General features: G+C 40.5%; 2 protein-coding genes across 6 annotated transcripts; one reads left to right on the top strand and one right to left on the bottom strand.

The window, feature by feature from the left end:
- The first annotated feature begins 30380 nt into the window (after positions 1 to 30380).
- CREB5 (cAMP responsive element binding protein 5) lies at positions 30381 to 290271 on the top strand. Of its 5 annotated transcripts, none has more exons than XM_067291563.1 (11): positions 30381 to 30445; positions 73334 to 73405; positions 76501 to 76594; positions 85918 to 86039; positions 120174 to 120346; positions 222492 to 222618; positions 224846 to 224956; positions 281708 to 282031; positions 287406 to 287633; positions 288666 to 288774; positions 289892 to 290271. In XM_067291563.1, exons 2-11 carry the CDS (start codon positions 73352 to 73354, stop codon positions 290053 to 290055), a joined length of 1506 nt encoding a protein of 501 aa, XP_067147664.1. In that variant the 5' UTR covers positions 30381 to 30445; positions 73334 to 73351; the 3' UTR covers positions 290056 to 290271. The 5 variants fall into 5 exon arrangements, with proteins under 5 accessions (XP_067147664.1, XP_067147665.1, XP_013796850.1 ...); XM_013941396.2 differs by lacking the exon at positions 30381 to 30445 and adding an exon at positions 33590 to 33638; XM_013941397.2 differs by lacking the exon at positions 30381 to 30445 and adding an exon at positions 70502 to 70538.
- Positions 290272 to 347943: 57672 nt separating this feature from the next.
- On the bottom strand, positions 347944 to 351648 carry TRIL (TLR4 interactor with leucine rich repeats). Its single transcript, XM_067291562.1, has one exon. It carries the CDS (start codon positions 351425 to 351427, stop codon positions 349097 to 349099), a length of 2331 nt encoding a protein of 776 aa, XP_067147663.1. The 5' UTR covers positions 351428 to 351648; the 3' UTR covers positions 347944 to 349096.
- Positions 351649 to 433028: the final 81380 nt, after the last annotated feature.

Raw genomic sequence — 433028 nt, 5'->3', positions numbered from 1 at the left:
GCTCTTTGACTAAACCGGGCTGTTTTTTTAAAACTTTTTTTGATTTGTAGACCTGCAAATATTGCCAATTAACATGGAGATCCCTGTACAGCAAGACTGATTTCCTTCACTACTGATTTCCTTCAGAATCTTTTTGCATACTTCAGGGATCTGTGGGTCATGCACAAGAAACATTTATATGGAAAACGTGTATGAGACAGGTAGACTGTGACTGCTATGTATGTATATGTATGTATATATATATGTGTGTGTGTGTGCCCCCATATGTATACATGTACATTTAGTCTCTCTGTTGATTGTGTGTACTGCATGAGACTTGGTAAATTCCAAGAGACTCCTGAAATTTGTAGTGGTTACATGCAATAGAGGTATCAGTGTGCATGTTAAACTTACTGCCTCCTCCAGCCCTGAATACATGTTCATTGCAGCTGTTTGGGTTATGTCAGACATGATTAAGAGGGGCAAGGGTGGGTGGAATCATTCTGTCTGTCTGCCCATAAATCTATTTATCCAGCATTCACACTTAATTGAGATAAAGACAGCCAATTTGCCCTGTGGTATTTTAAAGTTCCCTATACCAATCTAGACCACTGCATGATCTGCTGGCTGCTGTATCTACCCAGTGTCTCTTTTTCTAGGTAAGCCTATAGACCTTCTATTTTAGTCTTTTTATTGTGCATGCCTGGTATGTAATTTTTCAATAGTCACATTAGGAAAAAAAAATCTAATATGTTCTTCAAACACAACCATATCACAACCAGTTCTCATTATCACTCCAAATATCACATTTAAAAATATGCCCATTTTACACAGTTGTATGATGAAACATTTTTTTCTTTTTGCTGTGGGGAAAATGAAGTTTTCACAACCATTCTGCTTTTCTTTTTTAACAGTACTACTCTCTAGAATGGGCATTGGCCCAAAATGCAAAGGTTTCAGAAAGTTAAGAAAACAGAATTGTGCTGGAAATCCAGTCTATAGAAGATGTTATGGAATGACTGTGATGTGTTAGCTGTGCCAAAGCTTTCAAAGTGCACAGGTCATATCTGGGACATTTGCTTGATCCATGATTCATGTCATAATCATAGACTAAGCTTTTATTCCATCAGGAGTTCAGCTTTCAGGTCACAGGCTTGGCTCCCGTCTCGCCTGTGATCCTATGATCCTTCCCCTGCTCTGTATTGGGACTGGAGCGCTGAACAGCAATCATCTTCCCATTTCCCAAGTGGGATCATGGTCATCCTGACAGGGTTTGACACCACAAGTCCTCTTAGCTTAGAAGCCTATGATCCAATCTGTCAATGTGTTGCCTGTTCACAACAAACTATTGTTTATCCATCTATAGATGTCTGACAAAAAAGATTCTTACTAAATCTTATTCTTCATTGTAAAGGCTGGTGAATTCTACTTAGCTCACATATGGTCACCTCTGTCTGGCAAACATTGTCTCAGTGGTTGTTAGCTTTTTCCCCACATCATTCTGTTTTCTTTTAGCCTTTAGGGATTTTTTTTAACTTTTTTTTTATTTCTTAGGGTATTGTCTCAGGTTTAACAGAACTTCTCAGCGCTTCTGTCAAGTCTCGTGAAAGCTTTGCTGCTTGGTTGGGTCCCCTTACTTACTCTAATTTATTCTTGCATGATTTGTTGTTGAGCGCATGCAGTCAAAGAGGTATCATACAGGCATACCTCATTTTATTGCGCTTCGCTTTACTGCGCTTCGCAGGTATTGCGTTTTTTACAGATTGAAGGTTTGTGGCAACCCTGTGTCGAGCAAGTCTATCGGCACCATATCTCCAACAGCATGTGCTCACTTTGTGTCTCTGTGTCACATTTTGGTAATTCTTGCAATATTTCAAACTTTTTCATTATTATTATATCTGTTAGGGTGATCTGTGATCAGTGATCTTTGATGTTACTATTGGAATTGTTTTGGGGCGCCATGAACTGCGCCCATATAAGACAGCGAACTTCATTGATCAATGTTGTGTGTGTTCTGACTGCTCCACCGACCGGCCGTTCCCCCGTCTCTCTCCCTCTCCTCGGGCATCTCTATTCCCTGAGACACAGCAATATTGAAATTAGGCCAATTAATAACCCTACAATGGCCTCGAAGTGTTCAAGTGAAAGGAAGAGTCGCATGTCTCCCACTTTAAAGCAAAAGCTAGAAATGATGAAACTTAGTGAGGAAGGCACATCAAAAGCTGAGACAGGCTGAAAGCTCGGCCTCTTGCACCGAGCAGGTAGCCAAGTTGTGAATGCAAGGGAAAAGTTCTTGAGGGAAATTCAAAGTGCTACTCCAGTGAACACACAAATGGTAAGAGAGCGAAACAGCCTTCTTGCTGATATGGAGAAAGCTTTAGTGGTCTGGACAGAAGATCAAACCAGTCACAACATTCCCTTAAGCCAAAGCCTAATCCAGAGCAAGGCTCTAACTCTCTTCAATTCTGTGAAGGCTGAGAGAGGTGAGGAAGCTGCAGAAGAAAAGTTTGAAGCCAGCAGAGGTTGGTTCATGAGGTTTAAGGAAAGAAGCCACCTCCATAACATCAAAGTGCAAGGTGAAGCAGCAAGTGCTGATGTAGAAGCTGCAGCAAGTTATCCAGAAGATCTAGCTAAGATACTCAGTGAAGGTGGCTACACTAAACACCAGATTTTCAATGTAGACGAAACAGCCTTCTATTGGAAGAAGACGCCACCTAGGACTTTCATAGCTAGAGAGGAGAAGTCAATGCCTGGCTTCAAAGCTTCAAAGGACAGGCTGACAGCAAGAGAACTAGAACTGAAAGCAAGAGAACTAGAATTAGAAGTGGAGCCTGAAGATGTGACTGAATCGCTGCAATCTCATGATCAAACTTTAACGGATGAGGAGTTGCTTCTTAGGGATGAGCAAAGAAAGTGGTTTCTTGAGATGGAATCTACTCCTGGTGAAGATGCTGTGAACATTGTTGAAATGACAACAAAGCATTTAGAATATTACATGAACTTAGCTGATAAAGCAGCAGCAAGGTTTGAGAGGACTGACTCCAGTTTGGAAAGAAGTTCTATTGTGGGTAAAATGCTATCAAGCAGCATCACATGCTACAGAGAAATCCTTCGTGAAAGGAAGAATCAATTAATGCAGCAAACTTCACTGCTGTCTTATTTTAAGAACTTGCCACAGCCACCCCAGCCTTCAGCAACCACCACCCTGATCAGTCAGCAGCCATTAACATCGAGGCAAGACCCTCCGTCAGCAAAAAGATTACGACTTGCTGAAGGCTCAGATGATGGTTAGCATTTTTCAGCAATAAAATTTTTTTTAATTAAGGTATGTACATTGTTTTTTTTAGACATAATGCTACTGCACACTTAATAGACTACAGTATAGTGTAAACATAGCTGTTATATGCACTGGGAAACCAAAAAATTCGTGCGACTCGCTTTATTGCAATATTCGCTTTATTGTGGTGGTCTGGAACCGAACCCGCAATAACTCCAAGATATGCCTGTATTAATGCATAGTTTTTGGTAATACCTGCTTATATCGCTGAATGAAAGGGTACTTTTTGGTTTTGGAATTTTGCAACTTAGCGTGGATCTTTTTTCTATTTCCATTTCCTTCCTATCACTGTTGTTTTATACTCCTTCATCCATTAGGTCAGCCCTGTGCTTGAACACTTCTTCAACATCAGGCTCATGCTTTTCCTGAGGCTGGCTATAAATATCAATTGTATCAACATATGCCAAGACAAATTCCTCAATCCCTTTCAAAAGGCTGACAGTCCAGATGATGAAAAGTAGCTGAAGAGTCCTTGCATTCAAAGAATAAAAACAGGAAACCAAGAAGACCTGCATGTGTTGTGGATGCAGATGAGAGTCTGGCTACAGAGCCCAATGACCTTTCATGCCATAATTTCCAGCCCATGCTCAACAGCAGCGTGAATTGCACATCAGCACTCTGTTCACACTAATCCACTCAGAGTTGACAATCCCAGCCACATGGGCACCAGCAGCTTTGATGATGTGCACTGACTCCTTGATTGCTAATTGATCTCCAAATCCACCACGGCTCTAAAATCTGGGCTGTCAGGTAATCTGTCAACTCTTGCCTAGAGCATTGGGTCCTGTTTCCAGCCAGTGAGAGTTGACTCAGCAGGGCTGCTGTGCTGCTCTAATGTTTTTGTTTGCTTTTCCTTTTTATCTTTGATTTGCGCTTTACATCCCTATATGTTCTGAGACAAGACATTCTGCGTTGACTACGAGAGTCTGAAGCAGCATGAAGCATCTTCACCTGCTTCATTCTGCTTGAAAAGTCAATTTCTCATGAGATGTCCGTATTTTGTGAAGTCCTTTTCCCCCTTCAAGAATATTTGCCTGACTTCTCATAGTGAAAGGTCTCAGTTATTTCTTCAGTTTCATGGAAAAAGAATCAGTATTCAGTTCTTTCTAAAGCTCAGTTATTGTGAAATGTATGTCCCTTGCCATATTAAAACAATTTCCAATTAAACAGCATCTGTTTAGCTTGGCAGTAATGTAGAGGTGATCTCGGGCTTTTAAAAACTTTGTTTTTAATATCTGCCTCATATTCAGGAATTTTAAATGAAAGGATGGGGAATATCTCTGAAAACTGTTCATGACTGACTTCCTGGTTTCTGTCAATGGTCTTATGATATTGCCAATTCACCATCCTGTTTTTATTTATATTCATGTTGTTAGATCTATTAGAAATTTGCAGAGAAACAATATTCTTGACGATTTGTTCTTGTGACTGTTACACTATGTTGCATCCTTCAGGGGAAAAAAAGGCAGCACAGCACATATTTCTTATGGTTGGTAGATATATTGTATCAAACATACTATTTTGTTTTCATACATGGTTTCTTGAGGTCGTTAAGATTCCTTTGGCAATAAAAATGTAAATCAGATTTGCCCTGATACCAAGCTTTGCTAATAGCCACATACCATGAGGCCATAAAACAGACTCCCATGTGAATAGCACTTTTACAGAATCATAAGGCAGCCATGTGTATGAATACTTCAGTCAGGTTTATCAGGCATCTGTATTAATTTTTTCACACATTAGGTTATTAAAGCAAAACCTAATTTTTGACTGTTGGTCTTGCTCTCCATTTTAAGGTGCTTTGAAAATGTTGAAAGGAAGCAAAAACTCTAAGAAACTGAATATCCAGGTTTCGAATATCAATACAAGCTTTTCATACTCCACTTTGCTGGGTCATATTAATTCATTTTAGATTTTTTTTACACTATTATAGTCTTCAAGAATTTTTCTAAAATTAGACTTGCAAGAAATAGTTGATGTGAAATTGCTTAGATTTAAGTATGAAAAGTATCTACAAATCAGCACATTTTGGACAAAGTTCTGCAATGCCTGTGAAAAAGGCTGTCAGAGCGGGGCATGAATATCATTTTGCATTGTCTGGAAGTCTGGAAACATTTATAAGTAGATAATATTGATGCATTTGACTTTCAGTGTTGGGCAGGGAGTGGTCAAGTGAAGAAAGTCACAAGCCTGAAACTACACGATATTCCTTTCAAGTCTAATTTGCTTTCAGGAACAGTGGCCAAAGACGATCTGATTCCTTTTCTCCATGGAAATAGTGTCTTGGATTTTTTGTGATCTAATCAGCAGAAATAAGCAAGGAACTGCTATTTTTAGCTGGTAGGGACTATAATATTTCTAAGAGACATTCAAAGAAGTGTGTAGGTTCTACCTATCTCCTAGATCTCGGTCATCCTGCATTAGAAGCAAGAGTATTGTTTTGTTTTCTACTATAGGGTGTTTGCCCATGAAGCTCAAAAGCAGATGGGGAAAAGTAGCCATGGAATTGACCCACTATTGACAAAACTGCCTTAGAATGGATAAACTGGATCTGTTCCCTCATTCAAGAACTTTCTGCACCAGGCACCGATGATGGGGATGGGTGAGAGCAAGGAAACCTTGGGGATAAGGCAAGATACGCCATTCTGAGACTCTGGAGATACATATAAATGATCAGATTTTGGTCCAAAATAATCTTTGAGCTCTTCAGACTTTTATCACAGTCTTATGGAAAGCTGAGCATAAATGAAGCTGTCTTGCAAAAGGCTCCGCATGTCTTTACCCTAGGCCCAAATACCTCTTGCACTGTGAAAACACTGAAGGAGGAAGTAATGCATTTTGGGATTCAGGGCAGAGGAAACTGTAGACAGCATTTTAAAAAGTGACTTACGTAAAATCTGCCTTCCCTTCTGCTTCTACTCCCTGGGTCTTCTCAAAGTAGCATATGACTTCTGTGAATGGACAGGTCACACACTGAGTAATGTTTTGGCTGCCTATTTACAATAGAGGTAATGGATCCTGGCAGGAGAGCACACTGGGAGATCTGTCCCATCTGTTAAGATCTGCCACGGACTCTGTCAGAGCTAGTGCAGTGTATTATCTCGTTGTGAATCATCACTGCTCTCTAACAGTATGTAGAATTCAGTTCACTGGCGTCGGTAATGCTTTGAGTACACATTAGATAAGGAAGCTATTTTCTACAGTTTCTGCTCTGTGCTGCTGTCTCTCTTATGCATTTGAGTTTTTAAATTCACTCTTTCACTACTCTTCTCATCTGAGAGTTGCTGCTGTTACCTTCTAGAGAAGACTCTCAGCAGCAGAGCAGGTTTGTAGCTTTTTAAGTATAGGATCTGCAATGTAATATGTTTTCTTTCTCTTTGTTCTAGTTTTACTCAGTTCTAAGCAAATACAGTCATTCTGAGTGACTTTTTCCCAAGTTTGAACATACTAGGGGTGAACTTGGCCTGAAGACAGAATGTAATATAATGGACAGAATGTGAATAATTAACTTGGAGGTTAATGAAATCTGAATGACCAGTGGAGTTTCTCCAAACACACTTTTTAAATATAAAAAGTGAGTTCTTGCTCTCTTTAATCAGATTATTGGCTAAGGTTCAGGAATCATTTGGCAAAATTATGTAGCTGATTCAAGCTAGGTTTACATAATAGTTCATAATGGAGGAAATCCTTGTGTCGTGATCACCCTTTAAAATCACCGTGACACTTCAAAATTCTAAACTAAAATATTAAGAACCACAAAAATGGATATAATAGTGCCCAGAGAAATATCTTTATTCCCAAATAGCTCAGCTGTAGTAATCAGAGTTCGTTGTTTTAAATAAATGATTTTAACCTTCAGAAGACCATGATTTTTATAGGCAACTTTCATTTTGTTTTGTCTTTGTATAATTTAGTTCTTTTCCTAAGAAAGTTAGCTTTCTGATAGGTAATTATTATAGTGATTTGCAATTAAATATTCCTTTTATGCTTCATCTAATGTTTCTTTTTGCTAACCACCACAATGCATTATATACATATTTAAATGAAAACAGAACTTGTCTTTTAAAACTTAAGCAAAATTCTTAAATGCTAAAAGTCCTAAATGTTACAAAATAGTAAATGATATCTCTTATTTGTTGGGATACTTGTTTTTATTTGTGTTTGGGCTAAACTGCCTTTGGATAGAAAGGGAGATTCAAGTAACAATAGAGAAAAACAGCTTTCTGAGAACAATCTAATCTGCCAAAAAATATGTGGAATGTGCTGAATGTATAGAAAAAAATATGATGTAGTTCTCATTTAAAAATTGATTTTTTTAGAAGAAATTTTCCCAATAAACAGTCAAATTATTATTTCTGATCATTAAGTCCTTCAGAATTTTAGAACTAGCAGATCTTAGCCTCTCAGACTTTTTGTTCTAGCTTGGAAAAGGAAAAGGAAATTTTTGTACTATTCAAATCCAAATCAGTTTCTCAGTTTGAATGAACTCATTATTAACTTAGCAAAGCCGAATAAATAGAAATAAGGAGGATGTTCTCTCTGGAGCTGTAAAAGAGCCTGTATCTGTCATGAGTTTATTCTTTAACATATTCTGTTTCCTTGGGGCAAGAAGAAGACTCCTCCAGCTCTGTACTTTAAAAAAGCTCCAGCAGCAAATACATATTGCTTTAATATGATTTTTTTAAAAATAATTAAAAAAATCTAAATTTAAAAAAGATAAGTAGCTTGCCATTATTTCAAATTAAGTAAATAAATTTTTAAAAAGAGAGCACCAAATAAAAAACAGATTTATATGATAGAAGCATGTTTGCTAGTTTTTTAAAAAACTTCTGTTGACTTTGATAATAAGCAAATGCTCAGAAATACTGCTGATGGCCCTGCATTCACCAGCCACTCAGAAACCTCACTAAAACTTGCAAACAGTCCGTGAGAGTACACTCTAATTCTAGCAATGGGCAAGCAGAGAGGCTTTAATATTTTGGTATCTGAAGGAATTTCCAGCTTGCGCATTAGGTGTCACTGCTGCCTAATCACTTGGGACGAAGCTTCCTGCGCAGCGAACTAAAAGACCATGTGATAGTATAAACACACAGATACTATGGGCAAGCTGTGCATAAGACTCTTTTTTTAAATTTTTCTTTTCGTTGAAGTTCCTCTGTGCAGCTCTTCATGAACTGAGGTTTATTTGCGTCGGACCAGCCATTTTTTTTCCACTTAGCAGCTGTGGGCTGAGCAAGTCCCAAGTGTGACACTCGAAAAAGCTTTTGGAGAGACCGACTCACCACTATGGCCCACGAGGTCTGTGCATTGCTGCACGGCTCACCAAAGACTTCAGGCAAGAGGGAAAGTGCCTAACCAGTCAAGAGTTGCATCACCCTATCAAGAAGGCTTACATTTTGCAAGTAAATAAATTGCACTAACACAAAAAAAGTAATTAGAAAAACACGCAATTATTCCAAAGAGCGAAGGGCATGCAGGGCCAGCACATGGGCCACCACTGCAGAAAGGCACAGCCACACATAGGAGCGGTATGGTACTGGGTGGTAAATGCGTGTATGTGAGTAGGAAGGTTTTATGGGTTTGTCTGTGAAGTATTACAACATTTTTAGATGTACTTATTATACCCTCACTGCAGTGTATGATAGTCTTATAACCAGTGGGTTTCATGTTGCGTAAGGTCATAATATCTTGCCTGTTTGGGACTGAATGGTAGAATCCATGTTCCAGCTAGGGCTGTAACTCATTTGCCTGATAATGTAGATATAAGCTACTTTCTGTAGTGCCAAAAGCATTTTGTTATCTTCCTGCAATTCCTTTATCGTTGTGTTTTCCTGACCTCATTCTTTTTCTTTGATTACATGTGCATCTGTTTGGTGATCGAGTCTGTGTGATCTGCTGTGTTTCTGCGCAGCTCTTTAACAGAATTGGCTTTGGGAGAGCTCCCTCCCAGCGTGCTGCTGATTAACCAGGGGCGCGTGCCTGGGTTCAGGTGGGCTGCTGAAGGTCACTCAATAAGTACCGCAAATGAGGGATTCCAGCCTAAAAGCCACATGTCTGCTAGAACAGCTTTAAGATGTTGGCGGCAGAGGGGGCTTCACTAGATAGCAGTTCAGTGCAGGGAAAGAATAAAAAAAGCTGTGGAATGCGTGTGTTTAAAAACAAAACATTATTTTAATTTCTTTATTGCGGCTAAATCAAAGGACACTGAATGTTTTGGCCCAAGAAAGTATGATTAAACCCGGCCTTTAATCATCTTATATAATTTCATACTTGATTTTTCGTTTTTTTTCCTCCATGAACATGTGTTTCACAGATCCAGTCCTCAGTTAGATGCAGACCTTAGATTTTTCTGTCACAGCTTAAAGCTCTTTCCTTCTTTAAGCATTATGTTAACCATGCAGTCTATACACATGGGCAAAGATGCACTGCTGGGAATGAGAGCAAACTATGTTCCCAAATGTTTGAAAGAGTTGGATTCTTTTATTCTTTTCTCAGTAAGATGTGAGAACTCTGTCTTGTCTCGTACAATGTTTTTAGGCATAGACCACAATAGAGACCCTCTTCTCTGGGTCATGGCGGAGAGAAATCTAGTTTAAAGTTTTAAGACTCTCCTCATGGTCAGCCTTTGGGATGGTTGTTTCTCACCCCCTTCTCTGGAGAAGGAGGAGGGGGCATTTGGGGATGATGCTTTGGGAAGGAGGGGAGATGGGGTTTAGAAAGCCGGAGAGGGAATTGGTCCCGCTTGGGAAACTGGAGGCTGCTGCTGCTACTGCCGTAGTGCAGCCTGGCTAACACGATGGGGGAATAGCTCTCAGCTCTGAGATACTTGGGAATATCTGATCTGCTGCGATATCACAGACATTTATGTATGGCCTTCACCTGCGGCACCTCTGGCCTGCAACAGCTTTGCAGTGCTGTGGTAGCTCATCACTTTACAAATTCCCTGTGCGAGCCTCTTTTCCCCTTTTACTGTGATCCCCCGCCATTAGGAGGTATTTGCTTCAGTAAAGTTATCCTGCCCCAGGGCAGAGAGAGGAGCTAAGTGACCTGATGTTTCTCACTGCTGTGCTATTGTATGATTTGTAATTCTTTCTTGCTATTGCACTGTTTTAGACTGTAGACTACATATTTATCTTTAATATCAGATATCTAATGATATATATCTCATCTGATTTAAGATGTCTACCTACACATGAGATGAATTGTGCCCTACAAGTGCTTGTTCCTTCCCAGTGAATATTAAAGACTCTTTAGCTCAGCTGTAGATTCCTATCAGAGCTGATCAGAGGGATCCCATACTTGGTAATTTGAATCACCAGTTTTTACAATGATATAAGCAGTAAGCTTCTATTTTTAAAATAGTGATGTTTAAACTTCTTCAGCTTTTTTTCTTCTTAGAGCTTTTCCTATAAAAGGTTCATTTTCATTGGTTACAAAAGTAGTTAAAACAAATGAACACTTCATGCTCAATTTGGTATTTGTTTTTTTTTTAAAGGACAAAAAGTGTGTCCAAAAATGATACACAATATCTAGAAATATTTATTTAAGCAATTAAATAGTTTAATGTTTATCCAGATTCTCAATGTTTACATTTTTCTTTCTTAAGAAATGGGAGATGAAGCATTTCTTATTTAGTGAATTGTAATTTTTACTGGGGATTTGATCAAGCTGCATTTATTTGGAAACTGTAACTTGACTGTTAATGGTCAAAAGCTAACATTATTAATTTTAGTAATTTACTTGTCAGACAGTGTTGAGTAAATAAGAAAATACTTATCAAATCATTGTTTTGCATGTAAAACTAATAAAAAGCTAATAATTAGATGAAAGAAGCAGTAACTATAGTTAATGATATGACATACAAGGTCTGTGCACCGCAAACATGGTGTCCCAGAGTCATCATGTTTCTCAAGGCAATCTCTGTCTTCGGCAGGATTTCTAAAAGTGCCCAGCCAGCTTAGATCACCACTTCCATTTTAATCAATGAGAGATGAAGGCAATAGAAACCAGGTGCTATAGGAAATCGTTGCATCTTCTGATGCCTTTGAAAAGTGGGTGCCTCTTCTCCGAGATCTGATCCTGATGCTGAATTTACTCTGTTCAATGATTTGAACAGGGAATTCACTTTCTTGCTTTTTTCAACTGTCTCACCTACTTTCTTAGCAGTGTAAAATAATGAAAAAATTATCTCTGCTCCTCTGAGCTAACTTAAATGCACTGGGAAAATTCAGACAAACTTTTTTTTTTTTTTTTAACAACAGAATCTGAAAGTACTTCTAGTTGGGAGAAATGTAAATATCAGAACTTGCTCAATTGGGAAGACTGAAAATAATGTAAATATTTAATGTAGTGCATGACTTTGCAACATATTTATAAGGTGAGCTGACCTCAAAAGTTTCCTGAACTACATATAACTAAAGAATAGCACCTTTTATCTCATTAGAATTTGAGGAGGGTTCATTGATTCAGAATATTTCTGAAGTGTACTTAAACAGTTTTCAGGTATTAAATACTGGCCTTAATATAGGGTGTTATAAAATCAAATGTAACTTTAAGCAGGTCTATTTTTTAATAATAAAAATATCTTTAAATAGAAAAAAATATTAGCTGTTATGAAGCAGTGAATGTTATCCAACCTGTTAGAATTGTTTAAAAATGCATTGATTTTATATGCTATTTTGGTTTGCATGAATTAAAATTTATCTGGCTGACTGGTGATGCTGATAGCCTGTGTCCTTCTATTCAAGGAACCAAAAGTTTGGTAATCAGATGGCTAGTGCCATGTGGGGGCTTCAGTGTAGAAACCCAAGTTCTGGGGCAGAGAGGCCACTTGGTCCTTTGGCCAGCAAAATGAGAAAGTGTTGCAGAAGTCAATTGGCCTTGAAAAGCAGAGGCTGTTTTCTTCACTCTGAGGTGGATCACAATCCCACCTTCTCAACGCAAGGTGCTTGACTAGGCTGACAACCAGCCCATGTCCTCACTTGAAGGAGAACAAGGCCATACCCCGGGGGAGCCCCGGGGGGCTGTGTAAGCAGGTAGGTGCAGAGCTGTCCTGAGTGCAGTTTTGGTGCCTGTGGCTGCCACGCGCCCTGCCCTCCAGACTAATCCTCACTACCTTCTCCACCTTCATCTGTGGTCACCAGCCCAGGCTGGCGTCCTTTACACAGCAGCAATGGTAACACCTCGCCCAGCTCCATCATGTCATCGCCATGAAGCTTGACGCACCTCTTACCACATTTACAGCTCTACCACAACAGCAGGTGAGCAACTGGCCAAGAGGAGGTGATAGACCCAAGCTGAGCATTTCAGTGACAACCTTCCCAGCCTGCTCTGGAGCTGCAGTATCAGCTAGAGCCTTTGCCCTGTGAAGGTATTTCCTTGGGTGCAGTTGGGGTGGAAGGAAAGACCAGCCTGAAGATTGTTATATCTGGAGAAAATACTGTTTTTCTTTGCAGATGTTTCTTTTAAAAGCAAGGTGTTTCAAAGAAAAGTTGAACTCAGCATATTAAGCCTGCCTCGAATGGATATGTCACTTTTATTGGAATTCTGATTAAATGTAGGCTCATAAAAAGTATACTTTCCCAATTTAAATATGGCTGGCTCTCATGTCTATACGATTCCAAAACTTATGATGACAGATTAATGACTAGGCTAAAAGTCTGTCATAACCTGGTAGGATAAAGCTAATCCAAATCGACTATATGCCATGATTTTATGACACAAAGTTATTGAAAAGTACAGGAATAATTAAGTGGAAATATAATTGAGGAAGCATTTTCTGAGCTCTGGCACTGTGGCAGAGCCTGCCACCTGATACGGCTGGTTAGAATAGCAGGTCTAGAGTAGGAACACATTTTATGCTACTTTCTAAAGAAATTGCGGCTCAAGTAGTCCATCATTGAAATTCATTCTGAAGAAAAGTGTGACAGCTTTGGCAGTTATAAAACAGAGGTGCCTTGTTTAACTGAGTGACACTAATTATAGGTAAAAGCTCTATAAACACACCTCTTTGTTCTCTGGAAGCTGGACAACATACAATGAAACTCTGGCATAACAAAAATGCCGTCTATAAATAAATAGAAAATAACTGTACTTGTTTAATTGAATACAGATAAGAAAATAAACTAGGATCACTTAGGCTCATTTTTGAGGATTCATGTTCTCTTTCAGCAATACTAAAAGTGGTCTTTGGAGCACCTCCGCCTATAGCATTCTGTGGCCTAACTTTTACACCGGATCAGCTGTGTGCTGAGCCAAGCTAGTCCGCTTCATAAACTCATGTAATTTTGGTCCAAATCCCTAGGTGACGAGTCTGTTTCAGACTGGCTATGAGTACAGTGCAGATGCTTGAGCTAATGTTGAGCACTCCAGTTCCCAAATCAGCGGCAGGGTAGTAGAGGCGTCATTACGTTCAGCCAGAGCTAACTCACCCAACTAAGAGGCTGCACTTATTGCTTAAATGTGGTTTCAAGGCCAAGCTAGTATCTTTGCATGGGGTCTGTACCACTCCGTGAAGACATACCAACTTTGTTAATGCTAGCTGGATTTGCCTGCCCCATGCGCTTCTACTGCATGGTGGTGGTGGTGCGTGCTAAGTGATGTTGGTTACATCCACCTCTGCCTGAAGTAACAGTGGCCAAGTATAGATGTCTCCTGCTATAGCTAAATCAGAATTTAAGGAACAGATTAGTTAAGTACAAGTATTACATAAACTGCAGGTGAGATTCATCTCAGCTCTCCTTACCTGTCCAAAGCTTACAGGAATCTCCTCTACGCTATTCATTCAGGCTCCTCTGTAGCCGGAGGAGGGAGAGGCACTTCCAGAGGATGAATTACCCACAAATAGTAGACACTTGTCTACTTGTGCTGTGCGGCTGTTGTGTGTTGGTTTATTCACACTGGTGGCAGCAGAAATGTCGGCACCAAAAAAAGAAGCAACTCTAGAGCAGCTTTTTGATTGCTTTACAATACCTCGAATATTGTAGGTAGAGCATGCTTTAGTTTCTTGTCCTTATTATGACATCATGGCTTAATTTATTTCAGGTACTTTGGTAAAAATAATATTTTAAGTACTACTGTGCTGAGTACTACATCAATGTAGAAACAAAGAAAGAATCTAAAAGGTAGAGGTGTTCTGGTTTGTGATTAGGAATATGCTGTACTGTAAAGGTGAGGTGTGTTTGGGACAAGCAAGAGAGGTGAATGCAGCAGGAGCCTGGCAGGTGAATGAGGCACCCTAGGAGCTGCTGAGGCACTGTGGTTCTGGGCATGGTGCAAGCACCCGCGCCGCAGACTTGAATTTGCTAGTGAGGCCAAACCTTCATCTCCCGCATTGGGAGTAAGGGAACAGGGATGCTGCCACTGGTAGCTTGCAAGCCCCAGATTAAATAATTTCTTAGCACTTCTACAGAACAGCTAACTCCAAGTCATTGTGAAACACCTCCTACCCACCCTCAGAGCCACCTCTCACTTCACTGTCTTATGGAAATCCCCCTGCTTGTCTCTGTGGTGGCAATGAAGAGGCACGGCATGGAGCAGGATGCTCCTTCCACCCAGGTGAGTTTTAGGAGCGTGAGGAAAGATGGCTGTGGGGCACACCTGTGAGGTTTGATTTTGCACTTTAGCTGAGAGGCTGGCTTGTCTGGGATGGTTTGAATAATTTGAATAATCTGAGGCAATGCATTGTGAGGCTCTTTTGCGAATAGCATTAACTCCAGCGATCTGGATAGTTTCACAGGTCGTCCTGTGCATCAGTCACAAATGTGATAACAACCCTAATCGCGCTGCTGAAGTCACTGGGGACGATGGCGGGAATTTGCTTTCCTCTGGCTTCTCCGCGGCCTTTTCCAGATCAGCGCTCCCGAGCGGCCTTTCCTCCTCTCCGCCGCGCCGCGGGCGGCAGCTCCGCGCCGGGGCGGCTGCGGGGGCGGCGGGGGCGCCCGGGCGCGCTGCCTCTGGTGCGCTGGCGGCACGCGGCCAGATGTGCGGGCAGATGTGCGCGGCCGCCGCCAGCCCCGCGCAGCTGCCTCGGGCGCCCTCCAGAGGGAGCTCTCCGACGAGGAATGGCCGGGAGGGAGGGCAGAGCCGCATCTAGTCGCTCAGCCTCCCTAAAGCTTGTGCACAAAGCTTTTGGGAGGACGCTGCAGCGCTTTTAGACACTAAACATGGCCTAGCCTTATTGGAAACATTATATATATATATATATATATATAAATAAATAAATATATATTTATATATATAAATGTTATGATTCTTTATTTAGCAAGGAGCAGAATTGTTGGTGTGTCCTAATCATTCTCAAACTGGGGACACTGCTCTGATTTTAATTCTTTACCAGAGTTTGATAGTCTGGTGCACCCCATTAAAAGATTGCTCCAAGATGATTTTTTGTGCAGAAATATTGACCATGTGAATTTGGGACTAGCGCAGAGCAACCATAGGTAGGGTTAGCAGAGAGATGCAGCAGGGTGTGCAATGTGGTCTTATACACGTCTTGCAATTTTTGTACATGGAACATGAGGTCAAAAGCCAAGAGACTTTCATTACAATTGCAAGAGAACAACTGGCAGCCCTGAATGCTTTCCTGCAATCAGAAGATATGCTGGTATTATTAGGGAAAAATTGACAAAGTTATTTAATAAATTAGTTTAAAAAAATCTGCATTTTGAGCAAGTTATCACGCCTGTGCAATTACTGTACTCAAATTACCAAGTATAGCTCTCTTTTCAGCAGACCCTTTACCCAGTTTTCAGATAATATTTGCTAAATTTTAGTTTCTTTCATACTCCTGACTGCAGAGTAATAATAAAGTTTTAAGATAACTTTATTACAAAACAGAGCCAAACTAGGTAGGTTGCTCTTAGAAAAGCTGAAATAACTGAAATACTGGCAGCTAGGCAGCTTGCAAAAAATGTGATACTTAGATCTTTGCAACATGGAAATAAACATGAAGTTTTATGTGCCTTTCCTATATCATAGTTTATTTTAAAACTCTAGTTTGCCCTGGAGTTGTGAAGAATGTTAAATACATTGCCAATTGGAAATATGACTGTTTATTTTAAGTGGCACCTGTAAATTAAAAATGAAAAAGAAAATCCCACTCAAAAGAGAAATTCATTAAATTGAAATAGCCTGAGTAATAAGCACAATATCTCACTCAAGTAAAAAAGTGTAGGGCAAGAGCTGGTTTGCTGGAGACTTTCTGGCCTCTCTATGTGGTTTTTAATCCTACATTTCTAAATGGTGTAAATACTTAGAAGCTCTGGGTATTTTCAATTGCTATTGTTAGACAGAAAACAAGCCCCGGTTTCTTCAAACCTTGTTTTGTTGAATATGTCTGAGTCATAGGAAAAGTCATTCCATCATGTCTAGAAACTGTTTTTATTCAGAGCACTTGTCAGGAAAGAAAATAAACAACTATTAGTTCCTGCCACCATTCATTTCAGAACAGTTACAACCAATATAATTAGGTCTCAGATTAGAAAAAAAAGGAAAAAAAAAGGAAAAAAAAAAGGTCTGAATGAAAAGATATAAGATTATGTGTGTCAGTTGCCGAGTATTTGGCATGAACAGCTTTTCCAACACTTGCTCTGGTTATTATAAGGTTTGAGTTGTAAATGGCTGCATTCAGCAGGAAACCTGTCAGGTTGGAGTGCTTTTCATTAAATGTTTGATCTAGAAATTTTTAATCAGTGCACAAATAAAACAAATTATTAAAGCACTACATCAGCTACAGTGGGTGTAATTGGGATGAATGGGGTGATGTAACCGGTGGGGAACAGCAGCAGCATTCTTAGCAGGAGGCCTTGAGCTATCGAACTTGTTACCACTGGAGATGAAACAGAACCTGATTCTTAACCTGTGTCTTGAAAATGGTAAGATGCACCTATTAAAGACATTTCCAAACAACCTGGTGATAAATTATCCCTGTTCTACAGCTCTGCTGGAGAAGCTGGGGAGGGATGTCCCAGATTTTATTTGTGAAAGGAAAAGAAGCAATTCACATTTTCAAGTTTTTACTTCTGTTCTCTGTCCTAGATGAAGGCAACCCTGTAAGATTTACTTTAAGAAGTTAGCTAATGAAAACTATACTGCAACTTCAGCATGTCAGCCAGGGTTACTAGTTACAACTGCTGAAACCAATGGACCTACTCTGACTTCTATAGCTGAGTCTCTGATACAGGTATTATTAAAATTCTAGCTTACTAATGACAGTTCTTTTATTTAGTCTAGTTCGTGAAGTTTCTGAAAATGTCAGCAGCTAGATGGTGGCAACTAGGCTAACAATTAAATGGGCAGTTGATTTACATTTACCAAATTAAAAAAAAACAACACATAACCATCAGAAACAGTATTACTCTGCACTTCCTAGCAATGTGAATTTGTTAGTGTAGTTTGGTTTGACATTTATATCTGGGCTAAGATATGAGACTTCTGTTTGTTTGTCTAATTTTAGTTTCCTGTCTTTGAAGAAATTATTCTAGGAAAGCTAATACAAAAGAGGGGACATGTGTTTTGCTCTGAAGGCTGCCATAAAGCTAATGTTTCGCGGCTGATGTTCCAGGGAAAAGTCTGCCTTATGTCAGTATATCGGTAGCTGAGAATGAGACTGTTGCCTGCAGGTTCGTGTGCTTGCAGCCAGCAGCAGCTGAGGTAGGGCAGTAAGTGTCTATTCCCACCATCAAGCCCATGGGTGAAACCTTACCCCCATCCAAATCACCAGGAATTTTGCTGCTGTATCAGCGGAGCCAGAACTTCACTTTAAAACTGTAGATTTGGCAGCGAGGAATCCCAGCAATCCGTGTATCGCAGGGACTATGTGCAGCCAACGTCTGTCTGCACTGTGTCAGGCCGTGCATATAAATTCTTGCACGTTTTCATCTTCAGTCCCAGATATGGCACACGCAGAGAAACTCAAACTCTGCTTCTGCTCTGGAGCCTCACGAGCCCTGAACCAGCTGGCATGAGGAGGCGAGAGACCTCCCGGAAATGCAGGAGCTGTCAAGGTTGAACACAACCCGTATGATAAAAACTCAGTGTAACAACCAGATCCGGCTCTCGGTCCGTAGCCATCTACGTAACTAATGCTCACCACACCAAGAAGGCACCAAAAATGAAGGAAGGCGATCCTGAACAGAAAACCTCTCATCTGCCAGACCTGCATTCGGTCTGAGCTGCCGGGCTATGGCATTGCTGCCCGTTGGGTGAGGGACCCACAGACGTCTTTGGCAAATATGCCTGGACTGATCTGCAGAAAAAGGCAATTAGGGGGTTTATTAATTGCTTCAAGAGGGAAGCCGAGGGTCCCTGTGGCCCCCAGCCCTGCTGGACGTGCTCCAGTCCCTCCCAGTGTGTCCTCCCTGGGCGGCTGTGGGGACAGAAAGAGTACCTAATTTCTTTTTCCCTCCCTCTTAGTCTTTATGGCTGTCCTGCCTACAAAATAAAGTGTCTCTTTCTTTTTTTTTTTTTTTGTTTTATATTTGTTTTATCCCTTGCCTTTCAAACAGCAGTTTGTATCCTTAGCTTGGGTAATATAAAAACAAAGGCTTCACTCCTTCATTAATGTAATCAGTTGTGTTAAGACCTCTGATAGGAGGCTCGGCTCAGAGTATGTGTTGTCCCATATGGGCTGTCTGGGCAGGCACAGTCTAAAGATTTTTTTTAAAGCTACTACAAATTAAAAAAAAAAAGCTTCATGATGATATAGTAGTTTTTAAAATTGTTTTTAAAAAAACGAAAGACATTTTCCTTCAATTTATGATAGTTTTTAAAACACAAAGAACCATTTTTTCAAACTGAACAAGTTAGCATGTTTTGTTTCATTTTTATATTGCTTTTAAAACACACTTTAACTAAGTTTGTGCTATTCTCAAGGTCCTAAGTTCAAAGGTTCTCAGTTACAAAGTGTGAAAAGTTATGTATTTTTCTAAATATGATAAAGATAAATACAAGCAGATGGTAGCATTTTGGAGGAAGGATGACTTTGCTACAGCCAAGTACCTAATAACAGTCCTGTAAACTCTGATGAATTATGTTTCTTCTTGGATCCCCTAAAGATGGCCTTACATAGTACATATCATGGCTTGCCCAGCTATTTGCTGCTCTGGGTTTTCAAACCCCCCAAATTTGTAAGAAAGTAAACTCCTTAGAAAGTACCCAGCTCCCTGTTCCAAAATTACTCTCTTCCAGAGTCTTTCCCGTTCTCTTCTAGAGAGATTTAGCAACAACAACCTCCTAGGCAAACTTTCTCCTTGTACCTTCCTTCCCCAGGGATGAGCAGTCGGGGCATTTATCTGTGTGTATATTCAAGTAACTCTGACGGCACTTCTTGACCATCTCTGACACAGTCATCTTTCTGGAGGGGTCCCTCATTTTCTCCTCACTGGAAATGAACTAGGGAAGTAAAAACTGAGTCAGCAATTAATAGTAAAACTTGTATGAGCATCACTGGGTCTAGGATTTCAGCATAAGTATTTTTCCCCTTGTGTTTTCAACAGACTTTTTTCCCATCTCTTAAGGCTTTCCACAAATGAGTGGATCTCTCCATAGCTGCTTGCTTTTTTTGTTGTTCCAGTATCCTGTTCATAATTAAACTGTTACATTTTTGTATCTTTTTTTCCTAAAGAAAACCAGCTCTATCTCTCTGACCATTTAATTTCCATTCTAACCTTTGATCTCTTCAGCCCCGTTTCTTTCACGCTACACCGTGCTGAGTGTCATTGGATCTTCTGGCACCAGTTGTGTCGGTTTTCACTCTTGACATTAGCTATTTGTCTTGGCTGCTAAAACAATTCTTGAAACAGTTTAGCGTTATGGCTTCAGAAAAGCAAATTCTCTCTCTTTCCATGATGCACCTGTATTTCCTAAAGGTGTTTCTAGTCAACCTTGCTACAGCTGAACGATTTTCAGTGGCACTGTTTGCTTAAAGGAACTAGGCAATCCATCCTAGATATTTGTGTGAGTTCATCTTTTCTAGCAGCAGAGAATGTGAAAAGCTATGTTAATCCCTATTCTGATTTTTCCTCAAGCTCTAATATGTCCATCCCAGTTACACGAGTGGGGACCATGGGTCCTCTGCGCGTGTTTCCTATGGCAGGTATTGAGGTGAAATTCCCTTGAAGTCAATAGGGGGCTTTTACTGAGATGGAAAGAAGGATGAGATTTAATTTCTGTGATTCTGTGTTATTTAACCATATAGAATACCCCATCCTCGCATGCTTCCTTGTAATTTATGGAGCAGACCTTGAAAGACTTTTATGATGACAAATATACTAGGAATTTACTTTCATTCTTGCTTTTAGCAATGTAATACATCACTTTCTAAAGAAGGAACTAGTTTACTGTGTCATTCTGGTTTACCTGTTTAACCAGTGAGAAGTCTGGATTGGGATTTCTGTTTTTTTTTTTTCTTTTTTCTTTTACATAACATGTTGACTTAGTTGCTAGCATTGTTATTAGATAAAGTTCAGCTGTCTGAGTAAGTGTCTTATTTGTAACTTTGTGCAACATGAAAAGAAAACACTCTCTGTGGAGCTCTCACTGCACTTCATGTTCCTTGTTTTCTAGAAATCCTGCGCAGCCTTTTCAATTTGCCTGCCTTAAATATGTCTTTGCAAATAGAAGTGTCTTTGGAATATGCAATACGTTGTTTGATCCATGATACATAAGGTAGAAGAAAAGGAAATCAGGGTTCACAGTATGTACTTTATTTGTTGTCTTACTTCTCAATTTTCTGTCACTTTGACATGTCGTTTCTTCTTTTCTTGTGCTACTGCACTGAAGCTGACAGGTGAACCCTCTGTCACAACTTACCACATTACAAATTCCGATACATTATTTGAAAAGCAAATATTGATCTGTCCTGTTTTCTTGTACTGTCATCTAAGATTAATTAAATTTCTCTATTTAGGAAGTGAAGATATTCAAATACTTCTCCCTTTCAACTAAAGAATAACATATGCAAAAGAAACTTGCAAAAGTAACAAGTGAACCATTAAGAAAGATATGAAGTGAAAACTGATGTTTATTTAATGTCAAAAATAGAACATGCCTTGAAAATCCAGTCTGGAAATCACCTACCTACAAGTACTAGTTTTGTAAATGTTTTTCTAGGAGCAACTAGGAGAGGCATTATTGCCTGAGTTTCAGATCTCTAAAATATTTGCAAAGAACTCAAAGTATTATGCTGTAATTTTTTTCCTCTGTAGTCACTTGTTAGACTGTGTTACATTATAATGATTGATTACAGATGCAGGATGAAATGTTGAACCCACTGAATCCATGGGAGTTCTTCTGTTGACTTCAGTGAAGCCAGGATTTTACCCACGGATTTACAGCAGCATAATGCAACAAACATGATTCTATACTTCAGCTAAAATAAAATGCACGACACATTCGGTGTTACAAGAATGAAAGCAAAGCAGTACCCTTTCCAAAAATGGTATTGCGCATCTATAAGCTTTTGATTAAACTTATGTTTTTGCACCTGTTGGGGTAAAAGTAATAAAAAGTCAAACTGCTGTAGTTTTTCTGGTATGTGTGTCTAATTTTATAATACATACTGTAATAGTTCACCCTAAATTAAAAATCGGAAGTTAAAGGTTTTTTTCATAAACTAGTAATATAATCTCTATGTCACATGTGGCAGTACCGTGTAATTTATATAGTCATGATGTCAGTAGTATATTATGTAAGTTCTTAGTGGCGAATGAGGTTTAGTAGTGCAGACTGATTTTTGTTTTACTTGACGTGATGTGAGTTTTAGTCATTTTCTTCTAACAAAAATATTTTAACCCTCAGGCTGCTGTGACCTTTTATTTCTTACTGAGAGGACTGCTCTTTACGTTTGTCTAAACCAAATCATACTGAAAAGTTATGAACTTTCTGTACCCATGTTTGGGTGAAATCCTGGCTCTACTGCCTGGTAGCAAACACTCGGCTTTTTTCTTCTGAATTGTCACAACTATTAACTTTGCAATTGCATGGGAACTGCTGGAGCTATTACTTGTTGTCTCCTTCTCAGCTTCTAGGCTAGAAAATAAGGCAGAAATTTGACTCTCCCTGCACAAAGCCCAACTAAGCAGACTATGCAGAGAAGTTTGATAGGGGTTATAAATCCACTCGCTGTGGGCTGTGGGGAGGCTCCATTACAATCCCTCAGCAGCCCTAGTCTGGGGGCTAGAAAATGAGCCCCTGACAGCCTACACCTTTATCCTTGTTCAACAAAGCTTGAGTTACTGTGGGGCTTCTCTGTTAGGCCAGTCCATGCTTTTTTCCCCATCTCTTGGAGAAGAGGACTGTCTGTTTAAAAAAAAAGTTAATTGCACCTACAATATCTTTTAGATCTTCTTCCCACATGACCCCATGATTTTTATGCATAAATACAGCTATTACTCTTTTCCATTAATAATTAGAGATGAGGCAGATTTGAATTCATAGAAAAATTTCCATTTTTTCCTTCTTGCTTAAATATGGTTTCTAAAGTAGATGTTTAGAAATAGTAGGAAAATAATATCACCTCTTTCACCTCTCATTTCTCATTTTGCTCCTGGGATTAAAAAAAAAGGCTAGCCAACAAAAACCAGACCCCAAACCCCAGCCAAACAGCAAAAATGTATATAAACCTCTAGACTTTTGTGACTGGAGTTATACTACCCCAAAAGCATGTGTCAAACCAGTCTCTCCATCTTCACACACTCAACCAGCAGTCTCAGTTAAAATATAACTATTATTCAGACAAACATAGCATCAAAAAGAGTAAATTAAATATGAAAGTAGTCATTTAGGAGCTCTCTAGGGGAATAATAATGTGAATAATTTTGTGGTCTCAGCCCAAAAAACATAAAATGATGGCACCTAAGTATGGGGGAAACGGCTTTTTCTTTGAACTGTTGTAGATGCGGAAGGACATACAAAGTCTCTCTTTTCTTCCTCTCTGGAACAGACCACACCGCGTGCTGCTACATCAACGGGACCGCTGGGGTAGCTGGGAGCAGACATACGTGGACATGCGTTGCGTACCCAGTCATGCACAAAGACTGAGGAGATAGCATGGGAGTTTTCAGCACGGATGTTGTCCGTCTAAGGTGAGAGAACGTACGTGCTCAGGACAGGCACCAGGAACGTGTGCACAGTGAAATCTGAAGGACAGGAAGTCGGACAAACATGGTGTGCTTCTCTCACGTGTGGAGCAGGAGAGCCGATGAAAAAACAGGAGAGAAATCTCAGTCTTACAGATCTGGGCCTTGCTTATGCCCTGGTTATTTTCCATGAGTTGAGCAGGCCAGCGCACGTCCCTCTATATGTGTTCGCTTCCACTGGGGTGTGACCTGGGGGAAGGACTATGTCTCTCTGCTCTCTTGCTCTTTCTTTTTATATACCACAAACATAGCCCATGGCTCCTCAAAGTTTACCAAGAGTAAGGAGAAACATGGAATCAGATTGACATTGTGTAACTTGGAAGAGCTAAAAGCCATCATTTTAAGTGCTGCCTAAAGTGTAGTTAGACGTACCAGATCAGCACATCTCTAACATAAGCCTTCAAGTCTAGAAAGAGCCTCATTTCAACACCTACTCTATTGCTTGTGAGTAATAATGCATACTGTTATTGTCCTACAGACACTCAGCAGTTCAATTCAAATGGTGGAATTGGGGGCTTATGTGATTTGGTACCTCACAGGAAATCTTCCAGGAAATGGAAAAGAAATGGCAACATTTCTGGGTTGTGGCTCGTGCAGCATAGATGTGGCAAAACACAGATAGCTCCTGTTTAGTACATCCAAATTTAAGTCAGTTTGCCTCTGCAGAGAAAAGCTGTCAAAATATTAAGCCCCTATTTGATCCATTCTCTGAGTGCCATGCAGTATCTGTAAGAGTGCTAAGGTCTTGGACATCATTCAGAAATAGGAGACAATTAAGATTTCAATTAGTTTTTGTAAAAACCAGCAGCTGCTACTAGGCATCTTTATTTCCAGAAAACATAGAACTGTGGCAATTAATACTATTATGGGACCAAATATGCTCCCATGTAAAATAATATTATGGATATAAGTAGAAAAAACAAGGCACATGAATCCTCTCCTGAGTAACTTCTCTTCTTCACATTGCAACCGTTTCTTCTGAGATCTGGGTCCCTTTATTTTATGTCATGTGCTTAAGATAGAGGAACTGCACTAAGTACAGATGAGACCATCAGACGAATAGGTGAAAGGATATACTTAAAGTGAAGAAACACAGATACAACTTGCTTAGTATCCCACATGACTGTTTCACACCACTGTGACGTATCACACTTCTTTCCTCTCCAGCACACTGGAGAAATGACAAGGTTGAGCAGGGACATTGCTTACTGTTTAAATTTCAGCTAATAGAAGTTTTTATGCTGAATCCTCCCTAACTTCTGGTTAACTTTATTCCTGCTCCAACTTCTGTGTCAGCTTTAGAACTAATCTGGGATTTCCTAGCGAGCCCCTGAAGCTGCAGGGAGTACTCGGTTCCCTTTGCTCATATCCCTTTCACTCTGTTACTGAAATAAGTAGAGATGAGATCCAAACAGAGATGTAACAATTAAGGAACCAAGCATTGCACAAAACCAGCAGTTTTATATTTGTTCAGGATATTACTAGGATTACTCTACATTAAATAGGATAATTTATAGCCCCTTTTAAAATGCATTTCACTGTGGACATAGATTAAAGAATAAGTTAAGATCTAGAAATTAATTTTCCCCCTTACCATTTCATTTCTAAAACTTTACTTTTGTGTGATGAGTCTTTACTAATTGTCTTTACTAAAAGAGAAAAAAAGTTTTGAATCACATTTTTTACTTTTTGAGGATAGTTTCACATGATAAATGTGGAGAACTGAAGTCTTTAGTAGCATGTAAGGAGGTGAATAAATTACTGTTCGATTAGACTATAAGATATTGCTGAAAAGTACTTGTAATGAGATAATTGCAAGTGCCAAAACTGAATAACACTCAATGCTGGCAGCAGCTTAGTTAAACATGTGGTTAATGATGTTATAGGAAGAACAGGTATGTAAAATATTCAGCTGTGCCAGCAGTAAATATTAATTTTATGTGACAGCAATAGTGTCTTACTGAAACTGATATTTGACATGCAAAACTCCTATAATTATTTTATTATCTTTACTTATTAGTGATTTTAATGATATGACAAAGATTTTAGGTGTTTGCTGAAACAGCACTACTGTCATTTACTATCATTCAAACAAAATGTCATTTTAATTAATTTCACTGCAAAAGTCTGAGTAGTTTTCATACCAATTAAGCTACCTATGTAAAGACCATGTCCTTCATTTTGGGTTTTAGTTTTTATAATTAAAGAATCAAAATGACAAAGACCTATCTGGAAAGCATTTATTAGAACATGTAATACAGATAAGTATTTAAGTAGTGATTTTGCCATCAGAAGGAAGCAGCTTTGTAAGAGCCTGGGTATAAAAACAGAAAAGAAACATATGACTTTATAACTTTAAATTAATTACGAAACAGCATTACAGATAAAACAGGTAGTGCCTCATGTAGTTGACTGCTCAGTACTTTTCATTATAAGTTTCTTCAATCACTTAGAAACATTATCCAGTTTTGAAACATTCAGGATGAAGTTTTCCATGCTGGGTGTCTGCCTCAGGCTGGAGTATTTTGGAAAGCTTCTTCACAAATTCAATCATTCCAGAAACAGTATTTTAGAAAAATAAGTTTCTTTGCTGAACATTACCCCAAATCCCACAGGTTGTCTGCTGGGAACATCTAGTGCTTTTGGAGTAGGAACTGCAGAATGATCAGCTTGTTGTCACAGGATATGCCTTTGATTAGCTTCTAAGATTTGCCCAAATTTGTCCCCAATATAGAGCGTGTTCTCAAGTTACAGCCTGTCAGCTGAGTTGAGGTAACTATGCACACATTCCTGACCTGCCGAATAAAATATGCTAATCTAAACCACCTTTATAGGAGCTCATGTTAAAGTGTTGCTCTTCACATTGACACCACACGAACATGCATCAGCTCAGCTGGAAAGCAGCAATGTTGCAGGCAGAGAAGTTCCTCTCATCATATGATCACCTCTCAGTTTGCAGCAAGAAAGATCTCAGCAATTAATGTTTTCTGAATGTTTTTTTCTCTACTCAGTATGCTCCTTCCTAAGGCTGATGGGATCGACAGAGTTTTACCTCTCTTCTAGGACTAGCTGCTTGGCCACCAGGCACGAAAGCGAACGTAGAACAAAACAAAACCAAGCTATTTCACAGTCCTGGTCAGAGATCAGCAGGCAGTAAGAAAGCAGATGGCTTAGGATGGAGAGAAGATTGGTAACAGGCAACAGGAAAGCAGAAGAAGGCAAGGAAAGAACTGGGAGAGGGAGGAGAGCAACAGGAGCTGATGGTGACAAGTGAAGAAGTTCGGAATAGGGAAAAGCAAGGATATGTGACAAATATTGCAGCAGATTTACAAGAGGAACTGGGGCTTTATTCTGCACTCATCCCCCTCAGCTCATTTCAGAAATCAAGAGTCTTACCTCAGGGCTTGAGACTCATTGCAGGAATCAAGAATCTCTCTGCTCTGCCGTCAGCAAAAGCCTACATAACCACCTATGAAAGCATTTGTCACCACCCTTCCACTGGCAGACACACACAAACTATTGCTGCAAGTTACCCATCTGTTTAAGTGGTAGAGATCTGTCCAAATAGGTATGTGGTACGTACAGTTATTGATCTATGTGGTGCTCTTGCTTTTAAAATGTCTTTTTGCACAATGCTCTGGACAAGGCAAAAGACACGCAGAATACTGAAGTCAGAAGCTTTAAATACAAAATTAGTAAATTAAAGCACAGTGCACACCCCAAGAGGGTCCTATTATTTACTCACTATAATCTGTGTGCAAGTCACCTAGCATCTAGAATATCATTAATAAAAAAGCACCACCAGTTATAAATAACACCAGTTACCCTATAGATAACATAAAATGATGGCTAATACTTCCATTAGCATTTGGTTTGCTTTTACCTCTACCAATTTTGCTGTGATTCTTGTTATGGAAAGTTAGGCTTGCCGGCCACCATAACAGGGTCCGACCCTACATTCCCGCTGAGGCAGAAGTTCGAAGTCAGATTGGAGAGAAATAAAATTTAATGATACACATGTGGTAATTACAGCTCGAGCTGGGTGCCTCCAAAGAGGGACCCCGAACAAAGAAATCCCTGGGCAATTATAGCCTTACAATCTAAATTCCCCACCCCTTAAGCGATAGTTTGGACCAACAGTAATGGTTAGGTCTGGGTTCTTCCCCTTCTTCCTTGGGCCCCTTCATTGTCTCTAGGCAGGCTGCTTCTTTTCTTACCTTCAAGGTTTGCTACTCCTGCTGTCCATGTAACTTCTTTATCCCTCCAGCTTGAACCGGCTCTGGGGCCCCCTTTTACTTATCTAAGTAAAAGTTCACAGCCTGAGGCCTAAGGCTTCAGCAAATTTAGCTACTAATGCTAAGCAAGTTATGCTAAATGATTAATTCCAGACAGCTTCAGTCCGATATTCTCTAACAATTCTTACTGCGCAGATATCTGGGCCCTATAATCTTTGAAGGGCATCTGAATTTTCATTCATTACTAATTTCATTCTGGTCTCATGGAGGATCCTGGAGAAAGAGCTGCTCTGCCTACTGTGGGAACATCCGTAGCTTCAGACATAGTCACGGCTGCCTGTCTGTAAAAAAGTGTGAGTACATAAACTGTGCAATGAAATCTGAATGAGAGACACAGAGCTGCTTCCCGCACTTTAATTTTTTTGTCACGGCTTTAAATAACACCGCAGTGTTTCTGTATGCTAAAACACTTCCGCTGTTGCAGAAGTAACTGCAAGTATTTATTTAGCCATCTCTGTAGTTTATAATTTCAACATGTTTAGAGGTAAGGCACTTCACAAACCTTGGTATGTGGTTTCCAAGGATAATACCTGACAAAATGAAGGCTTACAGCCACGGAAACACTGAGCCTTATCCTAAGTAGTTAAATGAGTTCAAAATCTATCATTGGTGATAGGATCCACTTCTGTCTGTTTAAATCCTGCATGAAGTGCCAGTGAATTGTTAAAAGCTGAGGACAACTGTTAAACAGTCTCACATAAGCTTGCAAAAGAACAGTATTATTAGGAGTAATGTGCTGTATTATTGCCATTTGTAAAGCAGTTCCTGATCTGGGCAATCTTATGTTGCTCTCTCCTCTGTTAATTGAGTAAGAGAGAAACAAACCGAGCAAAACATTTGCAGACTTGAGTCCCGGCACAGAAACACAGAGGTTTCCTCTCGACTCATCCCCGGCTTAGGTGTTAAAACACTGCATCAGAATTAACTCATACCTGCTGGCATGAATCAGCAGTTAAATACAGTTAAATCACCATGTGCATCATTGATGAGAGTATCTCCTAGATAACTGCAGTGTATATAGCCAGCTGCTAGAGGAGCCTCCAGACCAGAGGTGCTGGAGAGGACTATGAGGCTGAGAGTTATGAAGTACTTTTAATACGATAAAACGCAGAAGAGGAAGGCGGTGAACTATTTCTAGGGTGGAATAATAAACTTGTCACTGATCGTGGCCCCAGACGATTACCAAGATATGCATACTGTCAGTCACATGCATAACGTTAAGCATTTGGAAACCAGTGAAATGCCTCATGGTACCGGGTAAGCCTCTCCATTACTGTGCAGCAGCGGCGCCCCGGGTACACCGCGGCGCCCGTTCCTTGAGGAGCCGGGCCGCAGGAGCAGAGGCTCCGCTGACGGTAGGCCTCGGCAGGCTGGGCGGGTGCCGGGCGAGGGGCGGCCACCTCCCCATGGCCCGAAGCTGCGCCCCAGCCCTGTCGCCCCACCAGTGCCCAAGGCACGGCCGCAGCCCCGGGCCGTGTCCCACCCCCGCCTCCCTGAGCCCCAGGCGCAGGCCCCAGCGCCCCGGGCCCAGGCCCCACATCCCCAAGCCCCAGGTCCAGGTGCCCACATCCCCAGTGCCCAGTCCCAGAGCCCCAGTCACTGGTCCCAGAGCCCCAGTCCCCAGGCCTAGACCCCCAGTCACTGGTCCCAGATCCCCAGTGGCCAGTCCCAGAGCTCCAGTCACTGGTCCCAAATCCGCAGTTCTCCGTGGTCCCAGATCCCTAATCCCAGTTCCCCAGTCCCAGATCCACAGTTCCAGGTCCCCAGTCCCCAGTCCCCAGTCCCAGACGCCCAGTGCCTGGTCCCAGATCCCCAGTCCCAAATCCCCACTCCTTGATCTCAGATCCCCAGTCCCAGATCCCCAGTGCCCAGTCCCAGAGCTCCAGTCACTGGTCCCAAATCCCCAATCCCAGTTCCCCAGTCCCAGACTCCCAGTGCCTGGTCCCAGACCCCCTGTCCCAGATCCCCCGTTCCAGATCCCCAGTGCCCAGTCCCAGAGCTCCAGTCACTGGTCCCAGATCCCCAATCCCAGTTCCCCAGTCCCAGATTCCCAGACTCCCAGTGCCTGGTCACAGACCCCCAGTCCCAGATCCCCACTCCTTGGTCCCAGATCCCCAGTCCCCGATCCGCAGATCCCCAATGGCCAGTCCCCGATCTCCATTCTCAGAACCCTCGTCCGCGGTGCCAGTCCCCGATGCCCGGCGCGGGTCCCGGGTCCCCGGCGCAGCCCGTCCCGCCGCGGGGCCGCACGGGCCGAGGGGAGGCGGGAGCCGGCCCGCCGCTGCCGGTGCCGCCCCCAGCCGCGCGGTGGCGGGACCCCGCCGGCCCTGGCTGCCGCGGCCCCTCCCCGCCCCGCCCCCTCCGCCCCGCCCCCGGCGGCTCTCCCCGCCGCCGGGGGCGGGACATTGTTTCCAGGCTGACTCACACCCCGCCCCGGCCCCCGCCCCGCCCCTCGCCCCGGGCCGGCGGGGGCGGGGCCGGATAGGCCACGCCCCCGCCCCGCGCCCTCGGCGCGGCCCCCCCCGCCGCCCCCCCGCCCCGGCACGGACCGCAATGATTTAGAAGTTCAGGAATCCCACGTGACGTCACGGAGGGTGATGTAATGCTTCTCTAAATAGATCGTATTGTAACCTTCCCTCAGTCCAACGTGGTTCCTCCAGCCGGGCTGCTGGTCCCGTCCCTTCGGCACTTGTGCGGTAAGTTCCTAAAAATTCGGGGCTGCCCCGCGCGGCGGTGCGCGCCGCCCCGCGCGCAGCCCGCGCTCCCCCGGCGCGGCACGGCGCGGGGCGCGGGAAGGCTCCCGGCGGCGGGGGGCTGCTCCCGCCGCCGGCAGCATCCGCCTCGCAGGCGGGACGCGCCGCGCGCGGCCGCTGCCGCGACTTGGTGCGGCTGCAGGACGGGGCGCCCGACGGGGGCGCGGCGCGGGGCGAGGGGGCGTGCGCGCCCCCCGCGCGGTGGCCGCGGCCGCGGCCGCGGCGGAGTCGGCGTCGGGGCAGCCGCTCCGCGCGGCGCTGCCGGGCTGCGAGGCGCCGGCGGCTCCGCGGTGACAGCCCCCCTGCGCCGCGCCGCCGCCGCCGGCCCCGGCCCCGCTCGCCGCCAACTTCTGGCCAAGTTTCGCCGCGCCGCAGCCCCGGCGGCGGCAGCGGCGGCGGCGGGGCGGGCGGGGGTCGCGGCGGAGCGGCGCGGTGCGGTGCGGTGCGCGGCCGCCTGCCCCCTCTGACACATCGCTGGGAACCGGGCCGGTCCGGGCCGTGACGTCATGCTGCGGGCCGGCGAGCGGCCGCGGGGCCGGGGGCGGCGGCGGCGGCGTCGGGGGCGGCGGCGGCCGAGCGCGCTGCCCGCCCGGCTCCTCACGGGGGTCTCTCTCTCCCCAGCGAAGTTTGCGGGACGCTAGGCGCTTCTGGAGCGTAAGGGGCATACTGGCTAAACCGCCTCCTCTCTTATTTATGGCCAAGCGTGGTGAGTGATCCTGCATCCCCAGGGCTTAGCGCGAGCGGTGCCGTCGGGAGCCGAGGAGCCCTGCAGCGCTGGCGTAGGAGCAAAGCCGAACGAGTGCCCCGATGTGCCGTGCAAAATCCGGAAGGGTATTAGAAGCCCCTCAGCAAGATTAGGGGACTTCCATATTTTATCCGTGAGAAACAGCTAGCCGAAATTAAAGCGTGGACGGAGGGATAGTAATTACTGAGAAGCATCTTGCTTGGGCAAGGAAACCTTGAGACCCTGCAGTTCTCGCCCGCTGACTTGCACCAGGCTCTCCCTGCCCGACCCTTTGGATAGCAAGCAGTGCGTCAAGTAACACTGGTGGAGCAAAAGTTTCTTGTAAGAAACTGTCATGCCAGAAAACAGACTGAGAGAATATTAAGGGGTTGGAGGGTGAAAGCCGAATGCAAAAACGTAACGTAACGTGTGGGGATTTTGCTGAAGGAGGCACGCTGCTGTAAGAGAATGGTTTATTTTCAGTAGAAAAGTGTACAGTGTTGAAAGTCCCTACTTGGCATTTTGTAACTTTCATGTGGTGAATGAGGCTGCCGGTAGCAAAAAGCAGAAAAAAAAAAAAAAAAAAGCTAAAATCCTTATTTGTGACTCCTTAATCCTAAGGGAGCTGTACAGGTCGCAAAGCACTAGGGAAAAGTGTGATTAATGATCAGTGATTAGTGATAAGTGATTAGTGGTTTTATTCAAACTGTTACCTCTGACCAGAAGCACACATCAGAGGATTAACAGGCTCTTTAGATAAATGCTCATTAGTGGAAGGGGGAAAGCAAAGATAATGGGCAGGCACACAGGGACAACTTTCTAGGAAAATCATTCCTGTCTCCGGAATAATAAGCTCTATTAGCAGAAAAGCTCTTTAATTTAAAAGTTGCTTTTATCTTGTAAATCAAAGTTAGATGTAGAAGTTCTCTGTGCTATTATAACCTGAATTTTCCCATATCCACTAGATGTGGATTATCTCAGTAGTGATATTTTATTTAAAAAAACAATTGAATCTTGAAGAAACTGAGCATTCACAAGCGCTCAAGCCCTGCATCCTAAGGTACCCACTTCTGCCAGGCAGAGCAAAGCCTGCTGGCAGCTGACTAGATGGCGCAGTCCTGTTATTTGTGACTATATAGTTCTGGGTTATGAACTTAGCAAGTAGCAGCTTGCTCGGTGTCCTTCAGCACTTAACACAGCGTTGGTTCTGTGCTGGGTTGGAGGCTAGACAGTTCTACAAGTTTTTAGTCACATTTTCCATGTCAGTTAATCTAGCGAGTTAAAGGCTACTGGAAAAATTGGTCTCATTTTCTCAAAGAGACGGTGAGAGCAAGAAGGAGAGGACGAGAGAGGGGCAAATAGTACAGCCTGGGACCTAACTCTTGATTGAGCTGTTTTATGCTGATTTAATAAAATACAATTCTTATGGCCTTAATTACTAAAGCCTAAAAGCTCTCGGTAGTTTTTCTCCCAGCTATCACTGGGAAAGGGAGTTTTTTTTTCTTTTCTTTTAAAGTCACTTAAAAGAAAGAACAGTTGGTGTGGTGGTTGAACAAAACAGCTTGGACCTGACTGTACTCTACAGATAATGGTAAGGTGTCTATTTTTATGATAACTAACCAGGGATTTCTCATTATTCTTTATCACACGTGGATTGTGAAGAACTGGTATCTACTGCTGCCCATAGACCTTGGGATGTTTCTGCTGTTCTGTTAGCCTAACTGGGATTTATGTTTGTTTGCATATGTTGAGATCATCAAAGTTTCAAAACTTTAAAGGTGTATGTGAAACATTTGAGTGAAACAGGAAATAGAAATAATGAAGTTATGGCATGAAAAAGAAACTGCTGAAGTCACCTATTGTTATATTTTTAAGAGGAAACTGTTAGGAGGAATCACACTAATGTTTGAAATCAAGAAGTTTTGTAATATCATATAAAAAAAGGCAATTAGCTCTGTCTGCTACACTTGAATATTGGATGGCAGTCTTCCAGAAGTTTAAAATTGCAATATTTCTAAAACTTTACACATTTAAAACAATCAGAACGCTCCCCCCAGAAATCCATGTATAGTATAACTTCAATTTATTGAACTCTACCTCTGCAAATTTAATCTAGGGAACATAAAGGGAAGCAAATCATGTATATAGATCAAAAGAAAAGATAGAAGCGAAGTTATATATGTCATTTTGCTTATTTTACCATGTATCAGATAACTTTCATGGATAAAGAGCAATATGTGTTTTTTTAGTTTGAAGTTGACTTGCTCACTTTGAGAATCTAAAATACGCCAAAGTTGCTTACATTTATCCTGTGCACTTCAGAGGAGTCTTCTGTAAGAGGCCGTTTCTGTGAGAGCAAGCGTTCGTTCTGGAGATGATAAGACAGAGGAAATCTCACATTGCCTTGAGAAGGTAACTTTTAAGTACTTCAACCTTTTACCTTTGTGCAGGCAGAATCCTCTCTGAGAGCAGTAAGTTTTGCAGAATGATCTGAGACTTGGTTATTAACTTGTCTCCTGGTAGCCCCTTTTAAAAACCCATCTCTGTGACCCTCATCAAGGCATGAGTATCTTAAATATTAGAAGAGCTATTGTAAGGTTGTTGTCTGCTTCTAAGAAATGCCATTTATTTACTCAAAGACTTTTCCCCTAACCTTAGTCATTCCCTGTCTCTGCTTTCTGTCACTAGTTAACTTTCTGGATTTACTATAAACCCGTTGCTTTGAGGACTTACATCTTTCTTTATTTATTGGCCATTTTAAAGCCTTATTTTAATTCCAGTGCACATCTTTCCTATAAACTCTTATATATGATAATTATTTTTGGACAAGATTTTGAAATAAAGGGAGAACAAAACTGTTTCTACTTAAAGCATTTTTTCATGAGTAAGGGCCATATCATTTATTCCTGGAGCAAAATGATAATTTTTCCTCAAGTAAGGCCTGCAAATACTGTTTTTTCTTGTCAATTTTTTACAGGAAAACTATACTCAGTAGACAGTTGCTTGAAACACAGATCCATGTATAGAGCAACAGGTCTTTCAGTTCTGCCTCATAGGTTCAGGGTTTTTGGTTTTGTTTTGTTTTCAGTTATCTCATACTGATTGAATTAATAGGTAGACATATATAATTAAGGTAGTGCATCTGGGTCAATCTTTTGTGTATAAACTCTCATTGCAGTGAATACATATTACTCCTAGAGGAAATATTTAAAGAGTTTGGAGATTTTTGTCAGTCATAAGCAGTAATGTCGAGGCTGATCAGACAGCTTGGTAGGTTGTTGCCACTCCACAATATCTCAACACAATTTCTGTTGCTTTGTCCTCTTCCCCTCTCGCCTCCCCCCGACACTATGCTGCATGCTTTTTAACCCCTGAAAAATCAGATTTTTAGGTAAATTCTGCTCTGCAAATTATAATGCTCTAGAACTCTTTGAATCCTTCTGTGTTTTTAAGGCTTTTGCATTTTTTTGCCTTGAAAAATGATTAAAATAAAGTTGATCACAAAATTAAAGCAAGTACCATTTGGAATAAAAACTTTGAAACACCTTTTCGTCTTACTAGAACTTATATTGCTATGTTAATTTACAGTTTTTAAGGTGTAGTATTCTTTAACACAGACAAAACAGTGATCTCAATATTTTATGCTGTATTTGAATATTAGCTATATTACAGGAATAAGTATAGAAATTAGCTTTTGTAAACTTGACATATGTAAAAACAAAATGTTGCTATGGAAATAACTTTTGTTATACATATAATCAAAGAAATGATTTAAGTTGGCTCAAGTGTACATAACGAGCATACATAACATATGTAAAATAATTATTTCAGTGATGTGGTAAAAGACTTGTTGAAGCAGAAAAGCTGTTGTGTGCTATTACATCCAAGGAGCTGTTCTGCTGTTTTGTACACTGATCATTTGCTCATATCGTGGTTCAGGTTGGGGGCAACCCTGAAACTTTCAAATAATATAATATAATATCTACTATTTTTCATTAAGGAGCTATTTTACTCTCTAATTAAAAATACTGACAGTCAGCATTTTTTTATTAGTCATCAGAGGTTCATTCATGGGAAATGCAGCTGTTATTTGGCTTTAGAGAGTTTAAAGAGAGTTGGTTGCAGTATTTGGTAGGTTTCTAGGTGGTGGTATCAAATGCTATTTTATAAACAAGAAGAGATTTTTCTAAGGATTTTGCTAAGGGCTGTAGGATTTTCAAAGTAAAACATTGAAAGCTTACAACAATTTCCTTAGCTTAAAAGATGTTTTGCTTTTGGTTCTTGTTTCCGTCTTCTTTTTTGAGAACTTGCTCAAGAAGTCAGCACTGCACCCAGCTTCAGAATGAATGCCTCAAAGCGTTACGCTCACCAGTGTTCGTCTAGGTGTCTTGTCCTTACAATCTCATCCTTTGAGACAAGCAGAGTCGCTGTCGTGGCACCGTTCCACGTAAGGTAATTTGTAGGTGCGATGGTGCAGACTGGCTTGGCCAGAGGACTCCAGTCAGCAGATGAGAAAAATCTCATTAGAAGAGGCCGGGAGGAGTGAAATTTGAATTTAACTGGGGGAAAATACTGCAAATCCTCTATTACTTTTGTCAGAATTAGGAGCTGATTCTGCATTTCTTTGGCTCTGAATGGTTTTTTTACTTCTCTTACTAGGGTACCCTAGACCTCTGTAACTCAGGGTCTGGCGGTCTGGGCATTGTTTGCTTTTGTCTTCAGCTTTCCACCTTGGATATCATCAACAAATAGTTTCTGTTTCTATCATCTTCTTGTCCTTTGCAGTATTTTCTAAAACAGCTTTCTTCAGGTGCCCTCACCTCAGTTTCTTACCTTCCTAAGGGCCTTTTGTCCTTGGGTGCAGTCAGTGAACATCCAATGCAACTGAGGTACTTGGTCCCAGTTTTCTGTCCAAGGGTGTACTAAGCTTAAACTGGCTGTCCTTGAACACACTGCCTAAATTTATGCAAGAGTAATCAGAGAAATGTGTTTAATTAGGGTCACCTTTTTCTTATGCTGAAGAAGTGGCCTATTTACCCCAGTGGACTTAGGCCTTCAGTTACTCTTTCACTGCATGCAATGCAGCGTTGTTCGTAGCCACTTTTTTTTTCTGAGCTGTTTGCAAGTACTCAGAAATTCATTTGGATAATGTGGGATATTAACCCAGGTCAGTGGTTCCCAGGTTTAACATCTAAGTCTTTGTTCTTCCGTCCCTGCCTGGCCAAACTTAAGTAATGGTAGTTAATATGTAATGCTCAACACAGGGGGCTCTGTAGCACAACAAACGCAATTTGAGATGAGGTTCAGGATGCGTTGTAGGGAGCAGCTACAGTACAGTAAACATTAAATTGAGACGTTGTCATATTGCATTTCATGTTTTTTTTTTCTTTTACTGTGTTTTAAATCATTCAGTTGTGGAATGCTGAGTTTGTATGGTTAGTTACCCATAAAGTAGTATTCTGTCTAAGTAAGCAGCGAAGCACTCCAAGGGATAAATGATCATGTTATTAGCTCACTCTGTTGTGCACTGATGCTGCAAACCCATGGCCAGTAGCTCAGTGATATGTTAACTAGCTTGCTGTTATTCCCTGTCCAAATATACCTCTTATTTAACTTAAAAAAAATTATATTTAATAAAAATAGTTACCTGCTAGGTGTGCCTCCATAAATAATCCAGTCACCTCAAACCAATCCTGAGCAGTAATTTGAACCTGCTTCTGGTTTGGTTCAGGTCAGTGAATAGGTTTGTCGCTAAACAGTTTTTAGGAGCCCAGCAGGGATTCAAAAGGTGGCCTGAGAGCATGACGGCTAAAAGGCCTGGAATTGTGCTTGTCATAAAACAAAGTGTGTATTAGAAATTAAGGCATGAGGATACCTCACTTTTAGGAAACTTCTGTTCTTGGAACGACAGTAAATTATAAGCTGAAGAAATTAAGAGTGGAGCAGTGGAAGAAGGAAAAGATAAGCAGATGGTTTGTTCAGGAATATCTTTTAATACCTGCTATTTACTTTCATTACTGAGAGAACGTTTTAGGAAGAAGAAATCTTTGTTAAGGATTTGTGAGGATTCCAACCATCACGTTGACTGTTCCTCTTATTTGTGACTTTTTTAAAAAAAGACCCTTTGCTGGTGATAGTTGGGGGGGGGGGATTTGCACAAATTTTGTTAAGGTTGGAGAGATCAAGATCAACATCTGTAAAGGCTTCCCTTGCTCTCCAGACAGTATACAAAATGAGGGGAAAAAGAGAGATTCTGTAGTTTAAAAACAAGGTAAGGAATGTTTTCCCTCTTTCTTCACTTCCATATTCTTAAATGTGTCTGTGTAGCACTTGAAGATTATCTTATACTCATGATTAAATAAGGTCAGTGTATAGTGGTTTTATGGCTGTGCAATGGAAAGGTAGTTAAAAAGATAGCAGGGGGAAAAATGAATTATTTAAAAACTAAACTAGTTTCTAAAATTTTGGTATCTCCCTTTCATTCTTCAGCACTAAGGAAGCAGAGTATGGACTCAAAAATAAAGTGTTACCACTGAAATAATAGGTTAAATTCAAGCAATTGTTCATTCATCACAAAAAGTGAGAGAAAGCAGTAATTTAACTGTTTTGATGTGAAGCTTTAGAATATTTCATAGGAAGCTAAATAACCTTCTATGAAAACAGAAAAGATCAAAACAGCCATGGGTTTTATGGCTGGGTAAGGAGAATTATGTTATTGTGGATTTAAAAAATACCACAGTAGAGCCTAATTCTCCACTCACCCTGGTATAAATCTGGAGCAACTCTATTGAAATCTGTGGAGTTGCAGACTGGTGTAACACTCATTGAGAAGAAAATTAGATTCACAGGGTCTATTCTGAATGTAGCCTATCAGTTGTGTGCTGTGCAAATCCCATTATTAAAGTAATAGCCTGACACGTCACGTTAAGGACGGCTGTTTCCCCACGATGAACATGTTTGTAGCTCTCCTTATCTTGTGCCTACTTTTAAGGGGGCAGGGGGATATTGAGAATACTTATTTTGTGCTCAATTAATATTCCTTCCGTGCACTCTGCTTCCTCTCACGAGCTTTATGTGCGGGTGCGCAGTCTGCACTCTCCATCATCTATCTGTCTGTGTCTCTTTGGCTGTGACAGTCACCACTCTGGCCTCAGGCTTGCACAATGTAGACGAAAACCCCACCAAGGTTTTCAGTTAAACGTGGGAGAATCTGGTTCTGCTCCCAGCACTGATGTGCATTTTTACTCTTTCCTATAGTGTTATGAATTGGGAGTAATATCTTGGACTTCAATTTGATTTTATTTGGGGTGGGGGGTTATGTTCCCCACCCCCTTTGTTTTTCTTAAAGAAAAGAGATTGGAGGGGAAAGAAGTGAGAAGACAGTGAAGCCTTGTAATTTTAATAGCTCAGAGTATTTGTCTGCGACACTGGAAGGCAAGGCCCAAACCGCTCAAGCATCCTGCGCTGTTCCCAGGCTGACCTGCAAATGAGAGCAAAGCCTTTCAGGATTTCTGAAAAAGCTTATCACCCCCCGAGATATTCCAGTTTGTTAAGGAGGAATCAAAAGGGAATTTTGAATAAGGAAAAGCATCTGAAGAGGGATATAGTGTCCAGTGCTCAAAAAACCTCCATGCCCTAATCAGGTACACTTGCTTTCAATTTTTGTAATTTGACCCAGGATACGTGAGGTCAGCTGTGTGACTTTTGAAATCGGTATGGCTCCATTGACTTCACTGAAACTGTATGGAGCAAGCGTATGGCCCACGGGTGTTTATTAATGTCACACAACAGGCAACTCCGGCATATAATCTTTTGTAGGAGGATGTAATAAAAAGTTTTAGGCCTTATAAATGACTCTGGTGTGGAAAGGTTCTCTGGACTCTTAACGATCTAGAGGTTAATTTATTAAAAAAAATGAAACAAAACCACAACTATTATTTCTTTGCCAAACATTTTTAAAAAGCACTATTTATATAGGCCCTATATAAGCACACATTGTTTTATGTTCCTTCTGCTGGCTTTGCAATTGAGTAAACCATTATTCTCGGAGCGCTGCTGTGCTGAGATCATCACTGATGATGGTGTGAAAACAAACAAGTTTTAGCAGGAGAAGTCACTATATAATTTGACAGAGACATTGTCAGCAGCAAAACATTCACATTAATTTCATTTCTAGTCAAAGCAAAATAAAAATCAGACCAGCTAGTGGGAAAAATACAGTCTTAGGAGGAGGGGAAGGAGACTGGATCTAATTCTGCAAGGTGCTGTGTCAACTAAAATGAGGACCTTTCTCAATCCCCATTGAAGTCAATGGGTGTTGAGGGCACTCGGGGACTAGTGGCATTGTGTCCTTTTTCTCCACAGTTTAGTAAAACTGCTGAGATGAAACTTAATTCCTCATTAATTCAAACTCCTAGCAAGTTCTTGGGAGAAAAGCTCTCTTTGTTAAAGATCGAGATACCCTCCATCTCTTCAATAGAGAGCTAAAAAAGTATGTGCTCTAATTCTCTAGCCTTCAAGGAGTCCTTCAACAAGAAGAGTGACAATAAGAGCAGATATTTGGCACATATCTTAAAGTTACAAAAATTCTACTTTGGAGAACAACATTTGTGGCTTCTGTTATATTACATGAAAGAAGGATACAGCTACCTATTTTATTCCACTGAAAGTCACATATAAATGTTATCAAGAATGATTTTATATTCCCAAGTGTTAATTTAAAAAGCTTTGGGATTAATGAATTGAGCTACATGTAGTCAAATAGGTGCTATGAAAAATAAGCTGTCAAATTGGTGTGTGCACCCTCCCCCCCCTTTTTTTTCTCCTTGCTCAGTGGAAAAATATAGTGGTTTCTTTTTAATATAAACAATTGAAGTCAATGAATCCCAGATGAGTCAATCAACTTATAGTACCCTAAAATTCAGGGATTCCAGATATTTGATTTTACTGCTATAACTGTGGCCATACACTTGAGCCTTTTACTGGATTATCTAAATTGAGTGGAGTTTGCAGGATGCACAAGGAAACACTTTGAAAATATTGCTCCCTCTATAGCAATTAGGGTGCTATGTCTTCTATTTCCTCTCTCCAACCATCTGATTCTATACAGTTTTTCATGCCAAAAAGCTGGTATTCCGAAATATAAGGACAGCCTATTTCTGCTCAGCTGTCACTCTTCCAGTTCTCATTTCAGAGTTTTTAGTCAGTGCGCTGTCAGCCAAATGTTTTTCAGCAGAGTGAAAGCTTTTTAAGGGCTGAGTAAGCTGAGGAAAAGCATATTGAGCATTGTAATTAATGCTAAATTAATTTATAATGAGAAGAACAAGAGATATGATGATGACTGTCTTATCAATCTAGTCACAGAAATAGATGAACTTTTTTTTTTAACTTGAATTTTCCATGCTGGTTTCAGATAGCTTAAATGGACTCAGGATGCCTTGCGGGGAGGTATCAGCTTGGCAAGCTGCAGATGATGAGGTCCTTGCTGCATCGCTCCCTTCAGGGAACCCCCCTCCTTTAAACAGGGGCAAATGTAGTGTTCGGAGTGCTGCTGAGCTGTTTTGCTCCAGTGCTCAGAAGATACCAGCCTATGACAGCAAAATGCCCATGTCTACATTTACAGAGACTTTAGTGCCTTGCAGCATCTGAAGTGGGCAGACATCAGATAGAGAAGGTATTTTGTAAAATATTGATTAGTTATGCTCTGTCATTGCAAAATTTTAAGAGGAAAACCAAGGCTGTGATCAGGCATACTTGTCTGTGCAGAGACTTGTGTGCACAGTAAATAATACACAGCAATAAACTGTGTAGTTTATTGCTGAGGGGGGAAAAGGCAAAAGCAAGTGCTTAGTACTATGGAACTAACAGCTCTTTGTAAAAGGCTACTTGGGAAAGAGTTAAATGGCAATGCAAATATTGGTGCTTTCTTAGTCTTTTGTAATTCTGTAGGTAGTATTTTCCTCATATCACAGGGGCACTGGGTGTAACTATCTTAAAAATGAATGCTAAACAGTGTGATCCTTTTGGTGCCAACAGCTACCGCTGGTTATTTATTCATCTAAAGATCAATTCTGCTTAGAGCAATCTGTGCTCCTGAGAACGGCGCGTGAGATGGTCTCTACAACGGCGAGGTCCTGACAGAAGCTCTTTGCTCTTGTCACACCACATATTTAGCACAAAGGGGATTTCCTTGCTGTGGTGTGGCGAAGACAGTTGGGGCTGGGCAGTTTCTTTGCAGCCCCATCCATTCCTGACTTAAATCGAGGACCAGTTGCTCTGGGCAAGGCCAGCCTTGTGTGGCTGGAGCACGAGCTGCAGCTTTGGAGGGAGCTGGTTTGGCATATGCAGCCAGGCTGGTGACTTCTTGGGACGGGAAAAAAGAAACTCACTGGAGAGAGAACTTCACCAGAAATTCACTGGAAAACACAATATGCAAGACCTGAAACTGTTCACAGTTGCAGATCAAGTTCTGTGACTAGCTTCAGCCAAAAAAAGGGGAGGAAAATATGTGAAAAAGTCAAAAGACTTGATTTCAACATTTTTTCAAAATGAGATACTTAAACTTCTCCTTTGAAAACTCGCTTATGTTAAGGAATACACGAGGCACTAAATCATTCAGAAATGAATCTTTGTTTTGTGCTGAATAAAGCCTTTCAGGTTGACTCTACATTTTTTTTTCTATTTATCTATCATCATTTATCTGTCTACTCTTTCTGTTTAGGGGCCTTGGGTTTCTTTAACATTCTTGTTTGTGTGCTCTGCACGTGTGTACGTGTATGCACATTATAACATTGTGCATATAAGATCAGGGGAAAGCTCCCAGAAAGCTGTGTTGGTTGAGAACCTCAAAAGGCTGGGGTAGAGGCCTTTAATTGCAAAAGTGCTAAATCTCCAGAATATCTCCTGAGATTTGATCTGATTGGAGAGGACTGGGTCAAAGAACATGACTGCCTTCCACGGAGGGGAATGGAAAATTATTTTTCAACTGATGAAGTCATAAAAAATGAGCTAAAAGGAACCAAGTCTTTGTACGGGCTAACTTCACTGAGAGTAAAACTAGCAGAGGCTGTCCTCTTAGAATGGTTTCAGAAATATCTTGGAATTTTTAACTTAATTATTGCATAATTGTTAAATTCAGAACCTGGAGTAAATGGAGGAATAGTCATTCTCAGTCATGGCTTAGGTTTTAGGGATTTTTTTTTTTTTTTTTTTTTAGTTTCTCATTTAGAGGACATGGATGTCTTAAATGGAAACCTACTATTGGGAATTATCTGGTGGAAGTTCTCATAAAAAGTTAAGATTCATTTGAATATTAAAAAATGGATTAAAAGAGAGCTGGAGGAACAGTTAACAGTTTATAGGTGCAGAATTATTGTTTATCTTTGAGGAAATTAGTTTCTCAATTTCAATCATGATACATACTGGGTGTACTTGTGGGTAGAAGAAATCCTTATTCTATTTAAGTGTGGAACTGCATTTCTTGCAGCTTTTATTAAACCAAGTCAAGTATTTAATCACCATATGATGATTCTTTAACTTGTCTTTTAAAGTGTGTTTTTAGTGGCTTGATGGTATGTAGAACATTTCCTTCCTATACTTTAGCATTTCTAACCAAAATCTGAGTATGTTTGAAACCTTAGCTTATTCACACTTCCTAATCATAATCCCCTTGGTTTCCTTGTCAGCACCTTTTTGTGGTATTTCTCTGGACACCTCTATCTAATATCTCCAGAGGTTATTCTACAGAGTAACCTTTGACAAGATCTATTGCTTACTACTTACTGTTTTTAACAAGGTGAAAGAGGCCAGCCCCTGTAAAAGGCAGGCATTATTAGGGGACTGCTGTAGAAGCTCTTGGTGGCTTGTCCATCTCTTGTGGCAGCACAAACCGGTTCAGAAGCCCTCTCTAAAGCACAGAGAAAATACACTTATGACTGGGTATGGTCATATGCAGGTAATATATGTCCTTGGGAAAGTGGTTAGTACGTGCACTACCAAGCTCCAGGTTGTTCCTCTTTCAAGGTCCTTGACTGCTGATATACCTGCTGGAATCAGTGAGATTTTTGCCATCAGCTTCAAGTGGAGCAGGACTTAAGACTATTAGGTGCTGTGTGATCCATTTAATTGAGCTTCATAACCAAAGTTATGACTTTTGCTGCTGCAAGAACTGAAATGGCAATTTGGTTACCACTCTGGCCAGAATTCACAATCTTCTAGGTTAGAGCTGGTGTTGCCTCTTTCTTCAGCCAAACTAAAAATGCAAAACCTATCCCTTTGTGATTGGAAAAAACATAGATTGCAAAGGTTCACTTTGTGAAAGAAGTAACTACAAGATCCTCTTGGTTGGCATAGGTGATTTTAGAAATTAGAGACAAACGTATTTTCTCCCAAATTAATAAAAAAGCTGAGAAACTGTACAGGAGAGTTTGGGTAGAGGCCAGAGATATCCAAAATGAGATTAAAAAAAAATGCCTTGGGGATTTATCTGCATATCTTCTGTAAAAATGAATGAAAAATCTTTCTAGGGAGCTTTGAAATATCTCAGTCTGGGGTTTTATCAGTGAAGAGAGATGATTTGTTAATGTGGTTCTATCAGTTATTTACCATAGCTTTCCCTTTCATGTTTTTTGTGCATATAGAACCTACAAAAACTGCTGGTAAACCTTGCAAATGTGAGCAGTGATAGTATAAAGGAAAAAAAATGGCTGAAGCATAACAATAAATCGTAAGGGTTTTTCCTTTCATCCCCAAACACTGAAAACTAGGCTAAATTGATATTGCTAACATAACTTTCACTTTCTATCCAGAGTCTAACTATTGATCACATGCAGCCAGTGACTAAAGTGCTCCATCTTAGGACAGAATTTAAATTCGATTTACCTAATGGGAACAGAGAGCCACGTGACTGACATACGTGTATGGCATGGGCAGCTGGGTCTGAGCCGTTTGCAGAAATTGGGCATGAGTTTTCTGAGAGTATCTGAAGGTACCTAGGAAGTGTAAGGTGCAAATGTGAAACAGATTGTTTATTTTTGCTTCAAACAAGAAAATGAGAAGGGGCAAGTCTTTATTCAGTATGATCACACACAGGTGAAAATGTGTACTGTCTATGCGAAACAGCTTTATGCAAGGTGAGAGAGAAGCTTCCTTGGTGAGTTATGGTTCCTCATGGTCTGTTTGTTTCCCATGTCAGCAACCTCCTGAAATTCATTCAGTAAGAATTTACATGTAGGAGTGTCTTGGCGTATTCCTTTTTGCCCAACTCAGTATTTATTTTTCAGTGTGCAGACAAGTCCTTTTTTTGTTTTTTGCTGTTTTTTCGGGGGGAGGGGGCGGAGGAGGGTTGATTGCATCATCCACTTCTGTTCAAACACTTTGTAGCTGGACATTTAGTAATTTACCAAGGGAATTGGCCTTCAGCTTAAGTGTTAACATTAAAAGCTGTATCCTGTGGGCAGAGTAAGGGTTCCGTCCTTGCTCAGATGAGTAAGTGTTTGCAGAATGTTGCTTTGGGACTGAATGCTGGAGAACGAGACTAGAAGGTTAGAAGGTGACTGGATGCAACAACATGGCAGAGCAGCAGAGGGATCAGCTAACTCCAGCTGATAGAGAGGGGAAAGAGCTGGGAGCCAGTTTTCCTGTCCATTTTTGGAGCAAGCAAGATGAAGGCTCTGCAGTGGGGGCTTCGGAGGGAGGGGCTGGGGGCGAGCCGGGTCGGGCTGGCTGACAGCAAGGTGGAATCTGTTACTCTCCCAAAGCCTCCAACTGTCATGGGAGGCTCTGAAAAAATGATGAGTTCAGACTTATCAGGCTGAATCCATCCCTGCTAGGAACTGGTGACCTTTAGAGTAAACCTAACTCTACTACAAATTCAGTACAATGAGCCTAATATTAGGATTTGTGCTAGTTAAAAGTAAGGTGCTACCAAAATAAGGAGTTACTTTCCTCTCTTTATCCTGTTTTTGCTATAATATGTTGATTAATAATCTATGGTTTACATTCTATCAGAGAAACTTGTATATGTGCTTCTTTTGTTTGCTTGTTTAATTTTTCCCCCAAACCCAGCCACCTTGCATTGATCTAAAGGGGAATTCCAGGTGCAATTGCAGCAAGAAGATACAGAGCATACAGACATATGTGCGGGAATGTCTCACAGCAAAAAGAAAAAGGGCTCGTGTTGTCTTTCTCTCGCTCTTGTGAGGCTAGATTCTCAAACGTTAGCCGTGTTCAAAACACGGTCTGTCACATTCGTGTTGCATCAATGCTGCGAGGAGGGTTTGCACAGATTTTACAGTTTGCCTCAGACAAGGCAGAAAACTGCCGGATGGGCAAACTGTCACTTAAAAACAAACTCCCACTTGTCTGTTCCCTGAGCTAGGTGGCACCCAGCTTTGCAGCCAGCCCACAATCTGCTGGCTGAAGAGACTCGCCTCTGAACTGCCAGCCCCCTTGCTAAGAGCCAGAGGTTGTGCAGCTGTAAATACAGAGAGAGTGAGTACTCGGACCAGTAGGTAAAGGTCAAAGAAATTTAGAGGAGTTAAAAAAAAAAAAAAAAAAGCCACAGTCAATCCTTGTGGGTGTAGTGACCGAGAAGAGGATGAATTCCCTTGCTTGTTAAATTTTGTACGGGCATATCCTGGTTGGGAAAATGCACTTTAACTTAAATGTATTTTAGATTTGCTCTAAGTTACCTGTGCGAGGGTCAGCTCTGTGCAGATGAAGCTACACCTACAGATCTGTTGGCAGTTGAGGAAAATCACCGTTTACTACCTCCCCTCCCCACATAACTACATCGAGATTATAAAAAAAAGGCAGTTACAGGGCTTTCTCTCCAACCTCTTTATTTTCCTTACCAGTTTTGCCCCCAGCTAGGAGACGGGAGGTCTGTTTGGCCTAGCCAGGAGCTTGCTAGCCACTGCGGATGCGGCGTTTTCAAGCGGTGCCTGAATGTGTGCTCTGTTGGCATCTGCCGCAGCCGAGACTGGGGACGTGCTGCGAGCGGAGGCTCTTCCCCAAGCGTTTGGGCTGTTTTAGCTCATCCCACGCGTTTGCCGGCTCGTGACGGGGCCTGCGCGGGCCGGGGAGGAATGTGCTGTGCCGCCCTTCCCGGGTACCTGCTGCCGAGCAAGACGGGCACCTCCCTGCCCTGCCTTTTCCTGTAAAGGAGCCTGAGCAGCCTTCTCGCGCCTTCTCCCTTCTCCTCCCCCCCTTTAATTTTTTTTTTAATTTTTTTTGTTCTCTGGAGTGTCTGTTAGCCAAATCCTACTGGGAAGGGCTGTTGTAGCTCCAGCGACAGTAGAAGACTTTCCCGGTGGGTGATCTGCCTGGGGTCCTGGCGTGTGCTGCCTTACGGGAGCACAAGAAATGGCCCTGGTCAGGGAATTTCCCCCAGTTTGGGGTCATCAAAACTCTGTCTAAACATGGTGTGCTACAAAGTGTTTCTAAGAGGAGAGCAGAGGGGATATTTGCAGATTTCCTGAGGTATTCAGCAGTGGTAGGAGTTGTGGGATGTGAATAAATATTCATTTCCACTGAGCTGGACGTGGGATTTTCCTTTCTGGTTGACCATGGCAGAAGGAGAGAAGAAAGCAGTGCTTGGTGCTCCCAGCACCCTGCTCCTGCTGGCTCTTGCCAGTCTCCTTCTGTCTCTTAAGGCTACTGAAAAACTTAGGAGAAAAAAGCCCCAGGTGAATTGGAAGAGGGGTGAAAGTGCGGAAATGTGGTATTTCACAGTCGGTGATGTTCCCAGCCCCTCCCACATCTCCAGGATAAAGTTCATTTGCCCTTATAGAGGTAGGTTCTCTCATAGCAAACACAATGCTCCAAAGCAACATCAGCTTAAACGTCAAAGCAAAGGGAAAGTATTGGTTCAAATGCATCTGCAACGCAGTGGAGGTGTTTTGCCTTCAAAAGAAGTTCTTTTCTGGCTGTAAACACTGTTTGTTATGCTGTTATTTACAATATAATACTATTGCTTATACTTGAAGTTTTTGCATATTATAACAAATTAACTTTCAAGATGATGAAATGCTTTTATTTTTTAAGTCTTTTTACCTGTTTGTGTAGCGATTGTGATTTTTACAGAATAAATGGTTTAGGTTAGATAATTCTCCTATGCTGGGCAGATTAAAAAAATCTTGCAGGAAATTGGTTTGGTATTAAACCAGATGGCCGCTGTTTCTGCAGTTGTGCTGGGACTCTGCTCTAAGATAGTTGTAATTTCTGCATTTCTCCCTTGGAAAAATACTCTCATGAGAAATGAAACATGGTGGGTAATGAAGGCTAAAATTGTTTATACTAATCATGTCAATTGGAAAATGATCTTCACTCAGCAACTCTTTTACCAGCAAATTAAGGCAACAGCGAGTGTGTTGGTGTTAGGGTTTCTGTTTACTTTCCAGCAACTTCTAATGGGCTCTTGCTCTATATTCTGTCTTTAACCAATTTGAGTGCTTCTTCTCTTCTGTATGAGAACTCTTCTCCATATGTGGTTTGTGTGTAAAAAAACAAACAAACAAACAAACAAAAAAACTAAAAAAACCCTATGTATATGTTGTTGTAATTTGTTGTACCCTATCCTGTAAAAATCAAGGTCTTGTTGTCTTTCCTAGCCAGGCTGCTTAAAAGTGATTGCAGGCTATGCGTGTGCGTCCTCACTTCTGTCGTGCCCCTTGATGTCATTAAACATAGGTTTTGGTTACCTTTTACAGGTTTCTTTAGAAGAAGTTTGGAAATCTAGTGGAATTTCTCCTCAATGGAGCCAGTTTACCACCCCTGTTATTTTCTAAATAGTTAGAAGGAAGAAAATTATAGCACTTTGAAGCAAAAATCATGCCTTGCCGTTGTGAGCATGCTTTTGGCAATACTTAGCTAAACGCTGGATAACTCCTTCAGACACAGAGATGCGCAGCCTGCTTTTCAGTGTCATTCGCACAGACTGACTAAAAATTTTCTGCTGAATTTTCTTTACGTGATGATAGCAAAGCTTTTGCTTTTCTCGTGCAGTCCAGCTGGGACGTTTCTGTGCATGCACTCGCCAGCAGAGGCTGCTGCCACCACATGCTTCACTTCAGAAGTGGGCATGCATGGCAGTGAAATTCAGTTGCAGGAAGAAACTAGAGGTTGGACTGCACCACAGCCTCTGGTTTACCCAAGCAGGAGCTCTGATAGCTGAATTAAAGAAACAGCTTTGTTTGCTCTCTGGGACAGAGAGCTTGTAGGAATAGCTCAGCCACAATGTCTGCGAGAGTCTGAAATACATGCACATGCACATACAGACATGTATGCACAAAAGTTGATCACTCTGTTTCAAAGATAGATGTTATCTATTTATTTAAATTTTAAAAAGACCTGTCTACAAAAATAACCAGTGAAATATGGCTTGTCAAGAGAACTGTTAAGTTAAATTCAGGAACTCTGAGCGTTTTTCTCCTTTGTAAATTTTATGTTCAGTCCATCTTTAAACTATACTTTTTGCAGTAATATTTCATCCAAAGTAAATCTTTAATCTGTCATTTGTTTCATATGTGCAAGCATGCAAAAATAACAGACACAAAGTGAAACATATATAAATCTCTCTGAAGAGCAAGGGAGCTACTCAGAGGATAGAATGTTTGCATGACTAAGATTTAAAGAAAAATGAATGCTGTTTCTACTATGGAACATTAAAAGCTGTGTATACATTAATACGTATTCTAATATTTTTGTTATAGTACACTACTCTTAAAAAAAAACAACCAACCAACCAAAAAAACAGAGCATCGTGGGTGTCAGTGATTATTTGGTATAGATATGCAAGAGCTCTGTTTCTCCCAGGAGTGCATGTAGTTTATTCAGTAAGATTTAGATCTTGGGCTTTTTCTCTCAGTGTAGTAGTAAATTATTCCTAAATCTTAAGGAGATGCTCCACAAATTCTGCTGACTATCACTGTAAGGCTTCATATCCAACAGCATTGATTTATTTAAGTATAGGTCTTGTGCCTTTTGAGAGCCTACCATCTGCTTAAATTGTGTTTACTCTATGTAAGAAGTCAGCGTTTTACTGATGAGTTATGGAAAAATGATAGCCTCACTCTTTAAGTGACACCTGTTTAGGAATAATTTGTTAATTGCTACTTTGAGGCTGATTCTTGTATTCTTCAAATGAATAGGTTTAGTTAATATCACATACTAATTTACTGAATAGCTACTCACTCTAATGCAACCATAATAACTCCTAATTACCTGCTACAGTTACTCCAGTCTGCTTAGAGTATTCAGCTCTGCAGGAGAGGGAGGGAGAAATGTGTGGGATAGAGGAGGTCATATTCTTCACTGGTGTAAAGTAGTGTTATTCATTCACATCAATAAATTGTAGTTTTTAAATTCACCGTGCACTAGCTCAGTGTTGGAAGCCTGTCTCGGAAAGAGCTCTTGTGAACTACAACTCAGGCTCCTTGTGAAGTGGGCTTTCCAGAGGCAGTCTACGACTACAGTGCAAGCAGTTTGCACAACTGCTGTTCTGAAGCATGTCACATATAAATTTGAGTCTAGTTACAATGTTAACAGCTGGTCCATGCTGAAAATGATTTTAAAATTTTCCTACTGAGACAGGGAGAATTTAATATTTTTGGTGAAATAGTTTAGTTCTGCATGTTTTTTCTACTAGGTACCGATTGAACAGCAAATATCTATCAGACATATTCTAGCAGACTATATATGTGTATATATATGTGTATACGTTTGCTGATGTCATTTACTTAGTATACATGAAAATTTGTCAACTCTGAATGTGAGACTTCAAAGTGAAGCTAGGCACACGAGGGAAAACTGAAGATAACTGTGTTGGGTGCACACAGCTGTCACTGTGGTCACCTGGAGCTGTAAGTGCTCGGTTGGTGAAGGGTGTTAGCTTCTGACCTATGTACTGCTGTAGGCCAGATTTCTATTTATGAAGAACTTTACGCAACTGTACTGAGTGCTTTTGTTGATAAATATTTAGTTGCGCTACATAGTTTCTTCACACAGGAGGTACTACTGTATATAACAGTAATACAGACATTGTGTAGTGGTATCTCCTGTTTTAGAACAGGACCCTTTAATTAACACATATAAGAAACTTTGTGTTCTAATATCACAAGAGATATAATTAATTAGTCACTTTACTGCAGGAAATTGATTTGTTTACATACAAGAGTGGGAGAGTAACAATTGCAATATTTCTCATTGATTTCCCAGGTGCTAGTAGTTTTGCGAAGGTAACACAATTGGCTACAACAAAAACAGCTGTGAGAGAATACCTTGTTTTGCAGCTTTCCCCTTCTGGACGAAGCATACCACTGGAAAGATGTTCCTACTGTGCAGAGGCAGTGGCCACTACAGAGGATTTGGATATTTCATGTAGAATATTCTGGGTAATACCATGAGTAGACACTGTGTTGCTAAAATAAGCTGCTTTTATTGAGATAGCAATTTACAGGAGTACTGCAGCTTTGGCTATCGTTAAATCCAGGTGCCTGTAAACTATATTCATGAGTAGTAGTAACTTGGGTGACCTCAGAAGTAGGTTTGGGGTTTTTGTTTGTTTGTGGGAGGCTGGGGGTGTTGATCACTCATGGCTGGTGACCAGGTACCCATTCCCGGCTCTGGAGTGAACTACTGAAATTGTTCCATTCCATCCTGGCCACTAGATCCTTTTCTATTTAACCTATCCTTTTCTATGTGTCTGCTAGGGTTACTAACAAATGTCTAGGGGCTGCCAGCTTTGTACTTAGCTTTTCATTGGGCTTCCCACTTCATGCTTTGCTCAGGCTGCTCCTCATGATTCCAGTGCCTTAGAGCCAGCACCTCACTTAGAGCATTCTTTGCTTTCTTTTCCCTTTCTGTGTTTTGAGTTCCAGGCAACCCCCCATCCCCCCCAGCTGCATATTAACTGAGTAAAAGCATCACATCATTGATGCATATCAGATCTGGAACGATGGTCAAACACTCTACCCGCTTGTGTCTGGGTGTTTCTTGGAGGTTTTGGATTGCCTAGGATTTAGCTTTGAGTCCCCATATCCAAAGCAGGAAGTCATATTGCTTTTCCATTTCAGCTTACCTTTTTTCAGCTTAATACTCCACTTGTGCTTAAGAATAATTGAAACCAGTTCTTACAGTTCTGAATTGCCTCTTCCTTAATATCAAATTCTACAATGAGAGCAACACTAGGACATGAGCCCCATTTTGTATCTGGTTCAGTTTACAGTGGGCAAGGCTGGTGCCCTTTGTTTTTATATTTGGTAGCCAGCTGATGTAGCAATGTGCCAGACTTACTGTTGCCATCATACAGATGCCCTGAATACATCTTGGTGGTTTTGCCTCAGTTGGTGAGAATGGCCTTTGCTGTGCCTTTTTTTTTTTCCTCAGCATTTTTGAACCGGTGCACATCTTCTGAACTTTTTTTTTCTCTTTTTTGCTAAGGCTGCTGATCTAGCCTTCACTAGTTTCTGCAGGTACAATGCTTGTTTGCGGGGTTGCTGGATTCTCTTTCAGTGACTCTCCTAAAGCATGAAGAACTCTGCATTTTAGTACTCTTTAAGGAGTCTGTTTTTGCTTGGCTGCACCTTTGTAGGTGTTCTTGTCTTTGAAACCTAACCTATGTATTCTATCAGAGCACTGGGCGACCCACAGTGACTGTTCATCCTCAGGATAAGAGAAGGAAGGAGTTGGGGTATTGTACTGCATTCAGATCTGTGACTTGCTCTGCCCTGTTGCCCAGTGGTGGGTGGTGCACCTGTGAGTCATCTGCAATAACTGGCAAGTGATAACGTCTTTTGCTTCATGATATTCTTACTGGCAGCATCATGCATCACCAGCTCTTGGGCACATTTCTCCAGTCTAATATTGCTGCTCATCACAGTTGGGGTGATCATGTTGCAGCTGGCTCCACAGTCCGGGTGGGATCTAGTTGGCTGTTTGATGCAGTGGCACAGTTGTGGATATGGCTGATAGCTTGCCTGTATAGTGCTTGTACATGGACAGTCTTTGCCTAAGTTACATGCCATATTTTCTCTTCTGTATAGGAAACTTTTCTGTCCTAGATCACTGCCTGTACAGCTACAATCATTCCCCCACCCGGGATTACTGCAGCATTAGGATATAAAGCAGTTCTGTTTCCCACAGTTGTCCATAGTCTGTGCATTTTTTCCTTTCAGTCTTCCCTGATGCTTTCCAGATCCTACACACAGGATCAGGGTGCCAGCAATCTCAGTTAGTCTGTCTTTGTTCTGCCCTCTAAATTCTTCAAACATGTCTCTATGTACTTAATCTTCACTAGAACCTATCATGGTTTTGATCCTTTCCCTGTGTAATTCAGCTGCCTGTGTTGTTTGCAGATATTTACCTTGGGTTAAACTTGTTTCCTTCTATTGATCATTCTACAAATGATCTTGCCCTGATTAATGATTTTTGTCTCTCTAAACTTGAAGTTTAGAAGAATTTTACCATTCTAAGTTCTCTAATGCAAGTATCTATTCCCTAATATGTTTCATGTTTAAAACAACAACAACAACAACAACAACAACATAGTACCAAATTAAATTTTTTTTTTCTACAATACCATTTTATTTGAGGTCCCAGCACTCATTATACAAATTTATTACCTTTTCCAATATTTCCAGTATCTCCAACATCATTTTTGCATTCACTTTTTGTCTATTTCTTCCATATACTCTTCAGCATTAGATTGGCAGGGAAGGGGAACAATAAAGTAGTAAAGCTTTTACCAGTTCAGGTTTGCTGCCATGACTGTGCAATGCACTTTGTCTGGTAGACTGAATCCCTCCATGTTGCCAGTATTTTCTGCTTCTAGAAGCTGCCATATTTTTTAATGTATTGGGTGCTGGTTATTAATGCAAGAGGCTTCTGTTTTGAAAATAATCTTTTTAAAAATAAAAAATAACCTGCTACTTCTGTCGCTGCAAAATGCAATGTAATACCTCCTTAGCTTTCTACCCCTGTGGGCAGTTATAACAAAGTCAGTGGGAACTCGCTGCTCTTCATTTCCTAGCCTTCTAGTGCATGGGGACACACGAGATACTGGGTACTCCCTGGACTAGAGGGATACGGGACAGCATGGTGCAGGGATGTTGTGATGATTTAGCACAAAGCCAGTCCGGGCCTGTGTGGCCCATGGTCCTGCTGATGAGGACATGGCTCCAGCAAAGCTACTCTGGTGCCTCTGCACTATGTTTCCCAGAGCTCTGGAGTCTACACAGGTAAAAAAGATGCAGTGCAGAGCTGGATCTGTGCATTTTTATACACCTAGATAATAGGGTTTATTAGGAATCTGAGGTTTCTGGGAAATGCAGTTTAGAGAGACAGTAGAATAGTTTCTCTGAAGTCAGTTCTTGTCCACTCAGGTACCTTCCAGCCATGCTTGGCCCCGGGCCATGCTCCCCCTGCTCTTGTCTCAGGGAAGTCCTGCTAGCTCAAGGAGGCTGCTGGAGCAGAGCTGGCTCTATATGTTTATACACTACCTACTACTGGCATTGACCTGCTTCATCTGATCTATCTGGGAATAGGAGCATGAGGATCCTCACAGCTTTCTCTAGGGTTGATGCTGACCTAGCAATGGGCTGGCATGGCTGTTTGTTCTGTGTGGGGATATATGTGTTTTTGAACCATCCTCCTCTGATACTCCCAGTCTGGGACTAGTCTGCACTGGTCCTGTCATAATAGCTCAAGTGGGACAGCAGCTTTTGAACAACCTGGCCTGATCTATCAGCCCTGCTGGAGCCTCATGGGCTCTGTGTAAAGCCAGGTCCAGTGTTTCTCTGTCTGTAGCATAGTTAATCCACTGAGTCTGGTTAAACCACCTGTGGATAATTGAGAGCTGAGAGTACTTGTGTGTGCTGAAACTTAAGCATGCAGTCAAGTGCTTTGATGAATCAGGGCACTAATGATACCCAAGGTGCAAAGCAGTGGGGAGCTAGAACCAGGAGTTTTGGGACTTCAGGAATATGGAAAAAGCAAAGCAACTAACCAGCTTTAAAGATGATTTAGAGAAGTAGATATGCTAGTCCTGCAAACCCCTTACTCATGCAGTTAGAAGACTGAAAATACCAATACTCTACTGCCCTTCTTGCAAGCTTGTCCCTCTTAATTTTTTTTCTTTTAAGTCTGTTTCATTTTTATCTGTTGTGAACGCAGGACTTCGTGGCTCACCATCTGTTACTTTAATTTGCTCTGATCCTGATGCCATCTCTGACTGGAAGTCCCTTTGCTTCTTGTGCCCTATCAGTAGAACATACTGCATACCTTCAGATGTTGAAAATTTATGTATGCTAAGTTCTTTGCAACTGAAAAGTGCTTATTATTATTAGAGTGTTATTTAACTATGGATCTCCCAAAAGTTTTTAACGTTTCCAAATTATTTCCAACCTTGCATTTCTCCCACATTTGCCAAATCTTGAGACTCATTCCAGATTCAGGGCCAATGACATTATCGCTGTTAGTCAGAACTTGCTTGGAAAGGGGATTTCTTCCATATTGACCTAAGCTCTGTAATGGCATTGAACACTTGGAACTTCTTGTCCCCTTTTATGAGCACCAGTTCAGACACATTCATGCCAAAGGAGGAAAAGTAATTGGCTAAAAACAAGTGATCATAGTATCTTTTTAAAAAGTCGTTATGTTAATTTTTCTTGAGGGACTTGTCTTTTGGTTGTTCTGTAACGTCATTTAAAAAAAAAAGATGGTTCAAAAGCTCTCTGCAGTATTGTTAGCCCTCTCACTGGCTATAGAGGGGTTAGTACTTTGCTTATAATGAAGATATCTTTATTTTGTGCACTAAAAGGCAACCATTACTTATATAAATTGAAGACAAACAAGGAAAACGCAAATATTCCCTTGTGCTGAAGGGATGTATTTCCGGGGAGAAACCAGGCCAGGCGTGGCTTTCAAATTTCTAAATCTGTTTTATGTGGTGTATATGAGATTGCTGTCATCACCCAGATGCAGGAAATACCAGTGCTGAGCTTAAGGGGGACAAAGTAAACTCGACAATGGACTGAAAAGAAAAATAAACAATCAACCAACCATTTTTATTGCTTGTTTTTTTTTCTCTTGCTTTAACAGTAACATTCACCTTCATTTACCAGAGTTCTGCAAAACATCTGTATCAAGCCTTAAACTTGCTTGACCTTAGTTTAGGTTCAAGGTTCAATATATTCCATGTGCATGGATGATTTTACAAATCCATGAGAGCTCTAACTCTATGCAAACCTTTTTCTCTGTCCCAGATTTGTCCTCCTTCTCGCTAAATAAATCCAAGGACAACTTTCTCTCTCTCTCTTTCTTTCTCCGAAGACTGCTGCAGGGATGCCTTTGGGGCTTGCATGGTGTTACAGGGCTTAAGAATAAAGAGAAAGCTGCCTTGAGGATGAAGCCAACCTACCATAACAGCTTCCCCGGATGGAGTCTTTTATAACTTGAAGAATTAAACTTAAAGGGTTTGTTTTGCTAAATCTTCCAAGATTAATGGTTCAGCATTTGTATAGGTTTTAAATCTCTGCTTCTTATCCCATTTGTAAAATCAGGACAGATTTCTAAATGTCTCTGAACAAGTCTCAGGTTTAACAATTTCTCTCCTCCAACTCCTCAAGTGTATTTCTTCCCAGGGCTCCTAATGATTACTTTTAAAACTACATAACAAATATTTGCATGCACGCAGTACAATATTTGGGACAAATGTGGAAGGGTCTTACAGAACCTGGAGGCAGCCAGACCATGAAGCTTTAAACAGAAATTAAGTGTTACAAATTTATTATCGCTTCCCAACACAAATTAAATTAACGTTATCATTTAAATATATATAAAAGTAACTTCTCCCACTCCCATAAATTGTTAAGAGCTATAGCATACAAGATCTATTAGTATCTAAAGTGATATCTTCTACAGCTGTTATCTGAGAGGAAAGCTGAAGTTTTGGGAGGGAAGGATGAGTAAACACTCCTGTTTTCATTGGTTTTGACAGCCTCTGGGCTAGACTCCCCCCATAGTGTATCTCGGTTATCTCATTCCACCCTGTTTGGGGTCCCAGTTGTTATCCACTTAAGGAAGGTCTGCATGTACTCAGCTGGAGGATTGTTCTTACTTGATCAGGCAGGTCACCATGAGCAGCATGAAGCATTCCTTTCTCCTTGGATGGTGTAGGATATTTCCTCCTGCTAATTCTAACCAGTCCCGGGGGTTAGAAGTGCCAAGCGAATGGAAGAGCGGAGATTGGAGCCAGCCTTCTATTCTAGTGGCAACAAAACGTGATCTAGTTGCAAAAAGAAATGTGGCGTATCTTGGAAACTTTCGTAACCTAACACACTCTCTGTAATCCATACTTTAAAAATATGAATAGCAACACTGTCGTGCATTTCTTTTCAGTGCACTGTCATCCACAGATTTAAAGGCACTGTGCAAATTATCGTGGTTCAGACAGCTGCGATAACTTCAGGTATGGAGGGCTGGGTTTTTCTATCCACCTATAGAGATCTGTGTGGTGCCTGAGCTGATCCTCCAGGCTTCTTTCAGAGTCAGTAGAGAGAAACAGGCAATTCTGGCTCATGAGTCTTCTCTTCCCAATGTGGACGTCTAGGTGAAGTGAATCGTTCTTCATGTGCCTTTTTCTCTCCATGGATTATAAAGGAAGTCTGAGATGATTGACTGAGATGGAGATGCTGAGAATGCTTGAAGTCAAGTCAGATGAGTGCCACTAGTGTGATTATGTCTATGCCATACACCACAGACGCCTCCCGGTAGTGTGGGTGGGCAGGTTTCTAGCTGGAAGGGGCATAGGCACTTCAGCACAGTTCTCAGAGTGGATTAGTTAGCCCCACTGAAAGACGTAGCTGATTAGCCCAGGAGCAATGTCATGCTGATAATACTTCCAGAATATGAGCCGGTATCTCTGCCCAGCTCTGCGTCATGCCATGGAAACAGGCCTGTTCCCTCACAGTCAACTCAAGTATTTTGAGTGCGGCACAGCAGAGACACACCAGGGCAAAACTTTTGGAGGCAATAGACATAAAAGTTAGCTTGTGTTTTTACATACTTAGAGGCATGTTGTTAGATTGAAGGCTTTGCTATCCAGAGGACAGGAGTTTTGTTGCAGAAGCTGGTAGGCACTAGTATTTGTTCTTCTGTGCCAAAATGGAAAATGCCTCTGCGTATGTTGACAGAAGACAGTTGTCTTTCTGTAACGATTTTTGATTGCAGGCCTTGTCTATCAACACACCTCTGGGAAACTACAGATTTCTTCCCTGCTCTCCCTCCCCCAAATCAGCCTTCAAGTAAATAGACTTTTAAAACAACTAGGGTTTATGGAAGAGGGTTTGTGGAGCTGTGATAAAGCACTTCAGGCTGTAACTTACACTTGTTTCTGAAGCTTCACTTTTATTGCTTTAAAAAAATTCTCATATGATCTCATTTTAGAATTGAGTACTTCAAAGGTTGTTCAGTCCACGTTCCTTTGAGGCTGCCTATGCAGCCCTGTAATTTTTTTTCTTCATGTTCTGTTCTCTCTGTCTTTTTTTCCTTTCATCCTTATTAAGTGGAAAACACCAAAAGGATTTTCACACACCAAAATGAATAGCCTTGCAATATTCTAGCTGTGCTTCTTTAAGAGTTACTGTAAGATCACAGTGCAGTGGATCTGAGTTTTCATGTTCATGCTCTAGCATCAAGTGCCTGAACTGGTGTTACTACACAGGCTTGTGTAGTGCAGATCTGCAGGCAGAACTATTCTGGTAAAGCCCTCCAAAAGGGATTTGATTTAAATCAGAAATAATTGTTTTATTAACTTTAATTTATCACATAATTAAAGCCTTTCATCAAAAAACATAAGCTATATTGACTTTTTGAAAAGGGATGAGGAAAAGAAGGGATGTTTGACAGCATGTAAGTAGTTTTTTTCCCACTTTCTCCTCCCTGGTCCCCAAATAGAAAGTCATATCCAATAGAGAAATAGGCCTGACCTCTCTAACAGATCTTGGCATTATGAGGTTTGACCTCTATGAGGTTTGACTGCTTGAGTTGTAGGACTGCATTCTCTAGCTGGAAGACAGACTTATTAACATTGCCTTATCAACTCCTTCAAAATGGATATCATGGTCAGGCAATCTTATGCATGAATGGACGAGCTGATCTGAAATTAAAAAATTTGTTAAAGACAGCGTTGATCAAGAAATCCTAATTTTTCCATAAATCTCCTCCCAAACTCTTCCACGTGAACACTCTCCCCAAAGTTGAATCAATTTTTTTCCCCATGGATTCAGTTTGTTTTCCCTTTTCTTTTTCGGTAAGAAAATAGGAGAAAAAAGTGGAGATGAGGTTGTCAGAGAAAGACATTAAGAAAAGAAAATAGAAGTTCAAGAACTTTCTTGAAAAATTAAATACATTCCTGAAATTTCTTGTTAGTGCCAAGGACCATAATGACTTATTTTTTTATTTTCCTTTGCTCCGACACTCACCTACCAAAGTGATTCATTTGATCTCTTTTATAGCTAAGATTGAAATCTATAAAGAGAACTATAGAATCTACAAAAGAGCTAGACATTAATGCTAGAAGCAAGATAACCTGTGAATACTTCTCACAAGGAATTAAATGAAATTTGCTTTTGATGTGTATATCCCTGTTCTCTAAGATGCTATCACCTAGGTAATGCTCAGTGCAATTTTCCCTGTTTAATTTCAAATAGAAGATAGAGCCTGTTTGTCAATATGTTTTTTGTTATTTATGAAGTGATGCTAGGAGAGAGGCTTGTATTTTAGACTGGTTAGTTAGCCTGGATGGCCTTTCATGAGTAGGGATCTGTCTCTTCTTTTCTTACCATCACCTGCCCAAAGCAGCTAATTTCTTAGGCCTACAGCTTGGCCAGGACAGTGCCAAAGGTGTTGCTGTAGTATGAAAATGCCTTGGAGAAGGTCCTTTTTTTTTTTAAACACCATAAAAACAAATGACAAAAGTGCATAATACATTATTACATATACATTACATATACATAACAGGCATATTATGAAGTGATATGAAAATGCATAAAATAAAATGTTTTTTATGGAAATAGAAAATGAATGGTCTAAGATCAGAGGCTTCTTCACATGAGACCAAGACAGTATGTGAGAAAGGGGTACATGAGGGGAGAAGAAGGGAAGTCTAGCATCGGAGTCTGCTAGAGGATGGTAGACAATCGTAAGAGAGCCACGTAGTCCAGAGATAACTGACATGTTTTAGAGTCCCTGGAAGAAGACTCACAATATTCCCATTTGTTCTTGATACCCTCCAAACATTTTCTGTGCTACAGAATTATGCAAAGAATGGTACTATTTGGATGATCCAGCCAAATTGGCTGTCAAGCATTTTCTTTGTCTGTTTTGACAAATGAGAAGATAATAGAACTTATTTGTAATTGCCACTGTCATCTGAAAGAAAATCTAGTGGTATTAATACTCAAAAAGCTATTTGTGGCATTGATAAATGCAAAAGCATTAGTCAGTATCTGAAACTGTTCATATAAGTAGCTCTCCATGTGAAGAAAACCTAGCGCTCTTAAGAGTGGAATTGATAACTTCAGCAAGTTAATTTTTTGACTTGATAGTAGATTTCCTGTTAATACAGTTATAAAAATATTAGATAGTATGTCATGCAAAATTATGACAGATAGCATATACAGAACTAATGGCCTTCACATTGTTAGTATATACTTGGAAAGAAACATCCTGCAGTAATAAGGCTTTCTGAGAAGAACTCTTGACTCTCCTCCCATGACTGATCAGAGGAGGATGGTGCACTGTGAGGTTTTGTCAAGTTCTTAGTATGAAAACATTTTGCAAGTGCTCTGCAGTTCAAAACACTGAAGTTTGAACTTGTAATCACTTATGAGATGCAGTTATGGATATTGCTAGCCTGGGAAATCTATCTTTGCAGGAATTCCGCTACTTCAATAACACTGTTATTTTGTGATTATGATCACCTCTGTAGCAGAGGTACTTTGAGGTGTAAATAGATCTATGCTTTTAAGAAGTTGATATGAGACACTTGTAATGTGTTTGTTGTACAGGCATATACATAGTAATAAGGTTAGTGATTCTTCATGCAAAGATCATGGATCTTTGGGTTTTCTGTGTAATGCGTTATTTTACCTATATTATTAGAGAATGGTAATCCTTACCCTTTTTTCAAAGTAATAAGAATGTATTTTTTTACTGTCCTGGTACAAATCTCAGTGAGCTTCTGTTCCCATAGCACACAAAGCAAGAGAGAGAGGAATCATGTATTCTTATGCTTGCTAGACCATCAAAACAGCTTATATATGAAATCCTCTTTTTAGAAATAGAGGCGATTACATGTTCAGATAGCTTTTTAATTTTTTTTAAATTCTATTTTAACTTCTTGTACAAAGAAGTCTTTATTCATAGCTCTCTGCATCGTAGTGTGAAATGAGATAAATTATATTACTTAAAAATGCAAAAAGACAGTCTAAGCAGTCCAGTCCCCAAAAGAATGATCTTATAGTTAAGCATTTTGACTATTTATTTATTTATTTATTTATTTCCTGGGTTTGCATGTCTTGGCATGTATCATGTAAACTGGGATTTTTCAGATGAGACTAAAGATATAAGATATTTAAAGCTCATTGTAGTTAACTATGATTTGGGCATCCTTAAGCTCTGTTTTAAAATTTCAGTTTTGTTCTTTAGCTCCTTGTCTAATTTTGGCGTAGTATTATGTCTTTATGTCAGAGAGAATACTGAGAGAAGAATGAACAAAATTATCTGCGTTAGTCTAACTTTTCCTTATTTGTTTACTTTTTAAGATAAATACTCCCTAAAGGGATATGATTTGAAGAGGGTGTGTGCAGCTTAAGCTGCAAATGAAGCCCTTTAAGTACTTCTTGTTGGACACCTAAAAACTGGAGGCATTCAGTATCACTAGTCACTCTTGAAAATCTCAGCCAAGATTTTTTCATTCTTCCCAGAAGAGCTGTGGCCAGGATGGCTGAGGCTTGAAAGTTGTGTATTTACATAAGTGCAAGTTACAAATCTGTGGTTTTTAGGGATGTTTGAATTTCACCGCTTTACACTTGCAGCATGTTATAAGTTGCTGTTGGTTGTTCGCAGATTGTGAACGTACAGTCTATGGAGAATTGCGCCTTACTTTGCCTCCTCCTTATTGGGAAAGCCATTTTTTTTTGTGTGTTGGTTTTTAATACTCTCGCTTGTAGTTCTGGATTGGTCACTGCCAGAAATCTGTGGCTAGTCACTGGCTGGGAGTTGTTTCATGTTGATGTACTGCCTTCTTAATGGAGGCAGCAATCCATCAGCCCCAAGGGCTGCTTTTCAAAGCCATGTGGCAGTCTTGTCTGAGAAGAAACTGGATAATTTTGCATTGTGGAGACATGCTTGCAGTGCTTTAGGGAAGAAATGCCTCTTTGCACGCTCACAGCCACCCGGCACGCTGGTGTGCACACACACACGCACGCCGGTACCATAAAGCTCTTCTCAGCACCTGCTGGGTAGATCTCTCTGTTGTGTATCTCCTTATGGGAGCGTTTCCCATGGCTTGCGTACGCGTTTGCCTACTGACAAGTGCCGCTTAATTGCTTGGTGCTAAAAATGAGACTTACGCTCCTGCCCAGCCCCGATGGGACTTTGCTTTGTGGCAGTGGTGACAGTCAAGTGCAGAGACGTCATCTTGCTTCAGACGTCCTCTGCTTGGTAAGCAGCAGGGGATCAGTTACTGCGTTTATGTCCCTTTATCTCTGCATCCCATCTCTCTCTCCTTTTTTTTTCATTTGAGGTAGGACCGGAGATCTGTTTAGCCAAAACTACCCAAGCTGTGTCTCTCTCCAGGTTTGTCACAGAGCCCTGGGCCCCGCTCCAGCCCGTTTTGGCTCCCAAGGGACCAGAAACGGAGCAGCCCCTTTTCAGTGCCGTGGGCTGTTTCACCCACACAGCTCCCTCCAGCGCTCACCACCGGGACAGCTGATGCCCGGGCGCTGCCGTGGGTGCTGGGCTCCGGATCAGGCCTGGTGAGGGTCACCAGGCTCAGATGTAGCCCCGTGATGGCCGGGCAGGGCCACAGGGCCGTTCTGGGGTATTAAAAGAGAGAGAGACAGATTTCTGTTCCTCTCATGCGCCTCAAACGTATTTCCAGGGTGTCGTTAGTGTTACAGGGGTGAGGAGCACCTCTGGCCCTTGGAAATATCTCTGGGGCAATTTCCCTTTCGCTTGGAATTGCCGGAGTTCTGGGGAAGATCGGGATTGCTGCTTTTGTGCTCAGAACAGGCATTAGAGGACTCAGGCATAGGTTAGAGGAAAAAGTTTTTGAAGACCTGTTCTGGATTCTCTTCAAAGTTCACCCCTCTCTTGGGTCCAGTCCTGTAATGGTCAAGAAGTTTGACCCCAAGGTTGCAAACACATCCAGGGCAGGGGTAGGAGCCAGAGCCAAGCCGGTGGGGTCCCAGGGAGGGGCGCTGCAGGAAAATTTTTTTTTTTTCTTTTGGATGTCTCCCAAGTAGCTTGTGGGCTGCCCTGTGCACTTTCCAAGTCAGATACCTGAATTGCCAGAGCAGACAGTCCTTGGTCTTTGCTTTGGCACTAACTGGAAAGAAATGCCTCCGTGTTGCTGAGGCCCATGTGCTGTTGGCAGGTTTAACTGGAGGAGTGGGGTGGGGAGAGGAGAGGGCTTCTGCCCAGAGTCTGGCTCCTCTGGACGTTGCCTGTATTTCAAAGCATTTTTGGCTCCAAGCCTTGGTGGTGGTTTCCTGATTTCAGAGTGCTTTAAAAGTGGACAAGGCTCAAACTGAATTCCCTGCCCAATGCTTTGTGCAACTTCCAGGGGATTACGCGGAAATCAAGATATGAGAGCTGGCTACGAGGGCCTGCTCTCTTCCAGCTGAAGAGAAGTGTGAACGTGGTCATTAAGCCATAAACCATAAACTGGATACTGTGTCGGCACAGTGGGCTCCCAAATGGGAGTGATTCTTTTGAGGAAGCAAAGTTGTTTCAGGCACTGGCATTTGGGCAATCCTGCCTTGATAAGATCATGAACGAGCCTGGGAAGGGCTGTGCTGGCAGCAGGGCGTAATTTGTTGATGATATCGGCGCTGGACGTGTCCCATGATTACTGATGTAGCTTCAGGTACTCCGGGAGACTTAGGCTAAAACACCTGGCCCCAAAAAAGGCTTTCATTAACTTTTATGGATTGGACTTCTGGTCCATAGTTTTAACTGTTCTGAGAGATGAAAGCCTGCATTTTGAGGAAGAATCTACAGAAGGAGCTGATTGTAATGTGTAAAAAGGCCACTGAGGTACAGAAACTCCTGTTTAATATCTGCAACTTCTCTGAGTGTATGTTTTTCCAGCTTACTAATTAGTTCAAACAAATCCTTGCTTACTCTTTACAGCCCTTTTTAAGTCCGGTTGTGCTGTGCTATATTCAATACAAGTAGGAAGGATGATTGATCTAGGTGGAAATAGAGGGCTTTCTAAACTGGAGCCAAAACTCAAAATCTCTTATATTAATGAAAATATATTAACACTACGACGACCATCTTTATACTCCTAAAAACATATGCATAGCCTAAATCCAAATGAAACTCACTTGAAATAGGTTGTTATGCTGCTGTTAGTAAAACTTGTTATATGATGGTGAGAAACTAAAAGTGTCTGAAGATAAGGTGTATGTATTGGACAATTCCAGTAGTTCTGTACATATAAAGTTTAATAGGGCGTGAAAGGGCTACAAATCTGTCCTAAGTCTGCCCTTGATTGTTAGGGCTGGAAAGAACAATTTTTAGTTTTTAATGTCTGAGACTCTGTTGTGCTGAGGGGACTTGTGGTTTGCCAATGTTCTCAGCAGAGATTTGTTACCCCAGAGGATTTTATCTTGTGCTGAGAACAGTGAATGCTGAAGGTTTGATTCAGGAATTTTTGGTCATTTTGAAAAAAGAGAAGTTCCCAATAAAAAAAAAAATATTTAAAACTTGTAAATAAAAAAAATTTGTGAAAGTTAATAATTAATGGCTTGTGGCTGAGTTATTAATGGCTTCATTTTTCTATGTAATGAAAGTCTTGAGTTGTCTTGTATGCTGTTAACTATGAAGCCAAAAAAAAAGTAACAAGAGAGACTGGCCTTAATAGTAAATTATTTTAAATATAAAGAATTACAGAACTGTATCCATAAAGTATAGAAAGTTGGTTTGCAGAGTTCTTGTTTAAGGATTATTTTCTATAACAGACCAGAAGGAAAATTTGGGCTGACAGAATTTTCAAAGTTCATGTTAAAGCCCCTAACTGCTTCTGGTATGAAAGTCAGCTAAGCAGCCTTTTGTTGTTGTTTCCCTCAGGATATCTTTTATGTTTTCTTTTTTTTCTTCCTTCCCTTTGGAAATCCAAGTGTTTATTTGCATGCAAGGTAGGTGAATTCTTTTATCTATTTGTGTATCGTAAACCAAAGCAATTAGCATACTGCAGTTACAGTACACTTAAAAAACAAAACGACCCTTCAAAACCTTCAGTCAATATTATTCCTGGAGGGGAAATGCTTAATTAAATTGTATGCAAACGACAACAATAGGCAAAGCTGTTTGGTGTTTAATAATTGTTTTGGGGGGGGCAGTGAGTGAAAAAGTGACTGTAGCAAAGAGCTTTGCATGCCATGAACCCAAGGATAGAAATGAGGTCAGCCTTTGAAGGGATGGACAACACACTTATCTGCCAACGTTGGAAAGTCCCAAAAGATTAGCTTATTTGCCAGATGTTACTGGGAGTTCATCATTGACACCCTCTGCTTCATGGGCTTCATCTCTCGCCACAGTTGCAGTTGCCTTTTCTGCCCTTTGCAGGCTTCCTGTAGCTCCTCTCCAATGCGTAGCACTTGAATTTTTCCTTGAAGTTGATTTTTTTTGTTTCACAGCAATAGGCATGATGAACCATCTTGACTCCTGAAGATGATCTGAAGACTCTCTGTTTTTCTTTCGTACACCCACGATAATGCTCTTGGCATAGGAACCACTGACATGAAGCATAGCAACTTCTTCAGCTCTGGAAATGGTGCTGTGTTTATGAACAGGCTTGTAAAAGACAGAGGACCCACCTCACTTAATACTATTAACCTTTGGGAGTTGAGTGCAAACTGGGGCAGACTGTCTGACAAGCTATGCATTTTCTGTGTTTTTTTTTTTTTTTCCTCCCCTCTTCACCTTCTAAATTACTGTAGCTACATTTTGAGCAGTCTGTTTGTGCTATTAACAACTTGCTAGGGTATCAAATGTTGCATTATAGTGGTGTTAAATGTGCAGCCCACTAAAAATTAGTAGTGAGGGAGCAGGTGCTATCAGATGCATGTTAAGAATGACTGTGAGAGAGTGGAATAGAGTTCTCTGCATGTACCTTCTCCTTTAAATCTTTCAAGAGTTTGCTAGTAAATATTGATTTCAGCTAGGGATGATTTTAGCTTTTGTGTGGGTGTTCTGTGCCCCAAGGGACTGTGTCCCAAACAGGGAGAGGCTAAGGCCTGCTCATAAAGAAAGAACAAAGCAAGTATGTTTTCCCTTTAAAGTGCTAGCTGTTAGTGTTTGTTTCTTGAAGCAAGATTCCTGTCACTTGTGTTGGTGTAGTTGTTTTGCAGTTGTTCCCCCGGCCTTTGTGCAGAATAATTTTTGAGATGGACAGTGACTTATGTCAAGGCAGATCCTCTCACCACGTACATCCTATCTAAGAAGTTAGAAAATTGAAGCTTTTGAGATAGTTAGTGGAGGGTCCTTTTTTTAGGAGACCATTCAAAGCCTCTGTTTGAATCCTGCTCTGACAGAGCCTGTCTTTCTTTCCACTGACTATCTCAAGAGCCTCAACAGTCTAACTTAACCTTTTAATATGAGCACTTATGTTGAATGTCTGATGGTACAGAGCAAGAATATTCTTCCATGGTTGAGACAAACCTGAATTTCTGATGTTGTTTGACCACCCACAGACACTTGATATTCTCCTTAACTGTTGGCATATTAAGTCCATAGACCTAGATGTTGGTTTTATTGCGATAGGTCTGGCTTAGCTATTGAATTTCCAGCACTGAGAAAAATTGCATATAGGTAAAATGGAGAAGTTATATAGGTGTTGCTGATCTGCTGGCTTGTGACATGTATATTGTTGAACAGTGACTTTTTCTTTCATTGCTCAGGTTTGTGGTTATATTGTTGTAGATTGTGTTGCTGCTCCTGCATGTTCTGTTAAGCAACCTCTGTGCTGTCAGCGAGGCTACAGTCTGGTCTCTCCTGAAGCTGAAAGAATTGTATCAGCCTCATAACTAGGGATAGCGGGTATTAAAGTTGTTCTGCAAATGACATCAATGGAGGACAGTTGCAGAACTACAACCCTGGACCGCTTCCATGTGAGGCAGTCCCTATTTGGCCAATTGCAGAGTGTAAAATAACCACATCACTCCTAGAAGTGTTTTTCCAGAGTTGATGTAATAGCCATCTTTCCCTATAAAGATCTGATTTCTCCTATAGAATATTTCTATGCTGAGATAACTTTCATGAACTGTTTTCAAAAGTGCTGGGTTTTGTGTTTTTTTTTTCCTTTCACTCTCGGCCTCTGTGTTCCTGTTTCCTTTTTTTGTGTTCTGATGCCTGTGCTCAATATTCCCATGGTCATTTCTGTAAAACAGCAAATCCCTTTGCTCTATACCAAGTTAATCCATGCTGGATTTCCTGTACTGAAATGGAGAGCCTTGGAAATATAGATTAACCATTTAAACCAGTGCTTTTTCACTAGACTTGAGATAAAGCCCATCCAGTGGAGAGGACAAAATGTGTTTTCTACTGAATATGCGTGTCTTGTACGGATGTCATACAGTGTTGGACTCTTATTTTACTATTATTTGGGAAGGCAATAGGTCATCTATTTTTTCTTTTTTTTTTTTGAGAGGTGTCCTTTTTCTCCCTTTCTCTTTCTCAATCCAAGTGATTTGTGGTGATAGGCCTCATTTCCACTTTCTTTCTCTACTCCATTTCCTCTGGTAGCTCCTTGCCCTCAGCTGCTTCTTTTCCCTGCTTTCTCTTCGCCCCCCACCCCTCCTTTAATTCCTGAGGTTTTCAAACTTCTTGTTTTCTTGTTCACTTTCGGAATTCCCTATCTTTGCCCCTTCTTTGGTTATCTCCAGTTCTGCTCCCACTCTGCCTTCAAAGGAAGGCAGCTCTGCATAAACTGAAGAAATGCAGGAGACGGTTTCTAGGTTTTCCTTGATAACAGAAACAGTGTTTTTTTAGTAGCCAAAAGCTGAGTGTGGGAGCAAAACTCTCTATTTTACCTCATTTGATTTGGAGATGAATGGGTATACCTGGAAGAGAGAGACGGGACAAAACTTGGGGACTGCTGGAGAGCCTTTCCAGCCCTGGATTTTGTTCAGGTGGGCAGTACATAAACTGGGGTGCTTGATGGCATAAAACAAGAATCTTTTTGGTACTCCATTTGCAATTGATAGCGAAGGCTGCAACTGGCCAGCCATTTCACAGGTGGCAGGGGCTGGCCGCAAGCAGGGCCCCTGCCATGTCACACAGGCGGTGCTTTCTGCTGCCTCGCAGCGCTCCTGGCCGCGGGGAAGGCAGTGCTGCTTGCTGTTGAGTCAATTCACACATCAGCCACTTCTTGAGAGCGCTCCGCTCTGCTTAAAGATTTATGGGGCTCTCTTCTTTTAAAACAAATGAATAAAGGCCCAAGCTGAGTGTTTTTCCACATATAAATGTCATAAATATAATCACAAAAACTTCACTGGAGTACCAGTGAGGGCTAGAGCCCTAGCTCAAATGTGTATCGCATTAAATGCCTTCTTGGGGACTCCAGACGCAAATTGCTTTCCAGCATCCAGAACCATTTGGAAATGCTTTAATCCTGAAATGAGGGGTTTTCTAATGGAAATGCTGACAGACCCTTCGTTGTGGCAGCCGAAGCAGGCAGGGCTGTGATAATGAGCCCTGTATGCGTGCATGTGGAAAGCATGATGCTAGTTTTAGAAAACAAGCACTTTGACTGAACGGTCCATGCAGAAGAAAAACACCATACACCATTTCAGTACAACGATACTTAAAATTGGCTTTGCTAATGCAAGCACATATTGGGAACAACCATAGGCATTAACCCTGTATGTACTACACTTCCAAAACCATCAAGTTTTAATAACATTTGTAATAAGGCTGTAATTACCTGTTAATAATACAGAGTAGCCATAACTACTTTTTAAAATGCTGTGTACACTGATGGGGTTCTTTAATATTCACAAGTGCACTATAACCCCATCTCCTCTCATTTCTTGCATGTTGTGACCATGGCCCTAAAAAAATAGGCAATGCTTCATATATTGCTGATGTCTCTGCATAATGCTGCTAATGTTAACCACTAAGTATGTTGTACTTGTATTTAGAAATCTCAGTGACCTTGGTCACACCAGCCTAAAGAAAGCGGTCTTCCAAACATGTGCCCAGGTGATTAATTTCAACAAGGAGGTTGCTTATAGGAGTGTAATTACTCACTCACGCAAATGGTAGGATCGGTGCGCTGACCTGTGTTAGACCCACCGTAGTACACCTCCCCATCAGTGCTTTTTCACTGTTAATCAGCGGACTGAAAACCTTGCAACATTTAGACAGCTTGAGGTTGAAGGCTGAAATGTCACTTTTAAAAGAGGGTTAAAAAGGTCACACAGCTGCAAATAATAATAGCCCAATGAAAATCAGCTTCTTACTGCAGCCCACTTCAAGAATAACATTGAAACAGGAAACAAGCCTGCTTGATGTTTTTACCAGTAAGGCAGTAAGATTACTGCTGAGTTTAAAAAGGGAGAGAGAGAGAGGCAGAAAGGAGCATGCTTTCTTGGTGTCAGTTGTTACAACTATTTTTCCAATTCAGAAGTGGCAACTGTGAAGCTGTGTAAAATCTCCTTGAAGAGCCTTAGCATGGAGGGTGCTTCCCACTGGGTGCTGCTGAGAGGGGGTGTCGTTTGTTGCTGTGTTTTGAGGGTGGTTCTGTTTCTTTTGTTTGTTTTTTTTATTTTTTGTTATGCGCTTGCATTCCTCACTGTGGGCTTCAGTTTTATTAATTTCCATAAAAGATGTTTACAAGAATCTTATTCAGAAATCAAGAAATAAAAGAAAATCTTGGCTTGCTGCAGAACTTACTTACTTGTCCTACATATGACATGGCTTGGAAAAGTCCTTCCATGTTTCTCCTGTATTTTTATTTATTTATTCTTCTAATCAGAATACCTTAGCTTCTGCTAGGCAGAGTGATATTTCAGGGGAATGGCAGGCTACAACAGCGGAGCAGATTTCCTCTCATCTGTATTCTGCCAACAAGGCTCTTTACATGGTCACAGTAGGGCAATAAATGCTGACAGGTGTTAACATCTCTGTTAAAATTCAACCCCATTTTCTGCTGCATGACGCATTCATGCCTATTTTTAATAATATCAGAACTAATGTTGACATATCAATATTAGTGCTCATTTATTTCTATAATTCTTGTTTGTTTCTTTTAAGAGGCCGTGAAGTTGCAATAAATTAAGCAATTGAAAACAGCAGTCAAAAATTCAGGCCTGCATAATATTTTAACTGTCCAGTCATCATAGATCTGTCTGATATTCTTCGTGTGCATTAATTGTGGCAGTCATATGTTGTACTGTGGAAAGCGCATGAGTGTCACTTGATTCCTAAAGATCTTAAAGGTTAATAAGCACCTTAATTTAGCTGGAGGTGTTGCTGTGTTTTATTTTTATTAGGTGAAGCAGAAATGCTGCCATCGTTGCTTTGTTTCCTTTGCGCGTGCTGCACCACCTGCGCTCGCTGGGAGACCAGTAGGCTTGGGTGGTGTGGCCTGGGAGCACGCGGGAGCCGTGCGGAGTGATCCGCGTGCCAGCGGCAGGCTTTATTGCGGGCCGGATGATGGGAGAGGCATGCCTACGCCTCGAAAAGGTTGCTGCGCAAATCGCGCTCTGCATAACCCAAATCCGCCGCCGAGCACGGCGGCTGTGCTGTTGCCAAGCTGTGGTTGCCATCCTGCATTGCCGGTGCCTCCCCAGCTCTTGCGAGGGGTAGGAGGAAGGGGGGAAGCCGGAGATTCGCCTGTCCAGTCCAGGTTTTCAGCTGCTTGTTTCTGCTCCACATTCAGGTATAAAACTCAAACAGCTGCCTGAGGATAGCGAAGCGCTGGGCGCCCTCTCAGAAAGCAGAAGGCAGCTTCTTACACTCATTTTCTACCCTCAGAGACCCAACAGTACTACAGTCGCGACCACAGCGCTGTCATCACGGGTAAATAACAACTCTGCATCGCGCAATTTGAGTCTGGGCAGTTGCACTGTCTGGTAGCATGTTTTATAGGTCAGGTCATGCTAGACAGTATCCTGGAGGTCACCCACGATGTGTGCATTCTGGATTATTACAGTTTTCAGTTTAGCCTCTGAAAATCAGCTGCAAAGAGTGATTCTCATGGGAACCAGCAGGTGCTTGTACATTTGTGGTAAATGACGAGATACTGAATCTGACACTTTTTCAGGGTACTGAAAATAAAATCCAAGTCCAAGTTTTTCTATAGTGGATACCCACATTTAGGATTCCAGTCTATATCTAGTCTGTTATTTTGGTGCTTACTCCATGCTTATTTATATCAATAACCTTGAGAATTGTTCAATTGTTACCAGAGCATGTAGTTATGGATTTAGGGACCTAAATCCCAAGCTCTCAGCGGGAGGAAGAAAAACCTTATATTTGAAGCCCTCAATAGTCAATAAGAAAACAAAACCAGAATAATTCCTGGTAGTGTTTTGAAATTCACTTGTACACTTGGAATCGGAGTTGTTACTCTCTGTTTTCTTTAACTGGGTATCATCCCTTGTTCTGCAATTGAAAATGCAGTTGTCGCTCTCCCCTGAGGAGGACAGAGGGGGGTAACACAAGCGTTTGGCAGGGCTTCAGTTGCAGGAGTAATTGAGATATCAGATAAAGCCTTTCATTAGCCGCACATAACTTTTTTTTTTTCCTGCCCTGTGAAAAGGTCTTTAGGAAAGACAACATCCCAGGGTCACACACCATAAATAGAGGTGGATTTAAAAATCAGACTAGCTGGAGGTTTTGTTTTTGTTTTTGTGGGGGTTTGTTTGTTTAGTCAGTTATCTCTGCACTGCTTGTTTCTTTCAGGCAGTATAGCGTAATTCGGAGAATTTTTATTGCTTCACCTCTTAGCAGCCTGTCTATGCACAGACTGGAACTGAAATAACTGAAATTAGAAGTAATTTAACACCTTTAGTTATTTTAGTACAAGCCTTTATGTGAGCATACTCTTTCATTTCTGATTATGAGTATCCTATTTCAGCTTAATATAGATGTAAGTTAAATCAAAACAGGATATGAATAATCTTAAAGGAGTAAATTAGGTACAATTGTAATTATTTCAGTTCCAGTCTTGTGTAGTTAGTTTAGACCTGAGTTAGGGTCTTTCTTACCATCCGATTGTATTTGGTGCAATAAATCACTGGTCTCAGGCCAGGTTTTGGTAGAGATGTCCATACCAAAACCCCCCAGTTGGTGCTAATTACCCCCTCGAGGGAGAGCATCCCCACGGAGGTTAGAGGTCACATGAAAATAGAGACATTCTTCTGGATGGTGGTGCTGCTGGGAGTCAGTGGAGACCCGCAGCTGGTGCTCTGCTGACTTTTTTTTTTTTTTTTGGTCATAGGTAGGATATATTCTGTAAATCTAGTGCTATCCACCACTGTAAATTTAAACTAAAAGGGAGGGGGGGGGGAAAGAGAGTAATTGTCATCTGAATTTTTTTTTAACTAGAGAACTTACATTACTGAGAAATGATTGCTGTAAGTACAGGTCTGTGATGATGATAAAGTTCACAGTGTATTTACTGTTTGCAGGGGAAGGCAGGAACTTTTCTGGAAGTAAAGCTTCTCTAGCAACAAGTGTTAAATGTGGTAAAGGTATTTCTGATAACTGGAAGCAATGCACTGTGGTTTTAAAACATGACAGTAGGGTAGAGTAATCTTAGCTCTTGTCCTTCTGCCAGTTTTTGCAGCTTTAGAGTCAAATTTTGCTTCTCCACTAAAATATTAGTCTTTGCTTTGTTGTATGAAGGACCCACACAAACACAACTCTGGTATTTTTTTGAAGTGGGGCTGCGATGAGACTGAAGGTTAACTTTTAAGGCATACTATAAGCAAAAGACATATGTTGTGCTCTAAGGCGGGTCGGCTGTTATATTCTAGATTGTAACGCCAATTGTAAGAACAGGCTCAAAACATTCAGAAAGAAGTGATGTATTTACTTTTAAGTCCTATAATGTTAGTATAAATGATTTTGTCCATTCTGGTTGGGGACACTGCTGTAATACTGACCCAAATTCAGTTGTGTTACTGTATTCTGAGGGCAAATGCTTTCCCCCACCTGTGATTATTCAAGAGCCAGGAGCTTTGCCCCAGGCTTTAGTTCAAAATAGAGAACTGCAAGTGCTATGGGGCTGTTGCAGTTTTGCCTCTTGGCTTCTCAAGCTCCTTGGGATCTGGTAGATCTTTTAAAGGACATTGATGGACATTTGTCCTGTGTGTGCAGAGCGTGTATACAATATAATATATTTAAGTTATTAATATTGAACAATATGAATAAAGACCTTCAGAAAGTGTGTTCTTTCTCTGAAATAACCTAGACGTCTGGTTTTAATATTGTTCAGCAGGAACTGAAGAAGGAAAGGTAAAAACTCTTAATTCAAGATCTTTCTGAGCAGACATGGTCTTATCTAATAACAACACTGAACATATGTTTTTTTCTGAGGCAGGATTTCTGCTGTGAAAGCCTAATGGATTTTTTTCTTCCTTCAAAGTAAATATGTGCTCAGGAAGGAGTAATAAGAACTTAGACTGTAGGGAGCCTGCTGAATATTAGCAAATTTAGTAATGTGAGGATGAGAACTTCTTTCTGGTCTATTTGGGAGTTTGAACTAAAAACACAAAACTTGAAGATTGTATGTTGCATGCATGTGTGAAGTTTAGAATGTGTATATTCAAAGGTTCCCTTTCTTTCCCCCTCCCCCTTTTAACATGTAGATTTATGAGGAATCAAAGATGAACTTGGAGCAGGAGAGGCCTTTTGTCTGCAGTGCCCCAGGCTGCTCACAGGTGAGTGGAGTCAGCGGTGATATTAATTGAGTCCTCAGCACTAGCTCTGGCTTGTATAATGCCTCCTGATGTATTAACACATGTCTAATAGTAATGTGTGTTTTGTTTTTTTTAAGTCCTTCCCCCCAACTCCCTCCTTGCCCCACAAGATAGTATTACAAAATGTTTAAAGCAAACTATTCAAGAGTGAGTTGGTAAATGTGCTTTTTCAAGCTGCTTCTGTTCCTTCCCTTGCCCCTAACTCCAATGTTTCAAGCCAGGTATTGCAAATTCCTTTAATGGTTAGCAAGAGAAGACACACTAGGAGGGAACACATTTGTCTTTCTTTCTTCTGCTTATGTGTACAATGCAATAATTATATTCCCCTGTGGATATGGTTACTCTCCTGTTTCTTTTTTTTTTTTTTTGTGTGTGTGTGTAATCCTTAAACACAGTGCTGTCGTATTAGCTAATATTTTTATTTTTGAGAGATCTTCCTACTAAATGTCCTCTATTTAAAATGTAACCTATAGATAAGTTTTGCCCGAGGATGTTACATGTGGGATTCCTGTTGACTTGACTGGTGATCTGCCATGTGCTTCTGAGGGTACAAAACGACCTGTAGCATTAGATGTTTGATCATCTTTAAAAAAAAGAAAAAAAAAAAGAGGGATTTTACCTGTTTAGATTTTGAATTGAGTCTTAAGAGTTTCTTCTGCAAAATCGATAACATCATCTCTTCCCTTGCAGTGATGAGGGAAGTTCCATGTGTAGCACTTCTGATCCTAATTTTGTTCAGTGACAAGAGTTTGCAAGTAAAATCTCCAGGCAAGGACATATTTTGGGTTTTTGCCACAGACCTCCTATATACATCTGTTTTAAGTGATTTAGCTTACCCATTTCCCAGATTCCCTCTCTTTTAATGAGGGTAATATTTTCCTGCTTTAACTATATGTTGAAAGTTTTCAGCTGGCTAATATTTTTACAACCCTTTAGGTTCCCGTGATAGAACGATGGATGAACGAAGTATTGTGAGATTATTACTGGAGTGTAGGTGTTGATTTCAACAAGAGTTGAAATAAGAAAGGGAGAAGCTTGAGATGAGGTTAACAGCTGGCCGAGAAGCTTTTGCCATTCAGTTAAATGGGAGAAGGCATCTTGTTGGTTGTCCCTCTAACTGAGGATTTGTCACTTCTGACCTCCACATCCACCATTCTATCACGGAGATAGTATAAAAATATCTGAGTTCTATAGTCAAAATTTATTTACCTTTTTGTTGAATCTTAAAACTTACTTCCACTCAAATCAGTGGACTTGAACCTGTTAGCAATTAAGTTCCTCAGTGGAGTGGAAGCTAATACAAATGAGCTCCATTAGGTATTCAGAGACAGGTTTTGTGGTACACTGTTATGATTTGGGAAGATGAGCAGTCTATGGGTGACTTCATCTTTTCAAAAAGCATTTCAAGTCTCATTTCAAAATGTGATTTCTGTCTATTGTAAACCAGGAATTGGCAGAAGTGTATACAGTAGATCTGGCTAACCTGTTCAGGGACTTGCTTCTCCGTATCAGTCACTGCATATATTTGAGGGGTGAGCAAGTTGGTCTTTTGCACAAGGAAGAAAATAGATTTATAGAAAAGACACAGTCTGGACTGAAGGAATAGCTTCAGTCACACAAGGCCCTCTATAAGCCCTGCCAATCTCACCCTGAAGAGAGAGCACAGTGTTCCATGAAGGAAAATTTCATTTCCATGAGAAGAACCGTGTTTTTTTCTCACAATATCATTGAGCAAGTTCTTTCACATATTCCATTTGTTCTTAACGTAAATTTTTAGTGCTGCGTTTCTTCCAGATGAGTAAGCAATGAACCAGGATTTCACAGAGAGGAAAAGGTCTTTGGGATTTTTTTTTTTTTTCCAGAAAACTCGTTCCCATTATTTATCCTGCTTTGTCTATGGCCTTAAAGAGATTCTCGGAAGGTGTAATGTACTGCAACTATTTATACTATAGCCACAAGCAAAGTCACTTATCCAAGAATATACTATGTTGAAAGCATTGTGTCACTTTAACTCTGTTATTGCCAGTTTTTGACATTCTGCTATGTACCTGTTGCTTTAAAAAGCTGTTAATTTTTTTTTTTCCCCAAGCTATGATAATATATCTTTTGGCCTTTACTAGCCCTGAAATAACCCTGTTAAAACTACTGCAGTAGCAAAGGCCTGTGTACACACCTTCTGGTGAAGAAAACTTAACAGAGCTTTTGGGCCCTTAGACCCTAAGTGTTCAAGTGCTTGTGCATTTATTCAAGTTCATCTTTTCTTGTTCAGAAGAAGCTGTTTGTTGTAGCATTCTGTTATCAGACTATGTAATAAAAATGTTAGCACACTTACTGGATTCTTACAAAGTGTGGCCCTTCATCATCTCTACTTGACAAAGGGAAGGAAGTCAATTCAGTATCATAAAGGATCATAAATAGTTGTTAGATACTGAGCACTGTTGCACTGTCAGTTTAAATCAAGTTGATGTATCAGACTCCTCCAGATACAAAGATGCATTTTGCCTGAATACTTTTACAAAAGCCTGGCTTCTCTGATTATTGTTATTGCTGTTCAGCAGTACAGGTTGCAGAAAGATGCAAAAGCAGAAAAATCCAGTAAAGAGATTTAAGATATCCTGCATTACTTTGCATTTGCCGTGGGCTAAGAGCGTACACAACAGCAGTTATCACAGTTCTGCAGGCACGTGATAACTTGTGAAGCTGTGGTAACTGGAGCGTGTGTCTGAGACCCTTGGAATCCAAGACTTGGTCTTACAACTTTTTCAAGCAAATGCACTGCACTTTTCTGTGTGTAACCCCAGAGAGCACTGCACCAAATATGTTTCTAAGCAGAGTACAGAGGTATTTGTTACTCATATTCACTTGCATTTTCAAACACTCTGTTGCTGTTCCTGTACTGTTTGGATGGCTGGGTACATTTCCTTCTCTCTCTCATTTTTGAAATTCTGTCCAATGCCAGAAGTTTATTAGCGAATTAAATTCTTCTTTTTTTTTTTTCTTCCTTCCTTTCTCTCTCTCTCTCTCTCTCTCTCTCTCTTTCTGTGTTTGCCTGACAGCGTTTTCCAACAGAGGATCATCTGATGATTCACAGGCACAAACATGAAATGACTTTGAAGTTTCCTTCAATAAAAACAGATAATATGTTATCAGGTAAGAAGACATGAATTCAAGAGTCAAGATAACTATTCAGATGATGTTGAAAGCATGACTCCTACTGGAAGGCTACTGGCAAAATACCTCCAAGATTGGTTTAACACCCCCCCTCCCCCCCAGCTCCAATTAAATAACAAGTAGAGATGGAATAAGCTCGAATGTGTATCTTTGGACAGAAAGACAGCTGCCATTCTTATGCCTTCCCAAAGGTTTGGCATGAGAGGAAGAGAGATTGCTGAACCTCAGCCATGCTGGCAGCTCTATCACTGACTCCCTTGTCAACATGCCAGTGAAATACAGGCACTTTAGAGTATTTCACCTGGGAGCCCAGCAGTGAGTGTGTTAATGAAGTGCATTTATACCGTTCTCACAAGACTCACTATTTTAACTCTGACAAGCTCACTTCAGCAACCCTAATGTGCCACATCATTAGAGTCGCCTTTATAAAGACCTGCCCACTTTAAATAGCTGTAAATCCTCCAGTTGAAGAAAGGTAAAACAGTGGATAATATCCAACACTCTTTCCCCCAAAGTTAATCATCTCTCTCCAGTTCTCCCATCATGCACAGATGTTATGGGGTACAGAACTATCCTTATGTGCAATTACAGCCTATAGTTTCTGATGTGGTTTTCTCATATTCCTGTCTGAGTATCCACACATTGGTGGCTTCCTAGCATTCAGTAATTGCTGGGTAAATTCACAGGCATAAAGCTAATCTTAATCTTACTGCCTCTCTCCTCTCCTGTTCACTTTCCTATTGTATATTCCTTGGGCTGTGCAATTGATACTTAGGAATAATATTACTAGCATTTTTCAGGTTTCAAAGTAATTGTGGGGAGGAAACTTTGATGCAAATGTATGTGTGGATGTTAACCAGTTTTTGATACTTCCCTTTGAAATAGGCTTCTTATAGGTAAATTGTGCCTGTTGTAATCTAAGAGTACCGACTCTCAGCAAAAGTTCCTCCATCTCTGCTCATTCTGGGTACAAATATAGTAATTGGGGGGGATCTCAAGCAGCCTATTTTATGGATGAACCCCAGGAAATCATATTTGGGTATCAATTACTTGCAATTATTTCATTTGGGTTTTTGTTTTGTTGGTCTTCTGCCTATGGGACTTTAGGTACCAGTGAAAAATCTGACAGACCCCATCCCAAATTGAATTTCTTTTTCTCTTACTCTGGAAAATGCCATAGTGGACTAAGTTTAGAAAGAAGCAGTACACAGCACATTGGAGAGTAGGGCCTATAAAGTGTGTGCATGCCAGCTATGCCCACAGAATCCTGTGCTTGCAAGCACGAATGAGAAAATGCTGCCCTTGCACTTGGCAGTGTCCTCTGGCAGTGAAATTGCTTGAAGACAACTGTACTTTGGGCACATTCACCCCGTGAAAATGCTCACTTTCCTTAGAGCTTTCTGTTTGGCAAGAGTCTTGCTCTAAGGCAATTTCTAAGGAGTATATTCTGTCATCAGGAGTCCCCTGAGTGGAATAGCTCCATTTCTGTTTGGTAACTTCTGTGATATAGCTGTCCTCCTTCCCATGGATTGCTTTCCTGGTGAATGCTTTGAATGGCTTCCAGGATTCCCATCAATAGTGTAACCATGCAGTTAGCCAACTCAGTATGTAGAAATGCAGAATTTTGTGGCCAAAATGGCTATAAGATTGTGTTTGAGGGGTATATTTTTTATGTTTTATGTATGAATATCCTGTGTGGTAATGAAAGAGTAAAAAACTGCTCATGTTCTCAAAGACTATGGTGAGTGTATCTGACCACAATGGCCTGACAACCTGGTGCTCTCATGTATGATTTTTCTTTTATGTTCATTTGGTGGATTTGTTTGGTGTTTTGCAGTCCTTAGTTTGGAAGCATCATAGATCTTCTACTCTCTGCTCAAAGACATTGAAAAATAGTTGTTTCATTACCCGCCTAAACCCTGGGGAAATCTAAATACCTTAAAGTTTAAGATGTTTTATTCTTAGATTTCATAATGAAAAATTAATGATATGTGGAAAAAAGAGACAGACTTTTCTCTTAGACATTTGTCTTCATGTCTCCCTTCTTGTTTTTTTGCATTTTTGCTCATTTGATTCTTGAGGAGGAGGGAGAATTGTTTCTGTCATCAGTAGATTCAAAGAAGCAATTGCCCTATAATAAGCCAGGTGCAGTGTTAGCGTGTAGTGTGTGTGTGTTTTAAGCTGCCTTGAAGTTAGATTTTCTCCTTTTTTCCAGTATATTGTATACTATCTTTTAATGTGCCCTTTTGTATTTGAGTCTCTTCAGTATTCCAAAAAGAATACTGAACACTTTTAAGTAACTAGTGCACAAAAAATAATATTCTGTATGCTTTAAGATAGTATTAAAATTATTTATACTGTTTCGAGACAAAGCTAACCCCCAGTCTGGGGTCACTGTAATGTCAGTAATATTTAACACACAATAACCATTCTGTATTCTATGAACTATTATTGGAGATAGTCACTAAAATTGCAGGGCTGTTGATCTTGTACCAACACATCTTAGAAACTGAACAAAACATGACTCAAGAAGTAGGAACATGTTTCTAGTGTATGAAATGTGTGCTGGGTTATGAAATACAAATTTGTAAGTGAGAGGTAAAGTCAAAATATGTTGTTGTATGGGCAGGGTCAGTGTTTAATAACCAATGTTACATGACCTGATTGAAGCTATTGGTGCTATGCCGATTTATCAGGTATGTCTAGCCAAGAGCTTTCCTTGTTATCAACTGGTTCTGCTATATTTACAAGTTTTATTATATCTGGTGATTCCTGAACTAATTTAGAAACTCCGGGTACATACATACACTAAATAGCTATGTTCTCTGACTGTTTAAGTGGAAAGGAAGTCCATTAGAGGCATTTCATTAAAATGCAAGTGATTCTTCTGTCGATAACTTGACATTCATTTTAAAAGACGGCAATAAGATTGTAATGTTAGTTATTCCTTTTTGTGTGTGTATTTTTTGTCTGAGTGTTTGAAAGCTTTGTTTGACTATGGATATAGAGTCATTGATGGTTTCCATTTTCACATTTCTTAGCCAAGAAAGAACTGTTTGAGATAATACATAATATCTTGTCTAAGTTTTGTATGCTAGTCATCGTTGCAGGAAAGTTTGTAGTTAGTTTGACTGAGATGAATGCCATCTCTCTGCTGTTGTGCTGACTAAACATTACATTGCTGTGAAGCTCTGCATTTTGTGCATGTCAAAGGTTTTTTTTGTTTTCACAGCACTGAAATATTAATGACTATGGGACAGATTGTTCCCTCCAGGTGAGTGCTGAAAGCTGAGTTGAACTGAGTTTTGGGAGGAGGTATGCTGAGATTCCCTTGGTATTAAATTTAAGAGGAGAGGGAATGAAAGCTTGCCATCTTTGAGGGGGAAAGAATTTGTTCCCAAAAGTGCTTCTAGCAGATGAAAGAGAGGCCAGGGTGACCTGTAGATGTGGAAAGCTTGTTTCTTTCTGATTCTATTTACTGAAATCCTATTGTCTAGATTTTTGAAGGTAAATCCCACTATGGAGATAGAAACAGTCTCCTCTAGATGAAAAGAGGTGTGTGGAAAAGGTAGTGCAATTACATTACTTTTTCCGGGTAATGCACATGTCAGTGAAGTAACTTATGTCATCCTTGGTTGAGCCATTTTCTTTCTCTTTGAGATTTACAAAGGGAGGTTTATCTAGATATGAATTTTGTGGAGTGCAAAATGAGTGGATATAAGGAAAAATTGTTTTGTCTGATTTCTTGTTCACTTTGGTGTCCCTTGTTTTACCAAGGAATGAAATGGAAAGTCCGTTGCACCTTCTTTTTCTAAAATTCAACTGAGGAGGTTCTGAGTGACCAGAAGAGATTAAAGATGTATTTTACCCAATGTGTGTACCCTCAGAGAAAGTCCAGTCAGCACTTTAAATGGTGAATCATTTAGCAGTAAAGTTCTTGGGAGCCCTCAACTGCGAGCTCCTCTGTAAAGGCAATTCCACCAGATACGACTGAGTGCATCTCTGCCTCCTCTGCGCTTCCATCACTTACTTGAGGTGTCATGGCCTTGAGTTTTCTGGTACACATGGGTGGTAACCTGCTGAATCCATGGAGAAACTTTGTTGAAATTCTCAGAACATTCCCCTATTCTTGTGGCTGCTTGATGGGCAGCCCTTCCAATTTCAGTGCTAGTCCTCTTACTCTGACTTTGTTATCATTGCATGAAAGTATAACATGGGTAAGTATATAAATTCAACAAAGCTCCACAGCTGAACAAGCCAGATGTCTATTATTACTGTGCATGAGACTAAACACTTTTTTTTTAAAGATGAAGAATCAAGTTACACACTTTGGAGCTGTGCTATTAGATATCTTTTACTGAGGATGAATAACATTTGCAGTAGTTTAATGGTCAATATAAACTTTAAAAATCTGGAAATTCTTTGTTTTTTTCCAAACGAAAGCATGTTTAGCATGGCTGTCCTTTGATTCTCCGGCTTTTTCTTAAACTGGTATCATGCTTTAATATTTCATTCATGCTTTGAGAGCTGAAATACTAGGATTCAGGCTAGTTTTACAAAATGCATTCTGGTAGATGATTCAAATAAACTCTCTGTATAACAAGTTAATGCTACATTTCCCTGGGATTGTATTTATTAAGGCTGTTGTTTTGACAGTAACTTATTGAGACTGAGTCTCATTTAAGAGGTTATTATTTCAGTAATTACAAAAAAACCCCAAGACCCACAGCCAAACATAGTGAATATCTAGTGAAATCTTTTTACTTTGCTGAAGACTCCAAATTTTCCACTGCCTTACCACATATATTTTCAATGAATTTAGAAAATCAAGGGTCATCACATCAAACACTGCGTTTGGGGTTAGGTTTTGAGGATGGTTAGCAGCCAATATATATTCAGTATAGCAGGCTCCAGCTAGAATCTGATTGTTGAGATTTTCTGAAATTCTCTCCTATAAAATACAACAGGTTGACTTGGAATCTGCAAAGATTAGACAGTTCAAGCTTTCTTTTTTTTTATTCTCCAGTTACATTTTTGAGATCTATTTAAACTTAATGTTTCTTGCAGCCCATCTGCAATGACCATGTAAACAAACAGGCTGATTACTCATTCGAGTAGCAGACCAAACAAGATATTTATCGCCTAGTTGCAAGTTTGACAGGTTCTGTGTTCAACCTAGTGATAAAGACTAGATAGAAATAACTTCCTAAGCAATTATTGGATGGCAAAGGTTGGGCTGTGAAGCTACATTTGGCTAGAGGTGGGTGCCTGAAAGCACAGTAAACTAGTTGTGGTAACAGTTGTGGATGGGAAGATTTTATTCATTGAGCAGTCTGACTGAACTGTGACTGCTCAGTGTAACAGCCAAATATCTAGGGTTAACCCAAACTGACCTGAATCCCAAGTGATCCGGTTCAAAATGCAGCTTGGGCCATTAAAGGTCTGGGTTGTCTGGATCACAGTGTGCATGTAGGACAGCTTCTGGCAGTAACCTGTGTGTCCTCACTGGGAAAGCTGAGGTGGTGCTAGTTCTGTCTGAGTTTTGTTCCAGTTGGGTCGGCATATCTAGTTGCTGAAGTGCAACAAATCGTAGCCCTGTTCTTGGTGAGCCTGTAATAGTTGTGGGTGCTAGTGATAGATAGCAACAAAAGATTTGTTTGTACCAAACAGGGAAGAGTGAGGTCAGGCACAAGCTGTTGGAACTATTAATACATTTTTAAGTGCTGAGATTTAGGAATATTTTATTAATTTTGGGAGACCTGAATGTGTAACTTAAGCTAGGGTCTCCTTTGTGATATTGTTCCCAATTAAAACATGAGGGCTTGCCTAATTTAGGAAAAGAATTACTGTGGTGTTTGGAGTAGTGTCTTCTACTAGGAGTGCTCCAACCTCCTGAGGGAGAATTGGTGTTTTCCAAGGGCAAAATGTTTGGTTGCCGCAGAAGCAAAGAAAGCCTGCTGGCATTGGTAGCCTCAGAAGTCCTGAAGTCCAGAAATCAGTGGACACGGTGTAAGTACAGTGTAACTACTGCACTATGTAATGTCTCAACATTATAAAGTCTGATTTTTTTGTCAATTATGCTGTCATATAAATGCACAGGTTTCATGGACCTCTGGTTTCTATGAATGTTGAAAGATGAAGTAGCATAAGGTAGAAAGGTGGGTCTTGGTGTACATCTGATTTAGTTGGCTTTCAGAAGGTCTGCAGGTGGGGTTTTGGAGTGGTTGCTGGGTGGGTGCTTTTTTGTTTATTTGATTTTTGGACAGTAGGAGGAGGGCTGTCTGTTTAATGAAATGTTGTTCTGAACTGTTGCCAGTCTGATTTCTGGACCATAGAAACTACAATAACCATATAGGGAGATTGCAGTAACCGTTTATGATGACCATATCAATATGTAAGTGGTGTAGATAGTGTTACTAATCTATCAGCTCTAAGGCTGTTAGATAATAAATCAAGACAGTTAATTGGAAAGATTGTCCTCTGAAGCTCACTGTAGGTAACACAACATATCTGATTTCCTCGGGTTGTTTGTGATACAAAAGGACCGCATTCAACATGTACAGAAGGAGGCAGAACGAAGCCTTTGTGCATTTGAAGACCTGTTCTTGGTCTGGGTTGCCTGTTTTCACTGTTGAAATGGATTTATTTCACTGTCTCTTACTTTCATGGAATAGATGCTGAACACATCAGGAGCAACTATACTGACTTTAGCTGCATATGCCTTAGAAATACTTTGTTATCCATTATGTAGCCTCTGATCTAATATAGCCTCATGTAGTAACACCTGATTTCTTGACCAGCTAACAAGACCCTGTCTATGTTAGTGTTCCCTTACCTGTTTAAAAAAAAAAAAAAGTGGGTTCAAGCAACTCTGAAGCAAAGTTAAGAATTTGGTTTGAGTGACAGTGGTGCCATCAACTTCTTTATGGAACCCTAAATTCACATTTTGGTCATGAAAATGATACCTTGCTTATACAATATGGTTATATCATTGCCTAAGATATGACATTTCATATGTTTGCCTAACATTCAAATATTAACATCCCTTTTATGTCCAGAAAGACTTGGCAATGATTATCTTTCTGTTTTTCTACAAAGTAATAGTGTTTTTTCACTGAAATAATATTTCATCCTTTTTGGAAATAAAATCTATTTCTCTGGATTTTCAGTGTACTTTGTCTCCAGTACAAATTGCAGCCCAAGGGCCAAAGACAACCCTGGTGTAAATCCTCTGAGTTCAGTGAGGTTACCCTAGAGATTAGTTTGGCACTACTTGTTTAGGGCATAGACCTGTAAAGTGCTGAGTGTCTTCAGCTCCCATTGATGTCAGCACCTCATTGACTCAATTCCTTACGCTGAGTTCCTGCAAGATTCTTGGAAAGTCTTATGTTCCTGTCTCTGGTAATACAGTAGTTAGCTGTGAAAACTAATAGATAAATATGTGTGCATTCCCAAACACTTGAGTTTTGTTTCCTTTAAGCTCACAAGTATAATACTGAGGCCAAAAGAAATAAAAACAGAATTTTAACATTAAGGCCTTGCTTCTTATGTTACATCAATATGTTCCATCAGAAATATGCATGCAGACCAGGGTCTGTGCCCTTAAATTACTTTAAAAGGTCAAAGCTGTAGGACCAGACATTCTAAAGGTGGAAATCAGCTTCACGTTGATTTTATAAAGTGGAGGATCAGCCCCTTAATTTCCAAGTGGAAACTGTATATCCTTTTGTATGTATTTCTTCTGTGCTGCCGTTTGTTTAGGGGTTGCTGTGTGTTTCTATGCTGATCATGTAATGTTCATTCTGTCTGGTAACAGTTCCCTGTAACAGGGAAATATTAGAACTTGACCCATCTTAGCTAGGCACAAGAAGCTAAACTTTTTCCCCAGAGCTCACTGAAGTGGGAAGCTTTTGTTCTGAGGTCAGAGTTGGCCCTGTATGGGCAACTGGGATTAGTGTAACAGGCACTCGTTTTCACTCTTTGTAGAATGAATTTCAAACAATAGGATAGTTGTAAATGACTACGCAGAAGATGATTTTTGAAGAGAGTTAGGACAATCTTTCCATAAGTCTTATTTCCATAAGACTGGGTACTGCAATGCAGCTTGAGCTGGACTGGAAACTAGGAAAGGAGGAGCTAAGATGGAAGAGATTTTTCTTTCCTATGCTGCTCCATCACAGCCTTTTGCTTTCTAAGTCTCTTTTGCCTGGAATGAAAGGAATGTCGCTGTTTTTTGTGTGTAAAGCTGATAGAACCATATGGACTATCCCTCATCTTTGTTAACAGGGCTCTGTCTTGTAATTATTTGGGGATGGGGAAGCTGAGGTAGAGTGGTTAAGAACTTGCTTCAGAATGAATGGAGTTAGCTCAGAGCTGACTTTTATATGAAGAGTTCTTGGTTCCCAGCTTTGGGCTCAATTTTCACTTTCCGGAGAAAGACAGACCTGAGTTATCAGCAAAACAACAGTCTACTGGGCAATTTTACTTGCCTTATTTATAGGTTTTGGAAAGGAGGCTGAAAACCTTGTACGTATACTTGAGCCCCTCCTGCCTGTAGCGTTAAAGAGAACACTATCCTTCCCTGAATTATTTTTGAGGAGGCAACAATTTTCTAGAATGAAGGCATGCACTAAAAATCTTTTGACTTTAAATCCCATTGTTTTTATGATTTTTCAGCACTTTTAGATTTAAAAAAAAAAAACAAGAATACTGAAGCTTATTTGTGGTCAAATTTAATATTTCACAACTTTTTTTTAATGTCATTTCACTCCTTCAAAAATTATATTGGGAGCAATTCACTGAGCAGGACTTCTTTGCACCATGGCTTACTTCTAGTATGTTTCAGAATAAAATTGTGAATGTTTGAGGTGGTTTTCAGGCTGTGAAGGCATAACTAATGTGTATCTGCCACAGTTACCTGTGTGCTGCAGGGTAAATATGCGTTATCATATGTGCTGTGAGTTATTTTACATGCAATTATTATAGGAGTTTTATGCACAGTTTTAGTGACCATTTGCACATGTTGAGGTTATGCACTTGTGTGTTAAGTGCTCTCTGAAAATCTGGCCTGTTGTCTTTCTGGTTGAATGATGACTGCTGCCTGTTCTCAGACACTGTTGGCAGTCATTGTCTGTCTACAGTGCGCAATGTCAAAATTCAGTGCCATGTGGTTTGTTGTCAGTGATGATGTGTAGGAGTGGGAAGGCATTGGCAAGTTAAATAGTCTGCCAAGAAAAGAGAGGTTCTGTCTCCCTCTCCTTTTAATATTGAATATCAAAGATTATTTCTTTTCATATTCTCAGATCAGACTCCTACACCAACACGCTTTCTGAAGAACTGTGAGGAAGTGGGCCTCTTCAATGATATTGATTGCTCCTTAGAGCAGGAATTTAGAAAGGCACAAGAAGAAGAGAACAACAAAAGGGTGAGTATTAGTGCATCAATCTCTTCCTGCCCTTTTTGGTTCCTTCAAACAAACATTTAAGGATACTGTGTGAAAGCAGATCTCTACTACCTGGTAGTAACCTTTTGGTTAGAAACTAGGTGGCACTGTAAGTTGTGACATGTTTTCTAAACTATTGAAAAGGTTGACAAAAAAAACTCCAAACCAAAAAAAGCAGCATTACATTTCCAAAAGCGTGTAACTGTTGTTGCCAGGGTTTGATTCCAAGTCCCTGCTTTTAAGTAAACTATATTACAAACCACACACCTCTTGAGGGAGAGGCTTGGGAAAATTATATCATCTTTGAAGTGAGGATTGCAAGCTTGCTCAAATGCATTACAGGGAAATGTGGATTATGAGGAGGCATTGACATTAAAAGGAAAAAGTTTTGCTCTTTCCCCTGCCACACTGTGAGCCCCTGGTTTTTATTTGTCATCATTACCAGCTTTATCAGGTGTCTGCTTTTGTCATAAGGTATTCATACAGAAGGAGAAAATTTTAACTTTTAATACCTAGTAGATAATGTATCCCATTTCCAGTTAGCATTCTATTACTCTTAGTATCTGTAAGTTTAGGTTGTTTTATATAGGCCACTTTGTATGGGGTTAAGTATACTCCTATGCCCAAAGATTGTCCAAGTGTTTTGAGGGATCCTAACGAGCTGTTTAAACTTTCCTAGGATCTGTAAAAGAGCTTAATGTACTATAGAGGCCAGCAAGAAGTGATGGATGAAATTTTAACTTTTCAAGTAAGCATCCAAAGTTCTGGTTGCTTCTGAGAACTGAAATGCATGAATAATGTGGGGTTTCCTACAGGCTCATGTTGCTTCCTTCTTCCTCACTGCAGCCCTAAAACAAGCTACCAAATACTTCTCCTTCACATTGTTCCATTTTTATGCCTCTCTTTTGCCCTCTCCCATCTATGTAACTCTTGGAAATTCTCATGTAATATGTCCCCTGCTGCAGTACTTCCCCAGTTACTGAACATTGTGTTATTTGGCCTACATTTCATAGTAATCTTTATTTGTCTAATTTGAGCCTTATACAACACCACATGCTAAATGTGAGGAAAGAAGGCCATGAAGCAGCTATGGTGCTAAAACCAGAGGGCACTTTTTCTTACCTTGCCTTAGCATTATTTTGTCTTTCGGAGTGCCTGTGCCTCCAATTGCAAGTGCTTCCTGTATAGGGACTGTTTCTTATAGCTGCTGTTCTGTGTCATTTGTTTTGCTTGTCAGTTGTTGCTGCCCAATTCAAAATTCATACATTGAAGACATATGTATGCCTGAGTGGGTCCTGGGGCTTGCGAAATTTGAAGTTGGCAGCATTTAGGGACCTGCAGAAGGATCTTTGAAGTACTTTGAGGTCTTCAAGAGAAGGCATTAGAGGGCTTTTTGGAAGAAGAGGTAAGGATGATTGCTGAGACGCAGAAAGGGAGAGGAGGAATATAGAAAGAATATGGGAAGGGAGACTAGGGGTGGTTTATTTGTGACTTATTGGGAAAGGAGTATAGAGAGAGTTTATTTAAGGCTCATAAGAAAGGAGACTCAGACAGATATAGGAGAAAAGAAGAGAAAGAGCAAGATGTAGTATGCTGATCAAGGAAAGAGAGTGTCCAAATGTGAGAGAGTTCAAGGTTTGGTCAAGGGCTGGGAAAATATCCCAGACAGTTTGATCTCACGGCTTTATTTGCAGGATGAATGGTAGGAAACAGCCATGTAATGACAGAAATGTGACTAATTTTATATTTAACTTGTTATACTTAGTTTCTTGTGTGCTGCAGAGGAGACTTGGCCAAAATCAAGGGGACCGTTTCTGTACGCTTGTACTTCTTTGCAAATTATCAATATTGAAGAAGACTCCTAAGCAGTTCTTACTGTATGGTAGTTGTTTTGTGGGAGTAGGAGATGAGGAAAAATCTACTGACTTGGGCTTCTGTGCAGCTAGCCAAAAATTACACAGTTTGATGCTGCAGGGTCCATTTCAGCTCACAAGGGGTAGTTGCACAATCTGATTAAAACCTAGACAGGGGCATCAGGTTACCTGATAATACCAGTTGTTTAAGGACCTCTGGATGTCTTATTCTGCCCTCCTTCTCCCAAGCCCTGCAGCTGCCATGGGCTATCTCCAGGGAGCAAAATGAATGATGGGGGGAGGGGGAAATCATTAAAAAAAAGCCAAAGTCCCACTAACTAGCTAACCTGTAACATTTGTTCTGTGTTTCCAATTAGTCTGCTGTATGTTCATTCTTACATTACCGACTGACTGTCAGATAGGAATCTGAAGCGGGCCCCAGTAGGGCTGTACGCAAATACAGGAGACAAAGGCCGCAACAGAAAGGGACTCCTTGGGCCATAGCTGCTGATAATGAAATGCTCCTAATGGCCTGTCCCTGGAATGCGAGTGCAGTGCAGCGTTCTCCTAATGCACTTACCAGCGCTGGGAGGCTAATAGCAGCAGCATGGAAATCTTTTAATGTCTCGGAAAAGTCTTCCAAAAATATTTTTGGTCAGGTTAATTTCTTTGGACTATGAGAGAAATGTTTATTTTAGTATATCGCTGTGGCTTAGCGCACAGCTTGACACTGAAATCTTATAAGAGAAAAACTTTTCTTCTGCTTGAGAGTCCTCATTTGAAAAGAGTCCTCAAAGAATACAGTCCAATTAGCTATATTCTTTCTTTTTTTCTTCTTCTTCTAAACAGGAGTCTATGTGTAGTCCATGAGAATTTGCTGTGATTAAGCTGGTTATGGGGACTGTTGACATTCCAAATTAGCTGTGAAGTGCTGAATGCACAGTCTTAGGAATAGTGCACATACCCTTTTTGGAAAGGTAGCATTGAGGGGAAAGTGCTTGAGTTAATATCCTAGCTGTGTAACTTGGAACAAATCACTTAATATCTTTCTGCCATAGTTGCTCATGTGTAAAATGGGAATAGCGTCTGTTTCTGCCTCCCATACTTCATACGTCTTATCTACAATGATTGTAAGTTCATCTGGCAAGGACTGTCTCTTAAAATATAGCTGGATTAGCCTTTTGCTTGAGAACTAGAGTGATAATGATGATAACGACCCTCAGGACCTGGACTGAAATGAGAATGGAAAAGTTATAAATGGAAATGAGATTGTCAGTGTTTTGGCTCCTCATGAGCCTGTGACATCAAATATTAGCTGGAAGTCCCTGTCTGAGAAAGGCTGACCCCCCCCAAATGCAAGGGAATAGATCAGAAATAAGCGTATTGATAAGCGTATGAGAAAGGCTTTTTGCATCCTCTTGATGGCATTCCTCCTGATCCAAGCATCCGACCTGCCAAATTCACCACTGAGATTAGTATAGATAAAAGCATACCCATACTATTTTTCCACTTGCAAAAGTGTAATTATTAAAGCTCTCAGGAGCCTGAGGCAGGCAGCAATTTACAGCTCTTCCCCAAGCAAAATTTGCAACCCAAACCAACAAGGTAGGCAGTGTTGGCAGATCAGATGATCATCTTAGCCTACTAGCTGCAGGTTTTAGGTTTACACTGCTCTCAGCATTAAGTATCCAAAGCATTTGTCATGGGTTATGTTTGCAGACCTGTGACCTTTGCTGCTACTGGATAGGACCTGCTGTCAGATCTTGTTCTGAGCATTAAAGTTGGGTTTGAGGGAATAATGTCAAACATGGGAAAAGCCAGGATCCATTGCTGAACAACTAATCATAGCTGTTGCTTCATTAAAATGCATTTTGCCTGACCTACCTGCATGAAATGAGAAAGAGTAGAAGTACACACACTGTAGCATGTAGGACACTACATCAAGAAACATTTAGAAATAGCAAGTTGAATATTTTCAATATGAGGGCATTTTTAAGATCATATTCTGCTTGTGCTAGAATTGCAATGCATCACTTCCTGAGGCTTATCCTGAAATTTCTGAAATTTTCTGAACAGTACTTCATGTTGCAAGATAGTATGTAAGCTATACAAATGAAGCAGAGAAACCGCTATGTTCAAGTACAGCTTGGTTTTAATGTGGTTTGTTCACTGTCAGTTCAGGAAGCTGAAAGCCAGCAAGTCTTCTACATGACTTAATATTACTGTTCTAAGAATACTGTTGCACTGTAGTCACCTCACTGCTAGAAAAGCATCAGCAAAATGAGGTAGTCCAGCAAAAAAACCCACAAATATAGAGCATTTGGTGGTTAAATACATTCAATCTACAGAAGGCTTTAAAAGCCTTAATATCCAGTTTAGTTGCATACAGCAAGAGACAATGCTATAGCCTGACGTGCCTTTGAAAGGCATAGATTTGGTTTATGCCTTCTGGTTTCTCGTTCGATCCTTTATACCACGATAGATTCCTGCATATCGGCATAAGAAGGCAGATAAAATGCACTTGTGTAATTTATGCCACCACGCCATTTACTGCTGAACTCGGTGATGCTGCAATCTCCAGAAGAGAAATTATGTGAATATCTTCTGATTGTTATACTTCTACGCTATCGGTTATGAGTATGGGTAGGACTACTGAATTCAAGCTGAGCTGAAAATAATAGAATCTGTCTTTTGAGCAGGTGTAGTTTGGAAGAAAATTTCACTTCATTTCCACACCTTAAATTCAAATTTTATGTTATGTATTCCTGGCCTAGAGGTTTTCCTCTTTGTCTTCTGAAATGTATGCAAACAGAATAAATGTGATGGATTTTGTTTGTTTAAATATATTTTAAAGGAAACCTCTTACATTTCAATAAGGGGAAAAATATAAATACAAAACCAGTGGCCCGAAGTTTGATGAAATAAGAACATCTGATAAGCATTTCTTGTGTTGCACAAACTTGGTGGGTTTTCCTGTTGTTTTTATTTTTTGGAGACTTTTAAGTGAGGAAGCAAACCAAACAAATGGCCTCCCAAAGGGCCTAATCATGTCTGTTATGTCAATAGGAGGAGAAACACGCCTTGGGAGACATGTTGCTCATCTGCAGCAGATGCCATTTTGAAATCTCCTGGTATTCCCAGTAGGAGAAGCTGCAAAAGCTGTGTTGGCTGGATAGAAGAAAACACACTTCATAAATACAATCTTACTTTAATCTCGTTATCATTTTGTTACAGCAGAAAGTTCACTCCTACAGACAGTCATTGTCAGTACAGTAGTTGAAACTAGCAGTGTAGTGAATGGAGCCCCTTTAACAGGCAAGGGTGATATTAAAGTAATATTGTACCATTATACTACAAGGAAAAAAAAGATCTTTACATTGATAGAGCATGTTGTATAAGTGTTTGGGCTTTAGAGGCCTATATTGGCACATGTAGTAGTGCTGACAATGCAGTCTGGTGAAAGAGAGGAACAAGGATGAAGGACTCATTATGGTGGTTGACTTTGCTGACAGACTACAAATTCAACATGGCTTATTAATGAGAAAGGGCTACCCTTCCAAGGAGTGCTCTCACCTGACTCTTTCTGGATTTCAAACGCAAGAAGCCCTGTATTTTTTTTTTTTTCACTGGGTTATTTTGAGTTTTCATATGCATTAATTGCATACGGTTAGGACGGCTTATTGATTTGCTTTTATGGTCTCACCATTGGTTTATAAATCCCCCTGTTTCTTAATGATCAACTTACTTTTGCAACATTCCTCTGAAGAAGGCAAATGTTTTTTCTTTTATTTTCTAAGGAAATATAGAGTTTGGAAAAAAAGGTTTCCAAAGCTCCTTAGTAGCTAGACACCAAACTGATGGAATCAGAGGCGCGGAGTGAGAATTTCAAGCAAGTTGGGTCCTTTAAACCATTCTGCCAGGCAGGCAGCTTTCTGTGTCTTTTGGTTCCTAAATATCTTTGCAATATGGCCCCAAGAGATTGATGGAGATCTTCAAAGGCAGTTTGGTGTCTTGCTCTCAGTGAAATAAAGCAGGAGTGAATCAGTGAGCTACCATAAAGGATCTGGGCTCACGTGACGTGCTAAAAATTGCACAGGAAGTCTGTGGCAGAGCCTCGGATTGATTCCATATCTGCTCGGTTTCAGCATAGGACATCCCACAAACCATGTGTGTTAAAGATTTATCAGCTGTTGTTCAGTGTTGCTAAAGACAGGAAGAATGCTCTCCTCCTCTCTCCAGATGGGTAGGCTTGCTGTATTTTAACTGGTTTTCTTAACTTCTGGAGCTTTCATGGTAGACATGTGGCGATGCATTACATTTTATACAGGGATTCTGCGTTTGGCATTTTAGTCCTCTGACTATGTGAGTCCTGTTTTGAGCATATATTTATAGTCCGGGCATTTATTTGCCACAATGAAGTGTATTACAAAGGGGACACTCTTCTGCTTAACTGTACAGAAGAGCCATGAAGACAACAGAGTTCATAACTAACTTTGCAAAAATATGCATAGGAATAAGGTTCAACTTATGCTCATTGCTGTCAGTACAACATCTTATCTTCTGCTGGCAGGCAGGTCTCTCTTATCTTCTTCTGTTGCAATGGACTGTGTTTGAATGGATATATGGATTTAGATCTCCATGCTCTGAGAGAAGACCTGAGTATTTTTCCAGCAGTAAGTAAGTGCTTATGGTGTGCAGAAAGGCAGTTTTGGAGGGCATACGTTTTTGATTGAGCTAAACTTTCCTAACCATAATCTTTCTGTGTTCTTCTGAATTCCAGCTGATGAATCATCCTACAGGGCTCAGTCAGAAGAGTCCACTTTCCTTCTGCCTCTTACTGTCCCTGTCCCAGAGAAGTTGAGTCACCCTCCTGTAATGTTTGGGTTTTTGTTGGGTTTTGTATATTTTGGCTACCCCCAAAAAAGGGAGCCTGCCTAATGTCAATCTGACGTTTCTTTCACAACAACGTGGAACTGTGCATGTTGCTTTGGTCTTCCTATGTGTGTTCTTAAAGGCACAGCTTTCTCGTTACCTGTTCATACTTCAACAGCGTGGACCGGATGGCACATAGTGAGGGGATAAACTTTCTTTGTAATGGCTTTTTTAGTAAGTCTGTCTCTTAGATAAGGCTCCTAAATCTTGGCAATCTCTTTAGAGTATACACTCTGCTATTAAACACAAACTCTTCGCTCCCCAGAGCCAAATTCTAAGTGGAGTGCAGCCTATATGGTTGAGTAATGAGATACTACCGATATATTTTAGAGCAAGGTGCACTTTTACTTTATTTATGAAGATAGACATACTGGTTGAGGGCTTAATCACAGCTGATAAATCATTTTAAGAAACCTATTAGAACCATATGCTGATTCTTTGTATTAATATGGTGTGTCTGTTTCTAGTCTAATAAGACAGGGTCTCTTCCCCCCTCTCCCCTCCCCCTACCTGGTGTGTGAACTATTTATCTGTTTAAGGGATATTGCTTGCTTAGGGGCATTTCTCTCTTTAAGCGGTGTCATTAATAAAACAAGGTGAGCGCAGGAGACAGACATTCCGGGGTGAGCAGAGCTGCATGTATTCGGTCATCTTTGTTTAGGTGGAATTCCAAAGGAAAAGTCCAAAAGCTGAGAACTGGAAACATATCAGTTAAAGACTGGAGAACCACAGAATGGCCTTCACGCAGCATAAGGTTGTCATTTTGGCCCAGGTGGTTACAATCCTGGAGCTTGAGAGCTGTGAGGGGGTGGGTACACTGACATTTCAGTTACCTCACCTTTCCCTTGCTCCAAAAGGGCTGCGCAGGAACAGGTTCCATGGCCATTTAATGAGATCCACATTGGTGAAGTTATTCTGTGCCAAGTCCTATTTATCATTAATTGGTGGGTTCGCTCGCAGATCCTTCCTATTATTTGCTGATTATACTCCTACACATTTTATTATCTTGCCAAAATTCAAATGCTAGTAATTTCTTGATTTATTGTTTGTTTATAACCCTGTCTACTGCCTAAATGGACTTAGAAGATTTTGAAACAGCAACAGCTCTTATGCTGACTGGGTTTCTTTCACATTTTGCACATGGCAGTCGTCTATTTATAAATCTCCGTAGGGACTCCTAAACCTTTACAGTTGGTTCCTCCCACCACTTCAGCCCCTTTTCTCCCTTAGTCCCCCTAGGCAAGTCTTGTTTTTTGGCACAAAGACAATGATGGTGATTGTTACATGGAGAAATTGTCCACAAGCTATGAACCATGGGTAAGGATTTTTAATTTGTACCTCAAGCAAAATAAATGTGAAATTAGAGACATCCAGGAGAGTAAGGGGATTTTCACCACATGTTAGAAGATCCTGATCTGTACTGGTCATCTTCAGTGTTACAAAATGAAAAATTGAAAATTCACTTTATGCCACTTGACGTGCGCTCTAAAGCATGTACCATTTTCCTGTGCCATATGAAATTATTATATTTCTAAAAGTGCCCAAACTCGACTGTTAAATCTCTCATGCTTCAGAGTAACAAAAGGAATACTGGAGAAGGGAAAACAGCCAGAGCAACTGAGCACATGCCATAGTAGTTAATGAATGTTACAGTTGGAGGTATAACCTCATGCATCTCTGGGGCAGTTCCATTGATTTTAATGGAATTTAAATTTTTAGCCTATTACAGATGGGCAAAGGAAGTGGTGGTGGTGGGGAGAAGCCTTTGCTCAGAGACAAACAAACCCCCACCTCAGGTCACAAAGAGAAGTGAAATATCTGAGTACTTGTTGATCTCCTGATAATATGTATAAATAAGATCTTTAAAACCATTTTAGGGAACAAAATAAGGCACATCTTAAATATTTCCTTATCCTACTATTTCTGTCCTATGCTTTTCTACAGAAGTTGCTGAGTCCCTTCTTACCAAATAAATATCAGCTTTCTTTCTTCCCTGATATGTGGGTAAACTGTGTGGCTTGGTTTGGTCCCTGGGAAGAGAATAGACATCCGTTTGCCATGTGAATGTACATGTCAAAGTGCAGATCTGCCAACCAGTCGGGGACTGGGGGGGGAGAGACACAGAGAGAATGAACTCAATGTTACAAACAGTCTTTTTTGAATTTCTACAACCTATTAGTCACAGCAAGCTGCCCTTATTGATTTTGGTAAGAGAGGTCACTTTTAATCCTCTAAAGTGGAAAAAGCTGCATGCACTCTCCATGGCATGACATTAAAATTGACACAGCTCTGCATCAGTTTTGTGAAAATTCCCTAAACCTAGATGGATTATTGCCTTGCCTTTGAATGGATACAAGCTGCTAACCAGAACACGCTTAGCCAGAATTGGTATAAAAGGTTTAAAATACGTGATAAGGAAAGCATAACCAAAAAAAAGCTGAGAAAATATATAAGCACGCTAAAAAAGCTGCCCCTGCAGAAATGGGCCATTAGTCTTAGGAAACTTTAATTTCTCCTTTTTTATTTTTAATTTAAAAATCAATACAGAGGAGTTGAGATTATCATATAAAAGAAAAAACAAAAGCTGACCTTACTCTATGATTATGAGGAAAACTATTCTGGCTGATGGCCCTTGCTAGTTTTGTTTATGTTCCTTAGAGAGCTAAATCTTTGAATACAATTAGAATAGTCAAACTTGAATCCTAAGTGTGCCTCAAAATAAACAGTAGAGATGAACTCTCCAGAGTTTTCTTTTCATCCTTGTTATCCCTGCCTGACCCTTTTTTCCTGCCTAATGATCATTTGTGGCATACTATGATTAAGAGAAATCTTCCTAGAGGAAAAATGTGCTTAATAGGGGTTAGGAAAAATGTGATCCTGGAGAAGTAATATTTTTTTTTCTTTGTTTGAAGTTCAAGGAAATCACTACTGCCCCTTTTGATTTTTCTCCTAGATTTTATTTGGAAATCTGTTTTTGAAGATCTCACTGAATTTCTGTGAATCTCAGTAAAAATGTGCACTGTAATGTTCAGAGAAATTTGTTGGCTTGTCATGTAAGCTTTGTGTTCTTTTTTTCATTAGTAGTATCTTCTTTTTTCTTTAATCTGTTTAATCATAATAGGGGAAATCAGTCATTTTATTCATATTCTCCTACAGCAATCTGTAGTTGGTCTTTTGTGCTGTGTCCCATTCTCTAAAGGGAGCTACTACTGATACTGGCTGAAAAAAGTTATGGAGTTTGGCTGGAAATGCCCAAGTTACAATCACAAAATGAATCATCTTCTGCATGCCTGCCTTCCCCCCCTCACCTGCTCCCCAAAAGGCAGCAGGGGGTGGCAGGAAAGACTGGTGGAAACAGAAAACTTTAGACCCTGTTCACCGATGAAGGAAAGAAGCACAGGCTCCAGACTGCTCGCCCCAGTATTTCTTATTAACGGGTAGAAATTTCCTTTCTGAAAAAGAGACATCTGCGGAAGGAACTGCAGTAAAAAAAAACCTTAAGGGGCAATGGTAAGTTCCAAAAGATGTAGGCTCTAAGTGTAAGGCGTGTGATGACGGAGATGCTTGACTGCCTTGCCACAGCTCCTTTCAATAAGCTAAAAGTACTCTACAGTTGTTAGTTAAGTAGGTCTCTCAGCTCCTTCAAACAGAGATTAAAGTATGTGTGTGTCTGTGTGCACAGTGTGGCTTGCCCTCCTCCATTAAGAGATTTGCTCTTCCTCCTCTTTCTCCCCCAGTGGAGGGGGAGCTGCTATTTTCTCCCTATTTGCCAACTTACCAAGACCCAGGAAAATCCAAAGTAGGCACAGAAAGGGAACTGGCTCTGGGCTTCACCCTGCTCACTGAGAAATGGTGCAGTAATGGCACCTGGCATGGAAGAAAAGGTAAAAGCTGCCCCAGCTGCAGATTTTGTGCAGTTCTGGCAGCTTATTTTTGCCCCAACCTAATTTTTCTTTCTGTATCGAGGGAGAAGGAAAAATAAGGTAGTTCCTCCTTTTTTGCATTGAAGGAGTCAGATCCCAGAGTTCTCCCTGATGTCCTAACGCTGCGTGGGACAGAGGGGAGAGAAAGGAGGAGATGGAAAAGTATGGGTTGATGAAAGGGGGGGAAGGAATGAAAGGAAGAAAAGTACCATTCATTCTTTACTTATATAAAAGAATTATTCCTACCCCAGGTGGGGAAAATGGAAAGGAAGATTCATATGGAAGAAAAGAAAAAGCGATGCTAATCAGACATGGAGAAAGCTGAGAGGTACTATCAGGCTATGCAAGGGAAAGAGAAAGATGAATGAAGGAAAGGAAAAACAGCACTCACACTAGGCAGACATTAAAAAAGCAGTTATTTATTTTCTGAAAAGTGGCATACTAAAATGTTGCTGTGATGTCAGATTTGTGTAAGCAGAGGTAGAGGGGAGAGTAAAAAGTATCATTTCCTTTTCTCCCCCCTCCCTCTTTTTATCAAAAAAGCCATATGAGGATATTTTTGGAAAAAGAAAAAGAACAACTTTGCCTTGGGGAATTTCGGTCAGCTTCTCCTCTTGATGTTGAATTGAGATGTCAATGGATGTGGCTGTCTGAAGGGGAGCGATGGGAAACTTATTGGTGATGGGTACTAGGATTTGTTTTCCCCTGAAAAAGACGAAGGGAGAATCAGCCTGGAGGTTATTGCTTCTGAGTTCAGTCATCTTTATGAAACATTTTTTCTCTCTGCACACTTCTGTCTTATCTCTGAGATCTATGTGTATGCCCTGTGGGATGTATGCATTTATTTAAGGCCTGCTTCTCTAATGACAAGTAGTTACAATAGTTCTCCTCCCCCTCCTCCATTTTTATTCCAATAGAGTAAACTCATGTAAGCATAAATGCCAACATACACACTTAGGAAAAGCAGGGAAGCTATTCAGTGTGTTACACCTCTGCACATAAGTTCTTGTTTTGTGGATTATTGTTTGGCTTGAATCTTTTTCAGGTACACTTCTCTTGTCCCACTTTCCTTTCTTTGCTTCATCCAGTTCATCCAATTAAATGTATATAAATGCTTTTCTGAAATGGGGCCAAAGTCCATGTACTTCAAAAGTTCTTAAACGTGTGGTTAACTTCAAGCATGCGTGTAGGGGGTTGTTGAATAGAGATAGTTTGCTGAATCAGGACTTCCCAGCACTAAGATTTTAAATTGCAAACAATCCTCTGTCTTAATGTATTTTAACTACTGCCTCTCATGGACTAGAGGTAACTATTATTGTGCAGGTCCTGCAGGTGAAAAATATTGTAGTTTGGTTGAGCAGCAATTTAAAAGCAAAAAATTCCTTCTGATACTCTGCTGCGACAACTATCTTTTTTTACCTCCTCTAATAAATACCTTAGTTATGTTACATGAAAGGAAATAATGACTGGAATTTCATGTTATGATTAAAAACTTACTGCTTTGGAGGAATAAAAAAGTTCTACTACTTAGAAAGCTGTAACAAATTATTATTTTTTTTCCATTTCTTTTCTGAGATTTCAGTATTTTCTAACAAAACTTGGAATTAAAATGGTGGTACATGTGTGCCATTATTGACGAACTGAATGTGAAGCGCCTACCCAGTTTGCATACATAAATTTGTGTGACTTCTTGAGAAGGTACTTTCAAATAACAATAACAAACAACAAAGCAAAACAAAAAAATCCAGTCAACTTTTTCACTCACTTACCTCCTTCCTTCCCTGTGCTGTGGTAAAAGGGATAGGGCCACCTGCCCTGGTTTTGTTTTGGTTTGTTTTCTCCATCGTGGATGGTAGCTAGGGCTGGGAACGCAAATGCATCCATTGGAAGGTGCAGGCAAAGGGAAAGAGGTGGTGTGGGGAATCTGCCTTTCAAAATACTTCTTAAATTACTATTAGCGATGGAGTGCTTAAATTGGCTTCCTGATGATAGGCAGGCTGGGTAGAAAAAACATTTTACCATTTTAGTTGAAACACTTACTGCAGTGTTTCAAAACACTGTTTTTATATAAGATGGTGACACTAAAAATATATAATTGGGCTTTCCCTATCTTTTCTTACTACATTTCAACATTCGGTTCCTCTCATTCCATCTTCAGCACAGCTAATCTGTATCCCCTTCGTGAATAGTATTATACTGACGACATAGCAGTGAAAAGAATCAAGACTGCAGGACTTCTAACAATGCCCGAGGGCCCCAGGATTGGGAATGCCCTGAAAAAAATGTGCTGCAATCCAGCTGCCCTTCATATTCTTGTCTCCCTATCCAATTTACTAGAGAATTTCCCACTGGCTCTTGGCTCGTTCCCAAATGAGAATGTAATCTTTTAGAGATTACACTGCATAATGGAGGGACAAGGAGCTCTTTATTAACTGGGATGGGGAGTCACTTGCTATTAGGAAAGGGAGAGGGATGGACTGTAATTGTGTTTTGTGAGCACTGCTTTCTGCCCCTTCTTGTCCCCTCAGTGATAGGATGGCAGGTTGGGAGTGGGAAACCACTGCAGCTGCACTGTAGAAAAAAATAATTGAATGTAGGTTATGATTATGGCAATTACTTTTATAATGTGAGGGATTATACCATAACTATTATATTGCCAACAAGATTAAGTTACTAACCTAATACCACAGCATGTTTAAAAAAAAAAATTCCCCTGCTTGTTCCAGAGTTGATGCACTCAAAGACTATTAATACAATATGAAAGAACTGAGAAGCTAAGGAACCTAAAGTGCTGTTCATATAGTTATTGCTTGGATTGGATCCGTCACCTTGACTTCACTATGCCAGCTAGACACCCTCACCCCTTTTGCAGTGTAATGCAATGTGATATTCTGGTAATTTTTAATGCTATCTCTCTCTCCTGTCACACAGATAACCTTCCACTGCTAATAGTTAATAAAGTGGGAACCAAAAGTTAAACCTGCAATAGATAAATTTAAAAAACTCCACCAAGGGGCCATATTCTGCCATGTAAACCTACTGAACTTGTTGGAAAGCTTCAGCAGTGAAATATTTTCATACTGTGCTCTCCTTTTACTACATGTCTTTTGAAAATGTTGCTTAATACAGAGGATATATATGTATAAAGTGAAGTAATATTAGGTGACTTCTGGTAGTCTTCAGTCAATGGAGTTTCTGCAATCTGCAATATGATTTCTGTCTGCATCCATGGACAGGTCATAGATGAGGCTTTGTTATATAGATAGTACAGATATAACATTGTATAAACTGTGCATGCTAGGAGTATAAGCTAAGTTAATTAGCATGCAGGAAGAGCAGTTTCCTTTTGTTCATCATCTGGAAAATGAGTGGAAAATTAAATTTTGGAGACTTGAGAAATATGTCACGTGTTAATCATTACCAGCAAATAACTGACTTCATGGAAAAGCCAACGTTCTTCTTCTGAAGAGGAATGTTGGTGAACAATATAATTCTATAAATGTTTTATGATTTTTGTTATATGCTATGTGCTGAATGATTTCTTAAGCAGTTAGTTTCATTTTCATTGTATGGACATTGAAATGTCTTCACACTGTTGTATCTAATGAAAATACCTGTTATTACACAAAGTTATTTGATACCTTGGGAAAGACTGGACATGAATTTGTAAAAAACCCTTTTCTTCCTCCTTTTCTTTTCTAATGAAGAACTGGAGTAATGGATAACAAATTGAAGTCAAACAGGAGAACTGTTGTTTTTGGTGGGATATAAAACCTCTAAAGGGCATCACTACCTTATTTTATCCCCCTCCCCCCTTTTTTTTCTTCCTCCCTCCTGCTTGGTCTTTAGTCTGCAGAAAGAGAAGCTAATCTGATTTCATGGTATTCACAGAATCACTGAGGTTGGAAGGGACCTCTGGAGATCATCTAGTCTAACCCCCCTGCTCAAGCAGGGTCACCTAGAGCACCTTGCACAAGATTGTGTCCAGGCAGGTTTTGAATATCTCCAGAGAAGGAGACTCCACAACCTCTCTGGGCTGCTCTGTCACCCTCACAGTGAAAAAGTTTTTCCTCATGTTCAGATGGAAGTGTCTGTGTTTCAGTTTGTGCCTGTTGCCTCGCGTCCTGTCGCTGGGCACCACTGAAAAGAGTCTGGTCCCATCCTCTCGACACCCTCCCTTCAGATACTTGTACACATTGATAAGATCTCCTCTCAGCCTTCTCTTCTCCAGGCTAAACAGGCCCAGCTCTCTCAGCCTTTCCTCATAAGAGAGATGCTCCAGTCCCCTAATCATCTTTGTAGCCCTTCGCTGGACTTGCTCCAGTAGTGCCACATCCCTCTTGTACTGGGGAGCCCAGAACTGGACGCAGTACTCCAGATGTGGCCTCACCAGGGCTGAGTAGAGGGGGAGAATCACCTCCCTCGACCTGCTGGCAACACTCTTCCTGATGCAGGAACCCAGGATACCATTGGCCTTCAGTACTGACCCCTGGGGGACACCGCTAGCTACAGGCCTCCAACTAGACTCTGCGCCGCTGATCACAACACTCTGAGCTCTGCCATTCAGCCAGTTCTCAATCCACCTCACAGTCCACTCATCTAAACCACACTTCCTGAGCTTGTCTATGAGGATGTTATGGGAGACAGTGTTGAAAACCTTGCTGAAGTCAAGGTAGACAACATCCACTGCTCTCCCCTCATCTACCCAGCCAGTCATTCCATCAGAGAAGGCTGTCCGATTGGTTAAGCATGATTTACCCTTGGTGAAGCCATGCTGACTACTCCTGATCACCTTCTTTTCCTCCACATGCTTGGAGATGGCCTCCAGGATGAGCTGCTCCATCACCTTTCCAGGGATGCAGGTGAGGCTGACTGGCCTGTAGTTGCCTGGGTCCTCCTTCTTGCCCTTTTTGAAGACTGGGGTGACACTGGCTTTCTTCCAGTCTTCAGGCACCTCTCCTGTTCTCCATGACCTTTCAAAGATGTTGCAGAGTGGCTTAGCAAGAACGTCCGCCAGCTCCCTCAGCACTCGTGGGTGCATCCCATCGGGGCCCATGGATTTGTGGGTGTCAAGTTTGCTTAAATGATCTCTAACCTGATCCTCCTCGACCAAGGAAAAGTCTTCTTTTCTCCAGACTTTCTCTCTTGCCTCCAGGGTCTGGGGTTCCTGAGGGCTGGCCTGAGCAGTAAAGACTGAAGCAAAGAAGGCATTCAGTAACTCTGCCTTCTCTGCATCCTTCGTCACCAGGGCACCCACCCCATTCAGCAAAGGGCCCACATTTTCCCTAGTCTTCCTCTTGCTACTGATGTATTTGAAGAAGCCCTTCTTGTTGTCCTTGACATCTCTAGCCAGATTTAATTCCAAACGGGCCTTAGCCTTCCTCGTCGCATCCCTGCATACTCTGACAACGTTCCTATATTCCTCCCAAGCGGCCTGTCCCCCTTTCCACTTTCTGTATACTTCCTTCTTCTGGTTGAGTTTTGCCAGGAGCTCCTTGCTCATCCATGCAGGTCTCCTACCTCCTTTGCTTGACTTCCTGCTCATAGGGATGCATCACTCTTGAGCCTAGAAGAAGTGATGTTTGAATATTAACCAGCTCTCTTGAACACTCCTTCCTTCTAGGGCCCTCACCCATGGGATTCCTCCTAGTAGGTCCCTGAAGAGGCCAAAGTTTGCTCTCCTGAAGTCCAGGGTTGCGATCCTACTTGGTGCCCTGCTGCCTCCTCGCAGGATCCTGAACTCCACCATCTCATGGTCACTGCAGCCAAGGCAGCCCCCAACCTTCACATCTTCCACCAGTCCTTCTTTGTTTGTTAGTACGAGGTCCAGCAGCACACCTCTCCTTGTTGGCTCCTCCACCACCTGGGTCAAGAAGTTGTCACCAATGCTCTGCAGGAACCTCCAGGACTGTTTGTGCCTAGCTGTGTTGTCTTTCCAGCAGATATCGGGGTGGTTGAAGTCCCCCATGAGAACCAGGGCCTGGGATCGTGAGGCTACTTCCAGCTGTCTGTAGAAGGCCTCATCGACTTCCTCATCCTGATCAGGTGGCCTGTAGTAAACACCCACAACAGTGTCACCCATGCTAGCCTGCCCTTTGATCCTTACCCATAAGCTCTCGACTCGCTCTTCATCCACCCCTAGGCACAGCTCAATACATTCCAGTTGCTCTCTCACATAAAGAGCAACTCCAGCACCTCGCTTTCCTGGCCTGTCTTTCCTAAAAAGCACGTAGCCATCCATGACAGCACTCCAGTCATGCGAGCTATCCCACCATGTCTCTGTAATGGCAATGAGATCATGGCCCTGCGACCGCACACACATCTCTAGTTCTTCCTGTTTGTTCCCCATGCTGCGTGCATTGGTGTACAGGCATTTCAGAGAGGTGATCGAGCATGCAGCTTTCCCAGGAGGGATACAAGAGGATCCTCCATAGCCACATCCCATGCGCACTTCCCTGGCTGCACTCACCTGCTGGAGGCATCCTGACATGAGCAGTCTTTTGCCAACTACCCTGTCACTGTAACTCTCCCCTTCCCCCATCTTTCCTAGTTTAAAGCCCTCCTTACCAGGTTGGCCAACCTGTTGGCAAAGACCCGTGTGCCCCGCCTCGTGAGGTGGATCCCATCTCTCGCCATCAGTTGTCGATCTTCAAACAGGGTCCCATGGTCGTAGAAACCAAAACCCTGTTGCCAACACCAGCGGCGCAGCCAGTCGTTAACCTGGAAAGTCCGTCTCCTCCTCCTCTCATCCATCCCCCTCACTGGCAGGATTGAGGAGAAGATGACCTGGGCTCCCAGACCCTTGACCACCATCCCCAGAGCTCTGAAATCCTGCTTGATGGTCTCCAGTTTGCCCTTGGTGTCATTAGCGCCCACATGGAAGAGCAGCAGTGGGTAATAGTCCTAAGCGTGGACAAGCCTTGGCCGTCTTTCCATGACATCTCTCACACGAGCCCCTGGCAGGCCACAAACCTCTCTAGACATGAGGTCAGGTCGGCAGATAGATGCCTCCGTCCCCTGCAGCAGGGAGTCCCCCACAGCAATCACCCGCCGCTTCTTCCGGGCGTTCCAGCAAGGCACAGGGTCTGTTGTCCCAGGTACTTCCCTTGCAGTCATGCCCATCTCCTCCTCATCCTGGAGGGCACTAAACCTGTTCTTCAGCTGCAAGTCTTCAGGAGGAGTAGGAGCCTTTCTCCTCCCACGAGCAGTGACCAGTTTCCAGCCTTCTTCTACGGTGCTATGATGTACCGTTTCACACGGCACAGAGCCCTCTGGCAACTCCACTGCTGCGGGGGGTTGGGACTCCTGGAGTTGCACAGTCTCCGAGAATACCCTGTCTATCTCTTGCTCATCTTCTCGGATGCTGCGCAGCCTACTGACCTCCTCCCGTAACTCCCTTACCTGACAAGGCAACTCATCAACAGCAGCACACCTCCTGCAGGAGAGCTGGCTGCCAGCCCAGGCCTCCCGGAGAGGCCCCAAGCACTCCCTGCAGCCCGAGACCTGTAGAGCTGCATCTACTGTCAGAGGGTCGGTCTGGGTCGCAGCCTCTGACACAGCAACTCCAACAGCCACTGGGGAACGCGCTCTGCAGCATGTCACGACCATACTTGAGGAAGCGTACACCACAGGGATCAGAAACGAAGGTACCTTCATGCACAAACTGCTGCATCTGTTCACTGTGCTCTAGGCCTGGCTCTTATATAGGCCTCTCCCCAGCACTGGCCAAGAGGGTGCTTGACCCGCCCTAATCAAGGGCCACCAGGATCAAAGGCCCCAACTCCCTCTGGTCAGGGCAACCAAGAGAGCTCGTTAGCAGCAGCCACTCCTAGCTAGAGCTTTTCCCAGGAGCTTTTCCCAGGAGAAGTCAAGGCCTCCTGCAGTTGTCCTTGCCTAGCTTCCCCTTTCCTGTTCACAGCAATCACCTTCTAGTTCTTCGGGGGTCCTCAGAAAGCCCACAACTTCCAGCAAGATCCTCAAGTTCTAGTCAGAGCCCAAACACTGCTGCGCAAACTGCTGCGTCTGTTCGCTGCCTCTGTTCACTGCGTTCTTATGCTGAATCCTCCTGTTTCATAGGTTACAGATCTGACCAATGTCATGTATGAAGTGTTTGACTCCATGACATGGACACTTTGCTTTTTGACCTTGCTATTTATTTAAGCTCAGAAGAGTCACGTAGGCAAAAGCTGCTCTAAGTTTCCTTCTGGGATTGGGAGCATTGGATGCTTTGAAAATGTTAAGAAGTTTGTATTTATAGTTGGTTTCATAATTTCATTGTGGTCTCTAACTAGACTAAAAAGGTTATTCCTCTACTGCCTAACTGCAAAGCATCCTTTTGTCAGGCGAGATATCTTTGCATTCCTTGTCTTGGCTTATTTCACTTTCAGGCACGGTTCCTATGTTCTAAGTGAAATACCCTATTATTAGACTGCTCCAGGGACTTCTTAAATTTGTCACTGGTGCATTAGATCCTCAACGATAGGAACAATTAAATGAGGAATCACCTTGTTTTCTTGTGTCTCCTATGCCCAGGCATCTTACTGAGTCTTTTGTTGCTACTTTCTTTTAGAGAGAATATGAAGAGGTAGAGGTCAGTACAGGTTTATTAAACAACTACCAGTGCATTGTGAAATGCTAGATCCTTGTAGCAACCTAGGTGCCCAACAGGCAAGCGTTACCTTTCACAAACCGGGCAGAGGGACTTGTAACCAATGAGGTGGACCAGATGCCTGAGGACCATCCATACCTTGACCTGTCCCAGGAGTTTCACCAGCACTTAGTGTCTATCGGCTTTCCTCACCTCTGTGCTCCATGCGCTTCTTAACAGTCTTTATCAGAATATGGCACAAGGCATTAACTGCAGGCTGTAGTGCAATGTGATATGCTGGAAATTGTAAAGGCAGTGATACAGATTTGTGTGCACTTCCTTGTGTGCCCTCCCACTGTTAGTAGGTAATAAAACACTGGCATTTTAGTGTGCTGTGTTTTTTTTTTTTTGGGGGGGGGGTGGTTGTAACCCTGTATTTAACTGCCATAAAGACCCAGGTGTAAAATTTTTGAAGTTATACCAAAAGTACTGTAATACCACCTAGAGATACTGGTGTGTTCAAAAGCTTTTACAGAAAAGTTTGGGTGGTTTTCTTCATGATGCTATCAATCCTAGAGCATAAACTGGAATGAAAGTCTCCCTGCCCCTGCCCCAAAATGTCCTGGTGGACTTATTTTCAGGGCCAGTGGGAAATTTCTGTAAGAAATTGCCATATGCTTTTTTTTTGTTTGTTTCTTCCCTGAACTGTAACTTCTCTCAATAGCTTTTTAACACTTTCTATAGTTTCTGTATTTTCACTTGCATTTTTATCTCTGTGTCTACGTAAATTGATCTTGAAATCAGTTTCAAAACCACAGTCAAACTTTTATTTACCAAAATATTTAGCTTTTAGTTAAACTTCGCACAAGACTGAACACATCCAAGTTAAAGCAGCCCAACAGCTTAACTGCTCATTATCTGCTCTGACATAACTGGTCATGCAGATACTCTTAGCTTGCCCTAAATATAAAGGAAAATGTGTTTGCTTCATCCATCTTTACTGAGGGATGGAGAAGAGCACACAAAGATCAGTTACTATGGTTTAATTGATGGGCAGTAGTTTATTAAACTGCTGTTACTCAATTGTTTTTGATAATCTGTTTATCATAGCTCAACTAAAACATGCTAGGGTAGCTTCTGATCTTTCAAGCAGCTAGAAAAAACAGATCTCTTGAGTTTTTTTCATGATACAATATGGAGTGTAAACTCCTTGCATGAGGTATGCTATTTGCTACATCTGTAAAAGACCAATAGTTTGGACCCATCTTTAAGCAATACTGGAGTGCAGAAAACTCCTAAATTATGGGTCTTATTTTCAAATTGAATCTTTTCAGCTGAATTGCTTTTGTTGCTTTAAAACAACGCCTATTTTTTTATGTATGAGTATAGCATAGACAACATATTGCAGTTCCTTTCAGTGATTTTTTGCTTGATATAGTGACATGGCATTAGCATCTAGCAAGCGAATACATTCCTGTCGTGTTTTCAAAAGCATACACGAAACCATATGTTTTCATAGGAAAACAGCTGTTACCAAGCATGTGCTTTCTTAGATAGAATGACAGTTATTAAAAGGGCAGAGCAGGACCACGGCTTGTCTTTTAAGTTGAATAAAGCTGGCAATAACTGTCACTTTGAATGTGCAGTGGCGCTACATGTAGATATTGCCATGTAGAGCATGCTGTAACTGGAAGGAGCAAGGGAGATTAACGTCCATAGTCTGCTGCTTGGAAGAGACAATATAAATATCTGTCCTGCTTTGAGCTGTGAATGCCTCTGTGGGAGTTATAGTAACAGACAAATTAGCATAATGTAATTGGCTGGCAAGGTCAGCCCCTCTCCAGGAGCATTAGCAATGTTTACTGTAAGAAGAGACAGACCAAGTATTGTAGGGTAGTAGGTTGCCTGTCCTTTTTGAAGGAAGAATAATCATTTTGGACTCCCTACATCACTGACTTTCTACCATATCTTATTAAAATTTAAACTATCATGTTTCTGCCTTAAAGCAAATCATCTAAAACAACAACAAAGAATATTCTGTACTATCACACAAATCTTCATTCATTTTTTGCCTTAGTTTGTATCTTATTTTTTTCCTTTCTCTATTGAGTAGGTTTTCTGTGAATGATAAACTAACATACACATTCCTTCCAATATGTAATAAATCTTGTTGGGACGCTTAAAGTTTCTGGTCTTATTGTATAGGATGTAATTAGTAAAAATCCATCCAAATGAAATCCAATAAAATTCATCCAAACTCACCAGCTTTCTTGTTTGGACCTTTTGAAACTTTGAAAGTTTTGGCAAAATTTTGGGCCAGTTCATGCAATCCAAACTCACTAGATTCAGCTTTGCAAAGCCTCTCACAACTGTGGGTCAGAAACATGAGATGCTGCCCCACATTTTGAAGGAGACCTTGTGTTGAGACACAAACTGTGTTGACTTTTTAGCCTTTGATCTTCAATCTGACAGTTTCTGCCAAGTATTAGGAAAGAGTTCAAGCATTCAGTTCTGAAATATTTTGGAAATGGCTTTTAGAATATCACATGGGAATTACATTGCCTTTTCCTTTATGCTAATCACCAGCAATGCTGCAAGTTGTTATATTTAATGCCTCTCTTCAGGTTAAGTCTTTAAAACACTGTCTCTGACCAGGAGTTGTCACTGTAATTTCCCTAGAGAACTGTCAGACAGGCTAAAACATGCACAGGATCACCTTCAGTGCAGTATCTTTTTGGAAAACCTATTTCCTTGTGCTTAGACAGTGTGATCTGATGGAGATCCAAAGCACAGTTCTTTCCATGGTCTTCTGCTGATGAAGAAAAACCCAACAATTCCTGGACTCCAAGACAGCAATTATATTTTGAGTCCTGTGTAGTCATATCTTCCAAGCTAACTGTAGGTTAGGTGGGTTTAAAATAAGCAGTGCTGCTCTTGTGGGTTCAAGAGTAATACGGTCTTCTTTCATGCTAGTATTCTATCCATTTTTGAGAACAAGACTGTGGTGCTATTCCTGGCTGGCATTCCTGATCCCTTTCCTCTGTCCCCCAACTTTCAGGTATCAAGTCTCTTTGGTTGTAAACATCCCATTGGCATGCTTTTTGCAGGCAAAAGCTGTATTGAGAAGAGTGCTCAGCAAGAATAACAGTCCTCTGTGTAACTCACTTGTTCCTCAAGAATGCATTCCTGCCCAGTTTCTTTAATGCCTCAATTGAAACTCCTGGTTTCCATTGCCTGAATTATCTTTCGCCTCCTTGGATAAAAGCTGTCTATCCTGCTGGATCACACCATTACATGGGAGGAACAGTTGTTTATTATTTTGGAGAGTAGAGGAAAATGAGCGTTCTGGTTCATCAGTCTTGAGTGAGGCCTCACCATAGCATTTCAGAAGTGTGTGGTACTCTAAAGGAACATTATATAATTTCCAAAGCATGGCTCCACGGAGCATTTAATTAGTGTTGCTGGAAGCATGTACATCTGGATGATTGTTTGTCTGGTAGCATTATCAAATATAGTACAACTTGTTTGTTGTTCTCTCCACTTACTCCAGTCAGAAAAGAAGCTGAGCCAAATGTGTCCTACTTTTATAATTGAGAATTCACCCCTTCTGCCACCACCATATAATCTCAGTAAGATTTTTAATCTAAATTTTCTAAAAAGATCTGTGATTTTTAGTTCCCAGTTTTGGATGCAAAACCAGAAATGCTTTAATTAGATCCCTTAGTAACTTTCTGCAGATGATAAGCTCCCATTCTCTGAAGAATAGATCCTGCAATGCTGTCCAGACTTCAGCATACAGCCATTCTTTGCTTTTACTAATTTATATGCCATTCTTTGCTTTCCTGTTTCTAGTCACCAAAGAACTGTTCTTTTGTTTTGCTATTTTTCTTATGGTATTTGTCATACAACTCTTTCTGTATCAAAGTATCTTGGTTATGATCCATTGTCATTTCTGTGAGCTTGGATTCAAATACATGCTACTCTAAAGTCTTCTGGAGTCGCTTTTTTCAAAACATGCCTTCTGCTCTGCTGCTGCTGTAGTATACTAGCCTCCCTAGATATACTGTGTTGTCTCTAAAAGCTATTCTCCGCTTGTCATTTCCAAGTGCTCTGTAGTTGTTGAAGATATTATTCATCCTGTTTTAGATACAGGGCAGAAGAACGTGAAGTAATTTGCTCAAAGTCATGCAGTAAATCTGTAGAAGAATGAGGAAAAGAATGGCTGTATAGCTACCAGTGTATCTGACCTTCAGAACACCTTTTGAGTCCAAGGAGTAATATTTCTCATCTCTTCCTCTTGTCTCAGTCCTTGGAAACTATATGTTCTAATTCTATGCCACTTTGTTTACTTAGTTTGTTTCCTATTTCCAGTAACTCTTCTTCTGGCAATCCCCTAAAAGCTGTGCTTTAAGACCAAAGTTGCATGCCTTGGTCTGTGGCCAGTCAACTCCATTTTTCTTTTGCTGAAATATATCAGGAGCAGGATCCTGCTGGTTTATCTTTCTTCTGAATATGCTCATTCTTCTCCTCTTGAAAGTTGTTTTTTGCACTGTCTGCAGAAGGTAACTGCTGAAACGATGGCATTGATAGGCAATGGCAGAATGGTTCCCCTTAGTCAGGCATCAGCACGTTAGTTCCCTCATTGCAGTTTCAGAGAACACTAATGCAGTTTCTTGTAATGCCTGTTTGACTGTCTGTGGTCCTTGCTATACTTACTGAAAATGAACTTTTCTTAGCTAGAAGAAGGGCATTTAGCTTCTTTGCTTTCTATGTAGGCAGTCTGATTGCCTTCCTGAACCCCAGCATTTAAATTACTTATGGCTACACAGATTATTCGTTCTCTCTGAATACTTCCAGCTGATTAGCATAATTCTCTAAATTCTTTCAGTCTAAGATATTGACCCAACTAGCTCTTTTCTTCCAAAACATCAAGCTAAAAATGACTGAAACGATTGTGGATGCTTCAAACTTCATGCTTGCCTTTGTGATTACTTCCCAGGAGGTTTGGTGAATTAACTGAATTGCAGTTTGATGCTTTGGTGTTCCTTGTATGATTTGCACTGTTCAAAACCATTTTCACTTGCCAGTGCAGTCCATGGGTTAGACCCATGATTCCTTGTAAATAGCAAATGGTCTGGGTGTTTTATGAGACCACTGTTGGCCTGACTCCTGGACTCTTTCAAGCATTTTCGAGCATAATCCCCATGTCGTACTAGCTAGCTAGCCCAACATAGCTGCTGCAATCGGTGAGGGTTAAAAGAATATTTAGGATGTGCATTTTATTACCAGGGTAGCAGCATTTCCACTTGACTTCTTAGCAGAAAAGTTAAGCCTGCTGGTTTTCTGCTTGAAACTGCCTGAATGGAAAATCACTGGGTGTTTTGTTGCTATCATCCTTGCGCTCCTTTACCAACTGCTCTGTCTAAAAAATCTTCTGGTCATTGAATGCAGTCAAGCAGCCATTGCTGTAACTCATGCATGCTGCCAATAACTTATGCCAGTGAAATCAATGATGAGAATTTCAAAGAAGCTTTAAATAAAATTTAACAAATTTAAATACCAAAATGCTGTCTCTGTGAATTTGCTATTAACAGATTATAAATGGTTTGCCTAACATTGAAAAGCCTAGTGCCTTCAGTTAGCAGTATCAAAGGCTTGTTTAAAGCAATTCCTGGAGGATTGCCGCCCCCTCCCTCTCCCCCTACCCCCCTCTTTCTGTTTCACGATGGATAAAAACAAACTCCTTACAATAAAGAAAGGAAGGCCAGGTTTTCAGCTACCCTCTGACTGGCCTCAAGATCTGGCAGCTGCTTTTGGATGTCTTAATTGCTTGTCCTGCAAAAGTTGACATGCACCTACTTTGAGGAGGTACTTTGAGTACCCACTTTGTACATGCATTCTGTCTGATTTACAGAAATGAAATGATAGTCCTGGAAAAATTGCAGAGTAGAGCTTAAAATACTGTTTTTTAAAAATAGTTTCTCTGTTTTCCGAATTCATAGATAAGTATTAGATGCAAAAAAACAGCGCAAAATAGTGGATAAGGCACTGGACTGGGAGAAAAGGGCCCTTCCATTGAGTCCTGATTTTTGGCTACACAAACCACTTACTTTCTCTCTTTCCTCATTCCTCTTTCCTTGCTTTGTCTTTGGACTCTAAGGCTTGTGGGCAAGTGTAGTCCATCAATGTGTCTATACAGATCTTAGCACAATAAGGCCTTGATTTCAACTGAGGCCTCTAGGAATTACACCTAGTAAGTATACTAGCAAGTCTTTTTCTTCCTTTTAAAGTTTCTTACTAGCCCTTACTAGCTCCATTTGAATTCATGGCAAGCTTACTTGTTTACTGCAATCGAATGGGACCCTAATCGGGTCCCTACAATAACATTATAGATATAAGCCAGTTTTTCCTTAGACAGAGCTCTATGGAGAATGTATTTTCTTATAAATATGCTCTCTGTAACAGGGTTTGTTGTTTTGTGTTTATTGGTGTTCCATCTGCTCTAGAGAATACATTTGAGAAAAACTAGCTCCAGCATGGCATATAATGTTTCATTAGCAGGCATAACCTTGTTTATTTGCTTTTTAAAATTGTATTTAGAAAAGGAAATCAGTTTGCACCATTGACATGCTGCCAGGTTCCTGTTTATAAATGTCACAATAGGCAACTTGGAAGAAAAGAAATAATCAGTTCATGGTTTTTGCATAAAGTATGACAAAAACTGTGTAGAGCCAGGCAGCCAGTTGTACTTCCCCTACTTTGCAGCCTCCCAATTAGCAGGACATAGTGTGGTGTTAGCAGTGCAAAACACCCTGAGTGACCCAAACTGGGCTATACACACTTAGTGTTGCTGACATTATTTGAATAGAAGAAGCTCTTTGTGCTATGTTGTTTAAATGGCTATCTTGGGCAATTGATTGTGAATGAAACGAGTAACCCTGAGGAAAAGGCGACATATCTGTAGGAAACTTCAAGACACAAGCATGCAATCTGATGTCATCTTTTCCCACAGAGAAGCTATTTCCTTTTAAATCTGGTGAGACCAGTCTTCCAAAATTTCCTACTCCTTTAAAACATGTTCATTACATTTCCTGTATACCTCTTTTTTCTCCTTTCCTCTCACAAATGGATTATCATGGGTACATCTGGTACACACCATATATTACATACTGTGTGTGTAAAGAAGGCTCCATATGTCAAAAGCATAGTCTGGACAGACATGCCAAAAAGGGTATGAAGAGGGTAGTGGGGGAAGAGGGGAGGGAATCCTGGAAGACAAGGGTCATCTTTCAGTATTCATTTCTACTGGTAATTAGAGGGCACCACTAAATGTCTGTAATTAGATCATGTCACAAAAATTAAGATAAAAGACCAAAAATTCTAAATCTCCTGCATTTTGTTCATGATATCAGAGGAGTCAGAGAGCATTTGCTTGAACCAGTGGCCACAGTGGAGGACAGGCAGGGAGGCTTAATATGCTCCTGAAATAAGTTCATATGAATTTTCCCCCAAAGCTGCAAGGAAGAAACCAGAGGAGGTGACTGTGTCCTTCATGTATTCTTGATGGAGCAGGTCACTATCTCTTTCTTTCTTTTCAGTGAATAATTAGTGCAGCAAAATGGCTCATTTAGACATTTCAGAGTTATTTGCTAATTTGATTAAAATTGCCCAAGTAGGTTTGGCTGGAAAGACAATGTTGGAGCTGGTGTTGAACTGGATTAAGGAATAAGGAGCTGTTAACATCTTCTATTGTCCCATTTCTCCCTTTTATCCCCTACCCAGTGGAATGAATAGTCAAATCCTTTTTCTGTCTTGGCCTGAAGTTTCTCCACCCACACATCCACATGCTCTACAATCTCAGATCACACTAACCACCATGTTACAATCTGTTCTAGGCTGGAGCAGTCGGTTTTTTACTTCCACATCTCCACTTTGTTTAAATACAAATAGTGTGGTGGAGACTTGAGCCCAGGAGTCTTTCTGCCCGCTGATCCGGGGGCGGGGAGTTGTGTGCAATCTCCCTGGCTCTGGGACTGCTGAAGCAAGAAATGACACAGCTCCAGCCAGTGAAACGGAGGGAGACCTACTGAGGAAAACGGTGACAGGGTGAGGATTTCTTTAACATAGTTGTTGGGGAGATAGCTCTCAGTCTCCAAGATCCTTGTGACAAGCTGTGTCTATGGGCAGAGGCGAAACAGAGAGGTACGTTAGAGGTTAGCCCACAGCACGAGCTATATTGCTGAGATTTTGTGCAGGGCTGTCACCCAAAGGCAGCAGCCTGAAGAGGATTAGTAGTGCTTAAACGGGCCCATCGAACTTCAAGTTATGGTGGTGACTGCTGCAGTCCTGAGATGGCTTATACCTGGCTTAGCACCTCATATGCCTGTCCTGCATCTTGTGCCATGTTTCTTAGCAGCGCCACATAATTTTGGGGGGATTAACAGATTCAGATTTCATTTGAATCACTCAGTGTATCTCAAAAAGTCTTCCTGATAACATAATAACAGCTATTAAAGGAAAACACAATGAAGAGAATAAAAAGATTATTTTTGAAGGTTTTTTTGTTTGTACCTCTCTAGTAGCAGCCATCATGTCTTTTTTCTTTTTTTTAAGAATAATTCATCCTAACTTAAAACAAAAAGGGAGTCTTTTTGCAGGTTCCAACATAGGTATTTAGGATAAAATCTTACAAAGCTCCTGCCAGCCCCGGTACAGAAGCCCAACCAATTAACAGTAATTGGCCGCTTAGGCATTTCTGTGAGACTTAGGCTCCAAAATACTGAAGACATTTTAAAAAAGGACTTGAACCACTTAATTGCATAGATACTTTTAGAAATGTTAACTTTATTGTCAAGAAATTCTGGTCACAGTGCTCTAAAACAGTATCTGGGCAGCAGTTAAGCTGTGGTCTGTGAACTGCTGGTGGTCGCAAAGCTGTGGTAAGTCATCTGCAGCTGGTCTGTGCAACCATCTTGCCTTAATTACACAGTTTATGATAAGAGTGCAGAGTGCTCACTGAGAAATTCAGAGGGTTGACAGAGGTCTGTGATCCAAAAAATTGGAAACCAGTGGCCGAGACTGATAAGTACAGATTCAAAGCTTTCTGATTGCAGTGAGAGCAGTGTTTCCCTTCTTTCCCCATCTGCCTATCATTACCTGTCATTTCTGAGTAAAGAGTTTAATTTTTCTTCAAATTTTTACCCCTAAGGAGATCAGGTTGATAACATATGACTGAGCAGTGGTGCCCAGAGTTCAAGAAGTCAGATATCTCTCTTACTCTAACTGCTCCAGGCCTTTGAGTCTCCAGCATCATGTGGATAGCTAGCTGTGATCTGTTTTGGGGAAGGAGTTAGAAGAGGCTTGGGAGGGGGGAGGGCTCTTTCTGCCTTCTGGGATCTGTCATGGTGCTATTTTTATTTTTATTGTTTTTTAATGTGCCGTTTTTATCATACAGCTGTTAAGTGAGCATTTGCCTTTCTTTGAAATGTTTTGAGGAATAGATCCTTTGGCATCACTTTTGTATCTTTGTCAGCCTCTTTCAGTGACTTCATATCTCTCACGAAGTAAGGGAATTAAATGGATTTTAGCAGTCTGCAGTAAGATCTTCTTAGTGCTTTGTCCCTGGGCTTAATGTTACTACACATTTTTCAACAGTTCTGTGCCATTTTTTCTGCCTTAGTGCTTTTTTCTCATTTAAGCTATACAGATGTTACAATTTAAAAAAAGTATTGCATTTCAATCTTCATCAAGTTTACTCTATCCCATCTCCTGTATAATGGCCTTTTTCTTAATTTAAATTTGTGTAATAGACTTTTTTTTTCTATAATCCTTCAATAGCATTCACAATCTGACTCATTTTTTTATCTCAGTTTTTTTCCCTAGTTCCTCTGCTATGTTTGCTGGTATTGTGTGGACAGTGAAAGTGCAGAACTTAGTTCTGTGCTTATGGCAGTTTAGATGCGGTGCACTGGGAACAGACAAGATGGTTGTGATGGAATGGTGTGAGGGTGCTTTCCTTACATATTGATTTGATTAATGAGAAAATAAAAAGAGATTGAGGCCGTTTGTGGGGAAATTTGGTAACTTCTGTTTTCAGATGATCTTCCTCTTCTGTCAGGAGAGATTTGATAGAGACTCAGTAATTTTGATAAGACATTATATATGATTAAAATAATTTTGAAGTATACTGCTATTATTTGCCACAGTTAGCCTGTAATTTTCTTCATGATATTGGCTTCTAAGATTTTAAGCCAGCAGGTTCTTCAGTTGTATGATCATCACATGCAACTGAGGAATATGTCACACCTGGGTTCCACTCATGTCTATGTATGTATTGTGGAGTTATGATCTTCATCATCAGGCAAGATACTACTGTATACTTTTTAGAAGTGCGCACATTGCTGTCATTTAAATCTGTATATTGGTTGTCCTGAATGCTGTGTGTCTGTAGAGTCTTTTAGAAGACTGTAGATTAGAAATGTCTTTTTTTTTCCTGTAGAATGTCATGTACTTGAAAGGGAGACAGCTTAGAGTATTTCTCCTTATTAAAATATATTAATTGAGAGGCCAGGCTGTATCAGGTCTAAAGTATTGCTGTGCCTTTGATTTCTCTCATTTAAATATTTCTTTTTAAAGTTGATGTCTCTTCCCTTGAATTGCTTGAAAAACACTTAAAGTTGTTGTTTGGGAAAATACAAGTAAACAATTTTTTGCAGAAAACATTTAAAAAAGTGCATAAAAATGTCTTCATCAGTGTTTAAATGAATTGGATTGTTTTCTTTTTTCATGGCAAATACCTTCTGACTTTAGAAGTTATATAATATTCTGCAAAATTGTCATATATTTTATGTGCAATTGGTTATAGGTTAAAGTCCTATTCATCTAAAGGCTCACTCAGAACAGTCCTGAATGAGTCATCAGTTCATATAAAACTGGTATTTGCAATTTTCATAAAACCTCCTAGTCAAAAAAATATTAGGAGAATATAAGCTATCTTTGGTTCAGAAATGAGCTCTGATAGTTTAAAAACACAAACAAAGCCTATCTGAAACTCAGTATGCTACAATGGATAGTAAAGGATAGGTCCATCTTCTTCATCCTTTGCCTTTACTCAGTAGGGCTGTGTGGTAAAGGTGGTATGTATGATGTGGACAGGTGTCTTACTGGAAGAGCCATGTTCAGCAGAAATGGTGACTGCCTAGAGTCACAGGGTGTATTTTGCCTGTGTCCACGGAGCCATCATTTCTCTGCTACGCTTGCCAACAGGGTGTGTGTTCTTTTGAAGTGATATGTAATCCTCTCCACTAGAACATGGAAGAATGACCTCCAGAATTTTTACCTTTAGAAAAAAGAAGTGTGTTGCTTATCCAGGGTTAAAAAGTTGCATGGGGGAGAAAAATGCTCTTGTTTGCATTTGTTCTCTTGAAAGTTTCTTGATTGTTGTTAAAAGGGGAAAATGGACAGAAGACGATCTGATGTTGATGTATCCCCTTTCTTCTTGCAGTTGGAGATGCAGAGAATGAACACCTTGATTTAAAAGCAATGTGTGTATATATATATATTTTTTACCTAAATGTTAAATACTGCTGAAAAGCATAGTCTGAGCTCAATGGGTATAGGGGATATTTCTATAAAATTTCTTCAGTGTTATATAGGATATAATCCTAGTTTCCTCTTCCATGAGTACGACTGAGAATTTTCGTGGGGAATGAAACTTAGCCCTAGAGGAAAGAAATTCCTGTGTATGGATCTTATGGGCAGAGGATGTCTCTCATGTCTCTACATGTGGGTAGCCTGTTCCTTGTGTGGACGTTTAAGCCCAATTGTGATAAAATAAATAATAATAATTAGCTCAAATGCTCTCTCTGAATGCTGAAGGACAGTTCTGAAGATTTCTGAGAAAAATCTGAGTGTGTGTCATCCTCTCTCAGAATACAGATGTGATTCAGGCCTCGGGAGTTAAAAGCAAAGGGAGGGCTTTGTCTGTAGCATGTCTCCCTTTGACTCCTCCTCTGAGCTAGTGTGCTGGGATCCCCCCATCTTGTAGCAATTCATCATAACCATCAGCTCAGGAGCTGGAGGAGAATGAAAAGGGGAGTCAAAGTGAGATGTTCTTCATGGATCCCTGGTGGAAAAGCACGCAGAACTCCTTAAAAACAGAGTTTGAAGCAGCCTAGCCAAATAACAATTCAATTTTCCCTCTTTTAGAAGGGCCTGGAGTCCTTCAAGGTCAAGTCTGCAAGGAGCACTTTAATATCATATCCAGATGCGTTCTGAATCGTGTTCAGAGCTCAACGTAGCAAGGTCATTTCGGGAGTTCTGAAGACCGTCTGCATCATATCTGCAGCAAGCCTAGTCTTGCTGTGCTGGTGACACCGAGTCATTCTACATGTCATGATGCATAGGACAAGATCAAATATGCTTAGTGTCAGACTTACCATGCCTTATCTTCCTGCCATCTTTCAAAGCATAGGCATTGTCATTTAGATATGAACTTGCTTGTATTCTCTGTAAATTCATAAGCATCTCACCAATGCAGATTATTCTGAGATTGCAAAATCCTTTTCTTGTGAATGTGAAAGTCACGCTGAATTTGATGTTTTGTTGGGAAATCTTAAGCTTTCTCTTGGCAGCTTACTATATATATATAACTCCTGCCCAACAACAGCACTTGCATTACTGTAAAGAGTGGACAGCTGGATACATTGACAGGTTTTCATTTTGGTTTCGCTTTCCATGCATCATGCGTTCATCCTACTTTCTACATTTCACTGAAAACGTACAGTTTATTTGAAATGGTTGAAATTTTGAGTCAGCATTACAAGTTTATGCATGTAATCTAGCAATTACAATTTTAACATCTCATGTGCAATCAAAATTTTTCAGACCCATCATAACTCAAACCATTTATATCTTAGCGAGGTCTCAAATTATAGAGAAAAAGGGAAAGAGAAGGAGGAGAAGAAAATGGAAGCACTGAATCCAGGAGCACAAGAATCTGATGTTAAATCTTCAAAGAGTTCTGCTTTTACATGGTACAATGAAATCCAGTCAAAATTTGGACAAGTGCTGGAGTACTGCCTGTGTGAAGCTCATTACAAATTTACATCCTGTCTCTTTCCAGGCCTCTTTGACTTATGGCACCCTCCCTGTTGCCTTTAAATATCCTCCTGTATAGTAGATCAGTGTTTTGTCTCTTGGAGAGAGTCTGTAGTCTAGAGCAAGGCTTTCTGAATCCTAAGCAGCTTTAGATCAATTCTGTTGCTTCATGCAGACAGCCTTTTTTGGAAGCAAGGCATGTGTAGACAGAAGATCTGTGCTGCCAGTGGCAGGGGGCATTTGCACAGCACTGCAGAGCAAACTCAGTCTGGGTGGCTCATGTTTTTTTTCTTTGTTGGTCCCCTATGGACCCAGAGATACAAGTACTATATACCTCTCTTACCATTTAACATTTGCTCTAATAAGCATACTACTCAAAGCAAACAGGCAATACAGAAATATTCTGAAGGATTAAGAAACTTGTGGAGGGACAGTAAGGGAGACATTAAATGAGGGTTAACTTTGAAACAAGTAAATATCACATATTGATAGGTTTTAATTGGAACACATGCATTTAATGTAAGGGAGAAACTCCGAGAAGTGATAGTGTTAAAGATTTGCTTGGTGATGGACAGAAATTAGGCATGGTTTTGCAATATCCTATAATGACCAAAAAAAAAAAAGTGTGGTTGTGAACTCTAAACTAGATTTGGCTGTAATTTTTTTTTCAACAAAGGAGTTTTTCAGTAGAAAATGCTAATACATTAAAGAAGAGATTTTTTTTTTTGTTTGCCTGAGTCTTGGTGTGAGAGTGTGGACTAAAGGATTTTTTTTTTTCTTTTCCTCAGCCTAGCATCAAATGATAATGGAAAGCTTTTGTTCTTCTTCCTACTAACAAGCCACAGGTTGATCCTTGATAAGAAAAAGGATGCTCTCAAGGTTACCATATCTTTCCCTGTATACACTGTGGGTTATCTCTGGCTTGAGGTTTTTGTTTATTTTTAAACCGAGGCCAAGTCAAACTCTGTGGTTTAGCAACAGTGTGTATTGTATGTGTAGGGATAATACAAGAGAAATTTTATTTTGGAGTTTCCTCCTTAGTAGTGTTGTCATCTCCCATGGCTTTTCCCCTCTGTTCTCCTTTCCCTTGATTGCTGTTTTCTACAATCTGTGGATGCAAGTTATTTCTGAACTTTTTTTTTTAAGAACTTTTGAAGTACCTGAAGCATAGACTATATATTGAAAATACAGTGCTATTATTCTAGGGCTCTAGGATATTATTGCTATACAGAATATATGGAGGCTAATAGAAATGGCTGTTTTGTGACGTACCATGTACTGTTTGTTACTTTGGGACTATAAAACTTGATTTGCTTGTCAGTCTGAGCAGACCTAGTACACAGTAAACAACCTGCATAGTAAATCAAAGTGCCATGCACTCACCACAGAAGTCATTTTCAAACAAAATATATATCACATTCAGTCAGGAGAATATGTGCTAAATGTCCCCATTATAAATCACAAGTCAGAATCACAGAAGAGTGATTAGTCAACTTGCAGGTATTTTTCCATTTATATTGCTCTGTAAAAGTAAATAGTTATTTTTCATTTCTTTATGGTTGTTGGTTATAACAAAAGCTATTGACTTGGGATTTGCCAAGAGTCAGCAACTTTTCATTTTGTTGATGCTTTCAGATTTCTAATTGTAGTCCTATAGAACACAAAAACAAAATAAGACTTTTCCATTTTCCTTCACCTTCCCCCATTTCTCTTCCTTTCACAGAATATCTCCATGCATAACACAGTTGGAGGAGCAATGGCCGGACCTGGATCTCACCAGCTCACAAATACGAGAATGCCAAACCACGACACCAGCGTTGTGATTCAGCAAGCCATGCCATCTCCACAGTCCAGTTCCGTCATTACGCAAGCACCTTCTACAAATCGACAGATTGGGTAAGTCTGTTTCCTTTTTTTCATTTCTCTGTATTTCTAGTTCCAGTAGGACCATATGTTGTCTTCTTGGGGTTCTTAAGATTATGGAATAACTTGATCTTGTCACCATGCAGCAAGAACCCCTATAATACAAGTTGCAGTTTGTGGAGAAATGGCCAGGATACTAGAGCTATTCCAAACCTGTCACTTTGGCTCAGCAGGAGCAGAGCGTTGTGCTTGCAGGCAAGTTCTGCTTTCCCCTGCAGTGTTTTGTTTTTATCTGCTTACATTCAAAGTTCATGTTGTTTCTAAAACTGTTCTGGGAAGAAAGACACAGCATTTTTGGAGCTGATCTTTTCACTTCCTTCAACGGGAATTTTGGGCTCTTGGTAGGATTAGTCTATTTCCTAGGTACTCTCTATATCTGAGAAATGGTTTAAGACAAAATAAGAAGACCATCTAGATAACGGAGTTTGGCACAGATACCTCTGAGAACAGTTGCTCAGTTTGTGATGATGAATCCATGTTTATTCCCACAGATTGACTGTGTGGATGCTTGTTGTGTTGGCTTGAATGCCAATTGTATGCTCATGTTTGGAGAACTGCACAAAAACATACATGTTTTGTACACTGCATTAAAACCAACATGAGGTCCTCCTAAGTCACAATAACTTGTTTTTAATTATACAGAAACTGCCCAGATGGTTTGAGGGTACAGCTTTTTGTGCCATAACTCTGAGAATTTGAGCTTTTTTATGGATGAAAACATACAGATAAAACTTAAACCAGTGAACTGAGAATGAAACAGCAGTTTAAATTCATTATCTGTCATTTGTAATTTGGTCACATCCATTATATGTAAGTACAAAAGCAGTCTCCATCCCTAGTCATAGTCTAAATAATTGATGAGCAGCTTGCAGTCTCTTCAGAGTAAAACTGGAAAGTGAAGTCCTGGCATTGAAAGCTCAAAATCCAGTTATCCTTGAGTTTTCTTTCATGGTTCTTGGTGACTGGGGCAGGATACAGAGCACAGCTCTCCATCTGTAAATGCCCTGACAGCAGAGGTGGCCTGGGGCACTGACTGCTCCAGAAGTGTCACACAGCCACACGCAGAACAAGAATTCCATCCCCAAATCCTGTGTTGTGCTCCCGACAAAGCTCTTTTACTTTTCTTTTTTCTACTGTTCCAAAGTTTGAGTCTTAATATAGAAATCTGATAGCATGGGGAAAGCAAACGTATTTGATAGATGTGCCTTTGTATATGTAATATATTGACAAAACATAGTGTTCACTGAAAGTTCATGTGCAATACCTTTCACTTGTATCCCCAGCTGTGAATCCAAGAAAGTTGTCTTCTTACATACATCCCCTTCTCTTTGAAGACAGAGACTTGGGGAGAGGGGAAGGAAGAAACAATTTATTTTCAGTTTTAGAAAGCAAAACAGTTAATGTCATTATTTAGGTTAAGGGTGATTAAGCTGCCTGTTCAAATTGTGACTTAATAGGTCTAGCAGTAATTATGATTCTAATTAAAAACAACCACTCCCTAAACAACTTTTAATAATCAGTTGTGAGGTGTTTTATGTGGGACTGTACTTGGCTTCCAAACAATTGTTTCTGTATAATGAGAAAAAGCTGCATGTGGTTTTGCAAGACCCTGTCAGTCAGGTTTTAGGTTTGTGTTGGTTCAGGGCCATGATGATTAGAATCTCCAAAGTTAGAGGGATTTAGGATAAAAAGGCCTATTTCCTAGTCAGTGGAGAGCGTCTCATTTGGGAAACTGTGTCATGACATATCTTAATTCTCCCATGTGATTGATTCACACAAATGTCTCTTAAGTCTGAGTCTAAAGCTGCTCTATTGGGAGGCAATTGTCAGCATTTTAGTCTCTGTGTGAGTTGGTGTGTGAATGAGGCTTATGTTGTGACCTCCTCTGTTCCCCATTCTTCCCTCTGCCTAGGAAGTTTTGTCTTTTTCCATGGTGTGTCCTAGGAGATAATTGCTGCATTTTGGACTTCATCTACTTGCCAAAATGTTGAGCATCCTTGTTGTTTGTCTACTTTTCCTGCAGTCTTTTCCCCGTAGTGCCTGTTTTATTTATTCAAAGAACATATCTTGTCATTTCCATTTATCTTCTTCTTATCCTTCTAAATGTGCTAAAAATAATGTCCAAGAATCATTCATGAAGAATACAGACTTGGACAATAGTTTCAATATTAGGCAATTGAAGATAAATCCAGATGGGTTATAACCAGAAGATTCAGAACATATTTACAAGCTCTGCAAAGTTTGGTGGTTTTGGTCTGGCCTTAAAAAGTTGTGATAGTTCAGCTTTTTAATGAACCCAAATTCTGAGGAGCTTAAATCAGTGGTTTTGGGTTGGGCTCCACCTGTTTTTAAAACATCTGAAGTTGCCCCAAAGGGTAGATGAGTCCTTACCGTGGAGAGCTGTGCCAGAGAATATGCCTTTTAATGAGCAATAAAAATGGCAGAGAGAAACTGGGTGAAACTCTCACTGAGTTCCGTAGGAGCAGGATCCAGCCCTAAGGGTTATATAGAACCATCTTGTAGGAATATTCTGATTTTTATCGCAAACCACAAATATTTTAGTGTCAGACTACGGCCAAGCCACCTACAGATGTTTGTGATGGCCTTTCCCCAATGAAAACAGAGAACAGCAATGAAAGTCTTCATTTAGACCCTGCTTGTAGGCTATGTTCCAGTAACAGAGAGTGGGACCCACCTGTGCCCGCCCACAGTTCGTTTCATGGTGAGGAACTGGTGAGTTCACAGCAGCTGACGTTCTTGAGGGATGTCATTTTTCCCTCCTTTTTTCTCTTTCTCTCTGTCTCTCTCTCTCCTTTCTCGTTCTGTCTCTCTTTTTTTCTATCCCCCATTCTGGCTCTGGGGGCTTGCATATATAATAAGATATTGACACAAGGCATGGGAAAACATGACCGAATGAGCGTTGTTGGGCAAGCCTTACTGGCACAGCACATATCTACACATTGTTTCAGGTATTAAGCTTCAACTACTACTGAACAGGCATCCAGCCAGATTAATCAGAAAAAGGGAAGAGCATGAAGGGTAATAACTTAAAAAATAAGACAGGCTGCAGTCCCACCTTCCTCCCACCATACACCAGGTTGAGAACAAAGAGCAATATTATTATTATTATTATAGCAAACTGGCAGGTTGCTGTAAAGGTTCCAGTTTATATTTATGTGGTGAGGCAGTCTCTAACCTCCTTGCCCCCCCCACCCCCCAAAGTCTTTAGCATGTGGGAGGAACGCTGTAACTAGTAACTACTTGTGCTGATGAAAAATCAGTTGAGGAACACTTAACAATGAAGGGTGTCTTTGGCTGATTAATAGCACATCATCTGGAGATAAGTTACATGGAGGAAAAGCAGTAAGGCATATGGAGGGAGAGGAGAAAAAATGATATAAGACATACATTTGTCAAAAGGTATAGAAAGGCAGATAAACTGAATTAGCTCAAGATACAGGACTGATTTAGGGTGTACAATAGCTGCTTTTGTCTCCTTTTTTTAATAACTCCTTTTTTTTTCAGTAACAGAGTATTCAGCAGTGAATGTGAAAATTATGGTCAGACAAATTAGTATCAACACAGTATACTGGCTGCTTTCTCTGGGCATGTCTTTGGCTAGGTAAGATGTCTTTTTTAGACCAGCAAAGACTCCGTAGGGGGCTGCAGCCTAACAGCTCAGTCTTCCTGGAGAAAGTAAACTACTGCTGTTTTTAAAGCTAGTAGCAGACATAACAACTAGTAATTATTCCAGTGTGAAACTCACTGGTACAACTCTGTAGCTGAAAGGGAACACAAGAGGATTCAGGTTGTCACAGATCCAGCAACTTGTTAACACTGTACTAAATAGAGAGAGAGATGCGAGTCCGCTTTCAGTGAACTCAGACTCCAAAGTGGACATACAACACTAACCATGTGATACAGATCATCTGCTTTCAAAGTGTTGTAGAGAATTTTGATCAAGATAAGATGGTCTCTGGCACAGCATCAGAAGGAAAAAGATTGCAACCACTTTTGGTGAAATGTAAGCAGGTAGAAGATGGCAAGAAGAGGGGTCTGAAAGTTGCCTCTGGTGCCTTTATGTACTGATGAATCGTAGTACCAGTGGGAGGACAGCCTTTCAGTCCCCACATGCAGCACTGATTTTAACACCTATGCATTTCCTGCCAGTTCATCTCTTTTCCTCTCTTGCTGCCATACATCTCTCTTTTCAACTTATCATCTTTTCCTGGGATCAGATGCTTTCCAAACAGAGGGGCATGGGAAATGGAATGGTTATGAAAACTGCCTGTAGTGGGACATACAGAGGTTCAGGGAGACAATGAAGAGCAGACTCCTTATGGCTGGATTTGGGGATTTGGAAAATGAAAATAATTTCTCAGTTTAGTTCTAATCTGAGAGACCTGAGGTGGCAGAAGGACAGGGCTCCTCTCTGACAAACACAGGAGTTTCACCAGCGCAACAAGCTACCTGAGAAGTGCAGCTACTGGTTGGGTTCTTAAAGCTTTTTGCTATTGTCTTTCACAGCTCGAGGAGACAGAAAGGTCTTCTGTAAGCTTCAGCTGCAGAAATCCTTCCATAAGGCATCTAGTTCTTGAAGGTACTGGAATAAACTGGTAACTGAGACAGGGCTTTGTATCTCTGTACATGTCAGAGAAAGTCTTTCTTTAAGCTTCCAGAAAGCTGGAGGAGTGTGCATCATGAAAGAGGCCATGGAATTATATGCTTTTATTAAATTCAAAGACCATTTCCCTTTCTAGAAAACTGGGGAGAACAGCCTTTGTTCCAACTCATCTATTTGAACTGTGGTGCCAGAATGGTGTGAGATGAGGAGAGAAGAAATATTCACTGAGAGATAAAGTATCAACTGACCTCTTCATTACTTTATCAGGTCTATCCCCCAGCTTTTATTGTGCAGTATTTAAGAACATGTATTAGATCACCGGGAGGGGGGGAAAGGGAGAGATGGGAAGGGAAAACATCTGATAATGACATTCTGTCCAAATATATATTTTTTTCTGTCTTTGTACTCAAAGTTTTAGCTTTATTCATGGTTTAATGTGTCTGTTTCTTTTTTTTGACAACGTCTGTTTGTTTGTGCTACAACATATTTTCTGTATTTTGTTCTACTATGCTGACCTCAGCCAACCTTAACATGGAATCCCATCAAGCCACATGAGAACAGTAGCCACAAGTCTCTGGGGAGCTCAGGTGAATTACTTAGGAAATTAGTATGAATGAACCATTCACAGAAGCAAATTGTCTCATAAAGTAAGGCTAGCAAGCGGGGTGATGTGGGAGAAAATGTAGCCTGATAGAGGGATCCTTTCAAGCCATTTCTTCCCTTTTAGCTAGCTGTTGCCAGGATCCACATGTTTACCTATATATTGAACTGTGCTGGTCCATGTGTGACGTTTGAAAGCTCTGTCTGCTCCTCAGCTTCCCCTGTTGTTGTTTGCATTGACATGTTCAGGAGCTGCGGTCTCAATCCCTCCCTACACTGCTGAGTCAGCAAGAAAAAGAAAAAAGCAACTCCAGTTGGCATTTCAAACACTCTACAAAGGGGTGATTGTTAATGACATCTAGTATCTCTAGTTAATGACTCTAGTCATCCCAAACCACATGCTCCCATTCCTTTCCAAAATCTGTTTCTTGCTGTAAGATCCAGGGAGAGGTTGGAAGTACTGAGATATATCAAGATGACTTTCAAGGAACTGAAAGGAGGAGGATCGTTAGCTATGTAATAAATAGCCTGTCAACCAGGAATGGAAACAGCTTAGTGTGTTTCTTATTTGACTTTTGAAGGCAACTCTTATCCTGAAAGGCACATGCTTGATATACACATTGGTTAAATTTATTAATGAACACCGTACCATACGCCTCATATTTTCTTCTTAACAAAAGTACTAAGCATATTAGAAATGCTGCTTGTTCCTTGCAACAACGACAGCAACAACAACAACAAAATGCCATGGATATTATGTGACTTCCTGGTCACTGACTTCTATTAGGATTGTTGTCTTTTGTTATCAAGAGAAACTTTCTTTTCCATTTTCAATAGCTATCCCCCTCTCCATATGGTTGCTTCAGGTAGGTAGGGATGACACACTCAAGCTATTCTTATATAATCAGTTTCTAAGAAATGGAACATGAAGTTTCTCTTCTAGAAAGCTTGTCCCACCCAAGAACAATAGAAAAATGAGGTCAGAATAGTGTGCTGGACCTATATCTGTCTCTGAACAGAAATATTGAGCCTTCAGAGGTATAGATCAGCTTTTGCATCAGAGTAAGCCATAAGTAGGACTTAAATGATATACAGAACTTGGAAAATACAGCATTGATTGCTTGATTTTAGTGTTTGATATCTCTTACATACATCCAGTATATATATATTATATACAACGTATAAATCTTCTTTAAAAGTGTCATCAAAATTTATAGTCAAAGTTTCTGATTTATATGACTCTTTGAACTAAGGCAGATGTAAAATCATTTTCGGGTGGAAGAGGATCTCAGAGTTGCAGTGGGTTTGGTGCAACAGGTCATGCTTCCCTAGACCAGAAGTGATCATTAGAGTTCTGCACAGCTGAATTGTACAGCTCTGCTCTTCATCACAGGTTTTCGCTTAACGTGCCTTGATGCATGATTCCAGTATGTGTTTTATCCGAGTGTCAGCCTGTTTGACAGATACCTAAGCTGCAGTAAAACACTAACTGAAACAATATAGACCGTGTTTGGTGTGAGGTTTCATTCCTTCTCTTTTCTTCTTTCATTTTTTTTTTTAAATCTAAGAGCAGAATTTGCAGGTTCCAGAGAATGAACAAGCTTTGAGATGCTGCCTCATGCCATGCCATACAGAGAAGTGCTTAAATGTTTGGTAGTGGTGGCACAGTAGTTATAATGAGTGACTGCAAAGCGAAAAACTTTGTGTATAAAGAACTCTGATAAAAATTTCATTGCTCACTAAGAAGTTATAGTTGTATCTGTTTCAACAAGGGAGTTGGCATTGATGTGGTGAACAGAAACCACCTAGATTTTACATGGCTTGTCTCATCAGTGTATTTTTGAACACTTTCAAAGGGACGTAAATACAGTTATTAAAGCATTAATGATTTTTTTTTTTTAGGTGGTACATGACTGAAAAACAATGGCTGTAGTTCAGAGAGAAGTTCCTGGGGAAAACACAGAGTTATAGACTAAGCATAAAGTGTATGGATCCTATTTTACCATCTGTAAAAGCATGCCTCCCCATTAACTGAAATGATGAGTTGAGTTTAGAAATCAGTGATATGCTATGGACCCATATAAAGCCTGTATATGGCTTTGGTTATACTTATGGACAAGCCAAACATGCTTTTGAAAAAACACAACATAATTTATATCAAAAGCATAGATAAATCTAAGATGACAATATTACCAAAATATCTTCTTTTAAGCAACTGAAATGATGCTTGATGTAGAGGGGGAAAATCTGTCATTATGGACAACTTCTAGCAAACTTCCACATGGTAAATCATAATTATAAATTCTCCTGGTGTAGGTTATGGATAAGGAACTGGTGATTAGATAGAACCTGCAGGTAGGGCCAAAAGTGTTCATTTTGATGAGTGCAGGAAGAGTATTCCTTGAAAGAGAAGTTAAAGAATGTGCTTTAGAAACATTTGCTGCTACAAGCGTCTGTGTTCTGCCAACAGAGACCTTTATTCTGAGCTCACATAAATGAAGTGGAACTTTGCCAATAAAAAAGGGTTTGTGTTAGTCCAGTTGCAGAATCCAACTCCTAATTGGTTTATGAAATGAAGGGGGCAATCTTTGAGCTGTTACCAGCTTCCTCTGCTGCAAGTGAAGTGAATTGCAGCTGTTCTGATAGGGTCCATAAAAACTTGGTGAGGTAGTAAAAAGTTTTCAGTGGACAAGTCTCCAAGTAAGTGGAATCTGAATCTCTAGCTTGTTTGACAGTCTTTAGAGAGTTGTATATATTTCCCGGAGAATTTAGGTTCATATTATGTTACCTTATCTAGTTCTCTAACCACAGCATCCAGACTACCCAGTGCTGTAAATGTAAGGACTCAAACTAACATTCTTACTTCTTCTTTTTAACCCTAAAAATTGAGACACAGTGTATACGTATTAGATATAGAGTGTATGTACATTAGATGTAAGAGGAAGTTGTATTCACAAAAAAAGTTGTTTGTGTTGTTTTCTATCCTTTGCTTGTATCTTTGTACTTTTCTTTTTCCTCATCTCTTGCTCTTTTTAGTGAGGTAAAAGAAGATGGCAGTTAGCATCAAATGGTCCGAGACAAAAAGTCTTCCACTCCTTCTAATCCTAAGATTTCTTTAATGAAAATGGTCGTTTTTGGTATTCATAAAAGACCAAAAAAAGAGCTGTTTCTTCAAACAGCTTACAGTTTTATAGAGCTGGTCAAGAGTCAGATATGTTAATCCTGAATTCTTAATAGAGTAGTTGTTTTGAACCATTTGTTCATCTCACTGGTGTTTTGAGAATGATTATGTACATTTAACAGTCAAAGATACCATTCCCTAAAGTTACATGGGACAGGTTCAAGTCCAACCTGACATTTTTTGGCAGCATTGTATATGTTGAGTAATTCATAATTTTCTGTGAAGACTGTTCAGTGTTCATTTAGAATTCTGTGCTTCTCAGCAGTTAAACACTTTTATTTAGGGCTGGCATATATCAGGATCTCTTTAGACATATCCTTTTCTTCCTCCCAGGAATGTCTGTGACTTCCAAGACAAAAACAGGATGACCCCACCTTTGAAAGTAAGATGACCCCAAAAGAACATAAACAGAGAACATCATGAGAAGTTCCTTAACGAATAATGAAATGAGTTTTCAGATTGATCAAACATCAGCTGGTTGGGCTTGAAGCTCATACTGTTGTCAGCATCCACTTTCACACCCATAGCTGGGTGTTTATCCAACATCCCATTGTGGCTTGTCGTGGTATCTCAGTCCCCTTATGCCAGATGTTGCTTGTCACATCTTAGATAGGCTGCTGCATCTGGTGTCTGGAGAGCACCATGCCACTGTACTTCAGCTACAAGGTGCTGTCTGGGGGGCCTCTGAGCTGAAAGAAATGCCATTAGAAAACAAATGCTGGCTATAGCTGAATATCCATATTCCTTTTCTGACAGATGTGTCCCCTGGCTTGTGATATGCAGTAGTATTGTCCCATGTGTTTCATAGAAAGATACTTAGGAGATACACAGATCTGAATGGTAATGTTGTTGTGGAGTATCTGGGCAGAGTCAAACGTGGGAAGCTTCCCTAATGCATTCATGGGTCGAGCTTGTGCTCTCGGTGTGTACTTGTGTTGTTGCTGGAAACTGCCCCTGGAGAGATGAACTGTGGACTTAAAGTGCCTGAAGGAATCTCCCTTTGGGTATGCTGGACATCATTAATTAATTACTGCTGCGAGTTGTTGCTGTAAGTTTTTGAGGCAGCACATGTAAATGAGCATTATGAAAGTGGGCCGAAGGCAGCAATAGTCTTCAGATATTCAGCCAAACAAAAAGGGCTGTTAAACTCAACAGGCTGTTACGGATAGCTGACTCTGGTTGAAATACTGATACAACATTTGAGGAAATGAACTGGAACATAAAACAAAAGAAATGAGGCCAAATTTGAACCAATTTTCTGTTCTGTCTCTCACATAACACTCAAGTGGTTCAAGTGGATTTGTTTACCTAAGGTTGCATGGCACGGATATTAAACTAAGCCTGTACTGAAGATATGTGATCAGTAGATTTTTAAAATCAGAGCTAGTTAGTACATACACCAAATGGAAGACTCTTGTGGAAAACTTCACCTCTGTAGAATTAATTTGCTTTTTAACCCATTTTAATTCTTTCTTTCTCTGCTGTGCATTGCAGACCCACATAGGAAAGAGACCTAGAATGTCTGAGTTGTTTATGATCTATGGGGAAATAAAATAGGAAGCAGAATAATATTTATACTGTGAAGTAGCAGAGAAAGTTGGAAGAAAGCAGTTAGTGAGTTCCCTTTGTGCCCTGCTAAATGGATGTGGAGAAAGATATGGGTTCTGGGCTCCATGACAGGGAAGAAAATCCATACTTGCTTCCAACTTTTCCCCAGCCTCTATATACTTCTGTTGTTCCAATAAGAAATTTGTGACTCAAAGGATTTATTCAAAATCTATATAAAACATAATAAGCAAAGTTCATTCCAGAAGCTATCAAGTGAAACTATTTCTCTGTGGAGAAAACTGGGGTCCCTTCCAGTCTGGTCTTTTTCTGTACATAGCCTAGTAGCTTGGATCCTTTTGTTGCACGTTAGTGTAACATCAAGGGTTGTGGGGCCCTAACTCCTATAAAGCAAATGCTAAAAACAATATTGGACCCAAGTAGAACCCATAAATGCAGAGAGAAGCAAAAATCTGTATATAAAAGAAAAATGGGGGTTGAGAACAAAAGCAAAACCACATTTCAAATCTCAAAGTAAAAAAAATTAATTTTTGTTTTGGAGGAAACCTCCTTGGAAATGTTCAATTCTCCTTATGACTGAGTTGGGAAACTGTAAGATGTGTCCTTGAAGACAGTGCAAATGACTCAAAGCCAAAAAAACCCTGTTCCATGTTGACAATAAAAACCTACCACTGAGGTATACATTTCCTTCTTGCTCCTCTGTTTGTCCAGTATTTGAACAGGAAAATAGAAACACCCCTGCCATGTTTGCAGGCCTTCCCTTGTTATATGTATGATGGGCAAAAAGCTAAAAGCTATATTGCCAACACTGCTTATCAGAAAAACCTGGAACTAATTAAGGAACCTCATTTGTTAGTGCACGTATGTTCACCGTTGAAAATTACTTGAGAGAACAGCTCTACCAGTAAAGAGCAATGTTCTGTAATAGATCTATAGAAAGATGACAAAAGCAACAACAGCTTTGGGGGATTAGGATGAAAAATATTAACCTAAAATGATTCACTATAGTGTTTTTGAAAGTCAGATTTTTTGTCTTCTAGTGGGGAAAATAGAATGTAATTTGCCTGAACTAGATGATGACTTGTCATTTTTTTTACCTGCTAATGATTTACTTCCTTGAGTGAAACTCATGAACTGCAGTGAAAGTTTTCAGTCAAGTAACTTTCAATATTGGCTTATACTATTTACCTATTACTGGGTCTGCTGAGTGTTCCTTTCTGTGATGTGTTCTTCAAAGAACTGTGAGCACTGTGAATATCTTTTTCATGCTACTTTTTCAACATCCATGCTGTACATCCCCAAAACAGGAAAACAAGCTGGAACTTCTAGTATTTGTGTTGTTGAAATGCTTCTTTCTTACCAAGAAACTTCGTATGGAGGGAGGGCCAAAGAGTATTGGTAGTTAAACACTGCCTCTCCCTTTCTCCCTACATTTCTTCTCAGAAATTTAGCAGATCTGCTCCCACAAGCTGATGTAGGTCTTTGTTTGCAAGCTGGGTCACAGGATACTAGGTGAGCATACGAACTCCTGTTGTTTGGTGCTTTCCTTATTGGTGCTGAGATACAGTGCAGATTTCTGGATAGGAAGCAGCAGCAATGTTGATTCACTCCAAAAAGGCATATGGCACAAGCCGGTACAATAGAGAGGAGAGTCGATGAGTAAATGATGAGTCATTGTCATTAAGGCAACACCGTGTATTGTCAAAAGGAAAAAAAGAAAATCTGAAATCAGTTGAAGGTCTGTCTCTGAAGATTTCAGGCTTTGTTCTGGCTTCTGTTTGCAGATGCTTCTGTGTTGTGTAGTGTGTGTTGGATGCATTCTCTGTTTGGATGTGACAGTGTAAAACATACATGCACACAAGCACGTGCATTTTTTTTAGGATACATGAACACTTGTGGTTACTCATAGATGCTTTCTTCCCCTCTGGTTCTCTGGTTTTGCAGGGCTGCAAGGGGACATGATCTTTTACTATGAGTTGTGACATTTCCACTGCCAGTTCAATGGTGGCTCTAGGGTTCAAACTTGCAGCCTGAAAAGGGACTAGAGTAAAAGGCTGTTACTGTCAGGAATAAAGCTATGTACTGTAACAGAGAGTAATCAGTTTGGATCACATTCTCAGATTCTTTGTATTAGCCTTATCAGGTCGGGCCATCAGAGAGCAGATAGACAGGTAAGACTGAAAGACCTCTGAACCCAATTAAAGTTGTACCACAAAGAAATCAAATTCATGTGGTTTGCATTTCAGAAAGTTACATTTGGTGGGTTGTACTTACTTTTATTCTGTAACCTAATGCAGACCATGTGAACATTTGAAACGCTTTTAACAGTTAAACCAGCTCAAATAACACAGAACCAGAGCAGCAATAAAGAATGAATTAAGACTGATTGCAACTACAGCCAAATTTTTTTCCTCTTAAAGAAATATAAATGAGTGATATATTTGAAAACTGCCGTATATATAGTAATTTTGTCCTCAGCTTTTAGCACTACAATAACCACTCTCTTATCTTTTAAAATGTTTGGTTTAAAAAGCAATTCTAAACCTGCAGTCTTTTATTTGCAGTATTTCAGGGTAAGTTTGGACATACTGTGGAACCACGGATATTCCCATGGATGCACATAGTTTGGGGATTGGTCATACAGCTCTGACATAATTCTAAGGAGCTGACATTTAAAATACTTGGCACAATAAGAGCACAAGTATGTGAGGATAAGAAAATAGGTGTTTTATTTGCAGTCCCTTTTCATGATACAAATAGATGTGTGTGTAATCTTCATTTGCCAGCACTCTTTGCTGACATCAGATAGGTCTTACGTGTGGAACAAACAGACGTACAACTGGTTCAAAACTGGTTTAGTTTATTTCTCTGTCTGCTGAACAAGAGACGCTGAATAAAAGTCTTGAACCCTTCAGAATATCTGGTTGGAGGCAAACAGTGCTAAATGTGCCCAGATACTGCATCTAACTTCAGGAGAAGGATACGATTTACATCCAAAGGAAATAAAAGGGCTGGCATAGTTAGTACAAGGATCATTCAACGGATCAATTTTCTCACTGTTTGCTCTGTAACGACAATTTTGCAGGACTTTGGGAGGACTTTCTGGCGTTAAGGGAAAAGGATCAGGCCCACAGCTCTCGAGCTCTTGTGCATATTATATTCTGTCCTGAAGGAAAAACTTTTTCGGGCCCCACCCCTTTTCTGGTATCTCCAAGACACTTAAACACAAACCTCATGCCATTCTGTTTTTTGGCATGGAGCCTCCTGGCTATCAACAACTGAGCCCAGCTTCCTGGCTCCAGCGCACAACTGCTATCCTAAGTGGATAGCTCGTTTCCCCCAGCAGCTATCCTGATGTGTCTATGTAAGAGCTTTCTTCACTGTTTCTTGTGTAAAGCTGGCCAGTCTATTGTCTTTGCCACCCTCCTCTCCCGTAAGCGTTTGGGGCTAATGTGGCAGAGATCCTGTTCAGACACAGGCTCTCAGTTTGGCCTGATGGAAACCTAAGGTTGTGCATCATCCAGACAGTTTTTTGACTGCTGTTCTTTCCGTGGGACCCAGAAAATAATCAGCATTCAGAAACTCTCCTCCTGCCCCGAAAGGGGAACTGCTTGAAGATCTGTGCTTGTGCTTGCTTTCCAGAAGCAAACAATTAGACAGGAAGGATCTATGTTGATTCTTTTCTTTTAGCTCAGTTAAAAATGTAGGAAAAGATATGTTTTCTTTAAGGAAATGCCCCTTATATCACCATTCCCAAGCAGTGGCCAGTGAGCTACTCACAGAAGACAAGCTCTTCCAGGGTGTTACTGCTGGGAGCCTGGGTGGCTGTTGCTGCTTCTCGGAAGTGGTGGAACTGGCAGAAAGTCTCCATCTGCACAGATGCATAGACACAGTTCTGGTTTATGAGGACCAAAACTGGGGGGGGTGTGGGGTGGTCGTGGAAGGGAACACTTTCCCCCCTCTCTCCCTTTTGTTAAATACTGAGCTTGGCAGGCAGTTCAAGATGCTCACAGTGATTCCAAGGGAGCAATATTTCATTCCCAGAAATATTTCATTCCCTCATTTCCCAGTTAAAATTAAAAAAAAATCATTTTTTGTTCAAATTGTGAAATGTTGGGTCATGTTTTCAAGATCTTTGTTTGATTGCAAGGGTTTTGAAATGTCTTGAAAAGGGGAGAGGAACACTTCCTGCAGGTGCAGAAATGTGGGAGCTGGGATTTTACTGAAAATATCCCAAGTTGTAAGATATGTGAGGAAATCGCTAGCTGGCATCACTGTGGTTTAGGCACCCAGCGGTGATGTCTTTCTGGAGCCCATACTTTCTTTTTTTTTTTTCTTCTTGAGATCTTGCATATGAAAATCTAATAGCTATGCCAATATTGTTATCTTTATTGGTGATATAAGGACAAGGAACAAGCTTACCTTGAAAGAAGAAAAGACATGTTTTGTAAAGCAGTTTGTGGTAGTTATTTTCTTTCTCAAAATAATCACATTAATAAAAGGTTCTAAAGTCTGTTTATGCTTGCACTGATATATAAACAAATGACTCTTCACAGTATCCATATAAAGCAGATAGAATAGTGGAAGTGAGGTTGGATTCAGGCCCAGTGCACTTAAATGACAAGGCCACACAACTAGCCATTCAAGCAGCCAGCAGCAAAGTGGCATTGCAGCCCATATTTATAAGCTACACATCAGTTGTTCTATGGCTCTTTCTAAGCATGATCTCTTCTCATACACTCATGCTGTTTTACTATTTCTGTACTGCACAGAAATAGACAATGGACCACATTCAATCCTATTGTTTTTTCTGTGGGTTGACTTTGGCTGATTTTGTTGAACTATTGGCAATTTTGCTTATCCAAATATAATAAGAAATAACGAGAACATAAATGATTGATAGCAGTGTTCATTGAAACACTAACAGTGTTAGGAATTAGTGTGTTCTCTTCCTCCTTAAAATGATCCAAAATTCAAGACTGTGACAAAGAACAAGCATGAGGGAGGATCTGGCTCATCCCTTCTTTTTCAGCAGATGCATCCTTGGGGATAATTTAAATATCAAATTTCAACCTCATTTTGCACAGAATGGAGTAGAAAGTAACTGCTGTTTTTGTATCAAAGGCAGGGGGTACAGTGGGAGAATGGTTTTGCTAATCCTTCTTTTCAGTCTGGCTGAAGCTTTCTACATACATGAGCCCAGAAATTGCTATTGCATGGTTCCCACACTGAATTACCTAGCTCTCTGGGAAATCTTTGAACTGCATCTCTTTCAGCACCTCTCTGATGTTGTCTTATGGCAAGTTATCCTAACTGAGATGCTTTAGAAACATTGGAATGGGACATGCAAGTTTCTATGAAAGGAAAAGGAGGCTTCCTTCTTGCCTGGATGCCTGAGCTCAGATGTCTGATTTTATGTGGAGGGAGTGGTGAAAGGGTGGAGGGTGAGAAACGATAAATGCATATGACTGCGAAACATTTGGAAACACTTGAGCCCTAGTGCTTTTCCATTCTTACCCCCTCTGCTGCTTTCCCAAGTGTGGAGGAGGAGTGGGTGAGAGGCTGAGATGAACTCCCAAAGTTTCCACTTAACTAAGACGAAGGGACAGTTCCAGGGAAAGCCCAAAGAAAACACCTCTTCCAGTTTTTTCCCCTTCCTTCCCTTTCCCCTCTTTTGAGCTTAATTATCCCTCCCATCAAATGAGGAGGAGTTTGGACTCATCACTCTTTCCTTCTCCCAGAATAAATCTGTGTACTTATTAGCAGTCGAAATTAAGCACGTCAGCCCCTTCTACCTCAGGTGCATGGGCCGTGCTTCCCAATGTGTAAAACTGCCTCCCCAGCATCCCTCCTAAGGGACATCTGGGAAGACCACGCAGGCAGCAGCTCTTCTGCTGGGTGGCAGTGCTGTGAGGTAGCCTTACTGCCCTCCCTTCTCACATGCTGGAGGTGCTTGGTGTGGGGTATACAAACTAACATCTTTCTATTGTTTGAAAGGAGTGAAGTCCAGCTGTCAACTCTGAGCCTTTATATCCAATACACTGAGCTTACAGAGGTTACGAGTTCACAGAATCCAAACAAAGCTGTCGGGTAATGTGTTCACTTGAAGCTTTCTCTTTTTTCTTGAGTTTCTTTTTTGCATTGTCCTTTTTTCCCAATTTAAAAAAAAAGTGTGCTTAACAAAGCAAAGTGCTAGACAGCAACATTGCATCACTCTATAATCTCCGACAGTGTCATTATACATGCAGCACTAGCTGACATGCAGATATAGGCTTTTAGAATTCCTCAGGGAGGGCCCTGTGGGGGACCAGGTTTATGCTCTGTGGTACAAAAAAAGAGAAAAACCTAATGCATAAAGAGTTCAGTAATTTCTACCTGCACTGTATTTGGAGAAGGCAGGAGAAGCTATGACAGACCTCACTTTCATGTCTTACTGGAAATTCAGGATTTGTACTGTTGCAGCATATTTCTTCTCTCCAGGAACGAATGCACACAGTCAGCACTGAGATTCAGTCCAAACCTTGGTGAGGAACTTGAACCTCTTGATTTGCTGGCCCAGAGATGAGAGTCAACCAGGTCACTCTGACAATAGAGAAACTATTAATAAGATTAATTCTCTGGCACCAGCAATCCCAGCATCATTATGTAGCAAGAGGATGCCTGATGAAAAGAGTGTAGTGGTGACAAAGGGTTAAATAAATGTGAACTGGGCAAGATCCTGCTACGGGATTCTTTTCCATTGTTTGCTGATGAGGTGCAGACAATTGGCTGTTCAAAGGGAAGAGTCTTTAAGCAGCCCCAGAATTTGGGAATACATTGCTTTTAAATAGCAAAAGCTGCTCTTTAGGGAGAGTTTACTTTGCCACTTCATTTTTGAATACTGTCAAGGCATCCATATTTTGCATAATCTCCATTTTACTCTCACCAAAACTTGATTATAGACCTCCGAACTGAATCTGCAGTAAGAGGTGGAGAAGAGGGGACAGTGTATTCTGCTTACTTTATTAGTCTTGAAGAAAACAGAGAAGGGAGGGGGTGGCAGCCAGCAAACTGGAGGCTGGCATGGCTGATAGGTACTAAAGAGGTTTCTCAAGCTACTGCAAATGCTGTGCAGACTGTTACTTGTCCAACTGAGGGCACCCTTGAAAGGGTGCCTGCCGAAAAGTGATTGGGGTGGACCTGTTGTTATGGAGTGCTTAGGCCTGTTCCCAGCATGAGCAGCGTGGTATTCCACGTTTAATACTAGAAGTTGCAAATGACACAGGATTAAAACTAGTTACTCAAAGCGAATCTGCTCTCCTTATTGTGAGAATGTCACACTTTCCTGGAGGAACACCCAGGAAAAGAGACTGGGCGACCAGCAAAGGCACTCTGACAGCCAGCATGTCTGAAAGGATCAGATTAGATTGAACACTTTTAGTCTTTATCCATTAGCAGAAGCTAATAAATCAGTGAGACTAGAAATGGCCAAGAAATACCTGTCTTTGTAACATAACCATGTCTTAAACCAGACTGAAAAGGCTCCAGGAAATCTGAGGGCTCTGGATAATACTCTAGATAATTTCAGAGCTGCTTCTCAATGACCTTTTTGATAACCTTCCCCACATAAGGATGTTTACGGGCTGGGTGGCAACTAAGATGTTTACCTGTGTTGAGATGACAACTTTATGAGGTAAGAAAAATAGCACACCGTTTTATTGTTGTTGTCGGATGTGGGGGCAGTTTTGAAAGGTTACTGTAGCCTTTCTCTCAATAGGACTTTTTGGAAATAATGATTTTCTGGTTAGGCCCCAGGCTGCATTAATTGTTTGGAAGGTGTTTTTCTTCATCTGTTGTTAATAGTTTGCTGAAAAAAAAAAAGACATGAAATGTTCTTGGAGCAATCTGTTCTAGTAGCCTAGAATGCGCACCAGGTGGAATTTATTTTAGAAAGGTTTTTACTTTGAAGGGCTGCTGGGCAATCAAGTGTTTGTATTTAGTTTGTCCCTGCTCAGAGAAGCTGGTTATTTTCAGAGAATGGCGTAATGGATTTAGTCTCCTACATCTTTAGATTGGTATTCTCATATCCTAATCAGAAGCTCAAGTTTGCTGATATGAGAGCATACACAGCACTTTTCTATAGCCTGTAATCACCTTTTCAGCTGCCCTTTGAGGCTGTAATAGACTGTCCATTAAAGGCAACGGAGAGACTCCTGTAGAGTCCAGTGGTCGCTTCCCTTTACGGGCGAGTAAAATGGAGTTCATTCTGATGTATGGGCAAAACTTAATTCTGTTATTTTTTAAAATGCTTTGTCTAATTTAAATTACTTCTCAGTTTAAAACACCTTATGCAGTACCTTTGAGCTTCCATCAAATTAATAGTGCATTATGCTAGACATTATTACATAATACTATCATTCTTCTTTATTTCTGTGGCAAGGAACTATATATTCAGAAAAATTCCTGATATTTAATTAAATCAAATGTTTAAGACAAATTGTATCACAAGAACCTATACAGTTTCTGCTCCTATAGCATCTAAATTCCTTGCAACATTCCTGTAAGACAAAGAGGTATTTCTTTCAATATTTTACAGTTGGTGAACTAAGGCTGAGAGAGGTTGGGAAATTTCATTAAGATCATACAGGAATCAGTGGTCAAGAAGAAAATGAATTCTCCTAGGTCCCAGGCCTGCACTTTAATCATTTCTGACATTGCTTTCTTGCTATCATCCAACATCTACTTGATTTAATCTATTCTTCAATGGATTTGCTCTTGTTCCTATTATCATAACATTAAATGTTTTCTATATTTTCAGTGTCTAATCTCTAAAGAACTTGACAAAGTCTTCTGCTTTTCTTCATCTCTGGGTGGTAGAGGGCAGTGTTAGTGGTAGTAGCCATTTTCCCATTTTAACCTTCCTATCTTGGGGACATCAGTTTATCAAAAGAGGAAGCTTCTGCAATACACCCTTAAGTGTTCAGACTTAGGATCAGCTTCTGGAGGAGATTAAGCTACTGGACACTTGAAATCTGCTGGACCAAAAGCATTTTGTCTGCTGTTATTATATGACTGGCCTCAGGTGCCATCAGAGGAGCACTGCTGGATCTGTTGGAGGCATTACTGTAACCCAGCAGAAATTCTGTTTGGCTCCAAAGATAGTCTGGCTCATCAAAGTAGATTAGTTGCTTGTGCATATCTGGGATTGATTCTGATCTTGTATTTGTTCTAGTTGATAGGTATATCATTTTGTCACATTAGAGACTTGTATATAGCAAACTTAAATTGTAATGAATTTTTTACATTGGAGGACTCATCTATTCCTGGCCCTAATCAAGAGTCAGGCACGCATATTAATAAAATTGATAATAAAGTAGGTGTTCCATTTGCTTCACATCAGGTTTTTGATCCCGTGGGGGAATTCTGAGTCAGGCTTTCAAGGTTTTCCCTGTGTCCACGAGGGCTAGTAATGTAAGTTTTCTTTTTAAATGGAGCTTTAGAGTCACAGGTAACCACTTGTTTCCAGAGCTAGTATTGTCAGAACAAAAACCACTGTGAGGCTCATGGTAACAGTGCTAACGTTCAAACTGAAGAGATTGTAAGGGAAAGATAGAAAGGGACTCTTGCCATCTTGACAGTGTTCAGCCATCTGTTTTCTTAACGTCTGTCTTGCTGCTGCAGTTACTTTCCAGCTCTGCTCCTGTAGTTTTTCACATCTGTTAAGCAGTGGCAAACTGAATGAACTACTACAGATGAATGATAGAGATGAATATATTGAATGATTTGACCTAACTTTGAGATTTCAAGATGGCAGTCTATAGGTGTGGTTTGGGCCTTCCAGTGACGTTTCTGGGTTCACTTTCCCTGTGGTGGCAGCTGTCTCCAATAAGTGAGCTGTGCCTGGGCGAAAGGCTGATGCCTGGATGTCTGCTTTCACCAGCGATTACTTACACATGAGGAAAAACATGGGGACTTTCGCCTGCGTTACAAATGCTGGTGCCTCTTAACTCCTCACATACCTATAAGCGCAGGATGTGTATCTATTTCTTTGTCTCTAACAGTGGTAAATTGCTTTTAGGGGTGAATAAAAGTGTGAATAATGTTAGCTACTGTCAAGGTCTTTGACACGCTCCTGGAAACGTGTTTGCTGTCTACATGAATGTGAACGGTAGCTCACACAGAAACTGGGTGCTTCCTTTTTGTTGCTGTTGCTATTGCCTGCCCAGTTAAGGTGCTTCCCACCCACAGGAGATGATGGAATGGAAGAGGTGGCGGCCCTGCTTTAAAATGTGCCCTTTGAAAGAAAAAAAAAAATGCTGGTAAGTAACGCTTGCGCTGGTGCGGGGAGGGCTGGGAGTGCAGCGGGGGGAGCACGCTCTGCCCCTTTGGGCAGGGAGGGACTGTCTGGCTGACATGCTGGCACTGGCACATCGCTGGGGTCCTGCGTCCAGCCTTCCTTGGCTGGAGGGAGAGTTACTGTGCGAGTCATAGGGCCTTTGGGGATGGGTGGGAGGGAGAAAGAGCATGCGAGCGAACATGTGGCAAACGACTTCCACCTCTCAACTTTGGAAAAGTCTTGAAAAGCAAAGGCCCATGCGTATGGCGTTCACATAGTAATGCACTAAGAAAGTACAACAAATTTGGCTGGGATATAAATTAATACTTTTTTAAAAGAATGTGTGTGTTAATAAAACTCGTATGGAGAGTTGGGAGGACAACTAATGTAGTCTTAATAAATATCTCAGCATTTTATTGAAGAAATGGTTTGGAAGTCATCTTCTGCTGATTCTTAGTCCCAGTGAAGCTTTTGCAAAACTTTTCTTGATTTCAGTATAGCTAAGACTTCTCTGTTACACCCTACATCCTGTAAGCCATTCCTGCAGAGCAACTTGCCATAGTCAAATTTACTGTGACTATCCACTTTTGTGAGAGCTGAGCATTTCTATGTGCATTTTAAAAGTCAGTGCACCTTGAAAGAACATTTTTTTGCTGAATAAATCAACTTTCTTTGGTAGCTCAGTTTAGAAGAGTTACCACATTTTCCTTTCTCCACACCAGTCTCTTTTTGGTCTTCTGTTCCAAATGTGTTCTGTGCAAGATAAAATAGCACAGGAAGCAGGATTTTCTGGGTTGTGTCACTGGTGGAGAGCATTGTTTATCAATCCTGACATAGGTAGGGGTATAGAGGTTTTCTAATATTTTTTCATCTTGTTGTAGACAGATTTCCACAAACCTCCTCTGCTTTTCTTCTCTGTTCATGTCTGTCCTTCCTCTTTATCTGAAATCAGGATGTAGATTTCTTCCAGGTGCCCTTAACATGTTTTTCTTCCTTTGTTTTGTTCTTGTTGCTTCTTTAAAGGTGGATAAGCATGGAAGTAAAAAGAAAGGAAAATATGGAAATTAAACCACATGTTATCCTAAGCAGAATGAGCTAAATTATTTGGTTTATTTTTGGAAAATGGAAGATGAATCTTGGAAATTTTATTAAATGGTGATTTTGATAAATACTGCCAGATTTGGAAACAAAATAAAAATGTATTAAAAAATCAAAGTTCCTTTAAAGAATTAGTTTTGAACTGTGCCTGAGTTTACCATAGCAGATTTCCTCCTCTCAAATCATACTTCATTTGTACCCTCTCCCTTCCCCAAAGCCCAAGTCAAGAACTGTGATGCGTGGTGCTCACTGTAGTATCAGGACCTATGTCTAAAGACTGAGACTTAAACAGTAAGGTTAGTTCTCCCTTGTTCTCTACCACTGCCCATTTAACACCATTTTTATAGCCCTAACTGTGCCCACTGTTTTGCCTTGAAATCTGTAACTGAACCTATTCTCTTTTGTTTTATATCTTGCTTGTTAATATGTTGGCGAAGATTTCAAAAGAATATTGTCATTGCCTGGAACTTGTCAGAAAAAGGGGAGCAGGTGTAAAACGTAAGAGTTAAATCAAAATGAATTTTGAAGCTGTAGGAAGTTATGTTTCACAGGCGCTTTTTCTCTCCAGACTTTCTCAGAGTTAGGTCTGTGTCCAGATCTGATACAGCTGAAATAGGCTATTTCAGTTTCCAGACATTCTATCAGGACACTGCAAATACTTAGGGATGCACAAACCTCACACGTTACCTAGTCCTGCTGACTTTGCAGCAGTTACTAAGTGAAGCCCAAGCTGAAATAACTTGCTGCCTCAGAGCTATATCCTGCTATTTTGCAAGAATTTAAGTAGATGTACAAATCTACCTGTGAGTAGTCTCATTGCTTGAAGTCCTTCACAGCACTGTATTGAAGGATATTCTTGAGATATATTTGGTGATGATTTAAAAAAGTGTTTTTTTTAAATTTCACTGAAAATTAATCAATTATATTCCTAAATAACTTCTGAAAATTAATTTACTTATGTCTGCTGAGCCATAATCCTAATCATGCATTTACTTAATTTGATATATGTGTAGTCTCATCATCTTCCACGTTAACAAACTTAATCCAGTTGAAATCAATGAGACTGGAGAACATAATTTAAATCACTCAGCTGTTTAACTACCTTCCTTAAGTAAGATGTCTGCAGTTAAGATGTAGAAAGCAAAATCTTCAGCCTCCCACTGCAAGGAAACTCCCTCTGACATGCCAGTAGGGCTTGAGTGTCCATGATGAGTGTCCACAATGACAGAGAGCTGCTGCAGAGTACATTGCCTTGTGTTGAGAATGCTTTCCTCCCTCTTCACTGTCCTTGGTTTCGTGATAGATAAGGCAGCTTATCACTGTGCAACGTACCTTATCTAGCTCTATCAGTGCCAGCTCCATAGTGATCTCTGACCTTTTCCAGTCCTGATGCTTCTGAGCTGACAATAACTTAAGCCTAAGTAGTGCCAAATTGTTGTTTTGTTCTGTGATGATGGAGAAAACGTGACGTAGCTCAGCTTCACACTTTGCTTCTCTGATCTGCACAGCAAAGGAGACTGAACACGTCAGAGATTTAAAAGTGTTAAATTGATTTGTAAATAATGAGAACAGTTCTTAATAGTAATTAAATATTTCTTTCCAGCATTTCTGCCTTTTTTCTCTGCTCAAACCCAGAAATTGGTAAATAAGTAAAATTGTAGGTTTCTACAACATCACTTTGGTCAAAGAAGGATCCTGTACCTGAATTTAACCATCTCTAAAGCCTTGGTTTGTTGCCATGTGAGATATTTCATTTTACAGTACCTACTAAATTTCTTTAAGCAGAACTAGTGTGAAAATGAGGGTTTTCTCACCTTTTCTTGTAGTCTGGCAGGAGCCATTCAGCTTTTAGGAGATTAAGGTGCATCAGAGGTATTATAGTATCTCACGGGCAGCTGTTCTTGCTGCGCTGTAAACCTAGTGTATATTTTGGCCCCATCCCACAGCCATTATGTGCCCCAGCCTGTTGTTTTGGAGTTAAAATTAGTGGGGTCTGACATGAGTGCCAGGCTGGGTGATGGTGGGTGGTGGTGGTGGGCAGAGAGGAACAACAGGGAGGGAGGACGGCACTGCCGATTGTAGGAGAGCTCTGTCATACGGCAGGAATCTCTGCCCTGGGTGACAGACAACACTGATTAGAAAAGGCTAAATGTCAACATTGTTCTGAAATGGTAATTGGAAATATTCCAAGAGCATTTTAGACACAAGACTTTGGAGGTTTTCTCCTCCCAGGCTGCTTTCCCTCCTCCTCCTCCTCCTCCTCCTCCTCCTCCTCCTCCTCCTCCTCCTCCTTCCCCCACTAGCCGCTGTAACTCATTCTGTCAAGTACTGAGTGCTGTCCCTTCAGACCTTCAGATAAATCCTTTACAGCAACAATTTTAAAGCTGCCGTAGTGTCTCTTGCTTTCTGCCTTTCTTGCTGTCTTGCCTTCCTCTTTATTAATTTATATGGTGCAGTCTGTCAGCCTGGTAAAGGGAAGGTGGCCTTGTGTGGAAGGTGGGGGTGGAACAGAGCAGAGGGGTGAAAGCCATGTTTTGACACATGTGGCTTTCCATTTTTGCAGAGGTCATCAGCATTCTGCTTAGTGACCACAATTTGATTACAAACACTGTGTAGCAGTGACGCTTTGCCAAAATGCTTTGAGAGGAGGCCTGCGTTTTTGCTCTCCTTGTCCGATTCATTTTAAAATATGTTATTACCAAAAAGATTTAAAGAAAAATTTATTGCTTGCAAAGAGGGACCAAAATCCCCAGGGCAGAATAAATAAAATAAAAACATGAGAAGTTCATTTATAGTCCTCCTGAAAACAAGAGTGCAGTCTTAAAAAGGTTTCCTTAAAATGAAAAATGGATGACTGAGTTGCCAACTGCTACTAATCTAAAAGTTAGTGCTTTTGATAGCGATGGCTGTGCTGCTAAGTCTTCGTTAGCAGGGGTATTTAGTTGTAGGATAAGAGGGCTTTATAGAACATTTGCTCCCCTGTGGTTTAGAAATTAGCCTGTATATGGAATAAGTGAGCGAAGACGGAATGCATTTTCCATTGCCCTACTTATTCCTATGTATGTGTGTGTATATATGTTTGTGTGCTTTTGCATGTATGTGTGCATGCACTAATAGGTTTGTGGTGATGATGGAGATGATCAAGATGATATAGAATGGAAATACTGTGTAATTTTCTGGAGTCAGCCTTTTAGAACTCATTTTAAATGGGAAAGGCAATGATTTCTGGAAAGCAGGTTTGCCAGCAGGCTCTGCAGTTAAGATCCTCAGATGGTATTTACTACAGAATTGTATATTACTATGATGTGTTTGAATCTGGAAATAATTTTTTCCCCAAGGGAGAAAACACCTTGTCATAAAACATCTTGTATTTTACTTGTTTACTCACTTTTATGTCTTTCTAATAAATTATGGACTTAGTCTTGTTTCCATTTATGTTAATGGAAGATTTTCCCTTGACTTTAGTCTAGTAAAATCAACTGTATCTAGCCCTGATGCCCAGTGTGAGACTTGCCTCACAAAGCTTGTGCTGGCATTTCGGAGGGTCAGAAGCTGCAGCTGTTTATCAGACCATCAGCAGCACTCTGAGTCCCAACAGCAAATGAGTAAAATTATTTCTCCAACATTAACTGCTGCCCTTTTGGCCTATATCATCCTTTGCCTGAGGGATATATCTACGCTCCAGTGGTCTGCAGGCAGCGGGAGCGGGGACACTGAGGCAGGATTACAGCAGAGTTTTCGTACAAGCCTTGCAGAGAAGCACCGCCAGTGCAGTGATGGGGTGACGAGATGGGAGAACCCTCCAGGTGGAACTCCATGGTTTAGCTGCCACATCTGTTCTTTAAAAGTGGCTGGCAAGGGGGAAACGAGGCTTTCAAACTGTTGAGGGTCTTGTTTATACTCTAGAATATGGGATTATTTTCTTCTAACTATGCTCTTGAAGAGAGTATTCTTTTCTGTTCTTTCCTGAGAGTACGTCTAGGAAAATCCCTTTTTTTGCTTCTTGTTTGTTGAGTGTCCTCTCTGTAGGTGATGAGAAGTCCTTCGTCATGATATTGTGCAGTTAATTCACCTCACCATCTTTTTTTAATTGTTTATGCAGTGTTGAACCAATTAATGGCTTATGCCCCCAGGGCAGTTTCTTAATACAACTAATAGTGCTCCTTTATGCAAAATTTATATTTTTAAATTTGAAAGTGCTGATAGCACTTAAGCAAAATGCTCATTAGGAACCGCAGTGGTGTGACGCCTCAGGAACAACAGCATGAATTCTGTGGCAGTGGGGAGTGCACAATTTTACCAGTTACCATTTGCCGATTTCAGTTATTTCATCTCCGAGTAACACTGGACATCCTTGGCAGAGTAACAGTGCAAGCCTTATTCGTCGAAACCCTTCCCAGCTTTGTGGCCACAAGAATACCCCATGTATTTTAAGTTAGCTACACAGGTCCTATTCTTAACTTTTCATCTCATCAGATACTTTTCTTATTAGAACTTGAGAGCCTTCCCTCTAAGGTAATGATGATATATGTTAAACTTGAGTTTTCAAGTCTTAGCTTGTACCTGTCTAATGTGTTATGACTGCGATCTGTGCAATAGCTGTGCTCGACTCCTTTTGGGTCATGTGACATAATGGCATTTCTAATTTCCTTCTTCCAGGCCCGTAGTCTGCTCATAGGTAGGAAATTACTTTGTTTTTCATGTTAATTGATAGCACGACCTGTTTCAGCAATTCACCATCTCAAAGGTATGTCTGAGATCTCCGAATGACTCACTGGCATACATAAATGCACATGAGCTAAAGCCACTTGTGTTACTGAAGGGCCGAAAGCCAAAGCAGACTATCTAGATATCAAAGATAGCCTTTTAGCCCATAGGACCGTGAGCCTGTGGCCCTCTTTGTTAATGACTGCATTGAAGTCTAGTGGCAAATGGTAGGTTGTAAGAGGCAGCCTGCTGGACTAGTCATGTTAAATTCATGGCCTCTAGCTCACTTGATCAATTGCAAGCTGGTAGACGTTTATTTAAAATTTATACCACATGAATGTCTGAGGTAATAGGGGAATACTGTAAAGGGTTTATTTAAAAAAATATTTTACCAGTAGGGTCTTTGGAGATCAAATATTTCATATTCAAGGGTGTTCTGAGTATTTGAAGAAGAGGAGGGGGAAGTAAAGAGGGATTTGGATAATGTGAAATACCACAGAAAGCAAGATTTTCCAAGGAAAACACCAGGAAGCTTGGTATGAGCATTTAATGTATGCTGGAGTTTTTAAAAGGAAACGTTAATGGTGAAACATGCCCTCAAAGGACAAGCCAGCAATAAATTTTGTGTCACAAAATTACCTGTCAGTGAGATTATGTTTAAATAACGTAGAATTGTTCCTGCTTCTTGAGGGGCTGGGAGAAACTTCACGGGAGAGTGTTCAAAGTATTCAGAATTATGTGCACAAATCCCATTATTGTTAATGGGATTTGTGTGTTCAACCTTGCTCAAATGGCATTGAAAAATGTGGTTGTTGGTTGTTCTTCCCCAAAGCATAGACATAGCAAGGGAGCAATGAAATCCAAAATATTTTTTCTCAAGATTTTTTTTTTAGTACCTTCCAGACACGGAGTATCTCACTAGCAGCCTATGTGTCCTGCATCATGGTTAAAGCCTGCAGGCAATTCTCTTTTCTCTCTTGGTGAGGGGTGGGGTGGGAAATAAGAGCAACAGCAAAAAACCCAAACAGATTTGACGTGTCAGTGTTCCTATTACCTGTGACAATGCTCAATGTGACTGCATAAAAATTCAGCAGGACAGTGAGCATTTTGACTGATTTGATTCCAGTAAAAGGTTTTTGGTGTTTTTTTTGTTTGTTTTTCCTAGCATCCTTGCTCTAGGCCTGCTTAAAAAAATTAAGATCTGTGTTTTCACGTATTGTAGATGAAACTTCATCCTTGTATGTTAGAGAACAGTATAGGGCAGAGAATGCTCTAAATGTGGAAGGCAGAGGAAGAGAGGGGAAAAACATACAGTTAAGACTTAAATGTGACTGAACATGTTGCCATGGGATTTGATCTTATCCTCTTTACAAGAGAAAACTTATGACTCATGGGTGCTAAATGATCGAGCCATTACTCATTTATGGAGTAAAAAAAATGGATACCTTTTATGGGATTTTTGTAAATAATGATCACTTCCCCATATTTGTGAATACTGAGTAAAGACATGCTGCAGTCTAAAGCTCACTACATGCTCAGCTTCTGTGCAGACTTTTTGAGAAGTGTTTAGCATTAACTGACTGATTCTCCTTTCAAAGTTTTTTTCTCCAAGTTGTTTTGTTCATTGCCCTCGCTGAGTTGTAACCTTTATTTCACAAAATCAGAGGGAAAGGAGGGGAAGTTTAGCCAAAGTCCAGATAAGCTACACCTAAAGACCTTCCAGTGCAATTCAGGATGGACATGGAAAAGGTGTTTTCAAACTATTTTCTTCCCATTTAAACCTGGGTGGGCTCTACAGGATCCCAGTGCTGCCAGTTGCCAACAGTCTGATGTGGCTGGTGGTCCTGATACTGCTCACCAAGAACTCGTTCTTGGGGAAGACTTTTCAGCCGTGCCTGAGGGGCTTCAAAGACATTAGCCTGGCAGTGTGCCCTTACAGGACACTCTTGACTTGTGGGTTATCACCTTGTGGCTATCTGCTCCAGCTTTAGTGCTGTGGTCAGTGCTAGGTGCAGTTAATGCTTTCTTTTATCACTAGCACTGTGCTCACTTAGAGGGTTATTAAGGGCTAAACACTATAATCTGTTTTTGAACTCTGACTTTTTGCACAAGGAGGGAGCCATGCTTTTATCATGGTATATGTAAAGAGCTAACCTTTTGTAGTGCTAACCTTCCTATATGGGTTTGAAGAAGTGTGTGTAACCATTAATAGGAAAGACACATCTGCGTATCAACTTAGAATCTGATTCAGTGGGACAGAAAACTGTTTAAGAGCTTAGTGTAGACACAGTCTCATTAAAACTGATCTTTAAGTTTTACTGTGTGGCAGCTGGGCAGATATATTAGGAAGACAGATTTTTTGAGTGGAGCAATTGTACTTCTCTTTTATTGTTTGAGGCACACACTGTGCAATAACATTTCTCCTTGGGTGGCTAGTAATTTCATGATGGCCCAGACTGTCTTCTGACTGAGCTTAAGATCCAGAGTGTTCAGGTTCCTAGAGGTCAAGCCAAATTATAAAGTCTGAATTAGAAGTTATGCATGTTTTCCTGTGGGATTGTGTGTGAAGAGAGGAGGATGTGGGAGCAGTGAATGCTACAATTCAAATCTTGGGTTACAGTTTACCTATAATATCTTTCCAGTTGTGTTTGCATAGCCATTTTCTTCATATCCATGAAAGTATCTCTCCCTGAAAATCAGACAAACACTCTACAAAGAATCCATGGATGTGAATTCCTGAAGCAGCTGGCCATACTGGTTGGGATATGTTTCCAAGGCTGCACTTAAATCAGCTGGAGAGAAGAAACGTTCAGAAGAGATGTATAAAATCAGTATGCTCGTACAACAAAGAAAACCCATGGATGTAGACCTGAAAAAACCTTGCTCACATTAATTCCCACCACCCATCTAGTTGTACAAAGATGCACAGTCTGTATTTTTAGGGAAATTGACACTGGATGCCAGAAAAGTGGCCTCTACTTTCTTGTTAATTCTATTTCTGTGCCAAACTATGTAAGTGTGTATGGAGATTATGGCTTTTAACACACTGGGCAATAAAACCTAGTGTTTCATTCTATATGATTCTAGCTGGCCTATGACATTGTAAGTGTTAAAATAACATCTGCACATTTTGGTGGTTGCTCCAACTCCTACAACCAGACAAGGAGAGTTACATGCTATCCCTTATACTAATTTAATGTGAAATTGTTCCATCTAAAAATGAGAATCAGATATATTTTTCCTACTTCTCTGCATATATATTGTATCTTATTGAATTGCAAGCTGTAAAAAACCTTTTGAAGTAAATAAAAATTAATACTTATGGGAAAGGACATACAAAATATGGTACTTCCATAGAGAAAAAGAGGGATAATGCTTGGAGCCTGTCTTGAATAGAAGATATATAGAGAGAAATTCATGCAGACTTTGCTGAGCATTTGACTCTCAGAAGTCTGTCAACATAGTGCTCTCTCCAATGGGACACATCTATTACCAGCTCTGTGGTTTTTGCTGCGCTAAACTGGAAAATGGCCACTACTCAACTGGAGCTTGTAGCACCTACACAATGCACTGTCCCTAAACACTACTGATGTTACCAGTAGTTCCCTGTTGGAGGTGTCATCCTGCTGTGTCTCTGGCAGGACTGACCCATTTATCTGGAGCACTGCCTAGACTGGTGCACGTCACCTTTCCGAACACTGGGGTCTGGAGTTGCTGCATAGTCTCCGTTAACAGTTAGGTGACAGGAGCATGCAAGATGTTTTTAGGAAACAATATGGAAATCGGTTGTAATGTGGGAGCTGAGGGGCACAGCCTTTGCACTGAGGGGCTTCGCATTATGGGAGCTGTGGGGTGTCTCCACTAGTGTGATTTGGAGATGACATCCAAAATCTGCTTGAGCTCAAGTGGATTTATCTGGACAGAAAATATTGAGGGAGGCCCTTGTTCAATGCTGGCAGAACATCGCTATAGCCATCTCTTCTGTAGATCAGAGGCCCTGAGAAATTATTCCTTAGGAAATGCTTTCCTGTATTAGCATTCTTTTGTTGGCACTACTCAGTGCTCAAAGAGCCTTTTTGTGACTACAAGAAGCATTAAAACTTCACATGTGCTTTAACTTCAGGATGTGGAGGGAATTCTGGATGGCCACATTGTGCTAGTGAATGAAGCCAATAAACTATTATCCAAACTGTCCTTCTGCTTTAGTGTCATACAAGGAAATCAGCCAAACTGCTGGACTTATCTGGCTGTACTGGGTGTCAAATATGAACAAAATCTTAATGCCAGCTACCAGAGTCATATCTTGTATCTGCTCTCAACAAGTTTCGTGATAGATCATGAAAGCTGAGTGTTTCAATCATTCTCCTCTGTGCAAGTGAACTAATGTTAATTGTGTTCTAGATGGCTGCTGGACGTCACAGCTGTAACAACAAAAAGTACGATTTTCTTTTTAACATCATACTTCAAAAGTTAAATTAAAAATCCTCTTGTAAAAATAAGTCTGTAATAAATAGACTGTGCATCAATAAATGTAACAAAGAAGGGTGATCTGCACCTGATAAAATAAAAGTATTTCTTATGAACCCCCTGTTTAAAAGAACTGTAGCATTTAATAGTGACTAGTGATGTTTCTACAGAATTTTTAAATTCACCTATTGGGATGGAATTTCTGTTATATTAATGTCCCATTTACACCATTTTGGTTTCATAAAGGTACTTAAATACATATGAAAATCTGGCCTATAAAACTTTTTGTATTCTGAGATAAATTCTTTACTAAATTTTATAGGTTACCATACTTTTCACATCCGTTTCTGTAGAATTTAGAAGTTTTAATAATTGTTAGAGTAGATATAGTAGACACCTGTTGCTTAATTCACAATAAAGTATTCAACTTCCAGTTGTATACTTACGCTTAAATTTATGCTTAAATTATGCTTCCAACAGCACAGAAAGATGCTGAATTATCCTGCAAACACTTGGCAGATTTAGACTACATTAAAATAAAATCTTGCCGGCCCATCTAACACAGTTGATTCTTCTGGCAAACTTCTTTTGGGTTGTAATTACTTAACAGTGTGGTAAAATCACTACCTGATTGAGAATTGTACTTGAGATAAAGATATTTGACCTTGAACCAAGTTGGTGTTGCAAGCTTGCTTTTGTTTTTTCTCTCTCTCTTTTGGTCCCTCTCTCCCCTTTGATTTTCTAAATATTTGTATACAGCTCTGCAATCACACATAATACAATCCCAGTTTATATTCTTTGAAAAATACTCTGCGTTTAAGCCTACAGATCATATATAGGACTCTGGCTATTCTGCATGAGCTTTTTAATACCCTTACTGAGAAATTATATATTTCCTTATAAGCGGACACATTTTGTTTTATTAATTTTAAGACAATATAATAGTAGCTACTGTGCCATAGTCAGTTGTAAATAAATTACAGATGTTTATGTCATGTGATATGAAGAATGTTGTTGTAAAATTAATGGGGTGTTTTGGATTTTGAAGGTACACACAGTTCTATAAACTGAACCAGAATGATCTAGTCCCTTTTCATCGAGAGTCACAGCGTAGTCATACACAGTAACCACTCTTTTTTGGTAATTATCAAGTGTGCTGTGTAATCTCCTACAACAGCAATAAATACTAAATCATGAAAAACAAAGATGTAATTTTGATGTATTCTGGAAACAAGATGTGTCCTGATAACAAAAGTGACTTCTCAAGTGTCACAAGTTTTAGTTTCCGGTTATTAAATTGATAAAGCTGAAGAACTATTGCCTCTAACACTGGTTAAAGTGGTTTTGTCACTTACAGTGCCTATGTAGGTGGTACAAATGAGAATGCTTGATTTCTGCTCCTTATGCTGGAACCATTGCTATGGGAAAACTGTAAAAAGCTGCAAGCATGCACCAGATTATACGTTTTGTGCTAACCTCTGCTTGAAATCATGCTTACCCATGGTGCTGCCTATTTTGAATGAGGATTATTTAAGACAGGAATGCAAGTCTGTCACAGTCTAACAGCCAAGAAATAAAGTAAAGGATGCTGAAGAGCCACAGGCTTCTGTCAAAATTGGAGAGATTGCCTACCTGTATCTCATGGCTCCTGCCTTATACATACAGCTCTGGGCCTGTCATGTCCAAACTCCTACCGCAGCATCGCTGCGTCTCAGCCTCTGTTCATCCTTGTATCCTCAGCTCTAGCTGCATTTAAAGGGCTTTTGATCTATTAGTTATTACTCTTATTTATTATCATTATTTGCTTTTTCTACTATTGCTGCATTTTCATCCCAAAAGAGCAACGCATTGCTCAGATGTTGAGTATCACTTAAGGATGTCTCTGCCCTTTCTCCCTCTCCTCTGTGTCCTCAAATTATTACACCAAGAAAACCTGAAAACTCGTTTCTTCCCTCTACAGTTTAAGCCTTTAATTCAGGGTAAAGTTTACTTCATAGCCTAAAAATGGCTCTTACTCCTTGATGTGACTCATTGTGTTACAGTACAGACACTTATAGATCAATTTATTTTTAGAATCTTAAAGAAACAGATTCTATAGGGAGCATTTGTTTCTGGTCAAGAGATGGCTCCAAATTGAAATATGCTGCCTGAGGGAATATCCTTTCAACTTGACCCGTAATATAAGGACCCTCTGACAGTGGTTTTGTGTCTTTTGAATATCTGTTGCACCCTTCAGCAAACTTTCTGTGAGCAGCTTGGCAGGAAACGGGCAAATGTAGACACTTCCATGTCCTATGAAGCATGTGAGCTTCTGTGTGCTGTTTTCCTGCCCTCATACAGGGTCTTCTTTTTTTTTAACGAATGGGAAAAAACACAAAGAAGCAAGATGCGGAGCAGAGTCATTTTGCAAATAAATATGCTCTTGTCCACTTTTTAAAATGAAAATGATGATAAATACTGAAATGCAGTTAAAATTTCCCTAGTCCATGGAGAGAATGGAGGAAAGATAAAGCGATTTCAACAGTATAGCTCACAGAGAACTTGACAACTTGTTATGGCAATCTTGACATAAAAACAGGGAGTCATAATGTATAACATGCAAAATAGCTTCCATAAACACAAGTAAACACACACACACAGATCAATAAAATCATAGGGACGTTTGCTTTAAGTCTCTTCTCAATTCTAGTTCAAGGGAACATTTACTGAGAGTGGAAGATTCTGCTCCTGTCGGCTCTCTGAAAGTTCATTTCTGAAGGGGGAGACAGCTGTGTGGGAAAGAATTTGGATCAAAAACTGCATTGTCATGGAGTTGTCACTCAGTGTCTAGCAGCTTCTGCTGGTTTTGAAGATGGATTTCGTTGTTTTTAGCACAAGTAGACAAGTTGTGTGTTCCAGGCCAGCTGTCATGGCACAGTATATTGCATCAGTCCTCAAAAATGGAAGGGCTGGGAGCACTGCAGATGAGCTCTGTGCTCACTCAGTCCTGCCAAACAGAACTGGTAAATTAATGTGTCTTTTGTACATCACATACAATTTCTTGGTTTTTGAAAGGGCATGAATTATTGCAAAGAGTTTGTATTGGTGTATCATCACTATTACTTGGTGTGTAAACTGTATATTCCTCTTAATTTTCTGTTTCTTTTTGTTTTAATTTTTGTCTTTTTTGCATTTTTAGAAAAGGGAACATTATGTGACATTAAAAAATGAGAAAATGTTAGAGTGCGTAGTAAAGTATGCTGTTATTGTCAAAAAGGAGGGAATCCCTGGCCTTGCTGTGGAACTCAAACATTGAGCTAAACCTCATCTAGATGCCAGCATGTGGTCATATGTTTCTGTCTGCTGGATTCCATACTTCCAATGAAACTACCATGCCAGGCAGTAGATCCACTGGGGAGAAAAATTATGTGCACATCTATTTAAAAAAACAACAACCCTGAATACAGCCCTGTGACACTCACTCTATTTTAGCTGAGAGTTTCTGAGGACGTTTTTGCCTAAATGACTGGCAAACGTTAGAAAAATATTGAACTGGTGATTGAGACCACTACATTTTCATGTTATTCAAGCCTTGCATACCATTCTAGTGTATGAGGAATGCTGTAACAGTATTTAATATTATTGCTCTTCTGGAAGAGCAATATGTATATTGTGCTTGCTGTCCTTTTCACCCAGCAGTGTAGATTATGTTGTTGTTATCCTGGACTGTATTAATTCCAATAAAAGTTCCTGCAAAAGTAGAAAGTAAGGTTAGCATTCTTGTGTCCTGGCAGCATATCTAATTATTATTCTCACAAGTTAATGTTAGATTTACAAGGTTGTTCTCAATATGGAATGAGGATAACAGTAAACCAAGCTAATTTTACTACTTCTTGTGGAAACTGTTGCTTCAGCCTTGACCTATGAGCACTTTTTTAATACCAGGGAGACACTCAGGGATCAAGAGTCTAAACTTGCTGTAACTGGTAAATAAAAGAACTAAAAAAAAGAAAGGAAAGAAAAAAGGGGGTGGGAGCATCTGGAAATATAACCCATGCAGTGAACTCTTTCTCCAGCTCCTCCTGGTAAATGCCCATGAGTAGTGTTTCTGTCAGAGATCAGCCAAAAAGATGAAGTTACTTTCAGTTCAACAACTTCTCTATATGGGTTCAGTCTTCAAGAAATAAGCAGCTATAAAGCAGCACTTTGGGTTAGCTAATGGTTAGTTTGGGGTTAGTGTGGGGTTCTCACTGTTGCTAAGCATAGCCAGTCCATGATGAGTAGATTTGACTTAATGGTCTTCAAATGGAGATTGAAGATTTACTTGTTATGGGGCATTGCCCTGCTTACTGACTTATCCTTGAATCTAAGTCATTCATAGGTGCACTGATTAAGAATATGAGATAATAACATGCTGTTTCTAGTATTACATGTTAAAACTATTGTAGCTCTGTCAAAACGTTATCTTATAAATTGAATTAATCCTTGTGTGATAGTGTATCAGTGTATAAATAGTTAATTGATTCCTCACTGTATTGAATTTTTAACCTCAGTAAGAATATCAATGATCTTGTATATCTTTTGACAACTGATTAGTGACCAGCCAGATATTGTAAACTTGAGATTTTAAGCAATTAGAACCCCATCAACTAAACTAACTACCAACTACTGCTCACGTTGTAGTACAGGCAGTATTTTAATACCATTTAGTTTGGTTGACTAATAAAATTTCGAAATGAAAGACAAAATTGCTCTGTGAGGAGTGTGCAATGTAGGCAATAGTCTTAAGTAGACTTTAACACAGGCTTTCTTTAGCATGCTTTTTAGATATCTTTTTTAGATATTTTTTGTTAGATTATGTTTGAGCTTGCAAAAGCTTTTTTTTTTTTTAAAGAAGTAAATAGGGAAGGAAAGGAGGAAACAAAATCTGACTGTGGCTTTTCTTCGTGAACAGAAATGCAAAGACACACTTGTTTGATAAATGTAACTTTGAAAGCATTTGTTTTCCTTAGTTGTTCCTTAGAAAAGAAAGGGAACTAAATACCTAAAAAAGTTTGCTTATGGATTTTCTTCAAAGCATGTGAGGGAGAGCACATACGGATTTGCATTCTTGCATATTGGCCTTTTGCAGTCCCTTTGGATATTGCAGGAACTATTCCCTCCTAGTTGTCCTGCTATTAACTACCCGACTGTTTGCACTGAGGGCTATGCTGGGGCTGCCACATGCTGACAAACAGTCGGTGAGGTTGGAATGAAGCACTCAAACCTCATGCAACACATGCTCCCCAGATAACCCAGGAGGAATTTTGGCTAAGTTAGGGTTGTCCTCAGGCTGTCCCTACAGCTTACTGCCTATGCTCTTTTCAACTAATTGTAAGAGATAATGCTCTCTCTAGGCTTTCAGAGTTTTTTGCGTATCCCAACAAGAGAATCTAATTAATGCCTATTATAGCATTGTCTCTGTAAGAAGTCATTTAAATTAGGCTATCAATCTGCTGTCCAGCTGTTACTGATCCAAGCTGCATTTGAATCAACAACATAGCTTGAGAGGAGCTGTTTATCCCTTTACCAGTTCCTGATTTATCACTTTAAAAGTATGAGTGCCTATACATTGGGTTCCCAAATCTTTATTTAGGGACCCAGCTTTTAGAGGAGGTGAACACCTGCAGCTTTCATTGAGTTCTGTTGAAATTGCTCACACCTCTGCAAATCAGACCTGTTTAAATTCTTGAAACAGAATTTCAGATGTGTGCTCTGTGGGCAGCTCTGCTTCCAGGGATCCTTCTCGATCAACATTGCCTCTCACGCACACCAGCAGGTCTACCCCAATCACCTCTTTTCTTCCACACAATTAAAAATGGGAACTGATAGCCCCCAACAAGCAACTCAGCTTCCCTTTTAGATGACTAAAGCTTCCTTGATACAGCGGTTGCCACCTGGATTGTGACCGCCTTTCTTCCTTGCTGCACTTTATACTACACTAATTTTTAAGTTACAGGGAAAATCTGAGAGGTTTAGGGAGATCAGGGCTATAAGCCAGCAACGTAGCAAATTTAACTCTAAACAGGGGCAATGGAAATGAGATCTCACAAGGATGTGAGAAATAAATGAGCAAGGCAAAGCTCTTTGAAGTTTGAAATGGGTTAACACAGTTACAGGGTTGCCAGTATTTTGAACTGTAGACTGTACAGGATGGGAATGGAAGAGAGGGAGAGAGAAGAGGAATCTCATGAGTTCTTTAAGGAAGATTGTGTCCATTCCTAGACTGTGGTATTTTTCAATGGTCAAAATTCAGTTACCACCTGTGTGCTGCTTCGGGCACAGATATCTACCTGGGCATTTGGCAGGGATCCATTTGATAGTATCTATGATCACTTTCTGTCTGTAATGTGTTTCTAGGATATCACTAATAAGCTTTGGGACTTGCTTAGGATGATTCTTTAACATCTTCAAACTATGTACAGCTTCTGAGGTGGTGGTGGTGGCTGTGATCTGTAGCCTATTGAAATGAATGGGAGTCTTTCCACTTACTTCAATAGGCTTTAGAGCTGTATCCCTCTCAGTAAGTTCAGCTGTAGTCTAAACCATTGAGTATTTGGAAGAAGATAGCAACACAGCCTTCATTTACTGGCTCTAGAGTTTCCTTTATGCTGTCTTCAGGTCAAAACTTGTCTTCGAATTCTGTCTCTGCAATGTTTATTCCCACAAAAGGAGATAAACGTCTTTGTTCCTCTAGAAGTCCCTAGATGACTGGATTGAACAAATAGAGCAGTAATGTTGTCACTATTTTCTATCACCTACTAAAAGTGCAGAACCTTCTCCCTGTCCCAGCTTTTCCATTTCCTCTACTTCCTGTCTTTGCAGATTGGGTAACAAATGCTGAATATTTCCTGAAGTTGACTAATGACAGGACATTGATGTCTGCAGCTGAACAGTCTGGTTAGGGCTAGGATGAATTCTTGGTTGAAAGGAAGTGCTATGGCCATGTTTACGGTGGCCAACCCCCCCCCCCCCCCGTGTCTTTGCCATTTTATTACCTTCAAGGTATTGGATCAGCATAGTCTAAGCACCTTGCAGCAAATGTACATCTAATGCCTTTTTATTTATTACTATTGCCTTAAAACTATTAGATGCTCATAGGCCAAATCAAGTCCTTTTTCACATGTTCTGCTCAATGAAGACTATTAATGATTGGGAAACACCATTATTTGAAATTAAAGGCCTTTGAAATTAAGAGAAAAGAGAACAAGATCCTCCACAGGTGGAAATTAGTTTGGGTTTGATTTACACAATTAGTTTGGGTTTGATTTACAAAAAGTTAGGTTGTGGACCCCCAAATTTGAAAATGTTTGGAACAGTGTTTCTTAGTTTTCCAAGCTGTCTTTGTACTGAGAGTATAACTCCCAAGAGGGGAAAAGAATTTCATGAATTTCAGTTTATAGCTGAGGCTTTTCCTCTGAAATGGCTAGACTCTCCCTCCTTTTGGCTGGTGGATTTCTTTCTCATTATGTCATGAAAAATTCAATTGCCTTGAGTTCCTTTTGGGTTGACTGAGGTGCATGGATCTCTGTTTCTATATGGATCAAATTATAATGATGTTCTGCAAGAAAAAAGTCAAATATCCATGTATCTTCACTATACCTCCCTCAGCCTGATTACTAATGGTATTGATGTGAGCAGAGAGAGTCCATGGAGCAAAGAAAAACAGAGTTATAGATTACGTCCTTATCTATCATGCAATTGCTGTTGATTCTGGTGTCCTAATGAGCTATCACATATGTTTGATTTGAAACCAGAAACACCTCTTCAAAGTTGGGCAAGGATCAGCAACAAAAGAAGTGGCCAATAGAAATTTTAAAACTTCTAAACAAGGAAAGCGGAAAGATGGAAGAGCAAGGAGTTGTGTAGTGATAAGAGGGTTAAGAGGAACAAAGAATCACTCCCATGTGGCAGCAATGCAGCGTGGATCTTTGATCTAGAATCAGATTATTACTTTGTGTGTGCAGTCCACACCTAAATACCTGCTGGGAAACACACCCAGGAAGGAATCTTTAAACAATTACTCTCAACTCTTGACATATTACAGAAAAGCCTGTTTCTTTAACATGTGTACTTATGTGACATCGGCTTGTTCTTGACAAAAATAGGATTTTAACCTTGTCTGGTAAATGAAAGTAGAAGATTTACCAGCATTTTTATACAAGTAATGAAAGACAAAAGCCCTCTCAATTTGTGATACGCATAGAGCCCTATGAATACTTCTGGGGCATGTTTTTATTTATTAGAACCACCCATTCATTTTCAAATTAAATAGATGCAAATTTTATATGCTGAATATTGCAAAGCTAGGAAAAATGGGCAGTTCAATAAAAAAGAAAAAAAAAGCCACAATTCTTTTCTTCCTTTTCTCCATCTCTTCCAGTACTGTTATTATTTTTTCCTGCCCTGTGTTCCGACTCTCCAGTGTGGAGACTTTCAAATGAAAGTTAACAGATGCTATTCCACATAATCTGACTGTTCCTGAGGGGAGCTTGTTCCCACCAGACGTTTTACAACATCTGTTTGAAGCTGACTTCTCACTCCTTCTGTTCCATCTCAAATTTGAAGTCCCAACGAGAAGAGATGAGAAGGTACATTTACTGAGGCAGGGCTTTGATCCGTAATGCCACACACTGACTGACATTTCCACTTACACTGAAACATGCTGCTCTCAGATATATGGTAATAAACAGGACTGTTCAGCTGGCTAACAGAGATACCGTTGAGACGGCAGAAAAAAAAATCTACACCTTTGTTAGTAGAAATGTCTTGGTTTTTATCTGAAAGTCAGAAATATTTTTCATTATTTATACAGTCTGTTTAATCTTTTGTATTTTATTCACTAAGAGCACGAAACTGGTCTTGATTTTATTTATATGCTAGCACTCTTTTCCTATTGGACTTACTGGAGTTCCTGGGCAGCACTTCAGGATTTTTCGCTATAGCCAGTTCTGTCACCTCAACTTTATGCTCTTCAGAGAAGAATGTGCAAATATATATTTTTCTTTATTATATTGATGGAAACCTTTCTGTTCATACTAAACTTTTTCATCCCAACAATTATGTCTTTTTGCTCTTAATTAAAAAAATCTTTGAAATGAAACATTCAGTACTGTCTCTTTAAACAAAATAGGGAAACAAAGATGAGTATTTTGGAGGATGGAGGATATTGCAAAATTGTTTTCACAGTTGTTCAATAAATCTAAAAATCTAACACTGCAGAAACCAAGAAATGATTTCATTTCAGTGACATAATACTACTAGATTTGAAGTTAACTATCACATCTCCATCTACTAATACTGGTGAACAGAGTTCCCTGGAGTTCTCTCTCTCTCTCTCTCCCTCTCCCTCTCTCTTTTTTTCTTCCTTAATGTGTTATCTTTTGAATGCTGATCTGGGAGAATAAAGACCTTTTATGCAGCAGTTATAAAACTTTGACAAAATGCAACTTCTTTCTCATTTTATTTTGAAGCTGTATGCTTCACTATTTTATTCTATAGGCTGAATGCCATAGAAGAATGGTGAAAACATTAATTTATTCTGAACATTTTAAGGAAAAGTGCTGAAAGTACATAAAAGCTTATATACACTGAAAATCAACAGGGATTTTACCTCTAGATTTCTCCCTGGCCAGTGATTGTGTCATCTCCTATTCTTTTCTGGCTCCTCAAGGTTACATAAGCTGTTGAAACTCTTGTCCTCTGAGACAGGAATTAGGAATAAACTGGGGGCATCTTTCAAAGTAATAGTGTTGACCAGGTAATAATTCTGACAAGGTTTCTACAGTGATCTTTCACGAGATTCTCTCTATCTATATTGCAAATATGGTTCTCGTTCAGATATGGCTTGTAATGTTTGAGATAAGGTGGCCACTCTGCAGGACAAGGAAAAGAAGTAATTGGGTGAAGGGAAGAGCAAGACTATTCTTTTGTCTGAGTCCAAGAATGAGCTTCAGAGAAACTCAACTGAATGTCATAGCCAGCTCAAACATTTTAGCTTTTTTAATGCCTGAGAAGGGAAACATGGCCAGATATTTTTTTCTTTCCTTGTTGAACTTGAAATACCTCCCTGGGATATAATTTGGGTTTTCACTAAACATACAGGAAATATTCATGTATTACTGTGGCCTATTCTAGTCCTCATTCTTTTCTAAGATCAGTCAGCTTCCTCACTTATTATCTGCTTGGTTGTGCTGTGTTGGTGGCTGTTGGAAACAGGACATAGTCAATGAAATAGCAACCTTGCCATTCTTGTAAGAGTCACAATACTTTCCAGACTCAGTATTTTAAGTGCTTGTTGAAATACAGTTTTAAATTGTTTGTTGCCCAAAAGGTTTGAACACATCCTCAAGGCTTCCAGCTTGCTTTTAAATTATATTACACCCATCATGTAAGAGTGATTGACTGAGTATCTACTTGAAGATCATGACTCTATCTCAACCTGATGGACACATTTCCACTAAGGGACAAAGGAAGCCCAATGAACCCTCTCTCTTTGTGCATCCACGGACTAAACAGATTGGCCAAATGGTATCTCACAAGTTCAGTAGAGCCGGATCAGTCAGCCAGCCAACAAGAGAGGTTGCTCTCAGCTGTGAGATCTGGTAGAGGAGTTCATCTCTGATGCTTTAGGTACACTTCCTTTTAATTTCTTAGGATAGAGTCTGAAGTCAGGTTTTGAAAGCACCAAGTACCTTAGTGGAACTGTCACACAGAATGAGGCCTAAGTGATTTTTCCCTTCTTTTTCCAGACCTTCTGTAAATTACATATCATGGCAGAGAGAAAGCATAGTATTATCTTCTTCTTGAGATTCAGCCTCCAAACTCCACACTCTTTCCCATTCTAGACTCCAAGAAAGCTTGGAGGTTTAGACAGTCTGGTCACATCACTTCAGATTCATGGTGGTAGGTCTAGCAGCAGTGACATGGATGAATGACTTCAATAAAGAAGTACAGTGGAATAGCATCTTCCACAAACCTATTTGTACCATATGTTATGCCCTCAAATGCAGTTTTAGTAGAACCCCCAACCTTGGGCCTTCTGTTTGTTATTAGTAACATTTGCTTTCAGTTCCTCACCATTTTTTTGCAGGGAGGAAAAATATCTGAAAACAATAACTCTTGTTCATTGACATAAACCGGCTGTCAGTTCCTTGTGGGACCTGGGCTGATAAAAAACAGGGAAAAACTATTTTATTTGCAATGTAAGGAATTTTAGCCTGTGGAGATTTTTAGTTCAACAGCAGTAAAGGTAGGGACAGCAACCAGTGAGGCTATTAAAGGTTACGTTCCCTCCCGCCCTCTCTTTTTCCCAGTCCCCTGAGTCATAATTAAAACTCCAGAAAGTGAGAAGCTGTTACTAATACTAACATACAGTTTGGCACAACAGAATCATGCATTTACTGACTTGTGTTTTTTATTTCATTTCATTTTTTATAGGTCATGCTGAAATTTTACTTTACTATTTGGTTTACAAAGGGCTTTTCTGAATCTGAAACTTTTAATATGATTTGAGAGTTTCCCAGGTATAACAATTATGGAAACAAACACCTTGTTCAGCAGCCTGACAATAATTGTCTCCTAATGGAACAATTAGGCACTTTAATCAGATGTGAATTTAGCTCTCTCAAGTTGAAAATGCCTGGGATGGTCTCTTGGGCTTTGGGCTGCTTAGGATTTCTCCCAAGAGATTAGCTGGACTGAGAGATGAGCTAATTACCCTTTATATCTTTTTGAGAGCTGTCCAGATTTGAAGGAGCGGTTACATAATAATGATATTTATATATCATCTTTCAAAGGACTGAAACACTATGAAGGGTTACTTCGAAGACCCCTGCTTGGAGGAAACTTCATGAATTTGGTGGGTAAAGATTGAGAAGGAGTTTAGGATTTTGTTAAACTGCAGTCAGCAATGTCCTTAATGCTCCCAAAATATTTTGTGATTCATTTGCAAGAAGGCCCCTCTGTCAACGCAATGTCCCTTTAAGTACCCTTTGGGGAGGTTTATTTACAAGTCTTTATATCCAGTCATGTCTTAAGTAACTCAAAGATCTTAGAAAGCTGTTCCTAATAAGAAGGTGATTATTTTTTTAAGACGAGTTGACAGGGAAGTGTTCTCCTCAGCCCTGAGAATCTAGTATATGAAATTATACTTCCCTTGCACAAATGCCAGTGAGGCAATTTAAGCTGGCCAATGAGATCCTTCGACAATCCCTCCATGAAAGAGGAAGAATTATTGGCACCTGCTGGATCACCATCGCCATTTCTTAAAATACATAGCCCCTTTTCAGGTCATCTGTTAAACTACAGGCCACCCCTGACTTTGCAGTCTGATGTGATTTCAGCCCAAGGTAGTATGAACTGGTAGATTAAAAAAAAAAAAGAAGAAGAAGAAGAAAAAAAAAGTCTCCTGCCTGCTGCAGATACGTTTCAGTGCTTGGTAGCCATCTGTGTTGCCTTTTTTCCTTTTCGTGACCATGGAGTATCTAGTCAGCTGTGTTCAGCCTCAGAAAGCTTGGAAAGCTTTGGGCCTTGGTTTGTGTGAGGATATACTGTTCACAACAGCTCTCAATTATTCTTACATACTGAGATCTCAAAGTTTAGATCAGCCATTCCATGTTACCTGATTTGATGTTGTTGTGCAAAACATGGCTTATTGTGAGCCAAGAGTTTTCTTGGACTTACTGTAAACCCCCTAGCCTGTGCAAGAACCCGGACTGTAGATGAAAAGAGAGCGGTATCTGTTGAAATGCAGCTATAACCCCTGAAGAGCAGTTCATCAGCTGCCATCCTCACGGTATTTCGTGGTGCTACTGTCTCTCCAGCCTGACACCAGAAGCATGAATTACGGAGAAAGCTTGCTTTGTTTTCATTCAAAGGGTAGAATATTAGTGCTAAGTCTTCTCCATGAATTGTAAGTAACCAAAGACTATTAGACCAAACTGCTTGCAGAGAACAAGATGTTGCAAATTGTTGAATCCAAGAATACTTCCCCTCTAGTGGTCCAGATAACGTATGAAAGTGTGTCTGTTGCCATATTTTATAAGGTGTAACTGAAATGTTTCTTTCAATTGTAAGACAGAAGCCTGAATACAAGTGCTTTTTAATAGTTTAGCCACTAAGGTTGGAAAAGAGAATAGAATTACTTGAGAAATCACCTGCATTGCTGCTTGCTGGAATACTATTTTTTCAAACTCATTTTCTACAAACATCCATTCATCCATTTTTAACAAGAGCTAAACTCAGACCAACATACCAACTTCCAGATGCATTTTTGTTATCCTGGGGAATGTTTATTTTCATTTTGAAACAAAGTGCACTTTACCATCCCAGAATATTTTAAATTAAAACAAAAAATCTGGAATAGCATGTTGACATAGTGCACTTGTTTCTAAAACCTCAGAAGAAGCCAAATAAGTATCCATACTGAGTAAATAGATTATTTACTTTTTAAGTATTTTTAGCTCCTGGTACTGCCCCCAGTTTGATCTCTGGCTTCTAGATTATTGAATCCTGAGGGTAGAGTCAGAGAGCCAGATGTTCTCTCTTGCTTTAGGTCAGGAGTTGGGAATATCTCTTTCATGTCTTCATGGTTTGTGACCTGTAGACATCACCATAATATAAGTAATAATAAACACACTGATATGTGCCTGGAGGAACTCCTCTGAAGCCAATGCTGTTATGTTAGTATAAGATAAAAATTAGGGTGATTATTTGCCTTGAAGGCATCCTACACTGCTGTAAATCTGTACATATTATTAATAATTAATATCTGGGTATTATTCACAGTTGCTGCTATGGTGCAACTTATATCAGCTTTTTGTAATGGTTTTCATCTCTGTCTGTGTCAAAATGATATTTAAATGTATGCTGTCAGTGGAGAATTATTAGTGCATCCCTGATACCGTTGTGCAACTTGGTATTTTGTAATACCACAGCATTATAAATGGCAGTCCTTAGTGCCATTTACAGTAGTACATCTGAAGTTGCCAGTTGTGTGCATCTACATGCCATGACAGGAGATGGTGCTTGCACTGACATTCCAACACCTTTCTTGTCTATACAGCAAAGCTTCAGCATTGCCAGCTGACACTTTCTTTTCACACTGGAATTTAATAGTTATAACTCAGTCTGTTTGCACTTCCCCGCTTCTATTTTTAAGTGCCACTAATCCTCAGCTAAGGGCCAGCCTCCATCTGGCCTTACAAGGGTGCGCAGTGGTGAGGGAGGTGTAAGGAGCCATCCTGGACCTTGGGCAGTCTGCCTAAGAGCCCAGCACAATTGTGACCTTAAAAGTGGGGAAAGGCGAGATCCCCTTGCTTCCTCTTCCCCTTGAACACAGAGACATCCAAAAGAAGTGAGCAGCAGTAGAAGCTGGGCCACCACCCCACAGATGTTCCCTTTCTGAAGGCCACTTCTCAAATGGCAGTGTGAATCTAGCACTGTCTTTTACTGCAGACTTTCTCTGAAGGGTACAGTTGAACCTTGAGATGGTCAGATACGTTTTTTAAAACTGCAAAGGCCCTCACTTTCAGTGCTTTCCCTCAAATTAATAGCTGTCAGTTCCCTCAAGGAAATCATAGCTCTAGTCTGTGCAGAACTAGCCTTATGTCTTGCATATTTCCATAAAAACCAGGAAAACAGAGATAATAGAGTGGAAGTCATGGAGCAAGCTGAGCAAGCAGGCAGAGTGCTGCTGCAATGGGTAAGGAAACCGACCGCTGCCTGTCAGAGGAATATCACTTCTACTTTAAAACTCTGTCAGGAAGAAGTCAGGGCACCAAGATGAGAACACTTAAACTAAGTTGTCCTTTTGAGAGGACCGTACTCTTTTTTTTTGTGGTTTTGCAATCCATCTTCTCTACCAGCTCAGCAAGGAGGTGGAAAGAGACTTTCCTGCCACAGATTCCTCTGACTGCCCAGCTGCTCTTGCATCCAAATAGACCATGGAGACTGCAGGGCTGGTTTGAGAATCTTTTGAAATAGCTGGTTTTTTGAAGAAAGGCAGGATCAAGCCTGCTATCTTGTTCTGCCATTCTACAAAAAAGTTTGATGGTTTTCATCTAGGTCTCAAGAGAGTCCTGAGCAGTGTTATTTAGTGAGGCAAGGCTTTGGCCAATAGCAATTGGAAGAAAGATTTTTGATAGAACTGAGATTGAACTGTGGTGGTCTGGAAGATGTGCATAAAGAAGAAGACCTAATCAGGAATGAGATCAAAGGACGTCAGCTAAGCTGGTCTTCTAGGGCTATAGCGGCTGTCAGACATCATGCTTGCTATGCTGAAGAGCCCTCAGACTGCTGCCATGCTGCTGGGTTTAAAAGCCTCTATCCTTTGCCATTAACATTTTGCATCAAAGTAAAACACATTCAATTAACTTTTTCTTTAAAATTAGAATTCACATTTAAATGTTTTTTCATATCTCTTTCTCTTTATGTATCTTAGGGCCCACTTTCCATCTTGTGCCTGGATCCCCCAAATCTTTTAAGACCAGCTTGGGAAGTCTGCCACAATGCAAACTTGTCTGCCATGTCTTATATACAAAGTCTAAGAAAGAGGGGTAGTGTGTATTTAACCTGTGCAGGTTAAATAATAAGTTTATTTTACAATAAACATCTTTCAATATGCACCAGACAAATTTCTTGAGACCCAAATACTTCATTTACTCACACAGATACTCACCAGGACATTAAAGTTTGTGAAGCTGAGCCTGTGAATTTGATGTGGTTTTGTTTTATTCATTAACTTCAGTTATGGTATTTGCTTGAGTAACATTAAGCCTATGTGAAACTCATGGTTTGGACTTTAATAAAACATGTTTACTAGTATGTGCATCAAATCAAATTCAGTAGTGAGTAGCACAAAGTGTTCTCAAAACACCAAGTATTGTAACTTTATTTTTTTCATTTTTAACAATAGAAGTGAGAAAAGGAAATAATTGGCACTCTGTATATGAAGAAACTATTAACAATTTTTTGTTGTTATTTTACTTTATTATTAGAGAAGAAAAATATGCTATACATTTTGTTTTGCATGGAATTATATAGGCATATAAATTTTGTGAATGAAGAAACACATTTTGCATCAATTCCATAGCACTTCTATTTCATTTTATGATTTTTTTTATTTTGCTTCTGAGAGTACTCTGTTGAATTCAGGGAACAGTAGGAAACCCACTCACAAGCTAATTTAACCTGTAAAAAAAATCTTTCTGCAAATGAAAAAAAGTAGCCTACTGGCTATTATATATATCATTTCTGTTTCCAAGATTGTTCATTCACATCCTGTTGAACTTTGATTTTGTCTTTTCTGCATTGATTCTGTAAAGTATTTCTCCTACCAAACTAGGAGAAAAGAGCAAAATGATACATGTGCTTAGAAAATCAATCAACAACTTCACAAAAAAGATAAGCTATACCTACAGATTTGGAATCTGTTTAAAAAAATTTAGGAAAAAGGCCAGCTTTTTTGATGATCACATTAAATAAGACAAAACCAAACTTGGTGTGGGAAGCCATAAACTAAAGCATTCTGAAATAAAGACAGGCAATCATTTAACCCTACTATGTGTATTGTTGGTTTTGCTGTTTATATAACAAACCTTTACTGGCATGCCTGCTTATCTGTGTAAAACATCTTTATATGGCTTAATTGCCCTATTACCATTTGTCTTTTAAACCCCCACGCATGAAGTATTTTTGATCAAACACAAATCTTCAGTTACAGTCCTGTTCGATGCCTTTTTGAAAGCATTTCTTCTTCTCATTTAGAAAGTCTAGTTGCAAGGTGACAGGAACTTTTTATTCTGAAATACTTCAGAATGATTTTGCTCAAATGTTTGGATTATTTCTTGGGAGCAGAGTTTTCCTGTAGCTCTTCTGTTCGTTCAGTCAGTGTAGATTCTGATAACTACTCACAGCTATGGAGTAACAGAGCAAAGGGATGTTTTATTTGAATCCAGAACAGAGTAAGGATTTGGATTCTACATGTATTTGACATCTTTGCACATCCCTTTTCTATTACTGTGCTTTAGTCCATGATTCCAATTCATTTAATTTATTGTAAGACAAAAGCCCTTCTCTTCCTTGTTCTGCTCTTCTCACAGACACATGCATTTTTAAGGCTCTGAGCCATCCCATGTCCCTTCACATTATTTATGACCTGAAGAAAGCATGCGTATTTAGAAAGAATAGGTCTGTGACTTAGGCAGCAAACACTGTTCAGTGTCCAAAAAATAAGCTGTAGAGACAAAAGCATTCTAATTTAAGAAAGAACGTATTTTGAGGGGATGTTTTATTGAATTCCTGAAAAATTATCATTGCTGGGTTCAGTTAAAAAAAAAGAAAGAAAAAATTTGTGATTGCATACAGAAGAAATATAAGTGAAAATGCACAACTAGTTTACCTATCCATTTACCTCAATCCTGTCTACTAACTGAGTTCAATCTGTGCTTGCACTGAAATGACTAATTAGAGAGCCTTTATTTATTAGTGCATGTGCAACAGATGGAGATTTGACCCAATTGATTACACATGATATTAATGCAAGTTGGGCTCTGTACTGGACTTTTTGTAGGAGTAGGAGATTTATACTTCTGACAAAGATGTATTTCAGGGTAAATTATGGCATGGTTCCTGCTTAGGTTTTATTCTTTGCTTTTATTGTGTGTCAGGCTTCTTCCTTTTGCACTCTAGGACAGTCATGCAGCTGGCCCTGCTACTTTGACCGTTGCTGTTTTCAACCCCACAGGTAAAAGTTCATGTTTTGTTGATGGCTGGATGTCTGACCAGGGGCATGACACAGAGAGGAATGCTATTGCTTCTTTTTTGCCAGTACTCTGCCCTAGGTTTGGGTGTAGGTAAGCTTAGGGTGATGGCAAAGAAACCTTGCAGAAAAACAGTCTGCAACTCTTTTATACTAATTTTGCAGAGCAGTGGGGGATTTCACGGGTAAGTTTGGGCTGTTCCCTCCATTTGCAGACCTTCTTTTGTTCCCCATCCCTCACCTTCAGTCCCTTCTTTTGTTTAGTGTTGCATAGAGCAAGTCTTGTGTGACTATTGTGTGGCATAGCAGATAGGCCACTCACCATCAACAGTTTAAGAGCTGCGATTAAGAGGAATGTTGTACCTAATTTATCTATAGGGGGATTGTATGAAGAGAAAAAGTAATCTAAAATGGTACTTAGCACTGAAAATAAAGTGTTAATTCTTAGTCTTAGGAAAAATGATGGCAGAGGGCTTAATTGCCATTCTAAGTGGTGTGAACTTCAAAAGCAGAGACTTGCCGAAGAAATCCTAATACTGATACAGGGATTTGACTTGTAATCAATTGATGTTCAGCCAGTTTTGACTCAGAGGGTAGACTGCTACCAGCTGAATTGTTAACACTGAGCAGTTGGGTTTTCCTAGGAGGCCACTAAGCCAAAAATGTGATCTAGCGCAGCAATGCAGTACCTAATGAAACAGGATGATATCATGGTCTCATATGCTGTGATTTCCATGTGACTGATCACTTAGTTGGCCTTAGTTGGAGTTAGTTGGCCATCAGATCTGGGTTCATTAACTAGATTTTTTAGGCTATGAATTGTGATGATTGCAGCATTTGCTTTTCCACTATTTGCAGCTGTTATCCAACTATGACTGTATCCGTGGGCCGGGAACATTCATTCTGCAGTTCATGTTACTTTCAACTAACTGGCTGACCTCCGATTATCTCAGTTGGCTGTGCAGCATGGAGGTTGAGCGAGTAGTCCATACTAACCTCTTTGCTGTCATTACTATGTGGCTTACAGAGCCTGAGCTAGGTAGTTTCAGACCAATCAGGCATACTTTGTGAGCTACAGTCAATGCAGTATAGACTTACTCCAAGTATATGGTGATCTGCTGGTATATAACATGAGAATTGCTTGGAACAATCCCATCCCAAAATAAAGTTTTGGATCAGTGTAGCTTGTAACCTTAAAATACTCACTTTTAAAACCAAGCTTAGTGGCTTTGCTGTGTCTAAGCCATTTCTTTGTTGTCATTTTATGACATGGCTTTTCGGCGATCAGTGCACATGAAGCTCATGGGTGTGTATTATGTACTGACATATATTCAACACCTCTTTCTACTTTATAAGGATTCTCCATCATTGCAGTGCAACCTATTTGGCAGCTTAGGAGTTTTTCCATACCCCGCAGAATAAATGACTAGGATGGATGATCACTGGAACATTGATCTTCAGATTCAGCTTGCCAGATTAATACGGAAGTGATCTAAAACAAAGCCTCCATTCATATCTCCTACTACTTTACCCTTAGCACCTAGAAGTCTGGTCTGGGCTGTGTGTTTGTCTCATTTTGTGGTGATGGTGGGATGGTTTGTTGTCATCTGAGGCTCCAAGTTTTTGCTTGAATAAATCATTTTGCAAAAGTCTAGCTGGTCAATCTCCTGTGTAATACAGTGGAACCAATCAGCCATGTTAAACCGGCTGGTTAGATATATGCTGGCATAGCTATCAGTGCAGTCATAAACTTGTTCAGTAAAATATTCTGGGGGATGTTTTTATTGGTTTATGATGTTTGTAAATCTCTTTGTTTGCACACACTGAACACTGATTGAGCAAAATGATCAACTGCTAGTTATAATTTCCGGGCCATTTACTGAGCAGATATAATAGCCTGGATTATGACTCTGTCATGCTTTTAAATCAGCTACTGCTGACATCATTCACTCTGCACCTATCACCTCTTTAATGAATAGACACAAAATAAGGTACGTGGACAAGACCATGTCATATGCAGCTTGAGCACTGGCAGTAATTACTGCTAATGAAATAATATAAGGTGATGCCATCTTTCTGGCTTGCCACCATCTCTGCAGGCAGTTGTCCAACCTCATGCTTCCCTGTACTGACATATATTGATCATCTCCTGTACTAGGAGTCCAGAAGTAAGTCAAATTTCAGAGTCTGCAACAGAACTTTTTGCAGGATAGATAACAGTGGCTGCCAATTTCCATATATAACTCATTTGGAAATACTTTTCAAATGTGCCTCCCTTGCCATTTTTGGTCCCTGATTGCTTTTTGCAGCTAGTGTGTGTGTGTATGTATTTTTTTATTGTATCTTTTTTTTTTTTACCCACTCTGTATCTTCTTTATAAAAGATCATTCAGATCTCACAGCTGTGCTGAAGGACTCTGGCATGCACCAAAAAGAGCACGTCTACACCGATTCACACAGAAATATAGAAGAGGGTATCAGATAGACAGCTAGATGAAGTCTAGCCCACTGGCCCACAAAGCAGCTCATAGTGCTCCCAGGAGGACTTAGGCTGGGTTTCTCAGGCTCCAAGCTGGTTAAAACAAGAGGTAATTTGAAGGCCATATCAAGTCTCCATTCTGGGGTTAGGGGAAGAAGCTGACAGCTGCCTTGCAACTGGAGGTAAAAGCGGCACAAATAGCAGCCGCAAGTATGGGAAAATCAGCTTTCAGGAGAGATAATAAAGAAAAAATAAAATCCTAGCATGACTGTGTTTTTCTTCAGAGTATATATATATTCAAAAATAGTCACTGAATTTCTGAGTAGACTTAGAAGGCCAAAATTAGACACCAGAGTGCTGTGCTTACTGTATCTTAAAACATGGGAGTTACCATTAGCTAATTTTAAGTATAAATAATACTAATAAACTGAACACCATTAGTTACATTAATATTGTGGAAGATATATGATATAGACAGCCCCCGGCCTAAAGACCCTATAACAGAAGTATTGTTTGAACAAAACAGACAGGACTCACTGGGAATTACTAGGATACATACATATGTGTGGCTGTGGTTATATACTTATATAGTTGTGATTGCCACAGGAGATCCTTTTAAAAAGAGCAGTCTATGCCTTGGGTGTCATGCAAATGACGTACTTCTTTTGGAGAGATCTGGGTAAAAAGAGGCAATTTTGACTTAAAAATATACAAGTCAAAGTAATCTCAGATCTGAAAATGTACTGAGTATAACACAGATTTTTTGTAATTGCATTTCTTCCCTACAGCTCTTTCACTAAGATGTCATTGTTATATTGCAAAGTGTCTGATAACAGTTATCAAAGCTCTGGGCAGAATTTAAACATGGTACTGAAGCTTGTTGAGAATGTATGAGTGAGTTTTTATGTCCAATTTAGTCTGTGTTGTATCCTTTAAGGCGAAAATCTCTTTGAGAATTTGTAATGCTGCATCTGAGGAATATATAAAGCTCAGAGGACTTTGAGAAAGGGTGTTGATTCTGTAATGCCTAGGATGTAAAGCTAACAAATCCTATTTGTGAAACTTGGCAATGATGCACTTTCTGGAAGTGTCATCAGTGACTTTTGTCAATAGGACTTAAATAGAAGGTTAAATAACTCAGAATTTGACCCCTTAGTTTTTTCTTAAAAATTGGTGACTTACTTTTTTATGATAGACCATATAATATATCTCCTCCAAAAATATGATAAATTAACTGTAGTGATAAATGGCTTGCCAGAGATTTCTGAATTTTCTGAATGTATTACTTACTAACTATATTGCATTGTTTTGCCAGTGTCCCTTAAATGCTTTGCTCTGAAGATTGTTTTTATAGCTAAATTCCAGATTGTGTGTCTTGGGTGAGATTACTGTGTAGTTTGCAGTTAAGGACAGGCTGAAGTCACTTGTGTTGTAGCCCTGGGTTTAGCACATCACCCCTGTAGTCTAGGTTTTATTGCCAGAAAATGAAGGAATGGACTCCATACCGTATCATCTTCCTTAATTATCTTACCTGGTCCTTCAGCTGACTGCATAATGGAAAAGAGGAATAATATTGACTGCCAGCTCTTTCCACTAACTTCTTGCTCTTTGGCTGCTTATTCTTTATACAATGAAGTGCCTCAAGCTAATGAAAATGAACACAATAGCCATGAACGTCTTTTGTAGCAGGTGGATCAGTAGCTGTGCTGTCAGGTTACAGGGACTTGGAAGGGTCCATAAAACACTTCTTTCTCCATCATCACTAAAATCATACTGAACTCAGGAATCATTCTACCAGTAATTAGGCAAGCCTTACGTCAGCTCTTTTCAAAATAAATGTATTTTACAAAAAAAATTCATAATCAGTCCATTGGATCTAAACATTAGTTGCTAGTGCAATGAGTTGTTGATATTATAGACAAAATTTTTATTTTGGCTGAATTAAGTGCAAATTTCTACTTTACTTTTCATGCACTTCTATTGCACACTTCAAGTTCAAAAATACTTTTCAAATTGCAACTAAACTTTGTATACTTAATTTAAGATCTCTTTAACATTGAAATATAAACAACTTGGTGCTGCAAACCCTGTAATAGGACATCACTAATGCTCCAAAGTATTTATGACAGATAATGGCATACTCAAGTAATAGCAAAGAGAAATTTTAGGAGAACTTACACCAGAGAGTGCAGTTCCCTGGGCTGGAACTGAGATATGGTATCAACCAGACTCTCAGCAGATTGGTGTAACAATGGGGTCTGTTTCTATGAAAAACTTCTTTGCCTCAGGAATAAAATAAAACTATGAAAAATTTAAATGAGGAATATATGACTTCTAATTCAACACCCTATAGGTTTCCATTCGATTTTCTGCTGGGGTGGGGAAGTAAGGGGGTTCTTGCAGAAAGCAAGCTTTTTCTGTGCAAATGAGAAATGATAAAAGTTCTGTTTTTTCAAATCGTGCCCCCCCCCCCCCCAGTTTGGTAAAATATTTTTAACCATCCATCATCCACACTGTTATTAATAATTGCATGAGTTCTTTAAAGATCACATATAGCTGGTGTCCAGTGGACAATGCGGATGAAATGCTTGTTTCCTAACTTAATATCTTTTTGGATAACTGAGTAGCTTTTCTGATATTGTTTTCTGAAAGCACAACAAATGTTTCTGCTTAGTCTGTGCATGAATGAGGCTGATTGACGTGGCTGAGATTTCTCTTAGGAGCATATTTGAGGAATGGGAAATACTAGTGATGAGAACTGTTGCTGGGGGGAGAGAGATGTACACATTCTGGGGATAAAGGAGTGGCTAAGCTGTTTCCCTAAAAGGGAAACAGTACCCTAAAGTGATTTTTACAAGCTGTCATCCTGAAAGGAGTTATGCCTCATTTAGGAAATAGATCTTTAAAAGCAAGGAACCTAGGGGAAAGAATACACCTTGGACTTTACGGAGTGTTGAAGAAGCTGAGACAGGGCTGAGAGACTGAAAGTTGCTTTGAAGAGCTCAGGATTTTTCGTCACTGGTGGAACTTTTCTGGAGGCTGAAATAAATCTTTCTTTGAAGGTCCTCTATAACTGTGTCTTAAATATTTGAATCTAGAAGTCTGCTGAAGCCCTATGAAAGTGTGGTGTTACATGGAGTTTTTAATTACAGGATCTTTGGGAATGAGGAATACTCTTCACTTTTCTGAGTTGCACATTACCATGGTGCGTGTTTGGGAGAAAGTAATTATAGTCATGTCATGCTCTGGCTGTTGCTAACTTCACTGCAGAGTGCAGTGGGAAGGGGTGGTCCCTATTTCTTTCAAAATGAACAAGTACAAGAAAAAGATTCCTTTTTTTAATTGAGACATCATGTGTCAAAGTGTAGTCATCGATTTGTCAGTGAGTAGTCACTCTTGTACAACTTTCAGCCCTTCCTACATGTGTAAACCCTGTCCCCTTGGCATATGCAGAAAGAGCAGACAGTGGTGTTCCCATGTATGAATCCCATCACTGTAAGTACAAGTGATTGGCCAGCGTTGCACAAGCAACGTGGGCATGCACACCTACCTGAGCGGCTTGTGGTCTTTAAAAATATGTCCCTAGATGGTTTAGTCAGTATGATGAGATTAATCCTCTTCCATCTTTCCACAAGGCGGTTCCCAGAGTGTGTCTTCAGGTGTTCATTGTGCTTATTTTTTAAAATTATTTTTTGCATCCAATAGGGAAGCTATCCTGCCCTGCAGGACAAATTGCATACATATCGAGAGGGAGGAAATTAGCTTGAGGACTCATAAAAATGAGAATGTTATTGAAGCTGAGTTGGAGTTACAAAAAGAAAAAAATTGCCTTGCACCTTTCTTGTTATTTTCTTTATATTAATAACATCTAATTGATTTATTTTTCTGATCACATTTATGCTGACTAGACTGTGGCTTTCTATTTTTCTCTCTAGGCTGGCAGCACAGGTCACATTTTTCTGTGACACATTTTTCTTTTGAATTGTTACCCATTTTATGTTACAAGCTTTCCGAAGCATGTTGTGAGATAAATCATTTATATTAGAAATAAAACAAGAATCCCACATGCATATACATGCATACAAAATAGACTGAAAAAAGGAAAGTTAAGAGCAAATGATAGTTGCCCCTGAAACAACAGGCAAAGCAGCCAGCTGCAAAGGAAGCTAACATGATGTACTAAAGCAGAAACACAATATAATGGGGAAATGCGGTTCTTTGTTCAGATCCGTTTCCTATTAACACTTATAATGTTATGCTTGTGCATGCCATCCCCTGAGGACCACTTGGTCGGCCTTAAATGAATAACAGTGGAATATGTAAAAACTGCTAGATGTATAAAACTTCTGTGCGCCCATAGATTGTTGTGTGTATGTGTTCCTTTAAAGGAAATCTGAGCTATTTATTGCATGGAAGTTTGAGTTAAAATACTGTTGTGTTGCCAGGGGCCAACCACTAACAGTGCCTTTAAAAGGTGAGAGCAGAGTGAGATTAGGGCAATTTGAACATGATACTTAAGGGCTTTCTAGCTATTAATGAAGCAGGAACGTCCTTAATATCAAAGGAAGGGAAACACAGTTTGCAATGCCAGTCAGCTGGGCTGATAGCCATGAGATAGGCTTCTTCCGAGGGGCTGCGAGTTTGACGCCAGATTAAAATCATCTGTTTCTTTGCTCTGTAGCACACTGAAGCAGATGCCAGTCAGGTGCATGATGGAGGTTCACAGGGAAGGTTGCTGTGAAGCACTCTTCCCTGCTAATTAGAAGCTGAGGTGAACGATTTAAAATAACAGTCCATATGTCAGATCTTATCTCCTTTGCCTAATCTGGGGATAGTTGTTGAAGTCAGAGGAGAAAACATTTCTGATTTAGGAAAATATGTTCAGTTGAGGGAGTGTGGGCATGTGCACAAAAAGAAAATGCTGTCCCACTCAGGGCATCATTAACACTGCTTGATCCAGAACTGTGGCTTTCTGTAAAGGCTTCTCTGACCAGCACAAGAGGATATAATACCCATGGTATGGATGTAAATCTTTATTAAAAGGGGAGGATTTTTCTGCATTAGACAGCTGTATGACTTACAAGAGTAAATTGCTGACCTTCCTGCTTGGAAAAACATGAACTCATAATATATTCCAATAATAAAATCTCACTGTGCTGTTCAGCTCTATCCTAGGGAGGGAGGGACCTCAGAAAGGAAGCTAGATATTAAAAACAAAATGACAAACCCTTTTAAATGTAACCAAATTGGGATCTAAGAGTCTATAAGGGCAAAAGAAGTGTATTTTGTGTTTTAGCTTGTGTTAGACTCCTTATTTATATTCCTCCCAAAAGGACAGCTTCAATATGAAGTTCAACAAAGGCAAGTGCAGGGTCCTGCACCTAGGGAGGAATAACCCCACGCATCAGTACAGGTTGGGGGTTGACCTGCTGGAAAGCAGCTCTGCCGAGAAGGACCTGGGAGTGCTGGTGGACACCAAGTTAAGCATGAGGCAGCAATGTGGCCTTGTGGCCAAGAAGGCCAATGGTATCCTGGGTTCCTGCATCAGGAAGAGTGTTGCCAGCAGGTGGAGGGAGGTGATTCTCCCCCTCTACTCAGCCCTGGTGAGGCCCCATCTGGAGTACTGCGTCCAGTTCTGGGCTCCCCAGTACAAGAGGGATGTGGCACTACTGGAGCAAGTCCAGCGAAGGGCTACAAAGATGATTAGGGGACTGGAGCATCTCTCTTATGAGGAAAGGCTGAGAGAGCTGGGCCTGTTTAGCCTGGAGAAGAGAAGGCTGAGAGGAGATCTTATCAACGTGTACAAGTATCTGAAGGGAGGGTGTCGAGAGGATGGGACCAGACTCTTTTCAGTGGTGCCCAGTGACAGGACGCGAGGCAACAGGCACAAACTGAAACACAGACAATTCATCTGAACATGAGGAAAAACTTTTTCACTGTGAGGGTGACAGAGCACTGGACCAGGTTGCCCAGAGAGGTTGTGGAGTCTCCTTCTCTGGAGATATTCAAAACCCACCTGGACACGATCCTGTGCAATGTGCTCTAGGTGACCCTGCTTGAGCAGGGGGGTTGGACTAGATGATCTCCAGAGGTCCCTTCCAACCTCAGCGATTCTGTGATTCTGTGATTCTGTAATATGGCTGTAATTAAGCAGAATTAGTCCCCTAAAACTTTCTACTAAAAATCATTTTATCTGTGTCTCCCTGTGTAATATTTCTGAACACTCATCATGTCCATTTCTCCACCCTGAGGTCTGAACGGTTGAGACTGGTGAAGTTCGAATACAGACTTTGAGGGATTTCTAATGGGATAATCAGGAGGTGGGTGTTGAGCTTCAGAACATAAGTAATTTCCAGTCTTCAGTGTTTGTTTTAAATCCTAAAGGGTACCTTAGGATTCCTAAAAGATTAGTGAAGAGAGCCTCCCAAATCTGTGCTAATGCTCTTTTTTGACAAAATTGACAGCACAGTTGAGAACCTGTCAGGTAAGAGAGATTAAATACAATGGAAGAGCAAACACCAGAAGAAAAGAGAACTTTAGTGATAACATATTCTCCCTAGATGTCATAGACCATGTACAAATAATGAGCGCACTGAAAGAAAGGCAGAACCTGGTTAAGTATTGTGTCAGGAGAGTCTGTGATCTCAGGCTATTAAATACTACAGTGCTCTTTCAGAGCATCATAATTCAAAAGAAAGGTGACAGTGTGGTAACTGTGAGTTGCAGCCTAGCGTGAGGCTGAAAGGGCGGGAAAAAAAAAGCAAGATCAGAGAATGCTTTGGGATGAAAGGAGGTTATCTCATTTTCATAAAGAAGATCCCTCAAATACCTGCTTTGACCTGTTGTGCTGAAGAATGAATTTCAGTGAAGGGATAAATGGCGACATCTCACCCGTTATCCAGTTTTGAGGTTTGGGTTGTGTTACATCAAATCGTGCTTGGAAACCTCTGCTTAATACATTTAGAGAAACAGCTCACAGGAACATCTACCTCCCTTCCTTCCTCCTTAAAACAGTAATGAATCCAAATTGCTAATAAAACATAAGAGCTCAAAGATGTTGTACACAGGCCATGTTTCTGGGCTGGTTATTTTTTTAACGTCAGTTTTCCCACAGCTGTTAGCATGCTACAGTCATTAAGGTATCAAATCTGTCTAGCCAAGAAGAGGAGAGACGTTTCTTTCTTTAGGCTCTGAACTGTTTGAATATTTGGTTTAGAGGGGCTTCATTCTTTGTTTCTTTCTGTGAAGAAAGTAAATCTTGTACTGTAAATCTCAGCTAAGAGCCATCCATTGAAGAATAAACTATTTCTTCTCCTGTGATACTTTTCTAACAAATCTGATTGTTTGTCTGCAAACTGACAAAGGTGATGAGCAGATTTGTGCAGTCCTATCTACATTTTGAACTGTTCTCCTAAATCATAGAAAAGATGCATTTTAAAGTTTCTAAGAAATTTAATTTACAAACTTTTTCTGTTTTCTGGTTTGGCACAGGTTGCCAAGCAAAATGTGAGAGGCTGTATTGTTGTTCTGAATTAGAAAAGGAATTTTTGAAAGGATCAGGAATACCTTGAAGTAGTGCTATGTGTTTACTGCAGCAAGTTAGGCCCTTCTCTGTTGAGCATGGGGAGCAATCAAATGACCAAGGATGGCTTCCGCTCTCCAGCCCCAGACCCTGTACTCAGCACCCTGACCCAAAAATGTGACTTTTTTCAGGGCCATGTGCTTGTGCTGCTCGGGCTGTGTTAAACCTTTCATCTACTTGTATTTATATGCTGCCTCTTCAGCGCTCTCCAGTGTGACACTGATCTACCCACATGGGCTTCCCAAAGAAATACTTGGCAAAAACTTTTTCCCCCAGATCATCCAAATTACTGAACAGCTTTGTATTTTTGCCTTTGTTCTGAGAGGAAAAAAAGAAAACAGGGAAAGGAAGGGAAGTTTCAAGGAGGTTTAAGCTGGACTTAAGCAACATATTGTCTGGGGTTATGTTAATCCCTAGCTTTTTTCACGCAGGATGCAAGAGGCCCTGTGAGCTAAAAGGGTTATCCGTTAATACCTACACTGTAACTTTTGCTTCATGGGGAGCCTCAAACTGCCTAGAAGTTAGCAGCTAAGCAGGTGTAAAATTGATGAGGAAGCCTCCAGAAAAAGTTGGTATGTCTGTTGAGGTCCTGTCTATGGTTCAGGGAATGTCATCCTTTTTTTCCTTCCACCCTCTCTCCCCCCTTTTCCTCCCACTCCCCTCCCTTTTTTTTGTCCCCTCTTTAAGTAAAAAATGATCTGATATTTCTCCAAATCTTAGGTAGATTCTTCATTGATCTTGGCATTGCTTGTTGACTCAGATGTGAAACTCAATTTCCCTCTGTGACTCTTCAAGGAAAGAACTCTTAGTTGTGGCTATGTCTTGACTGCCATACAAAAATAAGAGGGCAAGATCACAGGATTCATTTAGCATAAATTGTTAAAAACACTTAATTCTAGCTGAAATTCCCCTAAAATCACATTCTTAAGGATATCAAATGTGATATGTTTTAGGCTTTTTGTTTGTGTGTGAATATTACTATTATTTTTTAATTAATTCATATAGGAAGAAATCTGTAATGCCAAAGCAATAAATCATAAAAAAAATCATAAAAAATATGGAATCGTTGAACTATATGGCTGGAGAGGACTTCAAGTATTTATCCAATCCCCTGCCCAAAGCAGGATTGAGTAATATCTGCATCATTTCTGACAGAAATATCTCAAATGTGTTTTTGAAAACTCCAGTCATGCAGAGCACACATCCTAGCCATTCTGTTTCAGTGCTTCACAGTACTCATTTTGAGGCAAGTTTTTCTTAAAGTCTAACTTGAACCTTCCTTGATGCAAATTTAAGTTCCTTTTTTTTGTCCTGTTCAAGAGGGATGGGAAGAAATGTATTATTTCCTGTCTTCAGCAGTGTCTTGCATATTTGAAAGTGTGCTACATCCACCCTCTGCCTTGTCTTCTGTAAACTAAGCAACCTGCTCAGTTTGCCCTCTGTGATCTTTTCCAGACCTTTATGTGTTACCCTGGCTATCCAGGGGCTTCTGGCTGACTGGCCCACCATTACTTAGGAACACAGTGCCTAAAATCAGATGTGGTACTTCAGATGAGGCCTGCCAATAATAAGGCAAAGAAAGCATTCACACACCTCTGTAACTCTGTAAGCACACATTATATTTAAAAATGTGGAGGGAAGAGAAAAAATCATGAAAAAATTTTGCTTGGTATTGGTGAGGACCAAGAAGCAGCACAGCAGCAGTTACACATGGTTCCCATTTGAAACAAAACATTTGCAACTGAAAAAGCTAGAAATAAATTCTTTTAAAGTCCAAACTAAAGGAGCTCTGCAGAGGGAGGACTGCTCAGCAGCAACAGCTTTTTTTTTTTTTTTTTTAAATTGCAAAATCCATAGCATTGCTAATAAATCATGGCATTGTGACAAATGACTGGTCTGTGCTAAGGGATCCTGCCTGAAATCCCATTTGGTTGACTGTGTTGCACCTAGCACCATCTCCCTTGCAGTTGTTGGTTCGGGGCTGGCTCCAGGGAAAGCGTGCCACCTCCTGAATCACCAGCACCGCTTCCTGAAGCACCCTGGGATTTCCTTGGAGGGCTCCCAAACGCATTTAGCCAAGACCAACCCTGTTTAGCTTATGAGAGCAGACCAGATCACAGCCTGAGGCTGTTATGGCTGGTAGCCATATTACTCATTGGGGATGTTTAGTCATGTATCTCTATGAAGGGAGACCATATTGCATTAAATGGCTCAAGTTAGTTCTGCATATATTGTTTGTAAATTGCTTTGTGATCCTTTCTGAGTGGAAAGAGCTGCATATGTATAAAATATTAAGACTTAATGGAGTGCGTGTAACATGTATGGATAGTTTCGGGTCATTTTTATAATAACCTTTCATGTTATGGCTATATGATTGAAAATGTAATAAAACAGAAGGGGACCTGGAAAGGCAGCCTCTTTTAAGTCCTGGTGTTTTAGTACTGAATTATTCTGATTTCAGTGTTGAAAGTCTGTTTTTCATACTTTTATGCCAGTAAATCTTCACCAATATGGTTGTTTAAATCTACCGATAGTGAGTACTAGGATCAGCACTATTCAGCTAATATTAATTAAAATACGATTCCATTTGTCTGCAATAAGTTCTGCCTGATATTATTAGTGAATTTACAAATGGTAGCTTGCTTTCCATAATGCACCTCGTTTGCTCATTCCAGGCCAGACCCTTGATAGCTGCCTTACAGCAGTACTGCGTAAGTCTCCTGATATTAGTAGGGGTTCTCATCTGAAGAGGATAGTTGCAGCTATATTATATAAAAGGATTTACTCTCTCTCTGATTTTTGTAGGGAAAACAGTCGTTGGTAGCAGAGTATCCTTACTATAGGCTCACTATAGTACAATCGTCTGGGTTTCAAAAAAACAAAACAAAACAAAAACAAAAAACAAAACTCAAACCACCACAAATTTGCATGCTTTATACATCTATACATATGACTAGACCCGACCTTGGAGGTGCTGGTATGTGGCTGGCTCCAATCCTGGCACTAATACCCCCTATGATTTCCCTGTCTGAAGTCTTTGCCTCATCACACCAGTGCTTTGAATGTATACAACAGGAATTGAAAATAAAAAAGCATTAAAGAACTGCTGGCACCTTGTGGTAAATGTTTGAAAAACATTTGTAGCAACAGTTTGGGCTGTAAACCATAGGAATTCTGATTTTCCTCAGGCATTAAGACTATTTTAATGAAAAAAGGATTTTTTTTTTAATTCTACTTATATCCCTTTTGACCCTCCTGTCCATTTTCCACCTGCTGCCATCTTACTTGGCACATGCTAAAAATATGTTTCTTGAAGTAGTTCGTAAAGATATCTTGGGCCTGGTTATTTCCCAGCAAGATAATTTTGTTTGCAAAACTACTGAGCAAGAGCAGATTCGTATGAAGGAAAGAAAGCATATGGAAATAATGTTTAGGAAGAGAAGGTAACTCAGATGGTCACTTGTGCTGGTTTTGCTGCTTATTAGCTCCAGGGAGACCGGCAATATGAAGGATGTGAGTTGGGTGGGATTTGAAGAAAGAGGAGTGGTAGCTTTGTGAACTCATCTGGGACTTTTTCATTAGGAAAAAGAAGAATGAGACTTCAAGGGGCTGGTATTTTCATTGGAGGGAAGGAGATGGGGTAGAAGGGAACAGAAGGACTACAGAGGTCACAGATGTAGCCTGGAGTGGGCTGGGTGAGTGAGAACAGGAAGAATAAAATTGGTTTTGTAGGCTAGGAGAGCCAACAGATTAGATCAAATATATGTGTGAAGAAGACAGAACAGAAAGCTATTATATGAAAACATTTTTTGTGAATTAGCTGAGCTGAGCTCCAGCTGGTATATCACACTGTCCTGCTCATTTGTGCCTCTTTCTGCATTCACAACCACTCTGCGCTTTACATACCTTTTCCTTAGTCCCTGTAAATTTTTTATGGGAGCCACATTAGCTGAAATGAATATATAGTCTTGTTTTGCTTAGGTGCATGATTTATAAGCTTAGCAAGAAAAATTGTGGAAAACATAATGGGCCTAAATGGAACAAAACTTTGAAAAGCTTCACCAAATAAAATCCAATTTTTATCAATACCCTCTAAAGTATTTTTATAGTGGACTGTTTTTGCGGCAAAGTTCAACTTTCAGTTCCCAGAGTTTCTCACTGTTGAACACTTTACAGTTTTCACTGTCCTTATAAAAGACAGACAAAATGGTTTAAGGAAATATTTTTAAAAATATTCATTATCTGGCAGAGAGCAGGCTTGCAGTATTTCAGCCTAAAAAGGGAAAGTTTTGGAAGATTTTAAAAGTGTCTAAAAAAGGGGGATAGAATGAAAATGAAGATGCAACAGTAAACATAAGTTGTAATGTCATTCATCCAGCAATAATCTTTTAAGTCAGCTTTTTCTGTTTATGTAGTTACATTTAGAATATACATCATATTTTCTGTACGCTAATATCTGTTATCTAGGTGCATGTTTCTGAGATATATGCACCTCCATAAATGTATCATAAGCACAGCAGCTAGGTAGGTGAAATCACAACAGTCACATCCTGGAATATATTCTGCTTTTGCTTCATGTTTCCCTGATCGATTCCTATTTGACTAAAACCCTAAAGCTGCTTTGGGGCACCTGCAGCTTCTGTTTCTTTTAACAGTTATTGCAAGTATTTAATCTCTTTTTGTTTGAGCACTGTGGAAATGCTGACCAGCTAAGGAATCAGATGAAACTGAATAGTGATTTCATTAATCAGCCTCCAAAATGTAGAGGAACATAAATCCTATGGCTGGTTCTGGGAATACGATAACAGTTAGATGATGACTGTGATGGTTGCCACTGGCCTTTCATTATGTCTGAATAGGCCAGAGATAGTGAATAGCTGATGCTGAACACCAAAGCAAAATTAAGACATTAAAAAGTAAAAATGTATTAACCAAACCAGTAATAATAATAATAATAATAATAATAATAATAATAATGTTATCAAGCAACTGGACTGTAGATTGCATTCTGAAGCTTGCCAAATTTGGGGCTGCTGGCAGGCCACCAAGAATAGCAAATACGAAAGACAAGGGCCGCTCATCTGAAAACGCCTTGCTGCAGTCCCCCAAGAGCTTCGCCCCACAAACCGACAGCAAGCGCATCCCAGCCGGTCTGAGCAGCCACCATGGAATTACGGCATGAGATTTCTGAGAAGTGAGATTAAGCTAAACTTGCATCTTGGGTGAATTCAGATTAAATGAAGGGACTCGGTTGTTATTTAGTGAAAACAGTTTCCTAGGTTACCTTGAAGTCATTTTTACTGTGTTGGTATGATGTAATCGGCTGGTTTAACATTTAGAGCTAGTAAAACATGTGCGTATAAACTCCAAAAAAAAATGGATGTGTTTAATCACTTTCATTTTGCACTCACTTAGCTCAATATTAATAGTTTGCATTGGCTGAGGATTTACAAACAGGCTTATTGAGTGTAACAGTCTAGATTTCAGCATGTGATGGCCTAAAAGTTACAGGGAGTGAAGAGTTTTGTCAGACTCCTAGATCTTTCCTCCCACACATGCTGGCCACCAGATAAATTATGTGTATGAGTTTATAGTGGAGTCGGTGCTGGATGTTAAGCAACACCTAGAAGTGAAGTGACTGAAATAATTTCCTGTGAAAGCAACAGTAGACAGATTTGTAATCATAGATTGCGGCATCAATCAAGTAAACAAACCATCCATTTTTGCTGTGGCATTCCTGAAATCCGTTTTAGGGACACCAGAAGTTCTACATAATGATACTTCCTAATAATGAGTGTAATTAGAGTAGGATGGCATGCAGGAACACAGAGGGCTTCTCAGTTCTTTGGGACACATGCAAAATTCCTCTGATAAAATGCTGATAGTCAGCAGACATCTGAAATATTATTTAAATATTTCAGTAATGTTACTATTACTTATATTGTAAGTAAAGCGTTTCTCTTCTTAAAAACTTTCAGAAAGCGCTTATCCCACTGTCAGCTGAGAGAAATTTCAGGCAAAGCTGGTCTATAAGTAAGTGCATCAGTAAAGAGAAGTAAACACTTTGTCCTGTGTTGTTATTCACGTTGACAAATGCTCTCTCACTAAAAAGCATTGACAGCTGGGGGCTGCTCAAGAACTACAGCTAATGATGTGGGGGAATCTCCTCTAGGGAACAGGGCAGGTAGGCTTCATTCAGTATGGTTAAAAAAGGGGTTCGCTGGAGTGGAAAGAACCAGGATGGTGTTGAAAAGAAAGGTGTGGGGTTGGAGAAGGTTGCCTGTGGAGACATGCAAAGTTCAATATGGTCCTGATTTTGTTTAGCGCTTTCATTAATGACTGTAATCCAAGCATAACAAGTACTGCTTGTGATGCAGGGTTTGGAGACATTGTCAATAAAGAAGAGGACTTGGATATCATACAGAAAAAGACTGGATGAGCTTTGAGTACTGAAGTAATGGCAATGGAATGAAATTCAATATTAAAAAAATGCAAGGCTGTGCCTGGGGGGACTAATAAAAATTTTTAGAAATGGAAGCTGGGAGCTAATCATCCAGTAACAGCTATGTAGAAGGAAGGCTCACGAAGAGTGCTAGTGTCCATGGAGTGATGGCACGCTTCTGTTGCGGGCTGCTCACTTCCAAGGTACAAAACTCTTAAATAACAGTGTGTCAGGAAGGGGGTTTCCCAGAGGTACTGGAAAGCGTTAGACTGGCATGGTGGACTGGTCTGGAGTTGACTGTTTGCTGCTGATGACAATGTGATAGGGAAGGTGGGGGTAGGTTGGTTACCAAGGGTTTTGAAAATGAAAAAAGTAACTTTTCAGTGGGAAAAGGGGAGTTAATGAGGGATACATGGAGTTGGCATGATCAAAGCAAAGCATTAGGAAAAAGGTCTTTACAGCAGCAGTCTGGGCAGATATGAAAGAGGAAAAATTGTGCTGGTAAAGACCAGAGAAAATGATGTTGCAACTATTGGCGTACAGGGTGATGAGACATATATTCCAGTTATGAAGCAATTACAAGAATATATAAGCCCTGAAGTGGTTACAAGCTTAGTTCAGATTGGCATCTCCATACAGAATAATTAGCACTCAAAGGCATGAACATGAGGGACAAAGAGAGTAGAAAAATTTTAAACCCTTAGAAATCTAATCAATGTGAAGCGGAAGGAGTAAAGGAAGGGAAAAGTTTTGGGGAGACAGAAGGAGAGGAACGATAAAGGCTCAGGCTTTGGAACATTAAAACCCTAACGGACATGTCCCAGTGAAGGTGGGAAACCGATCTAGGTGCTTCTTCTTTTGTATAAAACATATTCAGTTATATTCAAAGAAGTGTCCATTCATGTCAAAGGGAATCTTGGGCTTTAAATGAACTCTGCAGGCCCTCAGATGGCTTAGTCACCATTGTTTTAATTTGTTTATCCTGTTTCCATAATAAATCTTTTTTTTAATTGAAACAAAATCAAGTTTGTTGGGGTTTTTAAAATTGAACTGACTGTGGTTCATTCTTCAACAAAAGATGAATCTTCTATCCTTATGTGAAAAGTCACCAGGGATGCCAGTGTGCCAGTGCATATTTTTCCAATACAGAATCTACAGACGTGTCTTATTGACATGGACTGTGGGTGCTAAGGACTCAAACACAACCATTTGATTTTGCATAGTGGCAGGAGTAGGCTTGGGGAAAACAGGCACGCTAGATGGGTATCGAAGCAGAAGACTATTCCCATGCATAGATCTCGCAGGCACAGTTTGTATGGACTATGCACTCGCCCACTGTGGATTTCAGTGTATGTGTAAGTTTTGTAGCTAGTTTTTACTTTATTTTTTGGTGCAAGACTAGAAAAGCTGTACATTTTGATTCACAAAGTCTAGTGTTAAAAGTGAAGCAGCACCTTGCACCACAGTATGTGGAAGTGAGATTAGAAATAATCTCATTTATCATTGCAGCAAAACTGGTGGTTTCTCTGACTCTGACTCTGATGTCAGTAAAATGCAGATACGTTCCTTTTAGAGTCCTGAAAGATTTGTATGAGTGCGTGTAGAAATCTGTTTGGTTGTAATGTTTATAGATAATATGTTTAATGTTTATAGATAATAGATAGTCATTCTTTCTGAAAAGAAAAGCACTGGAGGACTATATTTAGTACCAAAATTATAAAAACATAAGTGAGTGCACATGGAACTCACTGTAGTTTCAGAAAGGATCTCTCAGATAATGCTGTGAGCCTGTGTCTGGAGAATTTACTATGAAGGAAACTGAATGAGGATTTCCTGTTTAACTCCCATTACCAAAAAAAAAAAAAAGGCAATAGTTTTTTTCCCTTTTAAAATAAAATGCCTAATCATGTAATAGCTTTATGTCATCAACAATAAAGTTTTAATTCTTACAGCTGAGTTGTTGTATTGGAAAGCACTTATTTCAATGGGAGTCACTGCAAATTAGGTCATTGCAGGCTGGCCCTTAGTTGTGGCTGCATCTCAGTCTGCTTGTCGCACACTTCTTTGTTTTTTAAGAAGCATTGAAAAACTCTAACCTGTGTAAAAGAGGCTGTAGTTTAGGTGTCAAGATGCTGGATGTAAATTAAATTCAAAGCTGTGGATAGAGTCAAGTTTAAAATGGTACAACCTGGGTGATGAATTCTAATCGCCCTGATAATGATTGAGTGGTGTAAACTGTGTGCCTGAGGATGAGCCAGGAGCAGCAGAATTACATGGCTACCCGTAATTCATGGGGCTTAAAAACTTAAGTCAATTTGCCCAACAAGAATCCAGCAAACATTTCCTAGTGGTTTTCTTGGAGGAAATGTTGAACTATTGGCTGAATTACTAATAAAAGAAGACATATATTTAAAACCAAGTGACCATGTGTGTGGTTTTTATCAGATAACACTGAAAATCTATGCTGCCATAATGAAGAGGTCTGAATCTCAGAATTCTCATTTTTCAACTGGAATTTAGTCTCAGGGCTTTGCCTAATTTTTTTTAAAGCTTCATTAGAATATTAATTATTTTTATCATGCTGAAAAATGAAGATGAGAGCTAAGGAAAATGAGTGAAGAAGACAGCTCAAAAGAAGACAAAAATTCATTTTAGACCTAATCTGAACTATTATTCAGTGCTCACCGTACTGTGCTCCACAGCACATATTTCATTACAGCATTAGAGTTGTTCTTTTAATCCAGCTTTCCCAATTTCAGGTTACTTTTTTGCCTTTTAGAATCACAATGGGGGAAAGAACACCAAAACCAGATCCTATTTCCTGTTACAAGAATTGAGATATGACTATATATGATTCAAGTTTTAAACTGGGTCCAAGATAAAGCCTGCAGAGTTTCAGACTAAAGATTAAGATATCTGAGATGTGGGGTCAAAATATTTAGGATACAGAAGTGGATGCCAAAGCTTCTTCAAGCAAGAATAAAAGTAACAGTGGTTCCCACTCTTCACAAAGCACATGCTAAAAAGCCATTAGAGTAGGTAGAATTGCCCTGGGAAGAATGGAATCTCCTGTTTAATATGCATGAACACTAAATATTACATGGCATTTTTCAAATAATTGCAGCTGTTTACTTTTGTCCTTAGCCAACATCTCCCCTCTCTGCACTCCAGTGCAGTTTGCTGGCAGGCTGCCATCTGCCATGTCAAGGGTGATTGCATTGCATTACATTTTATGGCTAGTCTGTGAGATGCTTTGGGATCTTTCAGGGTGAAACTTTCTTTAGAAATGTACATCATTATTTATTATTTTGCATAAATTCCTGCATTATTTGTTTTAGGTATTTGTGGTTTACAACTGTAATAAAATAGCTGGCTACTCGGACTGGATGACTCAGTGATATGTAATTGGATACAGAGCTCTTCACTTCCAGGTCAGCCGCTCATAGGTGGCCCAAGGCTATTTGGCCAATGTGTAATATGTAGACAATGTTTCATTCCATTTGCTAGAGGCTGAGTGTCACCAGCACAAAAAAACGTGATCCCATGTGGCGTTAACCTGCTTAGAAGTGTCACCTGAGAAGGGCTTCTTATCTTGAGATTGTTCTTGAAGATTTGGGTTAAGATTCATGGCAAAAATGTTGTGGGGGAGTCTCACTGCCACTCATGGCCTTTGCACATCTGCATGAACTGTTGCAGAGCACCTGTCTCAAGAGCTGTTGGGCCTCAACATTTTTTGGGTACCTCTTCCTTTAATAGTTTCAATAATGTGTTTCTAACTTAGCAGCATGTGAGTGAGAGATCTTTGTTCCAGGTTCATTTAGACTTAGTCCAGTCCAGTTTCTTACAGTGCTTATGTACAAGAAATCTGGGGCAGTTCTTTCTTACACTCTAGAATATTTCTAGATATTCTATTGAACAGTTTAGGGAGCTCACAGAAAAACCTGCTCTACCTCTCTTACAGCTCAAGGCTGAGCCTTTTGATCTGAAACTCCTTAAAAGAGAATGGCTTTTTCTGAAGCACCCAGGTGACTTAGGAACATGCATCCTGATATCTCATTAGCATATTTGAAAAACCCACTCTTAATCCTAGCTTACTTTATTTCTGCTGAAATTGGTGGATCTGTACATGCTTATGTCCTTGCTAGTGACAGGCTGAGACCTCAGTCTCCTTGCGTAGGCACTTGTGCAGACAGTCCTGCTGTCCACTACAAAAACATGGGACACCCAAGTCGAACTGAACACTGAATAACACCACATGCGTTTGCAGTGGTCTGTAACTGAAAAGGTTCACTGGAAGCAATTTGCAAAGAAATCCTTAGGAAACCACCTGGATGGTTATTTTAAATTAAAAAAGGAAGAGATGCCACTTTAAAAAAATAATTTTTAATACTAGGTTTAAGGTTCCATACATGTGATAGTCATTAAAGCTTATTTAACCCTGAAATTATCTGGCCTTTTTAATTCCACAGGGACTGTAAGGCTCTTGGGTTAAAAATGAAAAATAATGTCTGAATGAAAATGAGACTTTCCTGAGTGCGGGACCATTATTACAGAATATTTTCATAATCAAGACTCTTTAAGAGTCAAGTAATGGAGAAAAAAATAATCAGGCTGTACTCCTTTCATCCACATATTGGTTCTTATGCCATGTCTTGGGCCATTGATCTAAATAGGCACAGCATCAAGCCCAATGGCTGTATGCGATACACTCACCTAAAATGCATATAGAGCTGATAATTTGTCCATCCGCAATCTCAACTGTAGTACACCCCATTCCTTGTTGCAATATGCTTTTGAGACAATCCCAGGGCGCTCTGAGATTTGGGCTCTTGAAATTCAGAGCTTTCTGGTTGTTCTGACTGGAAACTTTCTGCAGGAGCGGTGATTTTTGTTGCGTTTTCGTTACACCAAACATCTGTGGTGTGCCCCACCACCCTCTCCCTGAGGATGCAACACGCTGCAGGGAGGGTGGTGTAAGCATTCCTGAGCTAGACAGCTAAGCTGGAGTCATAGCTGTGCTGGCCAGGCCGCTACTTTGAAGAAGTCTCCCATTAGAATTAAAACATCCCGCAACTCTCATCACAACAGCCCTATTCTTGAGTGCGGCTGAACATGGAAATTTAAGGATGGGGGGGAGGAAGAAAGAAAAGACAGACGAATAAACAGATAAAGGGGGAGCTCTTGCACGCAAATGGAATTTCCTCTGAATACAGGACATTCTTTATCATGGACTGGTCTGTCACAGGAAGGAAAATGGGAAAACAGTGTTTCCTGTTAGGGGGAAGACAAAATCAATAGGCCTTAGAAATACCTGCCTGGAAAGAACCTTTTGTATTTCCACCAGCAAGCACAAACAAGTTTTAAACTCCTTTGGAGCATGAACTCTCTTTTAAAGTGTTTGCTTCTTGAAATGGGACTTAAGTGTAAACATATCATTTAAAAATGATTGACAGCTCAGGCTGCTTTGATCTTTCTTGTTCTTTTCAGAATATGCTCTCATTCCTGAAAATACATTCTTTAAGACAAAGGCTGTTTTCAAGGCACTTTAATTTTTCTGTCTGTGTACGTAATAATAATTAAATGGGTGGTTTGCCATGCAAATGCAGTCACTTCTGTAGTATTTTGACTAAGATGCTCACAGAATGGAGAACAGGTCTGCCCTTGAGTCTGGTAAACAGTGTTTTATTTTGCTGTTAATGTCTGTTTTTCTTAGTACCAGGAAGGAGCACATTTGCCAGGCAAGCACTTGAGGCCTCAGAAGGACAGTGAACTACCATGCAGCTCCTGCACCATCTTTTTGGTTGTATTTTGCTCTGAGTGCAGCAGAGTGGTGGAAGTGTGGCTCTTTCTCCTGTGGGCACTCACAGAGGAGTGAGAAGAGGCCAGTTCACTAACAAGGGCTGGATGCGTATGGACAAACAGCCACTGGTAACTTCTGTTTCTCAGGGTAATAGTGTTTTCCTTTGGTGGCAGCTTCTTTCCCTCCAGAGGTGGGCCTGATGATCCAAGTTGGTAGCTACATTTCCCATCAGTTGAAAGCTGTTCTGAGCCGGAGATCAGTCCTGGGTCAGTCAGAAAGTTTTAGCAATGCTAGTAGCATAATTGGATAGCAGACCAAGAGCAGAAGCGATGTAATGCAGCATTGCAAATGTAAGGACAAAATAAAAAGAAGAGGCGAATGAAGATGACCTCTTAGACATGCACAGAAAAAGGGTAGTAAGTCACATTTTTTAAATGGAGAGGGAGAAGAGGGCTGAGCTTAAAATAGAACTATCAGCAACGCCTGGATTAAAAGAAAGCTTTAGGAATGATCTAACTTTTATTTTATTACATTACAGAAGACAAAAAATCAATAGCTGGTAATTCAGACATAAATGAGTTATACAGGCCATTGACACAATGGACCAAACTTTATAACAACCACATCTGATGCTGTCAAGCCACAGGCTTCAGTGGCGCCAGTAATAATTATGGCCGATCACCTCTAATTCAGAGCTGCCTTGCTTGATAAAGGTGTCACTCTGAGTGGCTGCAGCATCAATATCAATTGAGGATGTCACCCAGCAGGTCAGCCTGCTTGCAGAGAACTGCTTTTTTTTTTAATTGAATAGGATAAACCTTTCATTTTTCTCCTCCTCCTCGTTTTGCTTCTAAAAATCACGTATACCTTAAATACAAAACATTTGAATTCATGACTGAAACTACTTGAATTGAAGATTGAACCATGACTGAAGCTAGCTGCGTTGATCCATGGAAATATATCTTAAAGATAATTTATAACCATAATAGCATCCTGGGGAAACTTTGCTACTTTACAATAATTTCTGTTGCTTTGCTGCATGAGGAGCATTAAATGGCTGCTGTGATCAATTAATGAATCACCAAAAAGAAATGTATTGCTAAGATGCTGCTAGGCAATAGAAATTACTTTTCTGTAAAATCACATCATTATAATGAAAGAAAAAAAACACTGACTGACTTTTATATCTTCCCTTTGTTTTCTGAATTTTGGGGGATAGATGTGTTCTGTTGTAAGACTGAATTTCACTCTTAGGTGTTGGGTGAGGTGACTTTGTAAAAGATGCTGAAATTCTTGATCCATAATGAACGGAGTCACTTTTAAATACCTCTCCTGGGTTTCAGGTGCCATCAATGCCCACTTTTCTGCAGTTTGGCAATGAAGCTGTTAGTCTTTGGATTGCTGAGGGATGATACATGTGCTCAGACATTTTCACATCTTATTATTATTTTACTGAGGCTTTGCCTTCTCTCGTGGAGTAACTGTTTTGTGCTGTGTTGATCACGGTTAATTGTGAATGATGAACAGTGAAAATAACTTCTGTGGGAGGAGGACACGTTGTATTTCAGCCCCGGTCAGTGTAGCATTTAACACTGGAAAGACTCAGAATCTATGATATGAAGCAGCAGAGCAGTTCACCCCCCCAATAGCTTATACTTGGGCACTTGAAAAGCTTCTTTTATTTTGAACTATCGTTACTAGTTCCACTTAGAAACATTCTCTACCCTTAAAAAAATCCTGAATATCAGACTCATGAAATAAACACCGTAACAGAATTGTTTTAAACACAGGGTGAACAACAGCAGCACTACAGTGAACTGGTTCACAGCTTAGAGTGCCGTATGGCCAGGGGTTTTCTGGTGCTTTTTAAGTAGTGGAGAAAGAAAGTGCCTTGCACCTGTAAGCCTGCAGTCACGTCAAGAAACAGCCCCGTAGTTATTGTTCGGAAACGTGGGGCTTGCTTCCAACCATGCGCGTGCCAGTTCTGCGCAGTCAAGGGAGAGCAATCACAGTCTGATGCCACAACCTGTAAAAGCCATGTTATTCGTTCTCCCTGGACCCAAACAAACACACCGTGCATGTTCCACATTTCCTCTCCTGCTCTGCTTGTCTCCTCCTGCTCTATGTCCTCCTTTCCCAGCTGTGGGATCTTCTTGAAGCCCCGAAGCACACAGGCGTTTGAGCGCGAGTGCGTGCGTAATATCTTCTGATGAGCCCCAGTCAATCATGTGAGGCCAGTTCCCTGGATCCTGCGGCACTCCTGCAGGCAGCTGCGCAGGCCCTTCTGAGGCGGCACTGTTTCTCTCTCTGTTTACTCGTTTCCAATGGCAATTGCACCACCAAGTCTCAGTCCGTCTGGAACTTGGCCTGGGGCTGTTTTGGTTACATTGAAGTTTTTGCTTCAGCTCTGCCAGATTTAAATGGTGACTTCACCAGCACTGAGCTAAAAAGGAGAAAAGGGGAGGAGGGAGGTAGTGCAGCGAGCGAGCGAGAGCGAGGGAGAGGGCCAGGGCATTACATCATCGTTTGGCCTGGAATCAAATGGGAAGGATATGACTCACTTGGGCTAGTTAAGCTTTGGCTCAAGTTCTACATACACTCATTCCAGGGCTCTCATGTTCTGCACCTCAGCAGGGAATTCAGGCTCAGTGATGTCCATGAGGTTTGTTTTTAATTTTCTTTTCCTTTTCTGATTTCTGTATACTTTTTTCCCCCCGTCGCCTTCCTCCTCCTCTTCTCCTCCCCTCCCTCATCCCCCTTTCCACACTCTTCTCCACTTTGACAGAGTTTGTTTTCTGCTGCGTGTAACCTGGACTGTTTGAGCAGAAGCTGGTTTCTTAAACCAAACCGAACCCAAACACGGCGCAGCAAACTTGAGAGAAGTTTTTTTTTTTTTTCATCATTGTGTTGCTCCTAATCGGAGGAGACAGGGAGAGAGTTAAAATGCAGGAACCAATCGCTTCAGTGGTGATGTAATGCTGGAACTGCAGGGTTGTTAAGTAATGTGAGAGGAAGGGGGTCAGGGTTGCAAAGCATTTACCTGCTGTCAAGGGGGTTTAAGTTTATTATCAATTGCAGTGACTGTAACTGGCTTCAGACTGCACTCTAATTACTCACAGACTCCCCTTTTTTATCTTTTATTATTAAAAGTAAAACTATATTACGGTATTTTAAAAAATGTGATATTATCACAGCTGCAAATTATTTTCCACCGGGGTTTTTGATATTTTTTAAATGGTTTGAAACTGGGTGTCTCTTTCACAAAAAGCTCAGAGCGAAAAGAAAAGAGAAAGGCAAAGAGAAAGGGGTGGTTCTTGGAGCGTAGCTGGCAAATTTGAAACTGTACGAACAGAGCAGTTCAGCCTCTGGCTAGTGGAGTGAGTGAAAGGTCCTCCCGCTGGAGATACGCTGTAGAAAAGCAGTCATTAAAGGAGGTGATTTGCAGGGCGCATCCCGAGGAGCCTCGGTGTTTCATTTCCAACAGCAGCGTTCGTATCCTTAGCTTGCCCTGGGCTCATCGCCAGTTTGATGGGCTGGTTTGTCGCTGTTCCTGAGACTGCCAAGGTCCCCCTCCTGCATGGCAGATCACCTCACCGTAACGGTTCTGCTTTCCAGAGCCACCTGGGAGCTGGCACATCAAGTCCGAGGACCTGCCTGTGGGGTGGGGGTTTCCTTTGCCAGACAGAGCACCATGCTTGTCTCACTAAATTCGACCTTTAAGCCTTTTTTCCTTATGACTAACAGCCTCTAGGTTTGGGGGGGGGAAGGTATCTTTTCCACAAGTTCACTGTGAGTACATTCCAATTAGTGCGGGCCACGCAAAGCTTAAGCTGCGTAAGTCCCTGCTTGTGTTTTGATGTGGGATGAGGGTGAGATACCAGGTGCCTGCCAGTGTCCTCAGGATACCTGTCCTGCTCAGAGGAGCTCTGAATCAGGTTTCTGTGTCAAGAGCTGTCTGCTCTTAAGATACAAGTCTCGGAAGTGCCCCCTTCAGGGAATTTATGTCACGGAGTAAAGCAGGGTATTGGTGTCCACTGGACCGGCAGTAGACCAAAGATTTGCTTGGCTAACTAAAGATAGCCTTAAACACACTCCTGAGGGACTGGGGGGGGGGGGGGGTGTCTGCCCTGTGTTGGGACCCAAGGGCGCAGAATGCCACATGGTGGTGTTCTGCTGTGATCACAAAACTCATCGCATCAGTCTGAACAGAACAGAGCCTCTGGCCAGCTCCTGCCTTTCTTTCCCCCAGTAGCCCTCTGCAAAGCCATCTTGTGCCTAGCTGGTACATCTCCACACATTACTCACAGGTTTTCATAAATGCCCTGATTTCCAAGCTTCCCAGTCAACTGCTCCAGCACAAACAATTGCTCGTGTGCCAGACTTTTATCGTTTGCGAGCCCCACGTAAGGCCGCGCCCGGCTCTGGCCCACACTGCAGTGCAGCTATACCATATGGCTTAGATTGCGCAGTGCTCTGGTGAGGACGTGTGGGTTGTGGAGGGAGCTGTTTTGCTGCAGGAGTTCCTGTAGGAATTCTGACTCATATTTTCTCCTAGAAATGTTGGGAAGTGTAGCTCCACAAACCATTAGAGAAGAGCAAACTAGATTCTTCCCTTTGCCTATCCAGTTCGGATATGGGGATGGACTTATCTTCACTCCTTCTCTTCTGGCCCTCTCTAAGTGGTTACTCTGTGAGGGAGACATGTGTCAGTGTTGTCCTAGGATGCTGTCTAGCCTTGCTGGCAAGATACTGGGCAGAGGATGACAGGCTTCATCACGCTCCGTCTTTGCCTGCGCAGAAATATGTCCTTGCTATTTCTCTTATTGAAACGCATGTAAAATACACTGTGCAGCATGCCCTGGACGTCTTTGAGCATCAGGTTGTGTTCCGTAGGGCATCAGAGTTTAACCTGTGCAGTGCTAGCTGTTAATGGCTTGTCTGGCTGGGAAGGCGACAGAGGAGAACATCTTGCTGCTTTAGTCAGTTTGGACTGACTGATGACCCCACCCTGAGCCAATGACTTTCGTAAAGCAACTACATCTTCTCCACCCTGCTGATTCATGCTTGGCGAGGTTAGATAGAAGGTGTAAAGGTGCAAGTCCTTCTTCCCTTCCTTTCCGAAAGTGCATTGCATCTCTAAGTTACAGTTACTTCTGCTACTTAATTAGCTTTAATACAGCACCACAGAAAAACAGTTTTGAAGGCTTTTTCCAAAATGGTGCAATTGCAAATTGCAGATTGCATACATATATATGTGTGTTTGCCTATGTATGTATAAAAATCTCCTGTGCATATCCAAGTGACAAAGCACATAATTAATGAGGTATAATGGTCCCGAGGAGAGCCAGATAGCTCTGGTCATGCTTGATAGGTGCTTTTGAAATGCACATTCATCGTGGACAAAAAAAATGTTAAAGTAGCTGCTCATTTTGGATTTCTCCAGTGCTAGCTGCCCATCTTGAATTACCTTGGAGCAAATGTTCAGGTATGCCTATGGACTTACAGCTCCAAGGTCAGAGGTTAACACCTCTGGGAGTCAGCTCCAAAGTATTTGAAGCTGGGCCTTCTGGCAAGAGAATTTTCTTACTGAAGGATGATATCTTTAGGGACCTAATTTTTAAAAAGCAGCCAAGAGAAATGTTAACAGCACTCCGAAAATGAGCATCAGAAGATATATTCAGAAGCACATGTAACCTGTCAAACAAACCAGAGGCCAAACAAACCAAAGTTCAGAAGCGATGTTTGCGCTGGAATGCTGACCGTGCATGGTCAGCCTGTGAAGAAAGGCAGTTTGCTCAAAGTGAGGCCTGCCTGGAAGAGTCCCAGTAAATTTTCCCACCAAGATCCTGAGGAACATTTCCGCCTGCATCGTTTAATGTGTGCATTGGCAGACTATACTCTCTATAAGCTGTGTGATTTTAAGCAGTAATTTGGTGCTCTGTAGCTGGTCTCTGCATGCACAAAAGAATTGGCTCTGTAGTTGCAGTACAAAAGCAAGAGGTAGAAGTAAAAGAATGTATTTTTAGTTCACTGTGTGTGATCCCTTCATCCTGTAATCCTCAATTTTCCTATCTTTACAATGAAAATATTTTCCCTAAATAGTTTTGGAAGACTTAACTAATACTTGTAAAACCTGATGAAATCTTCAAAGGCAGGGTACCAGAGAAGGCATTTGTCATCATCAGAGCTATTAGAGATTGTTTCAAGGGAGTTCTCACTGTATAATATATGTATAGGTTGAACAGTAATAGTAAAAAATAGGGGTCGTGGACTACCTTCTCCCCAGTGGAGTCCTGACATAAGGTCTATATGCTTTAATAGACTGCCTTGCCTTGAGTGTGAATTAGATGTGCTACCCTGTTGCCCCTAAATGTGTACTCTTAGAAGTTTTGTGCCTCTGAAGGGAACTTTATGCAGCTGCCACATGTGCTGTACTGTGACCTGCACTTGGCTGGGTTTGGTGGCCCAGTGAGTGCTGGGGTTGGAGCTGGCCATGTTTTGGCCAGAGACTGGCCCTGGCAGCGATGGCCACATCCCTGGTACACAGGAGTGCAAAGACCAACCTGTGTCCCGTGCTTTGGTGGGAGCGCTGTGGTAGGAGCGCCCTTCCCTTCTCCTTCTGCTCTCCTTCCCACAAGCTCTTTTGTTCTTCCCGCACATGCCTGGGCCACGTTCAGCCCAAACTGTTGAGATCAGCTTTGCTGAAAATTACACTTCAGATCATAATGTGAGTTAGGTTCCTCCAGTATGAAGTGAATGCTGGGTCTTTCTCTGCAGCTATAGATAAACCAGATAGGAAGGTAATTACATCTCATTCCTATCTGACTCTCTTATTTGCCATAATCTCTTTTAATCCCTTTGATACTCATCATAATAATGTTAATCTTAATGAACTCATTTGGTATTAATGCGGATGTGATTTGTAAGTTCAGAGCAGGCTTGCCATCCTTGTTTAGTGTTCATTAATATCCACTTAACTGTGTTTATGCTCTTTCTCCTGCAAATGGACTTGCATATCTTTGTCTTCCACCTAGCTGATGTGGCAATTCCCTTAGTGGAACTCTGTTTCCACGCTCACATTTGAGTTTCCTTTCTATTTCTCTTCCTATTTATATAATCCTAAAGAAAGGAGGAGCTCATGGAAACACTGCATCCATCTGTTAGTGACTTTTCGTACCCCATCACTTACTCATTTCTTCCACTTCACTGTCAAAATTGAAGGAGTCCTTATCCTCTCCGTTCTCATTCGTGTGACATTCCTTTTTAGATTGCCTGAGAGATATTACCTTACTATAGCCTTCGTTTATTGTCTCCAAGGGTGAACAAGTAGGAGACACAACCCTAAATCTTGGCAAAGGGACAAATTATTTGTTGCTTACTACCGTATTCTCCCGCAGTGCTCTGTTTATGGGTGGGGTACCTTGCCCAAACAGTTTCCGATGTGACCAGCCAAATCTAGTGAGGGAGGAATATGTTTGGATTTTGAACCTGATCCAAAGCTTATTGCAGTGAATGGGAGTGCTGCTCCGACAGTCTTTGGATAAGGCCTGTAAAATTGTCCTCTTTTTATTCCTTTGAGCACCCACATTTTTTTTCAACTTCTCTAGCTTCAGGATGTGCCCTCTTGAAAACCTGCTTGTTCAGTCACAGCTGATCCCAGACACCGATGAAACTTGGATGCCTATTAACAAGTGATTTTCTCCCTATGTAGGTATTTGTATCTGTTTTTAAATGTGGCATGGACTTTGTATATGGTGGTGCTTGCTGTCTTCTCCCTCCTCTTCCTCCAAACACGTTTTTAAGGCCTTGATTGTCAAATAACATGAATTATTTTTTAGCACCAGTGACGGAAATTTTTCTTTAGATTCTGGCACAGCCAGGAAAATATCATCTACTTAATAGAACGCTGTTTTTTCCATCCCCACTTCCATTCTTTATTTTGTGTCCTGAGATTTCCTTGTAGCATGAGCTTCCTATGTTAAAATGAACAATTGTGCTGAGAACAACTTACAATTTACCCTGAAAAATTTCTGCACGTCATAATTAAAATTAGCCAGTGTCTTGGTAAACGTACTACTCAAGTGTGAGAATTGTAGTCTATCTGATTAGTGGAACCTGTATTTGTATGTTCTTCTTTATTATGATAAAGATATAATACCTTTAAATAATATCATTCATTTAAGAGTATCACAGGACGTTTTGCAAATTGCCATTACTCCTCTGCAGTCAAACATATTAAAGCTCTTTATTAGTGTGAATACAAGGTGTATTCATATAAATAACAAGGTGGAGGGTTTTACTGCATATATCTACAACTCTTGTGCTGCTGCATGACCATAAAGAAAATGGGCCAAATTGGTTCAAATGGGTGTAGAGATCAATAAATCTGTGCCCATTTACAGCAGCAAAATAATAAAAAAAACATTATGTTTTCTCTAAATGATAAATCATTAGCACAACCTCTGACAAAAAAAATACTAGTAGAACATGTTACCACACTGGAAAAGCCCATCAGCACCAATAATTTTATATGTCAGTCTTAACATTAGGTATTTTTTTCCAAACTGAGTCTTAAAAAACAGAACAGAAAAAGCTTACTGGACCAGATCTTCTCTTGACCTCAGTTTGAGTGCAATCAGTATCATGTAAAAAAGTTCCAATATTGTTTTCTTTGTTGTCATTCAATTTCCAGATCTAAGTGAACTTTTCTTTTACTGCCACTGAGTATGTGATCTGTGTTATATTTCTCTTACGCTGTCACTCACAGGACTGTAGGAATTTTCATTTCTCAGAACACTATTTAGTTCTCTGACATTTGAATAAGTAATTTTTTTTCCCATAAATTCACATAGAAGTAAGACTGACTGAAAGTCAAAATAAAGACTAAATCAACGTTCAGTACACACATTAACTGAATAAATAGTTTTCTGTAGTATTTCCTTGCCTTTGGAATCCTGTGTTGACAAATATCTCCTTTGGCCATTTGTATTTAACAGTCTTGCACAAAGTGTGAATTATTACCTAACTCTGTGTGTGTGTGCGAGTATCTATATGCATTTGCAGTCACACACACACACACACACACACACACACACACATACATTTGATGATGCAAGGTAAAGTTCTGTTATTCCTAAGCAATCCCATCAGAAATAATTTCTAACATGAATAAGAAGCAAACTTGCATGACTTAAGGGAGTAATGTATGTATATGTATTTGAACAACAGTTTATTTCTTCTTGAAATTGGAACTTTATCAGTACCCCTCAGCTCTATCTCCCACTTCAGGTTTATCTGGAATAAGAAATCAAATCTTGGACAAAAATTTAAGCAATGGTTAAAGGGGGACATTTGCATCATTATGTGTTTTGTTTATTTTTTAACTCGCTAATTTTGTTTAGTATGGAACTCTGTCAACTCAGAGCAGTAACTGATAGATCCACTGCAAATTAGTAGATATTGTTAATGAACAAGCAGGATGATATGTAGCAAATTCCCTTTTAGTAACTAATTTTACATTTTTAGTTTAGTTTTCACTGTTTTGATGATACATTGTAGTGCCCTTTGAAAGCTCTGCGGCATACTTCAGGGAAAGTACAAAACTTTACCAGTACCAGTTATAAAAATATACTGAGTAAATAAATAAATAGAGAATATAAATATTAAAGAAAAAATCAAAAATAGCATTAATTGTAAAAGCACAGATTAAGATCTGCTTAAAAATGTGAAATATGGTTAACTGAAAAGTCTCCATCAAGGTTCAATATTGTTAAAATCTGGGCTTTAGACAAGTAACAATTGTTTCAGGAAATGTCTGCTTTCCCTTGCAAATTGATAATTGTTTTTGCTGAGAAACATTTTTTTGTTTAAGAAATCTTGAAAAAGAAACAGTTTCCTACTTGCTGTACATTGAAAAAAGATTAAGCTTTATATGTTTTATTTTCTAATTGACACCAGAGTTTCTTCTAAATGGTTCCATTACTTCTCTTTTTTTCTGTGGGATGACCAAAAAGTGTGCAGAGTTGATAAAACAAGGAGTAATCTTCTGGCAATCATGTTACATTCCAGAGTTTTAAACTTCGGTCTCAAGCTGTTCACCTGGTGCCTGAGACAAATTCGTGACCAATAGCACAGCCAGCAATAGCTGGACTCAGCTCCGCAGAGACTTGTAGCGCTGCGGTAGAGGTAGGTGGCAAGTTGCGTGGAGGACAGACGTTGTCACTGACAGCGTCCCTAAGCTGAAGGGAGAGAGGGTGAGGAGAGGCAGAGTAGGGGAACTTGCTTTGTTTAGCCCGGGGAAGAGAAGGCGAAAGGGGGATCTAATTGCAGCCTTTAGCTACCCAAAAGGATGTTACAGAGACGAGAGCCTGGAGGTTTGCAGTGCAAAAAACAAGAGGCAACAGTCACAAGTTGCAGCAAGAGAAATTCCCATGGGGCGTATGGAAAGAAAGACTCCCGCGCAGGGAGCAGGATGAAGCATGGCAACAGGCAGGCTGCAGAGAGGTGGTGTAATCTCCACTGCTGGAGATTTTCAAAACTCGACTGGAAAAGGCCCTGAGCAACCTGCTGTAATGTTGCAGTTAGCCCTGTCTGAGCAGGAGGTTGGGCTAGGTGACCTTCAGGGGTCTCTTCCAACTTAAATTATTCTATGGTCTTACTCTGGGCAATGATGGCAGAACTGACTGTGTGTAAAACATGGGGAAACAGGAGGAATTTTAGTGGGAAAAAGCAAGAAGAAAAGCAAATGGCAAAACAGGAACATAATGTCATCTCAAGCATACCCTGTGCTTGCTTGGGTCCACCTTTTTATGAAGTAAAGAACATATGTTCCTAATGTAAAAGGGGTGTAACTGTGGACTTTGGATTGCTACTATTTGGGGGAGGATGAATTATATTTCAAGGTGCTTCCTTTCCTAGATTTCTCACCATACTGTCAGTGTTGTTCATCGAAGTTTTAGGAGATGACTGATAAATCAGCAAAGATAAAACAGGAATCCTGACACCCAACCATTTTTGGGTGAAATGTGAGCCAAAATGAAACCAAATGTTTTTGGTTTATAAACAGCTGAAGGAATTCTTCCCTGTTTGACTTTCATAAACATCTGTATTATTTTCTGCTTGTAGTCAAGAATTGCAAGAAAATTCTAAAATGCCATGAGAAAATCCATCTCTGAGGTACTGCCAAAGCAGTCAGCTGTTTAAAGCACCACATTTTTTTTTCTTTTTACAAAAATAAGAGAACTAAACCATGACAAAAAAAACTTTCAGACCTTTATGGTAATTTTGGGCATGTTTTGCAAAACGAAGAGAAGAGGAGTTTTTCAGCCTTTTGAGCTTTATCTGTCACTATGTGGGGGATCTATTTGCTAATATCTGTGTAAGCTCAAAGGTATGTTTTACAGGAACTTAGCTAGTGAAAGCTGTTCCCATTTTAAAAGTAATGACATTTAATGCCTTTTCACAATGAAATCCCTATATACCTTATTCTATGTTCATATTTGTCCATTAACTAATGACTATCCAATATGCTGTCACTAATATCACATGCGTAATCATACCTTGCCCTTCTGCATACTCAGTTATTTTACTATTGCCAAATTAATTATTTATTATGGAATATAATGTAAAGACTGAGGAATGGTCACTGGACATGAGTTTTCGCTGCCGTAAGCCTGTGCAAGCCTGCAGACTCAGTCTTACATTCATCTTGAGCTGAAAGGCTTAGGGAAGGATATTGTCCATATTTATGCAATTTCAAAAAGCTCGGTCCCAGAGCGTAGAGTTTTGTCTCTCGGCGCAGCCCTGTCACCTTTTTCCCTGTCACGTTGTCACCTTGTTTGCATCCTTTTTTATTGAAATCAAGACCAGCTTGTTTTTTTTTAAAGCACCGTGCCTGACAGTTCGGTGAATGTCAGGATCATTTTGTACCACAGGCGGAACGAGACTGTCGGTCTGGGAGCAAATCAGTAAATCTGGACGTGTGACGAAACCTTCCTGTCTGGAAGAGCTAAGCCCCACAGAAAAAAAACCCCAGGCTTTCTTGTAGAATACCCTGCTTTCCCTTTGCATTGAAAATGGCATTCCTATCCAGCTAATTTATTGAGGAACCTACTAAGTCTTTAAATAAAATAGTTTTGAAAATATCAGTGTTAGTACTGTTTTTTATTATTATTATTAATGTGTCAATATTGCTGTTCAGGTTTCTAACCAGTTGTGAGAAGCAGTTTAGGAAAAATTTAGGAGTGACAGTGTGAAAGAGAGGAGTCAGTCAGAATATTAGATTGTTTTTAATAGAACAGGAAGTGAAGAAAAACCAACAGATTTAAGGGTTACTTTGTGTCATTGGTGTGTTTGTGGGCAGGTGAGCCACAACTGTAACTAGTTCTGTGGTGACAAAGTTGTTGACTTAGTGGCTGAAATGAAAACAAATCATTTACGTTAACTGAAAATGACTTAATTTTTTAATTATTTTTTGCAAATAAAAAGAGCAATAAATTTAATTTTAGGTTTATGAAAACATTTACTCTTTAAAACAAGTTAGGTAAATTTGAGAATTAATATGTCACTTCAAACTGTAACATTCAGAAATACTGAAAAAACCTTGCTTTTCCAAATATCTGTTCTTTTCCACTTGTAATATTTACAAACTATAATTTATTAGTGAATTTAATAATTTTGCTCAACCTGAAAGTGCTGTTCTAGGTAAAGTTTCTACTTGACTGAAAAAAAAGAAAAAAAAAATGCCTCACTCGCTTTTGGGCTTGGCTGTAATTTTCTGTGTAAATCATCTCTGTTACAATGCCAGTGAATTCCCTGTGATAGAGGTTATTTAATTTGCACATACTCCGTAGATAATTAAAGTCTCTATTTTAATACAACTTTGGTGTTTAAGCTGCTATCAGGAGCCTTTTGGAAAAGTTTTCTGTCATTTCTAACAAGCACAGCACCCCCCCCCCCGTTAGCAATAGCAGGGGGCTTGGGGCAGAAAAGGCTTTTGCAGCTTTATTTTTTCCACTGTATCGTCTTCCCTTACATGGAGTAGACTGCAGGGTAGCAGTGCACTATGCCATACGTTCGTCATCTTTTCCATCTGTAGAACTGGCTACTAGTTACAACGGTTGAAGAAATCTTGCAAGGTTTGTAAGACTTGAGAATATTAAAGGAGGGCATGTAAATTCATGTAGCTAAGTGCTTGCAGGATTGGAGACTAGATGTCCACAGAAGATGACTGAGAAAACTGTTTTCTTGCTGGTGACAGGTTAAAAATAGCTCTCTGCTTTAAGCTGCATTTAACACCGTTTCCAATCATGCAAGACCTCTGGGAGAGAACTCCTTTTTGCTTCAACAGGAATCTTGTGCATAGGGCTAAATCTTCTGTTTGGTGTCAGTATTTTTTGGAGCTTCGGGGAGTTGTGATTTTGTCTGTCTGGGGTTTTGATGATTTAAAATATCAAAGGAGCTGGAAGGAGTTTCATAGTCACATAGTCCTGGTGGTCAGTAGGGCAGCTCTGACTGGAGGCCCTAAATGTTGATCACATTTGAAAATCATGTTTCTGTTCTGATGGGAAAACTCTCCATTATTTTTTCCTCTGTTCTGCTTCTGGGAAGAGTTGGGAGTTAATGAGTGAGTCCATAAAACTGCATTTTAAGGTTGCATTCTGTAAGTCATAAAATGAAGGTCCTTTGGGTGAGAGAGACAAAAGTCATTAAATATTAAACACGGCATTCAGGATGGCTTTTTTTTTTTATGGACATTTTCCTCAGAAAAGAACACAACTGAAAAATATGCATGCCTAAGTCTTAGAGAAAGTCTTTCAAGAACTTAAATTTGCAGGGTTCTGGCTGTAATACACATTGGATTATTGTGGTTTTTTTTTTAATCCAGTAATGTGGGGTTCTCTTTTGGTTATTTCTCTCTGCATTAATCTTTGATACACTGATTAAAAAAAAAAAAAGTGAGTACTTGAACCACATGTTTCTATGATAGCTCCTAATGTCAAAATTTTAATTGATTTTCTCATATTTGGGGTTAGGAGGGGGCTGTATCATGTTCCACGATGTCATGAAAACAAAAATATTTTAAATATGTTTCAAATAAAAGGTGGGGGGAGAAGAAAAATGCTTAACTTAGAAAAGATGTGGGATTCATTAACAAAGAAAAATACTGGCCACGGACCAATGGCAAGCCAAATGTTTTGCCAGCAGTTTGCAGTTCACAGTCATAGTTGCATGTCACTTTGCCTCCTGCACCAACCCTTCCAACCATATATGCCTTCCTTTTGAAGAGAAACCTGTCTGGTTTGAGTTGAATAAATTAATTTGGGTTTACTTAGTTTAAAAACAAAAATATAGAGGGCCCAATTTTATTTCATTATGCCCATGGGTAAAGCAGTCCAAGGTAATTACAACCATAGTGCTGATTGCTCTATCTTAATTAAAGAGGGTTTTTTTGCACATAGGTTTTTGCACAGCATAATAAAATAGTTGTGGTCTGGCTAGCCTCAGTGTCACAAGAGCAAACTCACATGAGAAATTGTCCAGCTTTTCCAAAAGCTGAGGCCCTTCCATGCAAGAGGAAGCACAAGGTTGCTCAGCAGAGCACAGGTAGTTTACAGTTCTTCCTATTTAGTGTAAGGGCACAATCATAAATCAGGCAGGGAACAGTGTTTCATACAGTCTCATGCACTAAGTAGCATGCTTGTCAGCAGCAATGAATGTGGGCTTCAGTAAATCTTCATGCAATAATGTACTCTAGGAATGTGCAACATTGGTTACACACCTGTGACCAAACCTCTGATTTCTGTAAACTTTTCCAGTAATGTTTTGGGTTGTGGGACTTTTTTGTCTTCTTTGCAAATAAATATGATTTATTGCTTAGCAAATCCTTTTAAAGGAAAGGCATCAAAGACTTTTAAATAATGCACTTGGGATGATGATTAAAAAAAACATACTCAAATCCCCACAAGCATGGCTAAGACAGCCTGTTATTAGAAAAGTCAAAGGAGGCATGTCTGCTGGTTGAATAAATCAAATAGTGTTGTAAAAACACTGTCTCAGGGATGATTAAGGATAAGTGATTTTCATTCCTACATTAAGTTCTCTTTTCTGGTGTGGTGCTTTTTATATCACATCAAGCTTAGCTGTTTACTTAGACTGATTTAAAAAGCCCCAGTACCTCAGTAACTTACATCATGACCCTGTGCATTGATTCAGAAAGATGGCAACATAAGCTAGCTGTACTTAATGTTCATGAACTTGATTGACGTGTGTCCTTTCTTCGGGTGCTTTGATCACATGCAATTAGTCAAACTGATTGAATTCAGTTTTGCAAATACTGGTGCACCAAATCTTTGGTTGGCTCAAGCTGGTAGAATTTCATTGTCTCTAATGAGTTCCCCTTCCCAGTCTGATGCTGGTGCTTTCATTCAAGTTGCACAACTCTTACTTTTCTTCATATACTCATCACTTACTTGTCTAACTCTGTCTAAGTCGACTGAGTGTAAATCCAGCTAGATATTTAGAACCACCAGTTGGTCTTGGCCCAGGTCGCAGTTGTGCTATCTTACTCATTTGCAAAAGCAAGGTTCGCAGATACTTCTGAACCTTCTGAGAAGGGTCTCAGACTTGGAATAAGGACTGTCTAAAGTGCCCTAAATGTTTTGTTCAGTGACCAGCTGAGAGAATATTTCCTGGCTTTGAAGTTGCAGTGGGTTTTGTTTCCCTTTGGTTGGGATGTAGATTCTCTTGTGGACGGGCAAGCAAGTTTAGCTTCAGCTGCTTGAACTGACACAGTTTCAGCTGAGATTGCATTTTCTGAGGAGAAAGTGCTAAAGAGCTGTGTGTTGTAGTCCATCACAGTGCTCCACCTGAGAGGAGAGCAGCCCTCAGCTGCATCTGGGCTGCTCTGAAGCACCACTAGCAGTGGCTGCCTGCCGGAGGAGGGGAGCTGGAATGTGCGATGCTTGGTGAAGCTGAAGTCTCTTCCAGCCTCGCTAGGCCTGGCCTGGGTCCTTGGCAGCACTGGCAGCATAGGGCTGGGAGTGTGGTTATAAATGTCTGGACTTTCTACAGGTCTTCATGCCTAGAATTAAGCATGTGTAAATGGGGAGAATTAGCCTCGAGGTGGACCAGAGAAACTTCCACCCCCCACATTAAGTCCAAAACATGAAAATACTGATTTTCTTTCCATGCTGTGTGGTGATACTGAAGCAGCAACATCCAAATATGCCTCTAGGACACAGCTGCCAAAGAAACGTTTCACAGCACAGGGGGGCATCCCTGTGGCAGCCTCAGCTGAGGTGCTAATGATTTCATAACCTGTTCTTTTATTATGCAAGCTATAAAACCTGCTGAAACTGTTCAGCACGATGGTGCCTGCTGCCAGGGGAAGAGCCGTGGCGCAGTGGTGGATCAATAATGGGTTTCCATGTGGAACAGATCTGTACTGTATGTGTGTTTTACATATGTAGCTTTGAAAGTACAAGAAAACAGCCACTTTCTATTTCCATTTGCATTAGAGTCTTCTCATGAGTATCTGAAATAGACATTTATTGTGACCATAACCTTACCACAAATTAAAATCAGATCCGAAGTCCCCTGTGAAAAGAAGCTCATTATAATGTATGGAGATGTCAGAAATGATACTAAATGACACTTTACTCTAAATGCCAAACACTATGCTTATCCGTGGCTTAGGGTTAAATCTACAGTGGAAAGAAGACCAGGAGCTAAGCACGGTTTTCAGGGACAGGGGTGTTCCCAATGGATGTATAGCCACAAGCTAAAGAACAAACAGCTGGTTGTATGTGCCTGCCAAACGCAGTGTCTTGCTTATATACTGCTGTGTTCTCTTCTCTTAAGCCACACATTACCTTTGCTGCATATCCTACACAGACTGGGCCAGATTTATATGAGGTGTAATGTTGATGCAGACAGTTGGTTTGTTTCTATAGAGAAAAAGAGATAAAGACAGATTTCAGTGTTGGTCTAAATGGTACACATTTTAATTACTGCCCCTAAACACTCATCTTCTCATCAAATTTTATGAATGAGCATTTTAAGGACTTGTTACCTAGAAGGCTGATACCACGGCTAAATCTGTGCTCCACAAAACTGAGAGAGACCACGAAAAGAAACATGCTGACCTGCAAAATGACTTTGCCACTATTCTTTGCATTCATCATATTTGTCTTTCCTATGAAAAACAAAACAAAACAGAACAACAAAAAAAGAACACAGTGGAGTGAGTAAGCCATGGCTTCTGACACCTGGAAATCAGCCATATTCACTGCTGTGCAAATTCCTGCTGCTTTCTGAGCTGAGATCATATTGTTGGAGATGGCAAGTGTGTAGAGCCCAGATCTGTATCTTTCTTCCATTGCTAAATATTAACAGTAAAAAATAAATGTAAGTAAGTGATGCAACAGCATTTGACCAGGCCTATTCATGTGACTGTTGAGGTATTTCAACCAGGTCGGTCAAGTGCCTGACCAAATCGAATAGATTTGATCTTATGCTAATCTGAAGGGAGCTTTCACTTTGCCATTTAGGTAAAGTTAGCATTTTTTATGTGTTCACATGCACTGCATTTGCATGTCTCAGGGTGTGTGTGGTGCTAATTATTGAAGGAAGACATATGCTTTGCTTATTTTATAGGAGACATATGGAAAAGAATGTATCTTCTCCTTTCCATTCTCCCCCTTCTGGCTCTGTCTCCTGCTAAGATAACAAATAACCCTTTTCCTCTGCCCCTCCAACAGCTCCAAGCAAACAGTTTAAAAAAAAAGTAATGTTTCTTGAATGTCAACATGCTCTGACTTTGTCAGGCCAGCAGGAGAAACAAATTACATTGTCAGAGGCCTTCCACTGACAACTGCAGGGTACCAGTTCCCACAGTTTAAATCTGGAAACTCTTAATGCAAATGCTGCAGTTGATTCCAATGACTATAGTGGCACTGCACTTAAAAGCAGTACTTTGGAGTGTGGTTTCACAGCATCAGGCAGTCAACGTAAGTTAAACCTACACTGGTTTCCTTAGAAGGTTTGTTTTCAGGACTGTGCATTTATGGGAGACTCAGGCCTCATCTAGGAACACAAATTGCATTACTGCAACCGTGCAAGGGCAGCTGGAGAAGTCCTTCTAGTCTGATTCTTCCCCCTCTTTTTAAACTATTTTATACAAAGGTAGTTTCTCCTTGCCTGGTAATGCTGAACTGTAATGCTGAAAATTCTTGGGTGAATTAGAGAAATTTGCAAAATCTTAAGATTATCCAGTAGTCTCAGAGTTTCAGAATTCACCTAATTCAGTTCTTGGCTATGCTGATTAGACTGTTGACATATTACTTTGCCTAGGGTGGGAGCGTTTTAGCTAAAGCACCGTTTCAGCAATGGTCCTCAGAAGGGAAACTGGGGAAAAAAAGAAATAGTGCAAACCCAAACTGTGCTTATGGACTGTATGAACACTTACTATTCATGTTAAAGACATATGAAATAAAAATTCAGAAAAGAAAATAATAATGTGTTAGTTCATACTGCAAACTCGTGGAAGCTGGCAGGATGACCTAAGCTTTTACATGATTGACTACTCATCATTAAGCCCCTTACTGTAAATTGGTGCAGTCGATGGTGTCTTAGCCTTTAACATCAAGTTTGGTTTTGGGAGAATGTTTCTTCTTTAAAAAAAGTTTTCTATCAAGAGGAAATGGGGGAAAAAATACAGCTGTGAAATACCAAACCAAAAATGTCCATAAAATTGGAAAGTAAAGACATAAAATAAACTCAAATTTTTATTGCTTTTTTAGTGTGATGCACTGTATCATCAACCTGTGCAAGTCACTACTTCAGAGCATTATTATGAAACCTATCTTCATAGGTTTCATAGATTTTTGTGGGTCTCATTCTGTTCTAATTGATTGTAATAGCACCATGGCAGGAGCATCGTGCCAGAACGAATGCTATCTGCCACAATAGGATCAAACTCTCCTTGTTGCTTTCAGCTGTACTGTATGGTGATATTTGCCTCAGTGACTATGTCAAGAAGTGCAGCAAGGGTAGAATTTGGCCAGTTCTTTCAGAGGAAATGCTATGAATGTTATGGTTACCCTCCTGCTTCACTTCATAAGCCAATGGCCACCAGGGGTCAGGAGGAATTACTCCATGGTAGTCAGCAGATGTCAAGGTGTAAGGTGGGGATTTTTGTTTTCTTCTGAAGCATACAGCATTGGTCGCTGTCAAAACTTGTTTTACTACTAGATGTAACATATGTTATATCCTGTGTGGTTATGGAGTGTGCATGCACGTGCGTATGTGAGTGAGGTTCCCAGCTGATTTAAATCCATTGTCTTTGGCAAAGCTATGTGTTTTACACCATTGAGAATTGGCTCTGTTGCTGTTGATATATTCATGCTCTTCTTATTGTTTTCTCAAATTATTGTGTTAACTGGGTTACAGCCTGTGAGCACTCTTTATTTTCAGCTTTATATTTCCTCAGTGATATTTTGCTCATAAACAAGCACATTTTGAAGGTCACCAGGTAGACTAATATGCAAAGCTCTTTAGGAGGGGTTTTGAATATTCTGGCTGAATAGAAAAATCATGTTGAAATGCTTCTAATTTTTTCCATCTCTTATTCTCCTTCTAAAGAACTACGCAAAAGAGAAGAGCAAAGTCTTGGTAACAAAACTAGAGATATTATACATTTGCCTTTTCATATTTTATCCCATTTCCACTTGCTTTTATTTAAAATATTTCATAACCGTAAGTATGCTTTCCACTTTATGCTGCAGATTCTCTAAAAATGTGCTTGGAGTCTGATGTTATGGGCCGTTTAGACTTACTGCTTTTTATTATGAATATTGGCTGGTTGGTATGCATATTTTTAAAGCTAAGATTTAAGATTTACATGTTATCTGGAACTTGATCTATAACTTGAAAGGCTACTGTAGCCACAATAAGAGTGAAAATAACCCTGAACTGTTGAAAATTTAACTCTGAGCACCCAAAGTGGTAATGATTGCAATAGTAGTTTTGTCGATATTTATAAATCAATGCAAACCAGAAACTGGATGTTTTAATTTACTACAGTTTCAGTGTAACTGATACCCTCAAGTTTAGAGCTTTAAGCTTTGTGAAGTGCAATGTTATTGCAGAGCATGCATTCAGTCTTTAAAACATTATATAGATTGGAGACAGATGAGCTTTTCAGAATTATTTTAGGCCTATTTTGATTGAATGCCTGAGATGCAGTTTCCAATGGAAATTAATTGCATTGATGTGAAAACAAATCAACTCCAACCTCAAAATTAGCTGCAGGTTTGTGCTCAGTCCAGTATGTAATAGGGAGGGAGAAGGCACAGATAGGACTGGAAATGGCAATGACAATACATACATTGTTGCAAGAATAAAATTACTTTGTTTTTAATGCCTTCTCTCTTCTGCTGTCTCTGCTATTATGCATGTCCTCATACATGTGTACGGAGAGAAATTTACCCATGTGTTTGTGGTTACACTTGAATGCACAGTGGCTTTAAATTGCTCTCACTTCTTCCCTTCGGACACTGCTGGAAACCAGGGCCTGTCCTTGCTAGCCTGTGTCAGCATCTGAGCGTCGGTGAAATCCGCAGCGGCCACTACTTCTAGTACTTTTATCACTTTCATTGGGCATTTGTGGAACACACAGTTCAGTAATATACAGCCTTCTGGGGGACTTCAGGAGCAAACAGCAGCTGAACATGATTTGTACCCTTTAGGGAATTTTGCCTTAGCTGTGTGAAAAATGCTGTAGCTGAGTTTGGGATTCATGTTTGCTTGAGCTTTTCAGCATTATCCTTAGCAGAAAGAGTAGCCTTAAATACCTGTATGCTCTCAGTCAGTGGCAACTCCCACTGACATGTAGACAGAGAACGCAATATGTGCTCTTAAATAATGAGAGCAGTCAGCACTGGCTCGGAGGTGATTTCTGTTGAAGTACAGTTGAAGCAGTTCTCGCCAGCTTTGTTCTTTTTGCTTTAAGATTCACCTCTATCCTGTGCTTCTCATCATTTGTACTAATACAGTTGTCAGCTGGGATTTTTAGCATGTTTAAAAGATGAAGTGTCCACAAAGGCTCCTTCCAAGAAATGGCATATATTCATTTTGATCTTCATGAAAGTTTGAAAGGAATCAGTGGAGTGAGTTGGGGGTGGGAAGCGGGTCACTGAAGGTACATAGTTATTGGGCAGCTAGAGGAAATTTCTACACCTAGAGGTGCCTTGCTAAACAGATAACTGAGAGAACACCCTCACGTACATACTGCTCTTCTCTCTTTCCTCCCCGACGGCCACCCACTGAAACCAGCAGCTTGGAGACATTGAACAGGTGTGGGGCTGTAACTGGTGTGGGCTATGCACAAACGCTAACTTCTCCTTGTGCTGTGGAGAAAGCTGGACATCACGGGAGCATCTGCTAGTGGCAGAAGTGTTAGGGAAGCAACGACCATTACCAAGCACATAATGCGTGCTATTTCTATGATACTCTTATTAAAAGGTGGGCTAGGAATTGGATTTTGGTCTCCCACTGATCTCATATGTCATATTAGACTTTTCTAACCTATAATTTTCTATTTTACTAATTTGATGTTTTGTTTAAAAAAATCATGTTTTGTATTTTCTTAAATAATTAAAAAAAATTCCAAGGTATATGTTACTTCTATAATATTTTTAGTGTTAAGGATAGAATTTAAATCTCAGTAAATAAAGCATCTCATATCTATGTATCTACTTGTTTTTCCTCACTAGTAACTGTGGGTCAACCCTGCTTTCGATGTTGCGTATAGCACAGTTGTTTCTTGTCAGCTTTAGACAGACTGAATACGCCAGGCAGACTGGAGAGCAAACAGTTGCTGGTGGCAGACGCTGGTGTGTTTTTCTCTCACAGAGACTGTTTTCATTTGTCAGTCTTTTTCTGGCAGCATTCTGACCAAAATGATGCTGCGGGTCCCACAACAGCCGTATGGCTCTGTGTGCTACAAGTTGTATTGCCGCACAAGCTTCACACCTGCCAAGGTTTGGAGCCCGCTACCTTTGGCCTTGTACAAGGTCTGTACCAAAAGACAATATTCTGCCTCAAAGAGCAGTTTAAACAGACACGATGAATGAGAAGCTGATGGATAAAGTTTTATTTCAGTTTCGCTGATGTGGAGCTGAAGAATGTAAAGACCCAAATTTGTCCCATTTTTTTGAAGAGTGGCATTACCACAAGCTGCTTCTGGGGTGCTCTGTGTCTTTCTGTTGACTACACAGGGCAGCTGTGTTTCCGTGGGGACTTTAATTAGGCACCTGAAGCAAATTGCCCATGACTGGAAGCCAATCTGGGATTTAAGGCCTGTCACTCAAGTAGCAATCTGGTGTTTTCATTCAAAACTGTTTTTCCCACCTCTTTGGGCACAACAAACTTTCTGCTCTAACTTTTCAATCATTGGATTTTGGAGGCACGTGAGGGGACTTTGAGGAGGAAAGAGTCAAGAGATATTAAGCCCTCTGAAGCATAAGATTTCCAAAGTAGACCTTTCTGCCTACAGCCATATGAGAAGATCATCAAGTACATCTTTCTTAGACACCCAGGCAGGCAAACATCTCTGAAACACAGGGGTATGAAACTGCTGCTGCGGCATCCATCATTCTGTTGAGGACAGTGAAAACATGTGCTGTCATCTTTGACATTTTAATTGAAAAGAAAGCTTACACAGATTTCAACCTTAAGCAGTGTGTTTATACAAGTGTATACAGAGAAATAATCTGTCAGTTCAGAGCAGGCTCATTGCTATAGGAGTTGGTTTAGTAACTGAACAATCCAACATTAGCTCACACACCTTGCCTTGTTCCATGCCTCAATAATTTTTAGTAGAAATACTTTGCCTAGAGGCATGCAGTTATTAAAAAAGAGGCTAAGCTTGCTTAAAGTCTGGAATTATTAGCTCATGGTAACAAGCCTGCACTGGAGAAACTGTTGGTTCTTTGTTTTCATGACTTTGCTGTAATTTACCATCTTATTTTCAGAGACAAACTTCTGCTTTGTTTGGGAAGTTAAAAAAAATGAACAAAAAAAAAGGAAAAATAAATCACTTCAAAAAGATTCTTTTTTCATTTTTATTATAAAGCAGGGTTGACAAAGTTCTTTTATCTTTGTATTTCTATTAAATTTCAGTGTTCCAAATAATAAGGGTGAATAGAAACAGAATTTTAATCGAGAAATTTGTTTTACCACATTTCCAGCATAGGGAGCTGTTGGTAGGAAGTACTCACTGAGAGCTCTCCAAATACTTTCTCAGCCCTGTAAGAGTAAAAAGGGTTTTTTTTTCCTCCATCCTTTTTGTGAACTATTGTTCTTTTCAGATGCAAAGTTATGAAAGTTAAGTTAAGAATGTTTGTGAATGCACAGCTTTGGAGGCCACTTGAGCAAATGAATGCTTGAACACCTTTATATAGCACAGACCTAGCAGAACAATTACTGCATGTTCTGTTGTCGCTTTTGTCTGGATGCAGGGATTGGGATTCTTTCCAACTGTTTAACCTGTCGACATTTTTCCTCACTGAGCCTTAAATTTTCAATTGTTCATTAATTCTGCATGCCAGGCTTGAGCCTTAAGCTCGACTGTCAAAAGGAATGGATGTGTTAGAAAATGTTTGTGTAAGTTTTATTACTGTTTTTATGTTTACATCTGAGCTTCCATTTGATATGTTTGCGTATTACTGCCACCTTTTTTCTTCAAAGAAAACTGATGCACTCTTATTTGTGGTGATGCAAAATCATTTGTTTTCCTGAAAAATTAAGCCTTGGGTCCTGTTTGAGCTCAGAGAACATGACAATGTTTGACATTGTTGCTTGCTTTCGTGATTAAGTGTTTTATCATGTTTATGCTGCAAGTTTTTGTTCTTATCCCACAATTTTTTTTATTACCAGAATGTGTTTTTATATGAGCTAGTTCTTTATAATCTCTTGAACCTGCTTTTTGCTGTGTTTCCTTGTTTTGCTTTAAGTATGCCATTCTCGTCCCCGTATCATTTGCAAGTTCCAGCTGCGTGCATAACACTATGTGGAGCATAAACGCTCTGAGGAGGTTATAGTCTAAGAAACCATTCTACCTTTTCTTATTTTTCTTGTAATGGTCAGGCAATAAGACCCAGCAAAATGTTTAGAGGGAAGGGAAGATTGAAACCAGCAGTTTCTAAGACCTGAAAGAGCCAAAAGGCAAATGTTAATGGGTTCTCTGAGGCTTCCAATACCTGCTGGTCCTTGTACTTACACTGAATTTGCAGAGGCTCCTTAAACATGTGTTCAGGAAATATAGGTGGTATTAACACAATTGGAGTTTCTAAAGGCAAGATTTATCCTTGACTAAATCTTTAAACAGAGTTTGGCCCACAAAATATGTTGCAGCAGCATAGCTGCTGCTTTGTGGGGCTTTCCTCCCATAAGGTCAGGTGAGAAGTACAGTGTTCTTAAGACATTTTGAAGGCATTTTTCCACAGGTTTCTAGTATTTGACTGTACATATATCCATACCATGTCTTTTTTTATTATTGCTATTTTTTGCTTACTCTTTCCCTCAGTTAGATATGCTGTCCCTGTCTGTCCCTGTGAATTAAAAGAAGTGAGCACAAATGCATTTCTGATGGAGATGCATTGCTCCTGGTGAACAGCTTCTCACAGGATATCAAGGGGTACATGAACTGCGAAGTAACGTCTCTGCTTGCTTTTGACTGTGTTTATAGAATTTCATGTCTGTTGCATCTTCCTCCTTTTTTTGATGCTTGTTACTGAATTCCTTCTACTTCTGTGCCAATGTGTAGCTTGTTACTTTAATTGTGTCAGCTCTCCTCCAACACGTATACTCACTTTTCCTACACTTGTGAATCAAGCTTCTTGTCTTTAAGACTTCTCATGGCTTAGCCTTATCTCACTCCGCCAGTTTCTCATTATGGTGTCAAGCATCACTTTCACTTGCCAGTGCCTTTAACATCAGCTAGTTTCTCTTTCAAAGGCGCAAATCTCATTTTGTCCCACCTTGGGAAAATCCTTAAGGTAATGCATGTAATAGAAAAATATATGCACACTCTGTTTAAAGATCTCTACAGAAAGCACAGCTTTGTCTGGATGGTCCCCGTATCCTCTAAGTCGTGAGCTGCAATTTTCCCACTTTAGAGTGTTGCCCTTCCTGTGTCTTAATCTTAGTTACTGCCTTCCTGTTGCAGACTTCCCCAATCCTGTCATTCTTGACCATATCCGTAGGAGTTAAATAAAAAACATACAGCTCCCCCCCAAAACAACCAGAGAAGTGCCACTAAACTGTCTCCAGTTTTTTAGTATATTTATTTGCTTCTATGCTCTATCTCCATCTTCTACTTTTAATCTGTTTTGTGTCTCTAGATTGTAAACACACTGTGTAAGAATTGTCTCTTATCTTTGTTTGTACAGTGCCAGGCTCAATGGGGTCCCGGTCCCGACTGGGACCTTTGGGCACCACCACAATATAATGTCTGCTACTGATAATAATAATCTACCCACATCATGCAGATGTCTGAATTGTCTGAGAAATACAAACAAAGATCTTTACTAGGTTGGCAAAGATCCATTAATTTTAGGTGCCAGTTTTCCTTTCCCCTGAATACGGTTTGGCTCCCTGAAAAACCTGGTGACATAAAGCTCCCATTTCTTGGAAAGCTTGGCTCTCTGATGTTGCTATAACTAAAATATTGTTAAACAGGGGGTATTGCAGGTCAGGGGAGGTCCCTGGAACTATGCAAGGTATTCCAAGTACTTGTCTGGTGCTTTGCTGTTGCTTTCTTTTGTTTGTTTTTGTTTTCCTCCTCTGAATGACAAATGAATAAATTGAAGTTAGACAGAACTGCCCTAACTTTTTCTGGGAGGGAGCATCTCAAATAATGGGTCACAAATGAGGAAAGCTGGAGTTGGATTGATAGGCTTAAGTAATGGCACTATAGGTCAAACAACAACAAGTGAGTCAGCCCTTCCAGTCAGCCCCCTCTTTTTGCAGGTTAAAACATTTATCCCCTCCACCTTTGCAGCCAGAGCTTTTATCTTTGCCCTATGGCTGAGTGCTTCAGATATTGAAGGCCAAGAAGAGCACTTCAGGTATTCTAGCCTCAGAAGTTGCTGTGGTCTGTAGAACCACATGCTCCAGTGAACTTACAGTTTATCAATGTAAAGTTTAATTACTACAGTATGTGGTGGTCTATGAGACATTCAGAGGGTTGACAGTGGTCAACTGTGTTCATTCTCAGCATGGTGGGGTACTTGGGTGCTTCAACCTGAAATAAGCCCAAACAACATGCACATACTAACATACCTTGAGAATATCTAGGTTGTCGGTGTGCAGTGGTTGTTCCTTTTCACATTGATCATAGTGGTACCACTGAGGCCTTATTCACCTGTGTCTCTCTGTTGCTTCCATTTGCTCTCCCTCATTTTATCCTTGGTCTATAAGCTTTTTGGGGCAGGACGTCACCCAAAGTTTTCAAACCAAGGCTTCTAGGCACTGTTGTAATAAACATATATATATATATATACACACACATACACACACATATATATGTATATAGAAATGATGAAAGTCTGGGCAAGTCTGTGTTTGTAACTGGAGCGTGGTGCAGAAATCCCTGAGCCAGTGCTGACCAAAGATGGCAAATTGCCACAGCACAACCAACCACCTGTGGGCTGCTTCCATGTGAGCTGGCTGGGTCTGCAGGCCATAGAAAGTCAAGAGATGAGTTCCTCAGTTCAAATGCAACTCCATGTGCATGTGGCTTTACTTTTTCCAGAACAAAGCTAGCTGAAGAAGAACAAGTTCAGTTGTGGTGTAGCTGGCCTTGCGGGCTACCCCATGGTAGTCCCAATGGTACAGGCAGGCAAGTAAGAAGCAGGAGAGATGTCATAATAAGACCCACTGATCTGGAGTGGTTTTGCTGTAATAGAAAACATACTACAGTGATGCTTTAAACAGTGTCAGTCCCTCTGCACCTCAGCTGAGAGGGTCTTGGTCAGTATGGACTTAGTCTCATGAGACCTCAGCAGGAAATTGCTACCTGTGGAAACTATCTTTGAAGACTACAGGTTAAGGAAAGCCTAGGCTTTTAATAGGCCAGTGTGGTGTGTAGTCATTAGACAATCTAGAAAATTGGGGCAGACAGCTGTTGCATCATCGCAGACAGAATATTTGGTATTAAACAAGGAGGCACTTAGTGAAGTATATATCATGCATGTTTGATTAAATTAGTGGAGTTATCTCTAATAATTGGTAGAACATGATGGAGTCACCGTGGCTTAGTGGAGTACCACCCATCTGCCTGAATGTTAGTAACGATGACTCATGGTGTTAACACAACCATGCGGAGGGAGGAGAACTGATGTGGTCATTTACAACAGCTCAGCTAACATGTGGCATTTTACTGAGCTACTGTAACGCTATCCGTCCAAGCTGTGTATGCCCAAAGAGACAGTGTGCAAATCATGACTGCGATCCCATTGTATCCAGCAGCAGGCTCCTGCTGGAACAAGATGAAAATTCTTAAACTTGGGGAAAAAAACATAGATGGCCAGATTTTCAGTGAGGTTGAGCACTTGCCAGTTTTCTGTCTTATCTGTCCTTTATTTGCAGGCTGCTTGCCCAATAACCATATTTATTTAGTGACACAGATGCCAAGGAATTAAAATTCTTCAGTCAGCAATATTTACCAACAGGTTGAAGGCTGCACCTCCTCAGCATTTACAAAGAGAGGAGCAGAGTCAACGTGTTCAACATTAAAAATGATAATTATAACGTCTTACTGACTTTCCTTTGCTGCAGGTTAAAACGCAACAACAAAGAGATTTTGTTGTCCTCGGCAGAAGAAGAAATGTCTTAGAGCTAGGCAAATTGAGTATTTCGGCCTATAAGAATCAATGCCATAAATGTTCCCTGAGATCTTGTGCAAGTGCTCGTGAACACATGTTAATCAATGACCTGTATTCAATGTGGAAGCAATAGAAGTATTTGTGAGTACTGGCCAATGTCAGAATTCCCTGACAGAGAGCCGAGTCTGGTGCGCATTATGTAGCACTTTTATTGGTGGCAGGAGTGGTGCAGACTTTTTGACAAACAGGGTCAACCTTGAAGCACAAGCTCTGCAAAAACACACTTGGGAATAGGCTAGGGGGAGTTTTAGTGTGAAAAAAATACCTGAAAGTACTGAGGATTTTTTTTTTCTTCCACCAAGCGTAAAGCATATGCAGACCCCCAGAGCAAAGCAGCATTAAAGGTGAAACTGGGGACAGCAAGGAAGCTTCTTTGCCATTTTAATAAATACAAATAATTCCCTTTTGCCCAAGTCCCATATTCCCAAGTTCATTAAAGCAATTTCAGAAATTTTTTTTGGCTCAGGAACATATAAGCAAAATTCAAACCGTGCAGTCCATTGAGAATCACTTGCACAAATTGCATAGGTCAGGCCAAAATAAGTTTCTGTCAAACAGCCTAACACCTAAGGTTATTATGAAACTGGTGAGTTGTACAAAGGATCTGTATGTGGGACAGTCTCAGAATGACTAAAGGCAGGGGGCTGTTGTCATGGTACTAATTTTACTTTGGTCACGCTGAAACCTCAAGTGATATTTTTGCTGAATACATTCCTTCTGTTAGCCAGTATGGTTCACATGGGTTTGTCTAAGCTGGTGGGCCCAGAGGGTTTCAGAGCTGCCAGATACGGGGGAGCATGCCTCAGTCTTGTTCCAGGCCAATGTGACAGTTCCCCCCCCCAGCCTATGTTTCCCTGGGAGGAAACCCAGCAGGCATCCCCACAGGGGCTGTGGCATGCTCTGTTCAGCTCCTCAGCCTGGAGCATAGGTCTCAAACACTCAGTCTGGAGGTCATCAAACTGACTTAAAAGCCAGAGATAGAAAAGACCTTTTAGAAAAGATCAAATGTGTCTGCTGCTCTGCAGGTCTGTAGTTGCGTTGAATCTGTGCCTCTAGGAAATGGACTTTTTTTGTGGGAGGTGACCACAACCTTTAAAAACTAATCTGAGCTGCTGCTTCTCCTCACTCAGCCTGAGGTTTTCCTCCTTTTTTTCTTATTTCTTTTCAGAGGATCACTGAACTTTCTCTTCTTGCTTTTTTACTTTGTCCTGATGATTCTCCAGTTCTTTTGCTTGAATGAGTACCTGGAGCAGCTGTATTTTAGGTGGAGGGTAGGGGGTGTCAGGGGCTGTGTACTTTAAGTATATTGTCTGAGCTCTTTTCTCCTGTACTACGTTCATTCCACTTAGGCCACCTCCACACCTACCCAGGTTTAGTGCTGTGCTGAGTTGACCATATTCTCTGCTATCCCAGGAGCTGATTCATGTTCCCCCACAGTGCTTCTTGGACCCTCTCATGGGGTTATACCATATATTTGGGAAACATTGTCTTGAGTTTCTTTGTGCAGTAGGAAGATGTACAGCATATTCCTCCATCAGCAGATAACCAGGGAGGCATAGGAAGAGCTCTATATCTGAGGTATATTTGTTGTTTGTTTTTTTTTTCTTCTGAATAAGTACTGTATGTGTCTGGGAGGTTTTTTTAAACATCCTGCAGAACACAGGCTTTTTCTCTTCATGGAGAACTGAGACAAAAGGATGGGCTCAGTCACTTGCAGCTGCCAAAGAGAGGGCAGCTGAGGGCAGAGGGATGGAGGTGCTGGGTGCGCAGAAGCAGGCAGGCGAGGACTGAGAGGGGGGATTTGTGGGGACAGAAATGGCTCTGGGGGAAAGGACTTGCAGAGAGGAGAGTTGCAGGATTGAAAACCGAGGGATGGGAAATACTGAGGAGCTTTGGGGAAATGGGGATTAGGAGGTTTGAACTCTGGGCAGGAGAGGATGGTACTTCTAGGTCAGAAGAAGCTGCTGTTGCCATGAGACAGACATCTCTTGTTTTGGGAGCCTGGGCACAGTGTTTTCCATCCTGGATTTCTGTGAATCCCACTGCTCAGAGGCCTTTGGCCTCTTCTTTTTAGATAAATGGGAGTGAGGGCTAAAGTTAGAGAAGGGGTATGTATGTTCATGATTGCCAGCATTGCTTATAATTGGAGGGGCAAAATCCAGTGTCCCATCCCTTGGTGTACTGGTTGAGACCCAGCAGGAAAAGTGAACTGTCTTCCCCCTCCCAGCTCTGGGATTATGGCGGTGGTTCTCTGACCAGACCAGCCCAGTTCGGAGGCTTTAGTGGTTGGCTGTGGATTCGTCACTAAAGCAAAAGGTGCTTCTGCTAAGACTAAGAAGCAGCCCTGAAGTTTAGAGGCTCCACATGTCTTTAACTCTTTCCATGCCCCCCTGCAGAGGCTCTTCTAATAATCTTCCTGATACTAAAAGGCTCTTTTCATAATCTTCCTGATTATGTTCCCTCTTCCCAGTTCCTTCCCGTACCTCCAGGAGTATCTCTTGCCTAATAAACACTGTATTATACTGCAGAATGTACTGCTTTGTGAGACTTCAATGTGCCAGATTATACTGGCAATGTTTGTTGAGACACTATGTGAAAGCTGTCTTATTTTCCTGGTTTTTGAAAAGATAACACTTGTTTTATTTACCCCAAACTCCAAGCAATTCATACTTCCTTCAAAAACGTTTTTAAAAGAGGCTGATTAACTTAACTAACTCCCAAGAACACATTCTTAAAGACTGTTATCGGAGTAGTCCCAGCTTCTTTTAATCCATCAATGTTACGATTCTTCTTCTTTGTTAGTGGGCCTACTTTTTCTTTTCCCTGTGCTGCACTTAGAAAAATCCTTCTAAATCTTTTAAATTCCTTTTGCCAAAATAACTCTCTCTGCTTTTTATGGTCCTTACTATTTGCCTTTACAAGCCACTTAATCTGAATGTAATTTTGCTGATTTTCTTCCTTTTTTTCCCCCCATTTCCTGTGCTCCGTTGACATTCTAACAAGTAAAATTAGGACCCTCACTTTGGAATAAAGGCTTAGTTGAGTTTTACAGGAGAGAATATGAGTGGAGATAAAATGCTCATTTTAGAGTAGTTTATTTACAGGTAATAAAACTTCAAAATTAATTTAAGTATGCTTAATTTTCTGTCATCATCTGAAAAACTATCATCCAGATACTTTTTTCCCCCCAAGGGTAGAATTTACAGCAATGCACTGATGCAGCATGTCGGGAAAGTTTCCCACTCTGGCTGTAGAAATCTCTTACTGGCCACTGTACGATGCTGGGGTGCGTAGACTCAGAATGGCTGTTATGTTTGCATTCATGTTCTGTCATATGAAATATATTGGTGCTTTAACCAATAAATTGTAAAGGAAATGTGGTTCATCTGTTTCTTGAAAACTTTCTGTTCTACTGATTTATGCAGGAGAAGACAAATGCTGGATTGGCTTAACTGTGCCTGCCTGTCTAGAGTTGTCTGTGCCTACTTTTAGTCTCCCTAGTCCATGACAGCGCTCTTTCCTTTTTTCCTAGGCCTGTCCCAGGTTCTCTGTCTTCACTACTGCACCTACACAACCGACAAAGACAGCCTATGCCTGCCTCTATGCCTGGCACCCTGCCCAACCCTACCATGCCTGGATCCTCTGCTGTACTAATGCCTGTAAGTTTGGGGTGGTTTTTTTGGAGGGGAGTTGGGGAAGTCTGTTTGCTTGCTTGATTCAACCTATGCAGAGGTGAAAGTCTGCTGGAGTTTCTAAAAACAATCAAAGCATAAGGAGCTAAATAAAGTAGGGAAGCTAGACCTTTTTCTCTATTTCATCTTACACAAGAGTATTTCTGCTGCAATTAATGGAATGTTAATTAGTGTGAGAGTGATTTGAAGCAGTTTACAGGAGACTACAATTTCTGGTTCTCACTCTTGATCATGTAGGTGAGATCAGTATGTCTGCTGGAACAAAAAGATATTTTTGAAGTCAGCCTCAGAACATACTGGAAAAGTCATGCACCTAAATTATGCCAGCGAACTCTAAAAGTAATCTTCTTGCTTCTGGGAGATAATCAGCTAATAAGAAAGAAATGTGACTTACTTTGCAGGCCTGGTTACTTGTACTAAGATAGAATTTAGTCTGTCATGATCACTGCTCGTCTTCAACTCAAACTAATTTCTGCAGAGTTGGGAATATTCACCATCTTCTGGGTGACATAGAGAACTTTGCAATTGTAGCTTCAAATTATTGAATGTTTTTAACAACCCTGTCAATATAAAACATTTAGGCAGACAAGGGGTGGAGACGAGTAAGGGTGGCATGGGGAAGAGGGAACTGTGAAAGAAGAAGTTTTTGTGTCATTGCATGATGTTCATTTTGGAAGGCAACCTGAGAGCAACCAAACATGGCATGGAGGGAGGGACTGCTTGTTCTGGCTCAGCTGGAGCAAAGGGGGCATTCATGGCTCAGAAAATTCAGGTTTGGCTGCTCTCTAAGCAGTCATTAATAAGTTATTAATTAATAACTTACCAGTAAGGCTCTCCTGGAATATTGACCAGGAAGTTCAACTAAAAATATAAGAAATGTTGCTTTGGACAGTTTCTCTGGCATGACTCCCAAGGCAGCTGAAGGGGTGCAAACATCCTGCTTCAGTGCAGCTTCCTCCAAGCTCAGGGCCCAGGGTGCTGCTGGGGAGCCCCTTGGGCAGCTCTGCTTGCAGACAAGCACGTGTGCTCTGGCTGAGAGCGCCTGGAGACGTGAGCACAGAGGCAAGATGGACCCTATCACCTACAGCCGTCCTGACAGCAGCTCAGGCCCCCCAGCACTCCTGAAAGAGCTCTGGAGAAGACAGCTGTGGGAGCTGCTGCTGGTGCCACCACATGGTCCCACGGACGGGGCGAGGGGCCCGGCAGAGGCAGCCTCCTCTGCAGAGCCTGCAGGAGCTGGGTGCTGGGTCTTGCCTGAGGTGAGCAGTGGGACGTTTCCCACTTGCCCAGTCGCAGCAAACCTTGCTGGGTTTGTAGAGGGGTGGGAGTCACTGCCTGACCACGGGGCACACAAAGTAGCTCCCCTGCTTGGCAGAGCCCAGGAGGATCCTGGAGCTGCTGTCCTGCAGGGAGATAAGACTCAGGGGACTGGCCCGAAGCAAGGTGGGATACTCAGCTCCAGCTGAAAGCAGCACCATAACTCTACTTATCATCCTACCCTTCTGAGCAATGACTCGGGTGTAACAGTGCTTGTATCTTTTCAGAGAAAACACTACAAAAAAGTATTTTATCTAGTCCTCACTGCCATTAGGTTTTATTTCTAAATTTTTTCCCCAGCTCACTACGCAGTAAGTTAGCTTGCAGTAAGTGCTCTGAATAGCCAGAAGGGCTTCTGCTTTCCTTTTTGCTGTCTCAGCAGGACATGAAAGCTTCCCTAACGAGGCATATGGAAAACTCTTCTCAGTTGAGCAGTCCAAGTGGAGGAAAAAAAGCCACCTCATTTTCCATATACTCTAGATTGTAGATTTTTATTTATGTTTTTAACAAGCTAAGTTGGGCTGCACTAACAGGAGAAGCCACAACTTTATACAGTGATGCTTTTAAAACCACTTAACTCGGAGTGTTGTTATACTAAAAGGGGGAAAATCATCACAAAAAAGCGCAAACCTGGGTGGCTGATACATTTGTTTAGTAAAGAATCGTTTTCTTTATAATTGGCTGTGAGGTTTCAGGGACAATTCTGATGAAACACACACCTGTGTGCATACAGGCATGCAATTCATGAAACAGATTGTTATTTTTCCAGTCATGACTTAAAGAAATAAAGCTGAGTCCATTTAAATAGAAACTAAGAATAAATTATTGCAAATGTCTCTAGATGTGCTGAAACTATTTTTTCTCTTTCTCTTAAAAGATGGAGCGACAAATGTCAATGAACTCCAACATCATGGGAATGCAGGGACCAAACCTCAATAATCCGTGTGCTTCACCTCAAGTCCCCCCAATGCATTCAGAAGCCAAAATGGTAAAAAGAAACAATTCAAAAATTTATTTTGTTTTCTTATATTGCTCTTACATACTGGCTAGCCAGACAGTGGGGGATGTAGCCAGACACTGCTTACTTCATTCTTAGTCATATTTTATACTCTTTTTAATATGCTGCTGTAAATTGCCTTTGTGTCAGTTTAGTCTATGAACTTTGAAGATGTTACCCATTCCAGCTGAATTCTCCGTGAGAAGAAACTGAATTAAAGAGTAGGCCCTCTGATCCATACTGTGTTTTATAGGATTTTTGGTGCAGATTCGTAGAATTTAAGCAAATGGTCTAGCTGGTTCTGTGATGGTATCTGTGCACTGCAACATGGCTTAAAAAAAATTTCTCAGTAAATAAACAGTGTAGTAAAAAGTATCTGAGGTGGAGGGAGAGTACATGGTCTCTGTTTTTTCCAGATGGGCGCATGGTGTGTCAGGGCAGTGCCAGTGTTAGAAAAGCAGACTGAATGACGCATATAAAACCAGGATATTTTCTTTTGCTTGAGTGCAACAAAGTTATTGCTGTCAAAAAAAAGTGTCAGAATCTGGATAAAAATAATTTACCAGTGAAATGTCGTAGTGCTTTTAAAGTTGTTGTATGTCTTACAAGGTCAAGGCTTCTGAAGCGTATGTATTGATACAGGATTAGCGTAGATAACTAAATTACAAGTGTGTGTATGTAAGTTTCCCCCAGCTTTATATGTACTGTCACAGAGGTATTTGGTAGTAGTATCCTGGATCTGAGTTCATCAGTGTTGAAATTCTTATGCTTTTTCAGTTTCAGAGCTGCCATTTGCTGGCTAGTATAAATATGAGGGCAGCAGTTTGCAGTTTAACTCTGTAGGGTTTTTATCCTTTCAGGATCTCTCATCACAGTGGAAAACAGGAGTAACTTCACTGAACTGCTGTCGCTGGCATTATGCCAATGTAAAATTGTCATAAGTGAGAGAGTGAAACCAAGCCGACAAAGATTAAGCAACCACATGTTTTTATATATTTCTACTTTGCATGACTGGTACTGCTTTGAAGTTGTTGTCATCTGTCCTGAGGCAAATAAAAATCTTCTCGTCTATAGATACAGTGAACTTGTCTACAGATGTAGTGCATGCAAGAAACCCTTGGTTAGGAGCAGCAAAATATACAAGCTTATTCTATCTCTGTTTTCTTAGGTTGGATAGGTTGTGCCTTCACCTCACTGTTGGTTTGGGTTAGGCTGTTGACCCAACCTCTGTTAACACCCCATCTAAAACCACACTCTGTAAACAGGCAGCCAGTTGGCCAGGAGAATGGCAATAGCCAAAAATGCTGCCTCCCTCAGCCAAGGAAAACCTGTGGTCAAGAGTTCTCTCTCTGCCGCACCACACAGTAAGGGTGACAAGCCAAATGGCAACAGCGTCTGCAGCAGAGCTTGTTAAAAGCTTTCTGGAAGAGACTAGTGTTTTTTCAACTAGAGCAAGGCTGAGCCAAACTAAATACTACTTGGCTAAATAAATCCAAAACTGGCATCTGTTTTGGGGACTAAAGGTTCTGCAGTTTATTCCCCCCACACTTTTTTTTTACTGGAAGTGTGAGGCTACTTAAAAACAAGATTAAATTATTGGTGCATATGGTGAGAATTCTGTGCTTTAATATCTGAAACTGTACATTAATGCAAATTACTTTATAATATGGATAAGAGATTTTGTCCTCAAACCTAACATATAAAGGTATCGCCCTTTCAGACATAAATTGCTATCAGTTCCAAAACAAAGTAGAGTGAACAAACAGCTCCTTTGCTTCTAAGGGGATTTCTGCCACTCTTCAAGGAGTGGAAAAAAAATCACACATATTAACTCTTATGAGTAAGAGGCATCATTCAGAGCTCCAGGAACTTCCTTCTTTTCAAATGCATTTTTTAAAATATTCTATAGTGTAGTTTTATATTTTATTTCTGTTTGAACACACAAATAATATAAAAAGCCACTTTATTTAGCCAGTTTATTAACACTACACTGCATGAATAAAAAAGCAAAAAAAGTAGGAAATATTCAGAGCAAAATTATTTCTTATATCTAAGTTCATGAATTTTAAACATGAATCATCTGTATTACAGTCACGTTGTTTGTTCTTATTGTTAACTAGTGCATTTAGCTTTGTGCTCAAAGCATGAAACTTTGCATGCTCTGGTGAGTTTAAAAAAAAAAAGTAAAAATGAAGGTGCTTAGTACCTTACCGGATTGAGCCCTGCATTAGGAAGGAATTTCAGATTTCTTCAGATTCTGCTAATGCTATTACTGATGGTGGATCCAGTACTGCATGTGTTCTCTTCGGCTGGCAGCGCTTTGTGAGGTATATATGTGTTGAACACTAGACAGAAGTCATCTAAGCTGCTGGCAGTTAATGACGGCAGTAACTGGAGAAGTTTGGGGGACTTTGGACCTGATTCATCTGCCATCCGAATCCATGGCAGATGGACCAGCATTTTCTTTGCGCCTACATGAAAGAATGCAGGACAGACTTCTCTAGATGTGAGACCCAGATGTGGTACCAAATCCTTCTGGCCTTATGCACATGAAATTATGCACCTGAGCAGTGCAAGCATGATTTGGTATGCAGCAGTCGAAACCCATCTGGTGACCCATGTGACCTACTTTGCTTCTGTAAAATAAATATGAATAAATAATATCACTGTGGATATTGTGTGATGGCAGGTTTTTCAGAGAGAGCAGGCAGACGGGAAAAGTTTCACCCCCTTGATTGGTCTGTAAGCAGTTTGTAGCAGGAAATGGAAGCAAGTTCATATATATATGCACATACATATACACACACATACACACATAGAATATGTATTGCATTAATATTATGGTTTTATAATATGCAAATAATTTTGTTTATATTTTATTTTATATATATCATATTCATATATAATATATATTATATATATCTAATATCTAATATATATAATATCTTATATATATATATTAGATTCAGAGCTGAGAGGATAAAACCTTTATGTTGCCCACCAAAAACGCACATTGATTTTATATTAAAATATATTGCATTGAAAAGTGGAGGAAACATATACCTTTAAATGTACATGGTAAAAAGAGGCAGAATAGTGCATGTAGCATATTAACATGTGGTTCAATAGGCTGAGACTATTATGAACTTGGAATTGTCGCCTGTGTCTTTGCCTTAATACTCAGCTTACGTACAGTTTGGTTTGCAGTTTCGGAACATTCAGGTTCTTTTAACTGAAAGTGCAATACTATGTGGGTTACCTGGAAGGTTAACTGGAAGCCCTGGAAGGCTGGGTACCGCAGTTCTTTCCAGCAGAGCTGGTGCTTCTCTATCTGCCTTTCACAAAGCACTGATCTGTAGCTATATAGGTTTATAGAATACACACCCACAATATTTTGTGCGCTCTGAAAGGCGGTATCAAAAGCCAGCTGGCAATGAAAATAACCTGACTGAAAAATGCAAGTTTCAATTTGAACTGTTAATTTTTTTTTTCCTTTTTTCTCCCTTCCTGTCAGATATGTAGTTTTATGAAATTTAAATAAAACGTAGTATGTGTGCCTTGGCTTTGCCTGCCTTCCTGACAGAATCTGTATGACTCAAAAAAAAATTGCCATTTTCATAAGTATATCGAGTTAGGTGATATTGTTTGTGCCCTGTGTGCATTTCTAGTATGAACAGTAATGATAAGAAAATTAATGTGAAAATGTGTATCAGATGTAAGAGTGAAAACGTATAGGGAAAGAAAAATAATAAACCAGTAACGAGTATGTTCCTAATTATAACGGTAAAATTGTCCATATTGCTCGAACCTTAAAATTTACCTTAAAATGCTGGACAGGTTTGGAGGAGGAGGAAGATGAAACAACTTGTGGCTAGCCAGTTGTCATCAGAACTACTTTTTGTTCTAATTAATGAGAGGTAAGGAGGGGTCCAGATCCTGCTGGTGGCTTTGAAATTCCCGGTGCAAGTGTCAGTCAGCCCAGAATGCTAGGACTGATTCAAGGGACCTGTGCGTATTTCGTACAGCTGTCAAATACATAATGTTCTCCTTCTTCATGAACGTAAAATGCCGACTAAATCGAAATGGCTCAGCCACAAAGGTGGTCAGCTTTCATCTCAAGTAGGTTGGTTTATTTTTTTGGGTGGAGTCTTCTGCTGCTTCATATGTTACAAGTAACTTCTGTTTCCCTGCCCGAGAATTGTGGTGGTGCAACTGATGTAAAGGGAGAAAATACTGGCATTTGCTCTTACTCCAGGAGTTTACTCTCCTGCCCCAGTCTGATATTCATTTGAGTCATTTTAGCAGCTGTTGAATGTGGAAACAAGAGCTCCGTTATAATAGCGGTGGCATCTTGGGACAACTCGCAGCCTTGGAGACTGCCTGGAACGGAAATTCAGCTGGTTACAAATCCTGGGCCCAGATCGGCAAGCTTTCGATATTGATTTCAGATGGGAGACTCTGACGCGGGGAGCACAGGCAGGATCAGAGCCACTGAAGTTCTAGGTTTACCTACTTAGCGTTTCATGACTGAAAATATGTTGTTAAATATAATAAATGATCTGAAGTCAGTGCTTTTATATTGAACCAACTGGGAAAAGAATCAGTTTAATAGAGCAATACACATCCCTTCAGGGCCAGAAGACTTTTTTTAGCACAGATTCTGCACTACTGAGCAAAAGAAAAATGTCTCAGCTCTGTGGAGCTTTCAACAGCAATTCCTCATATTATCCTTCACAATAAAGCAATGAAAGCAGTGTGAAGAAAAAAAAAGTGCAAAATGAAGCCTTACAATTTAAAACAAGAAGAGTTGAGACAAAATTCCTTGTATCAGTAACTGAGAAATGTTTTTAAGGAATAGTTTGTTAAATAATTAAAAGTTACGGAGCTTCTACCACTATTGACAAAATTCACTGCTCTGAAATTGTATCTTCTGTTATATTTGCGCTTATGTTTGAAAGTCCCCAAAACCAACATTTCGGTATGCTCCTGATCTGCACTTTAAAATCCTCCCCAGGCAGTAGCTTTGCCTGTAGACATTATGCCTTGCTGTGGATTAAGGTATTAATGTTATGGGTGAAGCTAATCATATTTTGTTTTGTTTGCTGAAACAGGACCTTGTCCCCGTCATGCCTAAATGCTGGATTATGAACTAAACTCAGTAGAAACTAATTCTTCTCAAGCTGTCAGTGGCTGAATAAGTGAAATAGAGAAGAGAGCCTGTTCAGTTAGTCATAGCTGCTGTGAATATGTGTTGAATATTTGATCTTGCTTCTACCAAGCGCATACAAATTGCTTTGCTTGTTGCAGCCACAAGTTGTAACAATTCCTTGCATTTTTCTTTCTTTGTGTCACTTTATCCTGTGGTGATCTTATCAGCACTATTTCCCTAGAAGAGCTTGCATTTTTATTATTTTGTTTGCCTTTATTCAGCTGGGTGTTAAAATGACCTCGCTCTCTCCCCCGCCCAACAGCCTTCACCAACTGTCCACCCTTTCTCTCTCTTGCTGCTTCTCCACCACCCTCTTTATTCTCACAGGGTTTACTTTCTTGGTAGATTTGTTTCTCTTACTCCTTTTTCCTCCAGTGTCCACCCTGATTTTGTAACCATAGCAGTAAGTGAAATACAATCCTAATATTTGCTTGCTGCAGCTATCATCTAGCCCAACACATGAACTGTTGGATCTGGGTTTTGTGCATTTATTATAAGGTTTTAAAACTTAGGTCAGATGCATCTGTGTATGTGAGGGTGACTTGGTGCTAAGCTGCCTCTTTCAGAAAAGCTTTTGTTTCTGTAAACTTGTGTGTCAGTGTGCACTGGTGCAAGTAAAAGCAAGTCCTGATGGTAGTGCAGCCAGGGAAAAAGGAAATTATAAAAGTTAAAACACAGTTGTGTTACAGGGAAATTCTGCTTCACATAGATAGATTGCAGTCTTTTGCTTGGAGTTTGTACAGCTTTCACTTTCCAAGATTTTTGCAAGAGCCATGAATAGTGGGAGCTGTTTTGCACTTAAGGCTGCTGTGCTTAACTTTGACATTTGCTTGGGATGCACAAGTGCATCTCGTCACAAACATGGGCTCTGGGCCAGACGGGATGGTATTACACACTTTACCAGCTTCATGTTTTCACCACTGAGGACACAAGAGCTGGAAGTAAAATTTCATGACAGTAAATCTCTTCTTTATAGACAAGCTTAAAAGGCCTTTTCTCAAGTCTGTGCAGTTGCTAATGAAGCAGTTGATTAATTATGATAATATTCCTGTGAGATAAATATTTTTAGACTATTGAAGAATTGAGACAGAAAAGCAAAATGACTTGCTAGAGGCCACACAGTTTGTCAGTGGAAGAACTGAAATGAACACAGCAGCGTCTCTGATTTCTAGTTCCAGACCTCATAACTTCTCTCTCAGTGGAATTTATGTATATATAATTAATATAAGCTAATACTAATTATTAAATTGATAATATTAATATAATTATCAAAATGTAGTATGTTTTTTCAGGACATACTGAAAAAATGAGGGAGCTCTGAGCTTCTTATTTAGCCACATTTAGAATAGGTGCACACTCAAGTTTAGGATTGAAATCCAAATGAAAGCGACGGTTTGTATTTGGATTTAATGCCCCTGAAATCTCCTGAACTTTACTGAAGAGATTTTGGCTCAAAATGACAAAAATTAACTGATCTTTTGAGACTTCTGTCATCTGAGATGATGGAAGTCTTGTGAGATCAGCTTCGCTGGCACTGTGGCTTTCACAGAAATCTCAGGAGAGCACTTACTTTCACATGTCAACCACATCCAAACCAGGACTAATGAGTACCCCTGTAGAGCTCATTTGAAGATCATAGGCATATTTGAAATACTGCTACAAGCTGTGTTCAGTTTGAGGAAATGCTCACAGCATTTGTTGTTTTGCTTCTGTCAAATATGGCCAGTGACACTTCTCAGCAGCGAGAGGGTTACATACTGTCTTCCAGATGTTCATTAGTGCAACTTTTCTATTTATGTTCGGAGAGTAATCAAGGAGGTAATTTAAAAAACTGGGACAGACTAGGTCTCCCACCCTGGAAACACTTATGTAGCAAACTTAGCTCCACGTGCTGTTTTTACTAGCAAATCGTTGACCTGTAATGTTTATCTGAATTTTTAGGGTATGAAATGCCATGAATAATCTTCTTGAATGTGCTCTGTAGGCAGACGGCACAGGGTGTCGTCTAGCAGGTTGTCCCCTCTGCGTTTTGTATCCCACCTCTACTACAACTCCTGCATAGTCTAGCTTACGGGGGGCCTGATAGGATCACAGCAGGCTGCTTGGCCCCTTTACTGTCCTTAGGGCATTTTACTCGTGTGCTGGGACTGACTGCAATTTCTCCGAAAATGTGAGTGTCTCCAAGTCACTCCGCTTTAGATAAGTTACTCCATTCTAGGTGTTTTATGTTACAAAAAAGATAGCAAAACACTAGATATAACTGCAACAGTTTTCCATTAGTATTGCAGAGGCATGGGGAACGTGGGCTTTGACCAGCTGAATGATGAACTTTAAAGATTTGTCTAACAGGCTTTAAGTCTTTTAGGGATAGAATTTGATTTATGTAAATCTTCCTTCTTTTATTCATGGATGTGAAATTTCTTCTCTTGCTTTATATATTGAAGTCACACTGAAACTAACTCATTACTGTATTGAAAAATATTCAAAAAATGTTATTTTAAGATAGCATCCAATAGTTCATTTAATAACATTATCGGTGTGGAAGTAGTTCAATTTAGGACTGCTACCTTCATTATATTACATTTTCACTCATGAATGCTTGGCTTTAAAATTATGTTGTATTAAAAATAAGCATTTGCAAAATTAAAAAACAGCAGCTAGGATTCCCATAGTTTTATTTTTCAATCCATTGGAAATGATTTAAAATGAAATAAGCACCTTTTCCCTGCAGCTCAAGTACTACTTTTCTCTCTTCTGTCTTTTCTTCTCTGACAGAAAAACAGAGCCTGACTTGTCTGTTTTCGTTTTCCAAAATGAGTGTTCAGAAAGGAAACAAGCACCATAAGCAGCTTCAGTGAGACTTTTGCATTCCTCTGGTTTTAAAAAATAGAGGCAATGTTATTGGTATAGTCAAAGAATACTTTTAAAATGTAGTCCTGATCCTCAACTGCTCTAAACCAGTGTAAGCACATTGACTTCAAAGAAACTGTGTGTTTTTTGCATCAACTGAGGACCCAGTTTATGCTTTTTAATCTCAAAATTTTCCTTTAAGCAAACTCTGTCCCTCCTACAGTTTGATACTGCCAGTTGAGCATTTTGTTGGTTTTGGCTTTTGGTTTTAATGTTATTCTTTTATTTAGAATACAATACATATTTGTCTCTTCTTTTTGCACACTGGTGTTTTGCCAACTCTTCCAGCATTTTGTATGAACTTTTTCTGACTTAATTTTTCAGCTTTGCTTCCTACAGGTGGTTATTACATAATATTTAAAGATAAATTACTTTGTACAATCCCCCAAATAATATCAGGAGATTTGATAATTGATTTGTCATGCCAAGCAATCACAGGGAGTTTTTGACTCTCAAATATCAGTCAGCGACAGGTATTGGTATCTGTCCCTAGTGATTCATATCCAAAAATTGCCAGATATTTCTTTGAAACTGATGGATGATTCATGGTGTTATATTTAGGCCACATTATTCTGGAATGTTTAAATTAGACTAAAAGCCACCTCTGAGTATATATGTGCAAACATAGAATACATTTTTAGTTTCCCATCTGGAAATACATATAAAGTCCAGTGCTGTTTTCAAGTTGCAAGAAATATTGTTATATTTTTATTATGGTATTTCAGTTCACACTCTTACTAATATGAAAAGTTTAGTAATGGCGTATCCTCAATACTGCCCTCAAATGCCAAGGTTATGCATGGAGTCCAATGGGATCTAGCAAATGTTTTAACTTTTATTAAAGCCTAAAGCTCAAAATAGACTTTACTAGACCTGTACAAATTATTTTAAATTATGTAAATATTTTTAATATGTCTGGCTTCTGACAGAACACTACTATATACCAAAGTATGGCATTTGTCTTACTGTGCCAACTTCTTGCTTTCCTTTTTTTTTCTCTCCCCAAAATACCTAGCATCATTACTGGATTTGACTAGAGCCTGCTTTATGTGCTGCTTGTGGTTCAGGGGAAATATATGGGAAGAGGATAGGCTGTGATCCCCTACTGTTAACAGATGTTCTTTAGGATGAGGTTAAGCATGAGCTTTGTTTTGGCTGCCAACATCGCAGCCAGGACATACCCAGGATAAGGGTGTGTGAAGCCCTGATCTGCTTTCAGTCTGATAGATGTGTACAGCTGCTCTGAAGTCTGCTGTGGGTGTATGTGTGTGTGTGTGCGCGCATGCACGTCAGAGAAAATAATGTATTAGAGTTTCGGTTGCAGACATTCATCTAACTTCATTGCTGGAGTGAACATTCATCTAGGAATTCTCTTAACTAAAAAATTCTGCCAAAGCCTTAGTATCTGGATGCGTATGAAATCTGGATGCTCTGAACACTTCATTTAAACAAGAGGCAGTGGCAGGAGATTTGAAGAGCTCCACTCTTAAACTCTGTTGGTCAAATGTCTGCACGTGTGTGTATGGGTTTTTTTTCTTTTCCAAGTTTTCTTTTTTCTTCTTCATTCCATGCATTTTTGCTGTGCATGCATGATCTCATCTACGCCTATCTGGCTAAATTTGCCCATCTATTTATTTGTGCATTATCTTATCTTTTGTAAAGAAACCACTTACTGTTCCTGAAATACTTCAGAATGCCGAGGATCAATAAATAACTGAAAATCCATGTTTATTACACCAAAATCAGTTACTAACATCTATTTAGGATGACTATCATTTGCACGAATAATGGAAAATTTATTCTGCTACATCAATTTGCAGAGGGCTGGCTGTCTTCTAAATGATGTTAGTGGTGGATTAGTTTGATTGGAAACTTGATCCAAGCAATGTTTGAATTAGTTGAATAAAGGGTTCCCAGAGGGAATCTAGAGTTTATGCAAAAACTGGTATATAACTAGATCACTGCTGAGCATTAATATAGGAATGAATTTCCCTTGGTGAAATTTGTAGTTATGGGGCTCTCCAATGATACCAAATTTTTGGCAAACAAGGTAGATTGATCCCATTTTAAAGATTTTAGAAAGTAAGCACTTCTCTCTCTACAATACTTAAAAGTCAAGATGTGGTTACTCTAGTCTCAGTAAAGCTGGTAAATGTGAAGCTAGTTTAATATCCCCTACAAAAGCCCAGTTAAAGTAGCTGTGACTTGGAGTATCTGTCCAGCAGGTACTCCCCTCCCAGGGCAGCCCTATGGCTTCCAACCACCACAACCTGGGCAGTGACCAGCTCGATGAAGTAGCCATTAACTCACTTTACTAGTCCATGTCTTTGGCTTATCCCTTCCACAGTGAAAACAGAGACTGTGAACATACATTTCTCTGGGGCATGTAAGATCTTTCTGCAGGGATTTTTAGGGTCTCAAGCTGGAGTGAAGCTCTCTTGACTTGGGTCTGTGAGGGGGATGATGAGTAACCAGGTTTAAGTCCTGGATGTCTTTAACCAGAGATGCCATAGGTCATGCTGAGGGCTGCACTTCCCAAGGCATCTTTTCTCAAAAATACACCACCGGCCTCCTGGCTGAGACAGGACAGGTGACATCATGATGTGCACCTGGTTGGGAAATGTCATTTGCCTGAAGTCGCAGGCTGTCTGCTGTTTGATTGCTGTCCTGTTTCTCCGTGGGATCTTAACATCATGGTTGATATCCATGAAACACTAATGATCACAGCAAGTGGTCTGGGAGCCCCCTCGCAGGAGTCTACGCAAAAGGCAAGGAGAGGAGCCCAGCGGGCAGGGGGCTCCCATCCAGGCTCCAGGTGCTCCTGAGGTCGATACTGGGCAGCCATGTCCCAGACAGGGAGAGTGAGGGTCTGCAGTCCTGAGGCTCCTGAAGTTACAGAGTGAGCGTGCCCTCTCTGCAGGGTGTAAGGCAGGACCTTGGACCTTCCGCTGGGCTGTTCTTTGTGAAACACTGAGAGAGCCCGGTTCGAACTGTCAGACTAGTCCTGCCCCTTCCCCAGCCCTGGAGAAGGGCAGGCGCTGGTGTTGGACAATTTTCTCTGGGAATATGTGCAGAAAAGCTTGTAGTGTATCTGTGCCTCTATGGCAGTGCCGCCTCTTTGAAAAAAAAAAAGCAAAACACACAAAACAATCCCCCAAGCCCCTCTCCAGCTCATTTGCACACCCCGTAGGTAATATTAGCATGGTATCAGTGCATACTATACCTGTCCGTTTGAATCTCCACGCGCCATTTGAAGTATCTCCCGTAATAAATTATGTACTTAAAGGAGCAATAGCAATAGCTGAGATTCTTGAGACGAGAAGAGTCACATTACAGAAGTACCAAAAAGGCTGATTAAAATTAAATTGTAGCAGACAACAGTTGTGTTACAAAGGAAGGCTCTATTACAGCCAAGTCACTTTCTTAGCTAACCTCTGACTTATTTATTTCTCCTGCATGCTGCAGTCTGCATACTCTTTCTGGTTGTAATGAGCATTAATTGATTAGCTGGATCTATGAAGAACTTGAGCACTCGTAAGTACTATCCCAGTGGGTACACAGCTAAATAGTTTATGAGGTAATTAGTATTTTAATGCCTTTTCTAATGAGCCTTTTCAGTAATGAAATCTCCTGAGAACATTATTAGTTCATATATATTTTTCAGACACAACAAAAGGTAAGCTAATGCTATTAAGAGATTTTAAAGCTAGTTTATAAAATGGTTTTTAGTAACTTATTTTTGAATGTTTGCCTTCATTCATTTTGCTTTATTAAAAAAACCGCCATCTTAATTTTTCACACTGCTCCGTCTCTTGCACTCCTCTCTCCTGACAGAATTCTTATAATATACTGCAATTTCAAATAATTGGGATAATTTCTGAGTCTGCTACCCGATCTCCTAAGCTCAGCTGTAAGTAAATAATACCATACTGTCTGAGCGTGTTGTTTCAGATGTGTTCTCATCCTGGAAAAAAAAACAACTCTGTGCCTGGCTGCACAGTTCCTTGGATTTATGACTGTGTCAAGTTTGAAAGAATGACCAACCTCTACAAAGCTTTTCAATGTCAAGCTGAGCTCTATTCTGGAGGCCAGAAAACAGCACAGAGCTTGCAATCATACAAGCAGTCTTACTTAACCTTCTTCTTCAGGTTCACTGGCTGTACACTGTTTTACTCAGGATTAACCCACAGTTTGAGGGACAAGTGCTGTGTCTTGTGTTCTGTTTCTCTAGTACCTAAAATGAGATGGCTTCGGAGAGCTTTGCTGGGAAGAGTTTTTCCAGTGTGTCAATGGCTTATTTCATAGTCAGCCACAGGGACAGTACTTCTTGCTTTTTACTCTCTGGAGATCGTGAGGTGTCAGTAGCTTTTTTTATTCTTACGTATTAGGTCTCACTTCTTCCAGGTGGGAAATGCAGTCTTGTCCTGAGTGGGACTACGGCAGCAGTTTAACAGCACATAGCAATGCTGTGAAATGGCCCGGGCCATAGAAGGAAGCATGTATGTTTTGGAAACCTGCTTCACAAATTAGTTTTACATAGTTTAGGTGATGTATGCCTTAAAATACTTTGGAAACTTAATTTTAAGGTAGAGATGTGCAAATCTTATTTGACACTAGAAACTGTAACAGTAAAACTGTAAGAAATTCCCATATACAGATCTCATTATGTAATGTAAGATGTAATGGGTCTAATTCATCCTTGGGGTATCTTTAATGGTGTCAGCACAATTTTGCAGAGGATGGATTTGGCCTGGGGACATCAATACTATAAAACCTTGCTGTCTTCCACTGGTATTTCTCTCTCTGTCTCCAAAGCTTTCCAGAGATATGTATCACTGTGATATATTAACATCCTAGTACTTTTCGATGACTCTAACTTATTATTAGCATGTGTATTATTTTCTTCAAGTGAATATGAAGGGTGAGATTTTCATTTAGGGTACTGTGAAAGTCCCCTTCCAACACATAGAAGTAATGTTGTTTGACGTCATATATTTGACCTTGCTTGCAATACCATGAAGAATTAGCAACGCTTAGGAGATGAAGAACGCCCAGCGCTGACCACTGCTTTCCACATTGCCTGCCATCTCCACACCCTCTTGCAGCATGAGGCCAGAGGGCCAGACAGCACTGGAGAGGCTAACGATTTCTTTGTCTACTAATAACAGCACCCGCAGAGCCTCAGGTTTATCATGCTCGCCCGTATGACGACAGAGTTTGACCAGCCAAAGCTGTACCCATAGCTGAGATTTGGTAACTCTTTGTGTCCCCATTCCCGGTCCGTTACAGTGTAGAATAGATCAGGCTTGAGTGCGTTGCCTTTGGAGGTCAGTCAGCCACTCCTGCTGCTCTGAGACCCTCTCCCAGGTTAGCAATCCCAGAAGCTGGGCCCATGCCACCACCCGGAGCAGGAAGTTCAAGAGAAGGTGCACGTCAGGTTACCAGCCTGACCAGCCCAGTACAGGAAAAATATCCTGAGGGAAATATTTTGTTTTCCTTGCTGGAAACTTCATAGAGGGTGTTTCTGTTCTATATTCAGAGTCTTCCTTATGGGAGAAATGACCCGTAAGTTGTCTGAGAGTGGGAGCTCTGAACTGTTTTTCTCTGATGACCTTTGAACATTGCTAGAGCCATCTTTGAACACTAATGAAGCACAGTCAGAATTAAATGGGGGGAACCAGTTGCCAGATCCTGCTTTTGTTTTTGCTAATAATTCTTTTAAACTTGAAATGGACTGGAGTGGTTTTGCTTACTTTTTCAGAGACTCTGCATTTTTGTTTGTCCCTCCTGAGTCGTCACCCATCTTTGCCACGACTTTGTTGTGTCTGGCAAAAGGTATATTACTGATACAATGTGGAGTGCCCAAAGTCTTACTATCAACATCATGGGGCTTGTGTTCATCCCCAGCTCATATTGCACCTTCTCTTGTTCCTGGCCAGGTCCATTCTCTGTGCTCCCTACTAAGAGTGTGTAAACCCTGAGCAGGCATTGACACCTCATTTGCTTAAAGATTCGGCTTTCTGGACTTCTGATGTGCTTCGAGCAGGCCTTTTACTTTTTGCTGTAATGTGTGTGTGTATGCATATGTACAGTCTCTTCAGTGACTGCTAGAAGAGCAGCGGGGATTTAGGCACTGAAGAAATGTTGTGCCTCTCTTAAAAAGATTTGGAAAGAGAAAAAGACACTTCAAAGATTAGTTCAGCACTTTCTATTTCCCTCTCCTCCTTGTGTATACCATGAAGTCATGATTAACGGCTTTTGAGATGTTTAGAGGGCAGAAGTCATGCATATGTTCAAATCAGGAAGACCTCTGAACCCACTAGACCCAGGGGAACCCGCCGCTCAGGGTCTGGAAGGACCCATGATGTCATTTCATGAGCCCGGGGGGACACACCTATTACTTTTTTAGGCATTATTCTTGGATAGCCCTAAGGTGTACATTAATTTGTGGCCTCCCAAACACATTTGAAAGATTAATTTTGCCCTGAGCAATGGAAAGATTCCTTGTCTTTGAGGGAGGCTGTTTAGGATGGGTCTTAATTTTCAGGGTCTGGGAGTTGTCAAGAGTACACACACAGTAGTACAACTAGAGAAGACTCCAGAGCACTAGAGATACACTTCTGGGTATGCAAACTGAGTTAAATGATGAATGTTAAAACTGTAAATGGTGTTTGCTTAAAATAAGGCTACTTTGAGATAGAGAACAGTGGAGAAATAGGATATTTTGAAATTTATCCATGGCTTTCCTGGGGTGTCTTGGACCAAATAAATTTACTGCTATTGTGTTAGTGAAATCCTAGATTCCCTGAAGCCAGAGCTGGGACTAGGATTTAACTTTGCTTTGAAGAAAGCAGAGAAGTAAATTTATTAAACTAATGTAGCTCTCCTGTCAGTTCCACGCAAAAGGAATTATGAACAAATGTATATTATAAAGAATTATGAACAAACAATTTCCTTTCAAACGATGTTCATTTTTTGAATATATTTTTCGATATAGGAATGGGAGGGATGTTGAATGCCTTCAGTCCTTTTGTTTCAGAAAAAGAAGATGCTACTGAAGACAGGTTGGAAAATCTGTCTGGTGTCATTGATGAGCTGTGCAAGAGATTTGTTATCTCTGTTTTGCTTTTAAGCTTTTAAGCTCAATGAATGTATTTTAAATGCATGGATAGTTTAAGCAGCGTATTCTCAGAATATCTTATGTGCTATACTAAACTCTAATTCAGAATAACTGTGTGGTTTTTTATGATTCAAATTAGATAATGTTTAGTTATGTTTACATATTGTACCAGGGTAATAGATGGCAGATATAGAGTGAAATTACAACCCAGCCAACCCAGACAATAAACATTCCAGTTCACAGTTACACTGTGAGTCTTTGTCCTTCTTTATGGTGTGATTTCTGCATATAATTAAGCGGATGCTCAAGTAGTTTGGGGAATGAAGCCTTAAATTAATAAATTAAATTACAGTTACCTATCAGCATGAGTTTCAGGGTCAAAAGATAATTTACAATGAGGAAGAAATATTTAGGATGAAAAATATGGCATAAATTAAATCACCTAAAAAAAGCCAGAAATAAAGTGTTGGCTACATAACACAAAGAAGAGCAAAATGGAAATGTAAAGAAAGTGCAAAAGGTCTTCCTACAGGGTCTCCTATTTCAGAGAACATAGAGCAAGGAATATACATAAATTTCTCCAGTTCTGAATTGTTTTTTGGGCATCTACTGCTATTTTGTATTTAGGCATTATTGCTCATTACAAAATTGGAGTGCTTCCTCTCCCGTCCCTGTCAGTCACATTCCAATCAAAAGTTTGTCCCAGTGCATTTTTAGGCAGGCGGAACAGCTAGTGGCATGTAATTTAAAATAAGTAAGAGGAATACCCCAGTTTATGTGTAAATAATACAAAAATCGGCAATGTCTTACATGGTAACTTTCTTTACAAGTACTACCACTTTAATTCACTAACAGTTTTGCTCCTGAGCAAAGAAAAAGATTTCTGGATTTGTAAATGAAGCTGAAACCATTGGGATCGCAGTATGAGGGCCACCCCAGGTACAATGTTTGCATTAATCTTTGCTCCTTATACAGAAAGCTGGAGCTGCCTGTCAGAGCTAATGAATGGATTTTGACTCTACCATGTTAGGCTACCACTAAATACAAAGGCTGGTCACAAATTATAGTTTGCCTGATAGCTTCAGATATGAGCATTAAGAAAACATTTGCTTAACGGTAATAATTAGTCTTCTATAGAGGTGAGTTTTACAGATTGTTTGGAGCACTGAGGCAAATGCACTGTCGTGGCTTTCTCTGGGAAAAAGCCTGTTGCCTTTCTAACACCTGATTAAAAGCTAAAAAGCTGCTGTAGTTATAACTGTTCTAAAGGTGAGACCAAATCACAGCATTTCTACAAAACCCAGATAACCTCAGTCTTTATTCCAAACACTGTAGTGTTTTAGGAGCACTGCTTTTCCTTAATTAAAAAAAAAAAAAAAAAAACTTAGCAAAGAGATGTTCCTGGCTCAGATTACAAGCATGCTTGCATACATGCAGCATTTAACAAAGTGGATCATTTTTTGCTTAAACCTTAAGAGTTAAATTAGAAGAAAACTCACAAGTGGCACAGCGGAGATCAGCAAATCACCAGGCAGCCTCAGCTGCTGAGATGCTTTCGTTCCTTAGCAATGAACTCATACCTTGTGCTTTTGTATTCTCGGGGAGAAGAATCCATAGTTCAGCGAACTGCTAGAAACAGCAGGGTTAAATGAAGCCCAACAGTAGGCAACTCGTGTTACTGAATCATGTCATTGAAACTTGGCACAAGTGCTAGCTCTGAGCTTGTGCTGCAGAATTGTTTTAAGTGCTTGTCATCCCATAGATACTGCTGCAAATGTTCTGTATTGTCTCTCCTTTCCTGCGCTGTCTGGGAGAGTGAGTAAAAGAATAAGTCTATGCATTTTCATTTGTTTTACTTTGAGTTTTCTGTGCTTTGGTTTCAGTAGCATGGCTATCAGATGAATGAGGTTGTATCCGTGCCAGGATAGATGCAAAACAGCCCATTACTTCATTGTGTGGTTGGTTTGCTTGTTTGTTTTAAAAGTTTGCATGTACTAGTGAATGCAAGGGGATGATAGGATCTAATAATTGTAGTGCTGGCAGCAGCGATACAAGCTCACCCACACAGCCTGCCAAGGTACCTCTAGTCTGGCTTGAAACACCTTTTCTTTTCCAGCGCTTGTCCTGCCGCTGCAGCACAGAACTGGAGAGCAGCTTGTGAGACCACCAAATTAATTTTCCTCTTTGACACAATGAGTATTTGACTGCTGTGTTGGCATCTGTTGTGCCAAAGTATTTAACAGGGGATCCTGCTGTGAAAGTCCCTATTTCCATTTTTGCATTAGTGCAACTAAAAGGGTATTATTCCCTTCCCAAGCTGATCATTCTAGGGAATATTTTGAGAGGAAACTGCCAGAGGCAGAGAGGATGAATAGACGAACAAATGCTGGTAATCCTTGCTTTGCAGAAAGATGGCCTTGATTGCTTTGTATTGAGAGGTTTGTGTCTATAGTGCAGAGAAAGGTAAGAATATCCTAGAAAGCTGGTAATTGTTTCACTGCATATAGTTTGCTTCAATAACTGTCATTAGTCTACAGTTTACAGTATTAATTAAAAGTATCATGATGAGGGCTTCATCCTGTTCCTATATCCTCTGGGCAGGGAGTCAGACATTGTAAGGGACTGCAGTGGGGCAGCCTGCTCCTGCAAGGTCTATGATATGCAGCAATAGAGGATGGTTGATCATTAAACAATCAATTTCTTAATGATCTCTTTACCAATGCTAATTAAAATACTCATAATTACTAAATTATCTCATTAGTTAAGCTAATCCTCAAGGTTATTTTCTGTTTACTGGGTTGCTAGGGGTACCTAATACATCAATATGTGTAGAAGTGTTCAATGAGATTGCCAGATTTTTTGAAAGATAAATAGTTTTGCATGCTTCAGAAGTAGAATCCAATTGGCTAAGGAATTGGCCAAAGACTGAAAAAGTGACATCATTCTTGGCAACTGATAAAGATATATTTTTGTTAACAGACACTATATAAAAAGTGCACTATACTACTTCTAAGCTGAAAATGTGTGTCTAAGAGTAATGAAATGACTTTTAATCGAGACTCATTTTATAAGAAAAGCAATTTTCTGACCAGTCCTATGTATGAGCCTGCCTAATGCTATGTATTTGTTTTTATATATCCTTTTTATTTAAATACAGTTAATGCATGACATATGAATACTTTTAAACCAATGCCATTATTTAACAGATAAATATAATTACTACCTATTAATTCTTCCATCAAATCCATGTTTGTGTAATAGACATACTGTAACTGTCTTCTTGAATCCAATGACGTACTTTAACTTTCAGCAATTATGTTTTAACTTAGTTCCAATCACTGATTAAAACCATGTGTCTTCAGGTTTAGATAGATGCTTACTAAAGGATTGTTAAACCTGAAGAAAATATGTTTTTAATAATCCATTAGTATTTAATTAGCATGCAATAACTGTATTATTAAATCTAAATTAAATCCTTATTTAAGGCATGTAATTGAAAGTGCCACTGGGTAAAATCTAATCTGTCAGGGCTGAATTTACTTGGAATAACAACTCCAAATTTTTCTTTTCTGCAGTTTTTGGGGTCGTCCCAAACATTTGCTTAATCATCAGAGTGGAATCTTGCAACAATCAGTTTTCTGCAACTGCAGCATTTGAAATGCTTTTTTAGGTCAGAGTTGTCATCTTCTGAGAGTTCATCCTGATTTGAAGGATGATTCTCTGTGTGGAAGATGAGGAATTCTTAAACCTTTACCAGATGCCAGAATGTGTGTAGGGGCTGAGTGCATGTTCCCCACTAACCAGTGAAGAAGGGAAGCTTGTTTGCAAGGCACACCACATGCTTACTTGTCCCTCAGCGACTGAGCATGCAATGACAAACATGAAAGGAAGCAGGGTTTTTTTGACTGTATCTCTTTGTAATAGAAAGTTATTATCACATGTGACTCTGTATGAACGATCACACAACACAGCTGGTGGGAGCAAATTGCAGTGAAATGGGACTATTTACTTTGCAGAATTTGTGACACTTTTCACTGCTCCAAAGTAAGAGTGATCCAGAACCAAAGTGAATTCAAAACTACTACTGGTGGATTTGCTTCAGCAAGACAACTGAAGAAGTCTGCGTAAATTATTGAACCAAATTGCTTGTAAAATTCTAAACATCATTGGTTTGAGATTAATAGCTACTCAGATCCCTGTAAAGATGTGTTTAATTAACTGGCTAGCAAATTTATAGCAAAAATATCCTCTCAGATATGCTTTGCAGAGTCCAACTCTGCAATTCCCCTCTCTCATCATAACCCTGTCCCTCCTTGACAATAAGTGGGAAAACTGCAAACGCAGGAAGTGCAAGACATAAGAGCTGTAATTTACCATGTGAATCAGAAGAGATAATTTTTACTTGATAGTATGTATCAGTGCTTGCACATTGTTAGCTTAAATAGGCTTTGGGTTCTATTCTCCATGGACGCCAACGTCCCATTTGGGGGCTAACCATTATCTTGATCATATATCATCGTTTTCGTGACACAGTCACTATTCTCATGAACCTGAGAAGGGTCAGCAAATTGGGATTCAGCTGCAAAGGATGGGGTATATTCCAGATGTTGATGGGGCTGTCCAGGGAAAGAAATGGATGCAAGAGTCTGTAGCCAGGAAGAGAGTGAAAGATTAACATGGCTGGAGAGCAGGGAGGAGCAGCAAAATATTTTGCTGATTCCCTAGTCCGCATTGGCCAGCAACACCTAAAGTGTTGACAGACCTCAGTTCCCAAGTTGTGGTGGGCAGTCTTACTACGGGGGGTCAGCTGTGTCCATTCCCTAACTGCCTTCAGGACAGAAATGTAGCTCACTCCTCTATCTTTATTAACAAGCTGGAGAATGAAGGAAGAAGACTGTCAAAGAAGGAGGCAGAGCAAAGAAACATTTGAAGGGGAAGGAAGAAACTTGGGAGCAATCTCAGCTATGGGCAGAAATGGGAACTTTGAAGGAGGATGGGAATTTGTGAAGAAATGTACAGTGCAACAGGGAGGGTTAACACAGAAAGGCATTAGGGCTTACTTGAAGAGGGCCAAAGAAAATTGTGATGACAACAACCCCCTAGGACTATCGCAGTCAAATTAAATGGTTCCTTCTACTTGTTTAGGATTAGGCCACACATGAACAGCTCTGATGGTGAATGCACTGTGTGTGTAAATTGGGATCTGTTTATCTGAACATACTGTGTTACTAGACACCCATACAAAACTGCAGGCAGAACCATGCACGGTGTAATTCAGTAAGACCACCTAAGCCCTGCAGTAGTAACCACCCAAACGCATGAAGATATAATCAACGCAAATGACTATATTCCACGGAGTTGTTCAGAATCAACATTGAGATGTTGACATGGCAGGGATGTAGCTAAGGCTGAGAACGGCTGGGCAGAGGAAATAGGATGCAATATGATTTAATTGCTCATCTTCTTTATTTGAAATTGGTGGAGTGTCGGGTCTAGCAATGTAAACTATCCGGGGTTTATTTACATAGCCAGATTTGAGACACCTGTCTAAATCAGGAGCCAAAGCGCCTAACAGAGTTAATAGAGCACTTAGGTTAAGAGCTAATAACTGCTTAACATTAGGTTCTCCGAATCACTCTCTGGTGACACTACAGAATCAGGGGCAGCCTAGGCTCCCCAGCCAGGTGACTGGTATGGGTGGTGTGAATATTTCCCCTTGCTTCAGAAAGTTCAACATTGGAATATTCTGTAGTGCTCATCACTGTGGTTATGCATGGTTAAAAACCCTGCGAGTCAACAGAGAGGGCCACAGTAACTGCTTAGTGAAATAGCACATGTATTACTAGAGGTTTGGGGTTAGAGCTTCAGCAGGGAATGAATCTATCCATGGAACTATGTTGACTTCAATGACACCATTTTACACCTGCTGAGAATCAGACTCAGTTTTTTTTTTAACAAAGCTTTAATCTTCTCTCAGTGCATGTTTGCATGGTGCTCTCTTTCCATCTCTTTCTAATACCAAAAGAAGTTGTTGTGGGATCACCAAGCACAAGAATATTAAAATAGAAACAAAATGGTTATCAGAGAAACCATTACATGTGTTTCATTACATTGTTTTTCAGTGCTGGCCTGTAAAATCAGGATTATTTAAAATAAAAATGTCTCTCCCCAGATTGCAAAAAGTAGAAGTATTTGGCTTTCATTTATAATCAAACAGGCTAAATATTCATGTTTATGTGCCTAAATGAAACTTTTGTATGCAGTCTTCCACCCCATCTGCATGAATAGTAGCATTGTAACAGGGTGAGGTCACTGCAGAAGTGAGGTAAGAACACAGCTGAATCTACAGCATCTCTGCTACATGCTGCACCAGCCTGTGCTTAAAGGAATACAGTGCTGCTGCCTGAGCCAAAGTCACTGCAGGCACTGCCTGCAGAGCCGAACGCCTCTCGCAGGGCTCCAGATACATTCCTGACTGTACTCTATGGTCTGATGCACAGTATACGGTTTCCTCTGCTTTTACAAACTGCTCTTTGGAGACCTCTTTACACATCTAATATAAGTGAAAATCCATATGGTTTATTTTAAAGCCTTCATTTAAAAAAATAAACAGTTATTGGGCCTCATTCTGATCTGACTTATGTGGTGTAAATCCTGAGCAGTCCCTTTGTAATATTCACTGACATTCAGGATTTATGCCAGCATCAGGGGGAGCAGAGTTTGGCCCATCAAAGGTTTTTTTCCCCCTCACTCTTTTAAAAAGAAATGACTCAACCTTATAAAGACCGATGGCTTCCTATTGGCGTCACCTTTGTACCTAGTGGGAACTCTTACAAATATACAGTATGGCATATCCTGGTGTGCACGTCTGCGAGTTGGGCAATGGAAGGGTGACATAGCAAAGATGCATTTGAAGGAGTGCGAGATTTGTTAAATCCGTATGTCAGTTCATATTTTACCTATTCCTTGTATTAACTTTAAAGGTCATATAAACAGGTTGCCAAGGGTACACTGGCAAATCGTCGCTCCTCACCCACCATCATAATTAGAGCTCTGAGAACTCAGAAAAACCTGCCAAGTGAGCAAGCTCCTCTCGCCCTTTTTCCACAAGTCTCTCCAAGCTCACAAACCTGGGTAGACTTTGAGCAGCTGCTATTTCAAACAAGACTGTCCATCCCCACCTCACCACCCGGCGCCGGAGCCAAAGAGGCTCTGTTTTCATCCCATGCTGCCTGTTGCTGCTTCGACATCCCACTGCGGCTCTATGACTTCCCAACAAATTTGTCTGAAATAGAAGTAACTTCTTGCTCATGAGCTCCTTTGCCACTTTGAGTGACACCAAACCCATCCTTCTTCTTGACCCAGGCTTACTAGAAGTAGCCCATTTCTCTCATATCAGACGCTTTCCTTCAGGCAGCGCCTGATGCCATGAGGTCTGACTGGTAGGGCATTTACTGCGTCTGAGAGGAGCACTCACTGTGTTGTTCCTGCTGCAGAAGGTTGCTGATTGAGCCTACACCAGGGTTTGTTCACCCATTTTGGCTTTTTTTTTGTCTTTGTTGTTTCTTTTTCACAGACAGTGAATTCAGCCACTTAAAAAATGTTTTTAATGTAAAATCATAAAAGGTTTAGAAAGACTTTGTGGCTCATTAGGTGCCCACATCTTTGCGAGCACAGGAAAGCCAGGTAGGAGCTGATGAGGCAGACGCCGAGAAATTTGGAAAGCCCTCTCCCTGAGAAAATTAGCCGTTTTGTGGTTACCTGAGTCAAAACCTCATTCAGCCTGGGATTCCAGGCAGGACTGCCAGGTCCTCCGTAGACAGAAATAGGAGCTAGGAGATTCTCATTTTTCTCTGTTCCTTGTATCCCACGAATATCAAAAACACTTCTGTTCTCTCTGCCCCTACAGTGCCCGAGGCTTACTTATAAGCCTCAGAGCCATTGCACATGTAGTTTCAGGTCCGTACGGAGTCAGAAAATCTGGCTATGGGACAGCTGCACACGGGAGGCTACGAGCAGCTCATCCTCACCACTGCTGGAAAGCTGCTGCTGACGTGGTCTGGTGTGGTCTGGTGAACATCTGCACCTCTCCTCTCCCTCACTGCCCCAGCTGGGAGCCGGGGATTGCCCTAGCAGGCGAGGAGAGGGAAGGAGAGAGACGAACCAGGGTGACAGCGTGAGTGAGTGAGTGAGAGTGATGGTGGAATGAAGATTACTTAGAAGCAGGGGAATAAGTGAAGTAGAAACCAGAAAGGAAAAAAGCGTGATTGTAAAAGACCCCCAAAAGGAAAAGAGCGTCCATTGAGATTTGGGAGAAAAGCACGTATCCAGGTAGTACTTGGAATAGCTACATTCAATATCTGGAAGCTGGACATGCAGAACAAGATGTTTTTATTGGGAGAAAACAGTAAAAGCGACACAGAAGAGTAAACGCTCGTACTTCTTTCCAAGTCTGTTCTTTCTGTAACTTGTGTCTGACTTTGTTCTAGGAAAGAAAAGGTTATGGGGCAGAAGAAAGAGGAAGCTTGCAGGACTGACGGAAAGAGTGGGTGCTCTGTTTTCCCTCCCTCTCTTTCTTCCTCTTCCTGCCCTGGCCACCTGTCAACTTTCCCTCACCCCACCGCAGTCATCCTCAGTTGCTCCAAAACCTCCCTTTGTGTTCATGTGCATTTTAAAGCCCGGCCTTTTTATGCTTTATTTTTATTTTTATTTTTTTTGTGGCTGTTGCTTTTTTTCCCCAAATTTCTGTGTCTTGTTTTTGTCCGGTTTTTGGAAGGGGTGGGAACTGGAGAATGGAGGGGTGTGGGGGGGTGTTTAGCAGGTTTTGAAGCCTGAACACAGATGAGCCTTTTGCTTCCAGGTCAGCAGTTCACACGCAGCCCACAGAAGTCGGGCTGGAAAGTGATAGCTGCTCTGGAGCCCGCGCGTAACGCATTAGTTGGTGGTCTCCTTCCTGTGCGGAGCAGACAGGTGGCCACATCGCTGCCGCCTCTAATTAGCATCTTTGCTGGCAGCTTCGGAAGCGAGGCCAAAGCCTGAACAGGCACCGAGCTGGCGAGACCCTCTCCTGCGTGGTCCTCTAAGGCGGCATTAAAGCAGGCTGGCAAGGTGGCGAGGGCGGGCGAGGGCTGCTGCTGTCTCTGTTGTACCAGCTCAGTAAGTAAACACAGAAATTCGGCTTGGAGAGCTATTCCTGCTGCTTTGATTTCACTTTTAAGAAGGTTTTTTTTCCCCTTTGCACCCGCTTGTTTTTACCTTGAAGTAATTAAACTTTGAGGAAACTAATGTATTAGAAATACAGAATTAAATTTACAAAGAGGCAGTTCGGGGAAGGGGACCCACTTTTGGAGACAGATAAACTGGTGTTACAGGGAGCAGCCCCATCCTTAGGACTCCAAACTGCAGATTTTAAATGATTTTCGTTGACCAAACACTCCCAGACAAGCTACCTGCCTGTCCTCAGTGTAATCGTCCTCGTGCTAGTACAGAATCGGTGGGTGTGATTCGGGGAAGGGCTGTGTCTTGGTCTGTGGTGCTCCTGCACTGTCTATCTGTTTCCACCTGCACGATAGCAGCTTCCAGAGGATACAGCTCTGTAGGATTTTTACATGCATCGCCGAGAGCCTTGAGAAATCTTATTTTAAATACGTGTACTTGAATCCTTCTGGCTGCTTCCCCCTTTTTGTTTACTTCAGTGTTTAGCAGACTCTCTAGCCCCTGGAAGCCAGGTCCGTGGGGCTGCGTTATGTCGGCGTGCGACGAGAGCAGGCGTGCAAGCGTGGAGCTGTGTGATGATGTGCTCCAGACACGCTCGTCATACGCGGGAAGAGGGCGCTAGGCTGTTGCTGAGAAATAATGTGGCTTTTCGTGGTGCAGCTTGCCTGGTTGCTGCATAGTCCTCCTGTCCCATTCCCGCACCAACCTCCTGCGTGCCAAACGTAGCTGGTTGGCAGCCGACGTATCTGCTGCACGTGAGCTCCCAGGAGGAGAGCACGGCCGATTCCCCTGGCCGTGACACACAGGTCTTCCCTGCCCAACCAAGCTTCAGACAAATTCGGAAAAGTTCTGAAGTGAATCGCAATGAACACCGCATCCCCAGCTAGTCTGGGGGCTGTTTGACGAATGGTGACCTTGTATTTAGCGTGCTCGGTACTCAGCTTTGCCTACCGCAGACGCAGCACTCCGCGTTTTCCAAAGGAGGAACGTGGAGCGCTCGGATGGGGCTGTGTTTAAGCAGCCTGCCTTCTGGAAGGAGCTGAGCACGGGTGTTACAGAGAGCAGGCGCTCTGGGAAACATCACAGGTGATGTGCTCAGGATCTTCAGCCGCTCTTGCAAATCATAGGCGCTTTTATATTCTCAAGGCAAATATAAATTGATGCTGTTCAGTCGACTTCAGTGCACTTTTGTCCGCTTACTCCAGCTGTGGTTCTGCCCCATAATCTTTACAACAGTAAAAACAAACGCACAAAAAATTCCCCACTTTTGTGCTGCTTTTGAGAAGCTGTTAATCCAAATTCTTTCTAGGCCTTACCAGGTCCAGCTGCTGTTGTTGGATTATTTAACTATTACAGCGGTGCTGTCATTGCAAGATACTGTAAAAATTGCTATTTGTCTTAGTCCAGGTTATTGTTGTTAATTGTATGTTTTCATCTACAAGTGCCAAGTGCCTGCTTTAAAAATAAAAACAGTAACCCCCAAACCTTATGCTAAATTCCTAGCTGCATAGTAAAGATTGATTACATGTGTTTATGTGTAATTTAAAAGTGGTTCTTTCAGGAAGTATATGGTCTTTTAAAGACAAGTTTAAAAACCTTCAATTTTACATAAGTTTGTTTATATTAGGGAAAAGGGCCTGGAGTACTGAGCAAAACTCCATGATATATAGGGTTTACCCTGAGAATTCTCAGAACTGTTTTATATATTTTTATTTTATCAATATGGTTTTTCACAGCTACTAATTAGTTTTGTTAGTTGACTTACAGAAAAGCATATATAAAATGAGGAGTAAGTAATTCCACAGCACTAATAGTATTAATGAAAATCATGCAGTCTGGAGGCAATTGTAATAACAAACTGATTCAACCAAAAAGTAATTCTCATTTGAATTAGCATGATTAATTACATAGCTTTTCCCTGTCACAGTATACTGAAACCGAAACAGTCAGGATGTTTTAAAGGTTTCCCTGTATGATTCTAACATATGTTAGATAAATTCGAAAACACATATATAGACACTGCATACATATCCATAAAAATAAAACTAAAAATAAATGGGAAATACAGTAGGAATCAGTGTTACTTTTGAGTTGAATTTTTACTTAGAAGACTGTTTTTTAATTGCATAGGAAGCAAAATGTGAATGTGAATTGGCTTTGGTTGTTTATATCTCATGTGAAGGGACGTTAGGATACCAAGACTTCTGCACTACGTGCCTGATTGCTTTATACGCCGTATGCATTCATGCGGCTTGAACTGTTTTGCCCTGCGGGGTGAAAGAGGAATCACCTTGTTTGTTCCTTTTGCATACTAACTATAGTATTTGCTTACCAAATACTTTGACTGTAAATACCTTGCCATTTGCTGCTGCTGAAATGTGGGCTGAAGGGCTGCTTGCTGATATGTACAGGGTTTAGGAAGGTGGCAGCGGGTGTCACCGCTTCTTGCCTGTGCATGTGCAGTCCTGGCGTAGGAATTGTTCTACTTTCAAATATCATGCATCCTTTCAGTTTTCCTGACATGCCCAGGTTCCTGTAGGCCTGCGGTATGCCATGGGTGTTTATTATGTGGAAAAAGAGGAAATCCTGCCAATCCACATCACTAATGCAAGTTTGTCAAATGACATCAGCAGCAGAGGAGAATTTAGTTCCTAACCACATGCAAATAGGTCCCAGACTGTTGGTTATGCCATGATGTCAGCTCTGATTCCTCGTCCATTATTTGATGGGCTTCAATGCGTAAATGCCAGATATGTTCCCCCTCCCTTTTCCTCCCCTCCCACGCAGAACTTCTGGGTTTGTTTTGATTTTATTTGTGGAAAATGTGTTTTGAACAACAAACATACCTCCTTAGGAGAGGTTTATTTCAAGGGTGATTTCCTATGCAAGCCTTCCTAGGCTTTGTTATAGTTTTGCCTTATGTACATAGCAGTTAATTACTAAAACAGTTCAGATATTTTCCCTAGGGGTTCATCTAAGTAAGGCTAATAGTTCCAGTGTTCTTTGTCATGAATTGGCATTCACTTTGTTAATAAAGCTACTGTGTTATTTTGGCCGTATAAAGCATTAAAGCATGTCAGTCTGCAGGTACGCGCAACAGCAAATCAGGTCACTGCCATATGTGCTAATGTCAGGTTAGATTTTACAGCATGCATGTTTCTTAAAATGGCCCAGGCCTGCTGACTGTGTAATTTGGGGTAGTGGGACATGGAGCTTGTCACTGCCAGGTCAGAGGGTCAAACCCAGCTGAGCTATTAAAGGTGTGACTCCTGTCACTTTGCATCAGCTGTCTAGTCCAGCCTGGGCTGGACTCCACCTATAATCAGTAATCATTTCCAGAGGATAATTCATCCCTGAGAAACAGGATGGTTTGCCCTGTGTAGAAATATCTAGATATGTATTTTAGACTGCTGACCCTAATTTTAGATTAATTCTGACCTCTATGAGCAACAGATGTTACTCCCTAGTGGGTGTTCACTGCCATTTAAAAACATTTCATTCCAGTTTCTTTTTTACTGGTTTCTTTCTCATGGCAAACCTATTAGCAAGGCTGTCTTAAAGGCATGAGGAGGACATTGGCCCCTGGTATTGGCCCTTCTGCACCTTGGTGGTGGCACTCTGCCTGCCTCTGCGTGGGTCTCTGCCGTAAGGGGACACTGCATCATTTGCACTTCCAGTGAAGAGACTGAGATTTGGACTTGGGAGATCTTTGTGACTTTTTGATTTACGCTAGATATCTAGCCTAATATATAGGTCACTATTTTTCAGATGAGAGCTTAGACAAGGTGACAAACAGGAAACTTATGCAGATGTCATCAGCCAATTAATTTATTTTTCAACCAAAGGGTTTTGGTCTCCAGGTCTGTTAACTTCACACACTTCTGCATACATCAGTTCAAACCATTTCCTTGCAAGGTAGTACATAAATAATATTTCCAACATAAAGGAATTTAAGTCTATTTGCAGAGCTACTGAATAAATATACAACACCGGTATAGAAATCAAATTACAGGGACTGATGTCTTTCTAACGATGCTTAGTTTAAATAACTGAGGTATTACAGGCAAGTGGGAGATACCCCCTAAATCACACAGATGTAATTAATTAATGTCTACATTGCCAAAAAAAGGGAAGTATTTTGACAACAGTTATTTGGAACAATTATGATTTGTTCTTTCTTACAGCCCCAAAAGGCAAAAGCAGGAATGTAACTGCAATACATTGCCCTTTTCTCCCTTATTTCTTCTCTCTGATCAAGTCATAGAGCTCACATATTGAGTAACTGGGAGAGGAGCCAAAAACATTCCCTTTACAAGTGACTTTAAACTATGCATGAGGTGTGTTTTTTCCTTTTGTTTCATGGAAACATCTCCGTGTTGGCGAAAGGTTTTAGTTAGGAAAGTTGGTCTACAATGCTGCGTTGCCAAGGTTTCAAGATCAGGCCTAGATGGTCCATAAAATGATTTCCTCTTAAGCAGGAGTTCTGCCTTATTAAAAACAGAGCCCGTGGTCATCCCCTATGTTTCCATGATCATTAGCTCTCCTTTAGGGGGATGCACAGATGGTGGGAGATCCAGTGGCCTCGTGACTGCCCCCTCCCGTTGCAGGAGCTCCAGGACGTGTGTCAGCTTAGTACTCAATGCTGGTTTGAGGGTAGTGGCATGAAGGTGGGGCAACAGGGGCATTCCTCTCCCTGTGACCGTGCTGATGTTTTTTTGGATGCCTGGAGGAGGTCTTGAAGCAGCAGGCATCTCCTGGATCTGCTGTTGTGCCATCATGGTGGGGACTGTGCCAATGGCAGTGTGCTTTTGGGGAGGGAGCAGGCAGAAGAGCTGATTGGGGACAAATCCTTAGTGTGCCCTTCCCTTCAAATCCTGGGGAATCTCAGGCAGGACCGTTCGTACCTAAGGCCTCCCCTGGGGGGACGAGGTTCGAGGGAAAGTCAGACTAGTGAGGCGAGAGTCTGCAAGCCGTGAGGCGTAAACTGAGCGGGACTTGGCCTTTAACTTGAATTGGCAGATACCGCAATCATATTCTGAGAATTTAATGCAAGCCCTGGCTGGAGAATAGCACATTCCTCATCACTTGACAGACAGTAGTGCTGTGACTCACAGTGAACTCGGCAACCAGCTTGTGGTTCATTACATGTGCATAGATCGACATATATGAGCATTTACAAAGTCGTGGATTGAGCTGTTGCTCAGCAAGGTGGTCAGTTCCCAGCACCCCAAGCCCCTGGTGAGGGCTGGATCTCCATTTCTCTTTGCACCTGGAACCGAGAGAGAGGCCGATACCTGTTTTCATAAACTCCCCCCTCCTTTTTTTTCCCCCCTTAATTTCTTTGCAGATTTATAAATAATTGCCAACCTTGAGTAAACCTCTGCAGATGATTGGTTCGACTAATTCAACATAAACGATGCCCATGATTAAATGCACAGGGCTTTGCTTATATAAGGTTCAGCACAGTAAATGGGGGGGGGGGTATGTTTATTTCACAGACTGTCTGCGGTAAAGATACAGATTGCAAGAGGCTAAAAAGAGAATGTAATTAACCCAGAAAAGGAACTCAATTTAAGAATTACTTTTGCGTGTGTTTCAAAGCTACCTGGAAGAGCTTGTTGGGCACTTTAATTGGAAGCGGCATTCTCATGGATATTTATTCTGATCTTGACAAATCGACTCAGCATGGCACATGTAATGTCGGTTAAGGTTGCTAAGTGCATCTGTTAGGCAGCTGTGCCTTGTGTTTTAACTTTGCAGGTATACAGAGGTTGATTACACCCCCATGTGCCTAGGCTGAGCCAAAATTTGGTCTCACCCTGGTTTTACATAGTTGCAGCGTTGCTGCAGTTATCCTGGGTTTGTTCTGCCAAATATAAAAATTCAGATTCTATCTGAGACATAAACTGAGATGAAAATATCACCGGTTGCTTTATTTGGGGGGGGGGGGGGGAAGGGGAGAAGGGGAAGGCTAATATTGGGCTCAGTCCAGACTGAAACTCAGTGGTGTTGTTCCTCTGTAGTTTATACTACAGAAATAGCAAAAACAGGTCTGCTACCATCTTTTGATAAACATTTTTCCTTTTCCTCTTAATTTGTCAATCCTCTGGGGAAATTTTGATACTTACAAGAGTAGAAAAAAATGGATCAGGCTAGACAGCAACACAGAAGCCCTGTACAGACTAGACCTGTGTGCATATGAGGGCAGGCAAATTATAATGGACCGCAGGAGCTGCGAGTTCCTCCTCCTTGGCTCCTTCAGCCGCAGAGGCAGCTGCTGCAGGGCTGGGCACACTTTATTGCCTGCTGCATCTTGAGTGCAGGTGTCCAAAGCGCGAGCGGATGAAAGAGATGTCAGGACTAGGTGGGATGAATCATGCTTGGAAGTGCCGCTCTTTTCCATGGGCTCTAAAGGGTGCCTGGGTGACAGGCTGAGATGATTTTTTCTGTTGTGGAAGTTGAGTAAGATAAATCCCACTTGTAAGTGACTCCTGCTGAATAAAATGGGCCATACTGGTACATTTTATGTCTGTGCAGACCAAGTGTTAATATGCAAGATGTCTGTGCAGGAGATGATTTCTGCCTGAGTCTGTTTTAAGGGGTATGGTGTGATTGCCCATTAATTGTCATCCTAGTTCTTGGTATTGTGTCTGTCTCCAAGTTTAGACCTCACTGAGTGAATGCTGTATGTTTCTATTAAAATTTTGGGTTATTTTTTTGTTTGTGTGTGTGTGTGTGTACATATACACATTGTAATACACATCCTTAAGAGTTATTCCACCTCTTTTAAGAGTCTTAACAGTAAATCTGTTAGCACTTCTCAGCACCTTGTGCTGAGAATTTAACAATTGTGTTAAATAACAATTGGTAAATACATATTTACAGTAATTCGTTTGAAGTGTTATTTGGCTTATTCCATTCCCACTGAGGTTAGAGGCAAAACTCTAGCTGATGTAAATGGGAACAAAGTCAAGTTTATTATATGGAGTTCAGACCCAGCTTTCACTTCTTGTTAATACGCAAAGGAGTTCAAAGCAGTAGATTATAAAGTCTTTACCTACCGTATTACTTGTGATTTTCTCTGATGCTTTTGTCGTTTAATAAAAAAATCTTTCATACTTTATCTAGAGTAATTGGAGACTGGAGATCTATAATGCCCCTGCTAGTTCCACATTCAGTTGTCACCTAGGAATTTATATCTATACTTACTATAATGAGATTTAGTGGGGTCATTTACACTCAGTGAGCATTATATAAATCACGATTACCCATTTGTGTATCATGTGGCTTTTACCTTTTCTCTCATAGATAAATATTTTATACAGTATGTTACTGTTCATATTCTCTTTATAAAACTCAGAAAATACTATTCATTTAGACAATGGCAACAGCATCAGATAATGTCAGGTTTTTGCTATTCCAGTATTACTCATTGGAGTGCTGTTTGGGGTTGTTAAATCAAAATGAGCTGTAAGCATAGGTTGCATTTCAGTGCTCCATTTATTGTTTTCAGATGCTAAAAGGGCTCTTGCTGTAATACTGGCAATGATAATAGGCACTTGCTATCATTAGAGACAGTTAAAGCAATTGCATTGTCAAAATTACATTTTAAAAATCAAAACAATATAATAAGTTGCAGTATGTGTGGTCATTCCCTGAATGTCTTTGTTAAATTCCACTGCAGTGCAGTTGATTATATTCTTCTATTTTTTTCTTCTTTTTCCTTTAAATGTAAGTAATGAGAATCTCTCTTTTCCTACCCTTTTATAATGTACCTAAATAAATTCAGAAAGTACCTTCCTTTTAAGCTGTGTTCCCATCTCCTTTTCTTTCATAACTGAGCCTAATAAAGCAAGCAGATAAATACTCTCTTTAGATGCTTACAGCAGTTCCATTTTGTGCCATTGTCCTGGGGTGTGCTTTATAGATGAGCTGTGCTTTAGTAGCCTTTGCCCAGACACTGCAACACATAGGAGCCCTAATTTTGGTTGGGGGTATATAGAGACTGACGTAGGACGACGTGTTTGCTAGCAGGAGAAAGGAGGTCGTTACCTCCCCAGCCCATTTCTGCAGTCCTCCCAGACCTGGGCAGAATCATTACTGAAAACTTCAATTTTGGCCTGTCTCCCAATGAGCAGGTAAGCCCCTCTGCTGGCAGGCAGCTGTAGGGATTTTGAAGTTCCTCTTTTTTTAGTAACTTGAAACTTTATCATCCCCCACATATTCCCGACACTAGACTGAAGGATCTCAGTTAGGCACCTAGCTAGGGCTGTGAACCCAGGCCAAAGAGATAGGCACGCTCTCTGCTTGCCCAGCGCAGTTAGATCAAGACCTGTATTGAGGTGTTGTTGGCACCACTGCAGATATTAACTGATTGTATAATTTTCTTTAAAATCCCTTCTCAAAGCCAGCCTGAGAGCCAGCAACCTGAGGGTGGCCTGATGTGGTGCTGGGGGTGTACCGATACAGGGCAGTCCCCGACCTGGGAGCCACTTCTGGACAGATGCCCCCGAGGAGTTTCTCTTTGAGTTTGGAGGACCAGATTGCACGAGAGGGCCATATAGGTAGAGTCTCGTGTCCTGTACCTGCTCAACCCCCTTCCGTCCCCCCACCCCCTGGATCTGCAAAACACGGCCTGGGCTAACAAAGGAGCGCCGGCCGCAGTTCAGTATGTTTTGTCCCTTTGCTGGTGATCAGTGGTGGTTTGAGCCAGGTTCCTGATATTACTTTGCTGTCTGGTTTGCAGTAACAAATAAAGAGAAACTATCAGGTGAAAAAACATGCACTGACAAACATTCAAGGGGTCTGAGGCTGCTGCTTCCATTGTATTTTGACAATAGTCCTATTAAATGTGAATCATTCTGTGTATTATTCTTATTACTCATTCACCTCACATTACAGGCTTGGTCCAAGCACTGCTGAAGTCTTTCCACTGACTTTACTGGGAGTGGGATCAGGTCCTCAACACCACATTAATTGCGTGCTTTCTTGGCCAGTTGTAAAGCTGTTGTTCCACAAGGCATGGAACAAAAATACTGAAAAACAATCTTTTAATATTAGCTAGGTTTCCTTTTATCTTCTTTAGCTTGGCCATTTTGACCAATGAAGAAAGATTAATATCGCTAATAACAAAGAAATGAATCCTCATAATGATCTAATTGTTTAAATATTATAAAGTATAAAAATAATCTAATGACATTCAGAAGGGAAATGGGTACTTTTCTTTTTTACCATGTCCTGCTTTGACCCCTGTAGACAAAAAGCAAAAAGGCTGTGGATGAGCACTCTCAAACTCTTAAAATGTTATATAGGAGCAAGTCTATGGAAATTACGTATTTGGAAATATTCAAACTTATTTGATGTTAAGTTGAAATGGTACAAATCTGCACTTGATAAAATACCGCATTCAAGAATGAAGTGATATAAATTGATGTACACTTTAGCTACCTCTCTGTGAGACAGCTCTACATGTAATATCCTTCCCTGAATATGTGTCTTTCTTTTTACAAAATAGGGCCAAGGAATTGTGCCCATTCAATGCTAAATTTACTAGCTGATGTTTGCTGAATCTGGCCCTTATTAAATGTCCAGACAAGCTTGTTGTAGTTTATTTTGTAGAACGTCTGGTTAGAACATTAAATACAACAAGGAAAAATAAACTTAAAAGTAAAATGGTTCAACCCTTGCCCTACTGGGAATTTTTTTTCCTTGATTGGATGGAAGCAGAAACAGGTCACTGTTTCCAAATGAATTAATCCAAAATTAAAAATTGGATCAAATCATTTTCATGAGGGTAAACCTTACCAAGAAATGCCAGCATTCACTTCTGTTGGTGGTTTTTGTTCATGTTGAGTGATCAGAGTAAAATATTACCACTACATTTTATCTCTAATTTCTTCACAATGGGGGATTTTGCTAAAACCAGCAAAGTTTACCAGCATTTTTTTATAGCCTCATAGTATCATTCAGTAAAGATTCTGCTTCCATTCATTTTACTGCATATTATGAACAATGGTTTGCTCTCTAACTAGGTATTCTAGCTATAGTTCTTTTTGAATGATCAAGTGAATCTTTTAGCCTCTAAAAGACAATATTGCCCATGATAGGCTGTGCAGGTGTCACTGAAAAAGGCTGTTTCTTTAATTTTTCTTCTCTTTTTCTCATGGTCTGATGTCCTCAGCAAATTTTTAACTTATCATCAGTCAGCAGTGCTAGCAAGGAGCTTCTTTATTTCTTAAGCAGTCCTGAGTCGAGCAGAAATTTCCACATTAATTTTAATTATGCTCAGACTTTTAACACTCTGAGATCACTTAAAGTCAGTATTTTCCCCTGTTACTACACAGCAACAGTGATAATATCACGATAATTCCCAAACTTAGCATTTCTCTGCATCAGAACAAAGGGGATTGGGTTGTCTTAGGTGCCCTGGCATATTAAAAATCTAGTCTAATTACAATATGTCTACAATGCAAGCCCTATACTCAAATTTTTGAAAAGTCCTCAGGAATAGAGTTACTATAAACTTTGTAAGCACTAGTGCTCTCAGCAAGATGTGATGTTTTCAATAATGAGGCTCTGGTACATTGTGTGCTAAGATTCGCTGTATCCCAAAGCAAAAGCTGCTGGAGTGGTTGCAGGGAGAGGTTGCCTGCTCTGTCACCCCCTCCCCTTCCCAATTTGGATTCTGCTCCTGACAGCTTGTTTGGTTTGGGTTGTTTTGAAGTGGCAGATTTTGTTAACTTACTGCTCCATCCTGTCCTAATAAACATCAGCTGTTAGCCGCCATCCTGCCAGGCTGTTCCCATCTTCCCCGTGCTAATCTTCATGATATTTTTAATTCCCTGCCTACAGAGTTGCAAACACTTTCACATGATATTGAGCAGATTGGGCGAAATGTAACTTTCATGGTTTTGATTAGACAAAAACAAAATTAAAGACTCCTTTCTATCGAGAAGCGGGCTTCTGAGTCACGCTATACTGAAAACAAAATATTTCCCCCCATTTCATTAGTGGAAATGAAAATGTATGCGGTCATAACGGTGCTGGGTTGGGCCGTACCTCCATACACCACCAGGAGCAAAGCAGCATCCTCCGTCGGTTGCAGTGCGGCTCTCCGGGGAGAGCTGAAAGATGGTGCTGCCCCAGCTCAGGGCTTGCTGGAGAAGGCAGGATGGATATTAAAATGTATTGTATAATGTAATTATTGTGTATCAGGATTGTCAAAGTGCCTGAAGAGCCCCACGTATTGTTCAGAGAACTTGTGGGTGGATGCTGAGGTAATAGGAAATTACAGTGACTGTGGGTGGTAGAACAGAAATCCAGAGGTGCGAATCTCAGACAATGGGAGATGTTCATGCTGGCAGGATGAACCAGTAGCCCAAACCCTTACTAGAGCATCCCAAAAATGTTTTAGAACAGTGATTCTTGACACTTTTAAACAGAAAGGGCATCTAACCTTTACGAACAAACTCTGTAGACAATGCTGTATCCCACAGCTGTTCAGCAGTTGGGCAGAGGGGGGCAGTGGTGGTGGTGGTGTGATAAGTGTGATATGCAGCATTTGTTGTAAACTAAATTGTTTTGTGGATTTATAGTTTTTCTTTTCTAAGTACAGACATGTTATTTAGTCACTAATACCAGTCGGGCACTGGCTCTCAGTTAGGTCCCTGACTATAGGCACTGACCCGTCAATCGCATAGGCACATGTGTATGCTTTTCCACACCCACCTCTGATGCCTTGCAGACCACAGGTGGAGTAACACTACTCCAGGATATATTGGGTCTGATTCTGTGGGTATCTGGCATTGGCCTTTTACACTTATGTAAAATGAAATCTTCATTGCTAAGATGGCAGAATGTTGCATTTTACATAGCTCCAATAGCTGCATGAGATACAGAGAGAATTAGACATGTTGGTTTTCATGCCAAAGCCTTTAGTGAGCTTGAATGACTTTACTGAAACCTGTTGTGGTGAAATGTTGTGGCTTCTTGCAGAGCGTATCAATTCCACTCAATGGCTTAAAACTGGAAAGGGGGAGGGTATTTAATTTGGATTTGCAGGTGTAATTTTAAGAAGGTAGAATATGATTTGAGTCAGAATTTCACCTGAATTTTCATGTGATTGTTGGAGGTAAATTCTTACAGTTCTTCACTGATTATAAGTGATCCAGGCTTTGGTTTAAAAGAAGAAAAGTGCTTTCCACCACAAAATCCCTGCCCTGCTCACCCTCAGTGCAATGCTGGGGTGCTGTTTTTCACTAAAAGAGCAATAAGCATGCCAGCTGGATGTATTCCTGCGGTAGCTAGGTTTTCCTTGGAGATTACCCATCTATATACTAACTAGGCTTGACTATGCTTGGCTTATGAGCTTTTGCAAACATCCTTGCCAAGGTGGGATGACTGTAGGCAAAATGAGCGCAGCAGGGAGACAGAGGCAAATAAGTGGGAGTGATCAAAGTCTGGAGATTTGCTGGCAGACACAACTCCTTCCTACGCTCTACATCCAGTGGGTCCAGTGCTTTCCCCTTCTCCTATGTATGAATCAACACATTGAACTGAGCCGTGCCAAAGCAGGGGGTGGGTAGGAGACAGTCTTAGCACTGTACAACAGCTGTTGTGTTGCCAATATATTCAGTAGGAAATTCAGAACAAAACTCAGCTTTTGGACCATGAATCTCATTGAAGTTCACCAATGGCACTAGAAAAGAGAGAATTTAAAAGGTTTCCCTTTTTTTTTTAATACTGTCACAATAGAAGACACTATGTAGATGTTATAAAAGGTTGGTTTTAAGGTTTGGTGAAGCTGTCTGCCGCCAGTCCTACTGAGACGCTAGAGGTGGTAAAAAAGCGAATGTGCCAGCATGAAACATTTATTACTCCATGGTGGTAACTGCTTTCTGTTGAAAGTGACAGATTGGCAGAAACTTTGAATTTAATTCTCTTTAGTTTCTTCACCAGGGATTTATAGGAAGGTAGTGGTGGAAGCTGATCGAAGGTAGGCTGAAGTTGGTGTTATGTCTGTTAGAGTTTCTTTAATGGGCTGTTCTCTTCTCCTGAGTTCAGCTGCAGGTGCATATATTTTTAAGGATTTTCTTTTATGTCAAAGGCCTTGAAAAACAAAGTCAACCCAAAACATATAAGGCGGCCCTTGGCTGGCGCTGCATGTAACTTTACAGTGCCAGCTGCCAATTTGCTGGGTGGTTAGTGTTTGATTTATAGCTTCACATATGTGTTTGAGTGGGCGAGTCTCAGCTTTTTGGTGCCTTATTTTCCTTATTTTGTAACTTTGGTTAATCATTTCACTGGCTGTAGTCACTGTGTCCAACAGCACAGTCCAACCCTTGATGGGCAGCATGTTCGTAACTCTTGCAGCACTGAGATCCTTCACAGAGGTAGATCCCTGCCTTCTCCCCCTGCTTCTGTAATGTCTTTTCCTTGCTACGCTGAAGGAGAGCCTGTGCCAACTCTTTGAGCTCTCACTCAGCTGCTGCCTTCACAACAACTATAAACATTACCAAGTGCCCCCGTTGTTTTCATACTCCATGCGTATACTCTATACTTTCTTGGAAGTGAAGCCTTATGGAAATTTCAGGCTTGTGAAGAACCTTGCAGATATTTCCATTTGACCTGCCATGGTAGCAATAACACTGTGCTTGCAGCCTGCCGTCCACCTAGTGACCTTGAAGTGCTTTACAGCGGCTGCAGAGTGAGATGTTGAGATCACAGGAGCCCCATCCAGGGAGCCCCGAGGGGCTGCCGCTGGTTTTGATAGGGAATGGAGGAGGGATCACAGGATGGTTTTACAGGCATGTTGTACAGAGGGGGTACAATGAATAAGGCACACACGTGGATGTCTGCACAAATCTACAATTCTGAGCCCAGTCAATAAAAGCATGAAAGGAAGGATGGAGAAAGAGACTCAGTTCAGCTACTGTCAGACACATACACAAGAATTCACCTCTAATCTCTATGCGCTATCACTGACAAGACAAATCACCCATCCACCTTCACTGTCCTCAGTGCTGCAACCTTGATTCGCAATCTAATACTATATCTCACTGTTCTTCCAATGCTAATGCAAAACCACATCAGAACAATGTGCAAGGTGGCTTGCAAAATACTTATAAACTCTATGATATAGTATATTACTATATAGCATTAGGATAAACAAGTTGAATTTCTATGGTGCTTGCTGGCAGTTAGGGGTGAGCTTCGCCTTGCATAGGATATCTGTGTTATTAGAGAAACATCTTAGGCGAAAAGCTGTTTTTTGGTGGGAATAGCACACATTCAGACATACTATAACTGCATGCAGTTTACCACACCTCTTGCACGTAGTCTGTATAATTCAAAGTGTAATGTACACAGACATAGCTTTTGTGAAATAAGCATAATCATGCTAGACGCCTGTGGACTATGCAAAGCCTATTACCCAGTTTGCTCATGTTATCTAGTTCATTCCTGTTTCTTGGTCCAGGATACTGCATTAGCACAGTATTTTGAGGAAGAAATTGAAATAGGGGAAGATAAAAGGTGTTCTGTGGTTTCTTTTTAATTGGAGACTGGAGGCAAAGTGCCTCCAGATAATTTCTCAAAGAAAAGTCATTGTCTTCTCCCACTCTTCTCATTAATCTCTAAAATTATTGCACAATTTCTGTTTAATGTGTTAAGATTTCTTAATATGTTAAGACAATGTGGAAAGACAAATTTGAACAGGAGAGAGCATGTTTCTTTGAATGCATAATTTTTTAAATCTTTGTCTGAAGTCTTCATTCATCTTGCTAGGCCTTCTGCAGTAAAAAGCTTAATCAAAATCAGTAGAATTAAAAATACATATTTTTATAAGGACAGTTCTTCAAAAGAACTGGAGGTTGCTTCAAATATTGAGAACAGTAGTCATTCAAATTTTGTTGAAATGTAGATTACTTGTACTGCAGCTGTCTTAACACTGAAATCTGGTGTTCCCAACATATAGCTTACATGATACTTGCACTCCCTTAACTTTTCACCTGACTTAAAAATGATTTAATACTTTCCCAGCAGTGAATGTAAATGTGTTATTTAGTGCAAGTATGTTTTGCTGCATTGCCTGATACCCATCATATTGTTTCCACAAACAGCATTTGGGAGCCCTTGGTTTAAAAGACTTCTGATTCTATAATTCTATGTTAAGTGCAATAGAACAGCCCTTTTTCCCCAAAAGAGTCAATAGGTCTAAGTTTGGAATATGGTGTGAATCTGTGGAGTCATCACACAAGCTTTTTTGCTTTGTTCGGTTAATTAAGATTAAAAGGAAGCTTAGAAATTAAACTGGAATATGAAAAGCCTATAAAACCATCACTTTAATCTGGAATATTACTGAAACCACTCTGTGATATTTCCCAGGTATTTCTTTTGTGTTTGCCCCTACTCCAAAGTATTTTCACTGGCTGATTGATGTGTGTGACAGTGTTTTGCTTCTTTGCTAATGAAGGCTTTTGTCAGCCCTCTTTCTGTGTTTTGGGCATTACAGTCACCAGCTAGAGCAGCTGATACTGAGCTGTGGCCATATTTTGTCCCCTCTCCTCATGGTAGCATGGAATAACTCACTTGGGTAGTCTCAGCGAGCGGCTCTCAAATTTCTGGTAAGAAGGTCACCAGCTAGCCGCGATTTTCCATCCCTCCTCTGGTGTCACAGCACAAACAGTCTTCTGCTTTCTGTCACTACATCGCTTTGAAACTTTTGAAGCCTGTGCAGGTATAAATGTTGATGGTCTGCTGTTGAACACAGCATCAGAAACTCCAGTGATTTGAACGTGACAATGGCATTATTTGTAAAAGCAGTTGCTGTGGTTGTTTTTTAATAAGATCACTCTCAGTTTTCCCAAATCCTTCTATGTCCAGCTCAAAAGGACATATTTATAAGAGTTGTTATTCTGACTCACTTAGCTGAGCAGTATTACACAACCATTTTTCTGTCGGTCATGTGATCATATTGCCAAAACCTCTCTGTATCTTTCCTACACATTTGCTGATGTTGATGGATATTTTATTAATCAGCAAGATGAGAAGTACTGAACGGATATCAAAATATAGCCCGTACTGCTGCAGAAGGTTACTCAAGCAACACTCTCTATATAATTTAGATGCCGGGTAATCAACTCAGGGCATTGCGACAGTTTGAGTTTTGTTAATAGAGATGAAATTATGGGTGTAACTAGCTGGCAGTCTTCAAACAGACTTTTGCAAGCTGTTTACTCAGCTGTCCCAGGGCAACAACTTCATACGTGAAATGAATTCTTCCAATCTCTCTGCTGTAGTATATTTAATTTATCCCATTTTGCCTCAGTGTGAGGGAAACAAATTTTGAAAAAGGCAGGATTCGTGTCAAATACTATATTACATCTAGGCTGGGCTCATTAGCTGCCTGCTTTGACATCATGGGTGAAGATTTCTTAACTTGAAATTACATTCGTACTTATTTTTGTACTATTTTCCATTAATTTAAACCTCCAGAATCAAAAGGGGGAAAAGGCAACAAAAATCACATTATGTCTAATATATGGACAAAGGTGAGTTTCATTTTTAAATGAAGCTGGCTAATAACGATAATCTCTGGAAGCAGCTGCTGCTGTTTGTCTGAATCTGGTTAAACTAGTATATGCCTAGTTTAAGTGGAGCTACACAAGCATGTCCAGTTTAACTAAATTGATTCTGAAACAGTTTTAAAATAAATCATCATAATTTCTTTGCAAAGAAATGGGCAAATCCTGTCAGATATGTGTTACTTTTGGCAGTATTACTTCTTACTCCAAACCGTGGTGATTATAAGGTCCAAATGCTACATTCATCTGTGCCCCAATAATTTTCACTCAGAATAAGATAATGTAAAAAAGAGTCTTTTGGAAGTATGGACTTTGAAGAATAGTGAAATTGTGTTGGACCCTCTTTTAAAAAATAAAGATGTTTAACAAGTGAGTGAGGTCTTCTCAGAATCATACTAAAATATTACAAATACTACTATTACAGGAAAAAAATGCCAAAAAAAGGAACAGGAAAAAAATAGGGAAAATTTTAAAAACTTGCAGGCAATTTTAGCTGCCACTGAATCCTGTTACATTTTCCCCTAAACCTCAGATTTAATGTGGAATAAAATAATAATGCAGCTCTTCAAACGGCTGTGATAGAGGAGGACTTGAGATGGGAAATAATATTACAGCGTGGGCGAAACCAGCCATAGCACACAAGTGCAGAGCGATGGGGAGGCCACGCTTGCTGTCCCGTGAAGCGGGAAACGCTGCGCTTTGCTAAAACTACGTGGGACGCTTGATGGATGTGAGGTCTGATCCGCTTCTGGTGCTGCAGGAGAGGAGAGGGAATGGGAAGAAGGGGGTAAGGGAGAAGGCGAGGGAGCGAGGTGAGGGGAGAGAGCAGGCGATCGCGCCTATCAGCTGTACAGAAAATTAACGACTTTGCAATTCACTGGTGTATATAATACATCATATTCTTCAGCTCTAGCATACAAAGGTGTAGCTAAGGCTGAGACTAGCTTACTGACTTTGGCTCCTAATCAATTTCATTTGAGCATGTGGACTTATTTTTGAAAATTTTTTTAATAATTAAAAAAAATTGTAGTGGGTTGCTTTCAATATTGTTTTTTAAAAGCTGGTAATGTCTAGACCGATTTCTTACATTGCAAAACACACCAGCTGTCCCTCTCGCTGCAGAACATTCCTCGTGATTCATAGGTCCCGGACACCCGCTTTAAGAACTGGTGCGCTCGAGCTATAGATTTTCACTGTCACGAAGGTGATAAAGTGTATTAAGCTAAACATAAATGTCTCTGGCTGGCTTCTGAGGGCTCGAGCGCAACCAGATGCTTTGCTGGCATGGCAGGCAAGCCAGCGGGCCAGGCGCTCGCCGCTCAGCGTGGCCCTGCGGCAGCCGGCCGGGCCAGCTCGCTCGCACCTCCCTGCCTGCCTCCCTGCCTGCCTCCCTGCCTGCCGGCATCCGTCTGCCACCGCCTGCTCCGGAGACGAAAACAAATAAGCAGCAAAAGATATGGGCTCCTTGCTTAGCTTTCCTTTTCTTTGCACACAATTTATGAACTGCTGTTTGACTGCTGAATGGTTGTTTATAAACTGGGGAGAGATGAGAGAGAAACAAAAATGAAAAAGATGGGGAAAAAAAAATCAAATAGCCGACCACTCAAATTCGGAATAACTCTGTCTTGCCAAGTGATGACAGACTTGCCTCAGACTTTCTCTTTGAAGGTGCTTAGCTGGCTGTACCGGCCAGGGAAGAAGTGAATTTATTAGCTGCTGAGAAAGCTGGGGGGCCTCATTTAGAAGAGATAAACTGGTGATCACAGGGAAGAGATGTGAGAGATTTCTTTCCTGTCCCAAAAAAGAAGCTCCTTATCAAGTCCATCTTAGTCAGAGCTTTGGGGAATCACAACCACTGAGCGGAGAAGGAAATCGTAGGAGGGAAAAGAAATCTTATATTGAACCGGAGAATGTAGTACATACCTCTGTACGAGATCTACCTGTATGAGTAATTTCTTTAGTGGGACAGTATTTGTGAAAAGAATTACAGATTAACTGGTTTATTAGCTGACTTGTATCATTAGATTTTGTTTTGTTTGACATTGACTTCCAAAAATAACCACATAGTTAAAGCTAAAATTTATGTGTTTTTTCTGTCGCCTGTTGATACATGTAGAGTTATTGCCTCTAATAAAGCACAAGAAATAGACCCTCACTGCATCCTGGGGGCTCGCAATGCTGTGGGCAGGAAAGAGTTACAGGGAGACGAGCTCTTCTCTCTTTGTAAGCAAGTCAGCTCTTGGGGCTTGTTTCTGGATCTGACACTAACACTTTATATGATAGTGGGGCAACCTCAGGGTTTTAGTTCACCAGCATGTAACTGGGTCTCGCACCACATTTAGAGGCATTGCACAAGCCGCCCTGAGGTTTTGCCATTAAAGCAGCCCAGGGTGCTGCAGCCTGGGCCCGTACAAAGAGACCAGTGAACTGCTGCAGTTTGGTCCAATGTTTACAAAATGCTCGGGGATTCCTGGAAAGCACCAAGTATTGTTGTTCAGTCACAACAGATTGTGTCACTGATTCCCATGCCAGCTGCCTCATAGATGTGCTTTAACAAGCCAAGTACTCAGAATATAAAATATTTTAAGTAGCGTAAAATTGTGCTTGCTATTAGGGATAACTGGTAAACCTTGCAACAGAGAGTCAAACGCTGGGACTAAAGAGAGGTTCCCATTTGCCTGTTACAAAACAAAATGTTCATATCTGAAGATTACCACCACTGCCTGCTTCACATAAGTTAGCTCTTAATTTTTCCTGGTTGACTGCATCATGTTTGACTGAGCAATATGATTACATGTGAGTTTATTCAAAACCCAGACTGCTGCTGTATTAAATAAATCATCACAGGCCCAGAACAGGACAGCTTTGCATTTAAGTTTAATAGTGTAATTTCATGTTATGCTGCCACACGTATCAGATTTTCTGCAACATGACAGTAAATGCTTTTGTTCTGTTCTTTTTTGCTGTTGGCAATGCGATACCTGTAAATGTACGCTTCTTCTTTGTGGCTGTTGCTTATATTTATGATGGCAAGGAGTAAAACATATTGAAACAGTCTTGGTTACAATATTTATAGATTCTGAATGCATATTAAATTAGAAGCAAAGGAGGAACGGAATTACATGCATTTTGTAACAATGTACTGTTAAGGCCAGAGCCGTTCCTGCCAACGCATCTGCAAATGTTTTAGCTCCTAGCTGAGAATCAGAGCAACATGGCTAAACATGGGTGGATGGTATAGTACAGCTGAAGTGTCACCCATTGAATGAAGAATCCCACAGAGAATCTGGCTAGAGTAATTAATGAATCCATTTGGAAAAGTCAGTGCCCTTCAATTAGCCTGAATGTAGCGAAGCAGATGGGATCCCATCCTCCAGGGAGAAAATTGAGAAAGATCCTAAGAAATACTGCATTGGACTGATTTATCTAGGTAATTATAAGCCTCATTTACACAAAACTGTTCAATATGGCTGCAGTGAGAAAATTAAGAATTTATAAAATGTTGATATGTGGCCTAAACTATCAGTGGTAGTGGAATCATCTGTCAAGCAGGATCTCAGTTCAGAATATTAAACTAATCACCTGACATGAGAGGCTGAAAGGCAAACTTGGCCGTGGAGCAGGGGGAGAGGGGATACGTTTCTAGGGAACCTTTTGTTAAAGGTTCCAGCGAGCTCATCTGCAGTGGAAACATTCACTGCCATCCTAATTTGATATTGTGTCCTGGCTCAAAACATCCTGTAAGATTTTAGAGTTTCAGAACAAATGAATGTGGCTAAAGAAACTTAAAAAACAAACAAACAAACAAACAAAACAATACCCAAATTCTCTCTTTAAATATCAGGTAGTGGAGGAACATGATGAGGAAAGTAACAAATGCAGCTTTTGAGGGCGTGTGTGTCCTATCTTTACTCCAAGGAGAACCTGTTATCCTTGTGAGCAGCCTCATTTTTAAGTCAAAGCATCACAGGACTGATTTGTATGAATGGGAGTTGCACTGTGTCTTTGTAAGGGCTAAATGGCAGCCTAGTACATATACACTGTAAGTGTGTTTATGTGTGATAGAGAAGGAAGCCTGTTGCATTACAGGAACAACAAGAGAAAAAGAAATACTGTTTGTGGCAGCATTGAAGTCACATAGAAATCATGGTCTGCAGTTCCCAGGGTGGGTGGGGGTTTTTTGGCTTTAGGGAAATTGCAGTCCAGCATCATGGATTTTTTTCAGATATTTTGCATTGTTAGAAACACATCAGCTCAGGTAGTTCCAAGCAGCTTTTTGTACAACATTTTCTGACTTTGAATCAGTAGAGTTAGAAGTCTTGCACTTTTCAGCAAACAGGGAAAAAAACCTAATAGCCTGAGACAGGCAACCTCATCAAACAGAGAAGTGAGGAGTGGGCGAAGCAGGGCAGGCTGAAGAGGAGTCAGAGGAACGTTCCTGCAATACCTGGCCCTGGCCAAAACCAGGCCAGTATTAGCCCTACCTTCAGGTAAGAGCAGGGGGGCCTTGCTGCAGCCCCACTGCCACTCAGACCCTCCAAAACACTTTCCTACTTCAGAGCATTTCCGTGCACTTCCACGGCCAGCCCTTTCTTTCCTCTCTGTTTTCATCCTCCCTCACAAATGTCCCCTTTTTATAGATAACAAGCATTGAGGGGGTATCAGGGAAGCACCCTCCTTTCCCTTTCCGACCCCCTCCATTAGCTCAGTTCTATATTGATGTGTTGGTTTGAGCACTTCCCCATCGAACTCAACATTCAAAGTGTATTCATCACTTTTAATGAATTAAAAAAATCAGCTCTGGGCAGAATGTCAGACACAACAAATACTTGTAGAGCAGTGAACTGGTGGCAGCAGAGCAGTGCTGCTCTGATTTTGAGCCTGCCTTGTGCATGTTCATTCATTGGTGCACAAAACGCGAGTTGTTAAATTCGTTTTTTTTTTTCCTGTCTTACCTCCGGAGACCTGAGCTAATGCAGTGGTCGGAGCAGTCGGGGTGGGATGGCCCCCGTCACGGTCATCCTCTCAGCCTGATGGCAGGCAAGCTGAAGCTGGCACAGTTTGGCCTGTGACTGCACCTTTGAGCCCTCCACTGATAAATAAGCAGGCTAATTGAATTAATAAACAGATAGCTCTTTTCCCTGCCAGCTGGAGCACCATCAAAATGCGTGATAAATTATCTGTCAATGCTGTAACCACAGGGAAAAAAAAGGGAAAATTAGCTGCCTCCACCTTTCCTCGCTAACTGTTCTCCCCCTTTTCTCTCCCTCCCCAACACACCCAAGTCCCTGAGCTGGTTTGCTTTCGCCCTCCTCTCCCCTCGTCTTTCGTACTTTGGCATTTTTCCAGAGAGAAGTAGCTGTGAGAGATGAGCGTATTTGGCTGTGCTGCTAATGGGTTATTAAGCCTCTAGCCGGTGGTGGGATGCTGCCAGTCCAGGCTGCTCCGTGGGAAAGAGGCACCACTGGCGGGGAGCGCTCGGAGCGGCGCCCGCCACGGCGTGAGCCCGCCGGACACGTGTCGGCAGGGCGGGCAGCGTGACGTGGGTCACGAGTCCCGAGCTGCCATGTCAGCTTTCACGGCCCCTACTGCTCTCCGCAAGTACTGAGCAGCCCCCGGCTCCCATACGGATCCATCCAGGCAGAGCCGAGGGCTGCACGGCCTCTTGCCCTGGTGTGGAGGGAACAGCAACATCCCCAAATCCCCATCTCCCTCACGACCCTCAGGGTGTTTTCAGAGCAGCGGTGCCTTGGCTGGCTTGGAAACGGGCTTGGATTCAGATACGTGCAGAGTTACAAAGTGCCCCGGCTAGCCACGGCCGGGGGAGCCAGGTGCCCCGGCGCTGCCTCCCTCCGCGAGGGTCATGCGTCCGCGGAAGGGCTGCCCGTGCCGTGGCTGCCGTGCACTGTGGTCTCCGCATAGCCCTCACATTGCAGGCTCCCGCGGCCGCGGCAAAAGGCTCGCGCACAGGGCAGTGGGAGGTGCGCTCCAACGTGAAGAGGCAGCGCATCAGGAAGCCTTAAACTGGCTTGTTGGCGTGCCAGCCCAGAGGGAGACTTAATTCTTAACTCTTAGTCCTGAATTTCACAGAGGTGGGTAGTGTGTGAGTTTTTTTCATTTCAAAAGAGGGGGAAATGATGGGACAGGAAGGCTCAATGATTCCCATAGTGCAGTCGTGACTCTCGTCCCTGCCGTCATCTCTCCAAGTGCTGGCCCCTTTCAGAGGTAGCATCTACGCAGAGTCCCCAAACAGCCCTAAGTAACAGGAGGCAAGAAAGATCTCACTGCTTCAAACTTTTGGCAGGCAGGATGCAATCAGATGAAGTTTCTATTGCATTACTTTGATTTCCAACATATCACGTGTAAGTGCTTTTGCTCCTTTTGCGTCCTGGCTTTTCTCACTGCATCTCTGCTGTAATCTTCCCAATGAGTGAGCCAGAAAAGCCTCCCAGTGCCTCTCTTTCTAAAGCAGCAAGAAACAGGAGGTGCTGTGCAGTGCAGTCACTGAGCAGACTGAAGCGTGGATGAGATCACAGCGCCGTGATCCTGCTCAGAACATGACATTTTTTCTGGTGCATATGTCAAATGAATCAGACAACAGTGGTGTCAGAAAGATGGATAATGCTGTCGGCCAGGCTGGCAGAGGAGACAGGAAGATGTGTTAAAGCACCAAAACAGGATGGCATTTATATGCCTTTCTCCCACACTTGTTAAAAGTACACAAGAAATTAAAAAAAAAAAAAAAAAAAAGGAAGGCAGGGCAATAGTAAGAGCAGTTGGATCTGGAAGTGCTTTTCTAAAGATTAGGTTGTGCTGTGAAGGATAGCAAGCACGGTCAGATTGTGGGTATGCAGGTGTCGAGCCCTGTGAACGCACCCTCTGGCTGGTCCTGCAACCCTGCCATGGCTTCTCACAAGTGCATGGTGTGTGGGAAGGCATCTGGGGCCGGCTTCACCCCATCCCCCGGGGGGGCACAGCCGACTGCATCTTCCTCAGAGCGCAGGGCTCAGCAGAGACCTGCTGCCGCCTGCCTGCAGACACTGCACCTCCAGCAGCGTTCTGCCCTTAATGCCCTGGTCATTTCTGCCCTCTTTCCCTTGGGCAGGAGGGACGGGGAAGAGTCCTTGGCGAACACTGTTGTGCTGCAGTCGAGTGAGGCAGGATATGCTCTGCATCTGTCGCTCCGTGCTGGAAAGGAAATCCTGATCATGTGTCAGCCCCCACATCTGCGGGCCCACGCAGGCCCCTGACCCGTGCTCATTTGTTCTGTATCCTATGGTAGGTGCTGTAGGAAGGCCAAAGCCAGCTGTCCAGAGCTGGCAGGATGAGTCAATGGCTTACCAGGCAGACAACATCCTTCCCTTCCCTGGGGAAGGTGCTTTTCAGTTTGCCCTGACATGCTCTTCTGCAAAGCAGCATTAGCAAAAAGTAAGCGTACCATGTCAAACAGAGTGAGCAGCTCAGATACTGCATTTTAGAAAGTCATTGCTTGTTAGTCAAGCCATGGTGTTTTGGGATGCATTCCTAGCTCCTTCAAACACAAAGTAAAGCCTATTAGCATAAATCATTATGATGCTTTCTTTTTTCCCATAAGAAAGAGTATTTCTGGGTTCAATTTTTCTCGTTTCACACTTTAGCTATCCAAAAGTGTATTAAAAAACCTTGTTGAATCGATGGGGTAGCTGGCTGCTATATGGCTGAGTGTTGAGATGTTGCTGTTCCTGGATCCTCAAGTGGCTTTGAAATTCTATGCGTCTGACCCATGATAATGCTGTTTAAATGCAGGTGATACGTGTGGGGTGGTGAAAAACAAGGTAGCAGCTTGAGCTGTGTATGAAGGAAGGGGGTTGGCATTGCAGGTGAGGAACAAAGAGGACATGGTGGAAGGTTGCAGCTGGATGGATGACGTCAGGGGAAGACTATTGGGAAAGGTGGGAGGGCACAAGAGACCTTGCATGAGGATGTAAAAGGACAGTACATATCAATGCTGGTGATTATTAATGCAGATGAATATCAGCATGGGTTCTATTTACTTTATAACATTTTATTTTATATAAAAATAATAAAATCTTATTTTATAAATATTATAAAATAATTTCTTTTATGAATTTACACACAGTGAACCTGCTCACACTCCTCACAGTTTGTATATATGGACTTTGTGTCATACGTGAGTGCTTGCATTTAAAAAGTCACTAGTCACTAGATTATCATAGGCAGATAACTGAAAGCTGTCTGCTGAATTAAAATGTTATTTTTGTTCTTCTGTCAAATGCTGGAATTCAGCTTTAAAAAAATGTGAAATAGCACATAAGAATATTCTTATTTTATATGTACCTGTACTATACCTTAAATTCCAGTCTTTTGTTCAGAAAAATCCATGAATGTTTTAAAAATGTTTTGGGAACCACTTAACATTAGAAATGACAGAGAAAAATATCTTCACCTGAAACTACATGGTAATGAGACAAAGCCTAATTACCTGCATTGAATTCTTCAGTCAGGCCAATAGGCTAATGAACATCAATACTCTTTCACAGAGAGCCCTGGGATCCCTAATGGCTGTAAGTGGTCAGGGCTTTGGTTTTACGTTTCAGAGTCTGGTTGGTATAATCTTGAAACAAAATCTACAGATCAGATCGTATCCTGTATATGCAGTCAGTGGGGATGTGGGTGTGGGGGGGTGAGTGTGTGGGGGGGTGGGTGTATACGCCCCTGGGCACTGCACGTCTGGGATGAAATCAAAGCACTTTTAAGTGCACATGTATCCCATTTCTGGCCTGCTAGTAGCCCTTTAAATGTGCTGGGTTTAATCCAGGAAAAACGAGTATTCAAAATCACACCAGTGAAGGAAAAAAACAAACAAACCCAAGTTTTATATACTTGGATGGCATTTTTCTTTGGGTATGAATGACTTAATTATCATCAGCGTTAGTGAGAGGTGGGCAATGAAAGTTCAGGTATCTTCAGAGAAGGGATTTGAACCTGCATTTCTCATTTCCTTGGTGAGTATATTATGATGTGAGAGGGAAAAAGAAAGAAAGCAACTAGCATCCACTGCAAGAAGTTGAAGTCACTCTTTGAGGCGTCTTGAGGCTTCAGAGCAGTAATCTGTAGCAAGAAATTTTTACTGTGCTAATCCAATCTGATTTTTGAGTACAGATTAAAGTACCAAAACCCACAACCTTCTTTTCAATGTTAAAGAGTGCTGTGATTTGAGGATTAGCTCCATATCCGACTTGTTTAGGCAAATCCCAAACTCCCTCTGAAATCAATTCCCACTTGTTCTTATTTAATACGGTATTCATTATGTGCTCAAGCAAGATATATATAGCAATACCAGCACTGTTCAAGCACTTCCCACTTTCATTGTACTAGAAGAGGAGAACATGATTTGAGAAGCCTAGTTACAGCATTTGCTTGAGGAGTGAGGGAGACCTGAGCTCCGATTCCTGCATCAGAGACTTTGCTGGAGTATTTTATGTCAAATGTGAAGTAAGAGACTGCTCTCTCTTGGCTCTGAAATGGGCTGTAATCTGGGTTTTGAAGAGTTTCTCCAGGAGACAGGCAGTACAGATTGAGATCCCCTCAAGAAAAAAAAGGGAATCAAGCCCAGGTTTTCCCACCTCCTTCCAGGGTGCTATTAACAGTATGCTATTAACAGATTTTATTGCCACCCCCTTTTTCTGTGTTTTCCATGGGCAACAACCAGGCAGATGTGATATGGGCATATTCCATAGATAAATCTGGCAGAGTAACTAAGCAAGAGACTGTCTATTTGGAGAATCAGGATGGAGATTAGATAAATACCTGCTTACTGACAGCAGACACAGACAGTGAGTCCCCAAAGTGCTGGGCAGTCTCCTGCCCAAAATTTGACTCTCCAGGGGTAGGTAGTTGCTAAGTAGTAGCTTTGATTTTGGACTCTGGCACATATAAGGGAAATAAGACAGAAGTTGCTTGTATTTTTTGGATCCTTCCACTGGTATTGTATGTTGAAATTGTATGACACACTTTGCCAGCAATAAATCATTTTGCTGTCTATTGCGTGATTAAATAATTAAATATCCCTTGTCATGGATACAGAAGCAGGGATTGACTTAGTCTTTGTGGGACTTAGAGATTTGCAGGAACCTGAACTTATGTTTCCTGATGTTGCACTCCTGTGCAAATCAAACCCAGTCATTTAACACTGCATTAAGAAATGAGTCATGCAAGAAATAGTATGCACCAAGAAACACAAACTGTATTTTCAATTTATTTTGTCTTGATTTTAATTTTTTTATTTATTAAAAGTGCATGTAGAATAGAAATTTACTGTTTTTCTATTTCTAATCATTAAGAAGATGCTGCATTGCCCAAGGATAATGATGCTTACCTCCTTTGTAAGATGCTTGGAGATGAACAGAAGGAAATTGCTAAACGGCGATGAGATGTAAACTCAGTAGAGTTTTCTGCGGTTCCTGGAACCATGACTGTTCTCACTGAACTGTCGTCACCAGAAGATGCTAGTTCTGGCAAAGTATCCGTGGGCCACCCTGGCAGCAGCCTGCATTGTATTACTTAAAGCTGGCAGGAATCCGCGAAGGTGTCGCTTCTACTGATGTCAGTGGGAAGTGAGGCTGCTCAGAGCTCCTCAGTGTCCTGCCTGGAGTTCAGAGATATTGAAGCAGCTATTACAGCTGACCTGTCCTTGAGCAGCATGATGTCTATTAGTTTTATTGCTGGTTTGATTGTTTTCAGTTGATTCTCACTGCTTTCAGCTGAAGATTAATTCAGTTTGTGTTTGGGAGGACAAGGGAGCAAATTTGCTGTTTTTATTAGAAGCTAAGCTGAGCTGAAGGCTTGATGACGATCCATTGTTAGTGTTGTTACAAAATCCTGCTAAGCAGGCAAGAAAGCACAAAGGAAAGAAAGAGTATAATTCAGATTTGCCAAACAGCCTGGGAATAATTAGAAGATTAGCAGTTTGGCACTGTTTACTGGCGAGTTGTGAATTAAATGCATCCCCCTTTTCTCTTTACATTTGTGTAATGTATCACTTAGGTTCTGGATTTCATGTCCTTCACACACCTCTCACTCCTCCTTCAGTCAATATGCAAGACTATTTTGCTGCATGAGAAGTATAGGAGCAAGCACTTAATGCGACGTCAGAGGCTTTCTAATCACCAGTCTCTGAAATGTGGTCATAAGTATCTGCAGTTCACTTACTGGGTGGAGATGAATCACCTCCAATTTGCTTTTATGAATGTGAGTGGAACATTTGCTAACAGTCATTTCTGTTATTTACACTATGAAGCGCCTGTAAGCAGCCAACTATAAAAGACCTCAATGACATTTATGCTTAAATTCTCTCATCATAGTAGCAGTTTGAGGCAATGATAAAATTCAGCATGATGCCTTAACATATGCTGGGTGAAGTACTGTTCTCAGCTCTGGTTGCAACAGGCTTGTTAACTCTCTGTATCCACCTTGGGTGTGCTGTTTAGGTGGTCACTAGTATAAAAAGAAAATTTGACCATCACGGATGAGAAAATACTATTAGTTCTGCTGAAGTCCCTGGTATGCTTGCCATGAAGTTTGGGTGATCAAAATTTTTACACGGAGCTGCTACCAAATAAAAGATATGGGGGGATGGTTGACGTCTGTATTTTTCTGCTTTCTGTTCCCTCTGTAGTCTCTTCTCTCCCTGCAGGGAACTTGTTACATCCCTGTATAATAGGAACTAGGATCACAGTCACTAGTGCAACAAAATATCTTTGAGATCATATTCCATCTGCCTGCAGAGGCCTGATATAATCTCCAGATAAGAATGTACCAGACATTAAGCTGGTCTTGTCTCTTCTCTCATTTAGTGGGATTTGGGCATGCAGAGCAGAAGGCGAGGTGAGATTTTTCAAGTGCTGTAATACATGCTTATTCAGAACAATGCAATCCTATTCAAAACCAGGACTGCATGGCTGTCCCAACCTAAAACACACCTGGATAATACAATAACTTATTGTTTGATACAATGACAGACCACTCAGCTAATAACATATGTAAATTTGGAGGAGATTTTTCATTTTTCCACTAAGGAAAAAATAGGAGAAAGTGGTAGTTTATTTTTATTTATATATTATATATATTATATATATATTATATATATATATATTGTGTGTGTGTGTGTGTGTAATATATATATATATTTATATATACACATATATTTAATAAAACAAAAGTGATTAGAGTTTTTAGTGCTGGGCAAAGCAACCTCTAAAATGACAGTCTTATTTACCTTGTTTCTCTTCTAATAAACCGGAAAAAAAATCTGGCTATTTTTCATTAGCAATTTTGGAGAAAGAAACGGAAAAAAATCAAGACAACCCTCTTGAATTATGTCTCACGACGGAGAAAAATGACAAAGCAGCAAGTTCCCACCCAGATTGCAGAAGTGTACAGGGAGCTGACGTTCTTTTCACTCCTGATCTTAGATGCTTGCAGCTCATTTCTGACAGGCTTAGAATTTGCCCAAAGATGCTCAAAGAATAATTGCGATCTAGGTTGATGTAAAGAAACATCAAGCAATTCACTACACCATGATGTCAGGCCTTAGACGGAAGAAAGACTGTGAAAACTGTCTGTTTCCAGAAAACAATAATCCAGGTACAACGACAGCTTATTTGAGGTGTTATCTTCCTGTGACATTCAGTGGGATGGCTTCAAAGTAAATGTGACAGTGCAGCGCGTTATCATGAGCAATAGTACAGGGAACACAATACTCGTGCCTGTGGAGCACTAGTATCTATTGTCTCTATTTCCTCCTAACCATCAAACATGAAAGTTTATGTGCTTTTGGCTTCCTGTAGGATCAAGAGGGAATTTTCTTTATTCACTTGATCAGAGGCAAAGCAGACTGTGTTTGGTGAAGTAATTTCTAATGTTGTCTGTGTTCGTGACAGCCATTAATGCAAATGCCATGATCAAGTGGAAATCAGTTATAACTGATGTTGGTCAGCATGTCAGTTTGATCAACTAGAAAAAAAAAAATCAGTAAGGGCCAAAAGCCAAAAGAGACGAGCCCCTGCATTTCCTGTTGAGTGGGGACTCTAGGTTGCTGTGGATTGTTTTGAAAACTGTACTATAAAAACGAGAGAAGAGGGACTGTGCTCTAAAACCTGTCACTGAAGTGAGCAGAAATTTTGATTTTTGGTGAGAGCAGATCTAAGCAGAGTTGTCTGTTTCAGCCCTGTTTTGAGAACTGCTAAGCATCCGCAGCTTCTGGTGAAGTCAGTGACATAGTTTCTGGAAAACTGAATGGCCTCAGGATTGGGTCCTTTTTCATAATTTCATGTTAGAGTTGCTTTGCAAATGAAGTCACTCCAGAAAGCTCAATTTTGATGCCATCGTATTTTATTTGACACTCAAATAAAACAGCTGTTTGCAATTAGCACACATAAAAAGAACAATAACAAAAATGCAGTCTTCCCTTCCAACTCTGCACATATACAATGCAAAGAGTTCACTAAGCTCTGGTGATTTTCTTCCCCCTGCGCTCTAACTAAAACATCGAAAACAATTGATCTCGCTGAAGACCAAAAGAAAAAAATGTTTACAGTTCCCCGAATGTTTCTGATTGGCAGCAGTGACTCGTTAAAGAAAGATAAATGTCGCTCTGGGTGCGTGTGCACACAGGGCTCTTGCTGATGCAGAGCTGATCTAAGCATGAAGTTAAAGAGACGCGAGGGCCGGGCGCTTGCTGTTGCTGCGCTGGGACCTGATGAGGTAGAGAGCTGGTTTTGTACCAGGACTCAGATCCAGGGCAGCTGGCCCACCCTCCCATTGGGAACAGTGAACAAGGAGCTTGTAAAATACACAGACCAAATGGAAATGACCCTTATTGACTGAAACCAGCTGCATGTCAGACCTCTTGCTGTCTCTCTTGATTTGCTATCTCAAATAAATGGATGTGGTAGAAGGGACTATGGAAAGAAAACAAAATAATTTATTCCCCTTGAAGTCGTGCCACACTAATAAGCCACAGTTTTTACAGCTGAAAAAAAAAAAGTTTATTCACACATTAAGTTTTTCCCTCCTTTTTTTTTTGGCTTTGAAAGTATGCCGTTTAGAGCAAGACATGCTGTATTTCAGTTTCAGAGTTTTTTGACAAATACAGCATCGGTAGATTTTGTTAGGGATTCATCATTTATAAAAGTGCTGGCTAATGAGAGTTTAGTTTTTTGCATTTTGATTCAGAAAACACAATTACGACAACTTTTGTTGGTGCTTTGGCTTAGAGCTGTGTAGTGGCTCAGCCCCATGAAAAAGATCTTAGCGAGTTTTGAATAAGAATGACATGCAGAATGACTTATCTTATTCATGTGGCATTTCCCCTATTTTTTCCAATACACTCCTGGGTAACACCAGTTATTTTGAGCAACGTGAAGAGCTGCTTGCAATAACCAGAGTAGCACTTGAATTCAGAAATGTTAAGGATGGCAGCTGCTCAAGTCCTCCATTTTAAACCCAGGATAGGTTTTTGCCATCAATGTTAAACTGAGCTCAGTTTTGACTTTAGAGGTAAGTATACAACAGGAGAGGTGGGAGGTATTTACCTTGCTGCTATAGTTGCCTTGATCTCTCTTTGAGCTGACTTGTGACCCATTCAATACTGTGATAATAATTTTACAGCCTTTCTGTAAAGAAACTTCTTAAAGTCACAACTCTAATTTTCTTTAATGAAAACTGAGGCACTGGTATGTTTTACAAAAGCATCTTTTTTCTCCCTTCTTTTTTTAAGAGTCTTGTTCAAGGACTGCATCAACAAGGTTGCTGTATTCCAGTATAGCTTATAGCTCTGGGATGACTCTGTAATTGTGCTGAAAAGGAACCTTCCTTTATATATATTTCAGCTATCAAATTAATACACAAGGGCCCTATCCTGCAGTTTAAAAACTAGCAGCCCTTCCCATCATCCTCTTTTGTTGTTGTTCTGGGGAAAGCAGAAGGATCCCATTGATACTAAGGAGAGTTTTGCCCAAGTTGGGACTGTGTGACCCAATACAGTGACAGTCAAAAACACGAGAACAGAGAGAGGAATTAGCATGCAGTAAAAACACAGCAGGCACTTGAACTTTCCAGCAAAGAAAAAGGTTTCAGGTTGAGACCACCCTCATTACTGTTATATCTCTCTGGTGGAAAAAACCAGTTTGGTTGCTAATATAACTGTAAAGTATTTCTGAGCTTTGAAATTTGAAAAGCTCATGTCAATGCAATGTGTTATCACTGGGCCCTTTAAATAATGTCGGTAATAGAAAGAAGAGGGGAACTATGTATCAGACTATGTTCCACCATTATTTTAATCAAACATTCTTTTCTAAAATTAAAAGAATACAAGTTTGTATGAAACTAAAGCTGGCCCAATAGAGAAAAATGAGAGCCAGTTATTTTTCCTCAGAAGCACAGTAGGAAATGTTTAACTGTTGAATTTCAGTTCAGTTGTTTACATCTTTACATATTTACAGTGAAAAACTAGATCAGAGCCCAAGAATATGTTCTTCCTCAAACTGAAATAAGATGCTTTATATCAAGGGAACAACAAGAAAAAAGCTAGATAAGTCTCAAAACACAGGACAAGACACAGTTTCTGCAAAAGTGAAGATCTTATACTGAATGCTCAGGACTTCATGTATTAATGTTAGATTCTCTTCTTTGTTCTGTTCCAGAGATTGAAGGCAGCGCTCACTCATCATCCTGCTGCCATGTCAAATGGGAATATGAACACCATGGGCCACATGATGGAAATGATGAGCTCGCGACAGGACCAGACGCCACACCATCACATGCACTCACATCCTCATCAGCACCAGACCCTGCCACCTCATCATTCATACCCCCATCAGCACCAGCATCCGGCGCACCATCCCCATCCTCAGCCTCATCACCAGCAGAACCATCCTCACCATCACTCCCACTCGCACCTTCATGCACACCCGGCACATCACCAGACTTCGCCGCACCCACCCTTGCACTCAGGCGGACAAGCACAGGTAGAGCATCGTGCCATGCTGCATCACTGAGTTTTGCTTTTATGTGGCATTAAAGCCTCACGCCAGTATTGTTTCGTCTTGCATGTATGTCTTATTAGAAGCAAGCCCCTGTAGCTACTCTTAAATGTATGCTACTGGTGGCTGAGAAGTGCAAACTTTATGCAGAAAACAGAAAAGCAACAAGTTGTTTTGTTGCTTAATTTGCTAGACATTTGTAATATCTTACTTAATAAGAAGCTCCAAGGTTTTTCTCTGCTCTGATCTCTGCAAATTGCCATGTATCCTTTAATGGAAGAGGCATATTAAGGAGATTGGCATATTATATACACTGCTTAATAGGCTTGAACCTAAACTTCTCAGGCCAAGACTTAAAGTGCTGTATGTGCTTTAACTTCAGAAACACATAGCACACTCTTTAGTGAAGTAAAATGACATTGCATGCACATACTCAAAGGAAGAATTGGATTTGTGTGTCTGTGTGTGTCTAAATAGATACCTCACAGAACTCAATGATCTGTCTGTTTCCTGTCAAGACTAGGGATGGTTTTAAGGTAAGAAACACTAGCTTACAGGAAAAGAAAAAGGGTTGAGACACTGCAAATGGGATGGTAGCCCCCAACTGTGGAGTGTAAGAGAAGGCCAAGATTAGGTGAGAGTGAAGGTAATGGTTGGTGGATATTGTGTCAGGAGAAGAAGATGAAGCCAGTCCATGGAGAGACTTCTCAACCAGGAAGAGAACTTGGAACTGGATTCAGACAATGAGAATTCAATGAAGGCAATACGAGATGAAGATCTCAAGTTTTGGACCAGAAACATTGACTTCAGCAATTTGGATGATCCAATATTTAAAGCGTAAGGATTTAGGAAAATGTTTCTTGAACAACTTAACTAATGAGCAAGGATTTTAGCAGAGTCATTTTTAAGAGGAATTCTATTTATGTTTTAAGGTGATAGGCTTCTGCACCAGGGAGAGTGCAGGGGAAAAAGAAAGATCTGGAGCCAGTGACTGCAACATGTCAGATCTGGGGAGCAAAATTAAGGAGGACAAGTGCGTAGAGCACAGAATGAGGACAAAGAGAAGTGCCAGCCATAAGAAGTTCAATCTGTGAAGTATTGTGTTGCTTGCAAATACCTTTCAGACAAGCTCTTAGAAAATATTAAAGAAAATGAGAGGATTTGGCTGACATCCCAGTGTCCCACAACATTAACTATTTACTAACATCTAGCTTTATTATTGCAGGGGCTGCAAGCACATGGGATTTCCCTAAAGCATTTGCTAATGTAAAATGAATTGTCAGCTTTAGAGAAACAGTCTAAATAAGAGAGCAGCAGACTCCCCTGTGAGAAGATGCCCAGAGCTTTCATAAGTTTAGTTCAGTTTTTACTTTGAGAATTCAATTATTTTCCCATCTGTTAATGAGTTATTTTCCTTGGAGTTGTTTAAAACTCCAGTAAAAAGACATTATCTCATAACAGAGAAAGCAAAAGCAACCTGATGGCTGTCTTGGAGATCTGTGAGAGAGTAAGGCTGAAGTTGGTGCTTAGCAGACTGAGGACTCCATGCATGTGATGGAGGAAGTCACTTAACCTCCCTGAGGCTTTTAAAATGAGGGTAATAGTTTTGACACTCCTCACCAAGGGGTTGGGAGGGTAAACACGTCAATCCATGTGAGGCAGTCAGATACCACAATATTGGGCACCACTGCAAAACTTCCATGTTATCACTTTTAACAGGTGAGGAGAGCACATGGCTACAAGAGAAAATAATTTTAAGGCTAAGATGCCAGCCAGTGAGTTACTGTGCTACAGCTGCCTTTTTCCCTTGGCTGATGCGCTGCTAAAGCCCTTTTTAGTCATACCAGTTAGGACAGCCTGAAGGTCCTGTGCTTCGTATTTCCTATCAGCTAAGCACCCCTAAAGACTTGCAGGCAGCCAGCAAGAAATACAGGTGCCAAGGCAGGCAGACTGGACTGGTAGCCCCAAAGCTGGGTCAGATTCTCTCTGAATCCCAGCGTCACACAGTCCAGCAGTCACACAGGAGCCGGGCCTGCAGGGTAACATGAGCTTTGCAGTGCACAGGGTGTCACTGGAAGCAATGAGCCTCATCAGGGATCAAGAAGGTCTTCATCTTGACAGTGGGTATAAGTGTCACCCAGAGGCTGGGACTGGCGGGTAACAGGAGATGAGTCTGAGCAGGGTTCCCCAGGTCAGCTGCTTTCCTGGACGGCAGAGCTGTTGCTGCCTGTCTGCTCCCATGATGCAAAGACGATAGGGATTTCTGAAAAGATGCCCTAATGGGGAGAAAAGAAGGGTTTGCTGAGTAATAAACACGTTTATTACTTTCTAAGCCCATCCATAGTCCCCATGGTATTGGCCTCTTTGGGGGTCAGATTGCTTCAGAAGACATTAATTTTATGGTGCATTTTACTAATTATTAACCTCCTTATTCTTCTGAGCCAGATTCCTCAGTTCCAAGCCACCTGCCAAGTGACAGCATGATCCACATTGCTGTGAGCTGTGTGCTCCCATGCCATAACTTTTGTTATTCTACACCACACCCTTCTGTAATGTCAGAATTCATTTCATGCTTTTCAGCTACCATTTTGATATACAGGAGCCTGATGAATTATGTTTTGCTAGAATGAATGAATGGGAATTAATTTTGTAGTTAGCATTGCAAAGAACACAGAAAAGTATTGGATCAAGGATCAAAGCAGAAATCACCTTTTAATGCATATCTTTCTGAGACAGAAGTTTTACCAGGTTGTAGCTGTGTTGCCTCAACTACTACAAAAATGATATTAGTATTGCTGTGTTTGTCGCATTATCATTTCTTCATATCAGACTTGCCAGAGTGATAGCTTAAGCAGAGTAGGGGTTTGACTGTTGTTTCCTTCGATTAGATCTCCAATGTTTGTGTTGATTATGGATATGTGATAAGCATCTTATGAAAGCAAATTAACCATGTTTTTAATATATGCTCATTTTTTTCTTAACAGAGCATGTACTTACATAGGCAGAGCCAGGAAATCTTGCTAGAGAATGATGCTTAGACAGTTATCAAGATATAGCCTAACAGATTTCAGGGTTCAGTGCTATTTAGTAAGATTCAGTTAATTATCCCACATGACATTATTAGTGATGTAATAGTAGCCTTTATAATTAATATCTGCCAGAGATGGAGGGAAGGTTTTCTTGTTGTTCTGAAAATATGCTCTGACCGCCCAAACACTGACTAGTACATTCTGAAAACAAAATCACTCACTATTGATTCAGGAGAAAATGACCATATGAGGGGAAGGAAAGAGGGGGAAAAAAGAATGCTATAGTTACCTGCTTCTGTCTGTGCAGCAGGCCTGATGGGAAGAGTTAAGGAACAGAGTAACTTTTTATGCTGGAAGGAAAAGGAGAAAAATAAGGAAAGATTCTGGTGTCCAGAAATGTAAATAACAAAACTCTGAAGTCTCAGAAGGTGTCGCATGCGAGAAAGTGAAGGGCCTTTGATGATAATGTTGACAGTAAAGGGGATCTCTGATGCCTCTGCGCTCCGATGTGCTGCTAAAGCGGCCGCACGTTGGGCCACAGTGGCTGGGGAGCAGCTGGCGGCCCCCAGCAGACCTCTCCCGAAGCCCACAAGGGGTCGGGGCCATGCAGGCGGCCGCGGCTGCGCTCCCGCATAGCCTGAGCGCTGGCAGCAGCTGCCTCCGCGCCCTGGGCTCCCTGGGCTGCAGCACCGCACAACCCGGGTCTGGTATAGGCGCTTCTACCAGTGAGCGTAAGGACTTCATACAAACTTCAATGTTAAACATCATTCAGGTAGTGTGGGGCAGCTTATTTATTTTCAGGTTTTTTTTTTTTTAACATTTTTTCTGTTCCCACAAGAGACGCTCTCTGACTATACCATATAAAGCTGGGAATACACTTGGCTTTGTACAAAAGGCATTATCAGATGCACACTAGAATTGCACACAAAATTGCCGCTGTAGTAGGCTGAAGTCAGCTGGGGGAGGGAGCAAACTACTCCTCACAGTCTGTGGCGCGATTCGAGACAGGAAACCACCTTGCAAGACGATAGTATCGGTTTAATTGAGACAGGCAGATGTGTTAGGCAAACACACGTTAATTGCCAGGATTGAAACTCAGGGCTCGGTCTGACACTGCACCGAGTACGTCCACTCCCTGAGGTCAAAAGGAAGCAGCTTGGAGGCTTGGGCCTTTGCCAGAACAGCAGGGTTAATTTTGAGTCAACAGTTGAAGCTTCCAGATCGTCCCAGCCTGTGCTGGAGCTGTGGCGGTGTGAGCAGCACCCGCCCGGCCCGCAGCTTCAGGTCCCAAAAGGCAGAAACCCCAGGAGCCAGAGTCACCTGGCCGAGGCACCCGGAGAGGCAGAAAAGCGGTGCAAAAGCAGGTTGTTCCCAGGCTGTGCTGACTGCCTTAGAAACACTGGATGTTAAGGCTAATACGCATTTGTGACAGGGATTTAGCCATGTGTTTCACTCCCAGGAGCAGGGTGGATACTCTCCGTCACTTGGGAAAGCACAAATCCATCTTTCCGTAGTATCACAGCAACCAGGCTGGGTATGGTGCCCCTTTGCCATTGAAGCCAGGCTGCTGAATAGAAAGGAGGATAGCGCTCATGGTGGTCAAAAAGAGGGCGAATGAAAACACCTGGGAAAGGGGATTGTCATGGTGTCTCCATGCAGTGCCAAGATACCAGCCTCCCTTCAAAAATGCAAGGTTGGGTTAAGTATCCTTAAAAATCCTCTTTTATTGAATCTAGCTTGTGGGCACCAGGATCTGTTGGCTTTTAATGGAAGAGTCTTCCTGCCTTTCGTAATCTCAGCCCGTTGTTTCCAGGGTCTACACCAACAGTAAGGGCACGGAAGCTCACAGCTCCAAAGGTTGTAAAGCCTGAGAATGAAGATGGGTGGAAATATCCTAAAATTTTGGAAGCATTTAAAAAGAAAAAAAAGAAAAGACTGAAAGAAGGCCCCAACAGTCTTCTGCCATGATTAAACCAGTTGCTGTGAGAAACTTGACATTTCAGGTTTGAAATAAGTGGTGGCGGAGAAAGTACCTCAGCAAAGTATTTTTAATAGCTGCAAGGGGAAAAATATTTTCCCTGCTAATATTCAGAGAATCATTTCAAAAAACGTCCCCTTTGACCATGGCAGCTCTTTGCCAGCAACTAATTGAAGTGGCACCTGGTGGAGCCTTTCAACTCGTGCCCTCTTCAGACTTTGCCAGAAAGTCTGCAGCCCCACACCCCGAGCTTGTGAGCTTTCTCTTCCCCTTTTGGCCTCGCTGTGTGTAACTTTTCCCCGCCTCGGGCAGCCTCCCTCACCATCCATGTTGCATTTTCCCCGCCTGCAAGGTTTCACCAGCAGCCCAGCAGATGCAGCCCACTCAGACAATACAGCCGCCGCAGCCGACCGGGGGCCGCCGGAGAAGGGTGGTGGATGAAGACCCTGATGAGAGGAGGCGGAAATTTCTGGAAAGGAACCGAGCCGCCGCCACGCGCTGCCGACAGAAGAGGAAGGTCTGGGTGATGTCACTGGAAAAGAAAGCAGAAGAACTCACCCAGACAAACATGCAGCTTCAGGTGCGAGCTCCCGGCTGCGTCCCCGCAGGCACAGAGGCGCTCTTTGTGCTCGCAGCGCTTTGCGGTGCCACCGGTCCCCCGTCGCCTTCAATGCTACCGCTGCGCGCTAGGTTCATAACGAGGCTACAGGCATAATCAAAGTTGATTAATCAAGATGTATGTGGCTCAATTAAAAAAATAATTTAATTTCAGCAGGATAAGCCAGGAAAAAGCTGTCCTGGGATTTTGAAGCCTTTGCTGGACTGAGTTGTATTTATTTTATTTCTTGTCACTTTTTTTTTTTGGAAGTGCCATTAACTTAGCCATAAAAGGCTTCTGCAGAACAGGGCCTGTAGCTCAACCCTAATTCAAAGCCAGTGAGATAGGAGTATAAATAGGAGTATAAACAGAATGGCCTCTCAGTAAGAAAAGGAATGCGAGCAGAGGGATGTAAATGGTCCACATATGATAATAAAAGCCCAGGCAGCAGGAACGGTGCCATTTTTATGGTGGGCGCAGCACTTATGACCAGTCGAGAGGTGCGCTCGTGCGCTGCCATTTGCGTGACTGCACGCCCCCAAAACACAGAGCTGTGCCTTACCTGGTGCGGCACCGACGGGCCTGCCGGAGCCGAGTTGGCGGCGGCATATCCTAGGTGCTGGCAACCGCTCGGCTGCGCCACTGAGCTCTGCAGGCTGCGCTCTGCCCCCAAGGTTTTGGCCTCTGGTGCTGGTGCAGAAAGCCAGAGTATTTCCTAAGGGGATTAAAATACTGACTGAAGTACCTCTGGTGAGGGCAGCGAACAGTTAGTTCACATGGCAGTTTATGTCATGAAATCCGGAAGCCACACTGCCTTTAGAAGAACAGTTATAAAATAATGTCATAGACAAATGTCAACATAAACCCAACATATAAACACTGAGTATGTCAGTGCCTTTTACAGGTGCATTTTTGCTGAGTTGTGTAGAGTAGTTTCTGTGTTCTTAGATTAAACTTTGCAGAACGATGTGTTTTCAGTTTTGTGGCAAACTAAATCCTCTATTTCTTTTCTAGAATGAGGTTTCCATGCTGAAAAATGAGGTAGCACAGCTGAAACAGTTATTGTTAACACATAAAGACTGTCCGATAACAGCTATGCAGAAAGAATCACAAGGATATCTAAGTAAGTAACTGGTATGTTTGCATTGTCTCCACACTATTCACGAGAACAACAGAGTTTCTAATTCTTCCTTCCAGAACCCCTTGTTGTTCATATTATCACTTGAACCTGCCTTCTCAAACGTCATCCGAGCCGTCCAATCTCCTGCCCTTATTTAACCAGCCCCGCTCAAAAAAAGCCATGGTTTGCCTCAAACAAAACACAGCTAGCCTTCCCCACCCCTCCATTCTGCAAGGAGATGCATGTGGATGGACACTTGTTCCCATGTGGAGGATCCCCGTTGAACTCAGACTCCAAACCTGCAAGAGTACTCCCAGGCACAGTGCTGCCAGTACATTAAAATAACTCTTGAAAGGAAAGGAAAGTTAAAAAGGAAATCATTACAGTTCCCTCCAACGAAAATGGTACTGTGCTCTGACTCAGAAGTGGCGCAGGTTTTCAAGGTTTGTTCTTTTTTAACTCTTATTTTTCATTAAAAAAAATAAATCAGATCTAATGGAGACATTGAATCAATTCTGTCTAGTTGATGCATTTTTCAAATATGGTAATTTAGGGACAAATTCTTTGCTTGGCTCTAGAACAGCTCAGAAGAGCCTCAGGGCTGGGTTAATCTTTGCTAGATTGAGGCATTCTCTTAAAATAGAGCCCATTCCTATCTCCTCTGCATCACTATGCATCTGTCTCTTTAAGAGTACTCAAAGAAAAAAATATATAATTGCATTACATGCCTATCAACTGTTGTTTGAATTAAATTTTCTGTGCTGCAGTGCACTGCACTGCAATTTAGATTTCTGCTGGAGCAAATAAAGCATTTAAGCATCCCCACATTGGTTTCATACGCTTTAAGATATTAGACTCTTTTCAAGGTTCCAGCTCCTGAAGTCAGGTTAATATCAGAGAAACTGACTTAAGAAAAAAAGAAAAATCCCCCAAATCAGAAGACAAAAACTATTTGATAAGTATGTATTTTGAAATCCTAGGACTTCTTCGTACCTCAAGTTGTTAGCATTGCTTTTTTAGCATTGCACATCCCTTTACCAGTACTATACCCCAGCTGGGGTTTTCTACATTGAGGGATAATTTAATGTGTGTTGTCTTTTTCCCCTCAACCCCTTCCTAGGTCCTGAGAGTAGTCCTCCTGCAAGCCCTGTCCCAGCTTGCTCCCAGCAGCAAGTCATCCAGCACAACACCATTACAACTTCGTCCTCTGTCAGCGACGTCGTGGGGAGCTCCACTCTCACCCAGCTCGCCAGCCACAGAACGGACATCAACCCAATCCTTTAAGACTGACTGATCAGAAACTGCTATGGGAGCGTGGTAGTGTATCAAAGCGTCCTCTGTGCTAAGGACATTTTCAACAGTAACTCAAGCCTGGAAGATTCCTCAGTCCTTGAAAGACTCTGGCTTTCATTTTTATAGTTATTAAAATGTCTTTCATACTTAGTTACATAAAAGGGAGTTATGCAATTAATATGCTATCATCTTGAGAAATGCTTTGGTGCTTTCTCCAGTTTTTTTGGTACCAGTTACTTGTTTATAAACCTAACTGTTTCTGTACATAGTCATGTTTCCTTCTCACCAATCTAGCCTGAAGCCTCAGAAATACAGAGTTGTGTTAAACTGCAGCTTGTTAGCTGACATGAGGCATGAAAAGTATTAAACAGTCATACGTAGGTAACTAGGATTAATTAGGCTATAAATATAGAGAGAGGGCATCTGCTGACAGCATAATAAAAGAGTTAGCGTTGTGCTATCAGCAGAACCCCATCTTGTATTCAGAGCCTCTTTCAAAGTGGTTATATAATATGCGGCTATCAGAACAAAACCCCAAATAATGTGCTCTTTTGTCTAGCTTTCCTCCTTTGGCTCTCTATCGTCCCTGTCCTTTTTGTCCTTCAGTCATTCTTAAATGTTCCTTTTCCCTTTCCAAACCCTCTACCCTTTTCTTCTCCAAGCTTCTTTCTGCTTTTTTTTCATTCCAAGACTTTCTCACTTCTCTCCCTTTTTACCCCCTTTCTAAGAACAGTGATGAAGAAGCAAAGACTTCAAGCCCACCTAAAAACTGTTGGCATGGCTGCTGCTTTCACTAGCTCTTCACCCACAGCTGGGCTGTGCTGAGCATTTGTGTTTTAAAAAATAGAAATGCTCCTGATTTAGTGTTTTTAATAAACAGTGAAAGGCAAAAGCAGTGTAGTCACAGGTGAAGCACGATTGAGAGCCAGCTGTGTTGATGCTAGCAGCCATGTAAGCTTGTGACGTAAATGTCTGTGGCACAATACAGGCATAGCAAGTAACACCTGAGAATTACAGCAATTTTTTTTGCACTGCCAGTCATTGACATAGAAAATCCATGTAGTGTATAATAATTCGGAAAAGTTCTGTTCCCTAACCTGGTTACATTGTTTTATCATCAAATGCTAACAGCCTCAGATTTCACAGGCTATAAATGAAAAATAAATCAGCATAACTGTTCTGACCAGTTGGAAAAATGCCATTTCTAATTACCAGGGAAAGATCTGTTCTTTGCAGGCATTCCTTTAAACATACATGGACTGGATCTTTAGCTGGCAGACATCAGTGTAGCTTCACTGACGTTAATGGCACTTATGCCAGTTTACCGCAGGTAAGGAGCTGTCTCGTTATGACACTAAAAAAATAAAAAAACAGCACGCAGCAGCTAAAAAGTACTGCAAGAATGGCAAATTCCACTACACTCTCTGGGTGAAACTCAGTCCTGCGGAGAGGGTCTACAAAAGGGCCTTACACCACAATTAAGGTTTTTGTTTGGACTATGTGCCAGCCTGTCAGCACTACTGATTTGCATCCCAGAGTAGCACCAGTGATTGATGGGAAAATCAGACGAAGATGATGCCAGTTAATTATGTTACCTTTCAGCATACTGGGACCTGATTTTGCTCTCAAGTGTGTCAGTGGCAAAACCTCCTGCTGGTTCCCATGGGAGCAGGATCAGGCTCTGAGCTGGTGATAAATGTTCAAACATTCTGAACTGCATTTTTAATAACAAAAGCTAATTAATGTTATTCCTGGCAAATACTGTAGTCCTGAACGTACTTTGTTCTGAAGCTAAGTTCTTGTTCTCAAAAGATGTTTCTTTGGTATGAGAGGAGTAGTAGTTTTAAAAGGGTGACTCTTCTCAGTGTGGGGAGGGAGAGTTAAACAAATGAAGCGTGAGGCATGTAATGAGCAGAGCCCATTTGGAAGGAAAAGCAAAATTCTGAGGATCATTCATTTCTGAATTAGTTCTTATCTTGGTAACTAACTTTTTATCAGTATTCTTTAACAGCTGTCTTTCCATTTATGCAAATACATTCAAAAGAAAAAGATTTTTAATGTACAGTGTAAATCTTGACTTGATTATATAGTCTAAGAACCAAAAAAAATTACGAAAAAATACAAATGTAAAGGATTTTCTATTATATTTTAGACAAACATATACTTTTAAAATGTTTTAAATACTGAATCTATAATTTTTTTTAACCTCCAGTTGTAATAGCTAAATGGTTTTGCTTCATCATGGCTCCCAAGGGAACTTTTTTCAAATATGCAGTTGAGCAAAATGTTCCAGCTGAGTGTCCACTATGTAAAAACAAAAAAACATTTCCCATGTGTCTGAATTTCATCATTCACCATGAAAAATAAAATGCCATCATAGGGTTAATTTAAAAACTTTCCCTCTATATGGGTAGCACTTAAATGCATTTAAAAATAAAAATCAAAGTTGTTGGTAATATTAGATTACCCAGTTGGGCTACACTGCACTAGAATTAAGGTTTAGCTTCATTTTTATTCAGTCTCCTCAATTAAAATATTTAGCTGTTAAACTGAAAGCCTCTACATTAAAAAGAAAAAAAAGCAAAAAAAATACAAAAACCTTGCCTAAGTTTTGTTAAATTCAGCAACTTGACAGTTTGACTGATGTGTATTATATATAGCTCAATTATTTCTTTTTTTAATGCTAACTAGGCAAGCCAACCACACATGTTGGCCTAAATGTGTAATTACAATGAAATGTCTCCTCTCTATACTATTGGCCTTTAGGTATAATCATTGCTAGTGATGTGGAAATAAGTAAAGGATGAAAAGCTATTTGCTATTGCTTCTTGTAACTCTGTCGCAGGTTCACAGGCCAAGACAACATGCAGCATATTAGCTATATCGGTAAAAGGACCAACCATATCAGGCACCTTATATTATTCATCAGATTCACTTCCACATTAAAATATGCTTGTTTTCTGGAGGACTGGTCTTGCAGCCCTCACTTAAGTTGCTAGTGCCTCCATGCACTGGAGGCTGGCCGAGTAAGGGCTGCAGGAAAAGCCCCGGCGTCTCTGTGCCGTTCGGTTACGGTTTCGGTGGAAGTGGTCTCCTTCTAAGCATGTCATTCGAAATGCACATACCATGCTCTTGCATTCGAGGAGAAATCCTGCTTTTCCATGAGCTGCTACTGGAGACTGATACACTTTTCTCCTGCCTTTCGAATTCAGCCCGTTGCAGCGCTTGCCGGGCTCTGTACCCGTCTCACGGCTGGCGTGGACTACTTGGACAGCTTTCCTCCTTCGCCTTCCCCAGGGTTAACAGGGCGGCGAGTCTCGGCGCACTTCTTATTCAGAAGGAAGCCTCCAAACGTTAAAGATATTTCTGTGGACAGCATCTCTCGTTGCGCGACATCGGAAGTACGCTGGAAATCTCAGCCACGGACAATTGCAATACTTTTATCGCAAAGGAACTATGCTGTGATTCAGTTCTTTCTTCCCCACCCCCCCTTCCCTGACTCAATTTATGCAAGCCATATTCCTAACACTGCCTGTGGGAGACAAGTAGTTTGTGTGCTATCATGGTGTGTTTTATAAGGACGACGATGGTGATTTATGGAGAATTTCATGCTGTTTTGAGTTAATTCCTGCTACGAAACTAAATGTATGCTGCCCATGTTCTGAATAGTGGAAAGTCAATGGTTCAGTGCCTCAGTATGTGTGGATTTAGTGTGTTAACTGACTCTGTCCTGTTAACTAACAAGCCAGCTATAACTGTTGTTAAATGCCCAACTTTTGAGGATTCATATTTTTTTAAGCAACAATATTTAGTGTTTAAAACTAGCCTTTTAGTTTAGGCAAAATGTGCTTTTTAGCAGCTAATACCTTTTTTAAAAAAAAAGCGTATAGAGTGAATTTATGAAAATTCATGAGGACCAAAGCAATTTTAAAACAGGAATCTATTAATTTAGTATTCACATAGAATTTTATAAAGTATTTATTAATAAATGTTATTTTAACACATTCCATTTGAACAGTATTCTTGTACAGAATCTGTTTGTTTGTTTTTTAAGTTACAATATTAGTTTTGCAATAAACTACTCTAGGTGTGTGTGCATCTTAATTTTTCAGGGTCTCAAGCAGAAGCCATCCATCTAAGATGGAAAAGTTTGCTGAGGTCAGTTGTACAGAAATTCCTAGAATTAAATGTTTTCCTTAAAGCAGCATCTGCTTTTTTTTTTTTTTTTTGGTAGCAACAAAGCAAATTATGAACCTTCAGTTGTTTCCTTTCTATTGGAAAATGTGCTCATTTTAGAAAGCACGGGTCAACATATAACTGGAAAGTCTGTCTTTTTTTTTCTCCTTTTTTTTAAGGCTGATTATATACATCACCATGGAAGATCTAACCCCATCCTTGTTTCTTTTCTAATATCGCATAGAGAGTTGCACTATACTGCCTTATCATTGCCTCTTCTGTCCTTTTACTAAGCAGTGTTCCTTAGATTTAGACTATTGAAACTCCATTATACATCAGAAAAAATTACTGGAGGGGGAAGAAGAAAAAAAGATTGATCTGTAGACATGAAAACTAAACTGTGCCTATAAACAAAACCAGTTACAACTAATTAGTATCTTATTTCTACGTTTCAATTATTTATATTATTTTAAAATTGCACTTTAGCTCTCACTCTCTTTCTTGCTCTCCCTTGTTGAATCATTTATAATACTCTTGTAAAACGTTTGCACCAGATACATTTATATGCTTTCACTGGTGGCATATCTACAACTTGTCTCTCACACCTGCCCAAAAGGAGAAGCTGAGAACAGCCAGTCTGCAGTGTGACTTAGACTTTACACCCTCTTCATGATAGCATATAAATGTTTTATTATGCAAAGTGTGCAAGGCAGCATCTAAGCTACATTTATAAGCTCTCATCCTGAGAACCAAAGTGTCCTGTATATCGTAGGTCAGGAGACTGGCTCTGTTGTGCATTATAATGCACTTTCGACTGTTGTCCAACCGGCAGTAGCTGTGAAGCTGCAGTGGTAACAGTGGCCATACAATGTATTAGACTTCTAAATCAATAAAATATGTTGCCTTATAACTTGACTAGGGACAGCACCTTAAAAAAAAAAAGAATAAGAAAAGAGACTAAAAACTTCTAAGGACAAACAAAAGCAATAAAATCTCAAGTGAACTGCACACCAAAAAAAAACTGTTCAGTTTTTCACCATGTGAAATAGTCATCTTATTGCAAAGACAAAGGAGACAGTTTACATCTGTTACATCTTTTTTCAGAGCTTACTGTTATCTCAGTTTTATCAGTGGCTTTACATTTAGAGCTAAATTGCCTACCAGTATTGTTTTTTCCACAGCTTTCAAAACTATAGCAAATGTTAAAACTGTATGAGGCCAAAAATGTCAGTGTCCACGCACACACAAAAAAGATTGATTCTCTAAGTGGAAATCTGATCCTTTCCCAGGCTCTCCTTGGACTGGAATCAATAATTACAACTCACTATATTTAGACCAATGTGTAATAGCTGGTATTCAGGATCTCCAGTTCTATATTTATGCAAATTAAACATTATTTATGTTAAGTTTCACTTGGTGGAACTGTTTCCGAACCCCACTGTAATAGCATGCCATCTTATGTTGTAAGACTATTAGACCTAAACATCTTTTCAGCTAATATCTTTCAAACAGGCTTCTGAATGAAGACTGAAAACTCATTCTGGCTTTACAGAAAGCGCAGCAGTGTCAGGAAACAAGGGGGAGGGAGGGCTGATAGGGCATTTGAAGGGAACTGTTTTTCTTGCTGGAATCTAGGAAATTCCAGAGACCTTTTTTTCCCCACCCCCCCAGGAGCTGAGATTGCTATGAGATCCCTGTCAGAGACGACCTTTACCATGTTTCCAAAAGACAAAATATTTTGCACGAAAGGTGTATTCACTCTTCAGAAGAAGCATAATTGCCACTGAGAGTTTTGCCAAGGACTTTAGAATTGGAACCTGAGTGTTTCCAAGCCCATGTTCGTGAGCTCTGTACTTTTCTCTGTAGCAGCTCAACTTAAACACTGGGTTGCAATCATCAGTCAAAGTTGCTTCTTTGGAATATTGTCATTGTCCTGGTTTTAAGGAACTTTTAGCACTGCTTGGAGTAAGCCTAAACTATCGAAGTTTATATATATATATATATATATATAAAAATATATATATATATATAAAATATTAAAAAAGGTGCTGTCACAGTAAGTTTTGGGCTTGAGGTTGTTTGTATTGTATGCAAAGGTTTTGTGTTTGTTTGTCTGTTTGTTTTATTCTGTAAAGCAACCACCTTCCTTACCGGAGGGAGATAATTTTTTTTTTTTTTTGGTACATAAGTGTAAATACTTGCTGCAGCATTTAATATGTTTAATTTTATGTTAAGCTTTTTGTTGCATTGTGAACCCATTATTGTTACAAATGGACAATGAGTTCATTGAGACTGTTCAACTAGGTCAGATTTTTACATCTCTTTCTAGCTAGAAGAGACAGGATTTTTGTGCATTTGTACAAATGTTAATAATATCACCGCAATTCCAATATAATAAAGCACTCAAATACAAATAATTCCAGTAGTTTGACTGTGTCTATACCTAGATATTTTATGGTACAAATAATTCCTTCAAGTAGACCAAGCTGCTCTTTAGAGATGTCTCTTCTCAGCTCTCCAAGGCAGATGTATCTGAGGGCTCATAGCTACTTTGTGCTTAGCTGGCTATGGAAGGAGCTGAAATCCCCTCATCTTCCCCCAGAATCAATGGAGGAATACACTGCTGGGTACAGGCTTATTTGGCTGTAAGACTGAGGGGCTGCATGGACCTTGCCACCACCTTTGCACAGGGTGAGAACGTGCCCTCCAGAAGCTGAAGAAACTTAGTGCTTTGCAAGAACAAGTTACCTGAATGTTTTCCAAGCATGGAGGCTGCAAGGCCTCAAAAAAGGACTTATGCGGTGGAGTCAAACATGAGGCCTCTGCCCAGGGATAAGACAAGCTGTTACTTTAGTTTTCCTTGCAGCTGGAGTGTGCTTATATCAAAATACACTCTATGTTTGTTATCCCGCCAACCTTGCCTCTTGCCAAAAGCTGCCTGGAAATGGATTTCCTGCTGGGCTAATTAGCTCTAATTGTGATGCCCCTGTTATCTTGCCAACCTCATTTCTCACTATAAATTGGTCCAATGCAGACCTTGGCACAATAATGTGTAAACTGTAATCTAATGTTAGTTGGGATGAGCCCATCTCTCCAGTAGGAAAGCCAGCCTTAGATTAATGCAGCTTTATGACCTTGCTGGCAGTCACAGAGCGATTGCCTGACCTGACCAGATTCAAGACCTGAAAAGTGCAACTTTTGCTATGGGGACAAGCATGCCTGCAAGAGCTCAGCCCCTGTGTCGTACTCCAGGAGGCAGCCCCAGGTGACACAACAGTGCTTCTCCCTTGGAGGCCCTGGCATGGGCACAGTTTCTGCTCCCCCCCCCCCCCCCCTGCTTTGCAGAAGGCTAAATCTGGCCAAGAGCATTTGCCCTCCTAAAATGGGTAGGAAAAAGGCAGAGCCATGCAACTACTCTCACTCTCCCTTTGTAAAAGCTGGGAGATGGGGTAGCAGATATATATGGCTCCCTTCTTAAGGGGATGCTGCAGCCATTTCCCCAGGCTGGAGCCATTCTGAGGCAGGATACTTTTGTATTGCCTTTAAAGTAAGGCTGTCATGCTGCAGCTTAACCTGTGTTTATATGGCAGGGCTCTCGCTCTATGACCAAATATTGAAAAAGGATCATCATGTCTGTAAAAATAGATGCCTCTCATGAAAGCATATCACAAGACTGTTTTATTGTCCGAACAGTTATATTTACACCTGACAGTATGAGCTAAGCAACATGTATTCATGCTGAGGTAACACTGCCCTTAACAGCTGATTCATGGTTTCCCAAACCTGATTGCGATATTTGTTCCTCTTCCAAGCAATCCACTGTTACTATTGCTCTCTCAGGGCAGCAGACATCATAACAAAGTTATTATTAGAGAAAAAATTAGTCAGCGTGAGCGCATGCTCCTTCCCCTGTCCTTTGGGGGGAAGCAGCCAGGACTAAGCTGAACCGAGAGCACATTGGATCTGCCAGAAGGTTGCTCTCATTTACACTAGTCAGACCAGTGCTGCAGAGAGACTCTTTCTCCCTGCCAAACCAGCCCCCTTGTACTTTGGCTGGGCCCTCCCTGCCTCTCAGCATGCCCCCAGCTTTCTCCCAAACCGAGGCTGAATTCTCAGCTTCTTGCTCTAAGGGGACGCAAGACTAATGGTAACATACTGCAGGGACTTTGGGTGGAGATGATTTAGCTTGCACAGAGGGCGCCCTGCATATCCAAATGCATTGGCACAAAGCAGACAGCATAAACCAGATCAACAACAACAGCAACTTGGAGAAAGCAGACAACACCTCAAAAAAATGTGTGTGTTGGGAGGCGGGGGGGGGGGGGGGTGGAGGGGAGGAGAGCTAAGCCCCAAGGAATCCAGAGGTAAATAGAGGCAAGAGCTGAGAACCTGCAAGGAGACTTGTGCTAGATAGTTCTTTCAGCAGGGGCATGAAGAAGCAGGCAGAAATTAATGCATTTTGTTGGGTTTGGGCTGATTTTCTTTTTCTTAATACTGGGCTACAACATCTAAAGCTATGATGATCCAGCATGACTAACATCAGCTCAGGCCCAGGGTACACAGTGCTACTTGGCTTGAGAGGAGGAGTATGAGCTAGATGCTCATACTCATGAGCTAGCTCTAGCTAGTATGAGGCCTCAGCTGGACACAGAAATAGATTACGTTAAACTGGTGCAGCACCACCTGAGCTGCTTGGGTAAGTATAGAGGTGCCTTGTGGACACACTCCCTGTCATACATTTCTAGCCTCATTTCATTAAAGGTGTGCAGCAGGCATGGGGTAGAGGGAACGCTGAACAGCCTTCAGGATGCAAAGGGCTCTGATAGCATGTCGACTCTCAGACAGCATAAAAGGGCCAGAGCCAGCCTGTTCTTCCTTCCTGGGGAATCCTCCTGCACACAGGAGCTGGGACAGGCTACAAAATGGTCGGGTCAGTTATGCTCCCCCCAGCACCAACCCTGGCCACGCTCAGCTCTAGCAAAGCGCTGCAGTCGAGACCCAGCTTTTGACTCTTCCTGTCTATCCTGGAGGTAAGGCTGCCCGGCTGAAGGAAATGCAAAGGTAATGGGTCAATTCAGAGGGAAAACAAGCTTTCCTCACACCAATAGCTACTGGCTGCTGAGGTCCCACTATGGGAGACTCCAGCCTTGGGACTATCCCCAGAATTCCCATATTGCACCCATTTTCTTTATGGAAAGGTTTTAGTCACACTCATTTGAGAGCCTGGCCCACAGGCAATAATCACAAGAGAAAAACAAAACTTCCTAAGAATTAGTTTAAAGAGAGTCAAATCATTAAGAAAGGATGAGTGGGAAAGGAGGAATTAAAGTTCACCACCACCACCCTTCAGATTAGAGCAAGCAAGTGAGGGTTTGGGGCCATATGCTGAATTCTTTGGCCTGCTTTGTTATTGCAAGTGGCTTAACTTCTTGTTGTCTCTGACCTGTCCTGTTGCAATAGGAACGTTTGTTTTAGTCATGTATAAGCAGAGCACTGGTGCTTGTCATTTGCTTAAAATGCTCTTTCTGCAGCACTCCTGAGCACCATTTTTCCTCCAGCCTGCTATATTCTCCAGTGCAACACAATGCCATGTTTCAAAATGACCCCTCAAAGCTGATAAAATATTTAAGACGTGTGTTCTGATTGTGTTAGGTAAGCAAATGCCACGAGAAGCCTGACCATTAGTGAACCTGATCAGCCCATTCCCCAAGGACTTGCTGGCAGAACAATCCAGATCAGTCTGAACTATAAGCAAGTTGGGCAGTTGTCTGTCCCCCAAAAGAGGGGAGCTTGGAGGGATATTTTGCAGGGGATGGAGGGATTAACAACCTGTATGCCCCACTGTGAAAACAAATACAGATCCAGATGCAGAGATACAGAAATAGAAATAGAAATAGAAGTATAAATTGAAAATGAAATAGAAATAGAAATTAGAAATAGAAATAGATGTGTGCATGCATGCGCACGCGCGTGTGTGTATGTATGCAGCAGTTCAAGCAGGTGTTTTCATAGTGCATTGCATTCAGCTGACAGCAAGTCAAGCTAAAAGAAGCAAGAATACTTGACAACTGACCAGTTCATGTAGGAAATTGAGGCAAAAAAATAAAGAAACACATTAAAGCTGAGGCCCTCTGGATTATAAAGGTTCACATAAGGAAGCACAGAGCTAGGATTTGCATGGAAGGACTCTGCCCCCCCCCCCCCCCCCCCAACACACACACACTTTCTCTTTGGTTTTACTAATCATTCTCATTCTGTGTTATAAAGCAGCAGAACCAATTCCAGCCTAGTAAAAGCTTTTTGTTAGCCGCAAGAAGCTGTGCTGAAAGGACAACGTATAGCTGTGTATGAGAAAAAGGAACTGTCCACAGCAGGACATCTCCAAGGATTCAGGTTACACAGTATTGTGTTTTGTATCACAACATGGACTGTTGTTTTGGTTTGGCTTTTTTGTTGTTGCTGTTGTTTTGCTTTAGCTATTCCATGTGCCTTGATCTAAAAATTAAATCATTAGAATTAAAGTTCAAGACAGTTTTCAGAATGCTGAACATGGAGGGTAAGGAAGTGATTGCTTTGACTTTGTTTTGCCCAAATGTTGGCTTGCCTTAAGAAGCAAAGGTATTATGTATTATCATTCACCTTGCGTATATGCAAACTGCAATGACAGACATTGCCTTTGCATCTAATTACCACAGTCTTATTAAGTCCATCCCTTAAAATAGTCGAGTGACTATTAGCCCCCTACAAAGGTGTTCCTGTTACCTCTGTTTGCTAATACTCTGCAGAGGGGAGGGCCTGTAGGGGCACCTGCAGCCACACCACTTCCACACCAATACACCCAGAAACTACAGAAACCCTGCTCCCATCCCCCCGGCCACACCAACAGCAGGGTTTGCTGGGGGCCCCCCTGGGCTGGGCTGGGCTGAGCTGGGCTGCTCTGCTCCAGCACTGCAAGCAACTGCCTGCACCGCTGAACTGAGGTCCCAGTGTAAAAAGGGAATTTGCAGAAACAGAGTCATGTGGGTGAGCTCACTGCCTCTCTGGCTCCTTAGCAAGTATATTCACCTCGCAAATGAGGGATCTCAGCGCAGCAGCTCTGCAAGGTGAGACCAAGGGCTCACTGAGCCAACTCAACCTGCTGTGACAAAGACCAGGGAAGCTATTCAGGGTGCAGATCTCAACACATCTTGAGCCAAAACAGCAGTTTCTACCAGTGAGAGCTCTGGGTTGCCCCTCTTGTTTCAGCCCCATCCTTCCCATTCACCTGATGGTGCATTATGAGGCCTGTTGTTCATCTGACTTTACCTCAAGCCAATCTGACTGACTAAAAGTGGAGAAAAATGCACAGGAAATGCATTTATCAAGTTGCCAGATTAGCAAATTGATGTGGCTTATCATGCAGCTAACTGTAAGCACCAGGGCCCTGGGGAGGGCAGGAAGGGAGTCACGTGCCAGTGAGCAGGGAGTGAACAGAGAAGGGGAAGGCGACAGAGCAGGGATGGCCAGGAGTTGCTCATGAAGCCGTTCCCCCAGGCCGTCTCCGATAAGGAGAGCTCTGCAGACCAACTGCTCCATTACAGCCAGGGGAACTGGAGGGAAACTGCAGTGAGATGGTATCTACAGCATGTGCCATCAGCTAGGGCTGTGCCGCCCCACCATCCCTGTGGGACTTACCCGCTTCCCTTTAGCTGTGGTACTGACCCACAGGCAGGGTTTCACCCAAAGTTGCATTACCCCTGCAAAGCTCAGGGAGCCAAAAGTAGCTTTAAAATATGACCTCCTTTCTTTCTGCCATTAAAAAGTCAGCAAACCTCACTTTGTAGAAACATTGAAAACAAAGCTGCTGATTAAAACAATGCATATTTTTCTTATTTTCACAGTTGCTTTCCAGAGCAGAGCCCACATTTGTAAGCACTTCGGAAGAGTTTCAGGCTTATCTTCATGAGGGCAATTTCCTCTGTCATATTACGTCGAATGTCACTCAGTACAAAGTCCTTTTTGCAGCAGCAGCATGCTAACGTCAGTGCCACTGTACCGCACAGCCCTGACATAACATTTTGGTGCCTCGCAGAAAAATGGTACTGCTTCCCTTGCAAACCCAGGCTGAGCGCAGGGAGCGCAGGGGTCTGGGAACAGCTGAGGGATGATCCTGCTGGAGGAAGCAGGACACCCAAAGGAACCCTGGCTCTGACAGCTCATTTTTGCAACTGGATGAGAAAGGCCTGTTTAATCCAAGCAGAAATCTAGTCTCCTCAACTCACTGAAATTGCTGAAGATTTCAGGAACAAGGCAGTAACTCTTCCAGGAAAGCTCTATTCCTAATGTCATAGGAGAGCAGTAGGATACCATCAGTGTCACAAAGCGGAGCTCCTACAGCTGCTATTCAGCTATTCTAGGACAGCAGTTATAAGAGAAAGCCAAGGACAGCTTTTAAATGCAAACAGCATAGAGATGAATGAAAAATATTAATTTTAAATGGATCGACACTGGCCTTGGAACTTTCCACTAAATAGACAAACTTCCAAGCCTGTCAGAAGGGAGTAATGAAGACTTAAATTTGATGTGATCACCCATCTGTGGCTGTACTGGCATATTTGCTGTGTAGCATCAATACCTTAGAGAGAACCCTAGATGCATAAAATTATGAGTGTGCTGTCCATGTACGGGGTCTTTCATCAAAGAATTTCAAGTGCTTCTCAGGCTTTAATTTAGTGCCATAATTACCCAGGGAGTTAGGTAAATATAATTGTCTTCATTTTCCCAACAGCATGCAGAGAGGAATAGACTGACAGAATGAGGAACAGAAACCAGAAAATGTGAGCACGTCCCCCACTTTCCTACTCCCGTTTCCTGCTTTTACTCACAGTCCGTACATCAGAGCTTAGCCAGAAGACTGCAGGCAGGCAAAGTTTTACCTGTTGAAGGCATATCAGTTCAGTTCTTTCTAGAAACTGTAATCCTTGCCCTTAAGTAGAACTCAGTTGTTTTGCTCTCTATTTGTCCTCTTCAAAGCTCTGACCAAGCTTGTCCTCATTACCAGGCCTTTAAAACACCAATGTTCTTCACATTATGATTTCCTCTTGCATTAGATGAGAATATTTTTATATGCTGTAACAAGATTCTCCAGCACTGACATATCTTTCTTATTTGCCCAGCCTAAGAGCTTGCAAGATACATCATGTGAAGGGGAAGCCATATCAGTGCTCAAATAAAATGCCACAATCGTATACAGAGGCAAGAGGAAAGCCCTGCAGTCTCATTATCCAAACCCGCACATGGTTATAATCAAACCGGTGGGAGGGAGGCGTTCCCCCGGCCAAGGATGCCATTTATTTTTTCTTAAGTTCCAATTCTGTAACTCTTATTCATCTAAGCATAAATGGGCTTTTCAGGCAGGGAAAGTGGGCTTCAAGACAAGGCTCTAAGGGTTTTAATGTATTCAGTTGTCACTTGCCTTTTACATTCAAATTTTGATGGGTCAGACTTCCTAATCAGTATCATCCAACACCTAATAAGTCACCCTGCAAGCTCCAGTGCTAATACAGACATCTTCTTATCAAGCTTGAAATGCTTTTTTGCATTATTTTAAAGATATTCTTTGGTGCTCTCTCCCTCTTCATTTATACTGACTCCTTCACAAGGATTATTTATGTGGAATTTCTTTCCCATTACACAGTTGAAAACATCACCTGTTTTAGCAGCAGATTTCTGGGGTGAGTGCAGAAATATTTTGAGGAGTTTAGTCATCGGCATTTGCTAATGGAAAATCTAGTAACTGAAGGTGGGTTTTTTTTAAAACCACATTAAATTTTATATTTCTTACTGCTGGATTCCCATTAAATGCATTAATTACAGGAATGTTTAATGAAGCAAATAAAAAAAAACATTATGTATAGAGCACTGTGAAAAACAAGGTATTCAGCAGAGTGTGCTCTTATATATTTTTAATAAAAGTCCTTACCTTAAGGTAAAAACCCAATAAAATATACTATAATGTGCTATGGGACCCACCGTTGATTTACAATGCATTACTCGTTTAGCAGTAAGCAACTTTTGCACAATACACAGCAAGCTTTTATATATTTATATGTAAGACCTTTTTTCTTCTAACAAAGATTTATTGAATTTCCCCAGAGCATATTCATTTTCTAAAAAGTTCTTTGTTTTGCTCTACTATATTAGTTGTAATAAAGGCAATGATCTCCTTCCTGATTGACACTTGCAATATTAAAAGTTCAAAAAATATGGGAGTCAATATCACAATAATTTAAATTTATTATTTCTATAATACTAAATGCAAACAGGGTTTTGTTAATATCTGCTATTTTGCAAAACCATAGCACGCTGGGCGAGGTCTAGAAATACATGGTCAAATTATCATAAAGTCCTCTAATTCCTCTAAGGAACTATAAATGAGTAACTTTTAAAATAAGTTCATACACCTTCTTCTTTTCCCCCCAATTTAAATGTTGAATATGTAAAACCCACACCAGTAAGTTAACCCTAACCACAGAGAAAGTTAAATTATGCATAACATCATCAACATGGGTTGAAATCCTTTAAGAAATAAAAGAGGATTCCCTAAAATACACTTGCCAATCCTTCACATGTCATCAAAGACTGTTTTTCAAGAACGATGTAATGTCTCATGATATAATGGAACAGTATTCTTAATGTTCCATATTAGTCACACTGATTATTATAGTTGGCACAGTGTCCTCTCCGCTTTCATTCCTCAGAAGTATTGAAAATTTTCTGTTTGCTCTCTGATTTCCATTCACTTTACCATAAAATCCCCAAGATCCAAGCTTGGTTGTAAAAGGGCCCAGTTCTCTCTGAACTTCACCTATAATAACAGGAGGGAAGCATGCATGGCCCTCGCCCTGCAAATACGTGCACATATGTGCAGAGGGACTGTCCCATCAAAGTCGTGGCCACTCAAGTCAATGCCTTAAGTTCCACATACACTTAAATACGTGCAGAAACGTGCAATACACTACAGTAAGTGCAAGAAATCACGGGGGGGGGGGGGGGGAATGTCTCTCTGCTTGCTTTGGTCAACTGAGAAAAGCTTGCTTTGCAGACAGCCAGTTTCCCCTGTGTTTGCAAGTCTTTTGGGCAGCAGAGCAGAGAGGAGATGCCTCTTTTGATTGCAAAGCCCAAAGTATGCCGAGGCAGTTGGAGGCATGCAGGCGTGGGTGACAGTATGGGCATAGTAGTGTGGCAGAAAAGTATGCAATCGACCACACCATAGTGGCTGGATTCCTATGTTTTAGTTTCTCTTGGTGCTTTCCAGGGAGCAAAAAAGCCAATGCTCCTACCACGATTGGCTGAATGCACTTTGTGTGCACAATGAAGATCAGGGATCATACATGAAATGAGGTTTACATTAAATGTTTACCAAATCTTTTCAACAGCCCGGATCATCTTACAGCAGTTTAAAACAAGCCCACTTCTCACTTAGGCAGGCCAGCAGCAGCCCTGTCTCCAGAGCTGCCTCCCTGGGGAAGGAGAGGCTCACCTCGGCCTGCCACATGTCGCACAGCGTCAACCAGACGCCACAAAGGGCTTTGCCACCGGCTCCCCTTCAATCAGGGTGACAACGCACAGTGTGACACAGCCCCGCTCGCCTCCCACCGGGCAGGGGCCACCGGGCCTGGCTGGGGCGTGCAAAGGTGGCAGGGGACAAGCCCCAAGAGCCTTCTGAGTTTTGCAAGGTCTCAGGCAGACGTGTTTGCTTGGCCAAGACGAGCGCGCAGCACTGCCAGCCACGACGTGCGCATTGTGGCACCCCGTTCGCTACGGGGATCGGCGGCATCGCAGTAACAGATGGGAAACCTCCCTGGGGCCCGAGGCCCTGCCCTGGCGGGAGCGAGGCCCCGAGCCCGCACGGCTGCCCCGATACGGGGCTGCGAGGCCAAACCGGCGTTCACCGGGGGGTTCCGCGTTGCCGGGCCGGCCGTGCCCCCCTGTGGCGCGCCCGGGAAGCTCAGGCGGCCGCGGCAGACGGCCGCGTTCGTTCTCACCGAAGCGCCGGCCCCTAACGGTCCCTAACGGCCGCGGGGGCCGCGGCGGCGGGAAGCGGCGGCGCCCCCGCGCGGGCGGGAGGGCGGGCGGCGGCGGGGGCAGTGCCCCCCTCAGTGGGCGGCCCGGGCGGAGGGAGGTGGCGGGAAGGTGGATGGGGGGTTTTCCGAGCACAGTCTCAGCTCGGTGGGTGGAAAGAAACCACCATAGCGCTGTTAAGAAGTGCGCGGGGCCGGCCAGACAGAGAGTGAGGAAAAGTGAGGCGAGGTGCGACGTTACACACCTCGACGGGGCGAGGGAAGGGCATCCTCCAGTTTGGCGGCAGCCCCACAGCGCACCAGGTTCATGGCCATGTGGAAATTACACCGTGATTTACATAACTCCAACCAAAGAATCAGAACAGCAGAGGAATTAAAGCGAGACGTGTCTTTGCTGTACAGCAAGGGCAGTGCTTGAGCTTCCTGAAGTGTTTCCTGTTAAACGCTAATCACAAAATAAGCTAAATGAGCATCAGGGAGCTCTCAGCTGGCATAGGGGTACACCCATGGGACACTGTAACGAGCCAGAGCAGCAAGCACCAGCTGCGTCCGGTTCAGCTCTGCAGAGGGCACGGCACAGCCTGCAGAGCGGCCCTGCGCATTGGGCATAAACTGCAGGGTTCAGGTAGTTGGGGCTGCAGGGTGCCCTGCGTGGGAGGAGGCCATGAACCACCTCATGCCCATCACAGCTCCGAAGCCAATGGAAACAGCCTACCATCCACCAAAATTTCTGCCAGTCAGAAAAGATAAAACATATTTAAGAAAGCAAGTGGCAGGCACAGGGGTGGGCGATGCTCTTGGAGATGTGGAGCTGGAGATGTGCTGCAGGGGACAGGGCTGACAAGGCGGCTGGAGATGCGCTCTTGGACAGAGGCGCTCCATGCAAGGTGGGCTTCAACCCCAAGGGACCGCGGCCACGGGTGACCCACATTGGGGCCAAGGGTCACCCAAATAAGGAGCAGCAGAAGGAGAAGGAGCAGCAGAAGGAAACAGGTTTCTGACAGACAGAAACCATTACGCACATGAGCCCAACCTCCTGCGCTGCCCGTGGCCTCACTGAAGCGATTGGGACAGACTGAGTGTAACTCACTTTGAAAATAAGGGAAGCTGAGACTAGGAAGGGGTAGGAGAGGTGTTTGACATAAACATTGGGAAAGGGGAGGAAGGGTGTTTACTTAAGTCTTTAATTGTTTTTATTTTGTTTTTCACAATATTCTAATCAACAACCAGAAGTTTGTGTTAATTGGCAATAAATAATTAAGTAAAAATTCCCCAAGTTGAGACTGTTTTGCCCATGACGCCCTGAGCACGTTATGCTGGGTGACATTAACGAGGAGGCCATAACCCCCTATTACCCATTCACGCCATAAATCTACCCCAGTACAATACACACTACTCTCACCATCCTGAAAATGATATTATTCATGGCAATAGTTACTCATGCATTTCCAACTATCTAATTCATCTTTGGACCTATATCGTGTGGGAATCTGGCAAATTACCTTTTGGGTTATTGATGCTTGAGGGAAGAGCAGGAAGTGAGACAAAAAACAAATCTTTTTAGCACAAGCAAGTGTCCAGAAAAGCCAGATGGGTTTTGAATATTTGTAAATTTTCAGGTAAAACCACTAAAGCAAGGGGTTTAGAATGCAAAAGAAGTCTCAAAAATCTGAAAAAAAATTCTAAAAGTTTAATGCATTTTACAGTTCAAACATTGTAAGTAAATAGAATTAGAGACAAGTATTGTTATTATTCTCTGGTTAATTGGTTTTCTCCATTTTGCTGTGTGTGCTGGCAACTCTCTTTTATTGGAAAGATCCTTCTTAACAAGACAACACAGATACCCTTCTTAATATCTTTGTGTAGAATGAATACTTGAGGCAGATGCCCCAAACAGATAAACTGACCCTTTGAATCATGTTACTGAAAGTGGGTTCTGCTGAAAACTGCTTCTAAAAATAATCATTAGTTTAAAAGCAAAGTTGAAGCCCTCCTTCTTTGCACTGCTATTCCAATACTATACAGAAGCTACCTGTGCATGTGCTGATTTTTATGACTGTGCTTAACTTTCACTGCTGTGGGACTATCTGTGGTAGTGAAGATAAGCACAAGCATAAGTGTTTGCAGAAAATGAGCTTATCTCAAGTCTGTATTAGCAGGATTCAGGGTACTCAAGTAGACACAAATTGTTTTCGCTCAGGAACCACAGGATGAATAGGCTCCAAGTTTCGTATCTCCTTTTCCACTTTAACTTTAAAGTCAAAAACTTCAAAAGTCTCCAGTAAGAACCTTCAGGGATTAATGTAATTCATTCTTTCCTGTCCAAGTTTTACACTGTGAGGTTATTATGCTGCTCACCACAACTGCAGACTGTTGGCCCGAGACAACTGCTTGAGTTTATTTTAACAGGGTGTTTACCTTATTTAAGTAATAACAAAGAAGGATGATTGCATTAATTACTACATCAAACTAGCTGCCATGACCCTCCCCCACCAACCCTCCAATCGATTAGTTGCATCTGTAAGTCAAGTGACTGAGGGATTTTTTATTATTCTTCCTTTTACCCTTTTTTAAAAATCCATTTTGCAGTTAATGGTGTCTCTTCAAGTGAAAGCTATTGTTCCTCACTGAAAGGATGGGAAGATTTAGATCATCTCCTAACATGTGGTAAGAGGCTTGAGGCTTGATTCATGGTTGCTCAGAACCTTCTGAAGTGATATATACCTGACAAAGTGATTTTAAAATGCTATTTTCAACTGATAGCAATTTAAACTCACCTTCCCCTGGTATAATTGGTTACAGGGGTGCCAAAATATGGTAAACCTTTAGGGCTGTCTTATCTCCATGCATGATTGACATTACTGTTGTCACACTGATGTAAATCCAGAATTAAGAACGTGGCCAAAACATAGCTACATTTCTTGCTTGTACTTTTTGTTTTAGTTTCCTAAGGAATCTATGGTTATTTGCTGTATGCAGGGGAGTGAACACACACGTTTATCTCCCTCCAAATAACTTTTTAATCCATTGAACAATTTCAAAAAGGCAAATATGCAGCAGTCACAAAGTTTTGTGAAAGTAAATGGCTGGATAAATGAGAATGCTTGTCCCATCAGTGAGAAAAAGACAAAAATGTGAGCGCAGCCCTTACCATTCAAACATGAGGCACAAATCCACAGCACCACCACTCCTAGAAGAGTGTGGACTTAGTGCGTTGTTCAGTGTTTTGGGAGACACCAACTCTTTGCTTCCCCAGACCCAGACCATTGCAGATGAGCATCCAGGATATTTTTTTTGCCCCTCAGACTCTGACAGATATGTACAATCAGTATTTTTAGGGGCAGGAGTTCATTTTTACATTACAGAGGGAGGGAGCACTTCCTTGGAAGTTGAGGGCAGAGAGAGCAGTATGCAGAGCACAGCCTTCTGCATCACTGGTGGGGATATGCAACAACTCCCTGGGCATTTTTAGCAGTACCCTACATCTGCCAGTTGCAGCTATAATGTAGAAGGACACCAGTGGACCTGGCTGCTGCTTCCCAGTTCCAAATTTATCTAAACCAGATCATGAGCAGTTCAAAAACACCTTGGGGCTTCTCTAAGCTAAACCAGCTGTTTATCAAGAGCTCACAAGAGCAGGGGACAGCAATATTATTAGTGTCATCTCCTGTCTTTGGCATTCTGTCTACCACCAGCTGCAGAAGCCAGTGGGGCTGAAGATTTCCCAACAATGGAATAAATTCCATGGTGGAAAGATCCATCTCTTTCTGGTCCCATTGTTCTAACAGTACAAAATGTCTCAGAGCAGCAGAGGATCTGGCTTTGTGCATCTCTCCCAGCTCCTAAGAGGTTTCAGCAAGCAAATGTGTTGCTTCTCCCATTTCCTTGAGAGGACATCATCTCAGTCAGAGATGCTCTAACAGATTGGGGGGGGGGGGGGGCAAATTTTGCTCATCCAGCTTGTTAACTTAGGTTGCTCAAGGTGGGGATAGGGAGAAATTCAGGAGAGGCTTCTGCCCTGCCATTTTCATGGCAAAAATACCAAGGCAGAAAAATCATTTTCTGATGCTGCACGCTCACCATGTAAGTAACAACCTCAATGTCACCACTGCATTCAATTAACAGGAACTTTGCATTTTGAGTAGGTTGTTGGTATCTCTGGGTCAAATTCTGCTAGGGGATGCTTCCATGTGGCTTCCATTTCCCTCAGCTGGGGCCTCATGTGTTCGTCCAAGAATAGCATTTGGCCCAAAAAGGGGAATCGGCACTTCTGTTATAAGCAGAAGCATTTGGTACATCTCACATGGGATTTCATTCCTGGATGGAAAAGTCTGGGGAGATCAACAGGGTGCTTTTGTTGCCCAATGATTTAAGGTGTGTTGATTTGCATGACTTCATCTTCCACCTTCCAACACTCACGAGGCTTTACTGAATTAACCAAAAGGAAAGAGAGGCAGCAGAGGAGTGGGAGAATGGGACCATCCCACACAGATTGTTCATGTATGCTGGTATTTACAACATTAGAGAATTCCTGTATTTAGCAAGAAAAAAAATAGCCCACCCACTGTCGCTGCACCCTGGTGCTTACAGAATTACGCCATGTAAGTAATAGATGGCATGTTTGTATTTAACAGAGTGTTTCAAAGCCAAGTGTGGTAAAGAAAATACCTAGCTTGATAACAAATTACTTAAGATGTTTGCAATCTTATAAAACAGGGATTGTTGAGAATTTTCATGTTTCATTCCACTTTTCCTTTCAAAGGGATGGGAGAAGAGGAAGTTTTCATTTTGTCTTGCAAACATGCAATTTTCATGTTTGTGTTATGTCTGTAATTATGGCAATGAGAAACACTGTAAGGGTCCGGCGGGGGCAACACCTGGACTCGTGGCAGGAACAGATACACAAACACACGGCACACTAAGGTCGATGCTGAGCGTTTATTACCTCTGCGTCTGAGCGGGGGTTCCCCAGCGATTTCCCGATCGAGGCAATAAAGGAGCGGGAGAGTCCCTGGCACCGCTGAGCGTTGGTCCAGGGTGAGGAATGCTGGGGGGGCACTATACATGGTTTTTGTGTACTATACACATGCACAGTGGGCACATTGAGCTCATTGCTAATCTCGAGTCAAAGCCCAGGTGCAGCATCACACTGGCATAGGCCCAGCTACATGGTTATGGATCAACATGCCCTGTTGATGCTTTTCCCACGGAACGGTCTGGCTAGCTTCCATCGCCTATCTCCTTGACATTCTTCCGCACTTTCCCATACAAACACTTAGCAGAATTTTCTTCCTTTGCAGTATCTTCTGAAATGAAGAATTAGATTCCATGCTTGTTGTAATGACAGGATTATTCTCATCTTCATAAAAAATTATCCTTGCAGTTAAGGGGTTTCACTGGAACTGAGGACATGTAAGGAATAATTCAATGTTTCCAAGCACAGACATTTAATGCAATAGGTGCATGGTAGCCCGTGATGCCCTGTGGTATCCAAGACTTGGAGAGCTTGCCAGCTTGAGGCTGGCAGATGTGGCAGAGGACCTATAGAATATCTGCAACCTCTGGAATGGCAGGTGAAGGCCACGCAGGGTGTCTAAAATGACACTTGTTACCATTGCTTAGGCACTGGAATTGCTACCCAGTACTGCCATAGATTCCTGCATCGGTCTGGAATGACCTGGTTCTGGATTCATTGGGAAATACATTAGAATATGTGTGCCTGTCTCTCTTATTTATATCCTACTCTGTCTCTTACTGTAAATAAAGTAAGTTCTGGTACAGATTGGGGTCTCTTCTGTAGTACCATAATACAAACAGGTAAGTATTGTAGCAATCTTATTCTTAGTAATTCATTACAAGTCCAAAGATTACTTCTTTTAATACAGGTATCTCTACATTCAATTTAATACAGGCAGGTAATCTGATACAACATGGGATAAGATTCACCTACTCTGATGTTTTTTTGCCAGTACTGCATGGTACATAACACTGATGACTAAGTGACAAACAGGTGTTCCTTTAAACACTGCGAGAACATAACGCTTTGAAATTATACATGAACAGCAGAATGACCAAAGTAAAGGCTGAAGCTTAGCTGAGATGTGTTTGGTGGCAGTGACATACAGTCTGAGAAGATGAATGTACTGAAGAACTTACAGAAGAATATTGAGGCATGGAAAGAAACAGGCAAAAGAAGCTGCTGGCAGGGCAGATGTTAGTGTGATGGTGGCCGGAGAGAATACAAGTTGATGTAAACTAGGAGAGAAAATAGCATCTATATGAAGTAGATAGCACATAGATTGGACAGAGTACATTGATACTGTGGTGATTGTAAGGGTAGACATACCTGAGCAAGAGATGTATAGAAATGATGCCATGCTGCTTACTGGACTTCTCCCTCTATCTCACTGACAAAATGAAGCTCCATCAGGAGTTGACTGCAAGTAGGAAACCTAGAACAGAGTCAGAAAAGGAAAGGATCTTCAAAGGCATAAAGATAAAGTCTGGAGCACTGGCTTCATGTAAGTTAGGTTATTTAACCAATATGTTCCAATATGACAAGAGTCATTGACCTTCACTGTGATCTGAGGAAAGAAGAACTCCCAGAACTTATCTACAGCTGAGAATTTATTGCAGTAGTTACTCTGGAATAACTGTCCTTGAGGTAGTTACCCAACATGAACTGAGCAGAAATCAGAAAGAGAGATACTCGTACAGAATAAGGTTGTCTATGCAGCAAAATAACAATTCTGGAATAGGTATTCCAGAGAAACCCACGATTAATCAAACCTATGGCCTTGAAAAAAAAAAGAACTGTAAACAAAATCTATTGGGGTAATGCTTCAAAGGTTTCCTCCACTTTATTTGTTCTTGGCCTAGGAATTACTTTTTGACTAGAGCTTTACTGCTTTTGGAAGGTCACAAAGAAAAGCACTCAGTTTTACAAAATTAGAGCTCCTTTGGTAGTGCAGTGTGGTACTGTTCCCCATGGTCTCAACTGGAGGAGAACTGCCCAAAGGCCAAATTGTACCCTTCATTGGGAGTACACAGTTCCCACGGGTGTCAAAAGAAATTCCATACACAGCCTTAGCTAGTAAATTGCACTGCATACTTATAGTAAAAATTGGTGGTAAGGAGAACATATGAGATCTTTCAGGAGCTTGTGCTTTGTGAGAATGATTGATATCATTATGCATAAAGTACTGAATATTTAAATGGGCTGGGGAATCTCATCTGCTGATTACCTGCTGTTAAAATATGTCATTTCAGAACTTAGAATACCCTTTCAAAGAATTTTCAAACTTTCTCACACTCTCTGGAGTCATTAATTATACGGTTTGGAGAATCAGTCAAGGGACATACTTATTTTTTTCTCCAATAGGCAGAGAAATCTAGTTCAAAGTATTCTACCTAGTCTCCCAGCAAATTAGTAGACTGCCATATGGGCTTCCTTGGCTAACACTTTTCACCTGTGACAACTGCAGGTAATTATTTTGCCCAAGTGAAACTGATTCTGGGCATTCTCAATGAGAAACCCTTTCTTTCGAGGTTCAATAAAATTTGGTATATGTTTCACCCTTGGAACTTAGATCTTCCATTAAAAAGTTGTATGGCAGTTAAGAGCTGACTCTTTGCACTTGAATATTAGTCTCCAAAGAGACAGTGACAGTGAGAGCAAGAGTGCCAATATTATTCTTTAAAGATGAGGTAAGTTACATCCTGCCCAAACTTCAGAGAGAAATGAGTTTGTGACAGTTATTTTTATTATGACAGGACTGCTTGCAGTGGTTGAAAAAAAGCAGCTGCACCAAGAGTTTTTTTAGGAGAAAGGTTGGGAAAAAGTTGAGTAATTCTCCTATTTCAAGTGGAATTGGCTATGACCAACCCTGAAATCTAAAGACCAACAGAGCTTTGGCAAAACCTGCTATTTTATAACTACTGATTGTTGCCCAAATGTTAACAGAAATCCCATCAAAGCAACATCAAATGAAACATCATGTTTTTCAGGTAGACCTTTCTAAAAAGGTCTTTGCCTTTTCAATCATAAAAGCGACAATGAGAAAGCCACAGAAAGGTTCAAAATTCAGAACAATTTCAAAACACTGGCAACTGTGTTCATAACTCACACAGCAGAACAGCTGTTAGTGCCTCCCTTTCAGCGTCACTCTTTTCAAACTGGTACCATCGTGTGTTTTGCCATATATGATCCCAATGACACACTTCATGTTCTTTGGAGGAGTTTTGCTGTCGGGGCTCAGCTATACTTTCTAAGCCATAGGGCTCTTTCAGCATTGTGCTGTTAACTAGCTCACATACGTTCAAAGAAATCTTAGTTAGGGCTGGTGCAGAGGAACAAGGCAATGATGAATCCACTGAACTTTAGTTATGTCTTAGAATATTATCTTTGCCTATTTACTTGCATGATCTGAGAAGAAATAAACAGTATACTAGAGGAGACAGCACAGCAAAACTAGTGTAATTGTGGTATTCTGAGAGTTGTTCGTAAAATATTTTCAGATATTCAAATGAAAGATGGGAAAATTTGGGATATCACTACTAAAAATCAAAGCAACTATTGAAGTATTCATGAGGTGAATGCAAGAGTCACATCATTAGTCTTCAGAAAACTTCTCACAATTGAATTCTACAGATCAGCAGACAATGAAATTACTCCATTGGCTATTGGGTGCAGTAATATTCACTTCACTACTACAAGTCACTTTTATTGGGCATTGTTACATCAGCTAATCATTAGCAGGTCTGCCCTTAGGAAATTTTGTTTAGCAAACCAAAAATATATCTTTTTAATGTAAAACAGTTGACATGAAGGATTATGGATATTAGATGAGGGCTGGATTTCGAAAGGGGGAGTTGGAATGTGAGAGGCCACAGAGGACATATATTCCTGAGACATCTGTTGTGCCAGCTACACAAAAGCCAAAGAGGGCCAGAAACCACTTAAGCACAGGCGCTCTGCCACAAATACCAAGGGAAGGAGAATCCATGCAGACAGAAGCCCAAGAGCCACAGACATTAGGGCAGGGATGAAAGAGGAGCATTGGGAGCAAACTGAGGATCCAAATTGCATCCACTCTGCTTTTTGGGCCCCAGCACTCCCACCAGCCACTTGCTAGAAACAACTGGTGCCTTTATAGCTATGAGCGCTGCAGAAACCTTTCAGGGCAGTGCTGGAATTTGGATGCTAGGGGACTGGTCAAGATTCATTTGCCCTGTCTCACAAGGAGGGTCTCTGATACTTTTTTCTTGAACAGCCAGCCACTCTCTCCTGGAAAAATTCCAACACTGGTGAAGAGTGAGAAGCAACTTTAAAAAAAGAGAAGAAAAGAAAAAAACCTGCAGTCCTTCATCCTAGTTAGAGAGAAAGTCAACCCACTGCTGTGTCACAAACACCAGTGTGCCCTTTCTCTAGGCAGCAATGACTGCACTTTTCATTTGATTGTTCTAAATACTTTAAAAGCTGGCTTCTATCATAAGCTTTTAAAAAGCAAGTATTAAGTCCTTGAAAGTTCAAAAGCACTATAGAATAGATGGATAGTTAAAATGTAGCAAAATAGATATGCAAAATAAATTCAAGGGCATAGAAATATGTCATGAAAACTTCTTCTACAGCAGAAACATACAGTACCCATATCCTGTTAAACAGAAACAAATATGAGGTGGTTACTTCAAAATCCACATTTTTCCTTGCAAGACCCAGACACATCTCTGACTGCCACTGGGATTGCTCACAGGAGTAAGTAGAAATTCACAGAGAGTTTTCAGGATCAGAGTCCCTGAGTCAGAAGCACCTCAGACAGGGACTCAACCCTTTACAGAATGCAAGAGGACTACATGCCTCAATGGCATTGCTATATAAAACATAGTGCAAACTCTGCTTACCTAGATAAAAGTGCCTGCTTGTTTTTTAAAGGAACAGATAGCAATTTTAAAAAATGGAATGACAGTCCTGAAATCTGAAGGTTTTTATAACCACGGGAAGATAATAGAAGACACTGTTGCACTGAAGTGCCTTGAGGGATGCTGGTGACTCTATCCATTTCTGCTTTGAGCCATTCCTACCAGCACCAGGTGAGTATACACATTATAAGCCAAAAGAAGAGTGCAACACATCTCATCTGTATTCATTTCACATTGATGTAGAGGACTAAGTACGATGCAGGGTAAAAGTGAATCTCTCACTAAGTCCAGGAGGCAAAAAGAATTGTTCAGTCTTCCTGTCACTAGACCTCTCTTCTGCTCCATGGAAAGACAGCAGTTGTGATGGTGGTCTTTTGTGACGTAAACACCATTTCACTCATAACAGAAAAAAGATCACTGAGCTTTCTAAACCACTGGAAAGAGGTGACAATTTTCATTCCCTGGTTGATTGAGATTTAGTCTTGAATCCTGTTTGTGGGAAAAGCATATACCCTTCTCATCTATTCTGTGGCTGACTTCCAGCTTCCAGATTTCAAGGTTAGCATGTATAACGTAGGAGTTTGTCACTGTTCGTGCCACCTTTCACAGACTAAAAAGCCAAGAAAATTAGATGTACAGCATCAGAGAGCCATGGGATATCAGCCTTGAAGACTTTAATCTCCACCTATCCACACTCTCTCCATGTGGTACAGAGAGGCATAAATATGGAGTTCACCCATTTCAAAGTTTGGACTCAAGTGGAGTCTCAAGTGGAGAGCCATTATTTATTTACCAAAACTCATTTATTATGGTGAATGTTTGCCACCACGTCACTATTGCCTCCCTTCCTTTCACGCATGTGCCCCCACAGCTTCTTGACACCACCTTGCTCCCAGCACCTTGTGCCTGACTCCCTCCCCACAACTGCACAGGGCTCCAGCTGAGTTTGGCGCCCTGGCTATCCGGAGCTGTTACCTTGATACAAACCAAAGGCTTACGGCAGCCTCTGGAAACCTGTGGCTGAAGAGCCGTCTCTTTGCAGATGGACAAGGCAGATTCAAAGGGCAATATTTTTCCCTTCTGCATGCAGTTCAATTGGCTGCTGCTGCCAGCTGGGATGCAATTCATCTACCCACGTAGGAATCAATATATAAAGCCACAAAATAGAAACAGCTTGGCTCTTATGATGTCCACTCCAGAACTGTCATTGGCTTCAGAGAGGGTCTGAGGTCACCTCATACCCTCTGCATGAGCTAAGTACATTGCGTGATACCTCTGCTCCCTAAGGACAATTTGCTATGTACTTTTCAAAGTGTTGAAAAAGAACTTTATTTTCATTAATTTGGTAAGCAAAGGAGATGGGATTTGCAACAGAGATTTCTCATTGCAATTAAACAACATAAATTGAAAAAGAAAAAAAAAAGCTACAACAAATTCCATTAGGAGAATAAGAAGTGTAAGACCTGGTGAGTTTCCACCATTTTATTTATAATTAACCCAATGTTTAGAGAAGTAAGATAAGGTGTCTAGATGAAGTAATTCTCCATATGGTGTTATAGAGATTCCACTATAAATTCCTTCAATTTTACTGGACCACACTTTATTTAACCTCATTTATATAACTAATACAAATGATTTAATTGCTTTCCATCAAGCAAAAGTTATGTAAATATTATTGAAACACTGACTTTTTGTGCTTTTATTTACACTGCCTTGACAGCAACACACCCGTATAAGCCAATGTTGGCTCCTCAATGAGCATTGAGGCTTGGTGTCCAAAGATGTGTTTAATCATGAAGCTTCAAAGGCAACATAAGGAAGAGAAAATTCAGAAACATCACATTTAAAGAAATTACTGAATATGCCGTAACAATTTAGAGCACAACAAACATTTCACCAAATGCTCACCAGCTCTCATCTGTGGTACAGGATTAAGAGACCAGTTGCAGTTTTGATGTGGGAAATGACCAAGAAATCTCAAGACAAGACATGTATTAGCCCAGTGGTACATCTCTAAAGCAACCCAGATCCATTGTATCAATTTAGTGCCATAAGGGTATAGTGTAGCTGAAGAGAAAGTTTTGAATACATAAAATGTATAGAGGATGTAAGGATATGAGATATGCCATTGAAATTTTTGGAAGCATATATGCCCTGTTTGTCCTAATATCCAGCCAAATTCTAACTGGAGTAATTATTGCTATTTCTTTAAAGTGCAGCAATGATATTTGAACAAAAAATAAAAACAAAAGACAAAACACAACCCCTTCATGTCCATCCAAACTATCTCCAAGTTCCTGCTTAAGACCATTATCATAGAATTTGTAGAGTTTTCAACTTATCAAAGATAAGTCCCAAATAACCCTTCAATTCTAGAATATCCTAAATCCTATCCTAAATTTTTGTATGCAAAATTCAAATGTTGTGGAATTAGATTCCCAAACTGAAACACCATCATGCTTGAAGAAAGTTAAGAACAAAAACTTTATTTGGTGGTCCAAGCTTTGGTGTGGTTCCTATGATAAGAAGCTATAGCTTCCCAAATAATCACATGACATGTTCAACTGGCATTTTGGAGAGTACTCAAAAAGAATGTCAATTTACTTACTGGAAAGGGCAAAATTACAATTTTATTATGCTCTAGTAGATACTTATACTATTCCTTACCTCCGGTAGGGGTCCAGCTCCTATGAATCTTCTATTGGCCTCACTGAATTTTTAAGACAGGTTCAAGGATAAATTAATTGAAATACCATGGTTAAAATAAGAGTTTTGCTTAGTAAATAGAAACAGCCTTTTCAAAGAGGCTTTGGATTCTGGGTGAACCATTGGCCTGCTCTTCAGAAATGCTCAGCACCCACAGATCCCACTACAGAGACACTGTAGAATCATACATTCCTCACCTCAATTAGAGTACTCAAGGCACAAAAGCTTTAATTACAATGAAATCCAAAATAGTGTTTTATGCAGATTTACCTTATTTACAAAGTTAAGCTTTAACAGGTGCTTTGCTGACCTCCCTCCAAATTTAACAATCTTTTAAATTTTTCACTTAAGCAATCAAACTCAAACAGAAACTCAGTTAAATAAATACATAACAGTATTAACTCAGTTAAATAACTACATGGCTTTTGCCATTCTCATTTTACAAATGTCATTGAATCACAGAAGACTGGACATCATCATAACAAAAAAGAATGCCTTATAACAACGGAGAAAAGAATTATGAACAATCTTGCATGTATAAGAGTGCCTTCCAAGAGAGACTGAGTACTGGATGAATAGAGTCCTCGCAGTAAAGCTTCACGTATTGTACCTTTATTCTTGGACTGTCAGCATTATGCCTTGCCAATTTATAATTAACATCTGCTGTAGCTATAAAACCTGATGTCAGATGCAAATCACTAAGGTCCTTTTAAAATGTTGCGCTACAAGTGCAAAAGAACAATTTTGCAGTGAGGGAGAGAGAGAGGTTCAGGACATGCTCTACAGAGTGATTCACTTTGAAGTCAGATACAGCATTATTTAGCTATGTTCTCTCTGTAGTTGTCTGAAAAATAGTGATATGGAATTAGCTTGTGGGAACACTCTAGACTATGATGCCACATCACCATCACAGCAGTGACTTAGCTTTGAGTCTTCATCCTGACGTGGCACCTTAACTCAGAGGGGATATTTTGCCTATATAGTGCCAGAAGGAATGGCTTTATGTCCTTCATATATTGCCTGCTTGGCCATTCACAAAGGATTTTGTTATGATCACCTGCAAACCTTTTTATATGGTGGCATGTAATCCCAAGAAATAGATGTAAGAGACCTTCAGTCAAAAATATCCTTATATCCAGTAAACAGGAAGGTGAATTTAAAGGTAACAAGAACTGGAGCCTCCTCCAAAATTAAAATTCACTGTGGTATCAGCAAGCAAAGCTGTGTGTGTACATACAAAATTAACACTGTCTGTGAAAATAAATAGCCTTGGCAGCAACACTCCAGAGCTAGAGCATAATTGGCCTGCATTTCACTCCCTTCTTTTTCCTTGTAATTTCTTTGTGCTGTGTTTCTTTCTGTAAAGAAACCCCCATTCAAGGGTTTTATAGCCTTCCAGGGAGGAAATTAAAGATTCAAAGTTTCTCTATCAGCCACAAAGAGAGAGATTTGATTTTTAAAATAAATTATTGCTGTTATTTGTGAATGCAGTTTATCTACATATCTTCAGCCAACTTTAGCCATTCTTGCATGAGAGTTTGAAATACAGCAACTGGTGAGTGTGACAGGATGGAGGTTAAAACAGGAAGCCTTTTTGTTTTTCCTCCAAGGCATATTCAGAACACTGGGTTCATCTGAAGAATGAGAAGACAGTGCATATTTGTACCTCCCCCCCTCACACTTGTGTGTATCAGACTGATTACCAGATTTAGTTTCATACCATTCCTTCCCCCAGTCCTCCCAACACTCGATAAAAATAAAACTTAGGCAACAGATTATGCATGCATTTCTTTCCCTCCAGACATTACACTGAAACTGCAGGAAAAAAAAAAAAAAAAAGAACCAAAGAGAGTCTTAAAAGCAGGGTGAGAGGTTATTCATTGCCACCTGCAAACTGGACTGCATTAAGTGCCTAGCCCTCCAATAGATCTGATCCTGAAAGAGAGGGAAGGCGAAAGTCCCCCAGCGAGTGCTGCGTGGCAGACCCATTTGCGTGCACAGGATCACGCTGGCTGCAATGAAATAGTCTGACCTACTGATGGCCAACACTGGCCATGCCACAAGGTTTTTCCAGGAATAGCTAGAGTTATTCATCCTAAATTGCCCAGAACATCTAGAAGCAGCTCACATATTTTTCTTGAAAATTACGTGTGCAAACACAAACTCACAGTTAGCTGCAGACTTAAGAGGGAAAAATGTAAGTACCTAGGTTTGTTCTAACTGTTTAAATCCATTTTCTCTTAGAAGTGTGAGACTTAGTCTGGTGATACATAACCAAAGTCTCCCTTCTGAAGATTGCAACAAATGGAAACAATGAGAAGTGCTAAAGCTAAATCCGACCTCTGGGTAAATTACATAATCCTCCCTTGTGCCAAAATATTGTCTGAGGAATTCCTCGGCTTTACACTAACCTGCTGTAATTCTTTTAGATGTCCCTTAACTCTCATACCCCTCCCATAGGCAAATGAGATGTGGCCATTTCACTAAGCCCAACTGTTGGGACTGCATAGACAGCAAAAGAATTATATAGGGAAAATGAGCTGATACGTTATGAAACCAAATCAGTACTATTTTTCAAAGGATAAAAACCAGCATAAACATTACCAACATTAAAGAATGTCACTGCCTCATTTGTTGTCCAAGCCTCATGCAGAATAAAAATAGCTGTTCTCCTGACCTTGTTGACCACGGCCAGATTTCACTCCTATTTAATTTTGCCTCATTAGCTTGGAACAGCCACCCAGTATTTCCCCAATGGCCTTTTCTCTTTTCATTCAGAAAAATCTATTTTGGGGCAGAGAAAGCTCTTTTGAGTATAAACTCAACTATATATTGATCTGTATGGCACTACCTTATACTTTCAAACTAATGTGCTTTTTTGTGCATATATATGTTTCATATAGCAACATCTCAAGTGCAATAGTGAATTATAGTAATAGGACACTTATGAGTTGAATCCAAAGACAGTTTGCCTGAAGATACATTGAAGAAGGCCTGAGCAAGACTCTGAAGGACAGAATAATGCCTTGGCCAAGAGAAGAAGGAAAATTATCAACTTTTCCTAAAGGAGAAAGAGAAGGCTAACTCTCCCAACTAACAGCAGAACAGAGTGGGTCCACAGCATACTCCATAAAGTGTCAACTTTTGTGGCTTGAAGAAGTATGTAAAAGACTTCAGAGGGAGATGCAATAGCATAAAGTTATGTATAAGGAGTATTATAAGCATCTGAATAATTCCACAGGGAATAGGGACAGAAAGTCTCCGATACCTCACAAATATATTAGAGTTCATCCACTAAACCGGCCAGCACATGGTCAAGGAAGATGGAGTTGACTCTGTTTGCCTGAATTTCCAAAAGACGTTAGACAAGGTTTCTCAGCAAAGAATGAATCGTCAGTTTTCTCAATAGGAGACCATCAAATACACTGGTAAAGCCCAACAGAACTGTGCTGAGATCCACACACAAATTCTTAAAAATATAGGAAGAGGGCAAGTAGTGAAGAAACAAAGTTAGATCAAGATACTAAATTATTGGGTATAGTAAGGATAATGGTCAACTGAGAAGAACTACAGAAACATCAGAAGATGCTAACTGTTTGAAGAAAATGGCAGATGAAATTCCTCGGAAACATACATAGGAAAACAAGCCCTCATTTGTATATTATTTACATGATGGAGGCTTCTGAACAGTCCATGACCACTCAGGAAAGAGATCTTGAAGTTAAAATTGCTCTGTGAAAATGTCTCAGTTCCAAAAAGCAGTTAAGATGGACAGATCATATTACAAAAATCAGTATGAAAGGGGAAAGAAAATGGAGAATGTTTTAATGCTGCACCTCTGTCTTGAATATTGCATGTAGTTCTGATGCTGCCCCACCCAAGAAGATGCAGAAGACCTAGAAAGGGTCTGAAAAAGTTGACAAGGATGATCAAAGATATGGTACAGCTGTTGTATCAGGATGATTAAACAGACAGATTCTTCAGACCTGACTGAAGGGTGGCATGCCATAGTCTGATGAAATCATTAGTGCCAAGAATAAGATAAATAGGGAAAGAAAGATTATTCATTTGGGGGCAGAGAAAGCTCTTTTCAGTATAAACTCAACTATATATTGATCTGCATGGTACTACCTTATACTTTCAAACTAATATGCTTTTTTGTGCATATTATATCTTCCAGTACACAATCTAAAGGGCATCTAAAGATACAAGCAAGTGGCAGGTTCAGATAAACAAGAAGAAATACTTTTTCATACAATATATTCTTATGCCATAGGTCATTTTGGAGCTCAGATTTATGGAGAAAAATCTACAGACACCACCTTGGTCCAGGAAGTCCCTGAGCATGAAAAGCTGTAGGCTGGGAGACTACATCAGGAAAGTATCACTACATGTTTTACTCTTCTAAAACTCCCCCAGGCATCTAGTGTTGACCACTGTCAGAGATAGTAATACACTAGGCTTGTATATATGAATTAAATCAAAAAAAATCTCATGTACTTGATTTGCAGGAGAGTCATGGCTTAATGGGGTGGGGGATCATCTTAGAAGACAACTAAAAAAAGAGACATTGGAACAGTGCCTAAAATAATGCATAATTCACAAAACATAGGCCAAAGAGAAGTTCCTAATCTCCTCCACTACATGAATTCAAGGGGGCATTCAATCAAAATAAGTGTTGACAAAACTCAGAGCCAGCTCAAAAAAACGCCTTTCTACATGATGCATAAAGAGACTTCAGCATTCACTGCACTGGGAAGTTGTCAAGGCCATGAACTGAGCAAGAGGCAAAAAGCAACTGAACATTTATATGGATAAACCATCATTAATGATGATAACTTTGGAAGAGACATTAAAATTCACGCTTCTGAGGTTAAGCCAATCCTTAGAGGCTAAGCTAAAAATCTAACATGGGAGGCAAGTCATCTAACGTCCGCTTATGCAGGATTCTCACACTTTCCCTTTCCATCAGGCAGGACACAGGCCTACAAGGCCCCTCACAGCAAATGACAAATTCTGCCAAAGGAGTAATTTTGTATCGTTTTCTAATTTTGCATCAGTTGTAGTTTCAAAACTGATTTATTATGTGCTTCTTCCTCTTTTTAGTAAGAATTAGTAAGGATACTGCATGACACCTTAGTGTCTTTTCTGTTCTTTGGTGAAACGAACAGTGGGTGAGGCATAGAGTACCTGTGACAATTGGCCTTTGTCAAGAACTTAATTTATTGGCCATGTCACCACATCCTTGGTAATAATCATAATAACCAACCTGTGAGAAGGGGCTAAAAATGCCCAGCCATATCAAAAAAGAAAACAAAGAAAAGATCACAGCAATAAAGTGTGGAGCTATTACCTTGAGACTATAAAGCACATACAGTTATGATACTCATAGCAAGGACTGTAATGGTAGCAGAAAGCAGCATCAAATGAATCCATCCAATTAACAAAGATCACAGTAAAATAAAAAATAAAAAAGACAACATAATTAGCCTATTGAATCTGTCACTTATAAGCACAAACCTGAATTACGATTTCTAGACGATCAAAACCCCATAAACAAAGTATCACCAGTCTGAGAGCGGTGAGAATTATTTAAAGCAAGCCAGTCAGGTGAAATTTACCCACAAGTCTTCCTTTTCACAAAATTGAATCCTGTCTAAACCCAGATCTGAAAGAAATGTTTCCGAATTAAAAATTAAAACAAAATCAATCTCTCCAAAAACCAATGTGTGAAGTCTTTTGCGTCCTTTGTGTCCCAGCAATATTGTATCATTCTGTGAGAAGGACTGAAAAAGAACTTAAAATAAAACTGACTAAGCTCTTTGCTTGTGTAAACAAAGGGAAAACAAAATGCTATAAACCTAAGCGACAAAAAAAGTTTTCATATTTTAAAATGTTTCAACAATCACTGTTACTGGTAACTTACAGGCATAATTCACATCCTTTTTTTTCCCCAGGAGCATAACACTTATGACTACTAATTTGGTCAATGGCATGACCTGCTGGCCCAAAGCAGCGGCATCACCCACAGATTTGAGGAGCTTGAGCTCGGTGGCAGAAGGCACCTGCATCACCCACCCTGGACCACACGGTCCCAAGGGCAGGGCTTGGGAGCAGCTATGGAAAGACACTTCTGCTATGGTCCTGGAGTGATAAACTTCAGTTCTGGTCCTTGTTTCCCAACCCTTCCCAAATTATCACACCCATTAACTTCATAAAGATGGCAGGAGGCTTCACTAACATCTGTGAAATGCCTTACAGTTTTGTCATACTATTAAACGTGTGTTGTACACACCAAAAGGGCTCAAATCCTCCAGCTCTGGCTTGCCCAAATCATTGAGCTAAAGCCAGTAGGAATAATAATATCTGGGTGAACAAGAAAATAAAGTCTCTTAAGGAAAAACACAGATCAAACCCCAGGGTATTTATTGTGAGAAGAGGGGGAAATGCTTATTTTATGCATTTTATGACATACTAGGAGCTATTGCACAAAGTTGCCCTCAGTTGCTTACCCCAAGGGGTTATATCCTTTCCAGTGATAGACGTCCTTGCCATTTGCATCAGCCACTTTAGTCCCAAGGTCTGTTCTCATGGAAGTTGAAAGATATTCTACTGGGGCCTCCTGCAGCAGCCTCCCTAGCCTAGCAGTCACTGTCAACATTAAGTGCAATCAATCTTATTTCCATCACTGAAGTGAGGAACTGGGTAATCTTCTGTGCACGTAGTTGCCAAAATAAGTATTTATTTATAAATGAATATACAAAGGACTTATTCAAAAGCAACACAAAGAGGACTTGAGAGGGTACTGGGCTTTATGACCCCAGTACACAGTTAAAGTGGATGGACAAAGGGGTGGGGGGAGACATTAAAGAGTTAAGGAGTTTTAAAGATCAAGTTTTAAGGAATTTTTTTGGCATGGAAATTAACATTAAAGGAAGGCCAAAAAGATTTCTTTGCTTCTTCATTATTAGATGTAAGCCATTATTGCACAGAACTGAAAAATGAAAACCTATATTGTGTATATTTTAAACCAGTGTTGTGGTTAAGTATTTTCTTAATCCGACCTGCTCTGGAAAGAGAGAAATCCCTCCTTCACCCTTTTTTGTACCACTTGCTCTCACCACCTATCCTGTGCCATTGTGGCTCCATTGAACTGATCTAGGCAAAAGCAACCCCCCATGTTTTTTCTTGAATTGCCCATTAACCAGAGCAGTTCCCAGATCTGACTTGCCACACAGATATTCAGGGCCCAATGTGGTACAGGCAAGGAAGTAGCTGAACCACAAATGATCAGTGCACGGACAGAAAGTGGGAAGGACTAATCTATAGTAGACAACAGTAATGGGCAAAGTGATTTACTAGGAATTAGAAGAGAGATCTTTTCCAACTCTAAAAAATCCAGGTGGGGATTATTGTGAAGGAATATTGCTGCTAATAAGTAGAATCTCAAAGGAGAAAAAAAACACAAAATAATAAAATTACAAGATTTCACAACCTTTCTGTCTTGCTTGCCTTGATAGCCATTTGCTACACAGCTTGAAAATGTAAACATCTTTCCAGGAAGAGCAGCAAATAAAAGACACAGAAATTCTCTCTCATGTTCCCGCATTACTTGTTCCCACCCGTTTAGTGACTGAACAGCATAACTCTACCCGGATTTTTACTACAGTAGTAGGATCATAAAGCCTAGAAGAGTGACAAAAAGGTAGGTTTTAAGCAAGTCTCTTACTGACTGCTTGTTTAGCCTCATTCTAGTGGGAATATGTTGTGTGAAACAGCATATGTGAAGCATTCTGTTAAACTCTAGTGGAAGTGTCTGTTAAGCCTCAGAGCTCTCCTGTGGCTGGCTCTTGAAATATCATCTGAAGCTCCAAAATGAGCATCTGTAGCCATAGCACAAAAGCATGAATACATGAGCAAAACCAAACAAGATTATTGCCATTCTTCGGGGAGTCAATAGATTTTGGAATGCAGCAAGGAACAGTATGATTTTAATTGAATAGTTAAAATGAATAATTAAAATGAATAAAAAATATAATCTGTAGCATATAATAATTTCAGCTGAACAGCTTTAGAAAAGAAAACAGTTTTACAGGTATCCTCTGTTCAGGCTCTGTGGATGATTCTCTCCTTTTGCTCAGCTTGTTTTTTTCTGATTAGCTAAACCAGAAAATTAAAATATTATAGCACCATGGATCATGTTAAAACATTACAGGACTAGGCCTGATATTAAGTTTTGGACTAAAAGCCTCATGGAAAATACAGTGTCTTCCAGAACCCTATGTGGCAGCACATATCCCTAGTGACAGGCTGGGGGCATGACTGAGTTCTGATATTTAAAACAAAATGCATCATAAAGCTGTTGAAATTTATAGAAGGAAAAACCTTATTGGGTTATTTAACCCACCACGCTGCTGGTGTACGAAGCTCTCTGGTGTGTTCTCCAGCACCTTCCAGACTCTAAAACTCCGTACTAGAAGTGTCCAATGTTTTAGAGTGCAGCAAAGATGCCAGTGAAAGCAAACAGATTTAATGGATTCTTCTGCACAGTACTAGGAAGACTTTAGACTCTGCAAAATGAAGACACAAAAGAAAAAAAAAGCCATTGTGTTAAGTGTTTTTCACTGTCTATGGTATATCTCATTCTTATACTTCTCTCAGTTTGAAAATTAAGAGGGGATAGTTTGTTTCTGGTTTCACTTTCATAGTTCACACACGGTAGCTAATCAGACAATGAATACACTAGGTTGAAGGGTTTTTTTGTAATTTTTGCTGGATTTTTTTAGAGTTTCATGAAAACCCCCTGTCAGGCTCACAAATGTTTTATTTTCAAAATCTAAGTGTGAATTGAATCATCATACTTTTAAAACAAGTTCTTTGCTCGGTCACATTGAAAAAGAAGAGGAGAAATAGATTCAGACTTCAAGTCTTTCTGTAAAAATATTACAGAAATTTAACAACATAATATTACTGAATTTAACAAAATAATGCAGTTCATGATAATGTGGCAGCTACAACATATGATCATTTATACCTTTCTTTCATTCTCACAATATTTAAGAAACATCTTCATCTTTTTTTTGTAAATCCATGGCAAAAAACTTGAATAAGAGGGTTTTATATTTGAGCAGTCTTTGAAACCTTTTTGCAGTGTTTCATTCATTAAAACAACATTGTCATTCCTCCCTTACTGTGATCACTGATAGGAGGAGGGATTTTTTTTTTTTTAAGTTGAGCAAACTTTGCAGGTATTCAGACACCTCAAGCTTGCAAGTTAGCACACACCACATGTTGTTTTGCAGAAATATTGGCAGAACCAAAACAAAACAGCTTAAAGCACCTCAAATACAAGCAATTTATTTGCATCTAGAGGAAGTAATACCATGTACTTTTGAGATTCTTTACTCTGCTTTCTTCTTTCCAGCATTGCAAAAAACATTTAGCAACCGAGAACTTAGACCACTTCTTTATGGATATTATTGGCTCCATTTCTCATGGCTTCTTCCACTACCAAGAATAACACTGCATTTTACTAAAGAAGAGCCAGTTTCTATGAAAAAAATGTCTACAAGGACTTGTTCCAACACATGTAATAATTCTCGGCACCACTGGGTGGTACTAGCTTTCTGCAGGTGAAAAGCAGTTAAGCGGAGAGAGAGGAGCTTGCGGAGGGAGGCTGGAGAGCCCCAGCAGCAGAGCAGGGGGAGAGCATTGCTACGGCGGCTCCTGGAGCCTGCTGCCGTGCTCCACCAGAGGCCAGCATTGCCATGATAACTTTGCAGGGAGTGATACTTCGCATTGCCCGCAAATCACCAAAGTTTTATGGAATCCGTAATTTATTGCAGTCACAGATCGTTTAAAGGGCTGTGCATATCCTGCAGATATTCTCTTGCTAGCCACTTAAACGCTCGTTCCTCTCCAGAGAGCAGAGCATGGCATTGCACAGATACTGCTGCAGTCTGTGCAGCTGAGAAAATTCTCGTCTGAGTAAAAGAATTTTTCTAGACACAAATACCACCTGGAATCCCATAAGCTAAGATGTTCCTATAAGTTAGTTCCAATAAAAGATTTCAGCAAAGTATGTGGATGCTTTTATTCACATTTTTGCAACCTCAGTGTATCTTCAAATATATAATTGTCGCTGGCATTTAATCACAGAGAAACTCTTATTAAGATATACATCTCTTACCAAGCTAAATAGCAGCTCTCTCAGTTTCTTTAGCCGCTGCTGAGCATGGCCAGAGAGCTCACTGGCTCTTGTAAGCAGATGATGTCAATGTTATGTTGATGAGCAGAAATACTGATTAAGTGTGCTAGGCCCTAGCAGAGTCAATAGGGCTCCACAGGTATCTTTGAGCCTGCAGAATTCTTATTACTTGTGATAGATGAGCTGGAAAAACACAGCTTCAGTCTCAAACCCAGCTGGAGCTTGGGACCAGAAGTTAGCAAAGGTATTCTTTTACTTCTGGACAGAAGAAATGTCTTAGAGGGATTGGAGAAAGCTAAACATAAAAGCAATTTACATCCTTTCAAGCCCTCTAAAACAGGTAACAATTCCTACTACAGTTTAGAAAGATGTGCTGAGTGCTGCTAGTTCTCATCAAAGTGAGTGACATTAACATCTCAAAAGATCAAGGGCACCTGTCTTCAAATCACATACAATTCTTTCACACTGCTGGAGTGGTGAGCAATTTCTAAAAGCTTGACTTCACTGTGGCTCAAGTGAGGGGCTTTTTTTTCTGCTAGGAGCAACACACTGTGAAAAATGTGAGCTACATAAGGAGTGATTTGTTTAGCAACAGGGAGATGCTGGATTAGCAGCCAATGAACTGTTGTAATGATCTGTCACAGCAGCTCTGTGGCCTCACTATCTTGATCCATTAACTACAAGAAAGTTGCAGCATCCTCTCCAGCAGAGATCAGTTAGCTGATGCTTAAAGCATCATTTAATCATGCTGAAGACCTTAGAGTTGAAATTCAAAGTTGTATTTTAAGATAGCAAAGTCAGACTTTGGAAGTCTACATGCTTTTGTTCTATTGCAGAATGCATTTGTTTGATTACAAACCAAGCACAGAAGCCCTGTGACCATCCACTGATTTGGCTTCCCACTCCTCTCTGAACATCGAGACTCTGCACTACACTTTATGGAAGCTGTCTACATGAAAGTCATCTCATACAACCGCCTGCAATTCAAGATTGGTCCAGAGACTTGTTTTCCATTTTTCACACTGAAAGGCCATGGGTCAGCAGCAGGACTTTCCCTCTTGAGCTCCTACTCAAACTGGACCTGGTGGGGATCCAGCACAGGCACTTACCCCGCATTTACGTCATTTGGCTTCTGTGAGATTTCTACCACACACACACGGGCTCTCTCTGCAAGAAGGGCTGTAATTAATGCTACTCAGTGCACTGTGGGTATCTTTATTTAATTAGCATTGTTAAAATACATGGCTAAGAAGCAACCCCTCCTCTCCTTTCACGAGTACAAAGGGTCCCACAGACAGCAGAACCAGTATCTTCCTGGGAAGCCAACTTTGATGACATGAGACAGGAATTGTTCATTCCCCAACACACCACAGACAGTCTCTGCAGACACTGTGTGTGACTGGAGACAGAAGCAAGAGCCTGAACAGCATCAAACTGCAGCTCCTCTTAGGGCAAGGTCTAGCATGTTGTTGAATGCTTTCAGCCCTGTTCCTGCATTACTACTGTCTTGAATGAGGTTTGCTTTTTGCCTTCTTTCTTTCTTCTCTAAATTTTTTTCCAAATCACAATATTAGTTTGGACAATGTACAGAGGAGTCATTGTCAAGTGTCCAATTAGCATGGCGACAGGAGACCTATCATTCAAAACAAGGAGCAGGAAATAACTTTGGAGCATGTTTTAAGGTTCTATAGTACATGAGCTCACTAACATATTCTGCTTTCCAAGAACGCAGATTTCTGTATGCGTCAATGCTAACAGATTGCTCAGTACCTGAATAAAATAACTTTCCTGCAAACATTAAACTATTGAAGTTGGATGTTTTATTATTTTTGTTCCCTTTACTTCAAACTCATCTTCTCTAAGAGGTATAGATCTTTCCCTTGTTTAAAAGTACTGGTTCTCCAGTACATTAAGTGGTTTTATTCTATAACAAGATTGTTATTTTGTTACATGTACAAGGAAATGAGAGGGGGGACTTCTCCATCTGGCAGATGATCCTCTGAAGTGGAACAGAAGATGTGCAAGCTTATGCTATTAAACTTTTTAAGTTCAAATAGAATCCAGCTGTTAGGATCCACAACATTCCTGCAGTTTAACTGCTCACAGTATGTAAACTTTCAATCCCTTTATTTTTGTTTTCTTTAATTGTTGAGGTCTGAGATCATAAACACCTCAATGTTTCAAATGTGAAGTGCAGCTCTTGGTAATTTGCTCTAATCAACTGCAGCAAGAAATGTCTGCTCCATAACCTTGAATGCTTTTTCTCTCCCCTGACAACAGAATATACTTTTTGCAAAAAATAAACATCTGGTTTGAATTGAACATCAAATTGTAGTTACTTTAAGTGCCAACTATTAAATTACCTCAAATGTTTTATGTTTGAACATGATTTTTCAGGACAGCTAAATTTTTTAGCTCTGGCATAAATGTACATGTAAAATTACTTTAGAAGGTTAGTTTGCTTAAAGATGCTTTCTTTTTCTTTTTTTTAACCTGTGTAGCTTGGTCACTCTTTCTTGATTTCCATTTACAAAAATTGTTATCCACAAAGGTTTTTATACAACCAAATACATCCCATCAGATGCTAAGAGAAACAAAAGCACTACCTAGTGCTCAGGGCCTCGATGGTGAACTAGGCAGCATACGGAAGGATTGTCAAGACTGTCCAGAAGCCATTAAATCAAGCCAGAAAATCACATGTAACAAGATTACATTCTGCATTTCGATCAGGAAGATAAACATTAAAATTCATATCTAAGACTTCCCTCATTAAAAACAAAACAAAAAAAACTTTCTTTATCTAGCAATATTTTCTGGGGCTGAGTCTTACAGCCTGATTTCCATGACAGCATTTCAAACATACAGCTTTACAGAAATACTTTCCTTAAAATATCCAGCTCTTGATGTGCTGAATTTTTATAAGAAAGCTTTTTTTTTTTTTTACTTTTCAAGTACATTTCCAGCCCTCTCACAGAAAATTTTTTAAAATGGAAACCATGATGATTTGAACTATTGAAGGCAAATTCAAATGAACACCAAATCTACTGTTTCACTTATGCTCACAGTTTTTTATGATTGGGACTTACAGTGCTGCTGAGGTTTCTTTATGCTGCTCTGGGGATGCAAAAAAAAAAAAAAACCCACAGATTTTTAATTCACTGTGAGAGGGCTCTAAAAGGGCACAGGGGAAGTGTAAATGAAAACCTTTTTTCTATTCCCTTCAGCATTTCTGCATAACCCTCCTCCAAAACAAAACAGAGCAACTGCAAGTGCAGACCAATACTAATCATTGTTTACTTCTTCTTCCTAGATGCTGATCAAAGTGAAACTACAAGGAGAATTGAAGCAAAAGAAATTAAAAGCACAGATGACTACAGCTGGGCAAATTACTGGCAATTACTCTGACTTCTAAATTGGACATGATCCAGTGTCAGTGGCTGTCTAGGCATGTATTTTCAGAGAAAGTGACTGTAATTGTTGTGATGATAAAACAAGATTACTCCAAGGAGGAAGTAGCAATTTCAAAGGTGGGCCCATCTGATCAGAAGGTTCCATGTAATTTAAATGACTACTTGTAATACCAGCTATGGTTTTAGCTATAATATTGCATACTAAAACACAGATTAATACTGCAACTATTCACTTAGAAGAGAAAATGAAAACTTGATCATAACAAAAATTTACTGAATTGTTTCAGGTACTGCGTGGGAAAAACAGACTGATCATGGACAGTTTATAAATAGAAAGAACAACATAATTTAGCAAACATCTTGTTTGCTGAAAGTGATCTGAACAGGCTTAAGAGTTACCAAGGTGAAATCCAGCTAAGATGATGAAGAGGACGCTTTCATTCTGGGGGAAAAAAACAACAAACCAACCAACCATTGCTAGACTTTTAAAGTGCTTAGACAATGGAGACATTCAGTTTTCATCTAATGAACTTCAGCAGCACATATACTGTTACTGATAAGGGGAAAAAACATGTCTTCAACCAGCCAAACTGCCTGTAGCAATATCTTTTTTCCTAGACCGTCCCTTCAATGAGCCACCAGCTTACAGTGCAAGGTAAAAGAGCTTCAGTTACTATTTATAATACAAGTGGCTAGGGCTGAGAGATCAGTAAACTCCTCGCTAATTCTATAACTTCTTTGCTGGACAAGTATATTTCAGTTTGTTACTTCTGGTAAAATATAGTGATAGAAAACATGGTGAAAAAGAACTTTGAAAAACTACACTGTTCGCTGTTATTTGAGTCCTAGAGGAAAACTGGATCAGGAAGTAACACTAAAATTATGGCCACACTAACAACAGTATTGCAAGGAAAATACGGAGTGGGGAGGTAAATCCTGGAGGCATGGCCTCGTCTTGGCTATGCAACAGCTCTGGCTAAGCAAAGAGCTGAAGCTGCCTTCTGGGACAAGATGGGGTAAGCTTAGTAACTAATATGTGAATACTCAAACTGACATGCAATCAATAGAGTTTGCAATTACGTACCTTAACAAAGTAGAAAATGTATTCCCAAATACCCATTCAACTATCAAAGCTAGTTGTAATTGAAACAGTATTAATTATTCCACTTCTACTTTTTTCTTGAAAATTCAGGTGCTTGACTAATGTAAACAATAAAAAAACAGAAAGGCCAATAACCTTAAACTCTTAGTTTCCAGCTCAGATGTCTTCCTATCGACTGAACCCTGTTCTGAAGTAAGCCACAGTTTTCAGGGAAGCCTCTCTACTGCACCTTCCTAAAGTAGCTTCCTCACAACTTAACCCATTAGGATAGGCAGGCCCTAAGGCTCTAAGGCATGTTCACGTGTAAAGATATTTTCCTGTTGAAATAATTAGTGGGAATATATTCTATTTGAAGTTATGACATAATTATGAAATAGCACTGAATATCTGAGCACAGGAAAGACAGCATTTTTCATACGGATTATTTCATGACTTTGCTACACAAGGGTCTATACTCAGTCTTTAAACACAGCGTCAGCTACTGAACTGGATATGCCTGGATCAACAATGAGGTTGAAATCTAATATAACAACTTTTTATCTCTGTCTATGGAAGTGGCTGGGGACTGAAAATTACTAATTTCAGAATAAACATACTTCCAAATTTTATGAAGGAGACATATAAACTCATTCACCAAGTCAAACAAGGATGTTTGGACAAGGGAGAGAATGAGATAAGCGTGATTTCGTACTGGGAAAGGGGATGAAGTTAAAAAGGGAGAACAGGGTCAGAGAAGACTAGCTGACCTAGAAATGCTCCACATTTTTCAGGAGGAACCATGTACAGTGAGAAGAGGCCTGGAGTCCAAAGGATGTTGCAGACTGCTAGGGAAACTAAGGCAGAGAAAACATGTGCCAAGACTGTGCATGTCATCTAGCTCTGTACATCAAATTAAAGAGTAGCATGTTTATAATCCTATGGTAATATGCCAACTCTGTGTAATTATGTGCTACGACATCAAAATTCTGAAGAGATAAATAGTGTATCCCCAAGGATGAACTTCCGAGGAAACATGCTTGAACCAAGACTTTTCAACAGGCTTAAATGAGAAGATTTGTAAGCCTCCCATTTTTTGAAGGAAGAAGAGAAGCTGTGCTCAGGAAATGGGTCAGAGTTACCATGAGAAAATCAGCATGTCTGCATAGATGCTGGGAATCTTCAAAATACAATGAATCCTTTTTTTTTCTTTCTTTTTTCTTTTTTTTTTTTTTCAATGCAGCACAAAAGCTGAATCAATATCCAGCCAGAGAGAACACTGTAAGGGCTCTAACGTATGTGCAGGAGCAATGTCAGTAGCAGGGAGTTAGATGGAGAAAAAGTAGAAGGAAAATACAGACAGAAAAATGAGTTAAAATAGAGAAGTGATGGTCTTCCTTCTCTCTATTTCTATATAAAAGTTCCAAATCTTTCAAAAATCCAGCTGCTAACTTGGACATACAGTAGTGCTTTCTCCCCATATCATAATTGCTTGTTTCAGGCATCTTCTCCAACCTTACAGAGTCTGTAGGGGTTTTGGCTCTTTCTTATCTCTGACTCTTAGTGGAAAAGAAGGGGATTCAAGGTGGAAATACATACACAAAGGCAAAACGGAACAGAGTCCGTATAATGCCCCAAATGACTAGCTAGACTGTTTAAAAGGATGATTGCATACATGTGCCTTGAGCCCTTCTCAGAGCTGAGCTTGCCGGGTTCACTGGGGGTACATCACCGCCAGCTGAAGTCTCAATCTAGGAAACTCCTTCTCCAGAGGTCAAGTCTTTCCCAAGAGCTTTTCTGCAGATAGTAGGTCACTCTCAGTGGGGAATTGCTCCACACATCCGTACACTCTGTATGAGACCTGCAGGGATAGCAGAGGAAGGACATCCCATTCACTCCAGAACAGCAGCTACATGACTCAATTACCTTAGTGTTTTGTGGCTGAGAAAAGAAGTGCACATCTACCCACATCTCACTTTTTCTCTCATAAGCGGAAGAGCAACTCCATGTGAAGCCCACCTACATCTGCTAAGGATTATCTTTGAATGTCTAGCCACCACCATTAGCCCAATGGGAGCATAAACCTCATTCAGTAGTGCAAGTTTCCCACAACTTGCAGCAACTTTTAAAGAAACGACTTTTTTTTCCAAGAAATGGGATTTTTGCTTTTGCTTGTGACTTACTAGCATCAACACACAGCCCTAACCCTAATGTTACTTGCCAAATCAAGTGGGAGGTACTGAAACATGCACAGGGAGAAATGGGCAAGTAACAAAGCTGTTTGACAATGGTTGAAGTTTGGCCGTGGTGCCTCTCCTTTCAGCTTCCCCAGAGTGAGGAAGAATTTGTGATCTTATCTGGACTACTTTCAGACTTGTTTACTGCCATACAGTGAAACTCTGCTGCTGGAGGTGGCGGACTACAGTGTGGCTGTGGCTGTTTTTTCAAGCAAAATTCTGTCTCCAGAGGTCTCTGACAACTAAACCCACAGATGGGTAAGGGAGCAGTGGTTGAGAAAGTCTTGAAATGGTCCTATTCCTTTCTTCTGGGGCAAAAAAAAAAAGAGAGAGCTCTATCTCCTGACTGCCAGACAGGGATATAGGAGTGGAAAAATCCAGCAGGCCAAAACAATCCCGCTAACGCTTCTGGCCTTGAATTTTCATAACCCAGTCAAAGGTCCCACATGCTGCAACCTTTTCTCCTCACCAAGCCCTGTTTGGCTGTCTTCCTTGCCCTCATTGCAGTTTTGTCTCCAGGCTTTCCTCTTTTTCCCATCTCTGCCTACTGGCTGCACAATCAGTCTTGAAGCTTCAGTTTGTCCTCTGGGCTTCTTGCCCATACGGCTGTGGCCCTCATGCCTTCCCACTCTTATTCCAGCTGCTCCTCTTTGGGAGGCAGATGAACACTGTCCTCTGCATCTCATCTGGTTAGAGAGTAGGAGAAGCCTTCAGGGATGGAGCTCTTGCATGCAGGGAAGGACTTCAAGATCTGAGTAGGAGGGACAGCTGAGCATGGAAAGCAGCAGCAGCTAGGAGCAAGGCATGCTGGAGTCAGGTTGCAACAGCCAGTTAAAGAATCACCTGTGATTCTGAACAACCAGTTTGACCAAACCAAACCGAGCTACCCCTAGTGCACTGAAGCTCTAAAATTGATCCTACTGAACCTCTTTAGTGAGGGCCTTGGGTGTATAGACCTGCCACATAATGATCATAATCAACATAATAATTAAATATTTGCATTTATCCTCCCTTCCCTCCTGACTGCTTTATCTGTTCACCTTTCAGAGTGGGATGACCTTTGATCGCAGATCTATAATTTGCTTAGCCGAGTTGACTACTGCTATTATTTGTGTATTATATTGTCATTCACAGGTGCAAATAAGCAAACCAGTGATCTTGCCAACGCTATGGCAACTGCAATGTATAATGCCAGGAGTGCTATTCTTATCCAATACATGAGTTCAGTGGAAAGATGAAAGGAATAAGCACCCACAAGCAAACAGGACTATTATTTTAACAGCATTATGGCTTATGCTACCTTAAACTTACTATGGAGCTACAGCTTGTTTTCCTCACCCAGCTTTGCTCAGCACACCAACAAACAAGGGAGCCACGGATTTACACAAGCACAGAGAACTTGAAATGCACGTGGTGTTTTAAAGAAATAGGTGGAGAAATATTCAAAGACAGTATATGTTAACATGCAATAAGAACACTGATACAAAACTGCAGTCCACTGGGGATATTTTCTTCTGAAGAAACAGCATGCAAAGCTTTTGAGAGAAAAACATTTCCCCCATATTGTTTCCTAATCATTTGTTTATCTTCATCCTCTCCTGTTCTTCTTGCTTGACATACCACTTGTCACGAGAATCTAAACAGGCTTCAAGAGACGCCAAATTACAGAGACCTCAGGTTTTTCACAGTTTGTTGTTCTTTTCACTGTTGGATTCTTCTAAAGCAAATGAGATTGAATTAATATGTTTTTACTGTATCTGTTCCTCTACTCTACTGTTTCCCATGGCCTAACAGAGGAAGTCTGACTGCCAAGTGTTTTCTCATTTTGTTTAATCTGATACAAAAGGTCACCTCAAGTATTCTTTTGGTATTTGCTCTAGTGCTGTGCATAATAGGTGGCAGCCCCAAGAAGAATGCATATTGCTAAACTTCAGAAATGTTTGTGTTTTTAGATACAAACAGATGTTTCCTTTTGGTAGCTTCATTTTCCATGTGATATTCCAAGAAGTATAGTGGGCGTAGCTGAATCACAGATGAACATTTTCCAGAAGCTAATTAGTTTCACACACTGGGTCACAAATAATGAGAGTATAACCTCTCTGTCACATGAAAGAAATCAATAATTGATTTGTTTAATCAGACTGCTGTTTAAATAGACTACCACTTCCTCTCAATATGCAGAATTAATTCTGCAGTGGAAGCGGGGAAATCGAAAGTCCGGGTCACATTCAGGTTTGATATAAATCCACTGAAATTAACAAAAATGGATTGGCTTGGGATGCATTGTGCTATTCCAATTTGGCATTATGCATTTACACTGATTAACTAAATTATTCTAGCAGTAACAATTTAATTTGGAGAATTAGTAACCAATTGTGGTTTTATGTATGCTGTAATCCTGTAGTCTACATTTTTTAGTAATATGTAGTAAACATACTCCAACCTACACCACAGTTGTTCTCCAAAACATTCCCTTTTGCAAAGTAATATTTAAGTGTAAATAATTTTAAATGGATGGTTAATAAACTCTTCCTGGAGCAATTGAGAGGGTTTCTCTCCCCTCAGGAAAATACGTGCTATTTCAACCTTTTCAGATGCAAAGTATTTCCTCTTTGGAAGTTTTTATTTATGGGTCAGACATAAAGGCTTCTATGGAAAAGATGACTGAGCCCTACACAGAAAAACTACACAAAGTTTTCTAAAAGAGTAAATTGAGAATTTCAGGACCCCAAAAGAGCAGAGGAATTATTAAAGTTTATTTTAAACATTTCAGCGTTCCAGTTAAGCAGATAAGCATCAATTTTAACCACTGACTTCAAAACACATAAAGGACATCAGTTTCTAAGGTTCTCCTGTAATGGTCTGGTTGCAGTAATTCTGAAGTTTAAAAACTTAATATGGCAAAGAAGGAGGAGACATGGATGGGACCTATTATTACACAGCAGGAAACAAACAAAAAGAAGCAAAAAAGAAGAGTTCTGAAAAAATGCAGGCAAATCCCAGCAGCGCACTGAGGGGAGGCATGTTTCAAGAGAGAAACTAAGTGCTGTGAAAGGCAGACAGTACTTCCCTTGGGGACTAGAAAGAGAAGGCGGTGTAAAATGAGATTAGTGTCTTTGAGAAGAAGTATGCTGGATTTGGAATTCCTCTCTGCAATGTATGAATTGCTGTTGGTTTGATAATTGAGATTCTTGAATAAAAATTCTGTTTCCAACTGTTTCTATCTGATTCTGACCGTTTTAGGTCAAAAGGGCACTGTCTGAAAAACAGGAAGCTACACAATCTCTTTGATGTGAGGATGTATACAGGTGATAAAAGCTCCAACACTGTCCCTTATGTCAGAGTTTTACCTCCTTCTGTAAAGAAGCTTAAGAAACTAGTTCCATTCAAAACAGAAAGATCACAAATGCAGAACAGGAGAACTCGACAGCTATTCCTCTCTCAATGCAGAGGCAGCAGTCTTTCAGAAGAATTAGATAAGATTACAAATCCCTAGGGTTGTCTGCCTAGATTATTGTCAGGTGAATGGTAAAGCTTTAGGAAAGAGCCATAATTTTCTAAATTCATTAATCCTTTTTCTCTTGTACTTTGTTCATACTACATACAAACAGTATGCAGTGTGTTTACTGGCCACATGCTCTGGACAGAAATGAAATCTGAGTGGCTACAATAGCCAGTACCGGGTCCAAATGCAACAGAAGAGGTACAAAGCTTGAAACATCATTACAGAACCCAAAGGGAATCAAAATACAGCTACTCCAGTAACCAGAATAAGGAGATAAACAGGGATGATAAGCACATACGAATTTGGATAGGTATCCACCTAACGGCCAAAACATTGGAACTTGAGTGCCTCCACAAATTTATTCTTGCGTATTTTCTAAGGCCTCATATTTTCTAAGCACCTGCAACTTCTCAGACATAGTGGATGCTCAGCATTCTTAAACATATATTTCAGTCACTGTCGCTGCATTAATCCAAACACCTGTAGCCAGACAAAGATAATAAAACAAGGGAGAAGACAAAGAACACCTTGAAAAGAAGCACAGTAAAAATAACTTGCAAGTCCTACTGTTACAAAATCACTGCTGGTGATGTTTTATCGGTTCCCAAATTTTGTGGAGTTCCCAACCTGAGCAGCCAAATGATTCCTCCAGTACATACACGTGGCCGGGAGCTGCTGCTCCTGTTGCTACTGGTAGCATATAGCTTATGTAGCTGTAGTATATTTGCAAAACTCTAGTCCAGCAGTTATATACCACAGCAAAAAATCACAGTTTTGGTTGTTACAGTTTGGCTCTGTTTGGGAGGCTGGGTAAACTGTCAGCTCTCTTGTTTCATAAGCAATTGCTTATCACAAAATCTAGGAGCTCGTAGATTAAGATGATTTTCTATCATTGCACAAGTGAAAAAGCTAAGATTGAAAAGCTGTAAACGAGAATGTCAGCAATATTCCAGGCACAGTGGTGCTAATGGGAATGGTAGGCAATTTTAACAGGTTGTGTAAAGACATATGATCAGACTGAAATTCAAGAAAGCCTCAGGTGCACTCGCAAGTACAAATTTAAACAACAAATGCACCCAGAATCTAAGTAGGTCAGTATCATTAAAAGCTAACAGTTTGTAATTTATTAATATTTTCAGCCAGGGACATATTCTAAATACCTCTAAATAAAACATATGAGAAACTAATTTAACTGAGTAAAGTGTACCCAGTTGCATATTACAGACACCTCAAAGACCTATTAACACCTTCAGCAAACTGCCAGTTACTTCAGTCTGTGCTGACTTCATTTTTACAGAGGAAAGTTAAGGGTTTTTTGTCTTCAAAAATGACAGTTTTTTGATGCTGCCTTTAGTGTAAAACTCTCTATTTTTAACTCAAAAGTTCTAAAATATGCTTAGGTCAATAAATCTAGTGTTATAGGATAAATAAAATTCTTAGCCATTCCAGTGAAAAAGATGCTGACCCTGAATCTCTTTTCCATTTGAGCCACAGAAATGGAAGGAAGGCAAGTCTTTGGTTCCCACTGGACCTCTGCAGTCTCAGGTTCTTAGGGATACATCCTGCTAGGAAAACCTGAAGCCACTATACTTTTTTTTGTGCCAACAGAACAGTATCAGTAAGATTATAGCAAATCATTCCAATTGCAAATTGTTCAGGAATAAAATAACTTCTGTTTAAACAAGATTTATTTAAAATTCATTTATTCCATCCTTTTCTTTCTAAAAGAAGTACAGACTCTATTTTAAACAGCAATTATCTCTCTTTAAAATCAGATAAAACAAACAAAAATGTTTCTAACTTTATCTCTCTCTGTCCCATTCCACATGCTGCAAAGCTCCCCCCGTCAGAATTTCTGATAGAATTATGTTCATTAACCAGGAAAAAAAAAAAAACACAAAACAACCAAAACCAAAACTTTCATTACGCAAAATAAAAATACAGAAATAAGAAAATCCAAATAAATGAATGGATACCAGGATGAACAGAATATCCCTAATCTGTTCTATTGAAGAAGGAAACCCTGTGAAAACTGGTAAAGCCTTAGAAGCAGTTAGTGCTGCAGCAGTGGCAGCAGTCAGGTGTAAGGCACAAGCGTACTGCAGACTGTACAATCAGGATCCCTGAATCTGCCACAGGTTTATAGATACTACTGACAACTTCCAGATATGTTGATACATTTACTACATTATTCATCTTCATACTGAATTCAGTGAGTCCAGTCATCTCTGAGTTTTTCGTGTCCCTCTGGCATTATAAAGTTACCACAGGTTGCAGATTTTTATATTGTCAAAATCTAATGCATCACAGCCGCTGTGAGAGAGAAAATTTGAAGGTTTTGACAAATATTTAAACAATAAGTAGGTTTTTTTAGGCAACAGGAGGAAGTAGAGAAGTTTGGTTTGGGGGAAAATAAGTTAATTGGATGTTTATGACAGTGTCATTAGCAATGAAACAGCTGATGTCTGGTTTGGCATCTTTAGGTTTCAGAGTCAACAACTCACTACAACGAACATGAAGGATTCTGGCTCTTAGGTAATTATCAGCTGAGAAGGACATCTTTATACCAGTTAACAACCAGATTCATCACTCCAAGCTGATCAGACTTGAGAGCTGAAAATATTTTTCTTTTTTAAGATGAACACTAGATTTTAAAGCACAATTCTGCAATACAGTCAAGTCTATTGCCACAGACCTGTTGGTCGGTACCTGCATTAAGAGTCTTAAACTCATTTCACTCTCACTGAGTAAAAGCAGAAGCAGGATCAAGCTGTTTCTGCCAAAAATGGCATACTAAAACATCTGCTATATGTCCTGAGCGACACTCCAAATTGTCTCATAAGTCTAACATATGAGTCTTGTCTTGTAGTATATGCATTAGAGACTGAGATCATGATACAGCAATGGCAAATACCCCATGTCATCTCTCAGTTATAAAGAAAACAAATATTTTTTTTCTGAAAGCATGCTTTTCTTGAGTATATTCCTCTAAAGTAAAATTAATTATTTCTGATCTCTGATATGATAGGCATCACCACTGAGTATCTTCCCTTATTTCAAAATATTTTATAGTAGTCAGATAAGGACTGCTACTATGCTAAGTAACTACAGAAGTGTGACAGTGTATCTTTTATCTTAAGAGTGATAGCAGTATAATCATTTCACTGAACTCTTCTGAATCCAAACAGGATGCACACATACCCTCATGTAATATAATTTGTTAATAGAATGCCAATGTTTTCTCTTACTTCCATGGGATTAAAAAAGATTCATATAATTATTTACAACCTTTCTATCTTCTTCATGTTCTAATGAAAAAGAATACCATTCTTGACTTAAAATAAGCATTCAGGTTTATTTTAAAGACAACAACATCCCTGAAATATTGTCCCATAGGAGACAAATTTGTCTCTCAGAGAGAAAATGCGTCCCATTATCTTTCTGTATATAATTTTTATCTATTACATGTATCCAGACTTTCATTTAAATATTCAAATGATTTCTAAACATTTACTAGAACTAAACAAACATATACTAAACTATTGACAAAGAAATGAACTGCATACTTGATGAGTTAATTAAATAAATCAGAAAAAATTTTGCCAATGGGATTTTTGCCAGGTACTTCACAAAAAAGCTTATCCACTGTATTTACTTAATACATAATTCAAATCTAATAATCAAGTCTCTAATGACAAAATAACATGAACTGTACTAGACTAGACTGATGTACAAGGAGCTATACTAGAGTAATACATCTGACATAGCTAGAAGGCACAGCTATGGCCCTATGTGCATGTTTTGCTGGTCATTAATTCTTCTAAGGTTATAAAAAATAAAAACCTCTCTTCACAACCTGTAAACACTTGCAACATTACAAGGTGGTATACATATACGGACCGACAGATTACTCTAATGTTCGTTCGGATTCTATCTTGGTATAAGATCCACATGGATGGATCTCCAAAGAGCAGTGAAGGTGAAAAAATATTAACATCATTTGAGAACATGTCTGTCTGAAGACTAAAAAGAGGTAACTTAAGGATTGCACCTATTTATCTGAAGCCAAGGGATACCATTTATTGTATTAGCTAAAGGACTACTGTGCCTGGCAGCAACTTCAAAAGAGCTTTGCAATGAAAAAATGGACAATATATTAGTAAGTATTAGTGCTTTTAACAGTACCCAGATTTCTTTGTAATACTCAATGAGTTTAAAATGTATCTGCTTGGGGACCTCCCCAACTCTGGACTAATAGCTTATTTCTGTGATATAAAATTATTACACATAGATTATCAAATTACAGATAAATTCACCTTAAAATCACAGAATCACAGAATCACAGAATCACTGAGGTTGGAAGGGACCTCTGGAGATCATCTAGTCCAACCCCCCTGCTCAAGCAGGGTCACCTAGAGCACATTGCACAGGATTGCATCCAGGCGCGTTTTGAATATCTCCAGAGAAGGAGACTCCACCACCTCTCGGGGCAACCTGGTCCAGTGCTCTGTCACCCTCACAGTGAAAAAGTTTTTCCTCATGTTCAGATGGAAGTGTCTGTGTTTCAGTTTGTGCCCGTTGCCTCGCGTCCTGTCGCTGGGCACCACTGAAAAGAGTCTGGTCCCATCCTCTCGACACCCTCCCTTCACATACTTGTACACGTATACCCAACAACAAATGAGATACACATCATACTATAAATGATCACAAATTCTCTTTAAAGTGTCAGATTCTCCTTTGATAATGAATATCTCAGTCACATATTTAGGCAGTTTTCTTCAAGCTATTTATTCATACTGTATCACTCATTTTAATTTTTACGGCCTTGTTTATAAAAACAAATGAGATAGATATAGATTTATTTTAATAAAACATATCATGGAGCATTTATATAAATAAATTCATGTAGAATGATATTAAGATAAATATTTGTGTTCAAATACAATTGACTGTTTTTCTATGGGAATTTATTTTCTATGGGAATTAAAGCATGCTCTTGAGAAAAGTCAACTTTTTATGAAGAAAAACACAACAGCAATATTTGGACAAACTGCCAAAACTATGCTATATTTAGAAGAGAACAAAAAGAACAAAACCAGCACCCAACAAACACATAGTTTCCTTATATTTATTTCCCATTTCTACTTAACAGACATCAGACTGTAGATCAACATTTATATAGCAACTCCTATCAAAAGAGTTGTCCAGGTGAAAAATCATGTATATCAGTGTATATATATAATTTTGTTCTATTGATTTGAAAAACCATTTTTTAAGCAAAGCTTGATTTGTGGACCTCACGCAATATATGTATGTCCTCGGTGGCCATCTGAATCAGTGTACGCAGACAGATTTTTGGAAATGAAGTACTGTTTCTCTTGTTCACTGCAGGAGTTTACTGCAAATACACATACTACCATGAATACAAATGATTTTTTGTGAACTCATACACTGCAATCTAAATGTATGTTTACTAATTAAATCAATATACTGATGAAACTGCAGTGGATTTCTTTTTATCTCCCAAATCCTCATTTTCCAATTCTCACCCAGGAAAGAACAAGAAGAAACATAAAGCACAAGAGATGTATATAGCATTTATGAGATCCTTGTCGTAAAACCATGGTTTAAATGATGGCAATACCTTAAAATGTGGCATTTGCAGCACATTGTGAAAGTGAAGACGGTATTGCATAAAGAAATTCGTATTTGTACAAATCCAGCTCTGTTAACACAGACTCTGATAGTCAAGAAGAGTTCTTTTCAATAACAAGGGCTCTTCATGCACATGTAGTCCTTCACTGACACCATTATAACCCTGTTCTCTTCAGATTATTCCTCTCTAGCCATGTGTTTTAACTTCAGTGGCTGTTTTCAGGATCTCGTAGAGGAGTTTTAAGCATTTTCTGTTTCCCGCTGGTTAACAATTCCCACCCATTTGGTGTCAAGACTGCTCAAGACTGTTTAAGCAGCTTCCCATCTTTGGCCACTCTTTCCTGCTGCTCTTTGACAGCTCTGCATTGCACCCCTGCATTTTGCCACTACCAATACTTGTGCAAGTTGAACAGGATCAAAGAAAGTCAGTTGGCTGAAAAAATAAGGAAGAGGGAAGGTACTAGAAAAAGTTATTTTCCAGCAGGACCAATTTCCCAGTTCACCTTACAGCTTCACAAACAACTGTGCCAGGGGACTGCAGAGGATGGTCAGGGATTGTGGGTGGGAGAAGGAGGTGTGCAGAGGCTGCTGAAGCAAGCAGTGCTGCCAAAAACCCCACCGCCCTTACCTTCTGCAGACCGCCCAGCAGCAGTTCAATATACCTGACAGAACTATACGTAGGTGATTTTCAATCTTTGAGCTAAATAACATGCCTAGTAATTAATTACCAGCACTCAGTACACTTTTCCCCAAACTGCATGGATTCCAGGAGGAGATAGGGCAGTAAAATTCTATTTCTGCCAGAAAAAGAAATATTCTGAGCACAAATTGATGACAGATTCATTCAATTAGAAAGGGCTGGTTTTTTGGTCATTCTTTTGAAAGGGCCTTCATTTAAAAAGAAGAAAAAATACATAAATGCTTTACTACTGGTAAAACTAGAACCATGTAATATTTACATCATTCAGTCACTGAATATCACTGACATTTCTCTTTCCTCATTCACTTGCTAGTGCAGGTCCCCCAAACAAAAAAAGCTGTAAAATCATCAGTACACAAAGCCTAAGCATTCCTGTAGTACATATGACCACATGACTTTCAAGAAGTCACCAACTTCATTGTGTTAACCATCTTTTTTTGTTATGTAGATCTGCATATTTACTTCTCCTAAGTTGGAACAAAGAGTCATTTCATTCTTATCTCTAGCAATTCTTGAGAGGTTTGTATAAACTCAAAAAGCAGCAGTGAACTGTTAATTAGAAAAACATGTATATGTCCAATATGACAACACGTTTTTATCATTAGCCTGATAATATGGAAAAACCCTCAGAACTGTAACTTCCTATTAGTATAAAAGGTTGATATTATCCCAAACAATTCATCATTTATTATTTTGCTTAGAAAGGATCGTTAGTTCAAGGATCTAACAGCACTTTATTAGTCTGTCTTGGGCCAATGCTATTCCTGTCTCAGCATTTCTGACCATTTTAATTATTTTAAAAATTATTTAAAATTATTTTATTTAGTTTGCATTATTGGTATATTGAAAGGTTCTCTTTGTCTGCATAAAGTACCCAAACTATCTTGCATTAGCCCAACATAATACAACCAAAAGAGAAAACATAATATATAGGAAAAACACACTGAAAAGACAAGACAGAATGAACTAAGAGGAACTCTGAAGCAGTCCTAAGAAACTGCACTCTAGTAATATCAAAAAGTTACAGCTAGTCTATTTATGTCATATTGTATCACTCTTAAATCAATGTTAGAACATCAACTTTTTTCAGCAAATGGATTTATTGACATATTTGATTATAACCATGTACAGCATCTATGCATCTCCCATTGGAAGAATATCCAGTGATAGAGCTAACGTTAGTGTGATACACAGCTTTACTCTGTAATCCCCATTACATTTCTAATGATAAACAGTGGTGTATTCCATAGATAGTCATAAACAGCCAAAAGCACCTAGGTGTCCAAAAAGGAATAGAAATTTAAGACTCGTAAGGATCTGATTCTGGATTCCTTCGGTTAAATTCCATTAAACATTGTATCTATAAATGTTATGGCTCTTAACATATATACTGACAGTTGAGTTTGGCCCCTGATATTCATGAAGACTGCTGCCTATCAAAATGAAATACTGAAGGACTTTTTGCTAATGACTTGAATAGAATCAAGATTTAACTCCCAAATCTTTTCTCCCTCTAAAAGGCAAAGGTTAAGGCAACTATTCCCACACTCTCTCCTCTCCTACTATTTGAATATTAAGATAGAACAAAAATCCCTAAGAACTCAAAGTCTTGTTCTCTCCATTCACTCACTGAACTCCAAATGAAGGTACCAGTTACTATGGTGTCTTTTGCAAACACTTGCTCATTTGAAAAGAAAACCCCCCAGATTGCCTACTTGCAATTATGGCAACAAATAACTTGTAGTCACGAACACTTCGGGTCAGCAACGAACTCGTGATATTGAGATGAATGTCTCCACAGTCCACTAATCACTTCCTCAAGCCACTCAGTTGCACAGGAGTTCATTAGAAGTTGCACATCAAATTCAAAGGAGCCGGCATAGTATCCATGGTCTCAACAAGTTACCAAAAGCCATCTAAAACTTTTGCATTTCAGATGTAACCACAGTTTGGACTTTTTTAATTAGTTCACTTCTAGACCACACAGAGAGAATTATTAATGTAAACTAAACCACCATACTTAATAGTAACAGAACACATTCTGTAAATATTTAGGAAAGCAAAAATCCCAGCAGTAGAGAGCAACTGATCATAAAATGATTAGCATTGCTCAAAAGACAAAAAAAAAAATCAAATTAAAACCCCCTCCTCAGGTATCATATACTACTTTCTAAGGGTTTAACTTTAGCGTTACTCACTCAGCTACACAAAAAACGGAACCTAGGTTAACATACAAAAATGATTTATTTCACAGTGAGGTACATAAAGCTTCTAATTTCAGCAGACTAAGGCTAAGAGAGAATTGCCTCTTAGGGTAAGATTGTTTCACATTTCTGAAATATCCTTACCTACTATTTTTTCTGAAGAAAGGCACTTATATCATTTATCCATCAACAGTTTACCACTGCATCCACTCGTGCAGAAACAAAGATGGATTATTTGAGAGTCAGTGAGCTACTGACCATCATGGACCCAGAGAACTAAAGCACACATTTAGTGTACAAGTACCAAGCAGTATTTATTCAAAAACAATTAAAAAATAGCTCATTTGTAAACATATTACAAAACTCTGTTAGTTTTTCCTAGTGGTGTCAGCAATATTTTCCTGTAAAGCTAACCAGCTGCATTATTGTTTCCCGTTTACAAAAAAGTATGAAAACACACTCACGCACATTAAATTGCCTTGCATTCACTTTGAGTTAAAAAGGCACATCATTCAAACTGTCCAGCATAAAATGAGCATTTCCAGCCCTCCAGCTGACTTGCAGGTTGCACAGTTCAAATGTATCAATATTAAAGAAGACCCTTCATCCAAATGTTTGATCAGGAAGGCCTGACGCCTTTTGGAAAAGGTCAATTCAAACCATCCCCGCACGGGGCCAGCCAGCTAAACGTAACTGTTGTTCTCAACCGCAGTCTGAGAAAACATGCTGTAAAATATGATATTAAATTTATGGCTCTGAGGTTAGCACACAGGAGGCACCAGGTGCTGTCTGCAGCAGCTCCCACCGCTTTGCTCTCTCCACGGCGAGAAACTGTTACCTTGAGAGTCAGGGTTTCACCTTGGGTTAGTGATCTTTTTTGAGGAAACGGAGACTTCCGAGCAGAGGTGATGGGCCAAGCCAGTCTCGCAGGCGGCCGCTGCCCCTACCCGCCCGCAGCAAGGGCCCGGCGGCGGCTCAGCGCGGCGCGGCTCCCCCTCATGGAGGCCGCGACACCGCGGGCCGCCCTCAGGCACCAACGATCGCCTCGCCTCAGCTCACCGGAGCCCGCCGCCGCCCCTCGGACTACAGCTCCCGGCAGCCCCCGCCGCACGGCGGCGCTCTGCCACCGCCCGCCTCCCGCGCGCGGCCTGCCGGGAGCTGTAGTCTCGCGCACTTAGTCGGTGAATCGCTGCAGCAGGTGGTCGTCGCCATGCCGGGCGCCGCCGCCGCCGCCGCTGTCCATGAAGCGCTCGCAGGGGAACTCGATGAAGTCGGCCTCGCTGAGGGCGCAGACGGCGCTGCGGGGCGGCCGGTGGGACTGGAAGCCCGAGAAGTCGGCGGAGACGCCGGTGCCCATGGAGCGGAGCGGCCGGCGGGTGGAGTAGAGCTGCCGGACGTGGACGGGAGCTGCTTTCCGCCGCCGCCGCCCCAGCACCTTCTTGCGCACCAGGCGCGAGGCCCAGGCCGCCACGGCCACGAAGAGCAGCAGCGCATTGACCGCCAGCAGCACCAGGGTGAGGAGCTGCTGGTCCGGCCCACGGGGCCCGCCTGCTGCCGCCGCCGCCGTGCCGCCCTCGGGCAGGGTGACCAGCCCCGCGCAGTGGTCCCGCGGCGCCACAGGGCACACGCGGCCGCCGAGGACGCCCTCGACGCACACAAGGTAGGGGGTGTCCGGGCGGAGCTCCCGCAGCGTAGCGGCTGGCTCGCCATGCTCCGGCAGGTAGACGAAGCGCTGGAACTTGACGGCAGTGCCGAAGCGGTCAAAGAGGAGGCGGAAGCGCGCTGGGCCCAGCAGCCGGGGGCTGCGGTGCGGCCGCACCGCCCAGCGCACCGTCACCGAGCTGGAGCTCACCACCTCCACCGACAGGTTGCACAGGAACAGCTTGTTGAAGTCGCACGGGTCGGACACCAGCGGCGGGCCCCCGGCAGACGGTGGCGAGCGAGCCTTGCCGGCCCGCCGCGGCCACGCTGCGCTGGGCGGTGCTGGCTGGGAGCCCCCCGGGCGAGCGGGCATCAGCAGCGTGGGGCTGGCCCTGGTGGTGCCCCCCACTGGCGGTGCTGCTCCCTTGGGTGCCCCCAGCAAGCGCACCGTGGAGGTGGACAGCGGAGCCCCTGGCGGCCCACGGGGCAGGCCCGGGCCACCACTGCTGTTGCTGCCGAGCCCCTCGGCAGCTGGCAGCAGCCAGTGCTGTTCCTCCGCTGGCGGTAGAGGGGATGCAGAGGAAAGAGAGGCGCCATTGTGGCAGGCGGTGCCATCAGGCGGTGGCAGCAGTTGGGTGTCTTGCAGGTAGTCGAGGTACTTGCCAGTCAGAGCGGGCGGCAGGCGGCACTGCACGAAGACGGTGAGCAGGCGGCCCTGGGAGTGCCAGGCCCCCAGCCAGTGCTTGAGGCCACGCAGGCGGCAGTCGCAGCTCCAGGCGTTCCCCTCCAGCTCCAGGCGGTAGAGGGCCGGGCTGGAGGCAAAGAGCTCGCCGGGCAGCGTGGCCAGCGCGTTGTCTCGTAGGCTGAGCTCCCGCAAGCGGGCAAGGTGGCCGAAAGCGGCAGGGTGCAGGGTGGTCAGCACATTGCGGCTCAAATCCAACGCCTCCAGGCTGCTCAGCGGCTCCAGCAGGGCAGCGGGCAGGTGGCTCAGCAGGTTGCCCTCCAGGCGCAGCTCCTTCAGCAAGCCCAGCCCCATGAAGGCATCCGGAGCCAGCTGAGACAGCCGGTTTCCACTGAGTGAGAGCTTTGCTAGGCCAGGCAGGTGCTGGAAGAGCCCTCCCGTCAGCTGCTGCAGGCTGTTGCTGGCCAGCAGCAGGGTGTGGAGGGAGTGTAGTGGCCCAAAGATATCTGGGTGGTGAAGGGAGCTCTGCTGGTTCCCAGAGAGGTTGAGAAAGCGCAGTTTAGCCAGGCCAGTGAAGGCGCCACGGCTCAGCCAGCGGATGCGGTTGGACTCCAGGTGCAGGTAAAGTAAGTTTGGCAGCCCCGAGAAAGTGGAGTCACCCAGTGAGCCCAGCTCATTGCCATCCAGGCGCAGCTTGACCAGGCTGCCAAGGCCGGAGAAGGAGGTGGCGCTGAGGCGTCCGATCTCGTTGGCATTCACGTAGAGGATGCGCAGCTTGGCCAGGGCGCTGAGGGTGCCAGGTGCCAGAGCCGGCAGCAGGTTGTTGCCCAGGTAGAGCTCCTCCAGCCGGCCCAGGCGCTCGAAAGCCTTGGGGTGCAGCGAGCGGATCCGGTTGTACTGCAGGTCCAAGCGCTGGAGCCCAGCCAGGCGGTGGAAGTCAAAGGCGGAGATGTTGGCGATGAAGTTGCCCCCGAGGCTGTAGGTGAGGATATCCTGGGGCTCGGCAGCCTTGGGCACGGAGCGCAGGCCCCGGTTGGTGCAGAGGAGGTGCTGGTGCTGCTGGCAGTCGCATGGCTCGGGGCAGATGGGCTCCGCCGCGGGCAGCAGCAGGAAGAAAAGGGGGATGGAGCAGCAGAGCACCCGCGGCAGCCCCATCAGGCAGAGCCGGCGCGGCGCCCCCATGCCGGGACGAGCCGTGGGCTGCTTCCCCCGCCGGCTTTGTGCCGCTGCTGCATCCCACCGCTGCTCCGCGGCTGCTAGCGGGCCCCTACTGCGCTGCTCCGCGGGACGAGCTCCGCGCCGGGCAGGCGGGAGCCGCGGCGGCCGCCGGTGGCCGTGCGCGACACCATGGGCTCGGGCGGGGGGCGCCGGGCCGGCTCGCCGCCTGCCGCAGCCGCCCGGGCCCCGGCTCTGGCTGCTCCGGAGCTGCGCCTGGGCTGCCGGCGGGCCGGTGCTGCTGCTGCTGCTGCTGCTGCTGCTGCCGCGGCTCCGGCGGCGCGGCGAGGGGCGGGCGGAGGGGGCGGGCGGCGAGCGGGGCCAGGCGAGCTCCGCAGCTCGCCGAGAAAACTCAGCGGAAACTCGCACTTCCCACACTGTGCCCTGGGGGAGCGGAGGATCGGATGGAGAGAGGGAGAGGGAGGACGGCGCGGCGGGGGGGGGAGGAAGCCCGCGGCCGCTCCTGGCTCCGCTCAGCGCAGGCAGCGAGCAGGGGCGCGGAGCGGGAGAGCCGGAATTGGAACCGGCTGTTGCAGCCCGCCCGGCCACATGGGCTGCAGGGAGAGCCGTTCGCCGGCCAGGGGGAGGGAGCGGCAGCACCGAGTCCCTCTTTCTTTTCTTTCTTTTTTTTCCCCCTTTTTTCTTTTTTTCCTTTTTTTCTTTTTTTTTCTCCCCCCCCCCCCGGTTGTGTTTAGAAACCTGCCAAAGGCAACAGTTACGCTTTACCACAGATTAGGGGGTTTGTTTTGTTTCAGACGAATGGCAATCAGAGGGCAGAGCCACCTATAGTACATCGGAGAGTGCATTTTCAGCCTTTCTCTGCGTATCCTGCCCAGTAGGGTCCTGACAAAGCTGACAGTGTTTGAACACAGCGCCAGCTCCAGGCGGGGCTCTTCGGAGTGATGCAGATGCTCTTTAGAAATCATTTCCGTTGCAAAGAGTCTTCTGTCTTGGCAGCATGTACATTCCGGGTGAAAGGATGGTGTTGGAGTGCATACTGAAAAACAAAATAGGCTGTGTACCTGGTCTGTTCCGTGACTTATCTTTCTTTCCTGTTGGTATTTTTTGTTTTCCTAAGATGTCATCAATGGGGTAAAGTAGGAGTTGAAGGAAAATGCATTTAAAGGAAAAGCAGATTGGAAATATGACAGAACACAAGGGAAATTCAGAGGCTGCATTGAAGTAGGATCTTTCTGGTACCAGCCCTTTCTGTTCTCCCTCTTATTTTAAGCGTTTGAAAGCAGGAGGAGATGAGCAGGCGGGAAGGTTATAGAGGGCTCTCAAGGATGATGAGAGAAAGAAGATACTGCCCAGTGTATCATGTTGCAAATTTAATAATACTTTGGAAACAGCATCATCACATGAATTTGTATCCAACTAAATACACTTCTGGACCAAAGCAGTACACAAACCACACTCCTTTCTCTCACCAGAAGACAGGCATTAGATAGCTTTCATGGAAGCATTGTTTGTTTTTAATGACTGTGTCAACATTAGCAAATAGTATGGTGCAGTAGCAGCAGATCTGTGGAGCTAAACAGCTTGTGCTGAGGCCCTGTTGCCCACATTTATGGAGAGGCATTACTTTGGGCTAGCTCTAATCTGGTCCTGTGGACCAATCAATGGCATCTATTGGCTGGAGAATATGAATTGTCCTCCAACACTGCTCTGCAGTATAAACCAAAGTGTGCTAGTGGAGATGATCAGCAGATTTACTTCAAAAGCACACTGTCTGTCTGAAGAAACCATGCAGAAAAGGCATAAGGCTTGACTCAGTCAAGGGAACATCACTATGAGCACATTGATTCTTAGCTCTTGTAGCTAAGCTGAGCTGTAGCTTAGCTGAGGCTGGGCCTTATGAAGGAGAGTCTTTTGGTAGTGCTGACTGCATTGTGCTGCTGTGCAAAATCATATTTGGGCCTCAAGAGTGATACTTCAGATAATCTGGATGAATTTTGCAAATATCTTCTAAAATCACAACAACAGTTCTCAACAATAATGTGCTCATTGGGAAAACCCAATGAGAAGAGTAGCGTCCTGGAATATGGTTATGGCAAAATCAGATGGTTAAACAGGATCATGAAATTTGAAGCTAGAGATGGTTTTTAAGGGAGAAATGACAATTGCAATAGCCAGTCTTGCTAGACTGAAGAGTAAATGAAGGATTAGGTAGATTAAATTTCTACCCAAAAATCTGTTTGTAGGGGAAGGCGCCATAGTATGTTGCATCAAAAGTTAAAAATTTCAAAGCAGAAATGTCAGAAATCTGAGTTGTCAGATTCCAAAACTTGTCAACTTTTGAAGACCTGCACTTGTCATGCAAACTTGTCATCAAACAAGCATGTTCTTAGATTGATTTGATTTAAAATTGTGTAATAAATTGTAGGTGCATCATTTTCTAAGGATAGACAGAAGTAGCATATTTTTAAAAGTGTTAAAGGTTACCTTAAAATGGAACTTCATGATTAAAATTTGATATATGAGGACTTTTGAAAGCCAAGAACAAATACCAAAACAGAAATATTGTCTTTCTACTGATACTTAACTATTCCTGGCTTGATTATGAGAAAACTGACCTTAAATTGGTTTCTGTTTCATGGCTAAATAGTATCCGTATGTTTGTTATCCCTAAGACCAAAAGTCTTTTCTGTTTTGGGTTTTTTTTTGCGAGGCAGATGTTGAGACAACCTGTCTAGGCATTGGTCAGAGGGTTGGTGGTTAGAAGTGGTCAAATATATTTGTAAATAGAATACAAAATGGAGTAAAAGAAGAGCCATGCTCAATATAGCCTATCCCAGCATGTATTGGGACTGTGGCCATATCCCTGTGACAAACTTCCATTAAACAAGGAAAATTTACTCTTGCTTGATACTGGAATAGGACAATACTTGGTGCTGAACTGGTAAGTTTAAGGGCTGATATCTGATAACTTTATGTATTTACCAGGAACCGGCACTTTGTCTCTCAAAAGAGAGGAATTTTCTGTTGGTCTTTATACCTTTCCTTACTTTATCTAGCTGATAAAGTATCACCATTGCATATGAAGCTGTAGGAATTTATACTTTTGTAGGTATCTTTGCTTTTCAACAGATAAAAATATTGCAGAGCGCGGCAAAGTATTAACATATCTGACAAGACAGTTTATACACTGTCAGTGTCTTTGTTAGCTGCTCCTGCAGCTCATGGATTAAAGCATCTTTTAGGTGGTTGCTGTTTTTGCTGGAGTTATATATGTCAGTGCCAGTAATGCAAATACCATAATGTAGGAAAATGAGAATTCTAGTGCCAAATGTGCTAAAATATTTTTTCCTTTAAAATTGCACAAACACTTCATCTGCGTTGTATAATTTATGCTGGTTGCAATTATTTTAGTAATTAACGTTTTAAATAAAGCTTTTTCCTGATGTGATGGTTCACATTTGTTTATAATGGAATGTCCCTTGAGACATGCAGTTCCTCTTCAGAAATAAAGCATGAATCCCAGATCACCGGTTAATATTATGTGCCTGTTCTGCTCTGTGGAAAGAAGGCTACCAGATGTTTAATAGATATCTGGGCCCATTATCCTTAGGGGTCCTTGGGCTATAAGGCTCTGCTGATTGTAAATATCTTTAAATCTTTTCAGAATTAAATATCTGAGAAAAGGATGTGTATTATTGGTGACACTAATCAAGACTTGCTTTTCCTATCATGTGCATTTTTTTCCTCAAACAATCAAAACCCACTGAATTCTCATGAAATGTAGGCTGTGCTTCTTGGACTTCCTCTGAGCAGGTGATTCCAACATTTAGTATTGATTATAGCAATTGACTCCCTTACGTGTTAGTACTGCCCAAGCAATTTCAAATCTGTTTTTGGGGGGTCGGTTTGTTTTACACAGTGCAAACTGTGTAAAACTATTTGCACTGCGTAAAACAAATTGTATCTGTATCCACTAGTAACATAATGTATTTGCATGTTCTGTTGATAAGTGAAAATAAGCTAGCTCAGTCTATACAATTAAATTAAATACAAGTCAAGGAATGGATGTTGTTTCTAATATTAGTACTTCATAAAAATAAAAGGGGGAGTTATGTATCTGAATTCTCATGTGCAGTGATCTCTGCCACTATGGATCACTTTTAAGCTAGCTTTCATTAGTTAGATTGGTTGAATCATACTTGCAAAAGTCTAACCAATTATTTAGCTAATGTATTTTGTATTTTCCAACACTTATTTCCTGAGGGAGAGACTCTTAACGCAAGTACATACTTTATTTGTAGTTCAACATCTGTCACAGTAAGAGAGGAGAGAACCTGACTCATATCAGGAAAAGAATGGTGTAATTTATGTAAAACAAATGCTTATATAGCTTATGCAGGGACAATTAGCTATTGCAGTGTCTGCAATTCTTTTGCATGATTATCTGTTTATATATTGAATCTTTGTAGTATTGTTACAGCAGTTTTTCCATAACCGGGTAACAAATCAGACAAGTGTTCTTGCAAACATTTTCCCCTTCTCTTTCTCCATAAAAGGGTATGTGTACTCATGGCAATCTATTTTATAAAGGATAATACTCTCTTGCCATCTTTTTTAGTGTGATAGACACTCTCTTCTTTTTCTTATCATCTGAGAGCAGAAAAACCCTAAAACAAAACATCATATGGACCAGGACTTCTGTGACTAATTTGTAAAACATGTTCTGATAGAGATGCAGAAAAACAGAAAAGGTTCACTGTTTGATAGTCAGATAATACCTATGTCATAGAATCATTAAGGGTAGAAGAGCTCTCTCGATGTCATTTAGTCCAGCCTCCCAACTAGATCTGGTTGCTCAGGGCTTTGTCAAGTCTCCAAGGATGGAATATCTCTGGACAGCTGTTTTGACCATGTTTATGATGGAAAATTTTTTTTTATATCTAATCAGAATTTCCCATGTTGTCGCAGTTTTGATTCCAGCTGAGCTTTAGCTTTCCCAGCAGTATCCCAGCATGCTCAGGCAATGTCTCTGTTTCTCCAGGTAGCCAGTTCCTGCATTTACCATCTGTGGTTTTCTGCCATACTTGCTTGACCTCCTGCATGTCAGAAAGGACCATTAATGTTCTATGAGGAGGTTGTCCTTGAAAATCAACCAGTGCTTCTGGGTCTCTTTGTCCTCCAGGGCAGTATCCCATGGGATCCTGCTAAGCAGATCCCTGAACAAGCCAAAATCTGCTTTCCTGAAGTCTAGGATTGTAATTGTATAATTTGTCTTGCTCATTTAACTCAGGACTTTAAACTCCGCAGTGTCATGGTTGTTACATCTAAGGTTCCCCTCAACTTTCACATTCCTGACCAGTTCTGGCTTGGTCCTGGAAGCAGGTCCAGCAGACCACCTCCCCTACTCAGCTTGTCAATCACCTGTATCAAGAACTTGTCATCAGCACACTTCAGCAACATGTCCTCATAACACCTATTTCATAACTAGTATACATGAGTTCTAAATAATTGAAAAATACATGCTAGAGGTTGAATTGGAATGAATCAGCATACCTTTGATGTTAACCGTGTTTCTTCACTGGAGGACCTGGCCTCATGGCCCAGATGGTTTTTAAAAAAGTATTTAAGCGCATGACTAAGATATGATTAGAAAGACTCTCTGGTTCATCCTGTTTAGTCATCTGCTGTCAGAGTAAGGTATGTCATATGAGTCCTTTCAGAAGGATATCAACATCCTTCCTAAAAGTCATTTAGGTTTTTTTTCTCCCTTTGCTGCTACAGCAAGCATCTTGCAGAACATTCTGGTTGTAGTAGGAAACCTTCAGATTTTTAACCTAATTGTATTCCTGTTTAGTATGCATTTGTTCTTGCAGGTCTAAATTATACTTCAATGTGAAAAACTCTACTTTTCTTCTGGCATTTAGTTTTTTGATATTTATAGAGAGTCGAGTCTTATCTCTTCTGACTATTTTGCTATGGTAAGCCATCCAAGCTGGTTTAAGCTCCCCCTAGGCAGATAGACTCTTGATTCTCCTGAGGATGCCAGTGAGTCTTATCCCTATTTGAATTCATCTTCTTTGGATATGAGTGATCAGAATTGTACACACTACTCCAGGTAAAATCCCTTTAGTGCTTCAAAAGTGTTTCATGTGCTTGAAAGTATGCTTGGTTTAAAATTACTTACAGGCATTTCATTCTGCCCACTTCACTAATTTGTACACTAATGGGCATATGTTAACAGTGACACCTCTAGATTTAACTGAAAAAATTTGTAAAATTTTGTCACTGCTTCTCAGTGCCATGTTTTTGCTATAGAGGGCAATGTGTGATACTGCATCAAAATTTTTAGAGAAAATAGGTGGTAAGGCAGTTATATAATCACTCAGGCTTAATCACTTAACATTTCTATATAAATTGACTTATAGCTATATGTTTATTTAGGGTAGCAGGCATAAACATTATGTCTTTACACTGTAGACAATGAGCCTTTGGGGCAGGAAAAATACGTATTTTTAATCTTACAATGGGAGTAGTTCTGTGCAGCCACTTCATTTGTATAAGTACCTTGATAAAGTGTTTGTAGACTTTTTCAAAACATTTGCTAATTAAAATGAGAGGAGCTAGAAAAATGAAGTAGAAGCAAAAGCATTGTAGCCCTTGCATTCTTTTGTTTTTATAAATATTTGCATTTTGATTATATTGTACTTAGTACCACATGATGAAATGTGGTTTTGGATCAGAGCTGTTGTACATGCTGTAGCTGAGACTTGTTTAAAATGACTGATTTATTAGTAGTATTCCATTATACTTCATAGGATTGGGTTACAAATTACTTCAACTAAATATGTTTCAGATAGCTGAAATGAGGAATAAGTGATACTATCCGGCATGTTATAACAGCTAACTTAATGTATAGAGCTGGTAAAGAAAGAGCTATAAGGAAACAGCATAAATAATAGGTAAATAATAAGTATTCTCAGAATCTAGGAACATGTAGGCTAGATAATAATATTATAAGGTGGTGCTAAAACTGGCAGGAGAACTTGCACCTGACTTGCATTAATAATTACTTTAAAAATTGTCAGGTTTATCAACTTTGGTTCTGCTAGGATTTATTGTGTATCTGCTATGGGTCATTATATTTCATCAAAGGTCTGCATGATGGAATAGAACATGCTCACTTGATTTGCTGGCAGTGCTAAACAATGGAGAGGCTGCAGATATTGGAAGATGGAGTAAGAGTTCAAAATCATCTTGACAATTAAATGGCCTGAGGAAAAAAAAATTCCTAATCCCCCAAAGGATATAGTTAATGGGAAAATGTATAGAGGGAGGACAGCAAGGATGATGAGTGTTTTGAAAGAGTTTCGATAGTAGAAGAGGATCAATAGCCTTGATGTCTGCAGTTAGAAATGAGACAACTAAGGAGATCTCAAATGGTACAGAGAGGAAGAAGAGTAAACTATTTCTCACAATACAAGCATGGAGAAGCACCTAATGAAATTCTCGGGTAGCATATTTAAAAAGAAAGGAATACTTTTACATATAATGTGTAATTAAATTGTAAAATTCCTCTGTACCTCTGTAGAGGCTGAAATATAAAGATTGAAGAAGAGATTAAATATGTTATGTGGAGGGTGGATTCAATGGTGGCTGTTAAAGATAATGGTCTTTCTACAGCTGCCAGCTCCGGCGATCCCTGGAGTGCTGACTGCCAAAAGCTGAGAAGGTATATTGGGGGAAGAAACCCTCTGCTGCTACTGCCCATGACTTAAGTTCTTAACATTTGAAGTGCTCTAATAGTCCTGTGAACTGTGGTGGTACTTTCTCTCTCTATCTATATATACGCACTTATATATATGGTTTTTTTTTCTGTATCAGATTGTGAAGAATAATCCTCACCTCCTCCCAAATAAGATCACTATGATAACTGATAGTCCTGCTGGAAAGTCAGTCTTCTGAAAACCCTGAGGTGATGCTAAGTTATGTTCTAAACTGAGTGTTTTCTCTGATTAAGAAGCCTCCCTTCCTGTATAGAACATATTCCTCATGCAGCACACTGGATTCAGAATATAAATTTCTGTAGTCTTGTACAATGTGGTTTTTATTTCTGTAGACTTGTATAACATGAGTAGAATAACATGATACTGTCTTGAGAGGGCTTGTGCACTGAGTCTTGTTCAATTAATCATAGTAAAACTAAGTGTCAAACAGAAACTAATTCAGATTAATGCTAGATATTTAGATATCTGCATCAACACTGTTCTGTTAGTGTTCTTTTAACTCACTCTTTTTTTTTTTGCCCCCTTCCCACATCCATTTGTTTAACATGATGGGTAGTATTTGTGCACAAAGTTAGGAAAATAAGCTTGTACCAAAAGTAGCATCCCCAAAGTAATAAAATTTAATAGAATCTGCATTTGTGATTGTCTACTTGTTAACAGCAATTTATAGGACCGATGCAAGCATTTCATGTTACAGATATCTCATGCTTAATCAATGAAGCTTCAGAAAGCTAGTTTCAGAGGTAGAGGAAGGGAGAACTTCTACAGACCTAGCAAAAGGATCTTTGTTGATTTATATTTTTCTTATTTTCAAGTTATTTAGTGAGGAATTCGGTCATTCTCATCTGTTGCTTTTATAATGTAGTTTATTGCTGTAATGGCTTATTTAATTGTCCTTACTATTTCATCAATTAATTTTACATTGCAGTCATTAGTTATAGCTGACCTATTTTTGATTGTAGAGTCCATGTGAGGAAAGGATGGGTTGGAGTTAACTGCTCAGCTTCCATTACTAGGCTCATACTGCATAAACTCTGCTTTCTTGAATTTATTGTTATTTAAGGAAGTAACCACTAATGCCGTCAGGATACTTGCTTAACACAAACCAGTGCTATCCAACATGCAAATATGGAGATTGGTCTTTACAAACATTCATTCAGCTGGCAGGTCTAATGAAACAATATACTATGGCAGAACATACACATACACTTCTTAAGGGGTAAGTTACGATTTTATATGCAGTAAGCACAGAATATTCAATTTGTATTGATTTCTGCGCCTCAGTGACTCCTCTGTTAAACTGAATTTAAGTTATATTTTGGGCCACATCTTCACTTGGCATAATTTGGTGCAGCATTACTGGCCTAAGTGCTGGCCTATCAACATACTACAATTTTTATCATTCCCTGCTGTAAACATTTTCAAATCTTTCATAACCTGAATGGATTGAGTTAGTTACCTGCGTTACAACATGAATGAGGGCAAATTACCATAAAAATGAAACTGAAGATTTTTTGTCCAAGAAAATAAGGTCTTTTTTTTTCAGTAGTAATAATAGCTTGCTCAAAAGTTGGAATATAATTTCAGTTATAACATACATTTTGTTCATGCTGTAAAACAGATGTGGATCTGAAGCAGGTCCACTATCTTCATTAAGACTTATTGTGGACTTCACCAAGTATAATACTCATTACACAAAGGGTTTAACATTCAGCAGCAGGGACTGCTGCTTATTGTTTTCACACTTGAAATAATCATATGCAGTATAATTTATATGTTTAATGACTGTTACGTCTTTGGGGGATGATCCTTGTCTTTTTGTGCTAGTAACAAATGGTGCAATTTTATATCATGCCATAATTAATTGTGAATACAATCTATTTGGAAGACTGGCAAGTTAAAATTGGCAAACTCAAATATTAGTTCTTAAAAGAAAAAAAATGCATTAATAGCTCAGAAATTAAATATCTGAAATGGAAGTAATGGAAGAATTCTAATTAGTTGCCACTTGTGCATAAAGGTTGTAATTTTATTTTATTTTATTTTATTTATTTATTTATTTATTTATTTGTCATGTGAGAAGCTTTCAAGCTCCCCGGTCTCAAAGAAAATTTATTTTTTCCCATTTTGGGATTTTCAAGTTTGTCAACAGAAAAAAAACCCACAAAATGGAATGCTTGGAAAGAAGCTTGGAGTACAGGTGGGACTCTCTTCCTTCTGCTATAGGAAGTTCAAATGGGAATGCCCATGGCAGTGGGGTCAGATCACACTCCCTTGCCCAATAAAAGTGAGAGACTCTTTGATCTTGCTCCTATTTTTAAGACCTGTTTCTGGAAAAAAAAAATCAAATTTAGCCTTGGTAAACTAGAACATAAAATCCATCATAAGCCCAGTGCTACATCTGCATTTAAAATAGAGTCTTTACATATACAGGTTTTACTCAATTGCCAAACTTTTGACAGGAATGAATAAGTTTCTGAAAGAAAAAATGTCAAGGAGTGAGATTGTAATTGTGCACAAACAAATTTTGGTCACAATTTCAATTTTAATAGGTTATACAAATTATGAAATTTAGAAACCTTACTTAGTTCAGGAGATATAAGACTGAAGATTTCTGATGTATGCTGGTCTGACCTTAACTGGCCTCACTGGTCGTAGGGAAGCCAGTGTATAAAGAGAGAACGGTTTCTCAAGCAAATCCAAGGCTATGTGTAAAGCATTGTAGAATAGAGCCAATAACTTGCCTGACAGTTGGAGACAGAAGAGAATCAGCTGTGTCAAAATGTTGATGTAACAACAACAAACAAAAACATTGCAGAGGAAGATGTGGAATAACCTATTCTACCATATGCATGAATGTCACCTCTTATTCACTGGTGTCCTTAAGTCTTTTCTTTTTCTTTTTCAGAAAAAAGATTTAGTTATTCATAAAAATGTCAGATATTCCTATTTTTGACATCCTTCTTAATTCTTTCCTTTGGTTTAGATCCAAATTTCTATTTTCTGGAAATTAGACTTGGTTCTACAGTAAAGGAAGATTAATATGCTCTTTATGCATTGTTACTTGCAGTTCACTATAAAATTGCTCTTGTGCAGCCTGATCAGCTATTTCTGTTGGCACACAGCAGAGCTGGAGTTTTGCCTAGAGTAGCACAATCTTTTTATTCGCTGGAGACACAGCTAATCACCACCTCAGCCATATGATACTCTGCCTACTGCTATGCAGGAACATAATTTCTCACTGTTTATGTGCTAATGCCCGCATCTCTAAAGCTCTGTGATGTCCACACTTTATCATTTCTTTTTTTTTTTTTTTTTTTGCTAACACTTCTCTGTATTCCTGTTTTTCATGTGTTTCTCGTGGTTTCTTCCGCTTTGTGCTCTCAGTCAGCACCTGACTGGACTACTTGTTGGCAGTTGTCATGCCAACTCCCAAGCCTGGAAACTCAAGTAGAGAGAGGATTTATCTTTTTTTTTTCTTTCTTTCTTTTCTTTTTTTTTAAGTACTCACTTCACAGTTACCAAGGTGCATGAACTGAATGCATAAGAAGTACTGGCAAACAATTCTGCCAGTTTAGTCTGACATTTAAATTTCCAAATATCCATTTCTGCTTCAGGAGCAGTTTTCTTCCATCCCTTCTTAATCTGTGCTGCTTATCTTCATGCTGAAAATTGGGAAAATTAGAAAAAACAATCAAGTGGGGAAAGGATTTTATAGACTAGTCACTACATTTTTCCTATTTAAACTGAACTACAAACATCTTTCAAATGCAGTACATGGAAGTAATTTTTGAAAAATCCATGAGTCTGCTCAGTCTTTCTGAAAGTTAGGTATTACTGAATTTGATTCACTTTTCATGCTGAGTCATTCAACAATTATGTGTATCAGCTTTCCAGATAACCAAAGTGAAAAATACAAGAGAAGTACAGGAAATTAAAAATGCAAACTCTTAACTCCATATACCAAGATCATATATAGTCATTATGTCTTGTTATTAATGTATTTAACAAAGATTTAGTTCCGTGAAACAAATGCTATCCAAAACAAACAGTAGTTTAAATAGTTTTGCCATAATTGACAGCTACAGTCATAGGTGAATCTCATAATGGAAAACATACTTTGTTTGAAGGGAATTGGTTGGAAGAGGAGGAAACATGGAAATTTCATCTCAGACAATATGGCTCTTTGGAGATTCCCACAGATAAGTATGTTCTAGGTCTCATAGGAACCACTGTATGACTTGTATAATATTACACCTAACGTGTAACTTGCATTTCTCAAGTTCAAAAATTTGTGATTTGTCATTGAAGACATTTCATGTATAAATACTTACTGGAATTCATATTATTTGAAATAGAGCTTTTCTGTCTGCAAACTTTTGTTGGGGTCATGCATTTTGCATGAAGAACTTTAGAGAATGGTAGAAACTGGCTCAGCCTTTTCACAGTTGGTTATTAATAATTTCCTTTTCTTCTACTGTATCAGACAAGTCTGTTTGCTTTAACTCAGCCCATTCTGAAGTGGAGGGCTTTTATATCTCCTTGAAAAAGGCAAGAAACCTCAGATACCTAAAGCTTTAATCTAGGAGGCAGCTGTTTTGGATCAGTGTTCTAGAGCTGTCGTACACATTGTCCTGCACTTGTGCCACCTTGTAATGATCTCAGATATTACTGTCCAAATCCTGGAGACTATGCTCTTCCTCTAAAACATTGACTTCTTCTAGCTGTAGCCTCTTGCAGAGGCTTCAGCTCTCTAAAAGAACAATCTTGCATTTTGGCCTTTTATAAGAAGAGAGGACAGGAGGTAACTGGGCAACAACTACAGATCTTGATGATTGTAGGTAACGGTGCAATAGATTTTTAGGCTAAAAGGATCCAGAGACCATCTGTACCACTTAGCACCAAGCACCCCACAAAAGTCTGTAAAAAAAAGCCATCAGTTATAAATTGCTGTAGGAAGAAAGATGAAGCATTGCAAATGTCTTGGGTTTCTGTGGGAACACAACCTTTGATCAGTAGTTTCTGCATGATCTTTAGAAGTATAGATCACACACTACAGTGGAGGGCAAAAAATTCCCAACAGACTTTGCATTTCTGATCCTAATTCAGGTAACCTAAGTGGATGTGTGAGCAAAGTGAAACAGGCTGTCCTTGAGATGTTTTAATACTTTGAGGAGCACCAGCACAGCTCAACTTGTTTATTTCTTCATGTACTTTCCATCGTAGTACTTGTGAATGATGAGACAGAGAGGATATAAAGCACTTATAAAAACAGATGACCGAGCTACCCCATGACCAAGAAAGATTGTTTATATTCTACATCTGTCAAGAGGAAATAAACTCTTGGTCTTCTATGCAAGGAATGCAGCTCAAAAAGCAACGAGACTTTCACATCATCTCCCTGGTGCTTCCTTGATACTGCATTTTATGCAACTTGTCCTAACTAGATTTACTGTGAGAAGATCCTGGAAGGGGAGGACAGAGGGGCAATTAGGGCAGCTAATCAGCTGGAATGCTGAGAACCGCTGCCTGGAGACCTCGCGTCAGTGCGGTCCCATCACATGCGCTTCACTGAGGAAAGGACAGCCTGTTTGTTTTGGCCATGCCTCATGTGAGCAGAGATAACTAAAAGCCAGGGAATCCAACTGGATAAAGAACATCTGCAAATGATGTTCTGTTAATGCGTGTTATATCCAAAGAAGCCTCAATGCTCGGTCCGAACTCCAGTGTGGGCCACACATGTTGCTTCATCAGGTTCATTCAGAATCAGCTTTTGTTTCCTGTAAATAAAGGGGGTGCAGAGTTTGTTTCATGCAATTCCACAGTAGCAGCTTCAACTATTTAGCAAAAAAAAAAAAAAAAAAAAAAAAAAATTTGCTGGGAATATGGAAATCTATTTGTGAACTAACTTAAAAACAACTATGGATTTAGCAGCTCAGTCAAGTCTTTGTTTGAATCTTGCCTGTATTTCTGAATGTTTTCTTTTACTTCAGTAACTAAAGAAGATGGACTAATTTGGCAATTCATTAATATGAGAATGTAAAAAAAATGAGGGTCATCTGTTTCAGAATTTTTATATCCTTCCTGAACTCTTGGACCATATACACAGCAATGAATGTATTAAAATTAATAACAGGTTTATTTATTTGAAATGGGTAGGTGAAGGAGAATATTAACTGCAGGTTAAGACAGCTAGAATATTCTCAACTTTCTGCAGAAGTTACATTAGGCGCAAACAATAAGCTACATTGTTTTCATGCTTTTTTCTAATGGTTACCCTAAAATGTTCCTTGATGTTGTATTCTAAGAGTGAATGTGTGAACCTGGAATAAAGTTTATTTTAAAATGTACTTTCATATCAATAAAAGAGGTGAAACATGTTTTGAATTATAGAGCTCCTTTTCTAGTTTGTACTTCTCTACTTAGGAGAATCTGATTTCCTTTAAGACTTTCAGGATTGGACATTCAATTTTATTCACTCAAAAGAATTTGAATTCACAATAAAACATGAAAAATGTTTTTGATAGCATGCTTTTAAGTAGAACAGATATATTCCTCCACAAAAACAGATACTAACACTTGAACTTAGCTACATGTGATGTAGAGGGCAGAAAGATAAATATAAAATTTTGAAGAATGCTGGTATGCCAGGTATCTTCAGAGAGGAAATTGGATAGTGTTCCTGCAGGAGAGACTGCTTACTGTTCTCCCTAGCTGTGGTACACTTGTAGAAAGCTTACCTGTAGAATTAGCTTTTAAGTAAACTATGATTTTGATCTAGACAGCTGTAAGGACTGGTTTAGGCTGGACTTTTCATGAATCTTTTTTTTCCGTGGATGCTTTCAGGGTAAAGGCAGCTAATTCAGTATTAGTTACCAGGTATGTGAGCTAAGTTACATTCTAGGACACAGTAGGTGGAGCTTCATTCTGATAATCTTTTTCTAAAGCAGAAACTTTCATTATTCACTTTCAGGGTCCTAATGTATTGATAATCATGAATAACTGGTTATTACGGCTGTGCTATATCATTAGCTCAGCACGAGTGTTCATTCTGTTTGGTTTATTTCTAGCAATGTGGGATGAACACAATCTCAAAGTTGCTCTCAGAGAAGAGAATACATCCAACTTTTAGAACATAAGGTTGGAGAAAATATGCACTCAGTATGAAACCACATTTAGTTCAATTGCTTGAAACCAAAGGTTGAGTTCTGGTTGGAGAATTGCATGTCCTAAACAAGTACTTCGCAACAAGTACCTGGAAGATAGATATTGTCCAAGGAGGTATTGTTGCAATACCTTTCATTAAACTTCTGTCTCAGGGGTTCAACCCTTGATTTAGGTTATCTTCTTTGCAGCCTTTTTTTTTGTGAAGAGAAAAAAAGATTCATCATGGAGTGACTTTCAACTCTTTAATTTTTATGGCATAGTCTCCAACAAGGTAAGCAATATGTTGATGGCCAGTATTTCATTTTCTAGCAATTGCAAACATTTGTATCCACAGTGTCATCTTTTATGAAATTGGATTGTTTGGCAAATTAAGGTAATAACCTTCACTTATTTTACTACAAATTAATTTACTTTTAAAGCTACTTATCATGTTATAGTTGTTTCAACATTATGTTTAAAAAATAAAAGATCTACCTTTTCTTCATGACTATAGTATATCAGACTGACTTGTCAGCAGTGTAGACACTTTTGGAAAAAGAAAGATTAAAGTTGAAAAGACTTAGCTGTTTATACATATATCGCTACTATAGTCTATGAAAAATATTTTGTAACAATATAATTCTAAGTAAGTCTGTTGAAACTGTCAAATATACTCATGCAATAGCTGAATAGGGACCAGCTGCATTGGTTCTCTGTCAGCTGAGCGCTCCAGTCGCCCTAGGAAACGTTTTAGTTGAAAATACTTGTCTACATTCCACCTGACAAATGCAAAGAATCTGGAAAGCAGTACAGGATGGAGCTCATTCAACACAGAGAGACCAAATAAAATAGCTCTCGTGAGCTATGCTGCCTCTCCCCTCATCACATGAATTACTTAAGCCTATGAGGATCTCAGGGAGGTTGTGAATTCACTCAGGAACTTTGCCAATGTCTCTGACTTAAGATATATAAATAGTAGCCTGAAAATTTGCTGCTATCTGGACAGAAAAAGAAAAAATTTCAAAAGCATTTATATGAATAAATTAAATTAGTCAGTCATAGCAAATCAGTTTATTGCAAACTTCAGCTTACACACACTCAAAGCCTAAGAGCCTAAGCCCTAACTCTAGAACAAACTACATAGTCTTCAAAAATTATCCATGCTTGATACCATAAAACTGCAGGAATTAGGACTTTCAAAGATGTATATACTGTTAAGTAGTTTTAAAAATTAAAACTATTTTATATCTTTTGATAAATTGAGTTGCTGAGTTCTTTCTAAATTTAAGCATTTTCCTCATAAGTTTAGGCAACTTCAGAAAGTGGGATCCAGACTTTGTTCTCTCTGGGCATTTTATCAAAGTATAGTTTCATCAAAGAATAAATAAATAAAAAAAAAAGGACACCTCTATCCACTTAATTACTGTCATTTTCAGTTTAATGATATTTCCACATGACAGTGTTCTTTTTATATGGTCGTAATTCCTCTGAAACACCTGGAAGTGCAGCTCATTAATACTGTCTTTTAAATCTTCATTGCAGTATCTTCTTCCAGGCACAAATATGTCCATCACATCCAGTGTCCTTTCAGGCTGGTTGGGATAATGCATATGCTCCATCTTGAGCAATTACTTTTAAAATGAGTGAATGGATTAATACTAACTCTTCATCTTCAAAAAATACCTTTTCAACATTCATACTGGGTTTTAAGAATATAAATTGTGGATAATTTTGGATTTGATGCCATTAGCGACTGAAAGTCAACGATTTGTAAATACACATGGTTTTATTAAAGTTATGTTTTTTTACACTCAGTAACATTAGGCTCAAACAATTCAAAAATGCAGCTGATAGTCTTTGATATAAAGGATGGGGATAGTATGAATACAGTTTGTGATCTAGAGAAGATTAGTAACTTATCATTGCATCTTGTCCATTATTTATCCTAATTTAGTCAGATATCCTTTTCCCTGCAGTTTAAAACAATATCTCTGCCCACATTCTATTTTCTATGGGTATTATGCAGTATTGTGTCAAAATGAAAATTGGGTTCTTTCTGTAAAGTGTGAGTATAGGATAGTTGATTTTTGATTTTATTTTCATAATCCTTATTTTACTTGGTAACCCTACTGTTTTAGTATTAAGCATTGTTCCATTCCATAGTATTCCAACCTTTATATATATTTAGGAGAGAACATATGAACATATGTATCATAAAGATACATAATATTTACTGTATTAAAACATTTTATTTATTCTGATTGATTGAAGGAATCATGGGAGGAGAGTTTCTGTGAGGTATAGTATTGCCAGTTCTTTATTTGATTTATAAACCATTTCCCTCTCCATGTTTAAAGCATGTTACTGTTCACTGGGTATTACCCCTTCCCCAAGCCTGCTGTTCGAAATTACTATCAAAACATAAAGATCAGCTTAAATATAGTCTGGGCCAATATGATTGTGAGGAGCCTGAATTACTCATAGCATTGGCTCAGGTTGTTCCTGAGCACGGGCTTACATTGCCAGAAGATTTAGAACAGGCTCTTGAACTAGTTTGGGTTTGGAATTAGCATTCAGGTGGGTCAGTATCGTGCAGGGGCTAGAAACAGCCATTGGGTAGGCTGAGAGCTTCTTTGAGCTGGAGATACTTAGCTGTATGTAGTTTTGATTCTGGCAGGAGCTATGTTGTGGGCTAGAATTAGTATAAAGGCTCCAGCCCTGGCTGTCAGAAATGGGTGACCCTGTATTACAGCTGATCCCATGTTATGGTACCCATCAAGCAGCTCGTGTCTGGCAGTAAGCTGGGCCAGGAGAGTGTGCTGAGGTGCAAGTTCAGCTGTATTTACTGAACAGTTGTTGGGTGCTGGCCTATTCTGAGTTAGCCCACCTCCTCCTTAAGAAGTCCCAAAGTAGCTTGCACCTGGATAGTTCGCTGGACACTATGCTGCTGTCCTAACCGCACAACGAGATGGGATATATGGTGGTGACCTAAAATAACGTTGTGATCTTTCTGTGATGTGTTGCTAGATGCTGAAAAAGTACCTGTCGTAGGGCGTTATGTGCCTTTCCAGTGTGCTTATGCGAGAAACGTCATCTGCTGATTAATCTTGAATACAGCAGAGCCTGGGCTCCGTTTTTGCCATTCAACTTCTTGACCTTTTTTTCCATAGTGCTGTTCTCTTGTTGTAATTACTCATTAGAGGAGTTTATGAAGCTTCTTAGCATGGAAAGATGCATATATAGATTCTTAGTCAAATTTAGGAAAATCAGCAGGTACCTAACTCCACCTGATTTACAAAAGAAGTTACGAGTTTAACTTAGTCACTTCTTTAAATCCTCCAGTTACCATCCAGCTTCCTTGTACTGAGATACTTGTGTGAATCTCATCCCTTGTCACTGTGGATCCGAACAGACCTGCTGGTCACGGATACTTCCGTTCTTCCAGCACCGCTACCACTGGTGGTACTACCCTAACAGTAGCAATGGTAGGAACTTCTTCTCTAGGATACAAGTTTTTAGATGTTAACTCATTGCTGCTGTCACTGGCCTCAATTCAGCTTCCTATACTTCTCTCCCCACCCCTTCTCCTTAACTAATTAAAGTCTTCCATGTTATGGCAAGATGGCATATGTAGTTTAAATAACACACCTCTCTAATTAAGAGGTTGACTTTAACCTTCTGAGATATATTTACATCATTTGAGAGTTAAAAATACATTTTACTTTTAACAGTTTCCATCAAATTGCTCAAGGAGGGCAAGGAGATAATGAAAGTAAATTATTAATTAATCTCTCTCACCCAATATATTCCATTAAGAATATTAAGAAAATACCCCATTCCTCAAAGCTCATCTGACTTTTGTGATGCTTATTTTTAAGTCTGCCTGCTGATAAAGTTGCTGCTATCTCTCTTTGACAGGACTGTAGTGACAGCACGGAAAATGTCGTTCAAGAGCTAACCAGAGCCAGGGACTTAGAGTATCGACTCACTGATCAGGTTTTCCTATACCAGAGTGCAAGGCATTGCGTTGGTGCATTTTGACGAGTAAGCAGATCTTTTTGAGCCCAAAATGACATAGTCTTTCCCTTGGCATGTCCAAGCTGCCTTTAGATCAAAAGGTTTGATGTATTTTGAACATGAGGAAAAACTTCTTCACTGTGAGGGTGACAGAGCACTGGAAGAGGTTGCCCAGAGAGGTTGTGGAGTCTCCTTCTCTGGAGATATTCAAAACCCACCTGGATGCAATCCTGTGCAATGTGCTCTAGGTGACCCTGCTTGAGCAGGGGGGTTGGACTAGATGATCTCCAGAGGTCCCTTCCAATCTCAGCGATTCTGTGATTCTGTGATAGGTCTGGACTGATGTAGATGAGTGAGTCTGTGTCACTTTGGTAGCTAGAACAGACATCAAAGTGTTTATAGTTGCTGCCCATGAGGGATACAGAGCTGTGTTTAGCTCCATGTCTTCTGAGAGTTACCGGACTAGATTTATGAATAGCTTTTGGGCTGTAGTGAGGACAAGGTTAGAGCTCAGGTTAGGTTATCCTATCAGGTTGTTAGGTTAAGTTATGACATTGTCTGGCGTTACTGCCGGGTTCGAAAGAAGCTTTTTGGACTAGGTTTGGTACTGTTGCCAATTGGCTTTCTGTAGATACCATTTTCATTTCTTCTGGGCACATTTAGTTTAAGGCGTAAAATATTTCAAGAGTTAGAAATCAAGCTGGCATGCGCTCGTGACTCCACAGTACTGCGGGATTTGAAAGGGGATATTGAGGTACGTGCACAGGGCTGTTTTAAAGAGGAGCTAGTAAGTCGTGCCTAGCTTTTGGTGTGGCTGGGGTTGCTGGTGATGTATATGGGGCTGACTTAAGGAAAGGCATTTTTTGTGGCAGGATTAAAGATTGGGCTGCTGTGAATTGGTGAGGCAGTGATGCTGTTTAGATCTAGGAGGTGTAGTCAAGCTATGTTTAGGATTGTTATCAACAGGAGCCACCTAACTGTGCTTAGTTCAGAGTCTGACAGTGATTGCTGATCTAGGCATAGCTTTAAATTTAGGATTAGTATTAATGTTAGGCTGGCACAGGCAGGAAAGACTGTAACTTCTTGGTCTAGTCAGGTCAGTGAATTAGGATTTGTGTTCTTGACAGAAGGATGTGTCTCCTGCCAGGTCCAGAAATACTTACAGCTACGTAAGTGGCCCTGGGCCACAGCGGCTCTGCTTAGATTCAGCAGCAAATCAAGTTTCTCAGGCAACCCTGATCCTTTCATGAAGTCTTAAACTCTCCCATATTCAGAAAGTAGTGGATTAGTGCCACTGTTAATCATTACTCTCAGCAGAGCTTGACAGCCTTTCCAGGACCTGCAGTAACTCAGGTTTGCCAGCCCATACCCCCTTCCTTTGCCTACCCAGGACTACATTAAGGGAATCTAAACAACTGTCTGCCTAAGCCAAACTCAGTTGCATCTCCTGAACTCTGCAGTGATTAAGGCTCATCTGTCTTCATCAGCCCAAATTCTAGTGCTATAGCCTCTCCAAAACTTATTTTTTAGACCAAAATCTCCTACGAAGAGCAGAATTAAGTGCAGTCAGCAGGCTCTTGTCTATAGCAACTCTAAACATACCTTGATGGCTCCTTTTTTAGTAACCCAAACTCTCCCATCCATTCTGGCCTGAAGTCCAGTCCTACCCCACGACCCTTTGCTCAGGAGAATGGTCACATATCTGGGAGGAGTTAGTAATCCAGTACTTCTTCACATCACACAGAGACTTTTGTTCAGTGTTAATCGGTGGGCAGAATCCTTTTGTTTCAATAGGTAACTCTTCCTGCTGAGCTACTTTTTAATGTGAAGTACTGAATGTGTCCTTGTGACCTACTAAAGTACAAACAGTGATCAGCGGTGCAGAGTCCAGTTGAAGGCCTGTAGCTAGCGGTGTCCCCCAGGGGTCAGTACTGGGTCCAGTCTTGTTCAACTTCTCATCAATGACCTGGATGAAGGGACAGAGTGCACCCTCAGCAAGTTTGCTGATGATACAAAACTGGGAGGAGTGGCCGATACGCCAGAGGGCTGTGCTGCCATTCAGAGAGACCTGGACAGGCTGGAGAGGTGGGCGGAGAGGAACCTCATGAAGTTCAACAAAGGCAAGTGCAGGGTCCTGCACCTGGGGAGGAATAACCCCATGCACCAGTACAGGTTGGGGGTTGACCTGCTGGAAAGCAGCTCTGCCGAGAAGGACCTGGGAGTGCTGGTGGACACCAAGTTAAGCATGAGGCAGCAATGTGCCCTTGTGGCCAAGAAGGCCAATGGTATCCTGGGGTGCATCAGGAAGAGTGTTGCCAGCAGGTCGAGGGAGGTGATTCTCCCCCGCTACTCAGCCCTGGTGAGGCCCCATCTGGAGTTCTGCGTCCAGTTCTGGGCTCCCCAGTACAAGAGGGATGTGGCACTACTGGAGCAAGTCCAGCGAAGGGCTACAAAGATGATTAGGGGACTGGAGCATCTCTCTTATGAGGAAAGACTGAGAGAGCTGGTCCTGTTTAGCCTGGAGAAGAGAAGGCTGAGAGGAGATCTTATCAACGTGTACAAGTATCTGAAGGGAGGGTGTCAAGAGGATGGGACCAGACTCTTTTCAGTGGTGCCGAGCGACAGGACGTGAGGCAATGGGCACAAACTGAAACACAGACACTTCCATCTGAACATGAGGAAAAACTTCTTCGCTGTGAGGGTGACAGAGCACTGGAAGAGGTTGCCCAGAGAGGTGGTGGAGTCTCCTTCTCTGGAGATATTCAAAACGCGCCTGGATGCAATCCTGTGCAATGTGCTCTAGGTGACCCTGCTTGAGCAGGGGGGTTGGACTAGATGATCTCCAGAGGTCCCTTCCAACCTCAGCGATTCTGTGATTCTGTGAAACAGAGCAAACTTTGCTCATGCCAGAGCACCATACAGCACAAAAAGGGTATGGCTTGAAATTTCTGAATATCTTTGATTGGCTATTAGAGAGTTTTAAAGTGGGAATTTTGGAGAAGGGTTTCAAGTGCCTTTAAATAATATAAAAACTAAAATACCTTTTTTTTTTTTGGATGAGTGACTTAGTACTATGTGTCCAACTTGATTTTAAAAGTAGGACATTAGTAGCTTTTGAAAATTTTACCAGTATTGTTAAGATACATTTGTTAAAAATTACATTTTTACAAATAGACATTTACAAATTAATTGTTGCTCTACTATTTGCTTTGCTTTGCTAAAAAAATTTTGAATGCATTGCTCATGGCAAGAAAATAAACCTGATACATATTAGGTTGCATACAGCTTCAGCTTGGCTAGATATAACAGGTATCAAATGGCATCTGAACTATTCTTCTAATTGTATACAAACATGAGCAAGAGGATCTTGCTGGTTGCTAATCTTTATTGTTGAAAGAAAAGTGAAACCCACTAAGGTAAAATAACAGAAAGTCTGATTTAGATTACAGAATGACAACTTTGCTTTAGCCTCTCTGCTATGCTGCTGTCTAACAGCATGTGTGTTAATCCCCCTATCAGTTATGTTTGGTTGTATTTTGGCCAAATTGGACTTCTAATCCAGAGTATCAGTTTCAACTCATAAAGTTCACCTTCTTTTTTTAAAAAAAAGAAATATTACTTCTATCTAGCTAATTTTTACCTGTTCAGTTAAATACCTAGAAGAAAATTATACTGTCTGGCTTTCTAAAGTATGAGATTCTCTTTTCTGGAGAGATTTTTGAAATTTGTTTTTATTTCCATGGGAGGATTAGTAGATCTATTAAAAAATCTCCAGGATCCTGATTTCTGACATTCACATCAGACTAGAAGAAAATGCAGGAAGAGAAACATTACCATATCACTCTGTCCCTTCACCTTGACTCTGCCTAGGAAAACCCAGACTTCAAAGGGTGAGAGAAAGTTCAGCCTTCATGCTAAATCAGTTTTGGGCCTTGCTCCCAGGATTTGCCAGCTCTGCCAATTTTTTTTTTTTTTTTTTTTTTTTTAGGACATACACTGCAAGATAATATTAACTGAATGAAAACCACAGCCACCACACTCATTTCACTTTGGCTGGGGGATCAGTTTAAATCCCCGGAGTGGCCAATCCTGTATCCTTCCAGACAGCCCTCTCTCCCCTAATCCAATCACTGCCGTGACCAGAAGCTGCTAACTGTTCTGTGCATTTCCAGATTTCTGTCCTAATTGCCGAACTGCAGGCACAAAACAATAGCTGACTCCATAAAATGAGCAAACAGCTGCAGCCCCCCTTCTTTATGCTCCGCTTCAAAGAAACGCTCGTGGCCGGGAGAGAATCCGCTCGCAAAGTTCACATGCTTCGGCTGCAGCTGGCACTCTCACAAGAAACGAAAGTAGCAGTGGGATGCAGTGTCTCTGCTTACATTTACCGTGACCCAAACTTCCTTTTCGACCTCTGTGTTATTAATAACAAGGGCAGTGGCTGCAGGATGTAGCTACACTTGCTGATCAGGGACATTCAGGAATTTAAATACGACTAACATCTAGCTGGTTTAATGGCATCATTGTGGGTCTAAGTCATGCTCGTGTTTATGAAAAGTTCTGATTAAAATCATCATGACTAAAATAGTCTTTAATCTCTGTTTTTATTTTTATTACTACCTGCATGAGAGACTGTGTGCTCTGTGAGGCAACGCATACATAGCTCAAGCAGAGCGTACTGCAGCTAGAAGTTGCTGCCCTCTCCACGGGTGTCCAGCTTACCACGTGCAAGGTCAGACACTGCTTTTAATATTTTTCAGCCTCTCTTTGAATCAAGCTGCAGCTGTAGACTGACCTGCTGCCATGATGAATTCCACAGGTCAATAACATGCTGTGCAAAACAATGTTTCTTTTGGGGTTGTATTTACTTACCTTCCTTTTACTTCAAGCCACCTTTTGTTCTGTTATAAATGACAATTTAAAAGGAAATGGAACCTTTTTTACTATAACCGCCTGCTGCAGTAGCTATAACAGGAGCCTCCAGCTATCTTTTTAGTATCCATGTCTCTATCTTTTCCCTCCCTGCAATACTTTTGACAAGTATTATCTCTTTCTGGCTGAACTTTTTTGTATTTCCAATGAATGCTGTTCTAGTGAAGAATGGTCAAGTCTCCAGAACATATCTCCTACAGAGAAGCCAGGATTGGTATGGACATAAATACAATTGCGTTATTTACTCTGCCCAGCTAAGGACTGAACCCTAACGACTACCTCTGGAGGCTTGCTGTCAGGAAGGCTATAACACGGGCTTCAAGTCCCTGTGGCACTTTTGCAGCACTCCCCATGAAAGAGGTGGAGGGTGTGTTTCTCCGCACTGTATTTTTACTAAATAGGGCAGCATTGTCCCACATCTTAAAGATGAGCAACCCAATCAAAGCCCCACAGGCTTCAGTGATGACTTCCAAATATAATTTTTAAATGGGCAATCCTATTGTTTAGAATAAGCACTGAAACAATTGGTGGAAGTAGCCAATTTCCCCAAAGGATTAATAGATTTTAAATGGGGCAGTATGTGTGTCCTGGGTCTCACCAAAAACAAGCTCTCACTGACATTCTTCTTTTTCTCCAAAAATATCATCACTAACGGCAAGCCTGAGATTTAGAGTGAAGACTGTGGATTTTTTTTAAGTAAAAATGAATTGAATTTGTGCTTGTACTTAGCAGCATCTGCAGAGACAAAATTAATATTTTATTTGTCATCCAGAAATAAAAATGATTTTACATTGACATTTGTTAAAAATCTGCTATATTTTCTCTCTTTCTTTTCTCCTTCCTTTGTTAGTTAGTTAACTTTATACAAGTGGTTCTTTGTGGTTTGTCTAGGATATCAGTAAGCATGTACAATTAAGCCCGTGAGAGGAATACTGCAAAACAGATGTGGACAGACCCGAGCATAACTGGGCAGGTAATCTGCTGGAAGCACCAAGCGGAGAAGGCCAAGCATGTTCGTGTTTGCTGGTCTCTGGCAGGGGAATGCAGTTGGCCAGCAGTGGATTTTTTGAACAGCCCTGTGACTTTGTGGTAATACACTGTAATATCATTTGGGAACCCAGCTGGATTCCTGATGTGGAATCGTTCTTCCTGGCTGGGACGTGCCAGGGAAGCAGCGTGCCCTGCTCCAAGACTCACGGCGTAACCTGCCTGCCACAGGAAAGACTGGAGAGCAGAGCGCTGATAAGAGACACCTTCCCTCATCACACAGGTGGCTGGCAACGGCTGGAAAATGAGAGAATTGGCATCAAGTGAAAATGCAAAGACCAAGAACTATGGGGCGGGCAGAGATCAGTGATCCTCAGACTGATCGTGGAACAACTTTGAACGAGTGGAGTGGGTGTCTTAGCTTACATTCTCATCTGTGGTTCTCAGTGACTATAGAAAACCAAACTGGAACACTGCATTAACGAGTATTGACGTCACATAATTGATACATCAAGGCTTTCGCAACCAGTTTTTGTGCCCCACATATTTAATTCCAGCAGCCAAGTAAATATTGCTCCTCACCTGATTCAAGATCTTAGACATTACTGGAATACTGAAATGATGACAACTTTGTATCTGTAGATAAAGCTTTATGAAACTTTCCAGAGATAAGTTCAAGTTTTCTTCAATTTTAACTTTAAATTAAATATAACTACAGCAATTAGTTTCTTTTGTTTCTCTTAAGAATAAACCCTGTACCTTCTACAGTGTTTTCACAGTAATAAAGACAGTGAGAATTTAATGTGAACTCAGTCACATACCTAGCAGGAAAAGACAAAACAGCGTACTGGATAGTCGAACATCATTGTAAAATCTAACCCAACTGTACAGTTTAAAATAACAAGGCCAGACTTTTTATGAACCAAACAAGTGTTTCCTTTGTTGGCACCCTACATCAGCACCAGAAAAGGACCATTTACTGTTCATGCTCCTTCACTTATTGCAAGAGTGAACACCATGTGGGAGAGTCCTGCTCTCTCTGAGGAAGAGTGTGCAGGACAGATTCCCTCTTCACTCTGTACCATGCCCCAGAGAAGTCACCACTGACTCATAATCAGCGTTAGCAAGGGCAATACCTATTCTGTGTCAGCTGTGAACGCTAGATGACATAAAGAGCCTTTTATTTGCTGTGACTTGTTACTATAAAAATCATTCTATTAAAAGCCACTTTTTTCTCTCCCAGCATAAATTAAAATTTCTTCTCGGCTATTTTCAACACAAGGGTGGCTTGTGCCTTAGCAGTTGAAACGAATGTAGCAGCTCTGCATTCTGCAAATACTAATGGTAGTGCATACCGTATTTTGAACACACTCTGTAAGCTGCTCATTGTGGCTACACTTGTGTTTTGTGTAGTGGTTGTCAGCTGCACCACTTGCATTCTTGTTCCAAGACAGAGGAATCCCGGGTGATTCAACAAGCAACCGTGGGAATCTGAAGCCTCAAAATAAAACTGAGGTCACCAAGAACTTATTTGAAATTAGTTAAAGCCATCAGCTTCAAATAAATGCAATAAAAATCTTGGACAGGGAGGTGAGAGGGGAAGTTGCTTATTTGTTCTATGAAGAAGGCCCCATTAGCAGGCTTGATTGGGATCAATCCTATTTTGCCATGTGAATTTCATTCAGAACTGCATCACTTAATCATAAAATGTTGTGTCACAGTTACAGCTATGAAGTACCTAGTGAAGACTGCACTCTTCTTGTGTTAGACATCTAAGGCACAGGTATCTGGAGTCCGAGGTAGGTTCTTGGGCTCACTTTGCAGTCCACCTAAGTGATTTACAGTTTTTCACTTCCATATAGTATGAGAGAGTGGTGGGAGCATATTTAGTCCTGCCTCTTTTCAGGATATTTTCAGCACGTGTCTTTGCATGTTTATCTCAACCAGAAACTGCGAAGCAAGGACTGTGTGCTATTTTTCTTGATTCATGTAATCAACCTGATTGATCAAGTTGCAGCTATGTAGGTAGCTAAAGTGGAGTATACACATTCACTTCACAGAGTGAAAGGACAAGCAAGAGACAAGCAGCAAAAGAATTGTATTTTTTATATATTCATTCTGTAAAGGTAAAAGTTAAAGCCAACCAAGCTAAGTTCAAGCAACCAAGCTGCGCTTCAAAATGTTAATGATGCAGGCACTTGGGATACGCAGGCTACTCCTGGAAGCCTCAGCTCTTGCTGTAGAGGTATTGGAAGCACACTAGATAATCAAAGACAAGACACAGCCACCCATGGCTGGGGTTGCTGGCATATAATCGTAATTTGACAAATAGCAGTTCAGGTGGAAAGCTACAAATGATTTGGCATGTTCAGTTTTTTCAGTCACTGGACGAGAAGCGTTTGTTTAACACATTAGGTTTACAAAGGCTGTGAAAATAAGCAGGGTCACAATAAAAAATAAAACACGGATTTTGACAGATTAGACAACCACCAAAGATTTTTTAAATTTAAATTAAAAAAGTGATATGGTAGGCCAAGTTAAGCTACTGTTCTGTGATTTCCCAGTTCTAGGAATTGTTTCCTATTTAGAATCACCGCTATCTTAAGAATGCAAAAGAGGGGCTGAGTCCTATTGTATGTGACTACCCGAACAAAATCCTAGTGCAGTTAAGCTTCTCTGAACTCAGTCTGTGGTACACATGATTGAGTTTTTTAGTAGCAGAATTGCAAAATGAACGTACACTGAAGATCACATGTGAGGAAGAAAAAGAGAATCTAATGATGACAAAATAGGTATATATCCATCTATTGGGTTGGTACAGACTTGTATCTAAGAATTAGTATCAAATACTCAGAGGGCCTATACTGCGTATGTGTTATACCAAATCTTTCTCTAAGTTTTATTTTCAGAGAGCTGTGTCTAAACACAACATGTGAATCTTATTCCGTGCTTGGAGGGCATGTGTCTGCATTTCTAATTTAACAATGACCACAATAAAATCAAGATTTGCTTCCTGAGGAAGAGCTGCTCCAGCAATAATTATCCCAAATCTATTTAGCAGTTTGCAGACTGATTAATATGATGTAGTGTACTGCAGCTGCAGTAATCCAGAGGAGCCTGAATTCAGCAAAATGTTTTAAGCACAATGTCTTCGATAGGTTTTGAGATTTAGCCTTGTATAGGAGTATTTTGTTCCAGTTCAACATTAAGTATTAAGCAGTATTTTCTATTAACAGCAGAATTTTTGTTCTTAATTTTTAATTATGATGATTAAATAACTTTTCCTCCTAGGACAAAGGGGAAAAGCAGAAATACTTGATAGTATCATTTGTCAGTTATCTGTATCTGTTGACTTTAAAAGATCTTGCTTAAAAAATAAAAAAAATCTGCTTTTTTAAAAAACTCATTTGCTTTGGTTAAAATTTCACACTACTTCCTCTGAGGTCATTACGTACATTAACACTGTGGCTTTAAAAATTATGGTGCAAATATTAGGGTTTGATGAATGTCACACTTGCTCTGTTGAAATGTAACTAAGAGAGGAACTGCCTCTATAGGCAAAGGTGTTTGGGGTTGTTTGGGTTTTTTTTTGGTTTTGTTTTGCTGTTAGGCCAGTATATGTAAATCTGTTCTAGTTTGGTATGATAAGCTAGCACTTGGAAGGCTAATCAAAATCCGATTTTCAATGTACAAATGTGGCAACCTGTTACTAAAATATGCTTTAACATGGCTTTAACACCAATGCATTGAAGTTCCTATGCTTCTTTCTTTGCAGTGTGTAAGCATTTTAGTCATTTTTTTCTTACTTTATCAAGATATCAGCACGTGATAAATTTGCAGGTATTTTCCACCTCTGTTGTGTATTCCCACAAAGGCTCAATATTGCATGAGATCATCTTTCTCTCTCCCCCCACCACTCTCTCCTCCACTCACAAAGGTTATAGGAGGGCTGGGAAAGGTGCAAGGAAGGGCCGGGAGAACCATCGGAGGAATCCGCATCCCCGTGAAGAACAGCTGAGCAAACTAGATCTCTTCAGCCTGGAAAGGGGACAGTTGAAATGAAATACGATATATGACTATTAAATCATAAGAGGCATGAGGAGGGTGAATTAGGATCAGTTGTTCACTGTCTTCAATTCAAGCACTAAAGAGTATCTAGTAAAACTAGTATTAGGCAAAGTTAAACAAAAGGAGGTGCTTCCTCACCTATCATGTAGGTAAGCTATGAATCTCCTTTTCCCACAATACTGTGATTACTAAAAGGGAGTCAAAGGGAAACTATAGAAGAAATGCATAGAAACCACGTTTGGCTTGGACAGTCCCTGAATGATTGATGGCTGCAGGCTGGGGCAGACCTTGCTCAGCTCACAGTCTTCCCTAGGAATCTGCTTTGGTCAGTGTCAGTGGGAGGATATTGGACTAGACTGACCTTTAGCATTGCTCAGTAGGTCTGTTCCTATAATGCCAGGCAACGTATGAACTCAAGTGCGCAAGTGTGCTAAGATTTGTACTACCGGTACTAGTGAGCTATACCGTGTAGTGCCAGCATGTCTTTAAATCTTCATGTTCTCCTTTCTTTGGCCTGGTCTATACTAGAAACTGTACCAGACAAAATGTATTATAAGGAGGTTCAGTGAAATTGTGCAAACTCCAGAAACATATCTACACTTTAATTAGGTCAAGTTTGACTTCCGTCAGTCCAGCGGAAGCTGGTAATATGTTAACTTTGGTTGATTTGAATAATGAGTTTGCAATGCATTCAAGATCAAAACTTTGACTGTAACCAGTTACTTGGACTCGTTTTTCTTTATTCTTAATATTATCGCCCTTTTGTTTAAAGATGACATTTTCTCCCTACTCTTTAATACACTGAGCATGGAAACTAAGCATCCATCATATTATAGCTTGTTGTACAAAGTTAAGAGCCGAAGAGTTTGGCAGAAAATGTTTTCATTTTTGGTCAATGCAGCATATGCTTCTGTTTTATGTAGCTAATGCTAAAATGAAAGTCCATAGCAATTACAGTCCATTTTTCCATTATCACATGCTTACCATTTGTAAAGTCTCTACAGATCCAAGTTTCACGGAGAATGCTTTTTTGTTACTGCTCAACAATTGTATTTGATTTTTGAGCAGTAAGAAGACAGGACCTCTGCCAAAGTTTTTAAATCACCTATATAAAAATGCAAAGGCCTGGATATGGAATTAAACACTTTTTACTTATCACAACCATATGTAAGTCTCTTTTTCCTTTCTGCATGTTATGAAATGTTAGAATATCTTTTTGACATATGCATAGAGGCAGTGTTGTCTATTGGATAAGTCATCAGGCTTAGATTTCTAAGACCTGGATATTCTGTCTTTGACTTTGTTACTGGCCTGCTGGGCACCAGGGAAATGCCTATCACTTCCTTCTGGCCAAGCTTTTCACCAGAAAACGGAATGACAATAGAATGAGCTAGATGGTAGTATGATTACGTGCTTTATTTTATAGAAAAAATTCATTGTAAGCTGTAATTTGCTAGTAGCTTTTGATATCAATAAAACAATTTTGATTGCCTTTTCGTGTGTCTGTGACTGGCATATTCTGGTTTAAATTGGACATACCTTCCTGATTACTAACTACTTCAAAAGCACCGGCTGCCACAAAGCCAGACTGAAGTTATGAAGGGTGCTAAGGTCTTTTTGAAGACCTTGTCTTCAAACAGGAGCTTATGGTGCCAAGCATTTTTGTCTCACCTAATATATATCTCCAGACACATAATGGAAGAAACAAAAATCCTCTCCCCTTCCGGCGGGGTGACGCTTTCGCCTGGAGCCAGAGCAGGGGCACCACCCTCCAAGGGACAACACAAGGCAGCTGTCAGTGCACCCTGTGAAATGAGCTGCTTAACAAATCTTTCCTGCTGCACAGGGTCTGTTATCAAACACAATATTCACAAGACATTTCTGTGACTTCCCAGAGGCAAGGAACTGGACTGCCTTCAGCTAAGAAGTGCACTTTTCCTAGGTGGTAAATTGAATGGGAGGAAGAAGGTGTGAGTGGAGGGGATGGGGCAAAAGGGAGAGGACAGACATGTGGGAAGGCTGCAAGAGCAGGACAGCACAAAAAGGTTGTGGACCTATTCTCAGACGAGATTACTTCAGTTTGCAGAATAAAAAATGTAGATAGACATTAAATCCAACCCAAATGATTTACAAATCCATAGGATGTCTGTGCTCTCCGGGGGCACTGTTTTTATGCCTCTCTGAATGGGATCCTTAAGGTCGCAGACAAAATTATTCTTGGCTTTAGCTATAGGATCAGTGTGTGTTCTGACACTTTTCTTTTTAATCATTTTGTGTCTAGGTGGAACAGTATCAAATTAAGTTTCCTTTTTTAATACATTTTCATTTTACCAAGAAGTAAGTTTTTATTTAACCAAGAAGTGACTACAGACAGTTTAAACAGCATTTCAACAGGAAGGAGTTCTGGAAGAAGATTCAAAAGAAAAAGAATTGCCTTCATGTGCTGTTTAAAAGAAGTGTGTTCCCTTCTGCTCTGACAATCTTGAACTCATCCATATCATGCTCCTGAATAGATTTTGGTGTGTGTAGAAGAGATCACTAAAGAGATCTCCATCTGTTACCATCCCCCTTCGAAAGTTTGTCTTTGCTGGTAAAATATCCTTTACATTTATAGACATTTATCTGAGCATTTTGCCAACTTGTTAGTATGACCATAAGAGGCCTCAGAGTCTCAGTTTTCATAGTTATATTCCAAAATTAGAGTGTTCTCATGAACTGGCAAGTTTCCAGTTTCTGAAACAAAGTATGGCAAAATCCAGCACTGTGAGCTATTAGCACTTGTCCCCACATCCAGTGTCCAATCGCTGCTATTTGTGGTCTCCAGTTACCTGCAGAAGTTACCTGTACCATGGTAAAGAGATTATGGGTAGTTAGAACTGTAATTTACTTAACATAAAATTTAACAAGAGCCACAAAGAGGTCACATTTAAAGAGAAAAATATCACAGGAACCTTAAGAATATGTTTCAAACACAGCAAGAAACCTGGTTATTTGGACACTTGTATTTGCATTATTAATGCTGTGATAATTTGGCTTGTATGTTGGAGATGCAGTAAAGAATTTAAACAAACTAATTTGGATTTCCTTATTAGTTGTTTTTTTTTCAACTGGAGACCAGGCTCTTGTTTTAATATTGAGCAAGAGAACAGTCCTAGTGAAGAAATTTCTTGAGCCTCCTGTCTCTGGCTACCTGCAGGGGCGAGAGACAGCACGACTCTCCCGCTGTGACACCGTGAGGTGGTTTCCTGAAGCTGGGGGCTGTCTTCTATCCTCTGCCCTCTGCCAGGGCTGTGCAGGTTAACAACTCTCAGTCAGTACTGATTTCGCTGTCTGTGCCCTGAGACTTGACACTACCCTTTCCCATGATGAGAAGATGCTGTTCTTGGCAAACCCCAACCTGCTCCTAACAATCCCAGTTTATCATTGTTTCCAAGCACAGGGTTTCTAAAGCCACACTTTTTTGTTTCCAGGGGAAGTGCTTTGTTTCCCAGAGCTGTTGAGGTGCCCCTTATCCACAGACAGCCTTAAAGAAGACCAAAAAAGAGCAGTGGATCCCAAAACACAGCTAAAAAGAGCATAAAACCAAGAAGATGCAAAGTTGGATTATATCTGATGTCAATCACCTGTTTTAGCTCTCCTTTAGTGGTACTTATGGCAGCTTGGATCTCAAGGGATTTCTTGGTTACGGCTGACTTTCCGTGTGGGCTCTGTTCCCTGGCTTTCTATGTTACGTAGACCCATATGTCCTACATATGGATTCTGTGAACTGAAATTGCACTTAATAATAACGCATGTGTCAAAACCTCTGTATTTCTAACTTCAGAAACCTTGTACTGTAGCCTTAGTTTAGCATGTCTCTAGGCTCGATCCTTTTCCTTGTGGAAAAGCTGTATCTTGGTCCACCTTCTTATCAGCTTCCTAGGTGTTTGGTTCTGGCTGGGGAACAAGAACTAGCTCTGTAGTTCTCTAGTTGTCCAGTGTCCTCCAGTATTCTCCAGTTGTCCCTGCACCACTTATCATGCTGATAAAAAGAAAAGCCTTCAACTAGCAACAGCAACAAAAGTACTATTTTTTTTACAAGTACTAATGCTGATGACAAAATCAAATGAAAATCCAGGTGCCAATTTTCTTCATATTTTTTCTTGGCTTTCCTGATTTCTATGCATAAATGCAGAGTTGCTTGTTTTAGAGTCAGAAAGCTAAACACAAAGAATTATATCCTCAGCATTTGCACTTCACACCAGTGGATGCCTGCTCATGTCTTGAAAACTGTTGTTTCTTACCTGCTGGAATTGCTCCATTTGGCACATGCACAAAGCCACAGCCTTCTCATTGGGGTGGATCTTCCAGCTGAGTCTGTCAACACTTTTGTACTCATCAGCAATTCCTTAGGACACAGTAAGCAGAAAGTGCCCTATCGCCAAGGATGCTATTAGGACACCAAATTGCCCACTGTATACCAGAATCCAGGAAAAGCCAAAAGATACTGGGGAATCTGTAAATCTCTTACAACCCGAATGCGATGTTCCTGATTTAGTGTCAGTTCACACAAACTCACAGAATAGTTGGGGTTGGAAGGGACCTCTGGAGATTGTCTAGTCCAAACCCCTGCCCAAAGCAGGGTCAACCAGAGCAGGTTGCTCAGGACCACATCCAGTCAGGTTTGAATATTTCCAAGGATGCAGACTCCGCAACTTCTCTAGGCAACCTGTTTCAGTGTTTTGACCACACTCATGGTAAAAAAGTTTTTCTAATGTTTAAATGGAATTTCCTTTATTTTAGTTTGTGCCCATTGCCTGTTGTGCTTTCACTGGATATCACTAAGAAGAGTCTGGCTCCATCTTCTCTATTTCCCCCTCATCATATACTTATAAACATTGATAAGATCTCCCTGAGCCTTCCCTTCTCCAGGCCGAACAGTGCCGGCGCTCTCAGCCTCCTCTCATATGTCAGATATTCCAGTCCCTTAATCATCTTTGCGGCCTTTTGCTGGACTCACTCCAGTATGTCTGTGCCTCTCTTGTACTGGGGGGGCCAGAACTGGACCCAGCACTCCAGGTTTGGCCTCACCAGGGCTGAGAAGAGGGGAAGGATTACCTCTCTCGACCTGCTGGCAATGCAGCCCAGGATACCGTTGGCCTTCTTTGCTGCAAGGGCACATTGCTGGCTCGTGGCCAGCTGGTCCACCAGGAGCCCCAGGACCTTCTCGGTAAAGCTGCTTTCCAGCCAGTTGGCCCCCAGCCTGTACTGGTGCATGGGATTATTCCTCCTCAGGTGCAGGACTCTGCACTCGCCTTTGCTGAACTTCATGAGGTTCCTCTCTGCCCATCTCTCCAGCCTGTTGAGGTCCCTCTGAATGGCAGCACAGCCCTCTGGTGTATCAGCCAGTTCTCCCAGTTTTGTATCATCTTCGAACTTGCTGAGGGTGCATTCAGTCCCGTCAACCAGGTCACTGATGAAGATGTTAAATGGTATTGGCCTCAGTATTGACCCCTGGGGCACACCACTAGCTCTTATTTGTTTACTCTATTAGGTTTATCATCTTTTGAAGCAGCCTAAAGTTTCAAAGACGAAAATGCCTTCAAGCAATCTTTGCCCATACACTTTGCCTTTTGCCTCCTGCACCATACCTTCTGTGGCCACAGAATCAATTTGCAACCTTGCTCTTTTTTTTCTTTGAGAAGCAAATCTGTGCTAGGCCCGAACTGTTGTCAGAAAGACCTCAAAATCCAGAGATTACGAGGTGTATTTGACTCCAGCTCTCTCAATAAACTCCTAACACCCAAAGAAAAAATAAAACCAAAAGCACTGCTTTCTGAGAAGGCTCAGTGGCAGCATTTTATCTGTTTTTCCTATATGGTGAACATACATTTCATATTTCAATAACAAAGGAGAGACTCACAAAAGTTCACTTCAATGGAGAGGCAAATCAACAATAAGGAGTTTTGGAAGGGTGATTTAGAGCAGGAGCTTAACTTTAGATGATGTAAATTGTACCTCTCTCTGAAGGAGCCCCTTTCTTTCCACTACCTGCAGAGGAGGTGCAGAGAGATTAGCCTCCATCAACACTCCTCTAAATGTCAGTGCAACAGATTGCATATGACTTGTGGTTAGGAAACCAGATAGTTTAATGCAGCTATTAATTAAACAAAACCATCAAGCCGGTCTCACCATACATTTTCAGAACTGTAACTGAATGAGAATTTCAATGTTTGGAAGGATTTTTGTAATTAATTGCATCTGTGGAGGCAACAAAATAGTAACAGTGTCTGAAAAATTGCCCTTTGATGCTGTTAGCACATTTATGTGAGCAAAAAAACTCCCCTGTCTTTTCAAAAGTGCACTTACGGTAGAAAAAGAAATGGTTTGAAGAACTGTCATTCAAAACATGGTATATAACTGTTAAGTATATAAATAAAGCAGGGTGAAAACTTAGTTAAAATATTTACACGCACTGTAAGATTTAATGTTTCCTCAGAAACACCATTTACAAAAATGTTTGGCATAGTAAAAAAAAGCACTTAACCCTTGGACTGTGTGTCTGAGCGTTTCTTGGTATAGCTTCATGGTGGCAACACCAGGAACCATAAATCCACAGAGGACACCTCGGTAAATGCACGAATCAGATGTTCCTGGACTCCATCACATGTGCAAGTGGGGGGAAGGAGGCTGATGCTTTATGATCTCCGTTGACCAGGGAAAGAAGGAATTGTACCCATAAATTGAATGCCCGCATTACTTTAAAGGAAACTTATCATCAATAGCTAAAAAAATACCTCAGGTAATATTTCTTTCTAAATCCCAGGCTAAAGTAGTATTTACATTTTGTATCAATCAGGAGCCAGCAGCAATTTAGTAGGATTTAAACCAAGATAAAGACCTGTCTATGTGCAGAATATGAAAGTGTTTCCTATACAAGTTTTTCCTAAAAAACCCAAGGAGGCCACAAAGCTTTGTTTTCTAGAAGGCTCATCCCAAGCATATGAATGAATAATTGCACAGTTTATATATGTAAGGGATGTGTGAGGGATCTGGATTCCTCACATCTTTAAGAGAATTTTCTGCAGCTGTTATATTTACCAAGACAGAAACCCTTATATCTGCATTATACACCACAACATGGGTGAGAACACAGATTATTATTATATATCTAAAATTATGCATTTTAACTGTGGTGTTTTTCTGTGAAGTATTCTTTCAGAAATGTTAGGAAGCACTCAGATTACATTCATTATTAGAATTGATTTCTTCTATTGTTTGTTACTGTGAAATGTTTTCATTACAGTGTATGCAGCTTTATCTACATAGAAAAATGCAGTAAAATGTATTCCAGTGTAATGCAAATATTGGACTACAATACAATTTGGCTACAAATCATAACCTTTCTCCATTATTTTCTTCATCAGTAATTGTGGCAATGAGGAGCTTATTTGAGACAGAAGAATGAATTGCTAATTTAATGATTTTTACTGGAAAGAACTAGACCTCTAATGTGCAAGAAAACTCAGCAAGGCTGTATGTGTTAAGCAGATTATTAAAAGAATACAGTATGAAAAGATGAGCTAGACCTTTCCAGTGCATATAAAACACCTTCTCATTAACGCTGTTTTATTCAGAAGCAGTCATAGATTTATTAAATGCATTATCAGTTTACCAGAATTTCTTTTATTTTCAGCTCAAATAATTTTCTCTCCTTTCCCCTGTGCCCCCACCTTAAGGCTCTGGCATTGCTCAGTGGTAATTATTAATATGATATCAGTATTTTGGCCCCTATTATATAAACACATATTAGATATGCAGGTCCTGAGCCACGGAAACACCATCAATTTTGGACTGAGGAATTCAGAGGGACATATTCACGGCAGCTGAGTTATGGCCAATGCAGGGTTGCGGCTGGGCTCCTGCCTGCACTATCAGCCGTGGTGGGCATATGGAGGATGTCAGCACAAGGCTGGGCAGGAAAGCTGAGACACCGGGAAAGGCAACCACGTGAAAGCCGGGTCTGAGGTGGCTTGGCAGCAAGTCAGCTCCTAAGCAGCAATGCTTGTATTAAGGACATTCTGCCTTCCACGCTTAGAAGTAATAAAGTTTGATTGAAGACATGTTCAGATTGCACTCGGTCTCATGCCAGGTATTTAAAATTAAGTAGATTTGGGAGTTTGGCTATCTGAAGCAAAAGGGATTTATTCCAGACTTTCACAGTAGAAACTTGCTCTGTGGCCTGGAGCTGCGGAGCCAGAGAAGAAAGGACTACTGGGAGTCTGACCGCCTTCCTTTTCGGCAGAAAAACTCAGCGTGCTTTGCATGCTTTTCTTAAAATTCTTCCACTGAAGGAGGAGTTACCATTTGCCGCAACACTAGGAAATCCCCATTTTTCCTTAAAATTGCTGCAGGGTCCTATATATATATATGTGTGTGTTTTTTTTTTTTTTTTGCTGAAAGTACCAAGACTGGGACTTATGTGACAGTAAGCTCTTGTCCTCCCTCTGTCTCACTCGCACACACACACACACACACACACACACACACACTTTCTAGCCCTTGTGCTTGTGAAGTTAGGTTTGCTGAAAACTATAGGCTCAAAAAAAAAGAAGCAAATTAAAAGAGCCACAAGTAGCATATTGATTTTTTTTATTTAGAAAGTTTCCTAATTCTCAGCCAATCCAATTATATTTGAAGCCTGACTCATGATTTCTTAATGCTCGATGACATATCAGTGCCCTTGGGGATCCACACAGGCTACGGCTATTGCACAAAACCCATATTAGGTTTATATACAATTCTCCATCTTAAAGATAGAGGAACAACCTTGCCAGTACACATTCTTCATTCACTTTTAGGTGATAGGAAATACAGTGCCTGTATTTGAAGTTCTGATTAAAGAATTTATTAGCTCAGCATTTCATATCACTAGCTCTCATATCACTAGCACACATGCAAATGCATGCTTTATTCATTTGGATTTGCATATGCATGCATGGTTTAACCTATAATGTAACCATATACTTTTATACTGTCATTAAAATAACGTGTGTACTGAAGGAGATAATGCCCTGCCTGGAGCCTAAACAACAAAGAATTTAAAATTGAGAATGCCTGGAATAAATATATCTACAGGATATGTCTCCTTTTGGCATTAAGTGCAGGTAGCAGGAGGGAATTATTAGACATCCTTCCAGGTTCACTCATGGCCTCGGAAAGCAGGTAACCAGCCAGACCATCCGTGCAAGTCGCATCTTCATGAATACTCATAATTACACAGTTACAGTAACAGCTGGAAGTTGTTTCAGGCTCTCTGTTCAATGCAAAGAAAGTTTTGCTCTTCCGTCTCAGTTTCTTTTGCATTTTTAAACCAGTTTCTTTGTTCATCTTGACCTATTTCTAGGACAGGATACTATTTTGCATACAAACCTATGTGCCTTTCCTACTGACCCAGAGACCTTAATCTCTAATGGCTTGTGGTTTCCTGTTTGGGGAAGCACTAGAGCAGCAGCCTAAGCTGCTTCAGCCAGCAGACTGATCCCAGTTAACTGCAATGTATTTGCATTTTGAATGCTCTTGTTTTCACTGACCAAAACATGCCACTAGTCAGGAAGATAGTGAAGCATCTGCAAGGAACGGTTACATATTTCTTCCTTCCATTAGTGGAGATTCCTAGCTAATTTGGGAATGCTCGTGGCTACAGCAACGCTCTAGATTCGGCTTTGTGCTGTTTCACGTGCAATGTGTTTTTCTCTTGTTGCAAGGGAGGAAGGGGGAGCAAAGGAGTTTCCCTGATGTAATTGTTTGTGTCAGATAAACTTTCCATAAACCTCTTATTGAAGAATTCATTTCATTAAAGCCAAATTAGACACCAATAGCTTGATATGCCTCATTAAGGCTTATTTAAAGTAACAGTAACAGTAAACTGCTTAGAGATTTTTAGCTAGACTTTTAGCTGACTGTGAACAGACAAATAGCAAGACCAAGGCTTTTCCTTTTACTGTATTTTTCACTCACTCATACGTTTGGGCATAGATATATATCAAAAGTACATTTACTAATGTACCTGGAGTCAAACTCTGAACATGTAACAGGGAAGACATTACTGAATACAATAATTTATCTGCAATTCTTTTGTTTGACTGTTTAAAGGACAACTATATTTTTCTTTGTGTTATACTAGGTGAAAAGACTCAGAAAGCAAAGAAAATAGCTGGGATAAAGTTTGTCCTTTCCCATGAAACTTGCAGTCAAAGAAAAGAAATTCCCTACAGAATGTTTATTTGCATTGTGTCTTCTAGATAGATTGCAGAATTGCAAGAAAAGGTTTATTTGGCTTCTGAAACAATTACATTGCAAGAGTCTGTACATACGTGAAGGAGAAGGGTAAGGGCATTAAGAAATGCTCGGGATTTCAGCATCTTTTCATAACGAGGATTCTGGGTAAGAACGACCTAGGTAGCATACCCAGTACTTTCTGAGGCCCAAGTCCTTGTGAATGTGAACTTTGGTGTTTTTCCTCATCAAGATGAAAATAGGAATGAGATTATCTGATGTTTCAAACAAGGCACTACCCCACAAATGGCTACAGTTTTGTTCTGTGAGTACAGCAGGAGATCACCTGCACATTTATGTGGGTCTATAATCCTGTGTACTCTATAACTCCATATCACTGGCATCAGTTTGTGGGCTCTTCAGCCTAAGGTCCTTGAAGACAGAGGAACATGTCACATATCTTAAGTATCTGAGCTTTTGAACTTAAAGCATATTATTTAAGTCTATAATAAAGTTGTACAGCAGTGATATGGTGAGTTTGGCTCATATTTCTCTGTTGTGCTGGAGACATTGCAAAGATATATGCTATCAAGAACAGTTTTAGCTTAAAATATCAGTTGTTTTCAGTTAAACTCTCAGACAAGCTGCAGACTGGGAGTTCGTCAAAGCTATTGAGCTATGTCCAACAAATCAAAAATGATATGTATGCATTCAGCATTCACAAACAAATGGAAATATGCAAATAAAAATATTTATCCATCTCAAATGGACAGTCACTTCTGATATTCTGAAAAGAAGCTAGAGTTTTAAGAGTAAAAGAAAACAAAAACATAGCTGCAGCCTCAAGTTCCCCAAAAGTTCTGTTGAAGCCTTGCAGTCATGTCTCTTAGTAACAAAGAGATAAATCCTAAACTAAGACTTCTGGAAATTCATCTTCAAAATTTCCATTTTTGCCATAGCTCTCTGTTTCCATCATTCTCACTGACCCCTTTCAGAGAGTATGACTAGGAAAGAGATCCTGAGAAAAAATAGTCTCCCAGCTCTGGAAGCATCTTTATTTTTTTTTAATGTTCCTTCTCCCATTTCCCTAAGAGTCACTACTAAAAAATGTCCATCATCTCTTGCATGCTAGAGCTCAACATCATCTTGAAAACAGTGTTAAAATCTAAATGTTGAGAGGTACTTCATCTGGAAAAGTTTCCTTGGTGAAGTTCACGGGACAGATTAGGAGATCATTTTACATGGAAAACCTGAAATCTGTCATAGTAATTTAGGTGACGCAGAGTGAGTTCTCTCAGTTAAACTTAATTCCCATTTTCCCAATAGAAAATTTTGTATCTGAATATTTGTACATGCCACCTAAGGGGAATTTTTAAAAGCAGCTATGCAGAATACCCTTCATTCAGTGCTACCTGGACTGTGAGTGAGTCTACATTTACCAAAAAGTTAAAATCAACCATTAGAAAGCCCATCACAGTGTGGTTTGATGAGCAGTTGAGCTGGTCTAGGCTGCCGTTGCCAAAGGGCAACATTTTCCCCCTACTGCCCCTCCTCGCACCCTCCTCCTCATCCCACTTCTCCGGCTTCTCCCCCAGTGGTTCAGCCTCTCCAGGCATCCACTTGGGCACACCACAGCCCTCGAAGCAAAGAAGTGACAATCTGAACAAGAAGGGAAAACAGAGGCCCAGAAATTAAATGACTATCTCAAGATCACACAGTAAGTCAGCAGAAAAGACCAGGCCAAAATTCTGATTTTTTAAACTCTGGCCCTTGAAACTGGTCCTTGCTGTGCCTTACCTAACCATTCAAAGATAGGCCAGCTCAGCAAAATAAGAAGAGGTAAAATAAGCAGAGGATTTTCTTCTCCCTCCTTTCAGGAAAAAAAAGTAAAATCAAAGGAGCTGATTTTCTGCTTATATTGCAAGGAAGGCATTGATAATAGTTCATTTTTCTGCTTGACAAGTAATACTGAATAATATCCAATTTGTGCAAGTCATAGATGAGTGCAGCAGTCTGTTTTTTAGCCTGATTTCATAAGGATCTGAGGCTTATGCAGTTGTGGTGGACATCCATCTCTCCCAATCACTTTTGAACCCATTGGCCATTTTCAACCAAATCTGATATGGAGAGGTCTCAGAGATATTAAGCTCCTGTAACATTCATGAAAAGCAGTGCCTGAACGGAGGAGGGAGAAACCTGAATTAATACTCCAACAAAAGCAAAGCTATAGTCTGGGGTCATTTAGGAGAGAGAGGACAGAAACCATGGTATTGTGGGAGGATGTAGGAGACACAGAGGTAGTTTAATGGTATTTCAGCAATGGACTGGAAGAGCAGCTGAGGCTGTTACAGTAGAGAGTTGTAGGAAACACCACCACAGGAATCTAGGTTTGTTAATTCTGCTGTTTCTTTCATAGATGAAAAAATAGCTTTCTGGGTTTTCTAAAACTGCATAAGGTGTTTGAAACATTCCATTTAAAATCTTTTCTTTTGACTGACTGACTGCTTTCAAAGAGGAAGGGTTTAAACATTAGAGTCTTTTCTAGAGGGAGATCTTACACAGAAAATAAATGATCATTACATTTATTTAATTTTCAATCCTGCATGCCCACAGACTTCCAAAACAAAAATAAAACCACAAGCCCACAACAATGTCTGTATTTATTTTGGCCTTTTCAAAGTGATATTCTACAGCTTTTTACCAATGTGTTCCTAATTGCTAAAGTAAATGCAAAGTTAGATCCAAAATTTGAAATGAGACACCAGTGACTGACTGAATTAGGAAAAGAGATGCTTCCGCTAATTGTTTTCCTATGAGAGAAAGACAATGCAATAACGTTCCTGAACAGTGTGACAAGTTCAGAAACAAGTGTGCAGTCACAGGCTGTTGCACATCATGGATTTTGTCTTTCAGGAATTAATGAGCAAGGTTACCGTGAAACAGCTTTAACATTCTACAGTCCATTCAGAAATAATGATGACAAATATTTCTGGATGATACAAGCCCAGGAACACTCCCTCATGGCCTTTCCCAACAGCTCTTTAAGAATTCGTATCCCTGTTCTTTGCCTGGCTTCCTCAGTTCCTCCCCACTGGCTGGTGCTGGGGGGGTGTGGGGAGGGCATTGCTCTGCTCTGTTGTAGAGGACTCAAGAGCTCACCAAGCCACACGCTCCAGCACTGCGGAGGGTGTTGAACTTGGCTTGGGAGCTAAATATTTTTCAATCTTTCAAAATCAATTATTGTCTGAGCTTTTTGAAGAAACTCCAGATTATCTCATATCCCCCTATTTTTCCTTGACTGTGGGGAGAGTGATAATCAAATAAAACTCATAGCATTTAAATTAGAAATGTTATTGTGTTCCAGAGCTGTCATTACTGTTACAACTTTTGGAGGCTGTGAGTGACACACGCAGCGCTGGGAGCCTGGCACACGCTTTGCGGAGCCCCTTCTGAGCCCTGCAGCCCTGCTGAACGGCCCTGCTCCCATCCACACCGAGGCTTTCCCAATGCAAAGCGCAATGCCTGAAATATCAGAGTCATCGCAGATTACCTCCAGGCTGCCACCTGGGCTAGCAGGACCTCAGGAGTTAAACAAATCTGTCCAGGGGAGAGCCAGCACCTTCATACTCTCCACATGCCTATCAGGCATGCAGCTGCAGTGCTGGCAATAAGCATAGACGTTTCAGCAAGTCTCCAGCAGTATCAGCTTCAAAAAGAGTAATAGCATGGGCACATTTTAGTATATAAAACAGGCTGCATGAAGACTATCATGCTCATATTATTCAACTGTTCTATCCCCTTCATGCTAGCCAACAAGAGAAAAAAATAGGCCTGAAAGAAGGCTTTTGGCCTCTAGCACTTGATAAATTAATACAAATTAAGAACTAATCTGGGATGAATTGCAAAATCGGGGCTGAACATTTGTATTTCTGTGCAGAAGTATGCAGGGGTAGAGCGCCTCAACATCAATCAACAGAGGAAGAGGAAAAGACTCCAAGAAGGCTATCGGCCCAACAGCCAAATGAAACCCTTGTAGGCTTTCCCGGGGAGCCTGGAACACTGCCTCATTTATTCCAGATGTAACCTACAAGACTCATTTGTTCTGATGATGGCTAGATAGCAATATTTCATATATGTGTCTCAAATAGTAAGCGACTAGAGGTTAAAAATAGCACTGTCACACAAGTACTGTTCACATCCGTAAGCAGGAGATCTGGGATCAAACTTCACAAGGTCGTCTTTTGTTTTGAGTCCCTAGAGGTTGAGAGCGTGTCAGCAACAGCGGCACGAGATGACTCTGCTTGGTCACCACATGAGCTTTAATCCAGGGAAAAACTGCCAGCTCCTCAACATTTTTCTGTGCAATTAGTCCAATGTTAACTTCTCTGGCTCCTGTGTTTTCTCATCTGTAAAATTTAGATACTCCATATATCACCCAAGTTCTACAAGACCTAATTTGTTAGTATTTATAAACTTGCTCTGCTTTGGAAAATGTACAGTGACAGATCTCATAAGAAAGTTTCAGGGTTTCAGAGTTTCTTAATAGGAATAACTGTACTGAGATCGTCTTGGAACAAGTAATGATTCATATCCAGGCATCATTATTTAGGATCAGAAGATTCATGAGCAATCTTGCGAAACTGTACTGCCACTTTCTACAAATAAAAGTGCAGCTTTTCAAAAAATAAAATTATGCCGTATTACAGCTTAGAGAACTATCCCTTTACATGTGGTAGATCTTTACATTAACTGCAGTTCTGATTTTTTGTAATTTGATTTTATGGGTTTTCCCCCCTCAGGATTGTTATTTATTACTTTAAAAAAATTGAAAGAGTGTCTGAAGAGACAGCCAGTACAAAAGTACAAAATAATTACCAGAAGCAATCTAGTTTAACAAGTTTAGCAAACCTAGTAAAAACAGCAGCGATGGCTAATGTGTTAGCATGCTTACTCACAGTTTCAGCTGCTCATGGAAAATTACACAGTGAAGGTATATCTAGAACATGAGGCTTAACTAAAATTTGAACTTACATGTCAAGGATGCTTATTTGAAAAGATAGTTATAGTCTTGCAGATCAAGTTGGAATAATGATGATGAAAATGTTGAAAAAGCAGAAATTCCATGCAAAAAGGCAAGAATCTTTAATTTATTTCAGTGATTTGAATGCAGTTTGTAGTAGAAGGATTCTCACTGCTACATAAATTCTTAAGAAAACTTGCATAACAAATATACATGTCTATTTTCAAGTCTTTTTTTAACAAAAGAAACTTTTGTCAATTGGAAAAGTTGGTTTGGGAAGAATAAGAAAAAAAATGCATTTGCCTCATTATCATTTATACATGACTGAAAGAAGTCACTTTCCTTAACTGCAAAGTAAAAGTCAAGAGTTCAAATGAGGATAAAACTAAACTTGGTGCAAGTCATCTCCATCTTCAAAAGCCTGTGCTGGAGAAAAAAGGCACTCTATCACAGCTTTGACTTGTGGATGACTCCTGAGGTAAACTCATGTGAAATTATGATCGGTTCTAAATTTTGCTTTTTCTTTACTCTGTGATAATAGAAAATATGTGATGTTGTTAAAAGCATCCAAGAGTTAGATGCTATTTTTATTTCAAGTAGAAGACATGATGTATTCCAGCATGCTTTTTAAGCTGGACAGTGGCAACAGAACATTTTGGAAACAAAAATGTACTTTGAGAGTTCCAATGAAGTGTAGGGATGTGTTATTTATAGTAAATCACCATTAAAATATTTTTTTCATGTAATTTTGCTTATGAAATATTTCTCTGGTTGTCAAAGAGACGCATAATGTGACTCTTCACAGCATACTATATGATGACAAAAATGTGATCGATAACTTGTAGATAATTTTTCAGGGAGTTATCCATGAGAATGGACAGTTACAGAGAGAGAAAAGCAACAAAGAATAAATGAAAAAGAAACAAGTAATTTTCACACACAAACTAGAGTATCTTACACTAAAAAAAATCTAATTTCAAATAACTTTCCAGATGTTTCTGGGAAAAAGCACTCACCTCTTGAACAACTGAGCTAAAGGATTGAATAACCAAGGTATAATTTTAACTCTATTACAACAAGTTTAACCTCTAAATTATATTGTTTTCTGTACAATAAATGACTAGAATAGGAAAATGATTTCAATTTTAGGATTTCAGTGTGCTAATTAGGCACAGAAACATTAGGACCTGGATACCAGGATGAAGCTGTAATTAGCAGAGATTTAATGAGCTGTTTAATGATAAGTGACAGGGATATGTAACTTTACAACCATAATTTCCTGACTAGATGAACTCTTAAATGCTGCAATTCTATGTCCTACCCCAAGGCATTTTGACCTTTCTAGCTGCCCAGAGGAGAAACAACAGCCTACAAAGTTTTTAGGACCTACACAATATTTTAGCAACAGGAAATTCCTATAGTTTCGGGGCAATTTCTTACTCCGATCAGAGCAAACATCATTTTCCATGCTAGTCTAAACATTTTTCTGCTCCTTATAATCTATTTTATGTGGATGGAATAGTTTGTCTGATGACAAGAGGATCCTCTGAAGTAGCCACAGACGGATAGAATATCAAGGGCATCCAATATCCGCAGCCACATCAAATACATTTTGGGAGATGGAAAGGATGCACAAAGAAAGCCTATAATAAAACACCTCATAAAATAAGACCAGAAATGCAATCCTAGAAAGAAAGCAAAACCCAGAGTTAGAAAGACTGTATTTGTAGCATTCACAGACGTCAAGGAGCAATTCTGCTAGATAAAGCATGGGTCTGAGAATCAGGTTATCTGAAACCATTAATTGCTTCTGACTATCCGTGACTTTAGACAAGTCAGACTCCCTCTGCCAATCTTAACATGGGGAAAGTTACAGCTAACAAAATTATTTGAATGTGATGAAGTCCTCAGATTCCTGATAGCAGACACTAACTTATGGCTAATACTTTTAAAACTCAGTAAAAGGAATATTTTTTTTCAAATCTTAATCTTTCTTAGATAAATGAATTATAATACATGCCATATCTATGTGATCACTTACAATTTTTTCTCCTTCGCTCACAGTTTGCCTCCTTCAGTGCTTAGCATGCATTTGTTATGATTGAGATAAGCACTCTGTGGAGCAGTGCCTGAATTTTATCCCTATTCTATTTTCAATTAACTCAGAGTAAATCCAGCATTAAACAAACTGCATTCTATTCTTCCATTTTAACAGAATTTACAGTGAACAAGATTGAGAGATAATGTAGTTAAAGAGTACTTGGAAAGGTCCAAATGGCCTAGATTCTGCCTATATTGAGATGCTGACAGAGTTTAAGTATCTGTGTCAATGAGAATGATAAAAACCCTGTTCTCCTGCAACAAATACCCTTGGCAGCACCCAAAACCTTGCCAGACACCCACACTGCATGCCTGTGTGTGCACAAAGAGGCTGATGCTCTAGTGTGGTCCAGAATTTCTGCATGTGTCATGGATGCATCCTGCACTTGGGATTCAGTGGAAAACTCAGCTGCATGGTCACATCCGCTGAAAATATATACAAACCCACCTGGCCAAAGCTGGCACTACTTGGGGCTTCAAAACGAAAAAAAACATACAAAAGTGGGTGGCAAAAGAGGAAGTGATGAAGAAAACAGATTAGACAAGGCATCGGCCAAATGCCAGGTCTGTTATCTATGCTGGTATATATCTGCTATGATGGGTGTATAAAGCTAGCAATAGGATAAAACTGTATGTTTATCAAAAGTGCTGTATGGGTAATACTTGCTATGATATATAATCTAGAAGTTCTGAGGCTATAAAATGTTTGATAACATGGAAATCTCCAGCAACTTTACCAGGTTATAACATCCTTCTGCCTCTCTCCCTGCCGCCTGCCACTCTTTCCTTTCTCAGTGGCTTGACATTCAAGATGATTTTTTTTTTCTTGGCTGACAGCAAAATACACATTTTTTTTTACTTGCCCTTTTTCGCTTATGCTAGAACGGTTCCCTGACCCAGTGCCTAGCGTGGTGGACAAGCAGTTACATTTGCACAGCCGAGAAGGCATGGCTGATGTGCAAGGGAGCAGGAACATGTTAACCTGATTTTGCTACGAAGGGTAATGTGTCATGAGGCCATGTGAGAACTGTGGCCTTATCTAGCTGTGAAAGCAGGAGCCAAATAGAATTGCAACTTGGTTAACATCCTTAAGAATTAAATACCAAATACATTTTGTGATAAAAAGCTGGCCCAGCCCCGGACAAATATTACCAATGCTTCATTTGCAGTACCGCCAGCACCCACAACTATTCAAAAATGCCACAAGGTAGGTCTGCAGTGTTTAATTGATTAGACAAGGAGGAATGTGATCGTGCAAGACAGGTCTTAGCATTTACAGATCCTAAGTGTTTTGCTGTGGAATTCTAATACAAGCAACTTTCTTCTGCTGTATCATACCAAAGGGGATGGGAAGCAGGATGGTGGCAGGTAGGGCTCTAGGACACAACTCCATAGTACCAAGTTTATGCTGAGAACAAGTCTCTGTCTTCGTTTCTTGTCTGAAAATGGGCAAAGGAAAATAGCAGGAGTGGATAAGGACATGGATTTTGCCACAGTCTTGGGGGCTGCTCTGCACAACTTTGTGCTGGATCAGGCAGCATTGCTGGGGGAAAGGCAGAGCCATGATCTGTCTGCCTTTGGAAAAAGCCAACCCATTTTTTTCTTGAAGAAGGACAGACTTGGTAAAGAAGAGGCCAGTTTCTAGCAGTACTGTGCATCATGCTGTAAGGGAGGGGAGGAGCAGAAAAAGCAAGCAATGAACCGTCTGGGCTGTCAGGTTGTTACTAGCTACCTTTGACCCTGGCATATCTATCTCCCTGCTCCTAACACAACTTCATGCAGAAACTGCATCTTCACAGAAATCACAGTTAAGGGACTGCCTGCTGATAGGCCTTGCTTTTCTGTATTTCCTCACTTGTCTTTACAGGCCACTGTCTTGTGCACTTCTCAGATTCTAAAATGGCTTTCAGAGACGGGTGGATAATATCCAACTATGACAAAAGCTTTCAACAGTCATCTAATGTCCCAACTGAATAACTCAATCTGGAACACAAAGCCCATAGAACAAAGTGCCAATAATGATTATATCCAACCTTTCCCAAATAACTGCTGCAACATGCAGACAATTATCCCTTGCCAAGTAATACAAAAGTGAAAAGTGATGTACCACAAAACTTTGGGAAATAAAGAGTCATGCAATTCACACTGGCAGCCCTCAAACAGAAAACCACTGCTTGTTCCGTATAGTACTTGGATTTTGTACTATTCTCATGTACCATTGGCATAGCAAAATCACTGGTGCGTGGATAACAAGACAGTTTGCTATGTTAATGTTGTTTTATGAAACCTCTTTCTGAGCCAGTAACAAGGATTTGAAGAATACAGTGTACCATTCACCTTATTTTTCAATTAAAATAACAGCAGCCAACCACTTAATGCTAGAAGATTAAATGTATGTGGATTAGTTCCTGCAGTCTTTTCCTGATTTTAGTAGGAATAATACAGCCAAAGTTGTAGGATAACCTTGAAAGATGGCCAGTTTGCCTGTATGCCATATTTTAATCACTGCCTAAACCTGTTGGTATAAGATTTCCTTGAAAGTGGCAGTATAAAACATCGTCTGGAAAAACTTGATGAAAATCTGTAAACAATGCAATGAAATTCTTAAACAGCTGCAAGAGGGAAAGGTACCAAATTCTTTCTACTCTAAAGGCAGCTTGATACAATCATATATCCAAGTAATGGAGAAAAAAACAGCCTAACCTCCAAAGCATAGCACAGGAAAGAATGCCTGTCCTGCTTTGAAGTAGTGAAAATGTTTTCGTAAGATTTGCACACTTTATCTTCAGTGAAATAATATGAATTAAGAACCCTTCTTGAACATGCTGGAATCTAATACAAATTTGAGAAGATGAAGCAGCGAGGAATTCGTGAGGTTTTTGATCCCTCCTGAGGACTGAGTCTGATTTAGTTGTCTGTTTTGCAAGACTTTCCAGGCAAAAGTCCTCCTAATGCAGCAGCCCCCTCACTTGTAACAGCAATTCATCAAAACGGATAAGTCGATGGAAATTATCCATCCCTTGTTCCAGCATGAGTATTGCATGATGAAGAGTAAGCAGCCATTTGGAAGCAATCACCTTCCTTCTGTTCCCTCCAGTTTCTCCCGGTAATTCCAGCAGTCCTCCTAAAATAAGATTTATAGCCAAAAAAGGGGTTTCCTACCCTAGTGAGTCTATTGCACTCTTATGTAGTAGAGGATTACGTATATTGATAATGCGCCAGCCTCAAGATCCCTTGCATCTAATTTTCAAAAACAGCTCATTGTACCCATTAGCCAGAATAGAAGCATTTATTTTAATTCCATCAGATTTTGCCTTCATGCAATAAGTACTCTGATATGATTAGAGCAACATGGAGTTGGAATCCCAACCTAGTGTGTTGAAGGCATATTCCTTTAATTCATTTTTCACCTATGTGCTCCAAGGCAATGCAAAGTTGTTCAGCTGTGCACTTCTGTATCTGTGTGATTTTCCTTGAAGTTTAATCTTCGTTCTGGATTCAGAAGGATGTAACACTTATTCTTAGGGTAATTATACCAAAAATGTAACATATTTGCTCTTAAATGACTGATTTATACACAATCTTAACTGCAGTCTAATATTACTTTCTATAAAAGGACTTCCTTGTGATTTCAAAATGAAAAATTTTATACATATAATCTAAGTAAAACAGTCAAAGAAAAATGCTTTGGTACAATACTTGTTTGAAGATACATACCATGCTAAAACATTCATTCCTGCTAAGTGGACTGCGTTTTTTTTAGCTCTGGCTCCTGTCTGGTGCTTCAGAGCAGCCCAGAGCTGCACATACCCATCCACAATGGCTATTCTTTGTGATTTCTTGCAGCTCCTGCCTTGGAAGGGGGGAAAGGGGCTGGCATTGAGACTCACAGGCCTTGGAAATGGTGAAGGCAACAAATTTCAGAAACTGCAGCAGGCTGAGCAGTGAATTTGGGCAGGCAGCTGATCTGGAAAGTGCTGGCATTTGTAGGGGACAAAAACATCTGCAGTAAGGGCCAAAAGCACCAATTCCAGGGCTTCCAAAAGACCAAATAAGATTAATTACAGCGTACACTGAGAGGAGGCTGGGGCTGGGAGGCAGCAACAGACGCACAGCATAACCTTCCAAAACATGCAGAGCCTTCGGGAAGTTTCACGGCATTTGAGGCGGCTAATGAGCTGATAACATTTTAGTTTGAGAATGCTGCATTGACTAATTAATCCCAGCTCCTGATCTCTGTATTGCTCTGATCTTTATCTCCTATCCTTTAATCCTGCTTTTCTTGCTGATCTTAAACTACAGGTTGAGTTTTCTTTCAAGAATCTCTCTCCTTCCCTCCCCTTCTTCCACCTTTTTTCAAGATGGAATATTTCTCCTGTGTTATGGGGTAAAAACCAACCTTAAAGCACTTAAAGCACTTCCAGGAAGTGCTTCTTTCAGAGTGGTCTCTTCTGTTGTTCTCAACAGAAGTGAAATTATTTTTTCCTATCTCAGGATTTTTTTCCTTCTTTCTACCCAATGCTCACTTAGCTTCTCTTTTTCTTTCTTCTTCTTTTTTTTTTCAAACTTTGTATTCGTTGGCTATGTCCATATCAGGACATGAAACAAGAGCATGGCATGATTTCCAGCACTTGCATTCATCCATGCAGCTCAGTCTCTGATGGGATTTTTACCTGGGCTAAGCAGCACCCCCCTGTGCAGTGGCCAGCCCCACCGTGGGAGGAAATGCATGCTTGGGACTGTCTGTGAGGGCAGTTTGGGGACAGCCGCCTGGCTGTGGGGAGGAAGAGAGTTCAGGTACGTGCATACAAGATGAGCTAGGATGCTTTGCCACAGGGGCATTGAATAGCTTCTGTCCTCTTTGATTTAATAATGCAGATGGAGCTATTGAGTCTAGGAAGTACATATCATTTTAAAAAGAGGTAGTTTTACATAGGATTAAGAAATAATGGGAAGTGAAGTCTGTGAAAGGGAAGTCTCAGTGAGTCTCAGTGAGAAACGGGAAAATACAACCATTATACATTCCCTAGAGGCAGCTAATGCATGAGATTTCACTGATTTTTTTTAACTAAATGAGAAGTTTAAAGGTGTATATTGTTATTCAGATCAAAGAAGTCTTTAGCAAGTAAAGCTACATTTCATTAAAGAAGTCTTACTTAATTTTTACCCTAAGTAACTATTAAATACAGCAATATTCTAAAATTTTCTGTGTAAGTCGGGGGCAAGTATCCTATCTCATTTGTGCCTAGCAAAGTGTTTGAATGCAAACTGTGCTTCATGCAGTCATTGTGATCTAGATGAAGAAGCGTGGACAGAAGTGGCTGAAATATTTCTTAGTGAAGAATTTGCTTCAGAGAGAAAAAAAGTTGCACTCAGCAGCTGGAAAGCATGGCAACAGCCAAAAATTAATTCAGACACAGGGAAAATAAAGCATATTACACAGGGCTTAAGCTAATTGTAATCACTAAGTGAAAACCCCTTCTGGCTTTTGGACTAGCCTAGACCAGTTGTTTCACTTGGTATTTGTGTTCTGCATGGATAAGCTGAGTAATACCTGCCTCAACAAGTATTCAGGCAGGATTTGTGCACTCAGTTCAGTCCCTCACTGCCAGTTTGTGGCGGGCAGGATTTTCTGTGGCAAGGATTATGCTCCATTTTAGAGGACAAAACATATATCACTCACCAGCACAGAAGCTGAGCAGCTAAGAAGCTTTGTAATTAAGAAACTTCACAATTGCATTCCATAATTTATTCATAGTATCAATTACAGGATTCCTAGTAGAGGAAGTCAACCTAATTATATTTTAAAAAATTTAGATTAGTTTCTTCTGTTCAGTTAAGGCAAGCCAGAAACTCTTCAGGGTACCCACACTGCCAGTGGCAAACTCTAATAACTTTGCAGCAAGATGGTCAGCTGGAGCAGCTGGTGGAAGAATACTCTTTGCAAAACAAAAATTCTAGTCAAGCCAGGCTAGCTGGTTTAGTTTTTGTGAGTGAGTGCTTAGCCTGCTGAATACAGTAAATTATGACTGTTTTTATATGTGATAGAAATCTTGCAACTTCTGAAAACAAAAATAGCCAATGGAAATTACATTTAGGAACTCCAGTCCGCCTTTCAGTATGATGAATAACCTTTCTTGGCCCAGATGCATAAGTGCAGATGACAACTTTTGAGGTGCATATTAGGGACAGAGTTATCCAAGACCCAGATCACCTTCTGGGCATGTCTCGTCCTCTTCGTGGATAGATAAGGAGCTTCCTAAAGCAGGCCCCTCACACGCATAAGTGGAGGGGGTGGGTTTGGTCCTGCCTTCCCAGAGCACAGCCAAGCTTTGGGTTCATGTAGCCCTAATGCCATGTGGCTCATCGGAGACGCTGGCACCGCTGTGGCTGGCGGAGCAGCCTCCAAACTGATAGTGCTAGTCCAGGGGGCCAAAGTCATCAGAGACCCGCTTTGCGCCCTGGGCTGCCCCACTGCTTCCCCTCTGCCGTCCTGAATGAACCAGCCCCTTTCCTTTTTTTACTAGGCCAAGGACACCACTTCAGCCTGGGGGAAGGTTAAGCTTTTAGTTAAAAACAAAGCTACTCTATTTATATTAGATCATCAAAAGAAAAACGTCACAGCTTGCAAGGAGAGCGGTGCAACAAACAGTGCTTCTGGCAGAGTATGCTGTGGGCATTTTCGGATGTAATTTCAAGTACCAAATAAAAAAGCACCAGGTATGTAGTTCATTCACAAATGCTTTTGCCCTGATAAAAGAACAGTGGGCCCCAGACCCATCACAGCAGTTATTACAGGACATTCCTTCACATATCCCACACAGTGAGTTACAGCCTGCTGTATTATAAATCCAGCTGTATTTTTTGGTGCATTAGTGGTCGCTTGACTACAACTGAGTCCGGTCAGAGTTCAGATGTTTGGTGAACTTTTTTCATTCCTCCCTTTCCTGCTAAGAGCTATAAACTCATTTTCCAAATATTTCACCCCAAGCTTCCATCTACGGATTTGGGATTATGATTTCTTTCAAGAAATTTTCCAGAAGGATAAATAAGCCACCAAGTAGTTTACTGTATTTCCTAATTACAAAGCGAGCACATTACCAGAGCAAGCAAAATCGGCACCTTTTCTTTGATCCATTCCTCTTGATACATCAGTCAGTCTTTGGTAGACACTTCCCAATATCTGGATCAATGATTTGTGCATGACCAGGAGGTGAGATACAGGCAACATATAAGCAGCAGGGAAACTTATTTCTGCACAGAAACAAGACCAGAGATTGGCCTAAAAGCTCTTGTATTCATTATTGCAGCTAACAAGGCTTTATTGTCTTCATTATATCTTCAGTTAAAAACTGTGCAACTACAGTCCAGTTGTGGAAGGTGTGGTTACCCACATGGGTGAATTTATTCAGTTCTGGGAGTGATGAAAGGTCTACAAAATAGCTCCAGTCTTCAGGCTTCTGTTGTAAGGGAATTTTGGTGGGAAAGTTGCTGTAAACAAAATAAAAAATAGCCTAGACAACTCAGTCTGCACCTATTTACCAGAGAGATTCAATGACATATTATGAAAAATACCACATAAATGAGAAAAGCCTTTCCTGATTTTGAAATCTCTCTTTAGCACTTCAAAGTCATAAGTCATTTGACATATTTCATCATATTTGGGTCAGAAAGGGGAAAAACAACAACAAAGTAACCAAACACTTCCCATGATCAGGAGGCTGCTGCATTTTCTAACAGAACAGAAGAGGGAAGGTTTTCCTCAAAACACTGAAACAGTCATGCTTTAGAAACCATAGCCACAATCTCACTTTCTCCCTAGACCAAGCCATGGGGAAGTGAAGGTATCATTCATAGTTTGTCTTCTCTCCCTCTCAGTGAGACAGGGAATGAATAGGTACTTAATGGACTCTGGACCCAAAGCATTTACTTTTCATTCATGCCACATAATGAACTGAAGCTGATTACATCAAGCCCCCTCTCAGCAATATTGTAGTGTATTCTTGGTCAGCTGAATTCTGCGCTCACAAGATCAGATCTATTGCTTTGTTTCTGGACTGTATGGTGGGAACACTAAACATTATTTTTTTTAAAAGAGAGGTGAACCACATTTAAATTTTAGTCTTTTAAATATCTCTTTGTAACAAAACATACAGAGCTTGAGATGCAGTCGTACCTTCAATCAGTCATTGATTAAAAAGTGTTATCAGTAATGCCAAATATCTGATCTTCTCGAAGATACAGAATGTACAAACAAGACTCATTTAAGAATTTGTTTCCCACCTTTTAGGTAATTCCACACAGAGTATGAACATCTTCTTACAGACTTAAATATACCAATAATCAGTAACTGATACCAGTAATATCAGTCTCAAGTAAATAAGTTCCTTAGAAAAGTTTTTGCATGGGGCCTAAACATCCAGTTGTGACATACTTTACCAAATATTTTGGATCATCATTGTGAGAATTCAGAAAGATCATGGTTCTGGAAGGGATTACACAAGTTACAGGCAGTATAATCAGATACATTATTTCACTTTTGAATTTAATAGCCAAAATGCCAGAAAAAGAGCAGCAATTTTCAACAGTTTGACTTTAGGCAACAAGATCAGAACATGACCCATATCATTTAAGCTTGTTCACAACATCTGTGAGCGTGTCCACCGCAGTCTGCAATAACCCCTACAATAAGGAGAAGTGCCTTGACAAAAAACGAAGTGGAGGAGAGTTGAGACCAAGACCATGCAATTAAGCTGTTTTTACTTCTGGTCCACATGGAAAGGAATTCATCTCCAGCTAGAGACAAAGATCTAGTAAAAAACATGATCAGGCTTGAACTTAAGAGATACAGAGAAGCTTGGTAATGTTTCAAAATGCATTTACTAAAACTGTTTTATAGACTAAGCTTTAATCTAAATGAGCACATAACCCAAATTTTAGGTGTACGAGTAGTTTCTTTGAAATCAGTGGAACCACTCCTACACTTGGATCAACATACACTGAAATGAATGACTACACAGTGAGGATAAGCTAAATTTTACACAAGCTGCATTTAGACCATTTTCTAATGCTGGTATAAGAATAAGACATTTTTCTTTCTGCTTGTGTGCCAACTGAGTGGCATAGCAAGGTTGCTTGTTTGAATCATATTGAGTGCTTATCTGGCAAAAAAAAGGGAATTATAGAAGTTAATGCGTTCTGTAACAGTCTTAGAGAAGGAAGGAAGATGTTTTTCATTATTATACAGCAAACTTGGTAATATGGGGAGAAACAATCACTGTAAAACAAGATGAATGTCTGTATTTAAACCACAAAACCTATAATCAAAATTGACTCCTGCTTGAACTTGTTCTTTAGGTAATTTTCATGATGAAGTTTAAATTTGAATCTCATTCCAGGTATTAATATTAAATAACTGTGTTAAGTTCCTTATGCTAAACCTACAGTGAGAGAACAGAATCCTTTCACATTATACAAAGTGTTCCCTTACAGCTGGAAGGAATTGCACTACTTTTTTAATTTAAACACCTGTCAAATCTCAGTTAAGTTATAGTATAAGGAGGAGTCAAAGGTTATCTGTTCTCTGTGGAAGCTAATTTAGGACTATTTGTACAGTGTAGGATGAGTCTGTTAATATTTGTAGCTACCTACATTTACTCATGGGTTTCAACCATTCATTTTACCTTTAGTTTTCTATAGGGGACTTGACCACACAGAAAACTCAGTCTGAACTGGAATATTCTGATCTCCCATGAATATTGGGTTTTCATTTTCTCCCTCCCCACCCTTAACACTGGTTTCTGCTTGTTTTCTGGGTACAATTCAAGACCATATCTTTGAAATATTAAGGTCTTTAGGACTTGGTGACACTTTTTAGCCTCCATTCAGTAATCCTTGATTTCTATCAAGATGTTCTCAGAGAAGCTTTCCAGTCTGAATTTTGATTCAAGAGATTGAGATCTAATGTTATTTGAAGGGGGCTCTGCTTTGTTTCCAGCCCTAGAAAGATTCAAAGAGAAGGCTCACACATACACTTGAACAGCCAGTGCCTGACTGGCTGGAAGTGAACTATCCCTGTGTGCATTATCACTGCAATTAAGCACACTCTTTATGAGCCGGATCTCCTTGGGCCAGGCACAAGGCAGACAGCAAAAATGCAGCTTCTTCAACTGCTTTGTAGATAAGTCTTTAGCTACTATTTTATAGGTCACTGTGGTATTCATGCATTGTCCTATAAGAAAAGTTCAGCTACATCAGATGTTGGCTACTTATCACAAAACTTCTCATTCAAAGTAACTATAATGCAATTTATTTTCTTTAACAACAGTCAGCCAATAAATGCTGAATTATCATTTGCCTGAAGGTTCTACTAGAAAAGCAAAATGATCCTTAAGTTTGAACTTTTCTTATAAAATAGCCTGACATGTATTTCTTTGAAGCCTTTAACTTTGTTGTTTAAATTTAGCATTTGTGATTATCTGAAACATAAGCTGAGTGATAATGTAAGTTATTCCACTGTTTTACTGGCGGCATTATCAGATACATTAAATCTCTTAGAAAATTGTTAAGTTCTTCACTTTGATTCCCACAGCAGACTGTTCATTTTTAAACATCAAAGCTTGTGGTAGTTGAAAAAAGAACTGGGTTGAGTTTAAAATTGGTCTGGAATATCTTCTATTACTCTATGACATTACTGTCACAAATAAGCTCACTTAAGATGGCAGCCAACAGCAATAGGCTCAGAAAAAAAGATTAATGATTTGTTCACAGTCACTGAACTTCTGGCCTGAAAAATACCTCTTTTCTTAATATACTGTGATAGCCTTTATTACTCACACAGATGCAATATGCAAAAGAATCGCTCAGATATACTAAATCAGAGAAGCAAAATTCTTTGCTTTCATTTAACAGTTGACACATCACTTCATTTTTACTGAGACAAAGATTAATGGAACAGATAGTTAATGTAAATCAGCTTTGTGCTCCAATAATTTTTTTATTGCAAGATTATGAAAGCCATCTTTGAAGGTTTATTTTCTTTTTACATGACACCCTGTTATTCAAAATATTTATTTTTCATCTATGTTGTGGCATTAATTTAAAGTACATCAGCATCTCAGACCCATAATGGTATTTAGAACCCAAAAGGACCAGGTCTTCCTAGTCATATCATTAAATATTGTTCTCAAAATTTCCAGCACCTTCTGTAGGGCCAGGATTTTACCCTGAGGCCCATATCTACTATGTTTTGGTAAAGAAGCTATTGGGCTGAAGAATTAATATAGAATTTGGTGTTCCCAAGTGATCTTAATTTCCAGTTTCTTTTCTTTTTTTTTGTTATTCATTGGATTCAAATATTATCTCATCATGGGGCATTTTTTATTTCAGGGATGCTGAGAACAAAAGCAGACACTATCTAAACAGACATTTGTGTAAATAAGTTTTGCCACATTGTTTTGCTTTCATTAGCCTTAAATTTATTGTTCTGAACTCAATTTTGGAAGATTCTTGAAAATTCTGAGTGACTATATAGCCACTTCCCAATAGTGCTAGTCTGAGGAGAAGAAAGGCAAGGTTTGTAGGGAAAGGTAATACTTCTCAGCTGGAAAGTCTGAAATTGGCTTCCTCCAAGTAAAGATACAAACAACAAATTTAAGCCTCTGGATATGCCCACTGTCAAATTTTCAGAGTTGCATAACCTGAAATTATGTCTATATTTAGCCCTAAAACAGAAAGGACCTTTTCTTCAGACATAGAAATGTCTCATTATCGGAGGCAAACAAGTGGCAGAGATGAGCTTTGCAGAAGTGATACACTGTCTAAATACGGATGTAGATACACAGATATTTATCTGACTTTGCTCCTACAGTATCTGAATACTGCATTGTCTTTATTAATTTGTCTTTGTAGCATCCTTGTGAGGTAAGACATGCTGCTTTGCCTACTTTACATAGGGGACACCAGCATGTGAGGCCCTATGGGCTCACTGTAAGTCTTTAAAGGCATTTAGGTAATTGGAAACAGCCAGCACTGGGACTAAGAGGGAATTTAGGTCAGGTGAATCTGGGCCTTACCTAACGGAGAGATTTAACAGGTTTTGAAATATGAGAACATTATACAGCAGAGCATTTTTAGCGTGGATGTAGCCGTATCAACAAAATGTGTACTTTATGAACCTGTCCCAAGAAAGCTAAACAATGTATGATAGTAAAAGCTGTCAGAAGCCTCTAGTAGAGCTGTGATTTTGCTGGTATATTTACTTCACATCCTAACCAACTGACAGAGTTGTATCAACATCTCATCTTTCCTAGGACCACTGTCCCAGCGATGTAGACAGCCTGCTCCAGAGCCCACTGTGCTGCTAGGAGATATTCCTGCTGCCAGTGTTGAGCGTTGCCTGGCTCCTAGAAACCTGCCCATGCAGCAGCCTGCCTGTGCACCTTCCAGCATGTTTCAGGCACTATTCATCTGGGTTAATGCAGCAGGCCAGGTCGAACTGTTTCAGCTACTTGAACAGATTTTCCCCAAACAGGTTAGGGAGCGCTTGCATTAACTGCTGTATGGAGAAGAAGGTACTTTTGGTAGGAAGCAGTGATGGGGGGGCTCCTACACGGCAAGCTGTTTGCTCAGTGACTGTTTTTCTTGAGCCTTAGTCTGAGCAGAGCTTTTGTGCCTCAACTCAGATAAAACACAAAGTCTTCAAGGGCTTAGAGGCAGGTGTCCAGCTCTCAGCATGCATGTTGACCAAAACTTGTCACCACACTGTATATATTTCAAGCTCCAGCTTTATCAAACTAGCTAAGTGTTCCTCTCCAAAATGAGTATTGTACTACCAGCCCTCTTGGGAGACTTCTAATAGAGCTTCACCTTCTTTTTAAAGTATAACCATTGTCTTAGTTGATTCCTTTTTTGCAAATGTTAATGAGGGAAATATTATCTCCATACTAAACATATAGTAGCTCAGCTACAAGGGATGGGCATTTTCTGCATGTGCGTAGGATGTGGAAATATTTATAGGAAAGCAAAGTCATGCATTAGACATACAAATGATAAGATTATCAAAGTAGAACTTGCTGTAGCTTATTGGGAGTTTCTTACTTTGTGCTTAGAAAATGTATGAGCACCATAACCTTCTTGGCATCTGTCACAGAGAGCAACATCTCCTTGCAGCTGTGCCTTAAAACACAGCCACCACTGCTGAACAGGAAACTTATAAAGCATGCAGTTGAGTATGCATCACCTCTCTAGACTGAGTTTCTTCCTATTTCCATGGGATAAGTTAAACCTTCAGGGCATGCAGACATTTAGTTAAAGAAATTAAAACAGTTCATGAAAGACATGATTGTATAAACACAGTCTGAAGGCATTCTGTTTGAAATTAGGCCAAAGCAAATTCTGTGGACAGTTCTTCCTTTTCCTTTGGTTCCTGCTCCTCCCCTCCACCGTGTTCTGCAGGACACCTCTGCCAGCCGGCTTCTGACCTCCGCCGTGCTCCTCTCTGACCCCAAAGCATTCAGCTGCTTTTAATTCCTGAAGGCCAACAAGAGGTCCTTCAGTGTGTACTTTAATGACATCTCTCCATTTCTGCTGGATGTATTTTATTGCTTGCTCAGTCAACTGCTGCACATGCTCCCTCGGCCTCTTATCCTGTAAGCCAGTTAGGCAGAGGAATTTGGCCAGCCACCATCTTTCAGACAGGCAAGCAAGATTTGAAACTGATTCTTGGGGAAAGGATATTTTACTTCTTGAAGATCATTTCTCTTTGTTTTTGGTAATTCTAGCAGAAAATTAAACAGGTTACAGCACATTTTATACTTAGAAAACAAAACAAATAGTCGGTTCTGTGACATTTGAATTTTTTTGACAGATATTAAAGGTTTAAAGCTATTACAAAATCATTTATAAAATGGCTTTTATCAAAGTAGGACAACAAGATGATAAATAAGTCTACTTAATTACACACAAGAGAAGAGAGAAAAAAAGAAAAAGTAAAGATCATACCACATCTGGGTCACAAAACCCATCTCCAAAAGCAATTCCTTTGAAGCTGATCTTAACCTAGGTGCTAGGATTATGGGTATGAATATAGTACCCAACAGTAGGTGCAAACTTTCCAGCCTAAAAGCGAGGGAATAGTAGGGTGAGTGATTCAGTGGGTTTTAATTTGAGATTACAGTGCTATATTGTGTATCAGTGCTGGAGGATTTCTCTGTTAGATCGCTTAGTGATATTTTTGATTCAGCTTTCATATGGTCACTGTAGGTTTTTGGGTGTTTTATTTTTTACTTCTTGGCAGCGTGCACCTAAGCAGTTCCTAATGAACAAAGATTATACTTAATATCATAACCAAAGGGCTTTAAGATTCTGCGGGTAAAAACTGTCAAATCATCTGCAGGACTTGAATAAGAAAATCTCATTACTTAGGATGGAAATTGAGCAATCCAACCACATAGAAATCTGATCCTTTAAAGTAGTTTTCATTGAATGATTTTATATCATTAGCTGGGAACACAGTGACACGGCATACCAGCTGTGTTTTCAAGCTTCTGGTTCACTCTGCACAATATTAGGTTCATTTAAACAGAGCCTATAGTAGTTATGGTCGCAAAGAAAAACCCCAATGTCTGAGCAGAATAACAGGTGCAGAGCACCTGGAACAGTAGCCCGAGGAGGGGTGAACTGCCCTATTCATCCCAGTGAACCCAAGGTGTAGTTTTATGATACAGCTGAGCCACTCTACATGCAAACCACTTGCAAACTGGCCTCAATCTCCTCCTCCCACCACTTCCTTTGAGCTAGCCCTGGCATCTGTTTGAACGTGCAGTGAGACAGATCAGGGAAATGACACAGAAGAAAACTTGCCCTACAACCCCCCTCTGCCCCAAAAAAGAGAGATGGAAGAAAGCGAGCACTTTGTTCCTTGAGCTGAGGGGATGAGGACAGAAGGCTTTGAAATCTGTGGGCCACAAATGCAAGAATCCAGCAAGTTATTCCTCTCTTTAGGTAAGGTTCAGTATATGATTAAAAACCTTCTGGTCATAAATATTAGTTACCTTGTTAGAGACCTCTGAGCAAGCTCTGACGGTGCTGACAAACCACACAGCACCAGACCAGTCCCAGCAGTGTATCAGCCACACTGGCTCATTACTGTTGGCAGCCCTGCAGTCTGCCTCTAATTAGCAGCCTTGGCCAGGGGGTGACAGGAATTCAGCCTCCAGTGGGGCCGTGCTGACACAGGGCCTCATTCTGCGCTCTGCATTTTTAACGTGCTAGCTTGGAGGGTGCTACGCTGCAAAGCTATTTTGGGGGTGAGATGTTGTGCACTGCAGTTCCCTGAGGGGCTTATTCCTGTTATCTCGTCCTTCTTCCCAGCAAAGGGTTCCCATCCCTCCCCAGGGGAATATTCATGCATATTACTGTATTCACCCCTCCCTGCATAAATATTCATGCAGCCACCCAGTCAGGAGATGCACGAGTTGGGGGAACGGACAGGGGCAGGATGGGACTGGACTGGATTGCTCCTTTTGGCACCCCTAGGTTGGCTTAACACCAGGAGAAATTTCTAATGTGTACAGGTACGTGTTCATGGAGTAACTATGCCAGCAACGCTTTCTAGACTAGCCTGGCCTCTTTACTGAGCACCAGCTTCAATTTGGTGTCCTGTGTTGCTGCCATTTAGGAGATCGATTGCCACTATCTGCAAAGAGCCAATGCCAAAGGGCCAGCAGAGTCCCTGGACCAGAACTTAGAGTGTGCACACCTTCTATATGTCTCATTTCGCAGTTTTACATGGGTAGAAAATGGGAGAGGTACACCATTTCCCCCCAATTTACCCTTTGGGCTATCTGATAGGAAAATTCTGCTGTTGTTAAGCTCATTTATAATTAGAATAAAAGAGCCACCAACCAATAAAGTGAGAGCTACTTCTCTCTTATTATAAAATTTCTTATTTCATTTAGTGACTCAATCACAATATCTTCAGGAAATCAAATGCTGAATGAAAAGCAGCTGGCACATGCAAAATCTGGCAGGAATGCAATGATTCTGGTCAAGTCTGAAAAAAAGAAATGCTTCAAAAAGTATCTGGCACAAAACTGTTTTTTTCCCTTCGCTCTATCTCTGCTCATGTCAGCGCACAGATCCTAAGTCATGTTAATCCCATCACCAAGCTTAGAAAATCATTAGAGCATCAGCAAAAAATGCCTTTGACTCTCCTTGCAAGCAAAGATCTGATCTCAAACTGTGTTTCATAGTTCTCGGTGCTAGAAAAGTGGGGGCAATGTAAAAAGTCTCATTCTGGCAGAAAAATATAGTCTACCTGTTCTGACAGCTGCAAACATCCCTGATATCCAGTCATCTCTTTGCCTTCCAAACATTGCTGTTCAATTTTCAAAATTTAATATTCGAATTCCCCTATCACCTCAAAATCCACCTATCTCATTTCCCAGACTAATTACACAAGACCTAGAGAAAGTATTTTTCTTATCAAAGGAGTTTGTTTTTCATGGGCAGAATCTGTGGAGTAAAGTTCTAGTAGTCAAAATGAAATTAATCTACCCATAAAGCATTCCTTATCATTCCCTCTTGGATAAAGATTTTGCCCTTCAATATTATGTGCATATTTTTATTACTGTAACTCTACTTTTGCCCAGGGCAGGAAGAGAAGAAATCTCCCAAAGCACAAACAAGAAAATAAGTTCAAGCCCAATTCCAATAAGAGAAAAGCAAAGAACAGTGAAATGTTCATATGCTCATAAATCTAAATAAAGCCATGTAAGTTCAATACTGTAAAAATCCAGGTACTCTATAATATTTCATAAGAACAAACTATGAAGGCATCATATTTGCTCTGAAGTTGGACAGTGCTTTACAGGAAAATGAGGCCAGGTCTCTACTTCAGGAAATGTGAGACCAAATTTACACTAACTCAGTGTAAAATGATCCACTATGGTGGTACATAAAAGGAGTGACAGCATATCTTAGCTGCTTTCCAAAGAGTAGAGTGTGCATTTTATTTCTTTTTAAAAAGATGAAGCATTACTACATTATATGCCTTCTCTGGCCTAATTATGCTGTATGAATTAACCAATTTCTGTAAAAAACAGGCTGACTTATTTTCTAGAAATGCAAAGCATAATGAAAGGAACCTTTCCAGGGTGTTAGTGTTAGACACTGTCCCACCCACGCTAACCTTTTTTTAAGAAAAACACTGTTATCAGGTTTTCTGTGGCCTTGCCATTCATTACTTGTAAAGCAGTGGCTTTCCTAATGAAGAAATCAAACTGGAATCCAACACATCAGAGTCAGGGTAGCTGCAGAGAACAAAACTATAATGAAAACAATATCCTTCAACCAGAATTTCACATGTGTTAGTGGTTACAGTTGCCACCTTTCTCAGTATTGCCTATCTACATAATGATGGTCTGTAAAGTGAGTTCAAAGGGCTTGTCTACATACAAACTTGCACTGCTTCAGTCACAGTAGAGCACATCCTCATGTGGCTCCCAGCAATTTAAAGCCAAAGAGATTGTTTTGGCTTGCTCCTCTCATAAGGAAAAGCAAAATTTGGGATGGTCCACACAGAAAGGCGAACCTACTCTGAACCCCTCTGTTAGCTTAGCTGTTTAATTGTTATTTTGTCAAATCAGTATTAAATACCACATCTAATTCAAGAATTCCCTGAGACAGAGATTGCTGTCCTTGCTATTGCTCTGCTGCCAGAGACAGGATCATGAGTTGAACGCACTGTAGGTGTGACATGATACAATTTTTTTTACATTTGATATAACTCTGGATTTAGACCAAGGATGAAAACTTGGCTCTAATCACATAAATGGAACTTTGCTATTAACTTCATGTGGTCCAGGGTTTCACCTCAGAACTTTAAAACCAAACAGTGCAAAATTGGGAATAAGTTTCAATTAAAAATATGGATATTCTAGAAAAGAGTGTTAAATTTAAATAAAGGAGCATATCAACTCTATCATTTAAAACCCCATACTGTCAAATTAATACTGGCCCATCATGAAAAGTCCCTCATATATTTCACTGAAAAGTTAAGTGAACCAGACATAATAGCTACCATACTGTTTTTTCTAGAAGTACCCTAAAACCCATTGTGTGGTTACCAAAAAGCCAATGGCTTGTGCTTCCTCAGCTGGTTATCTTATGAACATTTCCCAGAGCTACGCTTTTACTGACAGCTAAATTTTGTACAGCTTGCTAATATGTTCTCATGTGCAAACATATTGTCCCTACAAAAAGAAGTTACAACAGTGATAACAGTATGATGCAGAGAAGCAAGGAGACTGGCTCTTGGATCTCTGCATATTATTGTCAATTGTCTGACAGTAGTATCTAAAGATCCCAAGTGATATCAGGAATTCACTCTCCCTTCTCCATTCCACACACCAAATTAGACTTTACCCTGAAAAACCTATCCTTTAAATAAACAACATGAGCTAATAATTCTATGCTCTTATATAGCATTTCATATGAGATTGTAATTCTTTCAGGAAAATATGGTACCTTCAACCACTGAATTTCCTGAAGCTTTTTTTCTGTTGTTTTCAATGGCTTTTTATTTTTGAAGCATTGCCCTTTGAATGAAAAATGTGCAGGACTGACTGCATGCTCTCAAATATACAGCCTGTGGAATCTTTCACTGTAAAAACCCAGTGCAGGCTTAAAAAGACAAGTAGCATCTTCTCATCCACCCAGCTGTGGTTCGTTTGAAGTTTTATTTGGGACACCAGGAAATTTAGTTTTGCTCCTGTGACTCTTTTTTCCCAAGGAAAATTATTTGCCACTACCTTTTATTTTATTCATTTATTTCCTATACTTGTTACTCTCTCTTCCTTGCCTTCCTTTTTAGGCAAATCTAATCGAAATGTGGTAGACCTACTTTCTCCTATCAAGTTACTGTAAAAATAGAGTGCAACTTCAGAATGTTTAGTGTAAATATACAATAAAATGTTAGCAAATGACATTTAATCATTATTTGTAATGTACATCTTTTGAGTAGATTAAAATATTATATGCTTAAACAAAAGTGGAGATTTCCTTTAGGTGGCAAGAAAAAAATCAGAAATTACTCCAATGGATAATTATTCCATAATTTGTGTTTCTTTATAAATAGCCAGCTACACTGTAGGTATCTATCACCTAGAGCTGTGCTGGATTGGTCTCTTTTTTAGTAGGGACCTGAAATTTGCCTGTACTAGACTGGTAAGTTGAAATAAAGTCATAGAATCGAGTTATTCCATTTACTCATGCAAAACTGCCATTGAAAACCTCTTTTATAAGAGCTCATTTAACACAAGGCTGAAAAAGGTATCCTCCTTTTTGCTGTGCTCTGTATCTGAAATACAGGTAATATTGCACAGTAAGAATAAAACTTTTTGCTTTAAAACCTTAGAAAACAATTTGGTACAGGACTTAGAAGTCAAATTAAGAAAACTTCACAAGTGCGGTGGAATTCAATGGAACAAAGCAATCCGCCATAGACTCGTATGAAGATAGATTCCTGATTCTATTTAATTTGAAAGTCATGTCTTTAATGAATAAAGAATTAAAAAGTTGTTAGAAAGCATTCAGATTCCCTTCATGCCTTGAATCAAGAATAAGGCCAGTCCAGTGCAGGAGAATAATACAATGTGAATCGAGTGCAAGTTGATAAAGGAGGCAGGGTGGCCGCTTGGACAAATGAAACACACACTTCTCCCCGGGGCCTATCCAGGCAGCGGTGATACCAAACCTTGCACAGATGGGCTTCAGCTCTCACTGAGGACCCTCGGCAGGAGACACCAACTTCCAGGCAGCCCTACGACGTACGTCAAGGCGACGCCCAGAGTGCAAAGCATAGTGGTGCACAGGGTGAAGGCCACAAAGGCTACCCTTCAGCTTTTCACCAAGACTTCTGCTAGCATTTTTAAGGTTGAGTGGCTAGAAAAAAAGCATCTGCACACCTCTAAACCACCCTTGCATATAATTATGTAGTCTCTCTAATCAGAGAAAGGAAGAGTGCCAGGAGTCTCAAAAGCTGTGCCCTTCCTGTAGAGTGAGTGATGGAAAACAAAAGCCTTTCAACTGGTAGAAAATTTGCTTAAAGGGCATTATTTTCCAAGATAATGACTACCAGGAACCTCTAGCAAGGTTCTAGGTGGGCTCCAGGACTCAGTTACAGGGCAATTTACTAATTTCTAATTATGGTTTTGAGCCTAACTTTAGAAATCCAAATTTGAGAATCAAAGTTTGTCTAAACAGCAGGATTTGTCACCTGTTCTATCAAAAAAGGAACTTATTGAAATTTTGATAATATTGTAATGATAGTTTCATGGAGCTACTGTAATAGTGCATTCTATGAAGCAGCTAAAATAAAAAAAATCGATTCCAGGCAGGTCTCTAAGCTTATAAGTGTAAATCCAGTGAGTAACCAAACTGTAAAGCAGAGCTTTATCCAAAATTTATCTATAATAAGTTTTGGGAAGTTGGTTAATAATTTATTTTGTATACTTCAAAAGTAATGGTAGCATCCGCTGATAGACTGCTTCTCTGAAGCAATTTTCTAAAGGAGGTGGGAAGGAATGTGTATAAATAAGAAAGATGTATGTGACTAGTCTTTCTGTGAGGTCTATAGAGAATTTACATCCACCTTTTTGTCAGCTGATCATTCGCTAATCCAGTAACAAAACTAAAATATGCCAACAGGAACCTTAAGAAGCTGACACTGATGCAAAGAATTACACTGTGTTTCAAACGGTCCATATTGTGCTAAGAGAAGGAATGCAGGATTTACCCCAGAACATCGACAAGGATCCGCTTTACCATAAGTAGATTCTAAATCTTCCCTTTCACCATTCTGTTCTCTGGTCTCTGTCACTGAGTGTAAGGCAATGAAGATTTATTTCTCAAGCTCCCAAGTAATTATAAAGTAAGATAGTTTCCAGGCACTGGGGCCAGTGTTATCCAAACTCATTTCTCCAGTATCATAGAAATCATTTTTCTGATAGCGAGGAAATCACTGGAAAACTGGGTAAGTGTAGTGCACTATAAATAAAAATATAAATCATCTTATATAGGAAATGTTCACCCAATTCAAGCAACACATTTTAAAGCAGATTTACTTGAAATACACAGCAGGATCTCATATAGAGTTTGCAAGACATGTTTGTTTGGATTGGTAGTCTTATCATTAGAAAACTCATTTTGCTAGGTTTATGGCAATTTTAAAAAATACAACTGCCTTTTTTCTTGCTGTTGAATATATAACTCCAGACTGAGCAGTCATCTCATCCAGAATTCACATATTTTCTGGGAAATGCAGCCAATACTAGAGGACATCACAGGTCACAACATTTCTATATTGACCTTTGGAGACAGCAATTTTTTTGCAACGAGATGATATTTAGAAATTCTTGGCTCTTTTGAAGGAAATCTGCATGGTGCCTATGCAAGCATTAAAGATGAACTAAGTTCTGTTTTCTTAATTCTGTATCTAGCCAGTAGATATCATTCAGTCTCGGTGGAAATACGATATGACAGTTTTCATCTGGTGAAGCTATGAACAGTGTTGTCAAAGGAAACAGATCTGTCCTTTCAAAAAGATAAAGACAGAAAAGTGTAGCTGGCTTTGACCTATACCCATGCTGTAAAGGGGACTGTTTTCTCTCTGAAGTGCTTTAGATACCTCTGTGGTTACAAGGAGGCAGTAAACATGTTTAAGGTTCAAGGAACCAGTCCCAGTGAGAAAAGTGTGTTAGTCCTGGAGGCAACCATCAGCAGCAAAATCGACGACTAAATTTTTTAAGTGAAAGAAGGGAGGACATAAAGCTCAAAATGGCCCACTAGCCCTTAATTTCCTGTAGCCAGGCATGCATTTCCAGAGATTTTAAGCTTGTTTTTGCTTTCCTCTGGATTCTAGGGAAGGGGTTTACACTGCGGGGTGGTGGAGGGGGAGGGAAGATGCCTGAAAAATGTGAAACCTATAAAGAGACAGCTGAAATCAGTTTTCTGCACTACCCTTTGATTAGCTGTTCTCTAGCTCTAAAACCCTGAAGCTAAAAGAACTAAAACCAGCCATAAACAATGAATGCTTTGAATTAGCTTCTCTTCATATGTCATGCAAAAGGAGAGGAGTCACGTGCCCGCAGTGAATAGCCACACGGAAGGTCAGCTGGAATTTACAACAAAGTCCAAGGGCAGAAACTAATAGCTAAAAGCATCTTTGGGACTCTCAAGAAAAGACACATTAAAATCAAGACATCTGCTAATTAAGCAAGTAAAATATTTGCTAATGGAGGAAAACACCCACAACGTAAATCTACCTGAACATGTGGCAGCGCTTGGGGCTCCAACCTCTGGCCCTGTGCAGCTGAACATTTCTGACCTATTTCCTTCAGTGCTCAGCCTCCCCTAGGATCATGTCTTGCTGCTCAGGAATACAGGCAGACAAAGGCTCTGGAGGAAAATAAATATTCCTAAAACAAGAAATTCAATCCACCTATTAGAAGATTTTCTTCCTTAAAAGACAGCAAAAGAAGGTGATTATCTCTACGCTTCAACTAGGAACTAAAAAAAAAAAAACCTCTTTAAAAATAGGTCTTACTAATTAATAATAGGCCATCCATTTTGAAGAAACCGTTAACGCTCTTAAATCATAGTCCTATTCTGAAACTGATTCAAGTAGGCCTGTAATGATGCAGGCTTCAAGTCCAGGAATGGACTTTTCACACAGTGTGTTTGTTTGAAAGAAGAGGTGAAGGCAGAAACTTGAAAGTGAACCACTTGTGAAAAATCTTTTTAAAGAAAAAAAAAGTATTTAGCCCAAGATGGTAGGAGAAAAGCCTGAAGACGTGTATCAGACAAACCCTATGAAATGTTTCAAAAAACTGTTTGCTACAGATATCCTGTTCTAAATCTTATTTCTGGGAACCAGAAATTATGAGGATGATGCCAGTAAGTTTTTTTTACCACTTGGTATCACTTTTTAACTATCCATCTTTATTTTTCCCTTAAGTATTCTGTTTCTGATTTTCTTTCAGTTACTAGTTTATATTACAGGCAATTTAGTGTCCCAGAGAGATTTCTGTGTGATTATTACTTAAACTAGTAGTTACTGGTTCTTCATAGTCCCTTTTTATATAAATCCTTAAATGTTAACCCTTAATATTTAAGGGAGAAAAATATGAACCAAAAAGATTTTAGAAGTTACCCAGTCAGCAGTACCAAATTCTGGAACCCAGACAGCAAGTGCTCAAAAAGAAAAAATATATATATAACCAAGGAAGTAGCATTTACAAATCCCTTCCCACATCACCTTCATTTACTACATATCCTGCTGCATTAGTAAGACTAAAGGCAATCCCAACCTAACAATAAATCAAAATGCATGGTATCTGAAAAAGAAAAGTCTGCTCCTAGCTCTTTAACAATGCTCCTCAGGTGTGGTTTTGTTCACTTTTCTTTTTATTATCTAGGAAAATAACAGTATGTTATTTCTTGAAATTATAGTTAGGGCCACTAAATTTTATAGAGCCAAGACACACTTGTGTTTTTTTCACATTTAATATTCCATCAAGCCCAAGAAGAAGGGAATCCATATTCCATTTTATCAACCCTTTTCTTTTTAATCAAAAAAAAAGACCCAAGCTGCTTTTAAGCTCACACGATTTGTCACTGGCGAATTTCTGTCTACCACGCAGACTTGATGTCCACCACATTCCAGGAACTAAGGGAGTCTTCTAGAGGCTGCAGACTTGCATAGCTAAAGATGGACTTTTTTTAACTATTTCCCCTAGGAAAATGGAAAATGTATTATTTCCTCAGGAGGAAAATGTATGTTTAAGTAAAGTTACTAATTTAGTCAAAAAAGAGTACAAAAAAAAGGTTAGATGGTTAGAAATGGATGTGCACATTCATAGCTGCAAAAACGTATGCAACTGTCATTTTCCATGTGTATGCACAAGGTTCAGAAAGCTCTCTGTCTCCAAAGCTCTCTTTGTGTATTAAGAACCTATTGTTAAAAGAGAGTTGGCAAGTATACGCCTTTTACTTTCAGGTATGAAGAAGGAAATATTCAGTGTTTGCACTTACAAGATTATCAATGGAAAGCATGGAAAACTAGGATGTGCAAGGAAACTTTTTTATTCACTGTTAACAGTTTTTTTGTCAGCTCTGACTTTTTTAATTATATTAATAAAGGAATTTTTCTGTGAAAAATATTAGTACAGAACAATGCATTAGATGTTTTCTCAGTTTACCTCGATCTACAAAAGCTAGACGTTTCCCTAGTTTCCCTAACATGTGCCACTAATTTCACTGGCACATGTCAGAAATAGCTTTAATACCAGTCTTATAATATCAACATGGCTGTGGAAAATGTGCACAAGAGACATAGCAGCTACTCTATTTTCCCATTATATTACATATTACAAGTGCTGGATCCTTTCCATTATAAGACCTGTTTCCAGTTGCCAAATTTCAACCTTCATGTTAAGTTGAAATTTTCTGTGCCAGCATCCTGACCCAGGATGTTTTAGGGGAGAAAATTTTCAACTCTGCTTGTTCAGTCATTTCCAAGAGTCGTCTTAAAGCACCCTGGTGAGTTTCCCTTTAAACAGGTCCTGTGCTTCCGTACCTAGAGGCAGGTATTTGGTGGGGTGGTTATTGTGTCCACAATGTGCCAGAGAAGTCAAAGCCTGTGCAGAAAGGAGTGAGGATGGGAGAAGATGGGATGTGGGACTGGGAAGTGCAAAGAGAATATGCAGGCATTTGGGGTGAGGGCAGTGAAGGTGGTCCTCCCCCCACTTTAGGCCAGATATGGAGGTGTTTCAGGATGCAAAACACTAAATCTGGATGAGAAACTGCAGGAGGGAGAGCTTGGGTTTAGGAATGGGAAAGAGGTAGCAGGTGGAAAGGGGAAAAGACCTGACAAGAGCTATGCTGCAGGGAGAAACTGGAGGTGGCTGAACGAAGAGTGTGAGAGCGGATGAGGAGCCCAGTGAGGGTTGATACGAGACTGGGAGCAGTAGAAGAAAAAGGTCAGATGATGAGTCCAGAAGGATTGGCTGGGTAAACAAAATTACCCTGGAACCTGGAAAAATGGGGATGGAAAATATTAGTACTAGCACGGGGAAGAGACACTAGCACAGAGGTAGATGGGAGGGGAAAGATAGAGCCGAACGTCAGACTCGGGGCTGGAGAGAAGTGTTTGAAGAACCTATGTCTCACTGGAAAAAAAAACAAAAAACCTTCTTTTAAAAGAATGTAATTGTCAAGTGTTTGAAAGCTAGAAAGTCTTGGTGTTAAGATTGCTCATGTAACCCTAATTCAGCTGCCTTCTGGGTATTTTCTCCACAGGATCAGCATAATTCTCACTCAGGTTAGCAAAACTGCTTACTTCCATGGCACCTTTTCAGTTTTGTTTAATCATTACAAGGAAATCAAAAAGAGGTTGAACTGGCCATAATCTAAGCTATTTTGCTAGGAGAATGATCAGACAAATTAGTATGTCTGAATTTCTTACAGCTTTAGTTAGTCTCCTATGTCACAATGGTACACATTCCAAAACTAACCCTATACCGGCTGCATCAGAAAAGAAATTTCATTTCAAGAGACCTCAGTAAGGGAGATGAAACATTATGACGGGTTACACATGTGCAGCAAAGAAAACACAAAGAAGAAATAATGTTGGGGAAAACACTTTTTCAAAAACACTTTTTCAAAGTGTAAAGTAACAGAGAAATAGGCATTTCAGAGTTCACTGCAAAAAGAAATGCTACAGCCGGGATCCTTGTTAGCAGCTAATGGGCCATGTTTGATAAACAGCCCAAATAAAGGTGACATTTCCAGTCCACCTCAGAGCTACGGTGAACAGAGGCATTGCCTAGCTGCAGCTGTTTAAGAAAGAAACAAAAGAAGCAGATATTGCTTCTATAGTTAAAAAGAAGTGTGAGTCTTTGTTCAGTTACCATAAGTAGATTTGAGTTTCTCAGAAACAAATATTTTACAAATCCCTTGGACAGTACGTTCTTGATATGTGCAGCTCATCCATAACAACATCCTTTCCTGAAAATTAGATACTAGTAAACACAACCTGTACAATAAATAAAACAAATAAGCAAGCTGCACACTGAATAGCAGGCAGAAACATATTGCAGGGAAACCTATTCAGGGGCAAAACATAATTGGGTTTTATGCTGAGGTAGGCAAAGAAAATAGGTATTGCATGGGTAGCAAAGTTTAATGGGCTGTAGAAAAATACAGAGAAGATATTTAAAACCATTATGAATATTTAAGTTGCATCAATATCCTATCTAGTGGGACCATTAGGATTCAGGGCCACTATACAATCAGAAAAAGGCAGTCCAGATCTGGAAATCCCAATACGAAACAGCAAGGTCAGAAGTAATAGGGACTATGGGGCAGTACTAATCCTCAAAAATCAGGAAAGGAAAAGCATATGATGACTTTTGCTCAACTGTTTCTAGTCAAATTCACTATATTTGCACTCACAGTACATCAAGGAAATGTGGATGTTACTGTCAGTGCTCTGTTTTCCCTTATAAATGCAACAAAATTCTTCAAATGAGCTTCTGCCCACATAATAATACTCTTTAATAGATAAAGGTAGTCTATTTTACTGCAGAGAAAATAGAGGGACTTCTGAAATAGTCTGCCCTATTTCTCAGAAACTTTCAAAACCTTCTAAATCCTATTTTTAATGGTGGCTGAAGTATTTCAAAGTTCCCTATGCTGTACTCTTCAGAAGTCTCTTCTGATAACAGGACTTGGGAAAAGGAATTTGTCCTAAAGCCACTCTTTCTATACCAAGCTGTCAGAAGAAACAGAAAACTTGCTGTGAATTGTCACTTATAATCTTTCAATAAAATTCACTCTTCATTTTTTTTAATCGAATGGTGAATTACTTCATTTAAGGGTTGCTATTGATACAGTTACAGTCAGAAAACTGCCTTCAGTGTCCATTGAGTTCTTCTGATGCCCCCTGCAGGCCAAGCTATATAGACAGCCTACATCCCAGACAGAAAAAAGCTGCACATAGTATCAAAATACCTATTTTATTAAGAAATAGAGCTGCCTCTATTTCAGCATGTCTTAAAACCTTACTGATATGCAATCCTTTTTGTTCCAACATGCACAACCAAAATTCAGAACAGTTCTAGATTCTTTTGTGTTGACCTAATTGCACAGAATAACAAAGGCTGACAGCGGCGCAGTGCAGCGATGTGCAGAGCCAAATATGGAGGTTAGATTTGATGTGACTGTGGTATGTGAGACTCGAGAGGAGTCTGTTCCATCCCTGCAGGGACTATTTTCTAATCTAAAGATACTAATGTGCTGTAGAACACTTAAGTCCGTGTACAATAGTGACTCATACAGATGAGCAAACTTCTGAAATTAGTCAAATCTTCAATGGCTCGGCTAACTTAGAGTCAGACGCCTTGAAGATGCTGAGGAATGCTTGTTGTGGTGGTTTCTCCCTACTAAATGCCCTCCAAGACTTTGGACTTTTTTGGACTTGAAATTCAGTAATATCTGGGCTCTGTTCTTCAACCTGGTACAGTATATCAGGATCCTCGGGGACAAATGTGATAAAACTGCACTAGCTGGTTATTTTTCATTATTTTCCTTTCTAACCTTGGAGACTGCATACATAATACCTTCTTGTATGGGTTTATTTTGCCAGCAGTTTGGAAAAGATGAGCTTTCTAAGATGAAATGTTCTAATTCAGTACTCAGGAGAAGGGAAAAACTGTAATCGCACATCATTAAATGAATCACCCCACTACCTTAGCAGAATGTAACAGGATACAGTGCGCTGTGAAAACCGGCTTTAGAAAGTTAAAATGACTCTCTCTTTAAAAAGCAGGCTCAATCTCCCATCTTCTTTTTACAAAAAAGATACATAAGACCTAGAAAGCATAATTAAAACATGGTGGGATAATTCCCAGCTAAAAATATGAAGGGGATAGATTAAAGAAGAAACAGAGGACATTAATTTCTAAAGGATGTTTGTGAGATGAGTTGCAGGAAAGAGACTAACACTGAGAATAGATAATTGCCGGAGGGAAATGAGTACAAAGGAACCTGAGGTTCTGATAACCTTTCTGTTCCTGCTGTCATTTGTTTTCTAGAAAGAACAAAAATTAAAATAATAATAAGAAAGCCCTCTAAGACATGTCACCTAAGTTTGATATATGCACACAAGCTGATCTGGGATCATTCTGGATGTCTTAAATCAATGAGCAGCAATTTGGAGCCAACGTGCAGCCAGTGAGAATGCGAGTAGGACAGAAAGGACACAAGGCACAAGCAAGCATTTCCAGGGGAAACGTTTCTGTTATCTGGCCACCGTTACACAGACATTAACCCCAGCTATTTTGTGTGCTTGTTCCACGCCTACTGTCTAAGGTATAGTGCTTTTCTTCTGAAATGTCATCTTTCTGTTGTGAATACTGAAAAAAATGCTACACTGAGGTTTGGGGGTGGTGTGTTTTGGTGTTTTTAGGGCTTATCTCTGCCAGCCTCTCATATGATAACTCTACCTTGGCAGAGAAGAATCAGAAGAGGTTGCTGTTGTAAGTCTTGCTCAGTATAAGGAAACCAGAATAACATTTCATATATATTCCTTGGAGGGGACCAAAGAAATTTAATTTCCTTCCTAAAGAGAGAGGAAATTAAAGCAAGTGTTTAAAAGGAGTAGAACATACGCTCAAAACATTTGTGAGAAAGTCAGTTTTGGTTAAGCCCCCCTACGCGCGATTTTGATAAAGCTTTAAGACGTCATCTACTTTTACTCATACGCTGAAAATTCAGCATAGTTACAATTCAAAGTACTTCTTTGAACACAGCATTTTTCACCTTAGGATTTGTTCTGATTTATTCTAACTGAGGTGACAGTGATGATTCAGGCTTCTTTGTGCCACAAAAAGTGGCTGGATGTGAAAAGCTCTCTTTCAGCAGACAGTAATGGTTGCTTGGGCAGTTGTATATGGCACCAACAGGAAGATACAGGCCATTCAGTATAGCAAGTCTGTCATTATAAGGCATAAATCGATGGACAGAGATTTCTTACTCACGAAGAATGGAGGGAGAAGAATAAGAAGGGAACAATTCAACTCTGGACATCCTATTCCCCTAGAAAGCATTACCATTTTGGCATCCTGACTTAAAGGAGCTGATCCTTTCTTTACAGACTATTAACAAATGGAGAATAGGGAAAAATCCACACCATCAACATCTGAATGAGGGCAAATGCAAAAACACTTTGGTTCCTACTCCAGTCTGTGGGAGGCCCAGTCCAGTATATAGCCCAGGGCTGTACTGTGAGTTTTGGGGATCCAGCTGAAACCTTCCAGGGGTGCGCGCGGTTCAGATTCTGTGCTCTCCTTCAGGCGCATCACTAGACCACTGCAGTTATCCTCATTACACACCTCTGACTAAAGCACAAGTACAACAGCATACATGTAACTTCAGGGTACTGAAGGGGAATAGAAGTGATTCTTGTTTAAAAGGGAACTTGTAAAATGGGGGGGGGGGGAGTAACTTAGCTTTTTAGCAATCATGTTTCTTCTGGCATGAGGCATATCACTTAAACTAGTTTTGCAGTATCTTATGTTTTTGCTAAATATTTAGTAGAAATTTGGACAAAGTAAGCACTTTTAAACTTGTTATAATGAGACAAGATGAAAGTAAAAACCTCTCTGGTTAACACAAATTCTAATTCTCAGGATTTTGTTTTCCAAATTTCCAGAAAGTTTTCAGAGCAGAGGTCTTGTGTTTCTACAAATTCCTTTAAAAATGAATTGTTAACAGTGCATTCAGTAATATTTCAAGCACCAGCACAGTTAATGAACTCTGATGTTGCCAGATGAGCAGTACCATAGGCTGCATTGTTGCAGCCTTATATAATCTCTTGCTTTGATTCTTAATTCTTGCAGCTTCAAAAACTGGCAGTGGACAGGGCTCTCCAGATCCCTAATGAAGGCTAAGCAAGGAGTCAGTGAAGTTGTTTTCACTGTGTTGCCGTTTTCAATAAGTGTAAGCAAGAGTGGCTGCCACGGATGTCCCCTCAATGGCTTGCAATCTTGATCTCTTTGAACCCAGCCCTGCTGACTTCTAAGGTCTCACACCAGCTCAGTAAAGAGTTGTTTGCCTTAGACACTCTGTCACTTAATCATCCTGGGTAGGAAAAAGTATCATAGCTCTGACACAAGAAGGGACTCTGCTGCTGTGGTTACTTTGTTTTGCTTAATCATCTATCATGTCATCCAATTTTATCCCCACCTTAACAAGGTATGAAGAATCCTCTATGCACCCTTTATCTAATAGCTCCTGCAGAATAAATTGCTTTCACTTCTTTACGTTGTTCTCACTTTCACAGTAATACAGCAGAGGAAAATAAAGTTTCTGATGATTTACAGGCAGGAAGCAGATAATGTGCCCTCCTGTCATAACTGAAGGAGAAGTGGAAAGCTTTCATAAACACATTTTTAAAAGGCAAGATCAGAAACAGTACACTGAAACATCAGAAAGGCCCAAACTACAGAGTTTGCACTTATGTCCCGAACGTCTTGCACTTTGGGATTGTTCAGCTCTCAGATATTGATTTAAGGCCACTTTCCCATGATATCACAATTCTGAATTCTGAAAACAGCACTTTTACAGAGCATTATGTGTTGGTGTCACTATTGTTTCCCATACAATGGAAAACGTTTTAAAAAAAGAGAAGAAAAAGAAGGAGCAAAGACTACTAAGGCTTAAAGCTATACAGGTCAAAGAGGTTCAGATTCAGATCTCTTTCTTCTGGGGATACAATGGCTCACAAATCTTTGCTCTGGATCTTGAGACTATGGGAAGAATATTGAAGAACATTTTAGTCAGAAAGAATTTCCCAGCAAAAGCCCCACAGGTTTGGTAACACTGAAACATTTTTCAAATGTATGTTGGTTTCACAGAAATATTCACCTAGTACAGTGAAATAAGCTCCATCATTTTGACATTATCAAAGCAAAAAATATATATATATTAAAGTCTAAACGCAGTTTCATCTAAACCTGAAACAGGTTTCCTGATTGTCCAGAACTTCTAGCAAATGAAAAAAACCACATATTTTGTGGAGCTTTACTTCAGATGTTTTTACAATAAGAAATAGATAATAACACTTCCCTGAGGCCTTCTGACTTTAGATTTTGCAGAGAAAAATAAAAATATTTCAGTGGTTTCACTTTCATAAGTTCATTTGTATTTTTACAAGGATTGTAACAGTACAGTACTGCAATAGGATACTGGGCCTTGCAGATGGTCTGACATTTTCTCAGCTCAGGGTTCAGGAGAAGGTAGTCCACAGATGGATGTAGTTCTGCAACAACACATGCACAAGGCTGGCAATAAAAATCAGGCTTGCTGTTCATTCGAGGAGAGGATCTGTGGTGAAGTACAGCTGTTTGAGCTAAAACACTGCAAAATAAACCAGCTAACCAACATCACAAGTTTGCACCCACACATTACCATGTCCATTCAGGGCTTTAATTGCATTTATAACAGACGCCAGAAAATATGCTACAGGAGGGCTGGAGCAAAGACCAGCTTCTGTTACTAAGAGAAAACAGGCCTATATGTACTAATTCAAATGACAGGAAGGTGGAAACAGCCTGAAAGTAGTATTAATACAGCTGCATTAATAACTAATAGTCTTTTGGAGATTGTTTGAGTCCTGGGAGAAAGAGAAGGAAGAGGTATTTATTATTGCTGAAATGAAAATCTGAGAGGACTATTTTGATGAGCAGGAAGATTGCTTAGGGTTTTTGGACACAAAATGTTCCGTTTGATTGCAATACGTTTGAATCTGAAAGAAGAGAAACAGTCTAAATACTTGGAGTCACACAGTTGCTAGTGCTGTTGAAATGACTCACTAGTTAAATCTTTAAACAGCAGAAGAAAGTGCCAGATTTTATTGACATTATTGATTTCTTATTCTGCAACAGAAATCCATTCTGATTGTCTTGCCTACTTGACCTTAGAGCATGTGAAATGGCCACAACAGGCAGCACTGAATGCACCTTGCTCTGAAAGAGCTTACAGGTGAGAAAAAAAATTCAATTTCCCTCTTAACTCAATGGAGCAAAGAGACATCCTAAAGAAAACAAAGAAATACAAGAACTTCTCATCCATCTATAATTGTAGTTTATCAAAAATCTTCATAATTTTACAAAAAATTACAGATGAAGCATCATTCATACAAGGGTGTAGCCATGTTACAAGCAAAGCTGTTTCTCTCACGCTGTTCTTTATAGGTTATGCTGCAGACCTAGACATGTTAGACTGAGACCTTGGTTAATCAGTAGATTACTTGGGTTCAGCAATTATGTAGGAACAGAGCTGTTGTGTGTTTCATAACCTATTACAGTATAGTAATTGTACTGTAAGCACAAGCTGGATTGTAAAACTACAGGAGAAGAAAGCTGGTGGTTACACCTAAGCATATCTCTCAACCTTAAGAATAGGAAGAGCTTAAATTGTTCCCTTAACCTGTCCTCCCAGTTTTAGCCTTAAAGAAAAGCATTGCAGGAAAAAGTAGTTGAATTACAACATTACTAAAATCTGAGAAAAAGCTTCCGTTTGCTTCTGCATCTAGATTAGCCAAAGTGATTCTTTATAAGATGATACTAGCTGTTCAATATGCATTGCTCACTCTGTGACTTCTTTACAAGGCAGAAATCAATGAGCGCTCCATTCACCAAGCACAAGTCATTACAATTTAACTTTGGAGCACATTCTGATTTCCCAACATGACCACTGCACAGACTGCTCTGAAAAGATATTTTATGTAAGTCAGCCATGTCCTTTACCATTGGCTTAACGCTAACTGAACTGCACAGACCATGAGAAAAAGATGCTTAAAAGCAAATCCTTGTGGTAGAACTTGGGCAGCACAGTGGCAAGGCAGGAAGGCTGAGAATCATTCTCTCAGGATTTCAGTCACATTTGAAAGCTTAAAGTGAAATCTGCTTTCTGACCAAGCTTCATATAATGCTCAGACTTATCCTTCTGACCCATTGTTCTCATGGAAGCCTGCTTTTGAGAATTAATGTCCAGTGGATAATTAATTGATATTACAAGAATTTAACAGACAGCAGAAGCAACTTGCCCTGCTGGGTTTTTCTTGACCAGGGTCCAAAGATATACCACTTTGCTTGGTATGATTAGTAAGACAGTGTTAGCCTACAGCTATAGGGCAGAATCACTCGTCCAGATTTTTGCCTCCTGGAATAGTTGCATGCAGGTGAGATGGATGAATGCTAAGAAGAGGTAAGCTGTTTTAGGTAAATTAATATCAGTTATCATGATCTCATAAAAAAATCATACATGAGAGGGTTTTTTTGCAACCAACCTCTTCCTTTCACATCATCACAGAAAGCTAATAATGCCTCAAGTGAAAAGGCAAGGTTAAAGGCATACTTTTTTGCATAAGTAGCTAATATAATTCCTTGTAAAATGAATTCCTTCTCAAATGTTCAAGAAAGTTCAAGTGTGCAGTAAAAAGACTGGCTTTTCTTTTGATAAATCCACGCAGAAATACACTGAATAAGATGAAGCCAAGGACTTAGTATTTTAGGACAGATTCCCTTCTACACTGCTGCCCATGTAATCTATAAAGCAGTCTTAATCTGAGAAATGTAGGATAATGGTCTTTCTATGTGCATATACAGCCAACCAAGGGGCTCTTAGGGCTGCCACTCTCTCTGCACCACAGAGGCGTACATACACCTCCAGGGGAAGGGCAGGCTCCCTGTCTCACCAGGGCTCTTTGAAGCACCTTTCCTCCCTGAGCTCACTGCAGCCAAGTATGCGGGACAGAAGCAACTCTGGCAAAGCTGAGCTTCCTGCCACATCAGGATCTGGCTACTGCTTTTCACTTTGCTTTGTCTGTCAGAAAGAACAGACTGGCAGGTTGGCTTTCTTATGCTGGTAATGCTAAATTGCATTTATCATGCTTATTTCAGTTAGTGTGTTAGTCTCTTTTTCCGTACAGTTGCCAATACTCAGTCATTCTTCCTGTGAGTTACCCAATGGCTTAATTTTAGACTGTGTGTGTGTGTGCACAGTGCTTACTTTTGTTTTTCTAAGCATTTTTTAAATTCCTCCCCAGTCCAGCACTGTAATACCTGATGAAAAGCAGGTGAATGAAAGGTTGTTTCAATGCTCCTTGCCCAGCAATATTCTGGCAGTGCAGCAAAGTCATTGTGCTACTTGTAGTTTTCTGCAAATAAAGGAGATGGAACAGAAAATAATGATAAACTGCTTTTGCAATAGTATGAGAAACACATTAGTTCCACTCATATAAAACCAGTCAACCTTCACTGAACAGACTGCTTGGCACTGGGAGTTTTTGATGGATTTAAAGAAGGAATAGTGAGCAGGAAGGCTCAGTCTTGAGAACACAGATTAGTGATGAGACAACCAGGGCAGCCCAGTGCCACTTCCTATACAAAATACCAGTGATTCATTTCTTGAATATTCTTGATTTAATCTTCTGTGGTGCCATACAGTCACCTCACTGTATTTCAGTCAGCTGAACATTCATTCTGCATTGTTCTGGGTGCAGCACTCCAAAAAGTCTGAAACAGTTTTGTCTCATGGCCCTAACTTTTTGGAGGCTTGGGTGGCTGGGAGGGTCACAGGTGGGGCTTTTACAATCATCTAGAAAGCATGCACCTGGGGAAGGATTCACTGAAAACAGAGGAGCACACTGAGGAGTGAATGGATGTACTGAAACAGAAATCAGGTGTGGTGCAACATAGTTGGATCAGCAAAAATAAAGGAATTACTTTTTTTAATCCATGTGATACTGCTACAGCTTTTTACCTTAGGAAGAATGGATGCAGTTAGATGTTTCTGCTGAAGATGTTAACTTTTTATAAAGTTAAGTCTCTGATGCAAAGTTAAGGAAGCAAGTGGAATTTGCATCAAAATGCAAGCTCTTGATTCAGCCTGCCTGAAGACTCACAAACCTTACTGACACTGGGAAAATGTGTCTTGTATGTCAGTTAGACATTTTGACAGCATGGTGTTTGTGTGTTGTTTGGTAAGCTCTGTTTTAACCATCTGGTAAGCACACTAATTCCTCCAGATAAGGCAGAGACCGTGACAAACATGGGGCTGATTTACCCAGTTTACATTAACACTTTACACCCAACCGTGAGGCCACAGAACTGTGCCTCTAGAGCAGAGTTTGGCAGCAAATTCTACAGTGTCAAAGAATATCAGACATAAC

The sequence above is a fragment of the Apteryx mantelli genome, chromosome 2 (genome assembly GCF_036417845.1).
Source record: "Apteryx mantelli isolate bAptMan1 chromosome 2, bAptMan1.hap1, whole genome shotgun sequence".
NCBI classification, from domain to species: domain Eukaryota; kingdom Metazoa; phylum Chordata; class Aves; order Apterygiformes; family Apterygidae; genus Apteryx; species Apteryx mantelli.
This window is presented reverse-complemented; position numbering and strand designations above follow the sequence as displayed.

Coding starts and splice junctions, on each gene's coding strand:
- TRIL (XM_067291562.1), bottom strand. CDS start 351,427: ATGGGGGCGCCGCGCCGGCTCTGCCTGATGGGGCTGCCGCGGGTGCTC.
- CREB5 (XM_067291563.1), top strand. CDS start 73,352: ATGAACTTGGAGCAGGAGAGGCCTTTTGTCTGCAGTGCCCCAGGCTGC. Junction 120,347..222,491: donor TCTACAAATCGACAGATTGG/GTAAGTCTGTTT, acceptor CTTTTTTCCTAG/GCCTGTCCCAGGTTCTCTGT. Junction 287,634..288,665: donor AGACAAACATGCAGCTTCAG/GTGCGAGCTCCC, acceptor TTTCTTTTCTAG/AATGAGGTTTCCATGCTGAA.